The following is a 561955-nucleotide window of genomic DNA, read 5'->3' as shown; positions in this document are numbered from 1 at the left end:
CCTAAGATCCTGTTCCTCACAGCTGGAGCCAGAATTGCACATGTGAGCAGGGGAGCTTGTTGTAGTTGCCGTATGATTCTTCAGCAGAAAATGCTTTTCTCCCCTTCTTCCTTCTCTCTCCTCCTCTTCCTCCCCTTCTTCCTCCTCTCTCCTCCTCCTCCTCCCCTTCTTCCTTCTCTCTCCTCCTCCTCCCCCGCTTCTTCCTTCTCTCTCCTCCTCCTCCCCCCCTTCTTCCTTCTCTCTCCTCCTCCTCCCCCCCTTCTTCCTTCTCTCTCCTCCTCCTCCTCCTCCCCTTCTTCTCTTCCCTCTCCTCCTCGTCCTCCCCTTCTTCTCTTCCCTCTCCTCCTCCTCCTCGTCCTCCCCTTCTTCTCTTCCCTCTCCTCCTCCTCCTCGTCCTCCCCTTCTTCTCTTCCCTCTCCTCCTCCTCCTCGTCCTCCCCTTCTTCTCTTCCCTCTCCTCCTCCTCCTCGTCCTCCCCTTCTTCTCTTCCCTCTCCTCCTCCTCCTCGTCCTCCCCTTCTTCTCTTCCCTCTCCTCCTCCTCCTCGTCCTCCCCTTCTTCTCTTCCCTCTCCTCCTCCTCCTCGTCCTCCCCTTCTTCTCTTCCCTCTCCTCCTCCTCCCCTTCTTCTCTTCCCTCTCCTCCTCCTCCTCCTCCTCCCCTTCTTCTCTTCCCTCTCCTCCTCCTCCTCCCCTTCTTCTCTTCCCTCTCCTCCTCCTCCTCCTCCTCCCCTTCTTCTCTTCCCTCTCCTCCTCCTCCTCCCCTTCTTCTCTTCCCTCTCCTCCTCCTCCTCCCCCCCTTCTTCTCTTCCCTCTCCTCCTCCTCCTCCCCCCCTTCTTCTCTTCCCTCTCCTCCTCCTCCTCCCCTTCTTCTCTTCCCTCTCCTCCTCCTCCTCCCCCCCTTCTTCTCTTCCCTCTCCTCCTCCTCCCCTTCTTCTCTTCCCTCTCCTCCTCCTCCTCCTTCTCCCTTTCTTCTCTTCCCTCCCCTCTCTTCTTTCTATCAGTCATCTCCCTGGTTTGCTGCCTACAGTTGTTCATTTGTGTTAGGTTGTACAAAGCTGCCTGAGCCCCCCACAACAGGACTGTGTATTGCATGCTTTGCAGCCACATTCAGTCTCTACCCCCTACTGCTCAGAAGCTGCTATACATCTCTGAAGACATATATTCATGTCCAGGAAGAACAAAAAATCCAGCCTTGCTGAACTGCCCAGGGTGCGTGGCAGCAGTACAGACCTGTCCTCCGCTGTTCTTTCAAAGAACAATGCTATTACCATGTGAAACTTGAGTGGTGACCCTGAAATGCCATGTAGCCTTGCATCCTGCAAAACAGAGACCTCATCAATACAATGAGATGGGGGAAGGCATGATCACAGGATCATTTTGGTCAGAAGAGCACCTCAAGATTATCAAAGCCAACTGTTAACCCGAGCCTGGCAATAACCTGTGTCCCTTAGAACCTCATCTCTGTCTGTTCAACCCCTCCAGGGATGGTGACTCCAGCACTGCCCTGGGCAGCCTGTTCCAATGCCCAACAGCCCTTTCCAGGAAGAATTTTTTCCTAATATCCAACCTAAACCTTCCCTGGTGCAACTTGAGGCCATTTCCTCTCATCCTGTCACTTGCTACTTAGGAGAAGCGACCAACCCCCTCAATGCTATAATCTCCTGCCCTCACTCTCTTGCTTTCACAGTTCTTCCACATGAACTGGTGCTAAACCTTACGACACCCCCTCTGCTTCCCCTTGATGTTGTATATTCACCTTGGTGCACTTGCTGCTCATCACCTTTCCTCACCTTGGTTGCAACTTCTCACAAAGCTTCTGCTTCCAAGCCCATACAAGAAGTCCCCACGCACCACATCTCTAGGGCACGGCCTGACTGCCCATCTCAGGAGCTGCTTATCAAAACACAAGCCCTTTTCTCCCAGAAAACACCTGGGGCCATCATCTCATCTGTCACAACATTTTAGCAGCAGCTGGTCGCCGGCTCTGCCCTGCCGTGGGGACATCAATGTGCTGCAGGGTCTGATGTCCTCCCTGGGCTCCCCACAGCTCCCTGCCATGGAGATAACGGTGCCCTTTTGACAGAGCTGTCTGGATTAAAACCAACCAGCTGCTCATCCAGACTATCTCATCAGGACCTGAAAGCCCCAAGACAGCCCATTTCACATTCAACACATAACAAGGGTCTGGCTTGTTCTGCTGCGCTATATTTATAGGCCTAAGGTCATTGTGGTGTGGTTTTACTTACTTTCTGTAAATTACAGGTTCTTAAACTGCCTTCAAAATTCATAATCTTGTTTAATTCCACTTAACATCACTATTCTGATGGTATTTCTAGCACTGCTTAAAAGTATTCTGCAGAAGAGGCATGAAACAGTATTTAAGCCTTTCAAAATGAAGTCATCTGAATAGTTTTTCTCATTTCATGATTCTTTCAGAAGGAAAAAAGTAGGGGAAAGAATATTATTCTGGATGAACCAAAACACACACTTTTTCTAAGCAAGGAATCAAGCAAAGTCATACATTTGTCTTAAAAATCAATGGTTTTTTTTAACTTGGAATTGGATGTTTTGTTTCACTCAAGGCTTATCTGATCATCTCTTTCTCTTATACTTTCATTTTAAGCTGTAGTTGTGTTGAAAGAAAAGCTTTGTTCCCAGAAACAATTCCAACAGTTTGCCTCCAAAGTCTTTAAACATAATAGATTCACTGAAACAAAACATTTTGCTCAAAATATAATGAGATAACTTGCATTATTTTTTCCAGTGGTTATTGTCTCAAGCTGTGAGACATCAGCTTAAACCCTTGCTTTTTAACTCTCCAAGATTAAATTTTGTTTAGGTTATTTAACCTAAATAATGTGTGTCCCAAGACACCAAAGCCTTTTGTACACACGAGTGAGCACCAACCATTTAGTTAAGCCAGTCAAGATCATTGTAGATGAGCCACTAAATCATGCTGAAAATACTCTACGGTGTTTGTGGGGTTTTTTCCCTTTTTACTTATTTATTTAAAAAAAAAAAAAAAATCAGATAGAAATCAATGCATTCAGCATCTGGGGGAAAAAAAAAAGGCTTAAAATAAACCCGAGTCATTTTAAAACTGATTCTAGTGTGCATGCCTAACCTAAATATGTAAGACTTAAGAGAAATTAGCTCTGTAAGAGTTCATGTTTATGCAAAAACCTGAGCTCATGGAGAAAAGTATCAGTTTAGGAGGACAAGAGGAACTTTCATGGGCAATGAGAGAGTCCCAGCAGACTCGCAGCAATGCAATGGAACAGACTAAGGAGCCTTGGGCAGAGCAAATTGAAGTAATTCAGGCATAAAACGAGCGGGTCTCGAGTCAGCTTTTTATTCCACTCTGTGTGCAAGGGAAATACTTAGAGAAACACAGGCAGAAGCAATTTGGGGACAAAAGAACAAACCCCTACAGCCGCCCCATCTGGGGCTGGGAGGTTTTTGATAACAATTGAGCAAAGCCAGGCGAGATGAGCTGGAGATGTAACGGAAAGCCCAAGGCGGTAAAAGCTGGCGTATCTCTTCCCAAAAAAGCGTGAAATCTCCCCGCTCTCTGAAGTCAGCACTTTGCGGATGGGTTTGGCCGAGACGAGTGCCAGAGATTTGCACGAACAGCTCAGCAAACCCACTGTGCTCTTCATCTCCACTTGGGTCCTGCCATCGCTACCATCTCCTGCTGACCACGCAATATTAAGACACCTACAGCACATCAGACTGGAAGCTGATCTAGTCCAGGATCCTACCCCAAGCAGAGACCAGAGGCAGATTCCTACTGAGAGAGAGAGAGACTAAAAGCCAGAAAACCTGTTGTGGTATCTCTAGCTGTCCTTTCTGGTCACAGCAATTAAAGGTTCATCAGTTTGCTGAGCCAGAAGTGCTCCTGTAGTGTTTAATAACCTCCAATACGTGCTTTCCTTCTGAACTATTTCTGTTTTTCCTACTCTGCCATACTGGGGCAATGAGTTCCACAATTTAATTACTCTTCAGGTAAAGAAGTATATTCCTTCACAATTTTGAACACGCCACTATCTAGTGATAGGATGAGAGGTCATGTATTTAAACTGAAAGAGGGTAAATTTAGGTTAGATATAAGGAAGAAATGCTTCACTATGAGGGTGGTGAGAGCCTGGCCCAGGTTGGCCAGAGAGGTAGTGGATGAACCATCCCTGGAGACATCCCAGGCCAGGCTGGACGGGGCTCTGAGCAACCTGAGCTGGTGAAGATGTCCATGTCATGGCAGGTGGTTGGAACTGGATGGCCTTTAAGGTCCCTTCCAACCCAAACCATTTTATGATTCATTATCTGCTGAGCTCATTAGGCACTGGCTAATCCTTGCATCAGAAAGAACGAGTGTTCATTCCTGTTCACCCTTTCCAGGCCAGTTCTGATTTCGTAGACTTCTGCCACATCTATTTGAAATAAAAAGTCTATCCAGCCCATAAGTCCTTCTCCAATAGTAGATATAAGGAGATGCCTTGGGAAGAATATTAGAACAAGGGCAGTCTGGATCATATGCCTTCCCACTCTCCACTACTTTCCAAGCATCGAACCATTTTTAGTTCAGGAAATTCCCTGCTCAGACATGGTTTCCATGCAAGCCTCCATGTGACCCCAGGGATTTTACACAAACAAATGTTAAATCTTGCATCTGGGACCAGATCTTCTTCTTCAGAGATATTGAAAGCTCAGCTGCATCAGGCCTTGAGCTACCTGATCTACCTCTGAAACTGCCTTTGCTTTGAGCATGACAGTTCAGAAACCTCCAGGTTTCCCTTCCAGCTTCAGTATTCTATGATTTGTCTAGTTTCCCACTCAAACTCATGAAATATTTATCACCCATATTTTATTGGTGAGACAATCTATAGATCTCCTACCCTCCATGTGAAAAAGCTCCTCTTTTGAACCTTCTAATAGCATTTAAGTTGAAAGTCTAATAAAACTGAAAGTCAGCCATGCAACACTTTCTACCTTCATTCCCATGTAAGAAATTATTTCCCTTTGTTTTATTGCCATTTTAATCTGGACACATTCCATATTCACCATGCAAGATCTTCAGCTGCCTGGCTCTATTTCTTTTCTCCATCTTGTGCATCACTCTGAGACAGAGCTTCAGCAAAACCCCAATGACACCAAGTGAATGGACAAATCACTTCTATTATATAAAGTCATCTTGTGGCATGTAATTAAGGCAACAGGTGGCTATCTCCAGCCTTTCTCATGGCACACAGGGAAGGAAGCAGTCTCTGCTCTGCTCAGACAGTTCCACCTTCTTTTAATGACTCCAAGATCTTTCATGTAGAACATACAATTTCAGAAGAAATCAAGAAGAAAGTGGGAGGTGAAAGATGATATTGTACAAATGCCTTATTATGTGAAGAGCTGAATATATCTTGCAAATAGACAGTTTTCTCTAGCTCTCTTTTGGTTGCATCAATACTTCTCCCTGGGTGAACCTTGCACTTGGCCCCTTGGTCATCAAGGTGGGCAGCCATTTACAACATGAAAAAACCTTCCATCTGGGTTGTTTGCATGTGTTTGTTGTTTATGTCCTTCCCTGCGACAAAAGTATCACAGGTCTCTCAAAAAAAAAAAAAAAAAAAAAATGAGGAAAAGGCAGCATTTTCCATGGAGAAATAACTCCAGGAAGGGTCTTGTCACTCTATGATGGATCAGGTGAACTCAAGAGGTCTCATGAAAGCAGCTGACCCAGGAATGGAAGGAACAGCTCATAGGTGGTGACAATTAGACCAGGGAAAGATTTGTTGGTAGTGGGCACAAATAGGGTCCCTGGGCATGGGATGTGGAGAAGGTGGAGCTGCATCACTAACCAAGCTTCTGACATCCAACCTGATGGAGGATGATATTCATAAAACTGCTTGAGTTGCAAGTCCTTTGACTGCTGAAGGAAAGCATCACTTGGATGGACAGATAGCAAGAAGAACATCTGGAAACATGGTCACTAACAGAGTCGGGATACATTCACACCATTACAACTAGATCAGCTCCCCACGATTTACATGCTAACCCTGCTGGGTTTCATCACCCTAGTGCTGAGTTTAGGCCCTGAACCTATCCCCCTCCAAGGCATAGCATCATAGAATACTTTGGGTTGGAAGGGACCTTCAAAGCTCACCTAGTCCAAGCCCCTGCCATGACCAGGGACATCTTCACCCAGATCAGGTTGTTCAGCGTCATTCCAGGCTGTTTCAGATAGGCTCAGGTTCAGATCTGGGCAGCCTACACACACTGTACATTTTCCTGCTCCCCTTGCCAAGCACATGGACCTTGGATCTGCTGCTGTGTGACTTGCCAAATAGCTACTCTAGCAATTAAAATAGGCAAAATCTTTATAGACTGCAGTATATGTGTGTGTGTGTGTGATGTGCATGTGCGGTGCTAGTAGATAGATGGAAACTTGCAATACATGCAAAAGATGATGAAAATTAACTATTTCTGGGTGATGAGAAAGGCTGTATAAAAGAAAATGCTGTATTTGGCTACACTCTTTCAGCCTCTCTGCCACTTTTAGCTTCATATCTCTGACCCTTTGAACATGGTCAGCAGACTGTTAGCACAGCAATTAGGAAAAGAGGGAGGAGGAGGGTGGCCAAATGCCAGACACTTGGTGACAGGATGTGACAACACAGCCATGTGCTTGTAGGTCATTAGCACAGCTCACGAGGATTCTGCTCAAAGCCTGTGATTTTTCTGTTCGAACACAGACAACCTGAATGCCAAATGTACATTTTTAGATTGTGCAGTGGCTTGGTCACTTAATTCACAGACTAAAGCTTTGGGCAGCATCTTATGTCACGTGCCTGGCGTGAACAAACCCAGATGAACTGCAGCCATGTCTCTAGAAGATGCTCTCCCTAAATTATTGTGGAAATTAATATCCTGGGATCTTTAAGCAGAGCTTTTTCATCTCTTCTTAAAGGCTGAAAGAGAAACATTCCTTATAACAAGCCATGCTCTTTCCAAGCTCAGAAAAAATCTGAGCTACATATGGAAACTGATGCAGCTTAAAGAAAATGGTTCTGGTTGACTATTTAGCTCCTTGGAGACATTAATCAGAGTTTAGTGCTGTCACTTCTCAGAACTCACTTCTCTGCTATATCTTCAAAAGGCATCAAAATGTCAACTGCCTTTAGCAAGAACAAATCTAGCGTGTGAACAGACTGATATTAGTGTTCCATGGTGCCCGCAGACACGTTGTTCCTTGGGTGCAGCCCAAATACCCATCATCCTGGGGACCACCGACATCTCCCCCACCCCTCCTGCCCCACCTGTGGTGGCCTCCATGCCATGGCCAACACAACAGTCCATGGGGAAACAACTCAAACAGCACTTTGGACCAGATTTGGGGCTGTCTCATGTCTCTGAGCCAGATTAGGCCAGACCAGGCCTCCTGGTATGGGGGAAGACTTGCGAGAAGATGAGTGCAGAGACCCTCTGAGTCTTCAAGGATGCCCAGGTATGGCAAAGCCAGGGCTGCACAGAAGCAATATAAACAAATAAATATGTCATTTAAATTAAGAGCAATTAGTATGGGGCTTGGGACTGTAGGATCAAGCTAAGGGATGAAATTGCCTTCAAAACAGATAGTTCCAGGCAACATCTGTCTCTGTAAGGAGCTGTTCATGCATCTCTGGGAGAAATAAAAGGTATTTCAGATGTGGTCAGCAAAGAGGCATCTGTCCACAGTAGGGAAAGACTGCATTGCCCACCGCCCATGTGTGTGTCTGGATGCCAAAATAACAGGTTGCTTACAAATTCCACTGGGAGACATTTCCTGAAGTTTGTCTTGCTGTTCTTCCTCACTTCTTTATGTTTTTCCATTGGCTATTATATGAAAATTGACTAGAAGTGTCTAATGATGATGAGACCTTAGTTTAACAACAGGAACACTAAAAAAAACATTACTGTGCTGGAAAGAGAAAACATTTCTCTTGGGCATCTAATACAGCTCTGAAAACCGATTGTAACCAGAAACTCCCTGGCACTATCAGATTTTAGCCCAAAGACCCTCCAAAAATTAATTCAGATTTTTCCTACCCCACTAATTTACAATGCAAGGTTGTTTTCTAACAAGCAACACCCTATAATGCCTTTTTTGGAATTAATCTAGGGTTGCATCTGGGTTGCAAAAATTTTAGCAGGAGTAATAGAGATGTAACAGAGAAAGCAAAAATATCGCTATGAAAAAATGCTGCAAGAATCAAACATCAGAGGAAGAAAATCAAGCAAATAACAACTCAGGATGTGTGTTGTTTTTCGAAATCATTGTGATGGAGCACCTTTCCACCTCTGTTTGTTATATAGCATATATATTTTATGAAAGCCACTAACATTTTTTTAAAAAGCTTCAAGGAAAGACATATCAACAAAGATGAACTACTAGTAATACTACTGAGCCCAGAGAAGAATAAAGCCGTACAACCACCAGATGTAGAGTAAATCAATATCTCTACACAATCCCATTATTAGGTTTGAATTCCATCACCCAGTCTCCTAAATCACCAAGCAGAGCTGTAAGAAGAGACAAGGGGAATTGTGCCTTCCCCTACTCCAATAATACTGTGCAATAAGTGACTAGAAAGCACCTGTGCTCAAACCTAAAGGCTAGCAACTCTTGAGCATGGCCAATGCCATTATCACATTGCTGCCCAAAACAGTCTGTGCTCTGACAGATAATTTTGCAAGGCAATATTTAGGGCATTTCACGCCTGGGGAGATATTCTTCTGGCAGCTTCCCCATGTAAGGATTGGCATGCACATGTTGTGCATCTGAATTAGCTCCTCTCATACCACGACTTGCCCAGAGATCAGCCACAACCTGCTCTTCATCTCGCAGCTCTCATGGCTGAATTCACTCTCATCTTGCAGAATTTAGGTACCCGGTTCAGGCAATCAAATTGGGCTTTGTTAGCATGGCAGTCATTAATTCAGCAGAGCAAAAAAGGAGCTAAAGGGCATGAGCTGCAGTTCTTTGAAGAGGCTGTACTCCCTTTCTTCTCCTGGGTCACAGCACAGCATGGCAGAACCTTTTCTTCCTACAGCCTATTTCCAGTAGAGCATTTTAGGATCTAAACTTTATAGGGGATGGTGTCTAGACATAAAAGGCTAGATGTTTCCTTGAACTTCTTTCAGGAAATACTTCAAAACAATATGAACATGATTGGCTAGAAAACTAGTTTATTTTGCTTTTCACAGGCTCTACCCATGATGTGTTCCCAAATCCTTGCAGTATCAAGATACGCAGCTTATCTCCACTGGCTTCTTCAGTACCCAGAGTCACCAAAGCACTTCATTGAGGTTCAAATTAAAAGTCTTAATGGACCATGGAAATAGTTGGACCTGTGTCACCTCATTTTGGATACCTCCTTATGTCTGAGGCAATCACACAGCGCTCCCATTGCCGATGCTGGGGAGAAGTAGACACTCTTGGAATCATAGAACAGTTTGGGTGGGAAGGGACCTTCCCAGCTCCCCCAGTGCCACCCCTGCCATGACAGGGACATCTTCACCAGCTCAGGTTGCTCAGAGCCCCGTCCAGCCTGGCCTGGGATGTCTCCAGGGATGGTTCATCCACCACCTCTCTGGCCAACCTGGGCCAGGCTCTCAGCACCTTCAGTGTCAAAAATGTCTTCCTCATGTCTAAGAACTGATTTTCTTGACCAAATGCTGATGTCTGCTGTGGATGAGATGAATTCCACCCTGAACCAAGTGGGTTTTTTTCTCCAGACACTATAAAGGGAGCTCACAAGGACTTGCTCAGAGTAGATGTCTGTATTAGAGGTATCTGCATTTGAATGGATAAATCCCATTGTGTCTGTGTAGAGCTCTGCCACAGCTAGAGCTCTAGCTATTTCTTGGAAACCTGGGTCAAAACGCTTGGCATAATTGGCTGGACATGACTCAGAAATCCCACATACACAATCCCATGGTGTGTGTCATTAAAACCTGGCCACAAAATGGGTAAGAAATGTCGCCATTTCTAGCACAGAAAAGTAGAGAGAAATAAGACGAGGTTTTAACTCAACAGGGAAATTGTGAGTACTTCAATGCTTGCTGGAAACCCTTGAAGAGTTGGACCTGGGGTGATGGTGATGCACTATAGTGTCTATCCTGCAACATCTGGGTCTCCTATGGGTGCAGCTCCAGCTGTACTGGGACATACTGAGGGGTGGATTAGATGACATTTGAAGGTCCCTTGCAACCCAAACTGTTCTATGATTCTATACGCAAGCAGAGCCTTGTCTCAGCACATGGGCTCTCCTTTCTGTCTAGCTCCAGATCTTGGGCTGAAGTGGCCATTTAGAGCAGTCTCATGATTTAATTCAAATGTGACTGATGCACAAATACTAAGCTGGCTGTGTAGGAGTACCCAGAGGGACTGGGGAATGTCAGCTTTCCCACTGACAATGCACTTACCCAGAAGACATGGCTCCTTGGTTTTAAAGTCTGATTGATGGCAAACTTAGCTTACCTAGACTCACTAACCTGAAAAATCAGGGTCAAAGCTGAGCTGGGAGCTGCTGCCCAACCAGATTCAAACAAGATCATCTCAAATTGGGGTGTGGACTTTAAGTCAACATTTAAAAATATACACCCACAACATTTTGCACACCACAAGGAACAAGTCAGTGACACTTCAAAAATATCACAGCTTTTAGAAAACTAAGATATTATTTGGTATTTAATACACAAAAGAAAAATCTCAGACTGACATAATGCCACCAGCTGATGGGGAGTTCAGTTGTCTTCCCACCCCCCAACATCACATAAAAATAAGTGATAGAAAAGAAAGGATCATAGTGACAAGTCTCTTGGCTGTCAAAACATCCATCATCAAAATGAAAAACAATGTGGACATCTCACACTTAGTACTTTTGTTCTTACTGCCAAAACTAAGACAGAAATGTTCCAGTTTAGGATGTGGACAATAAATCAAACTGCCGGCCTTGGAAAATTTCTTCTTAGTACTAAGAAAAGATACCTTGATACCTACAGAGATGAGACCCACTTATATTTCTCCAAAGTTTTTATTAAAGCCCTCTTTGCACATGTGCTATTTTTTCCTCACAACATCTCACGGCAGGTGGGAACAGGAAAAAATAGTCTGCAGCCTGGTAATTAAATAGGCTTGTTTTTAATACTGTAAATTACAGCGAGGTGCAACTGTCTCAGGTATATATAATGCTCCAATCACTGTCGCGCCTCAGTGCTCTCCCCTCCGCAATGTACTTAGTCTCTCATTCCCCTGCAAGGCGTGAAGTGCTATTATCTTCATTAGAGAGGCAGGGATGGAGGACAGGAGGGACCTCCTGGGTTCTCACAGATACCTTGTTATACAACCCCTTTCTCGGACATACCAAGGCCAATCTGAAGAATAAAGTCCCCCAAGATTCATCCCCATCCCACCCATGTTTTTCCTCTTTCAGGAGGTTTTCAGACCCTCACAACCGCAATGCCTGAGATCTCCCTACTCCTTCCCAGCCTGGATCCTTTCACCACGAGGTCTGAGCCACCTCCAGTTTGGCAGCAAGACCTTGCTGTGAAATGGCTCTTTGTTTCCAGCACTTATTTCTTGCACTCCCTGTTCAGGATATTTATAGAGAGCAATCATATGATGTCTTAGCTTTCACTGCCTAGGTGGAATGAGCCAAAAATCCTTTTGTTTTGTAGTGGAAGACAAAGTGTTTGTTCCTCTCCCCTTCACCTGTTCCAATTTGGACTCGTTTTCTGGACACAGGTGACCAGAATCACAGAATGGTTGGGTTTGGAAGGAACCTCTGGAGATCATCTAGTGCAAGCTTGGCCAAGTCATTGGACCCTCTGAGTTCCCACATCTCCTTCAACCCCAAGATCATTCTGTTTCTGCTTCATGAGCTTTGGTGGGGGAGGAATAAAATATCATATTCATCACCCAGGATGGTATTTATCTGCAGGTAAATGACTTCTGGAGATGTTTCTCCTGATTATACATTTATTATGGTATGTGACTTGCTCTATGTAACTGTGCTATAGCCTGGGCCAAAGGACAGATATCACTTGCTAAAAACATATCACTAATGCAGCCAGCATTCTGGGATTTCAGCCCAGGGCAAAAAAAGTGTTTTAAAAGCAAATAAAATAAACACATGTTGCTAGAAGTGACAAGCAGAATAATCTAATTACAAAGTCTTAAAAACAGAAGAATAATCCGTTACATGCACAAAAGCAAAAGACATCCAAGAACTCTGATATTTGCCAATTCAAATGTCTCTTTGATCAATTTTCTTGGTTTTGTTTGTGCCTTATTTTTCCCCTCTGTGTAGCTCACCAGAGTTCTACTGTCTCTAGCTCAAACTGCATCTGTGTCTCTACTTGAGCATAACACAGGTCACCTTGGAAGGAAAGCACAGCAGAAACCAATAAATAATTAAAAAAAAATAAAACCAACACATTGGTAAATCTTTGAACAGTAACAGAGGAAGAGCTATTTCACTAAAACCAACTTCAAGTCACTGTGCTCTCTCACTAGGCCAAAAAAATGTTCTTTTCTTAGGATTAAAGCAGCTCTCCTAAATGAGGTTGGCTATGATTGACGCCTTAATTGACTGGCACAATTTCATGCTTTAATAACTCCAGGCTCCTCAGTTTAGCCATGAATAAATTTAACTGTTAAGTCCTTACATATAAATCCTCTTGTCTGGAAGTTCTTACTCTCTGTTTAAAATGTAAACTTGAATTAACAAGACTCACCGACCTGTGAGGAACTGGTTGCAGCAATCTGCGGTGTCCCCTGGTCAATACATTCACCAGTGCCCCCAGCTCCTTCCCTTCTGGACTCCTGAAGGTCCCTTCCAACACGAATTATTCTGTGATCACAACCAGCTGGCAAAGGGCACCAGGTGGGGTGTCTCTAGCCCTCCACTTGAGAAGCCCTCATGCATTTTGGTAGCTGAGCACCACACTGGCATCTGATCATCAATTAGTGGGATAATCCACTTGTGCTGAGGCTGGTGACCCACCCAAGAGCAGGAAAATAACTGGTTTTCTAAGCAGCATCTTCTGTGCCTCTGATACTTGCCCTGGTGCAATGTAATATTTTCTTGGGGGGCTTCAAGCAGCTCTTTTCAATTTGGCAGGTGCAAGGGCTGACCTTGGGGACCCTTGAGACATTAGGAGCTGAGCTCAGCCCCTCTTGCATTCTCTAATCATGCATTTTCCCAGATATGGCTTGCTCATGTCTATAACTTTGTAAATCCCAGGCATGGTATCTAAGCACAGACCTTTGGGCTGGGTTATCTCCTGCTGTCTTACATCTTTTATGTAGGCATTTTCACTGTGAGTCTGGTCTGTAGTTGCAGTGCCCTTTCTCCTAGGTTTGGAAGAGCCCATAGTAAAGAAGGGTGAAAAGGAAGCTCCTAGATAGTCTCCATATTTCGGGCGTATTTTTAGCTTTTCAGTGAATCTTTTTGTCTTTTTTTTTCCCATGTGTCTAAATCTCCTAATTTAGCAATCAATCATAGCTGGTTCCTGGACTGAAGACTTTTTTTTTCCCAGAAATGTCCTCCTCCTCCTCCTCCAGCAACTTAGTTAGGGATATTTAGTTTAATTGCAGGTTGACGAGGAAAGAAGCTGCAGCTGAAAATTCAAGCATTTAGTCAAAATGTTGTGTATCCATCAGTCCTGAGAGGCTTTTGCTTTCCCATCTCTGTGTCTCCACACGCAATGAGATCAATCAGGCACCTACAAATGTATTTGAGTGCCAGTGGTCTGGAAAAGCCCATTTCATCCAAAGATATCTTTGATAAAGTGAGAACCACCCCCCATTTCCAAAATCTCCCCTCCAGATGCCCACCTGCTCCACCTGGCTCCTGTGGGCTGTCCCTTCCTCCCCAGGGAAACACTGGTCAGAAACTGGGATGTTCGCAAATACCATGATGAAAGGAAATGGCCTCAAGTTGCACCAGGGGAGGTTGAGGTTGGATCTGGGGAACAATTTCTTCCCCAAAGGGCTGTGGGGCATTGGAACAGGCTGCCCAGGGCAGTGCTGGAGTCACCATCCCTGGAGGGCTGGACAGACGGACATGAGGTTCTCAGGACATGGGGCAGTGCCACAGGTGGGGTAATGATTAGACTCAATGATTTTAATGTTGTCTTTCATCCAAAATGATTCCGTGATCTTATGAGTCTATGTCCGTGGTACGGAAAATGCCCTGAAGATGCTCAAGGGAATTTCTGGATGTCTGACAGGCCCATCAGAGTGAGTGATGTAGCTGGACTGTTGGTTGCTCCCAGATGAGCTGGAGGAAAACAGAGGCAAAAAGGAGGTGACCAGGCTGAAAAAGTTGGGGTTGTTCAGCCTGGAGAAGAGAAGCTCCAAGGAGACCTTATTGCAGCCTTTCCGGACTTAAAAGGGGCCGATAAGAAAGATGGGGACAGACTTTTCAGCAGGGCCTGTTGTGATAGGACAAGGGGTGATGGTTTTAAACTAAAGGAGGGAGATTCAGGCTGGACATGAGGAAGGAATTGTTGTCCCTGAGGGTGGTGAGAGCCTGGCCCAGGTTGGCCAGAGAGGTGGTGGATGAACCATCCCTGGAGACATCCCAGGCCAGGCTGGACGGGGCTCTGAGCAACCTGAGCTGGTGAAGATGTCCCTGCTCATGGCAGGGGGGGCACTGGGGGAGCTGGGAAGGACCCTTCCCACCCAAACCATTCTGCGTTTCTATGATTCTATGATAAAAACTGTTAATGGGTGGCTTCTGCAGCACTGAACTGGGTCTATAAAGTCCTCCCTGCAAGGAGATGGTCTCAGATGTCCCCACCAGCTACAGCATGATGCCCTTTCAGAAACAAAACTCCCCAATCAGCATGCCTGCCTAATTAATGGGCCTTGGTGGATCGATCACGTTTCCTTTCTCTTCGTGTCAGCCTCGCAGCCAAGATCTAGATACAATGCTCAGCTCGGCAGATTTGATTTACTAACATACAGCTCTGTGAGTTTCTCCCTGGTGTGCATTAAAGCACTGGTAGATGTTGGTAAAACAGATGGTTGGTTCTTGTAAAAAAGAATAAATATCATGAGTGCTTGCCAATATATGGGATGTTTCCTGTTTTTCATGACTCTCTTTATGTTGTAGGAATGAGCTCCCTGAGAAAAACCTGAAACCCAGACTGAGTTGAAGGAAAGTGGCTGTGGTTTCCTCATGCATTTCATTTTGGGGGGCTGTGGGGTAGCCCCATCTCAAACCTAAGCCTTGACCATGCCAGTCCTAAATTTAGATCCTATCCCTTTTGTTAATGAAATGCGAAGCATGAACGTGGCATAAATAGGAAAATTTCTTAGTATTTCTGTAGCACCTTTTGCTTTGTACCTTGTAATAATTTGCATTACCTTCCATTTCTTGTTGACCTCTGACAAATACAGAAATCTCTGCTATCAAAGACTGCTCTTCTTCACCAAACTGAGCAGTTTCGTGATCATAATGATGGACCACAGCGGAAGGGAGGGAACCAAAGGGCCTGGATCTACAATTCTATGATAAATGGCTCAGAAAGGCTGGATGCAGCCCAGAGAGCATCAGTCATCCAGCCGATACAGGCATAAGATTGTAAGTCAAATTGGATTCATGTGTGTGACTGGCAGCTCTGTTCAATATGAACTTCCCTGTGTGAGCAAAGGACTTCTGCTCTTTGCTGATAAGGCCAAGTTTTCCCAAAATGGGGCCTGAGACCACCCATTCCTCCTTGGAAACTCCATCCTGGGGGTTGATCAGCCAAGTGGGGGGCTCGATAGGGAATATCCTGAGTGGACATTGTTGGTTTGCATTGGAGGTTACTGCCATAGCAATGCATAGAACTGACAAGCCCCAAATATGGCTCATTTCTTGGTATAAACATTCCTGAAGTGAGGAGAAAACATTACAAAGAGGTTATGGCAGAGTGTCAGGGGGTTCCCAAGCATTTTCTTCCAAGGACTTGCTGACTCACTTATCTCTTCTCCTTGGCTTTCTCCACCTGTAAGGGGATGTCCAGGTAGACACCAAGTGGGATGTGGAGACCTCAGCTGGCTGAGATAAGATGCAGGATGAAGCCCATCATCCCCACAACATCCCCCTGACCCATTCAGAGGTGTTTCTGGGATGGAGATGGCTCTGGCTCAGCCCTCAGGTCATTTCTGGTTGTGGGGTCTCACTTCATCCTTCATCCCTCGCCTTTCAAGGACACTTGCTTTGCAAAATAAGAGCACTTGTCAGCACCATACAGCCAGGTCACAGTGGTGAGAGGATGGACAGGAGACAATGCGTCACACGACTGTTCTTAGGTTAATAGAATCATCGAATCATAGGATAGTTTGGGTTGGAAGGGACCTTCAAATCTCATCCAGTGCCCCCCCTGCCATGAGCAGGGACATCTTCACCAGCTCAGGTTGCTCAGAGCCCCGTCCAGCCTGGCCTGGGATGTCTCCAGAGATGGTTCATCCACCACCTCTCTGCCCAACCTGGGCCAGGCTCTCACCACCCTCAGGGACAACAATTCCTTCCTCATGTCCATCCTGAGTAATGGTTAATTAGCCAGCCTTCCCACCCAATAGATGAGGACCTGGAGACTCATCACACTCCTTGTCCTCACTTGGCACCCATGAATTTTCCTGCTTCTCTACATATCCTTCCACAATGGTCTGTGAAGATGGACTTGCTCTTTTCTCAGGGGACATGCAGTGCATCAGAAGGGGTAAGGGTCACAGGTCTGTTGGTGGCCCTTGCTCCTCTCTTAGTCACAAGCACAGGATCAGTCACCATCCATCACCAAACAGTGCCAGCTCTGCCTCTTCTTCCATCCACATCCCCAGGGCTGAGGCTCATCCTGCATCCCCATCATCCACGGTGCAGAGCTGTGCATCTGAGCCCAGCACATCTGGGTGCCTGCACCAACCCTCACCCTTCTTCCAAAGAAAAAGGCTGCTTGAGCTTCAGTCTGTCTATAAATGATGAAAAGCCCAGCTTTGCTTTGGTCTGTCTCAATGCTTCCGTGTTTGTGAACAAAGAACAGTCAGTGGAGTTGGAAAAATTTAATTTCCTTCAAGGGAAAGCAAATATGGGCTGAACTGCCCCTGGTTGCTCACAGGAGAAAGGCAATGTGGCCCAACTGAGCTGCAACTCGGTCAGCAGCATCTGGGGATAAAATGGTTTTCAAATGCGCTTATTTTGAAGGGAAACTGGCAAGAGAAACAGACTCTCTTCGTTGGGAATGGTGGGAGGAAGCTAAAAAATATCTGGTGGAAAACGGCACCAATTCTTTTCTACGCCTCATCTGCTGCTTTATTAGTACTCCTAAATCTGGTTTTCTAAATAAAAACATACCCAAATTTACATAAACTTCATTAAAAGCTTATATCTCAACTCTGCTGTTCCTGTAACACACCCAGGAAATAGAAAACTTCAAACTCCTCTGCAGTAAAACAAGCAACTGCGAGAGAAACAAAACCACACTTTAAGGCTTTTTCTTTTTCTTCATTTATCTCTGCCTTTGCCTCCAAGGTTTGCGGGTGACTTTTCTTTCCCTTTGAGGTCCTTTCTGCCAAAATCTGGAGCAATGCTTCCCATCTCCTAAAATATCTTAAAAAGAGAGAAGTGGAAGCCTGATAAAATGCTAAATAGGATGGGTATTGTCCTTCTAAGTGCTTCTATTTCCCTGCTGGCCCTGCTCCTCATGTCCCCATGACCGATGACACCCTGGGGTCATGCTGGCCGTGCTCATACAGGGTGTATCTGAGAGATGCTGTGGAATTTGGGGATATGAGGATGCAGAGGACCGTATTTCTGGTAGGTTGGCACTTGACTAAAACCTAAAGGAGAGTGTCTGGCTGGCAGGGCTTGCTGGAGCGACAAGTGCTGGTTCCTCTTTGGGACCTCTTTAGAGTTTGCTGGGATTTGGGGTCACGTCCCCTAATGTACCCAGTGCCTCAGTTTCCCCTGGGAGTCAGATTTGGGTAGTTACAATGCACACCCTCTGGTGGCTTATATACTTGAGTATTTCCTTTCCGTATCATTAATGATCTAATCATGAGGAGTGGAGGGGAGGAAGGGGCTGGGAAGTAGGATCAAGGCATCCGCAGCTGCATCAGGACACCACAGACTCACCAAGCACCTTCCACGTTCTCCTTCAGGTCTGGCCAAGACGTGTCACTCCCATTCTTCAGCACAGACAGTGCTTTGAAGGGACACAACCTCGAGACCGGGAGTTCAGACCAGCCTTTCATTTCTTCCGAGTGTCCACCTATCAGATAGAGCCAGGAGAGCTGCTTTTCCACTCATTTCCCCTGCATCAGTACTGGATAAAACTAGGAAGGAAACCCAGAGAAATGTTTAGATAGGATCAAGTTCACCAACACAATGTCAAGGAGAGCATCAACATATCCTCCTCTTGCCTCCCTCTCCACTGCTTTGGGGGTACTGTGGTTGGAAGAAACCTGGGAGCACCTACATTTCATGCCAGATTTGCTTTAAAAAAAATAGGTGGACAAAATGCTTTTTCATTCAGCAGTGAGGAGCAAGGGAAGAGGTGAGGGCAGGGGATTTGTTACGTGCTATTCCATCAGCAAAGCCTTTCGATCTTGCTCTTCCCTTTCCCAGACACATCAAACACAGCTGGGAACAAATTTCCCCCTTCCAAGGTTAGTACTGCCAGTGCTCATCAGCAATAGCTGTTCCCATCGGACCTTCCCTAGATATTCCAGCTTATACGCACTCTTCTCCCATCCATTTTAAACGCTCATGAGAGCCTGAAGGAGAGGGTGGGTTGCTGTTGTTTCAGGTCTACCATATGCCCTCAGCCACGCTCCTACCTTGGCCACCTCTCTGTACCTGGGCACTCATCCAGCACAACCTCTTGGTAAGAAAATGCTGAGCTGCACAATGCTGAACCTCCTGCGTAAACCTCAGACCTCATTTCTGGCAAGAAAACCTCTCCTGGACAATGCGACAAAGACTTTTGTACACGCAAATGCGCCCAGAATAACTCTGGGTCCTGCACTTGGGATGTACCCAAGAGCTACATCTACAGTGAGGAGGGGCACTATCTCCTCTTGTCTCTGTCTTCATCTCTCAGTTCATCAAGCGTGTTAATGAGATGGATTTATTTAATGAGATTAATTTAGTAGGTGAGTTTAAGAGGCGATCCAGTCCCTACAATGGAGATTATTTTTCCTGCCAGGTTGAGACAGGCACAATGACCAGGATGCAGCTCCTTGCAGTGGGAGCTGTTTGAGAGGGGGTCGTACTGCAAGTGTCTGACCTTTGAGAAGACGAATTCTCAATTAGGGCATTAGAACTGTGACTGGTCTGCTCCCTGGAGAGCTAAAATGGGAGAAAACACCAACCCAGTAAATAATCTCCTCTAGGGATCAAGCCAGACCCTGCTGGAGGGAGGATGTGCACCTGGGAAACTTGGTGCTCCCCAAAGAAATCCCAAGCAAGACACAGGCTGTTAATTACTAAGGGTGTGATTTCTTTCTTTCCTTCTTTCCCAAGGGCTGTATTAATGCTTTTTGGAAAAAAAGAAAACAACAAAAAACCCCCGTCTGCAAAACATTCTCACTGTGATTGCCCATGCATGGGGGATAATCTGGACACGGTCCTCAGTGATTTGTAATCCCACAGTCAGAAAACTCACTCTCTAGCATCGTGCCCCATGTGATATCGGGGGAAAACAAAACCCTTCACAGGAACTGGTGTCTGCAGCAAAGAGCCCTCCAGATTCCAAGTATTTCCTTTCACTGGAGTAAATTATGTTTTATGACTATAATTAACTGGGAGCCAGTACACACTGCGCTGGTTTTAGAGCTGACTCAACGTTGTCTACGAAGCACAGTGTGATAAAACAGTATTCAAATCAGCTTCTTAACTAAGCTGGCGAGTGACACAATCTGGAGATGGATGCCAAAAGTGAGTGGAGGTTTGCAAAGCCCCGGGCACGGGGAGGGGTTTTAAGGACTGGCAGTATTTTCTTTAAAGAGTTGGTTTCCAATCTGCAGTCTGTGGATGGGTCATGGTTTCTGAACCAGGGGAGATGCCCCACAAGTTCCCAGAGTGTTATGTTATTTTTCTAGGGAAAAAAAAAAAAAAAAAAGCTACACAAAAGCACTGGAAAAATCTGAGGCTGGAAAACACAACTGCTGAGCAAGAGGATTTGATGAAAACAGATGAAATAATGAGAAGTTCACAGAATCCCAGAATGTCAGGGGTTGGAAGGGACCTGGAAAGCTCATCTAGTGCAATCCCCCCATGGAGCAGGAACACCCAGGTGAGGTTACACAGGAAGGTGTCCAGGCGGGTTGGAATGTCTGCACAGAAGGAGACTCCACAACCCCCCTGGGCAGCCTGTGCCAGGCTCTGACACCCTCACCGGGAAGAAGTTCCTTCTCTAATTTAAGTGGAACCTTTTGTGTCCCAGTTTGAACCCACTGCCCCTTGTCCTACCATTGGTTGTCACCGAGAAGAGCCTGGCTCCATCCTCCTGACACTCACCCTTCATATATCTGTAAACATTAATGAGGTCACCCCTCAGTGTCCTCTTGTCCAGCTCCAGAGCCCCAGCTCCCTCAGCCTTTCCTCACACGGGAGATGCTCCACTCCCTTCAGCATCTTGGTGGCTGCGCTGGACTCTCTCCAGCAGTTCCCTGTCCTGCTGGAACTGAGGGGCCACAACTGGACACAAGATTCCAGGTGTGGTCTCCCCAGGGCAGAGCAGAGGGGCAGGAGAACCTCTCTGACCTACTGACCACCCCCTTCTAACCCACCCCAGGTCCCATTGGCTTCCTGGCCACAAGGGCCCAGTGCTGGCTCATGGTCACCCTGCTGTCCCCAGGACCCCCAGGTCCCTTTCCCCTACACTGATCTCTAATAGGTCATTGTGACTAAAAGGACTGAGTCTTCCTGTTTGCTTGGTGGAATGTTTTATCTATTGTTGAAGATTCCAAGTGAGACCAACAAGTGGGAACTACACGCAAGGGTTCAGTTTTGTGCATCTCCGTTCTGCACAGTTTTGATGTGGTGCAAATCAAACTTCCACCTCCTCATCCTGCAGCAAAGGCACAAGAGGGCTCCAAGGACAGAGAATGTAGATGGAAAAATACAAGGACGTGTATCCCTGGATGAAAACCACCTCCTAGTCCCTGTTTTAGATGTATTTTACATTGGATTATAGAACAGGAACGGGAGAAGGAGCTGCTGCAATATTTTACATTTCGGTGATGTCACTAGGTATATGGGGGAAATGAACAACCAGGGCTAACTCCTGCTTGGGTCTAGTCTTTATTATTGCTGTGCCCCTGACCTAGAGAAAAGCAGCTCTTTCCTTATTCTATTTAGATTTTCAGATAATTTTGGCAGGTTTTAGGCTGTTAGCTCCACTTCTAAACGTTTTTCCCAATTTCCTAAGTAACAGCATCAGAAAGATCAAAGCTCTAGAGATGTTTCCTCTTCCAAACCAGCATACAGGTGAATGCTCACCTCGAAAAGTTTTGTCGGTGGTCTGAGCGTGTGGGAAGTCAAGGAGAGGTGTGAAAAGGTCTAGTGTGGGAAATGGTTCATTACCATTCATCTACCAGATGAATCTTGTTCACAATGGATGGAATCTCTTACCTCTGTGGAACAGGGCTCAGCCTCTGGGGCTCTTTGAACCTTGAGGGGGCTCTCAGGAGGCTCTGGGAGCAGGTACAGATACCTTCAGCTCCATCGCTAAGGAGCAGGTCATTGCCTTTACAGTGCCTGCCCCTCTGGCTGGGATAGAGCACATTTCTAGGACATCACAGGGGACATGAGCTTGTGTCTTGCCCTGTTGAGCCCATTTGGGGGTTTCAAAGGAAGCCTGGGCACAGCAGCTATCAATCCTAATCCTTTTTTTTCCCTGCTGTATAGACTCTGAAGCTTCCACTGGCCCATTACCATCCAGTAAGGGTTCTGGTTTCCCACAGTCCAGATGGGTATTAGCAGTGGCAGAAGCTGTCTGCATGAGAAGCAAAGAAGAGATGTAGCTGGAGGGCAGCTATTACATCCAAAAAGATGAAGAAGAAAAAAAAGCAAAAAGGATAAAACCTAATAAAGTGCTAGCAAACTTCCTGGGGGAATGGAAAGAAGGGAAATAGACTTTCAAAGAGCAGATGTGATTTGCAAGGCAAGCACTTGCAAAGATACACTTCCATTTAGGAAACAGTTTCAGCCATTGATGATATTCCTGTCTTCCAGTTGTTTGTAGCTGTGTCATAGCCAGACAAGGGACCAGCAGGATGGACACATGGATGAGGTTCTCAGGGACATGGGTTAGTTCTCAGGGCTGGGTTAATGGTTGGACTCGATAATCTTGAGGGTCTTTTCCAACCAAAATTATTCTATGGTGAGTCTGGAGCATCCTGAGCTCTGACCACGGGACCCTCTGCGCTGCCTGTGGCACAGTGATGGAACCTTTGCCTGAGCATTAACATCATTTGTGACATCCTTCATCCTGCCTGGCCTCCAGGATGCCACCAAGCATTGATTTCCGTAAATTCAGACCTGACCAGGTGGTTGGAGATAATGTATGAGCAATAATGTATCTCTTTGTGTCGCTAATCAGTATTTATTTCCCTTATTTCTCCCCTAAACTGTGAATTCTTTAAGGTGTTGTCATGACTACTGAGGAGTGAACTTGACTCGCTTCAGCAGCCTTTGTTCCCTCCAAGTGAGCTGATGTAGAATTTGTCAAAGCTTTCTTGTCACCAGCTGCAAAAAAGTCATATCTATTTCTTGAGAGGAGCTTCTTTTGCAAGTCTCTCTCAGCTGTATATAAAGGGCACGGCAACAGCCCAAGCCTGCCATAATGCAGTGATTTTAATGCCCCTGGGTGCTCTCAGCAAATAACTCTTGAATTGTTCCCTTGTTTCCAGCAATCTTTCTGCCACATTTCGAAAGGTCAGTCTTCTGTGAGCTCTTCTGTAATCTCTCTGCTCAGATGTGTTACAATATATTCTGATTAATGGTTAAAATTGGCATCTTTTTTATTTTAATGGAACCTCCACTGGAGAACAAATTCTGAAAGGGTTTTCGGGAGCGCTGAAATATATATTGTGTTTCTGGCTCAAATAAATGCATGACATAATTCCACTAAAATCAATGAAATTGTACTCTGGGACGCTTCTCAAGTGCTGATGTTAAAGCTGTACAGCTATAGTTTATTGCTACTTATTGCTTACCCTTAATCTGTTTTAATTTGATCTGAGTCCTAGGCCTATCACAAGGAATTCCCAAGGGCTTCACGGGGGCTTGAGCAACTCATTTAAAATCGATGGATAGAAGTGAAGTGAAAAGAGTTCCCCCACGCCTGGGTGAATATTCAAGTTCCTGATCTCACTGTGATATCAGTACATGTAGAGTTAGAAGATGCAGAGCCATGGCAGATTTCTATAGCTATTGATATTACCAAAATTAAACTGTTATGCTACCAGGAAAGCTACTGAAACTGCAGCTATTCAATAGATAGTCCTTCCACAATTCTTGTAATAATAGTCATTGAATTCAAATGTGCAGAAATAAAAAAGAAATGTGCAAATATAGAACTGAGGAGGAACCAGGCGAGATGGGGTCAGAAGAGTTTGCAAGGCTGTCACAATGATGCTCAGATCCCCGCTCTGCAAGAAGGTGCATTGTTCCTACTGCAAAAAGGCTTTGGGAAACATCACACCTTGAAATTGTAGTTTAGAACTCTGCAGAGCAGATGAAACCCCCTTGGCATATTCTCTTGAATTTAATTGGGATAATATAAGTTAAATCTCTTTCTATAAACAGATAAGTAGAAAGAAGAAGAATGTGCATTTACTTTTGTTTTCTTGCAGTGTTTTAGTTGCCTGGATATATATAGAGTATCATAGTACCCTCCTTTACTTTATTGTACACAAATATTTGTTTTCCTTTGACTTCACAGCTTTCAAATGTGTGTTAATATCAGCACCTCTCACCCAGCTATTGACTTGAGCATATCTGCAGATTAAAGTAATTTTCTTCATAGCTTACTTTCTATAGTTGCTTATTAATTTTGTTTTTGGTACTATTCTTCTTTGCTAAATAACTTTTAATTGAAGGCTTCCTGATTCTTCCAAAACTGGCCACACATGGGCTCATAAAGTCATAGAATCATTTTGGTTGGAAAAGACCTTTAAGATTGAGTCCAACTCTGGCACTAAACCATGACCCTAAGAACCTCATCTCTGTGCCTTTTAAACAACTCCAGGGTGTGGATGTGTTAAAAAGCTGATGTGTTCAAAGTGCACCCTGCCTCACTGAAGGTCTTGAGTCTTTTTACAGTGCATCAATCCTGTCAGGATCTGAGTTTCCTGATATATATCAGAAAAGCAAGCATCACTCACTGTTAACTGCACGAGGCAGTTTTGTGAGGCTCCGTGTGGCCTTGGAGGTTGGTGTTTCAGCACCTAACATACAAATGAAAACTCCACTTGGATGTCCAGTTGAAAGACAGTTCAGAAATTCTCCCCAGCACCAACCACTGCATCAGTTACAGCAGAGAAGTTGTGAACATTTGTCTTCTCACAGACTCATCTTGCAAGCTGGAGTGATCTATTGCTCGTCATCATCCATGGCCTTTGCCTTCACCTGTTCTTCAGTCTTGGGACAAGTCTTAAATTCAAGTAAGAAGAAGAAAATGCTTTCCTATCCCAGGATAAGTCCTGCTTTCAAAAATATTCCCCTTCTTTTCAATGGCAAAATGGATTCTCTGATGTTTGATGCAAACTCACAGCTCTCCCAGACAATGGATGAGGTGGAGGGATGGTGGAACCTGAGAGTGAGGTGTCTACTCTGTTTGCATCCAAGCTTTGCTCCTCTTCCTTGCCTCAAGTTTGGGGGAATTCATAGACTGTGATCCCACCCCAAACCTGTCTCTTTTTTGGAGTACAGCATTACCAGTTTGTCCTACTCGGAGAAGTCCAGATTTTATGATATTCCCTCTGCATTCATACCCACCAGAGATTCCTTTGTGACAAAAAGAGAGAAAGGTTAAGACTAGATATTGAAGGAGAGACATTTCCCACATGAGGACAATCAAGAAGTGGAACATGTTGCCCAGAGACCTTGTACCACCTCCAACCTTGGACATTTACAAAATCAGACTAGATAAAGCCCTAAGCAACACAAGTGGCTGACCCCACTTTGAGCAGGACGTTGGACTAGTGACTCCTGAGGCCCCTTCCAACCTGAGTTACTCTATAATCCCATGATCCTATGACCCTGTGGTCTTGTTAAGGAATAGCCCAGTGATTCTAGGAGCTTCCAGGGTTGTAAGGATTCACCCTCCCGTAAGAAAATCAAAGCTATAAGACACAGGGCCTCTGTCCCACTGTCCAACAGGACAACCTCTTTGCAACCCTTGGACCTCTTCACATCTTGCAGCCTGCAATGCTTCCTTTATCTTGAGGACTATTTGTTTTTTCTCTTAAAATGTGCTGATAATGGGACCATTGCTGAGGACTGTAATGTCTGGGAAGAGATTTCTGCTCTCAGCACTGACCTCTTGCATAAAACTCTGTTAAAAGTGCTCCCACTTGCTTTCCTTCTCTGCTCTCCTCCTGTTAAAGTAGAGACAATTTAGAGCCGCAATATTTGTAAATGATTTAGCCCTGTGCTGTGCTGAGCCGCTAAAATAATCATTGGTTCTCCCTCAGATTAGGACTTCATGCCAGTGAGGATTTGGACATGGGGTAGGCTGGTCTTTTGAACATTGTGGGTCTTATCCTCCCCCCAGCTTCCTTCTCTCTGCAGGAAAACTCAATAATTCACCTGCCCCCATTTCTGGATGTATTCTCAGGCACTGGAGAGCTTGACCACTCACTGTTAATCAATAGAGCTGGAGTGTAGCCATCAGCCTATTACTGTTTCAAGCTTCTTCAAAGCAAAAAAAATGCCTGGAAAAATGAAAGGCAGAGATGAAATACATACATTTCTCTGGTAATATTTCAGAGGCAAGGGCACAGCGGTAGCTTTCTTTTTTAAGCCTGTACCCTATATATAAAATATATTTGAGGGATCTGGAGAATGAAGAAAAACTAAAATAATTAAGAAGCTGACGGAATTGATTTAGAGTCTGAGGAAAGAGGCAAAGAATCCAACACTTTCAGTGCATGTCTGGCAGGGATGAGAGCGCTGTCTGGAACCGACCTGATCATGGCAGCATGAGGACACATCTAAGCAACCTGGTGCTGCTCCAGGTTGATGTTGGGCCAACATGACTGCACCTGCACCTGGGGCTGCTCAGAACTGGTGGGAAACTGGGCCTGGCTGCAGACGTCTCCTGAAGGTGCCAAGACCCATCGTAAGGAGTGCTGTGGTCCAGGGGTTTCCAAAAGTAAAGTCAACCCATGGCTCAAGCTTGGGTTCTGGTCATGTGTAGACACCCTCCAGGCAGATGAGGTGTCTTGGAGCAGCCAAAGCAAAGGGTGTCAAATTCCTAACAATGGGTGGAAAGAAGGACCAGTTTTCATCAGCATGATGGGATCTTGGCCTGCCTGGCCAAACCACTCACTTTCCTCCAGGTGACATCAAACTTTCACCTGCAGGGACATCAGCAAGAGGTAGAAGCTGAAAGAGCTTGGACTAGGCAACTCAGGGATGTGTAAAACCTCTCCATAAGTATCCATTGCAGCAGGGAGGTTATTTTAAGAAGCGCGGCAGTAACTGTAAGCACGTCTGTGCTCGAGTCAGCAGATGGAAGATGCATAATTTAAATCAGGAGTGACCAGACCAAGGTTTTTCCATCTGCCTTTCAAGTGCAGCAGTAGGACAAATATGCTCACATCAGATAAGACTAAGCCAGTAGCTTCGCTTCCAGTGGGCCAGATGTGCAAGCCCAGACCTTCAGAAGTTCTTCCCTCCTCCATGAAAAAGGACAATCTTCTCTTTTCCATTTCATGCACCTCTTCATTCATTTCAGTATGTCCTGGTTTCAGCTGGGATAGAGTTAATTTTCTTCCCAGTAGCTGGTACAGTGCTGTGTCTTGTATTCAGAAAGAATTTCCCTTAGCAAGATCAGCCCACATTCTCCTTTATTTGCAGTGTCTGCCTCCGTCCCAAAGAAGCGCTTTTCCTCTAATGTGATTAGGAGCAGCACCCTGCAAGCTGGCGGCCAGGTACTCATTGGCAAGCTGCCTAGAAAGCAAAAAATTGGGGTGGAAAAGTGGATTTACAGCGGTAAGAGCTAACTGCACACTGGTCTTTACTTCAAAATGTTTGCACGGCTGGAATATCTGTGGCATAAGAGATCCAGAGAAAGAGATTCCTCCACCTCCTCACCCTGCTGCAAGGAAGTATTTCTCATTAAGTGACTTTACAAAGGTCACTGTTCACTCCACATAGATTTAGTCACTTGAAAGCCGCTGTAGGCTATGATCCTTCTTGTGCCTCTTGCAGCTATTTGGCCATCTGGACAGCCCCAAAAGAGGCATCTGTTCACCCTGTTTTCTTGCTCGGATGAAGATGCTCCTCTGTGAGCTGAGTTTGCCCTGTAATTTTGACTCCACATCTTGATCACTGAAAAGTAGCATTAAGGTGAAAGGTTTGATCACTAACAGGATGCGTGTATTGAAAGTGCCCTGGAGAAATTTGAAGTCTCCTCCCAAAGTTAAAAATGTGAGCAGGGGCAGAGATATTTGTAAATGCTTTGCCAGCAAGTGGAGAAGGACTGGGGAGAGCAACACTATCCTGAGAGCAGAACTGCTGTCATGGGTCTAAAGGATGCCCCCAAAAGATGATCCCGTGGGCTTATACGAACTGCGTATGGCTGGAACTGAAATGGGGCAGAAGGGGGAAAGGCACCTACTTTAGTGAAGAGATGTGACCATATGAGAAGTTTGTATTATAAGGTAGTAGTGCTCACCACGAGACATTTGTAGAGCTGCAAGAAAGGTCTGTGGCATCTGCTCAGAAGCAGGATCCAGGCTTAGACCCTCCTTTTTAGGTATCTTCCATATGCATTTCTGATCCCAGCTCCCAGAGAGGGCCTTAAATATTCACAGCAAGTTTTAAGCATTTTCCCAGTCTTTAATGTTTCCTAACTGTCCAAATAAATCCTTCTTTTACTTTTTTGTTCTATTTTCTTTTTGTCCTATCCTGCCCTTCCTTGGTGGATGTCAAGAGCATCCAGTAAGTCCTGCACATCACAACGCTTTAGCAACTGGAAGCTGACCTTTTCCTTACTTCCTAGTCCTGCTCCTTCTAAAATAAGTTAGCCCAGTTCATTTTACTGTTCCTCATGCTTTGTGCTGTCTGGGTGTATTTATCTTCTTCCCACTTGGACACACTGTCCAAATTCTCAAGGCCCCTTTTGATGGAAGAGACACAAGTCTGGACACCAAACTGCATCTGAGGCCCGTCCAGTGTGAAGCCCATAGTGGTTCTCAACATCTCATAGAAGAGACATGGCCACTCACCTCCAGCATGCAGGAGAAGCAGCTAACAGACACCAGACCAAATGTCTCCATCATTTTACCTGGAGATTGAGAAGGAGGATTTTGTCACAGTCCTCCTGCATTATTCTGTCAGCAGATGTCAAGATAATGTAAAGGGTTCATCAGCACTGCTGGCAGCTTAGGAATCATAGAAGCATGAAATAGTTTGAGATGGAAGGGACCTCTCAAGCTCCCCCAGTGCCGCCCCTGCCATGACAGGGACATCTTCACCAGCTCAGGTTGCTCAGAGCCCCATCCAGCCTGGCCTGGGATGTCTCCAGGGATGGTTCAGCCACCATCTCCCTGGCCAACCTGGGCCAGGCTCTCACCACCCTCAGTGTAGCAAATTTCTTCCTCATGTCCAGCCTGAATGTCCCTCCTTTAGTTTAAAACCATCACCCCTTGTCCTATCACAACAGGCCCTGCTCAAAAGCCTGTCCCCATATTTCTTATCGGCCACTTTTAAGTCTGGAAAGGCCACAATAAGGTCTCCCCAAACCTCTTCTCCAGGCTGAACAGTCCAACTCTCTCAGCCTGTCCTCATAGGAAATGTCCAGTGGACCTGATGACCACTCTCTAAAGGGACTGACCCTACCAGCTACCTGATCTAGAGGCTGAAATTCCCAATGAACCCATTTTCTCTAGGTCTTGACTTTGATTGCTTCCGTTAAATGCTTGAGACAATCTCCTCCTGTTATGGTGGCTGAGTCGCTGGCAGAGTTTATTTCCAATTTTATCTTCATCCACCTCTCTTCTCCTTCTGTGCCACAGAGCAAGTACGTGCATCTTCATGTATAAAATAACAGCTCCTTTCCACTTGCTAAAAAAAACTACAACTGCCTCAGCAACCCCCTCCTGCCTCCAGGCCATAATGCCATGGAGCAGAAATGTGGAAAAAAGGGACCAAGAGACAAGAAAAGGGAGTTTTACCATAATAGATGTTAATACACTTAAGGAGCTCATGTTTGCTTTCACCGGGCTTGATTCCAGCGTATGTTCTCCTAATTACCAAGTTCTGGGACCTCGTGGTGTGTTTGAACGCTGGGGGCTGCATGTGATGGAGCTGAGTTGGCTCGTCGGGCATCCTAGGTAAAGCTGCTTGAAAACAGTTTTCCTGAAGTGGTTTCCCTTTGGGAATGGTTTGAGTTCGTTGTAGTGTTTCAGGGGAGATGCTGCCAGTGTTTGTTGTGGAGAGGGTAATTTAAAAGGATGGCTTTTCCCTAGAAATGGTCAGCTCTATAAAACGAAATGAGGGGCAAACCCTGCTTGGAAGCTACTTGCTTCTGGGTTCTATCAGGCTCATTTGATGGTAGTATTATTAAGTTAGAGTATATCTGATAGCCATAGTTAGAAAATATCAGCATAAAGTGTTTCAAAAGCACTTCCAAGCTGGCGTATCCCTAGGACATTCAAATGTTGACTTTTCATCCTTCCAAAGCAAAACCTGGCTCTGAACTTCCAGCAAAAAAAAATCTGCCATCTCCACCTTGTGCTGCTGCCGACCCTCAGAAGAGCAGCCAAGGGGAAGGGATGCTCAGCAGTTCCCAAAATCATTGCTTAGCAGAATTGTCTCTCCTTTGCACACCCGAGACGCTGAGAGCTCTCTGCAGGAGCTTTGCTGTCTCGCAAGGGGAGAGTTTGTCCTAGAGAAGGACATGCTTTCTTTCCCTGGGAATATTTACAGCAGAGAGAATAAGCCGGATGCAGAAGAGGCCTGGAGAGGATTGCATAATGGCGGTGAGACTTCTTCTTTCCTTCCTTCATCAGCATCTCGTACCCTGGGGATTCCCACATCTCTGGGAGCCTGGGACCATAATGGCAAAGCAAGCCAGTTCTTTCTGAACTCATTTGAGAAACTTCTCCCTTTTCTCAGCAGCATTGCCTCCTCTGGAAACTTCACACAGGATCTGAACCATTCTTCTGTTTATCATCCCTACATGGGACCTCCCAAGACTGCACCCCAGCTCACCCATCCTTGGTCCAAGGCAGGTGGACCAGCTCAGCACCAAATTGTCTCATCCCAGTTCCTCTTCTCACCAGTTCATGAAACTCCCTCAGAGGCTTCACAACCTTCTTCCCCCTCCCAGATGTCCATGCTGGACAGCACTGGATGTTTTGCAAGGTCACCCATGTCCTGTCACGGACATTCCCAGAGCATTGGAGAAAGAGGACAGGCATGGTGGCTTCCTTCCATCACAGAAACTGATGGGGTTAACTCTCTCATCACATTCCAATGCCAAAGGGATGACTGCAGCACCATCCTGAAGCCCTCTCACACATACATGCATTCATTTTGCTCATTTCTTAAATTCTGCGTCTTTCCCTTGAACCTAAAAACCCTTTAAAAAGTCCTCCTTTCTCCTCAATCTCTCTTCCACTCAATAACAAAATAAAACAGCTGTGAAAAATGCATTCCTGGTGCTATAATGACGCAGCTACGCAAATCTTGGGGGCTTTAGTGTGACTATTTGATTACAACATCTGCCTTTCATGGCACAATAAAACACAGGAGTGCTGGCAATGAATTGTGTGCACAGCGTGACGTTGGATGGGGCAGGAATTACCAAGCAGCATGTTATGGGCATAGGCATGGATGAGTTTGAAGACAGAAGATGCCTTAGCTCAATGTTAGGTCTGGGAATACAGGTAGGTTTCCATCTGTCTTCCCATGTTGTATGTGGGCAAATTGTTTTAGGCTCCTGAGAAGCATCATCTGTTGGGATATAGTGGATCTGAGGATGCTTGGGGTTCAAAGGGCTGGAGGCCCCATTTACCTGCAGACAGCTCATACATGAGGAGGCAGCAAAGTCTTCCCGCACACGTTAGTGTCCCAAACACCTGAGTACAGGATAACCCACCCCTGTCTTAATCTCAAAAATCCACCAACTCTTAACTCTGGAGGAGCTTTAGCCTGGGGAGGTGGTCTCTGGATTTTGCCCCTTTTTTGGCATGCTGAAATCATGGCGATGGTCATCCTGGAAGGCAGCTTAAAACAAAATCAAGTCTCACTTTCTTCCTGGATTCTGTGCCTCCAGAGAAAGGTCTTCTTTGTGACATGTGATCAATTTAAAAGCTCCTGAACAGGACCCTGACATCCCCAGTTACCTGCTGTTTCCCCATAGCAGCTCCATTGAACTCCTTGCTCTCTCCAGGTCTCCTCCTGTGATGTGTTCACCACTTGTTTGATTTAATGTTCTCCACATTTGCCGTGCACACGATTTGCAAAATGCTGGACTGAAAGACATTGTGAATATTATTATTGTACTTGTGAGATTTCACTCAAAACACGTATTTTTGAAGGCTAGCAAGAACTCAAAACATAGTATAAAGCAGGAAATCATGGTTGAGCTCTTGGTAAGAAAGGTCTTCTCCAAGCCAATGCTATTTATGTGGAATACGGAACCCAAAGCAAAGCAAACTGTGGACTCATAGTCACTGGCTGGTTGTAGGTGTAAGCAATACCCAGCAATTCAGACCAGACACGAGGAAGGGATTTTTTACAGTGATGGTGGTGAGAGCCTGGCCCAGGTTGGGCAGAGAGGTGGTGGATGAACCATCCCTGGAGACATCCCAGGCCAGGCTGAACAGGGCTCTGAGCAACCTGAGCTGGTGAAGATGTCCCTGCTCATGGCAGGGGGGCACTGGGGGAGCTGGGAAGGTCCCTTCAACCCAAACTATTCTATGCTTCTATGATTCCATTCCAGATGAGTGCACTCAGAGTAGCTCAAACCAGTGAAAACACTGACCATTTTTTAATTGTTTCCTCCTTCAAAAAGAAAGGAAGAAATGACATTTGGGTGAAATCTCTGTCCGTTTCTCTGTCCTGGAACTTCTGAACCTGGTGGATCAGCAAGTTTTCAAGAAAACGTTGCAGACAAGGAAAAGGGCCTTAGATGTTCTGGGGCTTGGCAGGCATAGCAGCTGGTGGAGAAGAGAAACCAGCTTTATCGCTCAGCTCATGTCTGCTCTAATAGGATTAACCACTGATAAAATTTGGTTCTTACTGCTTTGAGTTAGTTATAAGCAACAGTTGCTGCAGGGAGGTAAGTAATACTGGAGAAGAGGCCTCTTATGAAACGTGCAGAGATTTTGAATTTATCCTTATTCTCCAAGTGGCAAAGGATGAATCGATTTGTGTGCGTGGTTTTTTTGCTTTTAAAGCGGAAGGTGCATGTGATTCCCCCATGGCAGCAGCCGCCCAGGGAGAGGGGGACAGGTTCAGATCCCTGAGCAGAATTTAACTTCTTCAGCAAAAGAATTCCAAATTTTACCTGAATCCAGACAGGACCAAGGGAGATAATTCAGACCACTATAAATCCTCCTCAGAAGCCCTTTGTGCAAAGCTGCTCTCATTTCCAAGGTACTTTGGAGATATGAGAGTACCAGGAGGATATTTGCAGCCTCACATGAAAGAACCATTTTTTCAAGCAGAGAAAACTATTTGATTGGGATTTTGTTAATTTTCCGGGCACTGCCCAAGGAACGTGGTGTCATTTTGCTCCCATGCCGAAACTTCCTTATTTACATGTATTCCCTGGAGGGGATTGACTAAGCCTTCCATTACTCAACAGCATCTTGGCTCCTGCACAAAATATATAAGGACTAAAAATATATAAGTTTATATGGAATGAGGGCAGAGAAGGTGCTGTCAACTTAAGGTGACACTGTTTTCCACCCTGATCTTCCCTAATAAATTAATGAATATTAATTTTGCTATTTTGAGTGGATCCCAGGAAGGATTCTTCCTAGATCTGGGAAGTTATGGTTTGATCCAGCACTGCTGCAAATAAATGACCTGTGCTTCAAAACGTATTGATTTTTGTCACTTGACCCTTTTTCTGCCTGGAAAGCATCCCACCAGGTCCTGAACCGTGCTACCTCCTGGCAGAAAATCTGCAATATGAGTTGTAACAAACATAATTATTTTTGGCTTCATTGTATTGCTAAGAGAGCCACAAACAACATAAATTCAGGTATAAAACCCCAGGATATTTGAGACAGACGAAATAGAAAAGTGCTGCATGTGGGAAATACAGCCTGACAGCTGCAAAATAAATAATTCCTGGCTATCAAGGAATCAGAGCAGAAATCAAGCTATAGCCATAATCTCTGGGTTGTAAAGAAAAGGACTTAAGAAGCTCGAGAAAGGGAGTTTATCACCATGTTGCACATTTTCCATCTTTGCTGTCAGATGAAGCAAACTACTGTCCGTACCGATCCCTGTTCCCAGGGCGTTCGGGGCTGAGATAACTTTTATGCAATTTCCTTGCCATTCTGCATCTCCTCTTCTTAATCTGGCTGACACAACGAGAGACCAAGTGCCTTTAATTAACAAGGAGGGAACAGGATGAATTAAACCTTGAGGTCTGAGTCATTAACAATTGAAAGCATTTAGACAAGTCTTTTTTCCCTGCAGCATGGTGTTATTATTAATTATAATGATCAAGTGGGCAGATATTTCTCAGGATCCATAGCAAGGTATTAAATATTGCAGGGGAATAAGCGTGCATTTTCAGTCCTCGAGAAAGGCTTAACATGATACTGGTCCCTTTGGGTCCTGGCAAGAAGCATCAATGTGCATAGTTCCAACTTTTGCTGGTCGCTCTGGTTGCTGGGGAGGAGAAGTCCTGCTCCCACTGACCCCATGGCCAGCAAAACACACAGATACTGTGCTCCATGATTAATCAAGCAGCATGGAAGGACTGGAAGAACTGGAAATGCCTTCCTTCAGAGATCTGCAAGCTTTGTAGCTAGATAGCAAGGTATCAGAGGGATGGGCCCGGTGAGCAAGCACCATGCTCATGTTCCCAAAGCACCATGAAGCTCCTATCTGCAGCATTTCTCAACCATCCTCGTCCTGGAGTCCAACGGTGATGGAGTTGGGAGCTAAAACCTCTGTGGTTCAGGTGTTTTGAGTGTTTGATCTGGTGGGTCTCAGCAGCAAAGGCTGAAAGGGAACCTGAACACAACTTGTGGATTGTGGTTGTTGTGTTGGACCTCTACTAATTCTTTGCTGCAGCACTTGGCTGCAGGAAAAAGTGCATTTTCCCACTGACTTTGGCCTAAGTAAAGAGGGGGCTTTGGGAAGAGTGGACCTTGCAGCTGTGCAAAAACCTCATTTACATTCCTGCTTTGTGTATCGTGCTCAAAACCTCCAGCATTGTTCAGTCACCATTTTATGATTTGGAATGAGCTTTCCATAGGGATCAGGAGGACCCTCGTGGTTCCTGATGCAGCACAGGGAGGGACGCACTTCCTAGGACAGCTGGATATGGTCTCTAAAAGGTGTCCCTTGGACTGTGGCAACAGCACTGATTTCTTCTCTTTTCCTGTGGCATGTGGTAGGTCATTGCAGCTTTTCACACTCCATGCAGAAGAATCAAGTTTTGTCCAAGTACCATTTGCATTGCAGCACCAGGTTTCTGGAACCAGAGAGAGCTGATACTCTGGACTATGCATCCAATACCTGATTACTTCAAACCTCTCTGGTGACAGCACTCTCAGTGACACATGATGGAAATCTTCCCCTTCATGTTCAACCCATCTTGTGCTGGGCCAAAGCTGAGGCTGAGTGGCTTCTTCTCCTGAGGTCTCACCTCCATCCTTCTTCCCAACACCTCTTCCAGCCTGGACATTGCTTCTTCACGAGTGACTAAGGTCAGACTAGCAGGCTTGTAGCTGCATGGATCATTTTTTCCCATCCCATACACAGAGACGCCACTTTCTGTTGTCAAGTCATACTTCCATCCCTGTGTTTCACTTCAGCTCAATTTCAGGTGCTGCCTGGGATTTTGGGTGTTTCAGGGCTCAAGAACGGGGTTATCTATCCCAAACAGAGCTGACTTTTCACCCTCAGATTAGTATAATAATTCCCACTTCATTACCCACATCTTCCCCAGGTTTCAGAAAGAGAGACAACACTGAGTGTGTATTTGGGCCGTACGTCTGTCCTTCACATCCACTTGGGCTCTTATTTTTCCAACTCCCATCTTCCTTATATTCCCAATTACTTTTCCAGAGCTCTGACTTGTCCAGTGAACTCTGGACCTGTCACCCAGGCACCTATTTTCAGAGAGTCTCCAACATGCATTAAAGCATTTTGAAAACCTGTTTATGGTCTCACTGACTTGAATTTCTCAGTGCTGCTCCGTAAGGAACATCAGTTTGGGGTCCTGCTTTGCCTCCGTCACCCAGCTCAATCTGAACTGACATAGGCAAGCTGGTTCCAAGCTTGTTTTTTATAGCGGTCTCCAAAACCTCTCCTTTTCTTTCCAAAATGAAGTCTGAAATACCTTCACCTTTGTGACTCACTGTGATATTATGTGCCCTGCCTCATTACATGTTACACCAGTGATCTTTTCCTCAGCTGAAAAGATCACGGTCGAGGCTTTGGCTGTGTTATTGGCAAAAATGTCATGGCCCCTTTAGGAGCACCCACAATGTCCACCTGCTATTTCAGCATCAACTCCGTACTGATTTTGGCCAGGAAGTCAAGGAGAAAATCCATGACCCATCCCTTCCCGTGTAGTGTTGGGGTTGGAGAATGACCTGTGATTTTTGGACAGGTGGCATCACATAGCGTTCCTGCACAAAGTGACACGCTCAGCTTGGCTTCCCAACATTGTCTCCTCCTCTCGCCCACCCACTCACACTTTATGTATTTAAGCCCCTAGAGAACAGATCAGGAGAGATAAAATTTTGCTCTGGGAGAGCATAGCAAAAGCAAAGCAATTCTGGCCGGGAATTTTGCAAAGCCCAGGGAGGCCCGTGGTTACGACCACGTCGGAGGATGCACGCTGCTTATCTCATCGAGGCAGAGCCATCACGTCCCTCCCACACAGCAGCCCTCCTGCAGCCCGGCAGGGTCTGCAGCACCAAATGGCCTCCTACTTAAAAGGGAATTATTTATTTATCCTGCTGCGAGATGTTTTAAATTAAGGTTGTAGCCAGAACTCAGCCTGGTATTCATAACCGGCGTTAAGATGCCTAATTATCGATTCAAAAGCCTATGAAATTTATATGGGCTGTTCTGCAAAGTGCTGCTGTTGTTGTAATTAAATTGGGTAGGATAACATTTCTGGAGTGATGTGCTCACTCAAAAGGACTCAGTGACCCATGGACTCTCTGGCTGTCCCTATAGAGACCAGGAGCATCTTAAAGGTCTTCAGCCTCTGGTTCCTGGAGTCAAGGGAACAATCACTACCACGAAAATAACAACAGCTGGGTGCTTTTGATTTCAGGGAAGGGTACAACACCATCTCCAGATCCAAGGTGCTCAAAGCAAAGTAAAAAAGTCAAATTATTGTTGTGTGGGAGAGGTTGCGTGTCTTTGGAGCCATTTGCTGTATAAGACTCATGGCTTGAACCTCCATGATTGGTGCTACTGAACATCTTAAAGAGGAGAGGGGAGTAATATAGTTCATCCAAAAATGCCATGAGACCTATTCTTGGCTTGAATATGGAGGGAGAAATATAATCCCAGCCCACTCTAAAGTGTTTTTCATCAGGCAAAGTTTACTTTGTCTTGCAAGCCTCTCTTTTTTCCATTTTTATGTGATTTAAAGAAAAATGTATAATCTAAACTGTTATAGAAAATTTTCATCTGTTTGAAAACAACAATGAGCAAACATTTTAGGAACAGTTGCTGTAAGAAAAAGAAAAAAAAAAAAAAGCTGTGAAATAAAGAAAAAAAGCAAAGATTTTCTTGTGTGGGGGGAAACGCCTCTTCACCCAAAGCCCAGGGTTCCTGGCATTTTTCTTAAGGAAAGGAAAAGAGACACGGTTCAGAAAAAAGCTGGATGTTAAAAAGGGTGTGAAATGAGATGGCGTGAGCATTCGCCTTGTGCTGACTCTTTTAAAGTCTCAACTTACCTAATAGCTCTGTCTCTTTTCAGATAGGAGACAGAGGAAACAATTTGTACAAATGATTGCCTGGAGAGAGGCCACAGCAATTTGTATATGCTAATCAGGTTGTACCTGCCAATCATGTCTTATTTTCATCGGTATCTGTGGTTTGCAAATGCAGAGAGTCAGAACACAGTACCTATTCATAGAAACAAGCCAAAATAGATGTATTTTCTCTGGTCAGAGGCATCACTAAAGCATCTTCCTTACAATTATGCAATCCTTCGCTATTAGCAGTGATTCACGGATGCCAGTCGGAGTAAATATATAAATAGATAAAGCTGATCTCTAGGACATTCCTGAGTCATCTGGAAGCCAACCTTTTCTTTTGGGGGACAATATGACCCAGTTTTTCCCTTTTCCTGTTGTACTACTGTGAAAACATGATGTGCATGTGTCTCTGCCTAACGCAATCTGTAAAATAGCATTTGCAACGTTGCAAGGATGTGCGTGGCCAGAATTAATATCAAGCCAGAACAGCTCGAATCTTCCAACTCAGCCCTACCTTTCTGGCTAACTTTGTATTTCAGCTGAGTCATGTTAAATGGGACTAATTTTTGACAGGGCTCAGTGCCAGCAGCTCCCACTGACGCTAATAGGCTCAGCAGATGCTCGGAACTTTGGAAAGCCGGGCCCTGAAGTGTGATGCTGGGCAGAAAAGGAAAATTATTGCATCCTTCTGAGCTGTTGATGGCAGCGGAGCAGATGCTGTGTAATTCAGCAGAGGACTGCTTTGCTAAAGGGTGCAGAACGTCCAGGCAGGGACAGTCCCTTTCACCACGGTGGGACAAGGCCGCTGTGGCTTTGCAGGCACCTCTGCTGTGATGTTCAACATGGCCAAGTGCAAGGTCCTGCGCCTGGGTCGGGACAACCCTGGTATCAACACCGGCTGGGGATGGAGGGATTTGGAGCAGCCCCCAGGAGAAGGACTTGGGGGTGCTGGGGGTGAAAGATGGGACATGAGCCACAACGTGCGCTTGCAGCCCAGAAGCCAAATCGTATCCTGGGCTGCATCCCCAGCCCCGTGGGCAGCAGGTGGAGGGAGGGGATTCTGCCCCTCTGCTCCGCTCTGCTGAGACCCCCCTGCAGTGCTGATCCAGCTCTGGGTCCTCAGCACAGGACACACATGGACCTGCTGGAGAGGGGCCAGAGGAGCCACAGGAATGACCCGAGGCTGGAACAGCTCTGCTGGGGACAGGCTGAGAGAGTTGGGGTGTTCAGCTGGAGAACAGAAGCTCCGGGGAGACCTTATTGTGACTTTTCTGTACTTAAAAGGGGCCGATAAGAAAGATGGGGACAGACTTTTCAGCAGGGACTGTTGTGATAGGACATGGGCTGATGGTTTTAAACTAAAGGAGGGGAGATTCAGGCTGGACATGAGGAAGAAATTGTTGTCCCTGAGGGCGGTGAGAGCCTGGCCCAGGTTGGGCAGAGAGGTGGTGGATGAACCATCCCTGGAGACATCCCAGGCCAGGCTGGACGGGGCTCTGAGCAACCTGAGCTGGTGAAGATGTCCCTGTCATGGCAGGGGTGGCACTGGGGGAGCTGGGAAGGTCCCTTCCAGCCCAAACTGTTCTATGATTCTATGATCCATCAGCCACAAGACATATCCCTCAGCCCTGCCAGCTTGGAGCAATTCCAGTGTAGAACAGGTGCCTGTGCTTTGGCAAATGAAAAGCAGCGTATGTAGGAGCACTGAGTCACGGTCCAGGTCAGGGGTGACCTGGGTAGCACAGACCATGTGAGGATGCAGAAGAGGGTTCTTGCTGCTCTGAGCATGGTGCAGAGCCCTGGCAACCTGCATCCAGGTGCCTTGGTGCTTCCAAAGCTGTTAACTTTCTGTATTTCTTTATTTCTCTCCCTTTTGAAAGAGGAGAGTGCTACCAAGGGTGAAGAAAGGAGGTTTAGAGGGAGATCGGTAACATCTGCTGGGGATAATCTTGCCTTAGGCTTCACAGGCTTTTGAAAAGCAACAAAGAGAGACACGTATAAGGGTCTGTGAAGGCTTTCACCCATGGCTGCAGGCTGCTTTGATCTTTTCTGTTGCTGAGGTGAGAAGTCATAGTGACTCCAAGGCTCAGTGATGGACCAGTACCTGGAAAAAGGCGACCTGAGGATCACCCAGCCATTGACTCCCTGAACTACAGAGAAGGGTGTTGCAGTCATGGGCAACAGAATGAAACTGTCCCAGCGGGACTGGTTTGGGAAAGCTGCCAGCAAAATCTTTCCCTGGAGCAGTTAAACTCCAGCACAAACACCAAGGAAAACATCAACAGCATGGGAAGCCTGGCCAAAAGCCTGGGGAGATCCCTCCTTTATCTTGCTAATGGTTCTGCTTTCGTATGTGTAATCGTCCATCACAAGGGCTTTGCAAGTGGTAAAAATTAATTTACTCACCCACACAAGTTGTTGATTTTCTCTTGAGCTGAAGGAGCAAGAAGTCATGCATTTTTGCAGCTACTTGAGCAACATTTCAGCTGCTTATCGGTGTCTGAGATAAACTATTTATGAAATATTTAAGACCAAATTCTTACTTTAAGTTTCTGCTGCTTTACAGAGAGTGGTGGCAAGTTGTGGCCGAAAATGAACTCTTCTCTTTACTGGACTGCAAAAAGACAAGCTTTTGGGTTGAAATCTCAGCTAATGTTGAGTTCACGAACCCGTGAAATGCGTGGTTTGCATTAAAATAACAGCACGCCTTAAAGCGACTGCGTTAAATGCTGCAAACTTTGAGTTTGTGGGAAGACAGATGAAGTTTAGGCTAGAAAAGATCTTTGTGATGGTGCATGAGATGCTTCTCTGTTGCTAGTATGAGTACACTTCTTCAGTGGCCAGTGATCTTCACCAGGGACCACAAGAGACTACTGTTTGGACTGGACATTCATATTTCTGCCACAGCTGGCACTCAGGAGCCAAAATGTTTGAAATTATCTGCAGGGAGAGAAGAGGAGGGGGATGCATCTGGGCAGGAACAACCCCAGGTTCCAGTACAGGTTGGGAAATTACATATTAGAGAGCAGTGTAGGGGAAAGGGACCTGGGAGTCCTGGTGGACAACAGGATGACCATGAGCCAGCACTGGGCCCTTGTGGCCAGGAAGGCCAATGGGACCTGGGGTGGGTTAGAAGGGGGGTGCTTAGTAGATCGAGAGAGGTTCTCCTTCCACTCTGCTCTGCCCTGGTGAGACCACACCTGGAATATTGTGTCCAGTTCTGGCCCCCTCAGTTCCAGCAGGACAGGGAACTGCTGGAGAGAGTCCAGCGTAGGGCAACAAAGATGCTGAAGGGAGTGGAGCATCTCCCTTATGAGGAAAGGCTGAGGGAGCTGGGGCTCTTTAGTTTGGAGAAGAGGAGACTGAGGGGTGACCTTATTAATGTTTATAAATATATAAAGGGTGAGTGCCACGAGGATGGAGCCAGGCTCTTCTTGGTGGCAAACAATGATAGGACAAGGGGTAATGGGATCAAGCTGGAACACAAGAGGTTCCACTTAAATTTGAGAAAAAACTTCTTCTCAGTAAGGGTGGCAGAGCCTGGAACAGGCTGCCCAGGGTGGGTTGTGGAGTCTCCTTCTCTGGAGACATTCAAAACCCGCCTGGACATGTTCCTGTGCGACCTCACCCAGGCGTTCCTGCTCCAGCAGGGGGATTGGACTAGATGATCTTTTGAGGTCCCTTCCAATCCCAAACATACTGTGATATTGTGATGAAGTTGGGCAGCCAGTTCAATCCTTAGCTGGAAAAACCTATCGGCATCGCTCAGCTCTCAGACCCAGACACGTAGGCATCCAAAACATGGACACTAAGGACTACCCTGCCAACCATACACACAGTTTTGCCATGCCGCAACCTTGCCCCCTTCTGTATTTATGAAGCCATATGATGTTTTTTCCCCAGAAACCTCGTTTCTCCTCCCATCTCCTCATTCATCACCAGGCACCCAGACAGATCTCCAGCGGCAGACGCTTCCTGCCACTTGAGACATCTCCTGGCACTTTGTGGCGCTGCCCGTAGAGCTCTGCCCTTTCGGAGCATCTCTGCTGAGACAGGCTGTGCCCCTCGATGGGAAATGCATCTGTTATTGCCATGAGTGGCTCTGACAAGAGACTTCCTGGGACTATTTTGATGTCGTGAAGTATGTTTTGTTGCAAGGAAAGGAGTGGGGGAAGAGGATTTTTTTACCTCTTAAATAATGAGTCATACAAGCCCATATGACCCGGCTCGCCTCTCCAGCCCTGTCTTTACCTGTCAGATGGATTTTGCTTGTTACTGTGCAAAGTTGGCCTCTGAGGTTTTGGGTCTGCAAACAAAAATGCAACAAAAACAACAAAGCAACCCACGTCTCAACTAATGCTACAGGGAGGAAGACAAAAATAGGGGAGGGAACCTTTTTTCGCTTGTCTAGAAATATTTATTAATAGCTCTGCCATGGCTGTGCAAGGACAGGGCTTTGCCTCCTGTACAGCTAACAAAGCTGAAAACAGGTGGGAAGATGCTTCTTCATGTTTTGGGACTAACCACATCAGCTTTGCTAAATATGCAAAGTCTCCATCCAACAGCAAGAGCTCAAGAAGAGTGGCTTGTTCAACAGTTCATGTCTTCACCCCAAGGTTCAAACACATCCTTGGACACTGAAAAGCAGCCTACAATCCAAAGAGGAGGGACATCTTCATGAAAGCTTCCCACTTAAGGAAGAAGTCTCTTGAGAGTGCCCTTTTGCTGCATTTTGGCAATACTATTTGTTGGGTCTTGCACTGCCATGAGCTGAGGATAGGATGAGGATGGGATGGGGCAGGTGGGATTAATACATGGACAAATGCATTTGTGCTTCCTTAACTTCGCTCCAGCTTGCCTTATTCTTCCTTAGGACACACTTAATTTGCCAAAACTTGGAAGGTTTTTGAGGAAGGACTCCACTATTCATACCACATGCTGATGTTCTTCCTCAGTTTGGGTGAAGAAAAGGTTCTTCACCCAGAGGGTGCTGGACACTGGAACAGGCTCCCCAGGGAGGTGTCACAGCCCCAAGCCTGACAGTGTTCAAGAAGCAACTTGACAACGACCTCAGACACATGGTGTGAATTTTGGGGTTGTCACATGCAGGGACAGGAGTTGTTCTCGATGATCCTTGTGTGTCCCTTCCAACTCAGGACATTTGATGATTCTATGAATCATCTGCTGTTGGTCACTGCCAGATCGTGGACAATCCTGACTGTCAGCATGGCCCAATTTGGCATTAGCAAGGCTTTACTTTACAATTTCGCACATCTTCAATAACTCATTTTGCATCTGTCACATGAGATCAAGATATTTCCTAAGTTTGCAGGCTCTGAAGTGTTCCTCAAACAGAGACTGAGCCTGGACCTAGCATGCCCCTCTTTGTGCCACAGGACCTTGGGTCTGTCCCCCTCTAAGAATCTGTATTTCCAGCATTATACCTGGTCTCTGTGTGCTATTTTCCCACAGCACGCAGCAAGCGATTTTTCTCAAGTCCTCAAGGGCCCCATCCAGAAATGCTGTGATATATGTTCATTGGGATGGAGCTAATAACAAAAAAAGCAGCAAACCTCACTCGATCAATTATATCTTGGCAGAGATTTATGGATTCAGGTCTCCCACACCCTGCCAATCACATCGTGCCATCTCAAGTTCCCACAAAACCTTTCAGTCCCTAATCATAAAAATAAGCGTGAGAGTTAACTCCAATATGAAGTAGGCACCGAGAGTGGGTTCAGTTCCCCAAACAGACCCATGGGAGACCCTCTGTGTTACCTCATATCAATAAGGGTGAGGACTTCCCAAAAATCCTCTGTTATTGCTGCCAGCGCCCTACAGTGGCTCAGGTACCCCAGGTCACCTCAGATAGAAATAAACACCTATATTCAGAGAACTGGCTACCACTGTGCCTGTATTTTCACCCATCTACTCTTTTGTTTTCACAGAGATGGGACCTAAGCACAGACCCTCCCCAGTCTTGAGTGGGGGTTCCCACTTCTTCAACCTTTTTTGCTCTTGGACGAATTCACACCAGCTGGGCTCTTCAGCCATAATGCAACTATGATAGCAAATATTTTGTAGGTTCTTAGGTTGAAAATAGATCATTCTATGTGCATAATGAAAAATAAAAGCCGTTTTTCCTCTAGATACCTGTCCACGGATGGTTGGTTTTGTTTGTTGAAATAGATGAGCTATCTGGGTGAAGTGTTTCTGTGCTTCCAGTGGGAATTACTGGGCATCTGGGATGGCTGAGCTCAGTCTACATCCCCTCTGCAGTGGAAGTGTGACTAAGGTTTCTCTTTGGTCATATTTTCCATGAAGCACTTGCAAAACTAATGTCTTTGAGATGATAAGTTCCCTCCCTTCAAATGTGAGGCTCAAGATCTCTTTGATCTGGCCACCACTGCTTCACTGCACAGCCAACAGAGACAAACCCGCATTTCCTGGGCACAGTTAAGACACACATCTAGACTAAGTCCAACAAACTGTCCTTTCAGTGACTTTTTCACTCCACCAGCTGCAAAGGGAGCTCAGGGTCAGAAGCTCAAGCGGGTGCATCTTCCCGCCAGGCATTTTGTGTTAAGTGAGGTGAGTCCTACACACACAGAACATGCTCATAGGAACCTCCTTCAGAGATGAGACTAATTCCTATGGATGTTGCTGAGTGCTATTTTAGGGTTTAATTATCAGTTTTGCTCCTGGACTTTTTCACACCTTACAACACACTCAGGACACAGTTCAGAGCAAATTCTGAATTATTGCTCTTTCCTCCAAGGATATGGATTTCCCTCCTAGCATTTCCAGATATTCTCTACTAAAGGACTTTACCTCAATGACTCCCACTACACAGACTTAAAAAATAAAGACCTATGGGGACAGGAAATTTAAATCAGCCTGTTTGGTGCAATTTTTAATGGTGAATCCAGCCAGAAAGCCAGCAAGAAGTTGAGCCAAAACCAAATACAGCAATGCAAAGCACTCAGCAGCCCTTGTTTGGATATGATGGATGCTATATTTGTACAGATCAATGATCCATTGCACTATATAACATCTTCGCTACAAGCGATGCATAATTTTAAACGTAGACCCTGTTCCCTTTGGGTCTTTTTTATTCATGAAAATCCTTGACTTACTATCAGAACACATTTTTCAGGTTCCCCTCCATGGCTTGGACATCCTTATCACACCAGATCTGTAAAAGCAACTTACCCCCTCATTTCTAGGTTGGACATAAAACCAGCAGAGTATTTTGGACAGTATTTCATTAGGAACACTTAATCATCTTAACTACTACTGCCTTCCTGAATAAAAGATTGCGAGTGCTTTTGCTTTCATCTCGGTACAGCTGGTAAGGGACAATCCTACAGCTCAACGCGTGAATATAACACATGGTCCCGGTGAGAATCTGGTTATTTCTTTTTACATTTCAAAAGGCAGCCATGGTGCAAAAATGCATCTTAAAGGCCCTGGAGCACTGTTTTTTATGCTTTATTTTTATTTCCCAGCACCTCAGTGGATTTCAGCTAACAAACTGTCAACTTCAGCTGTGTTTTGGGCATAATAGTATTTGCTTTTTTTTTTTTGCTTTTCTTTTCTGGCAGCTCAAACCTTTTCTTTCAGTTCAGCCTGTGGTGCAGCTGAGATTCATCTCCCGGGCTCTTCTGAAGAAGTGTCAATGGCATAAGCTTTTCATTCTTTACACATAAAGATCTGGAGACAGAGAAATTCTAGCCCAGATCTACTGAGGCTTTTTGACTATCAAAGCCTAGTCTTTCTGTCCCCTGGACTTGGTGACATGTATGCTTTTTGGTGGCACCTTTGCTTGGAAAAGACCTTCAAGATCACCAAGTCCAACCGTTAACCCAGCACTGTTGATAAACCATGTCCCTAAGAACCTCGTCTACGTTTAAGCTCTTTTTCTTGAACCCCAACCTTCAGTCCAATTCTCGAGCTTTGTTCCATCCTGAACTGGTCTCGGGAGTAGCTATTAGAAAATAATACAAGCTGCAGAAAGGATTTGCCCTTGGAGAGGATTTCTGCAGCCGCAGGAGGGAAAACTTAGCAGAGATCCCATGAGGAACCCATCCTCACAGGAAACATAGTCAGAGTTCATCTCCGCAATCATCAAACTCCTCAGTGTTTAACTTCACCACCACATGCTGAGCTGCCGTCGGTCCCAGAGGGCCAGAACACTACCAGAACATCAAGACAAAGGGTCACAGGAAGATCTGAGTGGTTTTAAAAGCTCCGAGCTCTGTGCAGCGTGATAAATTTTTAATATCCAGTGTGCACTAGTCTCTGCCCATGCCCGTGTTCAACACAGGGATCTTGCAGAGCAACAGCAAATGTCTTTCCAGCCAAATTTTCTTCACATGCACCCAGGCCAGGGTGATGAGCAAACTCTTCTGGTGTCCATCTCTTCTATCTATTAGAAACTCAGATTTTGCTGAGCGCAACTAAGGGCTTCGATGAAGTTTAGGGATAGAAAGAAATAAGGGAAGCTGTGAATTCATTGTATGGTGTCTGTTTTGTTATAATCACAGAATCATAGAATAGTTTGTGTTGAAGGGATCTTCCCAGCTCCCCCAGTGCCCCCCCTGCCATGAGCAGGGACATCTTCACCAGCTCAGGTTGCTCAGAGCCCCGTCCAGCCTGGCCTGGGATGTCTCCAGGGATGGTTCATCCACCACCTCTCTGCCCAACCTGGGCCAGGCTCTCACCACCCTCAGGGACAACAATTTCTTCCTCATGTCCAGCCTGAATCTCCTCTCTTCCAATTTAAAACCATGAAGAGCTCAGGAACACCCGGCATAAACTGGGATAGCTACATCCATAGCTGAAACCTCCTGAAGTTCAACTCTGTCGTTATCAGTAAGTGACCTCAGCATGTGTTGGCATCTTAGCTCAGTGTTTAATAGTTTTTCTTTATTCTTCAGGAAAAAAAAAGTGTAAAGATTGCTTGAACTTCACTTGTTGAGAGGCTGGATGAGTGGGAAATAAAGGGACTTTTAGGTAAACACAGCTTAATTGGTTCACAAAACTGTAATTTCATTGATATAATTTGGCAGGGGTGGCAACACATACAAAGCAGCTGCCTGGGAGAGAATACATGGGGAGAAAGGGTTAATTATAATAATTTCATGGACTGCCTTCTGATGTCTTATAGACACTGGAGAGCTCACCAGCACCACCAGGTGTGTGACACTCTGCTATAGGACCTGACGCTGTCTTCTGGTATAAATGTTTTTAACAAAGCTGTGTCTGTAACCACACTTCAAAAAACATTTTCTTTTGGTTTATTTGTGATTCTGTGAAACAGGTTCATAAAAAGCACCTGGGATCTAAAGAGACTATTTTACTTTGTATCTTTTGAAAAGTGTATTTTGGGGATCTTTTAAAATAAAATTGGAGTAAGCTTAAAAAATTAAATGTAACTTTAAAATGAGAAAATTGAAGCATTTTCACGCAAGGGTGTTAAAATGTTTCAACTGTCAAAATGTTTCATCTTTTTCAGGGCTGAATTAACAGGAATTCATGAAACGTTTCTGACAACCAGATCGGCTCTTTTGGTAGCATCTCCCATTGCCTCTGACTCTGGAGAGAACAGGTCAAATTCTGCACCACCACCACAAATCCGATCTGCTACTCTGGAAATTGCAGCCGCATTTTGAGTGAGATGAGACGAGACTTGACTCACGTCATTCCTAGCTGGGCCTTTTGCTGACTTGTGCATTTATTTGTCAACCGGGTGAGTCTGCAACCAAAAAAACCCTCTGTGCAAACAACATTGCATCCTGAAGGAGCTGTTGGTGTGTGTATCGCAGATGAAAAGGCTGAAAAATGTCCAAAGTGGCACAGTGGACACTGACAGCAGCCAAAGCTCTGGCTCTTCTTGCTGATGGGGACATCATGCTTAACTCCAGCATTGAGGACAAGGGCTGAGATCTAGTGCGTTGCCTAGATTCCCTCTCCGGTCTATAGGGAGAGGTGGCTTTGATGGGGCAATTCATAGAACCATAGAGTGTCCTGAGTTGGAAGGGACCCATTGGGCAGGTAAAGTGCAAGGGCTGAATCACCTGCAGGTACCAATGTCTCTCCACCGCCTACAGAAGGAGCATGGAAAGGTGGCTGAGAAAGAATCAGAGAATCATTTATGTTGGAAAAGACCTGTAAGATTGAGTTAGGTCATTAACCTAACACTGCCAAGTCGAGATCATAGAATCAGAGAATAGGTTGGGTTGGAAGGGATTTTCAAAGGTCATCTAGTCCAACCCCTACCTAGCATTGGGATGGCTAAAATTGAGTGAGATGGGTCCCATTGCAAGGGTTTACCAGCTCCCAGTGCTGACCTGAGCGCTGCCATTAGGCACATGAGTTAACAAGAGACCTATCTGCAGCAGATCCACCACACCAACAAATGGACAACTTTAATCCTGTATAGGAGAGAGTGGGACCATCTCACTTCAACTAATCCACTAATTTCAGCATCACAGGAGGCAAAACCACATTTTTCCTCAGAGGTTGGGTACTCATAAGCTTTCATACCGACAGATGTTAAAGCTTATGCCCTCCTCCCCATTGGCACATAATGTCAACACTGTCACGGCAGGTGTTAAATTGGGATAATCCACTAAAATTATCATAATCATGCATTTCTAAGCAAGCACTGAGCTGCCAGATATTGTCTTGGGATTGTTTGCAAGTCTGTAAAAATCAACTGGAATAAAAGTGCTGTTGTGTGCAGTGCTGTCCACCCATGGCCCATGAGATCACGGGAAACGTAAGTACTATTCAGGCCAATCGATCAACAAATAGAATGGAGAAAGATGAAGGACCTGCAGAAGTGCAGCCTTATTTGTATGTATAAAAATGATTGATACAGCATGAAGTGACATGGCCAGTAGGTTTTGATGTGAGAAGGCAGAGGGAATCCTTAGATACAAAAAACTTGAAGAACAGCAGCTAATGCAGCCCAGGAGGCCCTTTTTGTCTCCATCACTTCAATCCAAATTCACCACTCACAGCTGGGCAGGTTGTAGCCATCCACCGGCAGGAGATGACCAGCATGCTCACTACACCATCTTTGGTGGGTTTTTCACCCTGTTTGCTCTCCTGACCTGCCAGACCCCAGCCACAATCCCAGCCTTCAGAGTGATGGAGAAACAGGCCACGCTGCATGTGGCCAGGCAACATCTCCTGCTGCATGGATGTCCCAAGGTGTCCCATCCCATAGACAGACGTCATATGGACTCAGCCCTCAGCACTGACAGGACAACAGAGACTTGGACTTTGCCCCACCTCTTGAAGAGACAGCAGGGACATGTCTTCCTTTCATGGGTTTTAGAGGGAAACATTTTGCCAGGGGAGGTTTAGATTAGATATTAGGAACTACTTCTTCCCCAATGGGCTGTGGGGCATTGGAACAGGCTGCCCAGGGCAGTGCTGGAGTCACCATCCCTGGAGGGTTGGACAGATGGACATGAGGTTCTCAGGACATGGGGCAGTGCCATGGGTGGGTTAGTGGTTGAACTCGATGATCTTGAGAGTCCCTTCCAACCAAGATGATTCTATGATTTGGCCCTCCCACTGCTTGGACCAATGACCCAACTCAATTCAGGAACCGAAGAGCTAAAACTGATAACTTCTGGGCACCAAAAGCCACAAACTGTTTATCCTTCTCTATAACCTCTTGCCCATCTACTATCCTTTTTCTTTTATCTATTATCCTTTTTTTTAATCTATTACCCTTTTTCTTTTCCCTTTCCCCTCTGTGCCCTCTTCCATTGCTACCAACTACCTGCTCCTACAGAAGTGCAAATCTCTTGCCAAACTCCAGGCAAACAATCTTAGTTTGGAGATCTGCTGTTTCTATTTCAAACCCCAACACGGACTCAGAAGCCTGTCTGATTTCTTTCACAGTTGGTTTAACAAAAGATAGTACCTCTACCTACAAACCTGGACCAGCAGAGAGAGATTTGAAGATGAGAGAAATCAGGGACTCTCCACTGTGGTCTCAAAGCTGATCAATTCAAGACGAAGCACTGAAATCTCCATCCTCCACCCCCAAATCTCAGCCTAAAGCATAAAAGGATATTTCAGACCTGAAACCACCTCCATTTGGGCACACAGGGAAAAGTGCCGGTAGGTCCTGTCACTAGTGGTTTTATCTGCACCATCTTTCCCAGCTTCAATCTCCCACCCAGCCTCTCCAGGCCTGAAAGAGCCCAGAGATGGAGTTCTGCATCATTTTCCTGTTTAAAAAGGACTTGATTACATTAAAAGACCCTTTGAGGATGGAGAATCCCAAGGCAGGAGGAAGCTCAAGCTCCCAGGTTTCTCTCTAATCAATGTGCGGTGCTAAATCAGGGTTTTCTAGCCTCTTGCAGAAATTTGTAGGCGAGGCACCGGAAAGGCTCCGGAGGCTGTCGTTGAATTTTGATGATGTTCATCCATTATGGATGAAGCGGTTTATGTAAGAGTCTTTCCCTGGCGTTCATCTGAGGCCAGGCTGTCCTGAACTGCAGATGGTAATTCGCAGCGCATCAGAAACAAGAGCAGGGACAGGAGGAGGGAAAGGGCACCCAAAGCTGGGATCACTGCTTTTCTTCTGACAACTGGGACCACTTGGTTTCCCGCCCCCAAAAAAGCTCCAGCACCTGATACAACTTTGTCCTCTGTGCAAGGTACATCCTTGCTGTGTTAAATATGTATAAAGCTTCTGTTTGGACATGAATCATGCTGTGTTTTTTTGATCCAACCACACCTCCATCCGTTACCCTTGCACCTCGTGGAAAAAGGGATTTTCCACAAAAGGATTTCCCTCCCGTCCTCTTAGGTGACGCTCTGACCACAATTCCCCTGAGACTGCTGAGGCAGCCCAGCCTTGCTCACTCTGCTCTCTTTAAACAGAGAGGAGATTAATTAAGACAAAGAGTTTGCTAATTCACTGTAGATCTGTCCTCAGATGAGGCAGGAAAATGAACCACAGTTAATTAGCAAAGGTATGATTAATAGGACAAGCAGACAGAACCCTCCTGGATGGATTATCGCTGACTGTCCCCCAGCTCAGACCTAGAAAGCCTGAGTGTCTTTGGACAACTCTTTTTATTTTCACTTCTTGACACTGCCATCCATCACAGAGGATTTCCACATATTTGCTCATTCTCCTACAGGGAGATCAGATGACTGAACGATGACCTTCTGTTGACATCCTGACTGTGTTTGCAGAGCTCATAGTGCCTGGCTGCTGAAGTGGTCTGTGTGTCTGCGCTGGTGGACAGGACATGGAAGTGTTCAAAGCCCTAGAAGGACCTACAGTGGGATTAAATGAGCCACAGCCAGCAGAGGCCACCACTTTTAGCAGAACTGTCCATGGATAAGAACCAATAAAGCCCTTTGCCTTGTGTGTAGTCAACAGGTCTTCAGAGTCAACAGGACAGCTCCTCATCCTTAAGAAAGCCAAGGATTAGTATGAGCACACAGAGCCCTTACTGTAAAATGTCTGTTCCAGGAGACCAGTCCTATCCTCAGGTGACCCAGAGAGGTGGTGGATGAACCATCCCTGGAGACATCCCAGGTCAGGCTGGACGGGGCTCTGAGCAACCTGAGCTGGTGAAGATGTCCCTGCTCATGGCAGGGGGTTGGACTAGATAGGCTTGGAAGGTCCCTTCTAACCCAAACAATTTTATGATTCTAGGATTCTCAGTCCTACCCAAACACCTGGACCAAATCATCCAGATCTTTTCATTCTCGTAGTCCACAGTAAATCCCACCTCCAGCCTCTCCTGTAACACTTCCCACACCCGAGAACAAGCCCTTTCCAGTCCCATATAGGCCCTGTAAAGACCATTTCTATGGACGGAAGCACTATTCCAGGTGAGGGTGCCCCTTGGTGGGTAGAGGACACTATGTTCCCAATCTTATGCTCCGTCTTTGCTCTCTCATGCCAACAAGGATGTTTGTAACTTTGCCGAATGCTGCTACATATTGAAGTGACATCTTGACTGAGCTCATCTGCATCAGCAGCTGCACCTTTGCCTTCCTTTTCCCCACAGAGGTTTCACTGGTTTCAGAAGTTCTCCATGGGCACGAAGTGGGTCAGTTCAATTTGCATTGCCTTCTGCTCAATTTGAGGCTCCCACCAAACCTACCAACATGAGTGTCCCCAAAATACGTGGGACTTGCTAGAGTAGAAACAAGGCAGAATGGTTCCTGCACTTTCTAGGATTTTCTTATCCTCACAAATTCCTCCGAGTGATCTTGAAATATTATGTGGGTCTCACAAGATTGTAAATGAAAAATAAAATCATCATAAACCTGCTGCCTGGGGATAAAGTGACTGATCATTTCTCTTCCCTGCTTGCTCCTCCCATGAGTTTTATTGTCTTTGCTCCAGGATTTCCTGTATTTTCCTGTTTACAGGAATTTCCTGGACAAACCTATAGGTTTGTCTACGCCTCCTTCAGTCTCCAGGACAGCCTGTTTATATCCATGTTCCATTCGGGCATCCAAAAATTCAGCTCTGGTTTTAGCCTCATAGCTAACATAGGGTGGTGAGAGCCTGGCCCAGGTTGGCCAGAGAGGTGGTGGATGAACCATCCCTGGAGACATCCCAGGCCAGGCTGGACGGGGCTCTGAGCAACCTGAGCTGGTGAAGATGTCCCTGCTCATGGCAGGGGGGGCACTGGGGGAGCTGGGAAGGTCCCTTCAACCCAAACCCTTCTGTGATTCTATGACTCCTAGGGAGATTTTCAAGGACGAAAAGGTAAATTTGCCCCTGGAAAATATGAGAAATATGATTGATCTTCGCAAGCTGGAGTCTGGCTCGTGTGATGATCCTCTCCTATGAGCGGTGGTGCCTGGAAGAGCTTCTTTCTCTGAAAGAGCATCCCTTTGCTCCTAACCACACTGTTTTCACTCTTCTCCATTGAAGCTGGTCAATAGCTTGCAAAGATAAAAGCAGAGGAGAGAGGTGAGCAGGAGAGGAGCGGTAGGCACAGATACAACCCTTGTTTCCTTAGGAACCTGGCAAAAATAAATAAAAAGAATTTTTTAAAAAGGGATCTGTAAACACATGGTGCTTCCAGCCCTGCGTTTAGCACCCAGCCTGCCTCCCCATTGCTCTGCCTGCAAGACGCAGCCTCTGCCGGCGTCGCAGAGAAGCCGCAGGCCTGTGTGGGCTGGAGGGACGCCTGGAGATAAAACCAGCACCACAGCTGCTGGTGCTGGGATATTTTCAGTCGTGTGACAGGCTGAGACCATCTCTGCAATGCCTGAGCTTGGCGAGGTGCTGTGCTTAATTAGAGAGAGAGCTCTGCTGCCCTTCTTTCCCTCCGTCACACGCAGACACGGCAAAGCTGAGGTTAACAAAAGCCCAGAGTTAACTCCTCCAAAGTCGTAGAATCACAGAATGGTTTGGGTTGGAAGGGACCTCCCAAGCTCCCCCAGTGCCCCCCCTGCCATGAGCAGGGACATCTTCACCAGCTCAGGTTGCTCAGAGCCCCGTCCAGCCTGGCCTGGGATGTCTCAGGGATGGTTCATCCACCACCTCTCTGCCCAACCCAGGTCAGGCTCTCATCACCCTCATTATAAGAAATGTCTTCCTTGTATCTATTCTGAATCTACCTTCTTTTAGTTTGAAACCATCACCCCTTGTCCTATCACAACAGTCCCTGCTGAAAAGTCTGTCCCCATCTTTCTTATTGTCCCCTTTTAAGTCAGGAAAGGCCACAATAAGGTTTCCTCAGGAGCAGTGGGTACCAGCCCATGTGTCACTGAGGGGAGAAGGGGTGTCTACAACTTTGTTTTTCATTCTTGTTTGTAAAAGGTTTGGAGATCCCAAAGCTTCGGATGTGTGAGTCATTCCAGTGCTTAACGCGCCCGTGTCCTTTTATAAGCCCTTCCTTGGGAGTCTTTCCCGTTGTTTGGCTTTTAGCTACAGATCCGACGCTCCCAGGCATGTGCTTTGCAACCTGTGGGAGGAAATGCTTTCTCAGATCCTCTCGGGTTTGTCCTGAACTCCTCAAGAAACCGGGAAATGGATAAAACAGTCTTTCCTACCAACGGAGGGGATTTGACCTGGTGCTAAACCCATCGCCTGCAGAACAGTGGCTGGAAAGGAAAGAAAAGGCAGGGCAGAAACACACAAGTCCTTTCCTATTCCATATGCCCTGGTTACCAATGATTAAATCCAGTGCCAATGAATTATACAAATGCTTATGCAATTAAAAGGAGCTAGAGTCAGTCCTTCTGCAGTCAAAAATAGCTCCGTGCACCAGCAAAGGGCCTTGCCTGCCTTCACATCTCGTTAGGGAGAGAAAACACTCAGGGCTGGTGAGTGGGTGAAGCTTCAGACAGAGCAAAATATTCTTGTCTGCAAACGCTGGAAGGCAATGTGATACATGGGCAAAACACAGAGCCAGCCCCAGGTGTTCCCACTCATTAAAATCCTCAGCCTCAGGGTCTGGTCCCCATCTGGGGACATGGGAGGGACACCTCTGGATGCACAGATAGCCAGAGGGTATCTGCATCCAAGAGGGTGTCTTGTAACAGTGCTGTTCGCTATGTGCATGGTCCCAGGAGCTTTAGAATCAGAATGTCCTGAGTTGGAAGGACCCACAAGGATCATTGAGTCCAACTCTTGTCTCTACATAGGACAAACCCAAAATTCACACCATGGGTCTGAGGACGTTGTCCAGTCTCTTCTTGAACACTGTCAGGCTTGGGGCTGTGACACCTCCCTGAGGAGCCTGTTCAGTGTCCAGCACCCTCTGGGTGAAGAACCTTTTCCTAACATCCAACCTAAACCTCCCCTGGCACATCTTCCTGTCATCCCTCTAGGATGGTGATCCCTCCATATCAGCATAAGGGATTCGTCTCCAAAAATAAAAGTGGACTGCTCTGGTCCCTGCAGGTAGGTGCTGGAAGGAGACCCCAGCCCCAAGCCTGGCCCCACATCCCTCGCAGCCAGGGCGGATGAACCCAGCTCCCATGTGGTGCCTCTGGACCACCACACACTGCTCGTGAAGAACATTTAATAGTGTTTTTTCTCATCCTGCTCCCTGATCTTTTCCTCCACAATCCATCCAGGAGTGGCTGGTCCCCTTGGCAGCAGGGGGAAAACCATTCCCTTGCCATCTCCAAACAGATCAACGGATTGAAGAGGAAGGGGAGGAAGATAAAAGAGGTCTGCTCTGCTTTGAGCTGAAATTTTGGGGTCTTGAAAGGGAACATGAAGGCCATGGTGATGCCGCTGAAGGATGAGTGATGGCCCCATCACTGGCAATAAAAATCTCCTAAGATTCTCCTAAGATTCCTAAGGCCCCTAAATCCTAGTCTTTCATTGCATCCATGGTATCTAGAGACTTTTATAGGAAAATTAAGAACCAGGGAAGAAGACGGCAGCTCAGAAGAGGTGTCTTTGTGTGTTGTCTTCACCCAGCCACCCACACCAGACACTTGCTGACCATCCAGTAAAGGCTTCTAAACCACAGCATAAACAGCATTTATTTCCTACAGCATACGCCTAAGGTGCCTTGAGCATTGGGGAATTAAATGGTTTCATTATTTGAATAGGAAGCATATATTATAGAAAGATAGCTGTGCTGCGAGAGGCTGGCATTTAAGAGTTGATAACCCTTTTTTTTTCCCCATTTTCTCTATACTATCTATGCCCCAGCATTTCTCCGCAGAGCCCAGTAACAGCCAGTTTGTGCTCATGTTTTTTAAATGAAACACAAATCCACCCCTGAACTACATTAATAAGTATTAAAGATGGGGCCAGCAGCTGGTTTAACCAAAGTGCCCTAAGCAGATCTGGGCTTGAACAATTTTGTGATCTCACCATTAAAATTTAAACTGGTTACAGCACTCTCTGAGAGGACAGAGATAGTGCGAGGTGATTTATGGTTGGCATCAGCCCACTACTGCCCTGTGCACATGTGTCTGCATGTGACACGAAATGGCAGATGAGCAGGAGCTGGTGACCTTCCTTGAGATGGAACCAGGGTGCTCTTCTGTCATGGTGTCTAGAAATATCAAGGAGGAGGTTTAGGTTGGATATTATGAGGATGTTCTTCACCCAGAGGGTGTTGGACACTGGAACAGGCTCCCCAGGGAGGTGTCACAGCCCCAAGCCTGACAGTGTTCAAGAAGCAATTGCACAATGACCTCAGACACACGATGTGAACTGTGGGGTGTCCTGTGCAGGGACAGGAGTTCGACTCAATGAGCTTGTTGGGTCTCTTCGAACTTGGCACATTCCATGATTCTGTGAAAACAAGGCTCAGGGTAGCTCTGACATTCTCCCCTAAGCATTTACACTCCCAAGTGGGAGAGAGTTGGAAAAGGAACCATTCCCAGTGATCAGATCTGTGGGAGATCCTCTACCATGTTCCTTCTCAAGCTGTTGGGATAACAAGAGCTTGTCCAGCTTGATGGGAAAGGTTGCCATGGGAGAGAACTGAGCGCAGCTCTAACTCCATGCTGGTCTTTGGGAAGAAAAGTATGAGGATGGGGCAGTTACGAAAGCTGTACTCTGTACAACATTATGGGATGTCCTTGGCCACAATAGTGATCTACAGGTTATCTTTATAGTCAATAAAGAGGAACAAAAAGGTTTCTGAGATCCAAATCATCTCCTCCTGAAGCCGATGTCAAAAGGAGGTGGGTCACCTCCCAGAACTGTCTGTCTCTCAGCACTAAAGGAGCAGACCTGGGTAACCGGCTAAGATATTGATATCCAGATATTTAGTTTAGATATTTGAAGTCAGGTGAGGCAAGCCTTCCCCTTGTGACTAAGCCAGGTCAGCATTCTCCAGCCAAAGCAGTGAAAGACTTTGGGATCTGCAGGGCACCAAGTGTTTATTTTCCAAGGGCAAGCTTTATATTTACTCTGGGAGTACCAGGGGGACTAGCCTGAATTTACAGTAGTCTTTGAGAGGGGATCTGGAGACACCCACCCTCTCTGCTGGCCAGGGCATGGATAGGAGCTTGAAGGAGAAGGGAAGCAAAAGCACCATCTGGGCTTGGCAGAGACGCTCCTGAGATCCATGTTCTTGGCAATTCCAGCGTTGCTGAGGCCTTCCAGGATAAAGTGGCAATGGACCAAACATACCGATTCAGCTGCACTTGGCCCAGGGTGTGGAGAGGGGTGGAAGGAGGCCAGGAATGCTCTGGGAGTCCATGGAAGTCACCAGAGATCTTCAATCCTTCCTGGCAGTGGTGGGGCTGCGGTGAGGGGGGCGGATGTCTGCGAGTCCCAGAAACGTCATGGTGGCGGGAAGATGTCTAGGTGGCATATGTAATTCTTGAACAAGTTTGTAAAACAAGGCTGGCCAGTGGAAACACAAGCAGTGAGCAAGCAGGGCTTCTTCTGGTGGTCCATCGTAGATTGGGGAATATCCCATGGACATCCCTGTGGCCTGTGGACACACTTGAAAATCACTGATGAAAAACAATGGCCACAGAAGGTTCCTAGAAGGCAAATGGACATATATGTGCAATTCTTGCTGGAAAACTCCCCTTGCCAACCTGTGTCTCACCTTCCAGCTTCCCAGATACCTGAGGGCATCTCAGGTGGCTCCTGGCACAATGGTCAGGCAACCAAATCACACCCATACACTGTGGACACTGTGGTGTGGGTGTCTCAATGCTAGCAAGACCCCACACTGGTGATGGCAGTGGTGACACCAAAATAAATCACCCCAACCCCAGATACTACACGTAAGAGGGACAAATAAGATTCTTGTGTTTTTACAGCACAGTCCCAGGGTGGTCACTTGGTGCAACATTTCGCATCTCAGTTTGTCTGACAATACAACAGAGGCTTCACATTCTGCATCTGGGAGCATGTTTACTATTTGGAAGTGGTAGGTGTTGCACACAGCAGCATCCAGTCAGCCTGCCAGTGAATTTATGTCAAAGTTTTGCTCATGGAAAAAACATATTGTGGTAGATAATGTTCTCTCTGACAAGCCAGATGTCAAAACATGGCAGGATAATGTTACTGAAAGCCTCAGCTGCTATAAAAGGGAAGTGAAGAGACAATTGTTCCTTCATTAGACATCAAAATTTGATGGCATATCACTGTGACTGAAAGGCTCATGAATGCTGAAAATAAAGCCAGGCTAAAAGTTCCCAGGATATCAACTGGGAGTTACATGGGAGAGCATGACAACTTTTGGCCTCCCTGGTGTGCGTGCTCGCAGCCAGGAGACGTGCAGGGATGTTGTGAGCTCTGCAAACTACCAGCAAGAGCTGATCTGTGATAAACAAGCCAAGACAAGGTTCCTCATGATCAACATTCCTTTCCCCTCTGATCAGTGCAAAGTGTTTCACAGACTCAGACTCACAGAACAGTTTGGGTTGGAAAGGACCTTCCCAGCTCCCCCAGTGCCACCCCTGCCATGACAGGGACATCTTCACCAGCTCAGGTTGCTCAGAGCCCCGTAGAGCCTGGCCTGGGATGTCTCCAGGGATGGTTCATCCACCACCTCTCTGCCCAACCTGGGCCAGGCTCTCACCACCCTCAGGGACAACAATTTCTTCCTCATATCCAGCCTGAATCTCCCTCCTTGAGTTTAAAACCATCACCCCTTGTCCTATCACAACAGGCCCTGCTGAATAGTCTGTCCCCATCTTTCTTATCAGCCCCTTTTAAGTACAGAAAAGTCACAATAAGGTCTCCCTGGAGCTTCTCTTCTCCAGCTGAACACCCCAACTCTCTCAGCCTGTCCCCAGCAGAGCTGTTCCAGCCTCGGGTCATTTCTGGGGCTCCTCTGGCCCCTCTCCAGCAGGTCCATGTGTGTCCTGTGCTGAGGACCCAGAGCTGGACCAGCACTGCAGGGGGGTCTCAGCAGAGCGGAGCAGAGGGGCAGAATCCCCTCCCTCCACCTGCTGCCCACGGGGCTGGGGATGCAGCCCAGGATACGATTTGGCTTCTGGGCTGCAAGTGCACATTGTGGCTCATGTCCCATCTTCCACCCCCAGCACCCCCAAGTCCTTCTCCTGGGGGCTGCTCCAAATCCCTCCATCCCCAGCCGGTGTTGATATCGGGGGTCGTCCCGACCCAGGTGCAGGACCTTGCACTTGGCCTTGTTGAACTTCATGAGGTTCATATGGCCCCACTTCTTGAGCTTGTCCATGTCCCTCTGGATGGATCCCATCCCTCAGATGTGTCACCTGCACCACTTAGTGCTCCCAGACCATCAGCAGGTCAGTCAAAGGAGTCCCAAATTTTCTTACACCTCTGTGACCCTGGTCCCTCAGACAGAACTGCCATGCTGAGAGCACCAGAGAGAAGTGAATCTTCAGCTTGTGGCTGGGTCATATCTTGAAAAGCCCATCACTCCTGCCCAAGTTTGCTGCACAGGGTTTGTTTCCAGAAGCCACGCTGCTTCTAGATTGATATCTGAACACATTGGATGGATGATGCTGGAAGGATAATACTGGACAGATGGATATAAAACACTGCTGGATCTTGCCCAAAGCAACAGGCAGAAACATCTCACATGATTTACAGGTCTCTACCTGTAAATGACACCCACAGAGGGGCTCAGGTTAGATCAACACGAAGGACCAGGGGATTCCATCTCACACTGGGGAGAGTTGCCCAATTCCCCACCATTTTCTGCCCAGACCAATGTGCCAAACACCAGTGTTATCTCTACTGTGAAAAACGCGAGTCGAGGGTACTGTCCAGAGCAATCATCATCCTTTTTACGAGTTACAAGGACAAGCAGTGACTGTTCAGATTGCTTTTGAACTTTGCTGGTGCCATTTATCTACATTCAATGCTCCGAGCCCCATCTGTCTCGCAGATTTTCTCTCGACATCAGCCCTGCATGGCAGTTCTTTATCAACTTTATTGTGTCTCTTAACACAAAGGCAACCTGCCATGACTCTTCCAGGAGGCTTTTGTAGCAAAAGAAAGCGAAAATGCGCCTGTTCTTAATACTTTACCTACTTCAATAGTGATTTATGGGTGTTGTTGAATGCATGCATCCTTTGCAGAGATAAATCTCAGTTACGTGTGGCTCATCTCCTGAACACCTTTTAAGTAAAGAAAGAGGAAAAAAAAAAAACAACACAGAACTGGAATAGACATCAGCATGGAGTAAATGGGGGTCCTTTGGGTGGCTTATCCTCTGCAGGATCTCAAGATCTGCATAAGAAACATGTAGCTGCCATCTCCTCATTTTACAGATGGGAAAGCAGAGGAGAGAGAGGGGAAGTGCTGTTCCCACTTGCTTATGAAGTGTTTAATGGAGAAAAAAAAAAAAGGGGAATAAAATTACATTATTTTCCAGACTAATGCTTGGCCCCACATCTTCTCAGTTTTGGAGATTTCTCCGTTGTGTAAAACAAAAAGCAATAGGATTGTACACTGGTTGCAAGTTTCCATTCTACCTCTCACATCTTCGCAAGCCTACCTAGGTGACTTCCTAATTTGGAGCAGCCCCCAGGAGAAGGACTTGGGGGTGCTGGGGGTGAAAGTCCCTTCAACCCAAGCCATCCTGTGATTCTATGATTGTGTCATTCTATGATTCTAAATACAAGTTTGGATGCCCAGATCCACACCAGATCTGAGCATGCTGACTCCATCTGCTCAGAAAAGATGGTGCAAAGCTCCCATCCCAGAACACACTGGGTACACAAAACAAAACGCAGGTGAAGCTGGAGAGAGGATGGGTTGTGGGGCTGGATGTCCCTGGTCTAGTCTCTCCTGTGTTCCTTCTCAGCCTTGTTCCCAGGAGCACCGTGCTCAGCCCCAGGCCCCACAGGAGGCACTGGCAGCCCCACATCTCTTTTAATGGCCAAAGCAGAGTTAGTCAGGCCATGAAGACGTGGGTCCCAACACAACTGAGAGCATCTGCCAATCCCTTTTGCTCTGGGCCAGTCTCCTGGGAGCAGCACCAATACGAACCTCGCATCCTTTATTTCGTGCTGAGGCACATTAAGGTGCTGATCAGAAGGCAAAGTGGGGAGCGGAGCTGGCAGACAAAGAACCATTTAGTACTTTTGTTCCTAAAATGATCTGCTGTTTTTTAATGACTCGCAAAGACACAGCCCCCATAACCTTCTCCGAACACTTTTTATGTAAAAGCCCTAAAACGGCAGGCAGATAATTTTCTCCGTATCACAATGATGAAGAGCAGTTTATTCTTCAGCTGTCACTTTTTATCACTTCCTTTTGGGGGATTTAGACACCTTTTCAGGAAAATAAATCTGGGAATGCCCTTAATAACCTGCATGCCTGATTAGTGGTTATTATGCTGAGCTGGGAAGGTGACACCCCGTGACATCCTCACTCTGCATCTGGGGACCGAGAGGAGAAGTGATTGATGCAAGGTCATCCAGGCTGGCTCTGGAGGGAGCAGAATACAAGGTCAAGTCTTTGGAGGCTGCGAGGATGGTTTAATTATAGATTCTGCTCTTCTCCCTGGCTCTGAGGACATACCCCTGCTCCCCAGTTCCTCTCAACAACTCCCAGTTCTGTGCCAGCCACAGAAGCTTAGTATGCAAGCTCGGCCATACAGATGTCCTCCTCTGCTACCAAATTGGGCTGCAAACATTTTGACCGCTGACTCTCGTCATGGCTTCCTCTCAGCATCACTATCCATCTCCAACCAAGCATCATCCCAGTTCCCTTTCCTGCTCCTCCATCACATGCAACCGACTGCCATGTGGTCTTTGCCCTGGACCGCAACAGAAAAACTGCTCCAAGACCTGCAAGAAGCCATCCTTCCCCAAGAGATGTCACCAGGCTTGATACTATCCTTTCCCATGTCCCCAGACCCACCACGCTCTTAGCACCTCTTCCTCCTCCGCTCTCTTCTTTGGGGAACGCTTCATTCATGCCCTTGGGTGGTCCACCCATGTGGTCAGCATCCTTCAGCCACAAACCTAAATGAAGCTTGCAAAGGCTTGTGGGCACCTGGGGACCTCCTGGCCATGTGTTATCCCTGGATAAATACTACAACCATGCTGAGCACCAAGCTGGAGAGGGGTGGATGGAGGCCTAGGAGGGACATGGAGTCAGAAAGATTGATTCCTGCCCCATCCAGCTCTGATTTTTAGATAGTCTTCGCGGTGTGGCCTTCAGCACACCTCATTCCTCACCCACGCAGCCCAGAAGATAAAAGCAAATTGACTTTCAGCGCTGATGAATTAAAAGCTCCTTGGCCTCTGAGTGAAAGGAAGTTTTCCCACACAATAGCTCAGATCCCATTAAAGCATTGACAAGCAACCACTTTGTGCTTCACTTAAAATTTAGCCAGGAGGGAAAATATTACTTCGGATGGCAGGAAGAGATTGCTTTTAATTGAAACTCTTTCTGTGCTGAGCTGCTGTTGACACTTAGTTTTCAATTAACAGTTCCATGGGTTTTAGTTCAGTTCTGCAAGTCGAGGCTGTAAAGTGAGCAAAAAAATATATCAAATTAAATCACATCAGAACTTCTGGCTAATCCTGGAGAAATTTAAAGGGATTTAAATACAAGTCTGCGTGTTTGGTTCGTTTTGTATCCTTGGCTCCTCTCACCATTTCCAAGCCCCACAAGGTTGCCTCCATAAACCATCGAAGAACTGATGCTGGGAGGGACCTCTGATGTCTTTAATCCAACTATCTGCAGGTCATCTTGAAAGCCAGAGCTATTTGCTCCTTAGTATTTTATATGTTTGTGCAGAATTTTCCCCCCTGACTCCTCAAGCTGCTATCAACAACTCAGAGTTCATGCTTCTGTCTTTGACTTCTAAACCAATGGCTTGGCTGGAGAGCAATTCCTTCCTTCAAAGGTTTTACTCATCCCCAACCATCACAACATGACAGATTGAACCATAACATGTTTATCGTGTCCTGAAGAGTATGTTTTATGTTTTCACTGAAGCAAGAAAACCTTTGTGGAGCTGATATAGGAACACGTATAGAGATTAAGACTTAGAAACAGAGATTTAATTAATTTCCTCCAAGATGTTCCTTTGAAAATCCACCAATGTACAAATGCACTTGTACCCACCACTTGCAAATATCCAGCCCCGAGCACTCCAGTATGGTAAAACCCATGGTTCCCAGTCCTTCACTCAAGCACCTTGTCCTTTTCCAGCCACCTGTGTGATGAGCTTGGACATTATATGCCAGACCCAGGGCAATGCCAGGGAGCGACCAGGTGGATCTGGCTTTAGCCCCACGCAGGCAGTGTGCAGGAATGGTCTCACCTTGAAGCCACCAACCTCCCAGTAAGCAAGCTGCTTAGTTTTGCTGTCATCTCCCCATCTTTGTTCTCAAAATATAATTTAAAAATATACCAAAACTACTTTCAGGGAGTTTCTTCCAGCATTCTTATGCATGAAAACAAACCCATCACCCAGCGGCATGGCCAAGGAGGTCATTCCAAGTGTAAGTGGTTGGGATTGTCAAGAGTAGAAGGTTGGCTGGAGCACGTTTGCTGCCGGCAAGTCCCACCATGGGAAAGGCAGAGGAGACGAGCAGCCCCCGCAAAGCCAAAGCCCTTAAACCAGAGCTGGTGGCAGCAAGTGGTCCAAGCTGCAGTCAGCAAGTCTTCCCAAAGATATTAATCATCTAATTACGGCCTGATTTAAGTGCTAACGCCTTTATTGTCTTCGGTCCCTAGAGGTCAATAGAAGGAGCGGCCTGATTGTTGGGCAATTTATTTGACTCAGTGTAATAACATTTAAATGGGCTGTGAAGACAAAACAAGATGCTCCATGCTTCAGTCTAGCCAGAGGTTGCTTTTGTCCCCTTTTTTTTTATCCCTGGCAATAAAAGTGTAACTCTCCCAGGTCCTTCAAGCTATTTGCTCTAATATATTACCCATCACACTAGAGATAAGTGCAGCTCCATCTCTTAAATTTTGTGTGGGTTGCTCTTTATTATTTCGGTGAAGCTTTTTGGGAGGGGTGAAAAAGGGAAAAGTTGGTTTTATTTGTGGATTTTTCCTTCCCTTGAGTGAAAAAAGATGATTTAGACATTGTGCTGGCGAGGCTCATGTACCAGAGGCTGCTATACAGACTTAAAACTGGCTTTACTCTTGATCTAGGCAAATTTCCCACCCCACTGAACATCCGAGCGGCATTTCAGCCTTCTGGAAATCAGGATATCTGGTTCCTGTTTCCAGCCCTACCAGCAATTCACCCCGTGCCCCTGAGAAGCTCACCCAGGCTTAGATTTGGGTGGGCAAACTTGCTGTCAAGCCACATCGTACTTTGTGAGCAATTTGACATGAATAATCTGGGAAGAGGGGACTGTTCCACTTGAAGAGCCACCGTCATGCTTACCCGCATAGCAGCGCTGCTGTGAGTCATTATAATTGATATGGGGAATTAATTTTCCTAACGATTTAATGGAGAGAAATGTTATTAATGTGCTCAGTGGGCTGCAGAGAGATAGGGTGGTGGATGTACATGGATGAGGCTCCTGGCACCGCTCAGCTACACCTGCAAGCTGAGATCTCCCTTCTTCAGAGCGTTTTGGGAGGAAAAAGACGCTAAAGAGCACAAGATCAGGTCCTGTGGTGGGAAGGATCTGGATGGACCCCAGGGAAATGTGCCTCCATCTGCTGCATGGATGAGACTTGCATAACTGAGTAGGGAAAGGGGCTTTGGAGGTTTCTAGTTCAACTTTCTCACCAAAGATGGGCCATTTTCTAACTTAGTAAATTGTCCTTGCTCTTGTCTAGCAGAGTTTTGAACCGTAACAATCTCCAAGGATGCAGAACCCACAGCTTCTTCCTGTGTTTGATCACTCTCATAGTGAAAACAATTTTCCCTGCATCTCACTGAAGTTGTTTGTCACCTCTGTCCTTCCGTGTGCACCTCTCGGAAGAATATGGATCCACCTTCTCTATAACCCCTCTTTAGTGGTCGTGGACACAACTTAGATCCACCTTAGACCTTTTCTCTACTGATTTGTGACTTCTCCTTTTGCCTGTGCTCACAGCCAGCCGGGGGATGCTGGCTGAGCTTGGAGACACAGCCGTATTTCACATGTGCGCTCCACCACTTCGATGACCTCGCAGGTGGCAGAAGATGGGGTGCCAGGCTGGTCTCCATGAGCTACAGGAACCTGCGACATCTCCTTTTGGCTCTTCTGGGCTGAAGTTCTTTTAGTAACTGTCAAAACATGCTCTGCAGATCATGGTGAGGTTACGAAAACCTGGTGTTTGGCATGTGTCTGGAAATTGGTGGCCGTCCAAGTACGGTCCACCTCATTTATTATCTGGATTAGGATGTGAAGCAAGTCCAAATAAGGATAAAAGTAAGGAAGGTGTAGGAAGGTGTGAATACCAGCATAGGAAGCTACAATGTGTTGCGGCAAAATGTGTCTGCTTGGCTCTTATCTGGACTTCTTCATTCTTCTGAATTGGAATGGAGAAGGATATAATTCCTCGTGATATCCCAGCTTTGGTGTGCAGTGTGGGCGGGAGAAGATGTGCAAGATTAGAGAATTTGGAAGCTAACAGTAAATTTTGGAAATAATCTGAAAATTGCAGTTAAGAATGGAGATGGCCTTGCAAGCCCTGGGGACAGGCTATGGGGACAGGCTATGGGGACAGGGCAGTAACCAAGACGAGGTGTGTGACATGGCCAGGAGTTCCTCCTGTGGCTCTTCCAGAGCTGTCCCTCCACACATCCTTGGCAGGACCAGACCACTGATGTTCTGCTGCTCTCCAAGACCATGTCTGCACTTTCTTCTTCCCTGACTTTGCTTCTATTTAAAACGAAACAAAACAAAAAAGTTTTGTTTTGCTGATTTTTTTTTAACATAGACTAACAGAACGCCAGATAATGACAAACAAGTGAGCAAGATTTCTGGCACAAGCAAACGAGATTTAATCTGTCAGCCCGTGGGTGGATGGAGCAGGATGGTGCTGGCTGCAGTTCTCTCAAGGTGGCTCCTTCCATCCTCGGAGCTGCTTAAAATAAAGCAGATGGGAATACGGAATTATCCTCCGTGCTGAAATACGGTCCTGCGTCCAGAAGGTGTTGCTTTTTGTGGAGTTTCTGATCTGACACACCATATCCACACCAGTCACTCAAGGACCAACTGGAAAGCAATTTCCCAGACAATTTAAATGACGATGCTGGAGCCAGTGAACCAATCTCAGCAATGTTTGAGCTTGGTTTAGAGGTTGAGAGGATTGAAAAGCATGGAGGAGGCCAGTTGGACTTGAGGTGGAAGAACAAGTCCTGGTTATTTTGCTGATAGATACAACTACAGTGCACAAACAGACCCAGAAAACACAGAAACACCTTGACGTGGTTTGCACAAGGTCGTTTGGTGTGGGACCTTCTAGCCCAGGTCTAGCCAAGGGACCTGGACCAAAATCAAGGAGTTGTTTAAGTCACCTCATGAGCCGGGAGGTGACAGTGGCTGCTCTTATCCAAGGCTTGTTGAATTTTTTTCCTTCCCTCTTACCCAGAATGTGTTGGTTAGATGACAATCCAGCTTGGTTCACACCAAAGACCTGTGGCATTAAAGCAATGGGTCACACCAGGGCAGAAGGATGGGTGTTTGTCCTCTCCCTACACGCCAAGTTGGGCGAGGTTAAGTGACTTGACCAGGGCCACACAGACAAGCAGTGGCAGAGACAGGCATGAACACAGATCTCCCAACTCCAACAATGACAGGACCCCGAGAAGGGCTGGCGCTGTCGATCAGCAAAGGTGCAGAAATAACTGTGATGTCTTTTGACGTGCCCCAACACTCCCCCATGCTCTCCCCTGAGCTTTGCAGTTGAAGGTGATGCCTGGGACATGCACGGTGCAGTGGTCCAGGCCCAGAGAGATGGTGGATGAACCATCCCTGGAGACATCCCAGGCCAGGCTGGACGGGGCTCTGAGCAACCTGAGCTGGTGAAGATGTCCCTGCTCATGGCAGGGGGGGCACTGGGGGAGCTGGGAAGGTCCCTTCCAACTCAAACTACTCTGTGACTGGGGAGCAGGGAGAGCCAGGGACCTGCAAGTCAACCTGAGGAGCAAGGGGAACCTTGGGCTTACCCAGGGTCCAGGAGAAGGACACGCTGTTTCAGGGATGCTGCATAAGATGGGACTGGCTTTGACACCAGGCTGAGGGTAGGGTTGAAACCCCTCTGCGGGGGCAGAAAACTTGGGTGATGGTGACAAGTGTAGGGCCACCAGCAGCCCCAAGGGAGCAGGAGGAAGGTGGAGGCCATGACCAGCCTGAGCTGGTGAAGATGTGGCAGGAGTGGCACTGGATGAGCTTGGAAGGTCCCTTCAACCCAAACCATTCTATGATGAAGCACAGACCCTGGGGCTTTGGCTGGCTGCAGGCGGGCTCCATGAAGGACTTTGGCAGGAAAATGGCCAGTTTGGCCAGCACAGACCAAGCCTTTACCAGGGAGGGTGTTACTGGGGAGACTGTTACTGGGGTGTTACTGTTACTCTCCTTTACCAGGGAGAGCCTTTACTGGGTGGGTGTTAACTAGCTGGGAGCACAAGAGATCTCACAACATCCTTCCACCCTTTGTCATCTCCATTTTGCACCTGGGGAAACTGAGGCATGGAGCATTGAGAGGGAGATGAACCCCTTCTCTGCTGCCACCTAGCCTTCCTCTTGTGTCCTTTAAAATCTGTGGGTAGAATGATAAAGGTTTTTATGCACCTATGGATGAAAATGGGGCCCCATGGGCATTCTCATGTTCAACGGCGATTAAGCACCTTTTCAGTATCTGCCCCTACACATCTTGTCCTCGTGCTTCAGGAGGAGTGAGAGGAAGTAACCACCTTCCCTTTCTCTTTCCTCCCTGAGTGGAGGTGAAATGGCCTTTTGATATTTGCCTGGCTGGAAACATGAACCTGTTCTCAGCTTCACTTCTCCAGGTTATTTTTGCTCTTCTGTCAAAACGCAACTCCTTAAAAACACAAAAAAACCCGACAACCAACCAAAAAAATGCACTTAAATGTTCTTAAAAGGTCTCAGTGAATACTGCATAGTGTATCAGAAACAACATGACTTCACCAGGACATTCAGGACCAAATCTTGCAGCCCTTTCCTGTGACTTCAAAGGCCACATATATCTTTGCATAGCCTTGAAATGGAATTGCTTTGTAATATGCAAAACAAACAAATCCAAACAATACCCAAAACAAACAAAACCCCAACACCAAACCCCAATATAACTGCAAAAACACATCAGGATGTTTCCATTTCATTTCTTTTTGGCTGATCCCCCTAGGGTTCGATGTTTCCTGGGGATAGGGGAAGAAAATGAGAGGGCTTAAAAATAAAAATGTTTGCAAAAGCCAGCAAATTGGGGTTTTTTTTTGCAAACACAGATATATTTAAATATGGCAGGATGCAAGATGAAGCTGTAAGATGTAGCTGCGTTGACGCTGTGGCTTTCCAAGGGTGTCTCCCTCCAACATCAATGTCTGCGGATGGAAGACGACCGTGCCATGCACAGGGCAGAACAGGCTGTTCTGCGGAGATGCATGGAGATCTTTGGCTAATGAGTTGGCCTGGTTTCCAGAAGGACTGCCAGGATGAAATGGGGTCTCTCTTCCACTTATTCATTGGAATTGGCTGGTTAAAACCTCTCCATCTGTGTCACTTCTGTGATGAAAAACAACAAAAAAAGTGAAACGGGAAGAAAAGGAATGCGCTTCCATTTATCTCTCAGTAGGAGTTTTGGCTGAAGCCCATTAAAACCAAGGTAAGCTAGGGCTTTTTATCAGGCTTTTCTAAACCAAAATCCACCTTGTATCCTTTCCCTTCATTCCCTCATTCCTATAGCAAATAAAAATCGTAGGAGGGAGGAAATAAAAACTAAAGGTGTGAGGTTTAGTTTTGTTTGTTTGTTTGAAGTGTGACATTTTGGGAATTAAATATTTTTATTGTAAATAAAGAAACATTACCTGATTGACCTTTTTTCCCCCCACTTTTAACCCCACATAAAACTACTGATGCACACAGCTGTAATCGCTGAGTGGTTCATTTGATTCGGGGCATCTCCCAGAAACGCAGCTCTGCTGATCTGCTCTTAAAGATAATGGAGATATGGATGTCCAGAAAGGCAATATGCATGAAAAGGGGGCAGATACATGCTCACAATCTGCCATAAATAAATCCTACAGAGGGACAAGAGGCCCTTGCATGGGCCTTTCAGCAAAATCCATCCAACCAAGCGACTTGGAGCAGAATGAGTTGCAAGACGCAAAGTGGATGTTCTTCACCCAGCATCCACACAGCTGCTCCAGAAGATGATCTGTGCCCGGTCATTCTGCTCAGCACCAGTTTGGGTTTAAACATTCTTTCTGAGCTAATATGTGATGCTTTTCACAGACCATATGGTTTTCCAAATTCTGATGCATCAATTCTGATGCATTTAAAGACACTCCCCAGAGTTTTCCTCAGGCAATATTGATATAGAATCAAAGAATCATTTTGGTTGGAAGAGATCCTCAAAATCATGGAGTCCAACCATTCCCCCACCCCTGGCACTGCCCCATGTCCCTGAGAACCTCATGTCCGTCTGTCCAGCCCTCCAGGGATGGTGACTCCAGCACTGCCCTGGGCAGCCTGTTCCAATGCCCCACAGCCCTTTGGGGAAGAAATTGTTCCCCACATCCAACCTCAACCTCCCCTGGCGCAACTTGAGGCCGTTTCCTCTGCTCCTGGAGCTTGTTCCTGGGGAGCAGAGCCCGACCCCCCTGGCTCCAAGCTCCTTTCAGGCAGTTCAGAGATCAGAAGGTCTCCCCTCAGCTCCTGTTCTCCAGCTGAACCCCCCAGGTCCCTCAGCCGCTCCATCACACTTGTGCTCCAGCCTCTCACCAGCTCCGTTCCCTTCTCTCAACTCCCTCCAGCACCTCAAGGCCTTTCTTGGTGTGAGGTGCCCAAAACTGCCCCCAGGATTCAAGGTTTGGGCTCCCCAGTGCCCAGCACAGGGACGGTCACTGCCCTGGCCCTGCTGGCCACACTAGTGCTGGTACAACCAGGATGCTGGTGGCTTTTTGGCCACTTGGGCACAAGCTGAATCATGTTCAGCCACTGTTGACCAACACCCACAGGTCCTTTTCCACCTCCTCCAAGGTGCTGCACAGCCAGGAACAAGTTTTAAACCAATCTGATGAGAACTGAAATGGAACAGCAGCAAAGCCATGCTATGCTGTTGAAAGGAAACAAGGGAAGGTGAAAGCTGTTGGGAATTTCCCTTGGATCAACACATTAGGACCAGAGGAAATGGGCTCAAGTTGCACCAGGGGAGGTTGAGGTTGGATGTGGGGAACAATTTCTTCCCCCAAGGGCTGTGGGGCATTGGAATAGGCTGCCCAGGGCAGTGCTGGAGTCACCATCCCTGGAGGGCTGGACAGACGGACATGAGGTTCTCAGGACATGGAATAGTGCCTTATGGGTTGTTTGTTTCCATATATCATCACCACAGTGCAACAGGGAAGCTGTCATTACAGGCTGCGGGAGAGGTTAGTAGTTTGGTAACAACAGGTGGGAATTTAAATGCTGTTCTGAGCCCAAAGATCAACAGTTCTATTTTTCCACATTTCCTCCATCTTTTTCCTCCAGCTCAGAGCAGGAGCAAACCTCCCTCCTCCTCCTTCCACCCACAGAAATGATTTAGGACCCTTAATACCCATATATTCGAGAGCGCTCACAGAAGGGTCACTTCCTCCCCACCCATCACAATTTCCAAAAAGTGATGCTTCTGATTTAATCATCTTTACTAGAAGATCAAGCTTGAAAGCCACCTCCTGAGAGAGGATGGCTTTGTTGTATCGCTTTGAGGGGTCAGTGCGCATACAAATCAAATTCCCGTGTCTCCAATTTAAAGAGAGTTCTTAGGACTGTAGGGTTAGGATTGAAGAGTCTAATAAGGGGAAAGAATTAAGCCTGCAATCACTTGGGCTGATTTAAATTAGGTTTTTTCCTCTCGCTTTGATTAAAATAAGCCGATCTTCCTTTCCACCTGTGTTTCTTATGCAGGCAGAATTTCCATTAACTTCAGTTGACATTTTTTTTTAACTTCTTACAGCTACGACTTTATGGCATCCCTTCATCTGGTCGCCAGGAGTTTCCTTAGCACGTCGCCGCTCTTGTGATATTAATTATAATATCCCTCTGCTTTATATACCAGTCACCTCTGTTATTAAATGGACCTCCTGTCTGCCTTTCTTCTATCTTATTAAAGAACACTGACCTTGGCTATCCATTACAGAATTATAATGAATATTCATCACAGAATGTTGATGATACTGGGCTTACATTGTCACCAGGAAGATTTCGGTCAGATATAAAGGAAATCCTTATTGTGACAGGGACAGTGATGAACTGGAAGGGTTTGGGGGGTAGGACAGGGCCCCATCACTGGTGGCTTTCAAGCAGACAACAAAATATCAGGGTGCAGCAGGTAGAGCTGATGCTGATTTGGGGCAGATAGGTGGGTTCCTTGCACTTTTTCACACTTTCCATGGAGGTTGGAGTACGGAAAATGTCTACAGGTACCCATCCAATAAAAGAAACAGCATAGTGTTTAATAGCATTATTTTCAAGCTCTGGACTAATCATACAGCAATTAAATCAAAGAGAAGACAGTGTAACTTGGGCAGTCATCACTGGCCATTGATTCGTTCTTCCAGCCCTGTGTTAATGGCACAAAAGACACTGTTTGTCCCCACCACTGTCACCTTGATGTCATCATTAACCTTCATTAATCCTCCAGCACCTACAGTGAGCTCAGCTCCTCACTTTGCCCCCAGGTCAGAGCTGGAATAAAGCTCAGCAATGGGATGGAAAATGCCTGGGGAGCAGGCTGGGCGCTCAGCCATGGAGAAAGCTGCAGGAGCCCTTGGGGCTTTGGTGGCCACTTTCCTGCCTCCCACAAGTATTCACACCCTCCACCTGACACACAGCAGGCATTCCTTTGAATGCATTCAAAAGCAAAGATGCAAACCCAGAGAGAAAAAGAGCATTGAAGACATTAAAGCAAAGAGAACCTCAGTCAGGAGAGTCCTGAGCTGCTGATTCCTAAATGCAGAGGGAAAATCTGTTTCTCTTTCTCAAGGCAACTGGTTGTCACCACCGTTAGAGCGTGGAGCTGTTAGCAAGGGAGACAACACAGGCCAAATGTCATAGAATCACAGAATAGTTTGGGTTGAAGGGACCTTCCCAGCTCCCCCAGTGCCCCCCCTGCCATGACAGGGACATCTTAACCAGCTCAGGTTGCTCAGAGCCCCGTCCAGCCTGGCCTGGGATGTCTCCAGGGATGGTTCATCCACCACCTCTCTGGCCAACCTGGGCCAGGCTCTCACCACCCTCAGGGACAACAATCTCCTCCTCATGTCCAGCCTGAATCTCCCTCCTTTAGTTTAAAACCATCACCCATTGTCCTACCGCAACACACAGTGCTAAAATGTCTCTCAAAAAATACGAGTTCTTGCATGGGTCTGACCTCAAGAGGAGTTGCAATAGAAGCTCTTGCTTGAGCCACCGGGTTATTTGCCCATCCCCATGCTGATACCTGCATGGTCAAAAGCTGCCCACGCTCAGCCAAAGCAGTTGGCCTCAATGGGGTCCACAACTGAGCCTAAAAACCACGATATGGTGCTGATCCCCATGGCGGGGCCTCCCTCTCTCCCTGTCTGATCCAACCACCATGAGCTGACCTCATTTGGGAACAATGTGATTTTTCCCATGCTTCCACTACAATGTGGTTCTGTTTCCCATCAGTCAAATAAATGGTTGCTTGATTTTGAAAAGTCTGTAAAATGGAAACAAATTCCCAGGACTAATATTTTTCAAAAATGTTCTTCTGAAGTTGAAGTATTGCCTTACAATGAATGAGTAGTACAGGAGTATGAAAGCAAAATGAGCCCTGAATTCTGCTCCTTGTTCTCAGAGAGTTCATTTTAACCATCACCGTGTCCATGCTTTGTGGGTTCTTACAGACAGAAAAGCGTGTTTGCTATGAGGGACTTCTTCAGGTCTTTAAAATAAATCCCTGCCATGTTTCTGGAAGCATCTCTTAGATCATGCTTAAAATTCAGGGGGTTCCCATCTTGCACCTCGAGATAACATTGCGGGGCATCATCAACCAGATGAGGGAACTGATCAGAAAATAGATCCAGTAGACATCAAATTATAGATTCACCCTGGAGATGTGTCACAGAAAACATCCCGGAGAAAGATGAATGCAAAAGGTGCAGCAGCAGGTAAAAATTTACCTTCTGCCAGATGAAATCAAATGGAAATACTCTCATCATCGCCAGTCAGCGACAGCCTGTAGTAAACAAGAGATGAAGTATATATAGTCCCTAAGGACTTGTTACTTTTGAAAACTATAAGAGGGAAAACAAGCATTCTTCAGTATTGTCACAGGCAGGCGTTTCCATTTCCACAATAGCTCATTGAGAGAGAAAGCAGGTAACAAAAAGCCCTCTGAAAACCCACTGCACGAATGCAGGCAGCCAGCAGAACCGTTAGATTCTAGGAAAAAATACTGCAAGGTTATGTTTTCAGAATTCAGGATCTTACGAAGACAAAAATACGACCAGGCAAATGGTGCTGTGCTTTAGACGTTTATGGCTTCCAGCACCACATTTTATTTTTCAACAAAACGAAAGTCATGAAGTCAGAATGTCAGGGTACGACAGATCATTCTGTATATAATACAGACAATAAAGGAAAAATGTAACTCCAAACCCTTATGTACCTTTCCATCCCAGCCCTGAGAGCCGAGCTCTGGGAATAAAAGAAGGAAAGCTTCCTGTGTGCCATTCTGTCCTTTAAAAATATTTGTTTCCATCATTATTTTGATTCATCTGATGGGATTGTGCATAATTAACTGTTAGCTGACATGTCCCTTCCTTTCTATTGCTGCCTAAAATCCTCCTATTGGTTTTGAGCTCCTCCTCTGAGATGACAAAACCTGCAACACAGCTCCTGGGGCTTAGGGGGTCTCTTCTTGGCCACACAAACCTGCCAAATATTTGTATTATAGGCATCCTTTGCCATTTTGGGGTATGTACCTCTGTGGTCACAACCTGCCTGCAATCCAGGGAGTACGTTACATGCCTGGGGCACATTAAAAGATGCTCGACAAGGGCTGGGTTAATGCAGAAATCTAGCCCAGGAGCTACCCAGCCTTGTACACCACTTTTTCCCTTACAATTTGGTTGCAACCAGCAGGTGAAATCCAATAAATCTCTCTATGGGGTTACTGAGTTTGCACCTCTCCCCAGGGGATCCAGTTCAGCTTCTTTGACATTAGAAAAAGATGAGAGCAGAGACCATTTCTGTGCACCTTGGCCTCTGTTGCAGATAAGCCCCTGCAGAAAGAGATCCTTGCAAAAGTACCTTTCTGATGGTTTTTGAGGGACAAATGCTGCCTCAGTTTCTCTGTCCTGTCTTGTTTTTTTCTTTTACAGGCTCCAACCTTTCATGATTCAACACAAACCACAGATTTAAAATACACAGAGGCAGCAAAAGACTCCTGGCAGCCGCTCGCAAAGGCTGCGTATCAGTCCTGACCCCTTCACACCTATCAAAGGGATGCAAGTTGCCTTCTCCTGGCCATCCCGGCAGCCCAGGGTGCCACATCAACCCCAACCACTTGCACCTACTACTCCCCAATCAGGAGTCTGTACTGGGACCAGTACTGCTTAATATCTTCATCAATGACATGGACAGTGGGATTGAGTGCACCCGCATACAGTTTGCGGATGACACCAAGCTGAGAGGTGCAGGTGACACACCTGAGGGATGGGATCCATCCAGAGGGACATGGACAAGCTCGAGAAGTGGGGCCATATGAACCTCATGAGGTTCAACAAGGTCAAGTGAAAGGTCCTGCACCTGGGTCGGGATGACCCCCGGTATCAACACCGGCTGGGGATGGAGGGATTTGGAGCAGCCCCCAGAAGAAGGACTTGGGGGTGCTGGGGGTGGAAGATGGGACATGAGCTACAACGTGCACTTGCAGCCCAGAAGCCAAATCGTATCCTGGGCTGCATCCCCAGCCCCGTGGGCAGCAAGGGGAGGGAGGGGATTCTGCCCCTCTGCTCCGCTCTGCTGAGACCCCCCTGCAGTGCTGGTCCAGCTCTGGGTCCTCAGCACAGGACACACATGGACCTGCTGGAGAGGGGCCAGAGGAGCCACAGGAATGACCTGAGGCTGGAACAGCTCTGCTGGGAGGACAGGCTGAGAGAGTTGGGGTGTTCAGCTGGAGAAGAGAAGCTCCGGGGAGACCTTAGTGCGGCCTTTCTGGACTTAAAAGGGGCTGGTAAGAAAGATAGGTTCAGACTTTTCAGCAGGGCCTGTTGTGATAGGACAAGGGGCGATGGTTTTAAACTAAAGGAGGGAGATTCAGGCTGGACATGAGGAAGGAATTGTTGTCCCTGAGGGTGGTGAGAGCCTGGCCCAGGTTGGCCAGAGAGGTGGTGGATGAACCATCCTTGGAGACATCCCAGGCCAGGCTGGACGGGGCTCTGAGCAACCTGAGCTGGTGAAGATGTCCCTGTCATGGCAGGGGGGCACTGGGGGAGCTGGGAAGGTCCTTTCCAACCCAAACTGTTCTGTGATTCTACAGCACTCACAGCCTTCTAGAGACTCTCAGAAACCTTCCTGATTTTCGAAAGTTCACCCCACAAGGAAGGCTGGCAGGTCAATATTTGGGGTAAAGAACTGATTCTTCCTCTGAAGCTTTCCGCACAGCTTTTACAATGACCCCTGGAAACCTGCTATGCTGGCCCTGGAAGAAAGCAAAGTACTAGATTGCACGTGCCTTGAGTCTAACCCAGCCTTACAATCCTCACAATCCTCTGGTCTGCCGTTTATCCACAAATGAAGTACAACAGAGACAACAGTTTCCCACCCTGCACAATTCACACTAGCTGTGAGCACCACTTGTTGGAGAGAGAAGGCAATTCAGTCGACACACGTAGCACAGGCAATAAATGCAGTACCAGCAAGGATGGGTAACTCTTGATCCTCTAGACCCCTACCGAAGTGCTTTGATTTTAAGGATTTTTTGGAATTTATTTTTAAACTGATGCTCTGCCTTCTCCTGTTCTCCCCCAGTTTCCTCCAGCAAAGTGATTTGTTCACATTAGCTCCAGGGAGATGAAAGTGGCCTTGCTGCTTTCAGAGTTATCTGTGAACTCCATGCAGTTCGAGAAGAAAAGCACATATTCCACGTTGCTGCTGCAGCGTGCTGAGCTCTCGGCCAGCCGACAGCAAGGAGCTGCTGGGATGGAGGAGTGTTATTTCAAAGCCAGATAAGGAGACGGCGCATGCTGAATTCAAACCAAGCTCTTCTCATACGTACAATTCCTTATGTTTTATTCCATGGTCATTTGCAGAATTACATAGAAATTTCAGCTGGAAGGTACTTTGTCCAGCTTAGTGTTGAATATCTCCAGGGAAGGTGATGCCCCCACCTCTCTGGGCTTGTGTGCCAGCATTTCACCATCCGCACAGTGAAAACATTTCTCCTTATATCTCATTGGAATTTCTCTTGCTGCAGCTTATGCCTGTTGCCTCCTATCCCTTCATCGCACACCTCTGTGAGGAGCCAGGCTCTTGCTTTTCTATAATCTTAATTATGTAGCTGAAAAGAGCAATTAAATGTCACCTAGCCTTCCCTCTCCAGGCTACACCAAGCCAGCTCCATCAGCCTCAACTCTTACGTGCTCCAGACTCCTGATCATGTTCACTGGGACCTTTACATAGTACTATGGCAGGGCAAGACCTCATCTGGCCAAGTCATTCATATTCAAGATAGAAGGACAGACAGACACATGAAGAAGTTAGAAGTCTGGGATCTCAAGGGCGGGGAGCAAGAGGAGATGAACTCAGGCAGATAAACAGTCCACTCTTTGGTTACACCAGTATTTTCTAAAACTGTTGTTCTGCAGACACGTCTTTTGGTGATATGAGGGTTGTCAGAAGCCAGGATCGGTTCTCTGGCCCATTCCACCTCCTGCTCACGAGCACAGAGGGAAGGCACAGACAGAGGGATGATGAGAATGGCAGGAAGAAGCCTTCAGAGGAAGGGAGCAGCAGCGACAACATCAGGAACAACCACTATTTAGAGTCATAGGATGTCCTGAGTTGGAAGGGGCCCACAAGGATCATTGAGTCCAACTCCTGTCCCTGCACAGGACACCCCACAGTTCACACCGTGTGTCTGAGGACGTTGTCCAGTCTCTTCTTGAACACTGTCAGGCTTGGGGCTGCAACACCTCCCTGGGAGCCTGTTCCAGCATCCACCACCATCTGTGTGAAGAACCTTTTCCTCATGTCCAACCTAAACCTTCCCCAGCACATCTTCTGCCATTCCCTGGGTTCTGTGGTTGGTCACCAAACAAAATTGAGCCTTGAGCCAAGACGAAATAAAGATGCTTTCTTCTGTGTTGCACGCAGAAAAAGAAATGCAGATTGTGATTCGACCAAGATGTTCAATGGTAAGCAACATTCCCATTATGCAGAGTTCACCATCCAGCTAAAAGCACTTAAGTAGCGTGGCTGTAAACACAGATTCTTGCGCTAAAGCCTGACCTCAAGCAGCAATCATGTTACATTTGCAGTCCCCACCAGTCCCTGGGGACAACCCAAGAGAGATATTGCTGGGTTACAGCACTGCACCCATTTTCTCTACCTGCCTAGGTATAGGAAAGAAGTTGCATTTTAACATCTCTGGTTTTCTTTTCCCTTCACTCTGGTGGATCTGTGGACAGAGTTCTTCATTAATTTGTGCTGGAAAACCTTATCATCGGGCCTTGGTCACTGCTCGTGTGTTGTCAGCCGAGTCACAGACTCTGCAGGACATTTATTTCAAATGGAGATGACTGCCCTGAGAACAAGATGGCCTTTTTAATTAAATGGCTTTTAATGGAAACAAGAGAAGAGACAGGTGAAATTAAACGGGAGCTGCTGTGACAGAGTTCTTAACTAATAACTTTTAAATTGGTTACAATTTACATTTTGAAAAGATACATGAAGCTCATTAAGGCTCGAGACAAATAACGAGGCAGAGCAGGGACATAGCTCTGCAGTCGGAGCAGCGCTGTATGAAAAAGATAACCAGAACGATAGCAACTACTGACCATTAACAACATTTATGCAATTTATGTCCTTCCCAGGACCGACTTTGTGCAGAAGGCAAATATTTTTATCGCTGGTTTTCAGCTATGAAATGCCAAGCACAGAAAAGTAACTTGTCCGGTGCTCGGACTAAGCTCAGATGAGCTATGTGGAATTAGTTAAGGATGATTTCCAGCAGAAAACGCAGGTCTAGAAGAACAGGTCATTTCTGGGAACATGTCCATTGCCAAGAAACGCTGGGTAGGAGCCATTTGGTATAATTTATATCCAAAAAAACCCGAAGAAAACAATGTAGATGAATTATTGGAAAGACATCCCTACACACAGATGCAGTCACAGTCACACGGTCCTGGTCAGGGCATTATCCAGGGACAGTCCCTGCTTGAAATTAGGGACATCCAAATCCAGACACTCTGTTCACTGAAAAGCCTTTGAAAGGTTTTGGTTCAGTGCACACCAGGAAATCTCTGAGCATCACTTCTCACCCACGCTGCTCTGGCAGCTTAAACTGTGTCCGTCTGTGCCTTCCCTCCGTGCTCGTGAGCAGGAGGTGGAACGGGCCAGGGAACCGATCCTGGCTTCTGACAACCCTCATATCACCAAAAGACGTGTCTGCAGAACAACAGTGTTAGAAAATACTGGTGTAACCAAAGAGTGGACTGTTTATCTGTCTGAGTTCATCTCCTCCTGCTCCCCGCCCTTGAGATGCCAGACTTCTCACTTCTTCATGTGTCCATCTGTCCTTCTGTCTTGAATATGAGCAACTTGGCCAGATGAGGTCTTGCCCTGCTGGGCTCCACCGCTCAGGTCTGAGTCATTCCAAAATGTAAATCCCCACCTCTGCGGCCATGCGAGAGGAAAATATCTGAATTTCAGTCTTAGGGATTTCATTTCACCACATGAGCCACCAGTGTGCCCAGGTGGCCAAGAAGGCCAATGGTGTCCTGTCCTGTATCAAACCAGCGTGGTCAGCAGGACAAGGGCAGTGATCCTTCCCCTGTGCTCTGCATTTGGGAGGCCACACCTGGAGTGTTGTGGTCAGTTCTGGGCCCCTCAGCTCAGGAAAGAGATTGAAGTGCTGGAGCGGGTCCAGAGAAGAGCAACACGACTGGGGAAGGGATTGAACACAAGAGCTATGGGGAGAGGCTGAGGGAGCTGGGCTTGTTTAGTCTGGAGAAGAGGAGGCTCAGAGGTGAGCTCAGCACTCTCTAGAACTACCTGAAGGGCAGTTCTAGCCAGGTGGGGATTGGGCTCTTCTCCCAGGCATCAGCAATAGGACAAGGGGCCATGGGCTTCAACTCTGCCAGGGGAAACTGAGGCTGGAGATTAGAAAGCAATTCTGTGCAGAGAGAGTGGTCAGGCATTGGAATGGCTGCCCAGGGAGGTGCTGGACTCACCGGCCCTGGAGGTTTTGAAACTGAGATTGGCCATGGCACTTAGTGCCATGATCTAGTCAATGTACTTGAGTTGGACCAAGGGTTGGACTGGATGATCTCTGAGGTCTTTTCCAACCCAGTCCATTCTGTGATTCTGTGATTAGCACAGCAGTTTCCATCTCCAAATATTTTTGAAGACCTGCTTGGTAAAATCCTCAGATTTCTTGTAGATTTCTATTTTTAGTGGTGGTATTTACTTCAAATCTTCCTCCAGGTTTTTAGGTGAAAGAGGACTTTATCTGATCACTGAGTCTCACTCCCTGCATCACCTGCCCCAGGGGAAGCTGGGGCTGAATGAGACCAGAAATGAGCTGCCACAGAACACAACAGAATGGGACAAACCTCAAAATGGGTTCAAATCTTCAAATGTAGAGAACCTTCTGGTGTGCCCTGGGCTCTAAAGGAGGAAGACAATTGGTGAGAACCAAGGGATGACTCAAGGGATGACTGAGCTGCAGAGAGAAGAGGAAAATAAGGATGAGATAACCATGGAATCCCACCTACCAGGGTCTTTCTCACACAACCTCAAAGCTCTGTCAGTGTTCTCACAGCCTAAATAAGGCTCGGATTCATAGAATCATAAAACCATAGAATAGTTTGGGTTGGAATGGACTTTCAAAGGTCATCTAGTCCAAGCCGTGCCATGAGCAGGGATATTCAGCAGCAACCTGGGAGCACCCAGGAGACAGAAATCCAGGGCTGGATTCTGCTCTGCACACAAAGTCCTGACAAATCGACCCCTTCGCTCAAAAATTCCAGCAACTCTGGCCCAAAAAACCCACGTGAGCAGAACCTAATTTACCTCCGCTTCATTTTCAGTTTGTTTTCATACATGTCTTAATTTGGCAGTTTTGTTTTCAAGAACTAAGACTCTGTTTTGATTACCTTTATTTAAATTTCTCTGTTAAAGGTAAATTTAAAGGTCATCATCTCAAGCAACAAAAAGCCATGTTATTTTTCTTAAAATGAGCAAACCAAGTAGAGCAGTGAGAAAAAAGCATCAGGATGAGACCATGATGGGTCTCACAAGCTTCTGTAGAGGATTTGGGGAGGTGCTGAGCTACCACAACGCACCCAAGTCCTGGGTACAGTTCGCCCCATGTGTCGGTTTATTGAAAATAAATATATAAAACATATAAAAATATAATGATATATAAATATATTAACTCTGGCACATTGATTCAGACACCTCCCAGAGTCAGATCCTGTAATTCACCGAACGCTTCCTGGAAGGTGCTGAAGACCTTTTGTACCCATTGGCACAAATGAGTGGATCCAGAAACGTTTCCGTTCATTAACACATTTATAAATGAGGATTTGGAAGAATCCCAGCGGTCCATACCCAAGTGGGAGGGAGCAGGCAGGCAACACTTGTGTTATTCCTCCTTGTAAATACATTTTGTTGCCCAAAGGATACATCCACGCCATAAATTCAGGCACACTCAGCAATCATCCGTGTGAGAAAACTGTTAAGAAAGTTCCCCAGGATAAATTTAGATGCCAATTTTCATTTTCCTAGATAATTCCAAGGCATGGTTGGATGCACAGAACAGTCCAGGAACAACTAACTCCCTGTTTGCATCCAACCACCTTCTTCTGGAAGGCGAGACAGTTTACAAGCGTGGAAGAGGGAAATTTGTGCCAATTGGCCACAGGGCCCAGGATACATTTAGTTCCTGGATGCACTTAAGTTTATTAGCAGAAACGAAGCTGAATTTGCCTCTACTTAGAGTCTCATTACCGGACATCAATGCATGATGCCACCATCGCTTACCGAATGCAAAACTCTGGGACTGCACTGCCAGCTGGATGAATTCTTGGTGTTGTTATAAAGAAGTGACGATCGCTCACGCAAACGTATATAATTCCTGCAGACGACGAGACATTTGAGGGGAGAATGCGCTGTTATTTGACCTTTCGTCACAATAAAGAATCATTTGAAAAGTCACATATTTGCTCCCCAAATCACCTGTGTCAGGATCAGGCGCTGCCCCCAGGATAAATGTGCAAATTCTGGATTACTATAATTCCACCGTAGCCCAATAGTTGCAAGACTGAGCGGGATGAGTGTCACCCTCCAACAGCGGTCACTTAATTAACACCCACTGCTCATCACACACTTTTTTCTAGTGTCTTGGTAGAAAGTCAGCCTCAAAATCCTCTGAAATCTGTGTGGTTATGCAAGAAAATGGAGGGATTTTTCGAGGGGTAAAAATATAACAGAAATACAGACCAAGGGATGTAAAATGTTCCTGAAGAAGCCCCCAGTGTTGTAACTGAACTGAGTGGAGCATTTGGTGGTTCATCTGTAGTTTAAGCTCTATTTCTCCACGGCATAATGGTGACACCTACAGGAAAACCCTCATCTGTTGCCTCTGCAGCCCAGAGAGGAGCAGATCACATCACATCATTAATATTAACTCTTTAATTAAGGCCGTAGGGACCGTGCAAACAACTAAAATACGTATCGCACAAGTAAGCGCTGGCTGGAGAACGAGGTCATCAGCTGGATGATGACAAAACAGGATCTGGGAGCCACCAACTCCTTCCGCATCAGCTGTAGCAAAAATTAAAATATTAAGCAAAGTAAAAATAAAAAAGGTAAAATTTCTGGAATAATACTTATTTCTGGATGCATCTTTCAAGCTTTGCTTAGAGTTTGCTTGTGTGTGGCTCCGGTATCCAGCTACTGAGTAAAACCGAGACTACTCCTACCACATAGGTCTGTGTTCGTTTCCCCACCAGCATTAAAGGACTTGATACAGAACCATAGAAGAATATTTTACTGTCTAACTTAAAAGTCCATAATATTTCTTAGAAAGTTTAATATGTTCTCTAATCAGAGTGAATTTTAAGAAAAAAAATGAAGTATTCTACAGATATTATTTTTTTCCGCTATCAAAGAGTGACCATTTTTCAAATTCACAGGTAAAGCCATGGAAGAAAAAACCAGACATTTTTCATTCCTTTTTTATTTTTACAAGCAATCCCGACCATTACATGAGACAAAATAACCATTGTCCAAGTGCACCCTAACGATAACCACCTGGAAAGCTTCGGTTTGTGATTTATCTAATTGCCTACAGGTGCAATTTCCCTTGTGCCTCAAAAGTCACAAGAGGACGTGTAGTTTCTGACCACACAGTGAGTATTAGACTAATGTGGTAGGACAGAACCAGACTATAGACAATACATTTTGAGCAGAATACGGACAAGGGGGCATTATCATCCATTTCCACAAAGAGATTTGAAATATTATCATTAAAACCTTGTAATAAAACATTCAGTCTGTAGTTTAGGTCCTTTTTGAGAACTTTTCACTGTGTCCACACTGTTCAGACTTCACAAATTCCTTGGCAGAAGCTGTTTTTTCTGTGGCAGACAGAGCTGAATTCGTCTCAAGCTCATCATGGTTTGTGCACAGGCAGCTGTGCACTCCACAGTAATGACTAATTAGCTAAAACATTTAGTTTGATTATGACTATATGTCCAAGGGTCTCTCATTTCCATTTTCAATTTATCAAAACATTTCTGAGAAAAATATCCCTAACGGCAAACAATGCTTTAAAAGGGATCCCCAAAGCAAGAAATGGCTGGATCAGTCAGAACGCTACAACCACAAAGCAAGTCAAAACGAGTAAAAACTAAAATCCTTCTATTTCACTCACACCAGGACTGAATGTGACAAATGGTTTCAGATCTAACGGTGGGTGACCATCCAAAGGGTGGGGAGAAGTTTGTTCTCCATCCTCAGCTGCAAGTTCCTGCAGCACCTTTTTTGTGCTGGTATGTGTTCTGGGCTGGCTAAAAATCAAATCTAGGAAAAAACACCCCAAAACATTAGTTTCCATTGTGTGGTCACAGAGCATTGCTGCCAGCTAAAGGGAAGCAACAGTCAATTGATACTTCATTTGGCTGGACACCAGCACAAGATCAGCTTAAATCAATTACCAATCTATAACCGAAGCCCACCAACCTCCCACGGGCTAACAGACCAATGCAAACCTGATTTTTAAACAAATCACTTTCCTCTGGGAAGTTTGATTTCCTACATTTATACCAAATTAAGCCAGTTTACTACACGAGATGGCAAGTTCAGGATCAGTGTCCCTGATTTTAAGGGGCAAATTTTCTCTGGCTCAGGCCATGTCAGGATATCATTTCTCCAGCTGCTTAGAGGGCAGAGGTCCAGAGGGATCTGGACCAGCTGGATCATTGGGATGAGGACGATTGTCTGAGGTTCAACAAGGCCAAGTGCCAGGTCCTGCTCTTGAGTCACAACAACCCCACGAATGCTGCAGGATCAGAGGAGAGTGGCTGGAAAGTGCCTGGTACAAAAGGACCTGTGGGCATTGGTGACAGTGGCTGAACATGAGACAGCGTGTGCCCAGGTGGCCAAGAGGCCACCAGCATCCTGGCTTGTGTCAGGAACAGTGTGGCCAGCAGGACTAAAGAAGTGATTGTGTCACTGTACTGGGCACTGGGGACGCCCCGCCTTGAATCCTGGAGTCAGTTTTGGGCCCCTCATCATAAGAAGGACATTGAGGTGCTGGAGAGAGTGCAGAGGATGCGATAAAGCTGGTGAGGGGCTGGAGCACAAGTGTGATGGGAGCGGCTGAGGGACCTGGGGGGTTCAGCTGGAGAACAGGAGCTGAGGGGAGACCTTCTGATCTCTGAACTGCCTGAAAGGAGGCTGGAGCTTGGAGGAGGTTGGTCTCTCTTCCCAAGTAGCAAGTGATACGACAAGAGGAAATGTCCTCAAGTTGCACTAGGGTAGGTTTAGATTGGATATTAGGAACAATTTCTTCCTGGAAAGGGCTGTCAGGCATTGGAACAGGCTGCCCAGGGCAGTGCTGGAGTCACCATCCCTGGAGGAGTTTAAAACACATTTAGATGAGGTTCTTAAGGACATGGTATAGTGCTCAAGTTCAGTTAGATTATGGTTAGGCTCAATGATCCCGAGGGTCTCTTTCAACTGACATGATTCTATGGCGTGCTACTGAACAAGGTAGCTCCAACTTGACCATGCTTCAGCTTGATTCCACACTTACACACCCCTGAGCTAATGGTGGAGGACAAATTACTCACAGGTGTAACTTAAGTGCCATTAAAAGGGACACCCTGACAGCTGGTGTGCTCAGTGCAGCTGGACCCAGTGCAGGAATCAAAGTGTAGGTTCATGGTTTTGGATATCATAGAATCACAGGATGGTTTGGGTTGAAGGGACCTTCCCAGCTCCCCCAGTGCCACCCCTGCCATGACAGGGACATCTTCACCAGCTCAGGTTGCTCAGAGCCCCGTCCAGCCTGGCCTGGGATGTCTCCAGGGATGGTTCCTCCACCACCTCTCTGGCCAACCTGGGCCAGGCTCTCATCACCCTCAGAGCCAAAAATCTCTCCCTCATGTCCAGCCTGAATCTCCCTCCTTTAGTTTAAAACCTTCACGCCTTGTCCTATCACAACAGGCCCTGCTGAAAAGTCTGTCCCCATCTTTCTTATCGACCCTTTTAAGTCCATAAAGGCTGCAATAAAGTCACCTCGGAGCTTCTCTTCTCCAGCTGAACACCCCAGCTCTCTCAGCCTGTCCCCAGCAGAGCTGTTCCAGCCTCGGATCATTTCTGGGGCTCCTCTGGCCCCTCTCCAGCAGGTCCATGTGTGTCCTGTGCTCCCTGGGCCTGCAGATCACGCGTGGGCCACGCCGCGGTGCTGCTGAGGAAGACACCAGCCGCCGCCCCCACGGCCAGGCCCTGCTGGGGCCGGTTTTCCCCACAGTTTTTAATTCATCCCTCCGGGTTCAGCACCGGCCGGGTCCCCGCTCCGCGCTCCCTCACAGCCCCTCCTCGCCGCCAGGCCCCCTCCCCGCGCGGGCTGCCCAGCGCTGCGCCGGCCCGGCCGCGTCGCCCCGCTGCAGGCACAAGCAGGGCAGCCCGCGCTCGGGGGCCTTGCGGCGGGGCGGAGGGTGCCGGCCGGCGCGGGCGGGCCGGGGCCGGCGCTGCGGGAGCCGCGGCCATGGACGCCGTGCTGCTCGCCGTGGCCGCCGCCATTCTCGCCGTTCTTCTCTTCTTCGCCACCCGCCTCCGCGGCCAGGCGAGGGCAGGTGGGTCACGGCCCGGCCGGGGCTGCTCCCCGCCACGCCGCTGCCCTTCGGCGGAGGCCTGCGGGGGCGTCTCCATGGAAACGGGGTGGGAGGGGGCACCGCCTCAGGCCTTCCCCTGGTGAGGGACTCGCCATGGTAGGGGGTCCCGCTGCTTCCCCGGGGATCCCTGGCTTTCTGCCCTTCCCGCCAGGCCCCGGGGAGGCCTCCAGCAGCCGGCCGGGGCCTGGTTCCCCGAGGGGGCCCCAGGGTGGCTGGCAGCCGGGGGGTTGGTGTCTGGCCAGGTGTCCCTGAGGCTCCTCCTGCCAACGGCGAGTGGAACCCCCCGCGGGAGGGAACGGCCCAGCCGGGCTGACGGGACCCCTGGGCCTCCCTGGTTAACGCTCCTGTCACACATGAGGCCTGTTTTACCTTAATTTCCCAGAAAACTCCCGCTTTTGCCCTGTTTCCACCTCGCCTGATGCTGGAGGAGGTTGTGAACTGGGCCAGGTTGAGGTGGGGTGTTGCGCAGTCCCGTTCTGGGAGCAGGAGGATGATCCAGCACTGGAGTCTTTCAGCCTCTCTGTTTTATTGCTGACCAGCGGCTGTGGAAGCATCAAACCATTACGGAATTGACCTTGTGTGGGTGCAAATTGAATATTTGGGAAGAAGTCAGATGTGGCTTTGAGCTTCTCAGCCTTCTTGTGTTTTCCAAGGGTGTCACATTCAGATGTTTAGCCAGGGCGATCACTGAACCCTTTGTCAGTAAAACAACAGCAGTTCCATGTTTTAGGGCTCGGCTTTTATTGTTTTGTTTGTTTGTATTTGAGGGGATTGTAGCTTTGACTTTTGTTTTAAGACAGAACAAAACTCTATAATCTAAACACAGTCCTGCCAGTTCACAAGTGTGTACTGGTAAGGACTTTGTGTTAATTATTATCAGCCAAAATTGCTTTTAAGTTTTCCAACATATTTTTCTCTTGCTTTTCCTTGTATAGACATGGTCTAAATCTTCCTTTCTCAACAGCCTGGAAACTGATGACATTTTGTCAGATTTCTAGTTAGTTACAACTGAGCTTTTGGTAAAAGTGAGTGGTGCATGTCCTAGAGAAATGAGACTGCTGGAAATACATAATTTCCTGAGCTTGACTTGTATCATGACGTAGGTGAAAAAGGGGCTATGGAGCTTGGGAGGATTTATTTTTCTTTTAAGTGTACAAAATTCTAACTAACTTGAAGCCCGAACATTTGTTTTAAATGGTCTGAGTTCTCAAAAAGCTTTGATACTGGTTTTGAGCAGCTTGGTTAAATTTAGTTTACATTCAGGATAATTAAATTACTTTGAAGCATCTCTTTCAGTGGCATCTTTTTGACACTTCCACATTGGTCTTGCTTTTTCTTATTGTGATTTTAAGACAATTCCTACCTTAATATGCTGATTTCTGTCATTATAAACCCCTTTACAGCATTTCAGATTGGGGGAATGACTTTGTTGTTGTTATACAGCAGAAATTATTGTTTAAAACCATTTGGGCTGTGGTGTATTATTGTCAAAATTCAGTCGTAGATGGGGATTTGCTTTCCTTTTCTTTTGTGGAAAATGGAAGCTGCTACAATTCTGCAAGGAAATCTTGTATCATGGAAAGGATTTGAAACCAGGGTCTCTGACCTACAGAACTGGTTGGTTGCTCTGACCTTTTGGTTTTTTTTAAATGTCTGGGGATTTGGGCAGCAGCTTTTCTTCATGCTCTCTTTTGGGGAATTTTAAAATTGTTCAAGACTTGCCTGCTTTAGCTGACGAAGGATCACAAGAAGTAAATCCCGTAACTTTGGATTTCCTTTGAAAGGTCATTTGGAGCAGCACAGTGTTTCCAGCAAGATCATGCCTGGACTTGTTCTGCTGAGAAAAACATAACATTACTGACTTTTACAGATGGTTGGCGTATCTATTTGTGAACAAGCCCTGATGTGATAAGCTGTGCTAGGCAAAAGCAGCTCCTCGGGGAAGCCCAACGCCTTTCTGCCTGTTGCATTTTGAATCTCTTTCTCCTTGAATTTCACAGGTTAGGTCAGTGTGAAGGGAGAAGCTGCTGGATGCTGCCGGTGTGGTGGGAAACACCACCACTGTGTGAGAGCGTGGTAGGTGGAGCTCTCCCCACATCAGTGCTCACAAACTAGTAGCTGTGTCTGGTTGGACTGCCTCAAAACTTGCCAGGCCAGGTGTTACCCTGATGGACTTGGTTATCTGATATAACTGAAGCTAATCTGCTGTGATAGGCTTCTTGAGAGAAAATATCTTTGCTCTGAGCAAGTGAAAAGTTGCAAAGGAGCAGATTTCAACCTTAGGGGATGTAAAATTAGGTCCTAAGAAGTCTGGGCTCTGAAAGGTTTTGTAATGGTATAAAAGCTGTGCTCCACATCCAGTTTAGGAAAGAGCTCTTCTCTCAGAGCTCTGCTGTTCCTCTTTGGGAAGGAGGTGGTACAACCAGAGTCTCACAGTTGTGCTGTGCACTGGCTGACAAGTCAGGTGAAATAATCCCCGTTGCTGCTTCTGTGCTGTGCTGATGTTTCTGAAAACGCAGAGGTAGAGCTGCTGTCTCAGCACAGCAGTAAACCTGCTGGCCCCAAGAGAAAGGGATTGACTAGTTTTTGAAAGGCTGAGTTGGAAACTGGAGAATGCCCGACTTAAAATACAACCTAAACCCCTGTCTGTTATCCAGACATCTGTTTAATTTTTTGTTTGTATTTCCTCTTAATTTGAGGGCTTTATCTAATTAATTTCATCTGGCCTGCTATTCTGCAAACCATCGAGCAACTCTTGGATCAGCTTGTCTTACCTATATAATGTTTGTCATTAACTTTCACTCAGATGGCTTTATACCAAGTCTAATTAGTCCTTGTGTGACTAATCTCTGCTTGAACTGGCTAGCCTCGGGTGCCACTTTTGCCTGAGATCTCTACAGGAAAATGAAGAGATGTATTCAGATAAGTGCAGTGGCCAAACCACACCCTGTACTGCAGCAGGAGGAGGTGAAAAATACACAGAGCTAGACCCTGCAGAAAATCACTCTTGACCTCAAATCTGACAGTCAATCCAGTTCCAAGAAGAAGAGCAAGAGAGTTTTTAAGTATATCCTCCATATTCTGTGAAACCAGCAGTCACACCCCTCCGTGTGCAGTTCTGATCAATCTATGGTGCTTCCAGATCAGAGGGAAGAGAGCGTGGCTAAATTTCTAGATGCTGGAATAAACAGACTAATCATTGACCGGGTGTAAATGTTACAGGCAGAGTAAATGATCCTTTTCTCCTCCCCGTCACAAAGGATGAAAAGAAATGCGAGGACTAACATGGATAATTTTCAGATGACTATCCAGCTGAATATCTTGCACACAGAACCTGTAGGGGAGGAAGGAAGAAAAAAGCTGTAGTAAAGCATCTCTTTTCCTACTAAATGATAATCCATAGTCTCTAGGTATCTTCTGTTGTTTGTCTGACGTTTTGGAGATCTGACAAGTCTTGTCCAACAACTCGTGTGTTTGACCATGATATGGGTCAGGTTCGGTGGGACTTTTACTACTTTCTGAGCCCTGTGAACACTAGTCAGCTTTGAGGAATTACCATGTCTCCTGTAGAGAATTTAATTGAGAGAACAGGACAGCTTAGTTCACACGTTTGTCTCTGTGAGGGTTAAGCACCTCAGTTTGAAATGAGTACGTGGTGTATAAATAGATTCCTCTTTCACAAAATGCAAAACAGTCTCTGTTAAGCAGGACAACGAGAACCAAAAACAAGCCCCAGAATGAATGAGCGCTAGAGCTGCACAGCTGCTCCACCATGCAGGACCACCTTTGGAAGCTGCTGAGATAGACACTCTGAAGCTTTCACATGCAAGAGTGCTGAGGTTTGAACTCCAATGTTAAGGAGGAATATTGCATTTGTATAGAAAGTACTTTTGCAGACTATTTCTGGCATTTAGCAGTGTCCCAATAAGTGATCTGCTGCTCTGCCTTTGCAGTGTAATGCTTTCCTATAGCATGTTTGACAGCATTCAAAATAAGCATTATCATATAACTGTTTAGGTTGCAAAATACCTTTAGATCATTGTGTCTAACTACAAACCTGGCACTGGCAAGTCCACCACTATCCCATGTCCTGAGAATGTCATCTCTGCGTCTGTTCAACCCCTCCAGGGATGGTGACTCCAGCACTGCCCTGGGCAGCCTGTTCCAATGCCCCACAGCCCTTTGGGGAAGAAATTGGTCCCCACATCCAACCTCAACCTCCCCTGGCGCAACTTGAGGCCGTTTCCTCTGCTCCTGGCGCTTGTTCCTGGGGAGCAGAGCCCGACCCCCCCTGGCTCCAAGCTCCTTTCAGGCAGTTCAGAGATCAGAAGGTCTCCCCTCAGCTCCTGTTCTCCAGCTGAACCCCCCAGGTCCCTCAGCCGCTCCCATCACACTTGTGCTCCAGCCCCTCACCAGCTCTGTTCCCTTCTCTCGAATCGCTCCAGCACCTCAAGAGCTTTCTCATCCTTCAGGGCCCAAAACTGCCCCCAAGATTTGAGGTTTGGCCTCACCAGTGCCCAGCACAGGGGAATATAAATAAGACCGGGCAAGCCTTGAAGCACAATTTTCAGATCCCTGGAGCCTACACCCTGTGATTTATTATAGACCTGGTTTGGTCTACAGATAAAAGGGGTGGATGAGAACAAGTGGGTGACAGCAGTGTGATAGTGCAGTGACTCAGCTCAAAATGTCACGGTGCGTGTTAGCGCTGGGTTTGCTGGGGGACTGCTGACAGGGTGTTGCAGCAATCCTGAATTCGTGGTGGCTTTGTTGGCCAAACACTTCTCCACGTTATTCTGTGTTGCAGCTTCTGGTGAGCTCAGTGCTGCTGCAGCTGTATTGTTATCAGTACCAACATTAGCTGCTTTGAAGCTAGTTGAGATATGCTGAGATGAGCTGTGAGCACACCTTTGATCATCCTGTAGATGTAGTCGTAATGAATCTTATTTTCTGATCACAGATATGCTAATAGGAGGGGTTTTTTAGGAAGACATTGTTTGGATCAGAGCGTTCTGGAGACTTGGCGGAGTGTGGAGAGCATTTTGTGCTCCTACTAGGACACCTTATAGTCCAGCAAGGCACAAAAAATGTCTTGAATTTAAGTAAATGAGTAGTTTTGCAGCTTTCTGTGAGACCATTTGAATATTTACCTGAATTAAAACATAGTAGGTAATACTTTGCAGGAATGAGCAAGTATCAACATACAGAAATATCAGTTACGCTTATCAACAGAATATGCAAAGCAAGTATCAAGGATGGTGATATTTTGCCATTATCTGTTTGTTCTGGCATGACTATGATAATTGATAGCAACAGGATCATGGAGGTCTCAAAGAAAAACCTGGGGGAGGATTTTCTACAGAGAACTTCTGAAATGAGCCCACTGGTCACTTCCCCCCATGCTGTATCTCAGCTGCTCCTCTGTTATGATATTCCTCATTTGTCAGATCTTAATTAGTAACTGCACCACATGCAGAGAGGATGGTAGCAGGAGCTGCAGTGACCTTTGGTGTTCTGTCTTCCCCTCCATGTGTTTGTTGGGAAACCTGCAGTTTAAAACAGCGTGGTAGAATGAAGTTACAGCTGGAATTTGTAATCCTTCTTTGCTATTCAGAGTTTGTTTCAGGTATAATAATTGACATATTCCATTCTGAAACATGTATGCTCTGAGGTTTGGATTCAGATGAATCCACTTCTGAATCCTTCAGAAGGGAAAAAGAAGCACCTCTGGGTTCTTGCCTTTTGGTAACTCAGACTGCTAGTCCTACCAGGTGAAGGGAATGGTTTCCTGGCAGAAGGGAAAACAGATTATCAGTTTAGATTGAAGAAGAATGTTTTTTTGAGCAGTTGGAGAGTGGTGTCTTTGTGGTATGGTGATTTTGTGAGAGTTTTTGTGTGGGTTCTATGAGATCAAATAACATTACCAGCACCCAGCTGTATGTTTTTCTTTATTATGATCTCTACACTATTGCAAAAGAGACTTCTATCAGAATAAAATTTCCACTGCACAGAGCACTGTGCAGAGATAAGAAGGTTCCAGTGCATGATTCCACTTAATCATGGCAAAGCAACTTTGCACATATCTCTTACCATGCACGAAAAAGTTGACTGGCAAAAAGATAACTGCAGCAAGCAGAGATGGCAAATGTCTCATCGCCTCTATTTCTCTTTTCCAGCCGATGAGGAACACCAGCAAAATGTGGCAGCGGCGGTGGCCAGGCCTCGGCCCCATGAGGAGCGGGGAGACGGGATGCCGAGGCGCCGGAGGAACATGGGAACGCGGATGATGGCCCAGAGGAGAGCGCAGCAGGCAGAAGACTGGGTGGAAGGTAACGTTTGGTTCAGTTCATCTTGCAAACATTGAAACATACCTTAAAAGCAGACATAAAGGTTGGTGAAGGAGTGTGGTTGGCTCCTGAAGAAAAGTTTTCAGTGTAGCTGACTGAATCATTTACAACTTGACTGTCATCTCGCTCCCTGTCCACCTTCTTTCCATACTTCATCACTTATCTCTAGACACCGCTTAGCTTTAAAAGTGTGTACCTGCTTCTGTGGTGAATTGTGGCAGTTTGCTGTGCCAACAGTGCATCGCAACGTATTCTTCGCTTGCTCCTTAGAAGATGCCTTTTGCATTTCCTGCTTCGCCATGCAGGTTAAATTTGGGTAACCAGAATCTGCATCTTGCAGTAGAATAACAAGCTGTAGTAAAGTATTGGTTTCTTGCAAATTGTTGGGAAGTGTTAATTCCCTGATGCAACCTCTGGAAAATCTGGAGTTTTCTTTCTGAGAAGCCATCCAGGTGGTGGTCAGAATCAAGCTGGTATGCTGGGGATCACCACAGACTGCAGCATTTTGTCTTACTGCCCGCAGGTTGTTGACAAGTCCTCTGTTCTGTGTTGGATCTACAGTTAGTAGCTACATCTCCGTGCTGTGCTTATAGACAAGAATATGGTGATAAATAACATCTTTCTACACCCTGTAAGCCTCACTCCCATTTCTGGTGAAACTTCACACATTATTATCTCTAATCAAAGCGGCCACATCACCATGATTCACCTAACTGGATTCCTTCTGCTTTCAAATTGTGGGTTAAATGTTAAGGTTTCTGCTTAAGTATTGATAAAAGTGGGCTTTGCTTTACTTGAGTTTGCAGTGGAGATCAGGGTGTCCTTTTGGTCTGCAGAAGGTGAGAAACAGTAGGAACGTGTCTGTTTGATGCCTTAATGAGGGCCTAGTTGCATTTTCTTCAGCTTTTCTCATCTTGCTGTTTGTAGAAACCATCTTGCACTCACGTTGGCCGCTAAACGTGCTGTTTGAGCTAATTGCATTCAACGGTTTCACAAACGAAACACTGACAGGCCTGAACTTTTCAACTTGGTTATTTCTTTTTCATGTGAAAACATCCTGTAAAGAAAATGGAATCTGAATATCTTTTGCCTTAAACTCCAGACAGGGAAAGTTTGAATGCCGAAGGACAACAGTGAAGCTGTCAAAACAAACAACTTCTGTCTCTTTATCACTTTAGCAATAAAAGAATCTGTGTTGTTGAGCTTTATAAATAATTCTTTTGCGGCTTACAGTACGTCAGATGCAAGAGCTGAGGCTCTTGCATTAGGTTTTCTTTGAAATGACATCCCTGTTTTATTTACCTTTTTAAATTTCTTTTTCAAATTAAAGCAACTTTTTGCTCTTTGCTTCTGCTTTGTGCTTCTGTGTGGCTTTTTATTCTTATTCTGGGATGCTCTTTCCAAGTGCCTGAGCACCCCTGCACAGCAGTAACATCGGAGCCTTTGGAGACTGAGCGTAGACTTGAGGAGCATTGAGGTGTGGAGTGACCAGTGGCCATATTATTATTAATAATACTTGGGATTAGACCCCCAGCTTTGCCATGGACTGGCTGTGTCTGTGTTGCAAAGCCTTTAGCCTGGCCCTGAGCTTTTCTAAGACAGGTTTTTTTTCCCCTTAAAAAAGAGTGTGTTACATATTTTGAAGCCCACTCCCTGGACATATAGCATAGGTCTGCAATCACCCTTGGAATTGTCTCCTTTATGTGGGGGACATGTGCATTTTCTTTTTCATTGCAAGATCGACCAGTTTTGTCTAATTACTCCATTTGAACCTGTTGAAATAGCAAGTTATCCCTACAGCAGAGTTTTGTGTTATAAAAATCAGTTGGCTCCCATGGAAGGCAATGCAGGACCAGTTGGGGCACCTGAGGCTGAAGAACAAAGTGATTTGGCAACGGAGACAGCAACACTGAAAACAAGCCAGTCTGGTTTCTTCAGCCTTGACTTGTAAATGTTCTTGTTGCTTCAGAAGGCTTCAGAAGTGGATTTCTCTTGTTTTTTCATTGTTAAAATATTGTTAAACTTGCTGAAATGTTTTACTTGCAAATTTCTGTTCTGCGTGTGGAATTTCCACTCTGGGCCTGTGTTTAGCTTTGGGAAAGTTACTCAATCCTGCTCTGTGTCACTCTGGCTTGTGCCACAGGTTGGTGGAGGTGGGTCACACCAACCTATCGCTGCAAGATTTCTAGCCCTGAACTTGGGAAGGATTCCCTGGCTGTATCTGTGTTATCATTACAAACATAGAAGCAGAGTCAGGTAGGAACTTCTGTTATTACCAAAATACTCTGCCCATCAGGAGCCGGTTCTGCTGACTCTAGGAAAGGTCTCAAAGCACCACTTGCAGGCTTCAGAGTTGTGGTTTGCATGAGGGTTTTCTGTTTTCCATCTGACAATCAGATTTCAATTCCAGAATGACAAAGAAAGCTTCAAGGGTAAAATAGTAGCCCACGGTTTCTGCTGCATAAGCTTGGTTTTTGTGTTATGCCAGTACTCAAATCTCTCCCAGAGTAATGGGAAAGGAACAAAAACAAATTGTGGCACAAGGATCAGAACCTTGAAAACTTTTAATTGTCCCTTTGGTGGTTGAAATCTTAATCTTATTTACTTGCAAGGAGTCATTTAATACAGACAAAGATGGTAAATGATTGTTTTGAATGCTCAGATCTACACCCATTGCCAGCAGAGCTAAACTAGGTTATAATTCTTCCTTTAGCTCCGTGGGGTACGGCATCTAAATTACTTGCAGATTGTCACAGACAGAAAATAAACGGTGAAGCACTAAATGCCTCAACTTTCCTACCAGAATTGTAACCCACACGGCGTAGGTAGGTTCCTTATTCACGGGTTCCACGTGGGCTATGCTGAGGGGGCAGCCCCGCCAGCCGGGTGCCTACACTGGCTCGGTTTGCCTGACTAATGTTTTTCAGTGGTTAGTTGAGTACTCAAAGGAGGTCATCGGTTATGAGAATATCAGCATCTATTAATATCCTCTGATGACCAAAGATTTGCTGGGGAGATGGTTTTTTATTGGTGACAAAGTAATTCTCAAAATGACTTGAGATCTCCCCCCTAAGCTGTGTTCTACCGGCGTCACTTCCAGGCTGGCTTTAGAAAAATGGGTTTGGTTGGTTTATATTGCCCAACTTAATTCTAGTCATAGTCTTTTATGCAGCACAATCTAGGCGACTTGTTAAATTCTGTGTGTCTCAGAGGACATCTCTGCACGTCATAGCAGCGTGCCCATGCCTTTCCCTGTGGAAAATGAGTCTGGAAGGAGAGTTCTGTATTCATGTGGCTGTGTTGCTTCTGATAACCCAGCTAGGAGACTTAATTAGCTCAGTTGCATTTTAATTTCCATTGAACCCAGACAGAAGTGGCTTTGTGGGGCTGGCTGCAGCCAAGATGCAAATAAACTCTCTGTGTGGATTTCTGACGTCAGTCGTTTAGGGCAGGCAAGCTAAGCAAGGGAAAGGGTGTAAACTGGAGTCTGGTTGAGGGTTGTTTGGGGCATGAATAGTGCGAATAAATAGCATTAAACCATTTTCCAATCTCGATCTTATTTTTCTTGACCAAAGAGAATGTCTGTGGCTCTTGTTTTTGCCTGACTGATACTCTGACTGCATCCACTTGGACATTGATCACAACATGTTGTGTTGAGAGTTTTTATTGGGTTGCTGATCATGTGCAGAAAAAGCAGGCGTCCAGTTCTTGAGTTGAGCTTGTGCTTCCACACTTGCTCATTGTGCCTTGTACACTGCAGGGAGGTTGGTACTTCTCTTGACACTACGTATTTTGCTTCTTGGAGCAGAAAGCAACCCGGCCAATTTGATGTTTGCATAAAAGTTTTAGTTCTGTAATTTCCAATGAAGCAACAAGAAACTTGTGGGGATGTTGTCTTGATCCCACTGTGGTAGAAATAACGAGGATGATGATCCGGGGCAAACATCTGCTTGCTTGAAGGACTGTTATACCTTATTTCCCACAGTGGCTTTGTACAAACACGTAGCGAGAAAACCTGTTTGCCTCAGCATGCAATACAAAGAGTTTCTGGAGAGAGGGAGGCGTCTCCAGGGTGGTTCGGTTGGTGAGCAGGACACAGGTTTTGCAATCCAGGTTTTCTGTTGCTTAGAATGGTGTCTTGGACCAAAACTTGCTGCTCTTGATTTGGGGGGACATTGCATTTGAGTTGGCTGAAACTGGTGGGTGTCACCACACCATGATTTGGGGCAGTTACAAAGAAACAGGTTTCTCTAAGGAATGTTAGCAATCTCCAAAGTAGCCCCAATATGTTGCCAGGGAATATTTTCAAGGGTTTAATTTTCCAAGGTGCTCACTTCCACATCCTGCAAACAACTGACCTCTTGGACTTGTTGCAAAAAGTGTTGCCAAAAATGGTACTTTGTGTGGATTATTATATTTGTTTTGTTCTGTAACAAACAGAAAGTAAGTTCCCTCAACAGCCTGTATTCATGACTGGAACAAACTACCGGCTCTTTACTTTTGATAGCAGCACATAACTCCGAAAGGGTAAATATTCCAACATCTGCAGGCTTTTAGCCCTGTGCACCTGAGCACAGGTGTAGGAACATCCAGCATAGTGAACACTGGGTTAAATTGACTTCTGCTGAATTGATAAAGCCAACAGCTTTTGGCAGTTTCAGTGCTCTAGCTTCTAAAATAAAAAAAAGATAACAAGAGCTTACCAGTTCCAACATAAATTAAAGCATAGTTCCTCTCTTCTTTTGCTTGGCAAGACTTAGAGATCAGAATCTCATGTTTTCCTTTCTAAGCGTTAATCACTACTGAGGTGGAAAGCACAAAACAAATAAAAAAGGGGTTTAGAAGTTTAAAAAACCGTAATATTTGGACATTTAAAAATTCCTGTCATTGCTTTGTGTAGCATCTAAGTCCAGCATTCAAATCTTGCATCTAAAAAACATTTGCATGGGTGTTTCTGATAGTTTTAACAAGAAATAAGATTTAAAATGTCTTTTAATCCCCATTCAGTGACGGATACTGAGCATGACTTAGAGAAGACGGTGTTTGTGCTGAAATGTCCCAAAACAAGAAGCGCTTTTTCTGAGCAGACCACCTACCTCTCGTGTAGCTTTACACCTCCCCATACTGTGCTGGGCCAAAACATCTGGAAAATGTGTAAACTTAAAAACGCTGACGTGGTCCCATCCTGTTCTTGTGAAACAGCTGGTAATAGAGCTATATTAATTGATGTAGTAGTCGAAATAATGTTAACACTTAATCAGTAGGAAAACCTTTCTAGTACGGTTAAACTTTAACTACTAAAACCCTAAGTAGTGAATCAAAAGTTAATTTTGACTTGTTGCTACTCATATAGAAAGTGCCTTTAGTGTTATCAAAGTATCCACGATGTGGATCTGCCCTTGAGACATTTTGAGCGCAGATGGTGTGTGGCAGAGGTGGGTGTGTGGTTTCTCTGTTATGCCTTATGGCTTTAGTCGAGAAAAAGCTTCATGTCGTTTGAGTTCTGCTCAAAAGGACTAATGGCCTTTGTTTGTCCTTTTTCTGTCCTAAGCGTAGGATGGTTTTGTGCCTTGAGATTAATAAGCCAATGTCTCGTTCGGTTCCTAAACCAGATAGCTACTAAATTAAAAAATAATGTATTAAAATTTGTTATAACTGTACCAGCACAGGGCTGAGTTAATGATGAATGTCCACACTTTGCGATGAGGCAGACTGATTCCTTTCCAATGGCTGGTGTCACACATGCATTCCATGTTAATAACACATCTTCTGCCTTCAGGATGAACTGTTTGTTTGGCCTGCCATCTTTTCCCCCTTTCTCTTATTCTTTTTGTTAGGTACCACTTAAATAGTAACTGAAGCAGCTAGCCATGCCTAAAGGACTTTGTGTGAGTAGCCACATGTGCAGCTTGCATCCTTTTTCATGGATGGGAATCCATTTGTGTCATTTTCAAAACTTAATGGAAGGCAAGACGGACTCTTTGATGTAGATGGCAACAGCAACTAAAATATACGATGCGGGTTTTTTCATTTGGAGGTTTTGCATATTCTGTACACAGTAGCTGGTAAATTCCAGTCCTGATAGAGAACATCTGCACTCCAGCACACTTTCCAATGGTATTGGGAAGTATTTTTAAAAAGTACTCTGTAAATTTCAAGAGATTGAAATATCTGTGTGACTATTAACTGTTTCTTGTTGTCCTGCCTCTCAGTATGTTCAATACATTAAGGAAAAGCTAAGGTTGCATGAAACTACTCAGCTGTCTAGCTGAGCAAAACCCATATTTGTGTAAAGCAGAATATGTAAAGTGGTGTGAAAGCATTTCTGTAAGTCAGATTATTTCTGCTTTCTGTCTCTCAGAACTGGTGGGAATGCTTTGCAAGCTCTGAAAATGTTGATATCATTATATTGGACTCCGTACACATGGACCAGGACACGTTAGCGAAATTGTGACTGTGGTTGAAAGTAGCCCCATCGTGTCACATCCAAGCAGTTGAGGTGAAGAGGGTCCTGTGCACCTTGAGGTTTGATGTTCTTCATCAGCACCATATCGTGAAGTGGGAACAGGACTTTCTTTTCTTGCCAGGGGAAAATCGCTGCTTAGAAACTGCTTGTGTCAAGTTTGGAGCACTGAACTTCTTTTGCTGTCACCCTATGTACATTACAGAACTGCCATGCTTTGAGACATCAGACAAATTGTGCAGAGCAGCATAGAATTGTAGAATAGTTTGGGTTGAAGGGACCTTCCCAGCTCCCCCAGTGCCCCCCCTGCCATGAGCAGGGACATCTTCACCAGCTCAAGTTGCTCAGAGCCCCGTCCAGCCTGGCCTGGGATGTCTCCAGGGATGGTTCATCCACCACCTCTCTGCCCAACCTGGGCCAGGCTCTCACCACCCTCAGGGACAACAATTTCTTCCTCATGTCCAGCCTGAATCTCCCTCCTTGAGTTTAAAACCATCACCCCTTGTCCCATCACAACAGGCCCTGCTCAAAAGTCCGTCCTCATCTTCTTTATCAGCCCCTTTTAAGTACAGAAAGGCCACAATAAGGTCTCCCATTCAAACCTACTTTTTGAGCTTCAGCTATACGATGATGTCTGATGTCATTGGGTTCCCCAACTGAGTATTTATATCTGGGTGATGACAAACTGCCTTCACAAGTGAGCACAATAAGTTGAACATCTTGCATCCCATTTGAAGCACAGAAGCTGATGGAGCACGTGTTCCCAGGGACTGACCCCCTGTTAGGTGGGCTTGTGTTGGCAACTATAAATATGTGAAAAGTGATTGTTAAAAGCTGCTGAAACTATAGATTCTTTATGTTAAATTGAGTGTTGCTGGCTGTGTGCAGCATCCACTCTGCTTTTGATGCAGCTATTCTGCTCTAATAAGCAATTCATTCCGTAAATCCTTTTACCACGTGCTTATATTCTTGTCAGCATGTTCAGGTTTATTTAGCTCATATTTATTGCAGCCAGGTTTAGTGCGTTGTTGACCTTTAAAGCTCTGCTGAATCACGGGCTGCGGCTGCACCGCTGCCTCTGCCTTTTGTTGGATGTTAACTCCATGCGCTAGAAAATGCTTGGAGGAAGTGGGACTTAAGGGATCACATCAGATGCTTCAAAGGGGAGGAAAGTAAATGCTACTGAACAAAGGAATGTTTGATCCAGGGCTGGAAAAAGACTTTAAAAGCTTTGCTAGACTTCTGCCTGACCTCTGCCTCAGGTGCTCTTAATATAGATGAAATCTGAGAAGCGTTCCGAGCCTCAGCTTGAATTACGTCATGGATGGTGTTTTATACTTGCGATGTTTTCCTGAAATAATTTTCTAGATAATAATACCAGCATTGAACTGTTAATTTTGGAGTAATAACTGCTGAAGCTGGGTTGCTCACCCGTTGTGTTTGGAACTCCCCTCGGCCCGGTATTTAAAATATAAACAGTTATTTTATGCTTCAGCAAAATTGTAGAAGCAACTATGTCAAGTCTGAGTGGCCCCTTTTGCTCTGTTTGTTTGCGGTGTAGGAAGGGGGAACCCTTTTGATCATCCCAGTAGTCAGATACCAGTAATTCTCTGAAGCCCAATTCACCGAGGCTGCCTCAAATTAACTTCCATATTCTGCAAACAACTCTGTTATTTGAGAGCCACCTACACAGCTCTCAGTTACATTTATTTCTGATGATGTGTCTCAGTGGCTTAACCATAGCACCATACTCTGTTCTGGAATTAGTAAAACAAGAGTGTTCCAAACCTAATTCTACATGGAAACAAAGGGTGGGTCTCATTCATCCGTATGTTCCTTTAACAGCAGATTTTTGGGTTCCCCAAAAAAAGGGGCCAGGCTCTCTGGTTATCAAACATGATTGGCTTGTTTATCTTCTGATTTCCTCTTGTTAACCCAGTTGTAGAAACCAAGGCCTCGGGGGTTGTGTGAGTGGAGAATGGTTTGATTTGGTTGTTTTTTCTCCCCCAGTGATGATGGATAAAACTTAATCATGGAAGAACTTCCCCTGCACAGTTTTCCCCTTCTCCCTCCCTGAACCAATGCTGCATTTCAGGAATACGGCAGGACCTGGCAGTGCTGTTTGTCAGGTTACCCAGCAGACTCCAAGTGCGTGGATCTGCATTCAGCCTCGAGCGTAACAGCACTGTGGGTGCTGAAAGTGGAAATTATTTCAGCCAAAAAGGGATCCGTGCATTAAAGATGTTTCATTTTGATTCCGTTATCCGATTCAGATGCGTGAATCTCTACATATTGTGCAGCGTTTCATGAAGTGAGCCGGTGGTTTCTCTTTGAGCGTTCAGGTCAATCCACACCTCTTATGTTGTAGGATGAAGGACTAATTTATAGATCGGCAAATAAAGTGGCCAAATGTTCATGGTCTGGGGTGAAGGGGAGGAAATAGCAATCTTTAAAAACTCTTTAGTCTTAGTCCCTGGGTGAGCAGAAATACATTATATTTGCACACCGTTTGGGCGTGACGCTTTCCCATTCCACAGTTGCAGAAATCATCTTTAAAAACAACCAGCTGTCGTACAAGAGGGAGCTATTTACATGTAGTTTTGTTGCAGTCAAGCCCAAGATTTGCATTGCAGGGATTTTGTTTTCCTCCTCCCAAAAGGCTGGTTATATTATATCAAGCTAGAACTAGTGGGTGAGTAGCGTGCACCTGAATCCCCCTTTTGAACTCAGCCTGTTGTGCTGAGCTTAGAGGTAACTGGGAAGAAATTCTCTGCAGGTGGGTGTTAACGACAACCATTAGCACATTTTGTGTATGAAAGAAAGTCTAATTTGAATTGTGGAAAGCAGAAAAAGTTTATGAAAAGCTTTATTCCAAATGATCATGTAAATTTTTACCTCTGGCTTCGCTTGAGCGTGTGTTTGCCTTGTTACTTTGTGGCTTTGGCAGTCTGGTGCGATTTCTTTTTTGCTTTTTTCCATCTAATAGGTCTTGTCTGAAATGTACGTGTGTCTCCTTTTCATCTGCTGCTGCTTTCCTAGCAAGCAGCGAAGTTTCTCGAAGGGACGTTTTACAGGCGATGTAACATTTGTCACTTATGTCACATTGCAGAGGAAGATGATGCTGAAGAGGTGCCAGAATTTCAGGTGTCTGGGAAAATCGGAGCAAAGAAGCAGAGGAAATTAGAAGAGAAACAAGCCAGAAAAGCACAGAGAGAGGTAAGAATTTCCTGCCACGTCTAGAGCTCAGACCAGAGCTTGAATAGCAGCTCTCGGCAAAGAACTGGTGATGACAGACACCCCAGAAAGGTAAAGACAGTGTCATCGCCACAAGGGTTGTGGTTTTCTCTTAAAAATTTAAATTGAGCTTTTTATGTCGTATCCCAAGAGGACCGTGGAAAGTCGTGTCTCGTTTTCTTTCCCTGAGGTTCTCTGGCACTCTCGTGGGCTTTTTACTGCATGTTTCCCTTGGTTTGCAGTGCTGTCTCCCCTTAAAGATACACTCAAGCCCACATCACATTGTTGTATCGCTGGGGCTGTGACCAAAACCGTGGGCAGTTCTGAGCGGCGTTTTTCATGTGCTCTCAGAGTGCAAAAACTTTGTATGGCTTTTTCTGTGTTTATTGTGTTTATGGATTGGGGGAGATGAAAAGTAGACCCTGTAATCCACTGAAATCTGTGGTGCAGACAGATTTTAGTTGAATTTTGGCCCTTAAACAGAGACCGAGTCTGCAGAGCAAACACACTATAACTTTTTGGTTGTTCTTGCTCAAATCTGTGTATAAAAGTACTTAAATACTGTTGCACTTTTTCCATTTTGCCCAGTGATTTGCTGTTAATTCCAGGGAAGCAGGGGGCCTTTTGAATCTTAATTTCTGAAATGTGCTCGTGGATGGCAGCAGGTTATACATTAATTCCTTTTAGTTGTTCTGTATATTTTTTTGCAAGTCCTATATTGTTCTGTAACTTGGAACGTGGGCTTGCAAGAAGTAGATAAAACTTATACAGCCTTTGCTTAACAGAGGCTGGAGTGCAGGGCGGACTTGACACGTCTTACTAAAAGAGAGGTTTTAGGAAACTACTGACATTTCTAATGCGTAGAGGTTCCAAACAAAGCTTGTGAAATCCAATTTTGAGAGGTTTACATGCAGTTTCTGCTTTCCAGAACAGATAAGGCAGTTGATAATAAACTTGATTTATTATGTTATATATAAACTTCCATTACGGTCCTTTTCTCACTCATTCTACACTTTAACCATTTTGTCATTACTTTCCATATTCATTCTGTTTAATTAGACTCTTTTTTGTTGTGGAAAATCTGAGCAAAGTCGAATGAAGTTAGATAAGTAGCGGTTGGCGGAGCAAGGGATCTTTTGTTTCATTTTAAAACATGCTGATGTTTATTTTCCCGTGTAGACAGATAAATTCCTCGCTTAGGGCCTTTGCTCTGACACATTTAAAGCCACAAATCCTCCATTTGAATGACTTCTGCTTGTTCTCTTACTATATTTTCAAACTTAAGTATCCTGAAGAGACTGAATCTAAAAAAAATCTCTAAACAACACACTAAACACCCTTTTATATTTTTTCCCCATCTTCCAACAATCTCTTTGATAGGTTTGGTTGAAAAACAAATTATAAAATGATTTGAAGAGAGCTTTTCCTTTAATAGATTCTGCCCAGGTTAATGATAGATTTGAATGTACCTTTCTCCTTAGAGTCCATTCTAACTAAATTTTAAGTGTGGAGAAATGGAATGTCACAACACTTTATTACATAATATCACTATAATAATAAGCTCATATGCACATTCAAGGCTTAAACCCACATTGAGATGCAGATAATGCCAGTGAGAAGGGTAATTTCTAAACCACAATGTTAAATGTGCTACCGATCAAGGTAGGGGGAGTTAAATGATAATGATTTTGGTATTATTGTCTTTACCGTTTCTTTCTGAACATGCATCTAGGAAGACATTAAGAAACCCCCCATCATATCACAATATGAAGTTTGAAAATGTCTGTTCAGGAAGAGTAATGGCTTTGGTTTGGGGTGTTTTTTAGGCTGAAGAAGCAGAACGAGAAGAACGGAAAAAACTTGAGTCAAAAAGAGAGGAGGAAAGGCGGAAAGAAGAGGAGAGAATACGTCTGGAGGAAGAACGGCAGGTGGGATTGGTGGTGTTTGTAGATGGAAATTTTGTACAGATTTGCCTTTGAGATTGATCTGTGCAAGTTTTCTGATCAGCAGAACCCCCTTTGCCTCTCGTTTGTCTTTCTACATTTTTTAATTTGGCTTTATTTTGTTGCTCCATTTTGTTTGAATGGCAGTAACGCTTAGTTATTTGAACCGTACATCCCAGCTTTGTTCCTTCCAGTGCTCGGCAGAAGTGAAAACTGCTCCAAACATCAATGCACACACATCAGTGAACACCCACCTATGGCCAAGTCCAGTGCAAAATGAAACCCAATCTCCTGATAGTAAATCTGCTACTGCTGCCAGCCAGGGTGACAGATTGTTTGCTTGACTTGTTGACAAACGTAGCTGATAAAGTTGGCCATAAACTTGTCTGGGAGGTGTTGAAGTGCACATACGTGAAGGAAGGAGGTGTCACAAGAGAAATTTTGGGGGTTGCTTGCTTGGTGGCTGATACGAGGAGTTTGGTTATCACAGAATTGTAAAATAATGTAGATTGAAAGGCACCCGTCTGCTCTGTTCTGCTCAGACCGTGTCCAGGTAGAGCAGCTTGCTAGGACTTTGACTTCAAGTGTCGCTTAAGGAAGATGATTTTGCAGCTTAACCAGACCCCTGTTCCATCACGCTCATTTGAGCTGCTCCTGACAGCTGTAACCAGCCGGGCAGAAAGTGAGACACATCAGCAACCGATTTTGCAACTGTTGCGTAAAGTTATATTATATTATTCTAATTATACAAACGTAGACGTGCTTCACAATTTAAGATTTCTAAGCTATGCATACAAAGGTGTGTGTTAGCAGGAGCGAGCCAGAAAAACAGCTTCTGTGCAACTGAAATGCTTTTGTTGGATACAGTGAGGGAGGCCAACTTATTTCAGAGCTGCTTTTGGGTATTTTGGGCATCAGTGCTGCTGGTGAAGAACCGAGAACAAGCTTCACGCTCTCTGCTGCTCTAGCAAGTTGTGTGGTAACTTTGCAATGCGCTTCTGGAGGCGACGACCGAGGTGTTCTGCACAATCCAGTGCTGAATAACTGTCGTCCCAGGAGAGCGGAGCCCCCAGCTTTCAGCGTGGATTTTCTGGGGTACTTAAACATGCGTGGAAATGTGTGTCTCTAGTTTGTAATGAGCAGATTTATTTTAATTCATTCAAAGTGTGGGTTGTATAAGTGGAGTGCGTTGCTGATAACGTTTTGAAAGAGGAAAAGGCAATTTTTCCTTTCCTCTGTTGGGGGCACGAAGGCAGGAGAAAGCAATTTTAATTTTTTCCATACATTACACATGTAGATTATATCCATGAGATCTTATTGTAGAATGTACATTTAATTCTGGGGTTATCCATCCTAAAATCCTATATCTTCTGAACATTCTGTTGTTTCCTTTTCATCAATAGAAGGCCCTTGAATTTCAGAATCAAAATGGATGAGGAGAATGTCAATACTACAACATCAGAATGTGTAGCATGGTCTGAGACTTTAACTTGTAAAGCAACTTGAACAAACTTCCAGGGGACCAATTATTCTACAGAAGTGTACAAAGTGAGAATTATACCTGGTAGTAGGCAAAGAGTAAACCCTGAGGTTGGATAAGGGATCTTGGTTAATCCGAGTCCCTCCTGTGCTTGGGCCAAGGTGTTTCCTACCAGCACAACTATCAGCCCTGACGTCCTCTGGATCTGTGTGCTGCGTTTCCCCTGCCCACACACTTCAGTAGCAGCAACTTCTGGTCCCTCTGCTTTTCTCCTGAGTATTCCCCGTGTCTCCCAGTTCAGAAGGAGGCAAGATGAGCTCTAAATCACGCGTCTATCGCCCATCCTGCGCGCCGTGGGGCTTGGCATAACAAGTAACTCAGACAGCGAGTTTCCTTCCAGACGTGGATTAATTCCAGTGTTTTTTTGCCGCCCAGTCCCTTGATTTCTTTTTCTTTTAAATATATCTTTTTTCTAGATTTCTGGGAATTTAATATCTTTAAAACCTGGTTGAAATGAACCAAATGACTCCAATACCCCATGGGGAATTAGGAGGCTGCAGTGGCTCGATGACTGTTTTAAGTGTCACTTCCTTTAGAGGAGGCTAATGAACAAACTTTCCGTTCCTTCCAGCGCAGTAGCTGAATTGCTAAATAAATTGCAGTTGAGCTCAGCCAACCTGCAGGAAAGAAGCTCTAGAAGACAGAGATGTTATCCTGTTAAATGCCTCCAGGTCTGACCTGGGGTTTCACGGTGTGGCTGAGCAATCAGGATCCATCAGGCACGGTTGAAAAGTTGAGGAGAAAATAAGGGTGAAATTCTAACTAGGGGTCTCTTCACACAGAAGGTGCTTGTTCACATGTTTAATCTTTTTAATCCTGAGTATTTTGGTTGAATGAAGAAAGTTAGGTTATGGTTGGACTTGATGATCCTGAGGGTCTCTTGGAACCAAAGTGATTCTATAATTAATAGGAAGGGGTAAGTAAGGGTGTTGGAAAGTGTTTCCCAGAGTGCTGGAGACCCCCAGGCTGCAGAGCTCTGGAATCTCTTGTCTGCTACACAAGGTGGCACATGAGGCTCATCCAGCAGTGATAATGTGGACATTAAGTGGTCAGAAAGCTCGGTGATAAAAGAGGAATATAAACGAAGGCTTTGGTGTCTTTATTTTAGGTTTTAAATGTTGTGCTCAACAGTCCCAAGGGGTGCTTACTAGAATTTTGAGAATTGCTCAGATGCCTCAATCTAGTTTGCTGTTCACTTTGGGCAATAACTTCCTTGGCTACTGAAATTCTGTAATTTTAACCTTTGTTTGGTTCATTTCTTTGTTCTTTCCAGCAGTCGTTATCAGGGCAGCAAACCCCGGTACATCACAAACATTATTCTGCTGCTCAGGGGCAAGTATTTTCAATATTTTATATTTTCCTTGTGTCTAAGACAAGTCAATAACTCAGTAGCCGCGGAACATTTTGAGCGTGGGTCGCAGTAAATGTCTTTGACAATATTTAATGTCCATCCTCGGCTGTTTCTAGTAATTTTAAGTCTGTCTTCATCCAGTTCTTTAAGTAGAAGCAGAACAATTCAACAAATTGTACATGTTTAGGCAGCGTTGCTTGAGTTCCTGCTTCAGTCAGCAAAGAAAACACTATTACAGGGAACTTGGTCATAACAAGACTTCGGTGGTTTAGTCTTGACTGGGTGATAGGAGGGGAAATAAATAGAATTAATAGAGACTTGATTACTGTGCGTGTCTTTATGATCACAACATCTTATCTTTCAAATCTTGTTACAGACTGATTGTTTGCTGTAAAAGATGCTGCCTCTCTCTTCTTGGCCCCTGTAAGCGATAAAGGGATCATTAAATATATTGTGTGTTTATAGCTCACATAGGATAAAATGGCATTTATATGTTCCTCTAAGGAAAGGACTCTTTATGTCCACAAGTAGCACTTTGTCATGAATAAGCCTTTGTGGACTGCACGTGATGATACTGTGTCCCCGTGTAAGTTAGGAGATCACAATGCAAAATGACAAATGGTAGCTCGAGAAGTGACTGATAGTCATGACATAACAAACAGAGGGTAGCTGGTTGTATGATTTTTGGAGACAATTCGATAACTGTCCTTCATAGCATCCCATAAAGCACAAAGACTTTAGAGTTTATCACTGAAGTTTGTCTGAGAAATGCTATGGCTGTCAGATAGCTTCATTTTTTCCCTTCCTTTTCCAGTACATCAGGGTATTTCTGCAGATACAGCGACAGCGGCGTCTCCAAACGAGCACAACCAGCTTTGTTGGCTACATTTCAGTTGAACCTTTTTTTCAGTGTCTCTCCCAAGAAGTGCCACCAAAATTGTGAACATTGAGATTGGCTTTGCGTGGAGTTTCCTTTCAGAGCTCCAGCTCCAGCCTTCAACTAATTTCTCAATCCCAGTCAACAGCAACAGGCGATTCCTGCACCATTAAAACCATCTAAAAGTTTTGTCAGATGATGAGGGAAACCAAAGAAATTCAGGAGGAGAGAAACAACATGTTGCAGTGTGCAGATCTTCTAGAAATTCCCCAGTGTTGATCTTTGATAAGGACTGTTAACCCTTTCACACCCTGAGATATAGAGTCTAGTGGAAATACTGAATTCTCGAGTCAGATGAAAACCCACCTTGTTTTATAGGCAAATGGATATTTCTTTCCAATTATTTTGGGGCAAGTATACCCAGCGCTGTAGTAAAAGCAGGAACTTTACCTTTATGGGAGTTATTGGGGCTAAAATCTTGCATATTCTTATGAAAAATAACCCCCTGGTTCTATTTAAATAGATTTGTATGCGCATACAAATAAAACGTGGTTGCCCCTTGGCTCCAGTGTTGCAAACCAGCTCATATATTTTTAAATTCAAGTTTCCTTTCCAGCGTTCTGCTGACCTGATTGGCTCTGCGGGTGAGGAAGCTCCTTTACAATTGGCATTTGCTTCAGCGCCGCTTTACCCCGGGGATTTCCCTTTCACTCTTGGAGTTTTTTAGTGGTGAGATGGTTTACCAACCGCCACCTTATCAATGAGAGCGAACTTCCTCTGATGTTGCAAGACAGCGTCTTCATACAAAACCTTGCAGATTGCTCCAGAAATAAAAGGAGTGCGGACTGGTGTTTATTCACTTTCACGTTAAAACAAGATCTATATTGTTCAGCTACAGCTGTCCCCAGATTTTCCAAACCGGGGCAATTTCCTTTAGGCTTTCAGTTTTGCGTTTAAGTGCCTAAATAAAAATGATCTGCATGTTTAGAGCTATAGAAATGGAGGATTTGCTTGTGATCCTGGGGATCCTGTTGAAGCTTTTGAGAACTAAGACCCCTGCAGTTTAGATGCTTTGATTTAATATTTGATCATGTAAGAAGAGGCACCAAGTGTTTGATCATGGAGTTATTGCATTACGTGTAGCGTTATGTGAACGTTATGATTTGTGTGCCCCTCAGCAGAGCTTTTCATGATCTGTTTGACATTTATATCCGCTAGTTATACATAAACAGTGCGTTTCTGGAGGCTGGTGGTGGCTACTACATATTATAGTTTCAGTTTAAGCATCAGCCTTCAAGTGTACTCTTTCTACTCTGGTTTTGAGGGGATAAGGACTGGTAAGAAACACGTTTTCTCTCTTTCTGAAGGTATTTTTTTAAATTTCGTGTCTAAACCCTGAGGTACTGGGGAGGAATCCTACAGATCCATCTGCGCTATGCTAAATGATCAAAGTTCCTTTTTGCTTCCTGCAGAACCTGCACTAACAGCATGAAAACTGGATGTTATCCAAGGTCTATTTGGTCCATGAACCTCAAAGCGTTTGGCATAGGAACTGGTTTGTTCTTCCTCATTCTGCACATTAAGGAAGCAGCCACAAACCAGGAACGACTGGTAGGAGGTGGTGGCTGAAGAGAGTCCAGGGTTTGCTTTGCCTTCCTCCCTAGCAATGAGATCTCTTCCACTTAGCACTCGGATAAGCCGCCTGGAAATGATTTGTTTGTCAGCAAGTTGGTTTTTTACCCGATTTGGGGCAGAGTTGGCCCACGCACAACGAGCACTTTCCTCTTGGGGAAAGCTGCTTAGGCAAAGCCCTCGGAAAAGCTACTTACTCTGCAGGCCAATATCACTTAGACTCAGTGTCACTTTAAATGGGTTACTGCAGTGAAAGCTAGAAACGGTGGCTCAATATCTTGCTGGACGATACAGTCCTCCCCGTTTGCTAAAATAAACCTTCAAAGGCTGTAATCTGTCAACCAGAACGGTGCAGTTCCTCAAGCAGCGTCCCAAACTCCAGAAGGATTTGTGATCCCAAGAGTCAAGCTTTGCTTTCAGCTGGAAGCCTGAAAGTGTTCAGGACGCTGTGGGTTTCACCGGGTACAGATGGAGTTTTGGCGCGGTTGGCACAACGAATGTTTTTAATGTCGTGGAAATAATTGTTGGGATCAAGGTAAGAGGCCAAAACAGAAGGTGATGAGCTGAAAGGAGCCTTAGAGCAAATCCAGGGCCTCGGTGGGATGGGGGGAGCCTGGAGAGCAGTGGCAGGACTGGGACTGGGTGCAGTGGGAAGGGGGTGCTGACCAGATTGGAGATATTATCACAGATCTTATGAAGAGCGGTTGAGGAAATTGGGGCTGTTCATCGTGGAGATCAGGAGGCTGAACCTTCTCGCTGTCCACAACTATGTGAAAGGAGCTGGCAGCATGGAGGGTGTTGGTCTCTTTTCCCAAGTAGCAAGTGATAGGACGAGGGGAAATGGCCTCAAGTTTCACCAGAGGAGGTTTAGATTGGATATTAGGAAAAAAATCATAATGGAAAGGGTTGTTGGGCATTGGAACAGGCTGCCCAGGGCAGTGCTGGAGTCACCATCCCTGGAGGGGTTTAAAATACAGAGAGATGAGGTTCTCAGGGACATGGGGTAGTGCCAGAGTTGGGTTATGGTTGGACTTGATGATCCTGAGGGTCTCTTGGAACCAAAGTGATTCTATAATTAATAGGAAGGGGTAAGTGAGGGTGTTAGAAAGTGTTTCCCAGAGTGCTGGAGACACCTAGGCAGCACAGAGCTCTGGAATCTTGTCTGCTACACAAAGCAACACATGAGACTCATCCAGCAGTGATAATGTGGACTTTTTGTCAGAAAAAGAAGTGAAGAGAGAAAGGTCTGAGTGATTAGTGTGTTGGGGTTTTTTCCCCCCAGTAAAGACATGATCAAAGTGGGAGAGTTTATTCTCACATGCAGAATAGTAAACTGATGTTAAAAAATCCTTTGCACTATAGCAAGCCCTCAGTTTGGGTAACATTTAGGTGGGTGAGAAGAGAAGCAAACCTGCTTCAAAAAGATGAAAAAGGCAAAAAAGGCAAGCGGCTGAAGGTGAGCATCTGCAGTTGCCAAATTTCCACCCTGCTGGGATTTCCCCACCACCCCACCCATGAAGGGAGGTGGCCCAGCTGGTATCGCTCCTCCGAGCCACATGTTTTACCACTGAACTCCACAGCAGTTAATGAGATCAGAATGGGGGGAGGGCAAAGAAGCCTGACTAACCAAAATGTGAGGTTTTTCACATTTCTATTTGAGCTGAGTGCCCCCGGTGTGACTTGAACGAAGCAAGCGCTGCGCTCAGTTTCATTCATCTCTCCTCTTGGCTTTGAACCAGTTTACAATTTGGCTAAAACTTTCTTTATTCTACAGATTGAATTGTAGGTGAATTTGGGTAGTAAAGCCTGTGAGACTGTGCAGGAAGTGGCTGGGATTTTTAGTTATGGGATGAAAAAGCATCTGGAAATACTTAGTATTATGGAAGAGGCTACAACCACCATAAAACATGAGGCTTTGAGGGCTGATGTGCTTTAACTACCAAAGCAATGGCTCAGACCGCTTGGAAATGCTCTGCTGATCATAGCATCAAAGTTTAGGATCTGGAAAATTAACTCCTGATTTAAGGAGACCACAAAAGAGGGACTGGTAGCGAGTGCTTTGCCAGTCTCACAGCAGAGATGCTTTTCTGCACATGTTGGAAATAGAAGTACTGATAGTAACGGGCTGCTGGGCTTTGGTAAAATTGAAGGTCCTGTTCTTTGGGTAGATAAGGAGGACAGGAACGAGGTTCTTCATTTGTTGTTAGATGTTCCAGAAACAGGAAAATATTTCTTAGTTATTGTTGCCCTCGGTTATAAATGGGACACAGTCTTGTGATTATTTTTTTGTTTAGAATCATCTGCAGTTTCCAGGTTTTGTGGTTATTATTTTTCCTCATTTCAAATCCTTTTGCATTTCAACCTCTGTAATAGACCAGGCAAAGAACCTTAGTCTTGTATTTCCGACAGGATTTAATGTAATGCCTTTACAAGAAAGGAACAAGCGCTGCCACTTCCAAATGAAATAGGCTTACGTTGTTGTTGGCACCTGTAGCTCTTCTAAGGAAAAAATCTGCTGTTGGGCTTTTGCTAATGATGGTTACAGTGATGAATGGCGTAGGACATGGTCTTGTTTTGTCTCAAGAGCTTCCTCAGATCTCTAGTGTTTTATAAAATGGTTTTGACTTTGCACAAACAGTAAGATCCTTTCAGTCCTGTTTTCCTCGTGTTGGTAGCATTTCTTCTTGTGACTTTATGGGAGTTCGATTAAATACAATTGGAACCAAACACACTTGCTGTTCAGTTTTTATTGAAGAGCGACCCTCCCACAACCATTGCTGGTTTTGACCATACATGGCATCTTTTTTAATATGGACATTTTTCAATATACTTAATGTTGCTATCTCTTCCTGTTTTAATGGAACAAGTGTTTGCTTTGCAGCCACTTAAGGAAGCAATTACCATATTAGTGTGAAAGATGTAGCATGGCAAGCGTTTAGAAATCGATATAATTGTTCTTTAAGAGATCAGTTCCTGTGCTAATAGTAAAGGAATGCCCAGAGATTGTCACCGCAATTTGAAGAACTCATCTTTTGAAGTTTTAATCAAGCCTTTGCAATGTGACAGCAACAAGAGGCCGGTCAAAATGGAATCTCATTGTACCAACACAAATTAATCTGCGGAAGAAACCGTTGTGTAAGGAAACATTTTTCTTCTGGGTGAAGTTACACGTGTAAAGTGGTTTAGAAAGAGCTAAACAGATTTTAAAAGCAAATCCTGGAAAGCTGCAAATCGATGAGCTCCCATTAAAAATCTGGTCTTATTTGAAATGTTTTTTTTTTTTTAAGTAATCTGTCACATTCCAAAGCTTTTAATCACAGTTTTGCTTTGTGAATGTGTGATGATTCTACATCACTTCGTATACATCACCATTTATTAGCACAAAGTTCTTCCCGGAGAGGGTTTTTGGGCATTGGGACAGGCTGCCCAGGGCAGTGCTGGAGTCACCATCCCTGGAGGGGTTGAAAAGGCGTTTAAATGAGGTTCTCAGGGACATGGTTCAGTGCTGGAGTGTGGTTATGGTTGAATTTGATGATCCTGAGCATCTTTTCCAACCGAAATGATTCTGTGATTCCACTCATGTTGTGCTTGGAGTCTCCTGGGTTGGCACTATTATTTTTTTAAGACTAACATTCTGGTAGGTAATATTTAATTTTTATTGCAAATAACTAAAGCAGAGCCTGGAGGTTTTAGTTAACAATAAAACATGTAAAAAACCCATTTTTTTAATACAGTCATACCTTGTCTTCTGTGCCTATTCATACAGTTCCTTACATTCCATGTAGCCATAGTTTGCCTGTATGTGATATGAAAGAGATTTTAGTGAACTCTTTTACAGGCCACGCACAGACGGATACCAGTTAAACTCCAGTCTTCATGATCACTCCCAGTGCACACCAGCATGTGGCAGACCAGAACTGGGGCCAGTTACCCAAAATGTGGCTGTTGCATCAAAGTGCAGTTTGAAGCAGGGACTTCCTGTCACGGGACCCGCAGGAGAAACATATTCATGCAAATTCAAAGAGCAGGTTGCTATATAAGAGAGGTTTTCTCCCCTGGGTCAGATCTGCTAAGAACCAGCTTGGTGCATTGTGTGCAGGCTCACGCTGCCGTGTGAGGTGGTTACTCCCTTGTGAAATTAATGATGCCATCAAGGGAGAACTTAGACTCATTTTTAGAAACGTTTTATGTGCTGTCTGTCCTAGTAAAACCTGACGGAAGATGCTACTTTACTTAAAACGAAACCTGATGTAGGAGAGGAGCAAACTGACCACTTGTCATCTTTTCTGTCCAGGAAGAGGAAAAAAGGAAGGCAAAGGAAGAAGAGGAGAAGAGAGAGTATGAAGAGTACCTGAAGCTGAAGGAGAGTTTTGTAGTTGAAGAGGAAGGGGTTGAAGAATCAATGACAGAGGAAGAGGTACGTGTGCTGGGCTGGTGCTGCAGCTTCCTTTCTCTTTGTTAGACTCAAGTTGGCCTTATTCCATTCTGTCCCATGTAAAATAAACTTGAAAGCAGGAGTCAGCCAAATATTTTTGCTTGTAAAGGCTAAATTGTGTCTGTGGCACAGGTTAACCTGCAGTATTTCCTGGGGAACGCTACGGTTCCTCATCCCAGACTCCTACAAGAGTGCAGAGGCATCTGCATATTGCTGGAAATTAGTTATCCCTTCATCTAAGGACTGAAATAAACTCCTTCTGGAATTCAGATAATCTTTTGCTGTCATCAGCTCTGCCTGACCCATGTACAATGGACCAGAGGAAAGCAAGCCTAAAATTTGGAGTTTGCTAGTGCAAAAATTGCTTGGTTTTGGTTTTATTTTCTAGACAAACGGAGCTGCTGTGAAATCAAATAAAAAACCAAGCTCGTCTCTTAAAAGGCTTTTGCTAAGAGAACTCACAGGACACAACAACGGGTTCTTGTGGGCTGGAAAACTCTGCATTCAGTGTTGCAAATTATTCCTATGGTCGATAGTATTTAAAACTCTGCATAACCTCCTAACGTGCTGCTCCTGCGGCTGCCTGCAGACACACTGCTGGGGATGCCACTTGAAATGTCCTGCTTGACATAATATCACAGCAAACACGAAAGAGTTCCCCCATTGTGGGAGGCAGCGTTCTTCTTCTGGCTGCTGAAAACCTATGAGACTCGTTTTAATTGCTGTCAAATGCAGAAATTACTCTTGGGTCGTAGCTGCCAAATTTGAGCTGTCCGGTGCATTCCACAATAAGTATTTTTTCAGTCTGCGTTTACTCCTCAGCTAATAGGACCCTGTTGAATAGAATGGATTTGTCCTTAGCGTGACTGAGAGCGGTTTTGGGCTGAGGAGCTTGTAATAAGCCAACACCGCTTGGCATTAATCACAAGTTCTCACTACGGACCGTTCCCACTGAGAGAAATCCCTCCATCGTGCCAGGATTAACGCCAAGAGAAGTTCTGTCTGGTGATGGGGAATTTCCTAAGAACGACAAAACGCATACTTACTATTGGAAATTCCTTCAAAAATGTGTGCCTGGCCTGTTAGAAGATCAGATTGAATTATTCCACTTTAGAATGTCCTTAAAGCTAGAATGTTTATTTTCTATGTTCCTGCAGCTGTCTGTCAAGGAAAAATTAATCTTTCTATAAGTAGGAACAGAGAAGGGTGCTCCTCATGCAAAAAAAAAGCCTGGCAGGCAGTTGACGTTGCCCGGTTCTCAACAAAACGTATCTGTGGTAGGAGTAGAGAGATAATACTTTAATAACAGATGATTTGAAAGTCATCTTCAGAAGCAGTCCAAGGTACATCGTTGGAGGCCAGTATCTAGTGCAGTGCCTCAGGGGTCAGTACTGGGGCCAATATTATTCAATATATTCATTAACGATTTAGACGAGGGAATAGAGTGCACTATCAGCAAGTTTGCTGATGACACTAAGCTGGGAGGAGTGGTGACACTGGAAGCTGTGCTGCCATCAGAGACCTGGACAGGATGGAGAGTTGGGCGGGAATTAACCTAATGAAATTTAACAAGGGCAAGTGTAGAGTCCTGCATCTGGGCAGGAACAACCCCAGGTTCCAGTATAGGTTGGGAAATTACATATTAGAGAGCAGTGTAGGGGAAAGGGACCTGGGGGTCCTGGGGACAACAGGATGACCGTGAGCCAGCACTGGGCCCTTGTGGCCAGGAAGGCCAATGGCATCCTGGGGTGTATTACAAGGGGGGTGGTCAGTAGATCGAGAGAGGTCCTCCTTCCCCTCTGCTCTGCCCTGGGGAGACCACATCTGGAATATTGTGTCCAGTTCTGGGCCCCTCAGTTCCAGCAGGACAGGGAACTCCTGGAGAGGGTCCAGCGCAGGGCAACGAAGATGATTAAGCGAGTGGAGCATCTCCCTTATGAGGAAAGGCTGAGGGAGCTGGGGCTCTTTAGTTTGGAGAAGAGGAGACTGAAGGGTGACCTTATTAATGTTTATAAATATATAAAGGGTGAGTGCCACGAGGATGGAGCCAGGCTCTTCTCGGTGGCAAACAATGATAGGACAAGGGGTAATGGGATCAAGCTGGAACACAAGAGGTTCCACTTAAATTTGAGAAAAAACTTGTTCATGGTGAGGGTGGCAGAGCCTGGAACAGGCTGCCCAGGGAGGTTGTGGAGTCTCCTTCTCTGCAGACATTCCAACCCGCCTGGACATGTTCCTGTGCGACCTCACCCAGGTGTTCCTGCTCCAGCAGGGGGATTGGACTGGATGATCTTTTGAGGTCCCTTCCAATCCCAAACATACTGTGATACTGTGATTTGGAGACAGAAGCATTTTAGTATCCTGGTGCCTTGTGTTGTTGAGGCTGGCGTGCCCAGCCTCCTGCTGAAAATTAACATCCTGAGCGCAGAATTAAACATTTAATTAAGGCTGATTGATTGGCAGGATTGCAGAGGAACTTGATCTCCTGTTCACTTTAGTGTACATAGTTTGTATTTCCTTTGAAAATGGAGCTGCTGATATTAAAATGCTGGATTTTGGGTGCGTAGCTTTGAAAACAGCCTGAGCCCCGACCTGTGTCGCACAGCTGTGTGTGCCCTTGGCCATCTGCAGGAGATTTCACCCGAATTGCACTTCACCTCTGGACAAAATGCCCCTCGTGTACACATGTAACTTAACACACAACGCACCCAGATGTGGTTATTTCAGGGTATGTTTGATGAGAGAATAAAACATTCAAAGACATCCTTTCAGAAAACACCTGAACACAAATTGTGCTTGAGCTATATTCTGTCTTAGAAAATATCTATCGTAAATAATATTTGTACTCAGCAAGTTCGTGATGCATTTAATGAGTTTGAAATAACAATTGTTTTCCTTGTTGTATGCAGTCTCGCAGCTTTCTGCTGGAATTTCTGGAATACGTTAAGGTAAGCGACCGCAGGTCTCGCTCCTCCTTCCATACTTGTAAAATATCTTTGTCAATAAGCTGAGTTGCAGAAAGAAGTGAAATCTTTGCTTCCTCTTTGATTTACTTAAATATTCAACAAGCAACAAAAGTGATACCATAGAAGAAGTCTGCATTATTTAATTAACCATGCATGAGCGTGTCATTGTTAAAATGGTTTGTAATTATAGCTGCGTCTTGGCTTTTTGGGGCAGGATTGTAGCTCTTCTCCTCTTTCCTATGGGTAGATGTTACAAACTCTGCACCTGTTTATGAACAGCGACGTTTGCTGGTGATGGGGATTTAGGATTTTCAGGCGTTTTTGTTTGTGAACATCAATTACTGACTTAGAAAACCAATCTCTACATCTCAGTTCAGCAGGCATTTTCCTACAGACTTTTCCTACAGTTTCTTTTCCTATTTTCATCCGTGCAATTCCCAGTGTTGTCGTAATGTTTGGGAGGGATGTTTAAGGAGATAACTTGTTTTTAATGGGGTGCGTTAGTCGCCCTTTCATATTATTGTGGGGTTGGTTATTTAAAACTGCCGTGTGTTTGTGAGGATTTCCACTTTTGATCTGTTTCTTTCTCCACTAACAGTATATCAAAAATACAAATGCATTTCACAGAATCCCAGAGTGTCAGGGGTTGAAGGGACCTGGAAAGCTCATCCAGTGCAATCCCCCCATGGAGCAGGAACACCCAGATGAGGTTACACAGGAAGGTGTCCAGGCGGGTTGGAATGTCTGCACAGAAGGAGACTCCACAACCCCCTGGGCAGCCTGGGCCAGGCTCTGACACCCTCACCGGGAACAAGTTTCTTCTCAAATTCAAGTAGAACCTTTTGTGTTCCAGTTTGAACCCATTGCCCCTGGTCCTACCATTGGTTGTCACCGAGAAGAGCCTGGCTCCATCCTCCTGACACTCACCCTTTATATATCTGTAACCATGAATGAGGTCACCCCTCAGTGTCCTCTTGTCCAGCTCCAGAGCCCCAGCTCCCTCAGCCTTTCCTCACACGGGAGATGCTCCACTCCCTTCAGCATCTTGGTGGCTGCGCTGGACTCTCTGCAGCAGTTCCCTGTCCTGCTGGAACTGAGGGGCCACAACTGGACACAATATTCCAGGTGTGGTCTCCCCAGGGCAGAGCAGAGGGGCAGGAGAACCTCTCTGGCCTACTGACCACCCCCTTCTAACCCACCCCAGGTACCATTGGCTTCCTGGCCACAAGGGCCCAGTGCTGGCTCATGGTCACCCTGCTGTCCCCAGGACCCCCAGCTCCCTTTCCCCTACGCTGCTCTCTAATAGGTCATTCCCCAACTTGTACTGGAACCTGGGGTTGTTCCTGCCCAGATTCAAGACTCTACACTTGCCCTTGTTATATTTCATTAAATCTTTCCCTGCACAACTCTCCAGCCTGTCCAAGTCTCACTGGATGAAAATCTTTTGTCCTAATTAATCCCCTTTCCTCCTTTACTGGAAACTGGATTTTTATCTGACAACGTTTAGTGTGGGAGTGAGAGCCTTCATTAGTCAGCAAAATTAATTTTGCAGCCATGTGGCAATTTCAATGTTGCGTTTTCCGCAGAAGCCAGAGAGATTTCTTTGGAAGGGAGGGGAACTTTGAAGTGGTCACATCTGTTAAGACCAACAGTAGGTAGAACAGTGGGATATTTCAATGTCCCTTGGGATCCTCCGCTAAAATTGGGAGGGTTTCCAAGGGATAACGCAGTAGGGGCTGGTTCTGCACGTCACCCCGGTGGCTGCGATGGACCCAACAGATTAATCACAAGCTCCTCATTCAGTGTTGAAGCACATATGTATAGTTTTATATTAATCACTTCAACTTGACATCATAGAAATTAATCACAGGCTGAAAACCTAATTCCGAAGCGCTTCAACACCTGATTTGCTATGTAGAGTTGCAGAACTGGGGCATTGCTTTCTTTTACAAGTTTTAGTATTTTTATTTTAATCTTGAAAGTATGCTTAATGTATAGATTACATATAGCCCTCATATTCTGTTCTGTTCACAGAAATCCACTGACTTATATCAAGAAGCCGTGCTAAGCTTCTAGTAGCTGTCTGAAAAACTTACACATGAAAGGAGCAAACAGCATTTTAAAAATACAAAATTGAATTTAGCTCTTGTGTTGAATAACTGATGTTACTGGTATAATTGGCTGGGGGGAGCTCATTCCTAAGGGTGTTAGAAGTAAAATGCAGCCTCTTTTCTGCAGCTTTGCCTCATGGGCTTGTTTGAAATGGGTTTTTTCTCCAAAACTCAGGGAAATAGGAGCCTGGAATTTTTCTGTCAAACTGTTCCATGTATAGTTGGGTGCTTCCGAATTACAGCCTGTGAATTGAAACAGCAAACTCCGCTTTCATTAAGGTTGGAAGGGATAGCGAAGGATTCAGAGGCTTTAGCCCTTCCTGGTTTATTTTCTTTAAGAAAAATGATGCAAGATAAGGAAAACAAAAGTCCAACTTGTCTTAATCCTGGGAGCTCTTGCTCTGTTTCATCCCATTTCAGCAGCAGAATCCTACCTAAAATTAAATGAATTCAGTAAAGTATAGACATGTATATGTGGCTCGATGAACATTAAGCCTGTCCCTAAAACATGAAGCACGTGGGATGTGTTTTGCTGGCTCGGGACCTCGCGGTGTCATTTATTTCAGTGTGTGGGGAGCGCAGCCTAATTCCACCCCACCCCCTGGGCTCTTCTTGGAAAACCTGCAGTAAACTTGGTCGTGGAGGGTGAATATCTCGAAGTGAAGGTTTAAATCCTGTTTTCCTTGTTTATGTGGCTTTGCAACCCCCCCCTTCCATTCTTTTAAAAGAAGATGTGACGAATCTTGGCAGTTCCCAGCTCTGAGAACTGAATTCCATGGACTGGTTCCAGTTCCATGCGTTCAGTCCATGGTATTCAGTTCTCTAGCTTGGCTGCATCGAACTTCACGACTGCTAAGTCCGTATGTGGCTTTGTTATTTTTGGTCTGATTTTATTAATGAAAAAGATTCATCTGTTTCAGCCTCACTTTATTTCTTCAGTGTCCTTCCAGTGTACAGCAACAAATGTATTTATTTATTGTTTGAAGTATTACATCTGTAATGTAAATGTGGCCATAGACATACGGCTCTTAGGAATGTAGTCAGAATATTAACTGTTTTCAAAAGTTTATAAAAAATTCCCAATTCCTTATAACCGGCACATCATTTACTGCATCTAAACAAAGGAGTTTCCAAGACTTTAGCAGAGAAGAAAACAGGAACCGAGCAGCTCCAGCCGAGCACACCAGGTGTTTTCTCTGTAATTCTCTGCAGCTCCAGAGGAGCATAAAACCAGATGTGAGCACTGGTGACTCTGTCCTGAGTGAGAAAGGCCACAGGAAGAACCTCTTTCAAAAGCCAAATGAAAATCTGCAGTTCCTGCTCCTGCCGTTGTTCTCAGATATCCCTGTGCTGCCTGATAGCGGAGCAGTTCCAGCACTGAAAGCTTTAATAAGGTGTTCGCTTGCTTAGGAAGGTTATTATGCCATTAATACACATTACATTAGTAAAATACACATTACATTAGTAAAAGCTGCCAGTCTTGTCTGGATTTTTATGGATGCACTGATACACCCCACTGATCGTTTTCAAACGCGTTTTGCAACATCTCTCAGACAAAAAGGGATCTTGCTGGAGCGTCCTGGAAATTAGAGATAGCAGCTGATGAACTGGGGTGACAGGGGGATCTGAGCCTGTTTGTTGCGCTTGTGCTCATCCTGTCCCATAACGTGCAGAATAAACTCTGACAAATTCATTTGAGTCTTCACCCAGGTGGGTCAGAGCATTCAGTCTTTCCACAGAACGTGCTGGCTTCAGTAACTTAAGTAACTTAAGTTAGAGTTTTTCATCAAAGAAAAGCACTAACTAGGAAAAATTAGTTAGAATGACAGGTTCTACTTTGTCCATTAACTGCACTTTCAATTTGAAAGGAATGTGCTAACCCTATAATTCATCAACTGCCTGTAACTCTCCTTTTATTTCCGTAGAAAACAAAGGTAATCCAGCTGGAGGACTTGGCTTCGCATTTGGGTTTAAGAACACAGGTAAGTGCTCCCGTTTGGGGTGCAAGTACAAGCCATGAGTTTAAAAAGAACGGGAGAGAAAGTGGGTAAATAAGGGTAACACCTATGCAAGTGTTTCAGCACTACTGAAACTACTTGGAGTTTGGTGAAGATCAGCAAAGTCAGCCCTAAAAATGTGGCCGTTTATCAAAGTATAATCCAGCCAGTGAAGTGTTGTTGGTTTGCAAGGTTGTTTTTGGGGAGAAGTGCTCAATCTGCCACTTGCACAGCGGCCTGTTGGCTAACAGATCATATAGCGTTTGCAAACCCAGTAACAACATTTGGGGTGCTTGGGAATCAAAAGCAGAGCTAGAAGCAAATTCAGAGGCTGCCTGCATAATTGGACAATGTTGTTGTGTTTGCAGACGATAGATGAGCCATTTTGCTCCAATTGCTTATGTATTCTTACAACATTAAAGAACTTGCATCTTCTGGTGCATTACTGAGGAGTATTGTACCTCAGCCCATATGAGCCTGTCAAGTGCTGTGATATCTCTTATCTGTCCCTTTTATTCCCTTCTGTCCTCTTTCTGTTCTCTGAACATTTTATGTTTTGACTCTAAAGAATAGTCAGGGCTTTATTTGTTATTTTAAAGTACCTAATCTGATCTCGAGGTGCCTCTTTGCAGCAGCTTATGTGGCTGTAAATCCAAGTTTCAATGCCCCTACCTCACTTTTTTAAGCCAGGATTTGATTTAAGCATGCAGTGAGCCAGTTAAGGGAATTTATCTGCTTGAAATCTAATATATAAACTTGCTTCTGCAGTCCCATAAAGGCAAGAAAAGGAGGGAGGTGGAACTGTGGAAAACAGAGCTTAGATATTGCCTTAATGTGTGGAACAGCATGTGTGGAGTAACTACAGACTTAACCTGGCAATAAATTCAACAAGTTGTTCTTTGGCTTGGTAAAAGAGGTTTCCTCTTAAGTGGAAAAGCTCTGGAATGGGTTAAGTGTAACCAGGTTCTGGAGAAGCACCCAAGTGTATTTCATGGAACTTGGTGTTGCATTGACACTACACAGCATTTCCCTGGGAAGATGTGTATAACCACCCCCTTTTTGTAAAACTGACACTTGGCAAATCTCTTTTGGGGATAGGGAAATTATTTGAACACCTCAAAATGCAGAAGCTCGCTTCACCCTTCTAAAACGAATGTGTTTACTGCATCCGCCTGTGTGGAAATGCTGATGTGTGTCCCTCACTGAGGAATTAACCATAAACCTCTGTCTGTAGTGTATCTGAACGTGTGAAATGTTTTTTGCCTCACTTTTGATCAGGTTTTTTTCCGTTTTCCCTTCTGAACAGGATGCAATTAACAGAATCCAGGACCTGATGGCAGATGGCACGCTGACAGGTGACAGCCAAAACACAAACAGCACTTTAGTTCAGCTGCTGAATAGGTGGTGCAGAAAATGCCTTCGCTATGGTGGAGAGAGATTTCTGTGTCGTTTCTGTTTTAAACTGTAGAAGATCCTAATAGGACTTGATAAATAGTTATTTTTATTATCCCTACTTCAGCTGCCGTGAAACTACGGTTTAAAGCACTATGGGATGTGGTTGTTACTATGATACATTATACAGAGGTTAAGGGGGAACATCCCCAACAGCTCAGGACCAGCACAAGGTGAGTGAGGTGCTCGTTCCTGGCCACGTACCCACACAATCGGAGTTGGAACAGAAGCAGAGCCTGCGCATGTCTGAACGAGTCTGGTTTTATTGCTGGGCAGTCTGTTTCTTTCCAAAGATGAAATAGAGGAAGGTGCCAGTGCAAACATTTACTGGCGTGGTGTCATGGTCATGGCTGGGAAGCAGCTCCCGTGGTGGGTACATGTGGCTACTCATTCAAATGATCTAAAAGAGGTCAAAGCATGAGGTTGTGTGCAGCCTGGCTCAGTCTGTGAAGGGCATGTCAGTGAGGCCTTGCCTTGCGTTTGATCCTGAAATTCCTTGTTTGGACAAGGAATTACTGGAGGGAGTCCAGCAGAGAGCTATAAGGATGCTGAGGGGTCTGGAGCATCTTTCTGATGAGGAGAGACTGAGAGAGCTGGGGCTGTTCAGCCTGGAGAAGAGAAGCTGAGAGGGGATCTTATTTATGCTGATAATTATCTCCAGGGTGGGTATCAGAGGATGGACCAGACTCCTTTCAGTGGTGCCCAGCGACAGGGTGAGGGGCGATGGGCACAGACTGAAACACAGGAGGTTCCATCTGAATATGAGGAGAAACTTCTTTCCTGTGAGGTGCCAGAGCCTGGCCCAGGCTGCCCAGAGAGGCTGTGGAGTCTCCTTCTCTGAGACATTCAAACCCGCCTGGACACGACCCTGTGTGATCTGCTCTGGTGACCCTGCGTGAGCAGGTGGGTTGGACTGGATGATCTCCAGAGGTCCCTTCAACCTCAACCAGTCTGGGCTTCTGTGTTAAGAACAGAGAGATCTGTTCTTGATCTTGATGGAGCAACTGAAATATAGAAACTGAGCTTCATTCCCTTTCAGAGGGTAAGTTGGAACAGCTGAGCTGGGCCCTGTGGGGCTCTGGCCTCCTGGGCTCTCCTGCTGCTCCAGCAGAACCTCGCCACCAAAACTACGCACCTGAAGTAGCAGTAGTCCCAGCTAGCGACACGCAGCTAAAAGGACGTGTTACTTCGAACAAAATGAGTTTTACCGTGGCACTTGGTTGTTGTCGTAGCCCGGCTCAAAGCCCCAGCAGCAGCGAGGAGATCAAAGCCCGGCTGCTCGCTCGTCATTCCGCCTGCCCTAGATATGAAACGCAGCCTCAGCAGTTTGAACGGCCCTTCCAAAAGAAGTGACTGATGTGTGTCGGGAAGTGAGAGCAGCCAAAGTGCTGACTTCAAGGTCCTTTCTTTCCTCTCCGTAGGTGTGATTGATGACAGAGGGAAGTTCATCTACATCACTCCGGAGGAGATGGCTGCCGTGGCTCAGTACATCAAACAGAGGGGACGAGTCTCCATTGCGGAGCTGGCCCAAGCGAGCAATTCCCTCATCAACCTCCAGCCTGACAGCCGAGCTCTCGCTCCAACCGTGGCGTGAGAAAAACACAGCAGGAGTTGAACCTTTTCATGAATAAGCTGCATAATTTAAACCAAACGGGAACCCCTCTCAGCCATTCACGGTGCTTGAAGCTGCATCAGCTGCAAGACTTGATCAAAAGTTTTGCTTTTTATTCTGTTAAAGATGATATAAAATGGAATTTGTACAACAGACGCTGGTCAAGAACTTGGGGCACTCTGCACAGCAATATCAGTAATTTTTACATGGTTAATTTATCTTGGCATTTAGTCTCATGTGACTATACCCAAAGTTTTCATTGTTTCCAGATTCTGATGCCTGTGTCAAGTATATTTGGGGTTGATTGCACTCAGAACTCTCCAGGCCTGCTCTGCACTGACGGAGCTGCATAATTTTGTGGCAATGACAAATACAGCCCAGAATAATAGTTGTGTAGGGGTGAGGTTTGCAGAGATTTTCTGCTGTACCAACATTGGAAGGATGGAGTAAAAAGAAAATACTTTGTGTTTCTCTGTTCTTACTGAAATATCTACTGAAACTCTAGAAATGAGAGAACTTCCAGGGGTTATTTTAGAAAAGCTTTGCTATATAAATAGTTTCGCTTGGTTTATAGATTGTAAATTTTGCCCGCGGCCAAGCCGCCTTATTTTTCTGTAGCGAAGAGACAGAAACACCTCCAGGGAAAGGCGAAGTCACCTCGGGTGTTGTGCAGGCCAGTTCTGCTGATAACAACCAGATTCTGATTCATCCTTTGAAGTCAGAGCCAGCTGAGTGTGTCTGAAGACCTCAGACACCCCCACCCTGTGGCCTTTGTGCTTTGGATGGTTTTGTTTTACAAAATCAAATTCAAGCACTGTGATTCATGTAATTAGTGTTCCAAGTAAATGATTATTAATATATTAATTAGAGAGTCAGTATGTTTCCTGCATAGGAATATTTATATTTTTTAATAGCCTAATGGATGCTTTGTTAATTCTCCTTCCTGAAATCAACAGAATCCATGTGGTTATACAATAATTGGAGAGGGCAAGAGGGGCTGGTTTGGTCTCTGCCAAACTTAGAGGTAACTCGAGTAGACTAAAAGCTGCGCTGTCAGTGAGGTGATGGAGCAATAAAATAATGGAAGGCAGAATATTTCCTTCCAAATCTCAGCATCACTGCTGAATGTGATGCTCTGCAGGGCTGCGGAGTTACAGCGATCTGAAAGATCGGTATGTCCTTACTGTGCTGCGCAACCATCACCAGCAGAGAAACTACTTGAGATTTGAGGCTTGTAAAGTCTCTTAATTATTCCAAATTTGATTTCGCCATGATTTGTTTTGTCCTGAACTATTATTTTAATTAAAGAAACAGTACCAAAAGAATTGCAGATACTTGTATTCAAGGTGTCTTATTTTTTTAAGGATTCTATGAGATAAAGGAGCCAATCATCAATACCAAAGATTCCAGCGTGCCAAAGACCAGAGGTCCCTTAAATCCACTGAAATCACCCCAAAGCACCCTCAATTTCTGTGAACGTAACCGATGACGCTGCGTTCACTGCCCAGTGCCAGCTTGTTTGTGCTCAGCCCATCCAGCTGCACCAGCGAAACCACCAGCTGTCTGCCGAGAATGGAACGTCTCTGTATCTGTATCATGATTTGCGTCTTGAAATGCCCTGAATTATTTCTGCATTGCGTTTTGGAGTTTCACAGGGCTGTGCCAAAGCCAAGTTGGCAGGTCCCAGAAAGGCTGACGATAAGCTGCAGTTTAAAGGAGGTGCCAGGGCAGAATGACGCGACACCAAAGTATTTATGAGCTAAATTTTCACAGTAACGGATGGTTCGGATGCATCACTTGCCTGAGCTCCTGTTCTGAGCTTAGAAGGAGCATTTCCATATTCAGTGAGGTGAGCAAGGGAGCTGGAGCGAGCCCTTTTGGGGGGTTTGTGTCACCAAACAGGTTTTGTACATCTATCTGTGTGTTGTCTGTCCTTGTGGGAGACAATATGGAACCTGTGGATCTCTCCCCTTGCTGAGCTCATAACAAATACTGGGGTTTCATAGAATCATAGAATGGGTTGAAGGGACCTTCCCAACTCCCCCAGTGCCACCCCTGCCCTGAGCAGGGACATCTTCACCAGCTCAGGTTGCTCAGAGCCCCGTCCAGCCTGGCCTGGGATGTCTCCAGGGATGGTTCAGCCACCGTCTCTCTGGGCAGCCTGTTTGGGGGTCTGTGCTGGCTTTATTTGGGATTCCCTAGGAGGAATCTCCAGTATTGCATTTTTGGACCTGACCCTGGCCATTTTGGTCCTAAGGCTGTGGAATTATTGTGTAGAAACATGGTATTGGGAAGAGCTAACATCATCTGGCTGGATAAGATGTGACTATGTAGCTGCTGGTCTGTCTGTAATCCTCTTCCACCATTTCCATTCCTCTTCTTTGTACCCAATTGCATCATATCAGCATTTAGGAAAACTCATTTTATTGTTTTGGTGCTTTGTGATCTTCACTGCATGTGAACTGAGCAACTGGCCACTTACATAGAATAGAATTATAGAACCATTTTGATTGGAAAAGACCTTTAAGATCATGGACTCAAACTGTTCCCCACCCCTGGCACTGCCCCGTGCCCCTGAGAACCTCATGTCTGTCTGTCCAACCCCCCAGGGATGGTGACTCCAGCACTGCCCTGGGCAGCCTGTTCCAATGCCCCACAGCCCTTTGGGGAAGAAATTGTTCCCCAGATCCAACCTCAGCCTCCCCTGGTGCAACCTGAGGCCGTTTCCTCTTGTCTTCCCACCTACTTTTGGCAGATAGGTCTGGATATGGTGAAGCTTTTTCCTCTTTTTATCACCTGCACAAAAAGGGCATTTTGCCCTTATTGTGTGTTTTAATTCCTACCTGCCCCAATGAAACCCCAGTGCTGCTTTTCCTTGCATGGCTGCGGCTGGTGAATCTCAGGGTGAAAGCACCTTCACAGGTGAGGAGAGACTGAGAGAGCTGAGGCTGTTCAGCCTGGAGAAGAGAAGCTGAGAGGGATCTTATCAATGCTGATCAATATCTCAGGGTGGGTGTCAAGAGGATGGACCAGACTCTGTCCAGTGGTGCCCAATGACAGGATGAGGGGCAGCGGGCACAGACTGAAACACAAAAGGTTCCACCTGAACATGAGGAGAAACTTGTTCACTTTGAGGTGCCAGAGCCTGGCCCAGGCTGCCCAGAGAGGTTGTGGAGTCTCCTTCTCTGAGACATTCAAACCCGCCTGGACACGACCCTGTGTGATCTGCTCTGGTGACCCTGCGTGAGCAGGTGGGTTGGACTGGATGATCTCCAGAGGTCCCTTCAACCACAACCAGTCTGGGACTCTGATTCTGTGAACCATTAGACAGACCGGTGGTGGGGACCCTCCCCTTTCCCAGGTAGCATCTGAGCTTGGCAGCTGGTAGATGCTCTGATGCAGATCCAGGGCTCAGAGCCTTTCTCCTGCATGGCTCCCTGGGGATAAGAGATGCTCCCAACCCTTCAAAGGGTGGACACTCCTGGTCCCATTCCTTGGTCTTCTGGTGTATCCTACGGAGACGGACAACTGAAGGGCACAGAAGATGGGGTCCAAACCCTCCTTCCTGGGCCACAGATGCCCAGCTCAGCTGCACATGGTGCTCCCAGCCAGCTGATGTTCAGGTGGACAAACTCTCCTTGACCCTTGTCCCAGTGTAAATTTGGGATGGAGTGAATTCAGGGGCTTCTTCAGGCAAAGGGTGGATGCAGAGGTGGCAGCCAAGACACGGCTGCCTGCTCTGGAGACCAGAGAATGGACACGACAGGACTTTTACAGCTATAACCTGATCGTTGGACATCTTCTGCACAGCAGTAGACCCAGCTGATTTGTTTTGTCTCTAAACGCCCCTTCCTACACAGACCTATGCTGTGGGATGCAGCCTGACGCAGCAGAGACACAAGACCTTTGGTATTTCTGTCAGACCATTTTAGTGGCCTAATATTTAGTTGAGATGACCTAAAAGCAGGTTGCAGAGAGGATCACGCTGTATGCTCAGAGGCAAATTGGACATGAACTGTAGGAGGGTCTGGCATCCCCTCCTGCAACACCTCCTAGTCAGGAGGACCCAGGGTCACCACCGATGACAGAGATTTCTGGTCTATCTCCATGAAAAATTTCTGCCAGCAGTAAATCAAGGTCAGGGGACAGAGCAGAACAACGGCCTCATTTCAGCCTGGCAAGGGAATCTGCAGCCACGAGTGCAGGTACCACAGTCACGTTGGCGCTACATGGCGCAGGACATGGGTGTCCTGGTTGTGCTGATACCTCTGAACGGTCTCACACACCACAGAATCACAGAATGATGAGTTTGGGTTGAAGGGACCTGCAGAGCATGCCCAGTGCCCCCCCTGCCATGAGCAGGGACATCTTCACCAGCTCAGGTTGCTCAGAGCCCCGTCCAGCCTGGCCTGGGATGTCTCCAGGGATGGTTCATCCACCACCTCTCTGGCCAACCTGGGCCAGGCTCTCACCACCCTCAGGGACAACAATTTCTTCCTCATATCCTTCTCCATCCTTAAGCTGGCCTCTCCATCCCTTCAGGGTCCTCCCAGAGAGCCCAGTCCAGCAGAAGATATGCCCAAAACTCCCTAGGGTGAAGCTAACCACAGAAAAACCTTTGACCAAAATATTATGTGAGCCAATTTAGGCAGGATTCAGGGTCATGACCATTTGAATTTGTTTGGCAAACAGTCCACTGATTTTTAGTGATGCTCTGCAAGCTTCTGCCCTTAAGAGGTGGCAACAGGTGAGTGCTGCTCGGCTCCAAATGTACCCATGTACCTGGGTCTGGTGTGGTGGAGTCACCATCCCTGTTTAAAAGTTTAGATGAGGTTCTTAGGGACATGGTTTAGCGCTAGAGTCAGGTTATGGTTGGACTGGATGATCCTGAGGGTCTCTTCCAACCGAAACGGTTCTATGATTCTATGGATATGGGCTGAGCCCTGCTTGAAACCTCTCCCCTCCTGCCTGTGCTTTCCCCAAACCACCCCCCCGCCATCCAGGGCTCCTCCAGGAGGTGGCAGCAGCAGATCTCGCATCCCCCCTGTGCAGCGTTTCCATGGCAACGGGAGCCAAGCATCCCCCGAGCTTGGAGGACGAGCACAAGGTTGGGAAACCATCGCTGCCCAGCAAACAGCCCGTCAATCCCAGCTCCGCTGGGCCGGGGACAGGTGGAAAGAGGCCACCTAGTGCTTTGCTCCTCACCCAGCATCGCATCGAGGTGACAGCCTGAGAGTTGCAGCTGAACCAGCCATGGCTATTGAGTTTTCTTTTACTTCTTAGTAACTTTAGCCTGGAGAACAGGAGCTGAGGGGAGACCTTCTGAGCTCTGAACTGCCTGAAAGGAGCTTGGAGCCAGGGGGGGTCGGGCTCTGCTCCCCAGGAACAAGCGCCAGGAGCAGAGGAAACGGCCTCAAGTTGCTCCAGAGGAGGTTGAGGTTGGATTTGGGGAACAATTTCTTCCCCAAAGGGCTGTGGGGCATTGGAACAGGCTGCCCAGGGCAGTGCTGGAGTCACCATCCCTGAAGGGTTGGACAGACGAACATGAGGTTCTCAGGACATGGGGCAGTGCCGGGGGTGGGGAACAGTTCGAGTCCATGATCTTAAAGATCTTTTCTAATCAAAAGGATTCTATGGTTCTTTTAGCAGAAGGGAAAAGCTGCTGCAAAACTTGCACATCACCTGGATGTACCGAGGTGGGAAAACAGCAGAATTGACGGCAAAATGTTTACAGCAGCATCTATTGAGTCTGACGGCCCTTGACAGGGACCAGCCAGAGCAGGGGAACGTCTGTGAGCTCAGATCCCTCCCTGCTGTTGATCTTCCATATTCAGAATCCTGGCTGCTCCCTGTCAGCTCCCTGCTCGCCCATGTGCTGCCACCCAAACTCAGCTGCTTAGCACGTGTGGTATAATCCATCTTCAGGCTGGTGGCAGGAGCAGCAGTGGGAGCTAATTAGCATGCACTAATACGCATGTTAACAAAATCTTGCTCCTGCAGCAGGAAAATCATTACGGTTGTTGCTGTTTATTTGCACGCTGAATTTTTTGCAATTAGGCACCACGTAACATTGAGTTGCCACTGGGGACCTGTCCCTCCATCTGTGACTGATGCCACGCACATGACGGGTGAATTACAGGCAGGTCACACAGCAGAGCTCTTGGGACCCAGCTCTGACCTGCTCTGAAAAGCTACAAGGATGGGGGTTTTTGGCATGAACGTGGAATTGCTCCTTGGAGTCATGGAAGAGCTCAAGTTGTCTGAGGTGGGCAAGGGAGAGGTTTGGAGAGTGATTTGTAGTAAGGTTTAAAGGTTGCTTTTCTGTCTTAATGCTTTACATTTGGCCACTTGATCTGATGCTCTCGAAGCTCCTTTTCAAGTTCGATTCAGTCCCCTCAGTGCTGGTGAGGATAATCCAGCAACCGTGACTTGTTCTCCACCTTGTTTATAGAGTTTTAAGCTGAGCCCTGGAGCTGGTTCATCCTTCTCCTTCCAGCAGAGAGCAGGAGTGGCGCTGGTCCTGTCCCAGGCTGCTCTCTCATTGCTGGATGTTTCCATTTGGGGCCGCAACTCCAACAGAGGTGCTGACCGTGCTGGTGTCACCTCGGACCTGACACAGCACAACCAGACATTTCTCCGGTGTTGTTCCAAGCCCTGACTCTGGCCGATGAACTGCTGTGGTTTCAAGTTCCAGCTATGGACTGACACAGCAGATACGGCTCTGTAGAAAAAACAAAGCAAAACAAAACACGTTGTTGGGCCATCGGGTTCCTTAGGTATCTGCCAGGTGGCTCCTACTCTTCTATAGTTTCCGTTTCTTTCACTGTAAGGATTACATCCACTTTTTCTCGCCTTCAAGCACCAGGCAGATCCCACCTTATTTAATTTCATAATTATAACAGCTCTACTCTGTCCTGGTGAGACCACACCTGGAATCTTGTGTCCAGTTGTGGCCCCTCAGTTCCAGCAGGACAGGGAACTGCTGCAGAGAGTCCAGCGCAGCCACCAAGATGCTGCAGGGAGTGGAGCATCTCCCGTGTGAGGAAAGGCTGAGGGAGCTGGGGCTCTGGAGCTGGACAAGAGGACACTGAGGGGTGACCTCATTAATGTTTACAGATATATAAAGGGTGAGTGTCAGGAGGATGGAGCCAGGCTCTTCTCGGTGACAACCAGTGGTAGGACAAGGGGTAATGGGTACAAACTGGAACACAGGAGGTTCCACTTAAATTTGAGAAGAAATTTGTTGGGGGTGAGGGTGTCAGAGCCTGGCCCAGGCTGCCCAGGGGGGTTGTGGAGTCTCCTTCTCTGCAGACATTCCAACCCGCCTGGACACCTTCCTGTGTAACCTCATCTGGGTGTTCCTGCTCCATGGGGGGATTGCACTGGATGAGCTTTCCAGGTCCCTCCCAACCCCTGACATGCTGGGATTCTGTGAGTTACAGCTTTTATCAGCTCAACAACTGAATGCACACTGTGCTGGGCTGCATGTCCAAGGGGCAGAGAGCCAGATGATGAGAAGGATGGCGTGGTGACAGGGCAGGGATGTCACTAGTCGGTGCCTAGATCCACAGGACCCAGACAAGGTGAGCACCTGAAAATCTCATAAAGTTCTGTAATGAGAATGCTGTGGGACATTCCACATTTCGTGTACCAAGGGATCACCTACAGCAAGGACCAATGGCTCCTTATAGACCATAGGAACTAGGGTGCACCTCCAACCTGCACTTCTCAAACCTTCCTTCCAAGCCCAGACCCTGGTCTAGTCTTGTCCAGACACTAATCCTGGACACAGCAGAACATGAAACCAAGGCAGATAGACCTTATCCAGAGGACTTTACTCATGCAAGGAGTCCTTTCGCTCTCCCAACCCCGAGGCAGAGTTATCTGCAGCTCAACTGGGAATGTCCGATCTTGAGCTTGATCTTGAGCGGAGCCCATTCCAGAGGAAGGGAGCACAAGGAGCTTTTCTTCCTCTGAAGGACTTAACACTGGCTGCTGGGAACCTCATCCCTCCTCTCCAACCCTGTGTGTTGAAGATGGCACGTTCTTAAGTTCCTCCTTATAGGAGGAAAAAACTACATGGGTGGTATCATTCCAGCCGCGATCTCATGGCTCTTCCTTCTGCCAACAGCTCATAATTTCAAATAGAAACTGTGTTGTTTAAGATTCAAGGGACAGAGATGCTGAAAAAATTATGGTCCCTCAGGATGGAAATGACCTGTGCCACCACGAAGTCCAAGAGGTCCCTCAGGTAGAGGAGGGATCCTTCAATGTCTGCAGGAGCAGAGTCAAGATGGGACACCAGTAGGGCAGATGCAAGGGGGAATCACAGATTCATAGAATGGTTTGGGTTGAATGGACCTTCAGAGCTCCCCCAGTGCCCCCCCTGCCATGAGCAGGGACATCTTCACCAGCTCAGGTTGCTCAGAGCCCCGTCCAGCCTGGCCTGGGATGTCTCCAGGGATGGTTCAGCCACCACCTCTCTGGACAACCTCTCTAAGAAGGAGGAGGATGTCAGAAGAAACCAGGCTCCGCTGGAGTCTGAAATCGTCTCTGCTTCACTCCTCGTCCCTCTCCACCTTCCCTGGAGAGCGTCTGGGGTCATTCACAGTAAGGAAAACGTTTTGGCCCAGGTTCAGGCAGCCTCCGAAGAGCTGCAGTCCCAGCAGGAGCTGGAGGCTCCTGGAGGCTGCGTGGATCGCCCAGCTGGAGCTGGCGCTGGGGAAAGGCCGTGTGGTGCCACCAGGGCCCGGGAACAAACAGGGTCTTCCCAGCAAGCAGGACAATGTCAGCGCATCCCCCTTTGTCCGTCCAGCTCTGCTGTCACAACATCTCCTTAGGTTTGCAGGAGACGTGAGCTCACTTGCTGAGACCGGCCAAACAAAACAAGCTGCGTAAGACCATTCCCAGCTTCACTTTGACGTTTGCCAGAGGAGATTTCAAGCGCCAGCGCTGCCGTACCCGCCCCGGCACCGCGAAAATGCAAATCCGTGGCGATTCCGCATCCCCATCCTCTGGTCCGCTGCATCCTCACCTGCATCCCCCGCATTGGTGACACCTGGACTGGTTCTCATAGAAACCAGTGGTTTGTGTGTCCCCACACTGTCCCACCTGCCAGGGTATGATGCTCCACTCCCTCTGACAGTGAATATTTGCCATCTGAGGGACTTGGTTTCCCCATGAATCTGGGAAAGGAGCAGCCCACATGCCGGGGAGTGTGGTCCCAGCTGCTGATGCTGCTGTGGTTAATGGGAATTGAGGGCAAATTTGGGTCATGGTGAAACCCCCACCAGGTATTGTGTGGGTTGCAGATGCTGTCATCCCAATGGGCTGCAGTGGTTCCCCTCTCTACCGAATTGAGATGCGCTTGTTCGCATCTGCACGCATCGGAATACGGGGGATGTGAATGAACGGAGCCAGCTGCAATGCCTGCTGAATGTTGTAGGGGAGCACTTCATTCGAAAATGTAAAGTAAATAAGTAGATAAATGAATGTGTGAATAAAGAAAAAAGGAAAAATAGAAAAAGGAAAAGGAAAAAGGAAAAAGGAAAAAGAAAGGGAGAAGGGAAAGGGAAAAGGAAAAAGAAAGGGAGAAGGGAAAGAGAAAAGAAAGGGAGAAGGGAAAGGGAAAAGGAAAAAGAAAGGGAGAAGGGAAAGGAAAAAGAAAGGGAGAAGGGAAAGGGAAAGGAAAAGGAAAAAGAAAGGGAGAAGGGAAAGGAAAAGGAAAAAGAAAGGGAGAAGGGAAAGGGAAAGGAAAAAGAAAGGGAGAAGGGAAAGGAAAAGGAAAAAGAAAGGGAGAAGGGAAAGGAAAAGGAAAAAGAAAGGGAGAAGGGAAAGGAAAAGGAAAAAGAAAGGGAGAAGGGAAAGAGAAAAGGAAAAAGAAAGGGAGAAGGGAAAGGGAAAGGAAAAAGAAAGGGAGAAGGGAAAGGAAAAGGAAAAAGAAAAAGAAAGGGAGAAGGGAAAGGGAAAAGGAAAAAGAAAGGGAGAAGGGAAAGGAAAAGGAAAAAGAAAGGGAGAGGGGAAAGGGAAAAGGAAAGGAAAAAGGAAAATGAAAAAGGAAAAAAAAGAAGAAAAAGGAAAAAGGAAAAGGAAAAATAAGAAAAAGGAAAAGGAAAGGAGAGGAAAGGAAAGGAGAGGAAAGGAAAGGAAAGGAAAGGAAAGGAAAGGAAAGGAAAGGAAAGGAAAGGAAAGGAAAGGAAAGGAAAGGAAAGGAAAGGAAAGGAAAGGAAAGGAAAGGAAAGGAAAGGAAAGGAAAGGAAAGGAAAGGAAAAAAAAAGAAAAATCCACTCCATTTCCCCCTAATATCAAAATATTTCGTTGTTTGAGGGTTTTTTTAATAAAGCTGCAGAGAGTATTGACAACAATCAATTTTAGGGGGGTTTGATGCTGTTGGACAGAACCCCATAGCCTGACATTTCTTTTATGACAATTGTGGGGTTTCAGCCTAAATTGTTGGTTTTGGGAAAGCTTGTTCTGCAGTGGTGGTAACTGTGAGGACAGTGATCACCCAGCACTCAGCACCTCCGCTTGTGTCCCTCATCCCGGCCACGACCCCAGGGAAAGGCTGAGCTCAGGGCACCAACCCGGCTGTGACCGGGCAGGGGTGCCATGAAGAGCACAATTTGGTTTCCTCAGAGAACCGGGCTAAAAATAACAGAAAGCAAAACACTGTCTGTCTTCAGCCGGCTAAAAAAGCCCTGAAAACTTCACTTTGTGGTTTGTGGAAGGGAAACAGGGAGCAGCAACAGCCAGGGCATGAAACTATGAGCTTTAACCCCTCCTGGGTGCAGCCAAACCCCCCTGGGTGGGATGGGATGGGATGGGATGGGATGGGAAGAAGATGAGTGAGGTTGAATGTGAAAGGCATGGAAAGGTTCAGATTGGATATTAGGAAACATTTCTTCCCCAAAGGGCTGTGGGGCATTGGAACAGGCTGCCCAGGGCAGTGCTGGAGTCACCATCCCTGGAGGGTTGGACAGACAGACATGAGGTTCTCAGGGACATGGGGCAGTGCCAGGGTTGGGTTATGGTTGGACTCGATGATCTTGAGGGGCTTTACCAACCAAAATGATTCTACGATGCTATGATCCTGCTAAACAAGGCCAGGTGAAATGTCAGACGTCCCAGCAGATGTGATGGTCCATGCCTGATGGTGTCCAGGTTCAATCACAGCACCCGGACTGGATTTGGCCCCCGCAGCCAAGGAGGGATGGGGCCTTTCTTCTGCTCCATCCATCATCCCTCTGTGGGCCACTAACCAGCTGAGTGTTTGCTCCCAAACACGAGCGCTAATCAGCATGTTGTGTCTAATTAGGACTCGTGACAAAGTGAATCAGCCTCCCCGCGCCCCCCGCGGCAGGACGATGATTTCATCCCGGGCCAGGTGTTAGCAGATGGGTGCCAGCTCCACACGCACGCAGCCAAGCTGCTCTTAGAATGAATAAAATCCCTCTTCAACAGGCTCCGGGAAGGATAAAACCAGCTACACGAGCGCCTGCTCCTTGACCTGCCAGCCTGGACCCTCTCCTGCATCTCCTCTCACCACCCAAGAGCTGGTTGCTGCCACCTGACTGACTCCTCTGAGGTCGCTTTTTTTGGAGGATAAGCTTGTGTTCCACCAAGCTGGACCTGATTCCCACTCCTGATCCTTCCTCCATCCAGGAAACAAAAGGCAGGAACCATTTGGCTCATACTCACCAGGCACCAAGGCCAAGAACGTGCATGGGGTTATCCAGAAGGTCATGAGAAACCTCCACGTGAAAATGGGATCTGGTAATAAAGCAGTGAAAGGGTATGAGGAATGAGACCAGATTTCAATGGACACTCCAAAGCAGCTGATGGCTTGGGAAGGAAATAAATGTGGATGTCTTGAAGAGGCCTGGGACACTGCAGAGGAGGCAGAGATCCACCCTTTTCAATGAGCTGGACATGATATTTAACCAAAACTGGATCAACTAGTTTTTTTGACAGTATCATCCCATTTTTTCCAGGGGACAACGCACCCTGAGAGTGGGGTAGCTCAGCCTTGTATAGGGTTTGGTGAGGATTGTATTTCCAGCTTTTGAGGGAAAAACTGATGCTGAAGCAAGCTCTGAGTGCATTCCCTCCACCCAACAAGCAGGCAGGTGACCATTTATCATCCTAGTTCCCAAAAGACGTTCCAAAGCAGAGAGCAGACGTGACAGCGGCACGGATACAACTTATCTTCTCCAAGGGAAGAAAACATCAGTCTGAGGACATTAACGTGAGCAAAGGGTAGAAGTTGGGCAGCATTATGTGACAAGACAGGAGCAGCTGGTGAGGGCAAAGTGGACACCTGGAGAACATAATTAGCCCAGCAGGTCTTTTAGCATCGTTAAGGGATTATTGTCGCGTTATTATATCTGTCCCATTGTTAAGGGACAATTTGTTCTGCAGGTTCCTGTTCAGACAAGGTTGTCCCTCACCTCCTGGATGACCCCTGGGAGTGGATGATGGGGTGGGTGGTGGGGTGGTCAGAGGTGCCCTCTCCTCCACAGACACCATCAGCAGTTATGGGAGAACTTTGGAAGCTTTAGGACACAAACCTTCATGTTTAGCTGGAGAAGTGGAAATCTCTCTTCATGGCCTCATCTGAAAGAGGCTTTTTGTGGCTCTGCTTTGATGAAAAGCTGAACCTCCATGCAAACGTCTCCTCCCAAGGATTTATTTTCCTTCTCATGGAGCAAACTCCATCACTTTCCACCCAAGCTGGATTTGGAGGTTTTTCAGCACAGGCTCAGTGTATCTCTGCCCTACTCCAGAGCAGGGGAAACTGAGGCACAGAGCACAACTCGTAAAGACCCGACAAACACACTGACACGGTGCTGAGACCTTCCCAGGACAACCCGCCCTGTGCTGAGCCAGCCCCAAAAGGGAAATTAAGCTACATGTACAACATTGCAACTGATTTTCCATCCTTGTGGCTCTGCAGGCTCTCTGCTGACCATGCAAGGACAAGTCTCTGCTCTCCACCTCCTATAAAAGGTGCTGGCTGCTTGATTTCTTGATGCCAAACCTCCTGGAGCTGCGTTTCCCTTTTAGGAAAGATTTCTGGGCTGGAGGGCAGAAGGAAAAAACAACATACCTCGGCTCTTATTTATCACCTCTGTTTATAATTAACCACTCTCTGAACAAGTGTCAGGATTTGCAGCCCAGGGCTGAGCCCAGCACAAGGAAGCCAGAGGTGTTTTCTGGCCCAGCTGTGCTGCGTTTCCACGCAGATGTCGCCAGCCCTCCCCAACCTGCTCCTATTTATGGGTGTCACCGGGAGGCAAGCGATCCAGATGAAGTCAGGATGCTGGTTGCTGTTCTGCTGCGCTGGCCAGATTCAACAGCGGTGTGATGCAACAGCCGCGGCTGAGGGTTGCACAAACTTTCCAGACAGAGGAATTAATCTTTTAAATAGAAATATGGAAAAAAAAATCAGTAAGCACAGAGGGCAGGCTCAGGGCGTCTTTCTTGGAGCGGGTGTCTGCGAGACAGGCTGAAGCACATGTTGTTCTGGCTCCTTTCAGTGAACTTTGCTGACATCTCATCGATATTTGCTGTGGATGTGCTTGGGTTAGAATCACAGAACAGTTTGGGGTGAAGGGACCGTCCCAGCTCCCCCAGTGCCCCCCCTGCCATGACAGGGACATCTTCACCAGCTCAGGTTGCTCAGAGCCCCGTCCAGCCTGGCCTGGGATGTCTCCAGGGATGGTTCATCCACCACCTCTCTGGCCAACCTGGGCCAGGCTCTCACCACCCTCAGGACAACAATTCCTTCCTCATGTCCAGCCTGAATCTCCCTCCTTTAGTTTAAAACCACCATCCCTTGTCCTATCACAACAGGCCCTGCTGAAAAGTTGATTGGTTCTTCTCTGCAGGCTCCAGCCTTGAGGACCTGGCTCCTCATGGGTGCATCGATAAGGACAGCACTGCCCCAAGCCCTGTGATCAGTCTCTGGGATGACCTCAAGCCAGTTCTCTCCCCTTTCCTTCTCCAGATCCAGCAGATCCATGGGTACCACTCTTGACTGGGAGGAGCAGGAGAGGATCATCTGGGTGGGCAGCTCTTCTTGACACTGGAGTGGGAAAGATCCTTGGGGGAACTGTACCCCCAAAAAAGGTCTAATATCTCAGTACTACAGCTAGATATGTAACTACGTGCTCTCCGTGTCCTACAACACAAGAGTGGTCAAACTGAGGCTGACTGATGGCCAATTCATTTTATAGACCATCCATCTCATGGACCATCCATCCAATGGACCATCCAGCTGATCTAGTACACTATCCCACGTCTGAGAGCAGGGAAGAGCAAGACAGAAAATCAAGCCATCATCAACCAATTCCCTCCCAGCCTCCAACAACTTGAAATTCCAACACTTCCTAAGGCAGCGGAGGGATCTGTGAGTGGAAGAAGCTTTTTTTGGAAATCAGGTGCTGAAGTTTTGGGATCCATGTGATCTTTTTGTAATTTCAACATCCTGCAGCAATTATTCCCTGGTTTAACTCCTTTTTCTGTCTGAACCTGCCTTACGCTGCTGTCTCGTAGATCATTGTATCCCTAGATCTGGTGTCCTGATAGAAGCAACACTGAAGAGTTGTCCCTTGTCCCCTCTCCAGCCACTCTTAATGTTTCAGCTCCATTCAAATTCTCCTCTGTCGTCTCTCCAACAGGAGCTACCACTTATCTTTGAATCTTCTTTCACTCCTCTCCAAGACGTGATCAATGGGAAGAGTCCAGTTAGGCCTGTATCCAGTGCAGTGCCTCAGGGGCAGTGCTGGGGCCAGTACTATTCAATATATTCATCAATGACTTGGATGAGGGAATAGAGTGACTGTCAGCAAGTTTGCTGGTGACACCAAGCTGGGAGGAGTGGTGACACTGGAAGCTGTGCTGCCATCAGAGACCTGGACAGGATGGAGAGTTGGGCGGGGAAAAATTTAATGAAATAGAACAAGGGCAAGTGAAAAGTCTTGAATCTGGGCAGGAACAGCCCCAAGTTCCAGTGTAAGTTGGGGAATGACCTATTAGAGAACAGTGTAGGGGAAAGGGACCTGGGGGTCCTGGGGACAGCAGGGTGACCATAAGCCAGCACTGGGCCCTTGTGGCCAGGAAGCCAATGGGACCTGGGGTGGGTTAGAAGGGGGTGGTCAGTAGGTCAGAGAGGTTCTCCTGCCCCTCTGCTCTGCCCTGGGGAGACCACACCTGGAATCTTGTGTCCAGTTGTGGCCCCTCAGTTCCAGCAGGACAGGGAACTGCTGCAGAGAGTCCAGCGCAGCCACCAAGATGCTGAAGGGAGTGGAGCATCTCCCGTGTGAGGAAAGGCTGAGGGAGCTGGGGCTCTGGAGCTGGACAAGAGGACACTGAGGGGGGACTCATTAATGTTTACAGATATATAAAGGGTGGGTGTCAGGAGGATGGAGCCAGGCTGCTCTCGGTGACAACCAGTGGTAGGACAAGGGGCAATGGGTGCAAACTGGAACACAGGAGGTTCCACTTAAATTTGAGAAGAAACTTGTTCGTGGTGAGGGTGGCAGAGCCTGGCCCAGGCTGCCCAGGGGGGTTGTGGAGTCTCCTTCTCTGCAGACATTCCAACCCGCCTGGACACCTTCCTGTGTAACCTCATCTGGGTGTTCCTGCTCCATGGGGGGATTGCACTGGATGAGCTTTCCAGGGCCCTTCCAACCCCTGACATTCTGGGATTCTGTGATTCTGTGAATTTTTCCCCAAAATCCTTAATGGGATGTGATAAGGCTGGACCAAAAGCCCATCCGTGTGCAACCAGTGCGGTGAAGACCCTGGGGAGCACACGGCAGCCAGTGACACTGGGGTGACTCCCTGATCCCTTACACAACCACTGACACTGTTTGCTTTTAATTCCTGCCTTTTCTTTTCCCTGTATGTATGACTCACACGTTCGCTGCTCCTAAAGCCGCTTATAATCGTGCTAAACCCTCGGCTTAGCCCAGCATCACTCTGGATGACCCACTGAGCTGTTTCCTTCACTCCCTTTGCAAGAAAAAGCTTCTTGCCTCTCTCCAGCAGCCCAGAAGGACACGACTGGCTCCATCACCCCCTTCTCCACATGTGCAGCCACCAGCTCCAACCCAGAAGGTTTATTTTTCTCCTCTTGCTAGGTCTAGATTCAGCATTTGTACAGCTTCTTCCCACCTGGTAACTCTAATTTGAGACCTGCTGCCCATGAGATGGCCAAGTGGCCTCCTCAAAGGGTTGGCCAAGGTCATGTTCATCCTCATGAACACCAGCCTGCAAAATCCAGAAGCCCCAGCTTGCAGACAGAGGCACATGGCAGCTCAGACTGAGCATGAAAATGCATGTGCAGGAGAAAATCCTTTGTAAACTAACAGCTGTTTTCTAATGTATAGCACCCAAATATACTCATCTTGCTAGTGTTACTAATATATTAGTACTAATATTATACTAATATGTTCGCTAATATATTGCTTTGTACAATGTTGTCTTCTAAACCCTCCATTGTGTTACATTTGTGCTTCCACGCTCGACAGATGCACGTTCATGTCTACTACCAAATTTGCTGTTGAAATTTGGCCTGACCTGCTAAAATCACAGATATTGCTCATGATTTGCTCTCGCTAAACCAGATCAGGAGTTTCGGGGTCTCACTGAAACCTCTTAACCCCACAAGATGAATTTTTAGCCCAGGCAGAAGACTGTCCTGGTCTTTGTTGATGCCTGTGTCTTTACTAGAAAGTAAATGAACTTCCATGTGCCCTGGGGCAAAAGCAGTATCTATGTTTGTATCTGCTCCAGAAGGGCCCAGCCTGTTTGCTGCTGGGAGAATATTTCACATCCAGGCAATTCCAATTAAACAGGATATTTTTAATGCCATAAATTGTGCTGCAGCCTCTCCAGCCCAGTTTCTGACCCTTCTTCCCGCAGACCATTCCCAGAGCAGTAGCTCAGCTTGGACGTGGATTTTCCCTTTGTGACGCTAAACATCTAGGAAGGAATAATCAAATTATATCCACACGATTACATGAGCGAGTGCATGAAGCATCCCATGGAGATTTGTCCCTTGTCCCTTTGCAAGGGCCACTGGATCACTCAAGCTGGCAAAATGCCCTTCTGGGTTTTGAACACGGAGATGGGAGGACTGGTTTGGTCACCTGTGGCTTCCTTTCTTGAGTGCCTCTGGATCTGCTCACCTGGTTCCCACCAGCCATAGCGTGATGATTCTATCTTTTCCAGGTCCTTCACCTCTTGCTGCGGTGGTTTTTAGCTGCTGCACCCCATTCTGGCTGGACATGAGGAAGAAATTGTGGGCCCTGAGGGTGGTGAGAGCCTGGCCCAGGTTGGCCAGAGAGGTGGTGCATGAACCATCCCTGGAGACATCCCAGGCCAGGCTGGACGGGGCTCTGAGCAACCTGAGCTGCTGAAGATGTCCCTGCTCATGGCAGGGGGGGCACTGGGGGAGCTGGGAAGGTCCCTTCAACCCAAACTGTTCTACAATTTTATGATCCTGATCCCTCTGCCCTGGTCCATGTTGTATCCTGAGCAACAGGTGGTCCTTCTCCCCACAGTATGAAGGTGGGTCCCTCCATGCAGCCCCCATGCTGGTGCACAAGTAGGAAACAGCTGCTTCCCCGTGCAGCTCCGGCTGTGAGCACGTCCCGCTGACGGGGCTTACGCAACTGGCGGATGAATCAGCAGCACATCTGGGTGCCTGATGAGGCTGCACAGTCACATTTTCCCCTCCGTCCCATACCGATGAGCTCTTAAGCTCCAGGAAGGCAAGACTGCAGCCCAGTCTGGCTGCTTGGCCGAGAGGGAGGGAGAGGAAGCTGGGCTGGCTTGCCTTGCAGGGGAAATATTAAATGCTGCCATAAAAACTAGGTCATAGAATCATAGAATAGTTTGGCTTGAAGGGACCTTCCCAGCTCCCCCAGTGCCCCCCCTGCCATGAGCAGGGACATCTTCACCAGCTCAGGTTGCTCAGAGCCCCGTCCAGCCTGGCCTGGGATGTCTCCAGGGATGGTTCATCCACCACCTCTCTGGCCAACCTGGGCCAGGCTCTCACCACCCTCTAACGCAAAAATCTTCCTCATGTCCAGCCTGAATCTCCCTCTTTTCGTTTAAAACCATCACCCCTTGTCCTATCACAACAGACCCTGCTGAAAAGTCTGTCCCCATCTTTCTTATTGACCACTTTTTAGTACCGAAAGGCCACAATAAGGTCTCCCTGGAGCCTTATCCCTTCCACTGTGCCTTCTTGATCCAGGGGTGAGGAGTCAGGTCTGTTGTCTACAGATGTTGTTTTCAGGTTCCTCTTGCCCTGACCTTGATGATGAAGGGCTGACAAGGAAGCTTCCATCTCTCTCCTCCTGGCTCCAGGCTTTGAAGCAGGGGTTTGCTCCTGAATGAAACACCAGAGCACAGAGCTGGGTATCATCTGGGGCTGGGTTTTATGGAGCCAAGTCAAATCCATGCCCCCATAGCCAACAGTAAGACTTTCCTATGCAGAAGGTGAGCAGAAGGAGCTGGGAGGCTGGGAATGGAGAAGGAGAAGCTGGGGATGGAGAAAAGGAGGCTGGAGATGGAGAAGAAGGTGGGGGTGGAGAAGAAGAGACCGGGGATGGAGAGGGGGATGATAGGGATGGAGAATGGGAGGTTGGGGATGAAGAAGAGGAGGTTGGGGATGGAGAAAGGGAGGTCGGGGATGGAGAAGGGGATGCTGGAGATGGAGAAACAGATGCTGGGGATGGAGAAGAAGAGACTGGGGATGGAGAGGGGGATGATGGGGATGGAGAATGGGAGGTTGGGGATGGAAAATGGGAGGTTGGGGATGGAGAAGAAGAGGCTGGGGTTGGAGAAGAGGAGGCTAGGAAAGGATATGGGACAGCCTTGCTTGCATTTGAGCCCTGCAGAGGTGAAGCCAGGCTGAACAGACAACTTTCACCCTCAGTTCTTGGGTATATCACCCCCAGCCCATCACCCCAATGTGCAAGCCATGTGAGTCCCTGTCCCAGAAATACTCCTGGGTTATCCAAGAGATGATTCTTCACCAGCAAGTAGCTGCAGGCTTTTTTCTAGCCCCGCCACACCAAGTCCCATTTACCACCTTTTCCATCACACCCCAGCTTTCCGGAACCCCTCAAACCACCTCACCCCGAGCAGGAGGGCTGGCGATGCGGCTTGGGGTGCTGATCATCACCCCAAGAGCAGCTCCCCGGGCGATGTCGGCGCGTCCCCGGCGCTGCGGGAGGGGGAGCGGCTGGCGGGGGGGCTGCCATGTCCCCGCTCCGCACAGTCAAGTGTCGCTCCACATCACCGTCACCCTGCGCAGCGAAGGGATCGGCCACAAGCAGACAGGACCGGAGGCAGGAGAGGCGATGCAGGGAGAGCATCCCATCCCCCACCACCCCCATCCTTCCCCCAACGCTTTCCCTGGCCCGAAATTCAGACCTTTTCCCAGGATGCAAAAAGAAAGGCTAACAGGGCAGGGGGGTGGAAGGCGTTTGTCAGCTGAAACAAAGCCTGGGGGGACTCCTCGGTTTGCAGTTCCCCTCCTGGGGTATGTCATTTCCTCTCCTGCCCTTTTGTTTCCCCTCAGAAAGGACTGGGAGATCAGCCTGCAAAATCATGAGATCTCACCCAGAAGGAAAAAGGAGTGTGTGAATCCCATGTCATCACAGCACAACCAGCCCCTTCCGCAGCGAAAAAACGCTTTTCTGCCAAAAAAATGGGAAGCTAAGGCAGGCTGGGGAGACGTCTCATCAAACGGAGAGCTGGTTCCTTCAGGCTGTGCATCCCTGAGGTGAACAAGACCCAAGGGAATGGCGGAAGATGTGCCAGGAGAGGTTTAGGTTGGACATTAGGAAAAGGTTCTTCACCCAGAGGTGGTGAAGCACTAGAACAGGCTCCCTAGAGAGGTGTCACGGCCTAAAAACTGATAGTATTCAAGAAGCATTTGGACAACGGCCTCAGACACATGGTGTGAATTGTGGGGTTGTCCTATGCAGGGACAGGAGTTGGACTCAAAGATCCTTGTGGGTCCCTTCCAACTCAGGACTTTCTATGATTCTACGAATATCTGGTCCTTTCCTCTCCTGAGAGGCATCAAAGAACTTGAACTGGGTCCTCAGACTTCCCCCAGCAGGATTTGGCCCCCGTGAATTATTGCACATGGGCAGCCATGTGCATCCTTCACCTTCAGTTGTGTCCTGGGGCCACTGTGCCCACGGGTGCTGGAGGGGAGGGGACACTCTGTGCTCCCATTTGTCACGTTATTAATAAATGATAAAGGGTTGATCCAACATGGCTCAGCCACCACCACCCTCGTCTCCCTCAAACTGGGTCCCAGCACAGGGAAGGAGGCAGAGAAGAAGGGAGAATTTCTCCAGCCAGCCTAGGTCATGGGCTGTCCTGGTTTTAGTGTGCGCAGCAGCCGATGCCATTTCCAGATTATTATCTTTGAAGTGTTAACGCTCGAAATTTAGCAGCAGGCAAAAAGGGAGACCTTGTGCATAGAGCATGGAATTTATCATTAGTCTCATTAATAACGGAATCACAATAAATCAAGTCATTTTTGTGAGCCTTCTTGCGATGAGACCAACACATACCATCCAGATTATCCAATTACTGTTAATTCCCATTAATAATGAAATCATAATATGATTTTTATACACAGACTTCCCGCCATCTCTAGTGTCCTGCTCATTCCTCCTCAGAGTCATCATGGGAAGTCACCAGCACCCCAAATTTTTTGCTGGAGGTGCTGAGGGTGCCCTGTGTGGTCCTGGGGGACATGGTGCTATTTTCATACATTGCCGAGCAGCCTGCTGCTGGCGTTTCTGTCTTACCAGTCAGCAGATTGGGTTATATAAGGATCCCTTATTTTTGTTTGTTTAGACCTTTGCTGACTGGTAGAATGTTTTTAGGGTGAAACCACACAATTGCAACAAAAGCTTAGCTAAAGCTTGATGCTTGTCGCCTGGCCGCAAGGCAGATCGGCTGTCACAGCCAGCAACGCTCCTCTGACCGTTGGGCAATATGCTGTTACGGCTAAAACCGGCTGAAAACAGCTCCGACCAAGACAAGTGCGCCAAGGCCTCACAAGACCTTAGCCCTTGTCCTGCTAAGCTAAATAAGGCTCATGACCTACAGACAATGGCCACAGCTTCTCTTCTGCACTACCAGGCCATGAAAGCAGTGTTGAAATGTCAAATCCGTCTGGTGAGACCCCCCTGCAGTGCTGGTCCAGCTCTGGGTCCTCAGCACAGGACACTCATGGACCTGCTGGAGAGGGGCCAGAGGAGCCACAGGAATGACCCGAGGCTGGAACAGCTCTGCTGGGGACAGGCTGAGAGAGTTGGGGTGTTCAGCTGGAGAAGAGAAGCTCCGGGGAGACCTTATTGTGGCCTTTCTATACATAAAAGGGTTGATAAGAAAGATGGGAACAGACTTTTGAGCAGGGCCTGTTGTGACAGGACAAGGGGCGATGGTTTTAAACTAAAGGAGGGGGATTCAGGCTGGACATGAGGAAGGAATTGTTGCCCCTGAGGGTGGTGAGAGCCTGGCCCAGGTTGGCCAGAGAGGCGGTGGCTGAACCATCCCTGGAGACATCCCAGGCCAGGCTGGACGGGGCTCTGAGCAACCTGAGCTGGTGCAGATGTCCCTGTCATGGCAGGGGGGGCAGTGGGGGAGCTGGGAAGGTCCCTTCAACCCAAACTGTTCTGTGATTCTTTGATGCTTGTGCACACATGTGGCATCATCAGAGCCAGGTAAACCCAGCCATGGGGCTAAGACCAGTCCATCCCACCCTCCATCTTCTGCAGCCAAGAAGAAGCTAGTCTTGGAGCCCACTAGGCTGCTGCCTTCCTCTTCGCCCCAAAATGCTACAGGCAAGAAAAGAGTATTTGTCATGTTGCTACAGGATTTTTGCTAGCTGAAGCCCTGTCTGAGCCAAGCATGAAGAGCAGGAGGGTTTGTTTTCGGAGCTGGACTGGAGGAGGATAAAGCACTGCACGCAGCTTGAGCTAATGGCAAGGACAGGTATTTTTTTGAGCTTGTCAGTAGGAAGCATATGGCTGCTGCTGAGCTCTCAGGCTTATTTAGGATTTAGTGACTATTTGATCTATTTTAATCCAGATGTTCAGTTCATCACATAATGAGATCCCACCAGAGGAACCATATCATGATGCCTCCCAGACAGTCAAGGCCCCCAAAATGTACTGAGGAGAAGGAGCAGCTTCATCAAAGCCACGCAAGGCTGAGTATCCTGGGATGGTGAAGATGAGAACCACTGAGATGGGGAGATCATGCCTTTCCACCAAGGTGAGATCAACACACTGGTGTTGGGAGCCTGGTCAGCTTCCCAGGTTCTTCTGGCATCCCACCCAGGCATTTTCTAAAATCTGAAAGTTTTATCTTAAAGCAGAGAAATTTTGAAGGGTTTCAGCAAAGCTTTGATGTGCTTCTTTCAAGTCTTCTTCTCCCTGTGCCATGGGCCTTCTGTCGAGATAGAGGCACTGTTCCCCTTCTTCATAGAATCATAGAATGTCCTGAGTTGGAAGGTACCCACCAGGACCATCGAGTCCAACTCCTGTCCCTGCACAGGATACCCCACAGTTCACACCGTGTGTCTGAGGAGGTTGTCCAGTCTCTTCTTGAACACTGTCAGGCTTGGGGCTGTGACACCTCCCTGGGAAGCCTGTTCAGTGTCCAGCACCCTCTGGGTGAAGAACCTTTTCCTCATGTCCAACCTAAACCTCCTCTGGCGCATCTTCTGCCATTCCCCCAGGTCCATTCAGTGGAGGGACTGACCACCCCAGCGTTCTCCTGCCTCCCGCCTCACTCCATTTCAGGCATCAAAACAGAACAACTGCATTGTAGAGCAATGGGATGGAGGGTGGGAAGCACCAGCATCACAACCCTGGAGCTGTGATCCAACATGAGAGAGTCCAGTGGTGGCTACAAAGATGCTGAGGGGTCTGGAACAGCTTTCTTATGAAGAAAGGCTGAGAGAGCTGGGGCTGTTCAGCCTGGAGAAGAGAAGCTGAGAGGGGACCTTATTTACGCTGATGAATATCTCCAGGGTGGGTGTCAAGAGACAGGACCAGACCCTTTTCAATGGTGCCCAATGACAGGATGAGGGGCAACGGGCACAGACTGAAACACAGGAGGTTCCATCTGAATATGAGGAGAAACTTCTTTCCTGTGAGGTGCCAGAGCCTGGCCCAGGCTGCCCAGAGAGGCTGTGGAGTCTCCTTCTCTGAGACATTCAAACCCCCCTGGACACGACCCTGTGTGGTCTGCTCTGGTGACCCTGTGTGAGCAGGTGGGTTGGACTGGATGATCTCCAGAGGTCCCTTCAACACAACCAGTCTGGGATTCTGTGATTCTATATAGAATGTGCCCAGTCCATGTTCTCCCATCCTCAGGTTCATGCTGGGATCATTGGGCCATGCTTGGAGTGGTGGGATGGTCAGAGTGGGATCTGGTGGAGATCACCTCACCTGAATATTGGTCTGTGTGCACATGGAGTGTGTCAGTACCTGCTGTAGCCCAGGGAGATGGACAGGCGTCCAAGGCTGGAGTCAGCTGCCAGCTCATATTTCCATCTGAGAAATCCTGCTAAGTGCTTTCCAGAACAAATTATGGTTATTTTGGAACACTAAATTTCTCTATCTTCCAAGTTGTCTCATGCTGTGGGGTCCCCAGAACCTGTCAAAAATGCATTCCATCCTACCAGGGCAACTTCAAGCTCCCACTGCCATCACTGCAAGATTTATGTTGTAGATTTGAAAGCTTATCAAGATTAAAAAAGGCTTTTCTCAGGTGCAACGCTGACTCTGACCAGGTCTGAGACTGGAACAGCAAGCCAGAGAGCAGGCGAAGCTGACCCAAGGTGGTGGCCTGGAGCAGGAGCTGTGTGCATTCATGGTTGGCGCTGGGCCATGGGAAGATGGAGGTGATGAATGTGTCCTGCTCCATGCCTCCATCCTGCCTGCTGCTTCCTGCTGTGCTGTGTCCTCTCCTGCTTCACCTCCAAGCCTCCTTGCAAGGACAAATTGTACAGAAGCATCCAAATGCCTCCCTTGGGAGTGCCAGCACTCAGTATCCAGCCTTCCATCAGCTGCAAGAAAGCTCATCTGGCACCTCTCCACATCGGTCACCGTGCCTTTTGTAGGACATCTTGAATGGGGAAGCACACGAGAAGGAGGTGTCTTCAGAGGACAGGACTGAGAAGCAAAAAAGGCTGGTAGCATCTACCCAAACCTCTGAAAGGCCGTGCCAGGCAGCCCTTTGCTGCATGAAAGTGGTTTTGGTCCTTTAGGACATCCCACACTGGTGCAGGATGGGTCTGGATTCCCCTGGGAGTGATGTCCCAGGGCTGCTCATCACTTTGGAGATGAAGGATCTACACCTCAAGCATGGAGGTGGCCGGTTTTAGTAGATCTTTGCAGATAAACAACCCAAAGTATTTCCAGCAGACGCATCCTGGCTGTAAGCACTTATGAGTTTTAATTGTACTGATTTCCAGTCTCATCTATGGGGCTTAATAATTTCATCGCATGAAAAATATGAGAGATGCGTTTTCTTCTGCAGCCAAGAAACATCCTGGTATTAATCCGTTACCACAGTCTAATGAGGTGGGAAGCACAGCTCAGGTCTGGACACAGCCAAGGCAAATTTAAGGCAGTGCCCTGATCCCATGTGTCTGGAATCCCCATTTTCTCTGCAGTTTTTCTACCCGAAGCTTTCTCTCCTCCTGACCTCCTCACCACACGGTAATTGAGCTCTCCATGAATCTTTCCGAGTACAAAGCTCTTGGAAAAAAAAAAAAAAAACAACAAACCTGCATATCTTGACATTTAATTAAAGAGATGTGTGCAGTTCATCGGGATGCAGAGTGTACAGCACTGGGCCAGGAGACGCATTAGCCGGTTGTCCTTGAAGGAGCCTGAGCGAGTTGGTGGCCACGGGGAGGATGGGAAACCCATTTCAATTAAGATGCTGAGGCATGAAAACCCTCTTGGCCTCATTGCTCTTTGCACTAATGACCCTGGTCTCCCTCCCTCCATCCCAGCTGGTTCCTGGGAGGTTTACCCAGGGCATGTCTCTGCAGCTGATTTTGCACCAGAGCACATGTTTTCAGGGAAAACATTGAAAATAAGGGTTTCTTTCTCTTTTTGTCACCTCCTGCAGGTAAGCTCCAGGGAGAAAAAGCATCTTTACTCTCATATGAGATGAAGAGGCTGTAGCAAATGAGCCCTTGAAGTTAATGTATCGCTCCTTATTGCTTTCTGAACTGCCTGAAAGGAGCTTGGAGCCAGGGGGGTCGGGCTCTGCTCCCCAGGAACAAGCGCCAGGAGCAGAGGAAACGGCCTCAAGTTGCACCAGGGGAGGTTGAGGTTGGATCTGGGAACAATTTCTTCCCCAAAGGGCTGTGGGGCATTGGAACAGGCTGCCTAGGGCAGTGCTGGAGTCACCATCCCTGGAGGGTTGGACAGACAGACATGAGGTTCTCAGGACATGGGGCAGTGCTGGGGGTGTGGGAATGGTTGGACTCTTTTATCTTGAGGGTGTCTTCCAAGCAAAATGATTCTATGATTCTGTTTTTAAGGCTTTCTTGCTGGGTTCAAGAGAGCCTCATGGAGTGAGACTGGCAGGTCCTTCGGCATCCTTCCTCCAGCTCCTAGAGCTGCAAGGCTGAGAGGAGAAAGGAGAAGCACCTCCCAGAGCCATTGAGCCATAGCACTGGGCCTGCCCCATCCCTCTAGCAGCAGAGTCCCTGTTTCTGCACAAGCCGGGTATTTGAGAGATGAACATGGGCATCATGGGCAGCTGTGTCAAAAATGGTGTCTTCCAGGGGACATTTGTGTGCTCAGGTGGGCTCCTGGTCCCCGCATTCCACAACCCTGTTGCAGCACATCTTCTGGCCCTGGTGGGCATGTGCTCAGCCCTCACATCTGCCCCATCCCTGGAAGTGTTCAAGGCCAGGTTGGACATGGCTTTGAGCAACCTGATCTGGTTGAAGGTGCCCCTGCTCATGGCAGGGAGGTTGGAAATAGATGAGCTTCAAGATCCATTCCAACCCAAATTGTTCTATGGTTCTATGATCTTGCTCCTGTGATTCTAAGATGCTATGATTACCAGCCCAGCTAGCAAGGACCCATGGGATGCTGAGAAGAGCTGCAGCTAGCTGGGATGGTAAAGTACACTTGAGCTCCAACAGGACAGATCAAATAACCCCCAGAGGAAGGTCTAGTGATGAGGACAAAGAGGTCCATTCCCCATGCAAGCACAGGTTTGCACCAGCTCTTCCCCACGGCTCCTATGTGGTTGACCCCTAGAGCACAGCTGAGCCTGGGACCCCAAGGGCTCCAAGCATGTTGGCCAGATGTCTCCATCCATGCATTTGAACGCCTGGCACCCCACAGCAGCAGGACCTCCTGGGATACTCAGTACCATTTTCTACATGTCCTCCTTCCCCAAGGCAAGGAAGAGATGCCCTTGCTGAGTCCTCCTCTGTGTTAACGAGGTAGCAAGTGCCCTTTGCTACAGGAGATCTATCCACCTTAATTACTGCAGACAGAGCCTTCCCCAGAGCAGGGGATGTTTAACCGAGGCAGAAATGGAGAAGGAAAGAGATGGATTATCCTATGCTGATTCACATCGCTGTCAGGTGCTGGCCATGTCTGGAGGGGTGAGAAGCATAAAGGGAATGGATTCAGTGCCCGGATCACCCATAATCCCAAGGATCATTGATATTTCAGACTGCACCCTGCTTAGGAGTGGGACAACCTGCACATTTCCACCCTCTCCAGGTCATCCTTCCCTTTTCCCACCTTTTCCTTGCTCGCCCTGGCAGAGGATGCTCACGGCATATGCGGATCTCTGGGCACATTTGAAATACTGAGTAATCCTTAAAGGAGCCAGTTTCTCAGGAATTGCTGGTGTTTGCCATCAGCGACCTGCCACGGGGTCGTCTCTGATTTGGCCAAGGTCAGATGAGGTGACATGAGAGGTGGGATCCTGCTGGATCAGTTCTGGGCTTCGGTAGAGATGCTGTGAGGCTGAGAATAGTGGTCTCCTTCCCCCAGCCACCCCCAAATCCAGCACGTGCAGATCATCAGCTAAAAGTCTGATGTGGGCAGACAGCCCACGCTTGTTTCTCTAAATAAACCTTCCCCTCCCTGGCTGACTCTCCATCTCTCTGCAGCGGGATGGATTTATTTCTTGGGTTCGTATCAGGGCCTGGGTGTCTCCTGGAGCTTTCTCAGCACCAGTTTCACTCCCTGGATGGGACCCGCAGCTCCTTGCTCCCTTTGGCCCTCTCTTGCTCTAGCAAAGCCATTTGCTGCCTTCTCCCTCCTGCCATGGGGATGCAGGACCCGGTGTGCCCTGTGTTACGGTGCAGAGCTTTTGGCAGCAGAGATAACTCACATATCAATCAAGCATGTTGCTGCGGTCCCTTAAAAAGTGAGAAATGACCCCAGGCCATGTTTACAAGCTGGTCTCAAAGCCTCTTTTGCTTGTGGCTGGTCCCGCCAGCCCCTCAACACCCCAAGGCTTTGCTTTTGCAGAAAGGGAAGGCCTGAGCAATGCCGGGGGACCTCGTTTGCAAGAGCCCCTCGGCACAACGATCTCCGTGCCAGCAGCATTAAGGCAATTTACTGCCTGACCTCGACTCGAAAATGAAATCTATCATGCTTGACTTGACCTGTTGACCGAATCATCATTATGTGGGGAACACACTTCTTTTTTTTTTTCTGCAGTGTAAAAAGTAGAAAGAGGGGGAGGGAGAGAGAAAGAAAGAGGCGGGGGGAGGAGAGGCATGGTGCCTGGCTGTCTCCTCTTCTCTGGTGTCCGCAGAGAGCACATGGGATCTGGTGGAGTATCAGTAAGTGCTTTATGGAGGAGACTGTCTGTCTGTCTGTCCCTTTCCCGTAGGGTGCACCCCGCAGCATCGCACACATCACTGCTCCCCACCGCATCTCTTACAGACTCCTGACCCTTCCCATTGCTGCCTCCCAGCAGAAGCTCTGGATGGGTCCTTGGTGCTCTGCAGGGACCGTGTTTTGCTTCTCCACCTTGGCACCATCTGCGGCTGAGTTTCCTTAAGAAAGCACAATCTAAGAAATTATCCTCCCTTAGCCTTCCTGGCATGCATTTATTACAGTTATTTTTTGCCAAAATCATGCAGTTTCATAAATTCAAAGGCCAGATTCAGCACAAGAAATGACTAGCTTCAGTGAAGGAACAGGAGAGTCATCTTTGCCTTCTTGTATTAACCATCTGCTCATGTACAAGTTTCAGTGTTAGCGAGTTCAGACATGGGAACAGCACAGGGCTGAACACCAGTAGCAATGCCACATCCCAATTTGATGCTCTTCCAGGAAGGGCTGGATTAAGGAATGAGATCGTAGAATCACAGAGGCACAGAATCATTTTGTTTGGAAGAGACCCTCAAAATCATCGAGTCCAGCTATTAACCCAACACCGGCTCCAAACCATGTCACTAAGAACCTCATCTACGCGTCTTGTAAACACCTCCAGATAACTCTGCCCCCTGAAGAAAACGCCCGCAAAAACATTTTGTGAGCCCCAGTTACCTGGCTTGAACCAAACCAAACCTGTCCCAAGCATTTTCCGGAGGAGGACAGAGAAATACCAACAGCAGCTTTCCCAAGAGTCCTTTGTTCAGGGTTTCTGGCACAGCTGGGGATGTCAGGAGTTATTTATGGGTTGTTTCTTTTTTAGCCTGCTGTGATCAATAGGTGTGACCCATTGCACAATCCAATACCATATCAGCAATGATAGCAGGAGAGCGAAGATTTTCCCCTCTGCAGTTATAATGCCACACACCCAACTGTCCTCTGAGGATGGGAAGAAAGAGTCGCTCTCCCCTTGCTGCAGAAAAGTGCTGGCACCTTCGTCCTTTTGTTCCTGTGGGTTTCCCACAGGCCACTGCTACGTGCTTCAGTGTTTCATAGAATCACAGAGCAGTTTGGGTTAAAGGGACCTTCCCAGCTCCCTCAGTGCCCCCCCTGCCATGAGCAGGGACATCTTCACCAGCTCAGGTTGCTCAGAGCCCCGTCCAGCCTGGCCTGGGATGTCTCCAGGGATGGTTCATCCACCACTTCTCTGGCCAACCTGGGCCAGGCTCTCACCATCCTCAGGGACAACAATTTCTTCCTCATGTCCGGCCTGAGACTCACAGACCCCATCCTGGTCACCTGCTAAAAATAACTCCAGGGACAAATAACAAATAAACCCAGCAAGCCTGTAATGAAACAGAAGAAGCAAGACCCAGCAGGAGCATATCTAGCACTACCTGTGTTACTGAAGCTCCTGATTACAGGTTGCCCAGAGAGGTGGTGGATGCCCCATCCCTGAAGACATCCCAGGCCAGGTTGCATGGGGCTCTGAGCAACCTGATGTCCCCTCAGGAGACTGAGGAGTGACCCCATTAATGTTTATAAATATGTAAAGAGTGTCAGGAGGATGGAGCCAGGCTCTTCTTGGTGACAACCAATGATAGGGCAAGGGGTATTGGGTTCAAACTGGAACACAAAAGGTTCCACTTAAATATGAGAAGAAACTTGTTCCTGGTGAGGATGTCAGAGCCTGGCCCAGGCTGCCCAGGGGGGTTGTGGAGTCTCCTTCTCTGCAGACATTCCAACCTGCCTGGACACCTTCCTGTGTAACCTCATCTGGGTGTTCCTGCTCCATGGGGGGATTGCACTGGATGAGCTTTCTAAGTCCCTTCCAACCCCTGGTATTCTGTGACTCTATGATTACCCTGCTGTGGCTACAGCATCCCTCACCTCCAGGCCTTCCTTAGCATGTCACCTGGATCAGCAAGTTCCTTCCAGACCACAGACAACTGTCATTTGGGGAGTTAGCCACATTTTCCTGCCCAAACAGGTGCAGACAACCTGTGTCTTGCAAAATGGAGGTGGGCGGACAGGATGCTGTTCTGATCTGTATTCGTGGTGCAAATGCATCTCCAGAGCGTGGGATCATGGAGGAGGAGGAGGAGGAGGCAATGTTGAGCAGCTGCCAGAGGACCTGCTCCCAAGTGAGGGTCAGATCTCCAAAGCAAGGGTCCTCACCCAGCACTCAGAGCTGTCTGGTCCCTAACCCAGTCTTGGGTCTCTCTGGGGCTCACCCCATCATGGGACAGGACATGACATTGTTCCCTTCATCCATGAAGCAGATGGCCCATTAGATAAATTGGGACCCCGCACAGGCAGAGCTGAGAGACTCTTTGGCTCTCGTTCAGCAATGACATCTGAAGATTTACAGCCTGTGTCCCTCTCAAATTGCTTTCCTTATTTAAACACCATGAGTTATCTTTGACACCAAGCAATGAACATGAAGGTCTTGTCTTCTCTCTGTGGCTACCTCAACTAGTCATTTTGCACCAGCAAAGCCCTCCACCCGTTCTTCAGCCAGGTTCCCTGGGTCAAGCTCTAACATCTCAGTGTTTCATCCTCTCTGGTTTTGCTAAATGATTTCAGTGTTTCCTCCCCCATGCCTCCTTGTGCTCTGCTTCTTTCAGGACATCCACAGGTTGTTGCTGGAGTGATCATCTCCAGTTGTTGCAGGCAGCCTCCTGAAGCTGTTGTTCTGGCATGGACCAAGAATGCAGCATCCACTGCTCCCCACTCTGAAGACTTTATCACCTAAATACATGAGGAAGACAAAAGGCTGGGTGCAGGGAGCTGATGGGTGGCACGGAGAAATTGCATGAATCAGGGTTTGGGGCATCTCCAGAAAAGGACACTGATAGCACATTGTCAGACACCCGTATAAAATCCTATCAGCACAAGCTAAAGGGCATCAAAGAGCCTCTAGTGGTGGGGACACTCTGGTACCTGAATTAGAAGCACAATCATTATAAGCCACGCTCCAGCAGGTAGAAAATGCTCTTTATGGGTGAAAATCTTCTTTCTCTCTACTTGGGCATCTGATTTAATCCCCATAGGAGGATTTGCATTCCAAAGGTCACCATCACACATCCGATTTTTCTTGAGAATTGGTAAAATTAGGAGTAAAGTTACAACCTCATCGCCAACCCCCAACATGGTATCGCCTTACGCTCCTCGCAAGGACAAGGATCTCTTTCGTTATTATAGTAGGAATGCGCAGGCTCCTGTTCCCATCCCAGATGGCATAGCCAAGAGCAATGGCTCCGGATGGACATGTCACAATAAAAACCTCCTTTCTATTTATACAGTGCCTATGACCTTCAGCTGTTGCTACATCACGCTAGATGTAGCACAAACATATTTTAAAACATCCTGGAGTTTGTTTCTGAAAGGTGCATAGGTTCATTATGTTTTCCAAGGGGTCGTTAGATGCATCTGCTCTGAACCTTTCCAGAATGTGGCTAACGACTTAATTTTTTTCTATCCGGATCATAATTTCTGGGGTTAAACTTAGTACTTAAAAACACAGATGGGCTCAGTTTAAAGACTGGGAGAGGATCCAATTGTAAGTTGTCCAGCTGGTAAAACACCCTCACTGTTGAGAAATGGGTGAACTTGGGAATTCAGGCAGCTACATCTTCCCATCATTGCTTTTCACTGGGTCGCTACACTGGTGAGCCATGAACCTCCAGAAAGGTCTTCACAGTCCAAATGGTGTCGGTCTGACACCCGCTCACCTCTTAGCCTCATCTTGCACAAACCCAGCTGACCTCTTTACATCTCTGGCCATGAAACAGGTTTCTCAGGCGATTATAAATGTGGTGCTTTCCTGAGCTTCCTTCAATTTTTCTTTGTTCCCTTTGAACTGCAGGCAAACGAGCAGGATGCAAGATTGACCCTTGGTGGGACGTGGAGCTCTTTGGCTGATGCTTCCCCCAGCCTCTCAGCTACCTTTGCTCATAAAGCATATATACATACAATTATAGAGTCATAGAATCGTTTTGGTTGGAAAAGACACTCAAGATCATGGAATCCAACCATTAACGCAACCCTGACACTACCCCACGTCCCTGAGAACCTCATCTCCGCATCTCTTCAGCCCCTCCAGGGATGGTGACTCCACCACTGCCCTTGGCAGCCTGTTCCAGTGCCCGACAACCCTTTGGGGAAGAATCTTTTCCTGATACCAAATCTAAGCCTCCCCTGGTGCAACCTGAAGCTGTTTCTTCTCATCCTGTCACTCTTGGGAGAAGAGACCAACACCCTTCATGCTACAACCTCCTTTCAAGTAGTTGTAGAGAATTATGTATGAATTCATCACATGAATGGCCGTTAGGCATCCTCTCTGTTAAACTGGGCTCAAAATCCAGCTCCTGTCCATGGGGAGGAGCACATAGCAGACTCAGCTTTGACTCTATGGTGCTCCAGCTTCAGAAGTGAGCCTTGGTGGGTTTTACATGACCCAGCACTGAGCTGAGCTGGGAGGAGGGATTATAGCAGGATGTCTCCCCTAAGAGCTGGGAAAGATGCTGTTTTATGGCACCTTGCTTTGGGAGAGATGCAGGAGGGGGATGAGATGGGTGAACAAGACCTTCTAAGTCCACTAATCTCAGCCTGAGGGGAGTCTGGCACTTGTAGTCCAGATATGTAGAGAGACCAAGGTCTGTTGGGAGAGGAATTAGTATAAAAGCGATCTATGTTCGCTATTTTGAGTGTTTTGGGGAGGGGAAAAGATAGACGGGGGAGGGAGTAGGGTGTTTATTGGGGTGCATGTGAAATGAGAAGCCTTTGGGGTGATGCAGTCAGGAACGAAATCCTGGGTTTAAAGAGAACGAGAGAGAACATCTGAAGATTAAATGAGTATTGGGGTCTGAGCCCTATGTGAGAAGGAGGGATTGAGTCTCCCTGCTTCAGTGGTGCCTCAGGGTGCTATTTCCACCTAAAAAAACAAGTATTTTCAGTCAAAACATTGCCTGTCCCTGTGTAGGGGGAAGCTGGCCAGAAGGACGGGGGCATGAAGCAAACCACCCCCCTGCAATGGGACAGAGGGGTCAGGGCTGATCCTCTTTAGTCTGCTTGAACCCCTGACTCTCACTTAGGAACCCTCATTTGCTTTCAGCAGAGTGAAATCACTGAAGTGAGTGGCTTAGATCAAGCCAAAGTCCTGCCGACTTTCAAAAGAACTCAGTTATTGATTTCTGGGGACTGTGCTTCTCCCTGGAGGACTGGAAAAAGCCCAAGGCGGTTGCCTAGGATGGCTGTAAACTCTGGCTCTGAGAACAGCTTTGTTTAACGAGGACCTGTCTTAATGCAATTTGAGTCTAAGGTCATTGCCCCAGGCTGCTCTCCAGCAAGTAAACAGCGAGAGGCTGGAGGATCTGCTAGCCAAAGCTACCCTTCCCGAAAGGGGATCTGAAAAGCAAGCTAGAAGGGGAGTTAATGATGATTTCTCCCAAAAGCCTTTTAGTGGCAAAGAACCAGAGATTTCCACCTTGCTGAAGTGGCTGATCTGGTGAGCTCAGGGTGAGGGCTACACAACGCAGAGCTGCAAGATGTTTGTTTGCCACCCAGAGACCTGGTGGAGTGGGAGAAGGGAGGGCTGCTAAAATCACCCCAGAAATCAGTCTTCTGTGGACCAGGTTTGATAACAAACCTGGCTGCGGATATCTGAAATCTGTGGACATAGAAGCATAGAATCATAGAATAATTTCAGGTGGAAGAGACTCTCAAGATCATTGACTCTAACCATACCCCACCCCCGGCACTGCCCCATGTCCTGAGAACCTCATGTCCATCTGTCCAGCCCTCCAGGGATGGTGACTCCAGCACTGCCCTGGGCAGCCTGTTCCGGTGCCCCACAGCCCTTTGGGGAAGAAATTGTTCTCAAGACCCAATCCAAACCTCCCCGTCACAATTTGAGGCCATTTCCTCTTGTTTATCGCTTGTTACTTGGGAGAGAGACCAACACATGGGCTTGCACAGTACAGATGCCTCCAGCTCAGGGAGCTGAGATAGCCAAAGCTCCCCTGTGAACCTGTGGATCTGACACTTGCCAACAGAGCTGGCAGCTCACATGGGCTGATACCTTAGTTGCAGAAGAAAACAAACAGTATTTGGTCTCCACCAAGGATCTTCTCCATTGGTGGTGCTAACAGAGACCCTATGCCACCTCTACCTGCTCTGTGTCGGTGCTTCAAATACTCAGGGACATCTGCAGTGCTGTTAGACATGGGTAGCTGAACTGAGCTCAAATAAATACAGTCAATGCAGCTTGAGGAGCCAATAACCTGGTGTTGATGTGGACACCAAGGTCCAACCAGCTGAATGACACCCAGACACCACTGACAAAGAGCGAGTCATCTGAAGCTGGGAGTCCTCATGCAGCTCAGTCCCAGGCCAGCAAAGTCCTTGTAAAATCAGCTGGTTTTCCCTTTGATGCTCCATCAAGGTCCACAGGCTATTTTTACTGCAGAAACCCAGTGATACCTCCTCGTGGAGTGACACAGCCCTGGGAAGCAGTGAGTCCACATCCATCCTTGCCCCTTTGGACACTTAACACTGCAGTAGGCAGTCTGAAAAGAGCCCTCAGTGCCCAGGTCTTTACTGTTTTTAACAACTATCAGTCTCCTACCGATTCCAGCGTGATCTCAAGGATGAACCTGTAGCCTCCTTGACTGTGCACCCCTTGCAATGTATTCACACACAAAAAAAAAGGTCCCCACTCTTTCCCCACAAAACATGAGCCCAAGGGTGTCAAAAGCTGCCAAAACTGAGCTCTGCCTGCGAGGCTGGCATGATGGATGGCAGAGCTCAGCTGAGAGCTGTTTAATTTGGGTGAAAGACACTGTGTGGGCAGCAACCCTGCCTGAGCTCCCAAGGTGTGTAGGAGCCAGCTCGGTTTCATCTCAGCTGATTCGAGCAGCAGCGTGTTGCTTCAGAGAGAACAAAGTGCCGAGAGCTGTGCAGGGGGATGGAGGTGAGGACAAATCTCTCCATTCACTTCTGAGAGGATGAGAGCAGCAGCAAAGCTTTCAATGGGAGCCTGGGACTTTATCTGCTTGAGGAATGTGGCAGATTTTATGTGGCATCCGAAGAGGAGATAGTCTGGAGCACATCTGCCTTGGTTAGGTCTCCAGGGTTGCAACCTTGGGTTCTCACTTGGAGAAAGCCTTGGGACCATTTTCTGGCAAGACCAGCATGACCCCTCTCTGTGTGCCTTCATCATCAGTATTTCAAATTCCCTTGGACTTGGGGAGGGAATATTTGACACAGAACCCTGTAGTTTGCATGACATCCCAAGATCTCTGCTTCTGCTCTTTCTCCTCAAAATCCAACCAAAAGCAGAAACCATCAGTATCTCCAAGAGTTTCTTGCAGCCCCCCATGTCTCCCTTTCCTTGAAGAGACCTCTTTGGTCTTGAGCATGTTCATCATGCCATGAAGCTCTAGCGGGTGATGAGACAGCCCTTGGCACTGGTATTTCTGAGCACCCCGCAAACCATCTGCTCTAGTTTCATCCCTCTTCTGGGTCCTGTGAGGAGGAGGAGACTCCAGCTGAGAGAAAGGGACAGGCCGCCCACTTGTGCTGAGTAACCATTGCCAAATTGGATGCCAGCACATACACACACACACACACACACACACAAAAATATTTCCACCGGGGTTGCTATGAACAATGGTCTCTTGATTATTCGCTGTGTTAAACACATGTGCCTTTGGCAGTCCTCCATGGAGAACAGGCAGCTCAAGTGCTGACCGTCCTGCTTTTGGACCGACTCATCAACATTTCTGCATCCAATGCCACCAGCTGATGATGTTTCATCAGCGAAGAACAGGACCTGAGCCCTGCCCTGGGAGCTTGGCAGCTGAAGGCAAACACGTGGGGAAGGGCAGAGCCACGTCCTAATGGATGATGGTGAGAAAACACCTCATGCCCATCTTCTTGAATTTTGGGGTTGTCCTGTTCACGGGAATGAGTTGGATTTGATGATCCTTGTGGATCCCTTCCAACTCTGGACATTCTATGATTCCTTAGGCACAACTGCAAAACCCACCTTGTCATCACCTTCCAACCCTTCCTTAAAGTGTTGCCATGGTGTCTGCAAATCCATAGGAAGAAGGAGAGTCCACCTACCATCCAAAGTTTGTCAGTCTTGTTTCCAAGGTCATGCTGGAGTAAAGACACCCCCACTGGCTCTGTGCTGGGCAGCCTTACATCCAGGTACACTAAAGCCACATTGTGATGATGTCCTACCTGAATGATGAGCACCATTGATGGAGGAAGGACTGCAAGATTTTTCAACCCAGGAGATGTGAGGAGTGGAGCCAAGTGAGAACAAGGTGAGAACATGTTCATGGTTTGTGTGGTAGAGAAACCAGTGACTGCTCGCTGCTGGCTGCTTCCTAAAGTGAAGAGGGAAAGGACTGGGGTTCTGGGAGGCAAAGTGTTTGATCTGAACACTATTTGTGGTACTCCTGGAGGTCTTTGCTCAGCCCGAGGTTGTCTTCCCCACCGTTTCCTCCATGCCTGGAGAGAGAGACTTCCAGAGACCCCATCAATCCCCAGCTATGCAAGATTGTGCATTGTCTACAAATAGTTGGTACTTGCTGAAAAGAGCAGATCTGAAACCACAGTTGGCAAATCGCATCAACAAGCATATTCTCAGCGAGGCATTGTTCCAGTTTGTATATGTCTGAAAAGAACTGTTCAGGCATATGTTAAAGTTGGCACCTTCTCCCTGGGACTCGCTACAATCTGACGGCTGGAGCATGATAACCACATCAAGACGCACAAAACACTCAGCAAATAAGGGAAAACAAAGTCCACTCGAGACGTTAGTGGGGCCACGATGAGGACAGGGAGCAGGGAAATGTCCTCTGGAGAGAGCGCTCATCCTAGCCTGGCACTGAAAACAATGACATCTGCAAGAACTTCTTGGAAAGGGATCAAGAATGGTGCAGAAGAGGAGACGAGAGCAGAAAACCTGCTGTCCCAGTGTTAGTCCCAGGATAATCCTTATAAAAAGACTTGGCAATTGAAAGCAGAGAGGAGGATAGTGCCTACAGTCTCTGGCCTTCAACCTGAAGGAGGCAACACCTTGCAGTAAAGATGGACAAAGTGGGGACACACACAGCATATGAAGGGATCTCAGCCCTCATGGAGGTCTGGACCCTGCAAATACCTCTCGTTTCCAGCAGTGAGGAAGAAGAGGTGGAAAAGGCTGCTGCTCTGGCCACAGAGGGTACATCCATTGGGGCTTTTATCTTCTTGGGTGTCTTGGTAGAGACCTCACCAACAGGAAACCTGCTGAACTGAAACGGTTGGAGAGTGTCTGTGGTGGAGAGTGTTCCTTGGGACTCTACACACAGCTGCTGCTGGCCCCGGGATGCTGGGCTGAGCTGGTGGAGCTGCAGCATCATGGGAACATCTTCTGAGCTACACAACCAGCCCTGCCCCAGCATGAGTGTGTGCCAGGGCTGGGACTACAGGACACATGTGGGTTCCTCTTTCCTCAGGGTGTCCAGGAGTACCTAAATTATCTTCAAAATGTTGGAGAGGTGAGCTGCACCCTTCAGGTGCTTCTGTCTCAGTGTTGGTGCTCAATCCTGGAGGCATGTGGCTGCGTGACAATCAGAGAGGGGTTCATCTGAGGCTGGCAGCATGGGAAGCTCATATCTGAGATACCCCATGTCCTTGCATATCCCCTAAAAGAGGCTGCACCACCATGCTCAGAGGAGGTCAGGCTGCCCATGAGCAAGGGGCTGCATTGCATGGACAGATGTAATCCTGCTGTCTCCTGGGCACGTCTTCATTTCTGGTGGGACAGTCCCAGCAGACACGTCTGACTGGACCTTCTCCATCCCTCATCGCAGTCCTGCTCTCTCCCTTTGCCTTGCTAGATTTAACAGACAGAAGGAGCCCCCAGTTGTCCATGCAGGACCTGAACTGCTCCATTGCTTGGCAGAGCTGGCAGGAAGCAGTGGAGTTCCACCCACCGAAGAGATGGCTTTGTCCCAGGCTCTAATCCTGGTCCACAAAGATGACTGTAAGTAAGTCAGAGGACCTCAGTTGTGCTTTCCATCCAAGGAGGATCACACACAGCCCCTGGAGCTCTGCCAGCAACAATGTATGCACATCCATGGGAGAGACCAAGGGGAGAACTGGAGCCTGACAGTGTGTATGGCAGGACCTGACCCTCCTGCAGCAACCGCAGCACAGATGCCCCATCCCTGGAGACATCCCAGGCCAGGCTGGACGCGGCTCTGAGCAACCTGAGCTGGTGAAGATGTCCCTGCTCATGGCAGGGGGGGCACTGGGGGAGCTGGGAAGGTCCCTTCAACCCAAACTATTCTGTGATTCTGTGATTCTGTTATTCAGGCTGTGTCATCCCAAAGGGCTCTGCTCCTGGAGATGGGGAGGAGCCAAGGGCCAAAATGGATTTTTCATGGTCTCAAGGCGGACACAGGCAGACAGACACATTTCCCACCCCCAGCCACATGTCGTGAGGCTGCTTGTCCCCATCAAACTCCAACCATGGCCCCAAAACACCCCACATCCCCCCTGACCCACTGAATGGGGTAATGTCAAACTGGACATGAGGAAGGAATTGTTGTCCCTGAGGGTGGTGAGAGCCTGGCCCAGGTTGGCCAGAGAGGTGGTGGATGAACCATCCCTGGAGACATCCCAGGCCAGGCTGGACGGGGCTCTGAGCAACCTGAGCTGGTGAAGATGTCCCTGTCATGGCAGGGGGGGCACTGGGGGAGCTGGGAAGGTCCCTTCAACCCAAACTATTCTGTGATTCTATGTCGGGACTGAGCTGTATTGGGGGGTCTTGCTTTTGGGGTGATGAGACACAGTGAGGCTGTGGGGGACAGAGCCAGTGTCCCACAGGGGCTGCCCAAACCCCCAGTGTTCCCTGTCCCAGAGCCCTATGGGGGAAGACGCCGGGGGGCGTGGGGGTCCGGTCAGCATCCCACCATCCCCAGCCCGGGGGAGCCCTGTCCTGGGGGCGGGGGGGTGGCGAGGGAAGAGTTAAAGGGAAGGCAGCAGATCCTCCCTCCATCCTTCCCTCCCTCTCTGTTAGGCTGCTGCTTTGACAGGGGGTGGGGTCGGGGCCGGCCGCCGTTTGCCGCAAGAAGGGGGGGGAAACGTGGCTGCGAGTGTGTGTGTGTGTGTGTGTGTGTGTGTTGGTGACATATGACAAAATGAGATGAGACCCCTCGGACGGGAGCGGCCACCCGGCTGCGCAGCCAACGCCGCTTGATTCCCTGCCCGCTGCGCTGCCCCCCGGGGACCAGCTTGAGCCCCGAGCATCCCCGCCAAGAGTAAGAGCAGAAACTGGGAGGAACTGGGAAGCGGTACTGGGAGGTGGGGGGGGCACGGGACGGGGTGTGGGGAGGTGACAAGGAGACATGTGGGGTGCACAGAGAAGAAGAGGAGGGGGTAGAGGACCTGATGCTGGAGCTGAAACCACCCACCCGAATATAATTTGGGGCGGGGGGTAAGGAGGAGGGGAAGATTTTGGGGAAGGGGCGGGGGGGGGTGTGGAGGATGGGTTGGCAGCGCCAATTTGGGGTGTGATGGAGGGGAGGGTGGCTTGTTTGTGCGGAAAGTCGCAGCTGCCTGGATTTGGCCCCACGGGGCCGTTCGGATATGACAGCACCCAAAAATAGAGTGAGAAGCAGGGAGGGGCGGTGGGGGGGGCGGCTCAGACCTGTTTGCCAGTGCCCAGCAGGATCAGGTTATTCCTCCCTCCACCCCTCCCTCAGCTTCTTTTATTTCTTTCTTGATTTCTTGTGCCGCGATGTCAGGGAGGGGAGCGGTGGCTGGGGATGGGGGTTGGATTCGAGGGAAGGAGGTTGCTGGCGGCCGAGTGATTAACGTGCAGTTGCTGGGAATTATGTCATCTGCCTCGGTGCTGGGTGGCCCTCGCCCAACAGCGGCGGGGAGGGAGGGAGGACGCTGAAGGGGGCACGTCACAACACGGGGCTCCCCGCTTGGGACTTCACCCTGGCTCTGCGAGGACACGGGCATCGCGCGTTCCCCCCACACCCACTGCAACTCCCGAGCCTTGGGTGCACGCTGGTAGGGGTGTGGGTGCAAACCCACCCCGCTGCCCGCAGCTCCCCTGGGTGCCCAAGCCCACGGGCTCCATCCCCATGCAAGGAGAGGAGAGAGTTGAGGTTGTTCCCGATGGCTCATCCTGCTCGCTGGCCCGGCAGCCGGGTTTGGAGCAGCCAGAGAGGGTGAAGATGGAAGGATGAAGGCATCCCCTCTGCCTGCTCCCCAGGAGAGAGCAGGGCTGGAGCTGCAGCACTGCAGCAGAGAGATGTGGGGATGCGGTTTTGCCCAGAGCGGAGGGCAGGGACCCCCTTTGCCACCCCCAGCCACTCCTCAGAGCCAAGGCAAGAGCCTGAGGACCTGTGGCTGTGAGTGGCCCCCCAGGCTGGCTGGTCTCTGTGCTCCAGAGGAGACCATCGGTCAGATGGATGCTCCACAGCCTCCTGAGCGTTCCCCTGAGCATCCCCTGTCTCTTCCTCATGTGTGTGGGGAGCTGGGGAAGGAGGGCAAGGCCTGCCAGCCGAGCCAGGCGTGGTCCCCGCTGCACATCGCCGCCCTCTGCTCCGCACACCGTGCAGCTCTGTGCAGCCCCATGCAAGCCCATGCAGCTCCGTGCAGCCCCATGCAACCCCATGCAGCTCCGTGCAACCCCATGCAAGCCCATGCAGCTCCGTGTAGCCCTGTGCAGCTCTGTGCAGCTCCACGCAACACCATGCAGCTCTGTGCAGCCCCATGCAACCCCATGCAGCCCCATGCAACCCCATGCAGCCCCATGCAACCCCATGCATCACCATGCAACCCCATGCAGCCCCATGCAACCCCATGCAGCACCATGCAACCCCATGCAGTTCTGTGCAGCTCCACGCAGGCTCCTGTAGCACCGTGCAGCCCCATGCACCGTGTCAGAGGGTCAGTCAGGGAGAGGAGCAGGCAGATACAAGCGGGACTGTAGGGAGGTATGGGCTGAAGGCAGCAGAGCTGGGCAGATGCTGCCGTGGCGCTGTGCTGGCATTTTCTGCCCCACATCGCAATACGTGGCTTGAGTGATACCAACAGCTTCTTTAATTCACACTGGGAATCAGCGGGTGCAATTCAAGCCGGGGGATGCCAACTCGCCCCACGGGATAACCTTTGGCAACTCCCTTAGCTCTTCCATGCTCTGCTTTCAACACCCTCCAGCACATCCTTCATCTGCAAACCCCCTTGGGCAGCGATTATGCCAGCAGCTGAGCCCTCGAGGGAGGCGCTGGCATTAGAAGAGGGTGCAGGATCGCAAAGCACCCCCAGTCTCGAGCAGCCAGGGGTGGGAGGCTCCTCCATCACGTGCGGTTCGTTCGCCCGTCCCCTCTCCACGCAGGGAACCGCGCGGTTTGTTTATGTGTGGCCCTGGTTCGAGCGGTGATCTGCCGTGGCTATATATAGCATGCGATGCTGTCATCCGAGTTCAGCCTGGCTGGGGAATTTATTTTCTGCAAAGGTTGGGAGGCGAATGGTCTGAAAAACAGGCGTGGAAATGTCAGAGTGGCGTGATTCCCCGTCCGCGGGGTCCGGCCTCCCGCGAGGGAACCGGGCGCCTTGTCCTGAGCGTTGTCCCCGCGATACCGATGGGGCAGAGGAGGAATGTGTGGAGGGGCTGAAATTGCCCCCCCGTTCACTCTCTGCTGCAGGGATGGGCGTTTAAAAAGCGGTGCAGGGGTGTGTGTGGGATCCATACAGGGACGAGACTCCCTCCTCTTTGAACTCTTCTGTGCTGGGTCACCAGGCTGATGTTCTAGGGACTAACCCCCAGGCTTTCAATGAGGAGGTAGAAAACATCTGAAAGACCAACATCTGGCTGCAGGATCCTAAATATTTAGGAGACAGCTTGTCCTACCAGAGATGGGACTGAGAGAGCCCCAGCCTCCATGGGGCTGCAGCTTCAGCCCTAGGCACCCACTGGCATCCATCGTATCACCACATCATGGTGCATGTTGAGGGCATCTCTTGATCATTCATCCCTCCCTAGAGGAGGAAAGACAGTCCCATGCCTTGCAGAAAACAAAATAAAACAAAGGCAAGTGGGGAGGCTGATTTCCAAATGCACAGTGAAAATCACGTTGCATCAGCAGTCACAGGCGTTTGCTGCACGATAACTCGGTGTGGAGCAGAAACCTGGATAAATAGGGCTGCAAAAAGTTTCTAAAGGGAGTCATGTCTCAACAGGGATGCTTAAGAGTTAAGAGGGTGTTGCTAGAGCTGTCACAGGGCTTAAAATCTGCTTTCTCATGAAGAGGAGCTGAGCACACCAAGGAAAGCCTCGCTGTGCCCAGGGCCATCAATCCAGCAAACAAAGGGTGAAATGAGGAGATTTCTTGTTTCCCTTCGCTGAGGATCTTTCCCCATTAGTCATTCTTGTCACAGGAGCTGGCAAACACGGTTATTATTTGAGGGATCTGAAAGTGAAATGGAGGCAGATGTCCAGGATCCCAGATGTCCCTGCCCGTCTTGCCAGGGGGAGCAGCCAGGGACCCCCCAAACCCTCCACTCACCCACATGTTTCCTCCATGGGTAAAGACTTTATAGCCTATGTTGTGTCACTGGATTCCTCCTCTGGTTGTGTTTTCCACAGCTTTTTCATGCAGGACACGGTGGCACCAGGAGCCACAGGGAGGCTGTGATGGTCCATCCTGGTGGTGGTGGTCCAGGAGCTTTGAGACCCTGCAAGTAGCAAGTGACAGGAGCAGAGGAAACAGCCTCAAGTTGCACCAGGGGAGGTTGAGGTTGGATCTGGGAACAATTTCTTCCCCAAAGGGCTGTGGGGCATTGGAACAGGCTGCCCAGGGCAGTGCTGGAGTCACCATCCCTGGAGGGCTGGACAGACGGACATGAGATTCTCAGGGACATGGGGCAGTGCCAGGGGTGGGGAATGGTTGGACTCCACGACCTTGAGGGCCTCTTCCAACCAAAACGATTCTATGATAATAAGCTGGGTGGTTGCCAGCAGGGAGCAACATGCACCCAAAGCTCAGCTCTCCCATTGCCCCATGGCCCCAGGCACCATTGTGGTGGGAAACGACCACTCTGACACCCTCCATTTTTTGGAAGCCAGAGGATGGACTTTTGCCTTTTCCAGCTATTCCTGTGGGAAGACATCTTGGTGGGGTGGTGGGTGAGAAGGTCATTTCTTCTGAGACCCTCACACAGTCCCAGAACAAGAGGGGACCAGACAGGGAGAGCACAGCCAGGAGGAGGTTCATCTTCCCAGGGGGACAAGAAGGTTGATGTAGCTCTTTAAACGGCAGGAAAATAAAACACATGTTAAAGCAGCTATCAGGAAAGAGGGAGGTGGTTTATGAATTATAACCCAGGGTTGGTTGGAGCCAAGAGCTCTCCTGGCAGAGGGAGCTGAAAGTCCCCTTGACCTGGTGGAGGAACTGCAGAAGCTCCTGCTTCATCTCAGTGAAGATCCTTCAACAGAAGGATCCAGGTTGGCTATACCCACAGCAGCCTGGGCTAGCTCGGACATCACAGAAACTCTTCTGGCCTCCAGCAGTTGGTAGCTATGGCATTTATTCAATGAGTTGAGCTTTCCATTTTGCTCTATCATTTATTTTCTAGTTGCTTTCTGAGCCCCTGCGTACCCTTTAGCATCCTCACCGCTACCACCACCCACCCAACAGCCACCTCCAGCCTTTTGGTCCTCAACTAGTCCCGGTGGGTGCTGCTGGAGTCTGAACTGCAGCATCGATGGGTGCGAAATGAACTCGCACACCTCATCCTCACCCTAATATGAAGATACACAACTCTCTCCTTCCTCTGGGACCAGATCTTGATCACGAGCCAGCAAGATGCTCCAGGCTTAGACAGATGTCACAGAGCCCGTTCTTTTTGTAGGAAGCTCAGAAGAAAGCAGATCATACTGTTAACACATGCCGCTCTTCACGCAAACAACCTCACAAATATTTATCAGCTGGAGAAATACACGGGCTCGGAAGTTGCCAAGTAACATAACAAGAGGCACTTTCAAATAAATATATGTGTGCCTGCTGGTGACGAATTAAACCAGTCCCTTGGTATGTGGCCCAAAGATATGTTTTTCTCTAGAAGCAAAGCACCAGAAATGATGATAATGATCCTAGCCAGGAAAAAATACCTCTGATAAGCTATTTCTGACCATGTGTCCAGGACTTAGTGAATCCCAGGGGAAACTTGTTCCCTCTATAGACTCAGGTATTCTAGGTACCTTGTTGCAGACCCTACATCACTCAGTGGTTCTGCAGATTTCCTTCAACTATGCCCATCCTATATCATAGAACAGCCCATTGCTTCCATCCAGCCCTAGGGCCAAGCAGGAGGACACACTGGACTTCTTCCTCTCCAAACCAGGTGGTTACATCCCATAAGTCCAGTGGGAATATTTCTTGCCCCAGCCTGCCCGGACATGGTCTGTGTTCTCCAGCTGATCAGGGTTTTCCAGTTTCCCTGTCACTACATCCTTGCTGTGAGGACAGTTTGCAAGTTTTGGAAGTTTATTTGGGGAGTAAGTGCTGGAGATGAGGTGGGTCTGCAGATGAATGGAGATCTCTCACCCAGTTCATCCTTCCACAGGGAAACCCTGGCTTGTGGGAGTGGAATTTGGTGGAGATATTCCCATTAGAAGTCCACCATTTCCTCCCCACCATCACTGGAGAGTATGGGTGAGGGTTCAGTAAGAGGGTTGTCATTTTTGGGTGACTTTGGGGTTCTTGCCTGAACCAAAGTATGTTCCCAAGTAACAAGGGATAGGACAAGAGGAAATGGCCTCAAGTTGCGCCAGGGGAGGTTGAGGTTGGATCTGGGAACAATTTCTTCCCCAAAGGGCTGTTGGGCATTGGAACACGCTGCCCAGGGCAGTGCTGGAGTCACCATCCCTGGAGGGTTGGACAGACAGAGATGAGGTTCTCAGGGACATGGGGTAGTGGCAGCATTGGGTTAATGGTTGGACTCTATGATCTTGAGGGTCTTTTCCAACTAAAGTGATTCTATGATTCTATGAAGAGAGGCTCCCTGGGCATGAAAGTGGTAGGCAAAGTCAACTGGGTGAGCATCCCCAGCTGTGTGGCTTTGGGCAGGATGGACACTGCCCACCCTCAGCCTGCCCAGGGCAAGGGGAGCAAGAGGAGACAGAGTGGCCAAAGCAATGGTCATGGATGTTGCCCAGAAAGGTCGCAGATGCTCCATCCCTGGAACTAGTCAAGGATGGGAGTTCCTGCCCAAGCTCACAGCCATCGCAGCACCCTGCAGACACATGCTGGAGATTTTGCACAAAGGGAGGTCAGAGTTTTTATTAGCCCAGCTAGAAAAAAACAGACCAGCTTTCAGGCACAGGAACTCATCTCCTTGTCCTTGCTTTCTAATTATATCAGTTGATCTAGTACAAGCTCGTTCTGTTCCCCATGGACCATTCCTTCATCACATCCCCAGCTCTGCCCTTGGCAAGAACTTGGAGTAACAGCCGAGCCATCCCACCTGAGATGTTGGGGATGGCAGGACCAGCCATCTCACCTCAGACATTTCCCTGCAGCAGGGTCTTCTGCCTCCAGCAATACAGGGAATTGCCAGGGGACAGGGGCGTGTTGTTGGTTTTGGCCAGACCATGCATCTTGCCCTGGTGTTGTCCACCCAGGGTGATTCCTCCCAGCAGTGGGGTGAAAGCCAAGGAGGGCTGTCCCTGTAATGGCTTCTCAGGGCGGCTCAGAGAGGCCAGGAGGGAAAGGAGAGGATTAAAACAGCCCAAAACACATAGAATCATAGAATAATTTGTGTCAGAAGGGAACTTCAGACCTCATCAAGTCCAACCCCATGCCATGAGCAGGGACATCTTCACCAGCTCAGGTTGCTCAGAGCCCCGTCCAGCCTGGCCTGGGATGTCTCCAGGGATGGGGCAGGCACCACCTCTCTGGTCAACCTGGTCCAGTGTTTTACCACCTTCAGTGTAAAAATCCATCTGGGATGCTGGGCTGAGGTGGGCAGAGCTGCACCCCCATGTCCCCTGCACCGCACACCGGGGTCCTGCTCTCCCAGCACACATCAGGGATGCTCTGGGAAGGACCATGGCCTGTTCCTGGCTCAAATTTCTCCCTCCTCAAATAATTACATTTCTCAAAAGCCCTCTAGGAGAAGCCACAGCTCCACCTAATTTCAGCTCAGCAAGGACATAAATACCTGTCTCTAGGAGCAAGCTGAATGCAGCCCATAAAGCACGGCTCTCCTGCAGGTCTCAGGGAGACCTGACGTCCTCCGTGGCTTCCAGCTCCTCCCGTAATGCAAATAATAAATCACTGCTGCCGAGCTGGTCCCTGGCCAGCCATTGAGCAGCCGGAGTTTGTTCTCCTCCTTCCTCCGACCTGCAGGCTGCTGCGCTCTTCCTCCCAGCTGCCGCGCTCTTCCTCCCTCCCGCTAATTTTCTGATCTGGGATGCAGTCACATCTGCATTTGCAGACCGCAGGGGTTGATCTCTTTGGGGATCAGGACATATGCAATAGTCAGGACTGGTTTTAGTGGTGTTGAATCCCAAGCAGAATATGTGTTCTGTGTTTTGTGCTCTGCTACTGGCATTTTATGTGACCCTTGTCATGTTCCTTAACCTGCGGACCTCCGTTTCCCTCTGATAGGCTGTATTGCAGTCTCCTAAACCCAGGGCGGCAATGGACTGAGTGGGACTAAAATGGGGACTATGGTGAGATATTTTAAACCCCGATCTTGTGGCTAAATTGGTGAACGAGTGACCTGCACATGTTTGGGGTGGGTAATCCCCTGCATGCAATGACCAACCTGTTTCCAAGCAAAGCCCAAACAAACTCACCTCACCTGTGACCTGCGGCTCACGAGGGCGGCGCGACACCAGCCAAACCAACCCACGACCTGTTGACATTCCTCAGTGCCAGCCAAGGGCTTTGTCTTTCCCGCTCCATGCTCTCAGGGGACCAAATTAGCTTTTAATAATAATAATACACACACAAAAAAAATCCCTGGGTAAACAATCCAGCCCAGGAGTGCAAACACTCCTGGAGAGGCACCAGGTGTGGTGCATTCCTGATAGCTGGAAAAGAAAGGAGGGATTATTTCCTTCTCCCAGCAATGTGCTGGGTACCAGCCACTCCGGCTCCAAGCAGGGCTGGGTTGTGCCCAGCATCGTGGGAGGTGGGTACGTGGCTTCGGAGGAAGGTTCCTGAGCAAACCTTCAAGCTCCAAAGGTGATTAATGGTGACGTTTCTTGCTTAAATATATTTTCTCCTGTTGGAGGTGTGGGGTTTCAGATGTTTATTTTAAAAACAAGTCCTACAAGTCACCCAAGTCACCTCTCTGCTGTGGATGCCCACATAGCCCGCACAGCTTTCGCAGCATCAGGTTGCACAGATGCATCCAACACCAGGAGGTTATTCTTCAAAGTTAGAAAAATTAATTGTTCCTTCTTTGATGAACTTTCCCGTCAATCTGTTGATGCCTTTTCCCCTCCTCCTTAGCAGAGAAGTCAAGGACAGGTAGGACAACTGTGGTTATAGCTCCAGCCCAGGTTTCAGCCAAGACAGGAACCAAGGAAAACCCTTTTGCTTCAATTCCCCACCCCTCTCTGGGGGGTGAAAAGCAATTTTGCATCCTTCCAGGGTTTTAAAGGCAAGCAGAGATTTGGGCTGCTGGATAGTCTTTCTCAAGTCTGCCTCAAGTTGCGCCAGGGGAGGTTGAGGTTGGATGTGGGAACAATTTCTTCCCCAAAGGGCTGTGGGGCATTGGAACAGGCTGCCCAGGGCAGTGCTGGAGTCACCATCCCTGGAGGGTTGGACAGACAGACATGAGGTTCTCAGGACATGGGGCAGTGCCAGGGGTGGGTTATGGTTGGACTCAATGATCTTGAGGGTCTTTTCCAACCAAGATGATTCACTGATTCTATGATTATGGGTCAGCTGCTGTGAATAAAACAGGGCATCTGCCAGCTCCAGAGCTGGGCAGCAAAACTCCCTGCCCAAAAGTCCGGAGCAAGGTGACAGCAGGCATCCCTCTCCTCCTAGGGAGAGCATGCAGGAGATAACACCAGCTCCCCACTATGTCTCAGTGGGGGCCGCATCTCCGTTTCATGTCATGGGCAGGAGAATCCCTTCATTTCCTTCAAACACTTATCCTCTAAGGATCTTGATCCTGGGGGTGAGTGATACAAACACCCTTTAAATCCATCACAGAAGGACTTAGGGAAGGATTTAAAGCCTCTACAGGCTTTACACCAACCTCTGACTCTGGCTTGGAGCTGGTCCTGGAGTCCAGCATCCCACCTGGGAAGCCCCAGAGTCCAGCATCCCACTCTGGTCACCCTATCCAGCTTCAGGGTTGCATTTCCCAAAGATAATTTTCAGACAAAAACAGAGCAAGTCTGGCTCTAAGTCCTGTCAGGAGGCTGTTGCATCCCAAGCAAGCCCAGGCTGGCAATTTGCTTACAAAAGTGGCAATTATTATTATTTGCAGAGCTGGTTCTGATGCGGGTTGAGGATGTGGCTGAGCATTATCTCCTGCCCTCTGCCTGCACTGTGCCTGTGGCTGGGGAGGAGAAAGCTCTTCCTAGGCTGTTTGACCCCAGGGTGGGGAGAAATCCCCTCTTCCCCTCCTTTTTACACTGATGGTGGTGAGAGCCTGGCCCAGGTTGGGCAGAGAGGTGGTGGATGAACCATCCCTGGAGACATCCCAGGCCAGGCTGGACGGGGCTCTGAGCAACCTGAGCTGGTGAAGATGTCCCTGTCATGGCAGAGGGGGCACTGGGGGAGCTGGGAATGTCATTTCCAACCCAAACTATTCTATGATTCGCAGATTAAGAGCTGACTTCCCCCTCTCATCCCAACCTGGCCGGTCGGCATCATCCCTTTCTGTCATCCCCTTCCTATTTGCAAGCAAGTACCTGGATTGCTTTAGTTTTTTACACTTTTCCTCCTTAATTTGTCTCAACGATTTTTTTTTCCCCTTAGCTTCACTTACACCCACCACATCCCCTCCAACTCTTCCAATTTCCCATCCCCAAGGGCTTTTCGACCACCGCAGACCCTCCCGGGATGGCTTTGCTCCAGCACAGGCAAGCCTGCATAATAGCTGTTGACACCGTCATCGTCATTTGAATCGATCTTGTTTGCTAATTAGCTGATTGCAGTAATTGGCAGGAATTACCCAGGGGACTCTGCCTCCTTGTCGGTCGGCAGTGGCCGGTGTGTCACATGTAAGAGGTTGGAATGGCAGCAGTGAGATGGTTTCTGCTCCAGGGCCACCTTTTACAGGTACCCCTGGGACTCGTAGAGATGCAGAGAAATTACAAGACAGGAACCATAGCCTGGTACAGTGATTTTTAATTCCCAGAGTGCCCAAGAGGCAGCAGAACTTCAAGCATATTCAAAATAACTACTGTCAAGCCTAAAATGGATTGAAGTACCTGTTTATGGCATGAAGTGATGAGTGGATGCGACTCTTCACTCTTCCTCAAAATGCAACTGGAGATGATTCAAATATTGGGCTAAAAATAAACCAAATGAGGTAGTTTTCCTCAGAGGCCATCATTCCCTCACAAAAATTCGCTGCCAAAAATTCACGGAGGACAAAACGCCATTAGGTTGACTGAGGAGGGACCAGGTAGTGTCTTGATGCCCTCTGATGGCATCAAACCATTTGAGGGGTCCAAAGGCACCCTCGGTTGTGAGATATCCCTGAAAAGCTTTGTTGCAGGGGAGATATGAGGAAGGATCAGTGAGTTTTTCCTCTTCCTAGTCCTTTTCCCTCTAAGCACCAGCTGCACAGGGAGGATGGAAGCCGGGAGGACCTCCATGGAACCCAATGACAAACACCCCTGTCCCACCCCTTGGCACCCAGTTAAGACCCATCACTTCATCACTCCCCATCATAGACTTTGAATGATAAATCGAACTCATTTTTTAACCAGAATAACCATGTTACTCCAAACCAAAGCACCTCATATGAGCATATTTCCATCTAATGCATCCTGCCCCAAACGAAGCTGAATGAATCTTCAAAATCTTATTTTGCATGAACCATCTATTTATATTGACAGCTTCCCACGCTCCATCCCTCCAGTCCCGCATCACTTTCTGCCAGGCTAAGCTGCATCACCCCAGCTCTTCTTCTTTCCCCTTTTCCTGAATGTTGCCCTGCAATTATCATCTTTCCCATCTTCTGGGATCAGAGAGAAATCCCTGGACTTCTTAGAAGGGATGAGCAGCAGGACACACCACTCCTCGCCCTGCTTCTAAGGGACTCTTGGGAGCAAATTAATCTGAGATCACTGTTTTATAAATGTTTATCCCTAGGCCATGCCATTTAGTGTCTTCCTAGGTTACTAATGGACTAGAAAGCACTTTGTTACCCCTGTGCAATATGAGAACATCAGCCTGCTTTTGCCAAAACCAGAAGCGAAATTATTGAGCGTTGCTGCCTTTTCTCCATTGTTATCAGCAATTTTCTGATCTCCAGCCTGGGGACAGGGAACGTTGCTGCAACTCAGTTATTTCACTGTTCTTTGTTTTGCAAAACCAAAACAAAAGCCGCTTCCTCCTGGTTGTCCGTGAGATCTGACATGAGCAATGCTTGGGAATGGGATTCATTCATTGCAAACTTAATTGAAGAGTAAATGCCATAACTTTCTTGAGCAGGCTCTTATTCTGGTAGCCAGTGTTGGTTCTTCTGTACTCTGGGTGGAGAAAAAACAGCTCAAATGGAAGCAGGGCCCTCAAGACACTTTGACTCTCTGCCAGTGCTGCCAAAAGGCCAGAATGTTATCCAGACCTTTTATTCTTTATTTTGAGAGGGTGACATTATTAGCTGGGCATCCACAGGCTGAATAAACACCATAAGCAGGTCTCAACCACATGTAATGCCATCAGTCACTGCCAGTGACCCCAGCTGCAGAGAGTTGTCACCTCACCATCTGTGTGGGTCACTCGTCCTCCTCTGAAGTCACACGGTGGGTCCACAGGGGGTCCCAGGGCCAAATGTCACGATGACAGCAGATGCAACCCATGTCTGCAGCCAGGTTTGCAGGTCAGCATTACCTGAGGCTCTGTCACCATCTCTGGTGCTTTCTGAGGACCTGGCAAAGGTAGGAAGTGGGCAGTGTGTCGCAGTTGAGACGGACAAATGACATGGACCAAATTCTTTCAAGATGAAAGTAATAGGTGCCATTTATTGCTACACATGCATTTTTATACAATTCTACCAGTTCATGTGTCTTTTCACTATTGATTACAAGTTACAGCACTAACATCTCATTGGTTAATTTTTCTATCATCCATGTTATTCTTCTATCCCCTTCTCTCTCACAGGTACATCTCTCCTCTCTCTGGATACTCCTTTACTCCCATCCTTCTCAAGGGTAAATCTTAATATCTCAAGGCTGATCTCTACTCTCATATTTTCTGTCAAGGATTCCACAGACCTGCTGCAGTTTCCCACAGCAGTGGGTGCTAAGGGAGATCCTGGGTTCATTTGTTCCAATGCCCCACAGCCCTTTGGGGAAGAAATTGTTCCCACATCCAACCTCAACCTCCTCTGGCACAACTTGAGGCCGTTTCCTCTGCTCCTGGCGCTTGTTCCTGGGGAGCAGAGCCCGACCCCCCTGGCTCCAAGCTCCTTTCAGGCAGTTCAGAGATCAGAAGGTCTCCCCTCAGCTCCTGTTCTCCAGCTGAACCCCCCAGGTCCCTCAGCCGCTCCATCACACTTGTGCTCCAATTTACCTGGTGATTGAGTCTCCAAACACTTAAGAAGCCATTGGACCCATCCATGAGGTCTCAGCAGCACAAGGAGCACGTTGGGGCTTTGTGATGATTTGTGTTTACTGCGGCAGAGGGTTGAAGACCCCTGGCAGCTCATAAACAGACTGCATCAGACCCAGCCAGATAGGAGCTGGCCAAGAGGTGGACAATCCATTTTTACCACTGCAGAGGGGTTTTGCTCATGGAGCTGTCACTGAACAGCCCTGCAAAGGATGAGCAGCATGCAGGGGGGTTGGTGGCTCGTTTGGTCTAAGGGAGGAGTTGGGTGAGGACGTGAGACTCAATAGAGAGAAACAGAGCCAGGCAGAGAGCAACAGGAGTGGGAGAAGCCACTGCTTTTCTTTGCTGAAGGTTTGCAAGGTTGGACACAATGAAATTCCCTCCTCCCCCTCTTACCCAGAAAAAGCCACCTCCCAAGAGGCATTCAATGCCGCGTTTGAATCCATTCAAAACACGTCAGGGTCAAACCTTTTTAATGCAAGAAAGAAAACAAGCCAAAAGACAAAAAGCTATTCTGAAGGAGTGGAGGGGAAGGAAGTGGCTCCCAAAATATCAATGACAACCTTTCCTTTAAGCCCAGCTGCAGCTGTGGGTTGGGTGTCTGTCTCTACACCAGTGGGACCTAGCACAGCAGAAGATGTGAGCACATCATTCTGCACCTTTCTCCTGATGGGAGAAGGCTCCAGGGATCCAACCACAGAGCTTTGGGCAGGCTGGGTTAGGACCATGAGGATCTGGGTGCTGGAGAGGGGACATAGAATGATAGAATCATTTTTGTTGGAAGAGACCCTCAAGATCATCAAGTCTAACCATTAAACTAACACTGGCACTAACCCATGTCCTTAAGAGCCTCACCTACGTGATCTACATCTCTTGGTGAGATGAGCTCAGTAGGAGAGGATGGGCTCCTGCAGGGACAATGGAGTTGGTTGGCCCCAAAGCTCACAAAGCTGTTTGCATCTGGCTTAAATGTCCTTAAACATATGGACCCTCTCCTCTACCTCATCTCCTGTGGCTACCACCTCTCTGGCCAAAAGGACCTCATGGCTGTGTGAGGACCTGGGGTCTCCTGGTGGCTTTTGGAGGCTGTGTTGCCCCTGGCTGTGATTCCAGCTGAGATGGCTGGAGGCAGGTGGACAGACCCCTGGGCCCTGCATCTCCAAAATTATGTGGGTTATGTCTCTCCTGCCTTTCTATTCTTTAGCTGGAACCACTAAGTGAGGTTTTTTGATAAGGGACCTTAGAACCATTCCCACGTGGAGTTAAAGCCCTGGCACCTGGGAAGAGATGGGGAGGACTGAAAGCTAGAGGAGAGTGAACTGAAACCAGAGACAACTGAAACCTTGTTTGATGGGAATGGACACACACAAAGTCCTATTTTCTTCTGTCTGTCTTATTGTGGTGTAGGAGGGTACTTGCAGGCATAGGGAGCCGCAGTGGTAGGGGTGAACCCCAAAAGGGTCCCCAGAAAATGCCTGGAGAAGCAAAAGAGAATGAGGGTTCTCAGCCCACCCTCCTTTCCAGCCCACCTCTGCTGGGATGCTGACGCATCTCCCCTGGTAGCATCATCTTCCATCCCAACACCCCTGCGTGCTTGGAGGATGACCAAGGGTCACTCTGGAGACAAACCCATGGTCTGTTTGGAGCAGAAAGGCGATTTCCCCACAGCCCATGACGTGTCTCAGGAATTTGTGGTCTGTGACGGGTGAGTCAACAAGAGCGGGGAAAAATCCGGCTATTTTTAAGACATTTGGGAGTGTTTAACCCCTCTCCCTCCTCCCACCACCAATATCTCAGCAGTGCCTTGCTTGTGGCGCAGCCACCTCAGACTGAAGTCAAAGCCGTAGCTCAACATCCACCATCAATGCTGACATGAGCAAAAATGGTTCTTCAGAGATAGCACCAGACTAGAAGGCAAAAATAGACCCTTCCTAAGGCAAACAGGTGCTGGTCTCACAGAGTGGTGCCTCCTAGGAAGAGGAGATGAAGGATGCAGGGTCAGGGTGACCGAGAAGAGAGGATCAAGGATTCGGGGTCAGGGTTGCCAGAAGGGAAGATGAAGGATGCAGGATCAAGGTGACCAGCAAGAGGCTGTTAGGAGCCATGGAGATGAGCCGTGCATAGGTCTTCAAGTGCTCAGAGGTCTGTCCGCACCAGGGTATTTCCCTACTAAGAATCCACTTGTACCAAGCTAAAAAGCTCCTCACCAAGTCATGGAGAGCTCCTCCAGAGTTTTCTCCCGTGACTAGGACACATTTGCCATCAAGCCATAGCGTAGCCATGTTCACATGGCTGTGTGTTGCTCTGGAGCTCAGTGTCCTTGTGTCACCTGTGCTGTCCCACCTGGTGTCACTCCCCAGTTTGTGTGCTGGTGAGACACCAAGTCCTGCATTTCTTGGCATCCCCTCCCTGGGAGTCAACACAACACAGCCCGCTGACTCCTCCAGCTTATCTACCTGCTAACGTGGCATCACGGGACTTGTCCAGCATCCAGCTGGACTCTGGGACAGCATTGTCTCTGAGCCAAACCACTCCTTGTGCTTGCCCCAGGGCAACCATGGTTTGGGTGGCCCATGATCCACCACACTGTGTTGCCCCTGTCCTTACCAGGGGATTTGGGTCCTTAACTCTTCATCAGGGGCCAAACTGCCTTTTCTCAAGGATGCTCTTTCTTCCCCCAACCTGCCCAAAACATCAGCCACCATCTCCTCTTCCCCACCATCCCACCTTCCTGCTGGAGATGAGTTTCTCATCCTACCTTGCCCTCATGTCTTCCCAGATCCTCTCCAAAGCTACGTCCCCTTCTTCCCATCCTGCTCATAATGAGCCCTGGCTGCCTGGGACTGAAACAAGAAAGTGACGGTATCCCCAGCAATGAAGATTTGTTTTTAGTGGAGACTGCATGCATGAGCCTGCATGCACTCCGCATTTTCAGCATGTAAGCAATTAAGCCAGGCAAGCGATACAAATTTAGCTGCCTTCATGCCAGATAATCTATCCTCAGTTTAGAAAATTTCCCTGTTTATTTTTCTTCAGTAAAACATTAAAGTGTTCTATGGTTTGGGTTTGGTTTGGGTTTTGTTTAGTATCATGCAGACAAGACTCTCTGGATTATGATCATTTGGGTTTTCCCAGAACTTTCTCCAACCTGTTGCCTTCCTGGGATGTGGTGGGGGCACTTAGTGTTTTAGGAACAAACAGCAGGGAAAATAAATACAAACAATGGGCAAGGGAAGGAAGGAGGGAAGGAAGGAAGGAAGGAGGGAGGGAAGGAGGGAAGGAGGGAAGGAGGGAAGGAGGGAAGGAGGGAGGGAAGGAGGGAGGGAGGGAAGGAGGGAAGGAAGGAAGGAAGGAAGGAAGGAAGGAAGGAAGGAAGGAAGGAAGGAGAAGGAGTCAGTTTGACAGCCTGCTTTATGCTCCCCCGATACACTCCCAAATTTGACTTTTTTGCACATTGCACTGGCTTGTGATGGATTTCTGGTCCATGAATTTGTTGAGTTTCCCCTTGAACATCAACTGCATCCTGCAGCAGAGAGCTCCCCAGCCCTGCTACCCGTGCATGAGGAGGGAGCTTCTTCCTTTTCTTCTTCTTGATTTCTTCCTTTACCTGCCTCCTGACAGAGATTGACATCTGTGTGTCACTTGGCCATGTCTATGGTCCTGTTCCAAACTACAAGCTGTCTGAAGCGTTGCCCCAAAGCCACCAACGCTCTTGTAAAGCCTCCTGGGGATGTCTGAGCAATTCATCTGCACGGATTCATTTTTAAAAAATTACAGAGGAAATATGCTGAAAATACTCCTGGTATTTGCACAGGCAGATCCCTTGGCAGTCCCTGTCAGCAGCACAGGTGAGACGAACGGCGTGGGATTGCTCACAGCCTAGACAAATTAATAAGGATGTTGTGCCGGGATGAATTCTGCCCCAAATATACGGAGTGCAAGCTGGTAACATGTGCCAGACTCCTCTGGAGCTTGTTTCACAAGTGCTTTTCATTTTACACGCACATCTGAGGCATCCTGCTGTCCTGAGCTCAAGGTAGAGCTGAAACACAAAACAAAACAGGAGCGGTGAGACCAGGTGGTGGTTCAACCCCAGGCAGCTGCCTTCTCCCTTTGCACATCTTTGCCTTGTACTAGCACAAAGCACCTGGAGTCTTTGCCTGGCTTTGGGCCATAGATGCTGCATTGAGTTGGGTTGGATGGACAGCACAAAGCATGGTGGTGGGAGATGGGGTGGTCGCCATGGTCTTACTGATGATACAAAACTGAGAGGAGTGGCTGACACGTCAGACTGTGATTCTGTGTGATTCTGTGAGACCTGGACAGGCTGGAGAGTTGGGCGGGGAAAAAATCTAATGAAATATAACAAGAGCAAATGCAGAGTCTTGTATCTGGGCAGGAACAACCCCAGGTTCCAGTGTAAGTTGGGGAATGACCTATTAGAGAGCAGTGTAGGGGAAAGGGACCTGGGGGTCCTGGGGACAGCAGGGTGACCATGAGCCAGCACTGGGCCCTTGTGGCCAGGAAGCCAATGGTACCTGGGGTGGGTTAGAAGGGGGTGGTCAGTAGGTCAGAGAGGTTCTCCTGCCCCTCTGCTCTGCCCTGGGGAGACCACACCTGGAATCTTGTGTCCAGTTGTGGCCCCTCAGTTCCAGCAGGACAGGGAACTGCTGGAGAGAGTCCAGCGCAGCCACCAAGATGCTGAAGGGAGTGGAGCATCTCCCGTGTGAGGAAAGGCTGAGGGAGCTGGGGCTCTGGAGCTGGACAAGAGGACACTGAGGGGGGACTCATTCATGGGGATCAGTATGGAAAGGAGGAGTGTCAGGAGGATGGAGCCAGGCTCTTCTTGGTGACAACCAATGGTAGGACAAGGGGTAATGGGTGCAAACTGGAATACAGGAGGTTCCACTTAAACTTGAGAAGACACTTGTTCCCGGTGAGGGTGGCAGAGCCTGGCCCAGGCTGCCCAGGGGGGTTGTGGAGTCTCCTTCTGTGCAGACATTCCAACCCGCCTGGACACCTTCCTGTGTAACCTCATCTGGGTGTTCCTGCTCCATGGGGGGCTTGCACTGGATGAGCTTTCCAGGGCCCTTCAACCCCTGACATTCTGGGATTCTGTGATTCTGTGGTTCTCCCCATGTGATGGGGGCTGAATCATGGTGAATTGGGTCAGCTGCTGTTTAGTCAACTAAACTCCAAATATTTTCCTAGCTGGCAAATAAAAAAACCACATATATCTGTGTCTAGCTCTATAGCCAATGTATACGAAATTATAAAGCCCCTGGCACATATCTTACAAGAGCTAATTATAGGATTTGGAAGCTAACGTGATAATATTTTCCTTAGAAGTGTGGTGCAGATGTAATTACTTCTCCGGAGATGCCAGCCACAGATGACGCAAGATGCCCTTATGTAATCAGCTTTTACTGTGCACTTATGGAAATCTTCCCTCTCTGGCCAATCCCCTGCTTCCTCCTCAACCCCTTATTTTTGTTTTACACCCTAAAGTCTCTATGATTTATTCAGAAGGCAATGGAGTGAGGTTAGCCGGTCAACTGGACAGTAACCAGAAGAACAGCTTCAGAGAAAGCCCATTCCTGGGTTTCCCCATCCACATCATCAATGAAGGAGCAAAAGGAGTTAATGGCTTTGGCTTTGCATCTGTTATGTTGGCTTCAGCGAGGACAGGAAAAGGCCTCTGTCTACCTTTCCACCTGATGGACTGCAAGGAGGTCATGTTGGAGCCAGTTCTCGCCCCAGACCTGGCATCTACTGTGGCTTGGACGTCAGTGGACACCAGGCAACCATCTGCTCCATCCAGCATGCCATGGAGGAGCACTTGCACGCAGAGAAGGGGCTGGGGATGCCAAGACTGTATGATGGGAGGGGAAAAGGACAGCATTGCTCATCCTCCCCTTTTTTTTCAGCTCATAAGTTTTAGATTACAGTCTCGGCCAGCATTAATGCATTTCAAGCGAAACAGGCTCCCTCCTCCACTGTGGAGGATATGTGGTTTCAAGGGTTGGTGAACAAAAGCCCACTCCACGCATTCCTGTTGTTACCTGCATGAGGGAAGGTGGTCATTTAACGTGCATTTCTTCAGTTCTGATGAGCAGGCAGAGGACAGGAGTGCCACATGGTTAGCACCAGCTTTTAGAGAGCATCATGTGTTTCCCCCATGCAGCTCAGACCTGACCTACTTACTGCATCCAGCTCTGGGTCCTCAGCACAGGACACACATGGACCTGCTGGAGAGGGGCCAGAGGAGCCCCAGAAATGACCTGAGGCTGGAACAGCTCTGCTGGGGACAGGCTGAGAGAGTTGGGGTGTTCAGCTGAGAAGAGAAGCTCTGAGGAGACCTTAGTGTGGCCTTTCTGGACTTAAAGGGGCTGATAAGAAAGATGGGGACGGACATTTCAGCAGGGCCTGTTGTGATAGGACAAGGAGTGATGGTTTTAAACTAAAGGAGGGAGATTCAGGCTGGACATGAGGAAGAAATTGTTGTCCCTGAGGGTGGTGAGAGCCTGGCCCAGGTTGGGCAGAGAGGTGGTGGATGAACCATCCCTGGAGACATCCCAGGCCAGGCTGGACGGGGCTCTGAGCAACCTGAGCTGGTGAAGATGTCCCTGCTCATGGCAGAGGTTGGACCAGATAAGCTTTGAAGGTCCCTTCCAGCCCAAACTATTCTATGATTCTGTCATTCTACGTAGCATGGCCAAGCCACCACTCCAGAGCATCCCAGCACACACACTGGGCTTTCAGCATCCACAGCTGGAGATGCAAGAGCTTCCCCTGATTTATGAGAAGACCTGGGTGATGCACCAGGTTGGGACTTGCCAGCGCTGCAGAGGCCTTGTCTGCCCCGTGTCAATACAGGCTAAGACAGCTTATACCAGCAGGGATGGTTTTCCCAGAATAGGAAACCATCTCTCTGGATGACATAAACCAGAGTCTTCTGGCTTGTTCATGTTGCCTCAAGCTGAGCAGGCAGATGTTGTCAGGGATTGGAGATAGGAGATGTTCCCTGTAATAGCAGATGGCACCAACCCAGCTTTGCAGTGCCAGCCCAGACTTGGGACCCCCCGCCAGTCCCCTGCGGCAGCTTGGGGAAGATTCTTTCCCGTCCACTGCTTTGTGTGGCTATGAATTTTCCTCACATGTGCTCAAATGATTACATTTAACGAACAGGAACAACTCCCCTCAGCATTTTAACTTCCAGACCAGGGCAACGGTGGGATCTCACTGAGCAAGTTCTGGCGGAGGTGAACCTCCAGGTACAGAGAAGGCTTTTACACCACATAAGCAATCAACTGTTTCTTCTTGTGTAAATAAATTTTGGGTGTTCGTGTGACATTTTTTTCGTGGGAGCTCAGCCACAGAGCTTGCCCAGGTCGTATAGACTGCAATAGTGACTGTATCAGCTTTCCTACCAGTAAGGATGTATTTTTCTGGCCACACCACTCTACCAGTAGCATGGTGCCCATTTGGCTGTGGTCCCTATGATCCCTGCAAGACACCCACAACAATGAAACAAAGCAGGATCTCTCCAGAAACATAAGGAAACCCTTGGATGTTCAACACCCATTGACAGTCACAGAAAGCCGGCTCAGGTCCTTCCTCCAAAGACGGGGCTGGAAACATCTGCTCCAATAACAGATACTGGAAAGAGCTTCAAAGAGAGGCTGATTTGGAGGTACAGCATGCAACCTGCTAGATGCCAAGCACTTATTACAAGTGCAAACAGCTCACAGCTGAAGTCTGAAGTTGTTGTGATGCTGGTTGGAAAGCTCTGGAGGTCTCCAGCCCAACTCCACAGTCCAAGTAAGACTATCATCATCACCAGATGAGGTTGGCCTTGGCAGTGCCCAGCCGAGGCATGAAGGCATCTCAGGATGGAGACACCTCCACCTCATTCATGACCTGAAAGCATGTGCTATAGCCAGAGGAAGGTTTCTCTGCTCCTCAAGGCTTTGTAAATGATCTTCTCCATAAATAAAGGCGTCTGGAGGGAGGGAGGAGGAAGGGTCTTGCTCACATCGGGGTATTTTGCACCCAGCATTCGCTCCTCAGAGCTTTCAAGGAAGAAAATTCAATGCAGTGAGACAGGAGTCTTGATGTTTCTGTCCACCATTCATTCCCCAGGGAAAGTCCTGGGCCATTGATGTTCCTCCAGCCCTCATTGCAGCTGACATTTCACTCCTTCTCTGATCGGTGCAGAAAACACTTAACCGCTTCTGCAGCCCAGGGACCTCAAAGAGCTTTGGGATCTTGAAATGAAACAGAGTCAACAGGAGTGAGATCACCCTGCCAGGGGAGCTGCTCAGAGCACGCCGATTCTGCAAGAGAAAGGAAAAAGAAAACAAAGGATCTTGGGAACAAAGGGGTTTTTTCTTGTAAAGTTTATTTTTCCTTTCTTCAAGAAGAAGAAAGCTTGCGAGGCGAGGGGGGAAGCAATAGGAAGGAAAAAAAAAGGCAGTATTTTTCTTTCTGAAAATTGAATTTTATTTTATTCAGGGGAAGGAGAAGGCATTGAAGAAACAAAAAATCACCGAGGAACAAACAAACAAAAAAAAAATCAAAAGCAAAAAGGAAAGGGGAAAAATAAAAGCATTTCTACAGAAATATTTCCCAAGAGAATTTTTCTGCAGAAGAGAAAAACTGAACAGGCGTCCCTGGGGTCCCATTTGACAGCAGCCAGTCCAGGGGATCCACTGAGTAGAAAAAAAGGATCTGCTTCTTTCCTTTTTGTTTGGTTTTGTTTGGTTTGTTGTTTGTTTGTTTGTTGGGGTTTTTGTTAAGCTTATTTTGTTGTGGCTCCCACCTGAAGCTGCAAACGCCTGTAACTTTAATCTCTTCTGTGTTGCTAAACACTTTTCAGCCTCAGGACAAGCGCTGGAAGATCCATCCATCACTTGCTTGTCATGGGCATCGTGGTTATGAACAGCTTCAGCCTAGTGGGGAAAGGGAGGTTTGGAGAGGAGCTGCTGGCCTGGTGGGAGCTGCTGGGGCTGGGGAAGTCAGGGTAGACCTTCCTCCCGCCAAGGGAGGAGATGTGGATGGAATGGGAGAGTTGGTGCCATCCTCCTTGACATGGGGGAGCCTCCAATATCTGGGGGTGCTGCTTGGGGGCTGCTGTGTTTCTCTTGGCAGTTTCAGGGCAAAAACTGGAATTGTTGCTGTGACCTCGTGGATGAAATCGGATTGGGACACACTACGTTTTACTGGATAGAGTTCTGATCCCCAGCCACCTGCCAGGGCTGAATGGTGAAGACCATGGCCAAAATGTCTCACCCAAAAGGACTAAATTGGGAGCTGGGAGTGATGTGTGCTATGCATGCCCTCAACATGAGCGATGTGCACCCACAGCCTTGCCGGCTGCTGAACTGAGGAAGAAAGGAGCAAGGATGTCACCAGCTTCAAGGGTCCTTTGATGGATGTAGTTTGGGGTCTGTCTGGATCACAGAATCACAGAATAGTTTGGGTTGAAGGGACCTTCCCAGCTCCCCCAGTGCCCCCCCTGCCATGAGCAGGGACATCTTCACCAGCTCAGGTTGCTCAGAGCCCCGTCCAGCCTGGCCTGGGATGTCTCCAGGGATGGTTCAGCCACCACCTCTCTGGCCAACTTGGGCCAGGCTCTCACCACCCTCAGGGCCAGCGATTTCTTCCTCATGTCCAGCCTGAATCTCCCTCCTTTACTTTAAAACCATCACCCCTTGTCCTATCACAACAGGCCCTGCTGAAAAGTCCATCCCCATCTTTCTTATCAGCCCCTTTAAGTCCAGAAAGGTCACACTAAGGTCTCCCCAGAGCTTCTGTTCTCCAGCTGAACACCCCAACTCTCTCAGTCTGTCCTCCCAGCAGAGCTGTTCCAGCCTCGGGTCATTTCTGTGGGTCCTTTTGGGATGTTCAAAGCCTCTTTCCGCACACAGAATGAGGCCAGTCTGTTGTGGCTGGGTAGGGATGACTTTTTAGGTGGGTAACTCCAAGCCCTGTAGTATAAGGCTGGAGGTCGTAGTGTTGGAGTGTCCATAGAGCGTTTGCTATATTTGAGGCTGAGTTCCGTCTCCCTCTCCCAACTGGTTTCTGCTTCTCACTTGTGGCTCCACACACACAACTCCAGGCTCCAGACTTCCCCAAAATGGGTGAGCTGGACCTCACGCTCTCAGCCAAATTTTCCAGGTCCCCTCCCCTCGTTGGGACAGCCCTTTCATGATCCTGAAAGTCCAGCTGTCAGAGATGGTCTGATGGATGCACCACTCCCCATCAGCTACCCGGGGCTGCTGCAACACCAGCCATGAAGCTGAATGTGTCTTGGAAAGAAAATCCCTTGCAAACTGTGTTGATAAAAATGACCTTGTCTAATTTAAATGACAATTAAGGACCTGTCATCAGACCTGTGGTTCTCCAGCCAGAGTCTGCCATGGTGGAGAATGAGGACCATCACCTGGAGGCACCACAGGTGGTCAGATCTGGGTGCATAGCTGCCCAAAAAGGGCGGCACAGAGACGGATAAAACACTCCAAAGAGATGAGAACAAGTCTTGGTGGTTCTGTCTCATGGGGACAGGGAAACATGAGGACCTGGATGAAACTGACTGCATAGGAGCCCCTGCATGATTATGGTTGGATTCGATGATCTTGGGGGTCTCTTCCAACCAAAATGATTCTATGATTCCATGATGGGGTGCTGGCTGCAAGCCGGCTGATGTCTGTTGGCTCTCAGAGGTGGCATAGAGGCTTTGGTGGAGGTGAACTCAGTGGGTAGAAAGTTTTATGTCTCAGGGACTGGAGATCTGGGTAAGAAATGAGAGTTCAGGGTTCAAAAGTTTATGATTTGCCTGAGACCGGCCAGAGCACAGATTATCCCAGAGTTTCTAGCGTTCTCCAAAGCCTCTTCCATCATGATTTATTCATCTATGGGAAGCACTTAGACATAACACAACCCCCAAAGAGAGAATGAGCACAGCCTTAACCAGCTGTAACATCAGGAAAACATCTTCCCCCTGCAAGATCTCCAAGCCAGGGGGATTGTGCAGCTCCACACTGTGTGGCTATGGGCTCCTCTGCTCGAGCAGCTTCACCAAATTCCACTTGTGAAAATGGTCCAAGAAGCTCCTGGGTCAGCTCCGGCTATTGCAAGAGCTTTCCCTGGTGTGGAAAGGGTTTTCTATATACGTGGCTATTTCCAAGGTGCACACTGTGCATCCTGCTCCTGGGAATCTCTTCTTGCAATGTATAAAGCAGCCTCCGTTTCTTGGAACTCTTTGCTTCTGAAGTCAAAGGGCAAAATTAAGAGCTTGAGTCTCTGCAGGAATCCATTTTGGTATAATATGCACCTTCCCCATGCACCCCACTGGTGCATTTTGCCGTGGTTTAAATGCAGGCATAACCCATACTTGATTATTGTTCGCATTATTGCTATTTTACTGTTCTTGCTGTTCTTAGCCCACCGCTGACGATGCTGTGTTTGCGAGGCTGCGACCAGCGACTCCTTTGATACACAGACATCCTGCCAATAGAAAATTCACTTGAGCAAATAAGTCTAAATTAGTGGCAGCTTTGTGTAGCTTTATTTCCCCCATTGCACTCCCTTTATGACTGCAAATGATCCAATATAAGCGCTGAGGCCGGCCAGCCCCCATGGGAAGCCGGATTGCTCTCCCACCGCAGCGCTGGCAGCCAGGGATGGAGGAGAAGGAGCTCTGGACCACCCTGTATCACCAGAACCTTCTCCTAAAGATAGAGAGGGGTTCAGATGGTAAATAGTGATGGCAAAGGACAGAGGGCAGGAGCGAGGTCCAGCTTCTGCGGGGTGGTGGGCATCATCCCATTTGTCCAAATGGGCTGAAACCAGACAGAAAATGCCAAAGTTAGGGGGGGAAAGGTAGACCATTTAACACTTGCTTCCTCATCTACAATAACCAGGGGAGAAAATTGATGCCTCTTGCCATTTCCTCTGTGCTGAAATCTGCCGACAGGCTACAGCAAGATCAAAACCATCCATAACTTTATTTTGTTGTTGTTGTTTAATACGTGCACAGCTTTATCGGGGAATTTGGGGTTGAGATGGTTCAGTGTTGGTGCATAAATGTGGCCTTTCCAGATGTCAGCCTGCGTCTCTTGTGTGCTCCAGTGAGATTTAGGGTATCAATTAACCCAAATCACTTAAGAAACTAAAGCTGAGGCTGTTTCAAGTTGAGGAGCTGGGTCCTGTGCTGGGAATAACCCAAAATAACCATGTGAGCAAAACCAAGCAGTCATCTCCCAAAATCCCCGTTTGAAAAAGATAACTAGACCCCTAAATCCCTGTTTGAGCAAAAACAAGCCACTGGACCCCCAAAATCCTCATTTGAAAACAAACAGGCAGTCAGACACCAAAATCTCCATCTGAGCAAAAAACAAGCCTTTGGACCTCAAAATCCCTATTTGAGCAAAAATAAACTGATCCCAAAATCCTCATTGGAAAAAAAAAAAAAAAAAAAACAAGCCATTGGACCCCAAAATCTGCATTTGAGCAAAAAACAAGCAGTCAGACCCCAAAATCTCTATTTGAAAGCAAATGGGCAGTCAAATCCAAAATCCCTGTTTGAGCAAAACCCAACTGTTGGGCCCCTAAATCCCTCTTTGGGAAAACCAAGTCATCAGACTCCAAAATCCCTATTTGAAATAAACCCAGCTGTTGGACCCCCAAATCCCCATTGGAGTGAAAATAAACTGTCAGGCCCCAAAATCCTCATCAGAAAAAACCCAACAAATTATTGAACCCCAAAATCCTCAATTTAGCAAAACCAATCCATTAGACCCGAAAATCCCTATTTGAGAAGAACCAATTAATTCCACTCTGAAATCCCTATTTGACCAAAACCAAGCAGTCAGATCCCAAAATGCCCTTTAGAAAAATAAAACCAACAAGCCATCAGACCTCAAAATTCCTATTCGAGGAAAACAAGCTGTAAGACCCAAAAACTCTTATTTGGGAGAAAAACAAACACAAACAACCCCCCCACCAGCACAGCTGTTGGACCCCAAAATCCTCATCTGAGCAAAAACAAGCCAATAGACCCTGAAATTCCCTTTTGAAAGAAAACAAGTCATCAGACCCCAAAATCTCTGTTTGAACACAAGCAAGTCAGATCCTAAACCTCCTATTTAAAACAAACAAACAAAAATCAAACAACTGTTGGACTCAAAAATTCCCCTTTGAAAAGAACCCTATTTATAAGACCTCAAAATCCCTATTTGAGCAAAAAACAAGTCATCAGACTCCTCCAAAGTCCCTTATTTCAGCAAAAGTGAGCGGTGGGACCCCGGCGTCCCCGTTTGAGGCTCATCCCGCCCCGATGGGCACAAAGAGTTAAGATGAGTTAAGACGTTGGCGGCGGGTGGCCAATCCGGCTGAGCCCAGCGCGGCCCTTGGCCCCAGCCCAGCGGCAGGTTGCTCTTGCAGGTATTATTTTCGGGTTTTTCCCGGGGTATCGAGGAGGGAGACGATGAACGTCAAGACCCGCGGAGGACGGGGAGCTGGAGGATGCACCCCAGGTAAATCCCGATGGGTGCTGGACTTTTTTTTTGGGGGGGTCTTTCCTTTCCTCTCCTTCCTCCCTCTCGCTGAGTGTCTTTGTTTGAGCCCAGAAAGGGGCCAGGAAGGGGAACACGAGGGGTTTTGGTGGATTTTGTGGGATGTGCTGCAGGTGCATTTTTTGGGGGGGACGTACCCACTGGTCATAGCAGAGATGGGGTGCACAGAGGTGGGTTGATCAGGGTGGAAAGAGCTATTTCCACCCCCCCCCCAAGCTCACTCTGCATCCAGTTGGCATCACCAGCAGCAGCACCTTGCACGCCAGGGGATTTTGGGGCATCACCCTGGTAGTGGGGGACAAGCCACCATGGGGAAAAGCCACTGTGGGGCAACGCCACCGTAGGAACTTGCTCGGAGCGTGGTGTCCGGGGAGGAGTGAGCACAACCCAGGCTGGCTCAGCGCCCTTGAAATTCCTCAGGGAGAGTTAATGATAAATCGCGTCCGGGCTGGTGGCGTGGGCGGCGGGTGGGAGCTGGTGGTGTGTCCCCTTGTTGTCCTTCCTGCCCACATGGAGGTTTGGGGAAGGTCTGGGGACAGCAGAGCCAGGCAGGGGCCGTGGGGACAGCTGCTTGGTACCTCTCCGGTGGTGATGGCTCATCCCCAAGGGCAGGATCCATCCCACCCCCAGCAACACACAGGCCAGGGCAGGGGTCTAAATCATCCATGGTGCTGAGGGGGATCCTCCAGCTCGCACCACGAGGCATTTGGGGCCAAGGAGCAGGTTTGTAGCATGCAATCACATTGGGATCCCCCCAAGATTTGGGATGTAGGGCCAGGTGAGGATGCTCAGGGGTGCCAGGCAAGGGATGTAGCTCCCTGCTAGGGGACCTCCAGGGGACAGCAGCACTGTACCAGCACACTGAGATGGGCCAGGAGGTCCCTCGTACCCCCTACTGCAATAATCTGCATCAGGGAGCACCACGGACTCACCCAGCAGCAGCTCATCTCCAGCCACCTTGCTGAGGAGGCAGCTCCTTAATAAGGGGAAACTGAGGCACAGAGGGCTGGGATGACTTCAGGTGGCCCAGCCTGCAGTGTGGAGCATCCAGACCCCCAACCAGTGCTGAGTCTGCTCCATCAATCCACCTTTTTTCCCCATACCGAGTGAATTCGGGGAGTTTTCCTTGTGCCACCAAGCCTGGCATCTTCCTGGCAGCAGTTGTCACCATGACTGCACTGGGGACAATGACAAGCCCACAGCTGGTGCTGAGCATCTTCTGAGGGCAGCCACAAGGGTAGGTGGGCATGGATGAGACCATGTCCAAACCCTTCCTGAGGGACACATGGGATGTGGGTTAGCAGTTTGGGCTGTGCTTGAAACCATCCTGTCCCACTGGCACTCTCTGTTCCTGAGTACGATAGGGACAGACATGCCACCTAATGGAAAATCCCTCCTGTCTGTCCCTGGATGGATCCTGGAGGATTCCATGCTGGGTCTGAGGTCTGACAGCAGCCCAGGAAAAGGGGGAAAATGCTCCTGAGGATGAGGACTGTGCCAGCAGTGTGGTCCAGGGCAATGCCAACATCTTGCCAAAACCTCCATCCTCCATGGCAGGACAATTCATGGTGGAAGGAGCCTCAGGGGTCTCCAGGCCACCTTGGTGCTCAAATCAGGCTCATCTACAAGGTCAGACCTGGCTTAGTCTGTTCAGGGCTTGAAAATCCCCAAAGATGGAGATTGCAAAACCTCCTTGGGTCGCCGTACAAATCGCAGAGCACCATCTCACATTCATGTCACCCCTTAAGGTTTGTCGGGGGTTTTGCCTATCTTTAAAGCAATTTTGATTTCTTTCCTTATCAGAGGAGCTCAAGACCAGGTGCCTGACCTTTTAGGAAAAAATTCTTCCTTTTAGGAATTCTTCCTTTAGGAATTCTTCCTTTTAGGAAAGAATTCTTCATGGAAAGGGCTGTTGGGCATTGGGACAGGCTGCCCAGGGCAGTGCTGGAGTCACCATCCCTGGAAGTGCTTAAAAGGTGTTTAGACCAGGTTCTTAGGGACATGGTTTAGTGTTAGAGTTATGTTATGGTTGGGCTCAATGATCCTGAGGGTCTCTTCCAACTCGAATGATTATGTGATCGTATGATTCTATGATTTTATTCCACATCTTTGTCTGTTCTTTTGCACCCAGAAAATCCTGTGGAGTAAAACTGGGAACACCCCGAAATGAGCTGTGGTGGGATTGGGATTGAGACAGGTGGAGCAGCTCATTCTGGAGGAGCAATAGCAATGCCCAGATTAATTTATTGATTTTTTTATTCCCTGTCAATAAGGGGTTTCCAAGTAGCTGCTGGGCTCTCTGAGCCTTGTGCTTGCAGAGAGATGCTCTGGGGCAGCAGCGTGGTCCACAAGCCTGGACCCAGCACAAAGCTCTGTTGCTCTTCATCATCCTCCCCATCACCACCCCTGGGGAGCAGAGAGGGAAGGGGAACAGGCAGGAGGGCACAGGGCCAAGGCCATGAGCTCAGCGGTGCTGTTTTCAGCCATGCTTTGCTGTGATTCCCCCTCCTGCCACTTTCTAGGAGAGGGGTGGCGGTGGAGCATGTCCCTTAAACACAGCCATGGAACAAGGAGTAAAACTGATAGCGAAGCAGCAGGATTAGCCGGGGGTAGGTGGAGCAGGCTGCACTATTCAGGCTTTGTCAGGGCTGAACAATGGCGCCTTTATTGAGGAAGGGAGGTGGCGGGCTGGCAGGCTGGCGGGGACAATTTGGTACACAGAGAGTCCCTTGGCCAGCTCTGGGGACAGGGCACTGGGATGTGGGATGGGACAGTTTGGTACCCAGTGTCCCTTAGCTAGATGTAGGGGTAAGGAACTGGGACAGGGGATGGGACAGGTTGGTACCCAGTGTGTCCCTTGATCATCTGGGGGGACATGGAAATGGGACATGGGATGGGACAAGTTGGTACCCAGTGTGTCCCTTGGTCAGCTGGGGAGACATGGAAATGGGACATGGGATGGGACAGGTTGGTACCCAAAGTGTCCCTTGGTCAGCTGGGGGGACGTGGAAATGGGACATGGGATGTGGGATGGGACAGACTGGTACTTAATGTGTCACTTGGTCATCTGGGAGGACATGGAAATGGGACATGAAAATGGGACAGGGAACGTGGGATGGGACAGGTTGGTACCCAGCGTGTCCCTTGGCCAGCTGAGGGAAAAGGAAACTGGGATGTGGGACATGGACTGGAACAGTCTGGTACTCAAAATGTCCCTTGGCCAGCTGGAGGGACAGGGAACTGGGATGTGGGACAGTTTGGTACCCAGCATGACCCATGGCCAGCTGGGGGGGATGGGGATACTGAGACATAGGACATGGGACAGGGGGTGGGCCAGTTTGGTACCCAACACATCCTCAGATGGTGGGACTCGTTCCATCGTGTCACTGTGACCCCACATGTATTGCTGACCACATCAGGACAGAGCTGCCATGGCTCTCCCCAACACCTGCATATGGGTCCCATTCCACAGCCACCCCTCCCAAATCCTTCAGCAACGGGAATCAAAGCAGATGGTTTATGAGAGTGTGTCGGGCTGGTTCTGGGTACACGAGGGATTCTTGCAACTGAGAGAAGGAGCATCCCATGCTGTGGATATCCCGGATCGAGTGCTGCCACACACTCCAGACCCCAACAGAGGGATCTCAGGGATGGAGAAAGGCATCATCCCACCGGCTCTTCCTCGGCAGCACAACACACGCTCTCCCGAAGAGCCGCCTGGGTCTTTTCATCTCGTCTCTTTTGTTTCAGGCTTATTATGTAAATAGCTGATGCACCCCCGTAATGAGAAAGTAGTTTCCCTGAATACAAAAGGCTGTAATTATCTCATTAGCAGGCAGAAAGGAAAAGGAAACGTTTCAAAGCCACTTGCTTTTATTTCACACAGCAGCCCAAGAAAGTGCAGCCTCCCAAAATGGGGACATCCCTGCCCCGAATCCTGCCACCCTGACCCGATGGCGCTATATTTGCAGGAGAGAAAAGCAAGCCTGGTCCTCACATCTCAGAAACAGCCTCATACTGGGGGGGCTGACAGCTTTTAACTGGGCCCTGTGATGCTGAGGACACTGCAGGTCCCTGTGCAGATCGCCCAGTGCTCTCAGCTGCTGGGACAAGAGGTGTCGTTGGAAAGCAGGAGGTCATAGAGGGACAGGATGGTCCCCATCTTCTCAAACTGAATGTTCCCCAGCAAAACTTCTGAGACAGGATTGTAGCACAGAGCTTCAGGATACATAAGGGAGACTTTGCGGCCTTTACAGACTTAAAAGGGGCTGATAAAAAAGATGGGGAAAGATTTTCAGCAGGGCCTGTTGTGATAGAACAAGGGGTGATGGTTTTAAACTAAAGGAGGGAGATTCAGGCTGGACATGAGGAAGAAATTGTTGTCCCTGAGGGTGGTGAGAGCCTGGCCCAGGTTGGCCAGAGAGGTGGTGCATGAACCATCCCTGGAGACATCCCAGGCCAGGCTGGACGGGGCTCTGAGCAACCTGAGCTGGTGAAGATGTCCCTGTCATGGCAGGGGGGGCACTGGGTGAAGGTCCCTACAGGTGGATGCAAGTTGTGCAGATAAGCAGCAACCCCATGGCCAAAGAGATATCTGAAGATAACTACACGAGTTTGTCACTCCTTGACACTCCAGTCTGCCTTCCCAAATTTGCTTTTTGGCCCTCAATGAGAGGAAAGAGCTCCCCATTGCAAAGGTCCCATTTCCTTTGGCACGGATAAATGGGAAAAGAGAGGTCCAGGTTCTGGGGAAGCAGAAGGAGCCATTCATCTGACATTGTCTGGCTTTTGGTTGTGGAAAAGTCTTGTGGTTGAAGAGCTGAGATTTGCATGTTTTTGCAGACAGGTTCAAGTGTTTTCATGCCATATTCCAGTGGTGGAGGAAAACCTGGCAGTCACCAAGCCAGGATGTCGGAGTTGCGGGGGGAAAGAAGTTGGAGGAGGTGCAGAAAAGAGCCACAAGAATTACTTGAGGGCTGGAAAAAATGCCTGTGAGAGACAGGAAAAGCTCATTCCGTTCCTCTCTTCAGACCACGGCAACTTGAGAAGGGTGCAGGAGAAAAGGAGGTGCCGACACGCTGGAGCCGGGTGGGAGGAGGGTCTGTTGAATCAGTCCAAGTGGAGGTGATCTCAGCCAGGTTTGGGTTAAAAGGCGGTAACTCATGATGGCCCAGGACACACAGGAGGCAGAGCAGTAGCTGAATGGTCCTTCTGGAGGACTTGATGTGCAAGGAGAGGCTGAGGGCTGTTTGCTCAGCCCAGAGAAGAAGAGGGAAGTGACTGCAACATGTGTCTGCAACTACCTGGTGGGAAGAGAAAAACTTTCTTGGAGGCACATGCTGGTACATGTGCATTTTGCAGGACAGGATGGGAGTGTTAAGAAGCAAGGCAGGTCCATTCCACCCTCTCCAGAACTTCAGTGGGCCTCCCCTGTGCCAACGATTGCCATCCCCAGCCTGGGCAGGGAGCAGGAGGTGGGTTCCCATCTCACCATTGCTGCTGGAGCCATCTCATGGGAACACAGGGTGTCCACACCAACCCAAGCAACAACCTCTGAGGTGCCAGTAGCTTTGCTGAGACTCGAATGCAACTTCCCATGGATATGCTGCCCCAGCCTGATTGCAGGTTTTTCTCCAGGGCTTATTAATGCTGCTCAAGACCCAGGTGGTTTTGCTCCCTACAGGGTCCACTGTCTCCTCATTGATAACCCATTCATAGAATCACAGAACCAAAGAATGGTTTGGGTTGAAGGGACCTTCCCAGCTCCCCCAGTGCCCCCCCTGCCATGAGCAGGAACATCTTCACCAGCTCAGGGTGCTCAGAGCCCCGTCCAGCCTGGCCTGGGATGTCTCCAGGGATGGTTCATCCACCACCTCTCTGCCCAACCTGGGCCAGGCTCTCACCACCCTCAGGGACAACAATTCCTTCCTCATGTCCAGCCTGAATCTCCCTCTTTCAGTTTAAAACCATTACCCCTTGTCCTATCACAACAGGCCCTGCTCCAAAATCTGTCCCCACCTTTATCAGCCCCTTTTAAGTCCAGAAAGGCTGCAATAAGGTCTCCCCATTACAGGCTTCCCCTTCCCTTTCCATTTATCTTTCTGTAAGAAGCTGAAATTATCACAGAAAACTTGGTTTTGCCCCTTTACACCGTTTCTAACCAGCCCCACCACCCCAGGAGGTGATGACTTTTTTTCCTCCAGCCATACCATCTCTCTGGCACCGCTGTCAACAAACTGGAGAGCAACCAGAGCCCTAAATACAGTGCAGGTGTAGGTCCTACCCCCCAAAAAAACAAACCCTGCATGTTTTCATTGTGTCAGTAATTGCACGCTCATTAAAACAGACACAAACAAACCCGATTATTGAAGGTCATGGACACACCTGTTGCCGCAATCGGCGGCGGGGGGTGGAATTTTTGACCTTCAGATGCTTTTGCTGCCCGTCCTGGCCCGACCACATGCCCGGGATGGAGCGTGTGCCAAGGCACTGCCTGGTTTTCGGGCTGTTTGCTGGAGCTTTCTCTGCCCGAGACCAGTGATTGATTTCCGTCTCGCATGGCACAGTGCCCAGGTATGTCTCCCAAAGGCCTTTGTTACTAGAGTGTTAACAATTAACCTACTCAGGCAGAAACAGAGCCAGGCCTTCATAATCTCAGCTTAGTTAACCATTCAGCTGCTTATCTGAAAGCAATTTTTCTTCCGTCTAACTGGAAGGCATTCGCTAACTCATTTGGGTAAAGCAAGTGTGAAGACGCAGGAGTTATTTTATGGATTATTATATTTACAACAGCATCCAGGGGTCCTCCGGAGCTGCAGGAAACCTTGGTAGGAGGTGGCCATGAAGAGCTGACCCACCATAGCTGGGGAAAATAAGATCTCCCCCCTAGATTTTCTGCATCGGGTATAAAAATACTGTTGTCTCCAAGGCAGGGCTGCTGGGGGAAAGGTCCAGGGGTCACCACAGTTGGATGGGACAGGGACGTCATGTACCATGGAGATGCTGGGGAGCCGGACCATTGCATGATTGGATATTAGGAAATATTTCTTCCCCAAAGGGCTGTTGGGCATTGGAACAGGCTGCCCGGGGCAGTGGTGGCGTCACCATCCCTGGAGAGTTGAACAGATGCGGAGATGAGGTTCTCAAGGACATGGGGTGGTGCCAGGGGTGGGTTAATGGTTGGACTCGGTGATCTTGGTGATCTTTTCCAACCAAAATGATTCTATGATTCTATGAAGTCCCAGTGTCCTCAGCCAGAGAGGAGGCTAGCTGTACCAATTAGACATGACAACCCTCCTAGGTAAGGTTCTGGTGTGGAGAACCCTACCAGGAAGGGTGCTATGAATTGATCCAGGCAAACACAGAAACTCTTTTGAGTTTTTATTACCACAGTAATGCTGGGAAATGGGAAATGAGCTCAGCGTTTGTTCTGGAAAGGTTCCCGTCTCCTCCTTTGTGTCTGCAGAAAGTCCCTTTGCTTGGGTTCCTGCAGGAACCACGGGGCTCTGGGGCAAGGGCAGCGCTCAGTGAGGGTTGGCTGTCAGCTCTCGGAGGTGGTGGCTGCTGTGATGCATAGACAGACGGACATCACTTGGGAGCAATTTGGATAGAGATGGTCTTCCTCGGGAGGTGGGATGGACCCAGTGTCTTCTTGAGAACCTTATGAGCATGAAGCGTGAAGTGGTCCTGGTGCCTCCTCCCGGCTGCAGACGGTATGTAACATCTGGATATATAAAACATCTGGAAAGGGCAGCGACTGGCAGGTTGCTTAAAACTCCTGCTTTGGTTTCCACCTGTCTGGAGCCTCTCCACAGCACCAGTGGGCAGTGGAAGCCACTTTCGCCCCTCTGCTGTGGCTCAGGGGTCTCTTTCAAGCCCAGCCATGCTCAGAGGTGACTCTCATTCCTTCTGAAGGATGGACTGGGGAGTGACATGCTGCTAAAGGCAAGTTGGTTTAACTTCCCTCAGCCTTCTTGTGCTCATGGACTGCCAGGCTCAGGCTCAGCATCCTCGTTTCTCTCATTGGGAATCACCTGTAAACCCAGTTTTAGTTCGTGTTCCCATGAGAGAGGCAGTTATGAGATATAAGGAAGAGAAATGTCCTGGGGAAGTTTTTAATCATGCATTCCTCTAAACCTGGAAGGAGAAAAAACAAACCCAGCTCCACGCTGGAGCCTGGCAGTGTTGTTCCTTACCTCAGTGTGCTCAAAACTCTATTTGACAGTGCACCTAAGGAACGACACAGGTAAAACCTGACTGGGAACTGGAGCTGGCCAGAAGATACAAAAACGAGAGCTATTGTTCTCGAAAAAATGGCCCTTTTTTTGGCAAATAAAGCTGTACTGTCAAGGATCTGTTGGCACTTCTGGAATCCCCTTAATAACATTTGTAATGTTTTTCCGTATGTTCTGTTTATCAGATCCCAGGTTTGCAGTAAACATAAGTTAACCATTTATTTTTTTTCAGAATATTTTTGGATGTTTTCTAGTTAAAATGGAAAAAAAAAAAAAAAGAGGAAAAAGGTCCATTTTCAGATTGTGTCCTTGTGGTGCAGCTTTGGTCCCACATCCCAAGAAAGCAGCCTGAAGTTCCCCCTGATTCTGGGTCACTGTCATTGAATTAGAACAACGTCCCAATGGGCTTGAGACATGACTCCATGGGGTCCCCAAGGGCAGAGAAAGGCTGTGACACTTTGCTGGTGACAACCACTGATGGGGATGCTATGGGGCTGGGCAGGCACCTTCTTCCAAGAAGGTGTCCTGGGGTGGACACCCCAGGGCTAAGGTAATTTGTCTTCTCTAGCCTATAGTGCTTGTTGTTGTGTTGACTTTTTTGTGGTTTTGGGAGGGATCAAACTTTCCAAGTCAACATAGATGTGCAAATGTCACTGTGGAATTTACCTAGTGAGGAAAAGGAGAAGGTAACTTGAATTTCTGCTCCGCCAGCTGAACAGGACCTGACAGGGCTGCATGGAGGCAACAGCACCACTGCCTTTCCCTTGTGTGGAGCTAAGATCTTCCAGCACATCCCTCCCATGGTGGTCAGTGTCCCATAAAAAAGACAAGGCCTATGGAAATCTCAACGTCACTGGAAGGAAGGTTATTCCTAAATTAGGAGAACGAAAAGTCTTTCCTTGACTAATGAAATCCAAAGGCACCATGTGTTGAGTGTGGCTTCAGATGGTTGTTCTCCATTCCTCCTTGTTGCTTCACAGCCCAACCAAGTCTCCAGGTGCCCAACAGACACAAAGACTAATCCCTGGGCACCCATGAACTACCTGTGGTGGGGTTCATTGGAAAGTGCCTTTAGGGTGCAATAGGGTCATGAGTCTTTGAGCCCTGCTCAGTGCATTGGAAAGAGATGTGTCCAAATGTCATACTCTGGATGTGTGACCAGACCTGGACACTTCTCTCTGCTGGTGGAGGTTTTGTTACTTATGATTGATAAACATTTACATGTTTTCATTACAGTGGGTTCCCATGCTGCACTGTGTGATGCTTTTGTGATATTCGTTTGCTGCTCAGCCTTTAGATCTCAACCAGTGATGGACACAGAAACATCTCTGTTAGGGGACAAAGGTGCAAGTTGCAGGAAGGCCATTAGCAGTGCAGATCATTAGCAGTTCTGTGTCCAGTTCTGGGCTGCCCAGTTTAAGAAGGACAAGGAATTACGGGAGGGAGTCCAGTGGTCGCTGCAAAGATGATGAGGGGTTTGGAGGACCTTTCTTATGAGGAGAGACTGAGAGAGCTGGGGCTGTTCAGCCTGGAGAAGAGAAGCTGAAAAGGGATCTTATCAATGTTTATAAATATCTCAGAGTGCGTGTCAAGAGGAAGGACCAGACTGTTCAGTGGTGCCCAATGACAGGATGAGGGGAAAGGGGCACAGACTGAAACACAGGAGGTTCCATCTGAACATGAGGAGAAACTTCTTTCCTGTGAGGTGCCAGAGCCTGGCCCAGGCTGCCCAGAGAGGTTGTGGAGTCTCCTTCTCTGGAGACATTCAAACCTACCTGGACACGACCCTGTGTGATCTGCTCTGGTGACCCTGTGTGAGCAGGTGGGTTGGACTGGATGATCTCCAGAGGTCCCTTCCAGCCACAACCAGTCTGTGATGGGCAGAAGGGACATCAGCCTTAACCAGGCGATTCTGTGGCTATAAAACATTCACCCAATGCCTATCACTTCAATTGCTGGTTGTTCAGCAGGGCAAGTCCCCTGGGCACTCACCTTGGGTGGGGTGATGTGCAAGAGGATGGAGAAGGTTACACCACCAGGCATGTCCCCCTTTGCCCCACAGCTTCCTTGTCCCCCGTCCATGATGGGGCACATCTGGTGTGTCTCAGACCACAGAGGCTCCTTCACACCTCCCCAGGAGTTCAGCCGGGATGGTGGGTCTCACCAGAGCACCTCCTTACACCACTTTTGCCCTCTGTGACCACCTCCATACCCTGCTCTGCCCAGAGAAGCTCTCTCAGCTCATCGTAGGTATCAGCTCTGTGTCCTCTCTCTCTGGAGCAACATTTTGCCACATCTGCTGTCCCCACAACACTCAGGACATATTTTGAACAGGGCAGTTTTCTATGAGTAGATCAGGACCCTGGCAAAAGGGAGGATGCTACAGGCAGCACGCCTGGCAAAAGCCTCCAGAAACACAATTTAATAAAAGTGAAGTCGAGTGGCACAGACCCTGCTTTAACCTTTTTAATTTTTCTTCTCCATTCCATTATTAGTGCAAATAGCAAGACCCTGTGAGACACCACATCGGAGTCGAGCTCTAGACCTAAGCTGGCTCTCCAGGGAAATAAACTCGGCTTTCTTGTTTTACTTGGGGAGGGATGGTTTAACAACCTTATCCCAAGAGAGGGAAAATCTCACTGAAATGAGGATTTTTCATGTCTCCCCCACCTGCTGGCCCTGCCTGAGCCACCATCACTTCTCTCCAAAGGGTATCACTGTTATTATCCCTTTTTTATCCAGGGGGAAACCTGCACCTTCCACTGCCTTTAAATCTTGTTTTAGTCTCCATGCTGCCAGGATGATTTATCATTGTAAATACAAATATATATCCCCCAAATACAAAGACAGCAGGATTCATTGCAGTCACCCAAACTTTGCAATGCATCTTCTCCCTTCCCTCAGGTAACAAGATCCTTAGCTGGTACGGGTTCAAATTCTCCATTTTTCAATGAGGCAACCCAAAAATATTGTTGTGAGTCTTTTTGTTTCCTTAAATAAGATTTTACACCTTTGTGGGGCTGATTGCATTACAGAGGATCAAGTTAATTCCTAAGCAGAGGGAATAGTCACCCTCTGTAAGGAGATCTCCATTGCTCCAGCTCAGTAGAACATGGAGCAGCTTCCCCATTGCATGATTGGATAATAGGAGAAATTTCTTCCCAGAAAGGGCTGTCAGGCTTTGGAACAGGCTGCCCAAGGCAGTAGTGGAGTCACCATCCCTGGAAGTATCGAACAGACACAGAGATGAGGTTCTCAGGGAGGTGGGTTTGTGACAGTGCTAGGTTAACATTTGGATTCTATGATCTTGAGGGTCTCTTCCAACCAAAATGATTCTATTATTCTAAAACCCATCTCTTTAACAGTCTTTTCCTTTTCCTCCTTCTCCCAGTGCCACTGACCTGTGCCTCCATCTCAGCTCTGCGCTGCCATGGCCACACTAGAGACGCTGCCCGTTCTTAGTGACCCGACCTACCCCAGCCCGGAGAATTTCCACGGTTTTGCTCCCCGGCGATCCCAACTCACCTCCCAGAGCACCATGGGGAGCGTGGGCAGTGGAGTTGCCAACGACCAAGAGTTCGCCATGAAGAGCGTGGGGACGCGGACGCAGAGCACCGGCCGGCAGACAGAGGGCTCTCGCAATGGGTACTCCACGCGGGAGATCTCCAACCGCTACTCCGGCGAGGAGAAGACGTACAAGTCGGAGAAGGTCTCCAATTCCCTTTACATCAACGGCGACCTGCGCAAGAGCGAGAAGGTGAAGATGGACATCTGTGGGAATGTGACCACCAACAACGAGAAGAACATGCCGCCTCCTCCCCAATACCGAGAGCCCAGTAACCCACCAAAGATATTGCCAATCTCCGGCAAACTCGACCAGGTGAGAACCCCCACCTCCCGGAGCAGCGTGATGGCCGTAGCACATCTCTAAAAAAAACAGGAAACCTTGGGCAATGGTGCAATCATGACAGATAGTCTAATTCTTACTACGTAGATGGCATCATTTTGACATGCAGATAATATAATTCATATTGCTTTCAAGGGGCTGAGCAAAGGAAAATGTTAGTTCTTGAGGAACCAAACAGCATAATAACAAATCTTCCACAGCTAAGTGGAAAGGTTGATAGAGTTGGGATGTTCAGCTGTAGAAGAGAAGCTCCAGGGACACCTTATTGCAGCCTTTCTAGACTTAAAAGGCGTCAATAAGAAAGATGGGGACAGACTTTGGAGCAGGGCCTGTTGTGATAGGACAATGGGTGATGGTTTTAAACTCAAGGAGGGAGATTCAGGGTGGGCATGAGGAAAAAGTTTTTGACACTGAGGATGGCAAAACACTGTTCCAGGTTGCCCAGAGAGGTGGTGGATGAACCATCCCTGGAGACATCCCAGGCCAGGCTGGACGGGGCTCTGAGCAACCTGAGCTGGTGAAGATGTCCCTGCTCATGGCAGGGGGGGCACTGGGGGAGCTGGGAAGGTCCCTTCAACCCAAACCATTCAATGATTCTACAAAGTTTCCAGCTCATTTGAGCCTGTATTTAAGCCACTGGCTATTCCAGCCTGCCCAAGACTGTGCCTGCCTCCCCAGTTGATGGAGAAGGAGCTGGAGTCAGCTCTCATTTTGGTAGGTCCAGCATCTGAGTCTCGCTCTTACATTTTGTGCCATTTACAGGCAATCTCCAACAACTTACTGCGACCAAAAGCTGTTGCTTGAAAGCAACTACAAGCATCTGTTCAAAATCCCAGTGCCCCTTGTGAAGGACAAGTTGACAAGAATTGAAAACTACCCCTGTAAGCCCATCCAAGCCCAGTCCTTATGGCTCATATTGGCTTTGTGGAGCAAACATCTCCCAAGCTTGGGGAAGCAAAGTCCCAGAGCCAAAGGTGTTTATCCATCCTGCTGCTCTGCTTCAGTGACTCCAATAATTTGTGTCCTGGGGACGCTGCCTTATGCAGTATAATTTCCGCAGCATTTGGTGGCCCTGTCTCCTGGGTCATTAATCCAACGGCCCCTGTAGTCCATCTCAGTCCCACATGCCAGGCAGCAGGTTTTTAGTCTCCAATCTCTCCTGCTCACCAGGGCTCATTCTGTTTCTCCTGGAAGGCACTTTCAAAACATCTTTGCTAATGCAAAGTGGCTTCCTCTGGGTTAATTTTCACCTGAAGCCCAACCTGCAATAATGGAGACTCAATCCCATTTTGAGGAAAATTTTGTTTCTCTAGGTGCATTCACGGGTCGAGGAATGTGCAAGGTTTTAAAATTCTTTCTAAATCCTTTACAGCTGCAGTCCATTCTCCCTTCAGCATTGCTTATGGATGCAGAAAACACAAACATTCACATGAAGAGCAGGTTCAGCATGTCACTTACCCAGGGTTGCTCCTGGGGTCACAGCTCCTACCTATTCCCGTCCAAGCATAAGCAGGACATGATGTCTACACAGGGCAAGGAATCAGTGCCAGCAGGAGGGAAATGTGATACCCCTGGGGCAGAATTGCTGCTAATCCAAGGGTTCAATTCAGTTTTTCCAAAAAGGAAATGCACCCTCAGTGCTAAAGGTCCTTCAAAGTATCTCCTAAGTAGGAAGCAAGAGGACAAGAGGCAATGGCCTCAGGTTGCACCAGGAGAGGTCTAGATTGGATATTGGGAAGGCATTGGAACAGGCTGCCCAGGGCAGTGCTGGAGTCACCATCCCTGGAGGGTTGAACAGATGGAGATGAGGTTCTCAGGACACGGGGCAGTGCCAGGGGTGGGTTATGGTTTGGCTCGGTGATCTTGAGGGTCCTTTCCAACCAAAATGATTTTATGAGTCTATAATCTGCCAAAAATCAAAGAGTTGTTTTGATAGGGTCTGGTAGGCAGGTGGCAGCCCTCTTTCTTGCAAAGAGCACTAACAGGAACCAAGAAATATTCTAGGGAATAATCACGTAGATTTGGGGTGACTCAAGATTGGGGTTTCTTTCATTGGGGAAAGACAAAGCGTTGCCCTGTGAGTGACCACAGATCCCTCATGTTAAATCCCAAACGGTCCTGGGTGTAATAAAGCTGAGAAACATGGAGTTCACCCAAGACACCTTAGCTCCACCAGCCCCAGCCTCTGCTGATGTGTCTCTTTTGTGTGTTGTTACCAAGCTTCCTGCTATGTTTGATGCGTGGTCCTTTTTCCTTTTTGCAGAGCAATGAGCCCTTAGTTAGACCCTCAGCCTTTAAACCAGTAGTTCCTAAAAACTTCCATTCCATGCAGAACCTCTGCCCGCCGCAGAGCAACGGGGTGACAGAGAACAGAAAGAGCTTGAACCATGCCAACAGCAATAGCCCGTCGGCGCCCAAAAGCGGACTCGACAAGAGCAGCCTTAACAGGACTACAAACCAGGTCGGAGGCCTTTCGGATTCAGGCCGTAACTCGTTAACGAGCTTGCCCACTTACGGGACTGGTTACAGCCAGCACGTGGGTCCAATGAGCGCCTCCACCAGCCACATCAACCGCATCGGTACAACCTACGTGGACAAGAACATGGTGGGATACAATGGGATATCTACCTCAGACAGCGGGCGGTCTTCGAGCAAGAGCACCTCTTCATTCAACAGACTGAACCATCTCAACGAAACGATGCCTTTCCACTCGCCTTCAACCGACGACATCATCCAAGACCTGGAAGATCGGTTGTGGGAGAAGGAGCAGGAGGTCCTCCAGATGCGAAGGAACTTGGACAAAAGTGAGGCAGCCATCTTCCAAGTGTTTGAGGAGAAGCAGAAGATCTGGGAGAGGGAAATGGAGGACCTGAGGCAAAACTATGCCAACAAATTGCAACAGGTCTCCAAAAAGGCGCAGCGGGCTCAGCAAGCATTGCAGCTCCAGATCTTCAAGCTCCAGCAAGAGAAAAAAAAACTCCAAGATGACATGGGACAACTCCTGCAGCAACGAGAGGAGCTGGAGAAGAAATTTGTGGCTTTCAAGAAGGAACAGGCTGAGTTTCTCCCAAAGATTGAAGAGACCAAGTGGGAGGTAAGAGCCGTATTGTAACAGACCTTGAGTGAGGTTTTCACTGAGGGCCCTGATAGACCAAAATACCTCGTATTTGCCCTAAGTGGACACCACAGGCAATGGCTATGGGTTGGAGGCCCCCAGGTAACAGATGACACTTCAGTCACCTTTTCATTTCTTTGGGTCCCAAGCCTGTAGTTTTGAATTAAACTAAAAGGAGCACAATTTTTCATGTACACCTCCTGTGCTGGTTAATAATTAGGCTTCCCACTCAGGTCACGCCAACGTGTGACATTTGAAACCAGTTTCAGTGAATACAAGTCCTTCCATACAGGTATTTGTGTCTACTCAAAACTGGTTTAAGTCTATTTTAATTAAATTCTTCTAACATCTTGCATTTGGGCAGACCTTGAAACCGCTTCTCAAACATTTGGTTTTCTTTTTTATTCAAGATATAAAGCAAGTGAGCTAAGAACAATACTGATAGCCAAGTCTACCTCATGCTTTCCATTGTAACCCACTGTTTCCAGTTGCTAATAAGTTTATCTCTCTTATAAGGCTGAAAGGCAAATTCCTCCTTCTAGTTCTGCTTTTGAGCCTTTTAATTTTTTTTCTGCTGTTCCTATTTTTAGAACATTTTATCAAAGTCTGTTTGTATAGCCAGTACTAACATTTTTTTTCCAGCTTGATCATGTGAAGAATTTTAATCCTTCCATGGACTGGCTAGAAACTTTAAATTTATTAAGAGTGTAGAGGCGACACGTAGCTCTAGAATCCAGAAGACCCTATTCTGCTAATCCTGATGGAAAGTCAATGAAGCTGGGATTAATTAGGCTCTGAAATGTGCTATTTGCAGATGTTCAGCAGAGCTCATTAGAGGCTTGCTGTAAAAAAAACTCTGCAAGTTACAGCCCAGACCCACATGATGCCAGCTGGTCTTGCCCAGGTCTTTTGTTACTTCCAACAAGTTAGGTTTGGAAAGTTCCCTGATTTTGCACCAGTAAAACTGCAGATGGGCCTTTGATTATTCACTTCACTTCTATAGTTCTGTCTGGAACAGCTAAACCAGGGATGTCGACGTAAATATAAGGATTCAGCTTATGGATCAAGACACCTAGAAATTGTAGACACCTACACGTGTTGACTTGTTGACTTGCTCTCCAGGCTCCATGGACTGTGTTTCCTGGATCTTTTCCTATCCAAGCAGTTCTTCATCATGTATTTCTCTGCCTTTTGGGAAAAAACAGCCCAGAGAGAGCACTTTCAGCAAATTGTGCAATTTTTTAGCTAAGGCAGTAATTACTCCACTCTAACTAAAGCTAAACCAGCATGAGACAGTTCTGCATCTGCTACGGACAAGTGCTGGTGTGGATGTGGGTACTCACAGATTTAGGTCTGCATGGGGAACCATCACAGTTGCCAGCTTCATTGAAAGATGCTACCAAAAGGAAGTGACTGGGTACATCTCCCAGGTCTTCAGCCATTCATAGTGACCACTGGATTACCCTGATAGATGAGCTTTGAGGTCTTGCTCAACATTATGCACCAGGCAAGTCCTCTAGGGCAAAGGTGGAGGTTGCAATGGAGAGGAGAGTTTGAGGAGCATTGACCCAACAAGAGCAGAGCAGCAAGGGACCTTGCAGGCACCACAGGAGGGAGGAAAGGCCAAGCATTTCACACGTGACAATAGACAGGAGGAGGGAGGATGGGACACCCTGGTCTGGAGGTGGCTACCAAGTCTATTTTTCATTATGTCTATCCTCTCTGAACCCTGATGGCTCCTTGGAGCAGGTAGGGACTGTTTGTCTCTGCAATCGCCCACAGCAGACAGATCACATCTGCCAGTGCAGGCCCCGAAAAACACAGAGTTCATGGGAAAACAAGGTTTTGGTCATTTTTACCCTTTACTTCCTACAGCCACAGTTGCAACTATCACCTTTGGTGGACTACGCAGGTGCAGAGGAGTGTCACATTGAATTGTGACACCTATGTAAAGCAAATACCCACCACAGCAAGGGAATTTCCACAGGGTTTGTGTACCCTCACACATGGATGAGACTTGAGCCAGGCATGACAAAACCTGAAATTGCAGCGTCCAAAGACAGCGTATGGTAGCCCCATTTCTACAAAGGCTGCAGCTCTCTCCTTGATCTTTGGCACAGGGGCTGTCAGTTTTCATGCCCTGTCCCAAAAAGAATTAAATAGTTACCAGTCCCTGGACTGTTCCCAGTGAAGCGAATCCTAAAATTTAGTCAACTGGGTTCTTCAGAAGCCTTTGGGAAGGAAAGTGTCATAAGACAAGTAAGTAATATCTACCATCTCTGTGCCCTGTCCTACATTCCCAGTGCTTGAGGAGAACCCGGGTGGTCTCTGGGTCTGAGATGTTTCTGTTTCAGGCTTGTTCAAGGTCCATATCCCACTGAGGTCAGTGGGAGAACTCCTACTGAGAGCAGAGGGTTTGGGGTTGTGGTTATGTGAGTAACATGAATGGAGGGAGGAAAGCAGCAGTGGTGAGGACCACAACACTTAGCTCTTTGATCAACATCAGACAGGAACAGCGTCGGCTCCCTGAGAGTCAGGAAGAAACACCAAATGTCCCCCACAAATGTGGGGACAACCTCTAGGTCTGTGTCCTGGTGAAGGCTGGAGCTCAGGCCTTGAGCATTGTCCTTGGCTGTCCCCTCTATTCCCTGAGCCTCCTGCCAATGCGAGGCCACGGAGACGTTCCATGGGCAGCACGGGAGACAAGCAGCGGTGGCGGGTCATCACTGCCTTCCTCCTGCCTCATGGATGATCTCCTTGCAGGTGTGCCAGAAGGCAGGTGAGATCTCCCTGCTCAAGCAGCAGTTGAAGGACTCCCAAGCAGATGTCTCCCAGAAGCTGAACGAGATCGTGGGACTGCGGACACAGCTTAAGGAAGGTAAGAACTTCCTACGGGAGAAGGAAGAGCAGATCCTCACCTTGAAGGACTCCTACAGCTCCAAGAGCGTCAACCTGGAGATCTGCGAGGGCGAACTGCAGCGGAAGATGAGCGAGGTCCAGGTGCTGAGGGAAAAACTGAACCACTGTGAGCTGGAGGTCTCTGGCCTCAAACGGACACTTGCCAGCATGGGACCTCCGGGGCCTTTTGGTGGGGACCTTGGTGAGAAGCTGCGGGACCCGTTGGCTTGCGAGAGCGACGAAGCCAAGATGCAGCGGCAGAGCGAGGACAGCGTCAACACGCTGAGGAAGGAGGTGGAGAGGCTCCAGACGGAGCTGAAGCTGGAGCGGCAGCAGCGGGAGCAGCAGGTGATGGACTTTGAGGAGGAACGGCGCACGTGGCAGGAAGAGAAGGAGAAAGTCATCAAGTACCAGAAGCAACTACAGCTGAACTACGTGGAGATGTACCAGAAGAACCAGCTCCTGGAGCACAAGGTGAACGAGATGAACACAAAGGCCACCAGCCCCCCGCACACTGAGGAGAAGAAACCATGGACTCCCTCCAGACTTGAGCGGATAGAATCCACCGAGATCTGAGGTGGGACCAAGACAATACAACATAATTATTTTTTATTGCTGTGCATGTACTGACTACTCAAGCCAGTGATCTTCCGAAGGATAATACGCTACTGTAGGACCTGTGTGAGTCTGCTCACATCGATCTCCACCACCCTTACTCTATACTTCTGTGCTTTGTAGGTAAAATAACTGTGGATGTGCGTTGTTTTTCTATGGATAATGCGACATCTCTTTTGGTTTCTTCTTCCTAGTACAGCTGGTGAGGGTCAGTTGGCTCTTTTGTAATCTGCCGTGACTGTTACTTCGCTAGAGGCTGCCATCCCCTCTCCTACAATTCACCCCTCTTCGGTTGGTTGTTTTGGAGGGTTATATTTGGTTTCTTTGGTTTTCCAAGCATTTATATGTGCAGCAAAACAGTTTGAAGTGGCAGGTTGGTTTGGTTTTTGTTTTATTTTTTTAGAGTATTTTTAGCCACATTGGCTAATGGAGCAAAGCTCTCGGGATCATGAGCAATCTCACTGCTCTGCATCAAGTATCATGTCTAGACGGTGGTCTTAGTGAAGTCAGTGGGAGGTTGGCCACTGATTTCAGTGAAACCAGACATATCTCTACCAGATGACTTCCTCTTGCCAGCCCATGGCTACCATGGTTGCAAGAGGTTAGGACATCCTTGGATGAGCCTGTAACATAAGCCAACAAGGAATGATCACCCAGCAGGAGCCACTTCGGAGGTTCAGCAGAACTGGACATCTGCTGTGTTTTCATTCCGTTGTGATTTCCTTCTGCAGTTCCACTTCTCTCCTGGGTTGTGACCAACTCTGGGAGCAGAAACACCCTCCCACCTCTGCCTTTGTCCCCCTATTCTTACCATACACTCAAGTTGGCTACAGCAAGGAAAGAACTTGGAAATCCAAGCTAGCGTCCCTTCCCAAGAGCCCTTTTTCTTCCCAAAGTCAATGGAATCAAGGTTTGGGGAAGCCTCCAAACCTGCGGGATGTTTATGCAAACGGAAGCTTTAGCAATTTGCCTCAACAAGGGGCAACTGTGCTACCCCATTCCCACACGAGTGATGCTTCGGTGCACTTTCCCGGTTCAGGGTCTACTTAAAAATTGTCATCCAAGCTTCACTCAGCAGTTGCAGTGAGCACATATCAGCATTATCGTTACATCACTTTTAGTGCAGCACCCATAGCATCCCATCTGGCATCACACATTCCAGGGACAGAGATAGTACAGGCCTAGCTTAAGAAAATAATCAGCTACTAACTCTGAGCAGGAGAGCAGTCATAAGAAGGGAAAAATGCTTAAGGTGATGCAAGTGCTTATGCCCTGGCAGAATAATAATCAAATCCTATAGGCACAGTCACTGAGAAGGGTGCAGGCACCAAAAACCAGCATTCAGTTTCAAAAGGTGGGCAAGGTGGGTCTGGTTCTCCCTTTTGTGGACACTTTTTTAGCATGACCCACAGCAAAGTGGAAAAAATATTGGAAAGTGGAGTTGGCACTGACTGGACAGTGGCCAAAGGACAAATGCAAGTGGGAATTTCAGCTCTTTGTCCTCGGGAGCAGCTAGAAGAACAAAACTAGAATTAGCCCTGGGATGTCATCGGATGTCTGCGTGACCATGGAGTTTGACCAGATCACATTTCACCTGCATACCAAGGAAGAACCTCAGGGCATTGAGAGGCTGAAGACCTTCCAAACAAAAGCCCTGAAGCTACTCATTTTCCACATTCCCTTCCCCGAAAGCTCCTCCCTCCCCATCACCAGGTCTGACCTTCAAGCTGGCATCAGATGTGGTTGTGGTGAGCTCCAGACTGAGCAAAGAGGCTGAGCAGGAGAGAGGGGACTCCAGTTAGTCCCACCAATCTCCAGCCAAGGTCAACAGACAATATTACTGAGCAGAAACTGTTGGTGGCTGGCAGTGATCCCTGGAGCCATAGAAAATGGAGATATGTGATGAGACCAGGGCATTTCAAGATGCTGGTTGAGGGCACCTGGCTTTTCTCACTGCTTCTGCCTGTGTCTTTGGAACTGGAGGAAGGCACAACCCAACAGTTTGACTTTGCTAAGCCAAGGGAGACATCCACATGTGCTCTGCAAACTCACACTTGGCCAAGCAAATCTGAAGCTTCCTCCACTTCATACACTGGGCCTTCGAGATGGAGTCAAACATCCCACAATGTTGGGGTTGGAGACCTGGTGCCTTGTGTCATCTCGGCTTTCTGTGCCTCTCTTTCCACATCAGACAAACCCACACTGTCTTCCTTCCCAAAGGACTTGTGAGGCACCTGTGTCTGTGAAGGGCTTTGCAGTCCTTGGGTAAAATGGAAAAGCACTGAGAAACTGCAAGACGCTCAGTCTCAGATGGTCGTATGTTGTTTTTGAAGCCACCACATGAAAAGCAAACCCAACAGCAAGTGCCCTAACCACAAGATGGGTCCAATAACCTGGAGGTTCACCTCCAACTTTGCTCCTCTTGGCTCTGTTGATGTCGAGGTTGGTTTCCCACTAACCATCGCAGCAAACAGCATTTCAGTTGGTAGCTCAAGGACACCCAGAGTGACTGAGTTTCAAGGAGCTGCTGTTGAGGAGGTTATACACCACAATTTCCTGCTGCGTTAACGCTCAAGAGGAACAGACATCAGCATCTCCATGTGGGACAGCTTCCACCAGAGCTCCTTGCTAATCCACAGGCAGGAGGAGCTTATCTGACCTCCTCAAATTCCTGGTTCCAGTCAATAGCAGTCAGCCAAGGCCTCCAGCATGACAGGTTTGCTCCGTCATCTTTTTCCTACATATTTTTTTGCAGTTGTGCCAGGAATGAGTGTATCTTGATGGACCCAGTGAAACCCCAAGGCACACAGGTTCTGGATGGCCTCACAGTGCATCCATCAGGGATTGCAGAGCTCCTTGGGATGGAGCAGGAGCACCAAGGAGAGATTTTCCACCTTGGAGGTGGAAAAGTACACTCCTTTCACCACCTTCTTCACTGTATCACTTTGATCTAGAGTTTCCACCCAGATCTGAGCAACCTTGGTTATGGACATTCCCTGGATGACATGAGAGCATTGCAGATACCCATTAAAGATACTGTGCTGCTGATGGTGGTTTTCCCTCTCTTGGGATTCACACAGCATCCCCAAACACTCAGCTGTCCTACAGAAACCACCCCCCTATGCTACTGTGACATGAAATACACATTTTTGGCAAGTGCTCCCAGCCACATTGCCATGAAAGATTGTTCTTCAGGAATCCTCCCTACAACTGGACACGCTGCTCCCCATCACGTCCTCTCCCATGTGCTACCAATGCGGCCACAAGCTGGTAATCAGTCTCTCTTGGAGATGACTGCCCTTTGCTCAGCAGAGATGGAGCAAAATGATGGTGGGACACCTGGGTTCCTGTTGTTTGTGCCCATCTGGACCCAGATGGGAGCTCACCTAGCTCTTTCCAGACCTTAACACTTTTATGCACTGACTGGATGAAGTCTCCCATCATAAGCTTGGTCTCCATTGAGGCCCTGGGGTCTTAACCTTGGAGCAAGATAGCACGGGGTGCCAGACGGGTGTTTTGATGACATATCCTGGCTGACATATTGTCTCTTGGAGGCTCAGGCAGGGCTGATAAAATGCTTCTGTCCCATGAAATTCAACTCGGAGTTCAGTCTTGATCATAACCCATCTGCCACCTCCACCTTTGCGCACCCAGTTCTGGAGCTGATGGGATTCAGTGTGATGCAGTTGCTCACGTGTAATTCTCCAAGTTCTGCCCTCAATATCTTGCACGTGGTCAGTGTCTCTACTGAAACAACAGGTCATGTTTAACTTGTCTTTGGCCATCAGCAAAATCCATGGTCATGAGGGTCTCAGGTCAGCTGCCCACACATGGGGTCCAGACACATTAGAGATGCTCTGAGACACCTGATACATGGGCTGGCCAAGATGATACAACAGCCAAGCCAGTGGTGGAAGACCTGGAGCATCTCTAGTGGGGCAACTGAGTCATGCTCCAAGTATACCCACATGGCTGTTATGTGAACAAACAGGGGACACTGATCAGCTCCAGCAGTTTCCATCCATGAGGATTTGGGCTGAGCAGCCCCTCCTGGTGCCACCAAAGGTCTAAGCAGCCCCTCTTCCCACCTGCTGCGAGTGGGGTTGCTTTGCTCCACCATCATTTCAAGGTTGCTATAAGATGCCAACCCAGCTGCGCTGGTTCCCCTCGTGCAGCCAACACTCCCGTCTCACCCTGGGTGCGAATGCCACAATCATCGCACGTTGTTGTGCTTCACACAGTCCCACTGAGCTTCTGCCACCGTCTCGTGGCAGCCGGCTGCACTGCTCCTGCTGTCGCTGGCATCGTGCCGGTGGGAGATCACCTCCGGGTTTTCGCACTCAAGAAAGGAATCGAATTGTTGCTCTTACACTGCTACGTTATATGGAGAGAAGTGTACTTGGATGTAAATAACAGCCCAGCTCTGTATATACAATGATTAAATGAAGAGACAAGAAAGATCTGTGGCTTCTATATCGGTGAATGGGATCGAGAACAGCAGCTGAGGCTGCGTTCAAGCGCTGAGCGCTACGTGGAGGGTGCTCAGCACCCCCCGAGATGCTGCTGGTTGCAGTGGAAATGGGGGGCTCAGCACCTCTCAGGAAGGCAATCCACTTGGGATGGACTCCCTGGTGACACTGTCCTGCTTCGATGCTTGCTGTGATCCTCAGCCAGGATTTGCAGTCATCCCCTGGTTAAGGCTGAAGTCCCCTCTGCCCATCACAGACTGGTTGGGGTTGAAGGGACCTCTGGAGATCATCCAGTCCAACCCACCTGCTCACGCAGGGTCACCAGAGCAGATCACACAGGGTCGTGTCCAGGCGGGTTTGAATGTCTCAGAGAAGGAGACTCTACAGCCTCTCTGGGCAGCCTGGGTCGGGCTCTGGCACCTCACAGGAAACAAGTTTCTCCTCATGTTCAGATGGAACCTCCTGTGTTTCAGTCTGTGCCCGTTGCCCCTCATCCTGTCATTGGGCATCACTGAACAGAGTCTGGTCCATCCTCTTGACACCCACCCTGGAGATATTAATCAGCATAAATAAGGTCCCCTCTCAGCTTCTTTTCTCCAGGCTGAACAGCCCCAGCTCTCTCTGTCTTTCCTCACAAGAAAGCTGCTCTAGACCCCTCATCATCTTTGTAGCCACCACTGGACTCTCTCCAGTAATTCCTCGTCCTTCTTAAACTGGGAAGCCCAGAACTGGACCAAGTACTCCAGATGCAGTCTCATCAGGGAACCTCCTGTCCCCCCAAACCTCCTTGCAGACAGTGGCTCCCAGCAGTGACTTCCTTGAGCCCTGAGCTCTGCCCATGGAAAGGACCAACCCACCCCACTCCTGCCCCTCGCAGTGGCACTTTATAGCTTGCTCCAGACAGCGAGCTCACAAGCAACATGACCAAAGATCTCTGGAGGGCATTGGACTGCACACTTGGAGCTGCCTCCTGACTTTCCTGGGGAGAGATGAGGCTGGTGGGGGCTCGGAACGGGGAATGAGGGCTGGCAGGGGACAGCAGAGGGCTTGGGTTTCCCTGTGTCCCACCTGGGAACATCTGCATGGCCATGAGAGGCCTTTCCTGTGCTAGACAGGACTGGGTAGAAAGGAGTTCCTGGGTAAGCTGATTGTCCCCAACTGATTACACCAATATCCTCCATGGTTGTGCCAACTACTTCCATGCAATGCCCAGGGAGTGTGTGGACCAGGGGCTGTTCCAGGAGGCAGAATGAATGGATGCAACTCCCCTTTTTCCTTGGAGAGAAGAGAGGCTGCACACCAAGCCATTGCACTTGTCTCCATGGCCACAGGTCTCCACTGCTTGAGCAGCAGACATTGGTACAGGGTCCAGTTGTATTGGCCAGGAAAATGTGTATCCTGGGAGCTGGTGGTCCTGCTGGTTGCGCCCTTGGTGTCCTCTCTCCAGCTCACTCCAGGACATCCTCAACACTCTCCTTACCAGGGAACCATCCTCCAAGGTGAAGGCACCATGGTCGTTGCTTTTCCGGCTTGGGGTGCTGATGGCGTCTGTGGTCACCATCACCCCATGGAGGTCCCTGGTACTGCTCCTACCCTTGACACATGGCGTGTAGGCCAGCGAGAGACCTGTGCTTCTGCAGATAGGTGCTTGAGTGGCCCTGCGCCTCAGGCACGTGTCTCTTCACCATATCTCTGCTCTGGGGTCCAGCTGGCCACTGTTCTAATTCAACTCTTCAGCCTAAACCTTGAAGGCCACTTTATAGAGTCACTTTTCACCAAGACCCCTTGCTAAAGATCTGCTCATCATGTTGCCTGTGCCCTGCTACTCCTCTGCCCCAGCTCTCCAGACTCCCTTGCCTCCTTTTAGATCATCACCATCCCCACTGTCCCAGGAGCAGCCGGTGCCTCTACCAGTACTCTCCCAGATATGTCTAAACAAGCTGGAGTTCAAGCCCAAAACCCCCACTGAGAGTGGCATGTCCAACCCTACCCTCAGAGGAGCTTTCTAGACTACTGATCCTCTTCTCTCCATCATTCCCACCTCAGCTGGACCAGCCTTGCTTTACCTCCAAAAGCAATCTTGCCTCTTGCTGAGGGCATCCCCATGACACTTGAGATGGCTGCATGTGGCTTTACACCATTGCAACACCTCAACCAGCCAGCTCTGGGGTTTCCCATGCCACCCAATCCCTAGTGTATCGAGGGGCTGGGGTCACATCCAGCTGTTTGCAGATGTTGGCTTCCCAATAGGGTATTCCATACCGGCAGTGCCACTGCTGGCAACACCAGAAACAAGCGCCTGCATTTCCATGATCAGCCTGGTTCTCCTAATGAAGGGGATCAATTAGATCTGGAGCCTGGGACAACCTCTGTCACGCAGGGTTGTGTTTTCGCAGCTCTTTTACAGATCTGTTTTCTCAGGCAGAAAGCCTCAGCTTTCTGTCACAAAGCAATAGGTTTTTCTAAAGAGATTTAAAAGGGACTATTGACTATTCCCAACTCTGATACCTGCAGGGAAGCCAATGTTCCCTTGAATACCTTCACAGCTCCAGCCCTGGGCTCTCCTCCTTGGGAAAGGGATGCGAGGTCCAGTCTGGGTCCAAATATCCACCAATGGTTTAAGCTTGGCGGTCCCCACTGGTCTGGAGAGCCCAAAGCTGCCCATATCCAGCAGGCCACGAGTCTGGGTCCCCAGGAGGTGTGGTCCATGCCCCTCTGGTGCCCATCCCATGGCTGTTACTGGGTCCCTGCAGCAGGTCTTCTCCATCAGCTCACCCGCATGGAGTCACTGTGTCTTCTGGGGTATCTGAGCTCACAGAGTCACATTTGGTGACAACCGGACAGCAGTGGGTGACCACGACACTGTCTTTGCCATCCCTGAGAGTCAGGCTGTCCTAGGAGCCCTCTCGGAGGAGAAGGTCCTGTTTCCTTCATGGCTGGCACATGGGTTCCCTTCCAGTGGCCGAAGGGAGCAAACCGTGCATGGGCAGAGCTCCACCACCGGTGCAAAACTGCTCCATCACCGGTGCAAAATATAACAAATGCTGCACAACCAGCCAATGTGTCTATGCAGTCCCTTTCCACACAGCGGCGTCCCCGCAGAGCCCAGCCCAGGGCTGGAGCTCCTCCAAGGTGTCTTCGTTTGCACTCACTCGGACCTGATAAATGCTGTGAGCCGAGAGGAATTCCCTCTCAGTCTTTGCCTTGCACCGGGCAGTACGCTTGTGAGGGTTTCCTCATCCTAAAATCGATGCATGTTGCTTAGTCGCCCCGTCTTCTGCGTCTCGTCCTCCAGCAGATCAAGAGGTGTGTCCCGTCCCTCACCCCCCAAAAAAAACCAGCTCCCCAATGGGAGAACATCAGGTTGGCCCAGCAAACCTGCTGTCTGATTTCACCAGCAATAAAAGCCCCGTGGAGAAGCGGCTGGAGCTCCCCGGTGCTGCTCCACCACCGGGTGAGCTGTGTCTGTGTGTAGGACCTTTGCATTAGACCCTCCGTCCAATATTTTGGACGTACCCAACTGTAAATTCAGTCCCAGCCTTGTGCTTTCTCTCCTCTTGTTCGGTTCTTGACGCCTCGGTCTCTCTCTGCTCTTACTGTGAATTCAAACCAGAAGTGTTCTGAACTCGACTCCGTTACTGTTTTGTTTCTGCGTTGACTGTTGCTGGTTCTCTGAACTGCGTTTAATGAGAGTTTGAAAAATAAACAAATCAAAAAATTTAAAGAATTATATATATATATATACTTAAAAAATAAAATATTTAAAAAAGAACTCCATAAAGCTGAGTGTCTCTCCTGTCCACCCGTCACTTCCAAACACCGTTGTCTTGACTTTGCCTCTGGTCAGTGTATTTACAGACAAGAGATAAAACGCAGCATTCTGGGATCTTTTTGTACAGCAAAGGTGTCATGTTTTGGAAATTCTCGTTCAAACTATACCGCACTTCCCAATCTACTGCTCGTCTGTTGTATGTTTCCAAGATGTGAAGAGCTACTGCCTTTGCGATTTTCTACGGTGAATATATATATCTGTACAGAGGTATGTATATATATAAATATATATGAAGATCTATATGTATACGTATCTCTCACTCTCCTATCTCTGCCTAACTGTGAAGGATTTTTATTGGGCAAAATAAAATGGAGAAAGGCCTCATTTTAAAAACCCGACTATGTGGTTTGTCTGGTTGTGTTGTGAACAGAAGAAGTGGCAAGACCCACGGGGGATTTTGGGAGGGAGCTGCAGGGAAGATCTCACCTTGAACATGTCAGCATCCTCCAGTCGACAGCTTCAAGTTAGACAGGAGGATGAAAATGTTGTCCCTGAGGGTGGTGAGAGCCTGGCCCAGGTTGGCCAGAGAGGTGGTGGATGAACCATCCCTGGAGACATCCCAGGCCAGGCTGGACAGGGCTCTGAGCAACCTGAGCTGGTGAAGATGTCCCTGCTCATGGCAGGGGGGGCACTGGGGGAGCTGGGAAGGTCCATCCCAAACTATTATATGAGCTAATTTCCCATCCTTTCCATGCCAAGACCTTGCTCAGAGCAGCCGCATCTCCCGCTGCAGTGTCTCTGTGAGGTTCCCCTATCTCTGGGGCTTGGAGGCTGCCACCCCCAGAGAAACCTGCGCTGTGCTGAGGCTGAGAGGCTGGGGAGGGAGATGGTTTGGGGGAGCGGCTGTTCGGGCTGAAAGGAACATGGTGGAGAGGTTGAGGATGTCCATCCTGGTGCTGGATGGGATAACGAGGCTGCTTCCCCTGCACGAGCCCTCCATGTGGCTAAAGGAGCAGAAAACACAGTCAAAAAGCATCAAATTCATGTTGGATCCCCGGATGGCTGGGGTGGCGGGGGGGGGTGTTGCCAGTTTTGGAGGCTGACCCCAGGGCAAGGTCCACTTTGCTTTCCCTCCCAAGCATGGAGCTCGAGATGTCCCAAATCTCCTGCCAAACTGCAGGCTTTTACTCAAACTAATCCCACCCCACCTGCTTTGCGAGTGTCACATTAAAACAACACTCATATCAACATTATTTTTAAAAAACCCAACAAATCCAACACTTTTCCCAACACCAGCTTCGCCAGAGAGGTCTCCTGTCCTCCCATGACAAAGTTGAAGCCTCTTGGAGGCATGTCAGGGATTCAATGGTTTGAGGTCTGAGGTGACAACAGTGACACGAGGTTTTCATTTCAGTTCACCACTATAAGCATGGTTCTCCTCCAACTACATTTAGTCTCTTAAATGTGTGAATTCCCCACCTGCCAGTGGATAAAAGACTGAAGGGAACGAAGAGGAGAAAAGGAAATTCAACAATTAGGAAAGGATTATAAATATTAAGTCAGTCTATATGCCAAGCCCCGTTTAATGCATTTCCATGTGCAAAACTTTATTTAATTATAGTTTGCCAATGCTTAAAGCCTGCAGTGGAAATAAGAAACGTGTCTGGGCACAGGGGAGCTGTGAGCACCTGAAATATTCCAAAGCTGTCTCAAGACGGCACTGGTCAATGGGCTCTTGGTGGCCCTGTTTGAGGAGGGGGCTGCACCAGATGACCTTTGGAGGTCCTTTCCCACCTCGGTCACCCCGGTTCTGTGGGTAAGGCTGCAATGAGAGGCGTCAGCTGAGACATGCGCCTCCACCACACGCTGTTCACGACCCAAATCCACACCGGTGTGGAGAGGCCTCGGAGAAGGTACGTCTAGACCATCAGAATCTCAGAATCACAGAATAGTTTGGGTTGAAAGGACCTTCCCAGCTCCCCCAGTGCCCCCCCTGCCATGACAGGGACATCTTCACCAGCTCAGGTTGCTCAGAGCCCCGTCCAGCCTGGCCTGGGATGTCTCCAGGGATGGTTCATCCACCACCTCTCTGGCCAACCTGGGCCAGCGTTTCGATTTGCTCATGGCAGGGGTTGGACTAGATGACTTTCGAAGGTCCCTCCAACGCAAACTGTTGTATGATTCTACGGAGGGGGACAGGGACCTGCTCCTGGTGTTGTCCCTAAACACGTTCTTTACCCAGCACACATGAAAATGAGCGAAATTCTGCACACGGAGAGGAGATATCCATTTTATTACAGAGTTGTGCAAATCTGGATGCTTGATCGAACTGGCATCCCAGCAATAAAAGTATTGATCATTTATACAAGATCTTTACTCTGAGAGTATCAGAGCCTGGCCCAGGCTGCCCAGAGAGGCTGTGGAGTCTCCTTCTCTGAGACATTCAAACCCAACTGGACTGACCTGTGTGATCTGCTCTGGTGACCCTGCGTGAGCAGGTGGGTTGGACTGGATGATCTCCAGAGGTCCCTTCAGCCCAACCAGTCCATGATCTCTGATCACTGCACACACCCCCTCAGGGCAGACCTGGAGGGCTGGCTGGTTGCAATATTTACACATATATATATACATATATAAATTATATATACGTATATATATACATATATATATACATATATAAGTTATATATACGTATATATATACATATATATATACATGTATAAGTTATATATAAAACCACTATTCTTACTACACATGCTGAGTGAGTTAGGGTCCTTCTCCTGGAGGCTTCTTCCTAAGTTTCAAGGGATAAGTATTGAAATAAAACAAAGGTGTCCAATCACTTTAACACGTACCCATCATTAAGGCGTACATTTTGCAAGCTGTGTTTCTGCATTAAAATGATATTATAATGAGGAAAGTTTACTTTAAGCCAAGCATATCCCCAAATTTGGTGATAATCACTAGATAATCAACTGTCTATGGTTCACTTCTAAATTCCGGGATAGGTTTTGTTCTACAATCAAAAGTTAAATGCTGCCAGACATCTCATTTATTATTTGTCTAATAGTAAAGTTACAGTAGGCCTCACTATCAGGTCTTCTGGCCTATGTGGTGACATTGGGGGGCGGCTAATTTACTTATCTCATTTATTATTCGTCTAATATTAAACTTCCAGTAGGCCTCACTGCCAGGTCTTCCGGCCTATGTGGTGACAGCGGGGGTGGCTCCTGCAGCTGCCGCCCAGCCCTCCGGGGCATCCATGGGGCGCTCCTGGGGCACCCTCCGGGCCTGCAGCCGCCGTGGGTCGCAGGTGAGAGGCACCGAGGAACCGAATGAGCGCCCGACCCCTTCGGGCCGCGCCGCCATGACAGGCCCCGTTGCCACGGCAACCCCCGTGTCACATGACCCCTCTCCCGCATCACGTGTCGTCGGGCGGCGCGGCGCTGGCGCCACCTGCCGGCTACGCTCCGCCGCTCCTCCCGCGGCCGTGTGGGGGCCACGCTCAGCGCCCGGAAGTACGTCATTGTCAGGTGGCCGGAAGCGGCGGCGGGCGGAGGGGCCGGGCGGCAGCGGCAGCGCCGGCGGAGGCGCCGGGCCCGGTGAGTGCGGCGGGAGCGCGGCCAACGACCCCCTCCTCCCCTCCCCCCCTGCCCCCGACCGGCCCCTCGGCAGCGCCGCCCCCGCAGCGGGTCCGGGGAGCGGCACACGCGAATGCAGCGAGCGCCCCCCGCCCGGGGCCTGCGCTGCCCCTATATGCGTATATATATATCTGTATATATCATATATGTGTAGGCACAGGCACATGGGTAAGTAGCGGGGCTCGGGTTGCAGCGGTTCAGGGTGGGTGTCAGAGGATGGACCACATTCTTCTCAGTGTTGCCCAGTGACAGGATGAGGGCAGCAGGCACAGACTGAAACACAGGAGGGTCCATCTGAATAGGAGGAGAAACTCCTTTCCTGTGAGGTGCCAGAGCCTGGCCCAGGCTGCCCAGAGAGGCTGTGGCCAGGAAGCCAATGGTACCTGGGGTGGGTTAGAAGGGGGTGGTCAGTAGGTCAGAGAGGTTCTCCTGCCCCTCTGCTCTGCCCTGGGGAGACCACACCTGGAATCTTGTGTCCAGCTGTGGCCCCTCAGTTCCAGCAGGACAGGGAACTGCTGGAGAGAGTCCAGCGCAGCCACCAAGATGCTGCAGGGAGTGGAGCATCTCCCGTGTGAGGAAAGGCTGAGGGAGCTGGGGCTCTGGAGCTGGACAAGAGGACACTGAGGGGTGACCTCATTCATGTTTATAAATATATAAAGGGTGAGTGTCAGGAGGATGGAGCCAGGCTCTTCTTGGTGACAACCAATGGTAGGACAAGGGGCAGTGGGTATAAAATGGAACACAGGAGGTTCCACTTAAATATGAGAAGAAATTTGTTCCTGGTGAGGGTGGCAGAGCCTGGCCCAGGCTGCCAAGGGGAGTTGTGGAGTCTCCTTCTGTGCAGACATTCCAACCCACCTGGACACCTTCCTGTGTGATCTGCTCTGGTGAACCTGGGTTGGACTGGATGATCTGGATATACACTCTGTTTTCCCAAAAGTAAGAGAGGATCTTATATTAATTTTTGCTCCGAAAGGTGCTTACTTTTTTACACGTATAGCTGCCTGGGCACTATTCAGATTGACTTTTTAAATGAACTGTAACTAGTGCTTATTTTTGGAGTAGGGCTTGTATTTCGACTGGATGATATCCCAACCAGTCTGGGATTCTGTGGTGTGAACTCCCTGCCAGGGGCCGGACCCTTTGTATTTCTGCCCTGTAGTGCTGTCAGGGACTTAAAATTGACAGGGGAAAAAAGCACAAACAAAAAGAACGTGATGGTTTTGCACTCTGATGTCATAATCTAGTGCCAGGGGAAAGAATTCCTGTGATTTTTCTCTTCAGCCCAGGCGTTGACTATGGGCTCTTGGCCAAAACGAGCTGTTTCACCCCAGCATTTCACTGCTTGGAGCTGAAGTTCCTCCCGTGTAACCGAGGAGGTGCTGCCTGCCCTGTGGGGCTGGGCGGGGGGGAAGGAGGGGACAAGACATTGGGCTCCTAGAGGGGCCCTGCGCTACGGGAAGTGCCATTGAGGGTTTCAAATGGATGAAAAGCACCAGCAGACATTCCGGGTGCAGCTGTATCCCCTTGCATGGAACTGATAATCTGAGGTGGGTGGTGTTGAAGGCTGGAATAGCTCTGTGGGGAGGACAGGCCGAGAGAGTTGGGGTGTTCAGCTGGAGAAGAGAAGCTCCGGGGAGACCTTAGTGTGGCCTTTCTGGACTTATAAGGGCCAGATAAGAAGATGGGGACAGACTTTTCAGCAGGGCCTGTAGTGATAGGACAAGGGGTGATGGTTTTAAACTCAAGGAGGGAGATTCAGGCTGGACATGAGGAAGAAATTGTTGTCCCTGAGGATGGTGAGAGCCTGGCCCAGGTTGGCCAGAGAGGTGGTGGCTGAACCATCCCTGGAGACATCCCAGGCCAGGCTGGACGGGGCTCTGAGCAACCTGAGCTGGTGAAGATGTCCCTGCTCATGGCAGGGGTGGCACTGGATGAGCTTTAAAGGTCCCTTCCCACCCAAACTATTCTGTGATCCCTGCAGGAATGTTGTTTTCTCTGATGTTCAGGTAACACTCAGCTGTGCTGTTGTACTTTTGGCCAAGATCTCAGTTGTAAGTGTGACACACATCCACAGATGTTTCCATCCCAAAGAACCTACACAAAGTTTATTTGCAGCCTGCAGGGCTCTGCTCCCAAAACACATGTTTTTCAACTGGCTTTTTGGGCTCAGTGAAAGTGAAATTCCTGGAGAGACTTGCCCAGAGGTGGGAAGGAGTTTGGCTTTGTATGAAGAAGAGAAGTGCAGTGGGAGGTGGAAAGAAGGCTGATTTCTCAGGGTAAGAGGAAGAGAGGAAAATTGAGGAGAGGTGTAGGTTGAGTTGAAAGAGAAATACTGTAGAAACTGAAAAGATCATAAAGATTTAGGGCGGGGGTGGGTGAAATCCTGGGCAAAAGGCCACTGGGATCCAGCCTGTTTCTTTCAAAGGTGCTTGAAGTGTCTTGACCCAACCTGACCTCGTCCCCCTGGGTGTGGTCTTCTCTATTTTTTGCTGGATTTGGAGCAAGCGAGGAGAGAAATATTCTCTTTACTGAATTGCTTCCCAAATGCGTCACAGCTTAACGCTAAACTATGGTATCCTTAGCAGCACGTGACATTTCCTTCTGGAGCCTTCAGTGTGTGAATGCGGTGACTTTGATTCTCTGTGAAGAGAGGGGTGTTTCTGGTGACAGCGAGCGCTCGATGTCATAGATAGTGTCAGTATTCAACAGCAACAGAAGAGAATCTCCATGGAGACCTTATTGCGGCCTTTCCAGGCTTAAAAGGGGCCTGTAAGAAATGTGGGGACAGACTTTTCAGCAGGGCCTGTTGTGATAGGACAAGGGGTGATGGTTTTAAACTAAAGGAGGGAGATTCAGGCTGGACATGAGGAAGAAATTGTTGTCCCTGAGGGTGGTGAGAGCCTGGCCCAGGTTGGCCAGAGAGGTGGTGGCTGAACCATCCCTGGAGACATCCCAGGCCAGGCTGGACGGGGCTCTGAGCAACCTGAGCTGGTGAAGATGTCCCTGCTCATGGCAGGGGTGGCACTGGGGGAGCTGGGAAGGTCCCTTCCAACCCAAACTGTTTTGTGATTCTGCGATGCTGGTGGGGATGGCATCTCCTTCCCCCAGCTCTGAGCTTTACCCACCTCACGGCTGCCGCTTGTGGCCAGTTCAGGCTCTAAATCACAGCCAGTAAAGCCAGGAACAGTATTTTTATCACACGTTTCTTTGTGTGAAATGGGAGAGCTTTAAGATCCAGCTCCTGCCTGCTGCTGCTGACAGCTTTGCCAAGTCTGGGCTGTGCCGCAGCGTCTCAGCTCCCAGTGCAGGTTTTGATGTCCAGGTTCTGAGAGAACTTTTCCTTTCCCTTGCTCAGCAGCCAGTCAGTGGTAGGGATGGGTCAGGGTCTCTCCTGCCTGCACAGTTTGATTTCTCACACTGGAAGGGGATGGTTCTGGCCTTGCAGCTGCCTGGCTGGGCAGGTAGCACAGGCATAAGGCTCAGTTGTGCCTGGCGTCTGGAGCATAGATCTGCACCAGGGGCTGCCCTGTGAGATACAAAGTGCCTGGCAAGCTTATGAGTATCTCGCAATATTTATCAGCCATTTATTATTTTTAAAATGCTTTGGCCTCTTGTACCCTCCTCCCTGCTTGACTGTCTCCAGAAATCTTCATTTTATCTTGCTCTCCCTCTTTTTTCCCCCTAGAGCTCCCTGATCTCCACTCTGGTTGGTTTTTTTCACCTCTCCTGCTGGGGTGGCTGAGATGGTCACAGCTGCAGCAGCTTCTCCTCAGCAGCGGTTTCTGCCTGTGCAGCAGAGGGCAGGAGGTCTCCTCGGCTGCCTCAGTGCCAGTTGATCCCCAAGGGCTGAACTGAGCACTGTTGCACTGAAGCGGACTGGGAGTGCTCCTGTGCCAATTCTGTAGTGGGATCCTGTTCTCAGACAGAACCTGAGCCCTGTCATTGTGGAGGTGAAGCTGCCTGGTGAAAAAACAGCACCAGGAGGGAGCAGAGACCGTCACTTCGAGTCCCCCCCACCCCATCCTCCCTCCCTCCCTTTCCCCTTTTACCCTCCCTGCCCATCTCACTCTTCCTTGGGAGAAGCTGATGCTTTGCCATTGCAATGCAGGAATAGATCATCTAATGGGTTGTTTAGGACGAGAGGAAATGACTTCAAGTTGTGCCAGGGGAGGCTGAGATTGGATCTTGGGAACAAATTCTTCCTGGAAAGGGCTGTCGGGCTTTGGAACAGGCTGCCCAGGGTAGTGCTGGAGTCACCATCCCTGGAGGGTTGGACAGACGGACATGAGGTTCTCAGGACATGGGGCAGTGCCACAGGTGGGGGAACGGTTGGACTCAGTGATTTTTGTGGCTTTTCCGACCAAAATGATTCTGTGATTTTTTGGGAAATAACAGGATTCTTGTACTCAAAAAAATCCAGTTTATATTCAACCACAGCTGCACATGATGCCCTGTCCCTCTCCTACTCAGACACCCCAAAGCTACAGCGTTCACCCTACTTTTTCTTCCCTCTTCTTCCCCCAAGGTTTCCACTCATTTAGCATCTTGATCCAGCCCTGATCGGGAAGCTGTGTGTATAAGCAGAGCTCAGGGCGATGCCCATAAAGGATTCATTTCCCTGTTTGGAGCTGATACATCTCCCTTTTGCAGCACCTCTGCCGGGCTGTGGTTTTCCTGATTGTTCTGAGAGAGCCCAAGTGATTTTAAAGTTGAAAACACCCCATTTAATGCATCTTTGGGGTTGGCCAGCCCTGGTGGGATGAGGGTGTGTTACACAGAGCGCTGACACGGTGGGTTGTTTTTTTTAATCAGCATCTAAATGATCATAAACAGGCTCGTTTGGCAGCTTGTGCAGGCTGGCAGCACACAGCTTAACTCCTGCCGAATTTCTCATCCTCACCTTCTGTGCTGTAGCTGCTTTAGGCAGGACTTAGGGAGGCACTTGACATTTTTAAGCCTTCTGTCCCCTAAAACGATGGGAAACACTCCCAAATCTGAAGCATGAAGCTCTTGTTTCCTTTGGTTCTCAACTCAGAATGTAACACCTCATCATGATTTGTGTTACTTCTCCCATACTCTTCCCCAACTTTGTTCTGGGGTCACATTTCTCCTTTCAGCTCATCTTTATCTGCAGGTTACGGGTCAGATTTCACTCTGTGGACTGATTTTTGCAGAGACTTTACTCCCAACCTCCACATACTGTCTCCAGGTGCAAAGAGCCGTGCGGCACCCTGGATATTCCAACAAGTTCTTGGGTAGTGGTTCGTGTTTCAGACTGTGGTGAGCTAAGTAGCAGAATGTTTGAATCCATAAAGTCTCTTGAAGCTGCAGCTCTCCTGCAGAGATAGTTTTTATTGTTTAGAATGAAAGAAGAGCAGGTTTGGTCTCTTAAAAATGATAAAGTCTTGAGGTTTTTTTCTTAACTCTCACAGTGTCTGCCAGGTTACCTGTAGCTGCTGAGTAGCACATGATCCCTGAGTGCCCTGTACCCTGATTTTGGGTATGTCAGGTCTTGGTGCTCGTCCTGAGCTGCCTTTGCGTGAGGTGACGTTCAGTAGCAGCTGCTTCACGGCTTTGCAGGGAAATCGCCACCCCAGCTCGGGGAAAATACCGGCATCACCTCACTTTCGGTAGCATAAAGGCTAGATTAAAAAGTACATCATGTTAGGTGGAAACCACTCATTCTTCGTCTGCCCTTTTTTCAGTACCTGGAAGCAATTCTGACCCCAGTAAATTGTGATCCATGGCTACAGTGCTATTGTGCCGAAGATTTCCAAGGCTGAGCAGGGTGACGACATTTTCAACCACAGCCAAGCACAAGGCCGAGAGCGGAAGCAGCAAAAGTGAGCAGGATAAGGAAGAGAACCCAGAAGCAGCCAATGCCGGCACCGAATCTGCAGCCACAATCCACTTGCTGAATCCCCTGGACTACAGAGTGTTGTACAATCCAGCTGCCTATGCCAAAAGCAGAGCTGAGTCCCAGCAGCACGCTGCTAGGAACGGTGGCCAAGCTCTTGGTGACACTTTCACCAGCCCTGGCACCTCACAGGTTCACCATACATTTGATACCTCCTCATCTCAAGCTTTGCCACCTCTCCGAAATACTCTGCCAAAGCCCAAGTCCAAACCTCTCCTCGAGGAGACCATCTCAGCATGTCTCTCCACGGCACAAACCAAGGAAGAGGCAGAAAAGGTAAAAACGGAGACGCACGACTCCAAGGAGGACCCCCGCATGTTTCAGAAGGGGCGGCCTGAGTACAGATCTGTCAGCTATGACAGGTCTGAGCCACTGGAGACCCTTCCTTTAGAAGAAGGTGACTTGATTTTGCACAGCGTGGCCGTATGCGAGGGCAGCCAGAGCCCAGCAACTCTTGCAGATTATTTTCGCAAACTGAGTCGTTTGCCAGTGGAACAACACGCAGCATTGTTGTCCGAACCCAGGTTTAATACACTGTGTTCCTGCGCTGCCAAAAACATCAGGTTGTTCAGTACCTCAGACCTCATCGATATTTTAAAGTCTTGCGTTCGTTTGGTCGTTCCGCCTGCCCACCCTCTGCTCAACGCGTGCGAGAACGAATTCTGCCGGCGGGTGTGGGACATGAAGCTGGACCAGGTGCTGCTGGTGGCCGATTGCTGGCGCTGCCTGGACCGCAGCGTCCCTTCCTACCTGAGCATTTTGTTCAGCTACGCCAACATGCACTGGAAAGACCTCACTTTGCCCCAGTTTGTTCAGCTCGTTTACATCATAGGTGAAGGCCGGAGGTCACCCGCCGACTTGGCGCAGAAGGTGGAGAGTGCGATTTTGAAGTACTTGGACACTTTCACCTTGGAGGAGGTGGGTGCCATCTGCTTAGGGCTCTTCAAGTCCCTCAGCGGCATCTCTGACCATGTCATGAGAAAAATTGCGGACAGAGTGTCCCTGCAGATGGAAGACATGAGCACCTACGCTTTGGTGAACGTCCTCAAAATGCTCCGCTACTCTCGCATGGACCACTTACCCCTCTTGAAGGAACTTGGGAAGGTTATTCCCGCTCGGATTCCTACGATAAACATCCAGGGCATCATGCACATCACTCTTACGTGTTCGTCCCTACACTACTTTGATGAAGGCATTATGGCCGCTGTAGCCGCGTCTTTGCCTTCTAAGGTGACTTACTGCCGAAGCAAAGATGCTGCCAAGTTCTTGTGGTCGTTTGGGTGCTTGGACTATGAACCTCCAAACGAGGAGGAGTTTTACTCCAGCCTGATAGAGCAGATGCATAGAAAACTCCATGAATTTAGGAAGTTTCCAGAGCATCTCCTTACTGGTTTACTTGGCCTGGCGTTTGTCAAACGCTTCCCAGAGGAGCTCATAGACTACGCTTTGGGGGATGAGTTTGTCCAGAAAACGAGAGATAGTAAATACGAGCTCAAAAAGGACCTGTTCACCCTTAGTAGGAGTGTTGAAATCGAGTGCCCGAGCTACCGAGGCAGCCGCCTTCCACCTCAGCTCGATCAGGAGATCACTGAGATGATTTTGAATTTTGCAGAGCAGGAAATCTATGTCAGGCCTGAAATTGTGGAAGCCACCTCTCTTCTCGAGAGCGTGTTGGGTGGCCCTGAGTACGTGAGGAACCACATGATCCTACCTCACACGAGGTCCAGTGATCTGGAGGTGCACTTGGCCACGGATGGACATCCCATCCCTTTCAACTCAAAACAGCCTGTTGAAGATAAGAAATTAGAAGAGGTCGGAGTGAGTCTAACGGATGAGTTAATGACTCAGCTTATAAAAGGGAGGTCTAATATCCAGCCTGTCGCAGAAGCGGAGAACAAAGCTGGGACGAGGTGGGAAGAAGCACAAGCACCGAGTGCTGCGCTTTTAGGTCAAGCTCTTCTCATGGATGCCAGCTTGCGAGTCGAGCCTAAATCGGGGCACTCTCTTGAACCCCCACCTTCTCTTGCATTGAGTCATCACCCTCGGGGGGTAAAGCTGGCCATCCAGGTGTCCAACCGCAACCACTACTGCTACGGCTCCAAGCGGCTCCTGGGGCTGCACCACCTGAAACGGCGGCAGCTGCGGCAGCTGGGCTACGTGGTGGTGGAGCTTCCCTTCTGGGAATGGTTCCCCCTCCTCAAACGCACGCGGCTGGAGAAGCTCAGCTACCTCCATTACAAAGTGTTCGACCCGGCGCTGCTGCGCAGGGCTGGTTGGGCCTGACGCAGCCTCCCCCGATGCATCTCTCTAATTACTGGTTAAAACGGTCTCTGAGGGTTTGTTAAGCTTTTGGCAGGTGCTTTGTGTGCTCAGGCTGCCTTGCTACATTATGCAGTTCTGCTCTGTTGACAGTCTTATGTCCTGCGCTCTCCTTTTGTACATAGATCCTCGGATGCTAAATAAAAACTACTGTCCCATTCATTTTTCTCCACGATTACTTTTTTCCTCCACCCTAAATGAAAGTAGATGGATTTGGTGACTCTAGAGCAGAACAGTAATAATGGGGACAGAATCGGGGTGATTTTTAGTCATGAAGCTGACCTGGCGTTCCAGGAAACACGCATTTATATTTCCTTAGTGTTTCCACCACCGTTGAGCTGTGGCTGGAGGGCACACAGGCCGAGTTTCTCCTTTGGGAGCTGCACATGGGCAGGACAGGGCGTGAAAGGTGCGTGGTGAGGTGGAACCTGGGGCTGTGAGTTGAGCTGCTCTGACCCTGAGACCGTAATTTTGTGCTCATATGGCTCATCGTGTTATTTTCTTGCTCAGGATGTGGCCTGGTGCCTGATTCCTTCACGCTGTTCTGAGGACAGAGCTGCTGGCATCTTCCTGAGCTTTCGGCCGGTGTTTTTCTCCAAGAGGAGGGTTGTTTTCTGAGGTGCACAGGGCAGGCTCTGCCTCAGACCGGAGCTGCGGGGTTTATTTCACATGGAACAGCAGATGACGCTTCCATTCGCAATGCAAAGCCATCCAAGCTGTTCTGGCTGTTTCGCCGTGCGGCGTTTCAAGGCTTTCTGAACTGGAGGACGGGGAGAGACGTGGCTGTGAGCAGGTTGCTTCCCAAGCCTGATCCAGCTCATTTGAGCTGCTGGTTTTAAATACTTTGGATGGTTTGTTTATCTCCCTCAAATTCTCAGTGTTACAGAGCACCTTCAATGACCACTGTGCACATTTCAGGAGACCTTATTGTGGCCTTTCTGGACTTAAAAGGGGCTGATAAGAAAGGTGGGGACAGACTTTTCAGCAGGGCCTGTTGCGATAGGACAAGGGGTGATGGTTTTAAACTAAAGGAGGGAGATTCAGGCTGGACATGAGGAAGGAATTGTTGTCTCTGGGGGTGGTGAGAGCCTGGCCCAGGTTGGCCAGAGAGGTGGTGGATGAACCATCCCTGGAGACATCCCAGGCCAGGCTGGACGGGGCTCTGAGCAACCTGAGCTGGTGAAGATGTCCCTGCTCATGGCAGGGGGGGCACTGGGGGAGCTGGGAAGGTCCCTTCAACCCAAACTGTTCTGTGATTCTATATTCCTTATTGCAGCAGCTCTCCAGTCATATGCAGGACAGCAGGAAGACACTTGGTGACCAGCTCCAAAAATCCTGGTTTTAAATCTCTTGCCCAGCACCACAGTGTATCTTGCTGGTGTAGAAAAGGACAGAGTACCATCCTCCAGGTCTGCGTTTCATCACCTCAGTCGAAAGATCTTTGTTCACCTTACGGAAGGTGAATCACCAAGAGAGTTGGGACAGTTGTGTGGTCTCCTGGCAGCACTTCATAGTCTTTGAGTCCTCTGTGATCTTTGAGCCGTTTGTTTCGACGGGTAATGACTTCAGTAATGCAGTTTGGTATTTTTAAAGTGTTCATAAATTCAGAACCTCCTTCCTAGCACAGCCACCCCCGCTCCCCCATGTTCTGCCAGCAAAAGCGGCTCATTAACACTCTGCGTTCCAGCGGCCGGACCCGCCTGCCCCCAGAAGACCAGTTTCATTTTTGCTGAGCTACCGGCTTCAGTTGAAAATCATTAAAGAGCTGCTTGTTCTTGAAGGGAGCAGCGGGTTTCTGATTTGCGAGGTTGCCCCAGGCAGTGACATATTAAAACTAAGGTTAACATAAGGTTAAAGCTCTTACCTGGCGGATAATTTCATTCTGAAAAGGGATGTGATATAACCAATTCGAGTCACATTTTTTTCAATGGAAAAAAAGGTGCGTTCGCTTGAGTTTATTTAATGAACATTGTCGAAAGAATCAGCTGGGTCAGTGTTCAGAGCACAGATCATCTCCCTCAGAGCTATTAAATGCCCTCTGCTCCCTCGGAGCTATTAAATACCGATTATTAATATTTTGTCTTTAATCTCAGCTTATATCTGAGGCTCCCCAAGCCCTTCAGAAGTATTTTTCTCTGCGGCAGCGCCAGCTGGTGTTTCCCTCCTCGTGTTGTCCGAGAGCACAGGCAGGTCCTGCCTCCATCTGCTGAAGGCGGCGGATCAACGTGACGGTGCTGGGGGAACTGGGAAAAGGGGCAAATCGCCCAGTTCCAGCCCAGGTGGTGGGAATGGACACCGGCTCTTTCTGCCTTGTCGCAGTGGGGGCTGCGGTGCTGCTGAGAGCCCGCACCGATCCCCTTGACAACCCCCCCATGATAATCTGATGCTTTACCTACAAAACCCGTGTCTTCGATAAACTTTCAGATCTAATTGCTAGTTTATCCATAGATAAGGCATTTTTAGTTAAAATAGCCATTTTCTGTTTGTTTCTCCAGGGATTCACTATTTAACACAATTTCTTCTCTCCACCACAGTCATTTGGATTTATATTGACCTCACCTCTTGGACTCAGTTCTGAGCTGCATATTAGGAACTACTGAGCTTGTAATTCCTACAGGCTCCAAAACACGAGAGCCTGTTCACTGATGTTCACTTTATTTTGTCGTCTTTTTACCAGCTGAATCCGATGCTCAGAAAGTGACTTCTCTCCATCTGCCAAGATGGTCATAAACATCTGTCTGCCGCAGTTCAAGCCAAGAATTCACTGCAACAAGGTAAAATAACAATGTGGGGGAGATTGGGGAGCTGGAGGGATAGATGGCTTAGATGGAAGTGGCTTTTTTTCCAAGTTCCGCAGTCTCCTGTCATTCCCAGCAAGGTTTTCTGAACTGATGTTGGCAATTTGGGCTCCTGGATCCCCTTCCCTGTTTGTGCTTCGGTCTGGAGAGAGTCCCTGATGTGCAAACACTAAGAGAACCCATGTCTGGGTGCTCAGGATCTGCAGCTCACCTGACAGTCAAGTGGAGCTGAATGCTCAATACTTTGAAAAATCAATGCTGAGCGATTTTCCGCGAGTTACTCTTCAAAATTTGGGTTGTCCTGTCTATGCTGGGTCATTCTCAGGTAGCGTTTAGAACATTGTAACCTCATGTGACTGCTCTGATGTGACACATGCTACGTTTTGAGGAGAAAAAGCCTTAATTTTGTAGGATCTCATAACAAGACAACATTATATACTTGCAGGTGCGCCTGCTTTGACCTGAGATACCCTTTTCCCTGCAATATTACAGCTTTCCCTTTGTACGGTAGAATATGCGGCTCTTGACCAGGTTTGCTGAAGTAACTCTACAAGTAGTTACATTTTCACTCAGCATCATCTGAATCTCTAAGAAGAGTTTCAATTCAAAGCCATTTTTTAATTATGAGTCTCCTCAGCGGCTCACACACCGAAATCCAAGACAACCTTGGATTTTTCAGTATTGTGCTGTAAAAATAACAGCACCGGTGGTGAGCTGAGAGATCTGGCCATTCTTCTTGGGCTTGGTATTATGTGATCAGGAGGGTGTGGAGTGACCATAGCTGGAATAAATAAAATATTCCGTGCTTGTATCTATTCATTTAGCAAGTGCTGGAGACTTTATAAGCCTTGGGGCTTCCAGGAAAGGGAATCAGTCAAGTCAACCTGTCCAGAAGTAGAGCAGAGGGTGCTTGGAAATGAGTTTCCTTTTATTTTCTTGCTTCAAAATAATTCCAGTTTTCTCTTGAAACACAGATTTCTGCTGATGGTTACGAAGTGGAGAACCTGATTTCCGAAGACCTTGCCAGGAGAAATCGTGGTTTCCGCAGCGAATACTTCATCAAACCTCCAGTCCACGTCACCATCTCTTTTCCCTTCAACATTGAGATCTGCAGGATTAATATTGACATCTCATCCGGGGGATACCAAACCTTCTCCGGGCTTGAAGTCTACACCTCTACCTCATGCAATAAAGGCTCTTGGCAGAGCCCTGAGGGTCAGTTCTCAGGTCTGGCCAGTCAACCTGTGTCAGACAAAGACACTTTCACACTGGTGGGCAAAGCTGTCTTAAAAAATCAAAGCAAAGTGACATTTGGCCACAGGGGCTTCAAGCCGAGACCTCCCTTCCATCAGATGGAAAACGTCTTCTCCTACCCTGGCTCTGTATCTCAAGACCTCTGGAACAAAGGACCCGCTTCACTGAGCAACGTGTCACACTTAAAAATCTGCATCACGCACGTGGCCGGGGGCGGCCTGCCCTGCATTAAGAGGCTGGAGGTGTGGGGACAACCCGCCAAGTCGTGCCCGCAGGAGGTGATTGAGAGTGTTTATCAGGTGGCCTCCCAATTCTTCACCCAAGACATGGGCAACGTCAAGCCAGAGCTCTGGACACCGATGGAGAGCGACTGCGTGCCCTTCAGCGCCAACGACAGCGAGCAGCAGACCCTCCGCAAGCTGGTGGATGTTGTCCAAGACATCCCTGAAGAATTTTTGGACCCCATCACTCTGGAAATCATGACTTTCCCCATGCTCCTGCCCTCCGGGAAGGTGATCGACCAAACCACCTTGGAAAAATGCAACAGAAGTGAAGCGTCTTGGGGCAGGGTACCCAGCGATCCTTTCACGGGGGTGGCTTTCAGCCAGCACTCGCAGCCCCTGCCTCACCCCACGCTCAAGGCCAGGATAGACCATTTCCTCTTGCAGCACAGCATCCCTGGCACCAACCTCCTCGGGAGGGCTCACGCCTCCGAAATGCTTGTACCTTCTTCCATGACGATGTCTTCTCTGAAAAGGAAAATGGACTGTATGGATCAGAGCTCCATGCAGCCACCTTATTTTTCTTCTACAAACTTGCTTGTCACGTCTACCTCAGAGAACAATGCTAAAAAAATGAAAACGGACAATGACTCGCATTTGATCCACATGGACTGTTCAACAGGTATCGTGACTCCCTACGTCACTTGTGTTTCTTGTCTTGACAGCCTGGGGACAGGTTTTCAAGTCAGGAGGCTCCAGTAGAGATTCCCATCACACTCTAGAAAGCTTTAGGGCCGCTGCGTTTTGCCATTGATAGATGCCGTGGGTATCAGGTCATAGTCTCATTCCCCTCCTCAGCACAACCTGCCATCCCTGGGTGGTTTTATTTCCATTGTGTGTCACTTTGTCTCGTCTCCAGGGTCACCTTTCTCCTTGTGCTACCCATTCCTCTTGTGCACTCACATCACTGTGATTCGTTTTATTTTGTATTTCTGTTCTCCTCCTTGCTTTCAAGTTGCTGGCTGCATGGAGATGACATTTTTCTCACGGTCTGATAGTTTGAAGTTTCTTTATCATGGGTGATTTATTATCTCAGACATACAATATATTACAGAATCATAGAATCATTTTGGTTGAAAAAGCCCCTCAAGATCATTGAGTCCAGCCTTTAACCCACCCCTGGCACTGCCCCATGTCCTGAGAACCTCATGTCCGTCTGTCCAACCCTCCAGGGATGGTGACTCCAGCACTGCCCTGGGCAGCCTGTTCCAATGCCCCACAGCCCTTTGGGGAAGAAGTTGTTCCCCAGATCCAACCTCAACCTCCCCTGGTGCAACTTGAGGCCATTTATTGCCTTGGTGTGGGATCTTCTCAGGAGGAGTGAGCAGGGGAGGAGGCAGGAACAGGGCACTAATCCTGCTCCTGCATTTTCCTGCCCGGACTCTGCCAGCCTGGGCTCTTGGTGCAGCTTGTTCCTTGCGCACTCAGTATCGTCGCACAGATTGTATCTCTTCTGTGGGGACAGACTTGAGCAGGGCCTGCTGCGATAGGACAAAGGGTGATGGTTTTAAACTAAAGGAGGGAGATTCAGGCTGGACATGAGGAAGAAATGGTTCACGGTGAGGGTGGTGAGAGCCTGGCCCAGGTTGTCCAGAGAGGTGGTGGATGAACCATCCCTGGAGACATCCCAGGCCAGCCTGGACGGGGCTCTGAGCAACCTGAGCTGGTGCAGATGTTCCTGCTCATGGCAGGGGGGGCACTGGGGTCACTGGGAAGGTCCCTTCCAATCCGAACTGCTCTATGATTCAGGGAAGGGAGGAGAGGACAGCACAAGCTGGGAGAGGCTTGCCTGGGGTTTTTAGCTCATTAAAGCAAAAAAACAGGTAGAGATGTTAGACAAGGAGTGCGATTTATGTCCATAGGGGAAGGAAAAGGTCTCTGGTTACCGTTCAGCCTTGCTTTTCTCAGCGATCTCCCAGCAGCACCACTGGGCGTAAGCTCCGAGAGGCAGAAAAACACTCCAGATCTGCAACCCTGAGAAAAATTCCCTGTAAAGCCGGGCGCTTTCACCCTCCTGGGTCCCCAGCCACGCACAGCGTCTCACCTGACAGCCAGGGCAGCACAGGCTGAGCTAGGATCCGCTGAGCTCTGGTGTGGAAGATGCTCTGTGTAGGTCCAGCAGCTCCCACCCAGCAGGGACTGGACTGGTGAGGAGGCAACAGTCCTTAGAAGGCAAATCTGTGGTTTATTCACCAAGGAGATTCACACCTCTTTCCCCAAAATCTGTTTGCTCTTGTGATTTATTCTCTAATGACTTAGTACCTTCATCCTTCGGTCCGCGATGACAAAGGGATTTGCTCCTCTTGACTCCACACAAGATCTTTCACCTGGATCCACATAAATTTTGCCGTGTTTACTTCCTCCCTTGTTGGCACAGGAATTCATGAAACATATTGGAGTTGCTGTCAGTGTAAATGTTACGTGGATGTAACTGTGCTTCATACAGCAACACTTACATTGCTTATATATCTTGAGTTATTGCTTTGGGAAACGGTCCTACTGGAGGAGGACAGTAAACTTAAGCTGAGAGGAGGGAGAGAGATGTCTTTAGCGATCTCAGGTTTAGAAGAGCTTGAAGAGAGGTTGGAGAAGGTTGTAGTGAGAGAGTGTTGGGGTCTTGTCCCCAGGAACAAGCGCCAGGAGCAGAGGAAACGGCGTCAAGTTGCGCCAGGGGAGGTTGAGGTTGCATCTGGGCAACAATTTCTTCCCCAAAGGGCTGTGGGGCATTGGAACAGGCTGCCCAGGGCAGTGCTGGAGTCACCATCCCTGGAGGGTTGGACAGACGGACATGAGGTTCTCAGGACATGGGGCAGTGCCAGAGGTGGGGTAATGGTTGGACTCGATGATCTTGAGGGGCTTTTCCAACCAAAATGATTCTGTTCTATGAGAGCAGCCATGTCTGTGAGGCCGCATGTTGCAGGCGCTCTGGTCGGAGCAGGGCGGTATAAATACATGGTGCACACGTGTCCTCTGCTCACGGAAGGGCTGTTTCTGGGCAGGTAAGTCCAGTTCCCTTGTATTTTCCAAACCAGAGGTCTGTAACCCCTCGAAAGCTGGCCCGTGGCTTCCGATTGCTGTTAATGCCCTCTGGTACCCACCACTCACATCGTCTTTTTCCCAAAATTACTCAAAAATATTTTAACGAAAGCTTTGGTGGCTTTTTCATTTTAAATAAATTATTTAAAGAGTTGGTAGAAAAAACACTCAATGTTTGATAGTGCCAGAAAGAGTAGGAAGACGACAGGCTGCACATTTCTGCTCTGATCTCTCAGTTTAGAGCTTAACCCATGGTTTAGGAGGAACCATTAGTTATTAGTTATTAGTTATTTTCCCTACAGAAGTGTGTAACAGCTGCTGCTGGTGATGTGCCCCAGTCTCAGCAGGGGAGCCTTGTCCCCATGGTTTAGGGACATGGGTTAGTGCTAGACTTAGGTTATGGTTGGACTCGATGATCTTAAGGGTCTTTTCCAACCAAAATGATTCTATGAAGTAAAAGCATAAAAGCCCAGTGAGCTCATGCTTCAGTATTTCATCAGCCTTGATTGCTGTAGCAAATGTGCATCCCTAATTCAAAGGTCTTCCTCTGGGAGATGGATTTAACAGAATTAGTGATGCAGACACCATCGTCATAAACACAGTGTCTTCATTAATGCCTTCGGCGTAGCACAGGACAAAACGCTGCGGGAAGGGGCCAGCCCTGTGCCCTTGGCTTCATCCCTTGACTCACAACTGGGACAGAGAGGAAAAGTCCCCCAGATTTTGTTAGTGGCTTAAATCACGTTCCCAGTGAGCTGCTGGGAGCCTCCTTGGAGCTCAGGTGGACCTGCCTGAGCTTTCAGAGACATACAAGTTTCTGGATTATTTGGCATTTTGACCTCGTTCAGACCTGCAGGTATAAGCAGCTGAATGTTTGTTGGCACTGGGGTATGATGTGAATGTCTGACAGAAATCCGTAGGGCTTTCTGTCTGTAAGAGCCAAAGGAGATGGGATCAGAGAATCATTTTGATTGGAAAAGCCCCTCAAGATCAAGTCCAACCTTTACCCACCTCTGGCACTAATCTGTGTCCCTGAGAACCTCATGTCCGTCTGTCCAACCCTCCAGGGATAGTGACTCCAGCACTGCCCTGGGCAGCCTGTTCCAATGCCCCACAGCCCTTTAGGGAAGAAATTGTTCCCCAGATCCAACCTCAACCTCCTCTGGCGCAACTTGAGGCTGTTTCCTCTTGTTCTAGAGAGGCACTGCAACCTCATCTTGGTGGGGAAAAGTGACCTCTCAAGAGAACAAGTGTCAGAGCTCCTAAAATCCCCCGTGTTGTCCCCTGGGAAGGTTCCAAGGCGCAGCAGCGTTTCTGTTGCTCATCAACACCATTTTTTGGGTTTTTTTCCCCAACATCTGCTTCTCAAGCTTGTGCTTCTCTTTGCAGATCTGGTCTCTCACGAACAAAAACTCTCGGAGAGTTTGGACACGGCCCTGACCTCGGCGCTCAGCTCCATGCCCTCGTTTACGGCCAAGCTGATGAAAAGCCAGCAGCAGGCGCAGAGCGAGGGAGGCTGCAGCAGTTCCTGGGGTGCAGGCACCATCCTCGGTAGGTGACAAGCGCCTCTGGTTCACTTTTGGGAGTGAGGGAAGAGAGGAGAACTGGGACTGGATTAACAGGGAGGATTGTGCTGTTGCTCAGCATCCTTCTGTGCCTCTTCAGACCCCAAAATATTATATATTCAATGTTCTATTCTCCCAATAAGGCAGATCAGACCTTGTTGACCCCTAGGAAGTGAGATATGTTGTCCCAAGAATCATTTTGGTTGGAAGAGACTCTCAAGATCATGGAGTCCAACCATTCCCCCACCCCTGGCACTGCCCCATGTCCTGAGAACCTCATCTCTGTCTGTCCAACCCTCCAGGGATGGGGAGCAGACTGGAGCCTGCACCTCCCTGCCCACAGCGATGCAGTGGTGAGGGGTAAATCCAGCAAATACCGGGGACAAGTAACGGCAGCGACATCACTGCATGAGTGTGTGTCCAGGATCCCATCGGGTTTGAATATTTGTAGACCAGGCTCTTGAGTCCTTGCAGTTTTCACCGCACCTGCTAACTAGACACACCGATCCAGCTGTGTATGTGTTCCCAACATGATTTATTGGGGGAAGAGTGGCTGGAAAGCTGCCTGTCGAAAAAGGACCTGGGGGGTGTTGGTCGACGGTGGCTGAACATGGGCCAGCATGTGGCCAAGAGGCCACCAGCATCATGGTTGTACCAGCACTGGTGTGGCCAGCAGGCCCAGGGCAGTGACCGTCCCTGTGCTGGGCACTGGGGAGGCCAAACCTTGAATCCTGGGGGCAGTTTTGGGCCCCTCACGCCAAGAAAGGCCTTGAGGTGCTGGAGTGAGTGGAGAGAAGGGAACGGAGCTGGTGAGGGGCTGGAGCACAAGTGTGATGGAGCGGCTGAGGGAGCTGGGGGGTTCAGCTGGAGAACAGGAGCTGAGGGGAGACCTTCTGATCTCTGAACTGCCTGAAAGGAGCTTGGAGCCAGGGGGGTCGGGCTCTGCTCCCCAGGAACAAGCGCCAGGAGCAGAGGAAACGGCCTCAAGTTGCGCCAGGGGAGGTTGAGGTTGGATGTAGGAACAATTTCTTCCCCAAAGGGCTGTGGGGCATTGGAACAGGCTGCCCAGGGCAGTGCTGGAGTCACCATCCCTGGAGGGTTGGACAGACGGACATGAGGTTCTCAGGGACATGGGGCAGTGCCAGGGGTGGGGAATGGTTGGACTTGATGATCTTAGGGTCTTTTCCAACCAAAATGATATTCTGATGCTTCATGGTGCAGGGAAGCATTAAACCTTCCTGTCTCCCTGCACAAGCCCGTGTCCTTCCTGCTGCCTCGCTCTTCTCCACTCGCACGCAGATCCGCCTGCTCGTGGCAGAGAAAGGTTCAGCGGGACCTGAGAAAGGACGGGGGGTTCACAGCTCCCAGCGGCCGCGTCTCTCTCTGAATAGCTTGTTCTGTTTCGCAGCCACATTAAGCTATTAAGCTTTTTCCTGCCCCCTTTAAAATTGCTGCCGTTTAAGAGTTGACTGAGTAGCCCTGGATGGGGAGTGTGTGACAGGAATGCAAAGCGATACCTAAAGCATTTCTCTGGGGAACTGGTGATTTTAATCGGTTTGAAAAACGGAAGGGAGGCACATTTAGTCTCAGAAATAAATGAAAAGCCCTTTACAGTCATCTGTCCTCAATTAAAAGCCTGATGGTGCAAATGCTGACATGATCCAGCCCCGTCTGAGCACAAACTACCCCAGAAGGCCGACTGTTCCCTTTCCTTATGGTGGTGACAAAGTTAACGGGACACAGTCCTGAGCTGTAAAAGTGGGTCCTACTCCTGGGCAGGTTTGGGCACACAAGGGGTGACACAGCGCAGATTTGTCCCCCCTACTTGACCGAACTGCTTCTCTTCTCTCCTTTGCAGAGCACGGCAGGAGCGGCCAGACCCAAGGATGCGCTTCCTGCGGCAAAACCTTCTCCTCTTATTTCAAAACAGAGCCCATTTACCAGCTCCCCTGCGGACACCTCATGTGTCGCCCCTGCTTGGCCGAGAAGCAGAAATCCCTCTCGTCCGTCCTGTGCGGGAGCTGTAAACGGTCAGCGGCCACGCACGATGTCCGGAGGGTTCACTTCTGACCCCCAAGAACACGGAGTCGCCGCTGTTCCCGGTGTCTGTTTTCATCTGCAGGAGGACAAAGGCCTTGGAGAGCTCGTCAGTGGTGATGGACAGGACTTTGCTCTTCTGCTTGCCGAGTAGTGGGGGGTTAGAGCCAAGCGACTGGAGGATAATAAAAGCCATAGCTTCTTTAACGAGGAATATGTATTTATACAGAACTGATTTCCACCTCTTGCGCCCGCCCTCTCCCCACCGTCCCCGTGGCCCCGTGGTTTAGCATAGGTGCCTTTCGGACTGTGAGTTTAGCTTCCCCCCCTGCCCCCAGTTTAAAAACCCATTTACATATTGACGAGCAGCCGTTGGGTCGTGGAACCAGGCGAAGGTGCTTGTGCTTGACAAATGTACAAGCTCCCTGACTTCTCCCCTTCCTCGCTCTCCTCCTCGCGGTGCTGCGGGACGTCCCGCTCACCCCGCGGCACTGAGAGAGCCCGTGGTGAACGTGAGCAACCAGCAGCGACCTCGTCCTGCTCGTGCGAACTCTGCTAGAAAAGCCATCGCGTCGCACCGAACGTCACTCTCTCGGTTTTATGTCGTGTGACTGGACCAGCTCCTGTCTGGCTGATAAAAACATTTAAGCCTTAATAAAATGATGTTTAAAGTCAGGTTCTCTTTCTGACTTGTAGCTGGCGTGCGTCTTAATGATTCTGTGGGGCGAATCTCTTTGCAGAGGGTTGAATGAGCTGGGAGAAGTCGACACAAAGGATCGGCAGACCCGTGGGTGTTCCAGGGGATGTCACCGCAGCTGTGGGGACCGTCACTGTGTTGACACTCAGCTCCGTAACCAGAGGAGCTCTGATCTTCAAAGAGCTATTCGGGAATAAAAAGCCAGAAGGAAAATCACTCCATCTCCAGCGTGTCCTGGATGTGCTGAGGGTGAGGTGACAGCGGAGGGTTTTGTCACCTCCGTAACCCCCTGCTGCTGCCACTTAATTGGTAATTTCTCTCCGCGGAGCAGACGTTCTGTGCCAGTTTCTCTGGGGTAATGAGCTTCCAGCTGACTCAACTCACCTTTGCGTGTAATAAATACCTTTCTTCTCTTCGAAAGTCACCTACTTTCTGGGCAACACGTAAGGTTCGTGGCTTTCTGGTCACGGGAAATGGTCTCATCTTCTATCAGCACCAACTCATCTTTGTCTGCGTCAGTGGGAGTTTCTCATCCATTTATAACAAAAATAGGAAGTCCCCCATCTTTAAATAATAAACGGTTAGAAAACAGGCAAGAAAAATCCTAAAAAGCCCACAATTCAGAGGCAGCGAACTCCTGTTATCACTGGTTGTGTTTGCAGTGACCCATCCTGATGTGATTTGGCTCTCGTGCCTCCTCCGTCCCGTCTCTGGAGGAGATCCCCAAATGTGCAGCCTCCTCGTTATTTTCTGCCGCTAACGAAGCCCCGGTGCCTCCGACCAAACCTGAAGCCGCCAGCTCAGCCAAGCACCTCCTGCCCTGAAGTTTCCCACCATCTCCTGCTCATCTCCATGTTACACCAGATTTCTCAGAGCCTTCATCCACCCTGCTCCTCCTCCTCAACCCTGCAGGACCTTTCGGCAGCAAGTCTCACTGTGTGTGTCCCCTCCTGCCGCAAAGGGACCAACTTCCCTCTGTACCCACCTCTTGTCACTTAGGAGAGACCACAGAATCGTAGAATGGTTTGGGTTGGGACCTTCAAAGTTCATCCCATCCTACCACCAGCTGGGTTTAAGTCCTGATCACCGGCCACTGAAACCCCCATGGGAAGCAGAGACCCTCTGCACCCCAAAAATGAGGAGTTTTGGGGGCTGACTGGCACAGCCAGGACTTCCCATGGAACATTCTGCCCAGAACCACAGCAATTCCCCTTCAGCTCTTGTCTCAGATGCCACCAGCCAATTTATCTCCTCCACCGAGCCCGTCGTTCTCTTCGGGCTGCGCCGAACAACCTTTGATTGAAAGCCTGAGCAATTTCCTCTAACGCTTTTTCCTCCAAGTGCGTTTTAGGCGGACAAATCCATCCCTCGTTGGCTGGTGACCTCCTGATGTGACGTCTGCGTCCCCACGGGACGGATTTGGACGGTTGAGCCATAAAAGCGGCGCCCAGCAAAGCCTGACGTTGGCTGCGCTTTAAAGCGGCATCAGAGCTATTTTTCCATCATGTCATGGAAGCAGAGGAGCATCTTCAGCCACGACACGAACAACAAGGTGCTGTGCTCCGCCGGGAGGTGCAGGATCCATCAGCCCCGGCCATTATCCCCCATCAAGCCCTGAGGTCGCGGTGACCGGCAGGGGGAGAAGCGGATTCTGCCAAATTTTGCTCAGACGAGTCCATTTGAGGAGCATTAGTTCACCCAGCCAGGAGCTGGGAGCCCTCCTTGGCCAGCCTGACCTGCTAACTTAAAACACAAGTTAAAGTGAAGCTTTTTCCTTCTCTCGCTGCAGAAAGATGCAGAAATCGGTGGAAAATAATCCAAGTTTCCACATATTACCCAACATCCACTAATTCATTCTGATTAAACTTTGTTTCTTTGAGCTCGGCACCAGGTATCGCGACCTCCATCCTCAATCCTGCCTCTGGAGGGGCTTTTGCCGGCTGTTAATGAAGAATGGGTGGTAAATCTGTGTGGTTTGCCCTGACCACATGCAAGGGTGTGATCACTCCACGACTGGAAAATGGTTGTGGTTTCTGTGTATTGATGATGCTTTGAAGCTGTGGGTGTAGCCAAAGGGTGTTTTACATGCAGGAGCATAGAATTACGGAATCATTTTGGTTGGAAAAGCCCCTCAAGATCATGGAGTCCAACCATAACCCACCCCTGTCCCTGCCCCATGTCCTGAGAGCCTCATGTCCGTCTGTCCAACCCTCCAGGGATGGTGACTCCAGCACTGCCCTGGGCAGCCTGTTCCAATGCCCCACAGCCCTTTGGGGAAGAAATTGTTCCCCAGATCCAACCTCAACCTCCCCTGGCGCAACTTGAGGCTGTTCTCTCCTCCCTGTGTCTCTACCACGTTTCCATCACCCACCTCATTCCCCGACGTGACGAGTTTTTGGGAAGGGCACAAGCACTGGTGTCCACATCTGACCCTCCCATCGGCCCCTCCGCAGGTGTTCGGGCTGGATTTTGGTGAAGCAGGGGGGCTGGGGGGGGTGGATTTGATGCTGCTCCCCCATCCCCACCCCATGGCGGGTCTTTGGGGTTTTCCTGCGCCAGCCGAGCTGGGTTATGGAGAGCAAACCACTAACGCCGCCAATTAATGCCGCCGCCACCGCTCGCCCGCCGCGCATGTCGTTAGGAGATCAGCGCTAACGAAGGGAGGATCCTCTGGGGCCTGGGGAAGAGCAGGGACGTGGCACAGCAAATCCGGTGCTGGGGACACACAGAAGGGACCCCCTGTGGCTGATGGGGGGGATTCAAGTGGCCCCAAAGCACCGAGCGGCAGCGGGATGCAGGTTTGGGGTCCCAGCATCACCACGGGGACCAGGGAGCATCAGTGCCCAAACACCACGGAACCCCGTCATCCCAACATCACCCCCCTGGTGACCCCAATGTTTTCATCCCCCAAACGTCCCCCTTTTTCCATTTCCCACACATTTTTTGCCTCCACCCTTCCCACCTCATCCTCCCCTTGATTTCTGTAAGTGATTCTGCGTCGCCTCTGCAACTTGTAAAAAAAAAAAAACCCACATTTTATTAACCTTCCATGACTTTAAAGAGCATAATTACATTTTAATCTCATATTCCTGCGTTATCATTCCAGACACAGAGTCATTTGAATGCAGATCATTCCCGGCTAATGTAATTTTACGATACAGTAATGAAGAGACGGAGCACGAGCGCCTAACACCCAATTTAGCGCTGACATTTGGGTTTCTTTTAAAGACAAGTTTTCCCAGCCGAGGGCTTTTGCATCGTCCCCGGCCCTGCAACGCAAGTGGGTCCCGGCTCCTGCTGTGAAGGGATGAATTAGGACGGGGAAACGTGGCCGGCGCTAATGATGTTGGTCATTAAAGCTGCCCACGGCTGCCCCGTGTGTGATTCAGCGTCTCTGGAGGTGGGCACAGGGTGAATTTGGGAACTCGCTGCTCCCCTGGTCCTGGGGAGACCTGAGTCAGGGGCTGCGGTTACCTTCACCCCCTCTTTGGGCTGTTTTACCCATTAAAAAAGCCAGGAGTCCCCTCAAAACCAGGGAAGGAGAGCAGAGGAGGATGGGACCCCCAGCACAGCAAATATCACCCAAAAATAGATGCTTGGCCTTACCCTTGCATGCCTCAGTTTCCCCCGGGTGGCAAAGCGATGCTCTGGGCTTCATCCCCTTCCAACATCCTTCGCTGGTGCCTCCGAAGCCCAGAAAGGAAGAAAAGGGGTGAAAATGAGGGTGAGAAAATGAGGGATGCTAATGAGGGTGGGGAAAAGCCAGGCGGATGTTCTTTATAGTTCTCTGCCTCAATTCCCCATCTTTGATGAAGATGAGTGGCAGGAAAACACCCCAGAGGCTGGGTCGCAGCTGGTGACACCCCCCAACCCCACTGCCCACCCAGCGTCCCCAAACGAGCCCCTGTTAATCACCTTGAGTGCTGGGGGATAGCGGATGCTCGTTAGGCACCTGATTCCCCTCTGCACGTTAAATTATCACAGAATCACAGAATCGATTGGGTTGGAAAAGCCCTCAGAGATCATCCAGTCCAACCCTCGGTCCAACTCCAGCCCATTGACTAGATCATGGCACTAAGTGCCATGGCCAATCTCAGTTTAAAAACCTCCAGGGCCGGCGAGTCCAGCACCTCCCTGGGCAGCCATTCCAATGCCTGACCACTCTCTCTGCACAGAATTGCTTTCTCATCTCCAGCCTCAATTTCCCCTGGCAGAGTTGAAGCCCATGCCCCCTTGTCCTATTGCTGATGCCTGGGAGAAGAGCCCAATCCCCACCTGGCTACAACTGCCCTTCAGGTAGTTCTAGAGAGTGCTGAGCTCAGCTCTGAGCCTCCTCTTCTCCAGACTAAACAAGCCCAGCTCCCTCAGCCTCTCCCCATTGCCAAACTAGCCTCAGTTTTGCTGGAAAGGGGATTTGGGACCAGCAGGAATATTGGTGGAGGGATTTTTGCTGCCATGTGCCCCGTATCAATGTTTCCGACAGCCCACGGGTGACACGGGTGTGCCGGGTCTCACCCTGGGTGGGACTTATGAGGGTCAGTGCCAGCACCAAAGGTGTGTTTCTCTTTCCCGTCGCTCTCCCTCTGCCCCTGGTTCCTCTGCCCCTGGTTTCTAGGAGGGAAAAAGAGGTGGCGGCGGTGGGTGAGCGATACGTGGCGATGGCAGGTCCTGTTCTGCACCCCTGAGTTCTCCCCATCGCTGCCCCACAGCATCCCCCCCTGGAGCAGCAGTGTTCAAACCAGCATCCATCCCAAGTGGGCATTGGTCCCCAAAACAGCACCTCCAAAACAGCAACTCCCCCCAAAACAGCATCCTCTGACTGAGCATCCCTCCCCAAACCAGCATCACCTCCAGGTCAGCATCTTTTAAACCATCACACCCCCAAAACAGCATCTTCTGACTGAGCATCCCTCCTCAAACCAGCATCACCTCCAGATCAGAATCTTCTAAACCATCACACCCCCAAAACAGCATCTTCTGACTGAGCATCCCTCCCCAAACCAGCATCACCTCCAGGTCAGCATCTTTTAAACCATCACACCCCCAAAACAGCGTCTTCTGACTGAGCATCCCTCCCCAAACCAGCATCACCCCCAAACCAGCATCTTCTAAATCCACATCCTCCAAATCAAGAAGCTTCCCTGAACCAGCATCCTCTAAACCAGCATCCCACCCCAAACCAGCATCTTCTAAACCAACATCCCTCCCAAACCTGCATCTCTCTACAAAACAGCATCCTCCAAACCAACAAATCTCCCAAAACCAGCATCTTCTGACTGAGCATCCCTCCAAAACCAGCATCTCTCCCCAAACCATTATCACCCCCAAACCAGCATCTTGTAAACCCACAACCCTCCCAAACCATCACCCCACCCCAAAACAGCACCTTCCAAACCAAGCAGCTTCCCCAAACCAGCATCTTCTAAACCCGCATCCCTCCCAAAGCCGCATCCCTCCCCAAAGCAGCATCTTCTGAATCAACAACCTTCTCTGAACCAATATTTTCTGGCTGAGCATCGCTCCTCACACCCGCACCCTCCCCAGCCAACACCCTCCCAAACCAGTATCTTCTGAATTAGCATCCCTCCCCAAAACAGGATCTTCTAAATCTGCACTCCTCTTAAAACAGCTCCCCTCCCCAAACCCACAACCCATCCCAAACCCGCATCCCACCCCAAACCAGCATGTTCTAAACCAGCATCCCTCCCAAACCCGCATCCCTTCCCAAACCAGCACCCTCCAAACCAACAATCCTCCCAAAACATCCTCTGAATGAGCATCCCTTCCCAAACCAGTATCACCCCCAGCCCAGCATCTTCTAAACCAGCATCCTCTCAACCAGCTCCCCTCCACAAACCAGTGCACCTCCCTGAACCAGTATGTTCTAAACTAGCATCCCACCCAAACCAGCATCATCTAAGCCAGCATCCCTCCCCAAACCAGCACCCTCCAAACCAACGACCATCTCTGAACCAGCATCATGTGACTGAGCATCCCTCCCCAAACCAGCATCACCCCTGGACCAGCACCTTCTGAACTCCCATCCCTCTCAAATCAGCTCCCTTCCCAAAATCAGCATCTTCTAAGCCATCACCCCTGCCCAAACCAGCACCCCCCAAACCAGCATCTTCTGAGCATCCCTCCCCAAAGCAGCATCTTCTAGATGATCTTTCGAGGTCCCTTCCAATCCCTAATGTTCTGTGATTCTGTGATCCCTCCCCAAACCAGCACCCTCCAAACCAACAACCTGCTCTGAACCAGCATCATGCGACTGAGCATCCCTCCCCAAAACAGCACCAGCCCTGGACCAGCATCCTCTAAACTCTCATCCCTCTCAAACCAGCTCCCTTCCCCAAAACAGCATCCTCCAAACCAAAAAGCTTCCCTAAACCAGCATCTTCTGAGCATCCCTCCCCAAAGCAGCATCTTCTAAGCCAGCATCCCTCCCAAGCCTGCATCCCTTCCCAAAACAGCATCTTCTAAGCCAGCATCCCTCCCAAGCCTGCATCCCTTCCCAAAACAGCATCTTCTAACCCAGCATCCCTCCCAAGCCTGCATCCCTTCCCAAAGCAGCATCTTCTAAGCCAGCATCCCTCCCAAACCTGCATCCCTTCCCAAAACAGCATCTTCTAAGCCAGCATCCCTCCCAAACCTGCATCTCTTCCCAAAACAGCATCTTCTAAGCCAGCATCCCTCCCAAACCTGCATCTCTCCCTAAAATGGCATCTTCTAAGCCAGCATCCCTCCCAAACCTGCATCCCTTCCCAAAACAGCATCTTCTAAGCCAGCATCCCTCCCAAACCTGCATCCCTTCCCAAAACAGCATCTTCTAAGCCAGCATCCCTCCCAAACCTGCATCCCTTCCCAAAACAGCATCTTCTAAGCCAGCATCCCTCCCAAGCCTGCATCCCTTCCCAAAACAGCATCTTCTAACCCAGCATCCCTCCCAAGCCTGCATCCCTTCCCAAAACAGCATCTTCTAACCCAGCATCCCTCCCAAGCCTGCATCCCTTCCCAAAACAGCATCTTCTAAGCCAGCATCCCTCCCAAACCTGTATCCCTTCCCAAAACAGCATCTTCCAAACAAACACCCCTCCCTGAACCAGCACCTTCTACCTGAGCACCCCACCCCAAACCCGCACCCCCCATCCCTGGGGTGTCCCTGAGAGCAGCCACAGCTCGGGGAGGGGGGGATTCACCAGCCCTGAGCGCTGCCGCTCGCACTGAATCACTTCAATTACAGTCTCTTGGATGCGATTTGGGAAAAGAAAAGAAAAGAAAAAAAAGAAGAAAAAACACACAACAACAACAAAAAACCCAACCCAGCCCTCTTCTTCCTCCTCCTCCTCCCCTGGGAAGGGGCCACAGCAGCATAAATAGCGGGCGGTGCAGCCCAGGGCCAGATGCAGAAGCAGCAGCTTCCCCCGGCACGCGTGGCACGGCTGCGGGCACCCTGCGCCATGGCAGAGCCTTCGCTGCCCCTCTCCTTCCTCTGCCTCCTCGCCTTGTCCTCCGCCTGCTACATCCAGAACTGTCCCCGCGGCGGGAAGCGGGCGCTGGCCGACACAGCCCTCCGACAGGTACGGGGGCTTCTGGGGATGGGATGGGGCTTTTGGGGGGGGTGTGAGGTGCAGAGGGTCCCTGCCACCCATAGGCACCCTTGGCTGTGCCGCCGTCCCGCAGGCAGTGTGGTGCATTGCTTTTTTGGGGGAGGTTAGGGGACATGCCCAAGGGCATGTGGTGGGGCAGTGGCGGAGGAATGAGCAGCTTGAGATGTGGGTGTCACCTTCAAGGAGGGGACCACAGCCAAGCATCCCTATGCGGGGACACGGCACCCCCAGGGAGTGGGGATGGGGACATTGGGGATTAGGGCTGTGGGGCATTGGAACAGGCTGCCCGGGGCAGTGGGGGAGTCACCATCCCCGGAGGGGTTGAAAAGTCGCTTAGATGAGGTTCTTAGGGACGTGGGTTAGTGTTGGAGCTAGGTTACGGTTGGACTCATGATCCTGAGGGTCTCTTCCAACCAAAATGATTGTATGACTCTATCCTATGACATGGGGGGCAGCGGGAGCCCCCAAAGCAGGGACCCTCCAAAGCAGGGCCACACTGCTAATGGTGGGAACAAGCCACCCCATACCAGCATGACACCCCGTGGGCTGGTGAAACAGGGTGGGGGCTACTTTCAAATACAAAGGGCTACAAGCAGGGTGCCCTCCCCCCTTTTTTTTGAGGGGGTACAGGGGACTCAAGCAGCTCCTCCCCGCAGTGCATGCCCTGTGGCCCTGGGAACAGAGGCAATTGCTTCGGCCCTGGCATCTGCTGCGGCCCCGAGCTGGGCTGTTACCTGGGCACGGCCGAGACGCGCCGCTGCACCGAGGAAGACTACCTGCCTTCGCCCTGCCAGGCCGGCGGGCAGCCCTGCGGCTCCGGGGGCCGCTGCGCCGCTCCCGGCATCTGCTGCAGCGCCGGTAACACGGGGGACGCCGGGGAGGGGAGTTTGGGGGGGTCTTGGGACCATGGGGGAGTGGGGATGGCGTGGGGAACTCCTTCCTTGTGATGGGGAAACTGAGGCATGGAGCGTGGGGGTGATTTGGGGATAGTCGGATTCAGGCTGGACATGGGGGAGAAATTGTTGTCCCTGAGGGTGGTGAGAGCCTGGCCCAGGTTGGCCAGAGAGGTGGTGGATGAACCATCCCTGGAGACATCCCAGGCCAGGCTGGACGGGGCTCTGAGCAACCTGAGCTGCTGAAGATGTCCCTGTCATGGCAGGGGGGGCACTGGGGGGCTGGAACGGTCCCTTCAACCCAAACTGTTCTGTGATTCTGTGACTGGGCTGGGAGCTCATTCCCAAGCCACCCCCGTGAGATATTTCCCAACCAGGCACACATTTTCTTCCCATTGTGCCAAAAACCCCCATCCAGCCCCATTCCCTGGTTAACACGAGGGACAAAGCTGCGTGCGCACCCCAGGCTGCCACCAACCCCTTCCCCACCCGAAAAGAAACCACTCGTGGGTCCCAAATAACCCCGTTCCCTTCCCAACGTTTCGTTTTCTATTGAAGAAACGTGCGCGATGGACGCCGGCTGCCTGGACGAGGGCAGCGATGGGGCTCAGGACACGGCGGAGAAGAACCTGACGGTGCTGGACGGTTCTGCTGGAGATCTGCTCCTCAGGCTGATGCATTTGGCCAACCGGCAGCAGCAGGGCAAGCACCCCCTCCTCTGAGCGTCCCCCCCCCCGGCACCGAGCCCCCCGAACCGCACTTGTAAATTTGAGACCCAATAAAAGTCCTTGTGCACTGTGGTGGCTTCGTGCAGGGTCATGGGGTGCTGTTAGGAACACATTTGGGGCTTGGGGATGGTGGGGTGGAGGTTGGTGTGTATACATCCCCCCACACTCCCCAAATCCCCACCCAGCCCCACACAGTTCAGCTCCCACCCATGGTGGTTTTGCTGGGCTTGGGTGCAGGATTTGGTCCCATCCTTACAGCACAAAGGGATATAAGCTCAGGATTTAGGATCCAGCCACCCAATCCCACCCCAGGGGCCCCGGCAGCACCCATGGGTGCTGGGTGTCCCCTAAGACTGGGGATAGCTGAGATGTGCCACCATCTCCTTACCTCCCATCCAAGACCCCTTTTGGGGGCAGATTCGGGGCCTCATTGCCTTCAGGAACCAGCACATCAGGAGACTTCAAACCACATCTACTAAAAATGATAAAAAAATAACGAAAAGCACCTAAAGAAACCCCAAAAGTGGAAAGATTAAGGTCCCCAGCTTCATACACCCCCCCAAGGGCTGGTCTTGTCTTTTCCATCATCACCACACAAACTGGTCCCCATCAGACACCAATGGGCAGGATCGGCCCCCTCAGTTATCCCACCACCACCCCCCAAATTTGGGGACCCGCCACCCCAGCCCTCCCCAGCTCTCTTACCCTGGCGGGGTCCCGGCTCCGGGCTTGAATGTGACAGTGGCGCAAGGGACACTCGTCCTTTATAGCGTCCCCGCGGGAGGTGGCACCTCGGTGGAGGTGGAGCTCGGCCACGCGGGTGGGACCCATCCTGCCCCCAGCACCTCCCGATCCACCCAGCGCCTGCTCCCCACCACCAGCATCTCATCCCAGCCCTGCGGAGGGGAGGGACCCCAAAATCACCCCAAATAAATCACTGGGAAAGGGGCAGCGTTGATGTGGGTGGGTGACCCCGCGCTGGATGAAGAACAGGGGGTGATGAAGCTAGCATGGGTGCTCAGCCCATCCTGGGGGGCAGGAGGTGAACCCCAACATCTCAGACACATCCCTGAGCAGGATGATGCTCCAGACCTATAGGAGCCTCAGCGTCAGGGTGTCAACACCCCCAAAAACCAGCAGAGTTGATAACTGGGTGGGTTATTTTCCACATCTGTCTCCCCAAAACACATCCCACAGGAGTGGGGACACCCCCAAACTCGCTGAGCCGCTGAGGCACCACAGGCAGGTCCTGAGCCCCATGTCCAAACCATTAACACAGACCCTGGCGCCTGGTGCGTCCCCAGGGACCAGGACTCACCTCATCACCGGCCGCCCTAAGTGACACATTTGGAGTCGCGGCGGAGGGGACGACGAGAGGTCACGGTTTTCACTCTCCGGGCTGCCTAATTCCCAATTAAACAGGCGCAGGGAGGGACCGGGGTCACGGTCTCGATAGACACGAGGTTTGTCCGCAGCGGAGGAATTTATTCAAGCCGGGAAGCTCTTAATTGCGGTAACGAAGGCGAGGGGTCGCAGTGATTGCATCAGCCTCAGGGATGGTTCTCCAGGTCCTTCACCTGCTGACGTTGTGGGGCTGGGGCAGCCACCAAGCCCCAAGGCAGAAAATATGGGGATTTGGGGGTTTTCAGGCTTTTGCCGATGAGGTTTGGTGGTTTTAAGCTAAAAAGGGTGAACGCAGGCAAGGATGGGCTTGGTGTCACCATCATCCCAGAGCGGGACATCCCCAAAAATACATGGAGGGGTGGAAAGGACCGAAACATTTCCCACCCCAGATTCCACTGATGCCCCTAGAGGAGGATTCAGATTTATCTCCCCCCCACCAGAAGGGATTTGAAGTCAAGGGGTGCACAAAGCCCCTGCTCACCCCACTCCTGGGGTGACACGTCCTGCCAGGCTCTGGAGATGCCCAATTTCATCCCTATGGGACAGGACACGCAGCCGGCGAGCGCAGACGGGACACAAGCCCAAAACCAGCCCCCGCATGTCCCCCCCGCTGCTGTCGGACTCATCGCCAAAGAAAAACCAACACCCCGGGCCTGACCTCACGTCCTCGACCTCCATTATGACCGAGCCCTTCGGTGTGGACATCAATGCCTTGTGGTTTTTAAGGATAAAACGGGTGACGCCGGTGCCGGAATGTGTAAGTAGGAGCTGGCGCTATATAAACATGACCCGCCGGCCGGGATGAGAAGCCGAAAAGCTCCCCGAAGCCCCATGGCCATGGTTGGCAAAGCGCTGGCCCTCTGCCTGCTGGGGCTCCTGGCTCTGTCCTCCGCTTGCTACATCCAGAACTGCCCCATCGGGGGCAAACGTGCCGTCCTGGACATGGACATCAGGAAGGTACGTCCTGGGGGGGCTGGGAGATCCCTGGACCCCTCCTTCCCTTCCCCAAACTGCCCCCAGGGTGCTGGTGGGTGGAAAAGACCAAGGTAAAGAATCATGGAATAGTTTGGGTTGAAGGGACCTTTGCAGCCCCCCCAGTGCCACCCCTGCCATGAGCAGGGACATCTTCACCAGCTCAGGTTGCTCAGAGCCCCGTCCAGCCTGGCCTGGGATGTCTCCATGGATGGGGCACCTGTGGGCAAGCTGGGATGGGGTCTCACCACACTCAGTGCGCAAAATTTCAGCCCAAATCTCCCCTTTTCTAATTTAAAACCATCACCCCTTGTCTTATAGCAACAGCCCAACCTCATCCCCAACCTTTGGTGCTTTCCTAAATAACCCCCCCGTTTCTCTCCCCATTCCCACTCAGTGCCTGCCCTGCGGTCCCAGGAACAAGGGGCGCTGCTTCGGTCCCAACATCTGCTGCGGGGAAGAGCTGGGTTGCTACATGGGAACGGCCGAGACGCTGCGGTGCCAGGAGGAGAACTTCTTGCCCACCCCCTGCGAGTCGGGACGCAAACCCTGCGGCAGCGGGGGGAGCTGCGCCGCCCCCGGGCTCTGCTGCGGCAGCGGTGAGGGGGCACCGGCGATTCGGGGGGGTGGTGTACAAGCGGGAGAGGGGACGCTGCCCAAGGGATGGTGTTTGTCACGTCCGTCTGTCTCCACAGCACCCAGCGCAGGGCAGATCGATTTTGACGACAGGGAAGGCGATAACGGCCTGGGAGGTTTGGGGGAAGAGGGAAAAGTGGAAAAGAAGCAAATTAGGGGGCTGAGCAAGCGGCAGGAGCCAAGTAGGGTGGTCTGTACCTTGTCCTGCTTTCATTGCCAAAAATCCTGCTTCCATGTCCAAAAAATCCCCCTTCCATGCCCCAAAAATGCCTCCTTCCATCTCCCAAAAGAAACCTCCTTCCATTTCCCAAAAAATCCTTCTTCCACCTCCCAAAAATCCTCCTTCCATCTCTCAAAAATATCCTCCTTCCATCTCTCAAAAATATCCTCCTTCCATGCCCCAAAAAGTCCTCCTTCCATGCCCCAAAAAGTCCTCCTTCCATGCCCCAAAAACCCTCCTTCCATGCCTCAAAAATCCTCCTTCCATGCCCCAAAAACCCTCCTTCCATGCCCCAAAAACCCTCCTTCCATCTCCCAAAACCCCTCCTTCCACCTCCCAAAACCCCTCCTTCCATCTCCCAAAAAATCCTCCTTCCATGCCCAAAAAACCCTCCTTCCATTCCCCAAAAAATCCTCGTTCCATATCTCAAAAATATCCTCCTTCCATGCCAAAAAAACTCTTCCTTCTATGCCCAAAACAATCCTCCTTCCGTGCCCAAAAAACCCTCCTTCCATCTCCCAAAATATCTCCCTTCTACATCTCGAAAAATCCTCCATCTGCCAAAAAATCCTCCTTCCATTCCCCAAAAAATCCTCCTCCCATTCCCAAATAATCCTCCTTCCATGCCCCAAAATCCTCCATTTCCAAAAATCCTCCTTCCATCTCCCAAAAACCCTCCTTCCATCTCCCAAAAACCCTCCTTCCATCTCCCAAAAGTCCTCCTTCCATCTCCCAAAAAATCCTCCTTCCATGCCCAAGAAGTCCTCCATCCATGCCCCACATCCCAGCCTCCTCCCCAAGTCAGTCACTATCGGAGATGCTGCTATTATACAAATCCTGGGGTGAATTTGGGAGGGTACAGGACACAACCCCGCTCGGTGTCACTAAAACCCACGCCGGGGTGGCTGCGCAGGCGGGTTCGTGCCGCTCGGTTGCTCACCGCGCTGTCCCCTCTCTCCCCGGGCAGAGGGTTGTGTGCTCGACTCGTCCTGCGACCAAGAGGTGCCCTTTGCGTAGAGAGCGGGAGGGAAGAACCAGATCTCGGATCTATAGTCGCACCAGCCCAGGCTGAGAACAGACGAGCCAAGCTCTGCAACTTGTGATCTTCATTAGAAATAAAACTTGTACAGGAAAACAAAAGGTCTGTGTTTTTTGTGCGCTTGTCACCTTTAGGTACAGACTCAAGCTGGAGGGAAAATATCCGTTTTTAGGAAAGTTTAGATAAAAAGCAAGTGAGGGAGAACACAGGGACCTGTGGTCAGTCCACCTGAACCACAGCAGGGTGTGGTTTTTTGGGTGTCAGCCCAAAAAAAGGGGGGTTTGGGGGCAAACTGGACCTCTGGTGAGCTTAGGGAGCATCAAAGTGAGCGTGGTTTGGTCTGAGAGACCACAATAAACCAAACTGGCCAAAGAGGATGCAGAGTAATTACAATATTCTTTACAACTTAACGCCCCGGTGATGAGTAAAATAATGCTCAAGAGGGAGAAAGGGAAAAGATGTAAGAACTGGTATCAATGAGACATCCTCTGCACGATTTTTGCACACAGCTGCACCAACAGATGCAGAAAGGAGGGTTGAAAGGATGAGCAGGAAGGACACGTCTTCCCACCGCAGCCGAAACAGGAGACAAAATCAATTCTTCCCTCTCCAACAACAAAAAGCAGAGGGTGGTGTTTCCTGCAAAGCCATTCCGACCTCGTTTCCTCCCAAAAGCATCTGGAGGGGTCGCCAGGCAAATGGGGGGCGCTCAGAATCAGGATCTGCCTCGGGCCGCTCCTGCTCTTCACCCCATGCGCTCAGTGTGGACATGGGAGGGATCCAAAGCGGGATCCGGGGACGTGGGGGTGGAATTGTGATGGGAACACAAACCCCAGTGGCTCCCATGAACTGCTGGAGCCTCCGCCGCTCCCTGGAACCCTTCAACCCCAAATTTCTCCCGCACCCCCATCCCACCGGCGTTCACCCTTCAGAAGAACCACAGCCAGACCCCGCGGGCTTTTTCCAACAATTCCGTGGGCGATTTATACATTAAAAGGAATAAAGAAGCTCTGTAAACGGAGCCGTTAGACAAAAGCCGGACCTAAGACAACATGGTCCGTTTGACAATCCGCCCGTCCTTGTCGATGGCGAAGTTGTAGTTGCGCGGGTTGTCCAGGCACTCCTCGATCCGCGCGTCCAGGTTCTCGGGGGTGATGAAGGACTTGGCTTCCTCCTGAAGGAAGGACAAGGACCGGCTCGTAACTCACGAGCTGCGGGTGCCCTCCGAGTTCACAGATCTCTGGGAGACCCCAAGATGCCACCAGCGTCATTCCAGAGCAAGGAAACCTGGATTCTCTCCCTCGAGATTATTCCTCCCTCTGTTTTCAGAGCTCTCACTTCACCTAGATCCCACCCACGTGCTGTCAGTGCTCCTGGAAGGTGCTAAAACTTCCCAGCAACCAACATAAAAATCCCTTGGAAAACAAGCCCACGGCTTCCACAAGGATCCCATGGGCTATCAAACCCCTCGGGGCACCAGCTGCTCTCACCTGCAGCCGCAGAACCTCCTGCTCCTTCTCCTTCAGGAAAGCCTCCAGTTTCCTGGCCTGGTTCTCCGCAGCCTGGAGCTTCTGCCTCTTCTGCTCCTCCTCTTCTTTCCTAATTCTTTCCTCCCTGCCATATAGAAAATAAAAAGCTTTGTTTAATGTTTACACTCTTCAGGGCCGCACTTCAGTGAGACACATTAATCCCTTGTGATGTAAAGGTGCTAAATTGAGGTGCTGGAGCAGGTTGAGAGAAGGGAACGGAGCTGGTGAGGGGCTGGAGCACAAGTGTGATGGAGCGGCTGAGGGACCTGGGGGTTCAGCTGGAGAACAGGAGCTGAGGGGAGACCTTCTGATCTCTGAACTGCCTGAAAGGAGCTTGGAGCCAGGGGGGGTCGGGCTCTGCTCCCCAGGAACAAGCGCCAGGAGCAGAGGAAACGGCCTCAAGTTGCGCCAGGGGAGGTTGAGGTTGGATCTGGGGAACAATTTCTTCCCCAAAGGGCTGTGGGGCATTGGAACAGGCTGCCCAGGGCAGTGCTGGAGTCACCATCCCTGGAGGGCTGGACAGACGGACATGAGGTTCTCAGGACATGGGGCAGGGACAGATCTAACTGAACAGGGTGTTGAATTAAGCTGTGCACAAGCAAAAGTCAAAGCTGGTTCTGGACATGAGGAAGAAATTGTTGTCCCTGAGGGTGGTGAGAGCCTGGCCCAGGTTGGGCAGAGAGGTGGTGGATGAACCATCCATGGAGACATCCCAGGCCAGGCTGGACGGGGCTCTGAGCAACCTGAGCTGGTGAAGATGTCCCTGCTCATGGCAGGGGGGGCACTGGGGGAGCTGGGCAGGTCCTTTCCCACCCGAACCACTCTGTGCAGTGGCCGCTGCCCGTGGGGCCGGGCTGACCTGCGCAGCCGCTGCCGGGCGTTCTCCTCCTCGTTCCAGGCCATCAGCCTCCGGTGCTCCTCCGCCTGCTCCACCAAGTCCTCCCGGCACAGCGTCGCCTCCCGCTTGCGCTGCACAACCTCGGCCTTGAACTCGGCCCTGCCGGGGAGGGGACGGGGCCAGTGAGCTCCTGCCTGGGCTGGGAGCCCGGGGGCTTCTCACAAACTTGCTTTGTCCCGCACAGCAGCCCCAGCCCGGTCCTGACCACAAGGCAAACCCTCCCCTGCCCCACAGCAACTCCACAGCAACCCCACGGCCCTCTGCCCAGCCCCCAGCCAGAACCACAACCAACCCCACCTGCCCTTTTCCTGCCCCACAGAGCCACAATCAACCCTGCCCTGCCCCATAGCAGCTCCATAACCCTATATGCAGCCCCCCGCCCCATAACCAGCCCCCCGTCCACAGCAGCCCCATATCCAGTCCCACACCCAGCCTTGTCTCTCAGAGAAGCCCCACAGACCCACAGCCAGCCCCACAAACAGCCCCCCAACCCACTTCTGCACAAGGCAAACCCTCTCCTGCTTCACAGCAACCCCACAGCCCTATAGCCGCTCCCCTGCCCCATAACCAGCTCCCTGCCCCACAGCAGTCCCACATCCAGCCCCCTAGCTCTATACCCAGCTCCCTCCTTCACAGCAGCCCCACAACCCACTTCTGCACAAGCCCAACCAGCAACCCCACAGCCCTTTACTCAGCCCCAAAACTAGAGCCACAACCAGCCCCTCCCACCCCTCAGCAACCCCATAGACCTATACCTGTAACCAGCCCCACAGCCAGACCTCTCCCTCAAAGCCGACCCACAACGAGCCCCCCAACCCTCTTCTGCACAAGCCCAACCCTCCCCTACGCCACAGCAACCCTATAGCCCCATAACCAGCCCTGTGCCCCATACCCAGCCCCCCAGCCCTACAGCCACTTCCCTGCCCCACAGGAGTCCCACAATCAGCTCCCCAATCCAGTTCTGCACCACAAGGTTAACCCTTCCCTGCCCCATAGCAACCCCACAGCCCTATACCCAGCCCCACAACTAGAACCACAACCAGCCCCCCAAACCCACCCCTACCCCACAGCAGCTCCACAGCCCTATAGCCAGTCCCCTGCCCCATAACCAGCCTTGTCCCTCACAGCAGCCCTGCAGCCCCACAACCAGCCCTCAAATCACCTCTGCACAAGCTCAACCCTCCCCTGCCCCACAGCAACCCCACAGCCCTATAGCCAGCCCCATAACTAGAACCACAACCAGCCCCCCAACCATCCCCTGCCCCACAGCAACCCCACAGCCCCATATGCAGCCCCCAGCCCTATAACCAGAACCACAACGAGCCCCACAACCCTCCCCTGCCCCATAGCTTTATACCCAGCACCCAGCCCCATAACTAGAACCCCAATCAGTCCAACCCTTCCCTGCCCCACAGCAGCTCCACAGCCGGATATGCAACACCCAGCCCCATAACTAGAACCACAACCAGCCCCCCAACCCTCCCCTGCCCCACAGCAGGGCCACAGCCCCATATGCAGCATCCAGCCTCATAACTAGAACCACAACCAGCCCCCTAAACACATTCCTACCCCACAGCAACCCCATATGCAGCCCCCAGCCCTATAACCAGAGCCACAACGAGCCCCACAACCCTCCCCTGCCCCACAGCTTTATACCCAGCACCCAGCCCCATAACTAGAACCACAACCAGCCCCCCAACCCTCCCCTGCCCCACAGCAGCTCCACAACCCTATATGCAGAGCCCCAGCCCTATAACCAGAACCACAACGAGCTCCACAACCCTCCCCTGCCCCATAGCTTTATACCTAGCACCCAGCCCCATAACCAGAACCACAACCAGCCCCACAACACTTCGCTGCCCCACAGCAGCTCCACAGCCGGATATGCAGCACCCAGCCCCATAACTAGAACCACAACCAGCCCCACAACCCTCCCCTGCCCCACAGCAGCTTCACAACCCTATATGCAGAGCCCCAGCCCTATAACCAGAACCACAACGAGCTCCACAACCCTCCCCTGCCCCACAGCTTTATACCCAGCACCCAGCCCCATAACCAGAACCACAACCAGCCCCCCAACCCTCCCTGCCCCACAGCAGCTCCACAGCCCCATATGCAGCATCCAGCCTCACAACTAGAACCACAACCAGCCCCCCAAACACATTCCTACCCCACAGCAACTCCATATGCAGCACCCAGCCCTATAACCAGAACCACAACGAGCCCCACAACCCTCCCCTGCCCCACAGCTTTATACCCAGCACCCAGCCCCATAACCAGAACCACAACCAGCCCCCCAAACACTCCTACCCCACAGCAACCCCACATGCAGCACCCAGCCCTATAACCAGAACCACAACCAGCCCCCCAACCCTCCCCTGCCCCACAGCAGCTCCACAGCCCCGTAGCCACACCCGGCCCCGGCGGTACCGCAGGGCGCTGAGCACCAGCCGGTGCAGCCGGTACCGCTCCAGCACCACCAGCAGCTCCTCGGGGTCCACGGGCGGCGGCACCTTCAACCGCGACGCCTTGGACTTGGCGGGGGGGTCGTGCCGCGTTTTGCGGCCCCGTGCCGGGAGCAGCCGCGGGCCCCAGGCGGGGAAGGGGCCGGGGAAGGGGCTGGGGCCCGGTCCCGGTCCCGGGGACCCGGCGGGGCCCAGCGCCGCCAGCGGGCCCGGCCGGAGCCGCCTCAGCAGCGGCAGCATGGCGGCCGGAAGTGACGTGTCGCCGACCCGCCCGCGGGGAGAGTGGGAGTGGAAGAGAGGCCTGATGGGAAATGGAGTGAGGGACACGGGACACGGGAACCCACGGGACACGGGAATCCACGGGGACACGGGAATCCACGGGGACACGGGAACCCACGGGACACGGGAACCCACGGGACATGGGAACCCACACGGGAATCCACGGGGACACGGGAACCCACGGGGACACGGGAACTACGGGACATGGGAACCGACACGGGAATCCACGGGGACACGGGAACCCACACGGGGACACGGGAACCCACGGGACACGGGAACCCACGGGACATGGGAACCGACACGGGAACCACGGGGACACGGGAACCCACGGGACACGGGAACCGACACGGGAATCCACGGAGACACGGGAACCCACGGGACATGGGAACCGACACGGGAACCACGGGGACACGGGAATCCACGGGACACCGGAACCGACACGGGAACCACAGGGACACGGGAACCCACGGGACGTGGGAACTGACACGGGAACTCCACGGGAAACGGGAACCAAGGGACACGAGAACCAAGGGATATGGACCCACGGGACATGGAACCCACGGGACACGGGCACCCACGGGACACGGGAGTTGACACGGGAACCAAGGAACACAGGATATGGACAGGAACATGGGATATGACCCACGAGACACGGGAACCCACGGGGGACACGGGAACCACGGAACACGAGACACAGGAAGCGCCACGGGACACGGGAACCCACGGGGACAGAACCCCACGGGACACGGGGACCCCCGGGACATCGGAACTCCCCCCACGGGACACGGGAACCAAGGGACACGGAACCCACGGGGCACAGAACGCCACGGGACACGGAGTTAAGGGGACACGGAACCTCCATGCGATGCAGAACCCCGGAGGACACGGAGCTGCCCCACGGGACCCCACGGGATACAGAACCCCCCACAGGACACGGGAACCCCCGCGGGACATAGGGACCATGGGACACGGGAACCCATGGGGCACAGAACCCCCCACGGGACCCCACAGGACACGGCACTGCCCCACGGGAACCCCCATGGGACACGGACCCCCGTGGGACACGGGCCCTGCCCAGCAGAGGACAGAGCCCCCCATGGAAAACATCCCCCTACGGCACAGCCCCCCTGTGACACGGCCCCCACGGGACACGCCACCCCCGCACACACCCACGCGTGACCCCCCCTCCCTCCCCCGCAGCCGCCACCACGCCGCACAGGCTCCCCCCGAGCCCCTTTATTTCCCGCGGGGCCCCGCGGCCGCTCCCGGATCGGTCCCGCGTGGGGTCGGTCCTGCGTGGGTCGGTCAGCGCAGCGCAGCGCCCTGCGGGGAGCGGGATCGTGGGGGCCGGGACAGGACCTTCCCGTGTCCCCCCCCTCCCCACGGTGTCCCCTCCCGTCCCCACTCACCGGCAGCGGCTCCTCCCGCCGCGGGGGACACGCGTGGGAGCGGCAGCGCCATAGCGGGACCGAGACCTGCGGGACAGGGGCTGCCGTGGAGGGGGGGGTACACAGTTCCGGGGGGGGACACACCTAACACCGTGGGGGGGATATAAACCCGGGGACACAGACACAACCCACGGGGGGACACACAGCCCGGGGAGGGGACACATAACACCGGGTGAGGATATAAACCCGGACACACACACAACCCACGGGGGGACACACAGCCCGGGGGGGGACACATAACACCGGGTGGGGATATAAACCCGGACACACACACAACCCACGGGGGGACACACAGCCCGGGGGGGGGGGACACATAACACGGGGTGTGGGGGGGGATATAATATAAACCCAGGGTTTAATCCAGAGGTTAATCTGGGGAGGGTAACACGGGGGGGTATAATGTGGGGGGGATATTAACCCGGGGACACACACACAACCCACGGGGGGACACCCAGCCCGGGGGGGACACACATAACACCGTGGGGGGGATATAAACCCGGGGACACACACACAACCCACGGGGGGGACACACAGCCCGGGGGGGACACATAACATCATGGAGGGGATATAAACCCGGGGACACACACACAACCCACGGGGGGACACACAGCCCGGGGGGGACACATAACACCGTGGGGGGGATATAAACCCGGGGACACACACACAACCCACGGGGGGACACCCAGCCCGGGGGGGGACACATAACACCGTGGGGGGGATATAAACCCGGGGACACACACACAACCCACGGGGGGACACACAGCCCGGGGGGGACACATAACATCGTGGGGGGGATATAAACCCGGGGACACACACACAACCCACGGGGGGACACACAGCCCGGGGGGGACACATAACATCGTGGGGGGGATATAAACCCGGGGACACACACACAACCCACGGGGGGACACCCAGCCCGGGGGGGACACATAACACGGGGTGGGGGGGGATATAAACCCGGGGTTTAATCCGGAGGTTAATCTGGGGAGGGTAACACGGGGGGGTATAATCTGGGGGGATATAAATCTTGGGGGGGCGAGGGGGGAACCGGCGGGGGGATAATCCAGAGGATAATTTGGCGGTGGGGAACTCTTGGGGGGTTATAACTCCGGGGTGGGGCGAACTCAGTGGGGAATATAACAATGGGGGGGAGTTGTGGGGAGGGGGGGATGATCCTAATGTGGGGGAGCGTAACCCGAGGAGGGGGGATCGGGAGGGGTATAAATCCGTGGGGGGGCGAAAGTGGGGGGTAAAATGACCACAGGGGGGGGCACATAATAATCCAGGGAAGGGGACAAAGCAAGCGGGTTATAACCCCGGGATCGGGGGGTTTACCCCGGGGGGGTCACCCCGGGGGTGCTGGGCCCTACCTGCCGGGCCGGGGGGGGGCCCAAGTCCCGCTTGCCCCCCGGGTACCAGCCGTGGGACCAGTGCTGGCCCGGGCAGGGGGCGGCCAGGAGCAGCAGCAGCGCCAGCAGCACCAGGGACCTGCGGGGGGACATGGCCGGGGGGGCTGCGGGGACATGGGGAACACTGTGACACCGGCACCCACCCAGGGGACACCCCGGGGGGGGCTGCTGGGGGTGCAGATGCTGGGGAGGATGAGCACCCATGGGTGCTGCTTGGGGTGGGTCCTGCAAAGATGGGCGCCCAGGGGTCCTGTTTGGAGTGGGTTGGGATGGAGATGTGGAGGTGATGAGCACCTATGGGTGCTGCTGGGGTGGGTTGGGATGGAGATGTGGAGGTGATGAGCACCCGTGGGTGCTGCTGGGGTGGGTTGGGATGGAGATGTGGAGGTGATGAGCACCCGTGGGTGCTGCTGGGGTGGGTTGGGATGGAGATGTGGAGGTGATGAGCACCCATGGGTGCTGCTGGGGTGGGTTGGGATGGAGATGTGGAGATGATGAGCACCCGTGGGTGCTGCTGGGGTGGGTTGGGATGGAGATGTGGAGGTGATGAGCACCCGTGGGTGCTGCTGGGGTGGGTTGGGATGGAGATGTGGAGGTGATGAGCACCCATGGGTGCTGCTGGGGTGGGTTGGGATGGAGATGTGGAGGTGATGAGCACCCGTGGGTGCTGCTGGGTGGGTTGGGGTGGAGATGTGGAGGTGATGAGCACCCGTGGGTGCTGCTGGGGTGGGTTGGGATGGAGATGTGGAGGTGATGAGCACCTATGGGTGCTGCTGGGGTGGGTTGGGATGGAGATGTGGAGGTGATGAGCACCCGTGGGTGCTGCTGGGGTGGGTTGGGATGGAGATGTGGAGGTGATGAGCACCCGTGGGTGCTGCTGGGGTGGGTTGGGATGGAGATGTGGAGGTGATGAGCACCCGTGGGTGCTGCTGGGGTGGGTTGGGATGGAGATGTGGAGGTGATGAGCACCTATGGGTGCTGCTGGGGTGGGTTGGGATGGAGATGTGGAGGTGATGAGCACCTATGGGTGCTGCTGGGGTGGGTTGGGATGGAGATGTGGAGGTGATGAGCACCCGTGGGTGCTGCTGGGGTGGGTTGGGATGGAGATGTGGAGGTGATGAGCACCTATGGGTGCTGCTGGGGTGGGTTGGGATGGAGATGTGGAGGTGATGAGCACCTATGGGTCCTATTTGGGGTGGGTTTGGGATGGAGATACTGGAGGGGTTCAGCACCCATGGATGCTGCTGCAGCAGGTTTGGGATGGAGATGCAGAAGGGATGAGCACCCATGGGTACTGCTGGGGTGGGTTGGGATGGAGATGTGGAGGTGATGAGCACCCATGGGTGCTGCTGGAGTGGGTTGGGATGGAGATATGGAGGTGATGAGCACCCGTGGGTGCTGCTGGAGTGGGCTGGGATGGAGATGTGGAGGTGATGAGCACCCATGGGTTCTGCTGGGGTGGGTTGGGGATGGAGATGCAGAGGATCTGAGCACCCATGGGTCCCGTTTGGGGTGGGTTGGGGATGGAGATGCAGAGGGGATCAGCACCCATGGGTGCTGCTGCAGCAGGTTTGGGATGGAGATCCAGAGGGGTTCAGCACCCATGGGTGCTCTTTGGGGTGGGCTGGGGATGGAGATACTGGAGGGGTTCAGCACCCATGGGTGCTGCTGCAGCCGTTTTGGGATGGAGATGTAGAGGGGCTCAGCACCCACAGGTCCCGTTTGGGGTGGGTTGGGGATGGAGATGCAGAGAGGCTCAGCACCCATGGGTGCTCTTTGGGGTGGGCATGTAGATGTGGAGGGTATGAGCACCCATGGGTGCTGCTGGGCTTTGTATCCAGCCTGGACAGCCCCCCCAGGGCACCATTTGGGTCAGATTCGGGGCGAGCAGGACCCCCCACCCCAGGGTCCCCACATGCCACCAGCACCCCCCTCAGCCCCCCCACCCCCAGCAGCCTCACCTGTCCGGTGGGTGACAGCGGTGACAGTGACAGTAGTGACAGTGGTGCTGGTGACAAACAGCTCCGCTATTTGTAGGGCTGGACATGGTGACGTCGGCCCTGCCATCGCTCCCATGGGGGACCGTGACCTCACCGGTGGCATCGGTGGCATCGGTGTCCTTGTGCCAGTCCCCGTCACCTCCTTCCCCCCCAAATCCCCTCGGCAGTGCCCTGACACCCCCTTTTTTTTTGGGGGGGGGGGGGGGTGTTCTATCCTGGGGATGCTCTTGCTGAATGAGGGAGTAAATTCTCCGTGCCTCAGTTTCCCCACCCAGCGCCAGCCCCCAGTTGAGCCGCCAGTGCCTGGTTGTGGGGGGCACGAGGGTGCTTGGGGGGTCCGTGTCCCCAGGGGGAGCCCCCACAGTGGCCAAGCGCAGCCCCTCCTATTGCAGGAGGGTTTATTTCTGTGTGTGATTTAGAGCTTTGGCCGAAATTCCCCCAAATTCAAGAATTAACATTTATTAATGGTGATGTTGGGTGCCAGGTGATGGTGGCAGCAGTGAAGTCATTTTTGGGGGTGTTTTGGGCTTGCTGCGGGGGGGGGGTCCCCTTGTCTCCACCATGTCACCTCCCCCACCAGAAAATTCCTGCTGGAAAACTCCATAACTGGACTCATGGGGTGGGTTTTCCCAGGATTTCTGAGGGTCCAGCCCCATGTCCCCCCAGTGCCCCCTTGGCTGGGGGGGGTGTCACTGTCCCCAAGCCCTGTTGCCCCCTGCAGTGATCCCGGGGGGGCACCCAGATGAATCCTGGGGGGCACCCAGATGAATCTTGGGGGTGAAACCTTCAGTCCCAGTTCTCCCAGTGCCTGCAGAGCTCCCCCACTAACCAGGACACGGTCGCTCCGACCACAGCGGGAACAAGGAGGGTGCTTCACCAGACACCTCTTTGTGACCAAAACAATATGAAAACAAACCACGTTAAGCTGTTTTTTAAACACAGGGTGCTACACCTCTGCGTCCTCAGGGCTCTTCTGCATCCTTAGGTCTTTCCTCAGCCATCAGGACTCTCTGGGTGTCCTGGCCCATCAGGGTTTCCTTCTGGTTTTCTTCTTCTGGGTGGGGAATGATAAAAATCAGTTCTTTTTTGCCCCTTTCTCTGATAATTCAAATTCTTCTCCATGATGGAGCCTCCATTGGGAAGAAAAATAACCCTAAATGTGTCTGGAGGGTGAAAAGATTGTACCGTCTTAATTGTTTTGGCCCTGAGGGTGGTGAGAGCCTGGCCCAGGTTGGCCAGAGAGGTGGTGGATGAACCATCCCTGGAGACATCCCAGGCCAGGCTGGACGGGGCTCTGAGCAACCTGAGCTGGTGAAGATGTCCCTGTCATGGCAGGGAGGGCACTGGGGGGGCTTTAAGGTCCCTTCAACCCAAACTTTTCCATGATTCTACGATTTGCATTTGCAGCTGTTTTTGTGGAATGTCACCCACCCAAGGGTGTGAAGTTGCCTCGATGATGTTGAATTTCTGGCCCGTTGCTCAAGTTCTGCTCCTGCACTTCCAAGGTGTAGGACCATGCGCATCCTTCCTGAGAAGCAGAAACACGGAGACATTGTTGGCAGGACCAAGTCAGATCATAGAATCATTGAATGCTTTGGGTGGGAAGGGACCTTTGAAGGTCACCTAGTCCAACCCCTGATGGATCAAGGTGCTTGGAGCAACCAGCTGAGTTCTAAATGTGCCCACATACAGATTTTAGCAGCTCTGGAGATGGTAGAAGACATGATCATAGAATCACAGAATGGTTTGGGTTAGAAGGGACCTTCAAAGCTCATCTAGACCAACCCTTGCCATGAGCAGGGACATCTTGACCAGCTCAGGTTGCTCAGATCTAAAATCTCCTCCAGGATCTAGGGCTGGAGGTCTCCTGGTCCAAGGATGGAGGCAAAGACCTGCAGCAGGTTGGGTGTGTGTGGTGGAGCCCAGAGGTCCTTTCTACCCATTGCTATGGCTGGAGAAAGCCTGGTTGTCTCCTCTGGGACACAGGGCTCTTCTCCCTCACTTTCAGCTGCACTTCACAGGAGAACTGAGGGTACAGAGAAGAAAAAATTAAATTAAAATAAAATAAAATAAAATAAAATAAACTCAGCCTCTGAAATAGAATTTCTCCAGCTGGTTTGTTCTCTGGACCTCGGCTGTTGGAAGATCTCCTGGGTTTCTCCAACGCTTTCCTGCTGGTGGGTTGGGTGGAGGTTGCTCTCCCAGCTTCATTTTAAAGCTGAGGAAGGAGGACGTGGGCACAAGGTCACAGGGTGGAAAATGGACACAGCTTGAGGTGGCTCCAAAACTTCTCGTTTGCTGCTGGTACAGAGCAGGAGGAGGGAAGGGACCGGGTGGCACTTGGGAGGAGACACAAGCGGTGAGAAGATGGAGCTGGGACCACGGGGAGCCACGTTCTCCCCCAAACCCCCTGCAGAAGCTGCAGGTCCCTCCTGGAAGGGACCAGGGGGACAATGGGGCCACTTCGACCATCCATGGTGACAACCACGATCCCCACAGTGGGTGTGAAATCTGGCACCAAACATGGACATTTCCTTCAGGGAGCAAAAACCCTTTTGTTACTCTGGTTGGTTGGTTGGTTGGTTTCTTGTTTTTTGGGTGAAATTCCTGCAGTCGCTGCTCTGGTCACTACAATTTCCAAACCCTCAAGGAGGAAACTTATTTTGCTTTTTATATAAAAATGAGGATATTTATATATATACACACACACAGAATAAGCCTTTTCTTCTTTTCTCCTTGGTTTTTTGTTAAAGAGCTGACCAGCGGAAAAATGTGAAACCATTTCCCTGCAGGTTCGGAAACGCTTGTGCTTGTGGGGTTGTGGGTTGTATTTGTTTTCATGTAAGATCCAGGATATCATTTTCTTCTTATTATCTTTTTTTAAAAGGCTTTACTCCCTCAAGAAAAAACAAAATCAAAAGATTTACAAACAAAATAACAGCCTGTATCAACTCTCCAGAAGAGAGATGGTAGGACAATATTAATCCAAACATCACGCTATTTAATTCCCCAATAAAACATTGGAAAAAAAAAGGAGCCAACAGTATCTGCACTAACACTTTGCTACATATAAAATCTCCAGCTAATACGAAGCTTATGGTACCAACCTCTAAAACAGTTAAGATATATACACATATTTTTTTTTGGGGGGAGGGGGTATATTAACAAACAGAATATTACAAAATATTAAAGAAGGCAACTCTTCTGTCATTTGTTTCTGGGAGTGGATTTTTGTTTTGTGTTGGTTTCTCTTCACTTGAAGTTGGCGTAGTCTGAGAAGGCGTCGATATATTCCTGCACCACCTTGTAGCAGAATTCGTACTGTTCCTGCGGGATTTGGGGGAGAACACGGCGTTAGATGGAGAAAATTCACACCTGAGATACAATGGGATGCTCCGTGCTCTGCACCTGCTGGGACCCAGCGGGGTCTGGTGTCCTCAGCCCAGAGCGAGCGCAGGAACCAGATGGTGCCGCCAACAAAAGAAACTGCGTTTCCCCTCCCACTTGAGTTTGACCCCAAGAAGACCCTCTAAAAAAATCCCTGAACATCCTTGCGAATCTCTATCAGAAGACTTCACCTAGTAACAGACTCACTGATCATTTTGGTTGGAAAAGACCCCCAAGATCATCGAGTCCAACCATTCCCCCACCCCTGGCACTGCCCCATGTCCCTGAGAACCTCATGTCCGTCTGTCCAACCCTCCAGGGATGGTGACTCCAGCACTGCCCTGGGCAGCCTGTTCCAATGCCCCACAGCCCTTTGGGGAAGAAATTGTTCCCCACATCCAACCTCAACCTCCCCTGGTGCAACTTGAGGCCGTTTCCTCTGCTCCTGGCGCTTGTTCCTGGGGAGCAGAGCCCGACCCCCCTGGCTCCAAGCTCCTTTCAGGCAGTTCAGAGATCAGAAGGTCTCCCCTCAGCTCCTGTTCTCCAGCTGAACCCCCCAGGTCCCTCAGCCGCTCCCATCACACTTGTGCTCCAGTCCCACCTGCTCCTCTCCCCTCCCTGCCCACCCAAGCCCATGCCAAAGCCACCCCAGGAGAGGTTTCAAGGCTCCTGGAACCCATAGATACATGGATTGTGGCTGAGTTGTCTCCAAGGAGGTTCCTACAGCTTGTGTCAATGCTCTAAAGGGGCTTGATGCCTTCAGCCAGCCAAGCTCCACTCTTCCAGTTGTCCTAACAGCAGGAAGAGGAGATACCTCCTGACCAACCTCCAACTCTCAGTCTTTCATGGAGAGATAAAACCTTCAACTGAGGAAGTTTTTGCTCAACATTGAGTTCCCAGCCCATTCCTGCTGAAGTCTGGGGTGGCAGGAGGAGCTCAGCTACACTTACCAGTGTCTGCACCATATGTGGCCTCTGTAGTCTTAAACTCTTCACCGTCTGAAAGACGTCGAGAATCCCTTCTGCCTTCACCCTTTCCAGGACAGTGCTCAGCGCACAGAAGGTGCCTGTTCTTCCTGCTCCGGCACTGCCAAAGAGAAACCAGAAGGTAAGGGAAACCATCCATCCTGACCGTGTTGGCTTTGTCCCGGGGACAATCCATAGGGGAACCACCAGAGAAATGGAGGAACCAACGTTCCTGCCTGAGTCTCTCCTAGTTTAGCTAGGACACGCTCTACAAGACGGAAGCCTTGCTTAGCTGAGCAGGAAAACCTCATATCGCATCTGCCCAGGCTGCTCCTGCTCAGCCCACGTCTTCTGAAGGACCAAAAGGTCCTTGCAGAGCAGATCCCCTTGGAGGGGTGACCAACCCAGGCTTTACCTGCAGTGCACAGTGATGGGGTGGTTGCCAGACTGTTGCTGCTGCTTCTGCACAGCTGCGATGATGTTGATCATTCCCTTCCCATCCCCGGGGATCCCAACTTCTGGCCAACCGTGGAAATGAAACTGCCGAATCTGTCGGCTCTTGTTTTCCTGGTGGAAGAGGAGAGTTTGTGGTCAATCAGTTTGCTTGAGGTCTGTATCAAGAAACCCACCAGCTTGAGGCTTTGGGGAAACCAACCACTGAGGAAAGCTGCTTGTGGAGTGGGGACATTCCTGTGGCACGGAGCAGGGTAGGATGTGGGGAATGGGGAGCAGGAGGGATGCTGGCGGTGGGCACAGGGACAAGGCAGGTGGATGGATTAAGAGCCATCAGGAGGACAGGAAACGCCTGAGGTGGGAGGTAAGCAGTAGGGAAGAAGGGGACAGACACTATTTTGGGATGATGGAGAAAATGGAGCTGAAGATGCCAGAGCAGCTGCAAGAGGAACCGCAAAGCACCAGAAACACCAGTGGGGCTTGAGGACACCCAAACCCAAAACCACCTGGAGTTCCAGACTCTTACCCTGGTGTTGGTTACCAGCAGGTCCCGCACCGTGTAGCTCTCACACTCCTCCTCTTTTTTCAGCTCCACAGTGATGTCTCCATAGGACACGGAGCCGTCAGACGGCCAGTACTGGGCACACTTCTCCTGAGAAAGCAGGACAAGAGGAGACAGGGTGAAGATCCTGTACTTTTCCCATGGGCTTGAATGGAATGAGTCTTCTCCTGGGACTGGCTGCTGCCCAAAGCCACGTGGGATCTCACAGAGTGGGTTGGGTTGGATGTGACCTTAAAGATCATCTAGTTCCAACCTCTGCCATGAGCAGGGACATCTTCACCAGCTCAGGTTGCTCAGAGCCCCGTCCAGCCTGGCCTGGGATGTCTCCAGGGATGGTTCATCCAACACCTCTCTGCCCAACCTGGGACAGGCTCTCACCACCCTCAGGGACAACAATTTCTTCCTCATGTCCAGCCTGAATCTCCCTCCTTTAGTTTAAAACCATCACCCCTTGTCCTATCACAACAGGCTCTGCTGAAAAGTCTGTCTCCATCTTTCTTATTGACCCCTTTGAAGCAGCGCAAGGTCCCCAGGTTCTCACCTGGCCTCTCTCCTCCAGCTCCGTCAGCATCACTATGGAGCAGGATTTCCACTCCCAGATCATCCTCCAGAAATCCTCTATCGTGTGCTGCAGCGGCCCTTGGCTGGCGATGTAGGAATCCTTCTGGCGATAACCCTGTGATGTGAAACCAGTGTTAGTGGTGAAACGGTGCTGGGAGCGGTGGCAGAAACGCTCCTGGACACGGTTTGGTTACCAAGCTCAGGGAATTTTTGGGAACATCATGGCTGTCCGTGTGAATAACCACAGCCTGGGCAGGGAAACTTGCTCTCACGGTGGGCTACGTCCCTCCGCACCACTGCTTGGCAGCCAAGGTGCCATCAGGCAGCGCTTCACCGGGGTAAGACCTTAGTTTTTAAAGAAAAACAGCTGAAGGAGGATCATATCCCCTATATTCATGGCCTCATCCACTTAGTGAAGAAAGATTTGGGTTTCCAGCACTCCTAAGCGACGTCGCAAAGTCCGAGCGTTGTAGCAGAGCCTTGCTTAAGCTCCAAATACTTCAGGTATGATTTTTACTAGGGATTTTTGGAAGGAAGTAAGCAAAATTAGATGTATCTAGATGAACTTTCAGGTCCTTTCCAACCCAAACCATTCTGTGAAAAACAGTAATAAGTCTGGGTGACTCTGGCTCTTCCACAACCACAAAGTGCTTCTGTTTCCAAAAAAGCCTCTGACGTTGCCCTGTGCCCTCGCTGCAGACTGTGACTAAAGATGCTTCGTCATTTGGAGTTTGTCATTTAAGCAAAGTTCAGCAGAGGCAGGAAATTGAATTCTCACCAAAAATTGCTTATGTGACATTTAAGCTTTTTGATCTCGATGCAGAACAAGGCAGAGCAACCTGCAGGGACCCAGCAAAGGAGATTTCAGGGAGCAATTAATTTGGGAGGTTATAACTGGGAACAAGTTGGTTTTACTGGTTCAACCATGGAAGTGATCATCCTTTGTGGGGGGAATAAAAAAGTGCCATTAGGAGATGCAGAGAGAAATTGGGCTGGAAAAGAGCAGGGCTCTGTCACTTCTCCAGCGCTGGCATCACTGCAAGAAGATAAATACTCGTACAAGATGCATCCCTGAAGTTAATACGGTTTCTGATGAGAATAGAATGTGCGATCACTTAGCGCCTCCTCGGAGGGAGGAAAGCACTTAACCTCGCTGCCTCGCCACCCGCTGTCACCCAGACAGGTGAAATGGGATTGACCTGGTTTTTCTCCAGGGGTTTGGGATCTGTGTATCGCTCCGTGACCCAATCTAGCAGATATTTTCTGACCAAATGAACGGCGCCGTAGAACAAGCATTTCCATGGCTACGTGCAGCTCCTTCTCCAGAGCCAACATCAGAGCCTGGAGTTGCAGAAGTAAGACCAGAATTTGAAGGGTTTGCTCAAGCTCCAGCTCTTGTCTCCCACCATCCGTGGGTCACAAGGAAACTGTGTGTAAACAGGGGTTTCTTGGAGAAGAAACCAGCACCAGCCGGTGACACAAAGCAAAGCCAAGTGGAAAGAGTCTTGTGAAATCCAGAGATCTTGGGGGCAAATCCTTTCTGCAGAAAGCAGAGTGAGGTGACGACTTTCTACTGGGAGAAGATGGAAAGAAGATTAAAGAAGACTCACGTCAATGAAGGACGCGTTTACGTAGTCTGTGTTCTCTTCCCCTCTCTTCACTGGAATGATTACCCGGTTAAACTCATCTGAAACACAAACAAAATGATGTAAGTTTTGGGAAACATCTTCAAAGCAGGATTCCTTGATAACCACGCGTGGCCTTTAGCTGTGAAGTCACCAAGCCCTGGGTGAGAGGACAGAGATGTGGGAAGGAGAGTCCTGTGTTGACAGCACCCGTTTGGGATGAGGAGGCTCAGTTCTGCTTCTGCCCTGGTTTGGGAAGGGAGGAAGGGACGCTCAGAAATCCAGGACCTGCTCACCACAGGGACTCCTTTCTCCCTTAAGACACAAACCCTCGGCAGCATCACCCTACTGAGAAGAAAGTCATAGCAGGGAGTGGTTGAGGTGGGACGAGACCTTTGGAGATCATCTGGTCCAAGCCCCTGATCAACCAGGGCCACCCAGAGGTTGTTGCCCATGACCACATCCAGACGGCTTTTGAAGATCTCCAGGGATGGAGACTCCACAACCTCTTGGGTCAACCTGTGCCAGTGCTTGGTCACCCTCACCGTCAGAAAGTGTTTCCTCATGTTCATGAGGACCCTCCCATGTCTGTTTGTGCCCGTTGGCCATTGTCACTGGGCACCACTGGAAAGAGGCCCCGTCCCCTCTGCACCCTCCCGTCAGGTGTTTATGGACGTTGGTGAGATCCCCTGAGCCTTCTCCATGCTGACCAGTCCCAGCTCCCTCAGCCTTTCCTCACAGCAGAGAAGCTCCAGGCCCTGAATCATCTTTGTGGCCCTTGGCTGGACTCTCTCCAGTCTGTCCGTGTCTCTCCTGTACTGGGGAGCCCAGCACTGGACCCAGTGCTCCAGGTGTGGCCTCACCAGTGCTGGGCAGAGGGAAGGATCAACCTCCCTCAACCTGCTGGTGACTCTTTGTCTAATGCCACCCAGGACACCACTGTCCCTCTTTGTGACAAGGCCACCTTGCCGGCTCCTGGTCACCCTGGTGTCTGCCAGGACCCCCAGGTCCCTTCCTGCCAAGCTGTTCTCCAGCTGGGTGTCCCCAGCACACACTGGTGCCTGGGTTGTTCCTCCCCAGGGCGAGGACTTTGCCCTTCTCCTTGTTGAACACCAGGAGGTTGCTGCTGGCCCACTTCTCCAGCCTGATTCCTGTCCCCACACCCACACAAACGGTCCCCACACCCACCGGGAACACCTTCCCCAGGCAGATGAACACGTCTTACATGGAATTATCTGAAGCACTCTGTTCTTCTTCATGTTTGCCGGCAAGTTGCCTGTTCTCATCTTGTCATTCTGAATTTTGATTGAAGTGAGCTTCTGCAGAAGAGAGAGAGAAAGTAGAGGGACCTTTCAGAGCCACCCAGCACCAGCTGAGGACATGGTGGTCCTGGTAGCACCATCGGAGCAGATCCACCAGGACGACAGCCATGCTCACCTTGAACTCCTCTTCCAGCCCATTGCTGCTGGTCCCTGGCACTTTGTTGTAGATCTTCTGGAGGTGGATCTCTAACGAGGTCACCTCCAGCTCCGTGTCACCGTAGAGATAGTGCTCCAGAAGTGCTTGGTATATGAACACATACTGCATCTGCAGGGGTTGCAGGGAGAAGCTGTCAGTCTCTGCACACACGCTGGCTGCAAACCCACCTCCCCACTGCCCACCTGTGTCCGTTGGGCATGTGGCCACCCCTGAGACCCCAGAAAAGTGGGTGACAACCTTTCTGCTGCTGTATGGGGAGTGGGAACGTATTTACTACGTCACATAAAGCTGACATGACACAAAACTTTCTCCAAGTCTGGAGAACAGGAGCTGAGGGGAGACCTTCTGATCTCTGAACTGCCTGAAAGGAGCTTGGAGCCAGGGGGGTCGGGCTCTGCTCCCCAGGAACAAGCGCCAGGAGCAGAGGAAACGGCCTCAAGTTGCACCAGGGGAGGTTGAGGTTGGATGTGGGGAACAATTTCTTCCCCAAAGGGCTGTGGGGCATTGGAACAGGCTGCCCAGGGCAGTGCTGGAGTCACCATCCCTGGAGGGTTGGACAGACGGACATGAGGTTCTCAGGGACATGGGGCAGTGCCAGGGGTGGGGGAATGGTTGGACTCAATGATCTTGGGGGTCTTTTTCAACCAAAATGACTCTGTGATTCTATGAAGGGGATTAAAAAGCGCAGGATCCAGCAAAAGGCTCACATCACTCTGCATCCTTCCAAACTGAGGAATGACGCTCAACCCTCACGTGGGCTTTTCTGCAGGCCGGCACTGACTGTGCAAAGGGGATCTGTTGACCTCTGAAGTTGAAATAAAAGTGCAGGAGCAGCTCACTTACATCCGTCTGTACCATCTGGCAGCGCTGAGCCCGGATCCGGCTCACGAAGCCGTAAACGTCCACCTTCCTCTCCGCGTGCATCATGTCCAGCATGGCATCGATGACGATAAAAGTGCCTGTGCGTCCCACCCCGGCGCTGAAAGAGCAGAGGGGACAAGCGGTCAGTGCAGCGGTGTTGGTGTTGGGGTCCCTTGTGGAGTGTCTGGGAGTAAGTCAGACGCTTCCCAGCAGTGAGTAAATAGCAACATCTGTTTTGGAGATGAGAGAGGTTCTCAGCCTGGTGTTTGGCGTTGCCTGGGTTTTGCAGAGAGAGGCACAGAGAATCTCCAGCAACCACTGTGGCCAGAGTGCATGAGGACACCAAGCAGAGTGAGCCCCTCTCAGTGCTTCAAAGGGGCCGATAAGAAAGGTGGGGACAGACTTTTCAGCAGGACCTGTTGTGATAGGACAAGGGGTGCTGGTTTTAAACGAAAGGAGGGAGATTCAGGCTGGACACAAGGAAGAAATTGTTGTCCCTGAGGGTGGTGAGAGCCTGGCCCAGGTTGGCCAGAGAAGTGGTGGATGAACCATCCCTGGAGACATCCCAGGCCAGCCTGGACGGGGCTCTGAGCAACCTGAGCTGGTGAAGATGTCCTTGCTCATGGCAGGGGGGGCACTGGGGGAGCTGGGAACATCCCTTCAACCCAACTATTCTGTGATTCTGTGATTAGGAACAGTGTGACCAGCAGCTCAAGGTGGGTTATCCTGCCCCTCTCCTCTGCCTGGTGAGGCTGCATCTGGGACCAGTTCTGGGCTCCCCAGTTTAAGAAGGACAAGGAATTACTGGAGAGACTCCACCAGAGGCTATAAAGATGGAGCATCTTTGGGCCTGGAGCTTCTTTCTTATGATGAAAGACTGAGAGAGCTTGGTCTTCTGGAGAAGAGACAATGATAGGGATCTTATCAATGCTGATAAATATCTCCAGGGCGGGTGTCAAGAGGATGGACCAGACTCTGTTCAGTGGTGCCCAATGACAGGATGAGGGGCAACAAGCACAGGCTGAAATGCAGGAGGTTCCATCTGAATATGAGGAGAAACTTCTTCACTTTGAGGTGCCAGAGCCTGGCCCAGGCTGCCCAGAGAGGCTGTGGAGTCTCCTTCTCTGAGACATTCAAACCCGCCCGGACACGACCCTGTGTGATCTGCTCTGGTGACCCTGCGTGAGCAGGTGGGTTGGACTGGATGATCTCCAGAGGTCCCTTCAACTCAACCAGTCCAGGATTCTGTGATCATCTCTGCCTTTAACTGTGGGGTTTTCCCTTACCAAAACACGGACAGGAGGCTCTGTGGCTCCCCCAGCCTCACTGCTGTGCCTGAACCCACCCCACAGGAGGTCAAACACCATAGTCCCTGCTCTCAGTCCCGCTGTCAGCTGAGTTCTGCGTTCTCACAACAAGGGATATCGCCCTCACATGCCCAGGGCAGTGGAAATCCAAGGGAGATGCCACCAACGCCCAGCTGTGGTGTCAAGCTTGGCTCACTCAGCATCCAGCTGACCCAAACCCGGCACGAGCTGTTCACACCATCACATCGCTGATTCCAAGAAGTTCCTTCAATTCATATGCTTTTTTTTTTAACGTTTCTGTGTGGAACATTCCCATTTAACACAGGAAAGTTTAATAAAAATGAGCAGGACGTACCTGCAGTGCACGACAATCGCTCCTGCATATTGGGGGTTACACGTCTTCACCTTCTTCAAGAATTTCAGCATCCCGATGGGGGTGAACGGGACCCCAAAATCGGGCCAGCTGGTGAAGTGGAACTGAGTCACCAGGCGCTGAGGCTTCTTGTTCGTGACGTCGCCAACCTGAAGGGAAAATGTGTCTTCAGATTAATGAGGAATACTCAGATTTTCCTTTCTTCCCCCAAAAGTGAGGGCAGAGAGGGAGCTGCAGCCCCAAGGCTGAGCTGGATGGCTTAAGAAGGACTAGCTGCAAGGGCACCGACCCAGGCTCCAGGCCCGAATTAATCTCTAAAAACATGACATTTTAATCATCTAGCATCACATCCCACCTCCTGGGAGTGAGAGGTGCCAGCCTGGCCTCGGCTGTGCCTCTGACATGCCAGAAGCTGCTGTTTCATTCTCAGTGAGCTCAAACAGAAGCTGCTGCTTCATCCTTCCCACTCCTCTGTCCACAAGGTCCTCAATTAAATGCAGAGGAGGAAACCACCCCATGTCTGGGCCATCGGAGAGAGGGGTGAGGCTCAGGAGAACCCTGCTCAGAGTCCAAATGGGTTTTCAACTCTTCCTTGCTGGCCTCTGAGATCAGCAGGAAAATAAACAGAGTGACTAAAGCACCCAGAGCCTCCTCGGTGGATGAGAAAATGTAGCAACAGATGGGAAAACAATCAGAACCAACGCATGCGGTGCTGGGTTTTGTCTCCGCCCATCGGATAAATCTGATTATTTGCAGGCATTGTGTATCTGCGGGGGAGAGCAGGAACTGATACTGGTAACAATAATGAGGTAGAAAATGGTAATGAGGAAGAAATTGTTGCCCTGAGGGTGGTGAGAGCCTGGCCCAGGTTGGCCAGAGAGGTGGTGGATGAACCATCCCTGGAGACATCCCAGGCCAGGCTGGACGGGGCTCTGAGCAACCTGAGCTGGTGAAGATGTCCCTGCTCACGGCAGGGGGGGCACTGGATGAACTGTAAAGGTTCTTTCCAACTCAAACTGTTCTGTGATTCTATGAACAGCAAGTCAACTGAATTTCAGCCCTTGCGTAACAGCATCTCCGCACTCAGTACAGCCACGCTGGTAACTGCTGGGAATGGGCTCCCAGGTCAGTAAATTCTTAGTAGTTCTGGTTAAAACTGGATGTTTGGGTCATTTCATCCCAGCTCTGCTCTCACGGCACCTCAGAGGAGTTGAGGATTAGCTGCTGGATGCCCAGTGTGGAGAGGGGAGGGATGGGATGGGGTGGGATGGGATGGGACACATGAGCCCTGGCACCTGCTGGATGCAGAACTTGCGCACGGTGTAATCCACCAGGACCGTCACGTCCTCCACGGACACTCGGATGTTCCCGTAGGTCCAGCAGCCCTGATCCGGCCAGTACTGAGCACATTTACACTGCGGGGAGAGAAAACAGGAGCAGGTGAGCTCCGGTCCCTTGGGATCGGCTCCAAGACATGCCCATGGGCATGAGACTGGGATGAAGCTGGGTTAGATACCAGCCCACGAAGCCTCCTGGCACTTACCTCTTTCCTTTCTTTCAGGTTGGTCACCATGACAATTGTCGCTGTATTTTGCTCCCAAATCATCCTCCAAAAATCATTCACGGTTTCTTCCTTTGGTCCTAAGAAGGAGGTAAAAAAGAAATGTTGTCTTTGGGATCAACCCTTCAAGCATTGGGACTGAAATTCAAGTGTGCGAAGTCATACATCGTGGATGATGCAACACAGTTTTGCCAATAGATGTCAGCACAGGAAGTGTTTTGGTGTCCAGGAATGGCAGCTAAGCCAAGGAACAATCCTATCACAGAAAAGCTGAGCTTTTTGGGTATGTTTTATGATGAAATTGTTAGCCCAAGAAGGGGAAATCAGATAAATGGAGCATGAAAACCACTTGCCCAAGGTCACCCAGGGAAATTGTGTCTGTCATCGCAGAAGTGCTGTCCCTGAGCTTTGTGCTTTAACCAGCCATGTTCCTTTGGACCAGGGGAGCCCCACAAGATGTTGTGCTGTGGTTAAACCAGCACAATTTCACAGAGCAGAAGGACCTCAGCCCAACCTCCACCAGACAGAGCTGTGGGAATAACCGAGCATTTACCTTGTGCAGCAATGAACTTGTTTTTCTCTTGGTACCCCTGTAGAGAAAAAGAGAGACAAATGAAAACACAAGGACTTTTCTAACAAGTCATGAAATGCATTAATAAACCGAGCCATTGCCTGCTCTGTTGCTCACTCCCTGCAGCCTCCAAGGCGAGAAACAGGACTGATGGGTGGGGGGGGGCAGAAATGATGGAAAATCCCTGTGCAAAGGGTCCTTGTCCCAAGGAAAAGCTCCCCATGCTCAGGTAATGGGGGGGTGACCCCATTTTTTGGCACAGAGCACTAATGTGGCAGTGCCCAACAGCCCTTCCACTGGGACCAGACCCTGCATGCAGAGCATCCCATGAAAATCAGGATTAATCTTAAGGAGATTGGGCTGTTGAACTCCTGACAATTGATTTTGTGTACTTCCTAATGGATATTTATTTACTGCTGAGCAAAGGATAAAGCTCTTTTGGGTCTTGCTTTTCTTCACATGCCTCCATCTCTCTCAAAGTATGATTTATTTGAGCTATATGTTGATAATCATATTGGACTCATCTCCTCCTAGGAGCAGAGCAGGGCAATCTTGCTTTGATTTCAGCTGCATCACTTGATTTCTTTTTCATGCCCTTCTCAGTTCCAGACCTGCGAGCCGGGAAGTACCGATGATTAACCAGCCGCACCACTCATCAGCCGTTAATGAGAAAGCCCCAGTTCCTACAGGAACAGTTTCCAAACCCCTTCCAAACCAGCCCGCTCGGTTTTGCAGCACCCTGAGGAGTGTAAGTGTGGAAAAGAGAGGTGGGAAGAGATGCGACTGTGGCAAAACCACTGAGCGATGGCAGAGATACAGCTGGGATTTATGAGTCCCAGCTCCCGGCCTCTTATTCCAACCACTTTTGTCTGGGTTTACAATGTGGAGTGGAGCACAGTGAGCTCTGTCACGGCCACACAAAGGTTACGAGATCAAAAATCAGTGTAATTTATTGCTCTGGAGGAGCTGGGGAGATGTTAATGTAGGAGGTAGCACAAGTCACACCCCATAAAAGCCCCACGGTCCTGGGGGTACCAGGCATTGTCAGCCTGGTGGAGGTTTCCCCTTCAAATGACAAAACTCACGTTAATGAAGGAGGCGTTGATGTAGTCGGAGTCAGGAACTCCTTCGACAGGAGTCAGGTGAACCCTGGAATGATCATCTGGAAGCAAATTAAAACTCTGCATTAAAAACAACTCCCTCCAGGCATCTGGTGTAACGAGAAAGCCGGGTGTCGGAGTGGGGCCTGGGCAGAGACAAACACCTTTATGCCCCCAAATTCTTCTCCCTTAAGCCTGGAGAGGTGCTAAACCTCACCCAAGAAGATCTTCACCTGCAGAGCACTCACATTTGAGGAAGCCCCAAGCCACCTTGCTGCCCCACACCACCCATTTCAGCATTTCCCACCCGCTTTGTTTTCCACAACCTCCTCTGCTGGTGGCTCCAGGGAGCTCCACCTCGTAGGTATCTAAAGCTAAAGGAGACGCAGCCACGCATCTGGGATGGGAAATGACCTCAACTACATCCTCACCCATCCCAGAAAAAGGAATGGGGATCCCAAGATGTGTTCCTCTCAACCCAGCCCAACCAGCGCTGCTACCTACAGGGCAAAATGTTGACGTATCTGTTCTTCTCCTTGTTCTCCTCCTTGGAAGCAGCTTCGCACGTGGCCTGGATAGGACACGCTGGGAGAGCCTGAAATGGCAGAAAAGGGGTTTTTCCGTGATGTTTGTACTCATGGCATGGCCGTATCCACAACACGGCTGGCACGTCGGCGCACGCTGTATCTCAGCATCCCCTTCAGTCGTGTTCCCACCACCCACAGCCCTCACCTCCACCCCAACAACAGCTCCTTGTTCCCACCATGCCCAAGGAGACTATTCAAATAACCCATGATGGACCAGAGAGAGCAAATCTCTTCGAAAAATGTGCTATCTTGAACCTCAGGACCCACTGACACGAGGTGGCAGCAAAGCCTCCGACACCAAACACACCAGCACAGGGATGCGGGAGCTCGATTCTGCCCACAGAGGCTCCTGCTGAGATTTCCTCCATTAACAACAATGCTAAAACTAATTAATCCCCTGCGATGAACCCCCATGGCCCAAGCACACCCCGTGATGGGAAGGAGCATCCATGCAGGGAGTTATTTTCCATTCAGCAGCATCAGGGACCGGTGGGTTGGGGGTGCTGGGGTCACGGGCGATGCTGTGTTGGTCACAGGTTTCGGGTTTGAGCAGAGGACGTGCTTCCCCAGAATGGTTATTCCACAATCTCCTCGAACAGCAAAGGGGATGAGAAGCTATTGGAGGGATTCACCATCCTTTCCAGCTGACGGGACAGACGTGTTTAAGCAGCGTAAGTCTTCAAGGCTTTATTTGTATTATTTATAACCTGAAAACCTCATCTCCCCGGGGGTTCATTCCACCTATCTAGTTTCATCGGAGTGTAGCCAGGAACAGTATCAAGTTGTTCAACAGCTGGGAAACTCAAGTGGCTTTTTTTTTTTTGTGATCTTCTCATCATCCTCATATTGTCACATCACACCTTGGACCTCAGGTTTTAGGTATTTGCAGATGACACCTTTGCAGTGCAGACAACTGGATTAACAGATTTTCTTTAATTAGGCTGCTGGACTGCTCAGGGAGTTCAGCATCTCCTACATTATATGCTGGGATACACCAGTTATTTAACTCTGTCCCCTGTCTGTTTTTGTCACGCCAAGGTGAAACAGGTTTATCGCCACAAGAAGTTGCAGAGCTCAGCAACGTCAGGAAGAAGTTGTGGCTCAGAAGAGCCGCTCCAGCATAGTGGGATAACCCATACCTGAATTATTCCTCACTCTGTTGTCTGGTAAATTACCATCATTCTGCTTTAGGGTTAACAGCTCATTGAAACAGATGGCGTCATTTCTGTTTCTCTGTCAGAGCTCTTGTTTTGGCTCTTTGTGGATTTAAGATGATGATTGACAGGCCATTCACGTTGGCAATGTTTCCCTTGTAGCCATGAGGACCAGGAGGATGGAGGCAGCTCCTGGGAGGAAAGCAGCCAGCAAGGAAGCTCTGGAAGATCCCAACATGTCCAGGACACCTCCTGAATCCAAAAAATGTAACCTCATAGTACCGCTTGATAACAAACCTCTGCTCCCTGTAGCAAATGTGAGGGGTAGCGGCTTTTCCAGCCCCACAGCAGATTCAGGGACAGAATCCTCCCACCTCGCAGCCCTTTGAGAAACCCCTGAGGACCAAGCAGACCATCAGTCCCTCTGTGAAGCTCTCAGAGAAGCTCTTCTGAAGCACGGCATCCAGCACCAGCACTGTTATTTGGTCGATTCAGTTTCTCAAGCCAGGTACCACAGCACACCACGGCTCTGGTGTATCCAAAACTCTGTCCCTGCTCTACGAAGCGAGACCAGAATTTTCCCCGTTCTCCATCTTAAGCCCAACACCGAGAGCAGCCGGTGGGATTTAAGAGCAAGAAGCGAAGGCACTCACGTTGAACTCCTCCCGAAAGAGCTTGTTGTCGTCGGCCATGCGGCGGTTGATCTCCTCCTCCAGCTTGTCGACGGGCAGAGGCGGGTACTTGCGGTTGGTGCTGGGGGAGCGGGCGAGCAGCGGCATGCTCTGCGGCTCTGCAACGACACCCCAAACGTCAGAGCTGCCCACCCAGCCCAGAGCTCACCAAACCCGGCTGGGCACAGGGACCTCGCACACCCCACCATGTTCGATTTTAGGGCCAGCTCGCATCCTCACTGCCCTGTGTTTTCATAGAATCATAGAATAGTTTGGGTTGGAAGGGACCTTCAAAGCTCCCCCAGTGGCACCCCTGCCATGAGCAGGGACATCTTCACCAGCTCAGGTTGCTCAGAGCCCCGTCCAGCCTGGTGCTGAACACCACCCGGTCTTTTGCTCTTCCCATGGACAGCGCGCAAAAATTTGGGGATGCTGTAATAACATGAAAAGCTTTCAGTATGCTGTGGCTGAGCATTATGCTGTTGGAGAGGCAGGACAGGACAATGAGGATCAAGTCTAACAAGCCCACTTAATGCTACAGGCTAAGGGAAGAGTGGTTTGAAAGCTGCCTGGCAGAAAAGTCCCTGGGGGTGTTGGTGACAGTGGCTGAACATGAGACAGTGTGTGCCCAGGTGGCCAAAAAGGCCACCAGCATCCTGGCTGGTACCAGCACTGGTGTGGCCAGCAGGCCCAGGGCAGTGACCGTCTCTGTGCTGGGCACAGTAAGGCCCAACCTCAAATCCTGGAGGCAGTTTTGGGCCCCTCACGCCAAGAAAGGCCTTGAGGTGCTGGAGCGAGTTGAGAGAAGAGAACAGAGCTGGTGAGGGGCTGGAGCACAAGTGTGATGGAGCGGCTGAGGGACCTGGGGGTTCAGCTGGAGAACAGGAGCTGAGGGGAGACCTTCTGATCTCTGAACTGCCTGAAAGGAGCTTGGAGCCAGGGGGGGTCGGGCTCTGCTCCCCAGGAACAAGCGCCAGGAGCAGAGGAAACGGCCTCAAGTTGCGCCAGGGGAGGTTGAGGTTGGATCTGGGGAACAATTTCTTCCCCAAAGGGCTGTGGGGCATTGGAACAGGCTGCCCAGCGCAGTGCTGGAGTCACCATCCCTGGAGGGCTGGACAGACGGACATGAGGTTCTCAGGACATGGGGCAGTGCCAGGGGTGGGTTATGGTTGGACTTGATGATCTTGAGGGTCTTTTCGATCCAAAACTACGATTCTAAGTCATCAACACTGCAGGGTGAAGATCCCCTTGCTTTGAATTCAGATTTCACCCTCACTCACACGCAAGGTTTGGCCCCATCACCCTGACGTGACTCCCAGGCGGACACAGAAAAGGCAGCTGCTGCTTGTGGTTCCTCAGCCAAGCCAAGAGAGACCACGGCAGGTTACACCAACACACTCCACCGTTTATGAAGTTCACATCTTTACTCACAAAAATGTAGAACGGGTAGGGAAGGTCCTAGCTGCTGATGTTAGAAAAAGGTGCTGATTATCAGTTAGCGCTCGCTCCAAAGGTGTTTGGTTTATGTGGAGGGAGCTCAAAAGAAGGATCTGAACTGGGTCTAACTGGTGGTAGTTCCTCTTCAGCTCTTACTTTGGTGCCTACATCACAGCAAGCTTGCACAAGGCTTTAAAATTGCATTTATACATCTTAAGAGGGTCCAAATAGGTTTTTATAAAGATAAAACAACATATTCTCTGCTTTCTCTCAGAAATGTTAGTTTGGTGCCTATAGTTAGCGTGAAGATCTGCGTGGGGGTTTTAATCCTAATCTGAAAGGGTACAAGGATATTTAATTATTCCTCAAACATGTAATTTTTCAATAAAATGTTTCTTGAGCCAAAGAGATATTGTGAAAACTCAAGAGGAACCGTGAATAGTTCAGTGTTGGAAGTGATCACCCCTCTTCATATTCACCACGTGAGGGCAAACATTGTGTCTCTGGAATGAGCTGGGAAGCGGATTTTCATTCTATAAAAGTTTTCCCAAAATCATGGAAAACAGGGCAAGTTCAGAACAAGGAACAAATAAAAACGTACATGAAAAACCCCACTTTCCTACAAAAATATAAGGTGGGTGGACAAAGCCGTGGCATCCAACCCACTGAGTCCCCAGGTGCTGTCACTGCATCCATGGGCTTTCCTAGTCTTCTGGTGTATAATATTTATACTATTCTACACTATTTATACATCATTTAAAATTTATTTATATTTAACTTATTCAGGACCACCTTCACATGCTTTTCCAAGACGAGACTTAAGGAACACAGTCTTTATTTTCCTTTTTACACATTTCGGGCAAACCAGTACCTGGTGTGTTCTCAATTCCATTCGAGCTGCCCAGTAAAAGATGCCACTGGCTACAACGTTGGCCACACGTCCAACAAGTGTCTTATTGCTGTGTTGGAAGGGGAAAGACCCTGCGTGGGCAGCTCAGAAGGGGCACAAACCAACCTTGCTTCTCTCACTTCAAGGGTTTTATGTCATTTTTGTAATTTTTAATGATTTTTAGGAGAATTTCTCATTATTTCACTAGGTGATTTCAGCCAGTTCCAAGCAGGGTAAAAACAAGATGAAGATTCCATTGTTACCCTGAAGAATGTTTGCATTGACCCGTTTCGATCCGAACAAAGCTTATTCCTCCTATAAGATGTGTTTTTAGTCCCCGTGTCATGCCCACGTGGGTCTCACCTGCATCATCCGTCCGGCCGTTGGTCAAGCGAAAGGAGTTGGAGTGACTCCCTGCTTGCTTGTATTTCTTGAACCTACCAACGACAAGGGAACGGAGAACATCAGTAGATACACAGGATCCCAGAATGTCAGGGGTTGGAAGGGACCTGGAAAGGTCATCCAGTGCAATCCCCCCATGGAGCAGGAACACCCAGATGAGGTTACACAGGAAGGTGTCCAGGTGGGTTGGAATGTCTGCACAGAAGGAGACTCCACAACCCCCCTGGGCAGCCTGGGCCAGGCTCTGCCACCCTGACTGGGAACAAGTTTCTTCTCATTTTTAAGTGGAACCTCTTGTGTTCCAGTTTGAACCCATTGCCCCTTGTCCTGTCACTGGTTGTCACCAGAAGAGCCTGGCTCCATCCTCCTGACACTCCCCCTTTCCATATTGATCCCCATGAATGAGTCCCCCCCTCAGTGTCCTCTTGTCCAGCTCCAGAGCCCCAGCTCCCTCAGCCTTTCCTCACATGGGAGATGCTCCACTCCCTTCAGCATCTTTGTTGCCCTATACCACCAAGAAGTACCTTCTTGGATGAGAGATGCAGCCACAAAGGGTTTTCCTCACTTTATGGCTTGAGGAACCACCTCCGAGATGTTCTGGGATCTCTAAAATCCCACCCACGGGTGTAAATTTTAAGTGACCGCATCTGGAAAGGCCGCAGGAGACCAGAGCGAGGTGAAAACCACGAGGAGAAGCTTTAAGGCTGCGTTTTATAGGGGACACCCCACGGAGTTCCTGCTCCACGGGCTGATTCAGTAAAGCAAATAAACCCCGGGCTGATCCGTCCCCCTGCAGCAAAACCTGTCTCCATGTGCTTTTAACGGGAAGCAGATGCTTATGCTCCGTTTGCCCGAAATTCGGGGTTTTGTTGAATCACCGGGTAGGCGGCTGTGAACAGAAAGGCTTATTTTTTCCCTTTATTAAGGGCTGGAAGCCAGGTGGGGAGGACTCGAATTCTGCTGCTGCCCAACTCCCGAGGCAAAACTCTCAGCGGGTTCCCCCTGCGAGGCCAGGAGACGAGAGGAATTTTTCCATCGCTAAGCTGAGTTTTATCTCTTTCTTTAATTTTGTTCTTATATAATCAGCAAATTGTTGAGTGCATTAAAATGTTTAGTGCGGGTGAGCTTGCTTAGCTGAGTAGATATACACTCAGGATGAGGGAACACTACATTTTGAGCAGCCCAGATGTTTGGATTTTTTTAAAAATAGACCTAAAAAGGCTGCTTTTTTAGTTATAATTCCAGCTATAGCATCACCTAATGCTCTTAACAAGCTCTGGTTGTGCGCAGGTCTGGTATTTCAGGCAGAGGATGCTGGATCACGTTCGATATCCAGGTGGGAATCAGGAATATCACACAAAGGACTTTGTGGCGCTGTGTTCAAGTCCCTGGATTTCTCAATCCATCCTCACCTGCTTTGTAACAGCACCTATGGGGCTTTGGTTTAATCCATCCTATTAAACATGACATTTTCAGTAGCAGAACAGGCATCACCCCACACAAGGATCAGCTTTATAGACAAAGGAATAAGCATCATTTACTAAATAACCACAAACACAATTTTCATTACCCTTACAGGTTTCTTTTGCAAACACTGGCTGTGTCAGCCTTCAGCTTAGGAAACAGCACAAAAGGTTTATTCCTGTTCACTCAGTAATTAATTTCTGCCAATTAAGGGAAGTCAGCATTAAAGCATTTCTTACCTTAACATGTACAGCACAATAATAATAAATACTATGACTAGAAGGGAAGACAGGGCCACCATCACAGCTATAATCGGAGTCTCATCTGCAATAGGAAAAGAAAAGTGGGGTTATGAAGAGCACATATCAAGTGCCAGCATTTAACAGGGCAGAGCTCTACAACTGCTGCTTGCAAAATATATTATTAATATTAATATTATTAATAGTATTAAGTAAGGTTCCGTTTCTCCAGTGGTGGTTCACCAGCCACCGGTAGAAGTTCGCTCTGTCACCTGGGGATCTACAAAGTCTCTGCCTGAGACATAAGGATCCAGTTTCTAATAGGTCCATGAGTTTGGCCAAACACAATAAGGATCCTTTTGGAAAACCAGGTGAGAACTGTGGCACTTGGAAGATCCCGCAGACCCTACATTTTAAAAATAGTCCTGATTTTGCTGCTTTTTCTCCTTGGAAATATTGAGTTTGGGGAGGAGGTGACATCAGACGACCCATCGCGACACCTCTCAAGGGCAGGTGCTGCACAGTTCCCTTGCAAACACCCTTAGATTAGGCACATCTGAGATGTTCCCATCCTCTGAGACCCACAACAGACTATTATGTTTTTTGTTAAATAAGCTATTTGTAACTTGCCCTGGAGGTCAGAGAAACAGGGTTTGGCGCAAGCAAATTATCCAGATGGGGTTGGAAGCCAAGCAACGCTATCCAGATCGGAAAACAACCCTGAAGGGCACTTTTTCCAGATAAATGAGGATGCAGTGAGGCCAGCTGGGGGTATTTCCATTGTCCATCAGCTCGCTCAGTCTGTCTGGGCCACGGTGCTGTATCTAAAAGCCTCAGCGCCCCCAGACTATAGGGCACAACCCCCCTTTCCACCTTCTGCGCATCCATTTCCCTGCCAGGGCAGATTCCCACTTCACATCTCAGCAATCTCAGCCAGCAGATTTTCTTAGGTGGGATTTATCTTGTCCATTTCTGATGATGGAACTACCGAGACACACTCTGGTTGAGTTCCTGCATTTGTTCCTCTGTGGTTGTGAGGTCTAGAAATGTTATTCTGACCCAAATATAAGATTTTTGTCCAGCCTGGCCTGGGATGTCTCCAGGGATGGTTCATCCACCACCTCTCTGGCCAACCTGGGCCAGGCTCTCACCACTCTCAGGGACAACAATTTCTTCCTCATGTCCAGCCTGAATCTCCCTCCTTTAGTTTAAAACCATCACCCCTTGTCCTATCACAACAGGCCCTGCTCATAAGTCTGTCCCCATCTTTCTTATGGGCCCCTTTGAAGTACTAAAAGGTGCAAAAATCATTTGAACGCAAGGACCTGCTGCGGCAAATGAAAACACGAAACCCTCCCGGTCTTGCATGTCTTTATTCTTTCCATCTAGTGTCCTCACGTGTCGGCATCTCCCACAACCCAGCAGCAAAAAGCCAAGGAATTTACTGGGAGGCCTTTCTATGCTCGATAACTGTGTGAGCTTTGGTATCACCCACCATGAGACTTCCCAAAAGCAAGATGGGGAAGGCAAAGCAACCATGGAGCGTCTCAGCCCAACCTTGTGTCTCCTATGCGGTGCTTCTTGTTGAGACCTCTGACCGTAACCATCACCATCATCCTGGCTGTAGGAGAGGATGCATAGCTGCTTTGCCAAAGCCCACGGCGCTATACCCCCACTATGCACTGCCGAACCACTTTTCCTGCCTTGGCTGGAGTTAAGCTCAGCCTAACGGGTGCTGAGCTGGGCTGAGGCTGCTGCGGCAGCATTGGTTGGCAGGAGATGTGATTTACGGGCAGGGTTTTGGCGGGGGTGCCTCTGGCAGCAGGATGCAGGGAGCCCGGGGGGTTGTTATTTTTTATTGCAGCCGTTCTTTCGACACATGTGGCGGGATGAGTTAGAGCTTTTCCACCGCGGGCAGTAACCGCCGCCGTGCTGCCGGCCCACCCAGCTAAACCCGGGCAGGAAACAAGCTGGAGGGTCCCTGGCTGGTCCCTCCATAACCGGTGAGCGGTGCCAACCCACCCCCAAGCTCCCGTCCAGCTCAAGATTGGCCCCGGGGGGTTTACACACGTAATTCGCTTGGAGAAGAGAGAACTCGGCCCTTGGCTTCCCTGGGAGCATCCACCACGGTCCGGAGCCCCCGAGGCATCAGGATGCTGATATCTTATCTTGGCACCTCTGAGGAGCCAGCAAATCACCTTCTGGTCTCGAGATACGTCTCCAACTGTAGGTAGAGGTGCTATATAGCGGTCTATAGGCTGTCTCCTATACATTACACAGACCTGGGTGCAGCCACCTGGCAGAGGGACAGGGCTGAGGAGCCCTCCTCGCTCATCGCTGTCAGCTCCTGCCCACTAAACAGGACACAAATCGAGCGGACAAGAAACTGTGCGACCACAAGCAAAAAAATGGGAGTAAAAGAAATGGAAGCAAAGACGTAGGGTCAGTATTTCTCAAATAAAACCCCCAGGACATGAGATATGGAGCTCCTGGCAAAGCAAATCCTCCAAAAAGGTTGCAGAGGGAGAGCAGAGCAGCAGCAAGAGCTTAAATCTCTGAGATGCCAAGCGAGGTTTAAACCACGTGCCAGCTACGTTCCCTGCAAACATCACAAAGATCCCGCAGGAGCAGACCCCCGATTCAATCCTTGCTTTTTATCCTGCAATATTTCCTTCCCAGGCGTGTTCGGGAGGTGGAAGAAGAAGCCACCCCAGACACCGCAGCTCGGGATAAACCAGCGTGTTCACAAAACACCTTTAATCACTCCCTCGGGACTGTGTCGCTCACATGCACATATTTTGCTTGGAAAAGGCCAGAGCTCCACTGTACTCTCATGAGGTTCAACAAGGTCAAGTGCAAGGTCCTGCACCTGGGTCAGGACAACACAGGTATCAACACCAGCTGGGGATGGAGGGATTTGGAGCAGCCCCCAGGAGAAGGACTTGGGGGTGCTGGGGGTGAAAGATGGGACATGAGCCACAACGTGCGCTTGCAGCCCAGAAGCCAAATCGTATCCTGGGCTGCATCCCCAGCCCCGTGGGCAGCAGGTGGAGGGAGGGGATTCTGCCCCTCTGCTCCGCTCTGCTGAGACCCCCCTGCAGTGCTAGTCCAGATCTGGGTCCTCAGCACAGGACACACATGGAGCTGCTGGAGAGGGGCCAGAGGAGCCACAGGAATGACCCGAGGCTGGAACAGCTCTGCTGAGAGGACAGGCTGAGAGAGTTGGGGTGTTCAGCTGGATGGAGACAGGCTTTTCAGCGGGGCCTGTTGTGATGGGACAAGGGGTGATGGTTTTAAACTAAAGGAGGGAGATTCAGGCTGGACATGAGGAAGGAGTTTTTAACACTGAGGGTGGTGAGAGCCTGGCCCAGGTTGGCCAGAGAGGTGGTGGATGAACCATCCCTGGAGACATCCCAGGCCAGGCTGGACGGGGCTCTGAGCAACCTGAGCTGGTGAAGATGTCCCTGCTCATGGCAGGGGGGGCACTGGGTGACCTTAGAAGGTCCCTTTCAACCCAAACCATGACACAATTCTATTCTATAATTCTCCAGTGCATGTTCAGTACATTGGGCAGCAGGAAGTCAACTGCTGTGGAGTTTACAAAGGTGAAACACCCACGAGAGCAATGACGGGAACACACAATGGAAGCTCATTTCTATAGGCAGCAAGCAGAGCAGCTGCAGCTCCGCTCCACCTGCTCCCACCCTGCTGAAGCAATGAGTAATTTCAGATATTCTGGTAGCGATGTCAGTTCTCAGAACTAAGAGATGGAAAAAAACACCTAAGTGGTTTTATATGACAAGAAATGCACTTGTGCTACTGCTTGCCAACAGAATTAAGGAGAATAATAATTACTCGCATCATTTGCAAAATGGGTCTGGATCAAACAGTCAATAAACACAATTCATAAGCAAAAAAAGAAAGACATTTCCAGAATGGCTTCTTAGACTCTGGTCATCCAAGTCTAAGGATGGTGATGCTGGTATTTTCAGAGCGTTCAGCAGGAACCTGTTGTATCTTATAGCACAAGTACGAATTAGTACGTAGAGCCCAACCCAAATTAAGACATCAGTGTGTCACCTGATTTGCTTTGTAAAAGCAAGTTGAGAATTGTCATAAGGAGAGGGATCTAATAGCAGAATACTTATGGAAATGTCTTTATTGAGGGCTTGACTGAAGAGCAATGAAACATAAAATTCTTACCTCTTCTGTCAGAGTTACCTGCAGAAAAAGAAAACAAAAGTCTCTTAGCAACAAAGAAATATATATTTTAATAAGTCAGGGAGGATCAAAGAACAAGACAGTAACAAATTTAGTAACTCTCATCATCTTTGTGTAAATCTTCCCTTTAAAACACCAGCTACAAAGCCAGGATGTTAAAAAAGAGTTTCAACCTTCCCTTAGCAAGAAGGAAAATGGAATAAAAAGCAACTTCTGATCAGCAGAGCAGGGAGCTGAAGCCAAGTTATAACATCGATAAACAAAACCTACTGCTCTCAACTGCTAATACGCTTTGTTTAAGCCTATAACCAGCAAGTCACTGGTGTAATTCATTAGCACTTAAATATGAAGAGGTGACACTTGTGCACAATTTTAAAAGAGTGGCTGAGCCAAGAGTTCAATTAAGAGCAGCTGGGCTGAGGGATGGGGACCACGAGATCCCAGGAGAGCCTCCGTGTGCTGTTTTACATGTGAAGAGCTGGAGAACAGGGTTGAGGACAATCTTGGGAGGTTTGGAGAAGCAGGAACCGCTTGTACAACATGTAATTCATACGGCGCCTTCCGCCTCTGTCCCCCTCCTGAGCATCACTTAATTCTTCCATGACCGAGATCCAAATTTCCCATTAACAGCAAGGGAAGCCCTAAAACTAATTGTGCTCCTTGACAAATGACTTGAAATAAAGAAAGAATCAGGTTTGGTCATTTGTTCCTGGGACTGACACTGATTGAGAAGCCACATCTGGCCCCGATGGTGCAATGGCCAACGAGTCACTGCGCACATCAAGAGATTCACCCAAAACAGTAACTCGAGTCACAAAAAGAAGTAGGAAAGACACAAAAATGATGAATTAAGTCCCCTAGCAGCAGACATCATATTACAAAATCCAGATCTTCACAGTAATTGAGGCTTTTGCCTCCATCTCTCCCACTGAAGGTGATGTTTACTCTAAACTTGCACCATGTACATATCTGAGGTTACTCCGGACTCTTTCATTCTGCACAAAAGCCTTGAGGGTTTGTGTTTGAAAGGAAGCTGGATGAGCTCGGGGATGGCAGGATGCTAAGGAAGCTGGGTTGCAAACTTCCTTTGGCCACATCCCTTCCTACATTGATGGCAAAAACAACTTCACTGCAGCTTCAGGGGCTGCAGTTTCCAAACATGCCCAGCGAAGAGACCCCCAGCACCCAATGTCTCTTTGAAATTTGCTCTCAAGGAATGTACACTTGACATCTCCCCATGTTAACTCCAGACTTATCCTCTTTCAGTCTTTTCTACGCCACCACCAAGTTTCCCGTTCTGGTTTTACCACTAAATCCTGCACTGCCAGGCTGGACGGGGCTCTGAGCAGCCTGAGCTGGTGAAGATGTCCCTGCTCATGGCAGGGGGGGCACTGGGGGAGCTGGGAAGGTGCCTTCAACCCAAACTATTCTGTGATTCTATGACCTCTAGCAGGCACTGCTATGTAATTGTTGCAACTCAGAGGCACAGAGCATCAAATCTGGGTCTCAACCAGCAATGGGCGAATCATGGCTGAAGAATCAAGGATCAGCTCAGATTTTTGGTCACCTCAGATTTTTGGTCACCTCAGCTTCTTTTTGTCTGATTTTTGCTCTTAACTAATGCTGAACAGCCAAACTACACCCTTAGGGGCATTTTTATGATGCGCCAAGAAGGGAATGAGAGCAGGATGGCAAGAGAGGTAACTCCTGTTCATCCAGATCTTTCAAAGATGAAAGTAGCCCAAGTAACAGGTTAAAAACTGATAATGTCAGCATAGAGCTGCAGAATGGTTTGGGTTGAAGGGACCTTCGCAGCTCCCCCAGTGCCCCCCCTGCCATGAGCAGGGACATCTTCACCAGCTCAGGTCGCTCAGAGCCCCGTCCAGCCTGGCCTGGGATGTCTCCAGGGATGGTTCATCCACCCCAACATCAGATGCATCGGTATATGCCAGACTGACACATCCAGCACATGGAATACTCTGCTCAATAAGGTCTCACCACATTGCTCCTGGTGCTCACCACAGCAGAGCGAAAGCACCTTCAGATGGTTTATCAAACCACGTGCAGGTTGTGTCTGCAGGCAGTTTGGCAGCCATCGGCTGGAGGGTACAGATTACTCCACCAGACGGGCCAGCACCGTCCTACCACATCGTCCTTCATCCCCAGCTTGGCTAATTTTGGATAATGAACCAATTTAGCAGCTTTTCCCAGGAGCTGGATCTCACCCCTTGGTTGGCCAGCTCTAGTCTAAGCCTTAAATCCTTTGGGACCGGGCCTGCCTTGGCATGCATGTGCTTGTACGGTGCCAAAAAGCAGGACGGTGGCTACCAGAATACAAATAAATGCAGAAACATCTGGCTAAGCCAAGCTCTGCAGCTGAGCGGCAACCCCAAGTGATTTATTGTCCGCACAAACTCGTTACAGATCAACTTTTCAGCCAGCACCTGGGAGCTGCACAGCACCAGCCCCATTTCATGCTCCGGAAACCACAAAAAGCGATGAAATTAATCTGTGACAAAAGTGGAGGGAGATCCGAGGGTTTCTGGTGCCCCAGCGTCTTGGCAAGGAGCCCAAACCTTCAGCAGGATAAATCTCTTCTGATCTGGTCTCTTTGGGGAGTTATATTATTTCGTTATCGCTGTGGAATTTGCCCCCGAGTGTCTTCTCATTCCCTTTTGTTCAGCAAAACAAAAGAAGAGCAAAGAAACAAACCCATGGGCAGGGGTGGCCTGGAGGAGAAGAAGAAGGTGGAGGAGATGCCTACCGTTGTGGGCAGCGGACGAGGTCTCCTGCGTGGTCACTGTCGCGCTGAAATTCCTCTCCGTTGTCTCCGCTTCCGTGCTGGGGAGAGCGGTGCGAGGAGCAGGGGACGTCAGGCTGGGGAGCGGGGAGGTGGCTGGTGGCACGGGGACAGTTGTCCCCAGGGTGGAGGTGTTGAGGCTGAGGGTGGTGGCGTTGGGGGACATCCCGGCGGCTGTGGTTGCGGGTGGCTTTGGCGCCAGGGTAGTGACAGTCACTGGGGTGCTAATGTTGAGGGTGTTGGCGCTCGTGGTCGTCGTCCCATCCTCAGGACGTGCTGTGGGAGCTTTGGTGGGGCTCCTGGGGGAGGTGGGTGCTGTCCTGGGTGGCTCTGCAAGAGGAGAAAGCACAAGGGAACCTCCATGAGATACTTTCCTTCAGCACTGGAGGGTTTAGATGATGGAGATTCGTGAGACTGTTAACTAAAAACAGCCAAAAAATGCCATATTTTGGGAATGCTTTGCACAGCACAGTGATGCACACCCTATAAAAACAGGTAATTGAATATATATTATGATATCAAGGAGCTACAAAGATTAAAGACCCTGTAAGAGAGGATCAATGTTTAGATTGATTTATAAGCACCTCCAGCCCATCGTTCTCTTTTTGACACTTTATATTACAACGAAGCGCAGGGCAGAAGCAAGAACCCAGCGAGCATGTGAGCACTTACTCCTCTGATCCTAACGATGGTTTAGGGACAAAAAAGACAATGAGCATAGTTTACCTGTCGTCACGTTGTTAGCACCTATGCTTATCAGGCCACTTCCGAGCAAAAGGAGAAAGAACCACAAATCCATGTTGACCTGGGGAAGAGAGCAGAGAAGAGTTGTTGAAACCCTCGCGCAACATCATCACAAAATAATACAAACCGGGGATGCTGCTGCACATCTGGGGTGTGTGGAGCTGGAAGGGAGGAGTGGACGTGGGGCTGGAGTTCCTGCAGGGGACAAATGTCCAGATGTTCCCGACTGGAGGGTGGTGAGAGCCTGGCCCAGGTTGGCCAGAGAGGTGGTGGATGAACCATCCCTGGAGACATCCCAGGCCAGGCTGGACGGGGCTCTGAGCAACCTGAGCTGGTGAAGATGTCCCTGTCATGGCAGGGGGGGCACTGGGGGAGCTGGGAAGGTGCCTTCCAACCCAAACTGTTCTGTGATTCTGTGGATGGTGCACAAACAGATCCCAGGCTGGTGGAGCAGCAAAGTGACCAGAAATGAAACAGGGAATGAGCAAACCGTAAGAGAGCATGAGAGGAACAAGCTACGAAGCTGAGCACCAAAGATAACTAATTAGGATAATTTATTTAAGGAAATGAATGATGTGTTCATAAAACGCTCTGCAAATGAGTCTACTTTGAGCCAACTGAAAGGCAAAAGATGTGAAGACCACAGCAAGGAGTCTTAATCCAAAAAGGCCATAAATCCCCATGAATAATAACCCAAGATCATCTGCACGTGCATTGTACCGTACGTTTCTTCCCAGGAAACATTCTGCACAATTTCAGCCCGATGACCTCAGTGAAGTTGTCTCCCCCAGGCTTTCTGCCCCAGCCCTTTCAAATACCAAGTTTTGATGGTGATTTCTTTCCTCTGTAGACCTCAAAAACGCTCCTGAGAAATGAGCACAGTTATCTCCTCCCAAACAGACACTGGTCCAGAGGCTGAGGCAAACGACAGCGAGATGTCAGACGTCACCGTCCTGGCCAAGAGAAAGCCCAAAGCTGCCAAGTCCCAGCGCCCGGGACCTCCCGAGGTCGGGCCACCATCTCGCATCTGCTACGAGCCCAGAGAGGGCTCGGGGGCGGCTTCACTCCGTGCCAGTGGCCGGCAGCTGCCGTCCGACTCTCTCCTGTCCTTCAGGCTTCTGTCACGCGTCCAGCTGCATCTTCAGCATCTCCCGGGAGGAGGCTGCGAGATCTCACCACCAAGTCAACTCGTCACGCTGCCAAGAAAGGGTTTTATTCCCTGCTACGCAGTCTAAGTCTCTCCCCCCCTTAAATACATCTTGTGTTGTTTGTTCTCATTCTATTTTATTTAAATGTGCTTCAGTCTAGACCCATCCCAAACTCCAGGCAGAAGGACAGCACTGAAGTCATCAAACAGTATCAGAAGTACAAGATCCTCCCCACCCCACCCAGGAGTATCCTCCCACCAGCACCACCCGCTTACATGTTTTTCCTCCTCTCCAAAAGAAAACCTGGCAAAAATTGAACCTACTCAGTGTCCAAAAGGTCAGACAAACCCTGAACCAGAAGGAAACCAAGCTCCAGAGATAAGAGCTTTCCCTTGGTTCTTTCCACGAGTCGGGCAGGGCTTTCTCCAAAGGGTCCCACTGGTGTGAGCAGCCAACCTTCCACTGGATTATTAATAAAACATCTGTCTGGATGAATCTGAACTGATTCGGTACTCCTATTGCTGGTGAGAGTGGGGCTAGTCCCACAATGCCCCCCTGCGGCTCTGCTCCAGGGAGGGATGTCTGGGAATACCACAACTGGAAAGGTTTTGATGGCTCACTCCACTCCTGGATCTTGTTGAGGCCTCTCACCAAGCTGAGGACCTGAGAAGGTCCTAAGTCAAAGAGCTTTTCCAACCCCCCAGCATGGGAAAGGGAGCTCACAGAACCACAGAATGTCAGGGGTTGGAAGGGACCTGGAAAGCTCATCCAGTGCAATCCCCCCATGGAGCAGGAACACCCAGATGAGGTTACACAGGAAGGTGTCCAGGCGGGTTGGAATGTCTGCACAGAAGGAGACTCCACAACCCCCTGGGCAGCCTGGGCCAGGCTCTGACACCCTCACCAGGAACAAGTTTCCTCTCAAATTTAAGTGGAACCTCCTGTGTTCCAGTTTGAACCCGTTACCCCTTGTCCTATCACTGGTTGTCACCGAGAAGAGCCTGGCTCCATCCTCCTGACACTCCCCCTTTCCATATTGATCCCCAGGAATGAGTCCCCCCTCAGTGTCCTCTTGTCCAGCTCCAGAGCCCCAGCTCCCTCAGCCTTTCCTCACACGGGAGATGCTCCACTCCCTTCAGCATCTTGGTGGCTGCGCTGGACTCTCTCCAGCAGTTCCCTGTCCTGCTGGAACTGAGGGGCCACAACTGGACACAAGATTCCAGGTGTGGTCTCCCCAGGGCAGAGCAGAGGGGCAGGAGAACCTCTCTGACCTACTGACCACCCCCTTCTAACCCACCCCAGGTACCATTGGCTTCCTGGCCACAAGGGCCCAGTGCTGGCTCATGGTCACTCTGCTGTCCTCAGGACCCCCACATCCCTTTCCCCTATGCTGCTCTCTAACAGGTCATTCCCCAAATTATACTGGAACCTCATGTCCTCCCCATGTTTAATTGCAATTGGGAAGCACATGCAGCCGAACCACCGGTGCGAACGAAAGCATCTTGCTGCAAGGCACAGGTGGTCTGAGCATCCAGCTGCAGAAACCCACAGGAGTTGGGTGCTCATCCCGATGGGACCCACGTGCAAAGGCAGAAGGTCCCCAAGCCCACGCTGGATGTCCAAGGAAGGTCACGGTGGCACTGAGATGCTCCTGAAATCTCACAGGGCTGACGAAGGTGCCAAGGTCTCGACATCGCAACAGCTTCCCTTGCTGGGAACAACCACAAGGTCAAGACCTGGCTCTGCTGCAAACATTATTAGGAGAAAAAGTGACCGTTTGGTGTGTTTTGATGAATATTTGCACAGAAACACCATTCTCATGGGTGGATGTGGCTCCTTTCCTCTTTCCCAACTCGCTTCTCCAAACAAGAGTTCCTATTCCTTGGGGAACCTGTTCATTTGGGATCCTAATTTATTTGCGATCCTGTCCATTTGGGATCCCGTTCACTTGGGACTCCCATTGATTTGGCATCCCATTCATATGGGTTTCCCTTTCACTTGGGATCCCATTCATTTGGGATCATGTTCATTTGGGATCCCATTCATTTGGGATTCCCATTCATTTGGAATCCCATTCAATTGGCAGCAGTTTGCCCCCAGAGCAGACAAACCAATCACTAACTGGGATGCTCCCACTGCACCGACATCCTACTGTCCCCTCACATGGAGATCTTCCTCCTCACCACCTGGCTCATAATTCATTGGAAAACCATACAGAACCACAGAATTGTTTTGGTTGGAAAAGACCTTCAAGATCGAGTCCAACCATTAAGCTGCCACTGTCAAGTCCACCTCTAAATGATATCCCTAAGAACCTAGAACCACGTAGCTCTTAATCTATTCCAAGCCTTTCTTAATGTCTTGAAGGATCTTTCCAAGCTGGCTGCTCCTGCTCTTGCATCAGATCCCAGGGGAGCGACGACTTGCTCATGGTCACTCGGCAAAGGGGTGGCAGAACAAGGGGACCCGGCTCCTCTGCCATCTGTGGTCCCTGGAGCCCTTTTGAGAAGTTAAGGAAGGAAAGACGGATGGGTTAACACAGACTGACCCCGCACCCTCTCTCTAAGTCCAACAGCTGGACGTCTTGTTGGCCTTCAAAGGTCTTGTCCCTCATCCTCAACATAGTTTTTCCTTGGTACCAAAAGCAGTGGGTGGAAATAAGTAAAAACTTTGAATCCCCTTTCTTTCCACCCTCTGTTATGGGGAAATAACCCATGTACAATAATAAACAAGCTTGGTTTTATTTCCACGACTGTGACCACTGAAGGCAATTCCTGGACCGGCCATGGGCATCAGCTGGAAAACCCCTTTGGGATGGTGAGATGATTGTAGAATCTTTTAGGCTGGAAAAGACCCTTAAGACCAGTGAGTCCGACCATGGGTGCAGGTCCCTCCTTCGCTGGGCTGGCAGGGATTACACCAAAGGCTGCATGCCCTTAAAACCCCCTTGATATTATGTTTAATAAGTTCATTGATCATCGAGTGGACCGCATTAAGGGTTGGCAAGGGGAGAGGATGCCTTGCCCCGTTTTCGTGAAGAAGGCGGTCCGTGCGGATCCTCAGTTTTTATGGCTTTATTACTGCGAATATCAAAAGAACCAGGACACCGGGCAGCCCCGAGTGCATCGCAAGAGCTGCTCCTGTGACCAGCTGCCAGCGCTGCTTTATCACCTTTCAAAATCCGGATCCGGAGCAGAGAGAGCAAACGCAAAAGCCCCAGCTATTAAACGCTCCTGATTCCCAAACGCAGGATAAATAAATGCCAGCACTCCAGCTGAACATAAAAAGGCCTCCAGAGTCCTACCCCGAAGCTGGAGAAACCCGAGTCTCCCTTCCCCCTCGGCTCTCGCCCCGCTGGTTTCGGAAACGGAGAGGAAATACTTGTAATGTTATCAACATAAACACAGCTCTTGGCCGGCTGCGACATCCTGCGAGCTCTGCAGAAAAACAGCCTGACGTCACGGCGCCGGCTCCGCCGACGAGAAAAGGAGCCGCATTCGGCACCGCTGCGCCGGCGGGTTGGGACGCTCGGCATCGTGTCTTCAGTTTCAACCTTCCTTTTCAAAAATCACAGTTAGAAACCTGAATAATATATTTATATATTTTTATATATATGGTATATATGCATTGAACTACCCCATACGCTGCTTGGGAGCTTCCTATAGGAAAGGCTGGATTTTAGGCTCCGGGATGCATGTTTTAAAATAAGCGGATTTTGTCAAGATGATTGATGCTGTTGGAGGAGGAGGGGGGGAAGGAAATAATCTCTTTATAAAATAATAAGTGGCTTAAAAATGGTGCTTGTGTGTGCCGCTGGAGGGGGGTTCAGCTGCGGGACCACCTCCCCGTGTTTCCAGAAAGCAACCAATTATTATTATTATTACTATTATTTTTATTATTGCTGCACAAACTGCCCAGATCTCACCCGGCGTCCACAATCAAAGGCAGGATTTACCCCACCTCCAACATGCTCCTAACTCCTGGAAAATGAGACAATCTCTTTGCTATGTGCAAAGAGGAAACACGACCTTAATTCCACCCGGTTTTCTGGGACCCCAGAAAGCGCTGCTGCTGTCGGGGGGATGCTAAAACACAGTAGCTCGACTGAGACCACCCGACTACCTTGTGTTGGCCCCGATTGCAGCAAAAAATAGAAAATGGTTCAGTTTTCCTCTTGTTTTCTGGCATAAACAGGAGTAAGATTGGTGTTTGCACCGGTTAGCGCTTTGAAGCAGCTCACAGTAGGAAGAGAGCGTGCATGAGCATAAAGAAAGGGGAAAAAGGTCTGTTTTTTAATTCTGGTGGCAGCAAGCCACCGGCACGGCTCAACCGCCCTGCAAAACAAACCTGCCGTCTCCTCTCCCCGCTCCCGGCTCCTTTTAAATCCCGTTTGTGGTTATTCCAGCCTCTCGCTGGAGCTGTGATCTGCGGTGGAGAGGAGCTCGTCCCATGGCACAACTATTTTGCCGGCAGCGGGTTCCCCTTGCTCGTGTTGGATGAGATGCGAAGGATGTAAAAATAACGATGAGGATGAAAAGCAAAGCCTGGTCCCCTATGGGAAATCCCTTGGGGACCAAGCGTCGTGCAGTGGGTTCCAAAGCCATTCATTGATTTCTTCGCTTCATTACCACCCTGCAAGGAGCTGCTTCGGCTCCGAATCGCATTGGGGTGGCTAATGAGGTGCAGATTGTCTCTGGCCATCACAGAGAGAGGAGCCCTTGAGTTCGGGGAAGGAAAAGGGTTTTGTTGCAGTGACTAATTCCTTGCATGTGTCTCCGAAGCTGAAACGAGGCCTTGATGTGTCACTGAACATTATCTCCCCACCCCGCCCTCTGCTTTTCCACCCTGCAACACCGAAGATGAATCACAACAACCATTCAATCGTTCTGAAAATCCACTTCATTTTTTTTCCCTATTTTTTTGTCTCTTTCACATGAACAGGCAGCTTCCACACAAGTGACAGCCGCGATAACGAATGGAGCACGAGGAGGAGGACGAGCCTGTGGGCTCAAGGTTTTGCTCTCTCCATCTGCCCAACCTTCAACAAATCACTGTTTTCCCGCACCTCGATATTTACTCATGGCATGGCTTGGGTTGAAGGGACGTTCACAGGTCATCCAGTGCCACCGCTGCCATGAGCAGGGACATCTTCACCAGCTCAGGTTGCTCAGAGCCCCGTCCAGCCTGGCCTGGGATGTCTCCAGGGATGGTTCATCCACCACCTCTCTGGCCAACCTGGGCCAGGCTCTCACCACCCTCAGGGACAACAATTCCTTCCTCATGTCCAGCCTGAATCTCCCTCCTTCAGTTTAAAACCATCACCCCTTGTCCTGTTGCTACAGGCCCTGCTCAAAAGTCTGTCCCCATTTTTCATCTCGGCCCCTTTTAAGTCCAGAAAGGCCGCACTAAGGTCTCCCCGGAGCTTCTGTTCTCCAGCTGAACACCCCAACTCTCTCAGCCTGTCCCCAGCAGAGCTGTTCCAGCCTCGGATCATTTTTGTGGCCCTCAGTCCAATAGAGGAACGCACGGTCCCCTTTCAAAGAGCAAGATCATCATACGTGCATGGAAGGAACCTGACGCCACCTCCACCTGCTGTTCTGGGTGTCCAGAAATAGGCACCACTGTTAGGATGATGAGAAAATCTGCTGTCCTGAACGAGGATCAGTCTCTCTCCCGGAGGTCAGCTTTAGCGAGATGTAAGTCTATCCCATGCCAATCACACAGGCTCTCAATCACGCACTGGGAGCAGTAACGTGGGTTAAACCATCGCGAGGGGATGTAGAGAGGATCAGGTGTTCTCCAGGCAGACTTTGGAAGAAGGTTCCCCATGTTCCTTTCCTACCTCTGCTGCCAAACACTGGAAATCCCCACGCTTCAGCCTGATCGACCATAAAAAGGCTCCCAAAATGTTTTGTTTACTCCCTAAGTGAATTACGGGTTTAATTCATTCAGAAATATATTAAAGAACCTTTAAGACCACAGTTAATTATAAATTACTGGGTATATAATGAGTACCAGGAGATGTGGGTTGCATCCCTGATATGCCGAGGGCAGATCAGTGGCACATCTATGATCGGTGACACACGATGATCTCCAGTCCTCACCCACCGAGCCACAGGGACGGGCTCTCCTGGCCACACTGTGAGCAGAGTCACCATCCAGAAGCCACCCAAGCGCCTTGGAGGGGAAGAGCTACAAACACGTCCGATGATTTTCCTAATAATAATTTTGCTAATAACCCTCACAATTAGGACGGGTTTAATTATTGTCCCTGAGGGTGGTGAGAGCCTGGCCCAGGTTGGCCCAGAGAGGTGGTGGATGAACCATCCCTGGAGACATCCCAGGCCAGGCTGGACGGGGCTCTGAGCAACCTGAGCTGGTGAAGATGTCCCTGCTCATGGCAGGGGCTTGGACTAGATAAGCTTTGAAGGTCTCTTCCAACCCAAATTTTTCTATGATTCTATGAGACAGAAAGGGATGAAGAGGTTCTTGGACCTGTAGCGATGGAGAACAACCAGCTGGAGAAGGTTTCCTAAAGGAGCATCAGGGTGGGCCAGGCAAAAGCCAAGAGTGAAGTGCCAAGGAAAAGGAAAGCAGTGAGCTAAGCCCAAGGGAGCCGTGGGCTCAGGGAGGACGAGGATGAGGGATGGACTTTGAGCCGTGACCATGAGGAAGCTGCTGGGAATGAAGCTTTTCGCTGCGGTGGGGCTGGTGAGGATCGGTGGGGCGGCCAGAGCCGCGTTGCAAAGGGGAGAGGGAGATGAAACCTCTTCCTGAGGAAATTAAAGCTAAAATGATCCTTGTGGTCCCTTCCAACCTGGTGTTCTGTGATCCCATGGCTGATTCTCTGACCCGTCCCGGGGTGTGTTCCCCCATGGGACGGGCATCACGGCTGCAACGTGGCGCTGGAAAGCAGAGAGCGATCACCCAAAAGGCTTGAGTGAAGCTGCTTCATCTCATTATTCAAAATAACAAATTAATATGTATTTTCTTTTAAAGTGAAGTCATACAAGAATATATCTCTTTAAATATTCCATTTTATGGCTGGACTCTATGATCTTAAGGGTCGTTTGCAACCAAAACGATTCTATGCTTTTAGGGTGTCCCCTTCTTTGTCCCAAGCATCGTTTGTAACGTGTACAAAGAAAACACGAGTGCAGTTTGTACACCATCTACTGAAAGGACCGGCTGCATGTGATTGAGGAGTCAGGATGAAGCATGGCCATTATGTAGCGTAACAACATCCCTGCCTAACGAGATGCTTTTTGGAGAGCGAGCGAACCAAAACAAACCCACAGAAAATAAAGCTGAGCTTTGCTGCAGGACTGAGCTGAACTCCCAGCTCCAGGCTGAGATCAAGCCGAGAAGCTGGAGCGTCAGGGCAGCGAGCGCTCGGAGCATCCTACTTAAAACAAAGGTGTCGGCGGGGATCATTCGCACGACAGCCTTAAAAGCTCATTACAGGGGCTAAGCTCCAATTAAAAGGCATGCGTTCGGTCATGCAGCTTGAATCGCTGGTTGTGCTTACCCTGAAATCCACCCGCGCCACCCGTGGGGTGCGGGGAGCAGCCAGCCCGTCCCACGGAGCAGCCCTGGGGCTCGCAAAGTGCCGCGGATCCGTCAAATCCCCGGTTTACCTGCGGTAATTCTGCACCGCTGCTCAGTTCAGCCCTGTTGCCACAGTAACACTTGTGGTGTAGCCGAGATCACTGATTATGAAACTAGGGGAAAAAATTAAATAAATAAGAGGCTGCTAATTAGGATATACTCCAGGTCTCCAAAAGCTCCGTATTAACGATGTGATGATTGCGAGCGAAAATAAAGATGCCAAAATCCATCACCTCGGTCAGCACTGGCAACTGCCAGTCGCTCTTTGGGTCTTTTTAGATATGGGTTTTAAAATTCAGCTTGCAAATTCCCTGTAAATTCAGCGTGTTTTCCTTCTCTTTAAACAAATGTGCAAGACTCGGTGGAACAGGCTTTACTCTTTACATATATTTGCATGTATTAGAATGGAAAAAAAGGGTTGAGGATGATGTACAAATGGTGCCACCCCAAGCGGGGCCGGAGATGCATCCCCTGCATCTCGCATTAACTGCGCTTTTGTTGCAGTTTGCCAGAATGAAACCAAAAGGCCAGTTTAACCAGTGGTTGTGAGAGGTCTATAAACGAGGTTTGCAAACGAGGGGAACTGGAGTTGCAAGCGTTTTCCTCTCTGATTCTGTTATTCGAGTGCCAAAAGCATTTTGAGGCACGTCTTGTGCTGAAAAGTCTGACTGGGAGCAGTTGTGCTGCCAGACACAAATGTTTTTCAACATAACCTACAAATAAGATACTGGAGCGTATTTCCAGGCGAAAGGAAAATGGTCTGACAGGTACTTCTGGAGATGCAGACCCAGAGTGATGCTGCTTTCAAAAGTCAGATTATCTAAATGCCATAATTATTCCATTCTCATTGATGGTGAATATACCAAGAGGATCAAATGGTGAGAAATAAGCAGTGTGAAGGAGCAAAACTGAGTTAATAGCTGATAATATTCATTATATACTGGCAGACTCTGCATTTGTCCATCATTCAGGGCACAGCCCAGTTGCTCGACTTCAGGCGAGGATGAGGAGCTGCCACCTCCCGAGGGGACGCAAAGGCTGAAATTCCCAGTGCAAACCAAATTGCTGGTGAAACCCGTGCCCTGAGCTCAGAAATGGCCTCAGGGTGGTCCTGGGGAAGGGCAGGAGTTGGGTTCTGATGCCCTGACCCAGACCCACAGCTGAACTTCTGGCTTGTGACTTTATACCCTTTGCGTCAGCGCGTGGATTGCAGGACAACGAGCTAAAGCTCTTGGGCCAAAAAAAGAGGGAGAGAAGAGGTCTCCCTTGAAAGCAGCATGTAAAATGTTCAGTCTGGAGAACAGGAGCTGAGGGGAGACCTTCTGATCTCTGAACTGCCTGAAAGGAGCTTGGAGCCAGGGGGGGTCGGGCTCTGCTCCCCAGGAACAAGCGCCAGGAGCAGAGGAAACGGCCTCAAGTTGCACCAGGGAGGTTGAGGTTGGATGTGGGGAACAATTTCTTCCCCAAAGGGCTGTGGGGCATTGGAACAGGCTGCCCAGGGCAGTGCTGGAGTCCACTATATGGTGGAGTCCTTAATAAACCATCCCTGGAAGGTTGGACAGACAGAGATGAGGTTCTCAGGACATGGGCAGTGCCAGAGGTCCAATGCTTGGACTCCATGATCTTGAAGGTCTTTTCCAACCAAAATGATTCTACGATCATATGTGATCTACCAGAAAATAAAGGAACAACCACTCATAGGCCATCCCAATTTACAGAAAGTATCCCAGCCCCTACTTCCTAAATTAGTAAATATAACCGGAGGAAAAAACATTCTTTCTATCTATCTATCTATCTATCTATCTATCTATCTATCTATCTATTTATCTATCTATCTATGTATCTATCCAGATATAAGAGGTCTGTGCATGCTGCAGGGCTGTGCTCTCCCTGTCACACAAGCTACAGGGACTTGACACCCCCAGCACCCACCAGCCAAGTGCAGCCCGATATGTTAGGTGTAGTGTTAATTACTTATAAATGTGATTTATTAAGTGGAAACAACACAAAGGGCTGATCTCATACACTAAGACATCCACCCACCACAACGTAAGATCAACGGGCCGAGCGTGAGGGCATCGCAGTCCCGAGCAGACGGGGATTGTCGTGTCACAAATAACAAATGAATAAAACCAGTGGGATCCAGCTGCCACGGATGGTTTAGTTGGAGGCATTAATTCTAACTTCTTAATAGGCTTATTTACAGGAATTAGTCCTTTAATGCCGTATGCTCATGTATGTAGTACAGCATAAGCCGGTTCGGTGCGGCCACAGAGAGAACATTTGCTTTTGTGAGCAATTAAGGAAAATTATTGCCAATTATGGGGACTGCAGGTACGAGCGGCTGCAGAGAGTGTCTGAGAGGAGGGATGCGAAGCTTTTGAAGACACCTATGTGAGCGGGAACTTCAGCAGGACCATAAATATCCCAGTGGTTTTGGGGTGATCCCCATTATCATTCACTCTCTTGGCATTTCCAGCAGATCAGGCACCCAAATATTTCTTCTCATCCTCCCACGCTCCTGAAAAAGGACCCAACTGTGCCTCTGGTGGCTCGATTTCCACTTTCCATCTCTGGTTTCCATCTAGAATTTTCCACCCATCTTCTATTTTTCCATCTATTTTCCAACAAGAGTGTCCCCACTCAAGACAAAGTGATGCTGTAGACACAAGTCTTACAGTCAGATCAACAAGAATGGTCCCTCCTATCATTGCTACTGCTATAAACTTGTGAAATACATTTATATATTTTTATATGTATAGCCATAAGCTTATTATAAACCTAATATCATGGAACAATAATATTTTATATATAGTATTGCTACTAAAAAACTATCATAAACCTAATGTCACCATAATAAACCTATTTTCCTGCTGACACAACTTTACACAAATTGAAATGACCCCAGTCTTAAACAAAAGGGGGAGCATGAGCCATTGCAGCTCCCCCATATACCAACACAAGACCTGATGGAATATGTAGAATAATGCTCAGTAGTTTTGAAAAAAAAGGAAAATAAAATGCATTTTCTTATCCTTAAAGTGACTGAACAGCCTGGGACGATTAACTTTTAGCCCTCCCATGTTATTCACTATTCATTCTCTATTTTAATCTCCCCAACAAAAGGCTGAACTCAAGCGTATTATCGTCAGCAAGGGCTTTTATCACCAGCCTTCAAAATGGTCAAGGCACGGGAGAGAACAATGACTCTCACAGGAGAATAAATACAGTCTAAACAAAACTACCCTGTTGCTAAGGTTGAAATCAGCCCTTTTTTGGGGGGCACAGCCGAGTATCCCGGTGCCACCCTATGTGAAAAAACAGGGAAGAATTAGGACTCGGCTAGAGGAAAATAACGTGACACCCAGCCCCAGTGTGGCTTTCCCTCAAGGGTAGCATTTAAAATCTGAATATCACGTAGAGGATTTTAAGCTGAATATCACATAGGGGACTTGAAACCAAAGCCAACAGCTGGAGCGCACTTGTGTTTGCAGCAGGTGATGCTCCAACCTCTGCAGTCCTGGGATCACAGAATTATAGAACAGTTTGGGTTGAAGGGACCTTCCCAGCTCCCCCAGGGCCCCCCCTGCCATGAGCAGGGACATCTTCACCAGCTCAGGTTGCTCAGAGCCCCGTCCAGCCTGGCCTGGGATGTCTCCAGGGATGGTTCATCCACCACCTCTCTGCCCAACCTGGGCCAGGCTCTCACCACCCTCAGGGACAACAATTTCTTCCTCATGACCAGCCTGAATCTCCCTCCTTTAGTTTAAAACCATCACCCCTTGTCCTGTCACAACAGGCCCTGCTGAAAAGTCTCATATGGATGGACAGATCAACCCTGTCTTTTCTTTCTAGGTGCAGAAGAGCGTAGTGGATTGTATGCACGGCTTCCTAAACAGAGAACTCTAAAATGGTAAAGGACACCAAGACAAGCACTTCTTAGGACCCATTATTCAAGAGGTCGCCAGTTCTATCAATGCATTCTCTCATGAAAATTAGAGATACTGAACCGCAGTGAATTTTGTCGTCTTGCTCCAGCAAGGGCGGGAGGTGAACCATGACCAAAGGCCTCCATGGTGAAACCTTGAGGTTATTGCAGCGCTGATGGTGAAGACGTTCACAAGCTCGGCTGCTGGGAATGATCGTTGCATAGGGCTGGATGGTGCCGCTATAAGCATGGCAAGAGGAAAGCCGGAGAAGATGGAGGAGCAAGCTCTGCCAGAGGAAAGAGGTCCATGGAGATGCTGGCCACCTCACCCATGCAGCTGTGGTGCAGATGTTGGGAACGTCCAAGTGGAGTGTCATCTCAAGGAAAGCCCCAGCCCAAACCGCCAAGATTTCTCTTGTGAAATCAACCCAAAAGCAACTGCAGGGCTCCGTATGATTTCTACATCCTTAGCCAAGGGATTGGCACTTGCTTATGGGGTTTGCTGGAGAAATCCCCTTCCTCAGTGGTCATATGGAAAGAACTGGGTTTGGTCATGGTGTCCTCCTTGCTAAACACAGCTGTTGGCTTTGCAGCAAGGGTTTCCAGCAGAAAAGTGGTCAAGAGTGACCACAGGACCAGGAGAGCCATGGTGACAGCCCCAGCAAGGTGCCACAGTGCAGAAGGTCAGGTAAGGGGACACCAGAGCTATGGTGGCCCAAAGAAGCCACCAGTCTCCACAACCAGCCCATTGTCCACCCCTCTAGATGGAGCTCCAGCAGAAGCCTGAGGTCTCTCTCAAAAGCAAAGGCGGGTGCACTCCATCATCTCAGATGAGATGTGAGGAAGGAATTGTTGGGCGTGAGGGTGGTGAGAGCCTGGCCCAGGCTGGCCAGAGAGGTGGTGGATGAACCATCCCTGGAGACATCCCAGGCCAGGCTGGACGGGGCTCTGAGCAACCTGAGCTGGTGAAGATGTCCCTGCTCATGGCAGGGGCAGCACTGGGGGAGCTGGGAAGGTCCCTTCAACCCAAACTGTTCTGTGATCTCCATGATCTCCATGCATCTCCTGACCTGCAGCTTGGTGCTAGAAAAGACAAGTTTGCCACAGCAATGTTGTAAAAAACAACAAATCATCCGATTAATCATCCCCTCCTGCAACACAGCAGCAGAACACCCTGGAAGCCCATCCCACCAGATCATCCTCAAGCAACAGAGCCCCCCAGAAGAATTTTCCCCTCCTTTGGTGGGTCAGTTCTCAGCCCAAAAACCACTCAGAAGCCTGGAAGAGCTGCTGCCATCAGGCCCAATGGGACCAGGCAGCAGCGGTGGTGGCCACAAGAAATGACTTCTCTGAAACAGAGATTTTATTTGCTCCAGGGCCATACATATTTTTACACACACATAAGCAGCGTTGAAGTGTCATATCTTGGCTATTTTGCGTGCAAAAATAAATACCCATAAAGAGGGGATTTCAAATTTCCTTGCTGACACCAGCCTGGATGTGTATGAAGGAGAGAACAGAGTCACGGTAATGCTGCAATTCAGGTTTTATGGCCCATTCTGGGTTTTTTTGCCAATAAACAAGGTCTCCCCGAGCAGGCATTAATAACACCTTGTGTCACTTATATTTTAGTGATATTCAAATAAGCATTAAGAGGTTACAACAGAGCTCAAATCCCCCTGTATTAGGCACCTAGGCCGAACAGCCATCCAAATGATTCTAAATAAAATTCATCTCAAACTGATCTGGAATGACGGAGCACTCAGGTTAAATATTTTCATTTCAATAGCAAAGCGCTGGGTAGCAACAGCGACGTCCCCGTCTTTCAAAGTCATTGCTGTCCCAGCCTTTTCAAAAGGCTTTGAAAAGCAGCATTCCCACAAAAACAGCCATTTCCATCCTGCCCAGGCGAGGAGCATAATACACAGAAGGCTCCTCAGTATCGCTGTTAAATGAGAGACCCCTCTGACCAGGCGTTAAATGGTACAGGAGCTCGCACGCCACAACACAGACGGCTCTCTGTGGCAGCCTCGAGGCTGCACAGATACAAGACAAAGTCTGTTGCTGAACACCAAGTGTGTATTTGGTGGCGCTGTGGCCGAACCTCAAAAATCCATCCTGTTTTCATAGCATCATGGCATGGTTTGGGTTGGGAGTGATCTCTAAAGCTCCCCCAGTGCCCCCCCTGCCATGAGCAGGGACATCTTCACCAGCTCAGGTTGCTCAGAGCCCCGTCCAGCCTGGCCTGGGATGTCTCCATGGACGGTTCATCCACCATCTCTCTGGCCAACCTGGGCCAGGCTCTCAACACCCTCAGGGACAACAATTCCTTCCCCATATCCAGCCTGAATCTCCCTCCTTTAGTTTAAAACCATCACCCCATGTCTTTTCACAACAGGCCCTGCTCAAAAGTCTGTCCCCATCTTTATCAGCCGCTTTTAAGTCCAGAAAGGCCGCACTAAGGTCTCCCTGGAGCTTCTCTTCTCCAGCTGAACACCCCAGCTCTCTCAGCCTGTCCTCCCAGCAGAGCTGTTCCAGCCTCGGGTCATTTCTGTGGCTCCTCTGGCCCCTCTCCAGCAGCTCCATGTGTGTCCTGTGCTGAGGACCCAGAGCTGGACCAGCACTGCAGGGGGGTCTCAGCAGAGCGGAGCAGAGGGGCAGAATCCCCTCCCTCCACCTGCTGCCCACGGGGCTGGGGATGCAGCCCAGGATACGATTTGGCTTCTGGGCTGCAAGTGCACGTTGTGGCTCATGTCCCATCTTCCACCCCCAGCACCCCCAAGTCCTTCTCCTGGGGGATGTTCTCCTTCCCTCCATCCCCAACCTGTGTTGATACTGAGGGTTGTCCCGATCCAGGTGCAGGACCTTGCATTTGGTCTTGTTGAACCTCATGGGGTTCTCATGGCCCCACTTCTCGAGCTTGTCCAGGTCCTTCTAGATGAATCCCGTCCCTCAGATGTGTCACCTGCAGCGCTCAGCTTGGTGGCAGCAGTTGACTCCACGGAACACTGCCTGTTGAAGACTAGGGGCCAACCTGCCTAAAATCCCCCCCATTCCTCTTAGTCCAAACCAAATCCAATCCCATCAAGTCCAGTCCTTTGGTGAAACAGTTTAGCTCTTGAGTGCCCGCTGGTTGCTGAGCTGAAGGAAAACCCCCACATTTCAACCACCATCACCTTGCAAAGGCCACCACCATCCTCATGAGCACAACTGTGACCACCTCCCAGCTCCAGCGCTGGTGGTGAAGACGGTGGCCACAGCTCAACCCCTACAAGCACATTTTGCAGCATTTTCAAAGAAATGCACTGGAAAGGGCGAGCGCAGATGGAAGCACAGCCACCTTTGGTCTCTCCAGGTGGCCTTTCCCAACAGCAGAAGGGCATTTCAGGTGTGGGACGCTCTTAAACCAGCCGGAGGAACCAGTTATAAATGGCAGATGCTGAGATACTTATTAAGAGTCAAGCAAGGAAAATCAGCAGTGGGGTGACTTGTAATCCTTGCTGGCGGGGACTGGAATTAAAATTAATGAGTTAGAAAGAAATGGTGCCGTCCCGACCGGCACCCCAATGCGTCTCTGACTATGAGATTTATGTATAGACTGAATTAATCCAACACCATTTTCCCAGTGACCTACTTGGGGACGGAGATAAGACCCACAAAAACCATCTCGCAACGATCCGACACGGTGCCACCACCATTGATCGCTTCTCCCCGTGCCCCAGAGGACACTTTGAGGGACAGAAGAAGCAGCAACATCTCTGAAAGCTGCTTTGGTACAGAGGGAAAGACCCCTCACCTGAAGGGAAGGGAAGTTTGGGGTGACCTGGTTCAAGGATGCAGCTTTTGCTGAGCAGCTTTAACTCCTCTCATCCCGGATTAACTCCTTGGAACTCAGCAGCAGCAAAGCTGCTTCACTTGCTGGAAAGATGCCACGTTTGTGTGTCGAACTAAACATCTGGGCTGTTAAGCCCTGGATTTTCAGCTCAGATCTAAGTGTTTGGAGGGGGGAAGAAAAACCAACATGAACTGTTAAGGGAGTTTCATTGAACAGAGACACCATTATTTCTTCCTCCCCATCCCCCATTTCTCTCCTCTCTCTACAGGCAAAGTGGCTCAACAGATACAGCAAAATGCAGAGAAAAAATATAATGTACGTTTCCTGCAGTCAGTGTTTTCCTATTAAGTCAGAGAGAAGCTACCAAAACCACAGGGTGAAGTTGGAATCTTCCCCTCTTGCCTCATTGTTGCAGGGAAGTACCTGATTTGGGATCTCGGGTTTGAGGACCAGGCAGATGGTCCCACCCCAAGCAGCCAGCCCTGGGATTGATCAACCATCATCCTTCAACCACATCAGACACGATGCCCAAAGCACCCAAACCCAACTGGACCTCCCTGCCAACCAAGGATGCGCTCAGCCTTGGAGAGCTGGATTCCTCACTGGGAAGGTCGGTAGGAAGGCTGAAGACAGAGAGGTCATCTCCAGCAAAGAATCATAGAATCATTTTGGTTGGAAGAGACCCTCAAGATCATCAAGTCCAACCATAACCTGGCTCTAGCACTAAACCATATCCCTAAGAACCTCATCTACACGCTCTTTAAACCCCTCCAGAAATAAAGATCCCAAAGCCTTTAGTTGTGCTGATAAGGTGTGGAGCAAACGGATGGATCCATTCAACAAGATATGGCTTACTGCTCTGAGATAATTTGATTTTTCGAGCTATGACTGATTAGTTTATCTCACCAATGGAAAACTCTCTGAGAAAGTAGCAGAGAAACCCCCCAAGCACAAGTGTCCTCACAGGGTTACTGCTCTGTTGGTCTATGGAAAGAAGATCTCCCAGGTGGACTCAGTGTGACCTGGGTAGTATTTTCACTCCATCACATCAAAGAGTTGCACACGCTGCTCCTTCGGTAGGTCCACACACGAGGGTGGAACCAGCTCAGCCACCAAGGAGGAGCTTCCCAGATGATCAGTGCAACTGCAGTGAACATGGTTTAAGCCTCTGGTGTGATCCCCAACCAAAGGGGCAACCAATGCCCCTCAGCATCTTTGTTCTCTCTTTTCTCATTCAGTTTCCCTACTTAGGTCTCACTGTGGTGCTGGGGAACTTTTAACATGGACAGAAGCTGTGGAATGAGTCTTCATGCTTGGAGATCTTCAGAACACATCTAGATATGGTCCTGGGCCACTGGCTCTTGGTGGCCCTGCTTGAGAAGAGGGGTTGGACCAGGTGAGCTCCAGATGTCCCTTCACTCCGTGATTCTGTGAATTAGCACCACAATATCTCCATGCTGCTTTTCCGGCATGTAGCCCCTCCAAGATGACCCTCACTAGCTCCAACATCAAGCAGCAGAAGGCAGCTCTAACAAAGGTCATTGGTGGGCTCAGGCACCATTGCCAGCTATTTTGGATCTCTCTGATGAAGGTGTGGTAAAGATCAGCACTCATAATCCAAGTAGAGAAGGTACGTCAAATCATCACCATCTTCCATTCCTGGAGACACCCCAGGCCAGGCTGGACGGGGCTCTGAGCAACCTGAGCTGGTGAAGATGTCCCTGCTCATGGCAGGGGGGGCACTGGGGGAGCTGGGAAGGTCCCTTCAACCCAAACCATTCTATGATTCCACACAGATGCCGCACTCAGCTACAGAAACATTAAGCAGCTTGTCAAGAGGTCCCACTGCTGGCTCCTGGCATCCACCACGGTGTGATCCCCAACCCCTCGGAGAATGCCCACAGCCCCACCTGGAGCAGGCTCTGTCCCCACCGCCCAGCACCGTCCCTGGGTCACACAAGGTCCTCACAGCCCAGCAGCATCTGCACGCGGGGCATTTTTTGCCTCTTTTCCATTTCAAAAGACTTGAGATATTACAAGAGCTGCAACGCGGCGCATCAAAATTGTGGGGTTCACAGCTCGGCGGGTAATGAGGTGAGTTACACAAGTCCAGGAACACACGGAACCATGTAATTGCACAAGCCCCACGGCAATCAGAGGACTCGGAGGGGAAGGAGAAGGGAAATTCGGCTCCTCTTGTTCACACCAAGCAAGTCCCCGGGGCAAAGTATTCCCCAAACCAGCCCTGCGGCAGGAGGAGCTTCTCAGCATCATGATGGCAACCAGGGAGCTGGCTGGGAAGCAGGTGACAAGCTGGGCAGCCAAGGACCGCGAGGTGTCCCGAGTCCCAGCCTTGGGTCTTAACCAGCATCTCCATCCTTCCTCACCGCACAGAAGCTTCAGATTCAGCTATTGTTTCCATTTTTTTTGGTGTGTGTCTTGCTGTGCGCCCACCTTCCCTCTCCTGACCCCAGGGAGTTGTTGTTCAGCTTCTTTCCACCCCTTTTTATTAAGGAAACCAGTGCAAGGATCAAAGGAGGCTCCTGGGCCTCATGCAAAAGGGCAGCGAGTGGAGAGGTGGCTGCAAAGAGACGTGTTAACGGGTACAGGGGCCGAGCAAATTGAGGGGTCGCTCCTTTGTGCTGGAGCCTCTGGCCATGAAACCCAAGCACCAGGGCAGAAGATGATGAGAAGCAGAGGAAGGAGAGATAAAAAGACCTAAGTTTGGATTAATGAAAGAACTGGGTGACAAAATGCAAGTGTGAGCTCCTCCTGCTTCTACTTAAAAGTTGTTACACCAGTCGTCTTCAAATGACCCTCATGTTTTACTGGAAGAGGAAAACTGGAGTTCAAGTCATACCCTGGAAGCCCTTTGGTTGCATTCGATGAAAAGAAACTCGACTGGGGAAGTGAAGCAATCACGAGGAGCAAAGTCCCGCTGAGCCGAGCCCCAGCATTCCCGCACAACCGACTAACACAATCGGCCGCTTTTTCCCGTCCTTTTCCCCAGTAAGTCTGCAAAATGAAAAGCACTTCTGGCATTTGGTTGTCCCCATGCCCATCAACGTCTGTGGTTTGGGTGGAAGGCGAACTAAAGGTTTCCAACGCAACTTCTTACCATCTCTACACATCCATCTATCTCCCATGTGGTTTTGGGAGCTACACGTTAAGGCAGAGAAGTGGAATTTTACTCCCTTTTTAGGGATCCTTTGGATCCTCAATAGTCTTTATCAGCTCTGGGAGGACAGTCCCAGGTTCTGCTTGCTCCTATACCAAGGTTTTGCATCGCTTGCTCACAAGTGTTCAAAGGCATCTGTCAACCTTGGGCCATATAATCTTATTCAAGCAGGACTCCTCGTGTAATGATGGTGGCCTTGAGGTAGACAAAGGCAGGGCCCAAGTTATATTTACCTCGGCACCTGATTGCCAACGCTCCGTCTTTCAGTGTCCCCCCATGTTCTGGTTGGTAATTAGTAGCCTGTTGGTGGGGAGAGGAGGAACGAGGAATTTCACCCCATTATTGGGTGCCAAACCCTCGACCGTGCCCCGCAGCTGAAGTTCCTCACAGCATTGGGAAATACGGAAGGAAAGAAAACTGAGATGCTTCTTTTTAGATCTTACGGGGATTAAACTGCTTCCAAAGACGAGATCTAAGGTCACCCAAAAATGCTGGAGCCGACAAACAGCCCCACAGGTTGTTTATAATCCACGCCAAACAAGCCCAGTATATCAAAATAATCTTCAGAAAGGTGAAAAACCCGCTATAAATTGTCAGAAGCTTCTGTTGACGGAAAAAAGACGTTAGTCCTTGCTGTTGCTGAAGTAACATTAATCCCAGGCTCTGTGAACCTTCCCATCCCCAATGCATCACACCGAAACGCGCCGCTGTCATGAGCTGTTGTCCGACTGACCCACTTAGTTTTATTACAAACCGGGTGAATAAGGACAAAACCATCTTATTTCCTTCAAGAAAAAATGAATTCCCATTGAGTAAGGTAGGATTGTGGCACCATTCTCCACGCTCCATCCCCTCCTGACCTATTTTCGGATGCGTTCCTGTGGGCGGGATGGTGTTACCCGCCCCGTAAAAGCCTAAAATTACACCGGCCCACAAAAAGCCGGGATAAATCGACCCCTCTAAGCAAACGGGTTGCCAAGCTTTTCTCTTCTCTTCATTGTTAACTTACACCGAAGCGGAATAATTAGACGATACGGGGCTATACAAGGCGCTATTGGAAAGCCCTGCCTTAGCAACTCAATTGTATCTGTAATGCCCGTGTCGGCTATTATATATACCTACTGGCTTGGAAAGCTGCTTCTCATTTAATATAGGTACATTTATGATTTTTGTCCAATTTCTGCCACTTCATATTATGGGGGAGGGAATGAGTTGTGAATTTTTGCTATAGGAAAGTAAAGTGATTCTAAAAGATCCTGGTGGGCGATTCCTCTGGCTGTGTTTTCTTGCCCTCCATCCAGTCGAGACGTAAAAGCCTCAGGACACAGATGATTTCCGCTTCTCCTGTAGAGGTTTTGCCATGGTATTAAACTAAAACGCAATAAAGGGAACAATAAGCATGGGGATGTGTCTAAAATTAGTGGTTTACAAAACAATCTACGTTTATAATATCCCAAGTACAATAAAAGCAAAGAGCCAGCGGGTCAGTTATTTAAAAGTTGCAGGATAAAAGGAAACCTTGGTGAAAAGTGTTATCAGGGGAAAAAATCTGTCTGTATTGTGTTGTAGTTTTGATACGAACTGAAATAACTAAAGAAATTACCATTATGCTGCGAAGCATTAACTAAATTGAAGCAACGCACCAAAGAAATCACACCGACTCACTCAAACCATCAATGTGAGAGCAGCCCGCAACTGCTTCATTATTTTCTGCCAAGTTTCAGTGTATTTGATGATGGCTTTCCCTTTGTACGCCTTCTCCACACATCGATCAGAAAGTAGATGGGCTGATTTCTATGGGATCTCAGTTCTATTTGCATTTTGGGTCTCAAGTGGTGGCAAAGCTGCAGCTCCTGGCCTGGAAGTGAATAGGTAATTTAAGAGGAAAGCACCGAAGCAGCATTTCCATTGGTGGTGTTGTTATTTTTAATATAAATCTTAAACCGGGAGCAAAATTTGATACAAGGGAGAAAAACCGATCCAGGAGAAACCTGAGCTTGCACTGTGGAAGGGGATGAAGATTCTCTGAGCGCGTCTTGCTGCAGAGGTGGTCACGTCAACACTCTGTGGTTCCATTTTTCACATTTGAAATGAGGGAATATGAGCCCTTGTAGCCCAGAATCCAATAAAGATGGATATGATAGTTACACGGCCTCAAAACCAGACACGTGGGAACTGTGTTTACACGTACCCATGTTTCAAGGACAAACGTAACCATGAACCGCACGCAGATATTGCTCCTATTTGGGGATGTAATGGATAATTTTTCTTCTGTTTGGGCTAAAACACAAGGTTTCCTTGTACGGGTTTTACACACAAGCCTTACTGGGCTTAGGTTGAACACCCAAATCCAACATCCTACCGCTGGACCACGCTGCAGATCCAAGAGACTTCAGTTTCTCCTTCACCTGAGGCTCTACAGTCCTAATCTTCCCTGCTCCAACTATCTTTGCCCCAAGAACAACCTTCACGTTTATCACCAACCCAAACTTTAATCCATCTTCTTCCCAAAAGCTGCACACAGCCTCCTCTCCCACCTCTTCCCTCCTCCCAGGTCCTACAACCATCTCCTCCACCATGACATGTCAATCTTGGTGGCAAAGGAAAGAACTTGTCCTCAGGTCCCTCAGTTTTTCCTTGGAAATCCACGCACAATCACATATTCTTGTTTTTCTTCCCATCAACAGAAAGAGCAACCACGTCGGTAGTTAAATAAAGCTGGTGGTAGACCAGTTGTGACCTTCAAGCCACGATTCAGCCGCAACACATCAAGAGGCATTAACCACATAATTTACCGTTACGAGCAGGTTAAACCCCAACAAGCTTCAAAAGGTTTTCTCAACACCAGCCTGCATGGTCAACCAAGGTTTGAAGAGAAGGTGAATAAAGTGTTCTTGGCCAGCTACATTCTGACTCACCTTGATCTTATCAATGTCTATAAACATCTCCCAGAGAGGTTGTGGAGTCTCCTTCTCTGAGACATTCAAACCCGCCTGGACACGACCCTGTGTGATCTGCTCTGGTGACCCTATGTGAGCAGGTGGGTTGGACTGGATGATCTCCAGAGGTCCCTTCAACCCCAGCCAGTCTGTGACTCTATGATTTCTGACCCGTTCTCAGAGCTCTGTAGTACGGACCATATAGGAAACAGGATTTCTTGTGTGTGAAAGCAATGAAAACGCAATTAAAATCTCAGTGAAAGAGTATTTGGTTACTAAGCTCCTGCGCTGCCACTCTATTGATACAAGACAGTTTTGGGACTTGCCTCAATTGTGACTTCAGGGAAGCTGAAGAGCAATAATCGCTCAGATGGTTACACCCTTACACAGCTTGAAATCCTCAGAGCAACGCTAAAAAGTCCTTTCTAACTTAAAATATTTTGGAGTAGCACAATCAAAGCCCAGAAAAAACATATTAACTCTGCAACAAATGACCAACCCCTGATACCACCTCCCATCCCATCCCCACCTCTCGGCAGAAGGAAATGAAAACCATATGAACTGGAGAGGCGAGAGATCGATTAGATCATTGTGTCCTACCCACCACTATGAGAAACTTCCCAAATTCCTCCATCTACTCTTATGAAAGTCCAAAGCGTCGGAGTTTCCACCTTTTCTCCTGGGATATTATATCTCCCCGCAGCATCAAGCATCTCACTGCCAGCAAGATGTTCCTTTGGAAACCTTCTTCATTTTAATTTGCAGCCCCCCCATCTCCCCTGCGTCTGTGCATTTATGAACTACGCTAATTAAACAGATTCATACCAAAAAGGAATTACAATTCAGGAATAAATTATGTTTCTTTTATCCTTTATGAAAAAAGAAAAGCCCAATATGTCAAAGAAAGGCTGAGTCTCTCTGAAATCTTCCATTTTTAAATTGGTCTCACTGCTCATAATTACACCTCCCTTTTATCTGCACAAGTTACTTTGCTTTCCTTCCCCCCCCCACCTCATTTTTTTGGGGAGGAAAGCAGAGAAAAAAAGGAGGAAGGGTGGGATAAGGGAACCCGTCCCATCAGAGCAGCCTGATTGCTGGCGGGTCAAAACGCAGGTTACGACACCGGCTTTGCTCGATGAATATTCTTAACTCCGGATCTGGGTTCATCCAATAATTGGCTTTTCTGCAGTGGGCACTGTCCTGGTTTTGTTAAAAACAAGACCGGTTCTCTTTTAGTGATGTTTCTTTCAGCTCAGTTCTTATAGGTGCCTGTACCTCTCTGAGTTTTAACCTGCATATTTATCCTCGGATGCTGCACTCGGTGCTGATAAGAGACCAACGGGATGCTGAAGAAGCTCGTGTTTAGATTTATTACTATGGTAGCCAAGAAAGACTGGTAAGTTTTCCCCCGTTCCGTTGTGAGGGGGCGTGTTTGAGGAGGGGTGGATGGAACAGGTGACTAGAGCTGACCAGTGGAAGTGTTCCATCCCATCATCATCATACCCCTATATAAGAGGGTGATCACAGGGTCACTCTCTTCGCCCATGGCCGGCATCTGGAGAGGCCCCTGTCTGTCTGTCTGTCTGTCTGTGACCCACAGCCCTCAGGCCCTGCATCCCGCACCCAGGTCCCGCTTTGCTGTGCAGTCCCGCCCGTGACTGCCGGGGCCTGAGCTGCAGCTGCTGGAGCCACCAGCCCCGCAGCCCCAGCTCTGCTGCTGAGGGACGCAGCTCCGCACCCAGCACTTGACATTGGCTTTGTATATTTTCTATATATATTCTCTATTTATTAGTAGCATTAGTAAAACCCTTTGAAACTCTCCAACTTGAAGGCTAAGTCTCTCTTCCTTTCCTCTTATCTTTCCAATCATCTTTCCAATCTAAAGGAAGGGTTGGTGGGAGGTAAAGGGGATAACAGGGAGCGTCTGGCACGGTTTATTGCCACCTTGCCTTAAACCATAACAGGCTCAAATACACTTCTTCCCACAAATACACTGAATATACACTGAGGAGGAGAAAGGCTGAATTCTGTGAAAATTGCAGGTGGCAGGTTGGAAAAAGAAGGACCAGGGTCTGCAATGCTGCTCCAATAGAAACAGGATCTTTCCCCCCAAAATTGGAAGAGCTGCAAGAGACAAACAAGCTCCCAAATATCCACCAGGTTATGGTTATGGCGTATACCAGTAAACGGCCTAATAAACGCAATGGCTTCGACTGAAAATATCCTAATTAAAGCCTTGATTGGAAAAATCAACTCCAATCTGCCAGTGCCTTTCCCCCATAATTTTCAATATAGGATTTGACACCCAGATATACCTGTCTGACAGGCTGCTCTTGCACTAACCATGCTAAGTTGGTTTGGTTATTTTGGGGCTTAATCCTAGTGGAAATTCTTACACTTTAATAAAAGAATTACCCATAGGATCTAAGAGCCGTGTCGCTACTTTAGGCTCCTGCCTCTGAGTTGTCCAACCAACACAAACGGAAAGTAAATCACAGAATCGACCTTGTTGGAAAAGCCCTCAGAGATCATCCAGTCCAACCCTTGGTCCAACTCCAGCCCATTGACTAGATCATGGCACTAAGTGCCATGGCCAATCTCAGTTTACAAACCTCCAGGGCCGGTGAGTCCAGCACCTCCCTGGGCAGCCATTCCAATGCCTGACCACTCTCTCTGCACATAATTGCTTTCTAATCTCCAGCCTCAATTTCCCCTGGCAGAGTTGAAGCCCATGGCCCCTTGTCCTATTGCTGATGCCTGGGAGAAGAGCCCAATCCCCACCTGGCTACAACTGCCCTTCAGGTAGTTCTAGAGAGTGCTGAGCTCAGCTCTGAGCCTCCTCTTCTCCAGACTAAACAAGCCCAGCTCCCTCAGCCTCTCCCCATAGGGCTTGTGTTCCAGTCCCTTCCCCAGTCTTGTTGCTCTTCTCTGGACCCGCTCCAGCACTTCAATCTCTTTCCCGACCTGAGGGGCCCAGAACTGAACACAACACTCCAGGTGTGGCCTCCCCAATGCAGAGCACAGGGGAAGGATCATTGCCCTTGTCCCGCTGACCATGCTATTAATTATCACGCACGCTAATAATTGAGTATCACAATTAAGACTCGATACTTTCTCAGCTTACACTTTTAAGGTTTCTCTTCATTATCAACTTAAATGCAAGTGTTCCATGGAAAAGATTAAAAAAGAAATGACAGGAAAGATGATGGCAAATGGTTGGAATTGCTCTCTTGGGTTCACCTACACGACTTGACGTGGCTTGATGTGCTAATGTTTGGATGTTAACGAGCAATGGCCTCTCTTTTAGAGGCTATGCATTCAGCCTTGATTAATTATAAATAATTAAAGGCTTTTCCCATCATGCAAGTGTTCCTGTTGCTTCCATCCTCATTGCGGCCCATGTCCAGCTCAGCTCAACTTCAAGCTTCAATGGTCAACGCTTGTGTTCAAGAACTATCGTCATTCCTTCTTGTTTAAAACATTTAACCACGTGCAAAATTCCTTCCAGCGCTTTGCCAAATAAAAAAACCCTTGCTATATAAGGGCCTGAAAGCCAAAGGAGGCGTTTTTGGTGGGAGGGCTGCTCGAGGTAGGAATCCCCATTGAGAGGGATGGGAGGGAAGCTCGAGCTTCGGAGGGACTATCCGCTTGCATTAGCAGCAAAGTTCATTTCCCACTCTTGTACACCATCGTCAAATGGTTTAAAATATTCAGCTGACCTCAGCGTGTCTGCATCTCCTGTGCCCTTTATTTTTCTGATGGCTTCTCCTGGATGGGAAGTCCGGGAACATCCCAATTGCGATGGAGCAAAGAGCCAGGAACGGCCTCAGTCACCGCTCTGGGGCTAATTCTGGCTTTTTTATTTGTTTAAAATGCGACTTATAGAGATCTGTAAGACTAAATATATATTCTACATCCTCCAACAAGTCTAAAAGAAAGGAGCCTGGGAAATAGGAAACGCAAACCCGAAGGGAAAGCCGGAGCACCGGCCCTTCCTTGGCTGTGCGTCTCCCTTTCTTGGCCGCGAGGCGCGGCGAGGAAGTGATTATAAAGCGCTTATTTGCAAAATCGCAGCCAATAAACCCAACGGCAACAATACCCTCACTCGCATCGCTGGTTCCTCGGTGGGGGATAACGGAGGAGAGGTGCAGGTCCGACACATGGGAAGGTGCGTGGCAGCAACTTTCCCTTCGCAATGTTCTAGTGAAAACTTCAAGCTCATAGTGGGCAATATTCACCCCTAGCCCTGGAAAATATAAAGTCCTAGAAAGGTTGGGAGATGAAAACCTCTGAAAAGGTTAAAACAAAAGGGCTGGGTGGTCGAATGAGGAAATGAGTAAAGGAGAGCGTTAGGGAAAAGAAAATGGTACAGAAAAAGCCATTTAATTCTCCTCCCCTTTCCTGGATACAAATACCATCACAAGAAAACCATAGGAAGCGAATCTGGCGGCTTTGAAAATCACCGAGGTCAAAAGCATGACAGAAGAAAGGAAAAAGGATTAAACAAAGGGACGATACAATCTACAGAGCTATAATTCAAACCTTCAAGGTATAAATAGCTACACGACAGGGCTCCAGTCAAGCACTAATTTACAGCGCAATCAGGAGGGGGAGGCAGATACCCATCCCCACAAGCAGATTAATCCTTAATTGCTCATTTTTGCATTTCTGACACCTTTCTTTGAAGTATTAATGCTGGTGCCATCTCACAAAAGGCACTGGAGAGGCTGGAAATTTGCAGAGATGGGACTTGCTGCTGCTTGTCCAGGGCTGCGACGGCTTCTGCACCATCCCAGATGCTTCGGTGCATCCCCTGTGCAACGAAAATGGACATGGTCCTAATCCATAGGGACAAAAGACTTTGAAAACATGGTTTTTTAGCCAGCCTGTCAGAAAGGGAAGCAGCACTCAGCCGATGGCTCACGTTTCAGCATGTTTTCAAAAGATCTTAATTGCAGATAAATACTCACTGGAATATTCAAATGCTGCTTAAAGCACTTCAGCGGCTTCGTAAATCCGCCTAGAAATAGCGGTGAGGACAGTGTGTATGATGCTGAGATAAGAGAAACAGGGTCATCAAGGTTCTCGGCTGGTGGAGATGGGTCACCCAACCACCCAGCCAGGTTTCTGTCCTTCCACCTTGACTCGTCTCGATCCGCGTGAGGAAGATAATGACAGCGATGGAAGATAATGACAGTGATGGAAATGTAACCGTATGGGTGTTTCTTCAGCCCCTGCCTACCTCCCCTCTCCTTTTATATTATTTTTCAGGGGAGAAATCGCGTCATTCTTCACAGCATCGCTAAAGCCTGCATTTCAGTTCATGAGCACATCCCTGGCTATGGGGGAACGGTTGTGTATTCGGTGCTTTCCCAGTGACACCAGCTGCGTCCAGAAATCCCTCGCACATCCTCACGTGTCTGAGGGGTTTATTAACCAGCAGCACCCTGCCCCTGCTAACGCGGGGCCTCACTGCATCCCAGCCTATTGAAATCAAATAAATACATCCCTGGCGTTTTTTGGCTGATGGGATACTTGTAGTGCTGTGTCCTCAGCGCAGGACACACATGGACCTGCTGGAGAGGGGCAAGAGGAGCCACAGGAATGACCCGAGGCTGGAACAGCTCTGCTGGGGGACAGGCTGAGAGAGTTGGGGTGTTCAGCTGGAGAAGAGAAGCTCCGGGGAGACCTTAGTGCAGCCTTTACGGACTTAAAAGGGGCCCATAAGAAAGATGGGGACAGACTTTTTAGAAGGGTGTGTTACAACAGGACAAGGGGTGGTGGTTTTAAACTAAAGGAGGGAGATTCAGGTTGGACATGAGGAAGGAATTGTTGTCCCTGAGGGTGGTGAGAGCCTGGCCCAGGTTGGCCAGAGAGGTGGTGGCTGAACCATCCCTGGAGACATCCCAGGCCAGGCTGGACGGCGCTCTGAGCAACCTGAGCTGGTGAAGATGTCCCTGCTCATGGCAGGGGTGGCATTGGATGACCTATGAACGTCCCTTCAACCCAAATCATGCTGTGATTCCATGATTTTATGATCAAGACACATTCTGTGATGAGAGTGCAGCTCGTGGGAAGAATCACTTGTGGATGATGGACACTTCCCTACTGAAATAGAAGCAGCATCTTTAAGCACAAACAGCTTGTAGCTCACAGCCCCGGAATCCCCGTCAGGAGATCTGAGCCAACCTCTTCAATCGGCTTTAACTCCTCAAGTCCCGTAGGGCAGAGTTTGTCAAAGACAGGGTGTTGTTTTCTGTATAAAAGCAGCCACATGTTCCAGTTGGATTAAATGCCGTGTAGGCTGGTGAGAAAAAATAACTTTGCTCCTCCCCAAAACCAGAAAATTTGGAAAATTCACATCGGAACTGGTTCAGGCACGAAATGAAAGTCACAAGTATAAATGCATAAAAAGTAGCATATTTTACCGAATACAGACATGAAAGCCTGATTAAAAAATAAAACCCTAAAACTTGTGGTATGAGACACTCCAAATATATGTTTAAAATTATATAACAGAAAATTCTTCCATGTTTTTGCTCCCAAGAATGAAGACCGTGGCAGATGAGCAGTGGGAAGGGTCTGAAATTTGTCCTGCTGGGAGCTTTGCATTTCCAGTCATCACCCCATCCCGTGCGTGTCCCTGGTTTGGAGAAAACCACATTCACAACCTGAATGAAAGAATCAGATACAAGGAAGGAATGAGAACTACCAACATTTCAGCATAAAATCGACCAAAGCTCTTCAGTGAGTCCTCTAGAGTCCTGACTTTTTAATTAAAAGCAGAGTCACGGCAAAGGGGAATTCACGTTGACGTCGGGTTCTGCAGATGTCTGTTGAGGCCACATGGAACCATCCCCATCACTCTTGCTCCAACCAATGCCACATTCCCATTTTCCCAAAGTCAATTTGTTTTCTGTCCCATAAAAAGGCGTTCGCCCTCGTTACTTTTGCTTAGTGTTGTTTGCGCAGAAGGTATTTTGCACTTGAGATGAGCTCAGAGCGAAGAAAGTAGCGATGTCTATTGAAAAGCCTTGGTTTGCTTTCTCAATCTGTTAATAAGAAGAGGTGTGCGGAGGATATAATTCAATCTGCTGAAAGGCAGAGGACAGGTTTTCAAAGGTCCTTTTAAATCTGGCTCGTGGTGAGGAGAAGCAGCAAGTTCATGACATTGCTTCCCTTCTGTGACTGAGAAAAGTTGATTAAAATTATGCACAAGAAAATAAAGTCATTTCATTGCAAGCAAGACGTGAACCGCTGAGGAAGAGCATCTCCCCCTGCCAACGCTCAAAATACAGGGATGCTTTTGTGCAGTGATGCTCCAAGCACCGTACATGGACCAAAAGTGATCCTGAGCATCCCAGCGATGATCTGAATCACATCACTTCAACCGTGTTTTCAATTAAGTGCTTGATAATTAATCATCGTCTTCAGCAAGCTGACAGCCGCTCAAAAAGCACAGAAACAGCTGCTTTAAAAACAATGAGAACTCTTAAACACCTGCCTGAGGGAGAAATAAACTCATCTCTAGTAGATATTATCTTTTTTTTATTAAAGGGCAAATAAAATCGAACCAGGGAGTTGATGTTTTAAAACAGTTAATGCAGAGGAGAAAGCGAGTTGCCATCCAACATCTCAATAAAGCATCTTCCCAAATGATACATCCCAGGCCCTATTAAAGCATGTAAAAATAAAGGAATTGCTGTTAAATAAGTTTCAATGGAGCCTTTGGCTGGTGTTTAGTACAAGGACTGAATAGATTTGTGTCTGAAGCAAAACAGCATAACCAAGAAGCCACCAAGAGAAGGCGAAGCTGGCTCAAAACCAGTGGTACACTGGGCGTCCCAGTTCACATCTGTGCCTGTGGATACCTGTTGGCGTTCCCACCGTAAGAGCCGAGGGTGGTTTCAGTGCTGCTGATGGAACCCGAGCCCGGCACTGGGAGCTGGGGGTGGCAGCGGAGGAGCAGAAAATTCATTTCCTGCGATCGGTCGCTTGAAGAAACAAATCTTGATGATGCACAACGTGTGTCAGAGCTGTGAAACAGCAGAGCTGAGCCCCCATAGCAGGGAATGGAGCTGGTGAGGGGCTGGAGCACAAGTGTGATGGAGCAGCTGAGGGACCTGGGGGGTTCAGCTGGAGAACAGGAGCTGAGGGGAGACCTTCTGATCTCTGAACTGCCTGAAAGGAGCTTGGAGCCAGGGGGGTCGGGCTCTGCTCCCCAGGAACAAGCACCAGGAGCAGAGGAAACGGCCTCAAGTTGCGCCAGGGGAGGTTGAGGTTGGATCTGGGGAACAATTTCTTCCCCAAAGGGCTGTGGGGCATTGGAACAGGCTGCTCAGGGCAGTGCTGGAGTCACCATCCCTGGAGGGCTGGACAGACGGACATGAGGTTCTCAGGACATGGGGCAGTGCCAGGGGTGGGCTACGTTTGGACTCCATGATCTTGATCTTCCAACCAAAATTATTCTTTGGTTCTGTTAACTGTGTCCAGTTCTGGGCTCCCCAGTTTAAGAAGGACAAGGAATTACTGGAGAGAGTCCAGCGGTGGCTACAAAGATGATGAGGGATCTGGAGCATCTTTCTTATGAGGAGAGACTGAGAAAGCTGGGGCTGTTCAGTCTGGAGAAGAGAAGCTGAGAGGGGATCTTATTTATGTTGATAATTATCTCCAGAGTGGGTATCAGAGGATGGACCAGACTCCTTTCAGTGGTGCCCAGTGACAGAATGGGGGGCAACGGGCACAGAATGAAACACAGGAGGTTCCATCTGAATATGAGGAGAAACTTGTTTCCTGTGAGGTGCCAGAGCCTGGCCCAGGCTGCCCAGAGAGGCTGTGGAGTCTCCTTCTCTGAGACATTCAAACCCGCCTGGACACGACCCTGTGTGATCTGCTCTGGTGACCCTGCGTGAGCAGGTGGGTTGGACTGGATGATCTCCAGAGGTCCCTTCAACCCCAACCAGTCTGGGTCAGTGCCAGCGGTGGGGGAACGCTTGGACTCCATGATCTTAAAGGTCTTTTCCAACCAAAATGATTCTATTACTCTGTTCTATGGCAGCATTGGCAGGAGCACCCGCAGGATGGGTGTCGGGGTCTCCTTGCACCCCAGGTGCTGCAGGAGCCGGGCTCTGCCTTTTCTAAACAGCGTTTTAAAAACGGTGACAGGGCAGCAAGTGTCCTGGGGTGCACAGTGGGTGCCCCTGCAGCTGAAGGCAGTGAACCATCACAACTCAAGTTTCACACTGTTTTTTTGACTGTAACTGGTGTCATTGAGGTGACACCTGGTCCAGCAGTGGGAGGAGAGTGCACAAGCAGAATCCCCGTCCTGCCTGGCTGCCTCAGGCTGTGTGTTCATTTGGAGATGCAGACTCAGAAGAAAACACCCAGGCAATGCCACCAGCCCGGACACAGCCCTCCATGGGGACCCCCAGGCGCAGGAGCGATTCCTGGGGTTCCCGACCTGCTCCTCTTGCTTTGGGAAGCATGGAAGAGCTCCAGCCCTGCCAGACAATTTGGGTTTTGCTCAGATTTAACTCTTTCCCTCCAGATCATAGAATTATTTGGGTTGGAAGAGATGCTCAGGATCACTGAGTCCAACCATAACCTGACCCTGGCACTACCCCATGTCCCTGAGAATCTCATCTCCATGTCTGTTCAACCCCTCCAGGGATGGTGACTCCACCACTGCCCTTCAAGCTCACACTGGTCTTGATTATGCAGTCCCACCACGTGCCCTACCAAATCTATAACTCAGTGTTCATCCCTGGGGTGAAGGAAGCGAGAAGCTGGACATTCCGGCAAGCACTCGCTCTACATCCATCAACTTCTTCCTCCTGTACACCTCAAACACACCTTCGCCAGTCTTCTTGCACAGATTAAAATGCACCAACACAAAGTAGATCCTGATTAACTTATCTCCCGACCACCTCAACCCAACTTCAGCAGTTACACAAGAGGTGGTGGATGAACCATCCCTGGAGACATCCCAGGCCAGGCTGGACGGGGCTCTGAGCAACCTGAGCTGGTGAAGATGTCCCTGCTCGTGGCAGGGGTGGCACTGGGGGAGATTTGATGGCCCCTTCAACACAAACCATCTGTGATTCTATGATTCTCTGTTCTTTCTGCTGCTTCATCCTCAGAGCAGTTTGCCCTCGACTCTTTTCTATGAGGAGGAATCCCGTACGCAGTGCAATGCAATAATTAAACCCAAATGGACTGCAGCTGCAGGGACCTTCCTGCTCAGGCACACCTGTATCTCAGAAGCTCAGATATCAGTTTAGATGCTGTAATACCCACTCATTCCACAGCAGCAATCAATCCTCAAAACTGGCTTGTCTCAAATATAAAGCTTTTATTTTCCCAAAAGCTAAGGCACTTGGGTATCTGGTTTCCTCAGCACTATGGTCTTGTTCACACAACCTTGTTGACTTCTCCAACCCACCTGTACAAGGTAGTCCACATTAAATCCTTATTTTCTTTTAATTTTTTTTTAAGGACCAGGTCTAGCTGAATTTATAACCTACAAACTTCCTCAACAACTACCACAGCTTGACCTTCTGCTTCCTCAAAGCTCAACCCAAGGTTGCCAAGAACATCTGTGGAGCGAGACGCAGTCACGTCAGGACATGGGGCCGCGTCGCGGTGGGGAAAGAGCCACACAGAAGCCACACGCAGCTTCATTGCAGCATAAACCCCATCAAAATTCGAAGTATTTTACTCTGAAGAGCTTTTCCCCTCCCTCCAGCTCTTCAAAGAGCTACTTGACCTCGGTAAATCAGTCACCAAGGCCCATCAGACGGGAGCAGAACCGGCTGAGCTGCAGCGTTTGCTCGCGGCCCACGTCCCCACAAATGCTCCTTGCAGCAGCAAAACCCCATGTAATACAGCACTTGTTTCCCCAAATTTTGTCCGCTTCTCCCAGTAACTACCCTCCTCCTGCCCTACACCGGAGCCAACTGGCAGAGACACCAGGGTGACAATGAGGACGGGCAGTAGTCTTGAAAACACATCGGACTTGATGGGTAGCAAGAAAACACCTTTAAGAAGCTAGTTTGGGAATTAAATTCACTGCCAACTAGTTTCCCTCATTTACTGTCCCCCATCTTTGTCCCCGGATAACCCTTCCATGTTCCCCAAGAAATAATTTACCTCCTTGCCCCGCGAGCGCATCCCTCGGCTCCGTGGGTACCAAATGTCTTCTCCCTTGCTCCAAGTGTTATTATATTTAGACGAAGCTCAGAGCAAGTGGCTGAACTTGTAAGCCCGATAATGATTTTTTGTCTCAGAACTGGAGGATTTACGCATGAAAAGCTTCTCTGTCTCTCCCCAGCTGCGGCACTTTATCTGCTACCAGATATTATTTCTCCTAAAATGCACCTACCTTAGACCACCACGGGTAAAACATCACTCGCAAACATTCTGAGAATAATTCGTTATTCCAGCCTGTCTTATCCCCACAGACAAAAAATAACAACCCAAATATCTACTCGTCCTCAGAACGGCTCCGTGTGAAAAGGGAACAGGTACCTGACCAAGCACCGGCGGTTCCTCACCACAAATAAATCATAAACGTCTATCATATAAGTGTGACAAATCCGTCTAACCGCCGACTAGAACTGTGAGAGGTCCACATAACGCTTGCCAAAATCCTGTAACATATATATATATATATCTTTTCTTTCTTTTTTATCACTGTATAAGCCACAGAAGATTTAGACAGCAATATTAAAGGAAAAGTTATTGGTCAAATGAGAGAGGGAAATACCGGTGACGGTGCCAGCCCGAGGACAGGAGATTTCCACACTGATAGGACTGATATATTTGTTTTTACTTTCAGCAGGGAACTTCAAGTATTTGGACTACAAAACACTTAACACTGTGAGAACTGAGTTCTGGGAAAGGAGAAACAATAAGTTAATGGTGTTACTAATTGCTGACCTGTCTCATCCCATCGCTGAGCTGCATCCAGCTGACCGAATGTATTCCTGAAACCTGGATGTGGTCTACGGCACATGGGAAATCTGTTGGGTGCAATTCTATAATTTCATGAGTTTGGTTTATATTAACTGGGAGGGGATGTTCTCCCCCAGTCCCACCAGCCTAAGTGTCCTCTATATTCGGTACCACAAAGAAATCACCCGAAATGCACCCCAAATCTGTCACTAAAGCCATTGTGCTCGTGTCATTATCAACAAACCCAAAGCCCAGCTGATTGAATTTCCTCTCCTCATTTTACTAATGGGCATTTCCACTCGAGGTTCTGATCAAACTCTGCAGCCATTACTGATGGAACCTCCTGTGCTACCAAGAGGCCACTGCCACCCAAGGCTGGGGTTGCAGAAGACCCTTCATCTGCTCTTCATTATGTTCCACCATCAGTTAGCAGGGTAACACATTCTCCAAAAACAGTGAGGATGGGGGGAATGAGGAGCTAACGTCAGCATGAAGGACACACTGAAGAATCAGGAATGGGCACCGCTGATTGAAAATAAAGGCAACCCAGAGCCACTCCATCCTTCAGAGGGACCTCCTGATGAAAGAGCGAGGACACTGTCCCTTCCACGTCTTCACTTCAACTTGTTATCTCTAGTTGTTGTGACCAGGAGCAGATAAACTCTCCAGCAACGAGGAACTCGCCTTCACATCTTGTTACAGAATATTGATGAATCAGAGCAAGGCAGGCTTGGCTGGAGCTAGGAAACACGACTTGCCCAGAAACAGATCCATTCTGAGCTGTAAGAATAAGTCATTTAAATCGCTTAATATGTTAGGACGAGAGGAAATGGCCTCAAGTTGCACCAGAGGAGGCTGAGGTTGGATGTGGGGAACAATTTCTTCCCCAAAGGGCTGTGGGGCATTGGAACAGGCTGCCCAGGGCAGTGCTGGAGTCACCATCCCTGGAGGGTTGGACAGACGGACATGAGGTTCTCAGGACATGGGGCAGTGCCGGGGGTGGGTTAATGGTTCAGCTCCATGATCTTAAAGGTCTTTTCCAACCAAAATGAATCTATGGTCCCCCTGATTGGAAGGATCTGTTTCACTGAACGAGATGTGGATCAATTCAACCTTTTCAAGGGACCAAACATCATCAACACAGAGATGTGTCTGAGGCCGTCGACACAAAAAAACTTGCTCCCATTGATTCAGGTCCACCAGGATCAGCAGTAACTGTGTTCAGCTGTAATTGGCACTGCTTGATCTCAGCGGAGACCTGATGCTGAGGAAGCCCTTCACCTTAGCAAGCAAACAGCATTAAATCCTGAACCCCGGGAGCAGCGAAGAGCTGCCACCGACCCGCACGCTGAAGCTGTGGTTGCTCCACCCTGCAGAACAACATGTTTTTCAAGCAACCACCACTTCGGTGCAGTTTCCTGTCTGACTCAGGTAACAGATACACCGGTTGTTGGTGTCAGTTTTTCAGGACTGAGTTTCACTAAAAATCACACGTCTCAGACGCAAGAGCAGGGGGTGTCTGTGCACTGATAGTTCCGCTGAATCAACACAAACCCGAGGTCTTCCTACACACCTGCAAGAGGAAAATCTGCTTGCAGAACTGAAAAAATGTAAGAATTACTATTCAGGAAGGTAGTTGTCACAAGTAAGATGGAGGGTGGATGTGTGTATTTACACACAGCAGCTCCAGGTCGGGGCTGCAGGTCCCAACACGTGGCCCAGGGTGGTTTCTGGAAGCAGATGTCTCCATATCCCCAGCCCACAGTGAGCGCTGGAGCATGTGTTTGGTACCGACGGCTGGTGCAACAGCTCATACACAGGGTGTTTGGACCATGCAGCCAGGTCAGCTCCCATCTGTGATGTCCAATTCCCTGTAGGAGTTTGAAGCTTCATAGGGAGGAGGTGGGGAGAAGCGCCTCTGGGATTTAGGAGCACCATAATTTGTGATTTCTGGTTCTGATCTCTGCGTTTCCAAAACGCTCTCCAAGGGTCAGCCTGCTCACCAACAATGCCAGAATCTGACTGCAAAAGGTCTGAGAAGGACTAAAGCTGTTGGTGACTTTGATCGAAACCAGAGGAGGAAATCACAGAATCACAGAATAGTTTGGGTTGGAAAGGACATTCCCAGCTCCCCCAGTGCCCCCCCTGCCATGAGCAGGGACATCTTCACCAGCTCAGGTTGCTCAGAGCCCCGTCCAGCCTGGCCTGGGATGTCTCCAGGGATGGTTCATCCACCACCTCTCTGCCCAACCTGGGCCAGGCTCTCACCATCCTCAAGGACAACAATTTCTTCCTCATGTCCAGCCTGAATCTCCCCTCCTTTAGTTTCAAACCATCACACCCCTTGTCCTATCACAACAGGCCCTGCTCAAAAGTCTGTCTCCATCTTTCTCATCGGCCCCTTTTAAGTCCAGAAAGGCCGCACTAAGGTCTCCCCAGAGCTTCTCTTCTCCAACTGAACACCCCAACTCTCTCAGCCTGTCCCCAGCAGAGCTGTTCCAGCCTCGGGTCATTCCTGTGGCTCCTCTGGCCCCTCTCCAGCAGGTCCATGTGTGTCCTGTGCTGAGGACCCAGATCTGGACCAGCACTGCAGGGGGGTCTCAGCAGAGCGGAGCAGAGGGGCAGAATCCCCTCCCTCCACCTGCTGCCCACGGGGCTGGGGATGCAGCCCACCCAAAACTATCTGTTGCCTTCAAACCATCCATATCCTTCCCTGTGCCTTTTCCAGCTGCATTGCCAACATCCTTTGGGAGGTGGGACCCAAGCCAACATGGATTTGCAGAAGAGCTTGACACATGTGGTTTTCTTCTCACCGGTTCCAGCAGTGCCAATCGCCGAGCTGATGTTTTCAGCGCTACCCACAATAACTGAAAGATCTTTCCTGTGAGATAAGAGTCTGTAATTGTGGTTGGCTCGTTCCTCTGGTATGCGTTCCCGTATTAACTTGCAGTTTAATTTGTCGTTGGAGTGTTGGTGCTGCTGCGGGGCTCCGTCCCCTGCGGAGCGGGCAGGGAGGCTGCACGGAGGCACCAGGAGCCGCAGCGGCTGGATCCTGCACCCTCTCTCTTAAGGGTTGCTCTTCAAACAATTACATTGGTGCCATAGTCTGGTCTTCTCGCTGTAGCTGTGAGCAAACTGCAGGAGAAGCAAAGAGGAGGTGACGCGTTATGACCCATCCCAGTCATGCAACGTTTCACCTTGGTGGCTTTTGCATCAGATAGTGACCAAGCCAAGAGGTGCTTCTGCCCCCACTCGGAAGATAAGGAGGAAAATTGTTGCCCCTGAGGGTGGTGAGAGCCTGGCCCAGGTTGCTCCTATGATTCTGTGATTCTAAGATATGAGGTTTTAGTAGTCAGCCTCTCAACAAAACACGTCCCTCTGCTCAGCACTGCCCCAGTATCGATGTGACCGTCACCTCCAGGCCTGGATGGTCTTTCTGCCCCTTGCAGCGCGTCCCTGTGAGCCAGCACTTACCCCCAACCACACACACCACAACACGCTCACAACCCCACTGGTGCCAGGATACACACACAGCCCAACCAGTATGTGCATCAGCTGACAGTTAATTATGAATGAGCACATCTGGTGACGATTTGCATCCATGAACACAATGTCGTGTCTCCACCACATCACACATCTCGCTCCTGTTGCCTTCAACACAAACCAGTGCTCTCCCAGCTCAGGACCATTCACACGAATGGTGGGACCAGCAATGACCCACCAGTCTCAGTGCTCACACCTACACCTCTCCGTGGCACGGGGGTTTATTTTAGAAAACGAAGAAATTCTCCTCCTCGTCCTCCTCTATCAAAACCAACTTCTGAGAAAATAAGTACATTACACAATGTATTTTAGATGAACATCCCAATGTATTTTCCTTGGCCTTTTCTACTGTCTACGAAAAGAAAATAAAGGATTGCAAGCAAATTATTTAACGTTATGAGATTTAGTGAAATTTTAAGTGAAGATGACAGGTTTAATATCCGTGTAGAATTTTTGAGTAAAATCAAAAGCCTGCCTTCTATCTGGATTTAAGTTACCCAAACTTCAAGCAATTCTTTCAGCACTCTTCCTATTTCTATGAGACCATAATTTAAAATATTAGATAATTTTGAGTCTGCAGCTGGAAGGTTTCTTCCAAACATCAGCTTCTTGCTTTCTGCAGACAGACTGATGACACTGTAGCTAATTTGCTTAATTAGTGATTTACAGAAAGATCTCTCTACGAGAATGGGAAACCCTTCAAATGAAATGCCTTAAGTGCAGAATCAAGAGACCATCCGTAATGACTGTTTATTCACATCTTTGATGTATTTTTTGGGCTCACTGTTTCAATCAGCAGCTCCTGTGATCAACCCTAAATACAAAACTGAATTCTGCAAGTGTAGCTGTCCTGAGTTTTCCATAACGGGAGGATGATTTAATGAAATATAACACGGGAAAGTGTAGAGTATTGCATTGGAGTAGGAAAAACCCTACGTTCCAGGATAAGTTGGGGAATGACCTATTAGACAGCTGTGTAGGGAAAAGGGACCTGGGGGTCCTGGGGACAGCAGGGTGACCATGAGCCAGCACTGGGCCCTTGTGGCCAGGAAGCCAATGGGACCTGGGGTGGGTTAGAAGGGGGTGGTCAGTAGGTCAGAGAGGTTCTCCTGCCCCTCTGCTCTGCCCTGGAGAGACCACACCTGGAATCTTGTGTCCAGTTGTGGCCCCTCAGTTCCAGCAGGACAGGGAACTGCTGGAGAGAGTCCAGTGCAGCCACCAAGATGCTGAAGGGAGTGGAGCATCTCCCGTGTGAGGAAAGGCTGAGGGAGCTGGGGCTCTGGAGCTGGACAAGAGGACACTGAGGGGGGACTCATTCATGAGGATCAATATGGAAAGGGGGAGTGTCAGGAGGATGGAGCCAGGCTCTTCTGGGTGATAACCAATGATAGGACAAGGGGCAATGGGTTCAAACTGGAACAAAAGAGGTTCCACTTAAATTTGAGAAGAAACTTGTTGGGGGTGAGGGTGGCAGAGCCTGGCCCAGGCTGCCCAGGGAGGTTGTGGAGTCTCCTTCTCTGCAGACATTCCAACCCGCCTGGACACCTTCCTGTGTAACCTCATCTGGGTGTTCCTGCTCCATGGGGGGATTGCACTGGATGAGCTTTCCAGGGCCCTTCAACCCCTGACATTCTGGGATTCCGTGATGTTGGTTTTGAAAAAATTGCGCTGGGATGGGAAGGGAAGAAGTCAGCACATAAAATAAACACGCACACATCCTGACGCCATCGTGCAGCCCAGAATGAGTCTCCCCATTGATCTCAGCGGTTTTGTTCCCATTATTCCCTTTCCTTCCCCCAAGCATTTGGCTTTTGCTGACCGCCCCATCCAGGCACACAAATCCTCGTTCTAGCGGGCGCTGCGGTTCCGTGGAGCACGGGGGGAGTTTGCACAGCTGTTCATTTTGTAAGAAACAATAATTCATGCAAATCCCCGCTCCGAGCAAATTCCACAGTAGCGCATCTTATCGCAAGCCAGACAAAAAGTACAAATACATTTGAGAGCTGTAAGCCTGTGTTGAAGGAATTTGCTCTTGTTACAGCTTGAATTTCCTCCTCTCCCTCCGACGACTCAGCCAATAAACCATCCACCGACACCGAACACCAACCAAACCCCTAATTCCACACGTGCTAATAAGAAGTGTAAATAATTGCGATATAAAGCAAAGTACGATAGACAAAACACACCCCACGTTCACCACTGATATTTCATACACCTTTGTAGTCCGAATAAATGCAAGAAGAAAATGCTGTCGGTAACGTTGCTCTCACCAAACATCTCCCCAGGCTCCAAAGCATCCAGCTTTACAACATTTTGGGTACCAGTGGGAACTCAGAGGCAGCTTTACCACCTTTTCCAGCTCGTAAATCAGAATGTTATGAGTGTGTAGAATGGAAATGTGTAGGGTCCTCTTGCCTGAGTAAAGTCAGGTTGGCTTTTGAAGGTTTTTTGACTGCAAGGGGAAAGATCAATTCACATTTAGGAGTCGATACGGTGCCTATGGTGAAGATGTTTCCTCCAGCAAGAGGAGGCAGAGACCAGCAGTGACCCCAATGATGCTTCTGAGCACAACAATCACAGCAGAAACGACCCAGCAAGGCGAGAATCCAGATGTTAACGTATCATAAAAACTACTTATAAATACATTTAACTCCACACACATTGCACTTTATTTTCCAAGCTTGGCCAATAACTTAGTGCTTTTAATATCAGGGATTTTCCTCCGCTTCATTAATCAAGAATTGAGCAGTGTCTTGCCACATTTGGAGACAGCCCAGCTTTCCACAGAAACTCCAGATGATTAAAATAAACGAATAAAACATATTTTTAGTGTGGTGGTGTGCTTTTTTTTTTTGAGATGGCAAGTTAGAACCTGAATTCCAACCCAACCGCTACGTTTCAGCAGAACAAAAAAATCCCTGTGCTTGAGTGCTCTCAAATAAGAGTCACGGCCCTTCCACCTCCGCACCAACACAGACCTTTTTATCCTTTGGGGGAGGAAGTCGGAATTTTTCCACTTAGTTACATTCCCAGGTAGTTCTTAAATAAGATTTCCCTTCCCCCTGTGTTTAAAGGGACACTAGAACACAACAAGTTGCTGCCTTGGCCGTCACTGTGAACCAAACCCTCCAATGCCACCAGCGAGCGCAGTTTTATTTCAAGGAGAGGACAAATGCCAAGATGCCCAAATTAACAAACGCTTCTTCCTACCTTAATGATCATAAGTGAATCGTCCACCTGCATGTCATTAGGAGCCCATAAAGGTTCTTCCAGTGCTGCCCCCTGCAAACAAATAAGCAAAAAAAAGCTTTTAAAACCAAAGAGCGAAAATTCAGCAACATCTTCGGAAAACAGTATTTTGGCTTATTTTCCGCTTCGTTTTACCCGTACGCAAAATGCAGCTTTTCCTTATTGCTCAAGCTAGGGACAAGCTTGAAAAAATGACACTAATTTTTAAGCACAGGAGGCAAATTCATGGGAGTTTCCAGGGTTGAAATTGCTCTTTGGGGCAGAGGTGGCAGCAGGTGATTGCGGGTCCGGATGAGAAGGAGACTCTTGCTGTTCACTCCATACAGGCACTGCTGGTCAGAGCAGAGTAAAATTGAAGTAAAGCAAAGCAAAGTTTAGGAGGGTCCACAGAAGTAGGTAATTTTTACTACTGTGAAGGTATCATATTAACCTTGAGCTCCTACAAATGTGTATTTACCCCGACACAAGTGATTGGGGCACTGGAAAAAGCGTATTTTTACTTTTTCCACCCCAAGGGAAGGGGACAGGAAGCCACACGGTGGTCACCAGGACTTCTGGTGTCCCCGTAGCACTGAGATGGCCACCAGCAGATTTCCCCAAGCCCAAATCTCTCTGGATACAGATTCTGGCTATAGGATAAGCTCAGTCCTAAAGGGACCGGGCTGAAGCTTGTCCCTGGGGTTCGGGTGACCCGTGGTGACATTTGTGATGTCCTCACACCTCTGAACAAAACACCTTCCTCCCCACCAGCTCTCAGATGTGGGTTCCTCGCTCCATCAGCAAAATCGCATCACAGGGGCTTGCATTTTACTCACAAAGTTGAGACTGTTCCTGGCTGATCCCCATTTTTACACAACAAGCCAAATCGCTCCCGCTCTGGATTTTTCACCCCCATCAGCTCTGAGGCAGCAGCAGCTCCTTGCAGAACCAAGCCCTCCCTCCACTAATCCCATCTCCTCCAAAGGATGAAATTAGAGACCTGAGGCACTTCTAGATGTAGAACGGAATCTATTTAACCAAATTAATATTTCTTTCCCCTCGCCATCTCTTCTCCCGAGCCGTGGGCAGGATGCGACCCAGCCATCTGCCAAGCGGCTGCGGAGTTCAGACGTGATCCCTGGGTGATCCACTCGCCACTTTTCATCCTACTCAAGTGTTGACTCGAGTGCTGGTTCAATCAGACAAGTCTCGGCACTTCAATCAGATGGGCGCGCGAGGCTGATTTTTACCTCCACGGAGAAGAAAAAGGCGCATTTAGTCGAGTGTGAGAGAAGCAGGAGCTTCAAAGCACCGACACCTGGAGATCGCGCTGGCTCTGAAGTTCGCCAGAAATCGGTGCTTAACCCGAGCAGCCCACCTCAGCTTCCATTCTATGAGAAGTTGAGAGAGAGCAGATTAAAAAGACATTGGATGTGGTGGGAGGAGGAGAGCTGGGCTACTTTTCCAATATTTCTTTTTAAAGAGAACTGGGTTGAGGTGTCTGCTTTCTTTTTCTTGTCTCTAGCTCAAAGGGAGCAAACCAGAGATGTGCCAAACCCGCTGGTCACAGAATCCCAGAACGTCATGGGTTGGAAGGGACCTGGAAAGCTCATCCAGTGCAATCCCCCCATGGAGCAGGAACACCCAGATGAGGTTACACAGGAAGGTGTCCAGGCGGGTTGGAATGTCTGCAGAGAAGGAGACTCCACAACCTCCCTGGGCAGCCTGGGCCAGGCTCTGCCACCCTCACCATGAACAAGTCTCTTCTCAAACCTACATGGAACCTCTTGTGTTCCAGTTTGTACCCATTGCCCCTTGTCCTGTCACTGGTTGTCACCGAGAAGAGCCTGGCTCCATCCTTCTGACACTCACCCTTTCCATATTGATCCCCACGAACACGTGACCCCTCAGTGTCCTCTTGTCCAGCTCCAGAGCCCCAGCTCCCTCAGCCTTTCCTCACACGGGAGATGCTCCACTCCCTTCAGCATCTTGGTGGCTGCGCTGGACACTCTCCAGCAGTTCCCTGTCCTGCTGGAACTGAGGGGCCACAAGTGGACACAATATTCCAGATCCACCTGCATTTTCTTTCTTATGACCCAGTATTTCCCAATACCACCAGCAATGCTGCTGGTCCAGGGCAGAGCAGTCTGGGGGCTTCAGAAATGCAGTTCAGCCTCCTCCCTGTGCGATGGGGATGAGGTCCCTTCACCCTTCAGTTAGCTACATGTGTTTAAAATAAAGGGGGGAATTTTACGGGACCAAATTGGCGTAAGCAAAGAATCACTGAATTACAGAATTGTTTTGGTTGGAAGAGACCCCCAGGATCATCGAGTCCGACACGTCGATATTTTCACGGGCAATTTATTCTTCCGTTCACCAAGCTGCAACCTCAGACAGTGCCAAGAAGCTCAAGGGAAGCTGGAAGACTTTGCATTCGCCTCTGGTTTTACAGAGCACAGACAGAACGAAGAACTCCCCTTTTCCGTCCTTATTAGCATCATCTGAGAGTTAAAAGGGAATCAGCAATGAGGCTGAGTTTTCACAAAGCTCGGAGCAAGACAAATGCACTGTGTGCAGGGACAACGACAGCATCTTGCTGAAGGAAAAGAAATACGCTGGGAGACAATGAAAAAAAGTAAACGCAAAGGCAGAATGAAAACAAAAGAGCTTGTGAAAGCTTATAAAAGTCAACGCAACACGTTTGAATGGGTTTTAGGGCAGGCTGTGTGATCAGATGGCTGTAAAAACAGTTCAGAAAAGGAGAGTAATTCATGATGCATGACTTGCAGTGACTCACAAAGCTCATTCCTCCTGACAGGTAGGGAGCGCGGGCAGGCAGGCGCTGGAGTCGCTCAGGTACGTAAGAGCAGAAACATTTGATGCTGTACATACCTACAGGGATATCTCACCTCCACAGCTGTTCTTAGAAATCAGTCACACAGCCCACGTGGACAGGAAAACCCATTGCCAAAGGGCAAACGTGTGACAGAACTGAAAGGAGGTGGCGTGTGCCACATTGGGTCACTCGTCTGCCGTGTCCCGACCCCGCCGGGCCGCAATGTGACACCGCTGTGATCCGCTTGCCAGGTAATCCTCCAAAAATGCGGGGTCCCGAGGGTCCAGTGCAGCAGCTGACTGTGGTAAGCGGTGGCTGCAGCCCACCGGCCACCAGAATACTATCATTACTATTTCTAATTAGTATTTGTATGTGTTAGTTGTATATGTCTCAATTAAAGTGATTTAACCAGGTAAATATTATATGCTGTTACAGAGCATCAACAGTGAGGAAAGCACGTTGGCTATAGGATGGAGCTTCCATTCTCTATGACTAAAATTCAGTTTTCTAAGACTAGCGGCGTTTGGAATAGAATCGTAGAATCACTTTGGTTGGAAAAGACCCTCAAGATCATTGAGTCAAACTGTTCTCCCACCCCTGGCACTGCCCCATGTCCTGAGAACCTCATGTCCGTCTGTCCAACCTTCCAGGGATGGTGACTCCAGCACTGCCCTGGGCAGCCTGTTCCAATGCCCCACAGCCCTTTGGGGAAGAAATTGTTCCCACATCCAACCTCAACCTCCCCTGGCGCAACTTCAGGCCGTTTCCTCTGCTCCTGGCGCTTGTTCCTGGGGAGCAGAGCCCGACTCCCCTGGCTCCAAGCTCCTTTCAGGCAGTTCAGAGATCAGAAGGTCTCCCCTCAGCTCCTGTTCTCCAGCTGAACCCCCCAGGTCCCTCAGCCGCTCCATCACACTTGTGCTCCAGCCCCTCACCAGCTCCGTTCCCTTCTCTCAACTCGCTCCAGCACCTCAAGGCCTTTCTTGGCGTGAGGGTCCAAACCCAACACTGGCCTGATACAGGAGCTTATGGACAATATTTTAACACAAAAGCACTTTGTTTCATAACTGCAGTTATGAAAGAGCCCTTGGGACTCAATGGCCAAACATCTTCCAGTCCAATGTTGTGCTAAAAGATTAGAGACTCCTTTGCAAACCACAAGAACTGGTGAAGGGAAAGGTCTACCATGTGCTCTCGTATTTAAGATTCACGAGATAAAGCGGTTTTATCGGCAAGAAGTCAGGTGAATCGGTTGTGTTTGTGGGTTTTTTCAGAGCTGCATGCTCACAAGTTCACCACAAGCTCCATCCCCTGAAGACGAACTGGCCTGAGGGATGATCCATCAACTGGCAGAGCGCAGGTTAATCCCAGGAGAGAGTTCAACCACGCTCGTGCCTCAGCAAACAACAGAAGCAGCTTATCTCACAGAGCAAAACTGCAGGTCGACTGCTGGCTCCCCATCATCACACTGGAAAATGCCGCGGGCGGTGAGGTGGGAGTGAAGAGCTCCGATAAATTCAGTGGTGTTCTGACACCGCGGCCGTGGTCAGAGCCTTATAATGAGCTATAAAGAACCATATAGCTATAAAGATGTTCCCTCCCTGAAAATATAATTACATCTGCAAACCACACCAACAGAAAGATGGATGGGATCAGGAGAAACGTCCCACTCCTCGGTGTTTCTCTCCCAGAACAGCTCAAGGAGAAGGTCGGTGACCACACAGGTGGTAGAGCCCAAACCGAATTTCACAGCCTTGGTACCATGTTTTACCCACCAAACCTTTGCGGTCAGATTGTGTCTCTCTTCAAAGCAAAAATTCACACCGAAGTCATGGGAATGAACATTGTGGTGGACATGACAGACCTACAGACATCAAGGCCAAGAACTTCACTCAAGTCAAACATTTCTATGCGGGATCATCCCACTCCCTATGAACAATTTTATGGTGCAACACCATTAATTTTATAAAAATGAGGAATACACGCTGACAAACTAGAGGTTGGCTTTGGAAGAACCCCGTTGAGAAAGCGCTTGGGGAATGACCACGCTAGGTGGGACTTCAGACAACATCAGCGGGTTTGTTAGTCGAGAATGTTAATGGTATAAAAAGTTACATGCAAAAATGTCAGAGATCTGGGGCTGGAAAATGTGGCCTGCAGTTACAGGCCTCCTTCATCTCTCATTAAAATAATTAAAATAAAAGAAAGGCAGGTATTAGTTGGCTAGACAGTCCCAAATCCCTCCGCCTGCGTAATCCACCTGAAAGCCGAGTGTATCAAGGCGAATTAAAGCCGCCTTAATCCATGCAAATCTCGGCGCAGGAATCTTTTATTTTCTTCCCTCCTGCCGCGAGTTGAGTCCTGCCCCGCACCCCGTGGGGCCGCCAGAGCCGCGGGGGCGAAACAACACAAAAACTCCATATTTTAGTAACATGGAGAACAGATTTTGGACTTTCCGCACATTTTGAGAGTGGATGCAGGTTTATGCTTCCGTGGTTGCCTTGAGACTGAAGCCTGTTCCTCCTGTGCTTGGTTTAATCATATGGAGCATCTTTCTGATGAGGAGCGACTGAGAGAGCTGGGGCTGTTCAGCCTGGAGAAGAGAAGCTGAGAGGGATCTTATCAATGCTGATCAATATCTCAGGGTGGGTGTCAAGAGGATGGACCAGACTCTGTTCAGTGACGCCCAGTGACAGGGTGAGGGGCAACAGGCACAGACTGAAACACAGGAGGTTCCATCTGAATATGAGGAGAAACTTCTTCACTTTGAGGTGGCAGAGCCTGGCCCAGGCTGCCCAGAGAGGTTGTGGAGTCTCCTTCTCTGAGACATTCAAACCCGCCCGGACACGACCCTGTGTGATCTGCTCTGGTGACCCTGCGTGAGCAGGTGGGTTGGACTGGATGATCTCCAGAGGTCCCTTCAACCCCAACCAGTCTGGGATTCTGTATCAACATACATAAATTAGGGCAATTTGCACATAAATCAGGCAGCATCATTATGCTGATTGGGAAGGTATGATTGTGCTGAGCGTGTTTGCAATCTGCCACAATCCTCTGGGACAGCACTGGGACTGAGCTGATGCATCTGAAAAGGCTGGAGCTCCGCTGGCAGCCCCTGCAGCAGGTACGGCTGCACAGCGACCCAAACCAAATCTAAATAACGGAGAAGAAAGGCTGAGATTTGCTTCGTCTGAAATGCTGGTCTGTTTTCTTAGCTAACCCCCAAAATAACTCTCCTTCCTAAACATCATTGCACTTTATCCCTTCCAGTCTACACTTGAATTGCAACAGAGTTCAGCATGCTTGCTGGGATACAATCCCAGAATCCCAGACTGGTTGGGGTTGAAGGGACCTCTGGAGATCATCCAGTCCAACCCACCTGCTCACGTAGGGTCACCAGAGCAGATCACGCAGGGTCGTGTCCAGGTGGGTTTGAATGTCTCAGAGAAGGAGACTCCACAACCTCTCTGGGCAGCCTGGGCCAGGCTCTGGCACCTCACAGGAAACAAGTTTCTCCTCACATTCAGATGGACCCTCCTGTGTTTCTGTCTGTGCCCATTGCCCCTCACCCTGTCACTGGGCACCACTGAAAGGAGTCTGGTCCTTTCTCTTGACATGGGTGCTCGAGATATTTATAAACATTGATAAGATCCCCTTTCAGCTTCTCTTCTCCAGACTGAACAGCCCCAGCTCTCTCAGTCTCTCCTCATAAGAAAGATACTCCAGAACCCTCAGCATCTTTTTAGTCACCGCTGGACTCTCTCCAGTAATTCCTTGTTCTTCTTAAACTGGGGAGCCCAGAACTGGACACAGTTAACAGAACCAAAGAATAATTTTGGTTGGAAGATCAACATCATGGAGTCCAACCATTAACCCACCCCTGGCACTGCCCCATGTCCTGAGAACTTCATGTCCGTCTGTCCAGCCCTCCAGGGATGGTGACTCCAGCACTGCCCTGGGCAGCCTGTTCCAATGCCCCACAGCCCTTTGGGGAAGAAATTGGTCCCCAGATCCAACCTCAACCTCCCCTGGCGCAACTTGAGGCCGTTTCCTCTGCTCCTGGCGCTTGTTCCTGGGGAGCAGAGCCCGACCCCCCTGGCTCCAAGCTCCTTTCAGGCAGTTCAGAGATCAGAAGGTCTCCCCTCAGCTCCTGTTCTCCAGCTGAACCCCTCAGGTCCCTCAGCCGCTCCATCACACTTGTGCTCCAGCCCCTCACCAGCCCCATTGCCCACAGCCCATCCCTGCTTTCCTTCCAAAACTGGTCCCTAATTTAGCTGCCAAATGGGATCATTATGATGAAAAATCCTACCTGTGGGACTAGAGCTGTCTCAAATCAGAGGGAATTTGTGCTCAATTTGTTCTCCAGGAACCAGCCGGGGGTTTTTCCTCTGACAGACGCGCTGGCACTTTGCCTGGCTACAAAACACACAGCAGAAGAGCACCAAGCGCTAACCTACCGCTAAAAGCGTTAAAGGCAAAAATCAGCTTTGGGCAAACCATCTGGTAACACTCACTGCGCCACAGGTGAGAGCAAATACAAGACGCCTTGTACAGCACAAAGTCAAAATAATCAACTTTCATAGAATAACGGTGCTTAAATACCAAACCAGCCCAGGCGCAGGTGTCCCGGTGAAAGGTTTTCAACGCGTTCGACCTCAGCGTTCCTGAATTTTTGCATTTCTCTGCTGCTTTGACCTTATAAATATGAAGAGGTGGGTTTTAGAGCAGCACCCAGAAGCTGCCCGGCTGCAGCACGGGGTCACATCACATCCCATAGACCTGAAAATACTCCAGAATCCTGCGGAGGTACCTGGGGGATCAAAGCCACAAACCCTGTTCCCAAATAGACACAGCGAGCACCCCAAACTCAACCCACGGCAAAGGAAATGGATCCAAACGAGATAATGCAGTAAAAGGGAAAACGAGGGTGAAAGGGTGAGAATATTAAATGGGCATGGAAATGTGGGAATTGGGGGATGCTCTATAATGAGCAAGAATGGGTGGCAAAACTGAGCCAAAGGAATTAGCAAAGCATAGAGCAAAAAAACCCACAGGTGGCTGGGTTGTGGGGTTTTTCCCCTCTTCTTTAAGCAGAAACCCCCATAAGCAGTTCAGCGGTGAAAGGAAACTCATCTCCCGCTCCCTAAGAAGTCATATGGATACTGGCAGGGGCAGCATCAGTGCCTTAGGATCCATTAATCCCCAATTTCTTCTGAACACCCAATCCCTTGGCACAGCTGGTGCTTTACAAACCACCTTTTGGTGATAATTAGTTGAAGTCTGTCACCAGCAGATTGGTTTGGGATTGCAACTAAGCCAAAGATATAGGAAAAAGGTTTTGTCTGAAGACTCTCCGCAACGAATTAGTTAAAACAACGGAAAATACAAAATAGGAGCTGGCGGCACCGTCGCTTCGAACTGTAATTCCTGTAATCCAAGCCCGGCGAACAATTCCCAGTCTGAAAATGGGACAGCATCGTTATCTCCTTTATTGTAACAAAAAATAATAATTAAAAAACCCAGCCTATTTACTTTACCTATTTACTTTACCTATTTACCCTGCTGGCGGTTACCACTGTGTAGGCAATGAACGCCGACAGCTCTTGCAGTGCTGCCTGTCGATGTTTCTCTTTTCATCCCAGCGAAAAGCACGTCAGAGCTAAACGGGCAATTAAGTGCAATAAAAGCATCTGGTTGATGCCCTGACAACTGAACAAGCCAGCAGTTTTCAGCAGGTAAAGCTTTTGTATGCTTCTAATTTTACGGTGGGACTTGATGATCTTAAAGGTATTTTCTGACCTAAATGATTCTAATACGAAGTTCATTTAGTTTTGGCGTTAGTGGTTCTGTACATTCTCACTAACAGATCTAACCTCCACTCATCTGTACTAAACCACCCTAGGATTTCCATCCCCTAAAATAGTTTATTAAAGACCAAAAAAATAATCAGTTTGCCTGTAGCCGCACTAATTAGACTTGTTCCACTCTGAATTAAAACAGTGCAGATACCAAACCCTGCCTAATCGCGTGAGCCCAGCCTAACGCACACATTACGTGCAAGGGTTTTGTTTGAAGGGTTTTGCTCGCCAACACACACTTGATAAAAGCCCAGCAACGTCGCACCCAGAGATAAACCAGCCGGCTCCAGATCTTCAAAACCCCGTTTTGCATCCTAAAAGTGGCGGGGGGAAAACAAATATGTAAAGAAAACACGTTGTGCGCAATGAGACCATTTCCCTTGGCAATTTCTTCTGGTTTCTCTTCCTTGCCGTAGCTGCGTGGAAATAGTTTCCTCGTATTTTCCGTCCAGCGGTGCCTGTTGATCTTCTCCTGTGCTTGCAAAATGTTCTTAACACCACCAGGAGATGCAAAGAGATGGGGTGAAGCTGTTTGAAAAGAGGCCTCTACAAACCAAAGTGATATTGTTGGGGAAAACCAGGTGTGTAGAGGTGGCCACCGACTCCAAGAGTCATGTCCCGGCAAGCCGGTGGTTGCAAAGTGGTACGCGAGAGGTGTTCATCAGCGATGATTTGATAGTCAAATATTGGTACGTGGGTCGATATGGATATAAGGAGATGCATAAACAAGCTGTGACCCTACCTGGACACCTCCTGGATGTCAGAGCTGCTGAACGCATCGGACGCAGGACAATGCGCAGCCCAGTCGCTGAGGTTTCATTTCTAGCCCAGCAAAACATTTGCACCCTTTTTATTCTTCTTCTGATTTCCTTAGTGAATAAACACACTTATGAAGAGGGGAAAAGCCCCATTTGCACAACTCGGTCGTCCCCTGCGCAGCCCGGGGCATCCTATATGTTTTGGGAGCGAATGAAGGCAGCGAGGTGGTATTTGTGCTTCCCCAAGGGTTTTGGAGAAAAAATCCCACATCCCCATGATGCTGTCGGCTTGTCAGACCTCAAATTTGGGAATTCCTATGTCTGACCAAGGCAACAAGGAGCTGTTTTTATGGGAGATCCACGGGATGCAGCTTGTGTGGGGTCGGGCAGCAGTTTTGGTGCGATTTCTGTGCACGCAGGTGGTGGAGCTGGGGCAGGGACACCGAGAGACCCATTGGGAACCAACCAAGAAAGAAGCTCCAGCCGGATTTCTAAAAACGGTTCTATCACGGGACAGCAATAGGATGTTCTCATTCCTCCACATATATCAGTTTTTGGGTTTCAGATAGAAATACGACACTGTTGTAGCCAGAATATTGTGCTTTTCTCCTCTGGGTCACAAGTTGAGAGCTACAGCAAGTCATGGTGCTCAGAAAGCAACATCTTCATGTCCGTCATTAATGCTTGGATTCCCCAGCACCTTTTTTGGGGGTTCATGGTTGATATAATACAACAACCCCGGCTCCTTTCCGAGGGCCAATTGTCAGCATTGCAAGATCTTTTATCAGTGCTGATTGGGACACCTTGTTACACACCTCTGAGGAACCTCAACCCATCCCAGCTGAACATCAACCGAAACCTCAGCGGACAATAGAGCAGAATAGGGTTTTAATAAAAAAGAAGGCTGAACATGGGGGGAAAAAATAAGCCACAACAGCAGAGACTGAAGGAAAAAGGGTTTTCACTTCTGGCACTGGCACCACATCACTTCAGTGCGGTCCTGGAAGCGTTTCACCTTCAGGCTTGGCCATCCGGCTCTGAACTCAGATTCGTTGTCAAACAAAGTCTGAGAATAAATCCACTCAGTTACACAGAGTGGATTTATTATTACTGTCAATGTTTTTCTTTTTCTTGTATTTATTTGGATATTAGGCAAAAAATTCTTCCCCAAAAGGCTGCGGGGCATTGGAACAGGCTGCCCAGGGCAGTGCTGGAGTCACCAGCCCTGGAGGGGTTTAAAAGGCACTTAGACGAGGTTCTCAGGGACACGGTTTAGTGTTAGATTAAGTTATGGTTGGACTTGATGATCCTGAGTGTCTCTTCCAACCAAAATGATTCTATGATTCTATTTATAAAGGGTTTGAAACAACACACCCCCACGTAGGACAGGGGTTGCCCCAGCAGTAACTCTGAAAAGGCAAAGGACCGACCCTTTGCACGATGCAAAATGAAGCTTTTGTTTCTTGTGGATTGTTAAACACTTTGCACCAAAAAATCTTGTAGTTTCAGGCTGGATGAAATTCAGAGTTTTGACTGAAACACCCCCAAACCTCACTGAGGTCCATGGGGACTCAGTGGACCTAAGGATCAGGAGCATTAGGGCACAAATCTTCATGTGCATCAGGTTTGAAAGCATTAAGCATCTCGCTAGGGAGGTTATCACATTACAAAGGGGCTATAGGGCAGATTCACAGTATCACAGTATCACAGTATGTTTGGGATTGGAAGGGACCTCAAAAGATCATCCAGTCCAATCCCCCTGCTGGAGCAGGAACACCTGGGTGAGGTCGCACAGGAACATGTCCAGGTGGGTCTTGAATGTCTGCAGAGAAGGAGACTCCACAACCTCCCTGGGCAGCCTGTTCCAGGCTCTGCCACCCTCACTGAGAAGAAGTTTTTTCTCAAATTTAAGTGGAACCTTAAGTGTTCCAGCTTGATCTCATTACCTCTTGTCCTATCATTGTTTGCCACCGAGAAGAGCCTGGCTCCATCCTCATGGCACTCACCCTTGATATATTTATAAACATTAATAAGGTCACCCCTCAGTCTCCTCCAAACTAAAGAGCCCCAGCTCCCTCAGCCTTTCCTCACACGGGAGATGCTCCACTCCCTTCAGCATCTTTGTTGCCCTACGCTGGACCCTCTCCAGCAGTTCCCTGTCCTGCTGGAACTGAGGGGCCCAGAACTGGACACAATATTCCAGATGTGGTCTCACCAGGGCAGAGTAGAGGGGAAGGAGGACCTCTCTCGATCTACTGACCACCCGCCTTGTAATACACCCCAGGATGCCATTGGCCTTCCTGGCCACAAGGGCCCAGTGCTGGCTCACGGTCATCCTGCTGTCCCCAGGACCCCCAGGTCCCTTTCCCCTACACTGCTCTCTAATATGTAATTTCCCAACCTATACTGGAACCTGGGGTTGTTCCTGCCCAGATGCAGGACTCTACACCTGCCTTTGTTAAATTTCATTAGGTTATTCCCCGCCCAACCCTCCAGCCTGTCCAGGTCTCTGATGGCAGCACAGCCTTCTGGCGTGTCAGCCATTCCTCCCAGCTTGGTGTCATCAGCAAACTTGCTGATAGTGCACTCTATTCCCTCGTCTAAATCGTTAATGAATATATTGAATAATACTGGCCCCAGCACTGATCCCTGAGGCACTGCACTGGATACTGGCCTCCAACTAGATTCTGCACCATTGACTACCACCCTCTGGCTTCTCTCCTTAAGCCAGTTTGTAACCCAACTCACTACTCTATTGTCTAGACCATACCCCCTCAATTTAGCAACTAGGATGCTGTGGGAGACTGTATCAAAGGCTTTACTGAAGTCCAGATTCCTGGAGACGCAGCTCTGGAGGAGCCACCTCCTGGTCCACACCACCCAAATTCCCCCAAATAGTCAAAGACTCAGGACCTGTTATTTTTTTTTGCGAGAGTTTTTGAATGTTTCTGTCGGATGGACAGAGCTGACAGCAGGACAAACCTGTGGGACTCATGCTGGTGGCAGGGTCCCTGCGAGGAGTCCTACCACTGGAATTTTGTAACCTTTGTGTGGGAAACTGCAGCGGGTCTGTGGAATCCTTGACAGAAAATATGAGAGTAGAGATCAGCCTTGAGATATTAAGATCTACCCTTGAGGAGGATGGGAGTAAAGGAGTATCCGGAGAGAGGAGAGATGTACCCGTGAGAGAGAAGGGGATAGAAGAATAACATGGATGATAGCAAGTTTAACCAATGAGATGTTAGTGCTGTAACTTGTAACCAATAGTGAAAAGACACATGAACTGGCAGAATTGTATAAAAATGCACTTGTAGCAATAAATGGCATCTATTACTTTCATCTTGAAATAATTTGGTCCATGTCGCTTGTCCGTCTCAACCGCGACATGTGGTGACCCCGACGTGATCCTACCTGAAGAGGATCTCTACTCTCATATTTTCTGTCAAGGATTCCACAGACCCGCTGCAGTTTCCCACACCTTTGGACATATTGGAGATGGAAACTGGAGCCAAAAGTCACAGACGAGACCTCCTCATGGATGGAAAACCTTGGAGCGAGCTATGGCGCCAGATGTTGCGTGCAGCTGTGCGGCTTCACTTCATCGCAGTGATCTCCTGGGTCTTCAGAACGCGACAAGACTCAACTTTCTTCAGGCCTTTCTGGTTTCTTTCCTTAGTGGAGACCCTGCTCCAGCAGTCAAATAAGATGTTTGGTTCTCTGGAAGTCCTCTCTGTGTTATTTTTTGTTTAAAAATACACTGTTTTAAATGATGGAGGTTTTTTGTATTTAAAACCACACATTTTCAGTTCAAATTTGCTCAAGTCCTTCACCCAAACAAAAAAAAAGCCTCCAACCAGGACTGCAGCTCACGCAGATATCACCTTCCCATCTTAGCGACCGTGATTCGTTTGATATGATTCGTTACCTAAAAGCTTTAGAAAAACTGATTAACAGTGAAGGTGTCAAGTCCTCAGCCCCACACCAGCCCTCTCAGCATTAATATTGCAGACACGGAACCCGGTGCAGATAAACTTGAAAGTGTCTAAGTTGTAAGTTGGAAGACTGGCAGCAGCTCCATCAAGTGCTGGAGCAGATACGGCTTCAGGCAGCTGGTGCAGCTCTTGGCAACGCACCCACCGGCCTGGGATCACAGAATAGTTTGGGTTGAAGGGACCGCCAAAGCTCCCCCAGTGCCCCCCCTGCCATGAGCAGGGACATCTTCACCAGCTCCGGTTGCTCAGAGCCCCGTCCAGCCTGGCCTGGGATGTCTCCAGGGATGGTTCATCCACCACCTCTCTGGCCAACCTGGGCCAGGCTCTCACCACCCTCAGGGCAACAATTTCTTCCTCATGTCCAGCCTGAATCTCCCTCCTTTAGTTTAAAACCATCACCCCTTGTCCTATCACAACAGTCCCTGCTGAAAAGCCTGTCCCCATCTTTCCTATCAGCCCCTTCTAAGTACAGAAAGGCCACACTAAGGTCTCCCCGGAGCTTCTCTTCTCCAGCTGAACACCCCAACTCTCTCAGCCTGTCCCCAGTAGAGCTGTTCCAGCCTCGGGTCACCTTGCTGGTCTCCTCTGTGGTTCCCACCAGCAGGAATTCCTACCTGTAGGAAGCCAACTGAGCAGCTCCTGCACCATCCACCAGACAAATCTACGTCAGGATGGCACGTGGGCAGCGCAGATCACATTCTTTGCTGCATTAAGCCCTAAGGAAGTGAAACCTGTTTCTGCAGATCACCTTGGTGCCCGAGCTGATCTTCCAGGCTCGGCCGCAGAAGCAAGAGCAGGAACTTGACTTTGCCTCCAAGCCGCGGCGCAGCCACAGCGCAGTCTCAGCACCACGTGTGATGGAGACCCTGGAGCCGCGAAACTTCTCCCGGCTGCGCAGGGTCCAGGGCATCATCAGGAGCCCATGCGTGATGATGGGTCCAACCCAGCAGGAACACCAGCTGCGACAGGAATTAATAAGACGGGCTACAATGAAACATGTCAGTCAAACTCTGAGGACATGTGGCTGCTCTTTCCCAAATCTCAGACTTTTCATCATCCTAATGAAGAACAAAGAAATCCATGCACTGCCTCTTGGGGAAGGGACGTGCTGCAGGTGAGACAATCTCCTGGGAAAAAGATTCATTTTCTTTTTCTATTTCCACCGCTGGCCTGCAGCGTTAAGGAAACCAAATTGTTTTACCCTAATCTCTGTTTCCCTTACCATCCTAAACCTTGGCTATTCAAATGCAAGTGCACACAGGGGGGTGACTCCGCATCCATGTAAACCAAGGGCAAAGCTTCCAGCATTTCCAGGGGGCAGGTTTTGCTGCAGTTCCAGCACTTCTCAGAATACCACAACACAACAAAATTGAGATAACCCCTCTTCTATCTTCAATACTCAAAGCATTAGCAGATTATTTATTTTATTTAATGAGAGAATGATTTTCAGGGATTTTTTCCTTGATCTGAACAACTGTTTCTCCAATGCTGTTGATACACGCAACAAACTGGCAGCTCTCTCTATATATGCTGTTTATTCTGGTTGAATGTAGTTAGGAAACCGCTGTACTTTCAGGCACATAAGTGCCAGCAAAAACTGAGAACAAGGAAACAGAACCTGAATGCCAAGATGTTACAGATACCACACAGCCAACCTTAAAGATGCAGCGAATTTCTGGGCTGAATAAGGGTAAAAACGGTGCTCAGAGGGACATTCTCACTCCCATACAGGACAGGGAAGCTCTGAGAAAGCAAGTGGGGAGGGAAAGTCCCCCTGGAGTTGTGCAGAGATATTCTGGATTATCCCAAATGACACACAGCAGCTGTAAAAGCTTTCTATGGGAGTAAGAAGGTGATGCACATACATATTCAAACCTGTTTTTTTCCTCTAAAGCTGAATTGTTTAAACAGGAGAGCGACGGTGGTTCGGCAACCCCGCACGCTCCTAAAGAGTTAAAATGTATTTATGGAGACCGGCGTGATTAAAATTCTGGGCGAGTATATTTAAATTGCAGGGAAAGCTGAGCTTGTCCAACTGGATAGTCAGACCGCAAGCTCCCCCAAGTAGGGCTTTGATTTTCCAGCGCGACATCCGAAATCCTCTTCTGCTTTTAGAGAACACATATGGGATCGCGTTCCCAGTTGCACAACATGGCTTGAGGAATAATTCCGGGTCTATGGGTATAAACCGGAGGTCATCGCTCTGGAAGGGCTGAGGATTTCATAGAATCATGGAATCACAGAATCACATAGAATCACAGATTTCACCAGGAATAGAGAAGGAAGATGAGCCTGGGCTTTGGTGGCAAAGCTGCCCAGAGCGGTACCCAGAGCGGTGGCATCTCCTGGTGCAAGGTCATGGGAGGTTTTGCTCAAGCATGGCACTGGATGATAAAGAAACATAAGCAAATATCTGAGAACAACACAAGCAGCTCTGCAGTCCATACGACCAAACCCTTATTCTCCTTTCCCAGGCATTACTTTTGGGCCTTATCCAAGGAGTGGACTCAGAGATGAGAAGCTGTCCCCGCATCTTGTGTCCATGCAGCCCATGACAAGGTCAACTCGCCTTCGAGGGCTCCCTCCAAATGCCTCATTTTCATTAACACATTCCCAGTTCACTGAGCATTTTGTGAAAAACGTTGCTGCCCAAAAGCCACCTCTTATTATTCCCGTATCCTTGCGTTTCCCCCATGCTGCTGTAACACTTCCCATCATCGCTGCTGATTCGACACCTTCTATTTTCTTAGATTAACATCTAAACACACTGTACACAGTTATTACTTCTGGAAAGGATGACACACCACTGTGTCCCATCTCCACTAAGCAAGGCTGTGCTTTAAAGCTGGTTTTATCCGACTTAGTCTAGAAAGTGTGTATGGGATCCAGGAACTCCCAGATTGGGGTTATTTTCATCAGGAAAATAAACCTGAGTGCTGCTGCAGATCCCAGCTCTGAGATATGAGACAACTGGAGCCGTTCTGCCTTTTGCTGTCGCTGATGGAATCATTGAATGGCATTGGAACAGGCTGCCCAAGAGTCACCATCCCTGGAGGGGTTTAAAAGGCATTTAGATGAGGTTCTTAGGGACATGGTTCAGCGCTGGAGTTGGGTTATGGTTGGGCTCAATGATCCTGAGGGTCTCTTCCAACTGAAATGATTCTATGATTCTATGACTCTATGATTCCATACCTTGGTTGCTGGCATTTTTATTTTGCTACATCTACCACCACACCAAAACAATTGTGTGAAAATGATGGTGCGTGGGTACATCTGCACATCGGTCACCGCTCCGGAGCCGACACTGGAACCATTCTGCAGTTTTATCCCACGCGTTGGTTTAAAAGCATCATTGATTGACAGAAGCCAGTTGAATGGAGGGCTGGGAACAAGGCTGAAAGCAGCAACACACCAACCGGGAGCTGCTTTTGTTTTAATATCTCAAATAAAGAGAAAATAATCCACCGTCGCTCGGCTCCAGGGCTGAGAACCACCCGTGCCAGCGGCGGCGCTGAAAACCAAATTGCAGCGTTGCTAAAAACCAGACTTGAGGGGATTTTGATCTGTAAAGAGGCTTAAAAACAACAACAACAAAAGAAATAAAGATAAGAACGTATCGACGCAAAGCAAATCCCAGGAGCAACAGCCTCCTGTGGATGCTGCTGGAGGTCAGAGCACTAGTGAGTGTGTCAAAAGTCAGTGGGTGACATTAAGGGATGGGTGTGGGCTGGGAAGATCTCGGCTGAACCCCAAAATCCCATCTCAAGGCACGTCCTTGTCCCCCCCAAGTTCCCCAGCTCCGACAAGCAGTAACCCCTCGGCTGAACCCCCAAATCCCATCTCAAGGCAAGTTCGTGTCCCCCCCCAGGTTGCCAGGCCCCAACGAGCAGTAACCCCTCGGCTGAACCCCCAAATCCCATCTCAAGGCACGTCCTTGTCCCCCCCTGGGTTCCCCAGCCCTGACAAACAGTAACCCCTCAGCTGAACCCCAAAATCCCATCTCAAGGCACGTCCTTTTTCCCCCTCTGGGTTCCCCAGCCCTGATGAGCAGTAACCCTTCGGCTGAACCCCCAAATCCCATCTCAAGGCACATCCTTGTTCCTCACCGGGTGCCCCAGCCCCAATGAGCAGTAACCCCTTGGCTGAACCCCAAAATCCCATCTCAAGGCACGTTCTTGTCCCCAAGAGGTTCCCCAGCCCCTACGAGCAGTAACCCCTCGGCTGAACCCCCAAATCCCGTCTCAAGGCACGTTCTTGTCCTCAAGAGGTTCCCCAGCACTGACAAGCAGTAACCCCTCAGCTGAACCCCAAAATCCCATCTCAAGGCATGTCCTTGTCCCCATCTGGGTTCCCCAGCCCCGACAAGCAGTAACCCCTTGGCTGAACCCCCAAATCCCATCTCAAGGCACGTCCTTGTCCCCAATTGGGTTCCCCAGCCCCGACAAGCAGTAACCCCTCGGATGAACCCCCAAATCCCATCTCAAGGCACGTCCTTGTCCCCCCCGGGTTCCCTAGCCCCAACGAGCAGTAACCCCTCAGCTGAACCCCCAAATCCAATCTCAAGGCATGTCCTTATCCCCCCCAACTGGGTTCCCCAGCCTCAATGAGCAGTAACCCCTTGGCTGAACCCCCAAATCCCATCTCAAGGCACATCCTTGTCCCTCACCGGGTGCCCCAGCTCTGACAAGCAGTAACCCCTTGGCTGAACCCCCAAATCCCGTCTCAAGGCACGTTCTTGTCCCCAAGAGGTTCCCCAGCCCTGACGAGCAGTAACTCCTTGGCTGAACCCCCAAATCCCATCTCAAGGCATGTCCTTGTCCCCAACTGGGTTCCCCAGCCCCGACAAGCAGTAACCCCTTGGCTGAACCCCAAAATCCCGTCTCAAGGCACGTTTTTGTCCCCAAGAGGTTCCCCAGCCCTGACAAGCAGTAACCCCTCGGCTGAACCCCAAAATCCCATCTCAAGGCACGTCCTTGTCCCCCTCTGGGTTCCCCAGCCCCGACGAGCAGTAACCAGTGGCAACTGCGGCTAATCCAGCGCGGGGACAACACTGCGGCCTCATTCGTACCCAGCTCACGCGCCCAGCACAGTCTGTACGCGGCCAACAGCACCGCGTTTTATTCTTTTCTTCACTTTAAGCCCAGTCTTAGAACATTTTTCTTTTTTAAAATAAGCGTATGTAAATAATTTTTCACAAAACCGCAATTTTAATAGATGAGGTCGGGGTCGGCTTCAGCCTGAAGGACGCACAAAAGCTTTTTCACTGTGCAAAATACATTTATTTCAGTGCTTTATTTCTATAGCATGGGAGAAATTACCAGGAAAGAAGCTGCTTTATTGCTGACACTCTTGATTTTTTGAAAGAACTACAAGAAAGAACAGAAAAAATCTGTTGAAAAGGATGAAATCAGCAGTTGCTTTACCCCACATTGGGGTGACAGCACCAAAAAGCTGCCTAATTGCCAAAATGATGCCGGTATCGCATCACCTATTGGGTGTATTGGCAGCAATGAATGTAAAGACTGGAAGCACAAAAATAAAGTCTTAGAAACACATATTTTGATATGTGGGACCAAATTTCACTGAATTGCTACTGCAGCTTTTTGGGAGCTTCTTCAAGAAATACAGACTTGCCAGATTTTTGTTTTTAATTCTAATTTAGCTGATTCTAAGCAGCGAAAGACGAAGATTAAATGAAGACAGAGAAGTTATCTCCTCCCTGCTTCTGATCTGTGAATACAACAGAGGTGGGATGGACCCACAAAAAGACAAGGAAAAACTTGAGGTGAGCGGTAGCTGCACAAATCCCAATATATTTGCCCCTTTTTTCTCTCTGGACACATCCAGCTACCGGCACCGGGCAAGAATGGGGACGCAGCAGCTTCCCAGCATCTCCAAGGTCGGGCAGATGAGGGAACCAGGTTCTCCACAAGACCACATGGTAGGAGGACATGAGACAGTGGGTAGAAGATGAAAGAAATGTTCAAATTATTCCATAAACTGTAGGGAGAAGGTTTTCCACCAAGGAGGGGTTGTGTGATGTCCATCCCTGGAGGGTTTTCAAGACCCAAGTGGATCAAAAGAGCCACCAAGATGCTGAAGGGAGTGGAGCATCTCCTGTGTGAGGAAAGGCTGAGGGAGCTGGGGCTCTGGAGCTGGACAAGAGGACACTGAGGGGTGACCTCATTAATGGTGATTAATATGGAAAGGGGGAGTGTCAGGAGGATGAAGCCAGGCTCTTCTCAGTGACAACCAGTGACAGGACAAGGGGCAGTAGGTGCAAACTGGAACACAAAAGGTTCCACTTAAATTTGAGAAGAAACTTGTTCCTGGTGAGGGTGTCAGAGCCTGGCCCAGGCTGCCCAGGGGGTTGTGGAGTCTCCTTCTGTGCAGACATTCCAACCCGCCTGGACACCTTCCTGTGTAACCTCATCTGGGTGTTCCTGCTCCATGGGGGGATTGCACTGGATGAGCTTTCCAGGTCCCTTCCAACCCCTGACACTCTGGGATTCCGTGATCAAGCCCTCAGGAGTCTGGTCCAGTCTCCCAGGTGATCCTGTTCGGAGCAGAAGGTTGGACTGGAGACCTCCTGAGATCTCAACACCGAAAACACCCCATGAGTTCATCTTCACAGAATCCCAGAATGTCAGGGGTTGGAAGGGACCTGGAAAGCTCATCCAGTGCAATCCCCCCATGGAGCAGGAACACCCAGATGAGGTTACACAGGAAGGTGTCCAGGCGGGTTGGAATGTCTGCACAGAAGGAGACTCCACAACCCCCTGGGCAGCCTGGGCCAGGCTCTGACACCCTCACCAGGAACAAGTTTCTTCTCAAATTTAAGTGGAACCTCTTGTATTCCAGTTTGAACCCATTGCCCCTTGTCCTATCACTGGTTGTCACCGAGAAGAGCCTGGCTCCATCCTCCTGACACTCCCCCTTTCCATATTAATCACCATTAATGAGGTCACCTCTCAGTCTCCTCTTCTCCAAGGTATCCCAGGTTTCCCATCAGCAATTAAAGCGTCTGCCACAAGGTCAACTTGTCATGCTACAAACACCAAAAAATGCATGATGGAATTATTGTATTCTGTATACAAATGGGTATACAAGAGAACAGACGTCCCGACACCTCGTTTAAGAGACATCCCAGTGCCACGATGTTGAAAACCTTCTGGATAACAAACCAAAACCCCTACTTTTCATGTCACCCCTTTTCTGAGCTTCCCCTCTCATCACCAACAGCCCATCACCTCCCCAACCAGCCCGGGGAGATGTTATTCTTCTTGTAAAAACAATAAATCTCAATTATTTATGCTGCTATGTGGACAACACCAGCTATTGTCAGGGAGGGTTTTACAGCTCTGAATGTCACATTGAGAGTCCGGTCATGCCAGGAGGAAAAGGCTGTCGCTGCCACGGCCCAGCAGAAAACGCTTTATTCAAAGAACCCAGAGTCCAGCGCTGGGTAAAAACTAAAAGGAAGCTGGTGGGTGTGACAAGCCACATTTTGTACAATGATATGAAAAAAAAGCAGGAGAGGGCGCTTGGTTTTTTGGGGCGTGTGAGGTAGAAAAACTCCAAGGAGCATCGTGTGAGCCAAGTGATGCTCAGTGATCAAAAGCTTCGTCTCGATAGAGCTCCGGAGGAATTTTACGGACAAGTGTTGGGGGAGCGGAGCTGGAGACCTTCCCAGTGGGGTCTGGAGAGAAAACAAGGAGGGAGGTTTCGCTGTTGAGAAACACAGGCTGGTTCAGCAGACAAAAAACCACCCCATTTCCTGCCTGATTACGACTGTGTGAAGGGAAATAAGGCTCTGGAGGGAACGGTGCAAACAAAGCGGAGTTACCTTCGACACCACGCAGAGTGGAACAGATGAACAGGCCCTTTTCTACTGTGTGTTACGTTCCAAAGCAAAACTGGCCGGGTTGCAATCTTGCTGTGCCGCACCCCGAGTGCCAGGTTTCAGGTTACTGCGCCTCACGTACCTGCAAGGGTGATTTTGTTTCTCTATTTCTACCGTCTCTGGTAACACCTGGCTCTTACAGCCGAGCTTTTCATCTGCACATCTTCAGAACGTCCTGTGAAGACAGCAAGTGTCATTTCCTTCCTCCTCCCACCCCGTGTGCCAGCGAGGAAGTTATAACCCCAGCGAAACATTAAATATCGCCCGGCGAAAAGGGAGAATGCGGTTGGCAACGGGAACGCCAGCGGCCCCGGGTTAGTCCGACCTACACGATCCGTCTTTCCAGTCTCCGACTCAGGAAACAGCTTTTCATCGCCGGGTATCAAAGCTCCTCCCAATTTTGGCATCTCCACCTCTTCTCCCTGCAGAACTAGTTCAAGCACCGAAGGTTTGTTTGACTTTATTTATTTAAACAATTTATGGATATTTGCGCCGTATCCAGCGACGGTGCTCGCAGCTTTTTCCAGCTGCCGTTGCGCATCTCTGTTCACCATCAGCAAACATCCGAGCACTAATCCTGGATTTATCGCTTCGGCTCCATGATAACTCCCCCACGGCTGCTCAGAAAGCCAGTTTATCGCCCTTTGAGAAGGAACCTCTGGGTATTTTGTGAGCTCTATCGTTTTATCTGCCCCACGATCTCGATTCACTGTGAAAATATTTGGTGAAACCTATTAGAAGCTTTCCAGATACAGGCACATAGACTCTACCACCACTTCTACCCACACAATTTTCTCTAATATCCCCAAAAAAAGGCAACACTTTTTTTTCAATACAACCCTTCTGCTGCTTCTCAACACTCCTGTTCCCGTTATCTTTGAGGTCCCCGTGAATTTTCCCAGCGATGCCACCGCGCCGCTGCATAAATCTCTCAATGTATGCAAAACCCGATTCCTTCTCCAGCCGTTTGATGAGCAAAGGGTTTCTCTTTTCCTTCAGCTGATCAGTCCTTCGCTAAACGCTGCACAAAAGCCTTCAGACTTCAAAGGACGAGAAGATCTAAGGGCATCGGGAGTACAGACAGCTCGGAGAGATGTAATATCACTACCTAGAACAGACAGAGCTACACCAAGCATTGCCTTCAGAACTACTTTTTTTTAAGATACTGCCTTTTATTCTCGATTTTAAATGGCAGCAGCAGGGAGAAAGACTTGTCTGCGGTCACCAGCGAGGCTGGGGGGACGGTGTCACAATCCGCTGTGCACATCAGGTGTCACTGTCTCCATCTCCAGAGGCTGGAGAGACTTTTTCTCTACTTTCAACCACGTGCTGCTCTGAGCAGAGCGGGACAGGTGCTCCCATGAGGAAGAAGATGCGGTGAGGACACACAGGGATGGCTGGGAAGCCTCATGAGAAGTGTGACCGCGGGGATTCTGTCCCTCTGCTCCGCTCCGGTGAGACCCCTCTGCAGTGCTGGGCCAGCTCTGGGTCCTCAGCACAGGACACACATGGACCTGCTGGAGAGGGGTCAGAGGAGCCACAGGAATGACCCGAGGCTGGAACGGCTCTGCTGGGGACAGGCTGAGAGAGTTGGGGTGTTCAGCTGGAGAAGAGAAGCTCCGGGGGGACTTTATCGTGGCCTTTCTGGACTTAAGAGGGACCCATAAGAAAGATGGGGACAGACTTTTCGGCAGGACCTGTTGTGACAGGACAAGGGGTGATGGTTTTAAAACTAAAGGAGAGAGATTCAGGCTGGACATGAGGAAGAAATTGTTGTCCCTGAGGGTGGTGAGAGCCTGGCCCAGGTTGGCCAGAGAGGTGGTGGATGAACCATCCCTGGAGACATCCCAGGCCAGGCTGGACGGGGCTCTGAGCAACCTGAGCTGGTGAAGGTGTCCCTGCTCATGGCAGGGGGGGCACTGGGGGAGCTGGGGAGGTCCCTTCAACACAAACTGTTCTACAATTCTATGATCCCAGCCTGGACCCTCTGATCCCTTTGACCCTGCTCACAAGTCATCCTCTCCTACACGGAAAGTGGCCAGAACAAGCCCCAGGCACTGGTACCACTGCAAAGCAAAGAGCTCCCGGCTTCCTCCCTGGCACTCAGGTTGGAGAAATAAAAAGGATTTAAAGCAGATGACGGAATTTTTAAAAGATGATCCATGATTCCTCATGAGGTCTTACAGGTTTTGTATTTCTAAGCTATGCCGTGTTCACCCTTCCCCAAACAATTCCAGATGACAGAAACACAGAAAGCGTGCGGCAGCTCTTTGGGAGCACAGTGCAATAATTTTCCTAATCAAAATATTGTGATTGAGCTGATATAATACTGATGAAGAGATAAGTTCATTTTCTCCCACTCAAGCCTTCCCGATTGCCACCGGGGTTCATGTTGGCACATGTTATTTTCACGCAGGAATTATAGGAAAACAACCATGGGGCTACGTTTTTAAATGTAATAAAATATTCATGAAAACATTCACGAGGCTGTGGTCATTAGCTACGATCTTCAGGACAGAATTCTACAAGAACAAAGCTTTTTGGGTAAAAAACCCACAACTCTGAGACTTTTTGGACACCGAATAACCTTTTATTGAAGCTTATGGAAACCACCCAGGTAACACGGAGCTTTTTGCTTCTCTAAGAGGTTGACAGATGAGAAACCAACACAAGAAACCACTTGCTAAATTTCTTGATGGTCTTTTATAATCACTGGCCTTAGACCACAAGTTTCTCCCTACTCTGAAAACTAAAATTTAATCTACCAGATGTGGGTTCGGTAGAACAGAGAAACTATTCGACAGGCAGGAAAACTCCAGTGTAAACCTTGTAAAGTCGCGTTAAATGAGAAACAAGGAGGGTTGGTGCTGAATGATGCGCAGGTGGTGAGCATCATCATGAGACCACGCTGTCCAACTTGTGTAAGTGGTTTAAATTTACGATAGGAGAGTTTCTAAGCTAAAAAACACAATTAAAAGCCACAATTTTAAAAGATTCAACGTACAAAGTGGAGTTGGGTGAAGGTTGGATTCACCAGCCTCAGTGAAGCCATAAAATCCTAATGCATTTATTTCCTCGGCCTTACGGCCCCGCTGCCCATCGCGCATCCTCACGAAAGGATTTCCTTGCACTAAACGCCGAGGCGAAGAGAAAGAATGACTTAAAAATCCAAATAAAGCTCCTTTTTTTTTTTCCTACCATGTAATTGAGAATAACAAACATATCTGTGGTTTACAGAGGAGGCAATAAATTCAAGCTACAGTCACAAATCAGACCAAAAAAAGACACTTAAGTCATTCAATCCAGCAGCGCAGGACGGCTGCTGCCCTTTGGGATGCTTCTCAGTTTTGTGAAAGACTCGGAGTCCTGAACTAAGGAAATAAAACACAATGAGCACTCGCAGAAGGTTCTTTTTCATATAAAATTAAGCCAGCCTTGTGCTTCCTTTGGGTTAGTTGCAGCAAAAGAGAGCAGCGTAGGGGAAAGGGACCTGGCGGTCCTGGGGACAGCAGGGTGACCATGAGCCAGCACTGGGCCCTTGTGGCCAGGAAGCCAATGGGACCTGGGGTGGGTTAGAAGGGGGTGGTCAGTAGGTCAGAGAGGTTCTCCTGCCCCTCTGCTCTGCCCTGGGGAGACCACACCTGGAATATTGTGTCCAGTTGTGGCCCCTCAGTTCCAGCAGGACAGGGAACTGCTGGAGAGAGTCCAGCGCAGCCACCAAGATGCTGCAGGGAGTGGAGCATCTCCCGTGTGAGGAAAGGCTGAGGGAGCCGAGGCTCTTTAGTTTGGACAAAAGGAGACTGAGAGGTGACCTTATTAATGTTTATAAATATATAGAGGATGAGTGCCACGAGGATGGAGCCAGGCTCTTCTCAGTGACAACCAATGGTAGGATAAGGGGTAATGTGTTCAAACTGGAACATGGGAGGTTCCACTTAAATTTGAGAAGAAACTTGTTCCTGGTGAGGGTGGCAGAGCCTGGCCCAGGCTGCCCAGGGAGGTTGTGGAGTCTCCTTCTCTGCAGACATTCCAACCCGCCTGGACACCTTCCTGTGTAACCTCATCTGGGTGTTCCTGCTCCATGGGGGGATTGCACTGGATGAGCTTTCCAGGGCCCTTCAACCCCTGACATTCTGGGACTCTATGAAAATCAAATGGGCTTTAGCAAAGAAGCTTTTTATTTGTGAACTGATCACATCACAATAAAAACAGAAGTTTGGTCCTTGGCAAAATGGTTGTGTGTGTTTGTTCTGTAACTACCCGAGGATGGTTGTGACATTGCAGTTTCTAGAAAAAGAAACCAGCGCTTCATATCTTTTTCACTTAAAACTGGTGCATTTCAACCCGTTAGGAAGCTGAGGAGCCCAGTATTTTAACGTGCCCTCCGATAAATGCTACAGGTCCCATGGGATCCAGCACAGCAGCAGGACCTGACCCTGGAGATGCAGGAATTCTCACCTGTCACTAGACACTGTAGGCTTTATTTTTTTAAAGCAAATCTCTATTTTTTGCATTTTTCGTTCAGCTGGAACCCTCAAGTGATGCTCAGAATGTATGGGAGCCTATTCCACAACTCTAGTGAGCAAAAGTAATTTAGCAGTGGTCACTAAACAAAACAAGTTGAGGGGCTCTGGGGGTCGTAATGGGGTTTTTATTACTTTTTTAATAGATTTTGAGATGGGTATTTTGTATAAAACCTGTAGGTAGACGCATCGCAACTCGTGGAAGTTAGTAGGGAAGAAAAAAGCCCTATAACCACACACCTGCATTTCCAGAATCCATTTGAGAAATGAGAAATTCAGAGTGAATTGAAGTCACTATGTCAGAGGTGAGTTTCTCTGAACAAATACACGGTAAATAGTTCCTGCGCCTCAGCAGAAGCTCGGCTGGGTGGATGGCAATACAAACAGCTGCTCTTGAAGTGCAGGGTTTGGTTTTTCCATCCATGAAGATCTTCACACAGAATCACACACAGAATGGACTGAGTTGGAAAAGCCCTCAGAGATCATCCAGTCCAACCCTTGGTCCAACTCCAGCCCATTGACTAGATCATGGCACTAAGTGCCATGGCCAATCTCAGTTTAAAAACCTCCAGGGCCGGTGAGTCCAGCACCTCCCTGGGCAGCCATTCCAATGCCTGACCACTCTCTCTGCACAGAATTGCTTTCTAATCTCCAGCCTCAATTTCCCCTGGCAGAGTTGAAGCCCATGGCCCCTTGTCCTATTGCTGATGCCTGGGAGAAGAGCCCAATCCCCACCTGGCTACAACTGCCCTTCAGGTAGTTCTAGAGAGTGCTGAGCTCAGCTCTGAGCCTCCTCTTCTCCAGACTAAACAAGCCCAGCTCCCTCAGCCTCTCCCCATAGGGCTTGTGTTCAGGTCCCTTCTCCAGTCTTGTTGCTCTTCTCTGGACCCGCTCCAGCACTTCAATCTCTTTCCTGAGCTGAGGGGCCCAGAACTGACCACAACACTCCAGGTGTGGCCTCCCCAATGCAGAGCACAAGGGAAGGATCACTGCCCTTGTCCTGCTGACCACGCTGGTTTGGATACAGGACAGGATCCCATTGGCCTTCTTGGCCACCTGGACACACTGTTGGCTCATGTTGAGCTTCCTGTCCATTAGCACCCCCAGGTCCCTTTCTGCCTGGCTGCTTTCCAGCCACTCTGTGCCCAGCCTGGAGCTGCAGGGGGTTGTTGTGGCCAAAGTGCAGGACCTGCCACTTGGCCTTGTTGAACTTCATCCCATTGGAATCAGCCCATTGTTCCAGTCTATCCAGATCCCCCTGCAGAGCCCTCCTGCCTTCCAGCAGGACTTTCCAGTGTGGTACAAGCAGGAGAAGACACCAAAGCTCAGTCAACTGAGCTCTTCAGCGGGTAAATCCAAGGCCTGGGAGATCTCGGCTGACTTAGGCTGAGCTGAAGCCATCTCCCTACGCCACAGATGTGACAGCAGCACAATAGCATGAATAATTTTTGTTACTCACTCTGCACCGAAACGGCAGCATTCAGAGCCTAAATTAGGAACGTGAAAACGATTAACATCTCCATTAACCCCAGCCCCACCCTAACTGCGCTACATAAAAGCACACACAACAATTACAGAGATAACATTGTGTGTCAGAAATATCACACACAGGAATACAGCAGTCGCAGAGTTTGTTTCCTGACCCGGGAAAGCTGCTATAATTGTATTGTGCTCGCGGAGGATTTAGATTTGGAAGTTGGTTTCCCTTGTTTGCTATAATTTCCCTTTAAAAATTCTTGGGGTTCCCAGTTGACACCAGTTCTGCACCGTGCGGTTCAGACGGAATTTCACGTTCGCGGTGGAATCAAATGGAGATCATCCCAGGGATATTGCAAGTTAGATGTGGAGATGTCAAGTAGTTAGAGCCGAATTTGCGCGTTTGGGGTTTTTGATGCGAATTTCAGGGCATCTAAACAAAAACCATCTTTGCTCTTGGAGGTTTTCCATCCAAGTCAGGAGGACAGATATTCAGATCGTTTTGGTTTTGAGTAACTCGGCTATTACATCACACATAATTTGGAGGTTTGCAATCCAAACCCAGCCAGTCTCCAGGGGCTGGGGTGAAATTACTCAGATTCACAGAAACCACCACACCCGCTTGGACAGGCGGCGATTTCCCCTCCTGGTTGAATCCATCCTCACAGAATCCCAGAGTGTCAGGGGTTGGAAGGGACCTGGAAAGCTCATCCAGTGCAATCCCCCCATGGAGCAGGAACACCCAGATGAGGTTACACAGGAAGGTGTCCAGGCGGGTTGGAATGTCTGCACAGAAGGAGACTCCACAACCCCCCTGGGCAGCCTGGGCCAGGCTCTGCCACCCTCACCCCCAACAAGTTTCTTCTCAAACCTACATGGAACCTCTTGTGTTCCAGTTTGTACCCATTACCCCTTGTCCTGTCACTGGTTGTCACCGAGAAGAGCCTGGCTCCATCCTCCTGACACTCACCCTTTATATATCTGTAAACATTAATGAGGTCACCCCTCAGTCTCCTCTTCTCCAAGCTAAAGAGACCCAGCCCTTTCTCAGCAGAGAATTTAAACTTGCCGGGTTATAAATTTGAGGAGTAAGTGATACGCCCCTTCCAATGAGCCCCTGATGATGTGGTACCTCACAAACCCGCTGGTTTTTGAAGTCCTTTCGTTACAAAACAGCCTTTGATCTCAATCTCCATTCCGTGTCTCCAGGTAACACCAAAACCAGCTTTAGCTCTAAATGCTATTTGACTGAGCACAGAGAAGGTTAAAAGCAACACTGTCACTCATATTGATATTTACCAGTTAAAATTCATAGAATCACAGAATAGTTTGGGTTGAAGGGACCTCCCCAGCTCCCCCAGTGCCCCCCCTGCCATGAGCAGGGACATCTTCACCAGCTCCGGTTGCTCAGAGCCCCGTCCAGCCTGGCCTGGGATGTCTCCAGGGATGGTTCATCCACCACCTCTCTGGCCAACCTGGGCCAGGCTCTCACCACCCTCAGGGACAACAATTCCTTCCTCATGTCCAGCCTGAGTTAAGAGATGACAGTGACCAAACAGACAGTGAGAAGGGGTTCTCCAAAATGAAAATACCAAGGTTTTGGATGCCCCCAAGTGATACCGTAAACTTTTATCCTCGTGGTAACCTGCCGGCTTACATCTCTTCTTAGGTTTCATCTTCCCATTCTCCCCAAAAAGCACAATCATTTCTACATCAATCCCTTCCCCTTCCTTACTTAAGGTCTTCTATAAATTATACAGAGTATTTCATTTTCTAGGCCATTTCCCTGAAAATCAGTGAGTTGGGCTCTTTTCTCCTGCTGCTCCCAGTCGTCCTTCAGCTGGTTGTTTCCCAAGGACCCTGCAAAGCTCAGCCTGAGAAAACGAACCTCCCAGAACGGTTTCAAGGATGAAGCTGAACACGACTCAACACTTAACGATAAATACCTCCCTCATCAGTATGCTGAGCTGCATTAGTTCTGCCGCTTACGGCGCTTTAAAGTGGGGCCGAATCTCCAGTTTCACAGTTTGCGACGTGACGCGTTAGATAAGCCGCAGTGTCGGGGCGCTGACAGCGTTTAGATGCGCGAGGTGCTGCCGGTAAATCTGCTAATGCCTGTGAAAGAGGCGGCGTGAGAGATGAAGTCACCCGTACGTGAAACAGAGGTTAATGCGGCAGAGGGGTGAAGCGACTGTCACGCACGAGGCTTTGGTAACACCATGACGTCAACTGGGGAGTTGGCATCACCCTACAAATCAAATCTGGATTAGCTAAGAAGCAAATTTACGCAGCGAGACTTTTCATCAAGCCTGATCAGACTGAAGTCTTATCAGCTCTCCAGTCAACCTCCTTGCTGCTCAGTTTTCACGGGACTTGCAAGATTTGGAGACTCTCAAGTTTCTCAAACGTGGCTGAAATTGCTCAGTCAGTGCAAAAGGTTCCTTGGGGTGGATGGGCTGATAAATGCAGAGTGGGTCCTATCACCGCTCTCCTGTCTTTAGAAAATTAAACTTAAGAACACGACACTTTACTCACCGTTAAATGAAAACTATGAATGACATTGTCAACACTACCACTGTACCCATACCTATCAAACACTAGCATTTTAGCCAATTTTTGCACCAAGAACTCTATTGAAAACAACGTTCCCGTATGAACACGAGCAATATATCAGCCCTGGTGATCAGATCAGAGTACGACCACCCAAGGTTTGGGGATAGTTCCTTATAGGCAAAGTTCAAGCAAAAAGGTGTTGGGGACAGCAAATGGTTCCTAGAGACTCAAACAAGGACTTGCAGCAGGATTTTTTAAGGCATATGTAGCATTATGGCTTTGGAGGCTTCAGAGGCATCGCGCAGATTAATTAAACAGAATAATGATCTCACAGTGAAGTGCTGAGCCGGAATTAAGAAGATTAGCGGTCTGGTCCTGGCTTTAGAAGTTTTCACCTTTGGGGGAGTTATAACAACTCTTGTATCTCATCTCCCCTTCCCACAAAACCTTCTTCGAATTACTGACTGCGGAGCCTGAGTGCCAGAGGGAAAGACCATTCCAAAGACGACGACTTCTTCTTCTTCTTCTTCTTCTTCTTCTTATTATTATTATTATTTCCTTAATACTCGCTATGAGGCACCGTCTTGTTTCATTCATGATTCTGTGAACAAAGATCTTCCATCTTAAGTGAATAAAAATAAGGATGTGTTATTTTGTTAACCGTACCACGTCCTTCTGCTGGTGGAGAACAGTTCTGGACAAATACGCGGACATACCAAAAAACACGAAGCGCAATGTCCCATAACGACGTGTTTGATGGTGCTTTGCTACGACGCGCTTGTAGACCCAAAGGTTACGCCAGGCAAAATTCTGAAGTTAGTAGAGCATTTCTTGGACTAAATTCACAGGATGGGGAAAATGAGATGGCAAGAAATACCTTTCCACACAGTTTTGTGTGTTTTGTGTGCTCCCATTGCTTGGTCTCTAAAGATTTTAGTTCTTCTACAGCTAAAGCAAAGCTCTTCCTTTTGTTTCTCAGGCTTTTAACCCTCATAATGGATTTCTAATTCAGCTGCTCCACACCAGCTCACCTATAAATGCCAGAATGTCCAATATCTGGCATTTCTAGGAGTTTGGTCATATCCCAGTTCCTTTGTAAACCAGAGATATCCAAAACTTCTTGGAATGTGGCTTTTTTGAAGGCTCTTTGGAGAAGTTAATGGAGTTCAAAGTCAGGCTAGTGACCTCACCATTGCCCGAAACACAAAACTCAGGCCAGAGTTTGGTAAGGATGCAAAGGAAGGGAAACTATGTGGGTGGAAAAAGAACAACCAAGTTCAGTCACATGTTAAAATGCTCTTTACTTGTTGTTTTTTAATCTACAGCCAAAACTTCTATTGAATCCAAACTTGTGCTGTGCAGTTTGAAGAACAAGGGGCTGCTCCCTCCACCATGAAAGGAGCCAAGTGACATAGAGAAGAATTTGCAATGAGAAGATGATTGGGTTTTGGTGGTGACATCTGTGCCATCCACAGCCCAAAAGCCACTACGCTCTGACACCAGCAAACAGTCCCAATCGAGCCCCAATGACCACAGCAACCAAACCCAAATTGCAGCGTGAGGGCTCAGAAACCCCACAAGATTTCAACCCATCTCCAATTGCCCTGGAAGTATAATTAACTTCAATTGTCTCTTGATTTTATCTCGGTTTTCTCAGGTTCTGGGCTACTTGGGAGAGCACTCCGTGTACCTGCATGTGGGTACGCACACCCCTGCGTGCACGGGCTTGTCTGGAGTTTCCATTTCCCAGTGTATCTGCTTTTCTCAGGGCCTCCTCGGAGAAAAAACACAGGGAGGAAGCCTGAGCTTTGGGAAATTCTCCTTATCCTTATCACCAATAAAAGGATTTCTGCTCCTACCGTACCTTGCTGATACGGATGAGCTTAAAGCAAGGGAGCATTCAAGCTCAGCTTGGCTCTGTTAGGCTCAGCTCTCCCCATAGTTTTCTGACCAACTGCTCTCACAGGGGTTTAAGAAATAGACGCTGACACAGCCCTTGCAGTGAGATTTTCCTCCCTTCTCCACAAATGTTAAAGTTTTCTGAAAAATAAAATGACAGGATTCAAAGAAAGTGATGGGGAAACTACACAGAAAAAAATACTGAGGAAAGTCAGACCTGAGTTAAAGACTAATTGCCACTCCAGGCTCCAGCCACAGCTCCGACTTTTTCCGTTTATTCTTCATTTTCAATTTATTGGGGCTGTTCAGCTTTGAAAATAGGAGGGTGAGGGGAGACCTTATCACTGTCTACAACTGCCTGAAAGGAGGTTGGAGTGTGGAGGGGGTTGGTCTCTTCTCCCAAGTGATAGGACGAGAGGAAACGGCCTCGAGTTGTGCCAGGGGAGGTTTAGATTGGATATTAGGAAAGGAATCATTTCCTGGAAAGGGCTGTGGGGCATTGGAACAGGCTGCCCAGGCAGTGCTGGAGTCACCATCCCTGGAGGGGTTTAAAAGGCATTTAAACGAGGTTCTCAGGGACACGGGTTAGTGCTGGAGTTGGGTTATGGTTGGACTCGATGATCCTGAGTGTCTCTTCCAACTGAAATGATTCTGTGATTCTATGATCCTGAATTCCCCCCCATCTCTTGGGGCAGCAGAAACCAAACCCCAACATTGCTGCTATGTGTGTGATCATACACCCCAAAACATGAGTACTTAACTTGCCTCCAGGAACTGCAGCGAATGAGTTCTCCCTCCTCCCTCTGTGTCTTGCCCTGTGCTGTGAGCCCCTAAATCCCTATGTGATGGAGAACTGAGAGTATTTGGGGTGAATTTTACAGCAAACAATAATGATCGGTGTTACTTCCACTGCAGTAGTGCATATGGATTCCTACGGAAGAAACTCATGGTGGATTTAATCAGAGATTATATATCTATTCCCTCCTTTTCTCTTCTGCCCAAATTGAGAGTTATCAGAAAAAAAAAGGTGTTTTCAGTCAATCAAGGGTCTCAGTGAGTCACAAATGACCTCCACTACCCTTTCCTCTTACAGGCCAAGAGGTAACGTGAGCAGCAAGACCAGACGTCAGGGAAGACGAACATGGAAGAAGAAAGTCAGCATTAAAAAGAATTAATGACCCTGCAGGGTTGTTTCAGCACTAGTTTGATTCAGAAAAATAGGCTGGGTGTAGCCAAAGGGTTGGAGAATTCCATCCAATAACACACAGTTGTTACACTCCCCAAAAAGTTTCCTATTCAGCGGAAACTTCAGCTTCCTACAAAGTCAGATGGAAGTTTCTGAGCCAGCCCAGGCAGGGGTTCACCTCTACAGCCCCACGAGAAAGGCCAAGCAAAGGCATCCTAACACCCAGCCCTGCCAAAACCTCCGTGGTTTTATCATCTAGAGTTCAAACCGAGACCTCCCGCCCTGCTGCTCGCACCGCGCGCTGAAGAGTTTCCAAGAACCGTCTCCTGGCAGGAATCCCGACGGCACAGCTTCCGACCTGCTGCACACAGCGGCGGCTTCTCGGCAGATCTGAAAACGCTCCATTTCCTACGAAGCCGCCCCCACGGCACATCCCTCACTGCTGGCACAGCGCTCAAACAGTAGGGTGTTCTTAACGCCTGGCCTAAGGCGGGCCTGCTGGCCTAAGGCTTGGGGAGAAGAGCTCACCCTTGTTCTCATTGCAAGTTTTGCACCTCAATGAAGACACTTCCCCACTACACCTCCCGTAAACCGGCTGAGACCGTCGAAATAATTAGGGTGGAAAAACCTGGGCTGACCCAACCGTGAGTTGGTGAAACTGTCCTGTCCGGTACGGGGAGCTGGGCCAGACACCAAAGCCCTGGAAGATCAGGCAGGAATGAGCCAGAGCAACCATCCCTGGTGAGAAAAGGCTGGACTCCCACTCCTGCTCTTTGGGAGAGGCGGTGAGTGGTGTCAGTGGAGCTTTTGTGGAACAGCTCTGCTGGGGGACAGGCTGAGAGAGTTGGGGTGTTCAGCTGGAGAAGAGAAGCTCCGGGAGGACCTTAGTGCGGCCTTTCTGGACTTAAACGGGACCCATAGAAAGATGGGGACAGGCTTTTCAGCAGGGCCTGTTGTCACAGGACAAGGGGTGATGGTTTTAAACTAAAGGAGGGAGATTCAGGCTGGACATAAGGAAGGAATTGTTGTCCCTGAGGGTGGTGAGAGCCTGGCCCAGGTTGGCCAGAGAGGTGGTGGATGAACCATCCCTGGAGACATCCCAGGCCAGGCTGGACGGGGCTCTGAGCACCCTGAGCTGGTGAAGATGTCCCTGTCATGGCAGGGGGGGCACTGGGGGAGCTGGGAAGGTCCCTTCAACCCAAACTGTTCTATGATTTTTCTACCTCTCACCCTCTTTCCCCTGTGCTGTGTTTCTAGTTCAGCCAGTTTGATTTCTGACCATTGCAACCTCTTCTCAGAGGAGCCACCAGACCTGGGAGCGCTACGATGTCTGCGATCCCAAGGGTTCCAGTTACACAAACAGAACCTTTTCAGCAGTAATTGGGGTTTTACATCTAACCTTTGATGTCTTCTTACCTGTGTTCTGCAGACACCAGCTCCCTGGTCTGCTGGCATCATACCCCCTACTAAGGCTGAGCTGGAATAAATGTGTGACATTGCGAAAATGGCTGATAAAAAGGGGACGGTAACTTGTGACAAGTGAATGTGACCAGAGAAAACAAAGCCCAGCAATCTGGTGATCCAGCTGAGTGGGTGGCTTTGTACAGACTTCACGTGTTCATTTTCTCCCACATAATCCAAATCCGAATGCTTTTGAGCTCTATCATGAATCAATCAGTGATGGAGAATGAAACACTTTATCAAGAAACCCATCAAAGCATCAAAGGGTGCTCAAACTTGCATTGGCTATTTTGTAACCACAGTTTTAGAGAGAAAAACACACTCAGCCCAAAACGCCTTCCCAGTAGCCTACAAAAGCAATCTGATCTGGGTGAACATGTTCCTGTTCATTGCAGAGGTTGGACTGGATGAGCTTTGAATGTCCATTCAACTCAAACTATTCTATGACAAAACAAGTCCCATGACCTCGGCTGTGGACCCGGCTGTCTTGTTCTGAAGGGATTTTGCCGTTGGGCTGTTTTGCTCCAGCTGTCAGCGTCACATCCACATCTGGGTACATCATGCGAAACTAACCACTCAGACAGAAGCAATTTTGTCGAGATCATTTACACCGCGAGCAGCTGCTCTTCAGGTGAGTTCACACATCCCACGGATCCCAGTGGATTTAGGATCCCAACTGGCTGCTGAATTGCCGGCTCCAAAACCAAACTGCCAAGAAGCCTTGATAGGCGCATCCAGACTATAGGTGTTTTTTGAGAAAGCTACTCAGTGTGCAGGAGCATCTTTGTCCTACATACACACTGGATTATGATAGGACTGGGGTTATTTTGGTAGACATCTGAATATATTCAATCTCTAAAATGGCTTTTCTTATGCCAGCAAAACCAGAATATTAAACAGAGTTTAAGTTATTCACGTTTACAGTGTGTATCATAGGGAAATTTCTTCTGTATCTCTGACTATTGCTTGATTGAACTTAAACCTTTTCTGGGATCAGCATGGACCAAGGACAAAGTCTCTCTAGGACAGTTGGCCTCTTCTCTGTGAATTAGTGGGATGCATTCAGCTCTTGTCCTCAAAAAGAGGTCAAATCCAAAAGCGAGCCAAGCAGACTAAAAAACCCATCCAGCAAAACACAACATGAAACTGAGTTAAGCCCATGCACAGACCCGAGACTCACCGCTACGTATCTCACAAATTCAAAGGGAAGCATTTAGTCACCCGTAAAAGTTACGAGCGGCTTCGGTTTGGCACGAAGGTGTCGCACCAGGTTTGCAAAGGGTTCAAAGAGTTTTTGCAGGAAACCATAAACTGGTGCAGCCTGAAGCGGCTGCAGTGTCAGCAGGACCCTGCGTGCGAGCTCGGGGGAAATAGCAAACCACACACACAAATTTCATCTCCAGGCAGAGGGAACCTGTGAAAGCCACAGCAACAAGAAATGCTTTAAAAGAAGAGCTCGTTTCACATCACCAGGTTTCACGCACACATCTCAGTTTGCTGTGCTAGCAACACCACCCTAGCACCAAACACATTTTGGTTGGAATGACTCCTTTGAAATACAGAACAAGAAATCTTACAATCTTTTCCTCAAGTCAGAGCAGGGGAAGAACTTTGACCGGAACAACTTCCCACAAACTCCCTGCTAGATGTTGGTTTTGAATTCACTGACGTCCTCAGTAACGTTCTTTCTTACTCCATAACCTTCATTCTTACTCTGTGACCTTCCTTTCCTCCTCCTTAATAAATCACTCACGCCAGAGTTATGAGCCCCTCTGTGCCAAGGTAACAGCAGAGGTCAGTGTATTTCAGTCTAACACCAGTTTGTACAACCAAGAAAAAAACAGCCTTAAGAAAACCCCTCTTCAAAATAGCGCAAATATTGATATCCAAACTCTACACGTCATGCAACACAAGTTTCAAAAATGAAAGATTCTTTCAAGTAAATAGACAACAGTAGATTCCTGAAAGTTTGCACCAAAACAAAGGCAACCCTCCAATCCAGGATGATCGCGCTTATTAAGATCTAATTTATGTTTCTACTATACCTTAAAAGGGCCGCTCATGCAACTGTTCACCTCCCCAACGTGATGGTCAAAGCTTTTTCCGATTAATATCAAACCAGGACGATGATGGGCAGTACACAATCAATCCTTATTAAGGCTGACGATTATTCTCGATGCGCCCTGTAAGAGATAAAAACCACCCAGTTAACGGCTTGTGCCAAGACGAGCGAGTCGTTTCACAGATCAGCCCCATGAAGTAAAACGTTTTATTGCCCTAACTGCTTGAATTTTGTTGTGGATGAACTGGGCTGTCCCATATAACTGAGATTATCCCAGCTGCTAATGTATATGAAATGAGTTTATCAAGGTATTCCAGGTAGAGCTGCAGGTACCGCAGCCTGTAGAAGGCATGGAGGTGGTTGAGAAGAGATAAGATCATAGCATAGGAGGAATCCAAAGCTACACAGTCTGCTAATACAAAATAAACAAGAAACATAGTCTTAAACTGCTGTGTTTTGTAGAGAGGACAACAAGAGCATATATTACTTGGCCTAAAGCTGAAGAGTTCTCCGGCTGTGCCAGGTTTTACATCCTGACCCAGTGAAAGGTGCCTCCAAAGCTCCGCACCCCTCCCAAAAATGGCTCTGAGCTGGAATTAGGGCCAGATCAGTTGGAGCATCGGCGAGAGCGCCGAGCGGCTCTTCCGGAGCTGTGGGTACGTTGGTAAAGAGGAGAGGAAAACAATAACTATTTCATCAGGCTGGGGGAGAGATGAGTGAATTACTGCCTTGGCAACCAGCTCAATGGGACCCGGTTATTTTCTCAATTATTCAATTAAATATATTCAGTTTCTCGGTTACTTTCTGTAGGACTCCTTCCAGTTTTTAGATTCCATTTTCAACCAACGCTCGCTGCGCTCCCCACATGCCGCACAGCACATAAACAGGCAAGATACATTTTCATAAAGCAAGTCTGGAATAGCTAAAACCACCTATGCTGCTAGAACACCACAGCCAAAATTAACAATCCCCTCAACTGTAGCAAGTGAAAAGCCAATTTCATTATTATAATGCTTTATTAGAGCATTCAAGCCCTCACACATGGGGAGTAAACTGTGCACAGCACCCAAACCACCCAGGCAGCAGAATAGATCCTATTTATTTTACATTGTAGAAAGGAGATATATTCTGCAGACACAGGGAAGGAGCAGCAGAGCATCTTCTCCCCCGTGGTGCAGCAACGCTCCTTGGTCGCCCACTCCATCGATTTGCATTGCCCAAGAAATAAGCCGGGCTTGCTCGCGGCAACCCGGCTTTGTAGCCAAACAGGCTCCTTCTAATTATCCCACAGCCTGACGAGGTCGAAACGGTGGAACAGGAACACGGCAGAGGCTCAAAAATGAGGAGAGTGCGAAAACAAGCCCGTCTCCTTTCTCCGTTCACACCGCGGGTCCCTCCTGAGTCATTCCCAGCAAGCCCGGCAGTAAACACCCATATTCCCCATGAAAGGATGCCAAGAGTAACTTTGGGACTGCAAGGAGCGACGGTGTGATGAGAAGGATCGGTCATGTCTAGAGAGTCTTATTAGAAGCCATTTATATGCAAGTAAAACAAATATCCCCCGCTTTTCGAGGAAAATGCCGAATTCCAGCCTGATTTACACGCTTTGCAATCTCATTGACTTCAGAGGGACTGCCTGCGGTGTGGATCGCCGGGCTGCGGCCTCCCAGCGATACGGTAATCCCGTCATATTCCGCCTTTCAAAACCCCCATCGCAAAGTAGGTGCTGCAGCCAAGACCCCGCTGGAAAAGTCTGAGCCTTGCGGTGATGCCGTTCATCGCCCGTTAAAGTTTGGGGAGGGGGTGAAAAGGAAATAAAAGCCTGACGATGGAAATAAGAAGGAAAAAGCACAGTCTCGGCGAGGCTGGCGTGTGCGCGGAGGCTTTGAGGGGAATAGGCAAGAAACCTCTTTCAAATCTAATTAAATCCAGACCCAAAAGCCATTCTGACCTGAGGGCAGGAAGGACTTTTGTTCGGAAGGGCAGGGATAGATTAACTCGCGACTCGTGCCCTAATCTTTGTGTTTTTTCATTGTTGTTTAAATTCTCCCACTTCCCAAGATTTCAGCATTTCCTCCCGATAAAGACGAGCTGGGCTGGGCCAGCTCCTCTGCCCCCTCTCTTCAAAACATCTGGGCAGATGTTCCCCCAAATCAACCTCTTAAAAACTCCCCGACCTGCTTCTCCATCTCCAAAAATCAGTGCAAAAATCAACAGCTAAACCCCTCCCCTCTAATCAGAGCTCTTATTTACAGTGTTACCAAGAGAGGCTAATAAATGTTTAATGGCCCAGTAAACACCAAGGGCTTTATCTCCAGCCCATTTCAAAGCCTGATCAAATATAATAATCCTTTGCACATCTGTCTGCCACTTCTCCGGCCTCCTGCGGGTTGCGAGGAGACGCACGCCGTCGCTCTATATTCAGAAAAGGAGATTAGATATAGGGAAAATGGGTTAGCTATAGAGGGATTAGCTATAGGGAAATGGGGGTTACCTATAGGGGCATGGATATTTTCCCTGTTGCCATCTCAATTTCTTGCTCCCAAGAGGGCAGGACTATGCACTAAGCTGTCAGACCTCAACTTGGATATAATATACAAATGTAGGCAGCATCTGCCTCGAGGATTCAATAAAGGAGTTATTTATAACAGGAATATTACACGTAAGAATTGGAGAATACGTGGAGGAAGCTCAGAGAAGTATCAGAGTATCAGAGGAAAAATACCTGCGCATTTCACGCTATAGGAGCCTACGAGACCAGAAATGCTGAAGCTTTTTAAGAAGCTTAATTTTAAAAGAATTATGGAAACAGGATGAATATTGCAGCAATTTATACATAACACAACTTGCAGAATGTACAGGATTGCTGAGTAGTGAGTGTTTCACAGCATCTACCCAGGCAAGCCCTGATTTCTGACAGACCAACAAATGCAACACATGGGGCAGTAAAACAATTTCCCAGGCAGATAAACCAGTTCCTCAGATCAGAAATGGAAGATCTTTCCCCCCCACAATACAGATATGGGTTGATTATTTAATATTCCCTCCCCAGACAAGTCCTATTTATCTTCTAGACTCTCGTATCTCCAATATGGTATTTTAAGTGGGTAATTTGGACACATTAAAGATAAGCAGTTATGGTTTTATTCTGCTGCTACACATGGCCATGACAAGATGCTGATGCTAAATCACAGTTTTCCGGACCATTATTCAAGGTTTGATTTTGATTTTTTTTCTCCAACCCTCAAAATAGCCCCCAAACCAGGTTCTGATACCAGCACCAGCCCCTTCCCTTCCTCCATGGGCTGTTTTTATCCAAGAGACGCTCATCCAGGACATTTTAAAACTCATGGAGCTGCCAAAAAAGTCAAATTAAGAACCCAGCGAAAGCTCATAATAAATAAATCCAGGCGAGTAAACCGCAGCACTGCTGGGTTGTCTTTTTGGGTGAAAATAGTAATCGCGAAAGCAAAGATCTACCGGCAATTACACCCAAAACGTTTCCTGCCTTTGCTCGGATCTTTGTTTGCTTTGGGTTTTTGTGGTGGATGGGAGCGCAGACGGCGATTTGTGGGAGATGGGGTGTTGTTGCTAATGCAAAGAGGGTTTCTCTTCCCCCCTTAACAGATAAAGCACTAAAAACACTACTCTGAAACAGCTTGGTCCTGCGATCACAGATGGTTGCAAAAATTAGCGTTATTTACTTGTGGCTTTAGTCGCATTTAGAAGACAAAAGAGATACAGAAAGAGAAATGCACCTGAATTGGGACTCCCTCCCCTTTCTTTTGCAACTAATACTTCAAAATGCAGCGGGGAAAGAGCATTTTGTAAAGCTCTAGGGAATCACACTTAAACCAAAATATAATATATTTACCCAAGAAGGAGAATGAAAACAAGTAGAACAATAAGAGTCACGGAAGTTGCTCTGAGGAGACATCTGGGAAGGTGAAAGGAAGAAGCAAGCGAAAGAAAACACGCAGCATAAAGATAGAAATTAATCCAAGGCAGCAAGAGAAGAATTATTAAGACATTTCACATTTATACAGCAAAGCAGATGTGATCCTATACGATCCAAAATCCAGCCGTGTTTATATACAGTCAGACCCCTACAGAGGGCTCAGCCCACCTGGATCTCCTGAGAACTTCAACCTCCCCGGCTCAGAATCCCAGAGTGGCTGAGGTGGGACGGGACCTCTGGAGATCACCTGGTCCAAGCCCCTGATCAACCAGGGCCACCCAGACCTCGTTGCCCGTGACCACATCCAGACGGCTTTTGAAAATCTCCAAGGATGGAGACTCCACAACCTCTTGGGTCAACCTGTGCCAGTGCTTGGTCACCCTCACGGTCAAAAAGTGTTTCCTCATGTTCATGAGGACCTTTCCATGTCTCAGTTTGTGCCCGTTGCTCAATGTCACTGGGCACCACTGGAAAGAGGCCCCGTCCCCTCTGCAACCTCCTGTCAGGTGTTTATGGACATTGGTGAGATCCCCTGAGCCTTCTCCAGGCTGACCAGTCCCAGCTCTCTCAGCCTTTCCTCACAGCAGAGAAGCTCCAGGCCCTGAATCATCTTCATGGCCCTTGGCTGGACTCTCTCCAGTCTGTCCGTGTCTCTCCTGTACCGGGGAGCCCAGCACTGGACCCAGTGCTCCAGGTGTGGCCTCACCAGTGCTGGGCAGAGGGAAGGATCAACCTTCCTCAACCTGCTGGTGACGCTTTGTCTAATGCCATCCAGGACACCACTGTCCCTCTTTGTGACAAGGCCACATTGCTGGCTCCTGGTCACCTTGGTGTCCACCAGGACCCCCAGGTCCTTTCCTGCCAAGCTGTTCTCCAGCTGGGTGCCCCCAGCACATACTGGTGCCTGGGTTGTTCCTCTCCAGGGCCAGGACTTCGACCTTCTCCTTGTTGAACATCGGGAGGTCCCTGTTGGCCCATTTCTCCAGCCTGCTGAGGTCCCACTGGATGACAGCACAACCCTCTGGAATATCAGCTGATCTTCTCAGTCTGAAACCAGTTTGGTGTCACCAGTAAGCTGGCTGAGGGTGCTCTCAGCCCCATCATTCAGATCCTTAATGAAGATGTTACACAGGACTGGCCCCAGTATTGACCCTGGGGGTACACGGCGAGTCACTGGCCTCCCAGTAGACTTTGTGCCACTGGTCACCACCCTCCAGGTCCAGCCATCCAACGAGTTTTCAACCCAAATCACTGTCTGTTCACCCAGTCCATACAACGACAGCTTCTCCATGAGGATCTCATGGGAGACAAGGTCTAAAGTCTTACTGAAGCCCAGGTGGACAATATCCACTGATCTCCTCTCGTCTACCAGCCCAGGGACTTCATCATAGAAGTTGCTCCAGTTGGTCAGGCAGGACTTGCCCTGATTGACCACTCCTGATGATTTTCTCATCAATGAGCCGCCCAGACATGGTTTCCAGGATGAGCTGCTCCAACTCCTACCTGTACTTAGTTTTGCCTGGAGAATTTGCACATTTATCTACTCAGTCTTCTCGATGGCTACTGCTTGATTACTGCAGTGATAGAAATTGCAGAGAAACAGCACATGCAAGCAAGAAAAATCCTTGTAGGTCCCTGTGAAATCTGATATCATACAGGCAAGTTAATCAGCAAAGAGTTTAGTTTAGATGAGCAACAAATAAAAAAGGCACAGAGAGCAGCAGCTATATGGATGATAAAGATCCATCCCTTTCTCCAGCAGTGAAGCTGATCCTCGCTGCAAGAAATTGCCATTTACTTCCAGCATAAATGGATTCCTCACGGACAGAGAAGCCGGCGGCAAAATTAACTCCTGCAGGCCAGTGTGTCCCAGGAGACCCGATCAAACCCAGGCTGCTCCTTTCCTCCACTGCACACAGAGCGGGAACACGATTGCTTCCATTGCCACAATAATGATCTTCATTCTTAGCTTCTTGATTTTGGCAGAGACTCTCTTAAAAGCAAAGGCATGATTAAATGCAGGAATTAAGTGAAATAAGGTGCCAACAAGGTTTGCTGTCTGTCCCACTTCCCGTAAGCAGGATGGAGGGTTAAGTGCTCAGCATCCAGGCTCTTGAAAAAAAAAAGCCTACAAAGGGAGGCACCCACAGACAAGATCCAAAAAGCTTTTTTTTCTTAATAGAAACCATCTAGAACTTGTCAAGAAGAAAAAAGACGGAGCCCTGGCTTCAGCTCCTGCTTGGGCTCAGCACACCAGCCCACGGGCTTTTCTGTCCTTCGCTGACGATGCCGCGATGTTCACCAGCCCAATACGCAAGTCACTGCACCCCAAAGTACAGAGCAGAGCGATTAGGGGACTTACCCTGGAGGGAAGTTCTGGCCACGGTCCTTTTTCACATATATCAGATATTCACTGGACTTAAGAAGCCCAGAATTGCTCGCACGGCACGTGCTGCTGAGAAGAGCGACCAGGACGTAATTCCTTCCCTTTATTTGTTTTTTTGAGCATTAAATCCTGTGCTCCAATTCGAGTGGCATTTGTGCTTCCAACAGTCAGAAAATACTGCAGGTTTCTCAGCAATGATCAAAGGAACAGGAATCTAATACCTACACCAGAAGCATCTCAAGGGGCTTCCAGTGTTGGCTGCCCAAAGAGTTCCTGGAATCACAGTTCTGATCTTAATTTTATTCATTTTTAAGTACATAATATCTTCAAAAACGGTCTCCTACTCGAAACCTAACAGCTGTACGACACTCACGTTCAGATTCAAAGTTTTCTACTCGTTCCCGAATGCAAAAGCGAGGCTGAGCAGATGCACTCATGAAGTCCAGTTTCCTTAGTTTGGAGAGCAAGTGTAATTATCCCCAACTACATAGAATGTCCTGAGTTGGAAGGGACCCACAAGGATCGTTGAGTCCAAGCTCACAGACACAGGACACTCCTAAAGAAGTGACTTGTCAGGCAATGAGGTGACAGAGGCAGCAACAAAAGCCCATCACCCTAGTGCTCTCGTGCCTTACAAAATAACTACCTTCCCACCCAGGCCTAAAGGTTCCAACTACAGTCAGAATGAGTCAAGCCGGAAAGACCTATTTAAAAAAAAAGGAAAATAAAATGGAAAAAAGTTTTAATAAAAACATGCAGGAGCTTTAAGACAGAAAAGAAGCCCATTTTTGCATTGCACCTTGTTTGCTCACGCTCGGTCTGAGTTAGCAACCGCACATTAAATAGTTTAGTTGAAACTTTGCTCATCTGGTACCTTTAACTTAATCACTATTAACTGAACATCTGTTTTGCTTTGAGGCTTTCAGCAGTGACTCAGTGCTATCTCCAGTGTTGGATCACTGAAGATTAGTGTTCCTGAGGTTTTCCCCCTCCGTAGCAACGGGGCCGCTTGCATTCGCGAGGAGGAATCACAATATAAAATAGTGTTACAAAATCACTAAAGTTGGACACAAGTTGAGGAGGAAGCACAGCGTGTGCATCCCCCCTTGCAACCCAAAGGTTTATCTGCAATTTAACCTCCACATATCTCAGCATCGCAGATCTTCAGCAGAAACAAGGCGGATTTGTAGCTTCAGAGAGGGGATGCAGGGGCAGGAAATATCCCAATTAATTTGCCGATTTAAGACACCAGCAGCCTATTAACGTGGGAGATGCTGTGCGTACACAAAGATGCTCCACCCCTGGGGAAAGGACTTCACGGATAACACACGCTGCGCGTGTGCACTGTCATCATCTTGTCCTGGAAGGGATCTGGGCAATATCCAAGCCGGCTACAAAGCCATCGTTAACAGCCATTTCCCCCCATTTATGGAGGGATGATCCAGCGGCTCATTCCGTGAATGAGGATTTTCCCTGGAAGAGCGTTAGACATGAAGCCAACACGCAGAGCTGCCCTTCACCCCATCAAACGGCGGCTGGAAAACAGACTCACGGGGCTGAAATGTGGACACGCAAGCACAGGGTGGCCTGACAAGGTGCCCCCATCTCTCACATCAGATGTGGGCACGTCACACTTGGAGGGTTTTACAATCTCGCCCTCCACACACAGATATGGGCACAGTCGCCATTAACCCACCCCTGTCCCTGCCCCATGTCCTGAGAACCTCATGTCCGTCTGTCCAACCCTCCAGGGATGGTGACTCCAGCACTGCCCTGGGCAGCCTGTTCCAATGCCCCACAGCCCTTTGGGGAAGAAATTGTTCCCACATCCAACCTCAACCTCCCCTGGCGCAACTTGAGGCCGTTTCCTCTGCTCCTGGCGCTTGTTCCTGGGGAGCAGAGCCCGACCCCCCCTGGCTCCAAGCTCCTTTCAGGCAGTTCAGAGATCAGAAGGTCTCCCCTCAGCTCCTGTTCTCCAGCTGAACCCCCAGGTCCCTCAGCCGCTCCATCACACTTGTGCTCCAGCCCCTCACCAGCTCCGTTTCCTTCTCTCAACTCGCTCCAGCACCTCAAGGGCTTTGACATGACAAACCGCATCTCATATACGTACAATTCAACGCCTCCAACAGCAAGCAGCAGCAGGGCTGGGATGCAAGGGCAGACCCGCATCACTCGTATCATTTTTGACCTGCAACACTTCCCAGTCTCCAGCACAAAGTGCTCAGGGATCTTTGCACTGCACTCCAGTCTCCTTTCCAATCCTTGTAAGATCTGAAGCATCCTACAGCAAGCAAAGAATTACGCGTGGGGTGGAAGTCTTCAGAAACACCGACAGCGTGCTAGGGCGGACATGCTGTACCATCAACTCCCAAAATTACAATGACACTTGGACAGAACTGTCAACTCCAAAAATTATGATACCCACAGCTCACAAAGCTCCACTGAGTTCTCAAAGTTGTTACAACATTACAGCATTACTACAGATCACGAGAAACAAACATTGCCGTGCGAGTCTTGAGGATTCAGACTGTGCTCTTCTGCGGGTAACGAAGCAGAAGAACTGGTTTGGAAAGAGAAAAGGAAAGAAAATACAGATGACTCCGATAACACGTCTAATTAATAAAGCCTAAACTAGATGGGCTGGTTCAGTCTGCGCGTCCCATCTGCCCCGACTACAGTCAGGATGGTTCCCATCTCCACCAGCACCAGTTTTCTTACAGATATTTCCGTGTGCTGATGGGTCAAAGACGTGACCCCAGCACTCGGGCACATACGCTCTCACACATCCTTGCATTCTGCTCTTAGGAAGAAAGGATGAACAGCAAAAAATACAAGTGCCCAGCATGCACAGGACGGTCCCAAGACACCAAGGCCACATCCCAAGGACTAAACACAAGAATTTGATATGAGTTTGCCATAACTTTGTAGTCACCAGCCCTCCACGGCCTCTAGATCAGTACTTATCTACCTTTACAGCCTTAACCTCATAACAGCTAAATTTTTTATTCTGTTCCACCTTAAGTGACTTTGCAACTGACTTGCCTGAAGTTCTATAGTGTAAATGCTGATTTATAGAGATTTATTCGTGGAGTGACTAGATACAGCTCCCTAAGGTCATTGCTTAGAGTCGTGATACTAGAAGTTCAGGTTCACACAAGGTCTTGGTTTCTCTGTGTTTCTGGTGCTCCTTTTGGAAACAATAATCAGAGAAGACACGTACCTTGGAGTCCCAGTAAAGGGAAACATCCAGACACTCTCGTAAACATGCACCCTGGCCCTAAAATCTTCAAGGAAAGGAAAAGGTGAGGAAAAACCAAATCAACAGGAGCATCTCCATCGTTCTGCAGAGCCAATGATGGGACGTGGGAGATGGGAAGATGGTTCTATCCCATATCTCTTTTTTAAGAGGATTTCTCCAAAGGTTTTAAATCTGTGAGAAGTTTTGAGACTTCGCAGCTGGTGACAACCAGCAGAGAACAGAAGGAGCAAAAAACTCGCCCCCCTCAAACCAAGGCAACTGCACAGAGTGTTTTTTTCCCTTTCTCCGTAATTTAGGCACGTTGGAAATACAGCAAGAGGGAGGCATCAATCGGTACCGACAGCCCTGGTGCTTTCCCTGTACCATCGCTCCATTGAGGACAGGCTGACTTATTCACCCCGGTTAAAAACCCAAACACCAAAACAGGTCAATCGGCTGGATGTGACGGCTGATTTTTTCTTCAGGTTTCATTGCTATGGGTGGTTTTTCCAAAAATGGGAAAGGGAGGTGAAATTGTCCTGAGCAGAGAGGAGGCGACAGTCAGTCCCAGACAAGCTGCTGTTTCACTTCACATACACCCAGAGTGGCTGTTGGCACCTGCTCCCGACCAACCCTGCAAGAATCAGATCCTGAAAAGATAATCTAATATATTCTTTATGTAGCACGAGGGAAAAGGAATGAGACTGAATACGCAGCGTCCTATTGAGAAAGTCCCTACCACACCTACGATTACATACAACAAAGAAATCAGTCTAGCATTCAAGCCAGGGAATGCCAAACCTTTATTAAAGGAAAACCTCGAGTAAACAAGCCCATAACCACCTGGGATGTTAAACCCCTTTTGATATCTTCATACTAAGAGCTGGTTTCAGCAAGGTCTGATCTGCAGTCAGAGTTGGCTGGAGGAAGGACAGGGGAGGTTCTGTCACTGCAGAAGTGTCCCTAAGCCAAGCAGAGTCCCCGCACCCATCGAAATTCAACAATGCGAAACAGCAGAGAGCTTCTGCTTGCAAAACAGAGTTGTTACACCAAGGATCACCGTACATCACAACTGCGATGTCAAAGGAACAATGAACAGCGATGGCGAAATCCTACGGCACAGATGGGTTCTCCAGATTTCCCTCTCTAATGCTCAACGCAGACGGTGCACGTGGGCGGCTGGAACTTGGTCCCAAGGAGGTCACCCAATGCAGAGCAGTCAGGATCTCCAGCAAAATACTTAAAATCAAGAAGATCTCCTCCAAAAACAGACAGTATGTGTCCAATAGGATGCTGAAAGCCTTTCTTCTGACAAGGAACTGGTTACTTGGGAATGGAGATAACTCAGGTACGCGCACAAAATAAAAGGCAGAAGAGAAGTTTAAATGGAATTTGCTGACTATACTGAGAAGGTTCATTGGGGCAGGGGAAAGCGGAGCAGCAGCCAGCACTTTGGAATATGCACAGAAACGAGTTTCCATGGGAGCATGTTTCTTTAAAGTCAGATGTATTAGATCATCTCGTCCCCTAGAGTATGTTGTTTCCTAATGTTTTGCCCAGACCGATTTTAAATGTCAAAAGCAATGGTTGGGTTTGTTGGTTTTGTGTGTGGTGGGTTCTTTTTTAAACTACCTTGTGTCCCCACAGAGCCAGTCAAGGATGAGAATTTTCGACTCTGTTCTGTCTTTCACATTACAAACGCAATTATCGCTGCAGCCTGGTTACAGCATCTCCTGTCACATAGATTCTGCGAGAGGCTTGAAAGAACAGCTTGCCTTTCAGACACAGTTATAAAAATCCATATGAATCCTTCAGTGCTCCGTGGTCACGTAGCGATGAAATTTAAGAAAAACATGGGCAGTCCTGAGGGACGAGCATCCCTTAGAGAAAGCCACTCACACTGTCTTCAAAAGTGGACATGATGGAAAGCCCTTGAAAAATACTTACCCTGAAACACGTACTGGTTTCAAAATACTCATTCCTCTTGCTTTTCAATCCAGATAATGAAGAAAAGTCTTGACAACAAAGAAGGTGATTTTTAGATGCATGTGGCAGTTTGGGTACGGACGGTCTTGCCCCACCTGGATGCAAAAGATGCAGGACTGAGCAAAGTTACGATCGCAGGACTAACATTAAGGTTAGTTTGACTCCTCTTCCCAGACGCGAGGGCAGGGAGCACCTTGGATTCAGCTCTTGGACAAGTGTAAGTGGAAATTAGCACTACAAGCTGGAAACATCTGGATAGAGATAGTTAAACAAGATAGTATCTTCAGGTCACATCTGTTTTCCACATTTTCAGTTCAGCCTATCTGAAGATGAGCGTCAGGCGCCGTCTGGAGAAGTTCTGCGGTGGGTTATCGTGGGTCTTTCCAAGCTGGATGATCACACAGGCCACTGCCACCAGGTGAGAGGTCCCTTGTCCTCACCCTTGGCATTCCCAGGCTCTGCGGCAGCCACACCGAGCCAACCTCCCCGGCTCCCCTGCCAAAACGTCAGCCGGGACAGGGACGCTTTCACGCCAAGGTAAGCAAGCTGAGCTGCCTCACCCCGTGCTCAGACATGGGCCAACACGTGCAAAAAGACGGGAAGAGAAAAATAAACTCTCCTACATCTTACATCAGCTCACCTCAGCCATGTAACAGCTAATCAGCTCTTCACGCCTTAATTTCCTTTTGCCACCGGGGCGATAGCCCTCCCTGCTCAACCAAGCACTAACGATGCAACGCTGCTGTGCCTGAGCCCCGGTGAACACCTAATTTTGACAAGACAGGGCCTGACCCCCACTTATTAAACAGCAAACGGGAATATTAAAAGCAAATATTAAAGGTGAAATAGGCACAGCTGACACTGAGGTTAAAGGACGGTTATAGGACAGGACTAAATCACCGAGTTCAGCTGCCTGCATATCAAAGATGACAAGGTTTAGCAGCTTATTATTAATAATGAATCCTCTGCAGGATGTTTTCTGCTGGGAAAAAGCAAAAGTGTTGCTTTTTTAGTTGCCCATTACCTGAAGTGAGCTGAATGAGCCTCACTTCAGGGGGAACAAGTCCCTTTTGGCTCAGGCTGTGGGTGACTCGAGTGGGAGGAGGTCATCGTTAGACACATATTTACGCACCAAGAGACTTAAGGCTCAGACTATTTCAAAAGCTGGTGTTTCCCAAGGACATTGAAGCACCAGCTCCTTCTTCCATGTCACATCTCTCCCCTTTCCCTGGGGACAGCGGGCAGCCCAATGTGACACAACAGGAATATCCCACTCCCTCTCCACTCCCAAAAACCCACGAGCGAGGCAGGTGACAATAAATGGGAGTAGGATGGCAAGTGAAGGAAAGCTCACGGAGCTCACAGCAGACAGGAATATTAAAGCTTCAACTCGGAAGCCAGGAAAGATTTAACAAATAGGCATCTTTGCACTTGAAGCTGCTAAGAAATAACCCTGCCCAGAGGAAAGAAAAACTACAAGTGGAAGAATTAAGTGGGCAAGTGCTTGACATAAGTGTGATTCTGTCAACAGAGGCAATTTATGGAACAGGCTCATAAAAGCAAAGGAGGACGGGGGAAAAGAAGGGCAGCGCGGGTACTGCCAGGCGTTCCGCCTGCGGGCACCTTATTCCAAGATCGTCTTTTGGCTCTTGGCCGTGGAGATGGAGGCGCAGGATCCAAGAACAGTTCACAGTGGAGAGATGAAAACGACTTCTCAAGCGTCTCCCTCCTGTAGCGCAGGACGGGTTTGCAGTGAGATTTTGGCGTGACCCAGCAATGCTGGTCTTGGCAGCTCTTGGCCGGTCGCTGCAGGCAAAACAGAGGACAAGGCAGACATCCCACCACGGCCTGCACTGGGCTCTGCTCCCACATGTGTTTTGGGCTGCTCCAAAGTGATAATTTTTTGCGTTGCTTTCAAAATTTCTACCTGTAGAGAAGCTCAGTGTGTCCAGCCGGCACATCCGCGGTCCTGGAGTTGGAGACGCTGCGGTGCTGCGTGCCAGAGCACAGTGGAGACGGGAGGGTTTGGCACCTGGGCCAGAAGGGAAGGAGGAGACAATCCAAAAAACCAAGCCATGAATTTAGGTCCAGAACAGGATGGACCAAACTCGAGCTCAGAAATAAACTCAAGTGGCTCTTATTAGGAAGGACAGATTTAAGCGCCACATAAATATTCAGCTCCTCTCCCCCATAACATCATTTACTGATGCTCCTCATGCCGCTCACCTCTCCCCAGGGGTAGATCCAAGTGTCTCTGCAACCAGGCACAGCTCAGAGCTGGATGGAAATGACCCTGAGAATGTCTGAAGGGAAAACTTTGGAGAGATTTATTCAATGGTTTGACTGCTTCAAAGTAAAATTCAGTCCCAGCTTCCAAAAATATATGAAGTAAAATCACCAGCAATGTGAAAAATTGATTCTAACGTAACACCCGATGCTACAGTTTGACTGTGTAACTGCACATCAAGTGACCACAGATAACCTGAGGCAGTCAGAGATGCTTGAGAACCATCTGAAGATCACTGAAGAGCTACAACGAGGTCACTGGAGGAGTTTCACTCAAGAGGGACATAAAACACCTCCATGTCTTTCACAAAATTCACTGCTATCTGAGAGCTGGCCCAAAAATGGAAGTTGGTAGCCCAAGTCCAAACGATGGGTTCGTGCCACAGCAGGTGTCAGAGGCCACGCTGCCTCCCAAGGCTTGATGCAGTCTTAGCAATCCAAAAACCTCAAAAAAACCCCATGAAAACTGACAGAACCCAGCAGTTGAACTTTGTTTCCCCACTGACTAGAGGCTGTAGCACCTTGGTGGGGCAGCAGAAGGGACGTCTGTGCCCCTGCTGTTCATGGGGCATCTGCTCAGCCCCTGGAAACCAGGCTTCACAAATCCCAAATCACAGACTGGTTGATGTTGGAAGAGACCTCTTGAGATCATCCAGTCCAACCCACCTGCTCACGCAGGGTCACCAGAGCAGATCACACAGGGTCGTGTCCAGGCGGGTTTGAATGTCTCAGAGAAGGAGACTCCACAGCCTCTCTGGGCAGCCTGGGTCAGGCTCTGGCACCTCACAGGAAACAAGTTTCTCCTCATATTCAGATGGAACCTCCTGTGTTTCAGTCTGTGCCCGTTGCCCCTCATCCTGTCGTTGGGCACCACTGAACAGAGTCTGATCCATCCTCTTGACACCCACCCTGGAGATATTTATCAGCATAAATAAGATCCCCTCTCAGCTTCTTTTCTCCAGCCCCAGCTCTCTCAGTCTCTCCTCATCAGAAAGATGCAGGTTTGGCACTGTCACATTAAAAAAAAGCATAATAAATATTCTCCAACTCCTTGCCACCCTGCACAGAAACACAGGATGAAAAAATCACAGGTGAAAGCAAACCCACGAGCACAGCTCAGCATCTGCTCTGGTCCCCAGCCCTCCAGCATCCCTGTTCCCAAGGGTTGGGATGGGGAGCAGGTCCTTGGCCCTTGGGAAGGGGCAGCGACGGCACCGCTCGAACAAGATCTCAGGGAAACGTGTCCTCTCCCCACGTGAAACAGCCCTGCAAGCAGCTTCTCATGCTGGAAACCGGCACCTAGATGCCAGGGGCAAACTGCTGCCAGTCCTTTGGATGAAAGGACAGGAGAAAAACCCTCTAACGCTGCCACAGCCTAAAGCTCATCTCCCCTGTGCCAGAGGATTTACCACATTGCAGATTCTCCCCATTGGGAATGCTGGCACAGAGAGATAAAGAGGCAGGAATGTCCCCGGGCTGCAGCAGAACTGAATAGAGGATTTTTAAAAATCTTTTAAGCTGCCCTACCCTGGTCTCAAACTGCAGGAGGGACATGAAGAACTGGGCTCTGGATGCTGGGCACTCGCTCGAGAAGCTAATTTATTGAAGGGCCAAGTCAAAGCATCTCAAAGGAGCTGAGCTGCAATTCAGCACCTGAACAGCAAACCAATCCTCCTGCGAACGCCAGTCCTGTTAGCAAAGAGAAAGACCAAACAGTGCTTGAAAAGATCTGTAACTACGACAGCAACCAGCCTTTGGTAGTTAATTACTCACATTTCTGTAACCACATCACCTTAAAGAAGCAGCAGGAGAAGAAAAATCCGACACTGAAAAGAAAGCAGCAATCTGAGGTGGTCGGCAATACCTTCTCCGACACAAGCGGATGGTATTTCAGCAGACAGGGCTCCAGGAACCTAAATTCCCTTAAAACTGCATTGCATTTCTCGGCCCAAATGAAGGGCACAGAATTAAATCCCCCTACACACACCGCAATGCCCGCCCAGCGCTAACAGGTGCACGAGGAGCCGCACCGTGAGTCCCGTTAGGGAAGAAACCCTTAAATGCTGCAAAACGCAATTTTAAAGATTCTTTCCCAAACTGTAAGGGGGTGAGACCTCCCTCCTCTGCACCTGGGCATTCAGACCACTGGCAGCAACAGGCAGGAACTCACTTTGGGCAGTAACACCAGGTTAAACATGCTAAAATACAGGTTTGGTTTTTCAGTCCATAGCCAGGGATCAGTCACCTTGAATGAAACCACGATCGCCAAGCTTGGCACCACTTTGCTGGGACCTCCAGGCCAGGCTGGCACTGCTGCTCCCCACCACACACCGATCTCCAAAGATCCCACATCGACAGCTCTAAATCTAACCCCGCAAAAATCACATCATTCCAACTAATCCACACGAAAGCAGCTGAGCGAGTATTGAGCAATTGCAAAGTCCTTGGCTTCCTAAAAACAGTCATGATCTTGGAGTAACTTTAAAAGAAAAAACATTAAATAGGTCAATTCCTGGGCTTGGATGCTGGGGAGCTCAGCTTTCCCGGCACCGCTGAGGCTGCTTCGCTGCCCAGGAGCCCTGGCCGGACTTTCCATCCAACGATCATCAGACCTGCGTGGCTCAGCCCTGAAGCACTTTTTCCCCCCAGGATTTTCCACCTCTCCCATACGCTTGTGCTCAGGCTTCCTCATCCTCCGTCCACCAGTCAAAGCAGCAGAGTTTTCAGAGTGACAATTCAGTTTAATGTTCAAAAGGGGAGGTTGTTTGGGGGTTGAGCTTTTTGGCTTTGCTCCAGGGGATTGGAAAGGGAATAGAAATGATGTTTTAAGATGCCTTCATTATAGATGAAGTAATTTAGTAAAGGCAGGCTGCAAAGCCCAGCAGTGTAACACCTACAAGTGCTCTTACACTTGTGACTGAGCCATTCTCAAAAAATAATGAGCAGGTGAGGGGTTGACCTGCTGGAAAGCAGCATTGCAGAGAAGGACCTGGGAGTTCTGGTTGACAAGCTGACCAGAAACCAAAAATGTGCCCTGTGCCCAAGAAGGTCACCAGTACCTGGGGTGCATTAGGAAAAGTGTGACCAGCAGGTCAAGGGAGGTTGTTCCTCCCCTTCTGCTCTGCCCTGGTGAGGCTGCATCTGGAGTTCTGTGTCCAGTTCTGGGCTCCACAGTTTAAGGGGGACAAGGAATTACTGGAGAGAGTCCAGCGGGGGCTATGAGGATGACGAGGGGTTTGGAGCATCTTTCTGATGAGGAGAGACTGAGAGAGCTGGGGCTGTTCAGCCTGGAGAAGAGAAGCTGAGAGGGATCTTATCAATGCTGATAAATATCTCAGAGTGCGTGTCAAGAGGAAGGACCAGACTCTGTTCATGGGTGCCCAGTGACAGGATGAGGGGCAACAGGCACAGACTGAAACACAGGAGGTTCCATCTGAATATGGGGAGAAACTTGTTTCCTGTGAGGTGCCAGAGCCTGGCCCAGGCTGCCCAGAGAGGTTGTGGAGTCTCCTTCTCTGAGACATTCAAACCCGCCTGGACATGACCCTGTGTGATCTGCTCTGGTGACCCTGCGTGAGCAGGTGGGTTGGACTGGATGATCTCCAGAGGTCCCTTCCAATCTCAGCCATTTTGTCATTCTGTGAGAAACAAGCCAGGCGGGTAAACAGCATCTTTCAAGTTTGCAGCGAACAAGAACCATGAATCTCCTACCAGCTGCCGGGCTTGTGTCCCACAGGAGTCAAAGGATCCTCTTCTGACTGATGCTGAGTGTCCTCACTTGATCTACATGGGAACAGAAACCAACCAGCACCTGGCAAGATCAGGTCCGGCCAACTAGTTTGACTAATGCTGACCTAAGGCTCTGCGGAAAACACCAACCTGTGTCGGACAGAGGCACAGGAATGCAGGGGCTTCAAAAATGGGGAGGGGGTTTGCAGGGAACAATGCTGGAGCTGCAGCACCTCCATGGAGAACCCACCACCCTTCTAACAGCACATGCCTGCCCTCGAGCCTGTCGACAGCTCCCCACAGCCTCTGCCACAAGCAGCATCACATTGTTGGGCAATAAGGCAGCATCAGGTGCTCCATCCCACGCTGCTCACTCAGCTGGACAGGAGAGAAAATAAGGACAGCGAGCTCCCTGAGTTCCTCTTTTCTTGCCACAAATAAGCCAAGATCCAGCTGAGGGTATATCCTTTTAAAGCAACTTCTTGCATTTCACAATTTATCTTCAAGTTTCTACACCAACAGGGCAACATATGGGAAGTTACGTAAACTCAAACACTCCCCGCAGAATACAGTGCATCCTGGAAAAATAAAGAACAAACAAGTACCTCTGCATAGGCACTGCTCTGAGTTTAACAAATAAATCCTCTGGCATGCAGGGGTAAGACATGGACACAAAAAGCAATATCAGATACTCAGATGTCTGCAAAACTTCTCACCTTTGTGAACACGCTCCTGTTTTGCTCCTGTATCACTAATTGTTCCCTGAGCTCCTGACCGGGGGACATGACCTCCCGCAGGGACCCTCTCGCCAGCAACCCGGGGGGGTGGAGACGCTTTGGTGACCCTCTGAGTCATCTTAACAGGCTGATGGACCCAGGGTGGATAAAGCCCAAGCAGCCACTGCGTTTGGGAGCCTCTCTGGAGCCAAAGAGGCGACTGGAGATCCGCTATTCCTCTACATGTTAGAGGAGAGTTGCAAGAGATGCTCAGAGACTGGGTTGCAGAGATCAACAACCCTTCCAAAGCTGCTTTTGTACATCGGCTAGCCCGTGCCTCAGTTTCCCCTTGTAACAATACCTCTATTGTGCATTTTCTTGGTTTGGATGTTGGATTCCTGCCTGCTCAGCCCAGCAAAAGCTGAAGTGCAGCCCCAGGCACCGCTGCAATGGCCAGGTCACACATTTTACCCCCAGGCATCTACTGGAGTAAAAAAATAACTCATACATAACCACTGCAAATCAAGTCAGGTATAAAAAAAAATACAATAGATGAGCTGGCTAAATATTTTGTCTAAAAGGCAGCGCTACGTAACAGATTCTCCTATAGCCCCATGGGAAACACCTGTACCCTGCTCCAGATGAGCTCACCGAAGACTGAAACACAAACCCACAGCAACCTGCATACACTGAATTATTCCAAGGGTTAAAATGATGGAAAAAAGAATAGGGATCCACAAATTAAGCTGTTGGAGGCCAGTGCCCGGTAGGAAGATTTTGAAGAAGCAAAAAGCAGTAAAACTTCATTTGTGAAACTGCAAAGTAGAACCACACTAGCCATGAAAATTGTCTTCTCATTTATTTTCCTTATACTCCTACATAACCTTCGAAAACAATTTAACCTCTCTAATCCCAGTCACAGTCTTCCTAAAAACAAGCCGCTGCCATTGAATTGCCCAAAGATCCCCCCCGCATTCTCATCCTGCCACTGGAATAAGAATGCAAATTCTACACGGCAACCGGGATTAAAAACATCTCTCTGTCTGTAGCCAAATAGGTTTAAAGCCTCCTCAGGAGAAAACCTGGAGGATTATCCATGCTTTCCAATTTATTATTCATTTCTAACTCATCTCCGTTCATGTCTAATTCATCATTCAGGCCTAGCACAGGTGACATTAGTGTTTTCTAGGAGACGGACGTGAGCTGCAACGTTTGGGCTGCCACAGACAGACAGACTGACCTTCTGATCCAGCAATGCAGAGGGACGAGGGCAGACTAAGTCTATATTTCCACTTAGAGACTAACTAAATATGTACAGCTGAGAGTGCGCCTAAAGTTATACTTCTGAGTCTTCATTCTCCAGAGTGGCCACTTTGCAAGCAAGTGAAATCCAGAGGCTCTGGCATCTACCACGTGTTAAACAACACTGGGAAACACTTGTGAACATATTTATTTTCAGGCGTCTCCAAGATATTCATAGAAGCTTCACTTTTGGAACAAAAGTGAGGTGATAATCTGCTGGCATGATAAATACATTATTCGAATTTTTAAGCAGCAGGGAAGCTTTGAGTGCTGTCCTGTCATATACTATTGCAATAAAAAGTTATGGTACCTCAAAACCTTCAGGTTGAGAGCCAAGATACCCCTGTGCTGTGTGGAATAAGAGGCTGCCCTTCCCCAGAGCGCTGCTGGCAGCTTCACAAACCACTAAAATGCCTTTAAAAACAAAATAAAACAAAAAGGCAAATCCTGTTGTATGTATTTCTTCTCTTACTCAGCAAGATTTACTTATTTGAGGGCTTCTGCCGTTTAGAAGCTTTTAACAGCATCATGAGCATAAAATCTGTCCCTTCTGCCCCCGGGTTTAGCTGAGGCTCTCGGGCCACCAGCAGCCAGACCCCACTTGCCTTCCTGGCTTTTCTTTCAATAACATATTTCACTGTCTGCACAGGTTGTTCTCCCTCCATCTCCTCCTGTCCTTGGTGAAGTAGGAGGTGCCCAGCTGGGAGCCAGCAGAACTTCAAGCTGGTTGCAACACAGGTTGAGGCCAAGAAGAGATTTATTCCCTGGCTGCAGAACAATCTCTGACATGTACCATGACGTAATTTGCTAACACAAATTAGTAATATCAGGCCTTAGCCAGCCGCAGTTTGTGAATGAAGTGTTTGAAATCCCCAGGGTATGAATTGAGACACCAACTCCGAAGGCGCGGGGTCGCAAGCAAGGGATGGACCCCACACAGTGCCTGGGATTAAAGAAGGATCTGCCTCTTAGTTTGCAAGTACCACAAATTTCACCACTACAGCCAAACCACTTACTTACAGCTATTATCAGTGTTCCCAGGGGCAGCAACGCTCCAGAAAAACCCCAGAGCTACTTAGTCCATCCCATTCCCATCACCTCTGCTCACTGCTCTTCCTACCACCTGGTCGACCAAAGTGAAAGAAGAACTTCTGTGAGCCCACCAGATCGTGCACTAAAAACAACAGATGCAGAAAAAGACACACTGGATGCACAGAAGACAAGTGAAGATGGTTCGGTATCAGTTTTGGGGGAACCCTCCACAAGTTGGCTGTTGGTCAGAAGATCCCCAACCTCTTGGAGGAGAGAGAGCACCTGAGCACAGACCTGGTAGCCATGCCACCTTCAGAAGTTAAACCAGAATGTTTGCAGCTCTCTGCAGCCCCAAAGAAAGGTCACCACCAACAGGGTGGAGACCAAAGCGAGCTAAATCCCGGATTTTAGATCATCTGAACAATCGGAACTTGGAGGGTTTATTTCGAAACATCAGGCGTGACAGGGTCAGGCGGTCGGCCCAAGGGGGGCTGGTTCCACCACAGAGCAATCCAGCATTGATTGATTCATACTTGAACCAAGGTTTCCTGTTGCCTATTACTTAACTCGGATATACAAATCCTACAAGCTTGAACAAGTCGAACTCTGTTTTTAAGGCTGGTATGCTGCTGCAGCACCTCATGCTCTTATCCATCTAACTTGTAGTGTCAAACAGCATTTTGGACCCCTAGGTTATGAATGCAGGTCTTAAAACTCCCCGTCTAACCCTGTAGCATCCATCAGCCACTGTATCCAGACACGGGGAAGCCCATCTCACTCGCAGAGCAGCTCCTGGGACTTCCAGGCGAGACATTCCCCGTTTCCACCGCCTCCAGGGCTCAGCCTGGAAAGACATTCATGCAGCAATCTGGAAAACAAGGCCTTGGTGCTCACCACCCCGGCCAGCAGAAACAATGAACCTACCATCTGTGAGACGGGCACCCTCATGCTGTAATTCAGCTCGTGCTTCCCAGGTAAAGGCAGGAAGGATCCCTGCACCTCCGCTCCTTCAAACACGCGGGGATTTGCGGAGGGAAGGAATTTGGCCAGCTTCCCTTCGCTACACAAAGGAAGGGAGAAGAGGGATGTCTTCCCGGAAGGACCAGAAAATAGCCACGGCTCGAGTAAGGCTGCGGGGCAGGATGTGGAAGTCCTCGTTACGGCAATAAAAAGGTCTCAAGTACTTGGCTGGGGTGCCTGGAATCCACCGACACAGACTGGCTCCGAAACGGCTTTTCGCATCAGCGCGGTTGGGAACATCAGTGTTGATTTGTTCCTCGGAAGATGATCCGTTCTCCCTCACTGCAGAAGTTCTCGGTTCCCTTCAAACCGGTGACAACTACATCTCCTGCTCCCTCCTACTCACCTGGGATGTTTGGTCTCACGGACAGGTTTTAATTTCGCTTTAGAGGAGGGATGGCAAAGCACAACCTGACTCACACAGGAGAGGCAGAGTTTATACTCTCACCTCCTCTTCTGAAGGCAGAGAACTCTTGTTTTCCATCCCAGGCCCAAATTAGTACTAATTATTCCATGCAAAACGGAGTTGCTTCAACAGGAAGGAATTAGGACAACAAATTATTCTGGAATAAAGAGGACTCGCTGCCTGAGCAAGTGATGTTGATCACATGGAATAAAAAGGGTGTTCTCCCACATGCATTTTGGGAAAAAAAAGCAGTTCTCAGTCCATTTATTAAAAGATTTCTAACCTCCACACCTGTCACAGTAGCCACCAGGATTTCCCACGTGACCAACATGCCAAAACCCAACCCACACTCAGTTGTTTTGATTTCCACCATCAAACCTGCAGCCACCATAAACACCATGGTTCCACATGTATTAATATAACCACAGCAAAAGCGGGTTTGACGGCCACGGCTGATGCTTTGAGTTGGGTGAGTTTTGACTCACAGCAGAGCAGGAAGGGGGACATTAACACGTACCTTATGCTGCAAAAAAACACACGTGGGTCAATGTGGGGAGCAGCGTCACTGTCACAAGGGTTTCCAGAACCAGGCTGTGGACACGGGTGGAATTCAAGGCCTCCTGAAGACAGTAGCCAGAGAACGGTGGGAATGAGCCAGTTCCGCATTCATGGCTGGGCAGATGTGACAGTGACAGTGTCCACCAAGCCCAAGACAGGTTTCCCCACGAGCTTTGGCTGCACACGGAAGTTTCAAGCACTGTTTCCTGTAAACCCACGTGAGTTGCATCTGAGAAAAGTGTTTTCAGCATTTTTTGTAAGTTTAATGAGAAGAAAGCACTCGTGACGAAAGCCACTCTACCCACTTGTAAATCTGATAGACACAGGAAGAACAGGCTCAGACCAGTCTCTAGCGATATCCAGGACCAGCTGCTCCCAAGGAAGACTCAAGAAATCATTCTGAACAATTTGGGAATCACTTGCTTATCGGTAAATCTCTGCCTAAGCCCTTCAGATAGTGATTATGCACCATGGTTCATACCCTATATATTAAATATTAATCCTTCCTAATGTGAGTGCCGATGTTCCGGTTATCCGATTCAGATAACCACACACCCCTAACAGCCCAGCCCTTTTCCACCCCAAACCACATCAACACAATGTACAAAACCCAGCATGGAGCAGCAGCACTTGGCAATCCAGTTAGAGAACGAGCTGGTGATATTTGCCTCCACCTCTGAGCCTGAAAGCAAAACAGCTGGATCTCCCCAAAAGCAGGAGGGAAAGAGTTAAGAGCAGGGAGATGAATCAGCCCACTGCGATAAAACACGGACATTTCCTACCTCTCCGCTCTAGGGTTTCTTCCTGTCCACAGGAGATGCCTGAGGACCTGGTTGTGTTCAAGTGATTTTCACCGCAACAGGAAAGCTGGGGGATTTGGTTTATTTCAAGAGGAAAACGCAATTTGTGAATGAAACCAGAAGGCAGCCGTGAGGGCTGAGCTCGTTCCCGTGTAATGCCAAGAGTAACGCACCAGCCAGCGGTTTGTGTGTCTGCTAAACTACTCCTGACACTATAGGAGCATACAGGCGCTCTGTTCAACCCGAAATCACCCGCCCCACACTGTGCAGGGTTTCGAGGCATCACGCAGACCACGACCACGCAACCATGGCTCAGCACAGCCTTACCCAAAGTGGTTACGGCAGAGGTCACGCAACCTGCGCCCTTCCCGCCGGATCAGGATCCGCCATCCTGCCGCAAACACAGAGGATTTGAGGAAAATAGATGTCAGTCGTCGTCTGGAGGAGACGGGGAGAGAGGGAATTCAAACTGCTCTTCCACAAGGATGTTGATGTTGGACTTGGACCAGTATCACAGCTCCACACAAAGCATCAGTTATTCGAGAGTGACATTTCAGCAAAGCAGAGCTATGTGTCCTATTAGCTCGCAAACAATACAGCCGCACCAACGCCAGGGCAGAAATGCTCCTGGAAACGGGAAACATCTATTTTCAGCACCTCCCAGCATCCCCTCCCTCCCACCCCTGGCTTTAACAAACTGTTTTTATAAAGATCAGGCAAAAGCCCTGAAGCTTCCTAGAGAAAACCCCCCAAAAACCTCTTCAACGCACAGACGGGGAAGGTGCCAGTGCCCATTTTCTGCCCAGCACAGACAACAAGTCTCTCCCACACAGCCCCCCAGCTCTCAAAGCTGTGATCTGTGCCCCCCCCCTCCCCCAAAATTCCTGCCTCTCCACCTTGGCCACAGCAGAAGTCAATGAGGGAGCTGGCAGCACCATGACCGTCCCCAGAGTCCCTTTTCTCATCATTAAGCTGCTTTCCCAACCTCACAGTGGGAATAATGGCATGAGTTTGCATCCGATTCTTGACAGGGAGAGCCATAAATCCTCCTCGCACACCCGGCAGCTCCCTGGATCGGCTGCAGCCACCGCGGGCACCTCCTCCCCTGCCACTGGCCGCTGCAGCAACAGGAATTCAAATAAAGAAAGGTGCAAAACTCCTGCTGGAGATGCAGATCTATTTGCCTGCGTCCCGTTTGTTTCTCCTTGCACAGGAGAGGAATAATCCCTAAATATTTTCAAAGCATCCCGCATGTTCGCAACAAGCTCCAGCTACGGACAAGCAGAGAAGGGATGACTAATTTTTTTTTAAGCATAAAATGCTGCGGAGAGCGTCCTGTGAACAAGCAAAGTGAATTCCTGAGGCTCTCGGCGAGGACCCCGCTGCTCCTTGCGAAACTTCCCAGCTGGAACCTCGCAGCCCAAAAGCCAGAAAACATCATTTTTCCCTCCTCTGACAAACAGGGGCCGGGATTCCTTTTTCACGGCAGTATTTGGATTTGAACGTCAGGCCATATTTAGCAAAAAGTGGGGGGGGAAAAAAGCCTCCCTTCCTTCCTGTCACATTTTCCAAGCCTCGATGACATCCAAGATCAGGAATAAGCCAGGAGGACGCGGCTTCCCCAGCGTGGGAGAGCGCAGGAGTGAGTGGGTTCCCAGTTGGGGTGTCAGTGACACCGCTGAGGAGGTGACACAGCCCTGGGGATACAGAGGGGACGCAGCCCTGGGACCACGGAAGGGACACAGCTCTGGGGATACAGAGGGGACGCAGCCCTGGGACCACGGAAGGGACACAGCTCTGGGGATACAGAGGGGACACAGCCCTGGGACCACGGAGGGGACACAGCCCTGGGGATATAGAGGGGACGCAGCCCTGGGGATACAGAGGGGACGCAGCCCTGGGGATACAGAAGGGACGCAGCCCTGGGACCACGGAAGGGACACAGCCCTGGGGATACAGAGGGGACACAGCCCTGAGGATATAGAGGGGACGCAGCCCTGGGACCATGGAGGGGACACAGCCCTGGGACCACGGAAGGGACACAGCCCTGGGGATATAGAGGGGACGCAGCCCTGGGGATACAGAGGGGACACAGCCCTGGGGATACAGAGGGGACACAGCCCTGGGACCACGGAAGGGACACAGCCCTGGGGATACAGAGGCGACACAGCCCTGGGGATATGGAAGAGATACAGCCCTGGGACGACGGAGGGGACACAGCCCCGGCGTGGGGGCACCTCCCAAGGGCCAGCGCAGGCCATGAGCCCCGAGGCTGGCGCACCCTCCCGAAAATCAGCCTTAAACCCCCGGTGCAGGCCAAGAGCCGCGAGGAGCCGCTGTGGGGACGCGAGGCCGCGGACACGCGTGGGCGCCGCCCGGAGAGGCCCCGCCCGGCGCTCCCCCCGCCTCAGGCGCCCCCGCGTCGCCATAACAACCCCGGACCCGTCCCCACCGCCTCCCCCGTCGCGGGGCCGCTCGCTCACCTGCGGGGCCGGGCCGGGCCCGCTGCTCCTCCCTCGCTGCTCCCGCCGCCGCCCTAAAGGCTCCGGTACGACGGCGCGGCGAGGCGGCCGCGACCATGGAAAGGGTCGGGAGTGGGAGGCGGTGGCGGTGGGGAAGGGAGGGAAGGGGGCTCGGGAGGCACCGCCGCCCCTCAGCACCCCGCCGCGGGGCTGCCGGCCCTCAGCGGCGCCCCCGCCGCCCGCCCGCGGGTCCCGCCGCCGCCGCCATGGTGCGGCTGCATGCAGGGCGCGCTGCGCTGACAGGGCGGGCGGGGCAGGGGGCGGGGCGAGGGGCGGGGCCACAGCGGGATCCCTCCGCCAGGTACCCGGGACGGCGACGTTGCCGTTACGGTGCTGCCACCTGCCGGCACCGGAGGGGCGTCTGTTCCCTGTCCCACTGCCGGTACCGGAGTGGGGCGTCCCCTCCGTGCCTGCCCCCTGCGGCGGAGCCCTTTTGGAGGGGAGGGCCCGGCCTCCGTCCCGCCGCCATGAGGTAACGGGGAGGAGAAGGTGGGCAGCGCCCCCCCCTCACAACGCCTATCACCGCGACGGGCGTAGGCAGCAACCAATCAGCGGCGGCGACGCGCAGCGCGGGGCGGGCTCAGTGCGCTCCCCGGCGCAATCGCGGAAGGAAATTTGGATTTGTGAAAGCGGAGAGTCGCGGGTTGAACTTTAACCCGAGTGGTTTTAATTTGCGCTGTTTCCGCCCAGGAATCCCCCACTAGGAAAGGCCAGGCTCCTATAGACAAGGCCAGGCTCCTATAGACAAGCCCAAGCTCTTAAAGAAAAGCCCAGCGTTGCTGCTCACGTCGGGTCTCGGCAGGTGCTGAAGCGAGATGGGTTTTGCCGAGGACAAAGTCTACAAATACATAATCCAGAACCTCGGGAACTTCAAGAACATCCGTGTGGCGTCTCTGGCCGATTCCCTCAGCTGCCTGACTGACGCCGACAGAGTAATCACCCGCTTTCCCACGCCCTGCCGCGCTCCTTCCATCTATATCTTAAGCCACCTATGTATGTTAAGCCTTACCTCTAAGCCAGACCTCTTAGACCCGCTCTGTGTTTTCTTTTAGGATGAACTTCACACACGGGAGGAGACGCGAGGGAGCCAAGCGACCGCCTATAGGTTCTACCAGTACCTGCGGTGCCGGCAGGGCTGGGTGCAGGACTTGATCGCCGCGCTGCGCCACAACAACGCCGGGGATCTGGCCGACGAGCTGCAGCACGTGTACGACTCCTGGCAACCCCGTAGGTGGTTTTGGTGTCACCGGGTGCTGTCCTGGAGGGCTGGTGGAGATGGGGACACTAACGTGGTGTCTATGGTGGCCTGGTGACACTGGGGTGTCTGTGGCTGTGTTCCCGGCCTGGGGATGGTGGGGTCATTGTTGGTAGGTGGTTTGGTTGGCGTTGGGTTTGTCACCTGGAGGGGAGTTGGAAAGATGATGGAATCATAGAATCATTTTGGATGGAAGAGACCCTTAGGATGAGAGGAAAAGGCCTCAGGTTGCGTCAGGGGAGGTTGGTCAATGGAGTCCAATGATCAGTGCTTGGTGGGATCTGAGATCTCATTGTGACAGTTATGCTGGGTCCAACTGGGATCCATCTGGCCCAGGAATCTGCATTTGGAAGGAAAGTGTGGAGGAGCAGACAGAGTTTGCATGCTTTGGGACCAGATGTGCTCATGCCCTCCAATATAAACCTTGCATATTAGGAAAAATCTGAATTAGGAATGGTATGATGGGAGTGGCTGAGGGACCTGGGGATTCAGCTGGAGAACAGGAGCTGAGGGGAGACCTTCTGATCTCTGAACTGCCTGAAAGGAGCTTGGAGCCAGGGGGGGTCGGGCTCTGCTCCCCAGGAACAAGCGCCAGGAGCAGAGGAAACGGCCTCAAGTTGCGCCAGGGGAGGTTGAGGTTGGATCTGGGGAACAATTTCTTCCCCAAAGGGCTGTGGGGCATTGGAACAGGCTGCCCAGGGCAGTGCTGGAGTCACCATCCCTGGAGGGTTGGACAGACGGACATGAGGTTCTCAGGACATGGGGCAGTGCCGGGGTGGGTTAATGGTTAGAAACAATCATCTTGAGGGTCTTTTCCAACCAAAATGATTCTGTGAATTAAGTGACAGGTGCAGGTGTGGAGCACGATCTGCAGAACATGAGGAGCACCCACAGTTCTGTCAGAAAGCAGCACCAGCCAGGTCACATTAAGACAGGCTCTTTTTCAGACTCTTCCACACTACCCAGGTGTAACTACAGCCTTTCTAGCTTAGGAATTTGAATAAGACTGGCTACAATGTCCTTATGATAGCTAGAAACACTGATCACCAAATGCCATCTCCTCTCCCCACAAATCCAGCCTTTAACTCATCACTAAATAAGCTGAATAGCTCTCTACTGTTAATCTGAAAAGAAAAGAAAAGTATTTAGAAACACAAGCATTACCACATCCTTGGCACTACCTGAGAACCTCATCTCCACATCTGTTCAACCCCTCCAGGGATGGTGACTCCACCACTGCCCCGGGCAGTGGGATGAATGGAAGTTGCTGTGGGGACAGAGCGAGGGCACACGAGGGGCTGCCTTGGCCCCACACTCATCCTCTGCCTCCTCGGCTTTTCCCCCCCAGTGTCCCCACTCACAAACCTCCTTGGCTCCTCCAGGTCCCGCAGCTCCTGCTGCTGCCTCCTCCCCTCCTGCGGCCAGCGCTGCCCGTCCCGCCGTCGCCATCGCTGCCCAAACGCCGTCCCCAGGGCCAAACCCTGTTTCGGGCGCCCCGTTGGCGGAGCAGCCGTGCCGAGACCTGCCTGTCGGTGGCCGCTCACCTCTCCTGCCCAATGCCACCACCACGAGTTCAGACCTGGACGCCAGGGCCCCAGTGCAGGAATCGGTGAGCGGGGCATGTGTCAGGTGGGGACACAAAGGTCCCTTTTGGGCTGGCGCGTGGGTGCATGGGGAGCCTGTGATAGGGTAACTGTTGAGGGACACCCCAAGCAGGCTTTCGCTGGTGATACCTGCTGTGTGTTTGCTGCATCTGGTCACTTATAGCCTACATATGGCCCTATAGCTGCTCCCCTCTCCTGCTTCCCCTCCACAGGTGGGAGTGGAGGGTCTGCTCTGTGAATCTGGGCTCCCTGATCCCATGTGGAGCTCCTGTGAGCTGGGCCAAGGAGACACCCCTAATCACCAGACTCACGTGTGGCACTGGGCTGGGGTTTGGGACACGCCAGAGATCCCAGATCACCTTATCCTGGCACAGCAATTTCATAAAATCAAAGAGTCACAGAAGAGTTTGGGTTGGAAGGGACCTTCCCAGCTCCCCCAGTGCCCCCCCTGCCATGAGCAGGGACATCTTCACCAGCTCAGGTTGCTCAGAGCCCCGTCCAGCCTGGCCTGGGATGTCTCCAGGGATGGTTCATCCACCACCTCTCTGCCTAACCTGGGCCAGGCTCTCACCACCCTCAGGGACAACAGTTCCTTCCTCATGTCCAGCCTGAATCTCCCTCCTTTAGTTTAAAACCATCACCCCTTGTCCTATCACAACAGGCCCTGCAGAAAAGTCTGCCTCCATCTTTCTTATCAGCCCCTTCTAAGTCCAGAAAGGCCACACTAAGGTCTCCCCGGAGCTTCTCTTCTCCAGCTGAACACCCCAACTCTCTCAGCCTGTCCCCCAGCAGAGCTGTTCCAGCCTCGGGTCATTTCTGTGGCTTCTCTGGCCCCTCTCCAGCAGGTCCATGTGTGTCCTGTGCTGAGGACCCAGAGCTGGACCAGCACTGCAGGGGGGTCTCTCACTGGAGCAGAGTATTTAAAACGATGTAACGCAGCTCATTTCTTTCCAGCTCCCCAAAAAGCTGGAGCAAGAGAGTCCCCAGCCACCTCCGCCTGGGAGCACAGTCCATGACAGATCCAGCGATGGGCATGATGGAGAAGGACATCTCCCACACCCCACCGAGGCTGTGCAGGTGGCAGCAGGACCCCCCAGGGCTGGCACTGTGGCTGTGCCATCGACCACCACCTCCGATCAGGGCCGGGACTGGCTGAGCCGCCAGCAGCACCCGGTGTGTGTGGATAACGGGTGTTTTGGGAACGCCAACCACCTGCACCGCGGTGCGCCGGGCTTGGGTCTGGGCAGCTCTCTGCTGCCGAAGGCTGTGGGTGCTGCCAGCGGCCCCCAGCAGCCCAGGAACGAGCCTGAAGAGAATTTCTATATGTCCACCGAGTCGCCCCCGAGGCCGGAGGAATCTGCTCGCAGCAGGGGGGTGCAGCCCCCAGACTCAGCGCCAAAACAACAGGCGGTGCCCAGTTCTGAGCACGATGGGCCCCCGAGCAGCTTCGTGGACGTGCGCAGCCCCCTGCTCATACAGCAGCAGTTTGATGCGGAGCAGAAGCGGGTTGAGGTGCTGCGGGAGCACGAAGCAGACAGAGGTGGGTTTGCTCCCCACAGAGCCGTATATCTGCCATACTGACATGGAGCGGGGTTGTAGGTGCTGTTCGGTGCCCATCCTGCTTGATAATGAGGGTGGAGAGTGGCAGAGAAGGTGCAGGTGTGGGGTAGAGCCCCACTGGAGGCCGTGGGGACACTCCCAAAGAACAGTGGCAGCTGCGGCTGTTGGTACAGGACAACCTGAGGTTGTGTCTGCCTTGGTGGCCCATGAGCACTCCTGGTGGTGCAGAGAGTGGCTCTCTGCTCTTGTCACTCATCCCTGGGCGCAGTGACCTTCCCCAGGAGAGGAGCGAGGTTGGGTTGTGCAGAAATCCAGCTCAGTTGCTTGTTTTTCCTCCAGTTGTTGTTGCTCACTTTATTTTTGGCACAATGTCACGCCAAAGGCTTGGCAGTGCCACTTGCCTCATTTCTGATGTAAAACACCCCAATTAAATGTCTGCATCCCCCATTTCAGCAGCCTGGGGACACCCTGCTCTGGAAGGGACGATCAGACTGGGTGTACTGGTTTTGCTGGTGCCATCTGGCTTAGCTGCACCTACTGGGAGAGCTCGAGTGCTGTGGCAGAACCAGGGCCACGCAGGCAGCACCCAGTCACGCTGGGCCCTGCTCCCCACGAACCCTCCTCAGCTCCGGGAGGATCCTGTTGCAGCATCCTTGAGGAAAAGCAAAACTCACCTTTTAGGTCTCATGATTAACACAATTTGTTTTCTCCCTGACAGACAGTTCGATGGAAACAACTACCCTGGTTCCTACCCTTGTGCCCAGAGACGCTTCCCTGTCCTGCGACACCTCCCTGAAGCCTCCTGTGCAAGAACAATATCTGCCCGCGGGGGAGACGGCCAGCGGCCCCCGCTCCGTGCCCACGGAGGAGAAAGTAGGTGATGTTTCCCGTTGCATTTCATTCGGGTCCTTGCAGACTCCCCCTATTTAGAAGATTTTCTGCTGCACTGTTAAGATTTTGAGCTGGTGGTGGTTAATTCAAGGCCTTTTTTCCCCACTGTGTTCACGCTCCTGTGCAGATACTGTGTTTTGTAACGCGGGAGAAGGGAGCCAAGGTCTGTAAGGCTTTGACTATCTATTTCCCCTCCTCAACTTGCCAGTCACTCTTGGCTTCCAGGTGCCTCTTTCCACCCCTCTCCTTGCAGCTTGTCTCCCCTTTTCTCCTTCCTGTATCTCCTCAGAGCCCAAACACCTCCCAGCCCTGCTCGCCCTCCCGGCCCTGGCAGTTACCTGTGACCTGAACTTGCTATTAGCGGCTGCAGATGTGGTTCTTGAGCGCTGAAGTGGGTGTGTGGTGTGATGTGGGTGCTCCCTGCAGCACCCAGCCCCTCTCGTTGTCTCCTAAAGGTGCTCCCTGCCTCGACAGTCGCAGGAAGCTTTGAAGTCACATCTGGGAGGACGATGTCCCGGGTGAGCTCTGCCACGACCATCTGGGCGCCTTGTGGCAGCATGGAGGGGGATGTGGAGCCCAGCAAGCCAGATGTCCTCCTGTCCACGCCTGGAGAGAGCTCAGAAGCGGCTGGCAGGTGCCCAAGCTCTCGGGGACCCAGTGGCCACCATTCCAGGTCATCTGGTAGCCTCACCTTCAGCAGTGACCCGCTCTTGATGAGTACGGATAGCTCCAGCTCGGGAGAAACGCTATCCAGAGTCTCCTTGGGATGTTCTGCTCCAGCAGCCCATGAAAACACCAAGGAAAAGGAGAAACCTGGAGCAAGTGGAGACTCTTCTCCACCTTCAAGCTGGGCCAGCACCTCCCTGGGCACCCACGAGGTCCGTGTGGACCATTACCCCAGCACCCAGCTCAGGGCGGGCAGCAGCCTCCAAGACGGAGAAAATCCCCTCGGAAACCCTCCGGTTTTTGACTCATCTGAGGTCATAGTCCCCTGTGGGCACAGCATCAGACCGTCCCTGTCACACCTCGTGGGCATCGCTGCAATTTCAGCTCTGGCATTCCTGGTGTACACTCGGTTGCGGAAATAAAACAGAGCTGGAGCGGAGGGGATGCCATGACTGTTGCTCAGCCTCAGCGATTCCTCTTCAGAGCGGGGATTTGGCCAACATTTGAGCAGTGGCAGGGATGGTATGGGTGTTGTTAAATCTCTTGCTGGAAGGTTTTGCTGGAAGGGGCCTTGGTTGTGTGATGCTGTTGGGTTTGGGTCTGTTCTGCTACTGTTTCCCAACCATCTTCTTGTCTGTAGCCTTCTCTTTTTACACCCACAGAGAGGATCTCGCTCTGGGAGCAATCCCTTGAGTCAAAAAAGAAGGTTCTCATGCCGATTCTCCACGTTTTCCTTGTTTGGTCCCAGGAGGCCCCAGGGAAACATGTCCTGGTTGTCCAAAGGGTGACCCTCCAGGTCCCTGCAGGCAGCACAGCCAAGAGAGGTTTTGCAGATCCATAAAAGTGGAGCTGATTTTATTGGCTCTGCTTATCTCGGCTTGAAAACCTGCCCGAGGGTCTGTGCAGGAGCCTTCACCTCACATTGAATTTGTACTACTCGGTGTCTCTGCCTTTGCTGCTGGGACCTTTGTCTGTTTTTACTGCTGCTTTTTTGTGGTGCTGAATGCACGGGCAGCCTCGCAATCACAGGCCCTGGTTGTGGTGGGGGATTTTGACTTCCCTGATGGTTGTTGGAAGGACTACTTGGCCGGCCAGCCACAGTCTAGACTGTTGGACCAAGGGTTGGACTCGATGATCTCTGAGGTCTTTTCCAGCCCAGTCGATTCTGTGATTCTGTGAATGCGCGGGCAGGACGCTGTGCAGCAAGTGACGCTCATTTGTGACAGAGACACCCCTGTGATGAAAAAGTGCCAGCCCAGAGCACACGTGAGCTGTCCCCTCTCCCAAGAACTGTCATCCTGCTTTGGTGCTTTGCTTCGGAGCATCCTCCCCACTCCCAAGGGTCAAGGATGGGCACTGACACCCTGAGGATGAAGCTGAAGGGCAGGAAAGATCCACATCTCTCCATCTTTCTCGAGGATCAACCTCATTTCAACATTGAGGAAGGTGATGAGGCCTCTACAGACAGCTGAGAGCAGCCTCGCAATCACAGGCCCTGGTTGTGGTGGGGGATTTTAACTTCCCTGATGGTTCTTGGAAGGACTACTTGGCTGGCCAGCCAGTCTAGGAGGTTCCTCCAGTGCCTTGACGATAACGTTCTGATGCGAAGGATGGAGAAGCCAACTAGGAGAGGTGCACTGCTGGACTTCATCCTCACTAACAAGGAGGGTCTGGTTGAAGCGGTAAAGGTTGAGGGCTGCCTTGGTTGCAGCGACCACGAAATGGTGGAGTTCATGATTTCATGTGGCAGGAACAGAATAACAAGCAGAATTGCAACCCTGGACTTCAGCAGGGCAAACTTTGGCCTTTTCAGGCAATTGCTGGGGGAAATCCCATGGGCGAGGCTGCTTGAAGGTAAAGGGGCCCAATATAGTTGGTTAGTGTTCAGGGACTGGTTCTACCAGGCACTAGATCAGAGCATCCTGACACATAGGAAGTCAAGGAAGGGAGCCAGGAGACCTGCGCGGTTAAACAGGAAACTGCTGGGTGTGCTCAAGTGCAAGAGGAGAGTTCATAGATCGTGGAAGGAGGGGCTGGCCACTTGGGGAGAATATCAGGCTGTTGTCAGAGGGTGTAGGGAGGCAACTAGGAAAGCTAAGGCCTCCTTAGAATTAAAGCTGGAGAGAGGGGTCAAGGACAACAAAAAGAGCTTTTGCAAATACATGGCAGATAAAACTAACAGCAGAGGCAATGCAGACCCACTGATGAATGAGGTGGGTGCCCTGGTGACAGAAGACACAGAGAAGGCAGAGTTACTGAATGTTCTTTGTCTCTGCTCTGCCAGGGGCTGTCCTGGGGAGCCCCGCACCGCTGAGGCCCCAGAGGAAGGCAGGACAATGGAGGAGTTTGCCTGGGTCGATGAGGACTGGGTTAGGGAGCAGTTAGGCAATCTGGACATCCATAAATCCATGGGTCTGGATGGGATGCACCCGCGGGTGCTGAGGGAGCTGGCTGAGGTCATTGCTGGAGCGCTCTCCAACATCTTTGCCTAGTCTTGGGAAATGGGAGAGGTGCCTGAGGACTGGAGGAAAGCAAATGTCACTCCCGTCTTCAGAAGGGGCAAGAAGTAGGACCCGGGTAACTATAGACGAGTCAGCCTCACCTCTGTCCCTGGGAAAGTGATGAAACGACTTATCCTTGGTGCCATCTCAAGGCATATCAGGGATAAGAGGGTTATTAACGGCAGTCAACATGGCTTCACCAAGGGGAAGTCGTGCTTGACCAACCTCATTAACTTCTATGAGGACATAACAAGGTGGATGGATGATGGTAGAACGGTGGATGTGATCTACCTTAACTTGAGTAAGGCATTTGACACAGTCTCCCACAGCATCCTCACAGCTAAACTGAGGGAGTGCGGTCTGGACAATCAAGTAGTGAGGTTGCCTGTGAACTGGCTGAAGGAAGAAGCCAGAGAGTTGTGGTCAATGGGGCAGAGTCCAGTTAGGCCTGTATCCAGTGCAGTGCCTCAGGGGGCAGTGCTGGGGCCGGTGTTATTTGAAATATTCATCAATAAATTGGATAAGGGAATAGAGTGACTGTCAGCAAGTTTGCTGATGACACCAAGCTGGGAGGAGTGGTGACACTGGAAGCTGTGCTGCCATCAGAGACCTGGACAGGCTGGAGAGTTGGGCGGGGAGAAATTTAATGAAATAGAACAAGGGCAAGTGTAGAGCCTTGAATCTGGGCAGGAACAGCCCCAGGTTCCAGTGTAAGTTGGGGAATGACCTATTAGAGAGCAGCGTAGGGGAAAGGGACCTGGGGGTCCTGAGACAGCAGGGTGACCATGAGCCAGCACTGGGCCCTTGTGGCCAGGAAGCCAATGGGACCTGGAGTGGGTTAGAAGGGGGTGGTCAGTAGGTCAGAGAGGTTCTCCTGCCCCTCTGCTCTGCCCTGGGGAGACCACACCTGGAATCTTGTGTCCAGTTGTGGCCCCTCAGTTCCAGCAGGACAGGGAACTGCTGCAGAGAGTCCAGCGCAGCCACCAAGATGCTGCAGGGAGTGGAGCATCTCCCGTGTGAGGAAAGGCTGAGGGAGCTGGGGCTCTGGAGCTGGACAAGAGGACACTGAGGGGGGACTCATTCCTGGGGATCAATATGGAAAGGGGGAGTGTCAGGAGGATGGAGCCAGGCTCTTCTCAGTGACAACCAATGGTAGGACAAGGGGTAAGGGGTTCAAATTGGAACACAAAAGGTTCCACTTAAATATGAGAGGAAACTTGTTGGGGGTGAGGGTGTCAGAGCCTGGCCCAGGCTGCCCAGGGGGGTTGTGGAGTCTCCTTCTGTGCAGACATTCCAACCCGCCTGGACACCTTCCTGTGTAACCTCATCCGGGTGTTCCTGCTCCATGGGGGGATTGCACTGGATGAGCTTTCCAGGGCCCTTCCAACCCCTGACATTCTGGGATTCTGTGATTTCACCCCCCTCTGGCCAGGGAAAGGGGGATTATGGCTTTAAGAGGAGCGTTTCACACAAAGCCAGCGTTAAGTGGACTTGCTCCCACACAGGATTATTGGGCATCTTTGATCTTTAGACTATATTTTTAGCACCTTGCTGGGAGGGTGGATGTAGTTCTTGCTTCTCCCGCTGCCTGGTGCTATGGGGTAAGAAAATGTGATAGGAATATGAGAAACTTGTGTCCAAGCAGCAACACAAATAGGATCAACTCTGTACAATGCAGGGAGGCCAGAGCTGGTGGTCGAGATGCTCTGGGTTATCCTGAAGGTTTAAAATTGCCATCTGTCATTTCCCTGCTGTCCCCCAGGGATCAGCTTGGAACACGAGGGGACTGGGCTGCAAGATTTTGAAGATAAAATCCTCAAACCCAAATAAATATCCTCAGCTTCCCCCTGCCCATGGCAACGTTCGAGGGCAGAAGCAGCCCTGCTTAGTTCCTGCTGGTACCAGTTCTAGCTCTAGGCAGAGTTTAGCAATCTGCAAGGTGTTCCTGATCTACTCCCTCCCAAAATCACAGGGGTACAGAAGTAGCAAACCTATTTTCATGTAGTTAGAGGGTTGTTGTAGCGAGAGGATTTTGTTTTTTGAGCTCTAAAGATGCCAGCGCAGACTTTTGGGTGTTCCCACCCTCCTGTGATACAGTGCGGGGACAGCAGGGGAGCTGAACTTGCACAGAACTCGTGCCATGGGCTGGCATGATTTGAATCCAGCAAGCACCAAGGATGGCTTCAAACCGTGGCCGTGGCCTGGTGCTGGTGTCCAGGCTGTTGCTTCTTCCCTGCTTTACTGTGGCCAGTAATTTATTCCTCCTGGATTGCTGCTGTTTGGTAACAGCTTCCCAAAATACGGCCTGCCTGCTGGAGATGAGCTCCCCAAGGCCCGGCTGCAAAGTGCAGCCGTCGTGTGAACGATGAGGACAAGAAATTATCTACGATAGCGAGGGGTTGATCTTGATCTGACAGGGCTGCTCTGCAGGTGAACCGGAGATGTTCAGTGCTTGCTCTGTGATAGGTCTTTTATCTGTCAGAGGGAGGGATGGAGCTTTTAAAGAATTGTAGAATCTTTTTGGTTGGAAAAGACACTCAAGATCATTGAGTCCAACCATAACCCACCCCTGGCACTGCCCCATGTCCCTGAGAACCTCATCTCCATCTGTCCAACCCTCCAGGGATGGTGACTCCAGCACTGCCCTGGGCAGCCTGTTCCAATGCCCCACAGCCCTTTGGGGAAGAAATTGTTCCCAGATCCAACCTCAACCTCCCCTGGCGCAACTTGAGGCCGTTTCCTCTGCTCCTGGCGCTTGTTCCTGGGGAGCAGAGCCCGACCCCCCCTGGCTCCAAGCTCCTTTCAGGCAGTTCAGAGATCAGAAGGTCTCCCCTCAGCTCCTGTTCTCCAGCTGAACCCCCCAGGTCCCTCAGCCGCTCCATCACACTTGTGCTCCAGCCCCTCACCAGCTCCATTCCCTTCTCTCCACTCGCTCCAGTTCCCGAGGGGCCCACACTTGAGCTCCTCTGCCAGCAGAGGGAACACGGGGGCTGTTCTCCCCATTTGAAGATGAGGTGACTTGTCCAAAACCCACAAGTGGGGTGAAGGACCCAGGATTTCCTGTCCCAAGTAAACTGGCTATTTTCTTTTTTCCCTTTCCATAATTTCACCAGGCTTTGTAGGGACCTGTCAGCTCCCCACAAAAGCTGCAGTTTTCAGCACTAAGAATTGCACTTTATTATTTGCAGTGAGGAAATCTCCCCATATCCTTTCACCTTGTTAAGAGGCTGATGCTTACTAGTGAATATTGCACCAAAATAAAGCAGAATACACATTGTAAAGCAGAATACACATTGTAAAGCAGAGTACACGAGCCTCCATATCCACACACCAGAATCCATCCAAAACTTCATTAAGGAGCGTGGGTGTGTGCCCTCTCCATGCAGTTTCTGTGTGATCCATGAGACCCCAAACCAGCAGCATCTGTACCAAGGCCCTTTTCTCTGATGCTTTACTTGCCTGCAAAACTCTTCACGTATTTCCCCACTACGTTTTAGCAATGGTTTGTGTGTTTTGCCTTTTCACATCGAATTGCTCTTGTGAAACAGCTGGTTTATCGCCACTTCACACTCGATTAAAAACAGACATCGGGTTTTCTGCTGTGATGTGCCAGTGTTTTCGCGGTTGTAACGTAGCACTTTGAAAGAAGGATCCAAATATCCATCCTCTTCTTTTTTTGGGGAGGGTGGCAGGAATTTGTTGTTCCATTTAAGAAGACAGGCGCTTTCAGAGAAAGGTGTTGGTACAACTTCTGCCATAGGTGATTTGAAGCCACTCTGTGGGATTTGGAATGTTCTCCTCGCCGTGGAGCTGCGTTTGGATTTCTCGGAGAAGCTTTGCCTGAGCGTCTGCTTGGAATTCGGCTTCCTCACTGTCACGGTCCATTCGATGTTGGACTCGTGATGGTTCGTTTATCTTGATCTCAAAGCGCACAATTAAAGCAACCAAGGGGTTATAATTCAATCAGTGTTACTTTATTATTTTTGCTCATAAAGCGGCATGTGAAGAGAGAGTAGAGAAAAAGGGAAAGAAGAAAAGGGGGGAAAAGAGGATTTAATTACCACCAGACAAGTCCCAAAGGTGTCCCTCTGGTCTCTGGTCCCATAGAGTTCTGCCGGTCCTGTGTCATCATTCAGGATCCTCTGGTGGGAAGATCTGAATGATGTCCAGTCAGGACCCATCTCTTATGCTTCTTCACCCCCTCTCACTCCCATTGTTTGAGGCCAATCTCTGCCTTTGTTTCACAATCCAGGCTTAACTGCGCAGGCCCAAAAAGTCCCTGCTTTGCTTGCCAGGACCCGTCTGCCCCTGTGTGGCTTTGCATTCAGGAGTCTCTTTCTGGTCCATTGGGTGACCTCAAGACCCTTGGCGAGCTTCTGGGCATGCTCTTCTTCATTGGCCTTTGTTTCAGGGAGGAGGTGGGGGCAGGTGTGACTGAGGTCACAAGTGACAATCCATCTTCTGGACAGCAGCTGTTGTCCCCAGGTTGGAGGGACCTGTATAACACAATCCCTTTAGGAGGTGGGGGCAAGTTTATCTGAGGCAGCAGGTGAAGTCCACACAACAGCCATTGTTACCGGTAGCCCCCTGGGTCGGGAAGACCTGTACAACACAATTCTGCTCCTCAGGCTTCTCTCCAAGTCATTGTCCATCTGTTCTTTCTGTCAGGGTTCAGTTCTCCTAGTCCCAATGGCAAATGTTTCAGGCAAATACTGTTCCATCTTCGGACCGACTCTTACACTCGCCTCTTCCTCCTCCTCAGCCCGCCAGCTCTGCTAAAACCCTCGCTTCGATATTTTGGGTTGTGTGTTGTGCACGCTGGGGTGACACCTCCCGTTCCAGCATCCCAGAGACGAGAGGTGACATCCCAGGGTTTGGGGGGTGGTTCAGACAATGCCCAGAGCCACCAAATGTGGTGCAAGGGGCAGGTAAAACCCCTTTCGGTTGCTCACAGCGGTGGCTGGAGCTGCGTCAGCGTCTCGAGGAGCAGGAGGTTTATGAAACCAGAGGAAATGCTCTGAAGGGCACTTACAGCTTCACACGTTGCCACGGCGAGACCGAGGCCACCAGTCCACATCAGGAAGAAGAAGTGGGACAGGATTTGGGGACAGTTTTCTGTCTTTATTTTGGAGCAAGCACAGATCCTGGTCCAGAGGTTGGGCTTCCTAGGACCTCAGAGTAGGCTTGGGGTGAAGACGGGAAGGGTGTTTCTCGGCACAGCGAACAGCTGAGCTGCACAAGTCGTATCCTCAGGATGTTGTGGTTGCTGAAGAGGAACTGGGCAAGTTCCTCAGAAAAATGCACCAAAGGTTTTTAAGCAGAGATCTGAGCTGCAAACTCTTGCAAGGTAGAAGAGCGTTTGAGAGAAACAGGGTCATAGGCAAGTGTTGGTGAGTGGTGACAGGCTGGGAAGGGACTGGGTGTCACCAGGGAGGTTGAGGTTGGATGTGGGGAACAATTTCTTCCCCAAAGGGCTGTGGGGCATTGGAACAGGCTGCCCAGGGCAGTGCTGGAGTCACCATCCCTGGAGGGTTGGACAGATGGACATGAGGTTCTCAGGACATGGGGCAGTGCCAGGGGTGGGTTAATGATTGGATACAATGATCTTGAGGGTCTTTTCCAACCAAAATGATTCTATGATTCTAACCTTTAGGACTGGTGCTTTTTTTAGCAAAAGCTCAGCACCAGTCTGTGTCATCCATGCTCTGATAACACAGAGCTGCTGGGACCCATGGCCATGTGGCCGCTTCTTCCCCATCACTGCACAGGAACAAGCGCCAGGAGCAGAGGAAACGGCCTCAAGTTGCACCAGGGGAGGATGAGGTTGGATCTGGGAACAATTTCTTCCCCAAAGGGCTGTGGGGCATTGGAACAGGCTGCCCAGGGCAGTGCTGGAGTCACCATCCCTGGAGGGTTGGACAGACAGACAGGAGGTTCTCAGGACATGGGGCAGGGACAGGGGTGGGGGAATAGTTGGACTCAATGATCTTGAGGGTCTTTTCCAACCAAAATGATTCTCTGATTCTATTCTATGACTCCATGAGTGTGCTGCTGTGGACAGTGCAGCCCAGGGTGCTGCTCACACTTCTTCATGATCCAGATTCTCCCATATTCTCTGTTTGAATTGGATCCTGCACAGCAAAGGCAGCTGGGCCACCTTTCCCACCCCAGGCTCTGCTCTGACCTGCAGAAAAGAGACCAACGTCCCCAAACCCCCCGCTGCACCCAGCTCTGCTCATCCCTGGGGTGAGTCACCCTGCGGCGTTTGCATTTTGGGGACGAGCAGGAAGGTTTTGAGCAGCATGACAAAACCAGCCCTTTTCAGCAGCGTTCTGTGCCCTCTCCACGCTGCCTTTTACACAAGAGGCTCCCAAGGGCTCTGCTACGTGTTCACTCGCTTTCTGCTTTCCTAGCTGGAGCTCTGGACTTACAGCCAGGTAAAGAAAACACTTTTAGGGCTCAGTACTGACAATACTCTGAATTTCAGGTGACAAAGCTCAGCGAGTTCATTCCTTAACAAAATGAAGACAGTGCTTTCATTAAGAAGCATCATTTTTCTTCAGAGAGGTTGTACATGGGCACCAACACCATTTATATGCGATATTAAAATTATACAAACCAAATTTGACCCATCCCTTTGCCTCGTTTTCACCACAGCAGCCAGAATTCAGCAAATTCTTACCAAAATTATTACACCTGCTTTGAATGCCGGTTGCTTATCCCTTCGGTATCGAGTTAATGCCTGAGGATCGCGGTGAGCTGGGATTAACGAGATGCAGGTAAAGAGCACCGGGGGTCACTGGGTTGCAGTTCCGCGCTTGGGTGTGCGAGACATCACTTAACGTTCCACCTGGGAACCTCCAGCGTGTTACAACCGGATCTGTTATGGTGTAAAATAGTCTGAGAGTGCGTTTTCCTCTTGAATGTCACCCTGTTGATGGTTGCTTGTGTCATGCTTTACGGACACCTCAGTTTTTCTGTTGCCTGCGTGTATGTAGTTGGGAGCTCAGCATTGATAAATGTAGGGTCTGAGTTTAAAGAATAGGGCTTATCTGCATTTAAATTATGTTGTGATATATAAGGGAATGAAGGATTGGGGCAGAATGTACCCGGAATCATTGACTCTTGTTTCACACAGAATCATAGAATCAACTGGGTTGGAAAAGCCCTCAGAGATCATCGAGTCCAACCCTCGGTCCAACTCCAGCCCATTGACTAGATCATGGCACTAAGTGCCATGGCCAATCTCAGTTTACAAACCTCCAGGGCCGGTGAGTCCAGCACCTCCCTGGGCAGCCATTCCAATGCCTGACCACTCTCTCTGCACAGAATTGCTTTCTCATCTCCAGCCTCAATTTCCCCTGGCAGAGTTTCTTTGTCTCTCCTCCTAAATCTCTTGTCTTCGTTCCCATTTTATTCTCTCTGGTCCTTTCCTCTGGAGAACCGGAGCGTTTCCATCCGCCCTTGCCGGGTGTTTGGATCCAGCGTGATCTCCAAGGCTTGTTTCTGGCTCTTCCTCTGTAAGACGGAAACCTCAGCTCTCCCCAACAAGGCCAGAGCACCCGTAATTATCCCTCAGGACACGCCGAGCTCACAAACACGTTTTACTTTTCCTCAGAGCCATTAATGTGGCCCAGAGCTGCGATTATCAAACAGGTGGCCTCGCAGGCAGCGCCAGCGGCGATGTGGAGCTCCCCGGGCTGATGGCTGGAGCTGGGTGACGGGGTGGCTGTAGGTGGGGATGTAGGTTTAGGCCCGAGGCCTAGATGGCTCAGCCCAGCCTGTGCCCCCACCGTGGGGGCGGTGCAGGCCCAAGGGCACAGGCCTGACACGGAGGGGGCCCAGGGGCCACAGATCCGCCCCACAGCGAGGGGGTGATGGAGGCTTCGCTATCTGCATATGCAAATCGTATGCAAAGCAGCCCCGGCCCGACCAGTCCTACTGCGGTCTTCCTGCAGCCCCGTCTGCGTTGCTATGGTTACCCGCCCTGTCGATCAGCCGGCCTTCGCCCGCCCCGACCGGGCGGCCGCCTCACGCCATTGGACAGCTGCCGTGTCATTCTCTTGTTGAAGGAAAGCCATAGGCCGACGCTGCCGCATATCGGCCCGCCCTGACGGGCGCCTTAATCCCCGCCCCGTACCGAGCTGGCGCGTTGATTGGGCAGCCACCCTTGTCACTACCCGCGGCCGAGCGGTGAGGGCGGGCCTAGCGTCCCGCTGCCGTGCAATCCCCGCCTCCCATTGGCGAACTCGCCTGTCGCTCCGTGCGGAGGAAGGCGCGGATTGGAGGCGCCTAATCCCACCTTCCCGCCGGGGACGGGGGCGCGCGCGGGGGGCCGTGTGGCGCAGGCGCGCTGGGGGCGGCTGCTGCGGCGGCGGCGGCTGTGAGGAGCGCGGCGCGGCGGGGCGGGCGGCCCATGGGGCCGGGCCGCGCTGCGGATGGAGCCGCTGCGCAACGGCGGCGCCACGGAGGAGAAGTCACGGCGGCGCGGCGCGGCGGGGGCGGACGCCGGGCCCCCGCGGCGGCGGAGCAGCAGCAGCGGAGGCGGCGGTGGCGGCGGCTGCTCCTCCTCGGCGGGCGTTGACAGCGCGGCCGGGCCGCAGCCCCGCGAACGGGGCGGCTCCGTGAGCCGGCAGCGCCGGGACTCGGTCCGCAAGAACCGCCCGCGTGAGTGCGGCGGGGGGGGGAGCGGGGGCTGCGGCGGGGGCGGGGCTTGGGCGATGTGGGTGGAGCCTAGCGGATGGGGCGTGGTTTATGGTAATGAGTGGGCGGTGCTGCGGATGGAGGGGCGTGCCCAGGGGATGGGCGGGGCTTGGGGAGAGGGGCTTCTCAATGGGGCGAGGGGTGTTGGGACACGGGGGCACGGTGGGATGAGGACGTAGGGGCACGGTGAGATGGGGATGTAGGGGCACGGTGAGATGGGGACGTAGGGACACGGTGAGATGGGGATGTAGGGACACAGTGGGATGGGGACGTAGGGACACGGTGAGATGGGGATGTAGGGACACAGTGGGATGGGGACGTAGGGACACGGTGAGATGGGGATGTAGGGACACAGTGGGATGGGGACGTAGGGACATGGTGAGATGGGAACACAGGGACACGAGATGGGGATGTAGGGACACGGTGAGATGGGGACGTAGGGGCACGGTGAGATGGGGATGTAGGGACACAGTGGGATGGGGACGTAGGGACATGGGATGGGGATGTAGGGACACAGATGGGAACACAGGGACACGAGATGCGGACGTAGGGACACGGTGAGATGGGAACACAGGGACACGAGATGGGGATGTAGGGACACGGTGAGATGGGAACACAGGGACACGAGATGGGGATGTAGGGACACGGTGAGATGGGAATGTAGGGACATGGTGAGATGGGTATGTAGGGACATGGTGAGATGGGGATGTAGGGACACGGTGAGATGGGGACGTAGGGACACGGTGAGATGGGAACACAGGGACACGAGATGGGGATGTAGGGACATGGTGAGATGGGGACGTAGGGACATGGTGAGATGGGGACGTAGGGACACGGTGAGATGGGAACACAGGGACACGAGATGGGGACGTAGGGACACGGTGAGATGGGGACGTAGGGGCACGGTGAGATGGGAACACAGGGACATGAGATGGGGATGTAGGGACACGGTGAGATGGGGATGTAGGGAAACGGTGAGATGGGGACGTAGGGACACGGTGAGATGGGGACGTAGGGACACGGTGAGATGGCGATGTAGGGACACGGTGAGATGGGAACACAGGGACACGAGATGGGGACGTAGGGGCACGGTGAGATGGGGACGTAGGGACACGGTGAGATGGGGATGTAGGGACACGGTGAGATGGGGACGTAGGGACACGGTGAGGTGGGGTCGTAGGGACACGGTGAGATGGAAACGTAGGGACACGGTGAGATGGAAACGTAGGGACACGGTGAGATGGGGACGTAGGGACACGGTGAGATGGGGACGTAGGGACACGGTGAGATGGGGACGTAGGGGCACGGTGAGATGGGAACACAGGGACATGAGATGGGGATGTAGGGACACGGTGAGATGGGGATGTAGGGAAACGGTGAGATGGGGACGTAGGGACACGGTGAGATGGGGACGTAGGGACACGGTGAGATGGCGATGTAGGGACACGGTGAGATGGGAACACAGGGACACGAGATGGGGACGTAGGGGCACGGTGAGATGGGGACGTAGGGACACGGTGAGATGGGGATGTAGGGACACGGTGAGATGGGGACGTAGGGACACGGTGAGGTGGGGTCGTAGGGACACGGTGAGATGGAAACGTAGGGACACGGTGAGATGGAAACGTAGGGACACGGTGAGATGGGGACGTAGGGACACGGTGAGATGGGGACATAGGGACACAGTGAGATGGGGACGTAGGGACACGGTGAGATGGGAACACAGGGACACGGGATGGGGATGTAGGGACACGGTGAGATGGCGATGTAGGGACACGGTGAGATGGCGATGTAGGGATACGGTGAGATGGGAACACAGGGACACGGTGAGATGGGGATGTAGGGACATGGTGAGATGGGAACGTAGGGACACGGTGAGATGGGGACGTAGGGACACGGTGAGATGGGGACGTAGGGACACGGTGAGATGGGGACGTAGGGACGTAGACGTAGGGACACGGTGAGATGGGGACGTAGGGACACGGTGGGATGGGAACACAGGGACATGGTGGGATTGGGACACAGGAGCACAGTGGGATGGTGACATGGTAGGACAAGGACACAGTGACACTGGGCCATGGGCTCGGTGGAGGGTGGGATGGGCTGAGCTGCTCTGGGACATGGAGGTGGCACCTGGTGGGGTTGGGGCTGAGGTGCCCAAATCAGGGACCTGGGACTGGAGGGGGACTGGGAAGGTCACTGGTGGGGACAGAGCGTGGGGAAAAGGTGACAGAAGGACAGACAGAGATGCTGGGGGGGGCGAAGGCTGCGTGGCCGTGCTGGAAGAAAAGCACCAGAGAGCAAAGAGAAAGGTGTAAATCTGGGGAGGGGAGAAGCCCACGGGTTTGGTAGGGACAGGGCACAGATTGAACCGAGCTTTGGAAGGTAAAAAACACCCCCTAAGGCTGGTTTTAAACGCCATGTCAGAAATGGTGTGTGGAATTAAGTGCAAAATGGATGGCAGCCTTCATTTTGGGAGCTGCTGTGCAGGTGCTGGGGACGTCACCTCAGCCACGTTGGACGTGGAGCTGCGCGGTTGTTCCTTGTGCCACGGTCCTTCCTCTTGGGAGGAATTTGCCGTATCCTGAATAGCGGCCACGTAGTTCCCCGTTACCTGCACGGCTATTAAAGGCTATTAAATTAATCCAGGAATCAAAATCATCCTGCTTGTTGTAGCGAGACTCCATCTGTTGGCTGGCGATGGCATGATGTTATTGTTATGCTATTAATGTGAAGTTTTAAATACTGTTCTTTCCCTTTTTATTGATTGCTGGGAAAAAAGAAGCTGCTTTTTACATTAAGCTTGAAAAATAGGACTGATATATCAAAAGACATTCAGAGACTTGAACTGGATGCTGCTTGTGTTACTGTTTTCAGGCAAGTGCTAATACAGCGTCAGGCTGTGCTGACCTGGGTTCCTTCTCATTTCCAGCTTGTGCTGGATTACAGGAGCGATCCTGCACCAGGAGATGATTGTAAAGTTAATTTTAAATAACTGAGGTGATTGAGGGGTTTTCTGCTTACCCGAGATTTAGTAGGATAAAAGCGGAATTTATTAGAGGGATGTAACGGCACTAGCAGCGATTTAGGTGCAGCAAAACCAACTTTATATGTGAATATCCACTTTTGTGGCCGTCGTCGTAAGGAAATCACAGCAAAACCCACCAGCGGGACGTGTGGGGTTGTTAATTAGAAGTGTGCATGTTAATAGGTTGCAGCCAGCAATCTCTAGTATGAAAATTAGGGTGGAATTGGGTCTGTTGGGTGATGATACTTTTCCGCTTTGCCTGGGGGCAGTTTCAGTGTCTCCTATGGAAAACCGAGATTGATATTGGGCGTTGAGGTCGCTGTTTGGTGCGATGAAGTCCAGTGCAGAGGCTGGCGTGGCATCCTGGTGGGAACACGGTTGTTCTGGGGGTTTCAGAGCCGGGTTTGGATCCACCTGGATCCCAGCCTGGCTTTCCTAAACGATCCCCCTGATAATTGGAAGGGAAACGCGCTCGAGCGAGTCCATCCCTTAACAGGGACAAGGTCTGATGTCGGCGCAGATTAACGTCTTGAAGTTAAAACGCTCGGTCCCACCTTAAGAATCAAGCAAGCCTGAAGAAGAGCAAACCCGCTTAATGAGCATCTGATCAAAAATGTCCTAATTGAGCTCCCGCTCAGCTGCTGCCGGGAGGTTCCATTGAGCGCCGTGACCTTGAGGCCCTGGCAGATGAGCCTTGTTTTCTTAGGAATGAAAGGATTTCAGCAGGCTGCCCTTGAAGCTTGTGATCTCCCTTCCTCTGGAGCTGTAACGCAGGGGAGATCCAAGACCGAAGGGAATTAAATGGGATTTATCTGCAATAACCTGATGCGAGCTCCACGCCTTGGTGCACCTCAGGCTCTTAAATATTGCGCTTTGTAGGAATTAAAGAGCTTTATTGCAGGTTTTCGGTAAAAGGAGGAGAAGGCGAGGATTTGAGGATTGTCCATGAAAATGTCGTGGAGCGGAGATGTGTTGGAGTCCCGAGCTGCTTTGGAGGATTATGTTGGTGGAGTGCGAACGGGAGCTCGACAAGATTATTAGTAATAATGGTAACACCAAAAAAGCTTTATCAGAGGCAATACAGAATTCCTTCCTGCTAATGAATTTTCAGAACCGTTATTGAAATCTATACTTCAAAACTGGACTGGAAACACCCCGGAATAGTCAAGATGATATTCACGTTATGGTTATTTGAATGGAACTGTAGGATACCGAGCGCTCGCTGTGTGTTGGGTTGAGTGCCAGGTATAAAACTCGTGATGACCAAGGGGATATTTTGTTATAATTAATCTTCCTCCTGATAAGAGAAATAGGTCAGCTATCCAGTTCATCCCCTTCTGCTCTCTCTGCTCCTTCCCCATTATTTCCTCGGCAGAGATAAGTTGAAGTTATTTCCTTAAAAAAAGCTGGTTTTGATGCTTTTGCGTGACATTGTCCAGGGCGTTTTACTGCTTTAAAAAGGGGAGGGGTTGCATGAAGTGGGTTTGTATTGTGGGGTGCTCATGAATTCCAGAAGAAAGGCTGTAGTTAAAATATCAAGAAGAGCATCCTGCGAATAGTTTCTCTATATTTACCCTTGTGCGGTTTAAAAAGAAACATGTCCCCATCTATTCACCTGTTTCTTGTCAAGTTTTAGTATCTCCTATCAGAATCATGCATGGATATAACGTGCAAATCGCTTTAAATTCTCCATACAGATAGTATGCAATTAGAGGTACAAATAAAACACTCCTTGGGCAGCTTCTTTGCAGTATGAAATTCAAGCTTTGATTTGTATTTTTAAATACCTTTTTATGTTTCGGAATTGGGTGTGAAACGTGAATTTCAAGCAAAGCCTATTTGTAGAGATGAGAGGATATGTAGAATTAGTGTCGCTTTATATTAAATGCTGATTAATATTTTTTCTTTCCTGGTTGTAAAATTTCCATAGTGGTGTAACACTATGAAAATATAACATTGAATATTTTAGAGAAAGCGTAGAGATGCTGCCAAATGCTCAACTGAATCATCAGTCTTGATCTAATTGTTTTAACTTCTGGTATAATTGGCTCATAATTTAAGGATCAATCTGAAAAACGACTTGAGCCGCTTGTCATATGAAGAAAAATCCACCACGGGGATTTTGAATTATATCTTCTCTTTCATCTTGACGCTTCCAGCTTTCAAAATCAGTCTGTTGAGGGGGTTTTTATTTATATAGCATCCAGTTTTATAAAGTGATTTACATAACATATACAGGCATTGTATTTTTCTTGCCCTGGTCTGACCCTGAGGGGGATTTGAAGATGGTGATTTAGTGATAGCCCCAAGCCCTGAACTTTGTTTGCAGAAACGTTTGTGTTTGTTGTTGCTTATCCATAGAAGAAAGCTTATCTTTAAGGCTGTATGTAAATTGTGTGGATGAAAATGTATGTGTAGAGCTACTTCTGGAAAGTGTGGGTGTTAAGGGAAGACAATCCTTGGTCAGGCCAAAAGATGAAGAGTTCTTCTTGGAGGAAAATTCTCTTTCCGGATGCTTTATAACTGCTGTGGCAGCGGGTGTGCTAGGGGACAAAATGAAAGTGGCCTCAAGTTGCGCCAGGGGAGGTTGAGGTTGGATGTGGGGACCAATTTCTTCCCCAAAGGGCTGTGGGGCATTGGAACAGGCTGCCCAGGGCAGTGCTGGAGTCACCATCCCTGGAGGGTTGGACAGACGGACATGAGGTTCTCAGGACATGGGGTGGGTTAATGGTTGGACTCAATCTTGAGGGTCTTTTCCAACCAAAATGATTCTGTGACTCTGAAAATAAGGCTCATGGTTAGCGTAGGGGAAAGGGACCTGGGGGTCCTGGGGGCAGCACGGTGACCATAAGCCAGCACTGGGCCCTTGTGGCCAGGAAGCCAATGGTACCTGGGGTGGGTTAGAAGGGGGTGGTCAGTAGGTCAGAGAGGTTCTCCTGCCCCTCTTCTCTGCCCTGGGGAGACCACACCTGGAATCTTGTGTCCAATTGTGGCCCCTCAGTTCCAGCAGGACAGGGAACTGCTGGAGAGAGTCCAGCACAGCCACCAAGATGCTGAAGGGAGTGGAGCATCTCCCGTGTGAGGAAAGGCTGAGGGAGCTGGGGCTCTGGAGCTGGACAAGAGGAGAACAAGGGGTGACTCATTCCTGGGGATCAATATGGAAAGGGGGAGTGTCAGGAGGATGGAGCCAGGCTCTTCTGGTGACAACCAATGGTAGGACAAGGGGTAATGGGTACAAATTGGAACACAGGAGGTTCCACTTAAATAGGAGAAGAAACTTGTTCCCAATGAGGGTGGCAGAGCCTGGCCCAGGCTGCCCAGGGGGTTGTGGAGTCTCCTTCTGTGCAGACATTCCAACCCGCCTGGACACCTTCCTGTGTAACCTCATCTGGGTGTTCCTGCTCCATGGGGGGATTGCACTGGATGAGCTTTCCAGGGCCCTTCCAACCCCTGACATTCTGGGATTCTGTGGTTGTTTCCCTGATCTGCTGAGCGGTGCCACAATTTTCCCAGTTCCTCACATCACCCTCTTTGTACCCCTGCTTCTTTTCACTCCGAATACCATCACATTTATTTCTTTGAGAAGAGGATTTCTTGCCTTTTTGGTAAATGTCCAAACAATCAGAGAGACATAAAACTCTTCTTGGAGGATGCTGGGCAGGAGGAGACCCCAGAGGTTCACCCCACAATGTTCCTCCTGTGTTCTCGTTCTCCCCGTCGTTCTTTGCCACATCGTTCTCTACATCATTTGTGTGCCACAGCCCTTTCCTGGACAAATGGGTTTATAGGGGATGTTTTGTCCATGCCCCACATTACTGGAGTGCTCTGCATGGATTTTACTGCATAGAAAATCCCTTAGGGTATGGTAAAGAAATACTTAATATTGAGCTAGCATGCTTCTTCTTCGGATTCCTAACCTGTGCCTGGGATGTATATACTGAGAGATCCATAATTAAGAATCATTTGGTTTAAGTTAATTACCTTAATGGGCGATCTGTTAGAATTTGTCCCTGGTGACTGAAGGTACAGCTGAGCTGTTGGCAGATGGAGAACGATGCTGCTTGGTGTGGAGCTTTTCTGGGTCTGCGGGGATAGCTGAGGCTTGTTGGGGATTGGATGCTCTTTTTGGGGCCAGCTGGGGCTTAGTGGGGCTAGTAAAAACCAAAATGAGAGTGAGGACTAGTAAAGTCTGATCCTAACCTGGGTACGGTTCACACCAGGCTCTGCAGGTGTTGTTGCTGTTTCCTTATTAGCCAGTGGGTACCTGGTGTGTTTAACCCCATGCCTGATGTTCTGAGAGTTCAGTGGCAGCTGTAACAACACCTGAATAAGGTAAATTTATAGATATTAAAAAACTGAAGGTCTTGAGGGGACTGAGAATCAGAGAATCACTTGGGTTGGAAAGACCCTCAGGATCCTTGAGTCCAACTATTCCCCACCCCTGGCACTGCCCCATGTCCTGAGAACCTCATGTCCGTCTGTCCAACCCTCCAGGGATGGTGACTCCAGCCTGGGCAGCCTGTTCCAATGCCCCACAGCCCTTTGGGGAAGAAATTGTTCCCACATCCAACCTCAACCTCCCCTGGCGCAACTTGAGGCCGTTTCCTCTGCTCCTGGCGCTTGTTCCTGGGGAGCAGAGCCCGACCCCCCTGGCTCCAAGCTCCTTTCAGGCAGTTCAGAGATCAGAAGGTCTCCCCTCAGCTCCTGTTCTCCAGCTGAACCCCCCAGGTCCCTCAGCCGCTCCATCACACTTGTGCTCCAGCCCCTCACCAGCTCCGTTCCCTTCTCTCAACTCGCTCCAGCACCTCAAGGCCTTTCTTGGCGTGAGGGGCCCAAAACCGCCCCCAGGACTGGCGGTTTGGCCTCCCCAGGTCCCCGCACAGGGAATGAGCTGGGATGGAGTTTCTGAGGAGCTGCTCTCTTTTGTGCTGATAAGGACCAAGTTGGTGATTCTCATGCCCTAAAATCTGGAAGGTTTGTGTCCCTGAGTTTGCTCTGTGACCTTCACAACCAGCTTTAACATGAACCAGTGTTACCTTCTGAGCAAATGCTTGTGCTGCCAGCTGAGTGTCTCCTCAGGAGCAGAAGCCCCTTTAGCTTGTGATGAAGCAGCTTGTGTGGCATTTTCAGCTCCATGGCTTAATTTTTAGACGTTTTTCTGCTGCTGATGGACATCTCCAAGATCCCCCTCTCTGCTCTCTCCCTGTTTCTGCCCTTACGTATCCTCACAAAGTGATGTCGCATAGGGTTTCTGGAACCAGTTCCTTGGTCAGAGCAGAGATGTTGAAGCTTTTAAGAGGGAGAAATGGGTGAAGAGGGTTGTCCAGGTGACCACGACACCGGAGGGAACTTGGCTGAGGAACGTGGGGAAGCTGCTTGTTCTTCCTTTCCTTGCGCAGAGCTCGCTCGGTTGCCCGCGGTTTATTGAGTATCAAAAAGCCCAGTGCATGTGGGGAAACTGGTTTTAGTGCTGGTGTGTAAACAGAAGGTGATTCCAGTGCCAGTCCCAGCAGCAGGAGCCGCTGGTTTGGCTGCTTGTTCACCTGTGCTTGGTGGTATTTTTATCACTTCCCTCAACAGCGGCACATGATCCATGTTCAAAGCCTTTTTCTGCGGTAATTCATTGAGTACTCGTGGGCTTTGATTAAAGAAAGACAAAATACTTTAAATACTTTGGGGGGCGTCCTATTCTGCCATTAACACGGGGACCGCTGACTTACAGACGTATGTACATTATTGGAAACGGTTTTAATATCGTACCAGGTGAACTCGTGTATGGGATTTTTAGCTTAAGGTGTTGGTTTGAACACGTGGGTCGCAGAGTCATAGAATAGTTTGGGTCGGAAGGGACTTTCAGTTCTGAATTCTGGGTTACAGAATGAGGAGTTTTCATGAAAAACCTTTTTATTGGCATGAAAAAACTCCTTGAATCGCTCCCGCGTTCTTTCTCCCTTGGACTGCCATTCAACTTCATTTCTCTTGGTCGTGAATGGTTTAATCCCGCTGCCGTAAGCCGTAACATGTGGCTGCATTTGCTCTGGAGCCCGTGGATCTCGTTAGCTCAAGCCTATCCTGTAGCTCATTAATAGTAATATTAATCTGTTCCAGTTCTCGGCATTAATCACAGGATCCATCTGATCGGGGTTTTCTCTTGATCTTTTCCAAGCAGCTCATTATCTAATACAGCTGTAAATGTTGCTGGGCCTGACACTAATGCATATTTTGTACCACAGGGGAATTTGACTAATAAAATAATCCAATTAGACATTTGTTTTTGTCTCCCTGGGGCATCTCAGATTACTCGTCTACCTCAGTTATGCGTTGTAATTAGGTAATGTTTGTACATCCCTTTGATGTAAAAGCACCAGCCTTGTCCTCGGCTCCGCCTTTGGATCGGAACTTTATAAAAGAAAGAAAGCGCAGGGGATGGAGCGGGTGTCACGGTGCTGTCAGAGCCACGATGGGGTGTCTCCAGTGCCATGTGGGGATGTGAGGGCTTTGAGGACTGAAAATCAAAGGCTGAGAGCTCCAGAACATGATATATCACAGAAACAGAACCACAGAATGTCAGGGGTTGGAAGGGCCCTGGAAAGCTCATCCAGTGCAATCCCCCCATGGAGCAGGAACACCCAGATGAGGTTACACAGGAAGGTGTCCAGGCGGGTTGGAATGTCTGCACAGAAGGAGACTCCACAACCCCCTGGGCAGCCTGGGCCAGGCTCTGCCACCCTCACCGGGAACAAGTTTCTTCTCAAATTTAAGTGGAACCTCCCATGTTCCAGTTTGCATTGCCCCTTGTCCTGTCATTGGTTGTCACCCAGAAGAGCCTGGCTCCATCCTCCTGACACTCACCCTTTATATATCTGTAAACATGAATGAGTCCCCCCTCAGTGTCCTCTTGTCCAGCTCCAGAGCCCCAGCTCCCTCAGCCTTTCCTCACACGGGAGATGCTCCACTCCCTGCAGCATCTTGGTGGCTGCGCTGGACTCTCTGCAGCAGTTCCCTGTCCTGCTGGAACTGAGGGGCCACAGCTGGACACAAGATTCCAGGTGTGGTCTCCCCAGGGCAGAGCAGAGGGGCAGGAGAACCTCTCTGACCTACTGACCACCCCCTTCTAACCCACCCCAGGTACCATTGGCTTCCTGGCCACAAGGGCCCAGTGCTGGCTCATGGTCACCCTGCTGTCCCCAGGACCCCCAGGTCCCTTTCCCCTACGCTGCTCTCTAATAGGTCATTCCCCAACTTACACTGGAACCTGGGGTTGTTCCTGCCCAGATTCAAGACTCTACACTTGCCCTTGTTCTATTTCATTAAATTTCTCCCCGCCCAACTCTCCATCCTGTCCAGGTCTCTGATGGCAGCACAGCTTCCAGTGTCACCACTGCTCCCAGCTTGGTGTCACCAGCAAACTTGCTGACAGTCACTCTATTCCCTCATCCAAATCATTGATGAATATATTGAATAACACCGGCCCCAGCACTGCCCCCTGAGGCACTGCACTGGATACAGGCCTCAACTGGACTCTGCCCATTGACCACGACTCTCTGGCTTCTTCCCTTCAGCCAGTTCACAGTCACCTCACTACCCGCTCATCTAGACCACACTCCCTCAGTTTAGCAGCAAAACAGGGGTCGAGTCCACGCACAGAGAAGTCTCAGCCACGCTTGTGAAATACAGACCACACTTGTGACGTTTTTCCTCTAAGTTTTCCACTTTAGAAACCAAACATGCCTTCGTTTTGGAGTCCCTAGAGAACTGCGCGAATTAATTCAGTTGATAAGTATTTTGTTGGCGGTACAACAGTAACATACCCTATTTCTTCCTTTTCTTTAGTCTTTCCTTGGTTCGGCTTGGACATCGGAGGGACCTTGGTCAAGCTCGTTTATTTCGAACCCAAGGACATCACCGCTGAAGAGGAGGAGGAAGAAGTGGAAAACCTCAAAAGCATCCGCAAGTACCTGACGTCCAACGTGGCCTACGGCTCCACGGGCATTCGGGATGTGCACCTCGAGCTAAAGGACCTTACCCTGTGTGGACGCAAAGGCAATCTGCACTTTATACGCTTTCCTACTCATGACATGCCCGCTTTTATTCAAATGGGAAGCGAAAAACACTTTTCAAGCCTCCATACTACCTTATGTGCCACGGGAGGTGGAGCGTACAAATTTGAGCAGGACTTTCGCACAGTATGCAATTTTTGGCTTCTATACCGTTGGGGATATATAAATCTTTCTCTGCAGGCTCTTCAAGCTTCTTTAAATCTCGGTTTTGGAAGGGTGTACCTAACTCTAATTAAACTGGGTTCGGGGAGCATGGGGAGCCAAGTTCACATCTCCAAATTCTTCCCTGAAAATGCATGTGACATCCCTGTAACTGTAAAATTACTCGCTAACTCCCATGGCTTGTGCTCTTACATGGATTTCTCTGTGTAATTAATCTCTGATGATGCTGATCTCAGTCAGTCTTTTTTCCCTTTGCTGTCTTTCACACGCTTAATATTTGCTTTATTATTCCTTTGCTTGTGTGGTTTTGTTTCTAAAACGCCTGTGAGTGAGCTGCTTTGGTGGTAAATTAACTGAAAGGAGGTTGGCGTTTGGGATTTGACATCGTCCTGTGGCTTCATTGTAAGTTTGGTTCTTGTTCGTAGGTGAAAAACGTGTGCGACAAAGACTTTGTTTAACCAGGGCTTGAAAAAACGCACCAAGTGAAGAAGCGTTTTGTGCAGTCGCCGCAGTGACGTGAGGGGAAAACATTTTTATGGGGTTATTTTGGTTGGAGATCTTTAAGGTCGTTGAGTCCAACCATAACCCACCCCTGGCACTGCCCCATGTCCTGAGAACCTCATGTCCGTCTGTCCAGCCCTCCAGGGATGGTGACTCCAGCACTGCCCTGGGCAGCCTGTTCCAATGCCCCACAGCCCTTTGGGGAAGAAATTGTTCCCCACATCCAACCTCAACCTCCCCTGGCGCAACTTGAGGCCGTTTCCTCTGCTCCTGGCGCTTGTTCTGGGGAGCAGAGCCCGACCCCCCTGGCTCCAAGCTCATCACCATCACTTCCCCTGTTCTTTTGGGGTTGGTTTTGTTCTGTGTGGTTTTATTTCAATCCCTTTCAATCCCTTCTCATTTTTCTTTGCTTTTCCTGCTAACACTCAGAGCCAGGACCCAGACCAGGCCCTTGGAAGCTGATGGGACTCTCTTGGTGTCCATCCGTGGATCCAGTTGTTTGTTTCCCCCCATTTCCCACCTGGACCAGTGTCACTAGATGTCCATGTGGAGAAAGCCGGAGCCCTCTTGCGATCACAGCGAGCAACGGCTGAATTTATCCAGCAGCGAATGCATTTCTCTAACCCTGAGCATAAAACCTTCAGATCCTTTGCTACTTGTTGAATATTCTTCTTTTTTCCTACCAGATGAGTGACCTTGAGCTTTGTAAGCTCGATGAACTCGATTGCCTTATTAAAGGAGTTTTGTACATCGATTCGGTCGGATTCAACGGGCATTCCGAGTGCTACTATTTCGAGAACCCGACGGATGCCGAACGGTGTCGGAAGCTCCCGTTCAACCTGGAGAACCCGTATCCTCTCCTCCTGGTGAACATCGGCTCGGGGGTCAGCATTCTGGCCGTGTATTCCAAAGAAAACTACAAGCGGGTCACGGGCACCAGGTGAGCGCTGCAAGGGCACCAATTGAGTTTAATTTAGAGTAAATAGTGACATTTTCAGGGAACAAGCTGCAGTAAAGGTGGTGAGTTGAGTAACCGAGCTCCTGCTCTTCCCTTTTCGCTGCCAAGAGAGAGAATCTGAATTTCACCCCTTAGTCTCTTTACTGCGACCAGTCTCTTTAAAAAGTTATTTTTCAGTTGCCCTGCTGTAGGAATTAGTGGTTTATTTGCCATCAGAGAGCTCCCGTAATTTCAGATTGACCCAAATACAATGATTCCATTCACAAGCGTTGACTTTGCAGGAGAGATTTGCCTCAGGACTTTGGAAATTTCCCTTATTTTGGTGGCAGGGATGCGATTCTCCAGTAATTTTCCAACTGTGTTATGGTTGGACTTGATGATCCTGAGGGTCAGTTCCAACCAGAATTATTCTATGATTCTATGACTTCTTTTGCCTCGCAAACCCAAAGAGCTCTGTGGCTTTGAGCTTCCCTAGAACACAAGAGCTATGGGGAGAGGCTGAGGGAGCTGGGCTTGTTTAGTCTGGAGAAGAGGAGGCTCAGAGCTGAGCTCAGCACTCTCTAGAACTACCTGAAGGGCAGTTCCAGCCAGGTGGGGATTGGGCTCTTCTCCCAGGCATCAGCAATAGGACAAGGGGCCAGGGGAAATTGAGGCTGGAGATTAGAAAGCAATTCTGTGCAGAGAGTGGTCAGGCATTGGAATGGCTGCCCAGGGAGGTGCTGGACTCACCGGCCCTGGAGGTTTTTAAACTGAGATTGGCCATGGCACTTAGTGCCATGATCTAGTCAATGGGCTGGAGTTGGACCAAGGGTTGGACTTGATGGTCTCTGAGGGCTTTTCCAACCCAGTCCATTCTGTGATTCTGTGAATGTAGCAATAATAATAGTAATAATAATAATAACAATAACCCCACACTCTCATTATATACACCCTTATTGGCGTGTGTGCTCACTAAAGTGAACAGGACATCATTTTTTCCCCTTAATACATCAGGTATCCCCCAGGACTAATATTTATTCTAAGATTGACTTCTCCAAGCACTGGGAAGAAGGTGGATATTGTAAATATAGAAAATGAATCTGTTATTTAGGACGATGCTCTCTGCAGAAGGCTGTGAAGGCCTGGGATGCCTTTATTTGAAAGCAACAGATTTCAAGAAAACTGCTGCTCATCCAACATTGTCCTCACCAAAAAGAGAAGGAACGGGGCAACTCACCGAGATTTCACCGCAACGAGCCGTTTCCTGTCTCTTTAGAAGCAAAGCGGGTGACTTTGGTTTCTCTTTACATTGCAGCCTGGGAGGGGGAACGTTTTTTGGGCTCTGCTGCCTCCTGACCGGCTGCTCCACGTTTGAGGAGGCGCTGGAGATGGCGTCGCACGGGGACAGCACCAAAGTGGACAAGCTGGTGCGGGACATTTACGGCGGGGACTACGAGCGGTTTGGGTTGCCCGGTTGGGCTGTGGCCTCCAGGTAAGGACTGAGTTTTTTAATTGATATTTTCATTTGCGATCGCGCGAGGGTGAAAAACTAGATTTACACATCTTGGGAGAGCAACTGCTTCTGTTGTTGTGTTTGAATAGATCTGAATTACTGAGAGCAACGCTTTTTGCAGTTAGAAATCAACACTTTGGTTAAATAAGCAATTCCTGTTTTCTCCTGGGATTCTGATGGACTTTTAACCCCCAAATTGTCTTTTCCAGCTTTGGGAACATGATGAGCAAGGAGAAGCGGGACTCTGTCAGCAAAGAGGACCTGGCCAAGGCCACTTTAATCACCATCACCAACAACATCGGCTCCATAGCGCGGATGTGCGCGCTCAACGAGGTATCACGGGGAAACCTCTTTCACATACGGTTCCTGCGCCGGGTTGACGCATTTCTCGCTCAGGTCCCACCGTTTCCACCACCGTTGCTGGTTATCTTTGTGCTTTCAGCTTCTTTACAGTGCTGCCTTGTTGCGTTCATGTCAAGCAGCATTGTACAGGGCTATGAAAGAGCAGAGACGAGCGCTCCGCTCCCTCCGCAGCCTCTTCCACTGGGGCTAAGCCAACGTGCGCTAATTACCTTAATTTACTGCTGAAATTAGGCAAGGCCTTCTGAACAGGTCTACCCGCAATCCATCTGCTGAGTCCTCGCTGAATGCAAAAAGGATGCTCTGTAATTAGGGGAAAGTGTTAACGAACGTGGGGATGGAAGGCAAATCCACAGGATGCAAGTGAAGGGGCAGAAAGGACTTAATCCTGACTCTGTGGAATGAGGAGGAACCGAAATGAGATCAAAAGCTTCAGAGCACATCGCTTGGCTCAGAACAATTTTGGGATTGAAAAGTGTGGCTTGGAAGTCTGATATAAATCAAAAATATCACGACTTGGTTGGTCTTTTCAGAATTGTGTTGGTTTTGTGTTCCTATATATTTTTATTTGTCTTACATTAACAGTAGAGAACTATTCAGCTTATTTAATGATGAGTTAAAGGCCGGAGTTGTGGGGAGAGGAGACGGCACTTGGTGATCAGTGTTTCTAGGCAGTATAAGGATCATCAGTGCAAACAGAGAATTGAATTCAGCCTTAACGCTCCATTGTGGTTTTTTTCCTTAATACTCGCAGAACATCAATCGCGTGGTGTTCGTTGGCAACTTCCTTCGGATCAACACGATCTCCATGAGGCTTCTGGCGTACGCTTTGGACTACTGGTCGAAGGGGCAGTTAAAAGCACTTTTCTTGGAACACGAGGTGAAATGTTTAATTTATTATGTCACGGTATCACAGTATCACAGTATGTTTGGGATTGGAAGGGACCTCAAAAGATCATTCAGTCCAATCCCCCTGCTGGAGCAGGAACGCCTGGGTGAGGTCGCACAGGAACATGTCCAGGTGGGTTTTGAATGTCTGCAGAGAAGGAGACTCCACAAGCCCCCTGGGCAGCCTGTTCCAGGCTTTGCCACCCTTACTGAGAAGAAGTTTTTTCTCAAATTTAAGTAGAACCTCTTGTGTTCCAGCTTGATCCCATTACCCCTTGTCCTATCATTGTTTGCCACCGAGAAGAGCCTGGCTCCATCCTCATGGCACTCACCCTTTATATATTTATAAACATTAATAAGGTCCCCCCTTAGTCTCCTCTTCTCCAGACTAAAGAGATGCAGCTCCCTCAGCCTTTCCTCATAAGGGAGATGCTCCACTCCCTTAATCATCTTCGTTGCCCTACGCTGGACTCTCTCCAGCAGTTCCCTGTCCTGCTGGAACTGAGAGACCACAACTGGACACAATATTCCAGATGTGGTCTCCCCGGGGCAGAGTAGAGGGGCAGGAGAACGTCTCTCGATCTACTAACCACCCCCCTTGTAATACACCCCAGGTCCCATTGGCTTCCTGGCCACAAGGGCCCAGTGCTGGCTCACGGTCATCCTGTTGTCCACCAGGATCCCCAGGTCCCTTTCCCCTATGCTGCTCTCTAATATGTAATTTCCCAACCTATACTGGAACCTGGGGTTGTTCCTGCCCGGATGCAGGACTCTACACTTGTTAAATTTCAGTAGGTTATTATATTATATTTCATTATGTCCCATGTTGAGATTCAAACCCTTTGTGAAACAGCCGCGTGGAGCCTGTAGCTGTTGACACACAGCAGGTTGCTATAGTGGGTCACTGTATTATTACATAGGGTCGCAAAAACACGTATATTTTTCCAGTAATTAATAATAGAATTGTTTCCTACCAAACTGTAAGGGTGTAGATGATTCTGTGGAGCTCTGCTTTCCCACCTTACAGTTGTTACAATCTATTTTGTAATGTACCTACTTAGAGTTATTTCCTCGCACCAAGTTGTTAAAATTACAATGTATGCGTAATATTCTTGTTTTCCTCTCAGTTGTGTGCCTTTATTTTAATATTTAATATATTCCTCTCTGCTCCTCAGGGTTATTTCGGTGCCGTCGGTGCTCTGCTGGAACTCCTGGATTCAGCCTGAGTCCCTATAGATTCTATATGTTGGACGTATGGAGTTGGGGCGCTTCCCCGGTCACCAAACCCACGTTTCGCTTCAAACCATCCTGTTTAATTGCAGGTGACCCGATGGGAACGGGCAGGGCCTGTCGTGTTTCTATGTGTAAACAGTTCAAACCGATCTTCAATTCCGACGCGGGGCAGCGACGCTTTATTCCCCTCGGCGCTATTTCTTCGCTACGTCATTCACATAATTAGGGGTGAAAGGTAAAGCCCAAATCCCGCGCTGGCTCTGATTTCAACCACACGATGCTTTGGGGCTGCCGTGGGGCCCGAGTGTCCATCAACCCTTTTGATCTACAAGCAAGTCTGAAGATGAAATAGTATTTCTTTTCCTGTTTGTTGTGTTTTTCTCTCTGTTGTTAAACTTGGCTGCATATAATTATACCAAAGAGATGTTTTTTTTCACTTGGGATCTCTGTAGTGTTTTATTTCTATGTGTAGTAACTGTAAAACTAGTAGTTGTTGGGGGAAACCTTCCCGTACGTGTCCTGTCCTCTGTATTCTCTGCGTGCCATCTCCAAGCTGCTGTGGTTTACAACCTCAAAAGATCTGAGGCTGTGGATGGGTTCAGAATCTGAACGTTCCTTCCCCATGTCTCTGCTTTGAGCGGCTCCTGCAGAAATCCGTCCCAGGCTTGGGTCTCCTGAACGGGGCCATCGAAGTGACTGTCACCCTCACTCCAGCACAGCTCTTTAGGCCCGGTTTAAATCGGATTGTTCAGCTCGCTGATCCAGTGCAGGTTTTACACCTGCTGGCAGTGCTGGGTTGTCCTGGTTTGGTTTTTTTGCTGTTGCATGTCAGTAAATCGCTTCAGTCTTTACCCACTCACATGCAAGGTTCCCCACAGCTCCTTGTGTAGCACCTGCCTCTCTTTTGTGCCCAAAAAGGGGATAAACCACGAGTTCAGAAGGGATGCTCTAGCTAGTTGAGATCCTGTGGGATATTTCTCTTCCAGCGCTGCTGGGTGAGTGTTGTGGATTGTGGTACTTTTAGAGGGAAGGGGTTTGAGCAGGATAACAGTTGTGGGGTGGTTTGGGTTGAAGGGACCTTCACAACTCCCCCAGTTTCCCCCCTGCCATGAGCAGGGACATCTTCACCAGCTCAGGTTGCTCAGAGCCCCGTCTAGCCTGGCCTGGGATGTCTCCAGGGATGGTTCATCCACCACTTCTTTCTGCCCAACCTGTTCGGGATCTGTTGTATCGGAGACCTCAAATATTATTCATTTCTCGTGAAATCGCACAAAAGATCCCCCAAGTGTACTAAAAACACCACTTCTCAATCACTGGTTGTAGGTTTCTAGACTTAACTCCTTCTCCACCATATAAAATATTAACACATGGCATATAACCAGCTGCCGTTCCAGCTGTGTCTCCCACCCTCCATCAAAACTCACCCTGGTTTGACTCCTGGAACACAAACAGAAAAACACACGTTGGCTTTTAAAGATGTCCTTGTGCCCAGGCCTGGCTTAGCTCCTCACCGCCATACTTAAGCACGTGTGGGCTGATCGGGTTTAGTTAGTCCCGGGGGTTTTATGCAGATGACGTTGGGTTGGTGAAACCTTTTTCCTGTGGATTTTGAGGAGATCCTGCATGGTCTGATGGCCAACACCAAAGTCCCCACTGTATTGTGTGTAATTTTTGGCAATTTTTTAATTCTTGTAATAAAATATTACAGTTATTTTTACATACGTGAAACTCACGTTTGCATCGTGTGTTGTTCTTCTACAACAAAGGGATGAATGATCTGAAGAGACACCAAGGACACGCCGGTGAAATGAGGGTGAACGAGTCCTTGCAATTGCTTCTTAGAAGCTTATTACAAGTAACTCTCCGCAATCCTCAATTACTTTTCACTCCCTGCACGTTGTGGTCTTTGAAAAATCACATTGCAAAGCATGTTAATGGAGACCAAAAAATAAATAGTAAGAATGTCAATATTTGCCTGTTGCTGGTAGTGAGGATCCCTCCTTGATGCTCGACTCCCCAGCGCTGTAATGTTAAGCAGGTCACTTAAACCAGGCTTAACTAAAACCTGAGTGTGGGGCTGCGCTGCTGAGAAGATAGGTTTCTGCACAATAGGATCAGGTTGTATCACGATCTGGCATTGGGATGTCCAGCCAGGGTGTTTCTGTGTTATTTGGGGGCAAAAATCCAGCTTTTGGGTTTGACAAAAGATGACGTGGTCGGCAGGTGCTCATCGGTGCTTCGGAGGCCTCTTGGCCTTTCATGTATGGATGCTGTGGGTTGGGTTGGAAGCGACGCATCTCTCCGGAGCCGTGGGGTAGAAGCAACAAAAACCATCATGTTTTGTGCGCTTTGGTGCTAAATCCAGACTGCGCTGGGCTGGACCTTCTGCTGCTCTGTCCCACCAGCAGGACACGACCGTGACCATGATGGAAGGCAGCAAGAAGGTGGTTCCTTGAGTTGTCTTTTGAAGAACATCTCCAGGTGGGACCTGGGGACACTCAGCACTAGAGGGCAGCAGCCCCCAGTGTTGAGCACACAGGGGACAGCGGGACAGGTGGACAGCAGGACAGGGGGACAGCAGGACAGGGCAAGGTGGCAGCTTTGCTTCCTCCACCCCACGTTCCTACAGCCCCAGATCAGCCCATTTTCCAACCTTCCCCCCATCAAAAAAGAGGCCAGAGCAGCACCGGGGTCCCAGCCCCGCTGGGGACACCCCAGGGTGACACAGGGCTGAGCAACAAGGGACAATCCTATTGCTTATGGTGTAACCCCCCCGGCAAACACACCCCCAACTTCCAAAACCTGCTTTTATTTACATTTCAAGTCAAATCACATGCAAACCGTGTTGTTGCTGTTGTGTTTTTTTTTCTCTTTCCTCGTTTTTCCTTAAGAATAGTGTGATTAGCAAAAAAGACGCATTATTAGGATTTTAAAATAGCAATTAAATATACAAAAATATAGCTTACAAAAAAAATAAACCAACCAAACGAAAAAAAAAGAAGAAGGGAAAAAAAACAGCGAATGTTTTAAAAAATATTCTGCTGCAGAATTCGTAGTGTATAAACACGTCTATGAGGCTCCACGCTCCATAAACAGTCTTGGGAGTCGCAGGGTATTTACAGGATGGGGGGACGACACCCAGATCGTGCCCGTCGGGGGCACCAATGGCCCCGCTGAGGTAGCCCATGGGGGCAGCCATCCCTGGGGAGGGTTTGGGGTAACCAAAGCCCCGGGGACCCCACACCACAGTCACCGTGATGTCCCTTGGTGGGGTGACAGTGGCTTCCCCCGCCCCGGTGAGCCCTTTTGGAGGAGCAGTGGGTGCCAACGGGGCACCCCATTCTCCAGGTGGGGGTTGTGAAAAGGTAAAGCCATTAAAATAATGGCAAAGAGAAAGAGCTGTGATGTTCCAGGTCCCACCCCCCCGCATTTTGGGCAGCGATTGGTGACGGTGGCGGGGGGCAGCGGGGCAGGGGAGCGTACCGGGAGGTCAGGGGGACGTCGCAGTGTCACAGGAGGTGGCGGGTGCTGCCGGGTGGCTCCTTCGTGCCCCACGCTGCGTCCTGGCCGAGGATGCGCTGCAAGAAGGACGTTGTGTTGTCACCGAGTCCCCTCCAACCCCCGAGCGCCCGCACCCCAGTGCAGCTCCGCAGGGGCAGGTTTTTGGGGCGCGGGGCTCTTTTGCTTCAACCAGCGGGGATGTGTCCCCCCCTTAAAGTGCTGTGTCCTCGCCCGTCCCCCCGTGCTGGTGCCGTAGTGCTTTGGTTGTCCCCGAGTCCCCGGGGCGGGTGGCGGGGCAGTCCGGGGGGACGGTTGAGCTATACGATGTTTTCGGCACCGGGAAGGGGACCCTGAGGGGGGCCGGGGTCCTGCTTGCTGTGCAGCTGCGCCAGCTGCAGCACCGGCATGTTGCAGAGGGGACAGACTTTCCGCACCTCCAGCCACTTGATGAGGCACCTGGGGGGGCAAACACAGACATGGGGGGGTCATTGCAGTGATGCTGCAAGAAAAATAACCCTGGTTTGGTTTCCTGGACACCTCGTGGGGGATAAACCACCCTATAGGGACCATCTGCAAGCTCTGAGTCCTTGTCACCCTCCCCAGAGTGCTGATGCTGTGGGATTTTTAATTCCCCATTTCGGTGCCTTTACATTTTAAGACTTTTTTTTGGTGGGTGTGTATATATAGACAGATTTTTGTGTACATATATATATATATATATTTTATATATATATATGTATTTTATATATATATATAAAAGATATATTTATAAAACAGATAAATAAATGTCTACACATACACCAAAATATATAAAACACGTACGCACACAAAAAAGGTGTAGATGAATATACGCATTTTATAAATATATAACCTACAAAATATATATATATATACACATGATGTATGTGTATATATCATGCATATTAAAGTGTTCTACATTTCTATAAAATATATACACATAAAATGTATATAAATACATTTTCCAAGGGCAACTTATGCATTGCCACAGGACGACCTGCAAGTCAAACCGCGTCTCCCAGACATTGACATTGAACATCAACAGCATCGGGGCTGTGAGCGCTTCCCTGGGGAGCCTGTTCCAGCGGTTCTATGTATTTTATAAAGATATATCAATACTATATATGTAGATATATCGCTATACACACACGCAAATGTATAGATGAATTTTGGACTATGTAAATCTACATATCTCGAAATGAAGGGGGTTTTGCCAAGGTCATGCCAGGACCTTTGCTGCTCAAATTCACTCAATAAAGGGGATTTTGCTGCAATTCCCTGGAACTGGGGTGGAAGGGAAGCCCAGCGAGGTGCAGGGGAACCCACAAACACCCCACTCGGGACAGGATGGGGTCCCCTGTCCCCAAACTCACTTTCTGTGGAAGGCATGTTTGCAAGGACAGATCCCCAGCTCGTCCTTGGGCTTGAACTCCTCCAAGCACACGGCGCAGATCTGAAAGACAAGGGAGAAGGCGGTCAGCAAAAATAAAACCAAACAAAACCAAAACTTCCCCAAAGCGATGATTTGAGGCAGCTGCCCGCTCCTCCCTGGCGCTCGCCTCCCCCTGCCTTTGGTTGGGGAGAAAAAGGGCAATTTGGCTTCTTATGCAGGTGAGGATACGCTGGGGGTGGGGACAGCAAACTCTTTTGCTAGAAACCCCGTTTTCACAGTTCCAGAATCATTTTGGTTGGAAAAGACCCTCAAGATGATTGAGTCCAACTGTTTCCCCACCCCTGGCACTGCCCCATGTCCTGAGAACCTCATGTCCGTCTGTCCAGCCCTCCAGGGATGGTGACTCCAGCACTGCCCTGGGCAGCCTGTTCCAATGCCCCACAGCCCTTTGGGGAAGAAATTGTTCCCACATCCAACCTCAACCTCCCTGGCGCAACTTGAGGCCGTTTCCTCTGCTCCTGGTGCTTGTTCCTGGGGAGCAGAGCCCGACCCCCCTGGCTCCAAGCTCCTTTCAGGCAGTTTTAGAAGTTTCAACCAAGATGCTGCTTTTTTTTCAGCCCCCCCCCCGGTGCTGTAGAAGAAACATTTGGGAGGTTTCTGCATCCCAGAGGGGTGAAATCCCCACTAAATCCTTCCCAGACATTGCCAAACATGCTCTTCTCCCCTCAGGCAAGAGATCCAGCCAAAATCTCCTTCCCCCACATTTTTCCTGACCCGTTTTGGATATTCTCGAGGGATCTGGGATATTCCTGGCTGTTTTCTTCCCTGACCCCCCTAGCCTGGGAGTCTCCGACAGTCCGTCGATTCTTTCTGGCCACCCAAAGCTCATCAGAGACTTCTTGATGGAGCTGGCGGAGCTGCTGGTGTCAGCCCCTGAGGAACACACACATCTGGAGCCCCGGGAAAGCCAGGGAGAGGAAAATCCAACCCAAAATCACGAGGCTGCAGAGCTCAGCGGGGACTTTCCCCGCAAGCCCTGGCAGCCGCCCCGGGATGTTGCAAAATCCTCCCCATCGTGCTTACTGTAAATATCAAAATCTAAATGCCCAAAAAGGGATGTTTTGGAGGGAGATGGAGCAAAATCCTTCCAGCTTTTCCCAGATTTCAGGGAAGAGCTCGACCTGCTCTATCCCTGTATGGCGGGAGAGTCGGGAACAGCGGTCACAGAGGGTTATGAGGGTTATCGCTGCTGTTCCCGGCTCTGGCAAACTCCCAAATCCTCCCTGCAATGAGCTTCTCACTCTGGGAAGTGGTTTTAAATCAGTGTGTCTGCAAAAAATCCCACTGTGAGTTAATTTAATGTGAGCAGATCAGAAATAGGGACCTCCCTCCATCACCCTCCTGCCCTTTGGATTAAGCCTGTTGGCTGCAGAGGGTGAAACGTGGGATGGGTTCTTGTTCTGCTTGGGAATTAAAAAATAGATAGCAGCTTATAACCAAATGGAGCTGGTATTTAATAGAGCAGTGGACTTGGGATGCGGGTGGGAATTTTTGTTGTCATTAGGGGAAATAAATCCATCAGAAATCAACTTTGGTGGAAAAAAATGGGGTTGGAAATAGGGACACGGCCCCAAAACAGCCTGGAAACCTGCAGGGAACAGCTAGTGGGTTTGAAAGGGCAAAGGGCAGGTAGGCAGAGTGGATCAGGGTAACGTCGTTAGTCTGAGCCACCTTTCTGCCTCCTCTTAACTCGTTAACACAGAGGGACCCTGTGAGGAGCCGCTTCTGTGCCCACATTGCAGGGATGGAATGGACACTGGTGTAATTCCCCCTGAAAACGTACATTTAAAGTCATGGGCGCTTTGAGTTACCTCTGCCACGGGCTCTGCCCTCCTCCTGCATCTGAGAAGAAACCCCAATGGTTTTGGGGTTGGAAAAGGGGGTTTTAATTCATAATATGTCCAAGCAGACTCCCCTTTGCTGCCTCTTCCTACCAGCTCTTTGCAAAACTGCAAATGGGGAGCACGAGGAGCAAGAGGCTGGGGAGAGAGTTTAGTTTTGATTTCTATCAAATCCCAGCAGGGTTTAGTCTGTCCGAGCACCGTGGCTGGTAGAGATGTGCTGGATATTGTCACAATCTGACGGTGACAACGCTGAGCGGGGCTGGAGGGGACGTCACCCTCAAGGGACAGATTAGACACAGCGTCTGCCTCCTCTTGTCGCCACCGCTTTTGATCATAGCGATAATAATAATGTAGTAAATAATAAAAATAATAATGTGGAAAATAATAACGATGATGGTGATGCAGTCAATAAAAAGAACGCAACAAATAAAAAGAATGCAATATATAATGATGATGCAATATATAACAATAATACAGTAAAAACAAAGGGGGATCAAAGGGGAGGAGGGAGATGGTTTAATCCAGACCCATTTTGCAGATGTGCTTTTACCAGCTGCGTTAACGAGCAATTAAGTCTTTCTGAAAGAGAAAAGCAGCATCGGGGAGCGATGGAGGTGCTGGTGCAGCCATTAACCTGCCCCTGCCGTGTTCTCTGTAAGAGGGTAGGAGGCTGTGGAGCAAAACCCGCTGCTCATGGTGTATTTTGCTCCTGAAGGAGTTAAATTTGAGTTTTCGCACCCTCCTACCTGTGCCGGCCTTGGCCTGTCCCCTCCCCAGCTGGAGCAAGAGGAGGGTGAGGGGTTTTGGACCACGCTACATACTCACCTCGTGTAGGTTCAGCTCCTTCACCTTCTCCTTCAGTATAACCTGTAAAACAAAGCGCCGGGGTCAGGACACACTTTGTTCCATCAGTGTCCGCCGCAAACATCTCCAGGAAGAAAAGACGCTGTTTAGTGTCCCAGTAGAACTGGAAACTCCCGGTAAACTCAGCATAGCATCAGGTCCTCACCTCCGTGCAGGAACCGGAGGAAGGCAGGGCTGGCACAGCTATAATCACTAACACATGGACCAAATCCAAGAGGTTTCTTCCCAAATGACTCCCACACTTTGCAACAAACTCCTGCGTGGATGTCTGCCACTTGATTTTCACTCCACCCATGCTCAACACCTGCTGAGAGCTATAAATCCAGGATGACCACGTGCTACCAGATCCTATCAGCCCAGCTCCACCCAGATTCCTGCTCCAACGACACATCAGAGGCAGAAAAAATTACACGCGGACGTTGAAGCAGCAACCTGACACTGACCTCTTGGCTATGTTTGTTTGAATGTGAGCGCTGGGTTGGCCAAGGGGACATGGAGGTTGAGAGGTCCCTATGAGAGCCCCGTGGCTACAGGTGGCCCGGAGCATTTGGGTCTAACCTGGGAAGCAGATTGGGACCCCACAAAACATCGTCTCATTGATGGAGATACGACCACATTCCTGCTCCCCAGCGGGGAGATCAAGGGAGGGTTTGGAGAGGTTGCCCAGATGTCCCCATTGCTCGGGGACCTGCTCAGAAAGTGCAGAATACTGCAGATTAATGGCACCCAACTGGCAGAAGAAGAATAAACCAGCAAGGACACAGGTTCGCCAGGGCATTGAAACTTCTCTTTGAAGACCAAAAGCCTCCCAAGGAGAAGAACAGTGTGAGGAAACCTGCGGGAGCGACTGCTCCGACGTGGATTTAGAGATAAGATGAAGGGGAGAAGACGACAACTTGCTGGGTATCGTATCTCACCTGTTTGTAGGCGTAAAGCTCTTTGTGCGCTTGATGTCTGAGCCTGCAATCGAAACAAGGGAGAAACGTGAAGATCAGCAAAAAAATCAGGGTAATACTCAAATACATCATTTGTCTCCTTACCAGAATAAATATGATTTTTTTTTCAATATTTCATTTCAGAAAGAAGAATTGCCACGCAAAATGATGCATCTAAGCAGCAGCCAGTATCCGTTGAGGCTGGAGAGGTAACATCTCCATCTAGATACGCACAACATCCTCCCATTCTCCTCTTTTGACATCCCTCATTTCGCACAGAGACATCCCCTGCGCCATCACACCAACAAAAGCTGTGGAGTAAATCAGGTGCTGCCACAAATACCTCCAGTTTCCACCAGTTTTCAGCCTGCACACAACACCTTTTCTCCAAGTGATGGGTATTCAGCACTGGGCAGAGCTCCGCTCCTGCTCAAGCAGGGACAAGGACAGAGATCTCCCTCCTCAGCTTTCCCAGCAAAGTCCCCATCACTTGGGCAATGTAGGGTTCCTCAAACACAGCTTTATTTTCAGTTATAATATCAATTGTGCTGCTTTTGCCTCCCAAACAATCAGTAAGAAGCACTTAACAAGAGGTCATCTGCTGGGCTGGGCAAGCAGAGGATGGTGGTTTATCCAAAGATAACACAGGAGCAGAAAGCTTTGGATGAGAAGCAGTGGGATGTGTTCCACCTCTCAACTCTGTCACAGGGGCAATTTAATAACCAGAGATAATTAATCTGGAGAACAGGAGCTGAGGGGAGACCTTCTGATCTCTGAACTGCCTGAAAGGAGCTTGGAGCCAGGGGGGTCGGGCTCTGCTCCCCAGGAACAAGTGCCAGGAGCAGAGGAAACGGCCTCAAGTTGCGCCAGGGGAGGTTGAGGTTGGATGTGGGGACAATTTCTTCCCCAAAGGGCTGTGGGGCATTGGAACAGGCTGCCCAGGGCAGTGCTGGAGTCACCATCCCTGGAGGGTTGGACAGATGGACATGAGGTTCTCAGGACATGGGGCAGTGCCAGGGCTGGGGGAACAGTTGGACTTGATGATCTTGAAGGTCTTTTCCAACCAATATGATTCTGTGATTCCACAATTCTATAACAAGCTGCCAACAATCACAGGAGAATGAACCTTTACCTTGGGATTTTGGGGTTTTTTATCAGGAGAGCGGGTGGGCTGTGCTGTGTTCCAGCGTGGGGTGACGAGCCCATGTGACAGAATCATAGAATCATTTCAGTTGGAAAAGCCCCTCAAGATCATCGAGTCCACCCACTAACCAACCCCAGGCACTGCCCCATGTCCTGAGAACCTCATGTCCGTCTGTCCAACCCTCCAGGGATGGTGACTCCAGCACTGCCCTGGGCAGCCTGTTCCAATGCCCCACAGCCCCTGACCCAGGGCTCTCCCCACGCCAGGGAACGAGATTATAAAGCTGTTTCCCTCCACCTACCTTTCAAACCACTGTGCTCAGCATAATTTTGGGCTTTTTGGGTGTCTTTTTTTGTCCCCACAAGCATCCAACCTTGAAGAAAATCAAGGGATGGTGACAGAGGGGATGAATCTATTCCAAAAGTGCCAGCAGGAATTTGAGATCAGGAGCAAAGAGCCCGTCCCATCCCCCTGCAGCCTCCTCTCTCCTGAGGACCCAGCAGAACAGCAAAAACCACATCACATCCCTTCTGAGTTTTCAGTTCAAACTCTTATTAACAAAGGATCTTTCCATGGCACAAGAAGCAGCAGCGCATTTTCCACAGCTCGGCAGAGCGCTTTGCAGGCATCAGCTGGACGGAGAAGCCAATTATGCTTCTAAAATAAATCACAGTATCACAGTATCACAGTATGTTTGGGATTGGAAGGGACCTCAAAAGATCATCCAGTCCAATCCCCCTGCTGGAGCAGGAACACCTGGGTGAGGTCGCACAGGAACATGTCCAGGTGGGTCTTGAATGTCTCCAGAGAAGGAGACTCCACAAGCCCCCTGGGCAGCCTGTTCCAGGCTCTGCCACCCTTACTCAGAAGTTTTTTCTCAAATTTAAGTGGAACCTCTTGTGTTCCAGCTTGATCCCATTACCCCTTGTCCTATCATTGTTTGCCACCGAGAAGAGCCTGCCTCCATCCTCGTGGCACTCACCCTTTATATATTTATAAACATTAATAAGGTCACCCCTCAGTCTCCTCTTCTCCAAACTAAAGAGCCCCAGCTCCCTCAGCCTTTCCTCATAAGGGAGATGCTCCACTCCCTTAATCATCTTTGTTGCCCTACGCTGGACCTTCTCCAGCAGTTCCTTGTCCTTCTTGAACTGAGGGGCCCAGAACTGGACACAATATTCCAGATGTGGTCTCACCAGGGTGGAGCAGAGGGGAAGGAGAACCTCTCTTGATCTACTAACCACCCCCCTTCTAATACACCCCAGGATGCCATTGGCCTTCCTGGCCACAAGGGCCCAGTGCTGGCTCATGGTCATCCTGTTTCTTAAAAGAAAATAATATTGCGTCTCATTATAAGATACAACATTTAGTGAAGCGCTCTGAAAACTCAAGAGGGAAGTCATCAAGGCTAAAAAGTTGGCCAAGGACTTTAACATGATGTCAGTGTGCGTCTGCTGAGCAGCCGTAAAACTATTTTCCCCATCCGGGCTCGGGTGTGATTTCAGATGGGAAAACCCCCTTGCCTGTAATTTCACTTCTCCGAAAATATTCCAGGGGTTGTTTCAAACCCCGGCTGTTCCGTGCTGAGCTCTCGGAGGCTTTCTGGTCCTGCAAGGCTGCAGTGGGCGAGTTATACAAACAGGATGTAAAAATATATATATACCTGTTGTTTTTTGCGCAAAAACAATCCTCCCCCAAAATATCATGGATGTTAAAAGTTGAGGAATGGGTAAAAATGCATTTTAATGTTGCAAAAAGAGCTGAGAGATGGAGTAAATCAGCTCCTGAGCCTCCAATTTAGTGGGGACTCACCTTCCCCCCTCTAGCGATGCTGCCCAGCAGGGATCCCGCCTGCAGAGCTGCAGATAGAACTGCAGCAGGCAGGAGGGAGAAGGTTGGGGTCGCATCCTGCACCACCGACCCCAGCAGAAACACGAGCAGAAGATGGAGGAACAATAGAGAAAACAGGATGAAACCAGCCCGATCCGCAGGGATCTCCGGCGGCTGGGAAACGGTTATGAAACACAGATGGGGAAATGCAAGATGAGCGGCTGGAGACAGTGTGCGAGGGGAAAAACCCTCCCAGCATCTGTCTAACGGCTGCTGCGACAAACCAAAGATAAACCCACCAGAGGGAAAGTGGCCTGTAGAACAAGCCCAAGCATCTGTGGTGGCAACTGGACTGGTGATGGGGAAGAAGCGGCACATGGCCATGGGTCCCAGCAGCTCTGTGTTATCAGAGCGTGGATGACACAGACTGGTGCTGAGCTTTTGCTAAAAAAAGCACCAGTCCTATAGGTTAGAATCATAGAATCATTTTGGTTGGAAAAGACCCTCAAGATCATTGTATCCAACCATTAACCCACCGCAGGCACTGCCCCATGTCCTAAGAACCTCATGTCTGTCTGTCCAACCCTCCAGGGATGGTGACTCCAGCCTGGGCAGCCTGTTCCAATGCCCCACAGCCCTTTGGGGAAGAAATTGTTCCCCACATCCAACCTCAACCTCCCCTGGCGCAACTTGAGGCCGTTTCCTCTGCTCCTGGCGCTTGTTCCTGGGGAGCAGAGCCCGACCCCCCTGGCTCCAAGCTCCTTTCAGGCAGTTCAGAGATCAGAAGGTCTCCCCTCAGCTCCTGTTCTCCAGCTGAACCCCTCAGGTCCCTCAGCCGCTCCCATCATACCGTTCCTAATTCAGATTTTTCCTAATATGCAAGGTTTATATTGGAGGGCATGAGCACATCTGGTCCCAAGGCGTGCAAACTCTGTCTGCTCCTCCACACTTTCCTTCCAAATGCAGATTCCTAGGCCAGATGGATCCCACTTGGAACCAGCATAACTGTCACAATGAGATTTCAGATCCCACCAAGCACTGATCATTGGACTCCATTGACCACTGGACTCCAGACTTCGTCCATCTCCTGTCAAGAACTATGACTCATGTCTCAGCTGGACATGAGGAAGAAATTGTTGCCCCTGAGGGTGGTGAGAGCCTGGCCCAGGTTGGCCAGAGAGGTGGTGGCTGAACCATCCCTGGAGACATCCCGGGCCAGGCTGGACGGGGCTCTGAGCAACCTGAGCTGGTGAAGATGTCCCTGTCATGGCAGGGGGGGCACTGGGGAGCTGGGAAGGTCCCTTCCAACCCAAACTGTTCTGTGATTCTATGACTCCAGAAGAATATCTGGTAGATGGGTGATAAGGGACCACACAACATCTTGAAAGGCAGCACGTGGCTGTAGACCATGCATGTCACCCATCTCTGAATTTTAATAACCACCTCAGACAGATCTTGTCATCTTTTCCTGAGCTTTCCACAGCTCCCAAAGGAAAGGGAACACCTTCCCTCCCGGGGTGACTGAATCATCTACAGCAAGTGAATGACCTGGGGAATAAAATCCAAAATAAGTGACTTTTCTTCAGGTTTATCACCAAGATCTGTGTATCTGATGCCTTAAGAGCAGAAAGCTCCTGGCGCTGGCTCTTTGCCCCATCACCACATCACTCTTCCAGGCTCCTCAGGTTTTGCAAACCCAACCAGCTGTGGTTGATCTTGGCAGGTTAGAACATAGAAGGAAAGAGCCCTATAAAAAGGAGGTTTTTTAAGGGCTACGTGCCCTGTGCCTGCTGCAGACTCTGAGGCAGCAACAAGCCCCTTGCAAAGTGCCAGGACATGGCAGCATCTGCCCAGGGCGAGCATGGAAATCACGGCATCGCTCGGCTCAGCACCCTTCTGACCTGGGTTTTAGGAGACCAAAGGCAATGTGAAGTTATTACCTTCATTATTGGCTACCTGCAAAATTTAATTTCCTTTTTCTCCTCTTTTTTTTTTTTATATTTTTCCAAGCAGACGCACCAGCCGTGAGGGTGGGACCTGAGCTTTATACTGGAGCAGTTTGAAGCAGCAGAAGAGCTTGAGATTCACTGGACTGCGCACAGCCAGCGACGATCTTTGCTTTGCTTTTGGCTGAAATTCCTATCAGATTCTGTTTTGAGCCAAATCGATAAAAAACATCACTTCTTCCTCCCGTCGGAGTGGGTAGCACAATCCGTATTGACACAGTTGTGAAGCGCAGCCCACGTGCACATCCTTTATTTAATGCCATCAGCTCTGCGATTCAGGGTAAATACACCAGATATTGGCTTTTTCATGCTCCAGATGCCTCCCCAGCCGGGATGTGGAGCAGGGCTGCACGGGATGCTCTGAGCTGGAGCTGGGGATGAGAAGCAGGGCCTGGAAGTTGGTGTCATGAGCTCTGCTCCTCATTTGCCAAATAACTGCAGATGTGTGAGTCAGGAGAAGAGGGACAGGACGGGCTGTGTCACCTCTGAACCTAAACGGGGCCTGGGTAAAGCCATGAGACGCTGTTATGCATAAATAATCCCCATGGGTGCCAGCGGAGCCCTGAAACCCAGACTGGTTGGGGTTGAAGGGACCTCTGGAGATCACCCAGTCCAACCCACCTGCTCACGCAGGGTCACCAGAGCAGATCACACAGGGTCGTGTCCAGGTGGGTTTGAATGTCTCCAGAGAAGGAGTTTCTCTGCGACAACACAGTTTGATCCATGCTGCATCCGCTCGTTAAATTAACACCTCTCGTTTATACAGCCTCCAGATAGAATTCTGTATTAAAGCCATGCATCTCATAGAATCATTTTGGTTGGAAAAGCCCCTCAAGATCATCGAGTCCAACCATTACCTCACCCCTCGAACTGCCCCATGTCCTGAGAACCTCATGTCCGTCTGTCCAGCCCTCCAGGGATGGTGACTCCAGCACTGCCCTGGGCAGCCTGTTCCAATGTCCCACAGCCCTTTGGGGAAGAATTTGTTCCCCAGATCCAACCTCAACCTCCCCTGGCGCAACTTGAGGCCGTTTCCTCTGCTCCTGGTGCTTGTTTCTGGGGAGAAGAGACCAACACTCTCATTGCCAAAGGGGTCAGAAATGTGTGGGGTAATCCAGGAGGCTTTACCAACTGGTTCAGGAGAGGGAAAAATTCAATTCAAATTCAATATCTTAATTTGCATACCAAATTCTCCCCGTACAGAGCTACAGGTATGTGTTTGCTACACAGCAACGCTTCGGTGTTAAGCAGCACATGGCAAACTCTTCCTGGAGTAATGGCTTGGGATGTTTTGCACTTGCAGGCGCGTGGTCCTATCCCACTGTCCATCTCCAAGGATTTCCAAACCACATGGAAGCTCAAGCTTTTATAACCCACACAAACTGAGATTACACAGCAAACTCGAAGGAGGTGGATGCTTCTGGGGCACAGAGGAACCCTCCACAGTGGGGCTGGAGGATTCTTGTTTGGCTTCATTTTGCCAAGAATAGAGCAGGGGGCGGTGGTTTGAAGAATGATTCACAGAATCTCTATAGAGTTTAGGGATCATTAGATGATCTAATCCAACCTCCCATCTATCACAGGTCATTAAATAGCACTTGGTTACTCTGGGGAACGGGAGCCAAAACGTCTCATCCAGAAAGACGGTCTGTCTTGATTTAAAGACATGAAGACACGGAGGACTTGCCACTTCCCTTGCTGGCTCATTGCAATGATTACTCACCCTCTCTCTTACAACATGCCTCCAATTTCTAAATTTAAAGCTTTTCTGGCTTGATCTTCCAGACATTACCAGTTGTTATTTCTTCTTTGGGGGAGAACACACCCAGCAAGACCCGGTGCCCAGGAAAATACTCTGAAAGTCCAAACACATCTTCATTTTGCAAGTGAGCCATATAGATTCAAGCTCAATCTGGGCAAAACATGTCCTTGAGCTTTCTGGACACCACTTGTCTATTTTGTTTTGCTTCCCCTCCCACTGGTGTCCCAGTTAAAATGCAAACACTGGATGCAGACACAATTATCCCAGCACAGACCTTGTTAACATCGAGATACAAATCGCCTGGTCGGGGATGACCCTGTGATCTGCGGGGGTGGAAAGATGTGTTTGTACCTTCAAACAACTTCTTCTTGTGCGTAATTGTCACAAAAATGCAGATCTGGTGCCCAGGCAGCTCAAACCACCCCTGGGTAAGCCTGGGTTTGGGCTCACCTGCAAGTTTAACAAGGCTTTGCTTCATACCGAGTTGAGAACAGGTGGAAATCATCAAATATTTAGAAGGCAGCACTGAAATCTTGTTTCCCTGTTCTACAACCAGCGTCCTGGGTTATCAGCACAACCAGCTCCCATCGCCACCTTGACTGCCAGGCAATTTTTCCCCACCTGCCTCTTGCTTTCCCTCCAGCCAGAAGAGTTTCTCTCAATTAGTGGCCCATAAAATAATTAAAACAAGCTCCAAATCGGAACAACCTTTAACCCCCCCCATCCCACTCCTCATTGTTCAGATTAACAAGTCAACTCTGCATCATTAATCTCTAAACCGCGCTGTTCAATGAGCAATTTGTGTCCAATAATGTACAGAGCAGATATTAAACATTTCTTAAGCACATAGTACACAAGTTACTCATTAAAGGGGGAAATGCTGAAACATTAAGCAGGGAACAGTAACCATAAAACATCCCTTTGCAGTCTTTTTGGGAAACTAATCATGTTTTCACGCCTATTTGAACGTATATAAAAATATATCTCCTGTTTTTAATGGAATTGCCTCATGGGACCGGTAGCTCCACAATGTGTTGGGTACTGACAAAACCACCGAGAGGTTGTGGTTGAAGGGACCTCTGGAGATCATCCAGTCCAACCCACCTGCTAACGCAGGGTCACCAGAGCAGATCACACAGGATTGTGTCCACGGAGGTTTGAATGTCTCCAGAGAAGGACAAGGGTACGCACTGGGTTTGTTGGTTCTATTAGGGATGAATGTTGGGCTGAGCAAATTCTTTGGCAAAGAGGGAAAATCAAACCACTTCAAGGGTCACGTCAGGTTGGCGTGAGACGCATCGTGGAAAGACAAGGTGATGGCACCCGTGGTTTGGGATGGAGGGATTGATAATGGCTTCAGTCTGAAAGCAGCCGGGGAAAAGTTCCTTACCTGATCAAGTAGCAGCAGAAGAGCAAACTGAGGATGAAGACGAAGATGGCTGTGCCGAAAACCACGATGTATATGTTGAGCGGCAGGTTCTGGAACCCGATGTTCGGCATCCTGAAACTGTAATGCTGGAAGTCCGAGCTCATGGGTAGGCTGTGGAGACAGGGAGGAAACACAGGGACATCAGGATCCCTCGGCAGCACCGCGGCATGTTCGGAGGAGACCACGGGCCCCTCTGATGGCAGACGGGGGCAAGGAGAACGCAGCCAGCCCCACTGCTGTCTCGCATCCTTGCCCAAAACTGAGCCTCTAGATCAGTAATCCTGAAAACAAAGCAGCGTTGGATCGGCTGGGATTTTTCTTCTCCCGCTGTGAGCTCTTTTCCCCTCTTCCTTACACACATCATCTTTGAAGTTAAACGCTGCATCAGATGGACAGCGGGGATTTGCATCTGGCCGTAGCCGAAGCCCCCCAAACCACTCATTAATTAGCTCAAAGTACTGCAAGTAGCCAGAAAGTCTTACAGCGAGGCAGGTTTTCCTTCCCCTCTTGTGGTTCCCGAGATTGATTCCTCATTCTGTAGAAATCCCCAATCCAAAACCACTGTGCATGTGAACCGGCGCGGGTTCAAGACGCAGGCGGGATGGGAAGGACGAAGAAATTCCCATGTCACACGGCCGCGCTGACGAGAAATTATAGGGGTCATAAAAGAGACGTGATGTGTTTTTATCACGTGAGATCTGCACCAGGTGGTTTAAGGGTATTTTTGCAGGTTTCGGGTTAATTCCTCAGTATCACCCCACGCTGCTTCCCCCCAGCAAAACCACAAAGAACACACGAGCGGCGGCCAACAGGAAGACGCAACGATTTTGGCTGTCGATGAACCACGTCTTGGACACGTGACCAAACCCTCCCTCCCCTCAGAGAGACCCAATTAAACCCCTGGCTGCCTGGGATAATGACTTCAGCATATGATTTGAGTTTTATCGCACGGGACACTAATATCTTACACCAATCCTCACAGAATGCTGTTCAGAAGTCAGGTGGAAGACCAGCCCCGTGTCTCTGTATCACCATAAAACCCCCCTCGCTGCCATAAAGCCATGTTACTACTCCAAACCCTGAAGTGGAAAGCACATATTTATGATCTCTTATTATTACTCCTTTCTATTGCAATCATTCTCTGAGAAATTCACCCTTGAACGATCGCAACCATCCCTGGCCAGGCACAAAGTTCACCCACCCCCAGCTTAGAAAAGGAAGTTAAAAAATATGCCTTGTTTTCCCTTCTGCCCATGGGAGAGGGCTGGACATGCAATTAAATTTCACAACAAGCAGGGAAAGTACCTGAAGCCTGAACTCTTTGTTTCCCAAGTAAAATTACCGAGGGATAACAAAACCCTCCCCCGGAGCGGGGAGTTTTCAACGGCACATTAATTGCACGGCTCCAATTTTTGTACGGCGGGATTTGAACCCAAACACGCGGGGGAGCGACGCTGCTAAAATTCAAAAGCATCTCTAAACGTCCTGCTCCTTCTCCAAGCAGCATCCTCACTCCTGTACCTCCTTTCCCCCTTTTTGCTGAACCTGCTGGGCTTTCCTCCACCCTCCCATCATATATATTATTAATAATACATTGCTTGTATATACGTTGCTCGCCAGTTGTTGTGCAGACTCACCTCTCAACCCAGCTGCCTCACCGGCACCAGCAGCATCTCACTCCGGCCGCTTTCAGTTCCCTCGACTCGCTGGAAGTTTCGAGGCAATTTCTGGGAAAGCCTGGATTTGATTAAAGCCTCCAGAGACCAACACGCATGTTCAGAAACTCTCCCGGCCGACGTGGAAATGCTACAAGAGCTCGAGGAGCCGGCGCTCCCCCGCTGCGAGGATGGGATTTTATAACACGGCAGCTCACACTCCTCCACCAACGCTCCCTCCGCTCAGCCGAGCTGTTTTGCTTTGCAAATAAATTCCAAAAAAAAAAGCCCAAACCAGCCCCTAAACCTTTGTTCCTGGCTTGGCGGCATAGGGTTGGGTTTGGTTTATATCTCTGCTGGGTCAAAGGGATTTTAGATAGTTCAGGAGCTCTCCCCTTGCTCGTGCTCATGTGACAGAGGATGTTCCAGCTGAAGGACGAAGCTCCGACTGTCCCCGCTCACCCTCAGTTTGTGTTGAGTCACTGGCCTTGGCCAAGGTTGGCCGGGTCCACCTCCTCAACCACCCAAGAGAAAAATTACACATTTCCCATCTGGGGTGGCTTCAGGTCATTTTTTTGCAAATGAGGAGAGATCACTGTTGGAGAAGAGGCAACAAAACCAATGAGCATCGGACAGCGGTTCTTCTTTCCTTTACAGCTCCGTGAACTTGTGATGCTCTGGGGGCTTTGGTTCAGCCCTCCCACATGGAGATGCTGCAGAAGACCCAGCACAAAAGCAGAGATGACAGGTAGGGAAGAGCTCAGGGTGGATTCAAGGTGGTCAACCCCATCCAGCCAGGAAAACTCTTCACGGTCGTATCCAGCCGGAGCTGTGCAGCTCTTCCACTCATCCCCACAACCACAGCTACAAACCACCACAGCCACCATCAAAACAACCATCAGTATGAACAGAGCTCTATCCCACCTACAACATCCTACTCTTTTCTCCCAACAGTATCATTTCCCGAAGATTTTACCCCAAAAAAGGCATCACCGATGCAGCCTGGCCAGACTGCGAAGGTCCAAGAGTCCCACACTGGATCCATCCAACCCCTGCATGAAATAACCTTCTCCACGCCGGAGCTACCCTGGTCCTCCCTCCTGCCTGCGGCAACAGCTGAGAAACATTACAGCAAAAAACACGGAGGTTAGAGGGAAAAAATAAGTGAGTCTGCACAGTATCCAGGAAACCGTTAACTTTAAAAGGCTTCACTGAAATCTGATGATTTTCAGCAGGGGGAGGAACTGTATTTTAATCTGCTTCAGATTCGGGAGAGCGCAGCCAAAAGAAATAAAAAAGGAGCCATAAAGAAGGATGAAAAGTTTCTGGTGCAGAACAAAAGCCTCCCTGTTGCTCTCTGCCCGGCCGAGATGTTTCGGTGGAGGACGATGCTGTTCCTGGGACACTCACTGTCCCCAGGATGAGGGGCACAACCTATCCAGAGGAAAGAGAGTCGGCTGGGACAGAAGAAATAAGTTTGCAGTGTGGAGGGAACTGGAGGGTATTTATTTAATGAAACAACAGCTTGCAAAAATGAAAAGGATCAGCAGCGTCCTCGCCACGAGGCCAAACATGGGGATGCAGAGAGAAACAGGGATGGTAATGCCAAGAAGTAGAACGAGCCGAGCTCTGTACCTCCTCCTTCCTTAAACCCTCCAATGAATCAGGCCAAGCCCATCCGTGTTTCGTCGACGACTACAAAACCAAGCTTTAATTAAAAGCTAAGTTACAGTGAATGGCGTATCAAGAAGTCAGGTCAGCATTAACCCACCCGCTTCGCAGCGCTTTGATTACAAGTCAGGCTGTTAAAGACAAACCCAAAGAAGCCACCAAACACAATTAATCCTTATTATAATCACGGCAAACGCTTAATGAGCTTAATAAGTGGGGTCAACCTCTTACCCAGAGCTTTCATCAGGACATCTCAGAGGGATTAAAAACCAGACAATTATCTTCTTATAGGCAGAGAAACTGAGGCAAGAGGGTCATGGTCCCCAAGGCCGGGGGGTGACACTGGGGACACTGTTGGTGACGGCACGAGCATCATTCACGAGTTGAAAGCTGCAAATATTTTCTTTCCCGTTTGTTTGCAACATGGATTTGGACTGTGTCTCTGGGTTTTACTTATTAAACGGAGCTTCTTTTATTATTTATAAGACCAGCAGATAAAGGGGCCACGTGAGCACCGTGCATCATCCCTAAATTCAGCCCACGTGTTGGGCAGAGAAGTGGGTTCTACCTCTGCTGTCCTTAAATAAAAACCCATTTCCAAAGGCATTTATGTTTTTGAGATAAATAACTTCCTCCATGGAGATTCAAATCAAACCCAGGCTGGTCTGAACCTCCTGAACCATCCACTGAAGAGCTGGATAGAGCTGCGGGTCTGAGACCCCGCGTTAAAACTCAACAGATCCAGATATGCACAGGTTCCCATCACCTGGTGCAAACCAGGGAAAAGATAACTCTAAACCGTGGCAAAACTCCAAGTTGGGATATTTTATCCATGGGAAAGGTTTCAAGCGGGCGCGAGTGGTGTCTTGAGTTTCAAAGGCATTAGGCAAGTCCGCAAAGGGTTTGATACAGGTGGAACCAAAAGGGTTGTTAGCTCGGTTGAAAGTTAAACCGTGAGCAGCTGAAAGTTGTACTGTGAAACGGGGTGTTCTTCCATGCAGTAAATCCACAACATAATGGGAAAATATTAGGAAAAAAAAAATTAAAAATAATTTAAAATAAAAGATTTTTCCAGGTGTTTAAAAAGCAGTAGTGAGACACGCTTGTGTTTAACTTGCAGGCAAAAAAGATTAAATACCCCTTTGTGAGCCCCAGAAGCAAAGCAAAGCCCTGACCTCAGGCAGCTGGAAGGAATTTCCTCTGGCTCCACCTCTGGAGGATCCGCGGTGGGAAAATCCTGAGCAGCTGTGAAGCCAAACCCGGCACCGCCGGCACCGCAGAATCTCAGAATGTCAGGAGTTGGAAGGGACCTGGAAAGCTCATCCAGTGCAATCCCCCCATGGAGCAGGAACACCCAGATGAGGTTACACAGGAAGGTGTCCAGGCGGGTTGGAATGTCTGCACAGAAGGAGACTCCACAACCCCCCTGGGCAGCCTGGGCCAGGCTCTGCCACCCTCACCGGGAACAAGTTTCTTCTCATATTTAAGTGGAACCTCCTGTGTTCCAGTTTGTACCAATTACCCCTTGTCATACTGTTGGTTGTCACCGAGAAGAGCCTGGCTCCATCCTCCTGACACTCCCCCTTTCCATATTGATCCCCAGGAATGAGTCCCCCCTCAGTGTCCTCTTGTCCAGCTCCAGAGCCCCAGCTCCCTCAGCCTTTCCTCACACGGGAGATGCTCCACTCCCTTCAGCATCTTGGTGGCTGCGCTGGACTCTCTGCAGCAGTTCCCTGTCCTGCTGGAACTGAGGGGCCACAGCTGGACACAATATTCCAGGTGTGGTCTCCCCAGGGCAGAGCAGAGGGGCAGGAGAACCTCTCTGACCTACTGACCACCCCCTTCTAATCCACTCCAGGTACCATTGGCTTCCTGGCCACAAGGGCTCAGTGCTGGCTCACCCCTGGGCTGTCCCCTTTGCCGAGGAGACAACAGGATGGAGACTGAGGAAAAAGAAAAATAAATAAACCTCCGTACTACTGTGGAGCCACATCCAGCGCTGGCTTCAAGCATCCAACCGGACCCACCTCCTTCACCGCAAAAATTGGTTGGACTCGATGGTCTTAAAGGTCTTTTTCCAACCAAATGATTGATTGATTCTAAAATGAAAAAGGGGCGAACATGCGGCTCGGCGGCATTATTGATTAGCGGGATTAATGACTGCACGGCAAAGCGTGCTGGGAATGGACAGCCTGGGGTGTTTTCATGGCCAACATCCCAAAACGTCCCTGATGATGAGTTACGCTACGGTGCAGAGTCATACTGAGATCCAGTAAAGTGATGCTGCACCATGGCTGGGGGAAAAGGAAACTTTCGGGTGCCAAACAGAACAAAACCTGTTTATTTTACCCATTTCAGCTACGTGCAGGTTTGGGGAACGGCAGCAGGTTTTTATTGTGTGCCCAGACAGTCGTGAAATCAAACTGACCTCCAAGCAAGCAGCACTTTGAACCTTTGATCCCTTCTCCCCAGGAGTGAATCTGATGCTTTTTTTGACCTGAATCAGGAAATTTGTTGGCTTCATTTCCCGGCCGGCTGACACCAAGCACAACATTTTAACCCTCTCCACTATCTTTAGGCAGGAGGACATGGACAGAGCGATGTGACAACATGACAAAGCAATCGGTCGCTGGAAAAACATAGAAAAGTCTTTATAATGGAATAAATACCCAGTAGTGCAAGCAGTACCATGGCGATGTTCAGCAAGCACTTTTGATTTTGGACACTTTAACAGCCAAACGATCCCACGACCTTAATATCGAAGAGTATATTTAAATGAGAAATTGGGTTTTGGTACTGTTGGCACAGAAATGTGCAGAAAATAGGTCAGCTGCAGCTCCTATCGCCGAGTTTCGTGTCAAGGGCTTTCACCCAGCGCCACTAGGAACACAAACCTCCTCCCAAAATCGTGGTGGGGAAGGTGCTAAAAAGCTCAGGTGTTGAAAAGTTTAATAATGCACAAGTTATTAAAAAAGCGAGTATTTTAGACCAAGCACAGCATCAAAAGCCAGGGCTGAAGTCAGGAGGAGCAGCTTCCCTCCCGACCCTATTGCTTAATTTGGTGGAAATAACCTTCCGCCCTTCATTTGCGGTCGCTTCTCCTCGTTTGCAGTTTTCCCCAATTAAGAGGTTCCTCAGGGAAAGAGGATCAGAAACTTCATGAGAAAAGCTCAGTCTACGCTGCCCAAGGGCCAGATCGGAGATGTTGGTATTAAACATTGGGGAATTTGCAGATTCCTGGGTGATGACACCGAGAGCTGCGGGAAGCAACGGGAGCTCCCGAAATATCACGTCTTGAAAACAAACCATCTTACTTTGATCAAGTCATCTACAGGCTGAACAACAGCAGAAGAGCGACTGGCCTTCTCCTCTCTTTTCTATCAAGAAGCAGATGGACTAAATGACCTCCCGAAACCCTTTTCCTTCTGTTTCCTAAGCTCCTTTAACGGGAAAAACAAAAATCAGGGATCAATAAGCCCTAGCAAATCCTCCTGGAGGTGGGCACCCCATGCTGGCCATGGGAATCACAGCTGCCAGCAGCCATCCTATAAAAGCAGTAAGAGGAGCCGAGCACAATTTGGGATATAGGAAGGCATTAAGCTCTCATTTACACTAAATAAGGTTGCTAGGTTATGGATTATATTTTTTTGGGGGGGGGAAGGACATGACACATAATCTGAAAGGGGTTCCAGATGGCTGGAAAGCCTCGCGGTGGAAAAGCAGCGTGAGGCCAGAGAGGGAAGAATTCCTCTTTATGCTGCTGCCGTCTGCTCCCAGGTCTTGGATTTCAGTCCTGAGGAATGTTCTCCGCGGAGTCTTTTAATTGCACCATTGATATTTGCGGTCAAAATTAAGGGGAAGAGGTAGTTGTACTCAGAAGAGCAAAAAAGCTTCTATAAGATACCGGAAAAAAGTCACTAAAACAAATTGTATGGAGGAGCCACCCCCTCAAGCCCACACGGATACTGCGAGGTTTGGATTTTGAGATGCTGACAGCATTGAAAAAAGGCTGCAGAAAAACCCAAACAAATCCAAACCTCAGCCTGCTGGGAATTGACACTAATGCCACGTCACTGCCATTTGCTATTTTTCCTGATACTTACAGGAAAAAAATGAGCTGTGCAGTCAGCCCGCCCTCCCTCCGGTTTTAACAAAAGTACTAGATTTTGGAGGAGGTCGAGAGAGGTTCTCCTGCCCCTCTGCTCTGCCCTGGGGAGACCACACCTGGAATCTTGTGTCCAGCTGTGGCCCCTCAGTTCCAGCAGGACAGGGAACTGCTGCAGAGAGTCCAGTGCAGCCACCAAGATGCTGAAGGGAGTGGAGCATCTCCCGTGTGAGGAAAGGCTGAGGGAGCTGGGGCTCTGGAGCTGGACAAGAGGACACTGAGGGGGGACTCATTCCTGGGGATCAATATGGAAAGGGTGAGCGGCAGAAGGATGGAGCCAGGCTCTTCTCGGTGACAACCAATGATAGGACAAGGGGTAATGGGTTCAAACTGGAACACAAAAGGTTCCACTTACATTTGAGAAGAAACTTGTTCCCGGTGAGGGTGGCAGAGCCTGGAACAGGCTGCCCAGGGGGGTTGTGGAGTCTCCTGTGCAGACATTCCAACCCGCCTGGACACCTTCCTGTGTAACCTCATCTGGGTGTTCCTGCTCCATGGGGAGATTGCACTGGATGAGCTTTCCAGGGCCCTTCAACCCCTGACATTCTGGGATTCTGTGAGTATTTTTTTATATATATATATCATTTTTTCTGCTCTGCTAACAGAGACCAGGAAGATTTTTGCAATGCTTTAGATTCCAGCAAAAAAAACCCTCTCTGGAGCCATCTAAATACAGACACAAACCGCTTTGCTTCAATCAGCACAAGCAAAGGTGGATGTAAGGATGGCAAAACCTTCAAAATTCAGCTGGAAATGACAAATTGAACTTTTCCACTCCCAGACTTGCATGGCCAAGTGAGGTGGCTGATGGAGATAAAGACGCATAAACCAAATATACGTTTTCTTCCTCTGTGGCACAGTCTTGGTGCTGAAGATGATGTCACGGGACACCGTTCTCCCGTTCTCACCAAAATCATCGCCTCACCTTAGTGGGATGGAGAAAGTCAAAGGGGCTTGAAATTCAGGATTACTTGGACCCTGGGGGTCTGTAACCAGGCGACGACGGATAATCACGCATGAACTTTTAGCATGACCTACCCACACCCCTCCTCTGCTCAAGGATGTCACCTCTTACAGGGGTTTCTCATAAACTGAGTCCTAAATAAGTAAAACCTCAAGTTTGTCAGATCTTTACGGATTCCCAGGCTCTGAACCGCCTAGAGAAGGGAAAATAGATGAGTGGCACTAAGGAGTTGGCGTAGCAACGAGCAGGCAGCTGCTTGGAGCAGCTTTTGAGAGGTCAAGAGAGCACATGATGCCTGAGAGCCCTCACATTGGGTTTTTACTACGAGTTAAAGATACTTCCAGCAAGTCCGGTTATTAAATCGCCGCCTTTGCGCATCTTTTAAAACCAGTTTTTAAACCCACGGCTTTCCTTGCCCTGAAATAACATTATCCCCTTTTCAACTCATTCCTACCCTTCGCCACCTTCACCAAACCGACAGCGTTTGAGGGGAAAACCCGTGTTGAGACGAAACATAAGGAAACGCCCCACACTGTGAGGGTTTTCAGGTGGCGCTGTCAAGAAGCATCATTGAAATTCAGCGGGAGAAGCCGGTTTTCCTCCGCTCTGCGGGGGCTGCCGTGTCAAATCACATTTGGATTCACGGTACAAAGCTGCGAAAATACCACCGCGGCGACTATTGGCACATTTCAATGAAAACGCCATGGCCTCATTAGTATAGTGGAAATTATGAGCTTGTCTTTGTATGTATTTAAGAGCTTGCCTGTGAAAGTATACTGGGTCGGGGCCAGAAATTCCTGGCTTGGAGCTGCCACCACTTGACGGTTCAGGATTGTATCGCTTGTGCAGGTCAAGCGGCCGCGCAGCCGTTGACCCGGGAGAAAAGGCGTTTTAAAAAGACCCCACAGGGCAACGTTGCGATAGGAGGCAGAACACATCCTAATGAAAGCACAGGTTATAATTAAGAGGGCGCAAGAACGCAGAGAGCGTGGATTCTCATCCCACTCCCATTGCATCCCGTCGACCCAAAAGCACCGTTCCCCTCTGGGGATGGGGCGACAAAAGCCCAAATTATTTGCAATAACGGGCAACATCGTGAAATAACGTCATTTTCAAGATGTGCTCGTGTGATTTCGCAAGTAGCCATTGTGGAAAGCTTTCGGGTCAGCTCCCTACTTACCCGCACGGGTGCCGCAACGCAGCCAGGCCACGCAAACCCAACGTATCTGCTGGACAGCTACTGCGGTTTGCTGCCGGGGACGCTGCAAAAAAGAAAAAGAAAACAACCCTAATATTGCACAAAAAGCCGGAGCGTGTCGGGGAGACGATGAAGATATTGTTTCCAAACTCTTCGATTTGCAAGGGCTCCTATAAATTGGTTCAGCTCTTGGTAACAGCACAGAGATCCCCTTTTAAAACGCAGCGATGATGTTACACGGCACAGAGAGAAAAGAAGGGGGGGAGGAAAAAAAGTCTCGGCTAATCCTCGCAATTTTATAAGCATCTGAGACACTAATCCGTTGATCTCATTGAAAAGGATTAGAATTACTCCCTCGTCAGTAAATTTAAGAAGTTTTCAAGCAGATGTAAACAAAAGCGGAGAGTAGCGCATGGAGACGGCGGCCACACAATAAGAAATCCTCACCGGGGCTGGTTTTGGGGTGAAAAAGGGGAGTTTCTATCTCAGGGTTGTCTGAGGAGATCCCGGCTGCAGGATCCCACCACAGACAAGCATCGCAACCCATTTTTGGGGTCCCACTTCTATAGGAACGATGAAAAAACCCCACCCCCAAATCCCCAACTTGTTCTGCACTGACCAAGGAGAACATTATTTTAATAGTAACAAAAAGAGAGGGCAAACTTCTAAGCGGCAAATTGGATAATTCACACAAAACCTGAGTTTTGTTCAGCTTCGCAGCAATCGTTGTCTGTGCAACTTTGCAGCAAAAACTGTTATTAAGGTGGAAAAATAGAACACGGTGCCCTCGTGTAAACAGCCCCACACCTGCTGCCACACTCGTGATTAATCATTTATAAAATTAAAGAAGATATTATTTGCTTTAGAAGATGCAGGCAACGTGTAAACCTGGTTTGCAATACCAACCACGTTTCGCTCCTAAGTTTCACGTTCTGGCTCTTAAGGGATGTGTTAATAGCTGACATAAATCAAAACCTAAAAGAGGCTTCAGGCAAAAAGGATTCAGGTGATTCTTTGGTGAGGAAAATTCACTTTTGTTATAAACCAGAAGCTTTCTAACAAAGAAAGTAAACTTTTTTCTAGTGCTTATTTCTTTCTTCTTTTAAATTCCATCCTAAGAAGAAACCAAAAGAGAGCTAAGTTTCAACCTCAGCTTAAACCAGGACTCAATCTCATCAGAGCTTGTCTTAAAATTGCCCTTTCGAAGATACTAGATGGGATGGCAGCAGAATCCAGCCCATTTTAATAGGGTACCATATATGTTTTTTCATCTTTAGGTGTAGAAACCCATTCTCTCAGTGCCAGGAAAACACATCCCAGCCCTTCACCATCACCCCCCTGATGTGCTTGTCCTGCTGCATCGATGGAAGATGCTGCAGGACATGCAAGGGGGGGAAAATACAAGCAGGAAACCCCAAATCTGGAGCACACGACAACTCTGCATCTCCCAGGCAAAGCCGTAGCTGAGGAAATGATCCATTTTTCCGGCTTTTACTCCCAAAGCGCCGCCCCCAAACGACGCTCAGCACGATTGTGACTTTTTTTGGTGCAAATGCAAAGCGAGATCGGGGTGGATGGTTCAGTTGACAGACAGGCGAGCGATGTGAGCACTAGCAGACGGGCTTCAGCACCTCTCAGGCGAGATTCTCACTATTTATTCAGCCACAAAACCACCCAGCGCTGCACAAACCCGTCCCACTTTGGGCGGCCACCACCGGCGCAGAGTCTCCAAAAGCCTCGTATTTTATTTCAGCCGTCAAGAGAGCGAGATGCTGGGTCTTAATCAAGCGCTTCTCAGCTCAAAACCAAATGGAAAAAAACCAACCCCACAGCTGTGTTAATAACCAACGAGCCAGGAAATCACCCCAGGGGAAGCCCAGCCTGGCGATGGGTTTTTTTATGCAGAACAATAGAAAAATGAAAGTCTCTAAAGCACCGCGAAATATTTGCCGGCTCGTGACAAAGCTCTGCATGGAGAGAAGTTTAATTTAATCCTTACGGTACGCCAGCAATTTAATTTCATGCAGGCTGGAAGCAAGAAGAGCCTGGTTGGGGGGAGGCACGACACTCCGATGGATTTATTTTAGTTGGAAGTCATCTAGTGGGAGACTGAGATCCCTCCCACCTAATTTTGAGAGGTAATTTGGCTTCATCCATCCTCTTACCTGCTGGGCTGCTCCCCCTGCCTTCAACCAGACCAACCGAAGGGCCGAAACTTCCTGCCCTCCACACTCGTGGACTCCAAAGATGAGAATCCACACGGCCCCAAAGCTCTTGTATTTTCCCCTAAATACTTCTCCAAGCCAACAAGCTGGGAAATCCCCCGTTATTTCCAGGCAGGGACAGCAAGAACAGCCCCAAACCGGCCAATGGTCGCAGTAAGGGGCTCAGCACTTTCAGTTTCTCTCTTGCAAACACGCAGTTTCCTCTAAGGCGCTTTGCGAGTTAAAAGCTGTAGCAGCAGCAAGATTAATCCTCCACGGGGATAAAAACAAAAAAAATAAACCAGGAGAAGTTATTCCTACTTGCTTCTCACATCCACAGCCCCGGAGCTGGAGCAGAAAAGGCAAGCGGCCGAAGGACTTCCCTGCCCTCGCTCCTCCTCCTCGGCATCTCGCCCATTTTTTCCGAAGACTGATCCAGTTTTAGCTCCAGCGTCGGAGCAACCCGAGAACTCGCGGCTTTCGGCTCTGCCGAGGCAGCTGCTCGCAGCTAATTTGGTCCGTCGGGCTCTGGCACTCGGCTCCTGCCGCTCATCCCCGTGTCAGCGTTGAGGCTTTTTGCGTCTCTCGGAGCAGCGAGGTTGTCTGTCCTCTGCGAGAGTGTCTTCTCCTCTCCTGCCTCCGCTCATCCCGACCTCGGGGGCTTCACAGCTGCTCCATCCTCACTGCCGATGCTATTTCTGGATGCCTTGGATGGCTGCTCTTTCTACATCCCTCTGGTACCGTAATCACCTCATTAACAGGACACAAGAGCCCTCGACACGTGGTTTGAACTGTTTTGGTTTCTTTTTTTTCAATTTAATGAAAATCAAATGTGCCCTACGGGCAGCAAAACGACACCTTGGGAGGGAAAAGCATCCCGAAACAACGCAGCTTACCTCTGCCCAGCACTATCGTGAAATCGCGGGGGGTTTATATCCACATTTTCCATGGGGTGACCTGCATCTCTCAACCAAGCGAGAGGCAGCACCAGGGTCAAGCGACAGCTGAGCTCTCCTGCAGATAAGCCCCATATCACATCATCAGTGATGTCATTTTAAAGCGCTGTCGGTGAGTCAGGCCAAACTGCCAGGAAGGGACGGGAGGAGGGAAGTTTATCCAAGGTGGATGTTATCTCACAGCAACAACATGCAGCTTTGTGATGACTGATCGCAGGAAACAAAAACAAAGCCAGGTCAGTGACACCAACCACAGCTGGGACTCAGAAGCCCGAAGACCAGGAGAAGCTTCAAACTCCCCAAATCACCCTCCAAGCTCTGATAAAAATGGTTCCAAGGTGGTTGAAGGCCAACAGAAGCATCTGCACCTCCTATTCAGGATGGGGTTGCCCAGGTTTACTGTGCACTCAAGTGAGACAGCAGGATTTTGACCTGGTGGGACAGGACCTTGTCTCAGCTGTGCCAAGTCCTGCCAACTCACCGCAGAAGTGTTTTGGGTCACAGTGGTGGGAGTAGGAGGAGATGAGCGTGTCCAGCCCGTGCCTCTCTCCCTGTTTTCAATATCCAGGTGGTGCTTTATGGCTCTGAGCTGATGGCTCGCAACACATCTTCTGCCACCAAGGTGGAGGTGATGGCTGGGCTTCTGGGAGGGATGACTCAAGAGGGAACACGTGGAGATAACGTCCATGAACATGCAAGCCCTCCCAACAAAAGCTGGGTGTCTTCGTATCATCCCACACGTTATTTAGGTCCCTGGGAGATCAGCTGAAAATTAGTCCTTGTCGGGTAAAACCTCCAGGTTTGGTTCAGCCTCGTGGTCTGGAGACACAACACGAGCAGCTCTGCTGCTTCATCGCCATGTAACTTTCAACCTCCTCCTCTCCATCACTCACCTCTCCCCTAGGGCATGGCCAAGACCACCTTCCGCCCAAAAATGGCGATATCAACCACTGATCATCATCTCCTCTCCCATGTGCACATACGCTCTTGCTTATTAGAAGGTAGAATAGATCCCACAACATCCAGAGCACGTTGACCACGGTGTCCTTCAGAGCTGGTCCATCACAACAGGCATCTCCAGCTGAGCTTGGAGACAAGCAGACCAGAGCCCAGCCTGTATAAATATGAGGTGTCACCACAGCTCACCCACCTCCACAGCTTGTCCCCACAGCTCTGAGACTAAACGCCACCACCAGTGACCCAACGAGCAGACCTGGAGTGTCCAAACCTAGCTGGAGATAAGAAGGCAGGTCCTGACCAGCGGGTAAACCTTGGCATAAACTTTTACCAGGCTGAGCAGGGACAAAATAAGAGAACTTGAGCTGAGCAAGTGGTCAGGTGGAGCTTTGGGAGCTTGTGGAGGGGATTCCCTTCAACAGCAAGACCAGGAGATCCAGGAGGTCACCACCAGCCTCGCCTCCAGGAGCTCCACCACCCTCTCAGGACCAGGACCTTCACCTGTGATCATCAGCCCTGTAACTTGTAACTGGATCACACCATCCCTCCTGACTGCTTATGGCACACAGGGCTGGAAGGATTTAATTTCCCTCTTTCTTTTTCCTTTTTAAAATACCTCAATTAATGCATTTTGGGTTCCTTCCATATTGCCCCCAAGCATTTCTACTGTCAGAGGCTGTATTCTTCCACCGCCAGTTACTGGAGGCTCGTTATTTTTCCGGGCTGAGGGCCAAACTGGTATTTAATTTTTGCTCCAGATGGCACAGCACTCTAGATCCATCAGCTGGAGGATCTAACCTGTCTGAATAAAGTAATAGAGAAAATAACCTGATTTATCAGGGGCTGTTTGACACGTTCAAGGTGGCTCTGTTTACACCTGGCATAAAAGAGAAACATCAATATGAATTCTCACTATTGAACCTGAAACAACGATAGGAATCTAAAAAATGATAATAATATTACAACTTGTATTTTGCTTTCTCACAAGTCAAGCAGAAAAAAAACCCCCTTGTTTCAGCCATCAGGGCAGCCCAGATCTGGGTTTTGTTCCCTTTTCTTCGTCCTCGTGGGCCTCAAAACAGCTGTCAGCCACGGGCTGTGCAAACCAGGGCCAAACTTCTCCTTCTACAAGCAAGGAGAAGGGCTGGGGAACCCAGATTTTAGCATGTGGTGCTGAGGGCACATGGCCCTGCTCACTGTAAGAGACTCAATGAGGACATAAGAGGACAACCATGAGATGTTCCAGTTACATTTCTGGCTAATTCACCCTGTTTCTAGGAAGCTGCTGCGTCCCTCTGGCACAGCCTGCACCTGGGATATGTTCTCTGCAAGCTAAGATCACCTAAAATAACCCAGAAAAAATTAAAAAAAACAAAAGTGAGTAGTCGGTTTATCTGCCCAGGCAGACAAAACGCTGCATAAAATCAGCTGAGCCTGCGAATGGCTGGGAACAAAGGGACGGGGGAGGTTTTTGTGCTCGTCTTTGCTCCATTCAGAGCATCCTCAGGCTTCAAGAGCCGGTCCTGGAAGCAGCTGAGACAAAGGAAAAGCAGGAGCTATCGGCAGGAGCCGGTCGGGGAAAACCAGGGCGAGGAGGCACCCACATCACCCTCCCCAGCAGCCACAGAGCCGGGTTCGCGTGTTGCCGAACACGTTAGACATGGCAGGAAACTCAAGATCAAAGGAGAGGAGCGTGCCAGAGCAAGATGTCATCCAAACCTCCTGCCAAAGGTACGCGAGGGAGGGGGGGAAATAACCCCCAGACACACACGCTGGCACATCCGAAGGATCCGGCACCGCTTGGAGGTGCACAGGGCGGTGGGACCTATGGAGCTGTTCTTCTCCGCGTGTCCGGGCTACAACAAAGATGGGCTACAACACAGGCAGGCTAAACTCAATAAAAAAACCCACCAAATCCTCACAAAGTGCATTTTTACCCGTCAGTTCTCAGTCCGGCGGGACCCACACAAATTCCTTGCCAATGGCAGGCAAAGCGGCGGATGCTGGAAGGGCTCCGTACGTGCCCGTACGGCAAGAACAGCAGTGCTGGAGAACTCCAAAAAGCAGCTTTTCCCATTTCTGGGTGGTTTTTTAAGCCGAAGAAACCCGCAGCGTCCTGTCTCAGCCCCAGGAAAGAGAAGGGACATGCCAGATCCCAAGCCAGCGGCCACCGCGTATGGGATGACCCAGGACCTCCCTGTGACACAAGGGGTCCCCATGGGGTGGGCACTGGGTGGGGACATGTCCCCTGTCCCTTCCTCTGTCACCCCATGGCAATGCGGTCCCAGGCCTCCACTATCCCGCAAGCGGGGACCTTATGGGTCCCCCCACAGGGTCACCAGCCACCCCAAAAAGGGGAACGCCGGCCCCACAGGGCTCTGGGTGGGGGGCAGCAGCGACAGGCCTTGGCAGCCCCATTTCCCCAGGGTGCTCCCTGCCCCACAGGGGACAGTGGGGCTGAGAGGGAGGGCGGCCTGTCCCCCGCCAGGTGCTGCTGAGGTGCAGTGTCCCTGCCCCACACAACAAGGCACAGAGAAGGGGCCCTGCCCCACAGCGATCCTGAGGGAAGGGCCCTTCCTCTCAGAATAAGGCAGAGGGAGGGGTCCTGGCCCCACAGAACGGTGCATGAGGAGGGGGTGTCCGGTCCTCCGGCCCCCCAGGGGGCTCCCGCCGCCCCGCGCCCACCCCGCACTCACCCGCCACTGTCCCGCCGAGGCTCGCGCCGCCCGCACTGCCCGGCGGCGGGGAGGGACCCGGATGAAGGCGGCCCCGCCCACCGCCCCGCCCACCGCCCGGCGCCGGGCACCGCCCCGCGGCTTCTCCGGCCGCACTGCGCATGCGCGGAGCTGCGTCGGGGTGGGAGGGCCTTGGGGGGGGCTGAGCCTCAGTTGCGGGGGGGGGCTGGGGACACAGGGTGACACGGGGACGCGGGGGCAATGGGGAGGGGACAGGGCGACATGTAGTGGAGCATCTGCCGTGTGAGGAAAGGCTGAGGGAGCTGGGGCTCTGGAGCTGGACAAGAGGACACTGATGGGTGACTCATTCATGTTTACAGATATATAAAGGGGGAGTGTCAGGAGAATGGAGCCAGACTCTTCTGGGTGACAACCAGTGACAGGACAAGGGGTAATGGGTGCAAACTGGAACACAGGAGGTTCCACTTAAATTTGAGAAGAAACTTGTTCCTGGTGAGGGTGGCAGAGCCTGGCCCAGGCTGCCCACGGGGTTGTGGAGTCTCCTTCTGTGCAGACATTCCAACCTGCCTGGACACCTTCCTGTGTAACCTCATCTGGGTGTTCCTGCTCCATGGGGGGATTGCACTGGATGAGCTTTCCAGGTCCGGTCAACCTCTGACATTCTGGGGTTCTGTGATTCTATAGCGGGGACAGGAAGCGACTGGGGACAGGGAGATGGTGTGGGGACATGAGGTGACACTGGGGACAGGGTGGCACAGATGACGGGGGATTATGTAGTGGGGACATGAGGTGACACTGGGGACAGAGGGGCATTGGGGACAGGGTGGCACTGGGGAGAGGGGAGGGGTGTGGAGACTGGACATGACTGTAGGAACAAGGGGTGATACTGGGGACACGAGGTGGCAGTGGGGATGGGAGGTTTCAGTGAGGACAGGGATGGGGTGGCAATGCGTGGAAATGGGGAGAGGGCATAGCAGAGGGGATGGGGTTGTGGTGGTGACAAGGAAGATGAAGGGGAAGGACCTGTCCCCATCCCTGTCTCCATCTCCAGGGACCTGACATCATTTCTGAGAGAAATTACATCACCCACCAGCGCTGGGATATCAGCCAGCTGGTGCCACCTTGTTGGGACAAGCTCTCCTTGTCCTTAGGACAACAAGTTTTCTTTTCCAACCGTATGAAGACAAACTGAGCAGGCAGGATGAGAGAGACCCCCTTGCACCGACACAGCGGGGGCTCCACACCCAGTGCAGCAGGGACAGAGTGGTGTCCAGTGCGATGGTGGCATGACACTGCCCATCTGCACATGTGTCACCAGCCACAGCGACCAACTGAGCTCAGGATCTTGGGTATATCGGTGATTCAAAGAATCATAGACTCATGAGCTCATTTAGGTTGGAAAAGCCCCTTAAGATCATGGAGTCCATTAATCCACCCCTGGGACTGCCCCATGTCCCTGAGAAGCTCATCTCCATCTGTCCAACCCTCCAGGGATGGTGACTCCAGCACTGCCCTGGGCAGCCTGTTCCAATGCCCCACAGCCCTTTGGGGAAGAAATTGTTCCCAGATCCAACCTCAACCTCCCCTGGCGCAACTTGAGGCCGTTTCCTCTGCTCCTGGTGCTTGTTCCTGGGGAGCAGAGCCCGACCCCCCTGGCTCCAAGCTCCTTTCAGGCAGTTCAGAGATCAGAAGGTCTCCCCTCAGCTCCTGTTCTCCAGCTGAACCCCCCAGGTCCCTCAGCCGCTCCATCACACTTGTGCTCCCTCTCCAACTTCTCCAAGCTCCTCGCAAGGTTTGAGGCCCTCAGGTTCATCTAGAGGACATTATTAATGTGCAAGTCAAGTTTTATTTACCTTCTCCTTCCCCAAGCAGGCAGGCAAAGCCTGGCAAGGCCAGAGTCAGTGGTGGGCAAGCCAGGGAGAGGAGACAGAGCTGTAATTAGCTGTGAGCCTGTAATGAGAAACTCATTAATACAGTTTGTCTGCGGTGTTTGCAGCCCTTGGTCCCACACATCAGGCTGTGCCGCAGCAGCAGCCGCATCCCGGTGAAATCAGATGGTCTTGGCCAGCTGGTGGGAAACTCTTTCATCAGCGGGCAGCAATGCTGTTCTCCTTTCTGCTGCGACCTTCTCTGCCTCGCCAGCGGAGGAAGGAGGAGGATGCCCTAACGAGGCATCGTGGGAAGACTCGCAGCATCTTTGAAGATGACGCTGTGGCCCTGACCTCGGGATGCCTGAGCGATGAGACAGGAGCCAGTTTGCTGGATGTTTTCACGGAGCGAAGCCTTCTTCCCGCGGTGGGAATCCCCGCTCTGCACGGCAGGGATTTGCCAAAACACGCTGGAGATGCTTTTAACTGGGAGTCCTGGTGTCGGCGAAGAGACTGCAGAGCCAGGGCCCCGCGGGGGCCACCAGCAGCTGACGGGATGAGTTTGGGAAGCAAATGCACCCAGAGATCAGGTTCTGCTGTTCCTCCCACGCTGACCAGCCCTCGGCATCCTGGGGCAAAGCCCAGAGCTGCAGCCATTGTCCTTGGCGCATCCTGGAAGGAAAGTCATCATGGAGTGCTGAGTCCAGCTCTGGGTCCTTAGCACAGGACACACATGGACCTGCTGGAGAGGGGCCAGAGGAGCCACAGGAATGATCCGAGGCTGGAACAGCTCTGCTGGGGGACAGGCTGAGAGAGTTGGGGTGTTCAGCTGGAGAACAGAAGCTCCAGGGAGACCTTATTGCAGCTTTACCAGACTTAAAGGGGACAAATAAGAAAGATGGGGACAGACTTTTGAGCAGGGCCTGTTGTGATAGGACAAGGGGTGATGGTTTTAAACTAAAGGAGGGAGATTCAGGCCGGACATGAGGAAGGAATTGTTGTCCCTGAGGGTGGTGAGAGCCTGGCCCAGATTGGCCAGAGAGGTGGTGGATGAACCATCCCTGGAGACATCCCAGGCCAGGCTGGACGGGGCTCTGAGCAACCTGAGCTGGTGAAGATGTCCCTGCTCATGGCAGGGGGGGCACTGGGGGAGCTGGGAAGGTCCCTTCAACCCAAACTGTTCTGTGATTCTATTCTATGTTTCTATTCTATTCTTCTATTCTATGATGATCTTTCTTGTAGGGCACATAAATGGATGGAAACATCTCCCTTTCCTAGCCCTAGTGATGGCTTGGGTGGTGTTAGGACATGGCAGGCTGTGAGAATGCCCACCACCTCCCCTGTGATCCATATTCAAGGAAGAGTTTGTCCCTTATTAATAAATAATTACTCTTGAGCTGGTTGCTGGAGCCAGCTCAGAGCTGCGGGGAGCTTTGCTGGCTCCAGTGCCTCAGTGGACTTCATGGGAGAAGCTGGAGAAGGATAAATGGTCCTGCCCAAATTCACCAGTGGGGTTTGGATGCTGCAGCTGGATGGTACATGGGCACGGGCTTGCACCAGGTTTGGACCAGCCCCACCACACAGTTCTGCTCGCTGTCACCACAGTCCAAGGATGCACAGGACACTGTGTCTTCGGAGGAGACCTGCTGCGGTTATAGCAAACGGCTCCCTGCTAGGTATCTTCCTCCCTGCCTCAGTTTCCCCTTTGGGACATGCTGGTGCCTCTGTGGGAACGTGGCTGAGAAAGTCCCCTTGGTGGAAGGAGAAGGGTGGGATCAGCGGTGTCCTGCCTGCGGGCTGGTGGTGTGAGTTTTGTGGGATGGGACAACCCCAAACCGGCTCATCTTGGGGAGCAGGACCGCGTCTCCAAGCTCTGATTCACCACCCTGACTGTGGAGGAAACCACACCGTTCACTTTCTCCCTGTGCTCCTGCTAATAATACCCCGCTCTGTGTATGAGAAGATCCAGTTTTTCCTCCTTGATGAGTGAAGGCACATGAGATCCGGCACGGCTGCATGCCCAAGCCTCACGGCGGAGAGATGGGTGATAAGGGAGGGTGGGTCTGTGTTGTTGGGACTGTGGAAAACGTCTCCATTCTCCTCTCATTCCTCTCCAAGATGTTTTTGCTTTGTGATAATCACCTATCCCTAGTCATAGAAGGGCTCACAGCCTGGCTGGTGGACCTCCATTGCCTCCTTCCAACCCATTGCAAAGCTGTGCTGCTCAGCCATAGACCCTGCTGACAAAATGCATGAAGCAGGTGGAACAGAGGCTGTCTTCTCCTGGGCAGGGATCTCCTGTTTCTCTTAGAATGCACATGATGCTTTTCTGCACTGATCCAGCCTGTAGAGATATCCCAAAGTCTTTATCTTGATTTTGGGGAGAAAGCAGAGGGGTTTAAGGGCTTGTTCGAGGAAGAGCTCATCTTTGGGATGCTCCTCTTGTGGCATGAGAACCAAGCCAACTGCAAAGTTCTCCTCCCAGCCCAGTCCTGAGTTCAGGTGGTGCTGGACCTCAAATGCCACCTCAAACCTGTTGTCGTTCCAAGACAAATGGGGTGGCGAGCATAGGGTTGGGACCTATGTGTCCCTGTGGAGGCTGGTGTGGTGGCAGCAGCTAGGGAACATCCCTGACTCACCACTTCCTGCAGCCCGTGAACGTCTCCTTCTCCTCTGAGGTTGCCTTGGGTGGTTCATGACTTGGGCTGGGGGACAAGGACAAGCTCTTTTCTGGTGGCCTTGCTTGTGAGTGGTGGCGGGGCTTTGGGTTCCCCATGGTGAGTTAGACCTACATCCACCCATGTGTCCCAAGGAAAGAAAGCCATGGTCTGCTCCATGGGGCTGGTGGGCCCAGTGTGGTCCCGGCAGAGGAGTGAGCTGGATGAACCCAATGACGTACCTTGCATTTTTGGTGCTTTTCAAGCCCTCCAAAAGCAAATGCTGATACCCAACTTGTCACTTGCCCAACGGCCCTCACTTGACCAAAAAACCCAAAATTTGTCCTGCAGGCAGAACAACATGGACCTCAGCAGAGCTTGGTTGTGATTCTCCTTGTGTGGATGAAAAGTGATGAGGTATCTGTGGGGAGAGATGCCCTCTGTTTGCCAGCATGGAGGAGATGGTGGGAGGTGTAGATCCATAGTGTTGTCACTGCCTGGTGACATGTGGTCCCCTCAAAGCCCTTTCCAGCCACAGCGGGGGTTTCACAGGGCTCACCAAGGGTTGGTCCTTGGCTGAGGGCCCAGTGAGATGAGGCAGAAGAAGATGATAGTGGGTCTCACAGCAGAACTGCTGTTTGATGTTCCCTTCTCACCACCGAGAATGAACCTCTGGCTGTTTCCCTCAGGCTTTTGCAGAGGTCACACTCCCAAAATCTCAGCCCTTGGCCCACCTGCCAGAAGCAGAAGATGTGGTGTGGGCTCAAGTAGAAATGCGCTTTGGTCAGTGGTAGAGAGGACATAAAAACAGCCTACTGGGACCACCTATTCCCATATCTTGTCTCTGCTGGCCACAGGGACTTTAATCCTCACCAGTGTGGCCAAAACAATCATGCAGGGGTTGTGGATGGGAGACCTGGTAGGCAGAGGAACAGATGGGCTCCCGCAGACCATCCCCTTCCCTGTCCCAGCACCCATGACATAGCTATCAGGTCCTAAACACCTTCTTGGTTCAAGTGTCCTCCTCTAACTTCTTTGCTGGAAACAAATCTCCCTTACTTTGCTGCTTTTTATCTCCTTCTTCATCCACCATGACTGTTTGGTCTCCACGTTCCTCGCCTCCCTGTGCTCATTCAGGGTCTATTGGGTGACCTCAGTGGCTGATCCAAGAGTGAGCATGGTCAGGAAATGACACTTGTTGGTGAACATCAGACACGTGCAGAGTGTGTCCATCCCATCTCCACCTCCAAAGCGGGATGCGGGGAACCTCCCTCCCTCCATCCATCCCTGCTGTGCTGATGTTGTTTGTCCAGTAGCACGGGCGTTGCTCCACACTTGGGCTGCAGGACTGCCCTCTCAGACCTCTCCTCCACCTCTTTCACGGCATCACCAGAACTTTGATTTCGCCTTGCCAGACTGATGTGGAGCAGGGTGGAGCGGGGCAAACTCTTCCTCTTCCTTGTAGCAGGGATTAACCGGGTGCTTTGGTTCCTGAATGACTTTGTGACTCAAGGAATAATGCTGCTTGTGCAGGGCTTGCCGGAGGGTGACCCAGCTCCTCGTGACTCACCTCCTCAGTCCTTGCACCCACCCAGGGGGATCTTGTGCTGAGCATCACGTCCAGTTTAACAAGCAGAGCAGGTATAGCTCACGGGTGGTAACACAAACCCTGAGGCTCTTCCTCTCTGTCAACGTGCCGTGGGCTCAGCCTGCGTCCTCCTGGGTCCATCCTCATCCTCCTGCTCTGCTCCAGGAACGTACCCAGGAAAATGAAACAGCCTCGACATTGCTGGGCAATGCTGAAATGCTGAAATCTTTGGTTGTGGGGCTCAAAGCTGCAGGCAGGGATTGATCCTATGAGGACAGGCTGAGAGAGTTGGGGTGTTCAGCTGGAGAAGAGAAGGCACTAGGGAGACCCTATTGCGGCCTTTCTGGACTTAAAAGGGGCTGATAAGAAAAATGGGGACAGAATTTTCAGCAGGGCCTGTTGTGGTGAGACAAGGGGTGATGATTTTAAACTAAAAGAGGTGGATTCAAGCTGGACATGAGGAAGGAATTGTTGGCCCTGAGGGTGGTGAGAGCCTGGCCCAGGTTGGCCAGAGAGGTGGTGGATGAACCATCCCTGGAGACATCCCAGACCAGGTTGGACGGGGCTCTGAGCAACCTGAGCTGGTGAAGATGTCCCTGCTCATGGCAGGGGGGGCACTGGTGGAGCTGGGAAGCTCCTTTCAACCCAAACTGTTCTGTGATTCTGTGATCCTGCTGGGAGTGCCCAGCCCTGGCAGTTTGGGGTGTCTGGCTCAGCCCGGGCAGGATGAAGAGTCCATTGCCACAGGTGTTTTCCTGCTACTGAACTCGGGAAAACTTGTCAAGTGCCTCTTTTCTGTAGCAGGGACCATTTGCTGGTGGATGCAGGTGGTTTCCTGAGATGCAAGGAAGCGCTTGGGATTTCCCGTCAGACCTTCCCTCACCCTGTTAACACCACAGGGTGTGCCCACCCTCCTGCCCTGGGAAAAAGACCCTCATCGGGTCTGAGTGTCCTTGTCCTCTGCAGGATCTGGCACCAGTGCAAGGACAGATGGACAAAGCAAAGCCCACCAAGCCTCCACAATCACATCTCTCCAGAACCAGGCGTTCAGTGCGGCTCCTCAACCTCAGAGATGTACGGATCACAGAGGAGGGGTGAGGACTGGGAAGGATGGGGGGGAGGGATGTCTTTGGAAAGATAAAAAAATAATCTGTAAATTGCAAATGAGAAAGTTCCTTAAATGCAGGTCAAACCAGTTTGTCCGAGACACCATGTGCATGGGCTGCATGGTGACTAATGCACGGAAAATGTGATGCCCCACTGCATCAGTGCTGCTGGGGACACCACGGGCCTTGTCCCATGGCCAGGGACCCACAATGTCCCTGTTTGGCAAGGGGCATTTGCCAAAGGGGACAAAGCTGAGAACTACCACTCTCATTGCCTGCAGAGACCAAAGCAGAGCTGAGAGCTGAAGGAGGGGAACCAAATATTCACTTATCATTGAATTATGAAATAATAGAATAGTTTGGGTTGAAGGGACCTTCCCAGCTCCCCCAGTGCCCCCCCTGCCATGAGCAGGGACATCTTCACCAGCTCAGGTTGCTCAGAGCCCTGTCCAGCCTGGCCTGGGATGTCTCCAGGGATGGTTCATCCACCACCTCTCTGGCCAACCTGGGCCAGGCTCTCACCACCCTCAGGGCAACAATTCCTTCCTCATGTCCAGCCTGAATCTCCCTCCTTTGGTTTAAAACCATCACCCCTTGTCCTATCACAACAGGCCCTGCTGAAAAGTCCATCCCCATCTTTCTTATTGTCCCCTTTTAAGTCTGGAAAGGCCACACTAAGGTCTCCCTGGAGCTTCTGTTCTCCAGCTGAACACCCCAACTCTCAGCCTGTCCCCAGCAGAGCTGTTCCAGCCTCAGATCATTCCTGTGGCTCCCCTGGCCCTTCTCCAGCAGGTCCATGTCTTATCCCTTAGGAGTGCACCAAGTGCATCACCCCACCCTTAGAAGACACAGGCCAAGAACAAAATTGACTAGGTCTTTGGTTACAGCCTCTGCTCATTCAACAAAATCAATGCAAAAGGGACAATATGGACATTAAACACACATGTAAGGTGGGATGAGAGCTCCTCCTGGCTCAGAGCCATGGTCCCTGCTCGAATCCATCTGCTGTCTGGGACCATGGGGAGCTGCTCCGGAGGAATGTGAGGCAAGAGCCAAGCCAGGGTAATGCTTTCCACATTATTTTTTCTCAGTTTCCGGCAATTTGCTGCTTCGGGACTTCCTGAGCCAGAGGTTGTATCCGTATCTTGCTGTGTAACAGCACTTGATGGAGGGGGTGGGATCATATCCACTGTGTTTTCTTGGGAAAAAGTTCAGAAGAAAGAGTGAACACTGGAGTAGGTCGTTTCATGCAGCCATGGCTCAGCCCTGGGGTTGCTTTAAATATGCTTTAAATATAATAAATGCCATGCATACAGCGATGTAATCACCCTCCTCCTCCTCTCTGCCGGGTGTAACGTGAAAGGCTGGGTAGGATTCAATCCTGGGTTTCCACATGAGGCTGCAATAGAAAACATCTGGAGAACATCAGCCACAAAGAGACAGGAATGCTCCAAACTAGGAACGGGTCCAAACTGCCCTTTGCAGACCCAGACGGTCCCGGGCTTCAGTCGGGATTTGGCAATAGGTGCATCCCATCCAGAAGCATTCGGGGTTTGCAGATGGGATCCATGCCAGGGACATTTTAGGGGTTCACTCAGTCGCAAGACTGTGCAGGAGCTGGAATTCACAGCTCCTGTGATCTGCTGTCTGCTCTGTCTCACCGGCATCTCCCCAAGATGCAGCAATTTGGGGGATGCTACACCCCGCCGAGCAGCTTTGTTGGAAAGAGAAGGTGATTCCCACCTTCCCAGGAGCAGCCGCTTTCTTCTAACACATTAATTTAACTGCACCATGTAAGGGGGAGCAATGGGCAAAAATTCATTCACCACCCCGGGGATTTTGAGGGCAATTTGCCTTTTGGAATTTTTTGGGGGGCAGAAATAGGAATCTTGCAATCAAAGCAGGTGGAGAGGAGCAGAGAGCCCTGAGCATCTTTATTAAATAGTGTTCCTTCCTTAGATCTTTGTGGCAAAGCTTCAGTTTGGGAGCACACTTGATCAGCTAGGATTGGTTTAAAGTTAGGCTGGGAAACTCCTTGCAGCAGTGTCCCCAAGGAGAGGTTTTCCTGGGTAAAGCTGGGGACAGCTTTGCACAGGGGATGATTTAATGGCTTTAAACTCAAAGATGGTGGATTTAGATTGGATATAAGGAAGAAATTGTTGGCCCTGAGGATGGTGAGAGCCTGGCCCAGGTTGGCCAGAGAAGTGGTGGATGAACCATCCCTGGAGACATCCCAGGCCAGGCTGGACGGGGCTCTGAGCAACCTGAGCTGGTGAAGATGTCCCTGCTCATGGCAGGGGGGGCACTGGGGGAGCTGGGAAGGTCCCTTCAACCCAAACTCTTCTATGAAATTAAAAAAAAAATTAAAAAAAAGAGGTGAAAATAAACCTTCCGGAGCCTCTGCAAGAAGCAAGTGGGGATAATTAACTTGCTTCTTCCATGTCTGAAAAGATCTGGAGAAGTGGTCATCAAACGCCTACTCTTGTTGTGCGCTGATGAGAGGCAGATGCTGCTTCTCTGAAGTTGCCTTTAAGTCGGGAGGGAGGAAAGTCCCCACCCTTTGTACAAAATGCAGATTTACCCCCTGCAAGTATAGGCAGAGCTGTGACTCCTGATACCATCACACACCAGTAAACACTGGGAGCCGGCCAAGCCTGGTCTGGGGAGCAGGGAGAAGGAAATGCTGAATGCATCAGTAGCAGAGGCCACCTGAAACGGCTCATCTCCAACCTTTCCTCCAACACTCACCCTTCCAAGGGGTTTTTGGGGGGGTTGTGGGTCTTGGCTTTTCTCAGACTTGTCTGCCTTGTGGTTATGGGAAATTTTGCCTCTGTTTATAGGAAGATTCAGTCCCTGCCCTGAGCACCCTCCAGCTCTGACTGCTCCCCTATGTGCTGTGCAAGGAGGGAGCTGGCGACTTGCTGGGTCAGTGAATCCTGCCAATGGGACATTTCTACCATTTTAATCCTGCTGAACCTCCTCCTTGGACCTAGATGCCCAAGCAGCCAGAAAACACAGTGTTACGCTGGCAGCAGCATGATGAGATGGTCACCCTGACCTTCTGAGCTGAACTTCTGGGTCTGTCTTTACATCCCAAGGGGAGTTTGCCTCTCCCAGCACCATCATCATCTCCTTGAATCAAACCAGGGTGACAAGGGACATTCCACACAATCTGCAAGAAAACAGCTATGAAGCTCCTGTAAAGCCTCCCTGGTGCTGGCCAGCTGTGGAGGGGAATGGATACTTTGGGGGAGGCTGGCATCACAGTCACAAAGGGAAATTTTTGGGACTGAACATGGGATTTTTGGCCCAGATGACCAAAAAACCCACCAGCATCCTGGCTGGTACCAGCACTGGTGTGGCCAGTAGGGCCAGGGCAGTCACCATCCCTGTGCTGGGCACTGGGGAGGCCAAACCACCAATCCTGGGCGCAGTTTTGGGCCCCTCAGGCCAAGAAAGGTCTTGAGGTGCTGGAGCGAGTGGAGGGAAGGGAATGGAGCTGGTGAGGGGCTGGAGCACAAGTGTGATGGAGCAGCTGAGGGACCTGGGGGGTTCAGCTGGAGAACAGGAGCTGAGGGGAGACCTTCTGATCTCTGAACTGCCTGAAAGGAGCTTGGAGCCAGGGGGGTCGGGCTCTGCTCCCCAGGAACAAGCGCCAGGAGCAGAGGAAACAGCCTCAAGATGCGCCAGGGGAGGTTGAGGTTGGATGTGGGGAACAATTTCTTCCCCAAAGGGCTGTGGGGCATTGGAACAGGCTGCCCAGGGCAGTGCTGGAGTCACCATCCCTGGAGGGCTGGACAGACGGACATGAGGTTCTCAGGACATGGGGCAGGGACAGGGCTGGGGAAACAGTTGGACTCAATCATCTTGAGGGTCTTTTCCAACCAAAATGATTCCATGATTCTATGCCAGTGGAAAGTGGCAGAGCTGGGTTTGCAATACAAACGCAGGGAGAGAAACTCAGACGTCTCGTTGCCCCATGCCCCTGTAGGAAACGATCCCAAACCATCTCCCCTGAGCCATCCCAGCCCTGTAACAGGAGAAGGTTAGCTCAGATTAAGGCTCCTGACACGATGGTAAATCAGTGTGCAATGACCCGGGGTGAGGAGGGAGAGGGGGGATCCTCCGCTGAAGCCGTCATTAAGGTGCTTGCATGATGAGTAGATGGGGAGGTCGGCATCTCTTGCTCTGCACCAGCTGGGCCAAGAAAATGAGGGAAGGTGCACCTTGAAATCACCCAACGCTTGCAGAGAAATGCCAGATGAGAGCTCTCTGGCCAAGCTGCATACCCGTGCCTCAGTTTCCCCATGTGTAAAATGTGAGTGAAAGCCCTTGAGGTAGGTTTCCTTGCTCTTGGGTGGCCTTGGGGCTTCACAAATAGAGCGATGGGGACGATGCTTCAGGTGTTTTTCTCCACTGTGCTATGAAATCCCCCTGCAAACACCTCTCCAGCAGAAATCCCAGCCCAGAAGCACCTTCTCAAAGTGGAAGTCATGCCGCCAAGAAAGGGCTTGACACCTCCTCCCGCCTTGACTTGCATGTGGCAGGTCTTATACGGCAGGTGTGGCCCCGGGAAACTCCCCATCAACCCTCTGTATTTACCCTCCGGATAAATGGGCAGACTTGAAGAACCGGGACTCCGCAATTAGAGTAATTTCTGGGTGGAGGGAAACCCAGCGTGCCACACATCCACCCCCATGTTGTCCCTGCCCGTCACCGGCTAATTGGGGAGGCAAAGATTCACCAGATCTTCTCTTCCTGGGTGGCACTGGGAGCAGCCCAGATAAACTGTCGCCTGCGTGATGCTCAGTCCTGCCCTGGTGGTGTTTATTTTTGAGCCTCACGACATCCTGGAAATGAACTAATCCCCTCTTGATAACTGGGGAAACTGAGGCACAGCCCACTGAGCTGACGTGTTCTCCCCAGAGACACGCAGCTTTGTGATGTTGTCCTTCTCAGGGCACTGAGTGATGGTCTTTCGTGTTGTCCTTGGGAGCAGAGGGGGAAGAGATCAGCATCTCCCATGGGAAATGTGTGGGACATGATCACATGGAGAGGAGAGAGTAGGAAATCCCAGAAAACATAGTGCAGCTCCCCCAGAATTGGAGAACTGAAAGTCAGAGGGTTGGCTTGAAGAATGTTACCTCTGCAAAGCAGGGCTGGGAGACCTGCAGCTCAACTCAAAGTTGTCCTGAGGCCTTGGGAGAGGCCGGTTTTGCTGCGTTGACCCTGAAAATTTGGGATGTGTCCTCAGACTTTTGAGGCTGGTGTTGGGCAGTCACACTGAGTAACAGCATTTGGCCAAAGTCCATCGTGGGTGCTGCAGCAGAGCCACCTTGGGGGGCCACAGAAATGCTCTTCACCAACTGTCCCACCAACGCTAGGGAGAGCCAGGAGAGCTCATAGTCCTCTTCCAGACAAGGGGTTTCATATGGGGTAGCCATAGTTTTTAAGATGAGCATCTTTGGGATTCTTTACGGTCGATGGAGAAGGCTGGTCCCACGGAGGAGGCACCTGCCTCCATTCACGTAGTCACGTTTTTGTGCACGAGTGAGGAGCACTTGACCTGGGCAATGCTTCATATGCCTCTTGGCTGGATGCCTTACCCGTAAAACTGGGGTGCATCACGTCCAGCTGGCAAAACAGTTGGGAGCTTTGAGTCAGCTGGACTTGGCCCCAGCTCTGAAACTTCAGCCTGGTCCTTTTTGAAAACCTACTCTTCTTGCTGGAAGGAATTTGCTGGATGAACCTCAGGTCTTGCTGTATCTTTTTATAACTCTGTTTGGGTGGAGAAAGCTGAGACAGGGTGTGAAAATCCCCACTGGAGAGAAAAGGGTGCTTGGTTAGATGGTCTGGATCAGGGTGGCAGGGGACAATGAACTGAGGTCCCCCTCTGAAGGTGCTACCGGGTGGGAGACCAGCTGTGGTTCTGCTACCACCTACCCCTTTTTTGGAAGGAAACTACCTCTTCCCCAGGGCCAGCAGCTCCCTCTGTCCCTCCTGTGCCTGTGCCAGGCTGGAGGCCACTGGCGCAGCCACGAGAAAGGGGAGCAGGTAGCTGGAATTTGGGAGATCTATTACCATCTCTGCCCTTGATGCAGGATGGAGCCCTGGACACCTCCTGGTGTTATGTAACTGCTTGGCATGAAACCACTGACACCAGAGGCTTTAATTAGCAACGGCAAAGTCTTTCGGGGATGCTGTCGGTGGATCCTGTGCCGCCAGATACTCATGAAGTTCAGAAAAGGCAAATGTCACATCGCAGGGCCAGGCTGGATGCCTGCAGAGCACAACCTGGGACCACCACAAGACCGTATTTGGAGACCAAGTCCCATGTTGGGCTCCCCGGCCCAAGAGGGACGTGGTGTACTGGGGCCAGCACAGCAGATCCACTATGCTGAGATGTGCTCAGCATAGAATCACAGTGTGGGTTTAAAGTGACCTTCAAAGGGCATCCAGTCCAACCCCCTGCATAGCTGGGTCTTTCTTCTTGGTGGGAGGGAGCTTTCTTCTCAGCTGGGAGAAGTCATCACTGCTAGTATTCATTCTAAGGTAGACCTGAACAAATTCTATCCATCTGCATACTGAAATCTATTTGCATATTGAGATAATTAATTCTTCCCAATCATAGAACTGTAGAACAGTTTGGGTTGAAGGGACCTTTCCAGCTCCCCCAGTGCCCCCCCCCGCCATGAGCAGGGACATCTTCACCAGCTCAGGTTGCTCAGAGCCCCGTCCAGCCTGGCCTGGGATGTCTCCAGGGATGGTTCATCCACCACCTCTCTGGCCAACCTGGGCCAGGCTCTCACCACCCTCAGGGGCAACAATTTCTTCTTCATGTCCAGCCTGAATCTCACTCCTTTAGTTTATAACCATCACCCCTTGTCCTATCACAACAGGCCACGCTCAAATTCTGTCCCCATCTTTCTTATCGGCCCCTTTTCAGTCCGGAAAGGCTGCACTAAGTTCTCCCCAGAGCTCCTCTTCTCCAGCTGAACACCCCAACTCTCTCAGCCTGTCCCCCAGCAGAGCTGTTCCAGCCTCAGGTCATTCCTGTGGCTCCTCTGGCCCCTCTCCAGCAGGTCCATGTGTGTCCTGTGCTGAGGACCCAGAGCTGGACCAGCACTGCAGGGGGGTCTCACCAGAGCAGCGTAGGGGGGCAGAATGTCTTAGGAGGGTTATCCTGGTTGCTTTCCTCAAACCCACCAGGAGCTGAGCGTTTTCTTCTCTGATTGAAGCAAAACACTTGCAGCATTGAGCAGAATTCACCTCCAGGAGAGAGTGAAGGTCAGTCCCACTCAATCATTCAAGACCACCCGCTCCGTGGCCACAGCGGGGCCATGCACACCCATGAATGAGGCACACGCAGCCTCAAGATTGATCACACTCGTAACCGTGGTCTTATTTCAAAATAACTGATGATGTTCTACTCCCCAGCAAGTCCTTGTTCAAAGGTGCTACAGCTCATCTCGTTCTGCAGCTCAGCTCTTATGCTTCCTCTTGAGAAGGAATATTTCTTAGAGCTGTGGCTCAGAAAGGACATTTTTGGCATAACCAGGCTTTTACTTTGGTATTTATTGTTTCTAGATATTTGTCATTAAAGTGTCCTGCAAAGTGTGTCGGGGGGGTGCTTGGGTCGAGGTGCTGTGCTGTCTCCATCTCCTCAGCTCACCAGGCTCACCTTTCTGCTGGAGATCACATCCCCACAGAGAGCCCAGGGGGATGTTGCTCTGGTCCAAACATGTGATGGTGGATGCGAGAAGACCTGTGTGTTGGGTTTGCCTGGCAAGGTTTTGGTGGCTGGTGGCTATGGGAGTGGCTTCTGTGAGAAGCTGCTAGAAGCTTCCCCCATGTCTGATAGAGCCAACGCCAGCCGGCTCCAGGATAGACCCACCACTGGCCAAGGCTGAGACATCAGTGATGGTGGCAGCACCTCTGTGGCAACATATTTAAGAAGGGGAAAAAACCAACCGACTGTGGAACAGCAGCCAGAGAGAGGAGTGAGAAAATGTGACAAGAACAACTCTGCAGACACCAAAGTCGGTGAAAGAGGAGGAGGTTCTCCAGGTGTTGGAGCAGAAATTCTCCTGCAGACTGTGGTGAAGACCATGGTGAGGCCAACTGTGCTTTTGCAGTCCTTGGAGGCCCACAGTGGAGCAGATCTCCACCCGCAGCCCGTGGAGGTTCACAGTGGAGCAGATGTCCACCTGCAGCCCATGGAGGTTCACAGTGGAGCAGATCTCCACCCGCAGCCTGTGGAGGTTCACGGTGGAGCAGATCTCTACCTACAGCCCATGGAGGTTCATGGTGGAGCAGATGGCCACCTGCAGCCCATGGAGGTTCACAGTGGAGCAGATCTCCACCTGCAGCCCATGGAGGCTCATGGTGGAACAGATCTCCACCTGCAGCCCATGGAGGTTCACAGTGGAGCAGATGTCCACCTGCAGCCCATGGAGGTTCACAGTGGAGCAGACGTCCACCTGCAGCCCATGGGGGACCCTACGCTGGAGCAGAGGAGGAATGTGATTAGTTCTGTCCCTGAGGAGGATGGAGCACTAGAGGTTTGATGATCTGATCACAACCCTCATTCCCCATCTCTCTGTGTTGCTTGAGGGGAGGAGGTGGAGAAATTTGGAGTGAAGTTGAGCCCAGGAAGAAGGGAGGGGTTGGGGGAAAGTATTTTGAGGCTTGGTTTTGTTTCTCCTTACTCTACTCTGATTTGATTGCCAATAAATGAAACTAATTTCCTCAAGTCAAGTCTGTTTTGCCCATAATGCTAACTGCTGAGTGATCCCCCTGTCCTAATCCCAGCCCTTGAGGTTTTTGTTATATTTTTTGCCCCCTGTCCAGCTGAGGGGGGGAGCGATTGGGTGGCTTTGGTGGGTACCTGGTGTCCAGTCAGGGTCATAACCCACCTGATGATGGGGCTTTGACCATCTCTGTGGTCACAGACAGCAGAGGTGGGGATGGCGACACCTGGAAATGCACCACGTACCTCAGCTAAACACCCCCCTACCCATGTCCTGAGGGGACCAGGGAGCACGTGTGGGCTGTTCCCTAGTAAAATCTCAGTCACCCGTCTCCAAAGGGGCTGCCCTTGCTTGGGATGTGGAGCTGAGGGCTTGGGATCTTCAGGTGGTGATTTGGACTTGAGTGACACAGGATGGATGTTTTTGGTGGCCTGGGAGCTGATGGGATCTCCTGTGCAGCCAGTTTCCAGAGATGGATGTCGGTGAGTCCCGGCGTGCGGCGGTGGCCTAGGACATTGCCATCCTCTAGTGGCTGTATCCAGAAGCACAGCGGTGGGACGGAGATATCTCTGGAGCTTCAAGTGCCTTGCAATGCGTGTGGCTCTTCTCTGGGAAGGTGGGCAGGTGGGGTTGGGAGGACCACCATGGATGCTCCCTTTTCCTCTTCCTCCACTGTCAGTGAAGGTCGAGGGCAGCTTTTCTTGTCCACTACAAGTAGGCTTTGGAAACCTGTATTTAAATCTCTGCTTTTATGGTGATGCTTCACTCAGAGACTGATGCTTTGCTCTGGTCCTTGTCAACAGGACAAATGGGGCTGTCACATTACCTGATAAGTGTGGAGGCAACAGCACTGCCCGGCTGAGTTTTGCAGTATATTAACCCCATCATCACCTGCACAGACTCTAGAGAGAGACCCAAACCCAGGCTTTGCTATGGGCTGGTCCATGTATGAGTCCTCGTGTCCAGACTGATGTCTGCAGCCGACACCAAGCTCCTCCATGGGCTCCATGTCCTGGATCTGGTTCTTCAAGGAGTTGTGGATTTGGGGGTCAGCTACTCCCTCAATTCATCCAGATAAATTCCTGCAACCTATCTGGAATGAGAAGCCCTGTTAGATATGAGTATGAGATACCTGTATTTAGGAAATATTTGCCATTTGTAGGTTGTGATCATGGCATCTCCTCCCATTACTTCAGACTCATCTTCAAAGTGTTGTTGACTTGAACCTACTACTTGGACCTACAACTGTGGGGAGGTTGTGTAGTGTTGGGGAGGGCAGAAAAGACTCTTTGTTCCTCTTTTCCAGGAGGAGAAAGTGTGTTGGGTGCTGGTCCAGGGACAAGGAGTTGCTTAGTGAGGCAGATACAGATGATATTGGCTGCTGATAGGTATTTCTGGTGCTTTTGCTTAGGGTCCTGACTTGTGTGAGTGTTCACAGGAACACTGCGTGAGGAGATATTAATGCAAGAAAAATGTCTGGTCCATTCAGCTGCACGGAGGAGGCTGAAAAGATAGAACCTAATTGTTCTAAATCAAGAAGACAGACCAAAAAAAGCCCAAATGAGATACTTTAACGATCCAAGAATTCCTGAGTCAGTATTCCTGAGGTCTGAATGTGCTGGTCTGTCCATCCTGCTGATCCCAAATGAGATGTTCTTGGCCAAGGCAGATTATCATATTGTTCACAGCTTTTGCTGTATCTGCAATTCTGACATTTGTGGTTATGATAGAAATTTGCTACCCTCCAGCTGTCTGTTGCTGGATTACAGTCTCCGGCTGCATTTAGCCTGCAGGTTGTCCTCCCCTTCTGCTCTGCCCTGGTGAGGCTGCATCTGGAGTTCTGGGTCCAGTTCTGGGCTCCCCAGTTTAAGAGGGACAAGGAATTACTGGAGAGAGTCCAGCAGAGGCTGTGAGGATGATGAGGGATCTGGAACATCTTATGAGGAGAGACTGAGAGAGCTGGGGCTGTTCAGCCTGGAGAAGAGAAGCTGAGAGGGGATCTTATTTATACTGATAAATATCTCCAGAGTGGATGTCAAGAGGATGGACCAGACTCTGTTCATGGGTGCCCAGTGACAGGATGAGGGGCAACGGGCACAAACTGAAACACAGGAGGTTCCATCTGAATATGGGGAGAAACTTGTTTCCTGTGAGGTGCCAGAGCCTGGCCCAGGCTGCCCAGAGAGGCTGTGGAGTCTCCTTCTCTGAGACATTCAAACCCGCCTGGACACGACCCTGTGTGATCTGCTCTGGTGACCCTGCGTGAGCAGGTGGGTTGGACTAGATGATCTCCAGAGGTCACTTCCAACCCAGCCATTCTGTGATTCTCTGATTCTGAGCTGGCTGGAAGCCCCAGGTCAGCCTGTGCCAATTGGGACTGCATCTTGGTGAAGGCTTTTGGTTGTCTAAACAAATGTTGGATGCTTGTGGGTCATGAGCCTGCTTTACCCGAGGGCAAAGAGGACTACTTTGTGCTTTTATAGCAACTACCCAGGCAGAGCTTTGCTTGTGCACATTGAATTAATTTAGTAGTACTATCACCTTGCTAGATCCCAAAGCATCACTCTTACTTCACAAAGAAACTTGTCTTCTGCTGAAGATGCCAACTTCCATGCTCCAAGCATTTGCCATGCATGATTTCCCTGGGATTCCAGGTGCAGCTCAGAGAAAGCATCACCACTGGGCAGCCTGTTGCTCCAGGAGCTGCTCATGGTCTGGATAAGACCAAGGATTCCTGCAGATATCGGTGGAAAACTCTGAAATGCATTAGTTTGCATCCCCAGCCCTTCTCCCAGTGAGATGGCAACCAATGGCACCATGGGCCATGGGGCAGCTGTGAAGGACAGCCTAAAGGGTTTCTGATGCCCATGGAGAAGGAGCTGAGAGTATCTCCTCTGACTGTGCTTCTGCTTGTAGGGCTTTATCTGGAGGGTATGAAGAGCACCCTGCCCTTTGGACTCAGCAGGGAATGGGCTTCTCTGGTTTTCTGTCACTTTTCTCCATCCATCCATTGTTGCGGTTGAGACGGACAAACGACATAGACCAAGTTCTTCCAGGATGAAAGTAGTAGATGCCATTTATTGCCACAAATGCATTTTTATACAGTTTTACCAATTCATATGTCTCTTCACTATTGGTTATAAGTTACATCAGTAACATCTCATTGGCTATTTTTGCTATCATCAATGTTACTCTTTTACTCTCACGGGTACATCCTTAACATCTCCGGATACTCCTTTACTCTTTCTCATGGGTAGGCCTTATTATCTTCAAGGCTCATTTCTGTTGACATGCCCTCCATCATGGAATCCAAGGACCCACCATAGTCCCCCACAATCAATCCATCCATCCATCCATCCATCCATCCATCCATCCATCCATCACTCACTCCCTTCTGGTGCCCCAGGGCAGCTCGATTCCTGTGCCTGACGAGGTGCCGCCCATCTACAGGGAGACATGGGATCTGTCATTAGCTCCTTGTTTCCTGTTATTCTAAAACTTTGCCTTTAACTAGTGATAACTCACCAGATTTTTCCTCCAGGCTGGCTGGCTGCCTCCAGGCTGGAATGTTTTTGGAAAGTTCCAGCTAAAATAATTCAGTATTTTACAAAACCGCGATTAGGAGGAAAAAAAAAACCAAATAAAAAAGAAAACAAATGTTTTGCCTCTGTTGGGTGGGGAGGGAAGCTCCCAGCTGATTTCTGCAGCTGTTTAGTTCCTTGTGCATCAGAAGGGGCCTTGGAAGACAGAGGAGGGGAAGGTCCCTGTGTTCACTGTACCAGCAGTACTTACCAAGGATGAGGTTGTGTCCTTGAGCAGATCTCGTCCTTGGCTGGCAGCAAACTCGCCTCTGTTGGCCACACGTCCGTTGCAACCTCCTCCTGGCATGCAAAGCTGCTCCTTCCTGCAATGCCCCATCAGGGAAAAGGGAGAAAGGGCCGTACGCATCTGCCCTGGAGCGCTTTACATCTTCCTGAAATTCCTCTTCAGTCCCAGAGAAGTTTGTAATATCTGCATTCTATGGACACAGTGCTGCCTCCCTCTCTAAGGGTCAATCCAAATTGCTCCTTGGGGCAATGCCCTGGGGCACCTGGGACATCTCTGTGGGGCTGGTAGGTTTAGCAGAGGACCTCCAAGAGACTGAGGCTCTTCTGGAACAGCATCTGGAGGCAGGTGCGATATTCCAGTCCCAATCCTACTCAACTGGACCCCTACCCAATTCAACTAAGCCCTGGTGTCCTAATCCATCTGTATAGGGGTAGTACTGGGGCTGTCATGCTGTGCCAGGTTGAGCAAAGAGCCTGTAACCCCCACTAGAGCATCTGGGTCTTCATTTTATCTCCTCTTTTACTCCATAAAAACATTTTGCTTCTCATGCTGGGACTACTCAGCCATGTGGTTGCACCTCTGGTACATATGGAAAGTCTCCATGTGATTGCCCAGCCTGCTTCTCCCAAGAGATGGCATCAACTCAGCCAGCACATTTTAAAAGATTAATGAGGCGTCATCTTCCTTTGTTGGAACTGGCCCCCAAAACATAAACCCTTAAAATCCCCCACCACTATTTTTGTGGAGATAGGGCAGAAACTGCAAACCAGAGATGTCACCAATAAACCCTCCATCCCCTTTTCTTCCTTCACCCTGAGCTGAGAGGCAGATGGGACTCCTAAAGAGATGTCTGTGTTAATCTTGACTTTAATATTGCTTCACCATAGGATGATGGCTCCTCCTTACTGTGTTCTCTTCCGCAGGATGGGACCACATTTGTATGGAGAGCTGGAAGAGGAAAAGCTGGACTTGTTCCAGTCTCTTCATGCTCAGATGTGAGGTTTGGGGCTATCCATGCTCATTCTCTACCAATATGCTTAGATGGGGCTTGTGCCTTCCCAGGCCTTAGCCAGAGGGAACCAGGATCCTGCTGCTACATAGCTCACAAAACTCTTAATTTCATTAGTTTCATTTCTTATTTCTGCAGATGTGAACCTTGCCTTTTCTTTTAGCTGAAGAGCTGTTCCTGGTGGCTTTTGTGGAATGTAGAAGGTGCAGAGAACATTGGCCCAGATTGGCCAGAGAGGTGGTGGATGAACCATCCCTGGAGACATCCCAGGCCAGGCTGGACGGGACTCTGAGCAACCTGAGCTGGTGAAGATGTCCCTGTCATGGCAGGGGGGGCACTGGGGGAGCTGGGAAGGTCCCTTCCCACCCAAACCATGCCACGGTTCTATGAATTCACCATGTTCCTGTCTTTGCACGGTGCTGTGTGTTGCACAGGGATGCTGGAGGACAAGGGAAAGGCTCAGACATGCTGTGGCCATCCCTCCTGCTCCTCTGTCACAGGACATCTCGTGTGGCACTTCTGACCCTAAGTGGCTGTCCCCATGTCCTCCATGCCGAAGGGCTCGTGCTCTGCAGCGGGGTGTGCAAGCAGCTGTGCAAATAATGGAGCTTTGCCTTCAGCTTGCACTGAAATATCAAAGGGAATTTTGGGGCTGAGTCAAACAAAGTAAATAAACAGAAGAACCCCCTCTACTGAGAACAGATTGGGGGAAAAAAAAATGGAAATCTGACTCAAACAAAAAGAGTTGTTTTGCTTTTGTTTCCAGCTTGAACTCTGTTTTGATTTAGTGATTTAGTGCTGCTGGTGTGAATAAGCTGTGGCAGATGTTGACTTTTCTGAACAACCCTTCAACTTTGGTTTATTTTTTCTTCTTGCTTTATTTTTTTTCCACGTGGCCAGAGCAATTTGCCAAATTCATGAATTCTTCTGGCCACCTAAATCCGCATATTTCAGTGGAAAAGGCAGCCTGAGCCAAGCCCTGACACATTAGGGTACAGTAGCTCATGCAGGACACTTGTGCAGGCACAGACTTGTGGCACTGTCTTATCTCTTGGTCTTCAGATGATGCTCTGGAAGGGTGTACATGTCCCTTTGGTCCTCTGTCATATCAGCCATCCCCTTGTAGATGGTGACCTGAGCTTCTCCATGGCCCAGGTGTCCCTGGTGGGCAGCTGTATCCCACCCCAGTGCCTGCTGGGACTGACAGGCTTTGCAATTCAGGTTCTTGATTCAACCTGTTTTGGTACCTCCTGAGGTGACACATGTCATAGGGCCTGAGGAGCAACCTCCCCCTTGATGAAAGAGGACTTGAGAGAAGGTTGAAATGGTGGGCCATGGTGTTTTATAAGGATATCTCTGTGTTGGAGGATAATAAATACACTCGAGTAGCCTTGCTAATTTATAACAAGGTCTGGAAAAAAACATGCTTATTTCAGTTTTCTGCAGTTGATATTAAAGAAGGAAGATGATTTAGCAGCAAGAGTGGTCTCCTGAAGTCTTGGCCATGGCCTAACATTAATTAGGAATGGGTCTTCCCTTGACAAGAGGAACAAAGTCCTTACAACATACTTGACTTGACTCAAACTCGGCTGAGAGGAGGATCTTGGGTATTGCCTTTTATTTTTTGAAAATAATGATTGTGATGGTCATAGAAGGTGTTAAAGGGTAGCTACAAAGACCATGGTCCATCCTATGGGCTCTCACTAGGGTGGCCCAAGCTCTGCTGAGCCCTCTGGAGCTCTGAGTAAAGTCAGACTCAGATGTGGGTCTCCGCCTCTTTTTCTCTTGGCTTCAGTACGATATGGCAGTTGGACCAGATGCTCATTGTAGGTCCCTTCCAAATGAAATATTCTATTCCATTCCGTTCCGTTCCATTCCATTCCATTCCATTCCATTCCATTCCATTCCATTCCATTCCATTCTATTCTATTCTATTCTATTCTATTCTATTCTATTCTATTCTATTCTATTCTATTCTATTCTATTCTATCTATTTCTGATACTCAGGTAGGAATGTGCTGGCAGCTTCTGACATCTGGAGGCAGGTCTGAGCACTTTCCCTGGGCCACATCCAGGTGCCAAATCCCCTGCCCACTGACAGCTCTAGTCCTACCGCAGGAATTTGTGTCTTTCAGCTCTTTCTCTATATCACGTCACACCACCGGCTTGGTTGGCTGGGAGATGGTAGGAGAAGACACTTTCTCTGGCTGTGTTTCAAACCAGCAGCTGGGACAGAATAAATGAACACTTTCTGGTCCTGGATGGCCTCTCCAGGCCTATACAAATTATTTGGGTTCTCTGGGTTTGCATCTAACAGGTGCTCTGAAGGGGAAAACCCAACAGAATGGCACTGGCTCTGCTGCCAGTGGGTGGCCACCATAAACCATAATAAGCTCAAGGTCTTTAGATGGAGGATGTGGTGGCAAAATGCCAGGGAGTGGAGGGAGATGGGGAGGGCTCATTGCTGGTGGCCTCCTCATCCCTGGGGACATCCCAGGCCAGGCTGGACGGGGCTCTGAGCAACCTGAGCTGGTGAAGATGTCCCTGCTCATGGCAGGGGGGGCACTGGGGGAGCTGGGAAGGTCCCTTCGACCCAAACCATTCTGTGATTCCTCCAGTCCTGCTGTCCCTGGGCTGTCCCATGATTTTTCAGGCTTAGCAGGAGAAATAAATTGATGGGAAATGTGGAAAAAGAGGACAGCAACAGAGGAGCAGAGGAGCCACGGTTGATGTGAAGCAACCTGGTGAAAAGGCAGAAAAGCCAAACCCACATCTGGAGAGGACCCTGCCAGCACACCCAGCTGCCTGCTGGCCAGAAATATAAGGTGTGGGGCAAGGAGGGGATGGGGAAAAGGCACCAGTCTGTTGGATATAGCTCTGACAGAGAGGGAAACTGAGGCAGGGTGTCCTGACTTGCTGGGTGGTTTTTAGTGGGTATTTTGCTTCTTCTGCAAAGTATCGCTCCGTCAGGGTGTTCCCAGGGAAAATCCTCCCTGGCTTTGGGCTGGCACTTGCTGCAGGGTTGGTAGGAACCCACAGGGATTTAAATAAACCCCATGCACTCCACCAAGAGCAGTGTAAGCAGTTTCCCAGCTCTGCAAGGGAACTGCACAAGGTAGAGGTTCCATGAGTTGCTTTCCAGGATGTTCTTGGGCAAACCAACATGAGTTTGGGGCAGTGGGAGGTGGTAGAACTTCACTTGCAGAAGAAAATGACCCAGACGCATGGCTGAGATTTTTTTCTTTCATGCAACCGGATCAGAGTATTGCCCTCACATCCCAAAATACATCTGGGCTCTTGTTCCACGCTGCCGGGTAAGCAGGATGTTGATATAATTAGCTTTCCTGTCATCAGCCCTACAGTAGCTGTAGAGTGGAAAAAACCCTCTTGGCAGCATCAGGCGATTTCATTCTGGAAAGATCCAGTGTCTGATTTCAGCCCCTTCATTCTTTCTCCTTCTAAGCTGCAGGTGGGAGGTCCCAGAGGTCTTGGACTTCACTTCTTTAACACTTTGCCTTCCTCTCCGTCTCTGTTTGAAGCTGTGAGGTGAAGGAAAAGACACTTGGAGCTTAAAAATATGGCTCGGGATGTGATTTTTAAGAGGGTTCACTCTCTATGGAGAGCATCTCTGGCTTGTGATGAGCTGCCTCCAGCCTCTGCTGTTGCTGGAGAGAAGGTGGATGATTGTGGGATGGAGGAGGAGACCTGGCCACCCATTGCCAAGGATTTATATGGGGATATGGAGGTGGTGGGAACAAGAGGTCCTACAAATACCCCTGATCTGGGAAGGAAATGGTCTGCGTGTCCTAAAGGAAAGGTTAAGCTTTGAATCCTTCTCCTCGAGAGCTAAAACACCCCAAACTGTTGGTACGATGACTACCTCAAATGCGACAAGAATCATGGAAATCTGAAATAAAACAGCAAAATTGAACCAAAATACATCCTTCCCCCATCATGTTGCATTTTAGGAGGATGCAAAATGGGACATTTGCAGAACGTCAAACCTTCCCCAGATCCCCTGAGCTGGGAAAGCCAATGCATCCCACCGAGATACATTCTGTTTGGTTTTGGTTTTTGTTTGGTAAGGAAGGCAGGTCTGTCCAAATGTTCCTGTTGGCTGAAGCCTGGAGGCAATGGGCAGAGCTCTGTGCTGGGAAGGGTTGCAGAGGCATGAGTACACATGCAGTTATGTCCTTGCTTGTGGCAAGACTGGGGTGGGGAAGGGACAAAACCAAGTGGGATGAAAGCTCCTGGGTGGCTTGAAAATTCCCTTTGGGTCAAGGAGAAGCGTTACAACCCTTGACATGAGACTGAGTGGAGGCTGGTTGGTTTTAAGTCCTGGAGGGCTTTACTTGCATGGTGAGCATGGCATGGTGTGGAAAGGGGTGATGTGACCCTGAATCTTACCTGGACATAGAGTGAGATGGTTGGGACTTGGGTGGGCCCTGAGTTCCCTTAATTTCTGTACAGAGATTGATTTCAAAGGTTTTACTCAGACCTGCTCCTTACGTGATTTATCCTTGTGGGAGCATTGTGCTGTTATAAGCATGATGATGAGGATGAGAGGAAATGGCCTCAAGTTGCGCCAGGGGAGGTTGAGGTTGGATGTGGGGAACAATTTCTTCCCCAAAGGGCTGTGGGGCATTGGAACAGGCTGCCCAGGGCAGTGCTGGAGTCACCATCCCTGGAGGGGTTGAACAGACACGGAGATGAGGTTCTTGGTGACATGGTTTAGTGGTGGACTTGCCAGTACTGGGTTAACAGTTGGATATTGAGGGTATTTTCCAACCAAAATGATTCTGTGATTCCATGTGTCTTGACTGGGTAGGGATGTGCTGCACTGGTGTAAGCTGTTCCCTTATTCACGAAGGGAACCATAACACTAAATTGATGCACCTCTCAACCTGCCTGTGCTGGTAGTTAAGAGGGTCTTGCTCAAGCCCACGCTCTGCCATCTTCCCCTTTGCTGGTATGTAAATGTGCCATTGAGCCAAACTTTGGCCAAGCTCTGGGTCCTCCAGACCTTGGTACCTTAATGGTGTCAGAGGTCTTGCGCATCCCAGCTGGAGGGCAGAGGTTGAAGCTGATGCAGCCCGTCCATAGGGGCTGTGCTGGCCTCGGTTCACCCACAGCACGGTGGAAATAGTGTGGGTTGTGCTTTTTGTCTGCAGGAGTCCATCTCAGGCTTGCTTTCGCCTTGCAGCTCCAGCAGAGCCTCGTCTGTGGCTCAACCCTGCCCCAAGTCCTGCCCATTCTTGAAACACAAGAAGCCAGTTGACCTTGACAACTCAGTGTCCTCTCTCTTTATTTTCCTTGCAGAGACATCCCTCAGGGTTTTCCCAAGCCAGATTAAAACCAGAACCCCTGTGGATTACAAAACAGAGCTGCAGTCACATCTTTTTCCAATGCTATTTTCCTACTCCCACCCCTACCAGCTCACCCAGCACAGACAGACCAGCTGGAGCCACTGGCACTGAAAAAACACCCAGGGCCCAGCAGCCACCCATTGGCTTCCAGCCAACCAAGAAGCTTGAGCTGAGCTCAGAAGCTGAGGGAGAGAAGCTGCAGCCAAATTTTTGGAGGTTCAGACAGGGTTGACGAGGAGGTATCTGAAGGAGGTTGTGCAAAGAGGTGTCAAAGCACTGCAAAGGGTGTTATGGCCACACGTAGCTGTGGGCAAACATGATCATCCCACTCCAGCATTGCTAGTAGAAGTTTGTGTCCCGGTAGGTCATTTATCCCTCCTAGAGGTGAAAATCTCCTGGAGAAACACAAGCAACAATCACGTCTTGAGCTTCTTCAGGTAAAATCTGGTGTCTCACAATCATTGATGTGTCCTTCTGAAAACATGAGAGGTGTTACTGCGTGTAGTCCACATTGGGTAGTTATGTCTGGCGCAAGTTGACATTGCAGAATCTCCAGCCTTGGAGACTCTGTCCATATGGACAAAGTTCTGGGCAAACAGCTCTGGGTGGCCCTGATGGAGCAGAGAGGATGGACCAGATGATGTCCAGAGGTCTCTTCCAACCTCAGCCACTCTGAGATTCTGTGATCCTGTCTAGGCTTCACTAGTTTGGGGGAGCAGGAGGCAGTCCCCAGGAGAAGGTCTGCAGATCCTCAGGGAAAAAGAGGAGGATCCTAGGGCAGATGGTTTCTCACTACCTTTTGGGTATTGCTGATCTCTGGCTGGGACAAAGCAGAGATTTGGGTTTCTGGAGGGTGATGGACAGCCACATTTGTCCCAAACCCACACCACCAATAAAGTCTTTCAAGTAGGAACCCTGCAGGTCTTCCTGCCCCCTATTCTTCAGCAGGTTCCAGCCTGATCTGCAGAGCCAAGGGTAACCCCAACTGTTGGGGTCCTAGGTGCTGGTGTTTCTGTTTGTTTTGGCTGCTGGCAGATGCTCCACAACCCGCAATGAGCCAGCTTCACCCAGGGCTTGTAACGGCAGGCAGGGGATCTGAAGGGAGAGGGATTCCCCATCCTGATCACTGTTAGATGCAGCCATAGGGAAGGGGAAGGTTCGTTTGTGTCTCTGCCAGTCAGACGGGTGCAGTCTGCAGGGTGGTGGGAGATGCCTACAGGCTGGCTCAGATGGGGTGTGAATGTCCATGAGGGGTTTGGCACCACTCCCATCCTTTGCATGTGCTGGCAGACAACACCTGGAGTACCATCTCCTCCACCAACATCTCCGAAAGGGATCTGGTTCCTCCTTCCCTCTGTATCTCATCAATTGTCTGCCTCACAGGGTCCCTAAGATACTTGTTTGTCACCTTATGGGTCAAAAGAGGACTTAGGTTAGGTGATGGGGAGCTGGGGCTTGGTTCTGTCCCTTTCCAGTGTCCTTGGGGTGTGAAGTCACAACTTATCTCGATGCCATGAAGACTTCTGGGACAGCTCACCCTGCTATGGCATTTGCTTTGTGAGCTTTTGCTTTCTGCTCACTGTAAGGTCTCAATTGCTGTCTTGTATGGTCACAGTCTTCTGAAGGACTGAGCAGCCCCTTAGCAGTAATGTCACAACCCATGAACCTTCCTGCAGACAGGGATGCATCACGTTGATGCTTGTATGGGAACCGACCTTTCCTAAAGCTCAATTTAGAATCAGTTTTTAGTGTAAATGCATAAAAAGAAGGCTGCCTTCCTTCCTTGGGTGGTACTATTTCCCCTTCGGCCACATGCCTTTATTTGCTCATGGCTATTAATGTTCAGAAGAGATAATATTCCCAAAGCCACCAGCTGGCGTCAGAGCAGAATAGTTTCCCTGCTGGGCTGCAGTAAAAACAGGCACTTTTGAGCATAAAATGTCAGGATTTCTAAGCTCCTTAACTTCCAGTTGCATTACCCACTAATTAGATGATTGCCACACTTCAAAGAGTGATGGAAAGATGACGCAGGCTTGTGGTCCGCAGACGTCTTATGGACTAACACGGCACCACTTGCTCCAGGGTCTCCAACACTTCACTAAGCGGACACTATATGAGCCCTGGAGTTGGAAGGTGGGGGATGTTGAAGCAAACCACTGCTGAAATAAGTGAGATGGACAGCAGAAATGAAGGGTGGTGTTTAAAATATGGGAAAACAAGATATCTGAGCATTTCTGAGGTGAAGTGCAGCTACATGAATACTTGTAATTCCCCAGGAATGAGGTTCCGTTCAGCTGTCCGCACACAGATGTCTTGTCAGAGGCATCCTTGATATCAGGGCTCTGAGGGCACTAATCAGCCTTAAGGGCCATGATCAGCCTCACCTGTGGTCTCCACCCCACCCATGGGCCTTGGAGCTCTATTTAAGCTCAACCTGGGGCCATTTAGTTTTTCTGTTGAGGTGTCTTAAGAGATCAGTGGTTTTTAGCTTGCCCATTAGCTTCTTGTCAGCTGTGCTGGGACTTGGTTTTCATGTATCTTGAATGCACGTGTGCAAGCTTGGACTGAAGAATAAGAGTCTGCAGCATCTGGTGAGTGGTCTGGAGCACAAGTGTGATGGGAGCGGCTGAGGGACCTGGGGGTTCAGCTGGAGAACAGGAGCTGAGGGGAGACCTTCTGATCTCTGAACTGCCTGAAAGGAGCTTGGAGCCAGGGGGGTCGGGCTCTGCTCCCCAGGAACAAGCGCCAGGAGCAGAGGAAACGGCCTCAAGTTGCGCCAGGGGAGTTGAAGTTGGATGTGGGGAACAATTTCTTCCCCAAAGGGCTGTGGGGCATTGGAACAGGCTGCCCAGGGCAGTGCTGGAGTCACCATCCCTGGAGGGTTGGACAGACAGACATGAGGTTCTCATGGGCATGGGGTAGTGCCCATGGGTGGGTTAATGGTTGGATTTGATGATCTTGGGGGGCTTTTCCAACCAAAGTGGTTCTGTGATTCCATGATCACCGCCCTGAGGGTGGTGAGAGCCTGGCCCAGGTTGCCCAGAGAGGTGGTGGATGCTTCATCCCTGGAGACATCCCAAGCCAAGCATAAGGGCTATGAGGTGCTGCAGCTGCCTCTGAGCCACATTGACAGCAGGTGCTACTTGTGGAGACATCGAAATATTTAATCCTTTGTTGGAAGCTATTATCCATAACGTCATTGCAAAGGTGGAGATCAAAAGAGCACAATAAAAATGTCAGAATAACAAGCGGAGCTGAAGGGAAGTTGCTAGCAGAGGATAATTATCAAACAAAGCATAGTCATCTTTTAATCTCCTGAAATGCACTGTGATGTGAAAAGAAAGTCACCAGGTGGAAGTCAGGGGCCACTGTATTTCTCACGGTAGCTCTGCTGCCTTTGGCAGAGCCGCACTCGTTCTCCTTGGGAGAGAAACTGTCTCTCTGCTCCCACAAAAAGCAGCGTTGGGGTTTGGAATGTCATGTACAAATCTTTTCTGCTGGGATTTTTATTTCAGGGCTCCTAAAATACAACAGAGTTTTTTTTTCCTTATTGATTGCCTTTGTCTGAACTTGTATTTCCTTGTCGGGCTGGAGGATTCTTCAAGGCTCTCCTTGCTGGCCGTGGCTTTTCTGGTGCTTGTTTCATCATGTCTCTGCTACACACGTGCCAGCTTAATCCCCAAATGATTTCCTCTGGATGAGGTGTGCTGGCAGCGCTTGGACAAATGCTTTGTATTGGGCATGAAGCAAGACTGTGCTGGATGGTACCTGCATGTGGGGCTTTAATTCCAGAACATCCTGGCCTGAGCAGACACTGTGAAAAATAGCTTTCTCAGGGATAGAGACCTGGATTTAACTGCTGTCCTCTTCAACAGGGTCCTTGCTTGCACTGGAAGTGGGCTGGAAAGCCAGGGGATGCTACACCAGCATCTCTTGTATCTTTACCAAACTCCTTTTTTAGGTAAGTGGATGCATTTGGTAGTTTTAAATATTTCTCTGCTGGCAGTAGGATTTTTCTTAGTCATGATGGAGACAATCATGCAAGAGTTCAGGTTGTAAAGGACCTTTAAAGCTCTTCCAGTCCAACCTCCTGCCATGAGCAGGGGCATCTTAGAATGATAGAATCATTTCAGTTAGAAGAGACGGTAAGGTTCACAGAGTCCAACCATAACCTAACTGAACTCTAGGACTAAACCATGTTGTGAAGAACCTCATCTACACGCCTTTTAAACACCTGCAGGGATGGTGATGCCACCACTGCCTTGGGCAGCCTGTTCCAATGCCTGACAGCCCTTTCTATGAAGACTTTTTCTGAAAAATCACCAGCTCAGGTTGCTCAGAGCCCCGTCCAGCCTGGCCTGGGATGTCTCCAGGGATGGTTCATCCACCACCTCTCTGGCCAACCTGGGCCAGGCTCTCACCACCCTCACCGTGAAACATTTCTTCCTTATGTCCAGCCTGAATCTCCCTCCTTTAGTTTAAAACCATCACCCCTTGTCTTATCACAACAGGCCCTGCTGAAAAGTCTGTCCCCATCTTTCTCATCGGCCCCTTTTAAGTCTGGAAAGGCCATAATAAGGTCTCCCCAGAGCTTCTCTTCTCTTCTGGGGCTCCTCTGGCCCCTCTCCAGCAGGTCCATGTGTGTCCTGTGCTGAGGACCCAGAGCTGGATGCAATATAAAATAATTGCAGAGGCCACAGTAGATATTGGTATTGAGTGTAGGGTTTGGATCTGCCCCTTTGTGTCCCGAGTGAAGGATCTGTGTTAAGAAAGCGCAGCATGCTCAATCTGATTTTTGGCACTGAGAAGGTGGCCTGGGAATTTCCCATGGAGAGGGAGATCCTTGGAAAACCTGACTCTAGTTGTGGTCCTTGGGCTCTTGGAATCCTGATGCTGTGCCTTGTGGAAGTGGGTTATAAACTATGTGCATTGCTATGTTCTAAAAGCTCTTATGTTGTAGCAAGGACAGAGCCGAGCATCCTGACCACACCATCCCTGGGTGGTCACCTGTCTTCTGTGTACATTCTCTGTCCCCTACTTTTTCTATTGAAATAATTCATAACTGTATAATTCCCAGTTTAAATTTTTGAAGGGATGTAGCCATTTTCTCTGGTACCCGTGACACCATTGTAGTGTGGGGGACTGAGATGGGTTGTTTGTGTAAGATAGTGCACAAAGTGAAAAAAAAAATCACCTAGGATAAACAGCCCTTATCTGCCTTGGCAGGTATGTTTGGGATGGGAACTGCTCTTTGCAGAGGAAATGTGGATAATCACAGAATCACAGAATCGACTGGGCTGGAAAAGACCTCAGAGATCATCGAGTCCAACCCTTGGTCCAACTCCAGCCCATTGACTAGATCATGGCACTAAGTGCCATGGCCAATCTCAGCTTAAAAACATCCAGGGCCGGTGAGTCCAGCACCTCCCTGGGCAGCCATTCCAATGCCTGACCACTCTCTCTGCACAGAATTGCTTTCTAATCTCCAGCCTCAATTTCCCCTGGCAGAGTTGAAGCCCATGGCCCCTTGTCCTATTGCTGATGCCTGGGAGAAGAGCCCAATCCCCACCTGGCTAGAACTGCCCTTCAGGTAGTTCTAGAGAGTGCTGAGCTCAGCTCTGAGCCTCCTCTTCCCCAGACTAAACAAGCCCAGCTCCCTCAGCCTCTCCCCATAGGGCTTGTGTTCAAGTCCCTTCACTAGTCGTAATGCCATAATAAATTCTAAAGGGAGAAGAGACAGGAACGGTTCCTACACGGAAGTATCTCCATTGACTGTTTGAGATCTGTCCCATACTGGGGGTTCATTTTCTACCCCCAGCAGTCTGCAAACCCCATGTTAAACATGGGGCACTTGCTTTCTCTACAAGGCGAACATGGGGAAGTCACCTGGATGTTATGGGAGATGTTCCTGCCCCTGGTGCAGGGGCTGTTTCTGGGGAGTGTTAATCTTGGATAAGCCATTATCCAGACAGTTTGGATAAGCAGAAATTGTGGCTCACACCCAATGCAGTGCAAGATCCAAGCTGGAGCAGCAGATCAGGTGAAGAACCTGCTGGGTGTGACTGGAGAAGAGGCTTCTCCAAAAGCTGGCACCCAGGCTTACTTTGGTGGCCTGAAAACAGGCACCTGGTGGCATTTGAGACTCCTCCATTGCCTCTCATCAATGTCCAACATCAAGATGCATGTGTTGAGGTGTCATAATCTGGCAGCTGAATCCCACCTCTGACAAGGGGATCACTGAGGGGAGAGCAAGGGTCACCCAGCCCATGTCAGAGCAGAGGAGCTGTGGGAAGGGAAGAGGGGGTTCTGGAGACCTTATGGAAGCTCTGCCCTAAAATCACAAGATACTCAATGCATGGTGAACTGGAGAAATCTCACTCATGCTTATAAATAACATAAGGGTGGCTGTGAAGAGGATGAACCAGACTCTTTTCAGTGGTGCCCAACAATAGGATGAGGGAGAGCGGGCACAGACTGAAACGCAGGAGGTTCCATCTGAATATGAGGAGAAACTTGTTTCCTGTGAGGTGCCAGAGCCTGGCCCAGGCTGCCCAGAGAGGCTGTGGAGTCTCCTTCTCTGAGACATTCAAACCCACCTGGACATGACCCTGTGTGATCTGCTCTGGTGACCCTGCGTGAGCAGGTGGGTTGGACTGGATGATCTCAAGAGGTCTCTTCCAACACCAACCAGCCTGTGAAATGCACAAGGGTCTTATTTTTGTCTAGATTTGTGTGTGTGCTAGATGAAGAATGATGATTTATTTGCTTGGGTGAGCTGGTGGTTATCCCAGGGCTTTGGGTAACTGAAGGAGAGGCCCATTGCATCTGAGGTGAGTCCTCCAGACCCTCGCTGGTTCAGATAATTTGGGACCAACATCAAGGAAGATGGCAAAGATGCACCATGGGGATGTAGTTAGATTAGCTGTTTGGGAAGGTGGTCCGGGGGAAAAGCACGCTTGGTAGAACTAAGAAATGCAACAGGAAAGCGAAGGATTAGCGTGGTGGGAGCAAGGCTTGCACAGTGAGGAAGCAATGTTTGGAAATAGCGAGGAAAGCTGGGCAGGATTGAGCTAAGGTTTGTCAAAAAACCACCAGGAACTTGAGATGTGTAAACAGCTTTGAGGCTGGGGATTTTGTCCCTTCAAGGTTCTGTTTTTACCAGGTTTAGCTTTGATATTTAATCTTGCATTTTTCTTTCAAACTTCGTGCCTGTGTTTGAGGTTAATTCCTACAAAACACCAGCCGTCACCCCGAGCCACGTGCAAAGCGTGCTCAGACAGGTCCTGTCAGAAAGAGAGCTCAAGCACCTTGGGTTTGGTGATGAGGTGGGATGCAGAGCTGGGTGGACAGGAAGCTCCTCACCTGGAGATTTACCTGGTGACCAGGGAGAAGCTCTGGCTCCAGCAGGTGATGTGTGGGCTGATGGGGCAGATCATAGAATAGTTGGGTTGGAAGGGACCTTCCCAGCTCCCCCAGTGCCCCCCCTGCCATGAGCAGGGACATCTTCACCAGCTCAGGTTGCTCAGAGCCCCGTCCAGCCTGGCCTGGGATGTCTCCAGGGATGGTTCATCCACCACCTCTCTGGCCAACCTGGGCCGGGCTCTCACCACCATCAGATGCAGCCTTTGCTAACGGGATCCCCATGAGGAGGTCTGCTGTGGAAGTCTTATTGCAAAATCATAGCAATGAGAGCTTATCAGGAAAATGCAGCCTCTCGATTTGAAGGGAAGTGCCACCTGAGGGATTTCCAGCTCATCCTGCTTCTCTCTATTTCTTGGTGTAGTATCATAGAATGGTTTGGGTTGGAAGGGACCTTCAAAGGTCATTTATTCCACTCCCTGTGCAATGAGCAGGGACACCCTCAATCAGATCAGATACCTGCTTGTACAAGTCAGAGTGGTGAGGATTCATGGCAGACATCCAAGATATGACGCAACCAAAGAGCCAGAGACCTACACAATTACCTGGGTGCTTTTGGAGTGGATTACACCACCCCGATCCTGCTCCGGGAACACAGCATGTTGTGTGAGAACAAGCTCTGGGGCTCCTTGCAGCTGCCTGCTTGTGCACCTGGGCGCTTTCATCTCCCCTCTCTCCAGGGAGAGGGCTGCCAGGTGCTTTCCTGGGGAGCTGAGGCTTCGTTGATGCCTGTCCTGATGACGAGTCCTTTGGGACGGGTTCTTCAGCAGCTCTTCTCTTGTGTGGTTTGCCCTGTGCTGCTGGTAGCCCCCTGACATAAGATAGTGAACAATTCCTGGACCCAGGTTGTAGGTCCCATTCAAGGATGCTGAAGCCACCATATGCTCAGGAGGGTTCAAAAATTGGATTAGAAATTAGTTTTGTGTTTTGTTTTTCTTGAATTAGAAAAGATCTCCATAAATGCAAAGCAGCCTGGTTGCGCAAGATACATGTTTAACAGCATGAAACCTAGGGTTGTGTTGTCCTAGAAGTGACAATCCTGGTGTTTGACAGGCGGTATATGAGGGAGTTGTACTGGGATGTGTGGCAATGTGGCTGAATGTTTCAGCAAATGAGCTCCCTGAGAAGGGAAAAACTTTCTGTGACAAGCCATACTATCACATGCCCTTAGAAAACATCCTCCCATGTCCCCAAGAGATGGGGTCTGTAATGGCACAGATAAGAACTGGCTTGTCTTTCTGCTTGGTGCTGTGTCAGGGTGTGAGGGGTGCTGGGTGAGAGTAGGACCACATGGCTGGGGAGAAGCAGGGAGGGATGAATTAGCTGAGGCTCTTCCTCTCTGCAGATACGTTGGCTCAGCTGCATGTGGATCTTGGCCATGGAGTCTGTTTTGTTCATGCAATTTCTTGTGTGTGCCTTGGAAGGAGGCATCAGGACCCAAGCAGGTGGATTTGGTGGCCTGAGTCTTTGTCAAAGCATGTGTCTTTGTAGTGCTCTGTTAGGTAGCAGCTTAGAGACAAGACTGCTCGGAGAAGGGAACGGAGCCGGTGAGGGGCTGGAGCACAAGTGTGATGGAGCAGCTGAGGGACCTGGGGGGTTCAGCTGGAGAACAGGAGCTGAGGGGAGACCTTCTGATCTCTGAACTGCCTGAAAGGAGCTTGGAGCCAGGGGGGGTCGGGCTCTGCTCCCCAGGAACAAGCGCCAGGAGCAGAGGAAACGGCCTCAAGTTGCGCCAGGGGAGGCTGAGGTTGGATGTGGGGAACAATTTGTTCCCCAAAGGGCTGTGGGGCATTGGAACAGGCTGCCCAGGGCAGTGCTGGAGTCACCATCCCTGGAGGGTTGGACAGACGGACATGAGGTTCTCAGGACATGGGGCAGTGCCAGGGGTGGGTTATGGTTTGACTTGATGATCTTAAGGGTATTTTCCAACCAAAATGGTTCTATAATTCTAAATGCCTTAAAAGCAACACACGGGTTAATACTACAGGGAAAGTGAGAGCTAGTTCATGGCAAGGTCTGTTTCCCAACGATGTGTGGAAGTGACACTACTCACAGTATCCTTTTCATGACAATAAAGGTCTGACTTTGAGCCATGAAACCAAGAACATTCATAGCTGAAGGCTGTACTTAAATTGCCTCTTGAAGGCCTCACTAGACACAGGTGTCAGGGAAATACAGGATGTTTTTGGTACACTCAGCACACTTGGTCTCATCCCAAGGAAAGGGCTGTGCTTGGTCTGGAGCAAAGTCAAGAGTCATTTGCTCTGTCAACTTGTCACCTCTTGTAGTGGTGAAGAGATGTGGATGCTAAAGTGATGTGCAGAGGGTGACCGTGCCTGAAGTGACAAGGGAGGCAGGAAGGAGAGCCTGGACAACTTCAGTGTGTAGGGGTGGGTCTAAGGTAGGCTTGTCCTTGGTCCTTACCCTTAATGGTGAAGGGAGTCCTTGGTGAAGGAGATGCTGGAGTGACAGGATGAGAAGTAATGGGAGACATGCAGAATCCTGTATTGCTTTTGGTGTAAATCAGTGTGCCCTATGAGAGGATCCAGAGCATGATTCTTGGTATTGTTTGCACCAGAAGCCCCCTCCTCTCATCCAGTTCAGCCTGCACGGGTGAAATTGGTCTAAATCTAGACGTGTGCACCCTCTGCAGTCCTCTAGCCTTACAAATCCCAGGTTGCAGGCTTGATTCCTGCACATGCCCCTTTGAAACACACATATGAGAAGACATGGCGAGACAGCAACACAAGTTGAGTGAGGAGGTGATGCTACTGGGTGTCCCACCTCTGTGAGAGCATGCAAAAAGAGATGGGGAAAGGGAAGAGTTAAAACAGCACAAGTGGTGCCTTTGCATCCTGGGAGGAGAAGGAAACCCTTTACATTCAGAGAAGTAGGAGTATTGAGCCAGATGGCAGCCAGAACACAATCTGCTTGATTTCCCATCACTTACAGTGGGTCTAACAAGGAGAGATTTGTTGGCAACGAGTTGCATCATCTTTGTGAGTGGTGTGAAGTAGCGTTTCCTTTTATTTGCTTTCAGCTTGTGCCAGGTTATCTTGGGACCTTCCAGTTCCTGCAGAATGGGAAGGCTGTTGGCTGTCCTCTGACCCAATTTCATGCCATCCAGAAGCACAAAGCCTTGATCGGAATTGGCCCCGTCTGTGGGAAGTTGTTGAACTGTGTCTGACCAAAGGCCGGTCACCCCGATGCCTCGAGCTGCCACAGGTCTGCCTTCTGCTCCGCTCTGCTGAGACCCCCCTGCAGTGCTGGTCCAGCTCTGGGTCCTCAGCACAGGACACACATGGACCTGCTGGAGAGGGGCCAGAGAAGCCACAGGAATGACCCGAGGCTGGAACAGCTCTGCTGGGGGACAGGCTGAGAGTTGGGGTGTTCAGCTGGAGAAGAGAAGCTCCGGGGAGACCTTAGTGCAGCCTTTCTGGACTTAAAAGGGGCTGATAAGAAAGATGGGGACAGACTTTTCATCAGGGTCTGTTGTGATAGGACAAGGGGTGGTGGTTTTGAACTAAAGGAGGGAGATTCAGGCTGGACATAAGGAAGAAATTCTTGTCCCTGAGGGTGGTGAGAGCCTGGCCCAGGTTGGCCAGAGAGGTGGTGGATGAATCATCCCTGGAGACATCCCAGGCCAGGCTGGACGGGGCTCTGAGCAACCTGAGCTGGTGAAGATGTCCCTGCTCATGGCAGGGGGGGCACTGGGGGAGCTGGGAAGGTCCCTTCAACCCAAACTATTCTTTGATTCTATGATTCTCACACCCTGGTTTGTAGGTCTTTGCTGTGATCTGCCTTGCTGGGAAAATTCATTGCACCAAAGTGCTGATGGCAAGTTGGGTTCTTGGTTTTCTCTGCAGCACCATGGAGCTGGCAGGGATGGGTGGTGTTGAGGTTGACTTGGGGGAAGACATCTGAGATCCTTACCAGATGCTGGTGGAGGCTGAGTTAAGCCTAACCTAAGCCCCTCTACCAACCTTACACCTGGGTAAGCCAGACCTTGTTGCTGGCTGTCCCCTCTTCTCCTGGTTATGGATATGAAGAGATCCAGCTTTGAGAAGCAAAGTTCCCCCTGGAAGCACAGCCTGGTGATGAAGTGGAGCCAATATAAACACCTGGCAAGTTTCCCTGGCCAAGTTTCACACCTAGAATAAATCAAAACATCTTCCTTCCTGCCCAGGCAGCCCCCAAGGAGCCACTTGGTCCTGCTACACACCATTTCTGTTCTTTCCAGGAGAAAACTTGCTTCCTCTGGGAAGTTCACATGATGAAACCTTTTATTTTTGACTGCCCCCCCTGGTTCTGTCTGGTGCTGGTCCCTCTCCTGTACTGACTTCAGGCATGTTTAGCCCGGGAGGTCCATTCATCTGTGGTTAATTAGGGCTCTGCAGTGAGAAAATGTAGTAAAAACTCACAAAGAACTCAGGGTGAGGACAGGAGTCCTTCCACCCCTCCACTGATGGATTTTCTTTGTCTTTATGAAACCTGGTGTTTGGTCATGGCCCAAACAGCTATGGAAGCAGGTGGGAGTGACAAGGTCCTCTCCATCTGCCTTACTTCTGATACTCTATTTACAAGATTGCTGGCTTCAGGGAGGTACAGTTGCCCTGATAAACCAAGTCAGGTTGTTCTTGATTTTCTTTTGCTTTGAAAGAATGACTATTTGCAGGAGAGGATGTGAGCTATGGTGAGGCATTCACCTAGATTTCTGAACAAATCCACCAGTAAATAACCCACTACTCTGTGCTCGTAGGGAGGAAAATCACAGCACCTGCAAGACAACCAGGTGTCCAACTGACTCTCCCACCACCTTCCCAGCTTTTCCTTGCCCTCTGTTTTCTCCTGATGGTCCCCATCCCACTCGGATCACTTCAGCTGCTGAAGTGTAAGTGCTGAGTGCTGTTTGATATGACTGGGGATAGAGTCATAGAACAGTTTGGGTTGGAAGGGACCTTCAAAGCTCATCCGGTCCAACCCCTGCCATGAGCAGGGACATCTTCAGCAGCTCAGGTTGCTCAGAGCCCCGTCCAGCCTGGCCTGGGATGTCTCCAGGGATGGTTCATCCACCACCTCTCTGGCCAACCTGGGCCAGGCTCTCACCACCCTCAGGGTTAAAATATCCTGTCTGTCCTCTGGTTGCTGGTCCAGAAGGACACGGGTCTCCTGCAGCTCCACAGTCAGATATCCTGGATCCTCATGGCCCTGTGAACAAGGCAAAGGTCTGGCAGGACTTGTGGAAGAGGAGCATTAGGCAGGCCAGGACTTTTCAGCTTGGGAAAGAAATAGAGTAAATCCATCAAAGTGAGCGTGATGTGGAGAGGTGGGAGCAAATGACTCTCTGTTCATTGAGAAGTGAATTCTCGGAGGAATTTCTGGCCAGAATTTGGGGGGGAGTTCTCAGACACCTGCACCAGAGCTGTGGCCATGCGGTTTGTGTTGCTGAAGAGGACTAAATGTGGTGGTGCAGGAGCAAAGTAACCCTCTGGCTCAGCTTTCCATCTGGTGATTTCCGAAAACACCCTCAAATACATTTCCAGGAAGCAAATTCTTTGTCAGCTCGGTCAAGTTTCAAAGCAGACAGAGGAAGGCACAGCTAATTCATTGAACTTTTTTGTGCAAGTACATACTTGGAAACAAATCATCCTATTGTATTCTTTGAGGAGAGGGGTAACTCCATGCTCCTCCACGAGAGAAGGGGCAGCGGGAGGTTCAGCATCCTGCTGCATTTACAACGTTGTCACATCCGCGGGTGGAATTTGACTCAAGGCTGTTAAGTGATGTGATAAATTAGGACTTTTTCTTTGGCAAAATCTTCCTCCTGAATGACCTGGTGACATAAGGTCTTAAATTGGGTATTACCTTAAAAGCTGCTTTAGTGTTCCCATGCCTGATCAGAGGAGAAACAGAGATTTCATTGCAAATCTCTTGCGATTGCTCTCCTGTCGACACCAACAGCAGAAAGCAATCAGGAGAAATATGTTTGGTTTATTTGTCACTGGCAAATTTTGCTTCATTTTAGAACAATGTCGTCTTTGTCTTAGCTATTAGCTCAAGTGATTAACTTATTGTCAATGATTTATGACTCCTCTTAAGCTATTGCCAGAGTTATTGGGATTACATCATCAAATTGCTCCACTGAAAGGCAGGCAGAGCCAGCAGATAAGCAATCCTGATTAGTTGCTACCGTTCCAGGCAGGATTTTCTGAAATATCAATGGTGTGAAATGCAGATGATGAGTTTTCTCACCCATATCTTCCTCCTGCTGTGGTAATGGTCCAAGCTCTGGTGTTGGAGCGTGAATTTGTGCATCACAATCATGAAGTTCCATCAGAAGTTTCCAGTGGAAGCAAAGACAAAGGCAATAAGCCAGGAGATAAATTGCCAATAAGATTAGATGCATCCAGCAGCTGGCAGCCCTCTGGCTATGAGCAAAAAGTGGAACATCCTAAAATTGGCTCCTCCTCATCCCTGATAATGGGCGTCTGTGGTTGCTGTTGGGAGCAGATCTTGTTACCTGAGGCAGAGATGGACTCATTAGCAGTTCTCAGTGTGCCTGTGGCAATGCTATTTCAATGTCCCCTCAAACAGAACTTAAAGGGGCCGATAAGAAAGATGGGGACAGACTTTTCAGCAGAGTGGGTTGTGATAGGACAAGGGGCAATGGTTTTAAATGAGAAGAGGGGAGATTCAGGTTAGACAAGGGGAAGAAATTTTCTGCTGAGGGTGGTGAGAGCCTGGCCCAGGTTGGCCAGAGAGGTGGTGGATGAACCATCCCTGGAGACATCCCAGGCCAGGCTGGACGGGGCTCTGAGCACCCTGAGCTGGTGAAGATGTCCCTGCTCATGGCAGGGGGGGCACTGGGGGAGCTGGGAAGGTCCCTTCAACCCAAACTGTTCTGTGATTCTATTCTACAATTCTATAACTTGATGAGATGACTGATAGACCTGTGCTAGGCTAAATTTTTTCGCTGTTCATCTTAATTCACATTAGGCTCTTCACCCCTTGCAAGGAAATACTGTGGTCTGAGTCCTGGCATGAATTTTCCTGGCTGCAGCTGTGGATGAGTGAGGAACTGGCATTGCTTTTCTTTCTGCTTTTCTTTCACCCTCCTGAATCTTGCTGCTCCTCTGGGTCTTCTGCCCCATTCAGGACTATGAATCTGTCTTGTAGGCAGGGCTCTGGGTTTTTTTCCCTTGCTCCAAGCGTTCTTCCTTTCCTCTTTTGTCTCCTCTGCAAAAACACTTCCCCCAGGAGCCCTCTCAGGCAAGTCTTTGTGCCACTGTCACTGATCTGAGTGGTTGTCCAGGTTGGGGGAAGAAAGGAGATGATGTGGGCTGCAGAAAATCCCTGGCAGGATCTGGCTTGGACAAGCCCTTGGAAATATCCATCTGGTCATTGCATCTCATTCCCCACTCTCTTGGCTCTCCTTCTCCTCTCCGCTGATTCCCTCCCTTCAGTGTCCAGGTGGGAACAGGTCACGGCTGAGCTGGAATCTCATCCATACAAGACACAAGGTCTGCAGTGCCCGCAGCCAGCAGTCACCTGCGCTTGCCATTTTAATCCTTATTTTGGCCCTTAAATGGAGGAAGAGCAAGTCTTGCAAATCTGTGCAGGCAGGGTTTGAGGCTTTAGTTGCTCTGTGAGCGGCAGAGCAAATGTTCATCTGTCTGGGGGGCTGGCAGAGAAATGTGGCCCTCCTGTCATCGCAGCCTGTTTGCTGGGCTTGCCAAGAGGGAAAGCAAGCAGGACGACATTGCTCTGCAAAGGGTTTCCATCCTCCTTTCTTCTCCTGAATTGCTTCACTCCTTGTTCAGAACAGCTACACAACTTCTGCTGCCTTGTCTGCTTACCCACCTCCTCCCACTCTTCTCTCACAGAATCGGCTGGGTTGGAAAAGCCCTCAGAGATCATCCAGTCCAATCCTTAGTCCAACTCCAGCCCATTGACTAGATCATGGCACTAAGTGCCATGGCCAATCTCAGTTTCAAAACCTCCAGGGCCGGTGAGTCCAGCACCTCCCTGGGCAGCCATTCCAATGCCTGACCACTCTCTCTGCACAGAATTGCGTTCTCATCTCCAGCCTCAATTTCCCCTGGCAGAGTTGAAGCCCATGGCCCCTTGTCCTATTGCTGATGCCTGGGAGAAGAGCCCAATCCCCACCTGGCTAGAACTGCCCTTCAGGTAGTTCTAGAGAGTGCTGAGCTCACCTCTGAGCCTCCTCTTCTCCAGACTAAACAAGCCCAGCTCCCTCAGCTTCTCCCCATAAGAGAAGTGTCTTCAAATTCAGCCCAAGATGTAGCCTGTGCCCCCAGGCTGGCTAAGTTCATCAGCTGCTTCTGGTGGCTTCTCATCTCTGAAAATAGTTTGGGTCAAGTTGGAATAAGCAGCAGCAGAGGGAGCTGGTCGGCTGGTAGATGGTTGAGAATTATTGCTTAAAAGGTGTTCTTGTTTTACTGAGCAGGAGTTGGCCGGGAAGTATTGCACCCTGCTGCTGTCACTGGGCTGGATCCTGTGTGCTGACCAGGAAAATCATCTGTTGTCCTTGCAAACAAATCTGGGAGGTGGTGGTGGGATTGCAGAGGCTGACCTGAGAGCTGTGTGAAGGGCACACGGGCTTTACCCTGTGAGTACAACTTCATCAGCACAGCTGGTACTTGGTGAATAAATCCTGTCTCACATCGGTCCCACTGATGGACAATCTTCATCAGAGGGAACAGCACATCTGGCATGGGAGGTGATTTCATCTCTGCCTGATTTAGCTTCGCAGCTCTGGGTGAAATAACATTCTAGGTCCTCCAGGAGGGGTGTGATCCTGCAGGGAGAGCATCTTCTGGGAACATGGGTCCAAATTTGCTGGGTTTCCCAAAAGGTGGCATTTTGTGTCTGCTGAAGGAGGGGGGTGCCCAAGCTCCTCTAGATTGGGCTTTTTTTTTTTCTACTTCATTTGAAAAAGCATTCAAGCTAACATTCAAACTCCTTTACAAACAGAGTCTTTTCATGATTATCTCTTCTTCAGAAAGCAGATGTTGGCAGTAATCTTAATTTCACATCATTGAAATTTGCTTTGATTTTATTTTTATTCCGTTTCTTTAATCACTTGTTTTAAATTACAGAGTGGAACGATTACTCCACAATTTAGGAAGATGTTTGTGGCTCAGAAAAATAATCAATCCCCTGATTCTGCTATAAATCTGAGTGATCTCAGTAAATTGTAAATACATCAACCACTGGTAGTCTGTTAAGGTTTATTTCCTTTGAATGAATAGCCATTTGGTCAAAGGAATTTAGGCACCTTAGGATTTTGGTCTAAATCTGTTGTTGCTTTGCCTTTGCTTGTAATAATTCCCTGTTGCTGTGAAATGAGAATGACTACTCCATCTCCCAGTGGGCTCTTAGGAGGATTTGTCCATGTCTGCTGGAGATGTTCAGCAGTCACTGGAACTCTCACTTAGGCAGCAAGGTGTTGTGTGAAGGGTGTCCCCTTGGTCACATCCCCTTATGTGGCTGCTACTCCCTGTTCCATGATGAACCCCTGCTACTCCATCTTGCAGGGAAGGAGATGTGTGGTTTGGCAAATGGCCTCAAGTTGCACCAGGGGAGGTTGAGGTTGGATGTGGGAACAATTTCTTCCCCAAAGGGCTGTGGGGCATTGGAACAGGCTGCCCAGGGCAGTGCTCGAGTCACCATCCCTGGAGGGTAGGACAGACGGACATGAGGTTCTCAGGACATAGGGCAGTGCCAGGGTGAGGGAACGGTTGCACTCAACTACCTCGGAGATCTCTTTCAACCAAAATGATTCTATGATTTTGCTTTGCTGGGTTTGTTTATGGAAATCTCCAGCTATATTTCCTGCATATGTTTCACAATTTCTGCAATTTAAGAGTGCTTTTCATTTGCTTAAACTTGATTCCCTTTTTGGCTTTTAAACAATGAAAGCAGATCAATATCTTGTGAATCTCCTCTGTAAAGATGACTGTGATTTGCTGCTATACTGAGGTTTTCTGTGCTGGAAGCTTTATCACTTGCTCCCTGCTCTCCTTATTCCCACCATGAGCACATCAAGTCATGCCACAGGCAGAGATTATAACTGCTGTGGGTGTTTCCATAAGTGTCTCATTCAGAAGATGATGAGGTTTGAGTGCTTCTCCTAATGCAGTCACAATTCCGAGGTACTGGTGTGCTCTTAACTAATAAACTTGCAATTTCAGACCAGAATAGAAAGCTCTGCAATCATGTAAAATTGCTTTCTGATGGGTGAAAATGCATGAGCCTGGGGTTGAGATTTGCTTCCCTTCCCCCTTCTCCTTGTTTCTTAAGGCAGTGAGTAGAAGGCTTCTAGAAGGTGGAGATTTTGCCTGATGGGGCTGTGTGGAGGGGACTGGGAGACAGGGACATCCTCCCCTTGCTGTCGTGATGGCTCTTTTTGAAGCACTGGCTGTTCTGACACTGGTTATCATTGCAAATTGCAATTATAGGGCAGATGGGAAAGGGACGTTTCAGAGACACTGTGAAAACTTCCCCACTCTGGGCTTCATCCAGAAGGTCACTAAGGCTTCCCCAGTGGTGCCAATTCCCCATTCCCTGGGAAGAAGGATGCTCAGCACCCTGAGGAGAGGTGCACCACACAGTGAGAGGAGGAGCAGGCTGGGAAACAGAGGTTCCTGCAACAAGCCTGGTGGCCCCCATCTCTTAATTTGCATTATCTGAAGTATCTGTGCTTGACCAGGGTTATGTGAGCTCCAGAGAGAACTGGGAGAGCTGTCAGAGATGCTCCTTGGGGTAATGCCAGACCCTGGATTGAGAGCAGGCAAAGAGCTCTCCTGATGGGTGGGACATATTCTAGATCCTCCAGCTCTGTCCTCCCCCCTGCAGTGCTGGTCCAGCTCTGGGTCCTCAGCACAGGACACACATGGACCTGCTGGAGAGGGGCCAGAGGAGCCACAGGAATGACCCGAGGCTGGAACAGCTCTGCTGGGGACAGGCTGAGAGAGTTGGGGTGTTCAGCTGGAGAACAGAAGCTCCAGGGAGACCTTAGTGTGGCCTTTCTGGATTTAAAAGGGGCCGATAAGAAAGATGGGGACAGACTTTTGAGCAGGGCCTGTTGTGATGGGACAAGGGGTGATGGTTTTAAACTAAAGGAGGGAGATTCAGGCTGGACATGAGGAAGGAATTGTTGTCCCTGAGGATGGTGAGAGCCTGGCCCAGGTTGGCCAGAGAGGTGGTGGATGAACCATCCCCTGGAGACATCCCAGGCCAGGCTGGACGGGGCTCTGAGCAACCTGAGCTGGTGAAGATGTCCCTGCTCATGGCAGGGGGGCACTGGGGGAGCTGGGAAGGTCCCTTCAACCCAAACTATTCTATGATTCTAAGGGGAAGGTTTTACGATGCAGAGAAATAACTCAGTGGGACACGTGGCCTTAAAGGTGTGGGCTGAAGTGCCATGTTGAACGGGGCTCAGTAGGTGATGAAATGCAATGTGTTAACTGGTCTACGTGCAGAAAAGGCCACCTCTCGCTTCCAGGGCAAGGCATGTCCTTGTATTTGCACTCAGCAAGAGGAGCTGACGTGAGGCATTGCAGGGAGCACATCTCAGCCTGGCGCTGCGAGACGCTGAGCCCTCTCTGAGGAGATGGCCAGGATCACGGTGGGGTCATGTCCCCCCTGGTTATGCATGTGCAGAGCGGGAGGCCCTCCCTGCACTGCAGGGGGTTATCCTGATGTCAGCTCGGGTGACTGCGGAGCGAGCGCCAGGACGTCCCCTTGGCTGGAGCCTTGCCTGGCCGAGGTCGGATTTCCAGGGGCAGGAAGAATAACGTCCCCAGAGACACCCGATGTGCTGTGCGTGCAGCGGCGGCGGCCGGCGGATGGATGGCTTCCTACTGACGTGGCTGCATCAACGTTCCGCTGTCTATACAACACAACCCTTAGGTGCAGATCATGTAATATAGGCACAAGGCTGTGAGGGAGGATGCCCAGAAGTTATGACTTACACACTTCATTTATAATTCATATTTACAACTCTGAAGTTGAACTTTCCCTCCCTTAATTGGCACTTCTGTGTTCATTCTGAATTATTATTTTTATTATTTTTTTATTTTTATTTTTCCTCTCCATGTAGAGTGGTTTTGGTTATTCAGCTTCATCTTTAGTGTCTTCCACCTCAGGCTGGCTTATCTAATTAATTGGCACCTATGAGAACACGAGGCACAAAAATCCCTCCGAGCCCTTTCAGATCTAAATTCACAGACTAACCAAGGACAGATTCTGGATACTAAATATTAAAACTCATTAAATAATATCTATCCTTATTTTGTTCCATTCCACTCCTCCTCCGCCTTCCTTTGTGCTGCTTCTCTTTCAGTAGCTTAAGATGAGGCCACCTCATCAGCATCACCTGGAGCCTTCCTGGAACTCTTTGCTTTGCAGCTTACCTGGAATAACTTGATATTCCTATTTCAAGGCACCTGATATACTTTAGTAGCAGAAATCAAGGTGCTGTCCCAGTTGGTTTATACCTGGGAAGGGGTGCATGGTCAGAATGGATGTGTAGCAGGAATGAACTCAGAGGTGGCTCAACCAAAATCACAGTGGGGACCGTGACTACTGCAGTTTCCAAGCCAGGATGGTCACCTTGCAGGTTCAGCTTATGGCTGATACTGTTGGGTTGTAGAAGACCATGCATGGCTAAGGATAATCCCTCTTTCATGTGTGTCTCATGCCATTGAGTGGTGGCTGTAGAGGACCAGAAGACACCAAGGGACATATGACAGATCCAGCACCGGGCTGGTGCAGCCATGGCTTCCCATGGATCTAGTCCCCCAAGGAGATGAATTTTCATGATGTGAGAGTGTTTTCAAGCAATGTGTTGTGATTCTCTGATTCTGAGAACTGCCTGAGGTTCTCACTGAGTGCTGGTGGTGCAGTGGCACTGATTGGGGCACAGCTGGCTTGGCCTCCAGCTGTTCCCAGAGGCCCTGAGAACACAGCAGAGGTGCTTTGGAGTTTGCGTGGCACAATATGCCTGTGTGTTCCCATGCTGTGTCATGGCCACAGGTAGGGTCCAGAGCTCTCAAGAAGAGTTATAATGGGGCCCATTGTATGATAGAGGGGGATGTAAAGCCAAGGTGGACAATTTCAGGCTAGACATGAGGAAGAAATTGTTGTCTCTGAGGGTGGTGAGAGCTTGGCCCAGATTGGCCAGAGAGGTGGTGGATGAACCATCCCTGGAGACATCCCAGGCCAGGCTGGACGGGGCTCTGAGCAACCTGAGCTGGTGAAGATGTCCCTGCTCATGGCAGGGGGGCACTGGGGGAGCTGGGAAGGTCCTTTCAATCCAAACTGTTCTGTGATTCTACGATTCATTCCACAACAGAGCGAGTTAAAAACCATTGAGCCTGGAGATCTCTGATCTGTGGGAAACCGCAGGCAGGTCCAAGGGTGAGATGATGAGGTGCCAGATTAAGGTCAGAGCTGGCTGGGAGGGAGCACATCTTTCCCATCACAGCTTCTGGGATGCTTGGGAGAGTTGAAGAGAACAGAGAAGCTGTGGGATGACGTGGTGGTCTGAGGGCAGAGGTTTTGGACAAGGGGAAGGTCTCCAGCAGCTACAGCTCTATCCACACTCCTGTTTCTGCCTCTCTTCCTCTCACTGTGTTTGGGCTGGAAAAGAAAGCTGGAGTACAAGACAACCCTCTGAGAACCCTGCCAAGGTGAGGGTCTGGGCCAGGACAGAGGGTCAATCCCATAGCAATGATGTCCTTCGTGGGAAGGGGTTTAAGTCTCAGAGGGGGCTCCTTGGGTCTCCAAGCCAAATGACAGAGCCCAACCTCACCTGTTTGGGACAGAGGGAGTCCTCTCTGCAAGCACTGAGCTCCTTCAAGCCTTATAGCAGTTAAAGAGCAAATAATGGCATTAAATAGACACAAACAAGCACGGAGATCAGAATTCAAGACTCCCTGGTGCTTCTGGCCTGACAGAGTTGCAACAAAACCTTTTCTCAGCTGTCTCTGAAAGGGAAACCCACACAAGCTCCTTTTGCTATTCAGCCCAAACACAGGGCTGCTACTCATTCCAGCGCTCTGAATGTTTTCTGAGCTCCCGGGTTCATCGGCCTGTGCCAAAAGCACAGACACTGAGGCCGCTGGTTGTAGGTGGGCAGGAAACATCAGTGGCGGAACAAAGTGTTTTCCAGAGCAGGGTAATCAGGACACATCCCAAACCTCTCATCCCTTTTACTTTTAACTGCAGCAAATGGGGGAAAATGGATGAGAGGACATCCTGGAGTCTGCTCAGCTTCCTCCTGTAATTTCTTTTCGGGCTTTGGCTCAGTTCACAGGTCAAAGCCTTGTTGAGTTTCAGCAAGAGCAGGGACAGCACCTGAATCTTTTATCTGAGCCATAGGACATGGGCTTGGGGGCTCATCTAAAGTGGATTCAGAGCCCAACTGTCATTTTGGAAACTACCCACTGCAATATGTGCTATCTCCATCTGCCAGGGACTGTGGCTGCATGGGACTGGGATCCTCTCTTTGGGGTGCACAGCTTAGCTGTGCCTCAGTTTCCTCTGTCTTATTGCTCCCTCACTAAGGTGCTGCATATTTCATTAATTGATCCAGTGGAGGAAACTCTAAAGTTTTAGGCTCTTTCCTGTCCTGTGATACAGCTGGTGTCCTGATTGAAACCCTGGTCCAGAGAGATGCTGAGTCCTGGGGAGCTCAGTGCACCCAGCACACCCTGTGCAATCATCCCTTCCTTATGTGCACCCAGCAAACGCACCCCAGGCTGCTTCTCTGTGCCCAGTTGTGACCAAGGGTCATATTCAGGCCAGCCATGAGGAAGAAATTGTTGTCCCTGAGGGTGGTGAGAGCCTGGCCCAGGTTGGCCAGAGAGATGGTGGATGAACCATCCCTGGAGACATCCCAGGCCAGGCTGGACGGGGCTCTGAGCAACCTGAGCTGGTGAAGATGTCCCTGCTCATGGCAGGGGGGGCACTGGGGGAGCTGGGAAGGTCCCTTCAACCCAAACTATTCCATGATTCTATGATCAGCTCAGTGAACCATGAGGATTGGGAGGTAGATGTGTAGCTGGTGTGGTTTGGATGCAGAACACAGCAGCCTCAATGGTCTGGAAGGATGGCAAGGGCTCAGCAGCAATGTGCTCCAAAACCACATGAAGTTTTCAGCTCATCTCCATGCCTTGGGGACATGGTGCTGCCCAGGTCCCCCACAGGGATGAAGCCAGGGGATGATGTTTTCTGGGACATCTGGAGCCATAAGAGATGAAGGAAAAGGATTTTAGGCATTGCCTGCATTTTATTTGCTGCTCAGGAGGAGATTTCAGCTCTTCTCCAGGTTTTTTGGCAACCTTCAGGAAGTCCTGCATGCACCTCCAGAAAACCTTCTTGAATGCTTTGATTTTTAGCACAAATAATATCAACAAGAGAAAGAGCTTGTTCTCATGGCTAAGTCAAGGAGAAAGCATCAGGTTGCAATCCACGCTCCTCCTCTTGCTTGTCCATGCAGTCTCTCTGCTTTCCTTTCTCTTATGAAACAGAGGTTACAACACTCATTTTACCTTCCTCAAAGCCTGAGATGTTCTCAGAGGTGTGTTTACACGGTGTCATCCAAAGCAGTGTTTCTCCCAGCTCTGTGGCTTTTGCTCTGTTCTCTACTACAAAGCAAGCTCCTTGTAGCCCAAATTCACCACTTGAGCATCTTCCCTTCTCCATTGCCCTGGCTCATCCCAAGGAAATTCCCTCAGAAAACCCCTCATGCCCTCTGAACGTGTTTCTGTCTCATCCGCTGCCTCTTCCACACATCATCACTTTACAGCGCTGCTTATTAGGATGGCTAATTGGTGCTGCTTATATGTGATTTAAAATCCCATCTTATCTAACAACGCAAGGATTCGAATTTCTAGCTTGTGAGCATGGATCATGCTAGGGGTGCTGGCTATGCCAGGAAATTCTTTACATTTTCGTGGGTGATTTGTAGCTCTGTGCCTCCTTGCTGGAATGGGCTCTGACACAGCTTTTGTTTCTTGCAGCTGCTGGAGAACAGAGCTGTTATGGTTCCTTTCCTTCGTGGGTGAAACTTATTTCGCAAGGGAAGCTGGTGTTTTCAGAAACCTGCTGAATTGGCATCCTGGATGCCAACGCTCTCTCAGCCCAGAGCTGGCACAGCCCAGACTTCTCATCGTCCAATTGTTTTATGCTCTCTGTGGGGTGGACACACCTCTGGACTCAAAGAGACACATGGACAATGATTCAGTTGCCTAAATACACATTTTCAGCGCTGCTTTATATACTCAGGGTCTCCTGCCTGGCACATCCCTTCCTACATCCGCTGGTTCAGTGGCCACATCTCCATCCCTGTGCCATGTCCCCAAGAGGATGAAATTGTTGTCCCTGAGGGTGGTGAGAGTCTGGCCCAGGTTGGCCAGAGAGGTGGTGGATGAACCATCCCTGGAGACATCCCAGGCCAGGCTGGACGGGGCTCTGAGCAACCTGAGCTGCTGAAGATGTCCCTGCTCATGGCAGGGGTGGCACTGGGGGAGCTGGGAAGGTCCTTTCCAGCCCAAACTATTCTATGATTCAATGATTCACAAGCTGCATCCCTTTGGTAACCTGTGTCATCCCAGGAGATGCCAACACCTGTATGCATTTTTGGCTTGCTGTCCTGCAACAAGTGGCAACAGAAGGTATGCCAGGTAATGTCTTCCCTATGGAATGTGTTTATGTATGAGGTGTTGCTGGAGTCGGTGGCTGTAAACATCGCACAGCTGCATGTAAGATGGAAACAGCTCAGAAAGCAGATGCTGCTTTCTGTCCCAAAGTCTCTTTTCACCCACTGGTGGAGCTTGGTGTTGGTAACATCTCTGTTAGTTTTGCTGAACCAGAATAGAGATTTGGGACCTGCCTTGGTAGAGACACAGTCCCACAGAAGGGCTTTGGACAGCGATGGAGGGGAAAGGTGCTCTTGTAGTGTGTGCACGCAGAAAGGGTAGCAATAAACGCAAATGTAGTTAAAAGCTCTCGGTGACAGAGGTGGGGGAGGTTCATTTCATTCGGGTTCCCTTTGGCAGCCAGAGTAAACTTGCATTTTGTCAGGGATAATAAGCGTTGCTAAGCAACACGTGATCCCAAATCAGCTTCATCAGCCCAGCCCTGTGGGGAGGGAAAGACAAAAGGGATCTGAGCAGAGGAGATGGGCAAAAAACACCTGGTAGAGGGATGGAGGAGAGAAACAGCGCTGGTCAACATAGGGACAAAACCACCCCTGTGTCCCCATCGGGGAAATGAGGGCAGAGCCAAGGACTGGCTGTGGTTGTGGTTGTCCCCAGTTCAGTGTCACGGAGGAGTGCAGGTCTGGCCTCCACGCTGACTGGCCCCAGGCGATCTCCTGCCATGGGCAGTGCTGGCCCCTGTCCTCCTCGCTGGCTCAGGCTCTGGTGTTGTCACCTCTGGCTTGTGATTCACCATGAATGTGGTGTTGGCTTGGGCAGGGACAGACAGACACAGCTGGAGGCACCACAACCTCAGTGCAGAGGTAGCTGATATGCAAAGGGTTTTACCCGAGGAGGGAGGACACAGGAATTGACCTCTCTTGCTTTTCTGTTCCTATGGCAGAATCCCAGAATATTAGGGATTGGAAGGGCCCTGGAAAGCTCATCCAGTGCAATCTCCCCATGGAGCAGGAACACCCAGATGAGGTTACACAGGAACCAGGCGGGTTGGAATGTCTGCACAGAAGGAGACTCCACAACCTCCCTGGGCAGCCTGGGCCAGGCTCTGCCACCCTCACTGAGAAGTTTCTTCTCAAATTTAAGTGGAACCTCCTGTGTTCCAGCTTGTATCCATTGCCTCATGTCCTATCACTGGTTGTCAGAAGCCACCTGTTCTTGTTGCTTTAAGCTCCTGCTGATGCTCACCACAGCTCGGGAAGCAGGGAGAGCACTGAGGGGTCACACACGTGTCCCTGGGCACCTCCATGTGAGCCCAAGCACTGTCCTGCCCTCCCCTGCCACTGTCAGTAGCTCTCCCAGCTCCTGGCTTATCTTCTTGAGATCTTGCTTTATTCCTATCTCATTGCAACAGAGATGTAAACCATGTTTGTTGACTGTCCCATGCAGGTTATGGTGGCAGGAGGGAGTTTAGTTCAAGCCTCTCCACCCCGTCCTCATCACAGGCATGTTCCCTGCTGCTGAGTCCCTTTTTCTGTGCCTTTCCTGCTCAGATAGATGAACTCTTTGAGTGACGCTATCTCCAGCATGGGTGAGGTGTCAGGAACTCTCATGTAGGAATAAAGAACACAGGGGACATGTCACAATAGCGCTGCACCATGGATACGGCATCCAACAGCCAGAAGAGCTGGAGCTGGGAAAGGTCCAGAGAAGTGCAGCAAGGAGGGCAAAGCATCGGAGTGATACTCCTGCGAGGAATAGCTGGGTAAGTACTTCTGGGGTTTGAAGAGATGACTGTAGGAGGACATACGAGCGGTTTAGAAACTCATGGGTGGTCTGGAGAGGATGAGCAAGGACTAGCTGGTCTCTGTCTCATACAGCTCAGCAACTAGGGGTCATCAAATGAAGCTTCAACCTCAGGAAACCCCAGAGCAAATTCCTTCACCTTGCTTGCTTTGGTTGTGTTTCAGTTACTCGTTAGCTATCAGAGTGAGATGGTCAACAGGCATCCCCTACAACATTCATTGGGTGTGGAAATACACTTCCCGGTGGCAAATGTAGCTCTGATGTTGTCCTCAAGGAAGGCTGGAGAGGACTTGGTTGTCATTGCATACGCTGCCATAAATCATTCCTCCTCAGTCGCATCCCCTAGTATGAATTTGCAGCAGGACCTGGTGAGTTTGGAGTCTCTTCTTGCCCTCTGAAATGACTCATAGCTGGTGAGATTGGTGAGGGAAGGATCAAACTGGGTTTTGCAACAGGACTGGATCCTGCGTGATGCAAGAAATCTGAGTTACTTGTCACCCGTTGGGTTGCTGGCTTCTTTTTTGCCTTCCGGTTTGGTTCCAATTCTCCTTTGTCTGAACAGAAGCAACATGTGTTTGTTTTTTAGTGTCACCACAGGATATTTTGTTTAAAAACATTTACACTTGTTTTCCTGGTTGATTTGGTACAGCTTCAGTTTTGGTCACAAGCCAGCAGTTCTGAAACTGCATCCCACTGGGGCAACCTTCAGTGTCCTGGGGAACAATGTGCATTGTGGGGGGAGCTTTGAAGTGGACTCAGCAACCATGGACATGGTTTCATGGGCTGCCCAAGATGCCCACATAGACGCCAAGGGAAGAAATGTTCTTCTCAGGGGTGTAATGTTTCATCTGGCCGCTGTCTTGAGGAAGTGAAGGACATGAGCTCTTGTCCTTGAGTAGCTGTGTTGTGCCTTCCACCCCAGCAAACTCTCCCTTGCGTATTCATTCCCACCTCATATGACACAACACCATATAGATATAGATGGGGTGGCCCATGTGGAGAACATCAGGATATTCCATTTAAAAAAACCACCAAACAAATAGAAAGAAAGTGCACCCAAGCAAAACTTCTATTTTTAGCCCTGCTAATACCATTTGATCTCTACCTGGTCTCTTTTTGATGCTGGTGCTGTATGGGCTGAGTGCTATAGGGGCAGCTGTGCTGCAATCAGGAGGAACTGATGGGATGGTTGTGGGCACCTTCATTTTTATGATTTCTTCTACATTTTTAATGCACAGCTGGTGAACCCTCACACTGTGAGCCTACGCAATGCTGCTGGAAATGGTTGATGGGGGAAAGCAAGACTTTCCACAATGGTTTCTTTGTGCGCCTGAGTTAACCTCTCACTAAAGAGGAGTAAGCAATGGATGTTCATGTAGATGAGGAGTCTCTGAGAGGAGTGGTGGCCACTAGAGGGTGACCATGTCATAGTTGGTGCTGGCCTTGAGGACAGTATCTTCCTTCCCAGGGCAGCTCTTTAGGTTGGGAACCTCATCAGGGTAAAATTATGTCTTGTTTTGGGTATGTGACCTGCCCATGTAGAACATTTCTGATCTGAACGAGGTTTTGTACACTGATGGCTGATGGACGGGCAAGTAGTTTTCACATCACGTGTCAGAGAAGGAGCAGAGGTGTTTGAACATCTGGGAATCATATGAGCTATGAAGAATATGGAATCCTAGAATCACAGAATGGTTTGGGTTGAAGGGACCTTCCCAGCTTCCCCCGTGCCCCCCTTGCCATGAGCAGGGACATCTTCACCAGCTCAGGTTGCTCAGAGCCCCGTCCAGCCTGGCCTGGGATGTCTCCAGGGATGGTTCATCCACCACCTCTCTGGCCAACCTGGGCCAGGCTCTCACCACCCTCAGGACCAATAATTTCTTCCTCATGTCTAACCTCAATCTCCCCTCTTCTCATTTAAAACCATTGCCCCTTGTCTTATCATAACATGCCCTTCCAAAATGTGTGTCCCCATCCTTCTTATAGGCTTCTTTAAGTACTAAAGGAAGAAAAGGAAAGGTATGAGTTGGGTCATTGTCCAGGCAGAGCCATGAGTAGCACAACTACTCACCACGAGTCTCCTGATCCTCTCAGCTCAGGGATACACATGCAGCTCTTCCATCAGCTCAGAACTACAATGCCAGTTTTCTAAGCTCCATTTTTTCTTTTAAATTTGCTTGCATCATGACATGACTTCACACCTAAGCCAACATAAACATTGTTTTCTGGGTTATTTCTTGAAAACCATGATACTGTCAGAGAAAATAATGAGTCCTCCACCCCTCACATTATTGCAGGCACCAGTGGTAGGACTTGTGTTGCTACCTGCGAATACATTGCACAACCTGAAGGACAGAGTTCCTCGGCTGGAAGTGGCCCCAGGCTAGGGCATGGTATGGACTATTGCTGAAAAGGGACAAATTAATTCTGTCCTCAGTGCCTGGCTCTCTGCAGCTCATTTCAGGCCATCCCACCAGCCATGGTCACCTTCCAGTGTCCCTTCTCCTCCTCTGCTCTCTTGCTGTGGGATATCTCATGATAAAGCTGATTTCCTCCTTCATCCGCCCCCCTGTTTTGGCTCTGAACAGGAGCTCTCTGTTCTATTCCAAGATGACTTTGGCAAAAAAGCACATTTCTTCCTTTAGCAGTCCCAGACCTGTTTCCCCCATCCTCTGCCCTGTCACCTGATGCTCCCTAATGCTTTGGCTCTCTCTTTGCTTACCCTTCCACCAGCTGCTGGTTCTCCTCCTCACAGCCCAAACACATTTTAATCTTTCCCATCTGAAACAACTCTCCCTTGGCTCTGATTTCCTCTCCAGCTTGATCTGATTGCCACTTCTGTGCATGCACTATGCCAAGACCCAGCTCATGTGTTCGCTAAAACCTTGGCCTGTGTCTGACAAGACCTCATGGATTTTGGGTTGTGCTCAGCATAGCTAATTTATTCCTCCTGTGCTCCCTTGGTATCTTTTCTTGAAGGCTGAGGACACCACTGTTTCTGATGATACAGTGAATTTGTCCCCCCTGCTTGCATGCATATTATCCCAGATCCTGAAAAGTGTGCTCTGTCAAAATCCCGCTGATGCTTTCTGTGCTGTGTCTGCACAGCTATGGGTCTCATCCATGGCCCTTGGCAACTGGAACCTTCATCACCACATGGATGTTCTGTTACTGACAACTGCCTTTCTGAACCGAATGGCTGACCCTTGCTTCTGCACTGCCTGTTCGAGCACAGGTGGGAGAAATTCTTTAAAACATCCTTGCTCTCCTACAATCCCGGAATGTCTGGGGTTGGAAGGGCCCTGGAAAGCTCATCCAGTGCAATCCCCTCATGGAGCAGGAACACCCAGATGAGGTTACACAGGAAGGTGTCCAGGCGGGTTGGAATGTCTGCACAGAAGGAGACTCCACAACCCCCCTGGGCAGCCTGTTCCAGGCTCTGACACCCTCACCCCCAACAAGTTTCTTCTCAAATTTAAGTGGAACCTCCTGTGTTCCAGTTTGAACCCATTGCCCCTTGTCCTGTCACTGGTTGTCACCAAGAAGAGCCTGGCTCCATCCTCCTGACACTCACCCTTTCCATATTGATCCCCATGAACGAGTCCCCCCTCAGTGTCCTCTTGTCCAGCTCCAGAGCCCCAGCTCCCTCAGCCTTTCCTCACACGGGAGATGCTCCACACCCTTCAGCATCTTGGTGGCTGCGCTGGACTCTCTCCAGCAGTTCCCTGTCCTGCTGGAACTGAGGGACCACAGCTGGACACAAGATTCCAGGTGTGGTCTCCCCAGGGCAGAGCAGAGGGGCAGGAGAACCTCTCTGACCTACTGACCACCCCCTTCTAATCCACCCCAGGTACCATTGGCTTCCTGGCCACAAGGGCCCAGTGCTGGCTCATGGTCACCCTGCTGTCCCCAGGACCCCCAGGTCCCTTTCCCCTACGCTGCTCTCTAATAGGTCATTCCCCAACTTGTACTGGAACTTGGGGTTGTTCCTGCCCAGAATCAAGTATCTTCTTAAAACACCGTGGTGCTGTGATGGCTACCAAATGGAAGGTTTGGGATGACCCAGCATTCTTTTTCTTCTTTGTACTTGCTTTCATCTATGTGATGTCTACTGATGGTCTTTGACCATATGTACTTGAGTCCTGGGCTTACGGGGTTTTTAAATGAACAGGAATTGGAAAGAACCTAGAATTATGAAGTGTCTCCAATTTAAGCATCTCTTTTGCTGTAGTTGTGATATCAACAGAAATGAGTCTGGCTCCCTGGGGTGTCCCAGACAGCCAAAACTGTGGGACGCTGCCTGGAAAGCACATACAGGTGCTGGGGAAACAGATGGATGTTTGCATGGCAGGCAGGCTGTTATTGCCAGCCAACACCAGCTGGTCCCAAACAGGATCTGCTGGTGATTTTGTAGTTCGGTTTGAGACTCTTAAAGGCTTAGCTGTGTTCTCAGGAAGGGCTGTTGGTGTTTGTACACCCCTGAACTCATTGTGGCTCTGTGCTACGATCACCACTTTAGGTGCTCTGATAACAACAAAGGAGCAGGGAGAGGGGTGAAATGGTTGAAGCTCTGCAAGTTTGTGATTTCTGTGATCAGGGGCAGAAAATACTTGATAAAGTCCTCCTAAATTTCTCACCTTCCCAGGCTTTGGATTGGGATCAACATGCTCAGCAATGCTGCCCAGGGGCCTCTTGCCGTGGCTGTTAAAGGCTCCTCATGTGCTGGTGTTTGTAAAATGAGCCTTTCCCTCTGGGGCTGGTTCCTCTCTCTGCTGACTTTGTAGACAGGAATGTTTGCCCAGCAAAGCATGAGTGAGATCTGCTCTGCTCTGAGCAGGGAAGACATTGAGTGAGATCTGCTCTACTCTGAGCAGGGAAGACATTGCTTCCTCAGCAATGTGGGTGCTGGAGATGGGTCGCCCAGAATCTGTGCTAATGTAGAAACAGAATAAGGAGAGGTTGACGGAGGACACTACTGCTCAGAGGTCTCTCCACTGTCATGTCAGCCATCCTCTGGGCTTTCATTCAGAGAAGTTACGCTGGAAAAATTCAAATCTCCTCTGCTAGTGTTCTCGCCTCCAGTATCCCTGGAGCCTAATACAAAAATATTGGCATCTCTCTCCCTTTCAAAAAAAATGCAGCCCCCCAAGGCCATTTGCAAACACTGTGTGCTGGCTTCTGTGTCCTCAGTGAAGCGAGAATCATAGAATGGTTTGGGTTGGAAGGGACCTCCCCAGCTCCCCCAGTGCCCCCCCTGCCATGAGCAGGGACATCTTCACCAGCTCAGGTTGCTCAGAGCCCCGTCCAGCCTGGCCTGGGATGTCTCCAGGGATGGTTCAGCCACCACCTCTCTGGCCAACCTGGGCCAGGCTCTCATCACCCTCAGGGACAACAATTTCTTCCTCATGTCCAGCCTGAAACTCCCTCCTTTAGTTTAAAACCATCACCCCTTGTCCTATTGCAACAGGCCCTGCTGAAAAATCTGTCCCCATCTTTTTCATTGGCCCCTTTTAAATACAGAAAGGCCAAGGAATATGTTACTAGAGCTGTTAAAGCTGCTTTGGCCTGATGGGTTTCCATGTTCATGTGTTTGGCAACCCCTTTGTCTTGAGCCTGTATGGGATCCACACACCTTCATGGGACGGGACCTCAGCTGCTCGCTGTCTCTTCTAGGGATCATTTGAAAGATGGTTCCCTGGCTTCAAAATGGCTGTGAACACAAAGTGAAGCTGGAAAAGACTCAGGACACTAAGCCGCTCAAAATTCTGTGGTCACTGCCACATCACCAAGCAGATGAGGAGTCATCAGGCTGGAAGGGGAGACATTTGAGAAAGGTTATGACAGAGGACTGTGAATAACTGAGTGGTATGGGAATGGGTGGACAGGGAGAGTATGTTCACCTGTACAAGAATTACAGGAAACCAGAAATTGCAAGTCCAAAACAAACAAGAGGAGGTGATTCTTCTCCCAGTGTATAATTAAGCTGTGGAACTCTTTGCAACAGGATGTTGTGGATGTTGAAAACTGATGGGAGCTCATAAAGCAAATGGATAAATTCATGGAAGAAAAATTCACTGTGGGTAATTAAGTATGAAAAAAGTCTATATGGCAGTACCAGTAATACAGAATTATGCATTCCCTTCCCAGGGCCCATCCCCAGTTGTGTCCAGGCCATTTCCTCTCTGTCAACCGTACAGTCAGGCAGAGATGCAGTTATGGGAGCTGATCCACCTGAAAACAGGCAAATAACAACAACAACAGCAAGTGTGGTTGTTTTGAAAGCTGTGCTGGTTGGCACTGAGAGGACAAGGCAGTAGTAGTGTGAGATGATGGATGGGGAAGGATGAAGAAGGCAGCAACACCTTCAGCAGGTTTTTCTGTAAAGACTTGGTGTTGTGAAGCCACACACTCAAAACATGTTGGTGTTTGCACAATGCCATTAGCAAGTTCATGGTTTTTAAGGCAGGTTGTTGGGATCTCTGGCTTCAGGTGTCTTTAATAGGACTCTTGCTTTGGTCAAGAAGATTGGTGGCTTGAGGTAGGTTTTCCATTTCCTTGTAAAACCTGCTTCTCAGTGGGGAAGAGTTGGGCACTGGAACAGGCTGTCCAGGGAAGTGGTGGAGTCACCATTTCTGGAGGGTTTAACAGATTTGCAGATGAGGTTCTTAGGCACATGATTTAGTGCTGGAGTTAGGTTATGGTTGGACTTAATGATCCTGAGGGTCTCTTCCAGCTGAAATAATTCTATGAATACAGGGGAATCCGCAGGGATGGAAACTGCCACCCTACTTTAAGGGTGAGACCAAAGCGAGCTGGGCCATGAACTGCTGTCTGTGGTCCATGCTAGTCCAGCTCAACTTGGTGACCTTTAAAGGCTTAGCACTTTCCCTTCAGCTACCAGTGGGTGACCTATTTAGGCAAAGAAAGAGGTGCCTGTGCCTGGGAAGCTTCAGGCTGTTGAGTCTCCCCATGCAGAGTCTGGGTTTCCTCTCATTTCCCACAGATCACGAGGAAAGAGGGAAGTCACGATGCTGGCACTCCTTGTTTTGACGGTTGATAAGTCTCTTCTTTGCTGCAGCTGCAAATTAACATTAGCTTCCCTGTCTGACTTCCCTCCACGGGGCCAAGGAGGACATTTGGTGGCAGAGAGAGCTTGGGACAAGCCAAAGGTGCTCACCTGGCTGGCATCTCCAGTTGTATTGAGAGCCAGATGTGAGAGATGACTTTGTCCACAAGGTAAAATACAAAGCTGGTTAGTTGTACTTGTAGCAGATCTTGCTAATCTGCAGCTGGAGGTCTGAAGGTTGGAAGTGAGGGTACTAAAGACAGGCTGAAATTTGGAGGGGAAGAATATTTTTTCTCAGTTGTTGGTGTCCACACTCTGGGCAACATCATCCCATTGTGGGCAGTGACTTCCTGTGCTGCCTTTGAGCATGATCAGGAAACCACAACTGATCAGCACTGAAGGTGTTTCTTACCTCTAGAGGCCAGTGCCAAGTACTCCATTGGGACACAGAATCACAAAACAGTTTGGGTTGAAGGGACCTTCCCAGCTCCCCCAGTGCCCCCCCTGCCATGAGCAGGGACATCTTCACCAGCTCAGGTTGCTCAGAGCCCCGTCCAACCTGGCCTGGGATGTCTCCAGGGATGGTTCATCCACCACCTCTCTGGCCAACCTGGGCCAGGCTCTCACCACCCTCAGGGACAACAATTTCTTCCTCATGTTCAGTCTGAATCTCCCTCCTTTAGTTTAAAACCGTCACCTCTTGTCCTATCACAACAGGCCCTGCTGACAAGCCTGTCCCCATCTTTCTTATCGGCCCCTTTTAAGTCTGGAAAGGCCGCTCTAAGGTCTCCTTGGAGCTTCTCTTCTCCAGCTGAACACCCCAACTCTCTCAGCCTGTCCCCCAGCAGAGCTGTTCCAGCCTCGGGTCATTCCTGTGGCTCCTCTGGCCCCTCTCCAGCAGGTCCATGACACACCAGCTTCAGATCTGTGGAGACCTCCTGTCCCTTGGGCTGACAAGGAAGCACTTAGAATCCCAAGAGCTAATAGGAAACATTTCTCCTCAAAACTCTAAGACCTCTCTTCCACTGCTCAGATCAGAAACCCCTGCAAGTTTCCAACCCATTAAGCTTTGGGGCAGGCCTAGTGTGGCAGCTGCTCGCTGCAAATGTGGTGTCAATTAGCCTGTTATGAGCTAAAGGACATTATTTGGATTCAGAGGCATGAAGTTCATGGGACACATACTGAGCTGACTAATAACAGAAATTTGGAATAGCTGTAGACTCAAACAGTGTTGCATGTAATTTATTTTAAAGTTGAGATATCAGGAGCCTTTGTAGGAAAAGGACTCACCTAGTGTGCAGAATGATGGGTTTTTATGTGCTCAAGTGCAAGTTTCACCAGGTAGCATAAAATACTCTTATACTTGAGACTTGACTTTTCTGCTTTATCAGGAGAGGGACACCATGAATAGGAACAACCCCAGGTTCCAGTATAAGTTGGGGAATGACCTATTAGAGAGCAGCGTAGGGGAAAGGGACCTGGGGGTCCTGGGGACAGCAGGGTGACCATGAGCCAGCACTGGGCCCTTGTGGCCAGGAAGCCAATGGGACCTGGGGTGAGTTAGAAGGGGGTGGCCAGTAGGTCAGAGAGGTTCTCCTGCCCCTCTGCTCTGCCCTGGGGAGACCACACCTGGAATCTTGTGTCCAGTTGTGGCCCCTCAGTTCCAGCAGGACAGGGAACTGCTGGAGAGAGTCCAGCGCAGCCACCAAGATGCTGAAGGGAGTGGAGCATCTCCCGTGTGAGGAAAGGCTGAGGGAGCTGGGGCTCTGAAGCTGGACAAGAGGACACTGAGGGGAGACCTCATTTATGGGGATCAATATGGAAAGGGGGAGTGTCAGGAAGATGGAGCCAGGCTCTTCTCAGTGACAACCAATGATAGTACAAGGGTTAATGGGTTCAAGCTGGAACACAGGAGGTTCCACTTAAATTTGAGAAGAAACTTGTTCCTAGTGAGGGTGTCAGAGCCTGGCCCAGGCTGCCCAGGGAGGTTGTGGAGTCTCCTTCTGTGCAGACATTCCAACCCGCCTGGACACCTTCCTGTGTAACCTCATCTGGGTGTTCCTGCTCCATGGGGGGATTGCACTGGATGAGCTTTCCAGGTCCCTTCCAACCCCTGGCATTCTGTGGTTCTGTGAATAGAGGACTTGGGAGTTCAGGATCCAGCAATCGGGTCATAACTTGGCTTCTCTTCTCTTGAGCAGCTATAAAGTGTCCTGCTAAGTTGCACTAAGGAGGCACATGAGGCTGATTTAATGCATTTGTTTATAATGAGTTAAACCATCCATTTGAGTTCACCTTATTTCAGATGTGCTGCTTGGGCAATGCTGAGGAGGACATCTTGGCCTGAATGTTTGAAAAAATCCACTTCCTCTGCTGGGGCCACATTTTCTTGTTAGGTATCAAAATAAGTAGCCAGATTGTCACCAGAGGTCTGTGTAGGGCGGGAAGGACTCTGTGCTCTGACAATGTGGTCCAAAGGCTGTCATGGTTTGCCGTTCTCACCTTTGCTACACGCTGTGCTCAAAATCTGAGCTTGACTCAGTTCCTAAGTGAGGTCTGAACTCTTTGGATGATGTGGATGTCTGTGTGTGATTGTGCATGTGACACGTGTCTGGCCAGGGTTGCAAAAATGCTGAGTCCTCACAAATTCAGCTGAAGCGAGGTGGAGCTGAAAGATAGACGTGCTTCTCAAGATGGTCATTTCCTCTTTTTTTCTTTCAAAAGACCAGAGAAAGATTTGTTTTCACATCTTAGCCAGAAACCAGACTGCACCACGTCAGGCTCTGCCATGGCAGATGGTGCTACTTGGCCTTCTGCAGTTGCTTCCATTTTCATCAGCAGCTTTAGAAACGTCTTTGGGAAAAAGGATAGAATCTTGCTTCATTTTATGATACCTGCCAGGAAAAGCCTCCTGGAAACCATCCTACATTGTGATTACTCTCTTGTCCATGGTGGGCTCTGCTGCTGGAAGGGAACACCTCTGTCAGGCTGTGTATTCTGCTCCTTCAGCTGACCCAGAAGGTCTTTGGGAGCATTCAGCCTCCCCAGCTACTGATCCAATGAGCCAAAGTCAGTCCAAACACGAGGCTTTCCCTCCTGATCTTTCCAGCCTTTAGGCTTATGCTGTCCTGATATAAAGCTCAACAACTCCTACTATAGAAGACAGCAGAAAAGCTTCAGCAGCAGATGAATACCCTAAAAGCTTTGGTAGAAATGGTGCTTTGTGGTAGGTACGATTTCATACTCAACATGCAAAGACTTTCCATTGGGATTCATTTCCCTTTTAGTCATATGGAAGTCAGGTATGGAATCTAAATGTTGCCCAAGCTAGGAGGATGGGCTGAGGCTTCACCCCAGCGCTGGGTCACTTTGCTGCTTAAGCCATGGGCTTCATGGAGAAGGTCTTCCTTGCAGCATCCAAGCTGCATGTTGCACTCACAGCTGTCTGCTTGCTTTGGTGTGAGTTCGTCCATAAAGAGGTAGGAGGGGGAACAAAAAGGCTTTTCCTTTTTCAACCCATCCAACCGTGGGGGTGCTGCCTGTGCTGCTGAACTCAAACAGCAGCCAAAGGTCACGCTCTCAGTCCTCAAATGCCTCAGAAGAGGAAGTGCTGTACACGATGGAACTGTCTCCTTGACAAAAAACATCAAGTCAAACAGTTTAAACAGCATGGCCTTGAGTAACACAGGCTTGCCAACTTAAGAGAAGAGTAAATGCCATGTTTGGGGGTAGGAAGGCAACTGCCTGAGGGAACCGTTTGTCTTGTAGAAGAGGTGAGGGGCAGATGCCCAGCTGCCTAGAAGACCAGGTCTATCTACACTTCACATGGTGCCAGGACAAGTAATGGTGTGTAGGTGCCCTGTGGAACATATATGTGCCACATGTTTTTAGGCTTGCAAAGCTGGACTTTAAAGATCCCAGAAGATGGATTGCATTCTGATGCTAAGGTACTGACAGCAGTGGAAGTCATGGCCTCAAGTTGCACCAGGGAGGTTTAGATTGGGTATTAGGAAAAATTTCTTCCCGGAAAGGGCTGTCGGGCATTGGAACAGGCTGCCCAAGGCAGTGGTGGAGTCACCATCCCTGGAGGGGTTTAAAAGACACAGAGATGAGGTTCTTAGGGCCATGGTTTAGTGCCAGAGTTAGGTTATGGTTGGACTTCATAATCTTGAGGGTCTTTTCCAACCAAAATGATTCAATGATTCTATGTGTGCATTGCCAGGACCTCTGGGACAGCCAGGCTGAGGCTTGACCTCTCAGCAGTAAATGTAGCTACTGAGGGTGTCCTAGGGTAGAGAACTGGTCCTTGGAGTGACACCAGCAAGCCACTGAGCATGGTGACAACTGTGAGCTGCAGCTTATCATGGGCACTAAGAGAATAACTTTATCATGGAGAAGTGCTTGGCCCATGTTTGTCATGTTCCTCATGCTGGGGCTGAGGAACCTGTGGCTGGGGGCTGCACGCAGCCTGTGAATTCATTCTATATGCCTTGCTGCCTCATTAGCGCATCATGACTTAAAGTATTCAAGTTGTAAACTGGCTCTGGCCAACCTACAAGGTCTTCTCCACAACTATCCCAGCATGTCATGCACCATCTGCAGTGTCCATACGCCCACAGTTTTGTCCAAGGGCACTCAACATGTACCCAGACGTCACTCTGGTGGGTTGTGACACAGACCTCACAAGGTCTTTGAACTGAGAAATAATAATTTAAAAAAATAATTTAAAAAATATGCACAAAAGGACCAGGGGACCCAAAAGAAACTTGTTAGTTTGTTCCAGGCAGACAGGACAGACAAGAGCCCACAGCATTTAGCCTGGAGACCAGAAATTGCTTCCTGGAGAGGGTGACTTTGTCAGAATGGAGATAGCCCAAGTTAATTAGATCACTGCAGTTTCTTCAAGGGGTGTGAAGAATCTATTTGACCTTTTGTAAAGAGAAAGTCTGTAGCTTCATTTTACAGAGGAAAATGGGAAGGTCTGAGCACTTGAGAAAGTATTTAGGCTCAACAAATGTGACTGGTCATATGGATAGTTGATCTGTAAGACCCTCGTTTGCAACCAGAGGTTTAAACAGGGTAATTTGCTGGCCTGGCCTGGCTTTGGTTGGGGGTTTCTGTGTGTTGTCTTGCAACGGGAGCAATGGAAGCTAAAAATAAACCACCAAACCTTGCCTAAAATACCCTGAGGATCATGGTGGACACCAAGCTGGACATCAGTCTTGTGCAGTGATGAGCTACAAACAAGGCTGTAATAGCAAGAGTGCAGGCTGAGGGAAGTGACAATTCCTTCTGTTCAATGCTTGTGGGACACATCCAGCTATTGTGTCCTGTTTTGGTCTCCCTGGTAAAATAAAGACGCTGATGTGCTGGAGGGTGAAAACAGGAGCAATGACCTCAAGCATCCAAACAGATTTAGGTCTGCTTAGGTTATTTGGCTGGATGGCTCCTTGGGCTCCCCAAAGGACAGTTCACCATCCTGGAGATGATGTGAGCTGGGATTACACCTGTAGTGAGCTGCCCCAGAGCCAGGAACTGCCAAGCTTATCCCAATATTTGACTAAGAGCTACAAGAGAGACTTTTGTAGAAGCCTTGAGCTCATCAGGTCATCAACCTGGGATCTTGATTGCAAATCTACAAGCCTGTCTCCCTAGAAGTGTGGAGAAGTTGATTTGTAAGGAGCTCCTCATGTGAACTGGCAGTCAGGTTCCTGATGTAAATTTGTCTTGTCCAGTGGAAACATCTCCCTGCCTGCGTTCCATCAGAGGTTCCATGGATGCAATGTGTTTTCTGTGAAACGTTCAGTGTTCCACAAATCCACATAATGTTTGTCTGGAAAATTCCCAAGCAGCTTGATTGGATCTGTGTGGTGTGAAGCAGGCCTGGGAATGGGGTGGTGTTGGGAAATATGACTGCGTCACACTGTCCATCCCATCTCTTGGGTGTAACCTCATCCCAGACCTGAATAACCTGTCACTCTTGGCTAAAGCCTCTGGCTTTCTGTCCCTGCTCCCAGCTCCCTTGTCTCTGCTGAGCTTGTTTCCATGGAGTCTGCCATGGGGATAACTTTATCTTTGTCTCATAAGAAAACATAACATCTGTGAGAATCCTTTGCATATGGAAGGCTGTGACCTTCTCCAACTTAGTTAGAAGTGTTTGACTAACATCCACCCGATTTTATGGCAGAAGAGTCACAGATAGAAAGCTTTTATAAGTTTGCAATCAACTGGTACTAGCATGGGACCTCAAGGCAAAAGTCCACATGGACTCATGGGCATTGTCAGCTCTGTTGCATGTGGAACTACTAGTTTTTACTCTCCTCTTTCTGTTCATGCAGGGCAAGTCTGAAGGGGTTAGGGAAGGTCAACAGTCTTTTTCCATGGTGGGAAGAGGGAATCTGCAGGGTTGTTTCTCTTTTGCATCCAGTGTGGGGTCTGTAGTAGCTTTTCCCAACTGAGAGTCAGGGTAGGTCCCTTCTTTTTCCCCTCTGGTTGTTGCTCAGTGGAGCAAAGACCTGGCGATAACTACCCATGAAGCTGCCCTCCAGACTCTGCCTTGGCCTCCAAAACCCTCTGAGATCCTGCTTTTTTTATAAAAGAAGGAGATCACAGAATCCCAGACTGGTTGGGGTTGAAGGGACCTCTGAGGATCATCCAGTCCAACCCACCTGCTCACACAGGGTCAGCAGAGCAGATCACACAAGATCGTGTCCAGGGGGGGTTGAATGTCTCAGAGAAGGAGACTCCACAGCCTCTCTGGGCAGCCTGGGCCAGGCTCTGGCACCTCACAGAAAACAAGTTTCTCCTCATGTTCAGATGGAACCTCCTGTGTTTCAGTCTGTGCCCATCACCCCTCATCCTGTCATTGGGCACCACTGAACAGAGTCTGGTCCATCCTCTGACACCCACCCTGGAGATCTTTATAAACATTGATGAGATCCTCTCTCAGCCCTCTCTTCTGCAGGCTGAACAGATGTTAATGTTTTATGCTGATGAAGCACTCCTGGCTTCACTAGCCAGAAGCCAGCACTATGGAAACAACAAACATTCCTGCTTGAAAATTCACGTGCTTCTCGAGGGATTGCAGGGACGCTCCAGCTCATACATTTGAAAGTCATAAGTCAGTCCTTCAAACTCCGCCAGGCTGGAGGCTGGAAAATTCAAGGGATTCAGGTGTGCATGTGACATCATAAAACCTGTGTTTTGCCTCTAATTGAGCAACTGCAAGGATGGGCTTTAGGAAGGATGCTGAAGATCAGGACACTCCTGATGACAAGGTGTGAGCTGGCAATGTCCCTTGTCCTAGAAACATCTCAGCTGGATAAAAGGCATCAACACAGAAATGACAGGTTTTCTGGCATCTGATAAAAAGCTTTGAATTCTGGCATCCAGACTCTGCCCTGGTTATAAAATGGCCATGGTTACCACCAAAATTAAGAGACATGTTGCCTTCAACTGCACAGGAGGTTTGAAAGAAGCTCCAGGACTCATCTCCCACAGGGACGCCAAAGTCATTTGAGGATGGAGACCATATGGTGGCTCCACTCTGCTGGGAGTTTGTGGCTTGAACGGTGACTCTTCTCCCATCTGTGTCCCATGGGTCCTGCAGGAAAAAAGGATTTTGTAACAGAGCAGCAAGCCCCTGTGCAGAAATCATTGGGGAATATCCAGGTACTGCAGAGCCAGCTCTGCACCTGCTCCTTTTTGCTGCTGGAGGCAGCAGACTCCATCCCTGTGGGACCACGACATTCATTTCCTTGTTTGTTTTGCTTTGTGGCTCCGCGTTCCATGCTGTGCTAGACAGATTGTGCTGCCCTCTGACCCTGCTCTTCTGGAGACATAACACATCTGCTCCTTGCGCTCCTGGTTTTGGACGGGAGTCCTCTCCCCAGCACTGAAATATGCAGCTGCCTGACAGTGCCAAGAGGCTTTCACAACCTCTTGCATGACAGCGGTGGACGTGGGGAAAGGTGATGATGTCAAGCGTGGTTGCTGTAACAACCCAACGTCAGGGTGTGTGCACCCTTTCCAAGAATGCAGTTGTGGTGATACGGAGTCAGAGCTGGAGTGCTTGGACGAGCTGGGTGAGATCCAGATGGTGCTGGGGCTGTTTGGAGACAGATGTGAGTGTGCCTGTCATACGGGCTGACTCCCTCCAGGGGAAGGACTTCCAGAGAAGAGCTGAGCATGTGGGGCCGTGACTGGATCTCTGCAACAGCCCAGCCTTGTCCTGGAGAATAAAATGTAGAATCACAGAATCACGGAACAATTTGGGTTGGAAAGGACCTCCCCAGTTCAACCAGTGCCACCCCTGCCATGAGCAGGGACATCTTCACCAGCTCAGGTTGCTCAGAGCCCCATCCAGCCTGGCCTGGGATGTCTCCAGGATGGTTCATCCACCACCTCTCTGCCCATCCTGGCCCAGGCTCTCACCACCCTCAGGGACAACAATTTCTTCCTCGTGTCCAGCCTAAGTAAGCAATCAACACGATTTTAAACCAGACAGAGTAGGGTGAGGAGAAGTGTAGGGAAGAGCTACAAAGGAATTTGAAGGGGACAAGGGGAACCCATGAAGGACAGTATGATTAAAGGCCTGGTTCTGTGGACACATGCCACCTCTGGGAGTGGCCACCAACTAATTCAGGTGTCACTGGTATTTGACCACTGGGCAGTCAGTTTCTTGCCAGGTTAGTTTGACCGGACAGGGAGACCCAATGGTGGAAGGAAGGCAACTCTTGCATCCCTGACTCAGGTCCAAAGCAGAATGGAGACCACTATAAGATTAGAAGACCTTTAATTAAAAAAGGCTGATGAAGAAGCAGGGTTGCCCAACATGGTGTCACTGAGCTGGTTAGTGGGGTCCACAGGATGGGCCGTCGGTTCTGGACAGGTGAGGGATTCTGGTTTATCTCTGCCTTGGGGCTAGTGAAGAGGATCTCAGTGGAGAGCAGAGAAAGACCATGGAGCAGCAGAGACTGGCACAGTCCTGGCAGGTTTCAACTTCCAGATGTAGAGGGTGGTGGGCATGGGGCAGCCAGCACGTGGTGATCTATAGCGTGGTTTGGCCATCCTCTGCAGTCTCCTTGCTGGATCCCTCAGCGACAGGTCTGCAGAGAGGTAGTGCATCATATTGCCATGGGTGGCAGAGCTTACAAGGGCTGTTTGTCTTGGGTTTGGTTCTTCTAAGTCCTGCTAGGTGGGACCTGTGGGGACCTGGTTGCAGGGCTCAGTTGGTTAAGCGGGCCAAAGCCTGGCTTAGTCTTGGCTCTATGTTGGCTCAGGCTAGAGGCACAAGGTGATCGCTGCCCCTTCTCATCAGTGTGAGGATCTGGGGAGCCTGAGGGATGAACCATTATCCTTCAAGACCCTACATCACCCTCCCTTCCTATACACCACCCTAGTTGCCCTCCTGCTCTCTTCCATATGCCAGACACGAGAGGTCACCTTGATCACTAGGCCCAAAGTGGGAAGGAGGCAGTGGCACTGTGGCTCTGTTATTAGCAGGAATCTGTGCTCATGGGATCCCTTCTGGGCAATAGATCCCTTTCTGTCATATGGCTGGAGGTTCTGGGGTGCTCCCAACGTGTCCCAACATGCATGTCTCACCTACCCTGTTGTGGGACCCAATGTGCATCTCTCAGATGTCTACACTGTTAAAAATGGCTATTGCTTAGGCTGTGTGGACCATATGGAGATCATCTCAGCCTTGTTTCTCACCTTCACCCTTGCCCATGGCCATGCAGGTCTCCTCCCTCCACTGCAGCAGACCCTTTGGAGATATGGTAGAACACCATCCCATTGTCCAGAGGCAAAGAGGACAGGGGGAAATAAAGAACCCCCTTCTAAGGGCAATGAGCCATTGATTTATCTCACCACGTCTGCTAGACTTGGCTCTTAATCTGAAAAGGTACCAAAATGCTGTTTTGCATACAAGAAAAAACCAGGCATGGTGCTTACACCCTTGTGTAATTCAAACACATCTCCAGGCTCTGGATAGCAGCCCAGAGGTGGTTTGTCTTGATTCAGCAACACCCTCCAATGTGTAGGATTTACTGAAAAATAAGCATATGTTTCAAATTATACATGTACAGTGAGGAGGGGGTTCAGGACTTTATTGCTTCCCAAACTTGGAAGCATCACCGCTCGGTTCTGTGAAACAAGGGTGTCTATTGAACAAGAGAGGTGTGCCGAAAAATCAGTCAACAGGCTTGTCAAGCGGTCTTGATGTCAAGTCCCCCATTCCACCAGGATCCCAGAGGAAAACCTCCAAACAAGTCCTCTGCCTTCCAAACACACTGAATGGGCTTTCTTGCAGTTCCTCCAGATAACTATTAGCCAGATATTATATATATTTTTTTTTTTAATGGAAAAAATATATTATGCAGGCGATTGATCTGATCTTTCTTGGTGAGCAAGGATAATTAGATCATTGTAACTATATGTACAAAGTGCTCCTGCTACTATAAATAAAGGTCAAACGCAAGACACTTCCTGCTACTTTTGCTGACACGTGGCTGCCATTTAGTGATTCATAATCTCTACACACGGCTTGGCAAACAGAGGAGGTTTTTTTTAATAGGAGCTGTTTTCCACTTGTACAAGCACAACAAAGGATTTAAAGGGACCTTCAGCTTCGATCCACCTACTCCACCAGCAAGTTTCAGCAGAAGGTAACTAAGACAAGCAGGACCTTGGTTTGTAGGCTGAAATATGCACAATAGGGAGCTGATCCTCTGCTGGATTTTGGGGGTCTTTAAGCTGAAAGAAAGTTTAAAGTGACATCTATTTTTGCATTTAGATGGTATTTTTCTCATATATATCACACTGCCTTGTGCAACTGGAAAAACACTGATATGGGGAAAGCGGATGCTGGGAGATAAGAAAACCTGACAGTGTTTGGATAGGATTGTGCTGGGCTGTTGTCTTCTGGTCCATAGGCCGGGCTGTAGCTGTGAGATGGAGTCTAATGTGATTAATTTCATTATCTGGACAGGAATGGGAAAAAATTGTACACATATGAAGCACCTTTCCATGTTGGGTATGTTGAGTGCTTTGTACAATGTCTCTGTAGCAGGGATAACACAGTAGAGTTGAAATATGGTGGCAATTGCAACTGGGAGGACAACTGGGATTAACGTGCTTGTTTCTTCCAAAAAAAGCATTCTTTTGATGATTTATGTTTGTGTAGGATCACAGTTATTTTATTTGAGACAAGTTTTCTCTGTTTATGTGGAATTTACCTGCAATTTTCAGACCAACCCAAAACATGGAGACTTGGAGAGCTGCTGGGTATTCGGATATTTGGCCTGAGCACAGAGAAGAGCAATGATTTTTTCATATGCTGTCACCATTTCTCAGACTACATTAGAAAACTGCCTTGTACCCTATTTCAATTTTTTTTAATGACCTGATAAGAAGTTTCCAGTTGGAGCTGAATTGAGATGGGTGATCTGGGATGTGCGAGCAAATAATTCCACAAAGGATCATCTTTTACCTTTGATGGTTGGCCCATTTCATTTCCTTCTGCTAACCTTTTATTTTCATGTGTATTCATGGAAAGTTCAGGGAAATGGTTTTAATTCTGTCGCTGGAGTGAATTCACTGCGCAGTTTGTGTTACAGCCCAGTTTCCACCATGCTGGGCACCACTTAGATGACACTGCTGGTGTCATTTATTAAGGTTGTTTCCTGGTGGGGATGAGACCAGCACCACGCAGGTCACCAGCCACCGCTGGCACATTCAGGAGTAATGAATCACCAGTGCTGTTTGTTGAGCTGAGTCACTTGCATGGACAGAGACCTTCTCATAGAAAAGGTGAACAAAATAACCCACCAATTCAGTAAAAGAAAATAAAAATAGAAACCCCCTTTTCAGTATGTCTGATGAAAGGAGGGTTTTGCTCAGTCAAACATCATCTCCTTCCAAGGCTCTGGTCCGTGGTGGTGTCCGGGTGCAGAGCGACCTGCGGTTTCCAGCTGGCAGAACAAAGGCCGGGGATTGTGTTTGCTGCTGTTTGCTCAGTGTCTCGGTTACAGGACATTGGGTACCTGGAAACTCTGGCATGCAAATCTTAAAGCATCTGAGGGAAAAAAAATAACGTATTTAAATATTTTGTTTTCTTTCTAACAAAAAATTGCGTGTGTGGAAAAATTGTTCCAAGGCCAAATTGTTACCTGCTCACTTAAAAGCCGCTTGAATATTGGCTCAGAGGAGATAAGTGAAAGCAGGATATGGTCCTAGATATTGAAGGAGCACATTGGAGAGATGTGGTAAATTCTGTGTGCCAGGGACACGGTGGTGAGGGAACGGCTGTCCAGTGTCTCGGCCAGAACAAGAATGAAGAGTCAGCAAATTAAATTAGTGGGTACAGGTTCCAAACAAACCAATGGAGACGGGTCCTCATGCAATGGGTAGCTGAGCCTTACACTTCTTGCTGAAGGATATTGTGGATACAAGAAGGTTCAAGAGGTAAATGGGCAAGTACGTGGATGAGAGATCTGCTGGGATTTACTAAGCATAAACATCTCATCAGGCACAAGATATCGCCTGAGCTGAAAATAAAGGAGGCAGGGAGAGTTTTGGGGAGAAGTATCATATGTGTTTGACCCACCCTTGAGTGCCTGTTCCTGGCCACTGGTTTTATCTATTTATTTCATCTAGTTAACTTGAAAAAGTAGGAAGCAGAATGAGCTTTAGCCACCAAAGCCACTGCACCTCACGGCAGATGATCATGGAGTTGGGAACGGCATCGTTGGCACGTGCAGCAGGAACACGTCGCTTGCAGCCCCGAAGCCAAATCGTATCCTGGGCTGCATCCCCAGCCCCATGGGCAGCAGGTGGAGGGAGGGGATTCTGCCCCTCTGCTCCGCTCTGCTGAGACCCCCCTGCAGTGCTGGTCCAGCTCTGGGTCCTCAGCACAGGACACACATGGACCTGCTGGAGAGGGGCCAGAGGAGCCACAGGAATGACCCGAGGCTGGAACAGCTCTGCTGGGGGACAGGCTGAGAGAGTTGGGGTGTTCAGCTGGAGAAGGGGAGCTCCAGGAGACCTTATTGTGGCCTTTCTGGACTTAAAAGGGGCTGATAAGAAAGATGGGGACAGACTTTTGAGCAGGGTCTGTTGTGAAAAGACAGGGAGTGATGGTTTTAAACTAAGGGAGGGAGATTCAGGCTGGATATGAGGAAGGAATTGTTGTCCCTGAGGGTGTTGAGAGCCTGGCCCAGGTTGGCCAGAGAGGTGGTGGCTGAACCATCCCTGGAGACATCCCAGGCCAGGCTGGACGGGGCTCTGAGCAACCTGAGCTGGTGAAGATGTCCCTGCTCATGGCAGGGGGGGCACTGGGGGAGCTTGAAGGTCCCTTCCAACCCAAACTACTCTATGATTCCATGTTCTTCACAGCTGTCTGAGGGGGTAATCTCAGGTCTTGAGATGCCTCGAGTGCTACCAGAGAGCACTGTATGAGGACACTCAGCTTCATCTTCCAATTTCTTTTTCAAGACCCTTTCCCTTTTATGTGTACCTACCAAAGCAGCTTGCTGAGCTGGACAGACCCTGGGGAGAGCTGTGTGGCTGTTTCTTATGTTCTTCATGTGTCCCCAAAACACCAGGCAGCCAGCCCAACATTGTGACAGATTTTGATTGCTTGCTATTACCAATTCTCTTCTTCCATTTCTCTCCCAGGAACACTGGCTAGTTTTACCAGTTTTTGTTTTTGAAGTCTTGTTTTGCCCTTCCTTTGGGGATGAGGCCAAGGGACCTGTTTCCACAAAAGTGATTTGGGTGCCAGATTCCTGCTGTGCCTGTCACCTGAATTGTGCTGCTACCTTTCTCCTTCCCCATCTCAGAGCCAGGCAAAAGCATTCTGTCCTTCTGCGATTAAATCCTAGAGATGTGAATGTCACAGCAGGCTGCACGTTTTAACACGGGGAACAGTTGTGCTTGCTATTTAAGAGAAATAAGTTGCCCAGGTTTCCCTGGGAACCAGCCCATCAGTCGAGCTTGCCTGACTCCCCTGTTATTAAAATAAAATGTGAAAGAGTAAATGAGTGTGTTGCAAGTTGCGGATGGGCGAAATGCTATCTGGATGTATTTCATACCCAAAATACGTATCCTTATGTAAAGAAGGAGATAAATTTGAGTGTTTTTTTTCAGATAGATCGTTATTCTTTTGGATTACTTTTGCTAGCAGTGCTGTATCTTCATGTACAGAACTCAGAGGCTGGTTGTAAAGAAACAAAACCTTGTGGCTCAGCAGTTGTTGTATTCCGTCTGTGTGCTGGTTATACATAATACTTTCTCCCTGGGCCCCTTGGCACTAGTTTCTTCTGCTGCTTGTGGGTGTAGTGAGGCTGTGTTCTCTATTATACTTGGCCTATTTCTTCAGAGCTTTACTCTTCACCCCAGGAGTGCCTTCACTTCTCATTTTGCACAGGTTATACGAGGGGCTTATCTTCAAGACCCATGGCTTTTAAAGACTGCAGGCCATCTATGGGGCAATCTATTTTTAGGAGACGTGGTACCAGGGTGGCTCAGAGCACTTGGCAGCGTACACGCGTGTGGAACACAAAGGAGGCCTCTGTACTGGCTGGCTGGTGAACTCAGCGTCGTCAGGAGCTGAGAGACAGGCACGGACAGACAGTGGGACGGACGGGAACAAAAGGGTTGTTTTGGTCAGTGAGAACGGCTGCAGTCTGCAAGCAGACACCTGCGGGCGCAGGACGGGACGCAGGGGCTGCCGAGATGGGGATGGAAACGGTGGCGGGCGCAGGAGAACCCTCAGGATCGTTCACTTTGAGGGGCAACATCTGAAACAGTGAGATATTGACTGGAAGTACTGCTGTCACCTGGCCAGCGCTAGGGATGGAAAACGAGACTCTTAGGACTCGTTTGTGTTTTGGCGTCGTTCTCGTTTTTCCACTGTTCTCGCTGCATTTGCCACCGCTTGTGCTTTCTCAGTTACCTGCTGGGAGATAAGGCAGGAGCTGTGCTGAAGCCTGCTCCCAGATTTCCATATTCCGTCCTGTCCCTTTGTACCTGCCAGATTTTCATTTCCTGAATTCTTCGTGTTCAGAATAGTTTAAAGTGAATGCAGTTTCACACAACCTATGCTGAACTGGCAGCAAATTGGGGTAAAGGTCCATCACTGCTTTCATAAGAAAGCACACAAGGTGAGCCAGGACTTGCCTGGGATAACTGAAGAAGGGTATGTTAGAGCTGTGCAAAATAGTGAGATACTTGCAAACAAGTCAGCTGTTCACTCTCTTCCAACATAAGAACATGAGGGCATCAAATAGGCCATCAAGGTTGGACATTAGGAAAAGGTTCTTCACACAGATGGTGGTGGATGCTGGAACAGGCCCCCAGGGAGGTGTCACAGCCCCAACCTGACAGTGTTCAAGAACAGACTGGACAACACCCTCAGACACACGGTGTGAACTGTGGGGTGTCCTGTGCAGAGACAGGAGTTGGACTCGATCATCCTTGTGGGTCCTTCCAACTCAGGATGTTCTGTGATAATTCTATGATGAAATGGAGCAAGCTCCAAGCAAACCAAAGAAAGTGTCACTGATATGTTTCCTTGGCGGAACTCCTTACTGCATGGTGTTGGGATCATCACTATGAAACTCATGAAAACAAAATCCAAAGAAGGTTACTGAATAGAGAGAAACCATGTCTATCTCACAAAGTCCCTGAGCAGAAAATAACTGGGAGCTGAGGGGGGTAAATCTTGTTCTTCCACTTGTGGAGGCAGCACACTGGCCTAGAAAGCTCTTTGTTCTCGCTCAGGACAGTGGTTCTGATGTTCTTTGCCAGGCCCATTTTTCTGCCTCTTCTTGAATTTTTTCACCTATTTTCAAAGGCATCTGCCTTGTGGTGTGGCTGGGCTACTGCCGTCCTCCCTGTTGTTCCCTGAAGATGACTTTATCCAGGATTTCTGAGAGATGTAGCAGGGTGCAAAGGAAACAAGTGTGTAATAAAAGCTGTGGTCTTTGTACTACCAGCCTTGCTCACCTGGCGATGGTGCAGACTGAAGGTCCAGGAAGGATTTGTCACCAGTACAGCCTTGGCTGTACCAACTCAGGTTGTTGTCCCCATCTATCCCAGGGAGTCTCGCAGCACTATGCAGCTGATGTAAGGCAAAGAAGTTGTCAGAGCTCCTTCCCAAACGAGCCAGATGTTGCGGACAATGAGGCATTTGGAGATATCGCAGCTGTAGGAAGGGACAGCCCCTGGCAGATGTGTCTGTGTGTGCAGGACGGAAAGTATTTCCAGTTTTCCTAAGGCAAGTGAAACCAAAGGGATACCTCAGCTATGATAAATCACAGAAATGGAACAATGTTTTTTAAATTTAGCAGAATGTTGCGGCAGGAATACGTATTTTGGACTCGAAGCTTGGCAGATACAAGATAGAAATAACGATATGTTTCAGTCATTCCGGGTGCACGTTCGCTACAACAATTTATAGAATCACAGAATCGTAGAATGTCCTGAGTGTGAAGGGACCCACAAGGATCACGGAGTCCAACTCCTGTTCCTGCACAAGACACCCCACAGGTCACACCGTGTGTCTGAGAGTGTTGTCCAGTCTCTTCTTGAGCACTGTCGGGTTTGGGGCTGTGACACCTCCCTGGGGAGCCTGTTCCAGTGCTCCAGGATTGCAATGGATCTTCCACACATATATTCTTTTTTTCCGTTGTTGAGATGGGATACTTTTCTCAGCAGCTACATCCTTCCAGGAATCCACGTAGGAAAGTGTTCTAGACTATAGCTCTCAGGATATTAAAATTAACTATTCTTTGAGCTGCATCATTCTGGAAATCACCTTCAGTAGTTCTCACCTGGTCTTATTTTATTTCTAACCATAAAGATGAGCTGGATGGTTTATCATCAAAGGGAAACAGTTGTGATAGATCTCCCTTGTCACTTAGCTTGTCAAACGATGACTAAATAGCAAACGTCATATATTACTCATTCATATGAATTACTGCAGCTACGCTGGAATGACCGGGCGGTCACAAGGCTTTTTAGCAAAGGGCAGACTCTCTAAAGTGACTTTTGAAGCCGCCTGGAGCCTGAATATACTTTCAAAGGGAGGCTGCTGGGCTTTCAGATTCCCTTTGTAGTCTGGTAAAACCTTTTATTGACTTATCATCAGGGGATTTTGAGGAAAAGGGGAGAAAAACATTAACGAGAAGCGATACCGTTTGATCTTTGCCCTTTCCCGTTGTGTTTATGCTCAGCAAGTCTTGCTTTGGAGAAAACTTGTAGTGGGATCTTGTATTTATGTCAGAATGTTTTCTCTCTCCTGCTCCGGATGTGGTTTGGCTTTTTCTCCTGGGAATGTATGTTTTTGTTTGACTATTCAAGTGTTCCTCAAGTGGGTGAATGAATCATGGAAATTCCGTATTACGTACGGGTGGAAAGATAATAGAGCGTTATATCTGAGCCCTTCATGGTGAGTTTGCCTTGTCTGCTTTGCAGGTAAAAAATGGGTTCGTCTCTCTCTAGTAAACACACAGTGTAGAGGATGGAAAAGTCAGCTGGGCTGTTGTAATTATTTAACACAGGTATTTCCAAACTGTACTTAATTTACTGCTTAGGGGAACATAAGTGGCTCTGCTGTCATGTGTCACCCAGAGCAGGAGCCAAAATCAGTGCTCAGGTGTCCTAATGATAACAATTCTTAGGTTAGAAAACTGTAAAAAACACCTGTTTCTAAGCTACTTATTTTGTGTTTGCTTTTGAGTTATATTTTAACTTACCAGGATCCTGTTAGATGTCAAGTGTGTGAATGGATCCCCCAAGAGATACGAGCACGTGCCAAACTTGGGACATGCAATGAGGCTTTTTGCTCCTAATGCCAACTCCGAATTTTAGCAAGAGTGGGCAAATTGTGAAGCACAGCCCTGTGGCTTGTATCAGATGGCTTTGCACTGGAAAATTGCTGACTTCGAGTGGATAATGGCACTTTTACCATCATTTTTAAATCTGAGGATGAAAAACGTTGCGTGAGAAAGGTAAAAGGCAAAGCCTTTTAATACTGAATGTCAAGAATGTGGTGTTTTGGGAGTATGGAGGGGTATTGAATGCTGTCTGTTTTTCATCTCCTCTCCTTCTCTCTTCTCCAGGCATCTTTATTTTCCTAAAAAAGACCTTCATGTGAGGCTTGATCCTCATCTCGCCTGGCAGTTCTAGGAATGGGACATTATGTTGGTCAATAGGAATCTAGAAGACAATCACTTAATGGTATGAAGTCATTATTTTTCTTGGCAGAAAAAAAGATCTATCCAAAGACCGCATTGACAAGACTTCAGACACCCCAAACCCAGAAGTACAGCTTAATATAGTGTCCAGGCCACCTTCCCTTGTGCCCACCATGAGCTCTCCTGATTAGTTTGCAAGACTCCCCTCCTCAAATGAATTTGTGCGTGTAGAAGGACATGAGACCTGAGCTATTTCTGTCCATCCTTGGGATATTTTCTGTAGTGCCAAAATCCCCACAACCCTCCTAGAAAGAGAACTTCCAGGCAATAATACCCTTTTCTTTATTTATGCTGATGATGAGCTCGCAGCTCTTGGTAGTCTTCTCAGGTGTGCTGCACAAGCAGATCTTTCTTCCCAGCTTGTGGGTTACACCCTCTGGACTTTTATCACTCACTTTGCATTTCATTCACAAATCTGTGGTTCATGGGTTTTCTTCCCGGGAAGGGCGCTTGATTTACCTCGAAGACCAGCTGTTCACAGACCACAAGCTAAGAAAACAAATGTCAGAGGCACAAAAAGTGCTTATTTTAGGATTTAATCCAATTTCTTTGGAGCTACTGTCCAAGTATGGCAGCGATGTCACCCACATCTATCAATTCACCTTTCTTAATGCATGAAGCAGTGTATTAAAACTGTGCTTGCAACGCATTTTAGCTGTATTTCCCCACAGGTGACTGCATTTCTATGTACCCTCAAAGCCTCTTGCAAGCATGTCCAGGGCTTTGGAGCTGGCTGGGCTCTCATTGCCAAATTTAAACTGGAGAAAGAGGGTAGAGCCCAGGGGAGCCCAGCTACTCAGAGTTTTCTAGATTTAGTTCAAATCTTTCAAACTGCAGCCAAGTGGAGCTGAGAGCTAGTGCAGCCCTGGAACATGGTTGTTTATTTGCTATGGAGGAAATAGAAGTGCCATTCAGTAGGAATTGGCTCCCAAGCTTTCCCAGCTGCTGGATGACGAGCATCTCTCACGGGTCAGCTTCTCTGTGGGAACAGGGAGAACCCATCTGTTCTTCACCGTGGCTCCTCTTTGGCTGCTAACAGACTCAGCCTCGATTAGAAGCAGCTCCAGGGGCAGATATTGCTCTGTGAGATGCTGAGGACCACGAGCAGGAAATCCCAGCTTTCTCTCCATCTCCTCCAGGTAGGTCACACCAAGCTGGATCATCAAACTGACCCTATTTCCTCATCATCGAGGACTTTGTCCAATCCAGTGGGAAAGGCTTGTTCTTTCCAGCCAACATAACCAACCTCATTGTCAAATCCTCTTGCCAGACATCACAGAATCCCAGACTGGTTGGGGTTGAAGGGACCTCTGGAGATCACCCAGTCCAACCCACCTGCTAACGCAGGGTCACCAGAGCATATCACACAGGGTCGTGTCCAGGCAGGTTTGAATGTCTCAGAGAAGGAGACTCCACAGCCTCTTCTGGGCAGCCTGGGCCAGGCTCTGGCACCTCAAAGTGAAGAAGTTTCTCCTCATATTCAGATGGAACCTCCTGTGTTTTAGTCTGTGCCCGTTGCCCCTCATCCTGTCACTGGGCACCACTGTACAGAGTCTGGATCTTCCTATGACACCCACACTGAGGTATTTATAAACATTGATGAGATCCCCTCTCAGCTTCTCTTCTCCGGACTGAACAGCCCCAGCTCTCTCAGTCTTTCCTCATCAAAAAGGTGCTCTAGACCCCTCATCTTCTTCACAGCCCTCGTTTGGACTGTCTCCAGTAATTTCTTGTCCTTCTTAAACGGGGGAACCCAGAATTGCACACAGTAACTGGTTAAAACAGGGATATGCCTGGTTAAAACTGGTTTATGGCTCCTTTCTCTGAAGCCCTTTAATTTACAAAGCTCCACTTCCATCTGTAGGCTGGTGGAGACCCTATGCTGAGGCTGTGGGGCATGTGTGCGTGGGCAGAGCTGCTGCCTCTTCTCCGTTAGCATCCCACCATGCCCAGTCTGGCCCAGCAGCTCCGGCTGGCTCCCGTGCTGGATGGGGACACCCATCCTTACGGCTTTCAGGCTCAGGAACCACGTTTCCAACACAGGTAAAGAGCGTATGGCCACGAGGTGCACGTTGTCCTGCGCTGGTTGTCAAATACTATGGTGGCTTCAGCATCTGGGGACTTCAAGCTGCTTTGCAGGTATCAATTCCAGCAGTGACAAGAGCAGTAAAGAGCAGTCAGGAAAGTACAAGGTCTGGCAGAAAATGGCCTGCAAACGCTGTATACATGCAATGGAAAATTTTGCACAGCTATTATTTAATATCTGGCTGGTTGAAGGTGGGAAATCTGATCCCTACATTATTCTTGCCGTTTTCTCCAGATGTTTGAGCTGGCTCAGCAGCCTCACCCCAGCCGTGCAGGTGCGAACCTCTGGCAGGCAGCTGAGCGGGTTTTATAAAAACTCAAACTGCTCGAAGGCAACTTGCAGACACGACTATTTCCATCCAAGGTGCAGGCTCTTCTCCAAACTCTTTATCTAGATAACCCCAAACAATTTCAGTCAGCATTTAATGGGTTGGCTGGGGGTTTTCTGAGTGTTTCAGCTGCACTGGTGGATCCTCATCCCGTGCTCTATATGTTGCTCGTGACAAACCTACTTTGGAAAGAGACTATAATGTAATAAAACGTGGTGTTTACCGAGCTGCAGCTTGGAGATGAGACTTTTACCCTGCAGCTGCATGGAAGGCATCAAACTCAGATGCTGGGAGAGCCCTGTTCCCTCTGCTTTAGGGCTCTGAATGCCAGTTTGTTACACCGAAATGAGGTTTTTCTTTTTGCTTTACCAGCGGGAGAGGTTTGCATGGCAGAGGCTTAAAGCCCAGAGTGTTTAGTCAGATATTGGAGCAGGCTGCCCAGGGCAGTGCTGGAGTCACCATCCCTGGAGGGTTGGACAGACGGACATGAGGTTCTCAGGGACATGAGGCAGCGCCAGGGGTGGGTTATGGTTGGACTCCATGATGTTGAGGGGCTTTTCCAACAAAAAAATGACTCTATAATTATAACCCCCCACTCCAGCAGTCTGCAGAGAAGGAGACTTCACAACCTCTCTGGGCAGCCTGGGCCAGGCTCTGGCACCTCAAGGGAAAGAAGTTGCCTTGGCTGCAGAGATGAGGTTCTCAGCGCCATGGGGCAGCGTCAACGGCGGGGGAACGGTTGGGCTTTATGATTTTGAGGAGATCTTCCAACAAAAAAATTATATCCCATTCCAGTGTGTCTGGGGGGGCTCATTCCGCGGTCCCCAGCGCCGTCCTCTCCCCGGCCTGTCTTAGAGGAGGAGACGGGGATATATCCACCCCGCGGCTCTGCCGTTCGGGCGGGTCGAGGCTCCGCGTCCCCGCAGGCGCCTCAGGCCGGTGCTCGCAGGGGAGGCGCTGGAGGAGGCGGGGGAACCGTGGGGCGGCGCCGGGGCGGGCCCAAGGGGGAGGCGGCTGGAAAACAGGCCGGCGCTGGTTCCGGGCCCGCAGTGCCCCAGCAGCCGCCGCAGCCGCGCCGGGAGCCGCCAGCCGCGGGGAGGGCAGCGAGGCGCCGTGCGAGCCGGGCGGGCGGCCAGACCCCGTCCCTCCGGCCACCGCAGAGAGAGGTACGGGACGAAGCGTTGGGGAGGCGGGGGAGGCTCTTCCCCGCTTACCGGGGGTCCCGCTTCCCAGGGGGGTCGTCCCCTTGGTCGTTCCCCCCGCAGCACCTGCGGCGCTCCGGGCCGCCCCTCGGCCACCTGGCAGCGCGGCCGGAGCCCCCCAGCCCGGCGCCCTCTTTCTAAAAACACGGCCAAGGGGCATTTCCAGCCTGCTGGGGGGTGTTTGCCGGGGGGACCTGCCCCTGCACCCCATCCCATGCGCCCAGCGTCACTAAACGGCCTTAAAAACGTGTTCACCCTCGTTCCTCAGCCCCCAAAATCCCCCTGGCTGGTGCAGCACCGAGCCCGGGTGGGAGTCTGATCCCAACCCGTGTGTTTGGGGAGGGATGTGGGACCAAGAAACACCTCAGTGTGGGTGCACGGGGCTTGGCCAAGGGTAGAGAACCCACCGATGTTTGCCATCACATTGATTTTTTTTTAAATTATTATTATTATTTCTTTATTATTATTTTTTCCCCCATGTGTTTATGCCAACGTATTGCGCCTCCGCTTTCTCTGCCTCAGCATTTCAGGCGCTGACACGAAGAATAAAGGTTAAGTAGGGAAGTCGCCGTCATCTGATGCGTGAGGCGGGATGTAAATTACGAGCTGTAAAGGCTTGCAGTTCGCTTTGCAGTTCAGTATCTCTTGTTTACACGAAGCTGTGACAATACCGGGGACTTGGCGGTTCCCAGCGGTCTCGTGTTTTCAGTCAAACCCATTGACTTCTGCAGAATTGCTCCGTCTTTTAAATCGCCGCGATGGGTGAGGGGTTAATCCCGGACACGCAGCAGCAAAACGCACCAAGCCAATTGTCGCTTAGCGAACCTGACCTCAAAACAGCTTTTTAGCTATTTACATCCTCAGCCTCAGAAATAACAGCTGCTTCACTGCACCCTTGCTCTTTTATCACCCCTAAAAATCCTTTGTGTGGTGTATAAGCACGCTGCCTCAAACCCAGCGCTGTAATTGCCCTGATACATTAGATGTAAACGCAAGCTTTACATAAAAGTGAAACCATATGTATCAGCTAACGTGCATCCACTCCATGATCCTGCACGAACAGGGTCGAGTGCGGAGCTCTGTCCTCAACTCACCCCCTCGATCCACTTTTCCCTCAGCCCGTACAACACGGTCCCGTTCCTGGAGTCACCAGACGGGTTTAGGGGGGGGGACAAGAAATCAGCCGAGGAGCGTTTCTGCGCCTTGTGTGAGAACACTGGATTTTTTCAGTCTTTTACAAGTGTTGCTTTATTGACTTAGTGATAACATTCTGCTCTCGCAGGTCCTTTTCCCTTTCCGGATTGTTAGCCCAGCGCTTACTAATCTTTTACGGCGCTGCTGCAGAACAGATGTACGGTGTTTTCCAGTGAGTAGCAAGGTCTGTAGTTCCAGCTGGCTTCGCCTTTAAAAAAGACTAGTATCGCCTTTCCATTGTACCCCCGTTGTGGAGCTGGACTGGGAAACAGGTTCAGATGACTGCTGAGCTGGTAAAGAAAAAATGATGGTCTTAGGTCTGGATCCAAATCATCACATAGCTGCTGAAATGTTTCCCGGGCATCTTGGGGTTTTAGAGGAGCATCTAGCTGGTGTTTTGGCCAAACTGTATGTGGAAATAGCCGCAGAGGTGTTGATCTGCAGGTCCTGAAAATGCTGGTTGATGTTGGGCACTGTGACCCTTTTATTTTTCTCCTTTTGCTTGTGGGAGCAGCTGTTCTCGACTGTACTGCTTTGTGCTTTCTTGAGATGGTGGAGCATGTGGCTGGGACACCATGGACACCCCACACGTGTCCTGGGAGCCCCTTTCCTCATCTTCACTGTTGCTGCAAGCACTCCTGGATAGCGCTCTCTGGGTTTCATTGGAAGGGCTTTCTTTGTGTCTTTTCTACCAAAATGTGTCTGAGTGCTGTCGCAAGTTAACTGAGATGTCTCTGAAACGCAGTCTTTTCCTGGGATGGGGGAATCTCAGTTGACTTGGTGGGGTTGGAGAGGTTGAGGTGGAGTTTAGAAAGCTCCATGAAACTGTTAACATTCCTCACAAGCATAAACCTGTTGTTTATGGCAGGGGTGTCAAGCTCATTTTCACCGGGGGCCACATTGGCCTCGCGGTTGCCTTGAGAGGGCCAAATGTAGTTTTAGGACTGTATAGATGTAGAAGTAGTTACGGTTATACAGTCCTAAAATTACATTCAGCCCTTTGAATGCAACCATGAGGCTGATGTGAAAATGTATTTGACACCCCCGGTTTATGGGATCCCTACAGAAGCCTTTGGTCTAAAGGTGTGATGGTGCTTTAACTGGTCTCCACCTTAGCCAAGGGTTTGGGTTTTTCACAATCATCCATCTGCAAAAGGTGGTGGATTCTTGCCCGTCTCTGCCTCAGAAGCTGGAGGGGTATTGCTGCCTGGAATTAATTCCTGCAGAAGCAGAGCTGCCCATCCTTTCAACTCCGTTTATATCACTTCATGTTTTCTGTGACCATGATCCCTTCCCATGCAATCAAAGATTCTCCAACTAATTTCCTGCTGGCCCAAATGCGGGTCTGAGGAGAATGGTGATGCTGAAGTATGTGGATTTACTGTCTGTGTATGATTTGATTATATGGAAAGAAATAGAAATTATTTTCTCGGTGCCTTTGATGAATATTAGAACACAGCCTGTTGTATTTCACAAATCTAACTGCTGTCTCTTTCAGTAACTGTAATAAACAGACCAGAAAATGGAAAAATGTAGAAATGCCCTTTCTTTGTGGCCACAGACTTTAGTCCTCTCCAGAAGTTAATGAAGTCAAGTCTATGGAAATTAAATAACTGATTTTTCTTTAGCTCTCTTGCTAAGCTACAAGTTGTGCCAGAGTGGTAAACAAGAAACTAAAGAGATATAAATATTACCTCTTGGAAATGAAGTGGGTGGGGAATGGATTTGAACTCTTCCTTCTGAAGAGAGTGTCTAAATCATCTGGCTTGAGGATTTGTCCTGCTTGGGTGCAGGAATTAATGACAATTTTCAACCGCTGTTTTTATCGGTACTTGTTGGTGTGTTGGCTTTGATGTGTCCAGGTGTCTCATGCTCTATGTAGAGGGTACGTGAGTCTGCGCACAGTAATATGACTTGAGTTTATATTAGTCACCGTGGAAATTGGTTACAAATCTGTTACTTCTTTTTTTTTTAAATAATGTTTCTGTGGTTTCTTTTTATTTTAAGAAAAGATTCCAGAAAAATCATGGATGGGAATACGAACTACTTGGAAAATAAAACTTTATGGCGATTCCATTAGCACCATGTGTGTTGTGGCACCTGAGGAGCAGGTTGATGTGGTGCAGCTGTTTCATGTGGCGTGTGGCTCTGCTCTGGAGATTGGCATTGTAGAACCTGAGTCTGAGGTCCCGTGTTTGTATCTGTGTACACTTGTGAACATATTTGGGGAGCCTGTGGGGTTCAGCTCCTCCCTGTACCTTCTGAGAGTCCACCACAACCTCTAATGAAGCTTTTTGAGGTCCAACTTGACACATCCTCTTAAGGAGGATGTCACTAGTTGGTGTTTCAGCGGTTGTGCTTTTTGGCCGTGTAGGATGCATGAACTTCATGGAATCATAGAGTAGTTTGGGTTGAAGGGACATTTCACGTTCACCCAGTGCCACCCTTGCCATGAGCAGGGACATCTTCACCAGCTCAGGTTGCTCAGAGCCCCGTCCAGCCTGGCCTGGGATGTCTCCAGGGATGGTTCATCCACCACCTCTCTGGCCAACCTGGGCCAGGCTCTCACCACCCTCAGTGTAGAAAAGTTTCTTCTTCATGTCTAGTCTGAATCTTCCAAGAATCTTTCATGGCACTGACCTTTGCCTTAACCTGACCAGAGTGTGTCCATCATGTCACCAATATGTAGAGCTGTCCCACTGTGGTCTGGGCATGTTCTTTATTCATTGTAGGGCAAGAAAAAGCTTTGGGTACCCAAGGCAGCACCCATGAGGGGCCCTGGGGCAGGGATTGAGCTGCAGGCTGGAGCAAAAATGCAGGTAGATGAGGATTCAACCTGCACCCCATGCTGCCCACCCGGGCTGTGGGTAACACACCACATGGGGCTTTATAACAACCTGACAGCAGCAGGACACAGACCTTTGCTTTGCGAGACGCGCTCTATGTACTGGTGACCTTTTCCTCTGGAGACCTTGAAATGCAGTAGATTTTTTTAAAAGTGCTGTTGCTTCGGTGAATTTTAATCATGTCATAGAATCATAAAACAGTTTGGGTGGGAAGGGACCTTTGCAGCTCATCCAGTCCAACCCCTGCCATGAGCGGGGACATTTTCACCCAGATCACGTTGCCCCATCTTTGGTTTTAAGTGCGATTTTGTTGATATTTTTTCTCATTTTTATTGCCACTGGAGGTTTTATTTTTGGCTTTTTGGTGATATCTTGATGCCGGGGACGTGATGTTGTCAGGACGGGTTCAGTGGGGGTTTGTCCTGGGTTGCTCTGAAGCTACCGAGATAACCTTACCAGCAGGAATGCAATGCAGGAGGGGTCAGAAAGCCCTTTGCTGCTATTCACGCTGGAGTTTGATCCCACAGCTATTTCAGGGTCAGTCTCTGCTCCCAGACCATCCTTTAAGCCCGGGTAAAACAAGCCGGCATTAGTTAGTGCTCTGGGATAACTCAAAATGATGGTGGCTGGGACCTCACTGGGTCTGAGAGAAGCGGATTTTGCAGCCCCGAGTTGTGACTTACACAGGGCTTTGGGTGTCGCGTGTTCTTCCTTCGGAGCTGTTTTCCACATCATCCTTGGAGATGTTTATCTCAGCTCTGAGAGCAGGAGGATGGAGGGACAGTGACAGAAAGGATGTCACAGTAAGCGAGGCGGATTATCAACTGTGGGGAGCCCAGAGGGCTGAACTGGTGTAAATAAAGACAATTGCAGCATATGGAGAATCTTCAGGTTTGGTCACTTGCATTTCTTTTATCCAATAGGTCTTGAAAGGGCTGCGGGGTCTTTATAATGGCTTAAAAATATCATTAAAATACTTCTTTTTGGTACCTACTGAGTTCAAAGGCAGCAACTACCTTTTAAGACAAAAGAAAATACCTGTTTTCCTCGTTGACAGAGTAGAAAACAAAGTGGATAGCAGCTAATTTCTGAAGAATGGATAGTTGTTTGTTCATTTCTTCGTTGTTCATATTTCTGCATAATGCCAGATTTTTCTTAAGTGTGCCCTCCCGATTTAGCCGAGTGGCATTTAACAGCGTAGGTTGCTGGCATGCTTGGAATGACTGAAATATTGGACAGGACACGATGGTGTTTGTGCACTTTGAGGAGAGAAAAAAAAAAAGACACTTTATTCTTGATCATTTCTGTTGTGAAGTACCTACCCAAGCTGTTAATGTATCCAGAAAATACCTGTTCTAAGCTAAGCAGGTAGTCCTGGCCTATCTCTAAGCTGGGAATTGAGCAACAAGACTGGGGAAGGGACTTGAGCACAAGCCCTATGGGGAGAGGCTGAGGGAGCTGGGCTTGTTTAGTCTGGAGAAGAGGAGGCTCAGAGCTGAGCTCAGCACTCTCTAGAACTACCTGAAGGGCAGTTCTAGCCAGGTGGGGATTGGGCTCTTCTCCCAGGCATCAGCAATAGGACAAGGGGCCATGGGCTTCAACTCTGCCAGGGGAAATTGAGGCTGGCGATTAGAAAGCAATTATGTGCAGAGAGAGTGGTCAGGCATTGGAATGGCTGCCCAGGGAGGTGCTGGACTCACTGTCCCTGGAGGTTTTGAAACTGAGATTGGCCATGGCACTTAGTGCCATGATCTAGTCAATGGGCTGGAGTTGGACCAAGGGTTGGACTGGATGATCTCTGAGGGCTTTTCCAACCCAGCCGATTCTGTGATTCTGTGAGAAGGAGCAGTTTATTTTCCTTTATGAGAGCTCTCTTTGGTTTGATTCATTCAGCAGGACAGCAGGGGAATGTTTTTTCTCCCAAAGACATTTTACAGGTGTAACATTCAAGTGTGCAAACCTCATGTTTCTGTTGGATGGACAGATATTTAGTCTGCGTGTTCCAGGATGTAGGTGTGAGCTCCTGCCTCGATCCCCCGTCTTCTTCTAACAGGATTTTCTTTTTTGGAACAAATTGTGATCCCAGAGGGCTCTGCCAGGAAAACATGCATCCTTAGGGTGTCTGGTGATCCTGTCCTCGAACCCCTAAAAATCACAGACCCTTTTGGAAAGCCTGGGTAGCTGGAAGGAGCATCGTTTTGCAAGGCCCTGTTTTCAGCAGGGAAACTGCTCTAAGGTATTTTCACTGTGCTCTCCTGTCTCTCACTGGTTGTTCTTCTCTTGCATAACTTCTCCACCTCCATCAGAGTTTAGTTTTATGGGTGATTTACACAAATTGAAGGTGCTACTTCTAGTGAAAGGTTCGGGCCTGTTCTTGGGCCTGTTCTGCCATGACTGTGGGTGAGAGATCACACACCTGGCAGCAGGTTATTACTTATTTTGATGGGGTTATTTTTCAGTTGGATCCCATCCTGGGCCTGTCCCATGGCTGCTGCTGTCAGGGCTTCTTAAAGACAGTGCAAACTTAGGTTGAAGTTTCTTAAGGACAGTGCAAACTTCGGTTGAAGTTTCCCAGCATTGCAGCATTGACAAGAATGAGCTGGGAGGAGCTGTGGGGGACACGCAAGGAAGAAAGAACTCCTAAAAAAACCCAGCCTTTTGCTGCTGAAGTTGATAGCCCAAGCTCTAACCCTGAGAGAAAGGTCAGTACTTTGGGTTCTGCGGTTTACACTTTGCTGCTTGGCTGCTCTGATCTCCCAGAACACGATGTGCCGTTAATTAATGCTTACAGAAGCACAGTGCTTCCAATAATATAGCAGACTAAATTAAACGTCCCTTTTATAGTCGTGGGGAGCTCACACCATCACTCCAGTCATACAATAGCATCCGGTGCCTCTATTTGGACTCCGAAGACAACTTGACAAAGGGCTGGATGTGACCACAGGCTTTAGGGTTAAGCGCTGGGTCATTACACTTTTTGTCCCCTTGATTCCCATGTGGTGGCCTCCAGGACCATGTGGTGGCCTCCAGGACGGTGTGGTGGGCTCCCTGCCTATGGGCAAGCTGGTAGGAAGCCCTGAATGTCGCAGAGTTTGGGCCAAAAGGCCCAAAGGCCAACCCTAATTAGGAGTTTCTGCCTGAAGGGTTGATGCAGGTGGGATTTCTCATTCTCCCAGCGGAGAAGAGGGACAGGTAAGAGTCTGTGAGGCCAAGCAGACAATCTGTGAGATTTTTTGTCTTTAGAAGCACAGATGTTTTGCTCGGGGCTTAACCAAAACATAAAAGGGGTTCAGTCCTGAGCTCCTGTTCTTCCTTGTTCTGTAAAACCATTTTTTTTGGCATTACCTCTGTGTTGCTCCTCCAGAAACAGAGGGAGAAGTTACCAGGTGCGAACGGGCAACTGCAGCACACAGGATCTTACAGCACTTTTCTGCCAAATTAAGGAAATATTAGGGAGCTCACGTGCTCTGGGGCTGCTGCCGTTATGTTCTATTGTCATATTTCTGTTATAAGCAAAGAAGAGCAGGACCGGAAGGGACCTTAATAGATTGTCTAATCTGACCTCCTGGGTCAGATCTATCTAAACTTTCCCAGCAGATATTTGTCCAACATAGTTGTTAAATGCCTCCAGAGATGGACTTTCCCCATCCTCCCTGGGTGATCCTTTCAAGCCCTTCATTGTTCTTATCATTACCAAGATTTTCCTAGTGTCTGACTCTGATTTCTTGGGCTGCAGTTGAACATTGGCCTTTTGTTACTGTGCAGACCCCTTGGCCTTTTGTTACTGTGCAGAGCGAGCTTTTCCATCCTCTGCGGCAGAATTTGGGAATATCTGGACCATGTCTCTCTTGAGCTGCAGGGCCCAGAACTTGGCTGCAGAGCTCAGTCTGGTACCCACCTGTACTGGCCTGACACACCATTTTGTGACTCTCCTATGTAGACTTTGGGGTATGGTCATAGAATCATAGAATTTTTTTGGTTGGAAAAGACCCTCAAGATCATAGAGTCCAATTGTTACCCCACTCCTGGCACTGCCCCATGTCCTGAGAACCTCATGTCCGTCTGTCCAACCCTCCAGGGATGGTGACTCCAGCACTGCCCTGGGCAGCCTGTTCCAATGCCCCACAGCCCTTTGGGGAAGAAATTGTTCCCCAGATCCAACCTCAACCTCCCCTGGTGCAACTTGAGGCCGTTTCCTCTGCTCCTGGGGCTTGTTCCTGGGGAGCAGAGCCCGACTTCCCCTGGCTCCAAGCTCCTTTCAGGCAGTTCAGAGATCAGAAGGTCTCCCCTCAGCTCCTGTTCTCCAGCTGAACCCCCCAGGTCCCTCAGCCGCTCCATCACACTTGTGCTCCAGCCTCTCACCAGCTCTGTTCCCTTCTCTCCACTTGCTCCAGCACCTCAAGGGTTTTCTTGTTGTGAGGGACTCAAAATTGATGGGTGCATCTCGTTTTCCCTCATTATCAGCACAATATAAGGTGAAGGTCCTTGCCAGCTGCTCTCACCAAGGTTTTCCCCAAGAGCAGCTCAGTTGCAGCTTGGGCAATTGTGCTTTTCCTGATCTGACCTCCCAGCTGTAGTTCACGAGTGACCTTCTGTTCTCCCTCCCTGCAGTGATTACGCTTCGTGCATCTGATTTTGCACGTACTGTCTGTTTCAGTGAAGGATACAGTTATTTGTGCATTTCTAACACGAGTAAAACGTGGCTGTGAGGATTATTCTGAGAGGAGAGTTAGCACTCAAACATAAAACATGACAGAAAATGCAGCAGATAAGCACCAAAAACATTATTTAATAAGGTGACGTGGGTAATGTGCCAGCCAGCATTAAAGGAATAATTAGCCCTTTGCTTGAAGGTGTTTATTATTTGATTTTTATACTTTTAGGAAAACTATTCCAAATGGCTATTCTGTGTCGGAGACAGATATTTGAGGGCTGCTTGTCCACATGGGTAACGTGAATTTGGTCCTTGCTACTTCCAGGTGGACAGATGTCCAAATTACACGAGACACTGTAGTTTGCATCGGTTGACTGCCTTGTATACCACAGTTATGTGTGTTTTATCAGGTTTCAGGGGGTTTGTTTTACAGGATACTCAGAGGAAGGCGGCAGTTTCATTTTAACCATATCCAAGTAAAGTGCTTCACTTTTTCTTGGGGGGAAAGAAAAAACCAAACCAAACCGAAAAAACTTTGTGTCTGTTGTTGCAGGTGTTTTATTTAGATTTATTAACACCTCTTATACCTTTCAGTGGGAGAAAGTAGAATGTGTGTATGAAAGGTATGTCTGCACACAGAGAGCCAGCTGGAGAAGGTAACACCAAAAGGGAGGCTGGTCTGGACAGGTCTGAAACAGCTCTTGGCATCAGCTCCTCTTCATTGCGGTGGGAAGAGCAGGTAGGGAGGAGCAGTCGTGCTTTTTGTTTGTTTGAATTATCAGTACGCCTTTGAATTCCTCACGCATTTCTTGCAGAGCTTTTTGTATGATAACTCGTGCGATGTGAGTCTCCAGTCTCTCTTGTTCTGTTTCAAACAACCATGAAAGCTCTAGTATTTCTGTTCTTACTCTTTTTTTTTTCTCCCTTAATTACAGATCCATGGATCTTTAGTCATGTGGAAGGTATTTTATTGACAGCTTTTGAGTCTAAAGTACTTGTTATCACTGAACAGGTGGAGAGTGCTGTAGGCTGCTGGGCAAAATCCCTTGTTCAGTGTTTCATCATAATGATTTCCTAGAACTGAACAGTGACTTAGTTTGCACAGGACGTCTGGAGCTTTCTCATCTGACCTTCTTCTCCAAGGTGGGTTTCTTGCAAACTTTTTCTGATCAGGTTTCAGGCCTTTTCCAGTCAAACATGGCAGGTTGATGCCACACTTAGCACTCTCATGGCAAGGCATATTTTCCTCTTGTCTGAATAGAATTTTCCTTGCTGCACGTTGCGTCCGTTGTTTCTCATCATTTTGTTCACACTCGTCAAGAAGGATGTAGCTCCATCTCCTCTGTAACCCCGCGGCTGGGTAGTCAAAGGCAGAAATTAGATCCCCCACTAATCACCATTTTTTCTCAAGGTTAAACAAACTCTATTCCCTTCTCCTTCTCCCTTTTCTCTTCTCCTTCTCCCTTTTCTCTTCTCTTCTCCTTCTCCCTTTTCTCTTCTCTTCTCCTTCTCCCTTTTCTCTTCTCTTCTCCTTCTCCCTTTTCTCTTCTCTTCTCCTTCTCCCTTTTCTCTTCTCTTCTCCTTCTCCCTTTTCTCTTCTCTTCTCCTTCTCCCTTTTCTCTTCTCTTCTCCTTCTCCCTTTTCTCTTCTCTTCTCCTTCTCCCTTTTCTCTTCTCTTCTCCTTCTCCCTTTTCTCTTCTCTTCTCCTTCTCCCTTTTCTCTTCTCTTCTCCTTCTCCCTTTTCTCTTCTCTTCTCCTTCTCCCTTTTCTCTTCTCTTCTCCTTCTCCCTTTTCTTCTTCCATCTTGTATTCCAGTGACCAGACTGCCACTGAACTCCGCAGAATTTGGCAATGTCTTTTCTGGGGAGTCCAGCTAAAAGAGAAGAAAAGATCCATCTCCCTGAGCTCTTGACTATTGTTCTTCCCAGTACAGCCCAGTATGTGGCTGGCTCTTATAGCTGCAGGAGCACACTGTTGATTCCTGTTCACCTTATTGCCCACCAGGACCCCAGGTGCTTTACTGAAGAGCTTCTCCCCAGCCAGTCAGTCCCCAGTTTGTGCTAACAATGGGTATTTTTTTGTCTTGGGTGCAGGATTTCTCAACCCCTTGAGGTTTCCTTCAGCATGTTCTTCCAGCTTGCTGGGCAGTCCAGCCCTCCAGTATATCAACCGCTCACCCCAGCATGGTGTTGCCTCTCAACTTGTTGAGGGAGCTCTGTCACAGTTCATTCAGTGATGGACTCATGATGGTTCATTTACCTTGATCTCGAAGCACAAAATTAAGGCAACCAAAATGCCGAGGGGCTATAATTCAGTCAAACAATGTTACTTTATTATTTTGCCCGTAAAGCAGCACGCGATAGCGAGAGAGTAGAGAAAAAGGTGGAAAGAGGATTTAATTACCACCAATGAGTCCCAAAGGCGTCCCTCTGGTCTCTGGTCCCATAGGGTTCTGCTGGTCCTGTGTCGTGATCTGGGATCCTCTGGTGGGATGTCCAGTCAGGAGTCATCTTTTATGCTTCTTCACCCCCTCTTGCTCCCATTGTTTGAGGCCAATCTCCACCTTTGCTTTGCAATCCAGGCTTAACTGCTTAGGCCTGAAAAGTCCCTGCTTTGCTTGCCAGGACCCGTCTGCGCCTGCATGGCCTCGTGTTCAGGAGTCTCTTTCTGGTCCATTGGGTGACCTCAGGATCCTTGGCGAGCTTCTGGGCACACTCTTCTTCATTGGCCTTTGTTTCAGGGAGGAGGTGCGGGACACGTTTGGCTGAAGCAGCAGGTGACAATCCATCTTCTGGATGGCAGCTGTTGTCCCCAGGTCAGAGAGACGTGAATAACACAGTCCCTTTTAGGAGGTGGGGGCAAGTTTGGCTGAGGCAGCAGGTGAAGTCCACACAGCAGCCATAGTTACCGGTAGCCCCCTGGGTTGGAGAGACCTGTGCAACTCAATTCTGCTCCTCAGGCCCCTCTCCAAGCCATTGTCCATCTGTTCTTGAACGGCAATGTTCAGACAAATATTCAGACCAACTCTTACAAGCTCTTTGTCCCATCATCCAGGGCGTTAATTAAGATGTTGAACAGCATCAGTACTGGCTGTTCATTGAGGAACATCATTCATATCACGCTACCAGTTGGGACTTCAGTCTCTTGGCTGCTACTCTTTGAGCTCAACAATCCAACCAAATTTTAGCCACGTTACATTCCACCCATCCAGTGTGTATCTCCCCGTTTGTGGGGATGGGTTAAGTGTCTCTAGGATGGTCACTCTTTAAAATATTTGCTAATGAGGGAGATGCTTCAAAACAGTACAAAAGTTGTGTTCAGACTGACCTGTGTGGGGCTTGTCCATGGGGGAAGCATCATAGAATCATTTCAGTTGGAAGAGACCTTCAAGGTCATTGAGTCCAACCATAAAATAAGAGTGATGTGAAGTAAATGCATGTGGGATTCTAAAAAGTACTTTCTAGTATCTTTCTGTGTTGATAAGCCATTGGACTCTTATTTTTTGCCTCCACATGGATGACCATTAACTCGTTTTTAAATAGAGATTAAATCCAGGGTATTAAACTCAGAAAAAGCTGAACTCTTGAGTTTTTCCTACTGGATGTTGGAAGAAGGAGGATTCCTTCAGGCCGTGGCCTGCCTGCTCGCCTGGACTAGTCTGTTCTTAGGAACACATCTGGCTTAAATGGATCCAGCTTAATCTTATAGCTGGTGTGTTGCAATTTGGTTGCTCTCCACGAGGTCCTCTCCAATCTGCTTTTATAAAAAGTGTATTAACAGTGAGCAGCTGAGGGTAAAACTTTGAAGGGGCTTTCCATGGATTATCACTGCAGGCTGAGATTTGCCTTTATGCGGCTGTGGGACATTCCTGAACGTCAGTTTTGCAATACCGTGACTCTCTATAATGCCAGAGCCTTTTGTGGAGTCTTGCTTTATAGGAAGTTGCTCTTTATTTTTGCATTTGTACCCGTGGCTTCTCTTTCTTAACCATTTCCTCTTGTTGGTGTTGGACTGGTGTGCCAAGATCATTTGGAAATCTAAACCTGCACACCATAAGCGCTTGTGAATCCTCCCGGCTGAATCATCTGTTGGGTTTATGGCCATACATTCCAGTCTATCATCTGAATCGGTAATGAAAATATTGCACAGCTCTTACACCTGGCTGGACCCGCTTTCCAGTGCCCTCCCAATTAGACAGCAAACCCTTGTTAATTATGCCCTGAGAATTATGTTGTCAAGCAGCCCTTTTGTGATGATTGTATCTACTTCATGTTTTTTTAGCTGTATGTTATGGGTTTGTCATGAGGAGCAGTGTCAGAGCTAATAAAAATTGCATTTCTGAGTATCCTTATCACCTTTGCACAGACATACATTATTTTTCCTGCTGATGCATAGATTCTTTATTGTTCCATAGATTTTTTTTTTGAAGCTAGAAGGGACCTTAAAGGTGATGAGATCTGCCCCATCCACACTCAAAGTTTAAATATCCAAGCCACACCAGATTTATTCTGACTTTTGTAACGGGACAATTGCCATATGACGGCTCCAGGAGATCAAGAGGAAACAACCGTGATGTGTTTATGGGTCCCAAACAAAATTAAACAATTACCTGCATCCAGTCTTCAGAGCAGCCTTTGAACGAATCCCAACCCTTTTTCTGCAAGGGCTGGAAAAATAAGGAACGTGTCTAATCTGGACCAGATACCAGCCGACGGTTATCTGTGCCTACGTGCTGTTACTCAGATCTCGTTAGCTGTTTAATTGGATAATAGGCAGTACGCTTCACAACTACATGAGTGTATTAAGCTTAATCTGCTTTGGAGCAGGGCGGGGAGGATGCGCTTGGTGACAAACGAGCGCAAGAAGCGGTGGAGAAAATATCATCCCGTGTCCCCATCGCTTCATTTCCAGAGGCTCTGGTTGTAGCGTTTACATCAATATTTAAGTTCCAGAGTGGAGACTTAAAAAACTTTCAGATTTGCCCATGTTAACCAGGCAATTTCACTTTTAAAAGCACCATTTTTCTAGTGGTTAATTCCCTTTCACAGGTGTCTTTGAATAAAACATACCAGGATAACTTCATCCCTACTTTTAAATCCAATGTGATACAACAGAGCTATTCATCCTATGTCTGTGTGTGACAACCTGGATTTTGGAGCAGGTTCCCGGTCCTAAAGCTTGTTTCTAGAACATGAAGAAGATGCAGAGTGGACAGGATCAGAAAGCTCGGGTAGGGGTTGGCATGACCAGTTCTTTATGTGGAAGAGAGAAGCTATTTGGTTATGGAAATAACTCTTCTTTATTTCCTGAGAGAATGCAGTATTTACCCATTTCAAAACTTTAGGAGTGGATTGTCTCTTTTCAAAGGTGTAACGAAAACCAAGTAGGGACGTCTTGTAGGGACATCTATGTGTTTATATTTTCCCAGTTTTCTCAGCTAGCTTATGTATTGAAAGACCTGTGGATACAAGCATATTTCATTAGTTGTCACCAGCTATTATATTCTCAGGAGAAAGTATCTGCAAGGGACGTTTCTGGGTACAAATGAGGTATCAACCAAGGGGATCTTTAGCGCAAGTTAAGGAGAGAGTGACTGTGAAACGTGCCCTATCCAAATATTTTTTGGATTCCCCTGGAATTGATGAAAGCTTTTGACACAAAGCTCAAGTTCAGCCCAACTTTTGGCCCTGTATCTTGGGTGAGTTGCCTTGGGCTTTTCATTTATAGCCTGCTTAACTCATCTAAAAAGTATCTTCAGCTCGTCGTTCTGTCCAACATCTGTCTGTAGTAGGCAGAAAAGACAGTAGTAGACCTCTTAATCTTTAAGTGTCTTAAGCAAATGTAAACTCCATTAAGTGTGTTTATCACCGAGCAGCTCATTTATGAGCTGTGCAAAGTACCTTGTGGTTCATTTATTTGGGGAATTTGGAGGATTCTGTGGTGCTTTCTGTCTCGACATCTGTGTTTTTGTGGCCAGCAAGGGTTCAGAATCAGGCGCGTGTCCACATGAGCAAACTATTCCCCTGTGAAGTGGGGTGTGAATTTCAAGCATGCCGACTTTCCCATGGAAAATCTTATTAAATAACAAAACCCCTAAATCACTTTTATTTTGGATGAAGGAAAAACATTGCAGGGTAACTGTTTTGATCCATTTCAGTGTAGACAAACCCCCAAATGGCTGATTGATTTTGGATGAACTAGAGAATAGCGGTTGTATGCAGAATGTTTTTCATAGTTATCCATACCTGATTTAGTGCCTGTGCTAAAAGTGTGGTCAGTAGGGAGAATAATATCTTTTTTCCCATATTTTCACATCTCAGCATCTAAATTACTGGGACAGATTGCAGAGAGTCTGTGTTCTTATTTTCCAAGCTGAAATATTGACAGTGCTATAGGTAAATGGTCCCCTCTTGCTGTGTCTGGGTCAGATTTTGATTGCAGAAGAAATTAATTAGAGTGGTGTGTTATAGATGGTCTCCCCAAAGTGTTGAATGGGGTGAAGGCTTCAAGGTTTCTGTAACAATTTACACTAATAATACCTTTATCTCCCATCCCAGTCTGCTGTGTATTGAAATAAACTCCCGTACTCAATCCATCACCAGCTTTGAGTTGGGCCGGACTTTGACTGATGCTTATTAAAGGGTGAAGAACACTTACATTGATAAGGGAATTCAGAAATAAAAGCGAATATTATATTGTCAGTGACCCTTTTTTTTTCCCCTTTAGCTTTATTTGGAAAAAGATAATGGCATAGATCGTTTTCCTTGTCCTGCGTGGGCAACATCTAGACGCGCTCAGCACTTTCAGGGTTGTTTTTCAAAGCCGAGATAACTATTGTGCTGCTTTTCCCTGATCAAACCCACACCCAGTAACTTGTGAATCAAAAGCAGAGCACTTGGTTGGGTGTTAGAGGCTTTGCAAACTATGTTAAAACCAGATGTGCAGTGTTTTGAAGAAGACAAGGTGGTGAGAACTGTGAGACTTGAGTCCTTGGGAAAGATTCATCTTGCAGTTGTGGCTGAGGATGGTTGAACTGACCCCGTAGAGGGATCCACGGTGTGAACGTGTCACTCTCGGCCTTCATTAGGGTCTTTTGTCCTGGTTTTGTTAAAAAACAAGTTTCTCTTTTAGTGAATTTGCCTGTCAGCTAAAGCTTTCATATTAGCTGTATTTTCCAGGAGAACCAGATACGTGTTTTGGTAAACATAGCAATGGAATGTGAAGTTATTGATAAGCATGGATGGACATCTCGCGAGAGGGGCAACGAGAAACTGGTGACCAAGAAACTGACCAACTGTGTATAACGTTCCATTCATGTGAATACTTCATATAAAAGTGGGAGACCGCGAGGATCTCGTCCCTTTTGCCTTCTTTTCCCTTCTGCTTATGGCCGACATTAGGAGAGGACCTTGCTAGTTGTCTCTGCGAACTGAGGCCAGTGACAGACTGAATCCAGCTCCAGTTGGCTGCAGCGTCCAGTCCAGGACTTCGGGTGCCGGCTCTGCAGTTGCTGAGACTTTCAAGATTGGTTTTGTATATTTTGTATTATTTTCTCTATTCTTATTAGTAGCATTAGTAAAACATTGCTAATTTTCCATCTCTCGTCAATCTGTCCTTCTTTCCCTTCTTTCTGTCCTGAGTGGGAAGGGAGGATAGAGAGGGGCAAAAGGGGGAAGGGGAGGAAGAGGAGGTTAACAATATATCTGCCAGGGTTTGATTGTCACCTCACAATCTAAACCCTCAACAGTCTTTAAGCCTTATTTAAGTCTGAGCCTAAGTCGTAGAACATCTTATGTGCGGAGTCCAGGCCTTGTCCTTTGGGAGGCTGTGCAGAGATCCTCGTGTCTCGCAGAAACCGTGGCTTGTGTTTCAGAAAGGGACATTGTGAGCGAGGAGGACGAGTTTCCAATCACATGTCCCGCAGCAAGCGCTGGCCTTTCGGTAGGAAGACTTGTTGGAGAATGTTAATTGAGGCCCTTTTGAAACGAAGGAGCCTTTGCTTCCTTCCCAAGTTTTCAAAACAAATTTTCCAAATACAGAGCCTATGTTTCATTCAAGTGTAAATCCTTTCTCTTTAACCTGGAAGTTATCCCAGAAAATAAAACCCAACAAACCCCATCCATTCAGTGCAGGACAGACCCTTGTGCTTGCAGTGGAAAAAAAGGGATCAGATTGTCCAAACAGGAAGGGATTAAGAAAAGTCTTTGCTCAGCGAGCAGAGATCTCATTGAAGTTTAAATCATTGCCCTACAAACTCCACTTTATATCTCTGTTGCTTTTGAAGCATCGCACAATAATTGAAGTGTTTGCTAAATTTAGAAATGACAATCTTTTCTTGCCAACATGCCAGCCTGTCTGTAGGCTCTGTGCATTTCAGCGTGTTGCTGTGGGATGGATGCAAACAGCGATTTGAAGTTTACTGGCTTGTTATCATCCACATAGCTCAGTACTGATGGGTGGGCACCTAATACTTAACACCGATTCCTTTTTATCTGAGGGCATTAATCAAAATGCTTTATTTTGGCACAGCAATGTGCTGGTGCTGTTTAACGTATGGCAAAGCTGAATTATCAAAAGGATAAAGCGTGATGTGCTGAATAAAATGAGCTTCCATCCAAATACATTGAAATTGTGCTGTATTTTTAGCAATTTATGGATAGGATTATCATTCTTTTACCTTCAGCCGCATAGAAAGGCTGTGGAAGAACAGATCAATCACAAGTGTCCTGGTTTCTCCTATTTACCGCATGACAAGTCTTCCTGCTCTGTGCAAAATCCCTTAGATCTAAAAATCTTCTTTTCCCTCAGCCTGTGCTATTTAATTTCTCTGAGCAACGTTTTATTTTAATTCTATTGAAGCAATTTGAGACACAGTTTCCCGAGGAGGAGCCACGTAAAGTGAACTCCCCTTTGTCTCAGTAAAACGTCTTGATGGTCACCGAGAAGAAACGTTTTTGAGCGCAGGTGTGTCAGGAGGAACCGAATGCACCTTGCAGGAGTTATAACCCATTATTAACATGCATCCCCTGGCACTCCAGCCTGCAGGGCTCTTTGTAACCTCAGAGCATAAGAACTGGTTTGCTGTTGGAGTCTCCAGAGAAAACTTCATCCTTGGGCTTCGTTTTGAAGTTTGGAAACAAAGCCGACGGCATCACCGGCGTGTTTTCATCTCTTTGCTCTCCCACCCTTCTTTTGCTTTGCTTTTGAGCTGTTTCTGCTCTGTTTCACCACTCAGGAGGAAAATCACTCAACAGGATGAAGTTGCTTCTGTTGGTATTTAACGTTCCAGCAAAGCGGGAGCCCAGGAGAAATCCCCATAGCATCTGGAAAGACGTCCTATTTTCTGGAGTCACGTCTAGTCTGGTCCAGGCTGAAGTTGATCCAGTTACTGTGGGAGTAAATCTGTGTGGTGTTCATCTTGTCTGATTTTTGTTCTCATCCCCTAGTGTTTCTGTTGCATTTAATG

At 49.4% G+C, this 561955-nt stretch overlaps 11 protein-coding genes across 23 annotated transcripts; 8 read left to right on the top strand and 3 right to left on the bottom strand.

The window, feature by feature from the left end:
- Nucleotides 1-84716: 84716 nt before the first annotated feature.
- Nucleotides 84717-124344, top strand: DDRGK1 (DDRGK domain containing 1). 2 transcript variants are annotated; one of them, XM_080343618.1, is made up of 9 exons: nucleotides 84717-85015; nucleotides 91231-91383; nucleotides 100974-101080; nucleotides 102925-103026; nucleotides 112736-112858; nucleotides 115786-115824; nucleotides 119879-119935; nucleotides 121257-121305; nucleotides 122824-124344. In XM_080343618.1, the coding sequence occupies exons 1-9, from the start codon at nucleotides 84928-84930 to the stop codon at nucleotides 122994-122996; spliced, it is 891 nt and encodes a 296-aa protein (XP_080199744.1). In that variant the 5' UTR covers nucleotides 84717-84927; the 3' UTR covers nucleotides 122997-124344. The 2 variants fall into 2 exon arrangements, with proteins under 2 accessions (XP_080199744.1, XP_080199745.1); XM_080343619.1 differs by lacking the exon at nucleotides 115786-115824.
- Nucleotides 124345-200015: 75671 nt separating this feature from the next.
- On the top strand, nucleotides 200016-207081 carry LZTS3 (leucine zipper tumor suppressor family member 3; the record flags this gene model as incomplete). The annotated part of the gene is made up of 3 exons (XM_080343692.1): nucleotides 200016-200465; nucleotides 202756-203586; nucleotides 206371-207081. The coding sequence occupies 3 exons, from the start codon at nucleotides 200016-200018 to the stop codon at nucleotides 207079-207081; spliced, it is 1992 nt and encodes a 663-aa protein (XP_080199818.1).
- Nucleotides 207082-218901: 11820 nt separating this feature from the next.
- On the top strand, nucleotides 218902-238988 carry UBOX5 (U-box domain containing 5). Of its 3 annotated transcripts, none has more exons than XM_080344460.1 (5): nucleotides 218902-218963; nucleotides 229919-230015; nucleotides 231014-232196; nucleotides 236000-236161; nucleotides 238034-238988. In XM_080344460.1, exons 2-5 carry the CDS (start codon nucleotides 229962-229964, stop codon nucleotides 238243-238245), a joined length of 1611 nt encoding a protein of 536 aa, XP_080200586.1. In that variant the 5' UTR covers nucleotides 218902-218963; nucleotides 229919-229961; the 3' UTR covers nucleotides 238246-238988. The 3 variants fall into 3 exon arrangements, with proteins under 3 accessions (XP_080200586.1, XP_080200588.1, XP_080200587.1); XM_080344462.1 differs by lacking the exon at nucleotides 218902-218963 and adding an exon at nucleotides 228772-228797; XM_080344461.1 differs by lacking the exon at nucleotides 218902-218963 and adding an exon at nucleotides 229149-229180.
- FASTKD5 (FAST kinase domains 5) lies at nucleotides 219030-227363 on the top strand. Of its 2 annotated transcripts, none has more exons than XM_080344458.1 (2): nucleotides 219030-219170; nucleotides 224711-227363. In XM_080344458.1, exon 2 carries the CDS (start codon nucleotides 224749-224751, stop codon nucleotides 227203-227205), a length of 2457 nt encoding a protein of 818 aa, XP_080200584.1. In that variant the 5' UTR covers nucleotides 219030-219170; nucleotides 224711-224748; the 3' UTR covers nucleotides 227206-227363. The 2 variants fall into 2 exon arrangements, with proteins under 2 accessions (XP_080200584.1, XP_080200585.1); XM_080344459.1 differs by lacking the exon at nucleotides 219030-219170 and adding an exon at nucleotides 219847-219941.
- A 6860-nt stretch (nucleotides 238989-245848) lies between the features above and the next one.
- On the top strand, nucleotides 245849-248134 carry LOC308039782 (vasotocin-neurophysin VT; the record flags this gene model as incomplete). The annotated part of the gene is made up of 3 exons (XM_080343416.1): nucleotides 245849-246489; nucleotides 247176-247377; nucleotides 247971-248134. Exons 1-3 carry the CDS (start codon nucleotides 246313-246315, stop codon nucleotides 248132-248134), a joined length of 543 nt encoding a protein of 180 aa, XP_080199542.1. The 5' UTR covers nucleotides 245849-246312.
- Nucleotides 248135-250381: 2247 nt separating this feature from the next.
- LOC308039783 (neurophysin 1-like) lies at nucleotides 250382-252389 on the top strand (the record flags this gene model as incomplete). Its single annotated transcript, XM_080343417.1, has 3 exons — nucleotides 250382-250501; nucleotides 250914-251115; nucleotides 252340-252389. The coding sequence occupies 3 exons, from the start codon at nucleotides 250382-250384 to the stop codon at nucleotides 252387-252389; spliced, it is 372 nt and encodes a 123-aa protein (XP_080199543.1).
- A 979-nt stretch (nucleotides 252390-253368) lies between these two features.
- On the bottom strand, nucleotides 253369-257543 carry MRPS26 (mitochondrial ribosomal protein S26; the record flags this gene model as incomplete). The annotated part of the gene is made up of 4 exons (XM_080343162.1): nucleotides 253369-253585; nucleotides 253902-254025; nucleotides 254800-254937; nucleotides 257269-257543. The coding sequence occupies 4 exons, from the start codon at nucleotides 257541-257543 to the stop codon at nucleotides 253454-253456; spliced, it is 669 nt and encodes a 222-aa protein (XP_080199288.1). The 3' UTR covers nucleotides 253369-253453.
- A 7793-nt stretch (nucleotides 257544-265336) lies between these two features.
- On the bottom strand, nucleotides 265337-395856 carry PTPRA (protein tyrosine phosphatase receptor type A). 5 transcript variants are annotated; one of them, XM_080344414.1, is made up of 26 exons: nucleotides 395616-395856; nucleotides 393460-393523; nucleotides 392292-392538; nucleotides 369699-369836; nucleotides 333194-333265; nucleotides 291835-291913; nucleotides 291073-291438; nucleotides 288291-288308; nucleotides 284088-284172; nucleotides 282346-282419; nucleotides 279639-279775; nucleotides 277749-277839; nucleotides 277230-277306; nucleotides 276127-276163; nucleotides 275556-275653; nucleotides 275308-275427; nucleotides 273995-274161; nucleotides 272315-272450; nucleotides 271430-271579; nucleotides 271218-271311; nucleotides 269978-270054; nucleotides 268348-268482; nucleotides 267771-267896; nucleotides 267207-267358; nucleotides 266777-266912; nucleotides 265337-265766 (listed from the first exon to the last, which is right to left on the bottom strand). In XM_080344414.1, exons 4-26 carry the CDS (start codon nucleotides 369714-369716, stop codon nucleotides 265692-265694), a joined length of 2520 nt encoding a protein of 839 aa, XP_080200540.1. In that variant the 5' UTR covers nucleotides 369717-369836; nucleotides 392292-392538; nucleotides 393460-393523; nucleotides 395616-395856; the 3' UTR covers nucleotides 265337-265691. The 5 variants fall into 5 exon arrangements, with proteins under 5 accessions (XP_080200540.1, XP_080200541.1, XP_080200539.1 ...); XM_080344415.1 differs by lacking the exon at nucleotides 395616-395856 and having other exon boundaries at nucleotides 392292-392561; nucleotides 393460-393513; XM_080344413.1 differs by lacking the exons at nucleotides 392292-392538; nucleotides 393460-393523.
- Nucleotides 395857-396469: 613 nt separating this feature from the next.
- On the top strand, nucleotides 396470-402120 carry MAVS (mitochondrial antiviral signaling protein; the record flags this gene model as incomplete). The annotated part of the gene is made up of 7 exons (XM_080343874.1): nucleotides 396470-396586; nucleotides 396707-396880; nucleotides 398258-398518; nucleotides 398726-398824; nucleotides 399468-400053; nucleotides 400792-400946; nucleotides 401420-402120. 7 exons carry the CDS (start codon nucleotides 396470-396472, stop codon nucleotides 402050-402052), a joined length of 2025 nt encoding a protein of 674 aa, XP_080200000.1. The 3' UTR covers nucleotides 402053-402120.
- A 10243-nt stretch (nucleotides 402121-412363) lies between these two features.
- PANK2 (pantothenate kinase 2) lies at nucleotides 412364-430204 on the top strand. Its single transcript, XM_080343617.1, has 7 exons — nucleotides 412364-412798; nucleotides 423696-424048; nucleotides 425272-425525; nucleotides 426838-427014; nucleotides 427245-427368; nucleotides 428150-428275; nucleotides 429459-430204. Exons 1-7 carry the CDS (start codon nucleotides 412570-412572, stop codon nucleotides 429507-429509), a joined length of 1314 nt encoding a protein of 437 aa, XP_080199743.1. The 5' UTR covers nucleotides 412364-412569; the 3' UTR covers nucleotides 429510-430204.
- A 2111-nt stretch (nucleotides 430205-432315) lies between these two features.
- On the bottom strand, nucleotides 432316-462779 carry RNF24 (ring finger protein 24). Of its 5 annotated transcripts, none has more exons than XM_080343465.1 (7): nucleotides 458481-458629; nucleotides 455938-456019; nucleotides 446264-446413; nucleotides 438114-438156; nucleotides 437158-437199; nucleotides 434409-434488; nucleotides 432316-433473 (listed from the first exon to the last, which is right to left on the bottom strand). In XM_080343465.1, the coding sequence occupies exons 3-7, from the start codon at nucleotides 446404-446406 to the stop codon at nucleotides 433335-433337; spliced, it is 447 nt and encodes a 148-aa protein (XP_080199591.1). In that variant the 5' UTR covers nucleotides 446407-446413; nucleotides 455938-456019; nucleotides 458481-458629; the 3' UTR covers nucleotides 432316-433334. The 5 variants fall into 5 exon arrangements, with proteins under 5 accessions (XP_080199591.1, XP_080199592.1, XP_080199590.1 ...); XM_080343468.1 differs by lacking the exon at nucleotides 455938-456019 and having other exon boundaries at nucleotides 432319-432401; nucleotides 433000-433094; nucleotides 458121-458629; XM_080343466.1 differs by lacking the exons at nucleotides 455938-456019; nucleotides 458481-458629 and adding an exon at nucleotides 462769-462779.
- Between the last annotated feature and the right edge of the window lie 99176 nt (nucleotides 462780-561955).

The sequence above is a fragment of the Nesoenas mayeri genome (genome assembly GCF_963082525.1).
Source record: "Nesoenas mayeri genome assembly, chromosome: 4".
NCBI classification, from domain to species: domain Eukaryota; kingdom Metazoa; phylum Chordata; class Aves; order Columbiformes; family Columbidae; genus Nesoenas; species Nesoenas mayeri.
Note: the sequence above shows the minus strand (reverse complement) of the source record. Positions and strands in the feature narration are given on the sequence as shown.

What these genes read in the sequence shown, in the direction of transcription:
- DDRGK1 (XM_080343618.1), top strand. Translation starts at nt 84,928, where the DNA reads ATGGACGCCGTGCTGCTCGCCGTGGCCGCCGCCATTCTCGCCGTTCTT. An exon ending in GGCAGAAGACTGGGTGGAAG is followed by an intron (nt 91,384 to 100,973) that starts GTAACGTTTGGT and finishes GTCACATTGCAG; the next exon opens with AGGAAGATGATGCTGAAGAG. An exon ending in GTCTGGAGGAAGAACGGCAG is followed by an intron (nt 103,027 to 112,735) that starts GTGGGATTGGTG and finishes TTTTCTGTCCAG; the next exon opens with GAAGAGGAAAAAAGGAAGGC.
- FASTKD5 (XM_080344458.1), top strand. Translation starts at nt 224,749, where the DNA reads ATGGCTACAGTGCTATTGTGCCGAAGATTTCCAAGGCTGAGCAGGGTG.
- UBOX5 (XM_080344460.1), top strand. Translation starts at nt 229,962, where the DNA reads ATGGTCATAAACATCTGTCTGCCGCAGTTCAAGCCAAGAATTCACTGC. An exon ending in CCACATGGACTGTTCAACAG is followed by an intron (nt 232,197 to 235,999) that starts GTATCGTGACTC and finishes TTCTCTTTGCAG; the next exon opens with ATCTGGTCTCTCACGAACAA. An exon ending in GGGTGCAGGCACCATCCTCG is followed by an intron (nt 236,162 to 238,033) that starts GTAGGTGACAAG and finishes TCTCCTTTGCAG; the next exon opens with AGCACGGCAGGAGCGGCCAG.
- PTPRA (XM_080344414.1), bottom strand. An exon ending in TGCTAACAACGTGACGACAG is followed by an intron (nt 291,439 to 291,834) that starts GTAAACTATGCT and finishes CTCCTCTTGCAG; the next exon opens with AGCCACCCAGGACAGCACCC. An exon ending in CACATATGGTGCAGACACTG is followed by an intron (nt 265,767 to 266,776) that starts GTAAGTGTAGCT and finishes CAAATCCCGCAG; the next exon opens with GAACAGTACGAATTCTGCTA.
- PANK2 (XM_080343617.1), top strand. Translation starts at nt 412,570, where the DNA reads ATGGAGCCGCTGCGCAACGGCGGCGCCACGGAGGAGAAGTCACGGCGG. An exon ending in TTGAGCAGGACTTTCGCACA is followed by an intron (nt 424,049 to 425,271) that starts GTATGCAATTTT and finishes TTTTCCTACCAG; the next exon opens with ATGAGTGACCTTGAGCTTTG. An exon ending in GGATGTGCGCGCTCAACGAG is followed by an intron (nt 427,369 to 428,149) that starts GTATCACGGGGA and finishes TAATACTCGCAG; the next exon opens with AACATCAATCGCGTGGTGTT.
- RNF24 (XM_080343466.1), bottom strand. Translation starts at nt 446,406, where the DNA reads ATGAGCTCGGACTTCCAGCATTACAGTTTCAGGATGCCGAACATCGGG. An exon ending in TTCTGCTGCTACTTGATCAG is followed by an intron (nt 438,157 to 446,263) that starts GTAAGGAACTTT and finishes TTTCGATTGCAG; the next exon opens with GCTCAGACATCAAGCGCACA. An exon ending in AGGAGCTGAACCTACACGAG is followed by an intron (nt 434,489 to 437,157) that starts GTGAGTATGTAG and finishes CTTGTCTTTCAG; the next exon opens with ATCTGCGCCGTGTGCTTGGA.